Source organism: Phalacrocorax aristotelis, chromosome 3 (assembly GCF_949628215.1).
Source record: "Phalacrocorax aristotelis chromosome 3, bGulAri2.1, whole genome shotgun sequence".
NCBI classification, from domain to species: Eukaryota; Metazoa; Chordata; class Aves; order Suliformes; family Phalacrocoracidae; genus Phalacrocorax; species Phalacrocorax aristotelis.
The window spans coordinates 55,104,341-55,599,452 of NC_134278.1; the positions used below are offsets into that span (position 1 = coordinate 55,104,341).

The 495,112-nt window shown below is 41.7% G+C and overlaps 5 protein-coding genes across 5 annotated transcripts; 4 read left to right on the plus strand and 1 right to left on the minus strand.

Moving 5' to 3' along the window:
• Positions 1–3,480: 3,480 nt before the first annotated feature.
• Positions 3,481–51,898, plus strand: DCBLD1 (discoidin, CUB and LCCL domain containing 1). The gene is made up of 15 exons (XM_075087510.1): positions 3,481–3,818; positions 19,638–19,850; positions 29,730–29,867; positions 30,430–30,481; positions 31,223–31,295; positions 32,994–33,127; positions 37,861–37,901; positions 39,185–39,400; positions 40,145–40,275; positions 42,245–42,392; positions 42,487–42,603; positions 44,115–44,205; positions 45,228–45,277; positions 46,839–46,958; positions 49,466–51,898. Exons 1-15 carry the CDS (start codon positions 3,578–3,580, stop codon positions 49,981–49,983), a joined length of 2,283 nt encoding a protein of 760 aa, XP_074943611.1. The 5' UTR covers positions 3,481–3,577; the 3' UTR covers positions 49,984–51,898.
• A 9,859-nt stretch (positions 51,899–61,757) lies between these two features.
• GOPC (golgi associated PDZ and coiled-coil motif containing) lies at positions 61,758–89,039 on the minus strand. The gene is made up of 8 exons (XM_075087511.1): positions 88,485–89,039; positions 75,685–75,849; positions 69,348–69,523; positions 68,896–69,061; positions 67,520–67,615; positions 66,568–66,732; positions 65,715–65,895; positions 61,758–65,161 (listed from the first exon to the last, which is right to left on the minus strand). Exons 1-8 carry the CDS (start codon positions 88,782–88,784, stop codon positions 65,043–65,045), a joined length of 1,368 nt encoding a protein of 455 aa, XP_074943612.1. The 5' UTR covers positions 88,785–89,039; the 3' UTR covers positions 61,758–65,042.
• Positions 89,040–98,642: 9,603 nt separating this feature from the next.
• On the plus strand, positions 98,643–107,209 carry LOC142055758 (nephrocan-like). The gene is made up of 3 exons (XM_075089858.1): positions 98,643–98,831; positions 103,787–104,688; positions 106,655–107,209. The coding sequence occupies exons 1-3, from the start codon at positions 98,643–98,645 to the stop codon at positions 107,100–107,102; spliced, it is 1,539 nt and encodes a 512-aa protein (XP_074945959.1). The 3' UTR covers positions 107,103–107,209.
• A 2,271-nt stretch (positions 107,210–109,480) lies between these two features.
• Positions 109,481–126,798, plus strand: NUS1 (NUS1 dehydrodolichyl diphosphate synthase subunit). Its single transcript, XM_075087512.1, has 5 exons — positions 109,481–110,027; positions 118,763–118,885; positions 121,313–121,465; positions 125,712–125,811; positions 126,566–126,798. Exons 1-5 carry the CDS (start codon positions 109,616–109,618, stop codon positions 126,654–126,656), a joined length of 879 nt encoding a protein of 292 aa, XP_074943613.1. The 5' UTR covers positions 109,481–109,615; the 3' UTR covers positions 126,657–126,798.
• Positions 126,799–187,550: 60,752 nt separating this feature from the next.
• SLC35F1 (solute carrier family 35 member F1) lies at positions 187,551–436,218 on the plus strand. The gene is made up of 8 exons (XM_075087513.1): positions 187,551–187,838; positions 330,129–330,304; positions 385,587–385,714; positions 397,866–398,025; positions 403,391–403,547; positions 408,697–408,749; positions 414,061–414,215; positions 433,724–436,218. Exons 1-8 carry the CDS (start codon positions 187,636–187,638, stop codon positions 433,946–433,948), a joined length of 1,257 nt encoding a protein of 418 aa, XP_074943614.1. The 5' UTR covers positions 187,551–187,635; the 3' UTR covers positions 433,949–436,218.
• Positions 436,219–495,112: the final 58,894 nt, after the last annotated feature.

The window sequence follows — 495,112 nt, forward strand, 5'->3', positions numbered from 1 at the left end:
GCAAGCCTGCTCCAGTAAAATGAAACTTAAACCTCTTTATATAAATCAGGTTTTTGGTTTCTTCCCCCCCGCACAAACGTACTAAACAAGATGCTTTTGAAAGAATGTATACAGTGTCAAGCTTGCAAGATAAACTTAGGTAAACTCTTCAGTGTGTTATTCATTCTTCCTCTGCCCCTTGTCCCAGACAAACCACCAGCTTAACATCACAAAAGGACTCTTAGGATGCTTTAGATCTGCTTAGAAGAAGCTCTTTCAGTATGTGTTACATACAAGTATATAACGGTATATAACCAGTGGAGGTAAGAGGCAAATCCAGGAAAGTATGGACTGTACAAGTCTATAAATGAAACCTGGGTATGTCCATGCCATACTGACCAACCACCTTCCAAAATGTTTTGAGCTGATTTTGTCCTGAAGTCCTTGTCTTGCTGTTCAACCTGAGGTCAGACATCCGTGGAGTAAAACCATAATTTCTCATTTGCAGGTGGCTGCACAGTAAAGGTATCCATATAATGAACACTAGATGAGATACATTATCTAGTTGTAGGTGAATCAGTTAATACCATTTGCTTTAAACACAAAAAATACTCCTAACTGGTATGCTTTGAAAACTAACTGTAAAGGAAGGGCACATGCTAATGTTAAAAAGTAGGCTGTCTACATTCTTGGGTAAACCCTGTCTCTTCCAAATTAAGGCAGTGTTAGTGACCAAAATCAGTTGCATTAAGCTGTCAGAAGTGGTCTGCCAGGGAGTTTTCTTGTTGTGAAGCTCCCATTGTGTGGCATCTCCACCAGTTATTGGTAAGGCTGGATGTATGCCTTCTTTCTGAATTAATCTTTTGCCTTGACTCAAAGCCCTTGCCTTTAAAACCATATTTATTTAAAAGCTGGTTTTAATTCTCCTCCTTAGAAAGGGAAATTTTGAAAAGTACACATGAACCAATGTAGCATTGTGACAGAGGTTACACAAGTCCTTGAATAACAGCTCTGAGAGCAACAGATTACTTCATTCATCTTAATGATTATTTAATCTTGGAAGATGACAGTAAGTTCCTTGCCTACAGCATATTGAGAACTGACAGAGAGAGGGCATGATAAAGTAATGTGAATTTAATAGCAAAATAAATAATAGAGAAGCTACTGCACTGATTGCGTTATTCATTATCCTACTGCACTCGATAGGAAACTCGTGCTTCCCACATCTTCTGGAAGAAGTGAAGTTTCCACCTGAACATTATAGACATTTGAAAAGGGAAACACGTGGCCTTGGACAAGCAACAAGCTCCTGCTGAGCCCAGGGCAGAGAGGAGACTGAAAAGGCAATCTTCCTGTACAGTAAATTCCTTCACCAATTGCAAAAGGAAAACAAATACCACTCCCAGATATTTTACAGCCCTGGACTCAAGGGCATGGCTTGCCATTTTATTACAAATCATTGGAATAAAAATAACTGTGAAGGGAATTATTCTCTCACTATCTGTCCCAGAGGGCATTGCCAAGCCTCCAACGCCCAGGGGAGGGAGAAAGCTTCCTTTCCCAGTGTCTGCCAACACACCTTCCTCCTCCTTATGAGCCTCCTAAAGGTGTGTGGCAGGCAAAAACTGTTCTGGCCTTCAAAGGCTGGTAACTTGCTTGTACCATCTGCCAACAAACCAAGTTCTGCAGAGAGCTAAGCACTAGCAACATTATCCGCAAGCACCATGGCAGTGGTTTTTGCATATTAAATTGCCCGAGGTCACCAGACAGTTTGTTGCAGCACTGCCTCCATAAAGTTACTTGGGATTGACTTGCAAGACTTTTCTGTCAATATTTATTATGACAAATACAACTAAAGCCTGGCCCTATTATTAAAGAACATATTCAATCTGGAATAGGGAATGTTTTCCCTTTCTTCCTCATGTTTTCATATATGTTGGGTGCCATTTGTAGGTTTTGAACTAGGATTTGGTACTAGAGAAGCTATTTTTTATGACCACAATATTTTTACCAGTTCTGCGTCCTTTTTAAATCCAGTCTTGAGGCTGTTGCAGAGTTTGACTTTCTTGCCCCTTCCCCTCCATAATCACCCTCATTTATAGGGATTTTTTCCTGACAGTCTGTGAGACAAATATGATAACAGGTCACTTTTATTCACATGGACACACGCCTTTTTAAAAGTCTCTCAGCCTTCAGATTATTGAACCAAGTGACCCACCACAACCTCCTTCAGCCAGAAGGATGCTGGCATTTGCTGTTGAGGTCCGGTGAGATTTAGTCTCACTGCTAAACTGCTGCAGTAACAAATGCTCTGCCTTACACCACGTCTAACATTTTAGTCTAGATTTCAAACCCTCCTTTGCAAAGAAGGGGTAAGCCTCACCTGCTACAAACCCGTGTTAAATACATATACCAAGAATGCAATGTACCAGGTATATGGTAAAAATTATTCCTGATCTCATACAGTGTCTGAAGATAAAAACCAGACGTCTAACACTTACAAAATAAAATCTCAGCTAGCATAAAGGTTTACTAAACTCGGCTTTTCCTAAAATATTATAAAATCTAACAATCATCAGTTGTCTCTAGGACATGTGAGTTAATGGCGTACTTCAGTTTCGCATAGCCACGCTGTACTTCTGCCCTGCCAGCAACATGAACCTAGCCACCCCGTAGCAACCCATCCCTGAAAAGGCTGTGCAGAGTCAGACAGGCTACTTTCAATTCTCCAGCATACTTTTAAAAGGCCAACCGCTGGGGCCTGTTTAATGTGCGAATCTCCTGCAGCTGCTGGCACTGCAGCTGTTTCCTTACCATGCACCTGTGGCCCACCCTGTGCCACAGGTCTTCTCCAGAGCCGCCCCACCTGGACAGAAAGCTGCTCTCAGCATCGTTTAAAAAAACCCATAATTAATCAGCATAGAACTTAACACACCAAAGCTTGCACACGTTCAACATGCCTTCTGCATCCCTGCGCAGAGACACCGCCCCCGGAGCAGATTCTGGGGGCGGGAAGCCCCAGCACGACCCCAGCTCTGCTGCAGGGGCCGGACGTTCCCGTTTGCCCCCTGCTGCCGCGCGCCCCTCGGCCCCACTCGTGTCCGGCCCCGCGTGGGCACGCCGCGGCCTCCCCCCGCACCCCTTCCCGCGGGAAAGGGAATTAGCCTGAGGGCGGCAAAATAGTCCTGTTTGCTTAAAAATACCTACGTATGTACACGTGTGTGTGTGTGCACATACAGGGGGCTCGCAGGAGGTGCTCGGGGCTGGGTGGGTTTGGGGTAGCCTCCCGGCCCGCGGCACAGCGCTGACCCCCCAGCCCCGGGGGTCACCCCGGCCCCGGGGCAGCACCCCCAGAGCAGCGGTGGGTGGGGGCGGCAGTGCCCGAGCCGGCCCCTACGTCCCCGGCAAGAGGAGGAGGAGATTCCCGGCGCTGCAGCCCAATGGTAACCGTGGCGCTTCCCTTTCTCCCGTTTCCTTTCCCCACCCCCAGCTGCGGGCCGAGGAGGCGGGAGGCGGCAGCGCTGCAGCTCGGCGGGGCCACAGGCAGCCCCGCACGGCCCCTTCTCCGCCCCCCCGGAGGCACCTGCGGGGGGGAAGGATGCCGGGGAGCGGCCGCCCCCCGCCGCGGGAGCGTGGGCTCGCCTCCGAGCCGCGCCGGCGAGGAGGAGAGGAAGAGAAAGAGAAGGGAGCAGGAGGGAAGCGGGGAAGTTGTGCCCTGCCCGCCCGGCCAAGAACCGGAGCCATGGGCCCCGCCGGGGGGGCGCCGGCCGCCCCTTCGCTGCTGCTCTCGCTGCTGCTCGGAGCCTCGGCCCCGCTCTGGCTGCGGGCGGAGACGCTGGGTGAGTCGGGGAGTCCGGCGGGCAGGGCCCCTCGGGGTCCGCCCGGCGCCGGGGAAGAGCGAGGGGGCTGGGGCTGGGGGTCCCCGCCGTCCTCGCCTCGTTGCGCCGCGGGAGCGCAGCCTGAGCGGCGCTCGGGGCTGCGTAGAGTTGACCTGGTTAATCCTCGCCGGGTTTATCCCCGCGTCTGAGTAGCTGCGAGATTAAAGTGGTAACCGGCCTTACGGTAAATGTATACTACGGCTTTCTTAATCTTTCCTTAATTAGGACTTTTTTTTTTTAACTCAAGTAAGTGGAGAAAAGTCTCTGGCAAGTCGCAGAGGGCGGCTCCGGCGGTCCCCGCTCCCACCTGGGCGCCCGGCTCCGGCCGCGCCTCCCCAGCCCCGGCGGCGGCAGCCCCGGGCGCGGCGGCCGACGGTCGGCCACCGGCAGCACCTCCGATGACCCGCCGGGGCAGGGCCGGGGCCGGCCGCCCCCCGCCCGCGGCTGGATACCGGCGGGGCTGCTCGCCCGCTGCCTCGCTGAGGAAGAGAAATGCCCTTATTCGCGCCGGGACAAAGTGTCGTAGGAAGCCCGAGGGGATCTTGCAAAAGCCCTTTCGTGGTACCGCGGTTTGCTAAAGTGAGGTCCCGGGTACTGCTCTCTTCGCCCGGTGTTTTTACGCGGGTCATCGCTAAGCTTCCTGTGTAAATTACAAGTACATCTGACCTCTTCTACTGGGGAGTCGCAACCTCTTGGCTGTGGCATTGCGTGGCCTGATGCATCCATCTTAGAGTTCGCTGACAGCTACTGGTAAAATAGTTAACGCTGGAAATTAAGCATCGTAATGAGCTTGACAGTGCATTCAGATAAAGTAATAGTCCCCGTATTAATGTTCCAACTTGGCTGCAAATTCTAGAACTCAGCGCTGTGCGTTAGCGGTGCGTCCAGATGGTGGTACAAAGTACTTGGGCTGATTTTATACCTGTTTGTCCCATAACTTCGTATTACCGGAGATTCTTGATATGGATCTCCACAGAAGGGAAAATTTGGTAAGCGTTGTGTTGCTTTTCCATTTCTTGGCTTCATGCAGTAGCCCTTTTCCCTTGAAGCTTTGCTGTCCTGTCCTCAGTATGTTTCCCTGTTTTGAGACTCCAACTTGATATGCTCCAAGAAATGTGTATGCAGGGAAAAAAAAATCCCCCAGTCCCCTGTTTTCATCAGTGTTTTGTTTTTTTTTTGTTTCGTCTTTCACCAACATTTGTCTCTCTCACGGTGACATCAAGGAGAAAGTAATGCGTAGAGTCAGTTAGAAAACGTGAAGTTTTCTGGGATTTCTGGGGGTTTCGGAGCATAAAGTGACACTAAGCAGGAAGTATGAGTCATATACCTTGTCTGTGTTCCCAAATTAATTCGTAAAGGCATTTATGTTGTATTTATGTTCCAAATGTCTCTGCCCTCAAACCAACAGCATGGAAACACAAAGGAATATTTTGCTTGGTTCTCTTTGGACCAAACTCAAGATAGTTTGTCCAGTCTCTAGAAAACAGAAGAGATTTTGACCCCTGCCTTTCCCTCCTCCTCAGAGGGCAGTTATTCTGTTTGTTTGTTTATTGATATTACCCCATAAATTAGGGGCTAAGTGTTCTAAAGTCACACCAGTGCAGAAAGGAGATAAGGATAAGTGGGTACAAACTTCCTGTTACACAAGCTTCTTGACTTGATTTAAAAGTTGTAATGGAGCAGGAGAAGTGCCAGCATGAACCAGGCTCGAGTTTCAGCTAATTCTGTATCTTGTCACCACTGGTGTCTCCCACCAGCTGGTTCAAAGAAAGAAGCGCTGGTTTAAATATATTGAGATTTAAAAATACTCATTTTTAAAAATGAAGTAGTACATTTTTCTGGCTTCTCATGAGCTGGCTGTGCAACCTGCTTCCCCCCCCGCCCCGATCAGCTCACCTTCCTCTTCAGTTTTTTCCTGAGGAATGCTACAGAACAAGGATGAAGCTGCTATTACAGCTTCTGTTCTCTTACTTAAGTTTTAAATTAAGGAAAGGCCCCCTTTTTTTCCCCCCACTGTGGCTCAGTTACTTCATAGCGTGGCTCATATCCAAGCGTGACTGTGCAGAGCCCAGGTGTCAGCTTTTCTTCTGCTCTTGAAAATGTTAAATGTGTGTGTTGTCTGAGGACATCTATGAAACATGGAATTTTGTTGTTCATAGAATGATAATAGGAAAGGCTGGGCCTCTCGGGAACTGATTTTCATTAAAACATATTTATAATCTTAGTAGGTCTCACATGGGGACACATACTACATCTATGACTGTCCATGAGTAATAAATAGCTTTGGGATTTATAATAAAAGGTTCTTTTCCCTTTTTATTCTGCTGTACACCAATCTTAACTTCTCTTGTGGTTTTGGTCGCCACTTCTTTGCTGACAACTACAAAATACACCTTGTTTCCTGCCTGCCAACCTCCCACAGCTGTGCCTGACTTGGTATCTCTTCCCAAAATCTCCTTCCAGCGGTTCAAACCCAAGGCAGTAGGCAGGCAAACCTGAACACATTATCTTTACCTTTCACCGTTCTCTGGTTTTTATTCTGGTCTCACTGAGCAAGACCTTGAACCACGTAATTGTGGGCAGCAGAAGTCAGAGTTGAGTCTGACTCTGTCTTCTCAGAGTTTTGAGTCGCCTTCTATTACATTTCTGGCCAGGAGGACTTAAAACAGTCGTGAGGGTTGGTTGGTTGTAGGAAGGCATACGAGGAATGGGGATTTTAATCTATTAAGAACAAAATTTAAGCCACTGCTCTTGCTGTAACTCGTTCATTTTTACTTAAAATAAAGCGCAGCGGTGAAACTAGTTCGTGTGGGATTTGCAGATCAGCATCCGAACGTGAACTCCGTTTGCAGTATTCCTGGGTCTGTTGACAGTTGTGCCCAATGCTCAGTTGGAAGAATTGATGGGCAGTAGATGTTTAAACATTTTGAGGCAAGGCTGTTATTTAACGTGACAACAGCATATGCAGTAATTATGAGAGATTATGCCTGTTCTCAGGGGCTTGAACAAACCTGTACGGGAGAATATTGGTGTGGTTGTGCTAATCCACTTTGCATGCTCATTTCCAGCAGTTTGAAATGCAGATAGAGATGAATCTTTCTTGTAACCCCCTCCACCCCCCACCCCCACCCCTGCTCCAGTTTCTGAATATAAGTGATTGGTAAATTTTCCGTTTGTTTGCGTTTTGTCCTTATGTCTGCTTCCTCCCTTGGCTCCCTCTATCTTGCCTTGTGAATGCTGACTAGAATCGCTAAAGAGGGAGGCAACAGTTTTCCGGTTGAGGTTCATAAGCAATGCGTGTACCCACCACATGAAAACTGCAGTGTTTTCAGTCGCACAGGCTTTGCTATAAATAGCTCTAAGCCCTTTATATGTACTTCTCTTTAGGTTATCAGGGGACATATTTCAAACAAAATCAGACGGGAGGCCACTGGGAGTCTTGGTGACAAAGGAAGGAGAAAAAAGATGCTTTGGGAAAGTTGCTACCTGCACATGCACGTAACATGCATGGGTGTTGAATCATATTTCATGCAAATTGTTTGTTGACTTGCATATTCAAAAATACACTCATTTATATTTATCAAAACTGTGTCACCCTTAGTCTACTTGAGCTACCTGTGTAGCACAGTAAAAATTAGTTTGAAAAGCACTGATCTTAAGGATGCTTATGCTACTGTATAGAGATGCCTAAGGTACCTTCTCAAAGCCATTTTAGGTACTCGAAGTAGTATAGTTTTAAAAGCCCATCTGAGCTAACACACTGTGCCAAGAAGTGTGGTCCTGCGTGGTGGCAGGCACTGAAGTCCTCGGCACAGACATCGCTGTAAGTGCGGGGCTGGCTGAATCGTATCAGATGCTCTCCTGTGGCATGTACTCAGCAACACATGGGTTTGTACCATCTGCTAAGAATAAAACAAGCCAGACAAAATCAAAATAAAATCCTTCTGACTGGATTTGGTAGAATGGCATTGGATCCCAACTATCTGCAATAAAAAATGTTAATAGAAATGCATAAGAATGAGCACACAACTTCCCCCAAAGGGTTAATTAGCTTTACAATTGGGAGTAGGGAACTTTGAACTGGGACAATCTACTAGTAATGCTTAAATAAAAAAGGAGAGTGGTTTGACTTGTTTTAAGAGTATACCCAATATCTTAATTTTTGCTTTCAGAATTAATTATAAACCACCTAATTAAACTGATTTTTGTCTGTGAAAATTGTGTGAGTGCTAAAGACACATTTTTTGAGGGTGGCTGGATGCTTGCACATAGAGAGGCTGCCAGCAGTTATGGTTAGGATTGTCAATCCTCTATAATTAACTCTGGAAGCTGAGAATATTATAGGGAGGGAACACTTTGGTCTTTCGTTGCCTTTTTCCGTCTCTCTTTTTTGACAGAGCCAGGACCTGCCCCTCAGGAGTTTCCTTCTAGGACGTGAAGGCTTAGTTTGGTGGTGGTGGGACTTTCTTATCCTCCTTGAGCAGGATTTCCAGTCCCAGTGCAACCTTCCTCATTATTTCCGTTTCCCTGATGGGACGGGGTTGCTGTCTGGTGGCAGCAGCTACCTGTGCAGCAGCTCCGTGCTGCTCCTCTGCGTGGGCAGAGGGAAGGACGGGTGCGCCTGGGTTGTGCTGGCTTTGCCCATCTCCAAAGAGCTTCAGTAAAGGTGTTTTCAAGCACCGTGAAGAGGGACAGGAGAATAAATGGAGAAAGCAGAGCATGGCAAGGCTGGAAACCCAGCCCCAAGGCTTCCCACAAGATCAAGATCTTCATTTGGTGTTTAGTATCACGCGTCTAACCTCAAGCTGCTACTGTAATTACAGTAGTGTTCATCAGGCATTTAGTAAGGCTCTGAAAGGCTGTCTTCCCTCAGCTGCTGCAGAAACCTTGTTTCCATCACAGTTTTAATCTGTGATGTTCAAGTTTCTGGCACTTCCACCCCAAATTGTTCAACGATATTGGATTTCAGTCTAGCGCTTTGACATTAAAGTTGAAGTCATGTTGATGTCATCTTCCAGATGTTCATGTCTACTCAATAAAAATTGTGCGTGTTTGTTTAATTTCAAATTACAAAAACACATGGGGGATTCTGGATGCGATCCCTCCTGGTATACAAAGGCCTGTGTGTCCTGTCAGAAATCAAACAAAACTTTTCTTCATGGTGTGGTAGGAGGGACCTCTAAACACTGGAAACATAGGTGGGTTTCTTCACCCATCCAAACAGAACGGCTTTGTTACGTGCCTGAGCCTTGTTGTTGCAGCTGCGGTAATTGTGCAGAAGGGAGATGTGCGGCTTCTGCCCGAAACTACTTACTTGTATTTTGCTCTGGTACCACACCAGTTCTGTGTTGGTGGGTTGCTTTGACTTAATGGTCAGCTGTGCTTTATTTGTAAAATGAGCTTGTAACACAAAAAGTCCACATTGTCCTCCAGTTAGGAAAAAATATATTTTAACCTGTAAAGTAAATTCAAGGCTCCTGCGGGTCCCCCTCCATGGGGAGGCTTTGGCAGCAAGGTGCATGGCTAACGTCGGAGCTGTTGCCCTCCCTGTTGTCTCCGCTTGCTCCCAAGGCTGGGGGTTTGTATCATCCCATGTTTCTTGTGTCAGCACGGTACAGGGGAATTGAAGTAGAAATGTCTGGGAGCCACAGAGCTGAAGGCTTTAAACCAGAATTCCAATAGATAAGCTGTAATATGAAGTATTGTGCTTTTTGCAATGAGTACTTGGGTGGTCGTAAGTGTTAACGTTTTCAAACTCAAGAACAAGTCAGCACTTGCTGATTTATTAGTATTTTGTCAGTGGCAAGAGGCATAGTTAAACTCATGGTCCTTAAAACAGGTATCTGAGAACATACTGATTTTCAACAACTGCTAATGCTTGTGTTTTGAAAATGAATCTATTATTTTTAGATGAAATTCAGTCCCTGTGTTCTCTAGGTGGAAAGCAAAATCATATTGTATCAAAATAAATTGAGGAGTTACCCTGAGGTATTCACTCTTGAGATGAATGATAAACTGTTCAGACCTTCCCGCTGTGTCAAAACTTGAGAACATGATTGTTTGATACTGCTGGTAATCAAAAAATCCAGTCAAACAAAATGAAATTATGGAGTTTCCATATAAGAGGTGTACACAGGGTGGCATAAAACATTCTCTTGTGCGCTATGCAGTCTCATATTAATGTGTCACAGAAGACACAGAAATGACGCTGTGGATCATATACAGCGCCACAACCAACGCTATAGTATTTTAAGTAATGGTGTGGCTGCTTTCCTTTCTATTTTTTTAATTTCAAATATCTTTTGCAGCAACTATATGTAACCACAGTGAACCAGGGAGATCACAAAATTTCCTGGTTTATGGAGCCCTGAATGTACCATTCTGGTTAACACCTTGATGACAAGTATAAGGCAGGCTGGATGTGTGAGAATACTAGAAAAAAAAGCATTTCTTGCTTTCAGCAATCCAGGTCAGAAGCCTGATGTAGCTCTTTGGCTGTATCTTCATCTTAGTTCAGTTAATTTTTATGCTTCCACTTCTACTGGAGTTGTAAGGAACCACTTGTTAGGTTGCAATGACCATGGATGAAATAGCTAGTTTCCTAGACATTAGGTTGACTGAGTCAAAAGTCAAAACAGAAAATTGTGTCTTGCCAATAAATGGCAATTATTGTTTCCATCACAAACTAATTAATTTTCTCTTAAGATTTGTTAATTTATACCTTGGGGATAATGGGGGGTTTGCAGAATTTGCTTTGAGAAAAGTGGTGTGCTTTCTTTTGTCCTTTCTTACTAACAAATCACATATTCCACCTAGGCATACAGGCAAAAATGATGAATGTGTGATTTTTCAAGTAGGCCAGGACAAGTTTGATTTCAGGCAAAAAGACCATCCTTCATCATTGATAACTGTCAATCTTGCTTGACTTGTATCACACTAACAAAGAAATTACATATTAAGAAAGTGGTGGTGGGGGGTGGTGGTTTCATTCTCTCATGTTCAGCCATTTCCTCTTACCCAAATTAAAGCTGTTTTGAAATCTTGCCTTCCCACCTGCTACTGTAACTGGAACAGCTCTGTTTCAGCCTCTCCTTACCCTGGTGTCTCTGAATTTCCTGTCCCTGTGGGTTTCAGTCCTTAGCACTGCTGTGAACATTCTTATTCCTGTGCAACCCAATATTCGAGTCTGGCCCTGAACTTGCAGCATATGTTTCCCACACAGTCCAAATTTGGTGCTATATACTGTAAGTTAATCTCCAGTAAAGCACAGCAAAGAGAAAAACCTGGGAAAAAAACAGATGGAGAAAGTAGAGCAAACAATTTGCATATATATGATATGTCTCTCAGTTAAGATTAGCATTTCCTACTTCGCCTGAAAAAGCCCTTAATAGAAATCCAATGTTTGCCCAAATCAGCAGAATCAGAGGAGATGCCCTAATGGCAAAATGTCCCCCCAACCCAGAGGGACCCCGGCACGGCACGGGGTGGGTCCATCTCCCACCGTGGCCCCATGTCCCTGCCACGTTGCTGAGATGCTGTGTGCAGAAGGACAGGGAAGAAACCCATCGGTGGGATATTTGTTCCCCACAGCCTTTATAGCACTGAAGCTTCACCAGGGTGCTGAGTTACTCTTCATGGGTGGCTGGTGGAGGAGCATGACCACCTTCCCATTTCTTTACAGTCTTTCAAGGTTACTTTTGAGTATCAAGTGCTTGGGCAGTGAACTTCTCAGTGCCTTCTCAGCACCTCTGCACTTGAGGTGTGTAACGTATCTTAAAGTAGGCAGGTATTTGTTAGAAAACAAAAAATCAACTTCCCTTTTGCAAAAAGGGGACCCTATGCTTAAGATTCCTCTGAAATTTCCATAAATGTGTAGCTCCGTTCTCCTTTCTGTTTCCAAAAACACACAAGCTGATAAAATGTTGAGGTGGTCGATCACAGCAATATGCCACATCCATAAAAGAAAGCCATTGACAAATGCTATTCAAGGAATAAACAAATAAATTGAAAATTTCAAATCTCTTTTGTTGCAGCAGTTAAAAAGGCATAGAAGTCTTCTCACACCCACAAGCTTGAGAGTGCTGTATTTAGAGTGCTGAAAAGTAAATTCCAGTGCTGCAACTTGCTTCTCTGGAGGGCTACATTTGGATATACTGCCTAAGTCCTGGAAGGAGTGACTAAAACGTACTCGGTTTTGACGTGTACTCTGGTACTCCTTGTCTTTCACAGTTTGTGATGGTACCAGATAGTGATCCTGAAAAGCAAAGGCAAAGCTGGTGTGCTACTATTTCTGGGTATTTAATAGAAGCAAAGCAAGAAAACTGTGTGCTTCTGTTTGCATTTTTTGTGTAAACCTTGTCCCTTACGTGTTGCAGGATCTTGTTCTTTACAGAATGCAGTAACTTCTTAGTCCTGTGTCCTCATGAATAATTCATAAGAAAGGGGCTACCAGGCTGTAACTGCTGTTCCCTCCTTTGGGCACTGTGATTTCTACGGTAATATGAATCATCTTGTCACGGAGGTCTCATGCGTAAATGTAGCTGGGTAGCATTAGGTTTCGTCCTGACCCAAGTCCCTAAGATGTATGTGTAGATGAGATGGTTGCTCTCCAGAAAGTTATTTGATTAAGCAGCAAAAGTAATCGAGTCTTTATGGATACAGTGAGACTAGAAGCGTTTCAGTGTGTGTGAGTTTCTGGTTTGCATATGTGTTAGCTTAAGTAAGACTTACTCTGCTCCTTGTTAAGGTTGCAAACCTTAATGCTGAGTGTGAAGTTCCCTCTTTAGGGTAACGTGGCTTCCTGCTGATGGAAGAAGTTGCTTATAAGGAGATTTCTGCGCTTTTTTTGACATTTTAGCAGCTAAATAATTAAAATCTCAGGTCTCACTAGGTTTTTGTCTTTGTAAACTTCTGCAAAGATGAGAGGTTTCTGGGGTAGTAAATGCTGCCCAGGCTGTTTGTGGCAATCCAGCAAAGTCATTGCCATGTAGGTCAGCACAGCTGGAAAGATTTCCCCGGCTGCTGGCATATGGCTGTGCCTGCAATTGCTAAAAACTCTCTACCTTTGAAAAATGGCAGAATGGTTGTAAGCTACTTTGCTAGATAAGGCACTTAGAACAGTTGTCAGGGACTTTTTTCTACACTTGATGGTGGCGATCCAACTGGTTACCAATATAACTTCTTATATGTTTGAGGCAGAGCGTCCCCTGAGGCTGGCTGCAGGGAACACCCTGAGGAAAGCCAGCCCGAGCCGCAGCCCAAACGGCTGAAGGGGTGATCGCAGCTGGGCGCGTGGTGGGAATTTGTGATTTATGGAACCACTGCGGAACCAATTGGAGATCATTTGCTGCTTTCTCATTCCTACTTTAAGAGGGACATTACAGTAAATAATGTCTGTGAAAAGGAGGGAAAAACATGCTGTGGTTTGTTTGACCTCCTCCTCCTTTTGCATCCCTTTGAAGTTGGTAAGTAAATAATTTGGGCAATGAAATCAGCACTCCACAATGTGCCTTTGTTTCTTCTGCTGCCCTACCTTCCCTTCCTGCTCTCGGCCCTCCTCCCAGCCACTGCTTGGTTAGCTTGGGCAGCAAAACGGGTGTCCTGAGGCACTGCTGCAGCACAGAGGTTAAAATGTTTCCTGGGAACCGAATGGAGTCAAACAAAATGCAATTCAAAGAAAAAGTTTACACACTCTATTTTTCCTTTTGCAGTAGGGCGTACTGCGAAGTAGGGGACTTCTTCCCTTGAAAAGATTATTTATACTAACATAAAGACCATGGAAGATTGCAGTCACTTATTTTTCATTTATTTTTTTTATAGACTTGCCTTAATTTTCAGTGGTTTCTTTCATTATTTGAAAACAGTTTTTGCTGTATCCACAAAATATTGTGAAGAAAGTAAAGCTGGACTTTTGAAAAAAAAACAACCAACCAAACTAACTGCTGTGGATTTATATACTTGAGATATATAGATGTATATACTTTCAGATGCTGGGCTCAGCCAGCTGCTCAGCTGGTGTAAATGGCACCTGGGCTGAAATCTCCAACTATGTGGTCACACCCCCCCCCACCCCCCCCCCATGATGCCTGTGTCTCTAGGCCCCAGCGCTGCTGGGGAGAAGGACTGGGGGTACTTGTCTGCCCAGCAGTGCCTCAGGCCCACGATGTTGCCCTTCATTTTTGTTCCCTGCTTGAGCCCACTGCCAGGAGAAGCACAGAGGTCTGACATCTTTCATCGCTCTCTGGAGTAGTGATGGTTTTGGGTCCTGGTTGCAAGGTGGTCTCTCTTTTCCATTATAATGGTGCAGTAAAGAGCTGATGCTCTTGACCCAGGTTTGGCAGTGGGGAGGTTAGACATGAAGCATTTAACTCTGGATTTTACTCCATCACCTCAGAAAGCAGTGAAGGCACAAACCTGTTTGTGTTTGCAGCGTGCATGATTCTGTTAGTGGCAGAGGTCAGAGTAGCTGTATGAAAAACTGAAGTGTTGTCAGACCACAACAGTGAATTTGGATGGCATCTGGCAAAAACCCCTGCTTTTTCTCTAGTCTTTGCTCCTATCCCACATGAGTAGGGAGGGCACAGGTTTGACTGGAAAGAGTCGATTTCTTTTTTAGATACTTACCTGTTCTTACGCGTAACTCGGATCTTTCAAACACAGGCACAGAACTCCTCCTTGACTCAGTTATTATTGTATCTTTTAATAAGCTGGAGTTGTTACTTCAGGGAAAGCAACATGGAAGATGAGACAAATCTGATTTCTCCTCATGGGGATTGTCGTCAGAGCTTGCAAAGCCTCAGCTCAGTGGTGTTTCCTTTGCTTTGGCTGTGTCCATTTGCAGCTGTGGCTCTTCAGAAAACACGGATTTTTTGCTGAATCCAAAATTTAGGTATGAAAACTCAATTTCCTGCTCTCTCCTCTCAAGGGAGGGAGGAGTGGGAAGGAAAAAGGACAGGCTGGCAGCCCCCCACCAGCTCTGTGCCCTGTCCTTCAGGTGGGGTAGGGGGACCACACCCTGTCCCAGGCACCACCATGAAGGTGGGCATCCAAAGGGATGTCAAACTGGTAGAGAGGAGGCAGAGAGGGAAATAAGGTTACTTTGGGGGTCTTTGTCCCGGTGGGAAGAGATCAGCAGCCAAGGGGCAGCAGGTAGCAGGAGTCTGTAGCGAGAAGTGTGGAAAGAGAAATGCTGGTGCCTGATGGGGCTCGTGCAGTGGGGTAGAAGAGGGCAGGGGGCTGCTGGCTGTGTGCACGAGGTATAACACTTATTTAGCACTGGAGCGAGTCCAAGTCCGTTATTAATTGGTTAGCGAGGGTGAATCAGGAGGATGAAAAAGGCAGCTGTTTACTGCCAGGATATTGTAGCAATGCTTTTGAAAATGCACTTTGATATCATGCTATGTAACTGTTTTGTAGTTGGCGGTATAAACATGTCTAGTGAAAGGTGCAGAACATGGATACTCTTTATAGCAGCTATTTGAAAAACTGTAGCCACTTCCCTAACTCAGAGGGCGATATGCTGAGTGCTTGGGCGAAGGTGCTGCGCACATCCAGTCGCACGTGCGAGCAGGGGTGGGAAAGCCTGGGGAGCGCAGGAGTAAGAGGCTGGGGCTCAGCTTGTGCACTGGGCTTGGAAAGAGAGGGGAGGAGAGAGTCAGCCCAACCAGGTGGATTTGGGTGGCAGGAGGGTGCCTCAACCAACCAGCATAATTTTCAGAGATCTCTTAACTCTGCTTCTCCTGGGACCACCACTGTTTTGCTAAAGCTGTAGTATCTGTGGGGGGCTGTGTCCAGGGCTCATGGTGTGGGGCTGGAGCTTGTTCATGGGCATCGATTTCATCACCTACATCCTTCCTGAGCAGGTTAGATGCTGGAGGGGGTCCACGCACCCATGAGCCAGCAGCTGGGGTTGGACCCAGCCCAGACACAGCTGTTTGGAGGTGCTTCTTCACCTTGTCCTGTGCACACCCATCATGCATATGTCTGAGGATGGGAAATGGTGCTACCCACCAGCCACCTGGTACCTCCTCTCGCCCTCTCCACAGGGACATGCACTGGTGTCCTCTGGAGGGGTCCCAGGTTTGGTTTCACATGCACGCGCCGCTCTTGGAGAGCACCTTGTAAGAGAGGGCAAGGTGCAAGTGGTGTGCCTGATGCTGCGGCAGAAGGTGCCAGGCATGGTTCTCACTTCTTGGGGAGTTATTTCCACCGTCTGCCACAGGAGACTATTTTTATCTGTGGTAAACAGCCTTAATTGCAGTGCTGTGTGATCTTCAATACAACCTGAGTATAGGCCAGTGGGGGGGCGCCTGTGATCCAGAGACCACGATCTTGATCTTGATTCAAATGCCCATGGGAACTTGGTTTACAAAGCATGTTTGATGTGCTTTTAGTAACTCCTGGTGCTGAGGAGCAATTTTATTGAATCTAAGCATGTTTAGACTTTCTGGCTGCTGAATACCTTGTGCTCAAATATTTTGCTTTGCTCCTGTCCAGGGAGAAGTGATGAAACCTGGATGTCTGAGCCAAGGCTGCCAGCTTCTTGCCAAATGGGGTGATAGAAAGCAGTTCTCAGAAGTAATGCTAAGTGAAAATTCAGTGTTAGCAAGAAATCTTGCATTGAACTGACCAGTTGAGTGCACATATTTCCAGCCAGAAGAGCTGTGTGCCTATAGAAAGGATTGCAACATAAGGTATTTAAACCATAGTTTTCATCAGGATAAGCAGTTGTGTTTGAAGCACAATATACTTGAGGTTTGGCCAACACATTTCTACTGAAAATTGAAATTTCTTGTGGAAAGTAATGATAAGAACAAAACTAATGGTAGTGATGTTCACATTTTTAATTTGAAAACATGAACAAGGATATGTTTTGAATTCCTTACTTGTCTCTGTTTCTGAGCCCTTGGTATATAGTGGGGTTATATGTATACGTTTTTTTACTATATTTAGTCATTAAATCTCTCTCTGAATTACTAGATCCTGACTTTTATTCTACCTTCCCTCTATACCTTCAGTCTCCTTCTCTAGGGTGCATTCCCAGCAAATTTTGGTGTAAGATTTTACTTTGCTCCAGTAATCTTGCCGGAGCGAAAATTAGAGCTGCAGTCAGGCTTCTCTGTAAAAAGCAGTAGTTCCTAGGAGTTGGTCTGACTTTCCGGACATTGCTTCGGTTCTTGTGGTGAACAAGCTTTTGTCATTACCTTTTCCTCTGAGGCAGGCAGGCAGAACAGAGGCAGCAGGGGATGTTGCAGGTGCAGGATGATGCTGTGCTCACCTCTCATCAGTTGGAGTGTTTGACCATGCTTTACCAGTGAAGAGTCAGAAAATAGCATTTATGCTTCCTTAGCTCAAAAGATGTTCTGGTGCTAATATGTTGCAACGCTGACTCAAAGGCAGATTTTTAAAAAAGGAGTTTCCCTGAGAACAAGACCTCGTATAACTTTGACAGGGAAGGATGGCAGGCTGAAGGCTCTGGTGCAGTTTTTCTGTACACTTTCTGTAGAAATATAATGCTCTGTCACCTGGACAGTTATCAGAGTCTCACCATGATAGTGATGCCTTTTCAGATCTTTGAGGAGAGTTTCGTACCACAAAGGATCCCTGGGATTGTACCAAGGTGACACAGGCCAGAATGTAGCCCAGCGAGAGGAAGACTATGCGAATACTAGACTTTTCATTTTAAGGAGTTCAACCCCATGACGTTTTGTTGTGGTTTTTTAATGTTTCCCTTTGTTTTCCCTTTTGTTTCCCAATAAGGATAAGTTGAAAGCCAAGCTCCAGATTGTAGTTACTTTATTTTCACCAGCCCAGCTAAAGTTAATGCTTATGGTTAGAAACATGCAGTTTAAATCAAAGGCCACGGGCAGTTCTTTCTTCCTACACAGCTGTAGGCTACACAGGCAGTAAGGTTGTCCTTTGTCCTGCTGGAAGTGATCTGGTTTTACGCTGGCTGGACCTCTGTGGGTCCCTCTCTGGGTTCAGAAAGTTGATAGCTCATGTACTGTATTGCTCCTTGTATTTTTATTCCTGCTGCAGAAAGTTTCCACTAAAAAGATGGTTTGCTCAAGAGGCCAGTTTGCCTTTCATCTTGAGTATATTCCTATGCATTCTGAAATAAACAGAGCTCGGATAACAATCTTGAACAACAAATGTTTTTTAAGGCGTGTGGACAAGCAAATTAATATGTTTTATGGTGATATGATTTTGGATCTATGTCTCCTATTCACCTTTGTTCCAAGAGTGAACCTGTGACAAAACTAAATAGCAGGCAATGAAGCCAGTAATAATGATAGAGCTTCAAAATAAATGCTGTTGCTTGTGAAAAAGTGGTTGAGTGAGTTGGATGAAATGGCAGTGTAATTATATAGTAGCGAGTCAAAGTTTGATAGCTTGGAGCTTATCTTTGCACAGCGTGCCACTTTAGCACCAACCCCCAGTATGGCATGTTTCTTTATCAACACTTCATTTCTAGTTGTTCACCTTTAAATAATCTTACCAAATCTTAAGTGTTTTCCTCCTAGTGATTGTGGAAGGAAATTCAGAAAGTTATTAAAATGAACAGACCAAAACAATTTAACCAACATATCCCCAGAAGTAAAATTTTGCATAGTTAAAGTGAACATTGTGAATTCCCGGCTCTGCAGGTTTCTTTATTTTATGAACACTTCTAGGACTAACTTCAATTTTGCAGTGATAAAGGGTAACAGTATACGAGACTCCTATGTAAAGAGTGTCTATGCCCTAACTGACCTAAAACTGACGACTGTAAGTTCATTTGCAATAGTGGAACTAGTGCCATTAGTTTCCATTATTTGGAAGATACAGCAGAATTAAATGGCTTAAGCTTTAATATATAAATTTTAATTTACCAGTACCCTTTTAAATAGTTCACTAAAAATTGCTTCCTTTAGTAGTCAAGGTCTCTTATCTGGTACCTGCTTCCTTCCCCTCCATGGATGCTTCCTGTTTTCCATGTCGATCCCCAACCCCCCCATGTATTTCCATGTGCCTTTTCCTGTTGTCATTCATTCTGCTGCAGCTGCTCCTTGGATGCTTCTCCACCAAGGAAAGGCTCCAAAGCTGAGCTGGCTCCTACACAGCACCACAAACAACCACTTTGTGGGTGCCTACCCTCACCTCTTGAGCAAGGTGGCAGCAGCGCTTATATCTCTGGGCATGCTACCGTGAAGGAGCCTGCATATCATTAATGATGCATGCCCCACTTTTGAAGCCCATCTTGTGTCTTTGCCTTGTCCCCTGTGCTTTTTGTATTGCGCAAGGGGTGCAAGAAAACCAACAGGGAAGTAAGATGAGTCAGGCCCGTGATAGTATGTGGTTAAATCATGTCTGTGGTTTCACGAATGATTCAGTTGCCCCCTCCCTCGTGCCTCTTTCTATGGAAATAAAATGTGGAACGATAATTTGGAGAAAACTATTTCAGGAAGGAGCCTACCTGTTGCATTTGGAATTGCATCTTCAGGGTTTCAGCAGGGTTTGGCTGTAAAACAGAAAGCCGGAGAGACTCTGTTTGTACAGGACTGTCAAATACATATTAGTTCAGGGGCGTTTCCAACTCTCCTTTCTACTGGTTTACAAGAGAAATATGACTATTTATTTTACCTATGTTCCAACAACAGCATAACTGAGGTGGAGCATTACAAAATACTTTTTTAAAAGCTGGAAGTGCATGTGGCACATAATTACGTGGCCAGTATTTCTTAAACATTTTTTATTGAGAAATAAGTTATGTTTCTTTCCTTGTTTCTTCTGCTACTGCAGGGGATGGATGTGGGCACACAGTGATGTATCAAGACAGCGGGACTCTGGCATCCAAGAACTATCCTGGGACATACCCTAATTACACTCTTTGTGAAAAGAAAATCCAAGTGCCTCTGGGAAAACGCCTGATCTTAAAAATTGGAGACCTGGATATTGAATCACAGAAATGTGAATCCAGCCACCTTACCATCCGGAGCTCTTCAACATGGCATGGTATGTAAAAGATAAGGCAATGGCTAATGTGTGAGCTGGTAAAAGCGTGAGTAAAAGCTAGCTCAGCAAAATGCAAGAAATGTTAGCCTATGTCCTTTCCTCCTCCTTGTCATATTCTAGCGTGCCCTTGTCAGCATGGGGATGCCATTGCCCCTCACACCGTGTGTTGTCCTGCCAAGGCTGGGGTATTGTCATGCTGCTTCTGCGGAGGGGCCACTGGGGCCATGGGGGCTTGTGCCCAGCTCTGGCACATCCACCTCGAGGGTTCTGCCCTCAGCCCTGCAGAGATGTACAATAACAGCTTTACTACAGCAAGTACATGGATCTATATCAGCCCTGTACCTTTCTTGTGTAGGAGAAGAGCTGGCTCGCTAACTAGGCAGAAATGAGATGAGAAATTGGAATTAACAATCCTGCATGTCTCTGTTTCCTAGGGAGTGCAGGCCTGGGAGAGGAGATAACCTTTATTATTGCTGGCTATTAGTCACTGATAACCTTTGCTAATGTACAGGGTTTAATACTTGCAGATATTAAATGCGTGTAGTCTGCACTCTTGCAAGAGATATGCACAAGAGGACAAGAAAGTAAATATGCTATAGCTGTGCATATAAAACAGTCATAAAGACAACAGGATCCTCCCCAGGGAGAACCTGAGGCCTTCCTCAAATCAGTTTTCCCAACCTGTTGTTGCTGCAACTTCGATCTCCTCTTTCTAGACGAGTCAACATGATTTTCAAGCCAGTGCGCCCTTTTTCAGAAATCAGATTTAAATCCAGGCAGAGACATGGGCCTGCAGGGACTTCCACAATGCAAAAATAAACATGTGAATCACCAGTTCATAAAATTTTGTTTCCTGGGAGTGGGCTGTAGCCCTTCAGTCAGCTGAGGCTGAATGTGCTGTACTGGGCCTTACAAGCAGAATGGATTCAATGGGAAAAGACGATGAGGAGATGAGCCTCTGCAGGTTTTCCAGGTCAGCCAGCTCATTGCTTGGTTCGGTGAAGTGTGTGGTTCTCCTAAGCTTGGGACTCATAAGATATCTTAGTAGTAAGGAGGGATGGTTGCCTTTCATTCATGAACATGATAGGCCTATTACTCATCTGGTAAGATAAAGTGAGGTAGTAAAAGCTTGCTCTCAAACAAAGGTAAAGGTAATTTTTGTTCTCACAAGGGAGGTATTACCTTTTGAAACAGCCTTCACCAAGAGTGGGCAGTGACATGGTGATATCTAGGCCTTGCATACAGCTTGATCTAAGGCATAAGGAGCATTTCTGTTCATGTGTGCTGGGATTTTTTATGTTGTTTACCTCATTTCAGAACTGTACACAGTTGTGTTCACAGTTGTATTCAGCAGTCTGGCTGTACTTGGCAGTAAGAGATAGGTGGTTAGTATTACCATATCTTTGAATGATTTTTATTGATGCTATCTTGACATTTCTGATCAAAAGCTTTTCTGCGAAACAAGGATAAATCAATATATTGTTTTCTAAAGTAAAAGATTAAGCTTGGATTTTGATTGAAATTCTGGCTCCTTACACATCAGCTTGAAGACATCTTCACATAGTTCAGTCCTGCAATTATTCAACCTGTAAACACAGAATACCTGTGTGTTATGCAATCAAATCCATATAATGAATTGCTTTAAAGTATTCCCACACCCATTTTCAGACCTGATTGGTAATGTCTGATGCATGTGGACTATAATTTGCATTCTCAGTAACGAACTGCACAATTAGCAGATTTTGCTCATATCTGATTAAACAGGTTTTATAGCTTAGGCATACATACCATCTGTAATGGCTTTGTGGCCTGCAGCTCACTGCAGGCTTTCCCACTAGCATACCTACAGAGTCTGTGCTCTACATTCAGGTAAGTTCATGCAGAACAGCAGCGTGGAAATCTTGCTATATGCATAAATTCATTATATCGCTTGTGTTTTAAAAGACACAGGGATTCATAGATGAGATTAGAGCTCCTCTAAGTCAGTTGTTTCAGTGGTTTTGCAATAGCTCTGGGTTTTAATATGCATTTGTGTAAGCAAAAGAAGCTCTGTGAGTAAGCACTGCGAAGTTGTTCAGTCTGTTAAGTGTCCTTTAGGTAGCTGTTTCTGAGCCCAGATCTCGTCTTCGCAACCCTCTCCTCTTCATGAACATCTACAGGAAGGTCAACATCTTCCCTTTGGCTGAGAAGATACTGACCTTTGCCATCGAAATTCTTTCACAGGATGGTGGAGAGTTGAAAAGATTTTGCAAACGTTGAAAACATTTGAGCAATTAAAAACTAATTTTCACTTGTTTTCTTTATTTGACCTGGGCTTAAAAAGGAAAATGTAAAAAGCTAAGTATGAAAGCTGGCAGTGTGAATATTACTCCTGTTTGAAATTAGCTGAGCACCCTTTGCTCTTTAAGACATTTGCAATTATAAGACAATAAGGTCCAAAGAGAAATATGTTTTAAATACCATGTTGATCTCTTCAACTCTATAGAAAACAAGAGAGTGAATGTCAGTTGAGGCGTATATCTGAAGCTTAGAAAGTTGGTCAGAGGCAAAACCTAGATAATGCACGTAAATATAAAATTAGTGTAAGCAAGTCTTCAGATGACAAAGTTATTGTTTTCCTTTCAGATTTCTCCCACATGTTGTCTTTACATATAACTGTGATTCATTCATCGTTATAACCTTGTGCTGGGATTCATGCAATACAGCAAGGATTAACTCTATTAATGTTTGGGTATTTATGTTCCATGTAGTAAAGGGAAGCTGTTATACACAAATGAATGGATTAATTTGATTTATGTTAGCCATAACATTGATTTCTTCACATTGGTAACTCAGTGACTATGGATTAGACCACCTGAATGCAAGTTTTATTTAAGTTTAGGGCATCCTCAAATTTTGTGGACTGACACAAGAGTACTATGAATTCCTTTCTAGAAAAGCAGTAGTGTTGTTGCATATGCCGATCTACTGAAGCCTCCCTGCTCGACTGGGACATGAACATGACACTACAGTTCTTCTCACCTTTGGTACTTCTCAGCTTTGGTGGGCCTTTGAAGGCAGCCATTGCATTTAGATTTCTCCAGCATTGCCACTGAAAGATGATCATTAAATAATCTTAATGAAGCTCTAAAATTGGAGACCTAAAGTGGCTGAACGCTGTGTCTCTGGCTTATTACTCTGCACACTATTTTCTTCAGTGTTCACCAGAGGGAAGATGCTGTAGCAAGTCTTTTCTTTAAAACTGTTAGCTTTGTATCCAGACATAGATGTGAAAATATTAATCATCAGTCAGCAAATGTAGTCTAACACCGGTTTTGGTGAAACTGAATCAGCTTTGTCTGACAAACATTTAAATATTAACACAGCTTTGCATGTGTTGTCTCTAGGAGAAATAAATAGATGATAATGTTCCCTTTCAAAGGAATAGCTTTGCACTGGATGAAAATATGGGGGTTTTGTTCCATAAAAGGAATCTAGAATAAAAATTATTATGAAGCATGATCTCACAGTGTAGACAAGGTGCAACCTTACTGAAATGCTTTCCTTCTTGAGTTAATTGCATTATCTGAATAAGAGCTTCTGATTTTTTTAATTAAAGAGATATGTGAAAACAAGATTAACCATGTGGTCCCTCTACTTCTCCAGAACACAGCTTGCATTGCTTGTGAAGGTATAAGATACATTTTTTAAAAGTTCAACAGACACTGCTCTTTTCATGTCTTTATCAGATTTCTGTACCTCTTTTGACCCTCTTTTCGTGCTTTTTTCCCTCTCTTTCCCCAATTAATGCCTTAGTACTTTTTCCCCTTAATTTTGTGAGATGATCATCAGTCTTGACTGGAGAGAGAGATTAAAGAAGAGATAAGTGCCACCTTCTCCATTCACCTGCAGTCAGTAGGAGGTTGATGTGTTCCTCTGGGGTGGATGTCAGATCTGCTGAGTGACTAGTAATAATTTGGAGAGTTAGTGCATTTAACTTATTCTTGCATAATTTACAGCTGGTAACTAGTTTGTAATAGATAGAGAAATTACTGAAAACGCTTTCTCCTCTCTGCACAGTCACTCAGGGTTGTTAGACAAATTGAGCATTTAGTGATGTCTGATGGCTGCTGAGATTGAGTGTGTGTGTGTGCGCGCGTGTGGGGGGGTGTGTGTGTGTGCAGGAGAACCGAGTGCCTTTGGATGCCTCCTACCTGTCCTTATGGGGTGCATCAAACCAGTCTTTCCTTATTTTGTATTGTAACAAATATCTCACTTGAATAAAGGGTGTGTCCAGGTTTCTTTTTTGCCCCTCAAAGGAAACTTGTTATTACAGTATTGTTTCTGGTATTTCAGGAAATCCAGTGAAATGCCCAGACAAGTTCTTGCTGAAGATCAAGTCAAGCAGTTTCTTAACAGTCAGAACTCTTCTAACAGTTTGGTTTCGCCTGAGTGGTTGCAGTATCCTGAGGTTTCAGCTTTGGAAAGATTTATGCAACACAGAATGTCTGCTTTTCTCTTGTCAAATGAACTCTTTTTTCCTCTTAGCTGCATTAAGTGCATTGTGTATTTTTCTGTGGTTTTTGTTAAACAGCTACAGTTCTTTACTAACAATTCCTACCTGTAGCTATGCTTCTGTCTTTGGGTTTGGCTAAAACCACAGGCATGTTAGAAGTGGGGGATCTCACCTGAGGTCAACCAGGCAGACCTACAGCTGGTCAGGTGGCCCAGACCCTCCCTTTTTAAATTGTAATTACTTCTCCAGCCTGACTCTACTTGGATGCCTTTTCCTTTCCTTTATTTCAATTTTTGGCAGCCCTTTGGAAACACTAACTGAAAGTTATATTTGTTTTTCCTAAAATGAGAAATGCTTAGTACTCAGTCTGAGGTCAGACTGTGTTGCCCAGAGTTAGGTGTTGAATAACTGGGCTGTCTCATCCTCACTAACAAATGTGATGACTCTGTCAAATCATATCTACTGAATATTAAACACCACCTTCCCCACGTCCTGCAAAGAAGCGCACAGAGCAACGCTTTTTGTCTCCTGGCGCATCCTTGCAGGGTGACACTGGTTATCCCTGAGTGTGGTGGCAGGGTTCAAGCGAAAAAGAGGACTTTCCTCTCCTCCTTGATAGGGGGAGAGGAAGAGTTACTGCTTATGGAAGTGAAGCATTTGTGTGAATATGGGATGGAGATGAATTTCAAGAACACAGACGTTTTCATACAACATATCCTTGCTGGTTTTGTGAGCTGTTTGTGAAAGACTTGCCCTCTGGTTGAGGTTTTAGGTCTGAATGAAGCAAGCATAATCCATGTTCATCACATCCCCCATCTTTCCCCAGCTACTGAGGTACTTCCAAATTGCTTTATTTGAGAAAAGGCAACTGAATAAAAGGTTCACAATTCAAAACATTGTTTTCCCCAAACAAAATCCTTAGGAGACGATAATCCTGGAGGGGCAGATCCATGGGATCGTTGCTACACATAGCTTGCCAGCCGTGTCTTACTCTGCAAGACAAATGCTAAAGAAAAGGGAGAAGATTCCCTGTTGAAGAGGGGATGTTATGAGTTGACATCTAAACTGAGTTTCTTAAAGACCTCTGTAGGTGTCAAATTCCAGATTTCAAACAACATTGAGGAATTTGAAAACAGCATGAGCAGAATGAACCGGACATGCAATAGCTAAAGAGGGTCAGAACTGCTTTTAAAAGGAAGCAAAAGTCTTACAGAAGAAGCAGAAAGCATTAAGAACTACAGAAACAAATGGCATGTAGGCATTGCCAGCTGGTGTGAGAGAAGAGTCCTCTAGGCACAGGACTTTTTAAGCGAAGTAGAAAAAATAAAGGAACATAATTCAACAAAGCAATTTCAGGAAATATGCCAGAGCCTGGTTGACAGTAAAAGTAAACTAGACTTCATAAAACCAGACAATGCTGTAAAGATCATCAGATTTGCAAAGCAACACTATTATGAAAAAGAAAAGGAGCAGACTAACATTTAAAAAATAAACAACACGTAAAATAATCTCTTCAGTCTCCAGGCGAGCCAGCCAAAGGATATCCATGAGACAATTTACCGTGTGTCTTGCAGGATGTTAATACTGCTTGGAGACAGTGATTCCAAAATAAATGTATTTCATTTAAGCCACTTAAACCATACCAACATATCAGGAATTCTGGATGAAAACATTAAATGTTAGTTTAATTATAGAGAATATTATATTAGGTACATTCAAAATCCCTATACTCATAATAGCTCTCCTGCACAATTCTAAATATATATATATTTATATATATTAAGGAATCTGGAGTGAACAGGCAGAACCACTGTTGGGTCAACTCGTTAATGAGACATGGAAAAAAGAAAAGGCCCTGGCATCTAGATGTAGTAATACTGAAATATGGAGAACACCTACTCAGTTTCATTACACGTAACACATCTGTTTATTAAATCAAACTCTTTTCTTTGTTCTTAGTAAACAAACCAAATAATCCTGCCTACTTACCCTAGCAGAGCTCCAGCCGAGTCACTTTAACAGGAAACAGGGAGAGACATCAGCATTCGTGACTAGTTTTTCAAGCCAAATATGCAGAACAACCCACCTCACAACTAACATTAGAAGATGAAAAACTGATAACGTGATCTGGCAGTTCTCAAAAGGGATCTTAAAAATCTTTTGGCTTAGTCCCAGGTTTAGGAATTAAATATTTACCCAGAGTCAAGTCCAAATGCTGCAGTAAAAGTTAACAGGGCCCTATAAACAAGTTTCTCCCTTTCATACCAGACACAAACCAAGGCTTTCTCCATCATCTCTACTCTCCAGTGTGGTTGTACAGTATTTGTATAGACAGCCTGGGGAAATCAATAAATCCTGGGTGGAATGGACAGCGGAGACAGGGAGCACATATGAGTTTTAAAAGTAGATGATAAAGTAGTATTTTTGTCACCTCAATTGCAAGTGGAAAATACTGACTAGTAAATACAGTTTTCAGATGAAGTCTAATGTCTATGGATGCTGATTGGTTTTAATCTTCTAATGTCTATAAAATCTCACAAGATATGTATTCAAGGTGATAGGTGAGTCAATGGAGAGCAAATCTGCTGGGTGATGCTATGTATATAAACAGTGTGTCTAATTCAGGCATAACTACCACAAGCTGAAATTCAGGGACCCTGGGAGACTATCTTTTCGCTTCTAGCTTTACAACATTGATGTAAATGGAGGACTGCTGTATGGAAAGGTATAGGAAAGAGTACCTGTTGTAAAAAACAAAAACATTGTTTTTCTAAAGAAAATTTAGGAAACAGATGAAAGCGTGAAATTCTCTCATCAGTCAAAACTGAACCCAAAGAATTGTCTTGGCCCTGAATCAGTTTTATTTTCTAAGCGTTACCTGTTGTCCCCCTGGGGAATTTCTTGGAAGACTATCAATGTAAAATAAATTGATTAGGGAGAAAATAAGAAGCCGAGGTTAAAAAGACCACTCTGCAAAAACCTGGCAAAATGGAGAGAGATTGTGCTAAACCTAAAACAACATTATTGGGTAAATCAAATTAGAAAAGTTCTTACACTGGTAATTTTAAACATAATAAGTACTGAAAACTGCTAAACTTTTTGAAAATATTCCTTCCTTTACTGGAGATTGCTTCTTGCTTCTGTATGCTTTAAGGAATTAGCCCTAGACCCCTTAGTTTTGAGCTACCTATGGGACACCAGAACTCCTCTTGGCAGAAGAATAGCCATAGCCTGGTAACCCTTCCTGGATTTATATCTTAACAGTAGAAACTTGTCCTTAGGCGCTGCATGCTGATTTCTTAAGTTGATTGTTTCTGAATTTTTGGCTTTCATTTGGACAACTCCATGTGTCTTATTTTATTTTGTTTTATTGTTTTTGCTTCTGACATGTGTGATTTGTTTGTATAATTACCTGGAACGTAGGTAGACTTGCTACTGGAGGAGACACGTAGCCGTGATCCAGCCAGTGTGTGGTTGAGTGAATCAGCCATCTAAATTATGCCTACAGAGTAGATAGGTCACTGCCAATCGCTGTGAGGGAGAAAGCCAAAGAGCACTTGTGAGAAAATATGTAGAGACAGTCCTCGAGAGTAGAAAAGGACTGAAGCTTTCACAGGTGATTTATTTTGAAGAAATGCAATGCCCCCCGTCTTCTTCCCCTTTCTCCTTCCCTGGAAAAAAAATTAAAATCTAAGTTAGCACTTTACTTCTCCCACTGCAATCTGACACAAAAGACCTTCTCAAATAAATCACTCGTGCAGTTGTCTGGTATGACACAGTGTCAGAAGCTGTCTTTTTGATAAGTTCATTTTCTAAGCAATTTGTTTAACCCTTTTTATAGACATTGTTTTCTCTGACTAAGTCGTGAGTCATTTTCAACACATGAGTACTCCAGGGAAATGTCACACTCGTCGCTTTTTTCTCTGCCTGCCTTGCTTCTCTGTATGACTTTTATAAGTCAAAAGACGAGGTTCCCCCTTTGGTTTGTCCCATTCTGCTGAGAGCTGGCTGTCCTTGGCTCCAGCTGGGCTACTCTGTAGGCTGATATTATAGTTGTTACAAGGCTGGTGAAGTATTTGGGAAAGACCGCCCTAGGAGTATCAAGCAAAATGAGGAGGCTTTTAAGATCCTGTTAGGAAGGCTACCACTCATCAAATTTGTGAGGTGGTTGTAATTTCTTGTATCTCGGAAGTCAGTTCCAAGTTGCCCTAACGTAGCCACCACCAATAAAATGAGGTGGTCTAAGAAAAAATCAAAGGGATCCTTTTTCTTCCCAAGGACTTGCTTTAGGATCCAAAAGCCGTCATTCACCAGAACAGATGGGCTGAAGGTTTGTAAAGGATCTTGTTTGTTTTTTCTCTTGGGGGAAAAAAACCCATTTGCCATTTTACAAAAATCTCTTCTTAACAGTTTATATTGTAAGCATCCTTATAAATTCAAAAAAGTGTACCCAAACTGCTTTGGATTTTCTGTGTCATCTGTGCATGAGGGCAACCAGGGACAAGTGTTTGCACCCAGGTGTGGTGACAGAAGGCAAGAGCAAAGACTGTGGCAATCTCAAAAGAAAGCTTCCCTCAGGAACTGATTTCTGAAGAAGCAAATGTAATTGTTAAGAATCCTGGGCATGCCTGCTGTCGCAAGAAAGGAGTGTCCCAAAGACTGTTCCAAGATACTGCAGCTGGTAGCTATAAAACCCTTATCTAATTCAATGTAAGCACAAGGCTTTTGTCTCCCTGTCCCATTGGCTTCATCGTCCCCCTTCTCTCCCTCTCTTTCTTTTTTAAAACTCTAGAGACTTGAACTGTATGCTTCAATGGTCTGATGATGTTTTTAAAATTAAAATAGATTAAGAAATTTTCTGAGTAAAGTGGTACTGCCTTCTAGTACAATTTGGCTTGTGGCACACAGGTCCTTGAAAACCAGGTACACTGTTTGTGATCTTAATCTTTCCTGAATGGCTGCTGTGCTACAGCAGCATGAGCCGTACGTGTCTGGAGAGTTTATCTAGGGGACCCTGTGTAGATCCCTTGGACTGCCTTTGAATGTTCTGTTCTTTTCTCTGATGAGCTACTGCTGGTTGTAAGCATGCTGTACTTCAAAGGCCAAAGGGCATTAATCATTCTCTGAAGGCTAATGTGATCTAATGTGATGAGAGATGTGGATGCTGGAATTGCTACCATGGAGAGACAATTGGATCTTGGCCACTCCTTGTCAGGGTGACTTTGGAGCTCATACCCATAAAGACTGAAGCCAAAACCCTTTTGTCAACATTTGGATTGGTACTGAAAGAGAATGAGTGTGTTATGAAACTTCGCTAATCATGGGAATATTCTAGTCTAATTATGTTATCTGAACTTTTGAAATCTTCTTCGTTCTGCCTGTAGGGCCATACTGTGGTAATGTGATGCCCGCCCCCAAAGAAATCATTCTGGATAGTAATGAAGCGACTATTCACTTTGAGAGCGGATCCCACGTGTCAGGACGAGGCTTTCTGTTGTCCTATGCCAGCAGTGATCATCCAGGTAAAGTGAAATCCAAAAGCACTATTTCTAAAGGATTAGTGACATAGCCCCCTCTATTTATCATCTTTACACACAGACTTTAGCCCAAATGTTAGTCCTAAATATTTCTGGATTAGCAGGAACCGTGATATTTTTAATAGCATGTGTCCAAGAAGCAGCTGTAATATTAAACAGATAAAATAGCTGCTGAAATCCTACCTAGGCAACTTGCAATACAGGCCCAGTGAAAGAAAAAATTAGTACCTTCTCCTTGAAGCTCCACTCTGGTGGAGCTGGGCTCCAACATCCATCACACAGTGGCAGGATGAAGGAATAGGAGAGATTCAGATTTGATTCCTACATTTAATATTTCGGGCGTCTGTACAACTTTGTTGAAGGTGTAAAACATAAGAAGAGTAAAATGAAAAGAATGAGGAAAAACCATAGCTGTTGCTTTCTGTCTAATCAAATTGCTTAAGTGTTATACAGAGAGATCTTTAAATGTAATTTCATGTGTAGCCAAATATTTGTCTGTGTCTCTACATCCTGCAATGGGGATTGACATTTGTAAACTTTTTCACAGACCTAATAACATGTTTGGAACGAGCGAACCACTACACGAAGGCTGAATACAGGTAAAGAGGGTTTGCAACTCTCTGTGCTGTGGCTTGCTTTGCTGTAGCTGTCATTTGGTCCAGTTGTTAGAAAATGTCATATAAGGCAGGTACAGTCTTGGTTTTCTGGAGAAGTGAATCTTTCTGAGCTCCAATGATGTTGTAGTCAAAGGCCCAGTTGTGAGAAGCCATAGTGCAGAATGGAAGTTTGCAGCACAGGATGACGAGGGAACAGTTGCAGAGCAACTCTCATTTGGGCATACATATACATGGTATATGTAAAAACAGTTTCCACTTTGAAATTCAAAGTAGCCTCAAATTCCAGTGCTTCTCCTGAGACCAGATCACACCCTAGCTGATATAAGATTATCTGAGGACAAGCTATAATTTCTTTGTTCCTTGAACCTTGTGATAGGATTTGAAATGGTAATAAATTGTTCTCTTCTGGCTGCTGTCTGGGTGTGCATGTAGGCTTCTTATCTGGGCTGTGCTGAAAACTCGTGTGGTAGCATTTCTAGAAGAGAATTAAACAGGAATGCCCTTGCAAAACTGCTTTTCTGGTTCTTTGTGTGCTGCAGTGTACAGTCCACTCATGAACTCAAGGGCCTGTTTATTTGTCTCCTAGACTCACTAACAGACCATCAGCCAGAATTTACTGCTAGAATATTTACTGGCTTGAGAGCATTTCTTTTGTTCGAGTTTGTTTCTAAGTATTGTTGCTACAGCTCATATTTTAAACAAGCCTCTCTTCTCTCACTACAGCAAGTATTGTCCTGCTGGCTGCAGAGACATAGCAGGTGACATTTCTGGGAATATCGGAGAAGGATACAGAGATGTAAGTACACAGGATAATGAGGGGAAATTTGTAAAGGCAGAAGAGAGAAGCATAGCTCAACTTGGTGTCAACTTTTGCTGCTTGACTTTTGTCAGTAATTCTAGTTGGGTTAGATATACCTTTTATTATCAGTATATGAGTACGTTATCACTATATAAGCACACTTTTCAAACAGACCAATGGATTGTGTGAGAACAAAGTCTACTGACTTGTGGTGACTGGCTTTCTGGAATAACCCTGCATAGGGTTTGTCCCTCTTGAGGCAGTCCTCACCTATGTACTGAATATTCCTACGACTTCAGCTTTTACTTGTTTGCAGGCCATGTGTGTTTCTTTTCTGAAGTTATGTCTCATAGGAAGAAAAATACATTTCAGTAACATGTGGGTTTTAAGATCATGCTTGCAGTATCCCAGCAATCTGCTCTGAGATGAAATAAATATTATACGCTGCCTAATCACAACCCACTGATAACTACCAACCTCTTGGGTTGTTTTAACTGCTCCTTCTTTAAAGCGAAGACATTGCCCGAGTGGTTGCATTTACCTACAGTTCATATCACACAGTGCTCTGCCTTTTCTGCGCCCCTCACCCTGGACTGTCCTCCTGTCATGCCTGTGAAATCTTTACGTCTCTCACGGTGAAGTAAGTTTAATCATACCACTGAAGGAAAATCCCACCCTATCACAAATGTAGCAGTTGCTGAGTTTCCAAAAAGTCAGTGTTCACGTTTAACCTGTTCATCCAGTTATTTGATCACACTGCTCCAGCCTGGAAAGTGGCAGAGCTGAAGAAACAAAGAAATGCCACCTTACATTCTCATTAGCTGGAATTATTCCTGCCCTTCATTTGGGTGATTAGGAAAGAAAAACAGCACATGGCATGACCTCATGCAGATCTTATCTATGCTGAGGAATTTTTGAAAGACATTTTCCCTCCACAGTTAAGGGGGATTCAGCTTTTCTGATGGGAAGGACCTGCAGGGCCGTTGCGTCCCAACCCCTCCCAGCCTTCCCTGGAGGGGACAGCCCAGCAGCCCAGCTTGTCGAGTAGTGTAGCCCAAGCTGGGCCCGTGTGAACAAGACCAATATCTGCCAGCAGCTGCTGGGATTATCTCCTTTGCATCTTTCCACTGGCTCTTCTCTGCTCTGTCTTGCCCAGTGGTTGCCACGTAGTTGTCACACAAGTTGTCCTGCCCGTATTTTTTCAGCATTATCCCACCTGGGATACTGGCAAAGGGGCTATGCTTAAAGCCCAGCAGCGGCTAGTCAAGACATAGCCAAATCCTCTAATGTATGCCATGACTCAAATCCTAAGGCGCAGTAATAGATAGGTCTGCCTTCAGGCAAGTCCATCAAGTAATTATTGTTTTCTCTGTGCAAAGAAGAGTTGCCTTGCCTTTGACTTTGTTTTCCCCGGGGAGTGACACAATACTTGTTAGGTTAAAACCTTACAGCACCTTCTCAGAAGCAGATTATTTGCTTTTTCATCTGAAATAAAAAGGTGACTCTTGGAAACAGATTATTTTTTTCAAGATTACTGTTCTTTCTTCCCCTCTCTGCTCCCCCTTATTCCTCTTGAGCCTTTACCGGATTTTATGAGCTGTAACACCTGTATAATAATGTCTTGGAAGTAAAAGCTTTAGCAGTTTGTCAGACTGATCCTCTGAGCTTTGGCTTCTGACGGCTTCTGCCTTTCAGACCTCGCTGCTGTGCAAGTCGGCGATACATGCAGGCGTTATCGCGGATGAGCTGGGCGGTCAGATCAGCATCACCCAGCAGAAGGGCATCAGCCGCTACGAAGGCGTCGTTGCCAATGGTATCCCTTCGCATGAGTGAGTACCACTGGCAGGGCTGGCTCTGGGAGCAACTCCCGGGGCCCAGTGCACTGCCCAGATCAGCCGAAGCAGGTGGCGACACTCTTTTGGGGAGGAAAGGATGTTAGTTGTGGGTCTAGGGGTTTTCGGGCTTTGTTTCTGTGGCTTTATTAAAATGGCATTGGCATCGGATATAGGAAAATGTTCCAAGTTTTTAGTGGCTCTACACCAAGTAGGGCAGTATTTTCATCTTTTTTTATTTCTTTTCCTTCCAAAACATATTTGCAAATTACTTTGTTAGCAGATACATGAAAGTACTATCATCTGCAACAAACACCTTTAATCAATGGGCTAATAAATCATGATAAATTCATGTTAAGGTTTAAAAAAAGCTAGGAAGAATGAATAAATAAAAAGTACTGTTGAGCCATAGGGGATTTAATGAACAACTACTTAAATATTGCGCTTTTGAAATGTTCAGATTTTTCTCTTTTAGAATATTTATAGCAAGCGTGTTATATTAACCACTTATCTTCTCACTTTTAATTGTACTGTTGTTGAAGTAGAAGTAAATCCTCTAATCTCTATCCAGCACAGTAAGCCCTTCCAGCAACTGCTTCTGTCATTCCTGTTGGTTTATATTTTTTAGTTTTCAAACGTTATCTGCATTTTACATGAGGTGCTTTTTTTTTTGTAGGAAGAGAAATTTCCTCAGTCCTATAATCTATGAGAGCTAAGGGAATGTGTCTTTTCTATACTTTTTTCCTGTTTTCCCTCCGATTTCTCTACCTCATCCTGACAATTTTGCAGTCATTATTTCATTCATATTAAAAAAAAAAAAAAGGCGTGTCCCCCCCCAACCCACCAACATTCTGTTGCTGTGCTTAAATTTCAGCACAGATTGAAATGCTTTAAGTATAATGGGACTGGAGTATACAAGCTGGGTAGCATGTAGGCCTCTAGTGGAAGGCCTGTAAAGCCTAAATATTTTCTATTTTTCTTACACATGTTGCTTGAAAGTTAATTGTCTAAGAAAATAAATATAAATTTGTCTCAAGCAAAGTGGGACTGAGAACTCAGCTCAGGCACCAAGCACTTCCATAAAACAAATAATAAAATTCTTCCCACCACACATGCCAGCTTAGTGAAGCCCTAAATTAAATATTTTGTGCCTTAACTAAAGATGTTACAGAACTGTTTACATTCGTTCGTATGTTTGTGATCCTTGAGCATCCCAGAAGGATAACTCAGACAGTAGTGCATAAAATGTTATAATGAAAGGCAGCTGGGACTGCTGTTTGCTTTTTTTTTTTCACAGTACAAGAGCTAGTGGGCAACGAATGAAGCGTAGAAGACAGCAAATGTACATGTGCTGGGGGAAAACACTGCATAATGAACTCATCACCTTAACTGCCAAGCATCCTTTTAATGTTGCTACTCACAATATACATTTCACATGCATAATAGAAGTACTCACAGAGATGCAAACTTGTCCCTATTACATCAAGTGGGCAAACTCCCATTTACTTGAAGGAGAGCTGAAAAGCGGGCTTCCAGGCTGAAGCCAGCCTCCAGGGCTTGGATTTAGCCCATTTAATGAGAGTCCCCTGAAAGAGCACCCTAAGGACGAGTGCCCCTTAGCTCTCCTGCCTACCAGGGCAGACAGACACACTCCTCCAGCATGATGCACATCTTGAAGGGCCTGAATTGCCCCGAGGAGACAACAGTCTCTTTCTGCAGATTATACAGGGAGCCATAGGTAAACAGGCTCGTTCTGTGGCAGATGCCTGCAAACTAGATGGCACAGATTTTGCAAAAAAATGGGAGCGTGAGCACAATATTTCCCGGGATGCTTCTGCTGCTCCTGGCAGCTGGGAAAATCCCAGGAGCAGATGAACTGCTGGTGTGAACCCGTTATCCCAGGAGAGGGAAACTGGAGGATGCAGGGAAATAATTTTGTTTCAAAACATTAAAAAGTAATCCTAGAAGCAGTGGGCCTATTTACTAAAAAAATGAACCAATGCATTCCATGCTTTAAAAAGGCTTTTGTAAGTGGTATTTCCAAAGCTGCATGACGTTCCTATCCTCGGGATACCTGCATGCTGCAAGAAATTCCTGCAGAGCAGCCAGTGCTGGGAAGAAAAAGACCAGTGCTTAGACAGCACTGCTTTAAGAGCTTTTTAGACTCCTTTAAATAAAAGCTTACTCAAGTTTTTAAAATCTCATTTATAGTGGATTTCAGTATTAAAGATTTAATTTAGTGACTTGAGCCGAAATTGACCTCATCAAAAGCTGCTGCTGGAGTGCATCGAGCTGTTAAATATCTGCGTTGTAATGTGATGGAGGAGTTACGGCTCGCTCGCTCACCGGCTCTCAAGGGCTGACCTTGGCCTCCCTGACTCAATTTTTCAGTGTGCTTGTTAGACTCTAGCATCTGCGAAGTTTTATGTTCTCATGATCCATGCATGGACCTGCACCCACAAATGCTGTAATTAAGATCAAGCGGCGGGATTTATTGGGCAGTCCTGATACCCCAGTACAAGTATATGGGGGTTTAACTTCGTAATGTGACCTGGCCTGTGACTGTATGTCTGCACGTGTGAAATCATTTGTCTTTGAAAATGGAAGAGACCACATGGTCGTGAATTGTGAAGGATGAGATTTGGGATTAACCTGCACTGCTTATAAAAAGCTTGCTTGAGACTGACTCTGAAAAAAGAAAAGATTTTGTGCTAACGGACCTTTACTATGGGAAGCAGCATCCTTTTTTTTTGTAGAGCTACCAGCACAGGTCTCCCGTGCAGTCCTGCCACCTGTACTGTTGGCTAGGCAGGATCCTCAAAGTTGTCAGGAAAAACATGGAGTATGGGGTGGCACCAACCCTTAAAGGACAAAGTGAAATTTGTGTGACAAATGCCACCTGTCACATTAGGAAATTGATAAATTACCACTTACTGAATTAGTTTGTCCTCTTCAGTGACTTGCAGAATTATAGCAGAAATATTTCAGCTTGATTTCTTAGCTTTATAGACCTTAGAAATGCTAACCTCCTCCCTTTCTTTGCTAAAATTGCAGACCTCTGTTTGAAAGGGATCTCAGTGGCTTTTTTATTACAAAGCATTATCTCATAAATAAGTATTCGAGGAGTGCTGTGATTTCTGCTTTGGGTAGGTTTTACTGATCACCGTGGTTTTTTATTTTCTTCTTTCCTCTTGAAATGGATTGCTTTGTACTCACTAAGAAAGCAAAAATTGTTTTGGCTGTAATGTCGAACTGGTTTGCAGTGAGCAGAGCACATCTGATCACCCCTGAGGATTGCCTGGGGGGAAGACGTGGGAGGCAGAGCTTGGCTTTTTCCTTCTAGCTACTATACCGCCTACATGCCCAAATAAATCAGCTCCCTCCCAGTGCTCTCCATCATCTCTGAAGGGCTTCGTTTGCCTGTAGTCATTAGTTTTCCCTCAGTGACAAAAAGAAGCAGTGTTTTTATCGACCTTGACATGGGACCACTTTCCTGTTCTCCATTTGCACGCTCTCCAAACATACAGCCATGTGCACCGCTGTTAGCCCACAGACGTACCTCAGGGGAAGATTTCCTGGCCAACAACAAAGGGCAGCCTGAAAGGGAGCTGTCTTGATGCTTAAGAGCAGAAGTTGTTTTACTGCTCAGTCATGCTGTCCAAGGCATTTCAAAAGGGGCAAGTGATGCATGCAGCTAATCAAAGCGACGTTGAAGTGGTCAGATTTTCAAGAAATCCAAACCAATTTAACGTTAAAACCCAGGCTTTTGTTTTTATTAGGCAGCCAGTGAGAGTCATCGTTTCTGGAATGACACCTCAGGGGCATCTCCTTGGGAATCGGAAAGTGGCTCCACGGGAGGCCAAGGAAAACTCAGCTTTCCCATACCGTGATTTTATCTTGTCCTGCTTTGTGCAGGGTTGTATGGAGTTGCCCAAGAAATGTCTTTTCTCCTGAAGCAAAGCAGTCAGAAGGAGGAAGAAAAGGGGAGGCATAGATGTGGTCCTGTTCATGGAGCAAAAAGAACCATTCCTGATGGGAGCTGTTGGTCGTGGTTATAACAGAACCGGTTCCCACTCAGATTAAAAAAAGGAGTAGTTTTCATTCAGTCTGGCTGTGATACACTTGTAGCCAAAGTAGGATTGGTCAGAGCTGGCGTGGTTTAGTCACCATCAAGTGGAACTGTTTCACAGTGCTTAAGGCTGGATTTTTTTCAAACTAGATGTGGACCTAGGCTAAGAGAAAGTCATTTATTTCAGTGAAGTTGCTCTGCTTTAAGCTACTGTAGGTGAGACCTGGGCCCAGTGCTGGAGCAGTGCACTGCCGGTAGCTCCAGGCCCTGTTACCTTTCCCGTTCCTGGCTCCTTTGGTTGCTCTTGCATTGATGGTCTGAGGAGCAGAAGGGGCAAGCTTTCCCACAGCAGTACCCGGCCTCTGCAGAGGAGAAAAGCAGAAGCATGCAGCAAGAGTAACAGGCTGATGGGATGGGGAGTCACTTTAAAGCATAACAAATGCTCAAAACCATTAAAAAACTGATTTGAATTCAGTCACGGTGGCTGAACAAGACAAGAGTGCGCAAGAGTGCTCTTACTGGGGTTGGTAACCAGCCAGCAAAGTAAGCGGCTATCTGGCCAGAGATATTTTGCTAGATAAACAGTGATTCTGAAACTGTACCTCAGGTGTTCCCTTGACCGCCTCCTAAAAGGCTGAATTACCGTTTTCTTTTCTTACAGTGGTTCCCTGTCGGATAAGCGGTTTATATTTACCTCGAATGGTAAGAATAATGGCTTTATTTTTAGCTATTCAAATTTTACCTTTTTATTTAAGTATTTTCTGTAAAAGTTTTGAAAAGTAATCAGGAGAATGTCAGGCTGTGCCTAGGAAGGATATTTTAGGACAGCAATTTTTTTCAAATTGGCAAGTGAATAAAAAAGTTGAAGGGATGTGAAGTGAGCTAGAAAAAAAACACAGAATAGGAATAGGTCATACGCACATAGATGAGAAACAGAAATAGTATTCTGCTGTTACATTTCTGGTGCCAACATATGAAAAACAGCAATCAGATAGTCCCATTTTTATGTGCTTTAGGCGGCAGAAAATGAAAGCAGTTTTTCTTCAGACATTTATAAATTCCTTCTTCGTTATATGAGAATGAGAGCATAGAGAGGAATGAAAATATATTTACATTGCGCTGATACAGAACGAGTTTTTGTTTATGAGTTTCCAAGATGCAAAAGCGTCTTTAATCTGTCAAGCTGTTCATTTGCATAAAACATAGCAAAGAGGGGGGAAAAGTTCGCCCTTGTTCATTTGAATTATGTTTCAGTCATCTGAGATAAAATCATTTACTATTCCACTGAAAACTGTAGAGCATGTATAGACCTTTGAAACTGCCAGGGTATTATTTTTAACTTCATTGAAACCTTTTTTCTACTGGCCCGTTTTCTCTGAAGAACCTTGATGTGCAGAAATTTTGCGGGTTCTTTGGTGGAGTTTGTAAGACTTACCTGCAGCTATTACCTTCATGATATCACCTCTTGGCAGCAGTATCAAGGAGCTCCTCTAATGAGTAACTTTCCTAGCCCTAATTGCAGGTGAGAATCGTGAAATATTTACAGTAAAGTACTCCTTTCAGTACAGTGCCTTCATCTGAGAAATATTTTGTATAGCTAAATTAGTTAATGCCAATCTCGAAACATAAACATTATGTTTCAGAAGGAAAATTTAAAAATATATTAAGTCTTATATGAATGAAACTAAACTGCGGAGATTAAAAAACAAAATGGAAAGGAAAAAATAGCAGATGTAGTCAGCAGGTGTCATGTATGTAGGAGCTAAATTGGTAAAGGAGAGGGACTGCAGCACTCTGGTACTGGATCATGCACTAAAAACTGACTGGCAAACACCACAGCTAATGGATAGCATCAGCTAGCACTAGATTAAGCAACAACTGACTTTGCTTTTGTGGGTGGTCTTCATATGTTGCTAGCCTAATATAAAAATATGCTGTGAAAACGCAAAATAACTCCTTCTCTCTGTCTGTGTGGGGACTCCTAGGCTGCAATAAATCCCTCAGTCTGGAAGAGGGATTCCTCTCCAAGAGCCAGGTTACTGCATCTTCCTACTGGGAGGAGACCAATGAATTTGGGCAGCTATTCCAGTGGTCTCCCGACAAGGCTTGGCTTCAAGTCCCAGGATTGGCATGGGCCTCTAACCACAGCAGCAATCGTGAATGGTTGGAGATCGACTTGGGAGAGAAGAGGAGAATAACAGGTATGTCACTGTCTGGTTATTAGAAGCTGGGGTTTCAGCTCGAAAAGAAACTAAGCACAGTTGAAAAGCTAATAATGCACTAATGCAGTGTTTCTTTCATTAAATGTAATGAAGTGTTCTGCACTGAGGAATATTATTTTCATATTGAAGAAATCATGGCTATTTATAAGACTGATCTTACTATAGGGACATAGGATTGGACTCAACTCTCATGCATGCCTGGTCTCTAAACAAGCTGTAGGCTCAGAACAAGATACTTACAGAGGGACCTGTAGAGTCTGGATGGATGATGAGTGATTGCTTAGGACCTATTAATGATGCAGATCTGGAATCAATAAGAAACATTAAAATCATAGTCTTTGAAAGAATGGCTCAGGTGAAAGAGATTCCTGTTTCCAACTCCTGGTTTAATTGTAGAAATGTAAATTGCGGTTGCTGCTACAGATGTAAAGACTGCTAATATGGACCATATTATCAACAAGCAATTACTATTTTCGGAATCATTAATCTGAGCTCTGCAAAAAATTCCATTGCTCTAAATTCGCAATTTAAAACTGATTTCTGTTCTTCACCCAACTTTTAAACTCAGTAACCACCCTTGAATTCCAACATGCTTTGAAAAATGAATTCAGACTTTGAAGGCAAAGTTCTCCAAATTTTTTTGGCATCTGTGTTTGCATTTGAAAATGTTCCTTTAAAAAAGACACCTAACAAATGAAAATGTATTTTGCATTTTGTTAAAAGGGATTAAGACCACTGGTTCTGGATCCAGTCTGCTGAATTTTAACTTTTACGTAAAGACATTTACAATGAACTACAAAAACAACAACTCAAAATGGAGAACTTACAAAGGGATTCTGAGCAATGAAGAAAAGGTAAGGGGAAGAGGGAGGGGTAGGAAAACACAGAGCAATAATGCATATGCTACCTTGACATTGAAGGGCAGGCTTTCACTGTCAAGGAAGATTAGGAGTTTCAGACTTGTCTAGACTTGGGTTGTCTTCACCAGTGTAATTTACAGCCATGGAGTAGATAGCAAGCTTGTTGAAACAAGGAAGTTATCCAGGGCTTGCTGAAGTTGTGAGATGCACACAGGGAGGCTTGTGTATGTCTGTATCCTTGTTTTAAAAAAACAGTGTAATTAAAGGTGTACAACGGGCTGTTTGGGCAAGTCTTTAGCTTAGCTCAGTGCTTGCCCGTGCTAGGAATGCTCTGCCAGTGCAGAAGCATCAGTCGGTATGGCTCCAGCAAAGGCGATGTTCATCTTCAGCTCATAGAATCATAGAACGATTTAGATTGAAAAAGACCTTTAAGATCATCAAGTCCGACAGCCAACCTAGCACTATCAAGTCCACCGCTAAACCATGCCCCTAAGTGCCACATCTACGGTCTTTTAAATACCAGGATGGTCAGCCCACCTCCCCAACAAGTGAAACAACCAACTCGGGCAAAGGCACAGGGCTGCTGGTGAAGCTGCACCTGCGGACCAAGCTTCTGCTTGGGCTGCGTTAGAGTCACCAGGGTCTTCTCCGCTCCCTGACCCTCGCTGGCGGGACTCTTCTGACACAAGGCTGTGGGCACAGCCTAGTCTGTTAGGAATGAATGTAACTGAACTTAAAATAAATGGTCTTACACCAAAACAGGTGTCCACACAACAGCTTTTCACAGACTCTGAGTGACTTTAACAATGAACAGATAAAAGCAGCGCAAGTAGTTCCTGCAGACAAAGGATGTGCTGCACAGGTTTGTCTGATAACATTTTCCCTTTAAAACCTCACATTCCCTTTCAAACAAGAAAAACCCACCCAAAGCCCTCCCTGCCCCCACAGCGTTAAAAGTCAGACCTTCACTCACCGTTCCTGAGGGAGCTCAGCTTGCCTCAAGATAAGGCTCTATCTGGTCCTCAGTCCTGATGGCAGTTTTTAAAAACTTGGTAGAGCTGTAGAGAGATTTCCTACTAGCTTTGATTTTCTTAGCTTATATGGAAATGAATTTTACTGGGAAACATTAACTGGTTTAAGGTTTTTTAAACCTGAAACTTAGGAGATGTTGGCCCAAAAAGTGAAAAAACAGCCTAGTAGCAGCTGAACTGTGAAGTCTGGCTATTTAAAATCTGCTGGTTTGCAGTTTTCCACCATGACTTGTTATTTACAAATAATCTTATGAAGCTATTACATATGATCTTAATTTCAGCTAAGGTGCATGATAAAACCTGTCCCATCAGAACCCCATGTGGCCTGGCATTTTATCTAAGATATGCTGAGCTCACTTCCCTATCTCATCAGGCTTTTAAGTTCTCCTACATCATGCCGAAGCATCTCCAAGAACTAATTTTGCAAGGGCTACTGTTCTGCACTTGGGCTGAAGTGATCCTGGGAAATACTGTATAAATGCAGGGAAACAGCGACACAACAACATAGTTAACAGTCACTCTTCAAGCCTGATACATAAAACTGACTGTTTTACTAAAATGTCTAGAAATATTTAATTTCAATTTTTTCTTTTTACATTTTTATCCCCCGTTGCCCAAGTAAGGGTGCTGCAGTGCTATTAAATAAAAAATGATAGCATTATACCAGCATATATTAACTAGAAATTACACAGAATTGAAGGAGTGTGATAATCTTCTTCTCTGAGCTCACAGCAAAATGTGATAATCTGTGAGAACTAAAAAGATTATTTCTTTCTAGAGGCCTCAATTCCAAAAATCTTGTGGCTGCATCCCAGACTATCAATATATTTTAGTTTTGATGTAATGAAAATGTTTCAGGTTGGATGTCAGGAGCGCTTTAAAGAAAGAGACTTTTAAAACGGAGCAAACAACGTGCTTACGTTTCATTGCAGGTATTCCAAGGCAACTCCAACTCTGGTGACACAGTACGCAATAACTTCATCCCTCCGATAGTGGCCCGTTATGTGCGAATTATCCCTCAAACTTGGAACCAAAGAATAGCATTGAAGCTCGAGCTGATGGGTTGTCGAATAATGCAAGGTATGGGGTAAGCAGCACTCCCCAGGCGCGGTGCCTCCAATGCCCCCTGTGCTACCTCAGTGCCACTGATGCCCCCCGCCCTTCTCTTTTGCAGCTAATAGTTCATTTACGCATTCAATGTGGCAGAAACCAAGTCAGAGCACAGAAACCTCCCTTGGAAAAGAAGACAGGACTGTTACGGAGCCCATCCCATCAGAAGAAACTAACTTGGGTAACATTACCTAGAGCTGCATTTTCTCTAGGATGCATCATGTCTTCAGCCCAGCCTGAGTGAACTTCAAACTTTTTCACAAATCAAAACTTCTATTTTCCCTTCAGGCTTTATTAAAGGTTAACAACAGAGAGAAAAGGGAGCAGCATAGGTTCCTTCTGTGTCTTAAGGCACAGAAAGAGATTGAAAGCCTTAATTTTCCTTGATGTGTGAAACATCAGGCTTTGGTTTCCCTGTAATATTGGTTTACTTGCCATGCTTGGTAGGTGGCTTAAGAGACTATACTGAATGCTCATCAGCATTTTTTTTGGAGGAGCTCTTCCTCACCCTCGTCCTCTATTTTATAATTTTTATAATACACGAGGCAGTGGTCTCACAAAAATGTTACCTTCTCTGTACGCGACCATGACTCCTCCCAGAGCAGAACTCCAGCTCTAAGAAGCATATGGTAATGCAGGGTTGTGTAATTAAACACTTTTCCATAAAGGCTGTGTTCATGGTGGGATCGGAAAACTTGAATTTGCATACTTCTCCCTGCATTTGCAGTCTTCATTCTTTAATTTGTGGAGCTAACTTCTTAGATCTTTAAAAGCAAACAAACACAATTTGTTGCTTATACGGACTGTTTGGTGGACCCATAGCCAGGCGGGAATTGCCAGACCCACTACACCAAACACTGCTACCTGTTAGGTAGCTGATAGTTGTAGGAACGTCTCTGTAAAACAACGGGTTGTAAGAAAAAAAAGCTCTTCTGAAACTGCAGTGCTCCCGCCAAGAACAAGCTCAGTTCCTCTCTGCAGCAGTATGGGTAAATTGTGTCCATGATCACTGAAAATGAAATCTACTGAGATTTCATCTGCTAAATGGTAAATTCCCTGTGGACACATGTGCTACCTTATTCTCACAGCCTGCTAGATGTCTGTAGCAATAGCAAATGGGGCACTCCTGGCACAAGGGCCGCTCCACTGTTAATTTTCAAATCCCTGCTCTAAACCATGTTGTGTTAGAGTTTAATGGGGGCTAAACAGGTTTTTCACAACCTTCACTCCTGGAAATCTTTGAACTATTTTGACTGAAATGTTTCAACCAGTTCTGCATGAGCCAGAAACTCGGCATGTAAAATTGCAGCCTCATTTGGCAGTTTTATCAGCAACTGAAAACAGAGCGTGCATAAGTGGCTTTTTAAAAGTGCGTAGTAAGAAAGAACTGCGCTTTGTAAGGATGCATGTAGATGTCAGGATGTGTAGAGATGTTAAGTCAAGTGTCAGCCTTGAGAAAGTATATTTAACTCTTTCATTTCTACACTGTCCCACATAGGTAAATGGCAACCGTGTATGGCTGAGGAGGTGTCTTGCAGTTTTATAGTTTTACATTTTCATGCTCTGTTGCAAGGAGCATTCCTGCAAGATTATCTGCCTTTTGCTGTATTCTCTGTAGTAAAATTTACCAGCTTCAGAGTAATTTGCCTTTTAAACATTTATCCTTTTCTTTTTTTTCCTTCTCTCATGCAGGCTTAAAGCTTACAGCTATAATTGTCCCTGTCCTCATCGTGCTGTGTCTGTTCCTGTTCTCTGGAATTTGTATCTGTGCAGCCCTGCGCAAGTAAGATACTGGCTTTTGTCATAGGAGGCATTTGTGACTACATAGCTAGCACGTCCGACTACACGCCTCTTTACCAGGGAGCTGGAAATTGATCCTGTTCAGCAGTCTTCCTTTCAAGTAGAACTCATGTCATGTCTCTGTAAATTGTATTTCTTATTGTACGTCTCCCCTAGTCAGACAAAAATGAAGGTAAAGCAGGTCAGAACAGTACACCCCAATTTAAAGTTCAGTGTAACTGGCTGTCCTTCAACCTATGTAAACCCACAAATGCTAAGGTGTAAAGCAAAGATGGAATAGTTTTCACATCAAAGCCAAGTAAAAATTCAGTGAAGGGAGAACTTGAGCTATCTATCTGGATCATTTGCTTTTATTTCCTTCCTGGAGTACTTCTGCTTCCCAGTCCCTTAAGTCATAGCTTTTAACCTAATGGGCTGAAAGCAGAGCCCAGCTGTAAGGAGTTGCACACATACACTGGTAAGCAGCTAAAACTAAGCCACTTCATTTCACAAGTCAAAGGACTGGAAGAAGCACTGCTAACTGTGGCGCCTGTTAGTTGTCCACTCATATGAACCTGGACTTGCATGTAAAGCCAGGAAGTGCTCCTGTCAGCAGATGGGGGTTTGGAAGTATAAGCAATGCTCTGGTGATGTTGCTTCATCACTAGGGGTACCCAGCTCTGCCCTGGATTCCCAGTAAATCTGTAAGCTAGCCAAAGAATTCAGGAGAGCAGACACAAAACATAACCTGGAGTGACACATATAGACATGGACACAGCAAATCCATGGATGCCAGACACAAGAAATTTGAACACCTGCACTCAGAACTTGCATATAGATGGGGAAAAACAAAATGTCAAAATGCTGGTTTGCATGCCTTACGTTCTAGTAGACACCAGCTTCCAGGAACTCAAAGTGAAGCATTGTCCTCAGCTGCTAAACACAAAGGCTCTCTCTGCTGGAGCTAAGGCGTGAAGCTGAAATGCTGTGAGGCAGCTGCTTATAAATGCTTTCCTCTCCTCGCAGGCGAGAAGCCAAAGGACTTTCTTATGGATTATCCAGTGCTCAGAAATCAGGTTAGTGGAGAATCATGCACTTTGTCCTGTCCTGTCCATTGGGCCAGCGGGAAGGGGTTTATGCAACTAAGTGTGAAATGCTTATGAAATAGCATCCATGTTTCCTCATTCAAATTCTCCTCTTCATACAAGGGAGATGGCAAACGATAGTCCCACTTGTGTCATCCTAGCACAGTGCCCTGAGAAACAATATAATTTGGTTTCTATGACAGAAAGGCAATTAGCAAAAGATCTATTACACAGAGTGCATAAATTAGCATGTAAGAGTGCTCCCAGGTGCCCTCCCTTTCCTTCCCTCCTCCAAAATACCTATTTTGCAGAAAATTGTGGCTTTCCTTTTCCCCACAGCCAAGGGGATTGCCTTTCTCCAAGAGAGCAAGGGTTAATAATTTTTTTGTGGCTTTAATATTTTAATCTCACTTCCCTCCCTGGTTGGGACTGTATTTATAAAGCCTAACAATACTGAATTGTACTGCATGTGTAAAATCTGAATAGGGGATTGGCTTGAGGACTCTGCTTTAGGAGATGCCTGCAAAACCCCAGTGATGCATATTCTTTGTCTTGCTCAATAACACTTTCTAGAGTGGGGACTCCTGTTAGCTTGAAAGTTGGTGTGTAGCTTCTTTTTCCTGGCCAGCCAGCTCTATAGAGGAATATCCTTCTGGATCTGAGCTTTCCATAAAAAAAGAAACCACTAAGCAATTCACATGTCTATTCACAAGTGCCTTGCAATAGCTCAGCTCCGAAATTTCATCCCTCAGCAGGTGCTGATGTCAGTGAAAGGAACGCTGTTACCCACTGCAGCTTGCCCTCATTAGAAAATTAATTTGTACTTAACATCATATTTGCTAATATGATTTTTCAAGGTCACATCATAATCCTATCTCACTTGCTAATGAGGACAAATCCCAAGAAATCAGAGGTAGCCTGTTACCCAGTCAGTTGATTTGTTGCATGTGTGTTTCATAAATCAAGCTCCTAAGCCCTTGTGAACAAGGCTTGGGACTTAGGAAGCTGGGAGCCGAACCCAGCTCTCCGCAGACCTCCTGTCGCAGGCTCCAGGCAAGTGCCTGACACTGTGGATTTTTTCTTTTCTCTCTCACAAGACTGTTTTGAGAACAAGTTAATTGATGAGTGCAGGTGCTTAGATATCAAGGAAATGGAAGCCATACCAGTCTACTGAAAAACCGAAATTTTAAGCATTATTTTTGCCATATAAGCAATGACAAAACATGTAACTGATTTAAAGCTGGTATTTTACTGATATACTCTGTTACAGCATCAGTGCAGGCACCTACCAGATTTGAGCCCCACTTGCCAAGAAAAACCTTCATAAAGTTTTGTTTTCACTTGGAAATCCCAGTTGATGATTCACTTTTTCCCTTTCACCCTCCATATTTAGGGGGCTATTTTTACGAAGAGCCTGTTTCAGTCTTGTTTTTTAACTGCTTTAATACACTGACAGCAACGAGTATACCAAAAATTAAACTTTCTGATAAGTCTTCTGATTGCAAGCATTTAACTTGCCGATAAGCCTTCTATTTTTATTTCTTCGTCATAGGTTGTTGGAAACAAATCAAGCAGCCCTTCACCAGACATCAGTCAACTGAATTTACCATCAGCTATAACAATGAGAAGGAGACACCACAAAAACTAGATCTGGTCACCAGTGACATGGCAGGTAACAATTGCTCCCACTGCGATGCCTTCCTTTTACTCTGCGTGCAGAGCAGGTAGGTAGATGGATGGGCCAGCAAAGTTACAAGCTCCAACCCTCATGCAAGCTGAGGCCCAGGAACAGATTTATCTGTGTTCATCTCAGTGAAGCAGCTAAATGTGTCAGTAGCAAAATACCCACAATTTTGGAAACTTTTTCTTGGAGTTGTCAGGAAAGATTTCCTGACTCTGAAATAGTTACAGCTGAAGGTAACCACGGAAGGCAGTCAGGCATGGATGTAGTCCAAGAATGTGCCTCAGATAGGATAGTTTGGCTTTGCTGACTAATTTTTTTGTGTTTCTATTTAAACACAAATGTCTCTGGAAATGGAAGAAAATATAATGCCCCTTCCTGCTGAGCAAATAGGAAAATTACTTAGTTGGTTTGTGGTGGGATTTCATCCCCAGCTGGAAGTCATGCTAAGATCCCCTTGCAGCTTTTCTGGTGCCTGAACTATTTTGGAGATGAGGCCCCCTGAAGCGGAAACAGGTATATGAGAGAGAAGGGAAAAAAAACGCACAGTGCTTCTCTCCTCTGCTACCTTGGCTCCGGGTCACTGTTTGGATAGAGCAAATCCCCACACCAGTACTATTTGCATCCCAAAGAGATGGTTTTTTAATTCATCCTCTTAGCACATCTTATCCCTGCCTAGTTTAGTCTGCCTGAAAAGGCTAGTGAGACCAGCCATTTCATGGCATCAGTGATCAGCAATCTTCCAGAATGATTAATTTGCTGTTTCCAGCCGCCAGACCTTAGAAATTCCTTAGAATTTCTCCAATGCATTTGACAGAGAAATACATTTAAAAAATAAATGGATGGTTACTGTAATTCCGTATGGTGCTAGCCTGGATATCTTGCAAAGATGGTTTCAATCCTTTTAAGAAACTTTCAATATAAACATGCAGAGACCAATAAAGCAGTTTTATTTCATGAAGGAAAGGGAGTGAATAAAGTTTGCTCATAAATCATGGTTATCTGGCTCCCCTGGCCGTGTCTGGGGAGCTTCTGTTCTCTCCATCCTTCCCTCCTACCGTGTGAGGAAAGTCTTAACTCTCAGCCTTGCCAGGTAGATCCCCAGCCCTAGCATTTCACCTACAGTCTTATCAAAAATAAGAAACATGAAATAAAAATGTGACTGCAGCCCAGAAATGCACCATTTAATAATTTAATTGCAGAGGGTGTGCAACTTGCATACAGGTTAACACGCTACATGAAACTCCCCCCCCTTTGAATCCCCGGCTGCCAGTTCTCAAAGGCAGCTGGGAGTGAGTTGAGACGCTTCATCCCGAGCAAGGGAGATTGCCGAGGATGGTGGCAGCAATGCCAGGGAGAGCTGCACCACTTACTTAGTGAAGTATCGCAACACCTTCACCCTACATGCTGAAGTTTGGGAAGCAGCCAGGAACTGCCAAAAAGATTCACAGGACATATGGGATCGAACTCGACGCTCATGTCAGATGAACCATGATGCCAGAACAGAAACTGAGCTAAGTTCTTCGCGTCTGTGTCAAAACATGATAGTTTAGCAGTGTCATTTACTAGAGCTGTTCAGGCCACCGTATGTATCCATAAGAGATTGTCACTAGCAGCAAAGCGAGAAAGAATGCTGAATTTTCTCATAATAGTTTTACTGGATTTTTTTAAAAACCTTTTTAGTTCAGATCTCCTTCTTCAACAGCAACCTGGCATCCACCTCGACCAGAGGTGCAAACATATACTTCTTGAGGCCACTTTTCCTCTGTCTTGCTCCCTGCTCCTGCTTGGGCCATTTGCCCATCCCCAGCTCTGTCCCAGCTGTCCCCCTTGACCAGGGTGACCACCCCGTTCCTCTGGCAGCACCGGTCCCGCACCTCCTCCCATGGCTCATCCCCCCTTGCGTGCCCGCAGCAATGCTGAGCTGGCGTAGCACATTTCACACTTCCCTTGACTCTCTTGGCTGACGTTCCATCTAACTTCATCCTTCTTGTCAGCCAGCTACTGCGAGATGCCTTTTAAATAAAGCCAGCACTTGGTCGGGCTCGTTAAGAATCCTCCGGGCATTTTAATTATTCCAAAAGCAGAACATGTGTTTTGGAGAACTTCTGGTTTGTGGACCTTCATGCGATGTCCTTTGTCCAGTTCATTGCTAATATTTTGTTGACTTCTCTATTTTTTTAGAGCTTTTGAGTATACTCCAGAAATGATGTTCACTTTATTTGTGTGGGTAGGAGGGGGAAGGAATGGAGGGAGTAGGAAGCGAGGTGGCAGATTGGAGCTCCTCTGTGGAAGGGCTTCTGCCATGTTCTGCAACACTTGCTGAAGGAGGTTGCAGAACCAGCACTGGGGCAAGGTTTCCTCACATCCCCGATAACCGCGCATTTGATACAGTAACCGAGTCATTTTGCAACATAAAATACTTACCAATGCATAAGTATTGAATAAAAAAAAAAAATCCATCTGTGCCTTATTGAGTAGTCCGTGCTTCCTTTTAGATTATCAGCAGCCTCTCATGATTGGGACTGGGACGGTAACACGGAAAGGATCTACTTTCCGACCCATGGACACCAAAGACAAGGGAAGAAGGGGGAGTTCAGAGTTCGAAAATCACTACCATTGTCCGCACAGAGCTAACCGCCATGAATACGCTCTGCCCCTGACCAGCCAAGAGCCCGAATATGCCACCCCCATCATCGAGCGGCACGTAGCAACAGAAAATAATTTTCCCTCTGAAAATGGCTACAACGTACCTGTCGTCTCATCCCAGAAACAATCGCTCTCTGCTGGCAGCTTCCCTAGTTTGTGTAAGACCGATACCAGGAACGGAGACTATCAGACACCCCAGAGTGTCATAAAATATGACAAACCCAAAGTTAACAGTGTTCTGACCTCCGTGAGCTACGGCACAGATTACCAGAAACCTCAGCCCAATGCCCTCGGGAGCGAGGGTTACTCAACACCCAGAGACTGCCTAAAACCAATAAGCCAGACAGCAATGACAGCCCTCTTGTGATCTGCCAAGCAGGAGAGATGCGGTGCGCAGGAACGTCGCTGCACAGCTTTCTGAAGCAAAAACAGAGTTTGGAGGGACTCTGCTGCAGGAGGCAGAAGGCAAACAAGCCCTGTGTACATAATATTGCAGTCTTGCTGGGTTCTGACATCTGAAGCAGGCATATGCTGTTTATCACTGTTTATAGCAAGAGAGATGTTATCAGTGAAGACTGTACATCTTATTTTCTGTAACTGATCTCAGTGCTCCATTTGCAATGTGTGCAATTTGTACATAGCTTTTATTTAAGGAGAATTTCTTAGGTTTCCTTTTCACCTGGGGGATTTAAAGGACTGCAGAAATGCCTGTTTAAGAAAAACAGGTTTCCTTCTCTGTCTTTATTTTACCTGCTGTTGTATTGGCATCTGTAAATGGTGCATCTTACGGTTGTGGTGATTCATCTCCTTTCCTATGATAACTGAAGATAGGGCATCACTGTAGTTCTTACTGGGAGGGTAAAAAAAGTAAAACTACTTGAAGTATAACGTGCACAAGAGAAGGCAGCTGAGCATTTAAACACTGTGCTCAAACCCACCTTCCTGGCTGCTTTTTAGCAGCAATTTTTACATGCTTGAATTTGATCTAGTGTATGAGCTGAGCCTGCCTAACTTGCTATTTATGTTACAAACGGGTAGAAAGGCTGAAACCAGTTTGGGGTTCAAGCCATGGTGATCACTCAGCAATAGGAAAAAAAAATAACCAAGCAAAACACAAGCCACAAACCCAGCACCTGGTAATCTGGTTGGTAGGGTTTGGTTTTTTTTCTGTTGGGTGTTTTTTTTTTTTTTTCTTTTTTTCTTCAGGAAGTGTGTGCAGAACCCAAATGTGAATTTACAGCTGAGAATCAAATCCTGTTCATACCTTAGCTGCTGCTTTTGCTGCTAAACTATAAGGAAATTTGTTCCTTGGCGCAAAGCAGCAAACTTCCTGAACTCTTCATTGCTCCACTAGGTATTTTCTGTCTTACAAATTTAGTGTGACATTTCTATTTGAAATAGAGTAACTAAGTAAAACACAGTGTGTGTATGGCTTACTGTTGCAGTTAAATTTGCAGGACAGCGGATCAGCACAGTTGTTTTCAAATAGTTTTCCTTTTGCAGCTAATGTTACCCTTAATTCTGTTTTTGGACAAACTTGAAAAAGCGTGGGGATGGGTGCAATGTATCACACAGTAGCTGGCTCCTGTTCAGGCAGAGGCGTCGTTGAAGCAAAACAGCTTCTGGTAGCGACTGGGACCATCCACTGCCCTTCTGCCTGCAGTGCTTGGAGCATCACTTTGAATTCAGAAGCTTGTCCTAAAATGTCAAGAAGTGATACGCTTCTGGGAAGGAAGAATGGTGCTATATTTAAAGCACGAGGTTGGGAAACGAGACCAGTAAAACTTGAGCTCTGGGAAAGTCACTGTCTGAAGGCCTTCCGTTTCCTTGCGTGTAAACTGGGGATAATTTGCAAAGGATGCAACAAAGATTTGTGGTCTGTTCGCAAAGCGCTTTCAGATCTTTGGGTGGAAAGTGCTGTCAGAGTACAGACTAGTTGCAGTGATACTACTCACAAATATTGCTAACTCCAGCCATATCCAACATTAAAGCAAGCTCTTAATGGGTTCTTTCTGTACGCTTGTGTGGCCTCAGCTGGTGCCATTCCCTCACGCTGCCACACCATGCATGTGATTCCCATGCAAAGAAGAAAGAGTCAAGGTAACCTCGTAGCCTTCCTGCGTTTGCTGTCAATACAGTTTCTGTGAAATGTCTAAAACACCTCAGGTCCTGAAGTGAAACAGCAGCAGCCTGTTTGTTAGACCGAGCTGGGTGGTGTTGTTTACCTTCTGTTGTTTACATGTCTGTGTAAATAAAAACCACTGGTATTTGTAAATCAGTCACACAGGCCTGCTACTTAACTTGACTTGATCATCGCTGCACGCCCACTCTCGTCACATATCCTGCAGGGTGAGAAAGAAGCGTTCCTTACACCCTGCAAAAGTGCCAGTTGCGCTGCTGCAATTCGCAGTCACAGTGTGACAGGCTAAAAAAAGATTCTCTCAGTGCCCCATTTAGCCCAGCTTTTCTGTCCATAAGCTCTAGAGAAGAAGCTCCCACGAACAAATGTCTGCACCCAACCCCGCTGCTGGATGCATATAATTGAGGCAAGGATGAGGATGCCCTCCTGATGAGCCTGAAACCAATACTCCACCCACACAGCGAATTAGCCTGACTTGTCGCTTTACAAACAAGCAGTGTTCAGTAATCAGGGCTACTCCCCACCTAACCTAGATAATGCAGCACTGCAAGGGGACCAGGCAGCAGATGACACTGCTTGTATTATCATAAACTTTTTGCATGCCTCTGCCACGTGCTTTGCGCATCTGCAGCATGCTACAAGTGTCAAAGAGTCCTTGGTAGCATGTGCCCATTTCTGCTGCCATTCAAACCCATCTTAACACAGCTGTTTTAGCCTAATGAAAAGTTGGGTCTCAATTTGCACCTTGCCTTCATCCCCATCCCCCTCAAAAAAACCCTGGAAAACTGCGAAAAGATGGCTTAAAATAAATCCCCAAACATCTCCATCCTCCCTGAGTCACAGCGGCTTGGTGCTGACAGGAACGGAGGCGGCACAGCAGCTCTGTGGTCACTCACAACCCCCGGTCACTGCGTGATGCTTCAGGGTTCATGCCTGAGTGACTGCTGAAGGTGGTTAACAAAAAGTCCTGGGCTTCTCCACCTCAGCCAGGGAAAAAGGAAGTTTTTAGTGACCCTAGCAGCAGACACACAAGCGGACTTCCTACCTGTGTAGTCTCTCTACCCCGATGGTGGTGGAGATACTAAATCCTGGTGTAGGAAGGAAAGGGGACTGTGATTCTTCCCAGTGGTAGTGGCTCATCATGCTCCTCCTCTGAATGGCTTCTCATGCACTCGTACATCAAACTCCAGCTTGTCTACATCAGCCTGTTCTCACCATCTAAACCAGTCGCAGGTATAAGACACAGTATAAGGCAGCCTTATCAAACATCACTAATTTAAGAATCTTAGTTCCACAGTGAAAGTTAAAGTATGCACCATTTTGAGACATTTACACACTTGGAAGGGCTGCATTAGCTCTGGGTCTCTCCAACGTCTCTAGAGATTGTGTGAGAGCAGAGCCTGACCCTCTGGTCGATGGAGACTTTCAATAGCGTTTCCGTACCAAACTTCTTTCCCAGGCAGACACTCCCAGTAGGCTGGAACGGTAAAACCAAGCCAGAGTTCACAAGAACGTTATATATTAACTGATCATAGCACTGCCTGTCCCAGCTGCAGCTGACAGCAAGCCTCTGACTTTGCCAGGAACAGGGTCACGCACTGTAACTGTGTGCCTCTGACCGAGGGAATTGAAGAAGGGTCTTGAGGTAAAGCATAAAAGCTGATGTATGCTACCTACAACTGAAAACCAAAAATGACAGCTTAGCATGTGTTCCCAGCTGCTGCTTATATTTAAAAACCAAACTAAGACAAAAAAACAAAACAAAACACAAAAAACAACTACAACAAAGGTTCCTGAAACACCACTGCAAAAATACAAATGTTCTTTGCTCTGACCTCCTTAGACTGGGAAATAAATTGTTATTTCTTCTGTCAAGTAACTTTCCAACACACAATACAAAACCTTTTTTTTCCTATCAAGTGTCGTTCTAAGTAGTATTTCCCTATTTCTTTCAGTTTCTTAGCATCAGATATTAAATCTTACCTTAGTACCTACCAGAATCTTTACATCTAACAGGCACTAGATTAAAATTAGTCCATGACTTGCAGACTGGAACTAGGATTCCCCAGCTCAGCGGATGTCCTACTCACTTGCAGCATCACCTGGTCTCTTTTATTGTCTTTCTCTGGATCAAGCACTTGGCCTTACCTCCGTTTCCAAACACCATCCACAGGATGGATTCAACGAGCTCCGTAGCCCGCTGGCTACAGCGGTCTCTGCGTAGGTTAGGGAAGGCAGGAGAAGCACCAAGGCCAACCTGGCATCCCCTGCATCTGATGAGTACTGTAACCACCAAGATAATATGGCACCAGTCACAGCAGTGCCACTAGCACCTGTGAGGTTTAAAATGAAGGATCCCTGCTTTGTTCTTTAAAAAAAACCCCATGGGGTTGGATTCCAGCTATCAGAAGCAGGTTATGAATCCCATGGCTTGTCTGCATTACTGGCATGGCTAAAGCCTGGGCACACTGAGTTTTTAATGCAGACTTTCTTCAGATTTTTCCTGCCAAACTGCCATTTGGCCTTTTTCCACTCCATGGGCAGATTTTAGTGGAGCCGTGGCTGAGGCATGAAATACTCCCTACACAAGATGGGAATATCAGGCTGTAGGTCCTGTTACAAGAGCAGACACCTAACCATGCTTAACTGTTTGTTGGCTCGCTATCAAAAAAACATATGATTTGTTTCCCCAAACTAATAGATGTTTGGAGACTCCTACCCCATGCAGACATGTGGCAAGGATTGCTGCACCCTCCCCAGCACCACTCCATTACTGCCAGGCTCTCTGGACACACTACCAGAAGCTGAGCTACTCTAGGACTCATCTCCATTGCACTGGAGGAAAACCGTCTTGCAGCCATGAAGAAAATTGCAGAAGACACCAGAGGCCTTTCAGGGCTCAGGTGATCTAACCTGCATCTGCAACACAGAGCAAACCAGGTGACCAGTATCAGTAACTGGTAGAGCCCATGCCTCTGACCTACACCCACTGCTGAATGGGAGAAGTGTTAAGGGAAACCCCCACGTCAGTGCTGTTGTGACATCCCCAGTAAGTCCCAATTTTATATCCGTATAATACAGGTGGCAATCATCTGACATGAGGACTTACTCACTTGCTATTTCTGAAGGATCTAAAAACCACAGCAAGGAAGAGCTATTGCTATAACAAATCATAGAAATTACACTGTTCACACAGTTACACTAACATCCTTTGACCTTAAACCAGCAGCGTTGCATTTCAGCAACACCTTCAAAAATGTGCATATAAATTCACCACTGAGGTAGTTAATAAAAACCTAAACGAAGTGCAATTATTTGTCTGTGTCCTGGCTTTTGGCAAAGGGAAGGCAAGCCAGTGATTTTTCTCCAGGGAGTTCTAATTCCATTCAGGAGGGCAAGTGACAAAAAGCAAGAAAATGAGTGGTTTTGTGACCTCTATGAAAGAAGTCAGTGGTCTCACAGAAGTCCTGTGGAGTCAGGTACCCACTGAAAAGTAACCTCGTAGAAATCCATCAGTATTATTTTGTTCAACCGCTCTCTAAAACCAGATTAGGTTTGCTCAGTGAGTGCGTGCCTTAAGGGCTCCCCTAGCCTGTAATCATCTGGACCCTAGGAATGACAAGGTTGTGTGTTGCATTCCTTTTTTGCTTATTATCTTCCATAACAAAAATTCTCTACTGCCCTTTTCTTTCCAATGTTAGCTGTGATGTAAGCTTGCGCTGATCTCGGACCTCCTCTGCAGTAGTACAGCATGGAGTAAATTAAAGCAGAACTTCTCAATTCATTTGAAACTAATCAGTGTTGTTGATACCTATACTGAAAATTACCCTGCCATAGCTGTGTGGGCTTAACAAGACTAACAATGTTATGAAGAAGCGGCCTATGAATTATTGAAGACTGAGTAAATTTCCAGGAACATGCTTATTTAAAGGGAAGGTGCCATTTCTGCACAATCACTTTCAAACTTAAAATAGAAACCTCTCCTGAGGGTTTTTTTTTGAAGCCCCACCCCACCCCCGTACAGTCCTACCATGCTTAAAGGCTATGCAAGAGAGGGTCAGATAAAGTATTTCTAAACTAGATAAAGACAAGAGGGAAGGCATCCTTAGTTGGGGAAAACTCATGTTATCCATGATAAGGAGGACGCCTAGCGTCTGACTTTTGGCACTATCTCATTGTATAGTCTGGACATGAGAATCTGGACACTTTTTCATTCAAACATCACTGTATTTGTTTAGGCTTGGCCTCACATTATGCATCTGCAAGTCCTGAAAAACATTTGCCTTCTACAGTATGCCAAGGTTATTCAGTAACTTCTTGTCCTGGGCCGAGTTAATTCATTATTTATCCAGCCACTTGCAACACAGCTACTGAGCTGCTATGCGACTTCCAAGAGATAATCATCCTGTTTATTTTTATACAGTCCCAGGTATCAAAAAGAGAAATCCACGAAGGAGACAACTTGATTAAGTTAAAGCACAACTGTATTTTTCAGCACAGCAAAAAATATAAGCCAACATATATGACATAGTACTGTTACTAAGGTTTTGTGTCCTGATTAACCATCCTGAACTGACCTCAGGAATCCATAATTTTGATTAGACACAAAATTTTTAACAGACCTTCCTGGACGAGTTCCCTTAATGATCTGCATTAGCTGCTTACCCTGAATATCCAGCATTTCCTCCTATAAATCTGACCTAGTAAGAAGAGTGGAAAAACTTACAAGATAACAAGTTATTCAAAACCTGACATTCTCTTAGCCAGATCAGATGACAACAGACAATAACAGACTTTAAAAACACATGTATGCTGCCTACTGGAAGATGGCCAAAAAAGTAATGCCAAAATTCTAGGCTTAGAAGACACACTAGGGACAATTTAGTGCAAACAATACAGAAACGTATGGCAATGGCTGACGCCTGACCCGCAACAGCGAGCTTCTCCTCCTCCATGAGAAGTAGCAGATAGCAGAGAAGATGGTGATGCTTGCCATGAAAGAAGGGGAGAAATGGCCATAGAAAGACAGTAAGTTACATTAGCCAGTACCCAGCCTTGAGCATGTACTAGAAACTTCAGCCTTTACAAACATATTTTACACATCTTAATTTCTGTGGCCCAGGCAACCATTTCACAGATGGGCAAACTGAGCCAGACAGATATGCTGCCACTGGTCCAGAGCTGTAGCAACAAATCAAGTGCATCCAAAAATGTAAAGGCCTTTGAAAACACCAATCACAAACCTGTGAAAAGTCCTCTGTCACACAGGGAGAGAAGACAGAGGTGATGAAGACTACGATGCTAGCAGCAGACTTCACTTGAAGAGGCAGCTTTTCTTCACATCTATGGCTAAGCTTTTTATCCTTAAGTGACACCATCTGTTCGGACAGACAGTTTTATAATATTTGAATAAGGTGACCTGGATAAAGCATGCCTGTTACATGGAAATGCCAGAGCTGTACGTAGATGTGGAAAGGCTGTGGACAGCTCACGCAACTTCTTTTCCACAGATATTCAAGCACTTTCAGCATCTTGCAGTAAAAGACAGCACAAGTCTTTTTTGACACCCCACAACACAAAGCGAGCCACAATTTTGGCAGCAACGCCACAATTACTTTTCTACTATCTTACAAATTCCTGGCAGATGGCATTCCTAAAAGTACACCTTTAGGGTATGTATTTCATTCGTATAGGTAAATTTTTGACAGATGAAGTCACACCCTGTCCTCACCTTGTTTATAGCACAGTCACTTCACTGTGTAAGAACCAGCATCAAGGACATAAATATTTTATGCCACAGAACATTTGGCTGGCAAGTTCACTGATTGCCTGGTTAATGACAGCAAACAAGGTTTGGAGACTGCGCTACCATTTGGTGGTCACTGGAAACCAATAGCAGCAGAGAAAACATGATGGTGACTCAATGTGAACTAGCCTTCTGACCAAGAAGCTTTTGCCTGAAACTGGACTGGAGCAAAATGTAAGCATCATCTCTCTTTTTTCACTTCTCCCCACCACAGTCTGACGTGACCATGGGCAGCCTCTGTTCCAGCAAAGATCCCAGGAATGTGATGAGGCTGGCTGCATATGATGATTGAAGGGCACTGGCAAAGTGCAGGCAGGAGAGTTTACAAACCTACCCAATATCTCATTTCACATTTTATCAGTGCATTTGGTCCCTTCTTTTGGAAAGACTTAATCTACCTGCAAACAGATTAAAAATTCACTGCTTGGGTGTGAGCTTGTAAAAGAGCAGAGCACTCATTTTTAAAGTAATTAATGAGGATATTTAAGGATTCTTTAACAAGTCATGGATCCATGAAATTATAATTGTCTGTGAATGTGTTCATGTGGGCTTGTAGAGGACAATTTTTACCATAAGATGCATCACCTGCAAAGTACTTGCGACAGGATGTGAACTAGGCTGGATGTTTGTGTCTGTTAAGACTACATGTTATTAGAAATAGTTCTAACAGATAAAGTTTCTTCTATTTTTTGTATTGAAAAAGAACAAAACAAAAAAACTCGCAAAAAAAACCTCGCAAAACAAAAGGTTCTGTTTCTCCCAGTCTGGTTAACGCCGAAGATTTGAAGGAAGCTGCTGCCCCCTTTTGGCACTAAATAAAAATGCAAATACTTAGCACCAAAAACTTCAGGATTCTGATCACAAATTGCAATTACTAAGTAATAGACAAGTTTTCATTTTGAAAATAGCATGAAACAGATATCCCAAAATACACTTGCCTGTTCAATCAGCTCACTCAAGAAAATCACATTAATTTACTATAATACATAACGGTCCTGCTAATGTAGAAGTGCCCGTGTCCTTCATCTTAACATAAAATCAGTTTCAAAGTTAGTAATACATGATGTGGATTTAGAATAACCACTTCAGGAGCACAACAGGTCTGAAGAATTTCTGCTAGCTCCCTGAACTCTCTTATGACACCCCACGTCTGTTGTAAATTAGCAAAACACCGGAACTGTCACTCTGGACAAAAAGGAAGATCAAATAAATAGAGAACTGTGCAGCAACACTCACTTGATAGCTATACAAAAACCGCATTTATCATATATAAAAAGTTCATTCCTCAGTTTCAGGCTCAAAGCTGCCAATGCTCAGCAGCTGAGTTGAGTATCCATTGAAGGGTTTAAGTTTTTAAGGGTTTTAATTTAAGGGTTTAAGCGCCCATTGGGAATCCCTTCTTACAGAACCATTAAAAACCACATAAATTATAAATGAAACCAAGAGGAATTGGTGCTTTTGTGGCTGCCACCCAAAGGCTCTGATCCTATAAGAGGATCAGCATAGGCAACCCACAGCAGCCTTCTTCACCCACCCCAGCTGAGGAAGCATCAACAGCGGCAAACGCACCTCAGGCTGTTCCAACAGGGAGTGAACTGGGACACCCCATTCCTTGTCAGAAGGAAAACGTTCAGGGCAAGGGCGTTTCCAGCAGTGTAAGCACAGTGGACTGGATACGTAGCGACTCTGGTTCAGCAGCGTGATTATTAATGCTTTAATTCCCCTAAACAATCTGAGAATAACCATAAACACTTGGACAGCAGCAAATAAAATATCATTAGATAAAAATACTTTCATGCCTTTCTTTTTTATTCCATTTTACAGAAGTAATAGCTGTGCAAAGATTTAGACAGTTAGTAGGAAAATTAAGATTTAATCAACAGGACTTCATGAGGTTTACAGATACATTAACAATTTGAAGACTGAATTCAATAGAAAAGTTACCAGATGTCTCCCAGACACCCCTGACTTCCAGCACTATGGGCAATCAAAACATGCATATGAATGCCTGTACTTTCATTTTCCTTGTTTTTACATATTCCTAACCTCCTGTTGGAGACCCAGCCATTGAAAACCAGGCAGCACCAAGCTGACAGCCCCACGACTGATGGAGGAGATGGTGGGGATCTGGCTCAGGCTGTCGTTCAGAGGAGCGGTGCTTTTGCATTTCAAAAAGGAAATTTGAAGAAATACAGAGTGCCAAAAACTTAATGAGGGAAACGTGATCATTACCTCCAGCAGAAAGTTACAAAGGAAAAAATAGCACAATTTTAACTGGTTTTCCTGGATTTTTTTTTGTAGGGATCAATGAACTTCTAGCGTACCTCTCATGGGGGGCTGGAAGAGCATCCTCCTCCAGAGCCTTCAAAACACTGGCAGCTCCGATGCTTCCCCTTGATACAGCTGGGAGAAATAAGTCTTGGCACACTCAGCAGAAGGCTGACAAAGAGACACCAAATAATTTTGACAGCTGATTGAATTAAACACCTGTAAAGTGTGTGGGAATTTTACCCAAGGGACTTCAATTTTTTCTTAAAAAGGAAAAACCCTTGAAAAAGACTTGGCCTTATTCGGCCATTTGGCCCTTAACCCCGTGTGTGTCCCACGCAGCACAGGTGTGGGCATCAGGAGCAGATACCAAAGTACCTCTGTGGCAGGCGTACACCAGGCAAACACCGATGAGGTGAGGTTACTCTGAAGCATAAGAAACAACAACTGCCTTGCTGAGAAAAGAAAAACCAAAGAGGCTGAGTATTTTTTCTTTCAAAGCCAGCACGTTTGCCATGTTATAACTCCTGGGTTCCCCTCCAGCTGTGAAACGACAGTTCCTGAAGATTCGCAAATCACACCATATCGGAAAAGACACACTCTGGACAAAAGGCAAGCTTGAGATATTTTAGGTAATTTTCTATTCGAGTCGTTGCACTCAGGTTTTAACCAGCGAAAATGGACTCCTTGCACACATCCTGAGTCAGGAGGTGTTTCTCCTGTCACCTGTGTGGGTATTTTGGAAAAAAACGCAGAGGGCTATTCAGTGACCGTGGTCACTGGGAGCAGCCTTTGAGGTCCTGTAGTTGGGCACTGGGACACACAGGAAGTTTGAATGATCTTCCTTGACCCCAGCTGACAAAGAAATTATGTTCTTTCTCCTCTTTCCATCCGTTTCCATCTTCATTCACAGCTGCCTCTAATCCTCCGCTTGTTTTATGACAGCTCAGCCAAGTGTGAGTTTTCTCTCCTTTCCCTCATCCTCCATCTGTTGAAGGCACCCAAATCTAAACCCTTCTAAAAATTTTACAGACCTAAAAAATAAATACTTGCAGTTCTAGCCCTCACCAACTGAGCATTATATAGCTTTTCATCCAAGGCGACTCAGCCTTGTCTACTGAGACAGTTCTTATCCTCACAGTCTTCTGCTCTCTACTTACACATTCTCAATAAATCCTTAAGTACTACCACAATTACGCTACTACCAGTTACCACACCATCACCTTCCATTTGAGCTCTCCATTCATCCGGATGAACCTGATGCTTTAGGGCAAGACGACCACTCACGTATAGGTGGTTGCATCTCTCACATACAGGTGAGAGATGATTTTTAAAAAAATATAATTTAAAACACAAAACACACTTAATCTGAACAAAAAGACTTTAATAACAGGCCTAAGAATTATATCCTGGAAAGAAGTGTTTTGTAACTTCAGTGGAAAAAAATCAGAACATACCTATTATTCCTAATGCATGGAAAAACAAACAAACAAACAAAAAAGACAGAAAAAAGAAAAACTGCAGTTTCCACAATTTTACCCAAATGACTTAATCCTTTGACAGGTTTGCGCCTTTATAGCTCTTCCTGGCCAAAGGCTTCAGCATATTTATGGCATCATTATACAGCCAGGCACTGCAAATATTTCCTTTTTCTCTTTTATTGAAAAACATCAGGCAGAAACTGCATCTCAAATAATGAAATTTGAGACGTCCTATAACTCTACCTTTTTAAAAACATCCTTGGCTATTCACCATTGATAGCCAAGACTGGATTAGTGTCAAGCTTCATGCTACGAAGTTTTGGGTTTCCTCATACGAGCTTTTTTGCCGGGTGTGGACCACATGCTTATAAGAAAAAGATAACACAGAGGGTTATGTGTCTGTATTTTACATATAAAACCAGAAGTAAATTGAGTACCAGTCTGAATTAGGTGAAGTAACTGCAATGCAGAAGAGTATATTTATTTACAGGCTAATAAAAATATATTATATTCATCTTAACTAGATGCATACATTTGTTGCAAAGTGTTCTATCTGCTACAGAAACGAGATTAAACCACGATGTAATGATGTTTGGACAGATTCAATAAACACCTGAATTTTGTTTGATACAACTGTGGATTGACATATATTGAGACAGATACAAACCCTCTTCGCCGCCAAGAATACACTTCTACAAAGGAAATACTACATACAGCCTTTGATCAGAGTTAAATTTATTGCCATAAAGCAGTTTCCTTAACTTACATGCTCTTAATTAACATTGGTCCCAGATGCCCACAAACACTGTCCACCTTCAGCTTAAAATACAGTTGTCTCACTGCAGATTTTTTTAATAGGCAAGGAATTATCTACTAAAAAAAATTTGCAAAATTCTTTTAGAATATTATTTTAAGTAAAAATATATATACACACACAAGTAAACCGTTTTACACTTTAGAAAATAAAAAGGAAGCCTGAATACTGAGTTTCCTCGGAAATTCTTCCAAGTCTAATTCATTCAATCTCTGGGAATCAGCAGTACTGAGTCTTCCAGTTACTGACAAAGGGCAGAGTACACACTTGTCTACTGAATCTGGAAATCCCAACTTGCAAAACTTTTCTCAGTTTAAATATTAATATCTAAGCATCTCAGTATAACTACAAGGAACCAGTATGCTAAATCAGCTTGAAGGGAAGTATTGAGTACATGGAGACAGACTACAGTGTCTGAGTAAATCCTCCCATTCAGGGCTTTCCAAACAAAGATTATAAAACCTGCAGGGAAGGAAATCTGGTGATAATTTACTGCTAACCTGATTTGCCTACGTCTACTAATTTTCCTCAGCAACTGTGCCTTCTGTTGATACCACGTATAGGTTTAAAATAGACAAAGTAAGAGCACAGAAAGGGTCCAGCAACTTCCAGCAGATGAAGAAAAGAGCACAGCATCATGAAAAACTGGTGGACAAGGAATGTTAGGAAAATAACTCTAAAAACATTCTCCCACTTCAGGCTAAAACTGATCGAAAGCACTAAGTGGAAAATAAGGAGTGCCAAGAAGGAAGGACGAATGAATAAATTAAAAATGTCACCTTCCCCTCAAATAAAGGGAAACTGTACCGGCAAATTTAATGCCTTTTTAAGAAGTTCCTAGACTAGGTGGACGAGCCTCATTTCTTGCAACCGAAGCAAGGCGTCCTACAGCAGTGACCTTCAAAGACAAGATCATCGCTACTTGGCTTTGAACTATCCTCTCTCTGACAGAGAGGCCTTTGAGTGTCCAGGCCACAGACAGTTTCAGAGCACACTCTGCTCGAGTAACTCTGGGGAAAACAAATCTGGATGCAAAATTATGGCAGTGGATTTATCTGCTAACACAAAACCAATGTGTCCTCAAGTTTCTGAAGCTTCAGAAAAAGAAACATGCCTGGGGCCCTGTTTCTTCTTCACACAGCTTTCTTTTTAAATACTAGTTTCTGTTTGATGAAAACTGTACAGCTTTGACTATTTTAAAAACCTTCAACAGTATGCTGTATGACAAGGACTCTTATAAAAAAACGAATCAAATAATGTTATTCCACTGAGTAAATGGAACTCATGCGCGCGCGCGCGCACACACACAAAACGATCATGTAAATAGCAAAGTTAAGGGATTTATAAATAGCAAAATCTTTGAATAAAGTATATACATTTTTAGGCTTTTTCTATAAACATATATATATAGTGCTCCTAGGAGAGACAAGTAACTGTGTTCTACATCACAATTTAGAATGTAAGATTAGCTGATGTTACTCTAAAGGCCTTTGAGGTTTTTTCTTATGTATGTACATCCTACACAGTAACACTTGCAAAGATGTCTTTTCACATTAGTTCCTCTCTCAATGTACAAAACCGTATCTTTTCACATTACAGTACAACAGCCTGCAGAGCAGTGAACAGGAAAGCCGGCATTGCATGCTGAAATAATAAATGTGATTACAATGTAGAGCCTGCATGTGGAGAGTGCTGCACTTCACCAAAAGATCTACAAATGGAGTGTGAGAAACTGGCCAAGAAACTGTCCTCAACATTCCCATTTGCAGCCTGCCATGGGCCTTTAGATGTACACCAATTAAAAGCTATTTTAAGATACGCTGCTCTTACAAAAGGAGTAACATTTTGTTTCAACAGCACGACAATTACAGGTTAACATGACTGCCATAACACAGGTAAGGCCAGACACTGGATGATTCTCAGCACCTCCTGTAAAGTACTGTGCACTCAACTTTCAACTCTTTAAAGATTATTTTTATGTGAAATGAATATGTTCAGTACCCATCAAAAGCACTCACCATTTCATAAGGTCAAGCTAACAATGACCAAAGTCAAACCACTCTGCATTAGCAGTAACCATACCCACTCAAGAATGAACGCCAAATTGATGATGCTCAGAAAAGAAAAAATACCAAAGGGCCCACATAACTGTGAGCATTTTTAAAAATAATTTTGCTTTTAAAATCCCATAATAATCTGTTTAAATACTTTTGGAGCAAGTTTCAAGCAGAACAATTGGCAGTGAATTCATTCAAACAACAATGCCAAAAATCCCACTCGTAAAATGACCATGGGCTAAAGGATCATGATTAGCAAGTACTCCACTGTCCCATTTAGGTTTTGATGGTCTTTGCTCAAATAAAAGCTCTGTTTCCTATTCTGAGGGGGGAAAAAAAAAAAAGCTTTCTTTTAAAAGTTACAGTTCAAAAATCTTAGGTACAAAATTAAAGGATGCAATGATACAATTCCCCCCCTCATCCCACTAGAGTTAAAGCTCCTTTCATGCCAAACTGAACATCAGTTGTCCCTTTAAAACATCAAAGGGTCAAAATGAAGCTGGCCACATCTTATTCTACTTCCCTGGGGACATCAATGAGATTAAAAATTGAATGTATTGAGATTATCCTTTTTAGAAATCCCATGCTTTGGTGCTTATTTTGAAAGAAATTCATTTCACATGCCATGTGTTAGATAACTACTGTGTGTCACGCAAAAGACAGGTTTCCACATTTAGAATTGCTCACAATAAAGCCCTGAGGTAACCGCCTTCTTTCCAGGCAACAGCAATACAGTTCCCTTTGACATTTAATCACCCTTTTACAACCTACACTAGTATATGCAACTTGGAGCAGTCAATATTGATTATCCGTTGTTCCCAAAGATGGGATCTGTCCAGTTGAGGTTTTACTGTTTGTGTTTAGGATAAAGACTCAGCAGAACGGGTTAATTTGTGTGCAGTGTCTTCTAACGGAGCTTCAACTGAATTCCCCAGGTCTCCGTTTTCATGTCCATCAATACCTTGTTTCTTATCAAACACTGCAAGTTAAAAACAAATTTTATTTAGGGAAGAGAAGTAATCTTGGGAAGGACAGATCAGTGAGCCTTATTTCAGGAAGTGTGCAAAATGACTACTGCAATAAGAGCTAATAGGCTTTTAGCAGAACATAATATGAGAAGAAAACCAGAAACTGTTTCTATACCTCTCTAATCTAAAAAAAATGTATTTGAAGAAGGCCACAACATAAAGTTTAAGGGGAATTAACTACTCCTAGACCAGAGTCAGGAAAAGAAAAGATTAAATCTGAATTTCAGCCTTAGGGAAAAGGTGATCATACTGTGTGTGTGTGTGTGTGTCCATCGTGTCCCTGTCCGTCCCCCGTTCCCCTCCCCATTAATTCAGTTAATTCAGTTGTACCTAAGTAAACCAGGCCAATAAGTGAGGGACCAACCAACCGAGCTGACAGCCTACTAGTAGGTTAATTGAATTAACAGCAGATTAATTTTACAACTAAAAAAACCCCAGTGTTTTCCAGAAATTGGTTTGCACGTTGAGAATTAAACTGCATGTAACACATTTAATAAGGTTTACCTTGTGAGGGTTTGACGTCCACATTTGCATCTTTCCTACTAGAACTTGAATTTGCACCTTCTTCCAATTCATCAAGATATAAACGGTAACGGTGTCCACTCTCGTCCTCATATTCTACATTTTCATCATCCGAATCAACTTCTGGAGCAACATACACTACTTCAAATTCAATCTCACCTCTCTAAAATGCAACAAAAATTACAAAATTACTTACTACTGCACAGCTACGTAACAGGATTACTGAGATGAGCTAGGTTAGCAAAACAAATACATTTTACTGTTGTAAACATATTTACAGTTGTGTTGAATATTTTGGATATGTAGCTGTTTACTAACTAAAGTAGTACAGCTCTACAGCTAAGATTTATCAAAGTTACCTGAATTTCTTAGTTACATGCCAATACTCATTAGGAGTCACTGTTCAATGTGTAAGGTTCCTGATAAATTACATGCACCAGTTAACTGTCTGAAAACGGGAAGCAAGGCAGGAGAATTCTAGACCACAAAGCATACGAAAAACATTTTTTGGCTGCAGCTGTCCAGTCATAAAAGAATAAAATGTATGTCACTAACTAATTATTTCTGTGGGGCAATGTAACAAGCTAATTTCCATCTGCCTTACTGAAGAATCATTAGTCAACACATGGGTTTAACTGAAGCAGTACTGACCCAGCATTTTTCTCCTTAAATTGCAAGACTTAAGAGGTTTAAGTGTAAGGTGATACAGCTTCAGGAATCACTGTAGCTTAGCATAACGCTGTGCTTAACAGAAAACATTGAAGTTCAAGGTAATTCAATAGGCAGAACACAGGAAGCACCTAAATGTGTCTATGCATAACAGGTTCCAACTGACCTGTTGGGAAAGAATAGTTACAGCTTCTTTATGTTTTGCGTCTCTCAGATTAACTCCATTTACTGCCAGAATAGCATCACCAACATGCAGTCCTCCACATCGATCAGCAGGTTGTCCAGGATGGATTTCAGAGATCAGTATTGGAACACCATGCTCCTTCCCACCCTATAAAAAAAAAAAAAAAAAAAAACGGAAAAGTAGACTGAGATGGCCGTTAGCATAAAATCAACATTCTGGTTATTTGCTCTTAAAGTGCTTATTTCAACTTTTACTACAGAGAATTAGAAAGCATGCTTCAGACAAAAAGAATGCTTGAGAAGAATGCCTGAGATGACTCCCTTAATTATCCTCCCCACAAAAGAATGGACAAATTTCAAATTTATACTCACAAAGAGTCAGAGGAGACAATTCCAAATAGTAACAATAGTATAAAATCATATACAAGCTCGTGAGACAACATCAAAACCTAACTAAAAAAGCATATCGGGCACCATATTGACCCGCAAGAAACAATATTCATATTTAAAGCATAATAGTCAGAATTTTCAAAATCTGTTTTAAAAAAGTTAATACAGCTTATTTTAGGTGTGAGATGCCAATACTGATACTTTAAAACAAAAGTTACAATCAAAACAGCTAAGCTTTGTAAGTTAGTTCTCAGGATTGTTTCTGCTCTTCTATGGGCTTACCACACCTGAAATTCACCACTGGCTAATCTGCTGAAGTGTCTATACCCTAAACATAAGTTGAAATGTTAAGTTTTACATAAAGTAGCAGTTACCTATTTCCAAATCTATCAAAATGAGCCTTCAAGTGCTATGACCACAGCAATGGATTTGCTTTTTTTCGTAAGTTCTAACAATACATTCACTGATCCATCTATTTTACAGAAGCAAAAATACAAATTTAAATTGCTTCTTCTGCGTCATGGAAAATAAATGCAAGTATTTACTGTGATTGAAATTCCTAGTCCTTCATGGTCTTCTTTAACTAGCAAAACTTTTCTGATTGGACCAACACCTTGACTCTTCTTTAAGGCATCAGGATCCTAGTTTGATAAAAAAAAAAAGACAGACCATAAATATAGATGTGTGAACCAAGAAGTGAGGCATTTCTGCATTTCAGGGTGGTGTTTGTTTTTTGTTTTTTTGTTTTTTTTCCCCCCAATGATATACAGGCAGTATACCAGTAACAGAGCCTTAGACTAGCTCCAGGCAGGACAAACTTGCAGAGCCCCTTTACAGACAGGGTACGAAATCAGAAAAGATTCCTCACTATGCATTCTCCTGATGAGAATAATTATTTCTATTATTTAAGTGCTGAGTGATGCACAAGACAAAACTTAACCTCAAAGGAAGGAAATCAGCCACATACTAAAATATCCGGGACTACAGCAGTGATCAGCATTCCTTTGTGTAAAGTTGTATGATGTAAACTGCAATTTAAAACTAACCAAATGATAGAAGATGTAGTATAGTCACAAGGAAGAGGTTGCTTGCTCGTTTATTTTTATTATAACAGAAACAAACCATACCAAAAGCCATTCAACTCAAAACTAAGAGAGAGACTAAATAAATCAAGGAATTTGGCTTTTTTTTTTTTGCTGCTGTTGCCATTATACATACCCTTAAAATCACACATACACATTTGTCCACGAATATTTCCTATGCAGTCAGCATCATAAGCAGTAAGATCCATCTGACCAGCTAAGGTATTTAGAACAGACCAAAGTAAAGCACTTTCCTGAAAATGTTTGGTTTTATGCACTGAACATTGGAGTGTTTAACAGGTCATGTGCCAGGTTGGGTGAGATCTACCAAGGTTACCTACAGTGAAATGCCTTTTAAAGGTTTTATTTTAAAAAGTAACTTTTAGAGGAAAAAAATCCAACTCAATTATTTTACAGAGTGTCAATTCATCTGGCCTTTAAAAAAATTTTTAAAAATGAATTTCAGTTCAATCTAATCCTAAAAATGTTGTTACTGTTTTTTGTAAATAAGCAGGATCCACATTTTGAAACCTAGGTAACAAAATTATACTGTTAAATTCATATTTATACACACACATAGCAGAGGCTCAGTTTTCAGAAGGACTGAGTGTTCCTAGGTAAGTCGAAGGAACTGTATCATGTTTCATGGTCATTTATGGGGACGTGCTAATCAGCGTGGAACTGTCCCTTCTGCACACCAAAGAATTATATATTTAGAGGTGACGTTTGAAAGAACACAATACTGAAGTGAAAACAGTCACAAAAACAAAGGAATAACTCTTATCTGTTTTCCACAAATGCTAGAAATTATGGAGGAATGGCTCATCTTGTCAACTCACATGTCCCGGTGGTGCTTGCATTGGTCGTTTTAGGTCATTCCGACCTCGACATGCTCTAATAACGGTTTTGTGACGGTGGAGGTGTATTTCTGCCTCAAGCTGATTCCAAAGCTTGTCATGAGCAGGTCCCTTCATATCTCGGCCCAGTAACTGAATCTGCTGGACCCTACATAATGGCAAAGAGAGTAAAACAACATGCTATATTACAATTGAAAAATCAATGCATTGCACAACTCATACGCTTCCTCTGGCTACACGACACAGTCACGCAGCAACTAGTGCAAGTGTAATAACTGCTGGGATTTTTTTGTTTCTTCCTTTTGTTAAATTAACCGCAAATGTGAGACTTTTCCTACTTAGTCTTAACTTTAGACCTGCCTCTGGGGATGCAGAGGAAGAAAACAACACCAAAAAACATCTCATGCTAAGGGGCATGGAATGACTTTACGTACCTTCCAGCTAGTTCCTTATCTAAATACTTGGCTGCCAGTCTTGCTCCATAAACCTCAGCCTGAAGCACAGCTATGTGTCGACGAAGAGCTTCATTTTCTTTCCTCAGCAACTTCACCTCAGCTTCCAGCTGAGCTTCTTTCACTTTTTCTTTCTTGTTAGCCTCAAGTTCTCTCTCCTTAAAAAAAAAAAGAAGTTGAAAGCTTTTATCAAAGTTAATAATGAGAGCGCATTTACTGTTTCTGCACACACAATGTGAAGTAATTCTCCTGTGTACCAGACATGCATGCAGGAAAAAAATGAAAGCAGGGACTCTGGCACTGCAGCTAGTGGTTTGCATACTCCCCTCTGGGGAGACGAGGCCTTGCATCCAACTTTGTGCTCCTGACACGATTTTTATCCAACACACAACTCCTTAGAACAAAATGCATATACTGGTTCAAAGCCCAGGGACTGAAACTAAGCAACAGTGCTTCTCCCTGTCACACATAGGTGGCAAAATTTAAGCAGCCTGGACATCGTCCTTACTCTTTCCAGCATTCAAATGAAAGATTCTTACAATGAGAGAGGGAATTATTTTAAAAGTGAAAAGCACTAAATATTTCAATTTTATAATATTCTGTACAAGTTTTAATAGAATTTTTAATATAACCAGATGTCAATGAAATGTTCTTTAAGTCTATACATCCTTAAAATGACAATTACTTTCATGCAAACAACTAAGAAATGTCCGACCAAGGAAGGGCATTTCCAAATCAGACTCTGAAGACCACAAAAATAAAGCCAGAGATTCTATGCGTGAAGATGCCTACCCTGATGAAATTTAAAAGGGAAGTTAGTGCAAAATAGCTTTGTTAAAAAAAAAAAAGCCCCAAAACAACTAAACAAAAAACCCCACACAAAAACCAGTCTAAGGAACATACTTCCCCCCCAACAAAAAAAGAGTTATGGAAACACGAATTATTTCCCACAGTGGTCCATCTCAAATGTACAGAAAATGCATAGTCATTATCTTCTAATACCCCGAGTACTGGAGTCAGAGGAATTCATATGCGCAACTCAGACTGCGATTCTACAACATCTACTTTAAGAGCATATCTGATTACTTGTGTATTTTCTATCTTTTTTTATATCCGTTTCACAAAGTGGGGGGGGGGGGGGAGGGAAACCCACTGCAAACTAGGAAAGGAGTAGACACACAGGATCTATTACTGTTCCCTTTTAAAAATGTCTGTCAACTGAAATAGCAATAAAAACTAAATTCACCATAACACCGTCCTGAAGACATTTTGAATACTTTAGAAGTGTTTTTTGTACTTGTACCAATTACATTATTAAACAAATAAAACCAGGAGGTGCTACTAAAGAAGCGATAGGACAGAACTGGCAAGACAAATCCGTTATCAAATTGAATATGCTTATTCACAGTTCTAAGCCTGGATATAAAACCATGAATCTGGCTGATATTACGACATTTGAGATATTAAGCAAGGTTGGTCCTTCCAAAGAGAGGTATTTTCACAATAGTTATACGTAGGCATTCACAGCTATTTGCCAGAAACTCTGAATTTGATGGACTCTACCATGTCCCTCATCTGTTAAGTATCTGTGTCAGGTTAAAAGAATGGAGTACGTTACATGTAGGTACATATTGGCCATAAACTGCCTAGCATACTGCTCACAAGGAGTGGCACAAAGATTGCTTGAAATCGCTGGCATTTCACTTCCTGTAATTCCCATATTGACCCGGTTTCAGATCAGGTTTGACTGCGCATGCATGTTAGAAAGCCTGTCACACAAAGACTTCTGGTCTTTGAGTTGAGGGCTGTCTTGTGATACGACTCTTCAACAAATCTCTTTCTGCACTGCAGGATCACGCCTATACCATGAATTTTGACTAATCTACATTTGAAGAATAGGAGTTATTAAAATTTTACCAATTTTCTCTGTTACTATGATTGTCTTCGGCTATTTTAATTCACATCTACTGCCAGTAGCCAAAGGGCAATTACAAGAATTCAAGAGTGCCAACACGCTGTGTTGCCTCTGCCACACACTTTAGCTGTAAGAAGGGTCACAGTTCAGACATAACGCTTGTTTTACAAGTAGCTGGAGAGTCGCTATACAGGTACAGTGTTGCTGTAACACTTATGTTAGCCATGTACGTATTGCCAATATTGCTCTAAACAGTATAGGCCTCCGTTTGTGTACGTACCCACTTTTAGAACATCTTTTAGTTGACAAATATAAAAAGACAAAGACTAGAATTTGACAGACATATGAAAGTACCTTATTCACACCCAAACCTCCATTTTCTTCCTCACTGGATATTTTTATGATTTATTTATTGAATAAAATTAATAAACTAAAAATTCGTAAGATCTTTGCCAATACTGTGTTACAATGTACCTGCCCTATTTCCTATTCAGAAAAAACCTTAGAGATGTACAAGTTGTGTGCTATATCTAAGATATACCCTGGGAGAAGAATTCCAACCTCCCCAGAAAATTGAATTGCTGAAGTGATTCAAGATATTTGCTTATCCTAGCAAATTCCATGTAGCACACTTTAATGTATTTATACAAAGTAGCCAGCTTAAAAACTCTCAGGAATAAAAATTTCCATTTATTTTCTCTGAATTTGATTCATCACTTAAACAGAAAGTCAAATGTTATATTTCTAAGTGCAAAAACTCTTAGTCATGCATTTTAAATGTTATACGTAAAACACAAGGAACGATGTAATCCCACAGAATTGGGTGTTTTCCTATTTTCTCCATTATCATGACTATTACTCTGTGGCTGAGGTGGAAAATTACACCCAGAAGACATTCTTAACGCTACTCTGCACTGTCTCCAATTGATCACCACCAAGAAAAATCAAAGGTTTGCAATACAGAGTATCTCAAGATATACTGAAAGAACATGTCTTTTTTTGACTGACTGTCATGAGATGTGACCAGTCTCCAAAAATCTTTAAAAAAATTGAGGAAGTTACAGAACCGTTTCATGCTTTCTAGTGTTCATAGTATTGCACAGGTTCTGCAAAACAGGAAAACCTGTATTTTCTGTTGGTAATATTAAAAAATGACCAAACCAAAAATGCAGCTGCAGTGTTGAAGGTCAAAGCTTCCAGCTGTCAGCCATCCAGTGGCTTTTCAGAGAGCAACTGCTGAGCAATGATAATGAAGTATATAACGTAATAAAAGTGGAAAAGCTGTTTTAAAACCCTTCAAGTCTACCACTGTGAAAGACCGAAACATAAAAGTTAACTTTGCATCACTTTTTCTTCATATCTATGTATCATTGGGTTTATATGTTTTGGGCTGTTACACAAGCCAATGAATCATATTAAATCATGCCCATAAAAAGAACAAGAAAAGAAAAAAACAAGAAAAAGTGGACAGGATTTTTTTTTAAATACAATATATGAATACTTCGTATAACACTGATAGATGTGTACAGTGTTTATGCTTTAGAAATTTTATAATACCTTAAAAATTTTTGAGGTACTGCCATAATAAACTTTCAGAATGTCAAGTAGACAGATATCACCCCAAATTAGATATAATAAATAAAACACACACAGATTTAGGAAAGAGGGTACCAAAACCAGAAAAGTAAAATGCAAAAGAAATTCTTTACACAGCATATTGCCAACAGACAGGAAGAAGGAAAAAGCCAGATCTGTTTTGCCAGTTTCTGAGGCCAACATATAGTTGTTCCACAAAACAAAAGCACTGCTTAAACATAAAAAAAAGGCAATCAGCATACTTACCATTTCATCCACAGAAAGGACAGACTTAAGACAGAAGAAAAGAGTTCCATAATTAGAGAAACAGGCAACAGGAACTTCAAGAAAATGCAACAACATAAATTACTTATTCCAAAAGAAATTTACCAGCAGATTGTGTACTTCATTAGAAGGCATAAACAAGCACACCGCTATAATTGTACTTAGCAGCAATTTTGGTATTTTGCAGTGAAAGTTATTAAAATCTTACTTAAAATTTTAACCTTATTGTAGTATTGAAAAGAATACTTTCTCCTAAAATAACAAGAATCTCTATAAAGAATAGCAAGATAATGTGAAATGCATGAAAGCAATTCTGAAAGTATCATAGAAAATATATTTTGTAATACAACAACTGTTCCTTTCAGAAAGAATAACAAAATATGTATTACAAGAGGGACATAAAGGACAGGGAGAAGTAGCAAAAAAGAAATGTCAGCTGCAAAACTCAAGAAAAAAATTCCAATAGGCAACTTCATACTATTACAAAAAAGAAAAGTTATGTGTGGACTAAGCAGATAGACCACTCATAAAAAGGGCCGAAACTACCTGATGTTATCAATTGCTTAGCAATCTGAAACATTTAAAGGTATCTTAGTTCACCACTATGTACAACTTTACAGTTTGCAGAGTATACATTTAAGCTGAGTCTACACTCGTACTTTAGATACAAAAGAGTGGTTGTCATTAACAAAAAAGCAGGAAGTTAACTAGTACAGAACTTTACTTCCCCATCGCATATTATGTTGACACAGTCCGTCTTTGCCCTCAGAGCCTTTCTGACTGCCCGAATGTCAGCACCACGGTTTTTATTTACCTAAAACTCAAACTTCCCTTTTTATTGCCATTCAAGCATCTTCAGTTTTGCTTGTTCAAACTGCCCAGACCTTTATACCTTTCTGTATCTAGAACAGTTTAAAAGTGAGTTTCTCTCCATTAGAGCTATGAAATCCCTAAAGGTAAAGTAAAGCAAACTCAAAAGATTAGCCCCAATGTTTATAAAACAGGAGGAACTAACTGGAATTAAGGAGACAGTATCAGTCTAGGCTGTTAATAATTCCAGTTTCAACACAGGTAAAATCTGAAACAATGTAAGTGAAAAGTATTTATTGTCACCTGTGGGAAAAAGACTGCTGTCAACAGCACGAAGATTTAATATATCTTTAGAAAATGTTTATAACAAGATAAGGAGAAAAAAAAAAGGTTAGAAGTATTACTCTCTGTGTCAATGAAGTTAAGCCTCACTAATAAAATTCAGGGACTATAATCACTCACAGTGATGTGTTGGCTTAAAAAATATGCTACATGTAAACCTGCAACCTCACATTTACAAAATGCTGGTGATATTTAACTAATGCTTGTTTATAGGGCCATAAAAATTACTAACAGCTCTGAAAAAACTTCATCGTGTTTAAACTGTAATTCAATACAGAATAAATTATGTGCAGACAATCCAGAAAATGCTACTATTATATTGAATATGCCAGTACGTTGACCTAGAAGCATAGCTCTTATTCAGTTACAGCTTTGGGATCTGAAGTGGGAAGAATTTGGGTTATTCCTGTTATTCAGTGATTAGCCTACATAGCCTTTAAGCCTTATAGCCTATTACTATGTTTTATTATACATTAACTAACAGGACAAAATAGCAGAGGAGACTAAAGTTCCCTATATGCTGGGACTAGGTATTTGCAACCAACCTGTGAAGCAATTTTAAAAACAGCCAGGGAGCTAGACTTCGATTTATGCCAACAGTTAGAAATCACAATCAATACAACAATACTTTACTTTTCTAATTTACAAAGACTCAGTATTAGAGCCTGAATCTGCACTGTAGCTAGTAACAAGGCAGACTACACTCTGGGTATCAGTCAATGCCAAATAATTACACAGATTAATTATTGTTAACTTTTGGTGGGCTTTGTAAAGGTCTAAGTTTCTAAAAAACATATTGTACAAAATTATCAGTGGCTTATCGAGTCCTTTTATGAGAGTCTGCTGCATGCAGCAATGTATTGCACCATAGGTGTGCCTGCAGCATTCTTAAAGAGAAAGAATGACAACAGAGAGTGGACTGTGATGCCATCTACCCTCTCTCTGCATAGTAAAACTACCCTGTTCTTACCCTTATCAGAGTATAACTATGATAAAAACAATAGACTTACCTCGCTTTAGGCTTTTTTAAGATACGTGAAGATTTGGTTGTATATGTATGTTGGAACCTATTATCTTTTGCAACTTCTGTCTCCAGAAAAGCTATATAAACCCCCAAAATATTTCCTTATTCTACTTTAAGAAACCACTAACAAACCATTTATGTAAAAACAACTGCTTAAATTCTTATTCATTATTCTGATGTAATATATGTTATTTTTAGTGGTTGCTAACAACCAACTGTAAAAGTTATTTAAAAAAGAAAACGTTAACTCTCTCTAACATTTTTAAAGTGAAAATTTGTAACCAGCTTGTTCACACCTTCCAAGAAAGAACTTCAGCCAGGAGAGGGAAAAGTGTAATATATATCTCCATTCAAGCCACCATACTCACCAGTTTTGCCTTAATAGCTCCAGAATCAACACTCTGTCCAGTTTTGGCATGTAACTGAAGTTGAACTGCGTGGAGTTGCAAAAGCTGATCATGCACTTCCTTTTCCAGTACTGCCTTCTCTGCCTGTGTTTCTGTCAGTTCAGACTTCAGATCAACTAACTGTGCCTGTGAGGATATAATCCATCATAGTAATTAGAGCAATGACTAAATGGGATCACCAGAACTGTGATACATAGATACATCATTTGCTGGTACATATACAGCATACGTGGTGCAATACAGGTAAGAGTGCATGCTGTCACAAGTTCCTCTGTAGCCCAACTTAAGCACTGGATCATTTGCAGGCTTTTCTGCTCCCCAGCTGCCACCAAATCCATTCATCCACAGATCCAGCGCCAAACCACCATGCTGCTGAAAGTAACAGTAGCTGTGTTTTCCCTTGCACACAATGCTTATGTCCACTCCAAAACAGGGCAGTGGCATTAAACCTACGTAGGGTGTGTAACCATAACAATGTAAACACAATTTAAAACTTGTAAATTATTAAATCTTATTTAAAAAACATTGATCGAAGTAAAATGACAAATGCTGAAATCAAATAACCCAATTTACAATTGGTCTGTTATCAACAGCTTAACTGAAACAGTAAATGAGGTGGACAAACCAGAAGACATGAATTAACATGCCCCTAAAATGCATTTATAGAAAAACAGGAGTAGTTATTAACTCTTTAAAAAGTGGGTTTGAAACATTTTAAATATAGTTTACACGTAGTATGTGTATCTAGAATAAAAGAACAAGTTCTAACATGTTTACCATGTTACTTGTTATCCTTAAGTCCAAACAGCATTTTATAAGAGAGATATGTATAGATATAGATACAAAAAACATTTATATAAGCTTTAAAGCTACTATTTGCCAAAAAAAAAAAAAAAACCCACAGAAAATGATCTCAGGGGAGGGGAGTTTGTCATGCTTAATATTTTTAGGTACATTCCCAGATTATATTTTTGCTTCCAAAAAGTTGGAACTAAAAAGCAAAACAGAAAAGCCACTGATTCTTCAGAAAAACCCCTCCCATTAGTGTATTTTAGATAATTTAATAACATTATACTAATGTTCAAATTTGCACTGAATATCAAATTGCAAGCCAACAATCACCCCATTCAACTACATAAATCATTGCTTTAAGAGGTCTGTATCAGTAAAAACGAAAAAAAAAAAAGAAAAAGCAGGAAGGAGTTGACTATCAGTGGGGAGTACTTACTGGGTCTAACTTTAGGTACATAATTTAGATGGACAGCCTCCTTAAGCTTCCAGCATAACTATTGGACATAAGCAGGCTCTTCCAGAGGTGATTCAGAGCACCTAAATTAGAGTGCAAGTTGATGAGATGGGTCAAGCCAATCTCCAGCTCGCTGCTGCCAAGAAGAATGATCTCCCTTCCTGCCCCTGCTCCCTCACCCCACATCTATGGGACCTGAGGGTGGGAGACACCCTGCCCTTGAGCTCTGCTGATTTCAGAACAGACTCCCAGAACAGAGCAGAATCACCTCTCTCTGTCCGCTTAGATGGAGCCTCAACAGACCAGGTTAGCGTTTACTTTTTGTCAAAGAATGGGGCTGCATGCATTTCTACCTTCCAGCCACTAGAATGACAAAAAACTTGAATAACGTGTAAACCCCTGCAGAACTCTAAAGCAGAAATTGCCTTCTACAGTAAGATGATATTTAAAATACCATAAAGCCACAGAACTTTAGAGCAATGGGTTATTTACAAAACTGCATTGTTCTCCTCAATGACCAGCCACTGCTAAATTATCTCTGCTATGGATTATCTACCCTCAAACGACAGCAGACACACACCTGAACTAAAGTAGTGGAAAAAAAAAAACCAAACCCAATATCACCAGCATAAGGTGATGATCTAGTGCAGAGCAGGTAACTAAGACCTTAATAATGAAGGCACAGTTTGACCCAGTCAGTTTCACATAATGTACGACAATATCACTTCTAGTTTATTATTATTATTTGGTGGTGGTGGTGGTGGTGGTATTATTATTATTGTATAATGTATAACAGTAGTACTCCTAAAAAGACCACTAATGTCTTCCTCCTTTCAAACAGCTACCAATAGCTAACATACTAACTTTTATTATTTTTTTTTTTATACACTTAGGCTCACAAACACTCATCCATTCTAGTTTGAAATGCCTGGAAAGGCAAAAAGTGGCAGAACAGATAAATTACACCAATTTAATATTGTCCAGCCTCACCTAGTGGAGAATGGCATACAAGGAACAGAATAGAATTCTGGCTTTAAAAAAAAAGTTATTTCCCTGTGCAAATTACAAAGCAGAAGAACGACAGCTATCAGTTTTGCGACATGCACAATGCTCCAAAGGGATCAAAGAGACCATTCAAACTCATAGTTTAAAAAAAAAAAAAAGGCTGACGAATATTTACAGTATTTCACAGAAATCCTGCCCCTCTCAGCTTGGCCAGCTCACTTAATTCTCCTCTATATTACTCTTACTAGCACTGTCTTCTATCTACATTCCCTCACTTTGTTACAAAGGAATCATATGGAAAGACCACTGGAAAATCAACAGCTCTACAATCAGTTTTGGAAGCTACTCAGTAAAAACCATGCCTTCCAACACGCCTACTTTCCAACAAGACTATCGAATGAGAGGTGCCATGTATTTTGACGGTCACCTGCAACAACTCTAGCATTTGTGGAGAAGCCAGCTGGGGCAGAAGTAATGAACAGCCACCCACAGGAGACCATTGAGCTTCATAGTTAGGAGAGATTATGAAGAGCCACCAAACAACAAATAGAGAACAAAAACTTTAACTGTAACTTGCTGATTCAGCCAAAAGAGGAACTCGTCTGTATTTAGGCTAGCATACAATTGTGCAGATTAGCCATTATCCCACATTAGCAAGTACTGCACTGCAAGGTAACACGTTAGTTTCTCTCTGCTAACTCGTTTGTGAGTCTATGCCCCAGGCAACACACAGTTAGTAGCAGGACTGGACTGTGACTCATGGAAGTATGATTTATTCAGGAAAACCTATATCCAGTCCTATGGCACAGATGGAGAGAGAACTGGAGAATCAAGCAGGCAGGATGCAAGAGACAGAATTTGCACAGCTCTTTTTTTCTTCATATTCTTTGCCCCTTGAGATGCGCTTATTTGCCATTGCCTCACTGAAGCCTTGGACACTTTTCTCAGACCAAGATCCATAACTGGAATTTGGTGCCAATGGCAATGGGAAGTGCCCAGTCTGGGCCTTAAAACAGAAGCCAAAGCTTACTGAAATCAACAAGAAAATAACCAAGTTTCTTCTTTACTAAAGGAAGTCAGACCATTTGTCTATAAATAGGCTACCTCTAAATAAAGGTCTACAATTCAAATTAATTAAATATCTTGGTCAAATTGATCAAATAATAAAACACAATATTTTCCTTCCAAACAATCTAGCACACAGACCATACTAGAAGAAAAGTTTTAAAAGGCTAAATAAATATTTACTCTATTTTTGGGCATATTTTGCCCAAATACTAGGTATTTTGTATTCACAGAGATCTTTACACCTATGAAAACTAAAACAAAATTTCAATTTAAATTACTAAAGAAATCATAAATTAATCTTTTTTTCCATAAGATGCAAGAGAAAATAAATCACAGCATTAAGCAACAAATACTTATTCCACAGAGCAGTCAAGAATATTACTGCAAAAGTTAAAAAAAAGCTTTAGACAAAACCGTCCAGGCATAACGTCCTTCTATTTTTAATCGCAGTTCTTATTTCCTGTTCAAGCAGTTATGAGTTATGCAAAAGTTGCATTTGATATAAATGATCTTACGTGAAATCGTATTTTAAGCTGTCAATATAATCAATTTCAGCTTAAATGCTGGGATTGATTGCACTGACAGTCATGGAGTTCTTGAAGTCTTAACCAGTGTTCTTCATTAGGAGAGAGGGGGCTTTGAGCCTTAAAAACAAACATCACTGAGGTTTCTTCAAATTATTTTGCATCATATCTTATTTTTTTTCATATGCTGGTCTGAACTCTCATAAAAGAACTAACTATTCATCCACCTGTACATTTTTCATAGAACAGTGATAGAATAACTAGACAAAATAATTTATTTTTGTAAGATCTCAGAGCCATACTCAAAGATCCTATGGCCAATTTGTACATAATGAAGAATAAAAATGCGGACCTTGCCCTGAACAACTTACAGTGTAAATACATGAAGGAAATTATGAATAAGTGTAACATGAAGTACAAATACAGAGGTGTTTGTGTACAGAACTGCACAACAGGAAGTAGACAGCTGGCATGCTAAAACCACAAGTTACCATTTCTCATAACCATCACTGCTTGAATGAGGCATCAGAAGATGACAAGATCGCGACCTCCGAGATCTAAAGCATCGGAGGGAGCACACACAGACTGAGAAAACTTCAGGAAGTGGGATAATGGTGACTAAGATACCATGTTCACAGGAAACAATCCACCTCTCACTACTGAAAGGGAAACCATTTGCAGGGGGGTGGGGGGCAAACAGAGAGATGGCATCGTCAGATAAACTAATGAAAGTGTTAGCTTTGGGAAAAGCTTTTTCATTTTCTGAGCTGAGCTGTCATTGAAGTTATTTCTGCAGTACAGACAAGAGCTGCATTATTTGAGCTAATAGAGATGAGAAAATATCTAAGACTTATCCATTGCTCAGACATAAGGACTCAAAACAGAGCCAAGCTGAACTGGTCATAGGCCTGAATAATCCTAGGACAAGGCAGCGGCATTATTCATCATGCGGAATAAGAATGAGAAGACGACCTGAATTCCCTCAACATGTAACGAATACTTTTTGAGGCTTGTAATGATGCACTTTTTGGTGTATCAGTATCTAGCTCAGAAAGACTAAGCATAATGGATATATTAGAAAACAGTTTTTTCAGCATAGGAAAACTAGATTCGTACAAAGATATCCACCATACCTCCAGACTCCAGTGACTAAAATTCATAAGCCAAGCACTCAAATGCCTTTAAAGCAGCAAATATTCTTTAAGGATTTTTTTTCATTTTCCTTTCATTTCAGGCCTTTAGGATACACCTAATTCATTCTCATACCAAGCCTTCTAAACTCATAAAAGTCTGAAAACTGTCTTTTTAAAATGAAAGATTATTTTTTTTCCACCATATCATCTCTAGATGCCAGCAGCTAGGACTTCAAGAAACACCCACAACAAGCAGACTAGCAATAAAAAAAAATAAAAATAAAAACAACAAACAACAAAAACTAGTAACATTTCATCATTTCTTAGTTTCCTAAACAAGGCAGCCTAGTGCCATCATTTTATCTGTATGTGTACATTTCTCCCTATTTCACCCTCCCTCCCTGCTGATTTGAATTGAATCAATTTTTGATATTCAAACAAATCCATTAGAGGGGTAAAGATGTGCATGATTAAAGATCCTACAACAAACAAGTTTTGTGCAAAACAGCTGCTTGGTAGGAAAGAGTGATGGATTACTGCCCTTACGGAGGGAAAAGCAGGAAGAGACAGACCTTAAGCTACTTTGTTTAACCCACGCAGAGACAAGAGCAAACAGCGCAGTGGCCAGGCACCACACGCAGTTTTGAGCTAGCGGCTGTGCTGCTGCCTCTTGTCCAGCCAACTGACCCAATCCATAGGTAGATGGAGAGGCAAGGATGCTGTGGTGCGGAAACTCACAGATATGGGAGAGAACTGAGAGTGTCTGAATTGGTGACTCAAGAAAGTGCTCAGCATTTGCATTAGGACAAATCATTCCCCACAAACCAGTAGGATGCAAGATTTCACAAGCTCCATTGATTCTGTTACCAATAAAACACCTCTGGTATATGCATTCTTAATAGCTAGTTGTACTAGGGAGGTCCCTATAAATCTTGCCATGGGATCAAACCAAAATGCATAGACAAATAAAGTATATGATGTGTTTTTACTTCTTCAGCAGCATCTCCCCATGTAATCTGTCCTAGACTCCAGAGAGTTTACCGACATATGTGTTTATAAGTACATAAACATTCATTCCTGATCAGGACTATTAACCTTCTGATTTAAAGGCCGAAGGATCTAGGATCATGAAACACAACAGAGCACACTGCGATGCTGCAACTATTCTGTGGCTTCTGGCCAAGTACATGCACAAAAAAGCAATACAAATATCAAGATATGACACTAGCATATTTGCTTAACATTACATTTGGGGGGCATTTTTTCAAAGACACACGTCACTTAAAGGCAAAAGTAGGTATAAAAAAACCCAACCCTAATTATGCTTTACAAACAACGAAATCATTATTCCCAAGTGTTCCCATAACATTACACAACTGCAGGACAGAAAACAATTTTTCAGAACATGACTGCTGTAGCTCCTAGAGCCTGGGGCCTAAACATACTCAGAGACACCAGATACGCAAGCAGTGTTGGTTCAACGACGACAGAGCCTGTTGCACACAGTTAGGAACCACGCAGCCCACATATGAATAAGTTTTCACGGGAACCCCTTACTTTGGCATCAGCCCCTAGATGCGAAGCATCCGAAACTCTAAGTATTATGTTTCTCTAATTACTGGAAGAAAGGATTGTCTCCATTATCTCACCAGTGTCACTTCAGCACTTTGACTGCAGCTCTCAAAAAGACAAGAACGCCCTACCCTTCCTCAGCCTTGACTATTTGATTCTTCCTGCCTATTAAGCAGCATTTGCTGCAATTTCTCACACAAGCCTATTAAGTTTAATGGACTGGTTTGAATGAGAAACCATGAAACAGATCAGAGCCCTATTAATCTCACTGTGCTCCTCACAAACCTAAACGATGTGACAGCACTGTACAAAATGTGAGCTTCTGAATAAATGATACACTTGGGACCATGACTTTTGTTGATTAAAAAAACCCCACCTTCAACACAGCTGAAAAGTGCTTACCACTTGTCAGTAAGGAAAATTACTATTTCAAAAAACAGTCTGCCTGTTTCAAAAAATTATTTTAAAAGACTGTACTTAAAAATCTTTAAGTGAAATTAAAAGCCTTTATTTCATTATCATTATGACCTCAGAAAGGAAATGTGTGACAGGTTTTTAGTTAAAGCTTTAAATTTAGCAAACTGATCTTTATCATGTGGCTAATAAGAACCTGAATGACAAAATTTATGACTACTAACTCCCTAAATGAACACTACAGTAGTGGAGCTATGTAGGCAGTCTTGGTAAAAATGCAGCATAGGAAACTCAACACACAAATTAATCATTAATTAATTTAGTCCACCTTTAATATGTCCCATACAGACAAAAAGTACATGAGACATCTACGAATGAATTGCTCCATTTCTCAGATTCCATTCCATGCCTGACAAAACATTCAGAAGGCTGCTCTGTACATTAGAAGGATGCAAAACAACATTCATACTTTATCTCCACTGCTGAAGACCATTCTGAATATGTAATTATTTGCACACTTGTCCTCCCAACAATTAAAACATAAGGTAACAAGAGGTCATGCAGAGCATCTTCAAAATTTGCTTGCCATTTACATAAATGTATACACCAACCATTTATATGCCAGTCACTGATCTTTTTCATCTCCATCATTAAAATACCTGTTTCTGCAGCAACCTGTTATTGTTTTCACCTTGCTTTAGGTACTGTTTCTTGCCACTGTTTTACTTTGTATTCGACTGTATCGTTCTGTTTGCACCTACTCACAGAAGCACAAATTCTATATATTTCTTTTAAATCACTGCTTGTACACTTTGCTGCCACTGACAAATCTCTGTCTGCCTCACAAAGACTTTTTTTTCAGACTGCCTATGCTTCTATTTGTTTATTAAGAAGAAACAATCCATTTTTAGAAGTCTTATTGGTAGTTTTATTATTGCCATTATTTTGAAAGTCATACTAGCTATGCAACAGAATTTGGCAAATAAAATTAAGAAATACAGACTAAAGTACTGGTTCCCTATCACTTACTCTTTGGCAACTCCCACCAAATGAGACAGAAGAAAAGAAAACACTTTACTACCTGCTGACTAAAACTAAAGTAAGCTAAACTTGTACAGAATTCCAAAGCTTCTGATATAGGAAAATATGAATTAAGTATATGTGACCCCTTCAAAAAGGGTGCAATTATTGTGAGAGAAATTACATGTATCAAACTAACAACAATTTAGTATATAAGCCAACTAGAAAATTTATGTAAACCTGTACTTCCACTTCCCAAATATCTGAAAACTTCTCACATTTTGGGATATGAAATTAGCTGGATCAAATCTCATTCAACTGATTTTCCAAAAGACCACATTCTATCTAGTACCACAAGACTTCTATTCCAAAAGAGAAAAAGTGTTCAGAGTTAAAAGTGTAATTAATAAAATAACATCTTGGTAAATACTGGAAATTTTTGTGGTACTTGAAAAAATTCAACAATGTACTTTTCTTATGAAGTAATTGTAACTATGCTCCCAGTTTTATAGACACATCTGTCACAGGGCAAAGAAATATCTTGGTCTTCAACGGGTGCATTTCTCGCTACAAGGCAAAGGAGAGAGAGGGAAAAAATCCAAATAGACCCTCATAAGAAGGTCCTATCTTGGTTTAAAAAGTACCGCTAAACAAAGCAGGACTACAATTCTGCAGTGCGCTCCATAAGATGGACTTGCACACTATATGAAAAGTCACCGAGCACATAAAACCACATACGTTTAGGTTTTTGGGGTTTCGGTTTGCAGCTGTTTTGTTTTGGTTTTGTTTGTTTGTTTTTTATAGGGATATTCACACTACCTGCATAACACTGCATATGCTTTAGCTAATACAGTAACAAGTTTCTCACAGAAGAATTCAGCTTATAGAAACATGTTCCTCTAAATCTGCCAACTGATTCCAAGTTCACCAAGGACATAAAACTACACAGGCGATTAACAACTTAGACACACACTTAAATGTTTTCCTTAACTTTAGCATGTATGTTGGCTTTACACAACTGCCAAGACACAGGGTGTGCTCTACCAGACATTCCTTTCTAGCTTGTTCATTTAAAATTACAGAATCAGATTGACAGTCAAAGTGCCAGAGCTGAAGTCAAGCTCAGTTTTTACTGGCACATTGACCTACTTTTACTTCTATGAAATTGTACTATACAGAACTTCTATTTTTTGAAATGGACATTTAGATAATGTCACACTCAGCATCATTTAATTTTTTCACCTCAATAGTCAAACAGTAAAAACAAATCCTATGAACTTCCTCTCAATCAAAAATCTACTGAAATCTCAGGGACTGACTGCCAGCCTGCATCTGCCGATTTATAATGCTTTCTGAGAGACAGAGCATCACAAAAATTCTCCCTTAAAATGGCTGTCATCCCCTTTTGTTCTAACAGCCTGACACCCTTACTGTCCTCCATCAAGATACACTTCATTTGTTCACACTGAAGTGAAGCTGATCTCAGAGAAGACGGTGGCTTCTGTCACCTAACACTTTTTTTCCTCTTTGATAAGCTACTTAATTCAACTCTGTCCTACTGTGACCAGAAGGAAAAATACAAAAACAAATCCTTCTCCCCTACTGTTTAATTAAGGACTGCAAATGTGATTAGCACAGTAGTATGTTTATAACCTTTCACTACCCTAAAGCACAAGTAAATGTATCCACATATATCCACTGTGCATCTGCATTCCTTCAGGTTCCTTCTAAAAATAACTTACCCCTGAACAGGCGATATACTACTCCCTCTTTGGAAACTACCATCTTCCTGGAATACTTCTTTCACTATTCAGAAACATCCCTCATGCAATATTTTACCTAGACTCATCTCTCTAGCAGTAGGTATACATCAATGATGCCAAAACATTTTTTGCACCAAAGCCCCACAGCAGGAACCTCCATCCACCAAACCAACTAAGGTGTGCCTCTTAAAAGCAAATGCATCAATCAAAGAATGCATATTAAGCTGATAAAGTCGATAAATCAAAGTCTGAACAGCATTTCTTTACTTTTGTTGGTAATATTATAACACCCAACAATTCTGGTCAAGGAAATGGAACCCACAAACAACAGAATAATATTCAAAATTTTATTATTAATTTGATTTTCCTTTAGGAAATTCTGTCACTCATTCAGTAAGACAACAGCAGACACACAACTTCAGGAGCAAACTGTTAGCTTTTAACAGCCACTGACACATTCAAAGTATTATTTTAATCCAAACAGAGGCATATTTCTGAAGATGGATTTAACTTATTGGCTTGAATAAGTGTTCATACCCAAGTAAACTATGACTAATGACACTTTCATGAATGTGATGACAGCTTTGTATTAAAATGTACAAGCACTCTAAAGTTACAATTGTCAGCTATTAAGAAATCACTGCAATGTCAAAAGTTATATGAAATACAGTAACTTGCATTACAAAAAAAAAGTAAACCCACCGATCACATCCTAAACTCCAGGATTTGGATATTAGTTTAACATAATAATGTTAACTTCATTATTTTAATATAATATTAACATCAGTGACTTCTTTCAAAAGATATAACTTTATCCTTCATTTCAGACACCGAGGCTTTTGACTAGACATCTGTGCACGTAAGAAGATGAGACAGTCATTCTCAACAGACCAGCTCCATCTTTTTGAGATATTAAATGGCAGTTTTCATTTCAAGTTTATGACTGTAATAATCATGAGGTCCTAAAATTAACAATCTTCCAGACAATACTATAACCTTCTAAAGGTCTATTTGAAAGATGAAAACTCCTTTACAGGTATGGGGCCTAATACTAGTACCAGTAATAAAAATATTTCACAAAACAAAAGACTTTTTATTCGCTTCTAAAGCACCCACTCTGGACTCCCAGGATGGTTTTTATCGAACAATTACTTCATGTAATTGCATAATTAGTGTTTATGTCTAAGTACAACTACTAACTCCTCTTTTGCTCTTCAACTCATTCGAGATTGAGGCACAGATCTTTAGTTATTTAGGTGTCCCTGATGATTTTAATTAGATATCAAAATACCTTTCAGAACCCAAGTTTTATCATTTCCTTTCAAAATATTTAAGCTTGAAACAACTTTTCAAAGAAATATTTACCAAGCATCTACTCACTCTCTTAAAATAACCTGAAAACTCATCTGTTTTACAAGTCTCTACACAACACCCACCACCCAGTGTAACATGCAATAAATACTGATTGTCTACTATAAACTCATAAATCTTATTTTACTACGCCTACAAAATTAAGCCTACTGTATAGGTTGATAGTATATCTACATACCCAATACTAAAATGTGTACAACAGCATAGCAATATAAACACAAAGAATACCATAAACGTCGCTAAAGCAAGCATTCCGGTGAAATAAAGACTGCAAGGAAAATAAGTGCCTACTTTAATAGGTCTTTGTTCTGCTCTGAAATAGCCTGTTCCTCTGTTAAACTCTATGGATTGTTTTGCATAACAATGTCTTTATACCAGGAAGAAACCTGATTAAAACCAAAGCCAATTTACTTACTTCACTTCCTGCTGGAGGGCAGACCTTCAGAAGAGCAGGTTACTCTTTGAAGATTCTTAAGATCCTTTATTATAATAAGTATAGCACAAAGGACAGAAAGAACTTTGTCCAGAATTCTGTGGTTTACTTGTCCATTGAAGCTCTTACAAAGCACCTATCTTCGTGGTTTTGAAGAACATTTTCCCCTTACTCCCATATATTTAAAAGTGAGTGGAACAAGCAATTCAACACTAGAAAGCATGGTCTACAAGAGATACTAAAGAAGTCTGAAGGTTTTAGCCCAGGGAAAAGCTAACTGTGGGAAGACAGATTAACAGCCTTCTAATATGTAATGGACAGACAAAAGGACAGTTAACATCCACACCTATCAAGGGCAAGACAAATGACATCACCTACTAAACCCAAGATGACTCAGGTTGGACAGTTATAAAATGACCAGAATCTCCTCCCTGAACGCTCCAGTTCTTGCACAAGCGACAGGACCTGCAGCCCTGCCTCTTGAGCAGCATCAGCACCAGCCAGCTTGGCTCCAGCTGATGCTTCTTTCTTCCCACCATGACTGAAATTGTGGATTAGGCATGAAGAAAACTTTCCAACAGTATGGACACTTATTCTCACAGAACATGCAACCTCACCTATTAATTTTCTTACCCTAAGTTTGGCAGAGAGCTATCTGATCTCCCTCGGAGTATGGAGGGATGAGAGGACCTGTCAAAGTTCCTTCTGTCCCTTTGTACTCCAGTGATGGGACATCCCCAAGCCGTTTTTCTGTTTCATCTACTTTCAAGCAGAAATAACATCCTCATTTTGACTGACTAGAAGATTTATGCATCTCAACCGCATCTCTTTGTCCCGTTTCTAAAAGGCTTTCCAAATTCACCGGAGACTTAGAGCGCACAGAAGAGCCGTCAGCGGCATCTGTTGCTCAAGACTGCCGCTTTCAACATCAAAGGGAACTTTTTTGGCACGCAGGGCCTCATGCCCACACTACCGACATCAAGACCGGCAGACGGGCAGGGCCGGGCCCCAGTCCCGCGGGACCGGCCAGCCGCAGCTCCCCGAAACGTGGGGCCGAGCTGACCCCCCTCCCCGGTCGCTGGGGGCACGGGAGGGGCTCCCGCCGCCGCCGGGGGCAGGGCCCGGCCCCAGGCCCCGACAGCCGCTCCGGGACCGCCACCACCCCCGTCCCGTCCCAGCGGAGTCTCGGGGCCTCCCCCGCCCCCCCCTCACCTCCAGCTTGTGGTTGATCTGGGACACGGTCTGCGCCTTGTGGCAGAGCTGGGCGAAGCAGGAGCTGAGGCTGGTCATCTTCTGCCGCCCCTCGTAGGTGATGTCGGCCTGGTCGGGGTCGATCTCCCCCAACAGCAGGTCCACGTCCACGAAGGCCTTGTCGAACTCCTTCTCCAGCACCTCCAGCCAGCGGAACATGGACACCCCGCCGCCCGCCACCGACCCCGAGCCCGACCCGCCCGCGCCCCCACCGCAGCCCGCGGCGCCCGGTCCGCAGGAGCCGCCGCCCGCCGCCGACATGATGCCGATGCCGCCGCCGCCGCTGCCTTCCCCGGCGCCCCCCGGGCGGGGTACGGCAGGGCCGAGCAGGGCCCGCGACCCCCGCCTCAGTACCCGCCCCGCCTCAGCCGCCCCCGCTGCCCGCTCCCCGCCTGCGCCCCCTCCCGTCCCGCGGGACAAGGCGGCGGTGGCAGTGGCGGTACCGGTACCGGCGGCGGCAGCGGCCCGGGCCCGGCTGCAGCGGGGCAGCCACGCAGGGAAGCGAGAGGAATGCGCCCGGCGCGCATGCGCGGCGGTGCTGACAGGAGGCTCGGGAGGCGGGGCGCCGGGGACCGGCAGCGCGCAGCTCGTGCTGCCTGCCACAACTCCAAGCGGCGGCAGGCAGCAACGGCCGAGCGCCGAACCCCCGAGCGCGGCCGCCGCGCGAACCGGCCCGCGCCGCCAGGGGGCGCTGCGGGCGGGGCGGGGGGACACTTCCCCACAGCGCCCCCCACCGGAGCCCCTTGTATCCTTCACAGAAGTCCCACCTTCGGGAGGCGTTCAAAGAGACTGGAGTGCCAATAGCGGGAATACCAACAAAATTAACTAAAATGGGCACCCTTCCCTCCTCCTCTGGGGAAGGGGAGTAGTGACTTGTGAGTCACTACTGTGCTCACAAGCACAATGAGCAAGTGCAAGCCATGCAGCTGGTTTTGCAGTTAAATATTCATCGCTGGTGCTCAGCAAAGATGCAAATTTGCAAGTATTGTATAAAAAGGACTGCCCCAGGCACCTTCGCCTCTCTAGAATCATGGAATCATTAAGGTTGGAAAAGATCTCTAAGAACATCAAGTCCAACTGTCAACCCAACACCCCCAGGCCTACAAAACCATGCCCCAAAGTGCCACGTCTACATGTTTTTTGAACACCTCCAGGGATGGTGACTCTACCACCTCTCTGGGCAGCCTGTTCCAGTGCCTGACCACTCTTTCAGTAAATATCATAATAGAATCATAGAATCATAGAATACTTTGGGTTGGAAGGGACCTTTAGAGGTCATCTAGTCCAACCCCTGCAGTGAGCAGGGACATTTTCAACTAGATCAGGTTGCTCAGAGCCCGGTCCAACCTGACCTTGAATGTTTCCGGGGATGAAGCCTCCACTACCTCTCTGGGCAACCTGTTCCAGCACTTCACCACCCTCATTGTAAAAAATGTTTTTCTTATATCCAGTCTAAATCTACCCTCCTTTAGTTTAAAACCATTGCCCCTTGTCCTGTCACGGAGGCCTTGCTAAAAAGATTATCCCCATCTTTCCTATAGTCCCCCTTTAAGTACTGAAAAGCTGTAATAAGGTCTCCCTGGAGCCTTCTCTTCTCCAGGCTGAACAACCCCACCTCTCTCAGCCTGTTTTCATAGGAGAGGGGCTCCAGCCCTTGGATCATTTTTGTGGCCCTCCTCTGGACCTGCTCCAACAGGTTCATGTCCTTCCTGTGCCGAGGGCTCCAGAGCTGGACGCAGCACTCCAGGTGGGGTCTCACCAGAGTGGAGCAGAGGGGCAGAATCACCTCCCTCAACCTGCTGGTCACTCTTCTGATGCAGCCCAGGATACAGTTGGCCTTCTGGGCTGCAAGCACACATTGCCAGCTCACGTCCAGCTTTTCATTCACCAGTACCCCCAGGTCCTTCTCCACAGGGCTGCTCTCAGCCTCTTCATCCCCCAGCCTGTATTGATACTGGGGGTTGCCCTGACCCAGGCACAGGACCTTGCACTTGGCCTTGTTGAACCTCATGAGGTTCTCACAGGCCACCTTTCCAGCTTGTCCGGGTCTCTCTGGATGACATCCCGTCCTTCTGGTGTGTCAACTGCTCCGCTCCGTTTGGCGTCATCTGCAAACTTGTTGAAGGTGGACAAGATCCGTCTAAGTCATTGATGAAAATGTTAAACAGCACTGGTCCCAGTACAAACCACTGAGGGACACCAGTTGTCACCAGTCTCCAACTGGACATCAAGCCATTGTCCACTACCCTCTGGATGCGACCATCCAACCAATCCCTTATCCACCAAACAGAAGCATTGATGAATGCAGTTATATTTGCATATTTTTTTATCTCATTCTGGTTCTGAAAATGAAATAAATTTCAGGGAATAAGCTATATCTACATGTGTGCTTTCTCCAAGGCACTCACCTTGGTTACAGCTCATCTCCTTTGAAATATTGTGATTGATTCTGTGTTGATTTCAGTGGAAGCTTTATTAGCAGGTCTTGTAGAGATCTCATGCAGCTTGTCTTTAATGCATCAAAGTAGCCATTCCACCTCAAAAGAGAAAAAGGATCATTTTAATCCAGATCAGGAGCCTAATCCTGCCCACCACACAGCCCCACAAACTACTCTGCCAGCACAACAGCGGGGGAGCACAGGGGGCCGCCAGCCAGCCGAGGAGTGGATACCAAGAGAATGGAGCCTGCATGCCCTGCCCCTGGGCTGTAGAGCATCCTGGGCTGAGTTGCTTTTCTTGCTCCACTTTGCATAAATAATTGATTGGGACACAGAGAGACAGAAAGATACAACCTTACAGCTCAGTAGTTAAACCACTTGCCTGGAACGTGAAGGGATACGTTGAAGAACAAAAAAACTGTATTTCCATCAATCTGTGCTTTCAGAAGAGCTGAATGAAAGCAAACTTCAGCACTAACAGTAGATATCACATTTCCTCTGGGATCCAGCCCCAAGAAGCTTACAGATTGTTATTACAAACCTGCTCATTTGCCCTTTACTGCTCAAATGGTCTGCAGTGTAATGGAAGGTAGGTAGTAACAAACTGGGCATCTAACGGGGCTGCTCATCCATGGTGGAAACAAAAGCTACAAACACCTTTATATATGGCCTCAGAAAAAAGCCTGGCTCAGTAAATTGGTGTATTCAGAATAGTAGCTGAGCAAAGAATTTGAGCATCTAAAGTCACCCAAGTGCTTCTGAGTGAGCCCAGCTTAACAGAGCATTTGCTTGACCTTTGTTCTAATGTTCTTTCTCCACAGCTGTATCAACTGTCTTTTATATACAACAGCGTCTGACGGGGAATCAAAGTATTTGCTGTATCAAAAGCTAAACTATTATTGTTGTTTAAATTAGTTCAGCCATATAATAAAGTTAATTGGTTCAAGATTTTCGGGTTTTACGTTAGTTTTGGCTTTGAATCGGGTAGATATCACACTGTACCTATAGAATTACTTTACATTCTGCCTTTTTTTTAATGGAACAGTACTATTATTTAGCCAAATATTAGAATTTCTGCTAGTATATTTCAATCATGCATTTGAACAGTATCTGCTTATCTTGAGAAGGAAGTTTCCCATAGTCACTACATAACATATCTCTAGCAAACACTGCCTTTAAAAAGTTACACTTAATGTAATTTATATATGACAGCCTTTTTTTAAAAAATCACAGGTTCTCAGTTTTTTAGTGTCCTTTACCTTTAGCTTAGGGGTTGGTCCAGCTCTGTCTTAAACTGTCCTTATCTACAGTGGTATCAGAGTTTTGTGGTCATTAATTTTAATTCTTTCATCACTTATCAGTGCTACCTTTGTTTTGCATGTCCTTATATTTCACCAGTCAAACAAGGTTTTGTCTCTGCTTATTCCACTCAAAGATTAGCTTCTCAAATACAGTTCTTTCAGAAGCCTACCTGCAGTGTAGCCTACCTACCTGCCTAACGCTTGCTGGGCTATGGATAAATGAGAAGGAATGCTATATATTATTAAGACAATTTGAGGCTGTGACACAAACTCTTAGGAAATGTAGTTATCATTAGGTACTATTCATATTCCTCACCAGGTTTAAAAAAGTGGTTGAAATTAAAAGCAGATAGTACTGACATAAGGGTAAAAGCTTGAATAATTTAATTATCTCAAAACTATACTTCTAGGTCCCCTAGAAAATTCTGATCAATTCCAGTTACCCTTGAAATTCCTGCCAAAAGCCCCCAGACAGCTTGAACTCTGTTCTGTAAGCAAGCTGTGCCGTAATTATGGAACTGAGCCTAAGAGAAGTTAGTAGTTTTGGCCTTTAATTAGATCAAATTGATTTAAAGTAAACTGTATATACTCTACCCTGGTATCTTCAACAAAATAACTGAAGAATATTTAAAGAACAGTGGTAGTTTGAGTCAACTGGTCTAGCAGTAAGAACCCTTTCTACACCCAAGATACATTTCTAACAATCAAAGGGTTGCAGCAAGTTATATGTCAAGAAGAATTTAAATTTGTTGAATACTTCTAATGTCAAAAGGACTTCACTGACAGTTTCCTGATCTGCTCATTTGACCTTATCTATCATGTGGCAGAGCTGGTGAAGCTAATCACTAGGTAATTTCTTCACGTATAATTTATGCACATAAATTTAATTATTCTAGACAAGACAGGGTGTAGAGAATGTGAGGAGCCTGTGTTACTCTGCTTTAAGTACATTTGAGTACAAACAGTACTTGATAAATTTAAACCTACATACTTTAACTGATTTCTGGAGTACCTGATAAATTACCTGAAAACTTACTTCGTGCTTAAAGAGTAAATGACCTTATGCGTGAGGAGGACATATTTTAATACAAAACAAAACAAAGTAATAACCAAATCAAAAGGAAAAAACACACGAAAACTTTGATCAACATCACTGCTGCTGCATGTTTGCTATCTAATGTCCGTGCCAAGACTGGGAAAGTGTTGTGTGAGATATTCTACGAGCCTTTGGTTAGACCTAGCCTCTGCACAAAGAATTTACAATATAAACACATGTGTTTGCACATGAGGGTCAGTTCACCTAGAAACTTCTTTAATTGCAGCTGCCCAGCTGTGCGTGCCAGGCTGCAGCCTGTGCACATCAAGGTCGTCTTCTGTGTGGTTAGCGCTGAAGCATCTTGAGTGGTTTGCTCGCGTGGGTGGTTGTACGGTCACAAGCAGGGACACCAAAGGGACAATGGGGAGACGGCAAAGAATATCTTGGAATATCAAAGTATGGGAGAAAATTGAGATGAGAAAGCAAGATTTTCATGTTCTAAAAAAGGAGTTAGGCTAGATGATTAGAACGTGCCTTTCTAAAGCATGTTAGAGAGGAGATTATCCATCCATGCTGATACTGAAAGGGACATACAGTTTTAGTTGTCATTACAGAAAATTTTCTGCTAACAGAGCCCAGACCTGTTAGTTTTTTACATTTTAGGTGATTCCTGCCTTGCAGACCTAGAGAGTTGATAGTTGGCTGCCTTTTATGGTCCATGCAGTGAGTCCACGGGTGCAACAATTCACTCACTACTATTTTGAGGGAACATTCACTCCTTATTGGTTTCTTTTAACAGAAGACAACTTCCACATGTCACGTCTTTGGACCAGCTTTTCTTTTTTACGGTGCTTATTGTGGTCTAATTCCAATGCTTATTTTAATGTATACATTTATGCTTAACTCTTCTCATTTGGAATTTTTGTTTTATGTTTTAAAATGAATAAAACACACGCCAAAAATATTTAGCTTTTATAGTGTGGAAGAATGAAACCCTCTTTCTGTGCACACAGTGGGTATAATTGCAAAACCTGCTATTTCAGCATCCTCATCTTGTTGAAACTGTGCCTCAGAGTTTGAATGGTAGACAATTTTTACAGTTTAAGCTCCATTCTGGTTCCGTCAGTTGTGCAGTCACTAGCAGGCTGCTCTTAAAGGCTAAAGACACCCACAGGAAGTGGAAGGGCCAGGACTAGCTCGCGTCATACAGGACTCTGACAAGCCCTTACAGGTCACAGTTATTAACTACTGACCTAAACCACTTTTGTGTGTGAGAAACACTAGGAACAGAATTGTAATGGTTCCAGTATCAATTGGATGATCCACCCCTGCCACTTTACTTTTAGGTGGTACTGCAAGAGTCGCGGTCTCACATAGGTTACAGATCTTACCTAAATGTTCATATACAGAAGACCCGTGTGTTCAAATTCCAGGTTGAGAATGGATTCAGCCATCATATCTGCCTTCTTTATTTCCCCTTCTTCATTCCTTTTGGGACTAACTCAGAACATCATTGCTAGAAAACTGTCATCATACCATACCATAATCTGTGGTTTCATGGGCACTGCTCTTGGTGGTCCAGTTATTAATGAATAACAGTTCTCCATCAAGCGGAGACCATTAGCAACAATACTTTCAAGGCCAATTACAGCAGCATTAGTAGCATATGTGTATGAAATTATTTAAACTGACCTCCTCCGTGTGGGTGCTGCGTATTTGATGTTTGTGGGGTGCCTGCTCCAGATGCATCTCATCTTGGCTGGCATCCCTCAGCACTATCATAAAACTGGCAATGACTAGAATTCCTCAATATGTGAATTCTTATTTTAAAAAGTTTCATTCCTTTTCAGCAGGTTTCACTGTGCTAGTTCCTCTGGAATGCAAAAGTGCCACAGACAGGCGAGATGTGAGAAATTCCTGAGGGGTTATCACTTTCATCTCTTCTATGTAGCCAGGGTGGAGGAAGAAAAGGAAACCTAGCTTACTAATTGTGCAGAGGAAAAATCTGCTTTAAATCATACAGCAACTGTTTCCAGTGTATGAAGATGACCTTTCCACATACTATAAAAGTGGATAAAAAATATTTCAAAAAAATTCTTGGCTTATAGAGAAGATTGAGACATCATTTTCAGACAGGCCTCTGTTTTTGTGAAACTCTACTTGCAATTTTATTTTGTAGGAATAAAACACAAAATCACTTTTGATATATTTATAATCCTTATATTAATTAGATATCATTCATTGGCCTAGAATACATCTAGGTTGATATTCTTGATTCAGTGTAACCCTCTGAGGCTCTTTATTTAAGAAACATTTCTGTAAAGCAGTTCAGATTATTCAATAGATTAATAAGGGAGGCACATTGTTTTTAAGAACAATGTTATGATTGTTTCCCTTAGCAGCCCGATCCACTCTGGAAAGAAGTGCTTGATCAGAGGTAACCTTTGCAGCAGACAAATGCCATTTGTTGTCCCTGAGAAAAACTGGTCCAAATCCCAGTTAAAAACCGTCAGCAAAAAATAATTATGAATTCACACATACTGAGTGGCAGGCACTTGATAGCATATGGCAGCTAAATATGCCAAGGATTCTTTAGAGCATACACCATCACTTCGCGGCTCCTAGTTGCCAAACTAGGATGCTTGTGACATCCCTCAGGGACCAAGCTCCTACCCATGCCCTCTGCAAGCCCTAAGTTGGTCTTTTCCTGCAGTTTGTCCTTTCCATAGACAAGGGACAACCTGGAAGTAAAAGCTCAGCCTCTCCATATTTTTTGTGATAAGACTGCACCTTCCCTTGCATGGTCTGTGCCATCATGTACATCACAAGGGATCCACCTTCAGTTCTATGGGCTGTCTTAACTCAGATGTTTCTAAATGCTCCATAACTAGAGTTTTGCAGATCCATTCTTCTAATTTTAATTTCATCTTACTTTTTGTGATTTTCTAAATGTAATCCTACATTAAAAAATTATGTCTTGACACACATTATGTGTGCTTTTGTCAAACCTCTGACTTTTCTGAAGAAAGACCCAAACACCAGTACTGTAGGTGCTGAAATCTTGCATGAGACAAAGCTTGTACAAAAACATATTACTTTTATTAGACTAACTGATATATTTATTGTATATATTTGTCATATATCTGTTGCCATCAGGTCTCCTAGAATCAATTAAAAACCTACAGGTCACAGTTTTGTGCAAAAGCAAAGGTATCAGCTCTGGTGGATTTGTGTCAGAATTTGTACAGAACAGATTCTATAGGATCATCTTTCACAGTTATCACTTTAAAATATCTAGCTGCTGAATGCAGGCATATATCATAAATTAATGGATACATAATATAATTCTTGAATAAATCATTGTTGTTAATATCACATAAATGAACTAATAAAGCCATAAGGTCTCTCATTAGTTTGAAAAGACCAAGGATATAGATATTACTCAAAATTGCGAAGAGCCAAGAATATTGCACCTTAATGTGGTGTTACCTTGTAACCACAGCTGTGAATTCTAACATCAGCTGCATGACATATTGTTTACAAAACCAGGAAGGATGCAATATATGGTTCTTATTTAAAGGGTTTCTCGGGCTGACTCTGCAGTACTCTAGAGCTCTAAACTGGAAACCATAGGGTTTGATCTGCATTTCTTTTGACCCTCCTTGATGAAAAAGCATTTGCTTTTTAAAGACATTTTTGAGGAACACAAATCCCTACATAAGATCCTGCATGTTATTGTCTTAGTAACATCAGCATTTAGACTCAAGTCAGTGGAAAAACAGGATCAAAGACTTATTCCAGGGCATGCTAAAACATAGCACAAGTAGCTGTCAGTATGCAGGAAAGTTTTACACTTCTGTCTGGGTACTTTGTCTCTATTAGGAAAAATAAAAGCAAAAGCACAAACCAGGTACCAAACCTCAGGTCAAGATATGTTAAAGTATTTTTTTAAAGCACCATTGCTAATCCTGCTCACCCACTCATTTTTGCTCAGTTGATCACTATGGTATAAGCCAGGCAGGATTTTTCTGCAGAGCTTGTTCAACATGCCAATTTGACAGGTTGTTTTGGGAAAAGGTTTCTTCTCTTGCTGCTTAGTTTAGCAGGTGCTGGGTTGCAGTTCTGTACTTATAGTGTAGGGGATTAAGGAGACAGAAGGGTCTCCGGGAGGGAATATGGCAGCTGTCCAGTGTAAGCCCACCTGCACCCAATAGGCATTCCCATCGAGGATAGTCCCCAGTTCAGTTATCCATTTGTCAGATCAACTTGACATCATCTTCTGCTTGGGAAAATAACTGGCCTAGTTCTGCATTCAAGGAATAAGATTAGCTATTACTGAAGATATGACAGAGAGGATGGAAGGAAGCAGGTAACAGTGCAAAGGAGATCAGTGTGATAAGATGCAAAGGTTTCCTAAGTGCGCTGCTTTGTACCTTGTAAATTGCTGAGTACAAATGAAAAAAACCAATGCATTAAAAGTTTGTAAAATAATCACATGCTGTAAGCCTTTCAAAATTTTACATCTCTAGCTGGCACATCTAGTAGGTACGTGAGAGAAACACTAATAAGTAGAGTCAAAACTGTGAAGGGAACCTTTCTGTTCCCCAGCTGTCATGGGGTAAATAGGTCTTATTGATCATCTACCACTTGATTTATACTAAATGCTCTCAGGCATTTCACGTTTGTAATTTTCAAATGCAACAATAATTAAACTTTGATTTAGAGGTATTACACAAACACAGGTAACTTAGATTTTTGTCCAGTCTTTAAAAAAATGTGTCCCAACCAACAGCACTCAGCTGAACTACAGGTTTTCAGAAAGTGAATAGAATGTTTTAGCTTTAAAACTACAGCTGCCTGAGTTTTAGGGGTTTTTGGGGGTCTGAATAATGCAGAAGGAAGAGTGAAAAAGCTTCGGTATTGGCTGGAGTTGTGTTTTTACTGTTTCTAATACTGGGTCACAGAAGATACAAAGGTTTTACAGCCCTACTATAAAACAGCTCTTTATCTTTTCTCCACTAATTCTGTGGTGTCACATTTAACAAAACTAGGAAACTGGAGATAATATGGATGTTTGCAGATTAGATGTCAGGTAATAAATAACACTAATTTCGCATACCTACAAATGCAAAGGCACCTTATCACTGTTTAAGTTTCTCACTCTTTGTAATGCCTGCCAACATTTTAACCCAGGCAAATTACGGTATTGTTTTTGCTGTTTTTTCAGTGGGATAAAATACACAGTCATAATATCCTTTTATCAGATTTCATGGTATAAAAGGACTTTAGTGCTTAATTCAAGCTGTATGTTGCCGAGACAATTTCAGAGCTCCTGTTTTGGAAGATGTATTTATCTTACCTTTTCGTTGTCTCCTTTTCTTTTCACAGTGGTCTAAGTACCACTTGCCCAAGAAGATGCAGCTGTGACCCTGCCCAGTCAGTGCAATGCTACAGAGCTATGGAGATCCCCAGAGAGATTCCTTTTACCACCAGGAGACTCTACATCAGTCACAGCAAAATTAAACAACTCCAGGTAGGAAAAAATCCAGTAAAAATACTTTCTGTAGTGCACTGTAACCAAAAGCTGTGCTTCCCAGATGGTGGTGGCTTGCAAGTGATGGAGGAATCTTATTCCATGTTCTAAAAACTGATGAAATGCTGTCAGATCTGGTTTTATTTTTACTTTACTTCTTAAGTATATGTAAATATATTCTTATAGTGTTTTCGTTATCCCGCAGTCTCTGAGCACCAGTTCATGCTGCCACAATGATATTTTGTATGCAAGTCAAAAACCAGTAATTTACAACGAGGAGCCAAATGTCCACTTGTTTTTTATACGGTCAAATAACCATTGACTTCCAGAGTAAATTTTTAACTTCTTAAAAGCTTTTGCTACTTTTGATAAAATATAATACTTTTTCACAGTAAATGGAAAGGTTTTATGTAGTTAGGATCATTCCCTTAATGAAAGAAACTGAAGTCCTTCTCCCCCTCTTGAGTTGCAAGCGTCAGGTACAACTGCTATTAGAAAGGGCTGAGGGAGTAAGTTAGAGTCTAAGGCAGAATGTGAGATGTTTCTAAAAGCAATGCTAGGCCTATCTATTAACCCATATAAACAATAGCAACTTCTAACTGAAGCTGCCAGCTCTTTGTGGTATTAAAAAAGTTTATTCTGGGTTTCTTGAGGCATCAGTGGATCACATTATTTAAGGCATGATCAGTTTATGCCCATTTTTCAGTGCACTCTCGAACAGTGCTTCTCTATTTCCAACCCTGAAGTATACTTATTTAATAAATTCAATTTCTATAGTCACAAGGGAAATACAACCCCCTGTATTACACATGCTTGCTGTTCATCAATTTACTACAAATAATAAGAAATATTTGATTCAGAAGAGACACATTTTCTCTTAAGTATCCTTGTCCTCTTACAAATAATATAACTTTAACATTTTTGATTTTTCTCTCAGGATTGAATGAAATAGACTAGAAGGCAGCTTGGAGCAGCATCTGAGATACCTGTTGCCCACTGAGAAATAGTAATTTTACAATTTAACTATGAGAAAGAGATAACTTCTTTTTTAGCCACTACTAATATCTCTGGTTTTCTTGTTTTCACTCCCATACCTCCAGGAGTTGAAGTTCATTGGTGTGATTTAGCAATAGTGATGCGCTTTAGTTAAATGAAAGATCTGTCAAATGAGTCCTTTATTAAGAAATACATTTCCTGTGAAAAAAAGCCCCAATTATTGTCTTGCCAAGATAAGGAAGATGAGCCATTTTTCCTTTCTTAGGCTTGTTGCCCATACCTGTCAGCTACTTCTCAGATACTAGTGAAGTGGCCTTAGGTTCTGACTAGAGCAAAAGACGAGTGTTAGAAAGGATTTAAATGTTGGATATAAGTCAACAGAGTAGTAGAATAGATGTTTTATGACTGTTCAGAACAAATGGTGCATGAAACCATCCAAAGAGAGAGTTTTTTGCTTTATGTATTAATGCAGCTGAGCAACCAGTATGCCTTACTTCTGCTATTGACTTTGCACTGAAAGGAAGTCAGTCCTTTCATGCTATTGGCCTGTGGTTATGTAGATCCTTTCCTTAAGATTAGGCTGGGTCTGTGAATATATTTTTCACTTTCCTTTCTATGCAACAAATTATGCTTCTGAGGTCTTGATATCATAAATACATATGCTTAATTTTACACAGCTGAGCAATTCTACTGGCACATATCATAGTGCTTATAGAAACAGGTTTTGATTTCTGCTCATAAAGTACATGTCTGGAAGCGCTATGAGAACTCTATAGGGTTTTTTGGGGTTTATTTTTTAAATTCCTTCCTTTACCCAATCTTAGAGAAAATAATGTATTTTCAAAAAGAATTTGAATGGAAGCCTAGACTTTCCACAGCTGACCTCCAAGACACTTTTATATGTAAGCATTCACATATACTATGTTTTGGCAATTAGCTGCCTCAGAAGAATGAACAAATACTGTTTCAAAATGAGCACCAATTTCTTTTGAACATTTCTTTGCACAGCTTATTATTAAAATTGTAAAGAAATTAAAAAGAAGATATGTTTGTCTGCTAAATACACAAACAAAAAATGTTTTGAAGAAAACCGAGAAAAAACATAGATCTTTTTTACCCAGATCAGCTTTGTAGTTGTTCTGACAGGGTTGATCATCATTGAAAACACTGGCTGGGATTTTTGCTTTTGGTATTTTTACAAACTGGGGTTTGTTATAAACAGACTTCAGAATAACAAAACTAGATTATTTTTAGCATCTTTTTTGTCAATAATTTCTGCCTCCTCCTTGCTTTGGAGACCAACTATAACCTGTTTACTCTCACTTTAAGATTTGGTTGATTTCTAACTATATTAATATGTGGGGTTTTATGTGCTAAAAGAAAATGGTTTATCTGGCCCCCACAATAGGGGACTGGTTTAAGAAACTACTTATAAAAAACCCTAGTTCACAAAAATTCTACAAGAAAAAACCAGTCATTATAAAATGACAAAATGGTTAAAATGTTTCTATTAAAACCACCATATATTAGATCCATTTTCAGGAGATCTACTTTTTAAAATGTAAAACTATATTGGTATCACTTTACAGACAGTCCAGTTAGAGAATAAAACATCACTTCATAGCAAAAAGAGAGCTGATAGGCTTTCAAATATGTCTTGATTCATATTAGAAGGACTAGGTGGTTTGTAACAGCATGGATAAGTCTCAAAACAGCATAGTCGCAAAGCCCAGCAAAACATACCAAGTAGGTGGAAAACAGAATTTATAATGATCCACATTAAGAAGCCTAGCATCATTGCAGAATGATGTCTGTACCTTGACCTTCACGTAGTTCTCTGTCACTTAAGATGAAAATTAAGCCTCTTAGAGACATGCAGCGATCAACTGAGGAAAAGAAGGAAATATTGCTTTTGAACTTATAGGAGAAAATGTATTGAACTTATGAAGGTTCTCATGTGTTTTAATTTCCTTAAGACTGTTTTATCACTTACATATGACTATGCTTTTCTGCTCTTGAGCAATGCAGTGCATTCCTATGGGACTTCTCATGACAAAGCTTTGCAAGATTAGCCTCCTAATCAAAATCCCTAATCTCCTAATCAAAAGCGGACATGAAATTCTGTAATTGCTATATAGCAATATATGTATTTATATATTAAAAAACTGCATTTCTAGAAAAAATAGAAAATGGACAACTTCGATATTTGCTGTTGAGAATATAAGGTTGGATTATTTTTTTTTTAACGGAAGTACATTCCCCCATTGAACTTAAATGTAATTGATGGAGAAACCTGTATCAATAGAGGTTCCATATCTCTACTTTCTCACTAACTGCATCAAGTCTTGAAATGCTTGGAAAGAACTTTACAAGACAGAATAAATGTAATCAGAAGGTAGTGACAACCAAGGAGACCAAAGCAAAATGAAATCTGACTCCTCTTTCACAGCTCTGTGGGCTCTAATTTCACCAGAAGTTAAAATGCAGAGTTTGTAGCTATGGTAGAGAGATACAACCCCAAAACATGCAAGAGTTGGATAAATGAAGCTGGAAGGAATCATTTAACAGTCACCTTTATAAGCTGATTTCACATACACAAGTATGATAGCCAAATGTGTTCAATCAGGATCATGGGACAGAATTACTACCCAGTACCTGTGCTGCAAAAGGACAGGCGCTGCCTTCCGTGTAGGTTCCTGACTGGGATGAGGGGTTATGCTGTAGAACATGCTTTATAGCTTCTCTCAATGAAAGTAAAACGTGCTGGTAGCTACTAAGCCCTGGGGGAAACAGCACAAAGGCTATAGAGTTAATTTAACATCTCTTACTGATGCGGTACTCCTGAGACCTCTAGTGAGATGTTTGTTGGACATGGGAAGGGAAAATAGATTAGGACACTCCTTTCCACCTCTCCCATGCAGAACACTTTGCTCATCTTGCTCTGAATTTTCTGTGATTCCCATATAAACGAATTTTTAAAAATCAAGCACCTAGGTCAGTGGGCAGCATCTCTGACAATTTCAGAAAACTACTGTGTGCTCAGAGACTCCCAGGTTCACCCTCATCACATGCTTCCTGATATCTCACCTTGGAGGAAACTGCCAGATTCACTTAAGTTTGCTTCTTAACTTGAGACACAAGATGGCAAGCTTTGTAAACAAGCAGGTTCCAATAGAGCAGAAAAATAATGGAACAATTAGTATGCCTCTGTATATTATAGTCACAGTCAACAGCTAAATTCCATTTGCCACTGCAAAGCATCTGTTTATTACCAACTAACAAAAACTAAGCTCCTGCAAAAGCAATCTGTTCCACAGAGGTGATTTTCAGACCAAGCTGATCTGATGCTTTTGGTTTGGTCATCTTAATATGTGAGGTTTTTACTTTAAAAAAAAGGAGAGATAGTGGGCGGAGAGAAGAAATGCAAGCGTCAGATTTCAGTTTCCTGCCAAAACTTTAGAGTAGGGAAAGATGATGATATCCATGTGTACTTCCTCTGGGGAATACATGCTGCAGTGACAATACTGCTGATACGCGGGAACGGCTGTGTGATGAACTCAAAACCGCCCCAGCAAGCTCAGCTGAGCGCAGTGAACATTAACAGCCACCTACTCTCTGCAGAGAGTTCTACCACTGGTGATATTAGCTCTCCACTTTACATAGGCTATCCACCCGGCAGAAATAAAAGAAATATTCCGTATTCAAACATGTGTGTTTGCTCAAAAACAGACACAGTATGGCCTTAAACAATAAAATTATAGAAATGTAAGTAAATACCAGCAAATGGCAGGTACCTATAGTAACACCTTTATTGCTGCCATTTCTCTTAGCTTCTCATTCTAAATGTATAAATTTTTAATATATACTAGCAATTGTCCAAGCATCCAGAAGAAGTAACTAGTGAGGAGATCCATAAAAAGATGGTGTACTATCACATGAATTATTTTTTTCTCTTTAAGATTACTGACTTCAGGAGGATGTCAGCCCTCGAAGAGCTGGTCCTGTCATGCAGTGGCACAGAATCAGTAGAAAACAACACTTTCAAAGCTCTGAGCACCTTGAAGTCCCTGGAACTCTATAAAAATCAGCTAACGCAGATACCCACCTTCCTCCCATCTGGCCTTGAAATTTTAAAACTTGCTGATAACTCCATCAACGCTCTGCATGCGTCTGATTTTGAAGGCTTGATGAAACTAAGGGTGCTTGATATTCGGAACAACCTGATCGCAACTCTGCCTCCGAGTGCATTTTCTTCCCTTTGCAATTTACAAAGTCTGATTCTGGATGGCAACAACATGGAATCTGTGTCTGCACCACTGAAGCTTCCTAGGCTGAAGTATCTGAGCATGGCTGATAATAAACTGAACTCGTTGCCAACCAACTTCTTTGCATCTTTCCACAACCTACAGTTTCTCAGTTTAAGTGGCAACTTTCTGACAAAAGTGCCTCTTGACCTACCTAAATCCCTGCTGTCACTAAAATTAGAGAAAAACCAACTCAAAACAATAAGACCTCGAGACATGAAACACCTAGAAAACCTGTCTGAGTTCTTCTTGTCAGAAAATCAGCTAACATCAATAGACGGTGCCCAGCTTCTTCCTAACTTAACAACACTGGAGCTCTCTAAGAACCAGCTCCATGCTATGCCACTCAGGCTGCCCAGCAGGTTGCAGAAGCTCGACTGTAGCAATAACCTGATTCAAAGGGTGACAGCGCAGGACTTCCAAGGACTACAAGACCTCAAGCACCTGTTTCTTGACAACAACGCCGTTAGCATGTTTGAGGCAGGAGCTCTTCAGCAGTGTGCTCAGCTGTCGAATCTGGCACTGGAACAGAATCTCCTCATTTCTATTCCGCTGAGGCAAGTGAATCTGAGGACAGCTGGTTCCCAGGTGTCATGTCTCCTCCCTTACGTTATGAGAATGAGGAACAAACTGGAAAAAAAATTGCATTCAGACCCAGTCATGGCAGAAGTCTATCCATACCATAAACACACTGCCATAACTGGCACTAATTTCCACTCTTGTAAGCAGTCTCATCATAGAAGTAGAGCTGTTTTCATTAGATCTGCGGCCCCCAGTGAATCTACTCACTTCACATCTCTCCCTGCCAGGGAGGCTACTTTGTTTAATTAGCACACGAATAAGAGGAACCTGCTAGCAGAATGTAACAGAATGATTACAAAGAAGTTATACTGCTGCTTAGCTTTAACTTCTCCCATAACACAAAATTAATAGAGCATTCAATAAAAAGGAAAGACAGCAATTTTAAAGCTGATGTTTCTACCAACCCACACTGAGTTTATTATTGTTAAAATATCAAGATTTCAGGAGCTGAGTCTGGTCAAAAAGAATGTGCTTTTTTCAGTGGATATTAGCATTCCCAACTTCATTAAATTCACACATTACAAAGTGTTTGGAATGCATATAAGCTCTCCGGCTTCAGGCTATAAGCAAAATTCCAGTCAAAGGAGCACAGATGAAACATCCCTTGGGCTCTGTGCTCATTAATGCCCTGCTTACAGGTTCTCTCGCATTCATCTGAGTGTTGGACCTGGCCATTATCAGAGACAGCGTATTAAGCCAAATGGAGGCAGGTCTGATATAAAGTGGCAATTTTATTATTTCAGAAAGCTGTGCAATAAGATGACATAAAAATAGCAAAGTAATTCCATTAACATCAACTTCTTTAACACAACTGCACTATTAAATTTTGGTTTTATGGCTTGTGGGCAGGTTTAACTAGCCCAAATAAATAATGCAGTAAAATTTCCATTCGTTTAGCATCAGGTCCTTTAGCATTTGAATCTATTTGGCAGCAGCTTTATAATCAGAAAGTGATTCAGTGATGTATAAATATTTGATTTCAGTCTAGCTTGACAGGAATGTTTAATGCTTTCTAGTTAGTTTAGTATTGTCTAATCCATCTTATTTTACAACCTTTGTAGAATTAATAAGAGAATTAACAGGAGGGAGTTCTCTATTAGCCTTTAAACAGTACAGCTTTTAAGGGATATTGGGGACTTTCATTTTCAACTCAGCAATGAATATAGATTTCAAGCGGAAGCTGTAAACAGAAGAGGGGAAAAAATGACAAGATGTAACATTTATGTTCTTAAGTTAATTGCTGATCAGCAGGTACACATGGGTATACAGAAACAAAAGTATTATTTCTGACAGTTATCTGAGAACTCAGTCACCAATGTCAAAGGCTAAAAAATACAATTAATATGCCACAGTTAATGGATCTCAGCAATTATTTGGCAGGAACGAGGAGAAAGGAAGATTCTTTTGGGGTTTTTTTCCTGAGAAGAAAATAATCCACTTGACTTGAGTGGTAAAACGCTGGAACAAGTTGCCCAGAGAGGTGATAGGAGTTCAAGAAGTACTTGAAGGAACGGTATTGCCATGCTTCCCTAAACTTTTGGTCTTTAATGCTGCTGTAATTTGGTCATTGGCATACTTACAGCATTAAAGAGCACAAAATGCATTTTTAAGCTGGACATTCAGTTGAACATACAACTTTCTTCTTAGTACAGTAGGACTAAAATTGTTGTTTAGTTCAGTTGCAGAAACACAGTCAGTGCAGGTCAGAACTGCAATAATTCAGGAAAACAGTTCAAGTGTGCATAGACAGTATTCCTGTAACTTAAAAAAAAATTACATTAAAATTTCAGGATCACATCTTTTTCGCACAAAATTGCATTTTGTTAGTGATAGTTTTATTTAATATGTCAGATGTGCCTGGGCAAATACATGCCACCGAATACCACTTACAGAATCAATGTGATGAAGATAACACATTTATGTTGTTTTATTTTTATTCAGACTTCCAGACACTCTTGCTAGATTGGATCTAAAGGGAAATGACATAGAGGACGTTGGAGAACAAGAGCTGAAGGACTTGAAACAGCTTCAGGTTCTAAATTTACGGAACAACAAGATATCTGCCTTGGATCGCAAAATCTTAGAGTATTTACCTCGTCTCCGTCACCTGTATTTAGATGGAAACCCTTGGAACTGCACCTGTGACCTTCTCCGAACCAGAAGAGCGCTGGTGGCCAAAGGGACGGATGTCAGGGGAGGACAGTGCGCGGCGCCGGCAGAAAGCCGAGGAGAAAGTTGGATGTCTTCCAAAAAGATTCTGCAGCAGTGTGAAGATAATCTGTCTTCCATGGAAAGGGGCAAAGAGGACAGAAAGAAAATGAAACCCAATGAGGCCTCTAGTGTTGGAGTAAACACAGATGATGATTACTATGATTATGAATTAGATTAGCCCCACAGTTAATCTACGGTGAACCTTAAAGTTGTCCAGAGCTGCCCTCTACTACCAGCATCCCTACTGACAACCAGCCTGCTGGTCTGCCATTAGCTTTTCCTCTTTAATTTGTACTATAAGACTTAATATCTGGTGACAGAAGGCCTGTAGAAAGGATGCCATTGTAAAGTGAAAACTGTAAAAATAGTTTTTCTATGCCATTAGTACTATGTAGTTTGAGGGAAGTAAGAATACAATTATGATCTCCTAGAAAAGCAGCCTGTCACTCTGTATGGACCTTTTTATAGTAGACCGTTCTTTATAGTTGCATAAAAAAAACCATGAATAAAATCCTGCAACGCCACAAGATATTATTACTATGAGTCTGGCATTCAACACATTTAAACTCACAGGTCTGCAGTTCGAGGTGGAGAATTACACTGATGCAGGCAATTTCTCAGGATTGTTCAGAGATTCTTGCTTTTGAGAAATGAATTTCAGTTTTCCTGAAATGTTTGCCCCCCCCCTCCTTTTTTTTTTGTATTTTAGACTATTTTAAATTACATTAGACTAAATTAGCTGAGCTCCAGGCAAAACACAGAAGGCTCATCTTCATCGCTGCAAATGCAACAAACAGAAGAATCATGAGATTCATGGTTAATGATTTTTTATACTAGTTCCAAAGTTAATTAATAGTGAGGAATAAAAAAACTGAGGTAAATTTGTCCCAATTCTATTGTTGTAAACAGAAGGAGGGAGATTCTCAGGAAATAGATCTCTACCTCTGGCAAACACTAGGGCAAGACCAAGTGAGACAAAGTTTTTGGAAGCATTTGTTTTGGTAGCTGAATAGCTCATTGACCACTATATAGCTCAAGATGCTGTGTGTCTGCTTTTGGGTCAGGTGTACTTCACGTGGGAGCACATGACACAAGCATCCCCCTTCACCAGCAGGAACCTTCCAGACTTTTGCATGCAAAGAAGGGACTTAATGGTGTATGCATCAACTCTGATGCGCATACAGATTTTATCAAGCAGTTCCCAAAGTGCTTGAAAACTAAACAAAATTGGATTACTGAGACCACTAAACCCAGGGACTTACTAAGTGTAATCTAAGGGGTTTCCTGGCAGTTCATAAATCTCAGCTGATAACTGAGGAGGAATAACACCAGCAAATTACTTTTCAAAGCAAACAGTTATATTATTCTTTATCTTCTGCTGGCATTCAATAACGGAGCAATCACTCACACGCACAGAGGCTGTTTTGTCAGGTGTCAGAGTGCAGCTATTTGGGTTTGTCGCCTATGCAAATGCAATTGACGCTTGGGTTTCTTGGGCACCCAGCACATTAAGCTCCACAACTGGAGCAGAAAGATGCAAGTTCATTTCTCTTTAAACTTTTTAACACATCATCAGTCACTCGAATTTTTGGTAGCTAAAGGTTTAGGTATTTATGGAGCAGCTGAAGCCTTCCTTGCAGTTTGAGTGTGTTCCTTTTGTTGGCTGATGTTGGTCTCTGTTAGAAGCCTGGGAAGTGGTTATTTTCTGAGCAAGAAAAATATTTTCATGCTACAGTATTTTTCATTCAGTTTTATATTGGCCGATTCTTTTAACGGAGCACTTTTAAGCGCTTCCCCGTGCCGTTTCGGCCCGCCCACGCCCGACGGCGCAGGGCTGCCTTGTCAGCTCCGGCTCTGCCTTTTGCCCGCCGTGGGACTTGCACCGCAGGTTTGTGGGAGCCCCGGGCGCAGGGCGGGCGCCCCCGTCCCGGCCCCGGCCCCGTGCGGTGTTGGCAGCGCGCCGTGAGGGGGGGACCCGCCCGCTACCACAGGCACCGGCGGCGACCGGGGTGTGTCCCCCACCCCTGCTCCAAACGCCGGGGCGGGACTGGGGGCGCCAGGGGGCGACAGGCGGCGCGAGGCGGGGGGGCGGGAGCCCCGGGATAGCTGGGGGGCAACGCAGCCTCGCGAACCGGCCCGGGGTGAGGGGCTGGGGGGGCTCTAGGCCAAGCACGGACTGGCGGAGCGGGGGCAGGCGCTAACCCCGCCTCCCGGCCCGAAGCGACGGCGCCGCCCGAACTGGCCGCCAGGGAGCGCGGCCCCGGCCCAGGCCCCGCCCGCGGCCAGCCTCCCCTCCCTTCCTGGCCCCGCCCCGCAGGCCCCGCGCCCAGCCTCCCCACCCCTCCGGTCCCGTCCCCTCCTCGCCCCGCCCTACCCCTTCCCTCACAGCCACGTCATTCGCTCTCCGCGGACGGAAGTGACGGCATCCCGCTTGGCGGCCAACGGGCGCCTGGCATGTGGCGGGGTGAGAGGTGAAAGATCAGGCGGGGCGGCAGGAAGATGGCCGCGCTGGCGGTAGTTGCCGGGCGGGGGACGCGGACTCAGTGAGGGGATGGCGGCGGCGGGGAGGCACGCGGCGCGCTGCGGCTGAGGCACCCACCGACTCCCCCCTCTTCCCCCGCGGGCCCCGCGCCGCTGCCCCGCGCGCTCCTGTCGGTTGGCGGCGGCGCCGCCCCGCGCCGCGCGCCCCCCATGAGCGGGGCGGGCGGGCTGGCGTGGCGCGCGCTGCACGCCCTGCTGCGCGCCCTGCTCTGCGTGCAGCGCGCGCTGCTGGCCTGCCTGCGCGGCGGGGCCGGGGCCGGGCCCCGCGCATGGCTCCGCCGCCGCGCCGCCTCCGCCGCCGCCTCCTCCTGCGCCCTCCTGGCGCCCGCCGCCGGAGCCTTCGCCTTCCGCAGGGCGGGCGCGGGGCGGCGGCGGCCCCGGCCCGCGGGCGCGGCACAGGGCCGGCAGCGGTGGCGCTCGGACGGGCGGGCCCTGCAGAAGCTGCCGGTGCACATGGGGCTGGTGGTGACCGAGGAGGAGCCGAGCTACGCTGACATGGCCAGCCTGGTGGTGTGGTGCATGGCGGTGGGCATCTCCTACGTCAGCGTCTACGACCACAACGGTGAGTGGGGGCGGTACCGGTACCGCGGGGGGGGCCCCGAGTGCCGGCCCGGACGGCCCCGCGCCCTCCGCCCCCTCCCACCCCCCGGGAGCCGTGGGGCCTTCCCCTGCCGCTTGGGGTCTTTCCGCGCTGCGGGCAGCACCGGAGCCGCTCGGCCTCTGCAGCCCCCCGGGCGCCGGTGGGGCCGGCGGTGCTCCGGGCGCCCCGCCTGCCCCGGCTGTGTGCCGGCGTGAGCCGGTCCCGCCCGCTCACGGCTGGGGAGGGTGGTGGGGCCTTTCTAGGCAGAGCCTCGCCCCCGAGCTGGCAGGGGTCGCTGGCACCTGAGAGCCGTGGCTGTGTAGGGGACCGGCTGTCGGCAGAGGAGGGCTTTAAGCTGCCAGCACTTCCGAGCTCTGTTTATGGCTGAACTCCCAGAAGGAGATGAATGAGAGTAGCCATCTATTTCCTGTGAAGAGACAGGGTGGAAAGGTGGTTAAACGTAAGCATGTGTGTCCGGTGTGCTGCCTGTATTGTGAAACTTAATTATGTGTGTGGTCTGCATTTGGTATAAGAACTGGCGCTACTTGATGTTTGAGTTAACTGTGAACCAGTGCTTGTGAAAACTTTGGTGTCTTCATATCTGCTGTGTGATTATATTAATTATTGGGTCTCAGGTATAAGACTGTTGAACTCTTGCTCTTACAGATAAGTGATTTCACGTCACTGAGTATCTTAAAGATAAGCTCAGAGTTTGGATTTAATGTTCTGTGGAACAATCATGGAACAAACCTGTCTTCCTCATACCTATCCTTTTCCTACTGAGGAGATGAAACCAGCCATATTCAAGATATTAAGTGAAGCTTTCAACCCAGCTGTTGAGAGATGATCTCTAACTGAGACTAGTCAAGCTGTCAACTCAGAAAGGCCAACGATACATGAGGTGGACTGTGTCCTGTTTCTGTCCTCTGTGGAGGAGAAAGCTTCATGCTGAAGATCCTGATGCTCTTGCTGTCAGTGGTGAGACTGGAGGAGAGCAGTGTTTAACTCTTGTTTTGAGCCACTTCTGATGGCTGTCTAGAGATGTCATGCAAGTTAGGTTAATTCTGTAGATTTATGCCAGGTTAGAGGAACAGTCTGCAATAGTAGCCTTCTAGTGCTCTTTCAGGAAAAACTCAGCAGTGAGTCCCACCTAAGTAGGTGCAGTCTGTCATCAAGTGTGTGAAAGCATCTGAGGTATGTAGGCCTTTCCCTGAGCATAGGCATTTGTTGGTTTTGATTTTTTTTTTTTAAAAAAGCCACTGCCATTAATAGTTCTGTTTCATGTCTGGTCCTTTGTATGTGGTATAAAACTCAAATGGCTTGACTTTTGCTAAATTCTCTAAGATTTTTTTTTTAAGAAACTAGGCTTAATACCAGTCACTTAGCAGTTTAAACTGGCCATCTGTGCAGGGCTGTTGTGGAACTTGGTTATCTTGTGTTTCAGTGGAAGACTACTTCCTCATTCGGAAGTCAAGGAATGGAATAAAATATTTGCATAACATGTCAAGGACACAGAAAGCAGTCAGCACCTCCTGAAAAGCTGTTTATATGTTGGTAATTTTTGCTCTCAATTTGGAAAGTGTTCAGCCAGGTGAAATGCTGCAGAGCAAATGGTAGTACCAAACATGAGTGAGAGTTTCCCTTATAGCCTGAAAAGAGATGTTTTATTTTATGGGATCTCTAATTTCTGCCAAACCTCAAATAAGCTGTTGCACTGTTGCCCAATATGTTATGTGTGTGTGCGTAGTTCCTTTTTAGATCCCTGCATTGTGCCACACAAATTATATATGAGAACTGATTTGAGGAACAGATCTAGCTGAGAGTTTCTTGGTTTTCAGATTGCTCGCCATGCAACCGCTCAGCTCTGAGGTAGGAGAAGGCACCAGCCAATGTGTAGGTAGCCACTGCTGCTGAGGTCCTGCCTGACAGGGAGGAGCCAGTGCTGTTATAGTGTCTGATGCCTTGATTGTGGAGAAGCTACTTCTGCTTTTCCAGCATGTGTGTTGAGATCCGGTCAGACCGAAGACTATTACAGGACTGGAAATATGATGACCAGAAATGACAAGGTTATGTCCTCCGAAGAGCAGTATAGCTGAAATAACCTTGCAGAACAATTGTCTTTTTGTTAGCAGTTCAGAAAAAATATATCTTGGAGGTTATTTGCTGCTAGTTCCATGTATTATGTTCATGCTAAAGTTACATGTTAAGAGGTTTTGTTAATACCTTTGAAATCTGAAAATATGGCTATGATCCTAGTATAAAGATGTAACGCTTTTCAGTAGTTCATTCTTCTTTTAGTTATTTGATACCAGAATATGGTGGTTTAATTGCCAGCTAGAATTCCAGTTTGTTTGGAACATAACTGAAGAAGCAGGACTTCATGCAGAGTAACTAAAATGTTTTAAATCAGTGGCTTTTGCCAAACTTTCAGATTTGATGAGAGTAGCCTGCCATTGCATGGGCATGTTCTTCATGGGTGTTCAATGGGTTTTCTGGGATAGCAGCCACAACTGCTTTTTGCACGGCATCTTGTCAGCTGAGCGTTTTAGACTGGTTTCAGAGAGTGAGCAAGTGGTCATTCATACAGCTTGAGTACACGCTTACTTCTGGTAATAGAAGATATGTTGACTTTCTTTTGGTGCTAAGCTCCTTATGGTGTCTGGATTGAGAGTACAGCCTTTCCAGATAGACTTGTCGTTAAGCAGGATGTTGTAGTTGTTGCTAAATCTGGTTCTGAATATAGTCATGTCTGGAACCCTCAGCAGTAACACTAGTGTAGTGAAGGGGAATGAAGTCAGGTACAGCTTGTTCTTATCAGTAGCAGAGGGTGAACCTTAATTACACCGTGCGCTTGTTTTTGTCTTCTCAGGTGGTGAGACTTAATTTCAGTCTGCTGAGCTTCTTCAGCAAGGTTCTGCATTCATACAATTGTGCCAACTATTGACTTAGCAAAGATATGTTGTCCCCACTGATGCTGGCTGTGGTGTCAAAGGAAACACAGTGACCAGTGATGTGAATCTGTGTTAGACGTAGTGGTGTGTACTTTAGTTTGTTTCCTTTTCCTTCATTGTGTGTTTTGTAATACTGAGGTTCTTCTCAGTGCAACAGGAAACTTTGATTACAAGAGTGGTCTTCTATGGTTCCGTTTTCTGGAAGAAATACTATGTCAGTTTCCTGTAGAAGACCCAAATTAAAAATGTGTCCTTAATTGCCCCCTCTATAGGAAGAGAGAGAAGCATGATGTTCTTTAAAGAAGTGCCAGATAAGCTGTATTTGTTTATAGCAATGAATTTCTATATTTGTAACAAAATTACTAAATAGAAGGTTGTTTCTGTATTCTTTTGTGTCAAAATAAGTAGCTGCATCCCAGCTGACACTAATGTGTTGCACTAGTAACTCTTAAGGGCAGCTTGGCTGGAGTTGTGCTGATTCTCATGGGCAATTACAGAAACCAATATGTTACAAAGGTATTGGGTAAGAGTTGAGGAATGTGATCAGGTACTTGGCTGTCTCTTCTCTGAATTCATGAAAATCACTATGCCAGAAGATGGGTAAAAAGGTCTTTGCAGAGTGCAAGAGGACCATAATATAAGTACCAGTCTTATACTCTAAATATATGGTGCTATGAGTAGCAGTGCTCAAAACTGAGATTTCCACCCACCCCAGCAGGCTTGGAGGCCTAAGGTGGTATGCTTTTACTGCCTCTGATGTTTAGGGGCCCTTTTCATTGCCCCAGTTTTCATTGATATGCAGCAGAACTGAGCCGTTTTAAACCTAGTGCTACTATGTGCACCTTGGTTTTTAAATCCAGACTGACTGAAACTTTAGTTTTCTGATCAAGACTCTACTTCTGTGGACTTCTGTATTGCCAATCCTATTACTTGATCGAAATCCAGCTGTGTTGGTCAAGACCTTATGTCTGAGAAATAAGGCAGCTTTTGCGCAGTCAGAAGGCAGTGATTATGCAATTATGTAATAGCAGTTAGATATCTTCTGGGGCACCCCAGCCTTTGACCAGTGTTACACACTTTAACTTTCTTCGGTTAAAGTTGCTTTGCCACTCAAAAGAGCTTGCTTGAGTGTTACAAGTCTAGAGTACTTTTTGGGAGCTTGCTGATTCCTGCCATTTGAGTACTTTGGGCTCCTGAATGGATGCTTCAGGTTGAAGGCTCTTTAAAGCTCATAGTATGACTGTATTGAGAACTTGGGTTTCTTCATCCTGGGTTTAGCTTTCCAGTGAACTGCTTTACTTTGACCAGTTTTCTCTTAAATTCTTTGAAAGGCTTGAGTACTGCAGTATGCAAAAGAAATTATTTCACTAGCTCCAAACACAGGATTTTACTCTCTTCCAAATGACTTGGTAGTTCAGCACATCTGATCAATCCAAAAAACTTTCTGGGTGTTCCCTTCACTTCACTCGGGGAGATAAATATGTTCTGGTTTTGTGTCACTGCAATGCTTTTTGTGAGATTCCAGTACCACATGGCAACTGCTGTGGGTTTTCACCCATGTGAAACTCCAAATTCAACAATTGTGTTTTGGTGTTGAGCTGGCAGGGGTCCTCAGATCACACTTACTAAAAGGGCTATCGCTAACCTAGAGAAGATAATCTCCATATAGGTATGGGTAATATGAAAGCAGTATCTCTTCTCTTGATTGCTGTTGAGCTCTCTTTCTCCTGGTACAGAATGTCCCTCTAAAAAGAAATGTGGAGGAATAGTCACCTACAAGGTCATAAGTTCTAACTTGAATTCGGCGTGTTTGGTTATTGCTTGCTAGCTTAAGTGGCTGTAATGTGGATGAAACTTAACTGACCTCAGCCACTTTCAAACTTGAGTTATACTTTTTCTAGACTTCTGGAATAGACAAGCCTAACACATTTTTCTAGCTCTCTGTCCTGTGAAGTCTAGTGTAATGATGCAAACCTTGCTTCCCTGCATTAAACTGCAGCCAGCATGATCCAACATGAGGATGTAGGCAGAAGTTGTTCAGGTGTTAAAACAGTTTCTTGCATGTACATTATTTGAAGTGGGTTATGATTTGACGTTTCTCAAACTGTTAATAGTTTGATGCTTAAAACAGACTTGTTACCTTCCAACTTTTCCCTTGTTGGTACGGGAAGGGAGTTGAGAGGAAAAAGCAAATAACTAAAATGCCGTGGAAATGCATTCTTTCCTAGGCTTAACTTTGGTTAAGGTGTTCCCTTGTAAGGAAGAGCTGACTCTTCTGTGTTTTACCAGGTTCTGCTGCTTTAAGAAGCAGGGCAAGTGAGAATGTTGAACTTTGAGATGCTACCAAGGCGTTAACAGGTGGTGGCTGTGGTAGCCTAGCTAGACAAACAAATGGTTGATACCACCTGGTGTTTCTCTGTGCTAGTTGTTCCCTTCCAGTTCACAGTTCCTGTCAGTTTTGAGCCTTGCTTCTGCTGAACTCACAATCTCTCAATTGCAAAATACATTTGTTGGTCTCTAACCCTAAAATGCTGCAACACCACAGGTGATTGCAAAGGGACATGGCTTGTAGCTATTGTAAAACTGAGCAAAAGGCATGTGCCCTGGAAAAGACGTGTGTAATGGAGGACTAGTGCAGGAAGCTAAAACACTTCTGGTTTGCCTCCAGTCTAATGGGGAGTAATGATCAACAGCAGGTTTGCAGCTTGTGCTGTAAAAACAAGAATTAACCCTGGAAACAGCTCACACAGTCGCAGTAGTTATAAAACTTCAGGTTTGGTTTTTTTACTCTTGCTTTGGGAATTGTAGTGCTTAAATGTGCATAATTCTTAAAACACTTCATTTGCTGGAATATACACATTTGCACCAGCTTACAAAGACCCCAGAGTTCTGACTGAACAAAACAGTTTCTGCTTTTCAAAAACAACAGGTTTTTGTATCTAATGAGAAATAGTGACAATTTCATGTTTGTGTTCCATATTAGAAACAGTAGTGGGGCTGAAACTTTTCCCACTTAACAGCAAACAGCTGTAATAACAGTTAAAATTTTAGACCTCTTGTCAAACATTAGCTTTCTATAATGTTGAAGTCATTATGGACTTGCTTTCAGCTTCTGTGGAAGACTGAACAAAATTGGAGGGTAGTGTTAAATTAGGGCTTAAGTCTTGCTGCCTAGGAACACTTGAACTCTGTTAGTGAGTTGGTCTACTCAGGAACTCTTGTTTACTATATTTATCATGTATAAATTATCAACAGCATCTTCCAGAACTTTGAAAATATATCCAAGGTAGCTTTTAAAAAAAAATACCGTGTAGACAAATGGGTTTTTGAGATACTGTAAGGGAAGGGAGTGTATGTCTGAGCCACTACCATGTAAAATAATTTTTAAAATCAAATGTAAATTTTGGCTATGTACGTTGCCTCTGGCAGGACTGTATTTGCCATCATGTGCATTCATAAGAAAATCTGTGGTGCACTGAGTGAGAGACAAAACACTGAAGGAGTAAAATTGCCAAATGCTATTGTTTTAAATGAAGATTTCAGGTAGCTTGTATGGTTATTAGGTTCTGATGTGCTTCAGGATCCTCTCTGGAGGAAAACTGCAAGTGTGTCAAGGTTAGTGGATCAGTTGTAACTTAGGTGTGGAGGTCTTTCCAAAAAAGACATACTACAACTGTCAAGTACAACTATGGTATGTTCCAGTTTATGTTAAATAGCTAATCCAAGAGCAGCACAGGACCCAGGTTTGAACAGCTAGAGATAAATGAGGAGAGTAGAAGGGAAATGCTGGTGATCTTCAGAAGAATCACAAGAACACATCCAGCATGTCTTCAGTATCAACTGTATGTATTAAGGACCTTCAACTTCAGAGCTGGACCAAGTCCTTTATCTGACGTCCTTTTTTTACTGAGCAGTAAGCACCTTAGTCTACTTTCCTACCTGCTATCCCCAAAACCTTCATTTACTTTAGAGCTGGAGTGCAGATTCTTAAATTCATTCTTCTGGTCTTTGACAGGAATAGGCAACCACTTTTCAGGAGAAACGAATTTGTCTTTAGTGTCGGGTAGGGAAAGGAAAGAAGAGAGCAGCTGTCCATTTCCCAGATTGGGAGCCTTTCCTCATTATGCCAACTCTTCTTCTCAATATTGACCATAGGGGGTTTTCTTCCTCATCTTGAAAAGTGGATGGAAATGAAGTGACACTTAGAGGTGAGGCAAATGTAACCTTGTACCGATCTTACTTGAAGATGGTGTGGGATTAGCAATTGCAGTAGCTGCGCTGCTGCTGACCTTCAGTGTAAGGAAGACAATCAGTGCAAACTCCAGCACAAAACAGACTTATCCAAGAAGAGTTGTATCGAACAGCATATTCAAAGCAGCACTCTCAACTTCTAATATGTACGAGTGTGCTCCTGCTTACTAATGTATGAAGTTTTACAATTTAACTTTAGACTTACAGTATTCTAACACTTTTTTTTGATCGAGGTTGCTGCTTTACTGAGAATTGCATGTGTGTCAACATGTGAATTGGTTATGAACATCCCTTATGCTTGTAGAATGAAATTAATTATTTTTTTGCAGGAAGTATCCAGGATGGGAGGAAAACCAGATGCTTTACCATTCTTCAAAACCTCTAATGAAACCTGTATAAAAATACTGATTCACTAGGGCTAAAAGGCTAGCGTATTAAATAAATGCATTGTACCACTTCATGATGCAAATTCACTCCTAATGTATTATGGTCTTAACCCAATGGTTGTACACTGTTTGACCACTACTGCTGTAGAAACCGCTGTTTGTAGCAGTTTCTAATCCCAGAATCAGGTTGAGGTGATGAATCACCAGTCTGATCATAAAATTGTATACAAATTCAGTGTCTCTTGAAAGATTATTGTGTGGACATCTTTAGACTGGTCAGTGGAAGTACTTGATATAGGATTTCTGAATGAAACGTAGGCTCTTAGTAACAACCCCTGAATAGAGTGTGATAAAAGCATTATCAGTTCCTAGGTAAATATGCCTAGCCACACTTCTGCGTTGCAAATATTTAAGCTGTAACACTTAATTTTTACTGTGGCTTTTAATTAGAAATAGTTGTGTTGTGTGTCTCGAGCTAGAACTTCTTTTAGAACAGGAACCCAAGTATGTTTAGTTAAGCAAGCTTTTGTAATCTCCTGCACTTAAAATGTCTGCCATAAACATGTAAGTATTTACTCCTTGGAATATACAGCTTGTGAAATCATCTTATTAGGAAATCTGTGGCACAAAAGTGGACAGTTACTGTGGCCTTACAGGCAGATTTAGTCTTCTGGCTCCTGCTTTGTGGTGACTTGGTTTGTTAGCCTGCAGCCTTAATGGTGTGTCACTAAGTGGTAGCAGACTTTAGCTGCAAATTTCCAGCACCATGGGCATTAAAGAAACTTGGTGTTAATTTGACTTGGTGGTCCTGTGCTCGTGGGGCACTGCTATCTCAAACTATTGCGGGCATGCTAAGAGCAATGAAGTAAGTCTTAAACTATCCCTTATACAGTTGTACCTTGCTACTTAAACCAAGCTGAGTGAAAGAAGAATGAAAGCACGAGTTGTCTTTCCAAGGTCACTGAAATCAGTCATGTGCAATAGTGTTTGCTTTGGATTCTTGCCGTACTTGTGAACTCCAGTTTGAAACCAGTACTGACTACCTGATTCTTTTCTTCCTGTTTAGTGTCAGATTTGTTTTGTAGCACTCTTCATAGGAGTTGGCTGACAATGCAACCTTTTTTTAAAGGTATTTTCAAGAGGAATAATGCAAGATTGATGGATGAAATCTTGAAACAGCAGCAAGAACTCTTTGGACTAGATTGCTCCAAGTACACCGTGGAATTTGCAAATCAAGACAAAGCTGATCAAGGTAAGATGAATTGCGAGGTGGGATTGGTACAACTAAATAGCTGTATATAAATCAAATTCTGCTTTTACTTAAACACATTCCTCTGTACAGTGACCTTTTCCTTCATTAAGCACTGATAATCAGAACACACACAACCTTCCCTGGGCTAGTAGTAAACTTTCATTGTGCTGCTTTGTTCTTAACTAATAGTGAAGTGTTGCCCTCTCCTTCCCATAGACTGGGTAGTCTGATCGTCAGCCTGACTGTTGTGCCATGACCCCTTTAATGCATTGGTGTAGCTCAACTCCCCACTGTTTCAGTGAGACGAATTCGTTTGCTGAGAGAGTTGAAAAAGCACTGGAGTTTCTGTAAGGGGACTGATGTCAAGTTAACAATGCATGCACTTCCATCTTTCCAAACTTACACCTCAAAGTTTGGAGGAAAAAGGGAATGAGCAAAACTGCTGGTTGTCATGGCAATGTATAATGGTGCCAGCAACGTAAAGTTTAAAAAAAACCCAAAATAATAAAAAACCCTTGTGACAGCAGCCTTTGCATGTAGTAGAAGTAGAAAACAGTAACATGTTTTAAAGTTAATGTTCCTTATTCAACACTATCTCCTGTAAGTACTCATTTAGATATGCTGACTAACACAAACACTTGAAGTCTATTCAAAATCTAGTAAATCAGAAGCATGTGCTTACTAAAGCAAGCCTTTGCCTTGGAGGGATAGGCTGATACTTAGTGTTCTTAAAACTCATATTTAAATAGGTCTCATAGTAGAAAACCCATTATGTTTTAAGAGAATCATATTACATAGTTCAAAGACTTAAGAGAAAAAAACTACACAAGGTCTAATACATTTAGCTGCGTTTAAGATACTGTTGGCTGAGTTTTGCTTCCCTTACAAGAGTTAATAGGATAGTAAGATCCTTTGTGCCAGTTTTCTAGTATGAAATCCAATGTCGTAGAATAAATTTGCCTTGTAACCAACTTAGCCTAAGGTGCTTGTATTTACATGGAAATATCTGAGTTTCATGTTATTTCTCTCTATCCCTGTGAAGGTTGAAATAACCAGCAGAAAACAGGGTAGACAGGCTGTTACTGTCTTAAACTCTAGCATACCTAGCTTCATCTACCTCAATCAGGATATTCATGTCCAGACCAAATGAACTACTGGAAGAGACTGCTCAGGCTTGCTAACTGCAAGGGTACGTTTAAGTCTCACGAACCTTTTGTACTGGAAACTGAAAAGCAGAAGTTTTTTCTGTTCTCTTTAGAATTTTTCATACGAAGAGGGCTCCACAGTCAGACCAGGTGCTTCATACTTGGAACTGAACAAGCTGACACCTGTCCAGTTTATAATATAAACTGCAATTTTTTCACTTTTGAGAAGCCAAAAGACATGTCTTACATTTGAGAATACTGTTAGAGAAATATTCTTTAACATAGGACAAATGAAACAATATCAAGGAACAATTATTTTTACTGTGGTGACTTTGGATAGGCTAACTGAGGTTTTTTGGTGTTCTTATGAGTCTCCTGACTGTATTCTGTGGTCCTTTGCAGTCAGGTTCTGCAGTTTTAAGAAGTGCTGTTTTTAAGTATCTAGTTATAGCTGTCGTAAGTTCTGTATCAGTCTAATGTGTCCACACGCTAGTATTAAAACCAGTTACTTCAAGCTGGGTTTAGTATACTATCTGTAGCCTTCAGCTTCCTTGGTAAGTTTACCTCTTAAGTACATTATCAGAATTGACAATGATGCAAGTCATGCAGTGTGAGAAGGCTTTTACCTCACAGTAGTGTAGACAATAAGATCATTGTGAAATGTCCTGTTAAGTCACAGACATAGTTACAGGTTAATGGGTGAATTCTGGTACTATTATCTGGTTCCTAGCTTCTCTGTAGCAATCTTAGATCAATATTGTAACTCTTGCATCAATTTCGAAGTGCTGCTGAAAGATCCTGTGATAGTCTTCAGGGACGGCCCCAGCTTAATCATTGTGTCACATGAATGTCCACAGTAGCTGTTAAAAAACCTTCCTCTTTTAGGGTAGAGATTAGATAATTTTTTTCCTTTCCCTGAACTGCAAGTCTTTCTGCATTGCTTACCACCCTCCAGGTTACTGTCTAGGCTCCTTCCTCTCACTGATTTGTCTGACAGCATGAGAACCATTGCAGATTCCCTGGAAGACTCTGTTTCAAGACTGACATTAAAACACTTCTCACAAGGCTCCTCAAAATAGTTGCCTTAAACTTGCTTTTTAGTAATACAGCAAATCCAGAAGATTCTTACAAATTCTGTAAGAGATGGATGAGGTATATCTGACTAGCTGTATAACGTATGAAGTAATCTACAAGTGACTTTTAATCATATCCTGTGAATAGCTAAAGCATATTCAAACCAACTATATTTCTGTTGCTTTTAAACTGTGTTTTGTACTTTCAGTTTTAAATTGCCAATCTACATTGAAGGTGCTGTCCCCAGAAGATGGAAAAGCAGACATAGTAAAAGCTGCTCAGAACTTTTGTCAGTTGGTAGCACAGCAGCAAAGAACATACACAGACCTGGATGTGAATGTGTTAGACAACTTATTAAGTAGTAAGTATGATATGGTCTATGGGGAGGAGGGGAAAGAATACTTGATTCATAAAAGATTTGGGTTTTGGTATATTTATTGCTTAGAGTGTATGCATCTTGTTGCTTAGTCTATCAGGGTAAGTTACGATTATTACTTTCAGGCTTGTGCTAAAAATGTCTTACTGCTTTATTCCCTTTTGAGTTTTTTCTTTAAGCAGAAAAAAAACCTTAAGCCAGATTGGAGAGTGTCAGCTTCTCAGAGTTTACAGCCTCTGTGGTATGTTCTGCAATGAGCTTTCTGAAAAAAAGTACCACTGAAACTAGACTATTATAACTTAGGTTAACTTCTTGCTAAGTTAGTATAGGGCAAACCAGGATATGGGCAGAGATCTAGTTACAGCAATTAAAGCTGTTACTGCTGCCTAATTACCACCCTGAGTGCAAATGATAGAGCACTTGCTGATTTATTGTTGCTGTATAACCCACACTAGTTTAGTTACCTTTGTTACTAATTCATGCAGGTTACTGACTCTGCACTGAGGTTCATGGGTATGTGCAATAGCTGTGAAAAGGGTGGGGCTGCCCTAATCCCACACCTGAGAGAATTAGTTTAGAACAAGCCTCCACTTCCCAAAGGTGCTATGGAGCTGTAGTACTTGCTCAGCTTTCCTAGATGATCCATGCATGTTAATTGCAGCTGTAATTAACTTGGCAGGGTTCAGGTTTCAGATTGCACACTTGAACTTGGATGTCTGCAGGCACATTATTGTAGTGTGGCTCCCATTAATTGGACTTCAGAGAGGGAATCTTTTTGCCGAATGGGTGATCAGCTGAATTGCTCTGCAGACTGACTACGCTGGCAGTTTAATCTTAATTTCAGACTGAATTTTCCCCGGTTGACAGCATGCTGCATGATAGCTTCTCACTGTAATGGAATTATTAAATGTGTTTAATAAGGCACCTAAAGAAGTAACCTAGACATCTATCCTGTTATACCCTAAAGGCAATCTAAGGAAATCAATAATTGCTTGTCTGAAACAGTAACTCACTTTGCAAAGAACTGGTGACAGTTGATACCTGTGTATGTATTTTGGCTAGTGATGTTTAACTGGAGCTTCTCAAACACTTGTTCAAGACCATCCATTCATTTCAGTGCCTGGATATGCTAAAAGTGTAGGGTCCAGTCTGCCTAGCCTTAAAAACTGGACAGACTTATGGTTCCAGTGATGCATGTTTGAGCACAGAAGAAGAAATATCCTAGACTTTTAATCAGTCAAAACTATAAACTTTGAAAACAGGCTGCTTAATCTATGTAGTTAATAACTAAGGTTAGTATCTATAACTAGTCCTGCTTATTAATTTTCCCGGTTTTAATGTTTAGGTCAGTTGGAGGTGAAGAACTACTCTTTCATGACTTATTTAGTAGTGACTTAAGAAACTTTATTTTAATTGTAGGCAAGTTTAGTTTCTGTGTACCCTCAGTGGCAAGGTGTTGAAAGTAAACATCTGTGAGTTACTGATCTAAATTGAGAGTGAGTTCTGAAAAGCAGTACTTGAGTAGCTATGGTTTTAGGGTTTGTGTTCATGGTGACTTCTCTAAGTTTCTGGGTTTCACATTATGACTTAAATACCTGTAAATGTAGATTTTAACTTTTCTGTTCATATTTAGGATGCAGTTATTGAAGTCTAGTCCTAAAATGGTATGGTTCTAGTTTGTCAAGTGGCTTAATGCAGTCACGCTATAATTCTTACAGCTTGTTTTCTTCAGTTTGAGTACTTTCTTCTGAGCAATGGCTCAGCTAACCAGCTTGTTTTCAGAGAAGTAGGTATCAGCTGCATTAATACTATCTCTACTTGCTGTTTGCTGCCTTAGTAAAGAACATGACTATCAGTTAGGGCTGTTCAAGTTGCCTTAAAATCTATGCGGAGAAGAGAAGGGTAGTGCTGTCAGCTCTACGCATTCCTTCATGTTTCCCTCACAGAACTCATGACCTAGAAGGGATGTTGCCAGATTCCTGTCCCTTGAGTGCCCAAGTCTTCTGGCTTTTTTTTTTGAGTCTACTCCCAAATCCTTCTGTGTTGCTATACTTGAAGAATGCTGTAACTCTAGTAGGTCTTAGGGGGCTTCCACATGTGAAGTAGCTGTGCTGCTAATACGTTCAGGTAGAGAAATGGATGCAGAGTGGAAGGCACAGTGCTGTGTTGTGAATAGGCTGTTCTGACTGTAATTCTACAGTGTACATTTTCATTTTCCTTCAGATAGGAACCAGAAGGAAATACTAGCATTAATTGGGCTCTCTGAAGGTCTTTTCCTGTTTGAAAAACCATTGCAGTGTTGAAGATCCTGCCGCTGAACTGGCCAGCTGAGGAGTACTCAGCTACTGAATCAGCTGATGAGTAAAGCTGTCCACTTCCTCCAGAGTCCCCACCTCTAAGTATTCACTGCTTCCCTGCAAAGCTCTTTCATACTAACATGCTAGCTTCTGAACACATAAGCAGCTTTTGCTTTATATTTTTTCTTACCTTTGAGATAAGATTTGGACTGTGGCACATGGCACACATCTAGATACTTCATCCTTCCTTAGAAATGCACATGCTTGGGAAAACAGCTTCTTTACATCTGGTAGAAGGATTATTATTGTGATGATTCAGTGGGGAGTAGGTGAACTTTTTGAAATCTCCAGCTTTGGTTTCAAAATCTGGGTGGAGCAAAATCTGATAGGACCTTAGTTTCCTGTTCTATTATTTGGAAATATAGTGGAAAGTTAAGTTCCACTACAACTAAACTTAAACTTAAAAAAGGCTCTTGACTAGTTTGGTTTTTTTAAACAAGTGAGAAAAGCACTGAGAAATAACACCTGAAGTTCACAGAAAATAAGCAGTATTAAACTTTTCTATCTGAAGGTAGATAAAATGTAATCACTCTTGCAGTTAACACGTAGCATTAGTTAAACAACAAATAGCATGCAATAATAATGGCTAATTGCAGCATTATAACAAAGTAGGGTCATGACTGCTGGAATGCTTTTCAGATGAGCGAGGTAGGTGCATGAACAACAGCTTACCTTCTTGGGTCCTGTTGGGGTACTGTACTGGATTCCACATGTTGCCCTAATCAACTTGGTAGAATTAGCGGGGAAAGCTGGACTAAGACTGTTCATTCTAAGCTTACTGCCTGTCTGTCAGTTTTAGCCTGGAGCATCTCAGGCATGGCAGGAGTGTGTATGGAAGGGAGACAGTGTCCTTTGACCACTGATTGTCTTCAACCTCAGGCGGTCAGTAGGATGCTCTCACTGATGAGCAAGACAGCAAGCTACTAAAGATTTAATTAGCTTCTGTTTTATTGGGGAGACTTCCTTGTGTGTCAAACTGTAGTATTTGGTCTCAGCTTTTCAGGGAATGAAGTTTATTAGCTTTTTTCAAACAGCTGTTTATGTCCTATTCCAGAGACAATGAGGTCATCTGAGTTGGGATTAGACTAGTGGAATGACAGTGACTGGGGCTTTAAGGTATTGGCAGTAAGAGTGTGAGCACTTAGTGAGGTCGTTTGGTGTTATTTAGCTCTGCCCTGGGATGGGTCATGCTATCCACTTAGTAACCTCAAAAAAAAAAAATTGCCCTGTTCTTCCTCACTCATTAACCAGAAAGATGTCACCTGCAACAGTTTGAAGTTTCATAGTGAAAGTTGTTCTTAAAATTGTCGGTTTAGCCAGACAGAGAAAGAGACAGTTCATCTGACAGTATTTTTTTTACAATTTTTCTTGATGGTTTGATATCAATTTGTTCTTCAGTGGAACTTCTTAAGGTGTTTTTGTGTGTTAGTAGTCCTTTTACTTTACTTGACTGCAACTCCATGTAGCTGAGTTAGGACTGTAGTAGATGTGAGTCAGGGTACAGCATGTTCGATGGTACTAAAATCAGGTTTGCCTAGACAAAACTAGAACAAGTCAGTTTAAACAGCAGTGTTAAGGTTTGCTGTTTAATTCAAAATAATGTAACTGTTCTTATCACTTCCTCACCAAGCCTTTGAAAACTACCTGATGTAAAAATAACAGTCCAGCTGGGCCCACAGTGGCTGTCTAAGCTTTTGCTCTGTTGGTCCTGTTCAGGTGGTGCAAGAGCAGGGCTTTTAATTGTTAACTTGTCCTCAGGAGCTTCACTTCGTTTAAAAAAAAAAAAAATTCAATGAAAAAGCAGATGCCTTAGGGATTAGAATTAAAACGAATCTTCGAGTGAATTTGACAAAACCTAATTTAACTTGTTACAGGTACAAATGGATTTCCTGATCCTGATCTAGTCTTGAAGTTTGGTCCTGTGGACAGCACATTAGGATTCCTTCCGTGGCACATCAGACTGACAGAGATCATGTGAGTTGCCTATACATACTGTAAAACAAGTTGGAGTAATGTCTGACTAAAGTCTTTATGTGACTTAATTTATGGGAATAGCCATAATAGGACTTCTGTCTAAACGAAAGTGTCTGGAGATGGATTTGAGGGTATTTAAAAGATTGTTAAAAGAAACCTGTCAAACGTTCACTGTTGGTCCTTCAGCCACAGCTAGGCAACAGCAAGCTTTACTCTTCAGGTTTAAGGAACAACTTTTGTCATCATCTAGTCTCAGTGGTCCAGTCCCAGTTCTGTCAATGTTCCTTATGTGGATTTTGGGTGGCTTACAGGTTTCTATCAGGGAAACTGAAGATATGAGGGAAATAAAATAATGTATGATGATCTGGATAACTTTCCAGTTTTGGCAACAACTGACTATAGCTGGTGTGAGCTGACTATAGCTGATCTGAGTGTTTATAGGGCTTAACACTCAACTTATACACTTAACACTTACGTGTTTATAGGGCACTTAAATGCCTGGGCAGACCTGTACTTCTCCAGCTTTCTCACTAATTTGAAGTGCCCTGTGTACTGTAATGGGTAGGCTTTGATTTAGAGGGTGACAAGATATTAACAGCTAGCTTAGTTACTAGAGTTGAGTGACAATAGGAGTGTTGAGAACAACTTCATGAGCTTGCTTTACTTGCTTTAAGTAGTGATATTCCTGGCTGGCCATATGAATCGTGTGGTGTTTGTGAAAGCTTATTTTAATTTCTCTAACTTGCTTTCTCAGTTCTTTGCCTTCCCACCTGAACATCAGCTATGAAGACTTTTTCTCTGCCCTCCATCACTATGCAGCCTGTGAGCAACGCTGGGGAAAGTGACTTCTGGCTGAGCATGTGGAGTCAGGCTTTCTGTGGGAAGGAGTTGATGTCTGTTTACAAGCACCTGTGACCCATAAGTCTGGTTCATAGTCCTTTCTTAATTTATCAACAAATTCAATAAAGTGTCTTACCTTTCTAGAGAGTCTGTGTGAATGCGTGAGAATCTATGGGCTGGGGGAAATTCACAGATATCCTGTATGAAAAAGACAGTTATTGCAAGCAAAGCTATTCAAAGCTGAATCACCCTCACTTTCATGTCCAAGAGACCAAAAGAACTTGCAAGAATTAAGTCTTGTGAAATCTACAGGACAACATAAATAGGAGTTCCATGCCCTGAAGGTCCTTAAATCCAAGGAATAACTCTTATGCCAGTTTGTTTCTTTTTAATTCTTCGTGGTCAGTCATTTCAGAGCTAATCACCTGATTTATCTTCAGATATACTTACTATATAATATGTGGATTTCATAGGGGTCAATATTGGTTCTGTTAACTAGGAGAATAGAGACCGCTACTTGCCTGTGTGACTAAGCCAGCAGTAGGTATCGAGTTCTAGAAATATTGAGAAGATTCCATAAAAAGGAATGGAAGCTTCTGTGGTAAGTAGATTAGGCAGTCTGGGCAGCACTATCAATCCTCTTTTTTTTTTTTTTTTGAGGTAAAATCAGAATAGTCATACAGCCCTGAGTGAAACTTCTTAGCATCGGGTCAGGTTTCCATAAGGGAATATGCATAAGCAGTACTATGTATTGTTTGTATACCTATTTTCCCCATAAAATTCTCACCTAAGGTGACTAAGGCTCTGGTATCACTTGCTGAAAAATCTGAAAATGGACTGGATCCACTTCCATGGCTTATGTGACTTGCTTGTTGTGCTCATGTACCCAGCAGGGGAGTCTGCTTAAGCCTCCTGTTAGGTTTGTCCTGAACTACGTGTTAGAAGTTGGAATGGGAGTCTGCAGCAAAGAAGATGAACTGAAGCTGCACTACAATATCTCAAAACTGAGATAACCAAATAGAAACATTAACTGAATGGTCTTCATTGTGGAATGTCCTGTTTGAGTTACATCCCTATTGTTGGAAGTAATTTGAAATTGGAAGTGTTTGTAGCGGCATTTGGGCAAAGCAATATCTTTAGAGCTGTATTACTGGAGACGAACACCAATACTGCAGCCTTCTGCCCTGCAGGCTGCAGAACTGTTGGACACTTCATTCTGGAAGTGTTTCCTACCCACCTGCCCCATCTTCAAAATGAGTCTGGCTTTATCTCCTTCAGGATAGGCATGTCACTAGCAGGGAAAACTTCTGCTTTTAAAAGGGAATTGCCAGATTGTAAATGAATGTCTGCTTCTTCGTGAAACAGTGCATTTTAACTGTTGTAGCTTGATGTAATGTTATAAAGCAGATTGCATAAACTCTTAGCTGCAGTTTTTTGTCATATGATGCTTGGATTGCAGTTACATGAGAGCGCTGTGGTCTACTTTATCTCATAAAAGAGGAAGGGATGATTAATCAATTAACTAATGGTTTTGACATCAAATAATATTACATATGGGCTGGAATGCTCAGAGTACTGTTGGCTTCCTTTTGGTCTCTGATGTTCGCCAGGTGCTCTGTTGCAGAGATGATGAACAGTCGTGCAATGTTTCCTGGGTTCTGTTGTTGCCATAGGAAAGTGTTCTCGTTGAATGTTAAGTTTAACTTTCTTGTGGGGAGCAGCTAGCCTGCTGGAGAGTGTCCTGAGTATTGAAGTTCATCTGTAATATGCATTTTGTTTCCATTAAAATGTAAGGTTGTGTTTAAGTTACCTTATGTAAGCGTTACTGTGTCACAGAAGCAATTCTCGTGCTGGCAGTAAAGACATAAAATGGGAAAAGCTTAGTTTAGTCCTCAAAAGTAATCTATTTTTTATATTTGTATCAAACTGCCAAAGAATACTTCCAATACCTGAGCTCCCCTCAGTCCTCAAACTTCTGCGTATCTCAACTAAAAAAACTTGTTTTATATTGGAGACAGACCTCAAGATCTAGGATTTGTCTATAGTGGGATGCTTGATGAAACTAAAATGATTAGTTCAGCTGCATTTGATTCAACTTAATCAAATCTCTTTTGCTGGCTAGTTTAATTGTGAATTAAGTGCTCCTCCCGGAATTAATGTAGTTGAACTAATCCACGTTATCACTTAGTTGGGATTATTTTACTGTCCCTGTGTGGGCAATCTTCAGTGAGCCGTGCCAAACGCACTGTGCATATCCACAACTTGATCTCTGAATGTATGTCATTGCAGTTAGCGCCTCTCCTCGACTTGTCCTGTGTGAAGGTCTGTGGTATAGCTGTGACATGCTGTATGGCTGTAGTCTCTGGGTACCTGTACATAATGTGTAAAACAAGTTTTTATGACTAGGGAATCAATTTATTGAACTTTATTATTGAAAGTTGAATCTGAATCTGTAAAACAAGAAATCAATAAAAGACTATAATCTTTCTACAGGCTATGGTGATACATGAATACTTCTGCAGCTTTGACTGGGGAGCTGCAGCCTTCTTCACACTGCTGCATTGCTCTGGGAAAGTGGAGAACTTCATGTCACGTGCTCTTCTGTGCTCCCCTTAGGTCCCTTCCTCTATTGTAAGAACAGGACAAATTTTTGTATCCAGCACTTCTGACTTCTTAGAAGCTCTTATGAAAGTTTTTATAGGAAAGCATTTACTGTAAAAATACCTCGTTGATAGTCCTGGGAAGTTGCTAAACTTGTTCCTGGCTACTGAAAAGCTTGCTTCCTATCCCTGCCGCTGAGTCAGTCCTGAGCCATGAGCTGGGCCGGGCCTCCTGCCAGCTCTGGTTTGGAGCAGGGTGAAGTGAGGGTGTGGTGTGGAAGAAGCCTCCACAGTCCAAGTGATGCTGGGGGCAGGCTGAGCGTGACCCCTTTTGAAAGGGAAGCCAGCCTTCAGGCAAGTTTTGAAAAAGCCCTGGGGGTCGTGGTGGGTAACGGGCTGACCGTGAGCCAGCCTACAACGAAGGCCAGCAGCCTCCTGGGCGGTGTCAGGGAGAGTGTTGCTAGCAGGTTGAGGGAGGTGATCTTTTCTACTCTGATCTGGAGGGCTGGGTCCAGTTCTGGGCTTCTCTGGTACAAGAGAGACACAGTCTTACTGGAACTAGTCCAGCAAAAGGCCATGATGATTATGGAGTGGAGCATCTCTTGTATGAGGAGAGGCTGAGAGCACTTGGACAGCTCTGCCTGGAGAAGAGAAGGCTCAGGAGGGATCTTGCTGATGTGTATAAACATGTGATGGAGGGGGAGTAAAAACAGACTGACTCTCGCCAGTGGTGCTTAGTGGCAGGCTGAGAGGCAGTGGCCACAAACTGAAATACAGGAGAATCCATTTAAACATCAGAAAAACCTTTTCTGGTGAGGGTGGGGTCAAATAGCGGAGCAAGTTGCCCAGAAAGGTTGTGGAGTCTCCTTCAAAACCGGACTGAACATATAGGGGTGGGGTGGGTGTTGGACTAGATCATCTCTGGAGGTGACTTCCAACCTCAGCTGTGCTGTGAAATCGAAAACTCAGGAGTCAGACAAGTTATTTTACAGAGAAGGGTATTTATGGCAAAGTGTCTCCTGTGGCCAGAGTTCAGCGTATGGCACTTCCATGCTCACTTTGACTGCGTACACTAGAGGAAAGCAATAGGTGGTAGAGCACTATTATCATAGAATCATGGAATCATTAAGGTTGGAAAGACCTCTAGGATCATCAAGTCCAGCCGTCAACCCAACACCACCATGTCTCCTAAACCATGCCCTGAAGTGCCACATCTACACGTTTTTTGAACATCTATTGCGGCTGGTTGGCTTGTTTTGCTCACAAGAGTGAAAGAGCATGTCGGGCACAGACAGTGGCACGTTTTCAGTAAGCTTGCAAATTAATACTTGGGTCTCAAAATCCCAGCTGTTGATGGAAAAGCGCTATTCTTTGCTCAGTTACTTTGTGATAGCGATTTTTCTGTGTTGTCTGTTTATCACATCCTTCTGGTTTTTCTTCCTTCCTTACCCAGTGCTGCTGGCACTCTGTTTCCTTAGATACGCAAGTTCCTGGTAAGAAAACTGTCCTGTATTGAAAGTAACTCTTTGGTATATCCTACTTGATACCCAAAACTTGTTACCATGCAATTTGGTGGACAGCGAATGCAGAGGATGTTGCCTGGATTTTCACTAAATAGGCTTATACCTAGCTTCACGCTTGCCAGCATTAAGCTGGCTGTTGCAAAGGTGTTTGGGTGTCTCGGGTGCGTTTTGAGTTATTACTTACTTGCACAGATACAACCTGCCTGTAAAATTTAATAGTTTCCACACTGGAACTAGCTCTAGAGCAGTGTTAGCGCGGTGCTGCTGGGCTCTCCTACCTCAGCCGGTTTTTAATAAGAGCCAGCGACGGTGGCTTGCTGTGGTTAATTTATAATTTCAATACCAAAGAATATTAGAGCTGCCTGTATGGTGGAAAATTCATCTTCACTTGCCCCCATGTAAGTGAGAGCCCCCACTCATGGTAACTACTATGTAGGGGAATAGACAGGGATCGGCGACCGGAAGATCACGGGCTGTGACGGAAGGATAGACTCCTCCCCATAGGAGTGGCAGGAAGAGGAAGCGCAAGAGCTATATAAGCGTGTGACGCAGCTAAATAAATGGACATTTTGTATCCATCATATTGATGTCTGTGCATCACTGTCCCCAGGGTGGGTAGAGCCCTGTGTCCCGGAGATATGCGGCCCAAGATAAGTTCTCCCATAGAAGCGTACAGCAACACTACTACTCTTTTAACAAATGGTTCTACATCTTTTTTTTTTTTCCCCTTTCCAGTGGTGCATGGTAGTTGATGTCTAGTAAAGGAACTAGATGGGATTCTGAAATAGTTTCTCTGCAGTGGGGTGTTTGGGGACACAGTGAATAATAGAGCTGTTACAGGAAAGAGGCCTACAAAGCAGTTCTTGAGATTATAGTGATTTTTAGGACTTCTTATGAACATGCGCTGAGCAACTGGATGGCATAGCATGCTGCATTGAGTGAAGACTGGTAAGCAAGTAGGATGTAAAGTAAAGGTCATTCTTTTTAGAGGAAAGTATATTCTTACACACATCTGTAAGTGCTTTCTAAAGTACTTCACAAAAATTGCAAGAAAAAATAACCCACTGGTTGGACTTCTTGTATGTTTTGTGAATTCATCTTGTGTGTGAAATCATAACTGCCCCAAACAGCCCCAAGTGTTGTACAAAATAAGGATGTTTTAAGCATAGATTAAGCATTTCTTGTCTTTATAGTTGAATTAATGTTGCACTATTAACCATGTTTATTCATTGGCACCGAAAGGTAGGTATACCTATAAAAACCAAAGGGTACATGCAGATAGTTTTAGCCCGTCTGTTGATCCCATGCACCAGCTGCCTTGCAGGTAGGCTTTGCCCCGCGTTGCCAGCCGGGACTGTGACGCTCAGCCAGCGCCTTTGGCAGGAGGAGTGCCGGGGACACAGGGACAGGCGCTCTGCTTTGGCGTGCTGGCTTCCACGCTGCCATCCTCTCCAGGGTCGCAGCCCCCCCAGTGCTCTGCTCGCTGCGCGCTGTCTTGGAAAGAGGTTCTTGGTGCTGCTCCCAAGCACTTAATGCAACAGCAGCAGCTTTGGCTCAGGAGCAAGGAAGTAACTGGAGAATAAGGCTGAACTGTAGCCCATCCTAAGCAAAACTTTCCAACTAGTCTTGCTGTGAAGGATGCCATTTGACCAATTTTCACCACACCATGAATGACCGTAAACAACTTCTAGCTGTCTTCTAGGAGCTAAGCTGCTTTGATAAGCTTGAAATGCTAAAGCAAATGAATCAAAGGCCATGCTTTAAACCCCCACACAACTTTTTTTCCTCAGATCTCCCAAATTAAAAGGGAGAGAGACTTGCAAGCCCTTCTTCTGCTGTATGTTTGTCTGTGTTAAATGATGCAAGACCTCCCTGAATTCTGTTGCATCACTGCTGAGAGCTGTAGGATTATTCCTTAATTGCATCCAAAACAACTTTTTTAGATGATGAATAATATTATGTATTATAGAGAAGCATGCCTCAACGTTAACTTTGAAGCACTTCACAAATTAATGTTTAATGAAACCGTTCGCCTTGAGGTTTTTGCTGTACTAACTGGCTGAATACGAACACAAGCCAGGGCTCTTTCATCTCCCTGACAAGCCTTTGCTGCTTTAATACAGCATATGTTCTCTGAGCGTGTGCAGCCAGTCTTCAGTACTGTTGTTTTCTACACATAACTCCCTGGCCTGCAAAAATACTGCCTTTCCCCTCCAAGAAAAAAAACCCACAGCGGAGGACCCTAATGGATTGATTATATAGAAAGCATATTCTTAAGGGAATGTTTGATTGAACTAAACGTGACTTGTACAACAATTTTGGAATATAATTCACATTGTAAACATTAGAAGCCGATAAAATGAAACAAAACATTTGTCATGCTCCTTGGCTGCGGTGATGTAATTTTAATGGAAAATTTCTCTTCGAGTCAGCTATCAAAGTTAAAACCTTCCCATTAGACTTTGTATTCTGTAATTCTGCGAAAGTTGTGACTTTTTTAGCGGGGTGTCTAATATTTTTTTGTGAGCACAAAGGTGTCTGAAAATGTCATTTCAAAGGGACCTTCTCTCTAAAACTGGCAGTGCAAGGACATTTTTGTTAAGCTGATGTCATGAGTCATTCTGCAATTTACAATATTTAAAGTTGAAATCCTAATAAGATCTCTTTCCTCTGCACGATGGAGCAGTCACACCGTTGGAATCAGGATCCTAGGAGGACATATTGGCATTATGGCAATAACAATATCAGAATTAAATACTGTGCTGACCCTAATTCTTGCTAGTATGGTGGTGTTGAAAGCAAGCAGAGTTAATACAGTGATGAGAATTACAGAATTGCAGGAAAAATGTTGCTCAAGAGGAGGAGGATGGCTGGAGATCACCTAGTCCGACCTGGGGTTCAGGTTTTCTCAGTCCTTTTCCAGTGCTCTGTCCTGCAAAATCTCACTTGCAGGGCTGCTGTAATCCAGCGCCCTGAACCAGCAGCTTTTAGGTGCGAAAGAGAACTCAGGAAGGTTTCAGAGACGAGGCCGAGTGTTTTGCCGTGGACACTGTCAGATCACAACTGTCACATGCTTCTGCAGCTGGAGAGGAACCCTTGAGCTCTGGGGAGCTGCCCTGGAGCTGGCCCTGGCAGAAACCCCTCTCGTTTGGACAGAAGCTTGGATTTTCACAGACTCAACTTGCAAATTTTATTAGTAGCTTATATGTTTTAAAGTAGTTTTAACTGATCAAAACACCTGTAACTTCCCTCACATATCAACTGACAACCCGTGCAGCCTGTCTCAGGCGTGCTGCACGTCAGCTGCGGGGGGGGCAATGGCCCAGCCCATTGCTGCGGCACCAGGGACGGAGGCACAGGACTGGCAGGACTATCCCCCATGCTGTCTAGCAATGCCAAGGCCCTTTACTACCCCTTGGCTTCATCACTGAAGCCCTCCCTGTTCAGTCTGCATGAGCCTCTCTGTATATTCTGGAGACCTAAAACAGTGTGTCTGGTGACGGTCGCCGCCTCACAATTCTCTCTATGTAGCTGCTTCTGTCTACATTTATTTAGCTGGCTGGCTATGGCAATCTCTGCCCTGAAAGCCTGCAGCCTCCTCCAGGTCAAAGCAATTTCAGACACTCCTCTGAAGGTTGTGTTGACTTAGTACTCTGACTGCTTGTGCCCAGGAAGGAGCTGGGCATAGCCTGGCTGGTCCAGCTCAGGGGGAAGGCTGAGGTGAGTGTGGTGCCTGCCAGCGCAGCATCAAGGAGCCCTTCATCGCTATGCCATGTGTCCCAGCCACAACTCCCCTCCCCACAACTGCCTGTCACCTCATCCTCACCTCTGCAAAACCCCACTTCTGTGTGGGCAGGAAGCCTTCAGCTGGCCCTGCACTCTCTCCTGCTCCCACATGACTCAAACCCACTTGACAAGAGAACGTGCTCAGGACCAGCTTCTTTCCTTGGAGGCCTCTTGTCCTGAGGGTCCTTCTGTGCAGGCAGAGGCACGGAGGGATGCTTCTCTCCACATGGCAGGCTCCCAGCAGCAGCTTGTGGTACCACAGTTGCAGCCCTCTCTAGTAAGGCTTTGAAGTTCTCCATCTCCAAATCAAGAAGTCTATCCTCATTAAGAAGCGTTATTATTTTTTTTTCCAATGTAAATTAAAAGTTGGCTTGCTTTGAAAGAGAGAGTAGTTTTATTCATTGTGAATCTTTAAAATATGTGAAATGTGTGGGAGGTGACAGCAATGCTGGAAGATGAGGTTTTGGGGAGGTGTTTCTTTTCAATGGAAAGAGGAAAGAAAATTAAATTTCTATTTATGCATCATCTCCTATATGAGTTTAAAAAGCACATAGGGATGGGAGTAAAAAGATAAAACTTATACTGATACCAGCTCAGCTGCATTGCACACGTTGTATATATGCAAAATGATCTGATTAATACCACAATGCTTGTGCCGTATAATCAGTTTAGTTCTGCTGAGGTTTATTGCTTCCTGCTCTCCCTCATTTTACTGGTGGTGGCATTTAAATCCTAATACATTGAGATTGTGTTTACTGACTTTATCCTACATTTTTATTGTGACCAGGTCAAATCAATCCATCTTTCTTACAGCAAAACAAGACCTGTAATTGCTACTGCAGGTGAGACTGTTTGCAGGGTCTTTTGCCTTCACAAGGCACGTACAGAGATGGGAACAACCGTTGCAAATGTTGTTTGCATTGTGTACAAGCTTGTGCAGCTTGTGGAGAAGGTTGTGGAGACCTGCAGATTCAAAAGACAGCAGCTTTCTGCATGAGTTTGGCATATACGTTCAGAGACCCTGGCCAAATTTCTGCGGGCATTGTGCTAGCGACCACAAACCTGAAATAAACTTGCTCTTAATTCCTGCTCTTTTTAGTGTCTCTGAAAGTGCTGGTTTTCTAGGGGACTAGGGAGGTGTAAGTCATTTTGCACATGAAGCTCCTCACAGTTTTTAGGTTGTCCTATGTATAGACTTAGAAGTAAAATAATTGTCCAGATAATTAGTGAAACAGCTGCTAGTGTCTTGCTAAAAGTAATTGTAAATATCTGAGGCAGTGGACAGAAACACTGCAATCCCAGTGGTATTCCAAAAGTACTGCTTTCAGCTCTTAAGGTGCTCTACCCAACCTCCCAGCACTTGCTATTTGTCCTACTGTGCTGTAAACCGAGAGGGCAGGGTAACCTACGAGGGCAGTTATATGTGAGGATATCCTCACAAGAAAGGACCTATCAGCTCTGAAAAATAAGTGCAAGCTTTTAGGAAGCTCCTTGTATGTGATATTTGCAGCCCTTGGCAAGCCATGAATGCATTACAGTACCAGCTGTGTTAAACTACTGAAAGATAACAATCTGGAAAAAGAGAGCGTCCAGGTCTGAGGATCACTTACTTTTACATTTTATTCATGAAGTTAACTCCTTCTCATAATGTATTAAGGAGGAAAAAGAGAAATGGGGAGCCATGGGAGATCTGCCCTGGCTTCAGGATAGATTTGTACATTGTGTCTCAGATGCTGGCATGCAGAGGTGATGCTAAGCACAGCATGGATGGACACAACTTCATAGCTGAGGGCAGAGCAGGGCTGCTCAGCCCCACTGTGCTCATCACCCCGCTGCCTGCCTCGGCCGCCCTTGCAACCCAGACCTGGCAGGAGCAATGGGAGTGCCCAGCCCTGCACTGTGACCCCTACTCGCTAGCTCCTCACTACGGCTCATCCACAACATCCCCAGAGCACATCTGTGGAGCTGTGTTCTCTGGCTGCCCTTTGGCAACGGGTGGCAGGTCGGGCTTTGGCCCCCCAGCTGAAAATGGCAAGCCTCTGCCAACTGAGGGCATGAAACAGGCTGAGCACAGATCCCCCACAACGGTGCTTTCAGTAAACTTGTGAGGCAAATAGCCAGTTCTGACGATGTGCTGTGCTCCAAAACATGCGGAGCATCCAGAAACCAGAAAGGCTGTTTTTCTGTATTGGTTTATCACAGAACCTTTCTTTGCATGATATCAAGAGTTGATTTTATTATAGCATCTTAAAAAGCCCTGGAAATGTAGTACAACTCCATGTTTTGGCTATGCTCGGAGAACATTTTCCCTGCACTATGCAGCTAAATCAGTTCTTAGGAAGGGATAAATGCTATTTAGGCAAAGCTCACCCACTTCAAGCACTGTGCCAAAATCTGTCTGAACCGTCACAACCCCGACTGCTCATTGTGTTGCTGTTCGTGGTGTGAGGGCCGTGTTTACCCATCTTTTCCATTCTTTAGGATCTTGCCAATGTAGCTGTGCCCATTCTAATCACAATTTCAGATCACCTTGGTGTTGGTTCCTATTGCGTTCAACAACAGCCTCCTGCATCTTTCGGCATCTAAAGATGTTGCACATCTGATCCCAAACCTTGGTACAATGAATAGAAATGGGTCTGCTTATAACAAATCTTCTCATCTTAGTTGTTTGCATTTTTTGCTGTCTTCAGAACAGAACCTCCTTCTGTATCAATACCTGTAAGTGTATCAAATATATTTTGTAGGAGAAATATAAAAGAGTTGTCATGCTTTTGCAGCTGGAGTCTCATTCCCTCACATTGCATCCACAGTACTAACGAGGCAGCATTAACTGCTTGGTGGCCTCAGGCTGCCACCTTCCTCCCTGGCACCTCTCAAAGCCTGACATGTGCCTGGGGGAGCAACCAGCCCGTTGTTCCCAGGACGTACCAGATCTCGTCCCTGTGCATTGTGGGCATGGGTTCTGCATGGACCAGAAGTGCAACCCTGGATGCAAGCCCAAGGCGTAACACACCCTGCAGACACAGTAAATCTTTGTGATGTTTCATGGAAGCATCACACCCATTTCTATCAGCTAGGTACAACGCCGGTTTGAATTACTGTGCGGTAGGCTCTGGGGAGGAGGAGGTCACTGGTCCAGAAAAAATAGGCAGATGGTGGAGGTGCCCAAATTCTGCTTGGAGAAAGTATTCAGAATTAAAAAAAAAAACCACGCATATCTGGGAAACCTGCATGGGTAGCCCCAGAGTTACCATGTCCCAAAAGATCAGCTTTTGCTTTGACCTGAGGAAAACGTCTCCTCTTCAAGTCCTTAGCATTTTGCTGATCAATGTGGACGAATAAATTCCACTTTTGATTACTGTTTTGCAAACAAATAACGACCAGAAAATATAGGTCACCAGCTCTTTTACAGTAACACATCCACCACCAGATAGCATCAGTTTTGACATTAAGCCAGTGAACGGGAGACATCACCTCCTCTTACTCATTTTTATTACAGTAGTAATAAAGATGGCTTGGGTAACTCAAATCTCATGGCCAGAACATATCATCTGACAACAGGCCCACAGGTGACCTATCATAACATTATTCTGACCTTAAATCACTCACAATCTTATTTTTCAGGGCATCATGTCAGCTTATCTTGATAATTACACCTCTTGAATTGGGAACCTATTAAATGTTGTCTGAGCTCTCTAATCTGTAGTACGCAGTTTATTTTTATGCAGGAAATGAAAACTGCAGCATGATTTTATCATCCTGCACCTTCAGTTTCCGCTGTATACAAATACTGAATAAATACTGCTGCTTTGACATGTTTAAAAGAATACTTTCCAAAAATGAAAGTTTATTTTCTGTGGTCTAGCCTAGTTCTCCAGGTGAAAAAAGGATCCAGTTTTATTGATGAAGAATCGCAATATTCCTAGAGTGATAACATGCTCTTCTTTAATAAGTGAGATTATCAATCTAAGAAGATTATGTCTGAAGAGTCAAAGACTAAATAGTTGTATAAGGGGTTTTGTTTGGGTTTTTTTGTAGAAAACAGCTTTTAATATTTGTTCTGATATGTTAAAGTACATTGTATGTTAGGCAAAACCCCAGCTTTCTAAGAAAGTGCATTTGTGAAGAAAGAAGTGCTAAAGTTGAAGGAGTTAATATGAACATATGGGGCACCAGCACCCCTCTAAAAAGTGGGCATTCTAGGAAAGCTGTTGAAAACAAATTGAGCTGTAGCAAGCTGAGAAAAAAGGAGCATTCAAAATGAAAATCTCCAGTATAAACCTGTACCATTTTTTTATTGCACAAGATTCTGCAGATTCCTTGTTCAGACAGATGAAACATAAACCAGAAGATACAAATGTTTAGATGTGAGACTTCTGTTATCTGACCTTTGGGAAGAAGCAAATGGCTGCAAAGCATCCACTGCTGCTCCGGAGGGAGCAGGATCTCTGCAGAGGTGACTCCGAAGGTTACAGTATTGTCAGGCTGAAAGCAGCAAAGTGGAAAGCAAGAAAAGGAAAGAATAATATCATATTGATTCCAGATCATGTTTGGGGCTTTTTCTTCTATATCTTTTTAGCAACACACCAGTGCTGAAAGTCCAGCTGGGGGCTGTCTTGTGGGAACAAGACTTTACATGTGTGAGCTTAATTCAATCATCTCTAGGCTTTTGCAGTCAAACTCCCCTGTTCCAGGGGATAGTGTCCAGTCCCCAGACTATTAAAAAATGAATCTGGCTTCCTCTGCCTTTTATCTTTAAAGCCCCTTTTGTTGTTTGCAGGCTGATAGAAGAAAGTCTCTTGCAAAGGGGTGGAGCAGGTTTTTTAACATCAGAAACAAGGACAACAGGAGGACATCCTGTGCTGCAGAATCTGCAAGGATGCAAAAAATGAAAGTTAGTGTTATTAAAAAGAAGAAAAGAAGGAGAGGGTTCAAAGCATATTGATCAGTAACATATTTTCTTAACAACAAACAATTGTGAGTGGGGATGGGTATACTAAGGTGTCAAGTTTGAAGAAAAGTCAGAAATTTAAATAACAAGAGAATGAAAATTTTCTGGCCACACAGAAGCTGCAGGTCTAGTACAACACAAACACACACACAGAAATAAATGAAGTGGAAAAAAACCCTAAAAGGCAAGTTTTTTCCATGTCAAGTGCATAATATCATTTGTTATATTCTGCACAATGCTGTGCTGGCATCCAAAAAACCTTCACTTGCAAAAATGAACTGTCAAGACCTACTCACGCTCTCAGGGACCCAGCTTGAAATAAATAAGTTTTTTTAAAAAAGTGCTAAGCATCTTCTTCCAGACACTCAGGCCTTTTGGGACAGTCAACATTACTGACTGCTTTTCAAGACCTTGTGTAGAGCCTTGGCTGTCCTTAGCACAGTACCTTTACACTGCCCAGACCGACAGCAAACCTGAAACCACGAGCATCAGGGTACTTTGGGCACCTTTCCTTCTCCAAGGAGCTGCCAGCTTTGCATACTGCTGCTACAGCTCCTACAGTTTAGTACTTGGCTAAGCACAACTGAGCAGGGAACATGCAGATTCCCTGTTTTGATCAACAAAGGGTTGCAATAGTAAAATACAGGGAAAAATAAAAGATTCCATAAATATAACAGATTTCAAAGCTATGGAAAATATGCTGGGTCTACAAGGAAGCTTAGGAAATATCTGATATTCCTGGGTTTTACACTACAGTTTCTAACATTATAAACCGACACTATGATAAAATCAAAGAGCTGCTGTGGGTATAAAGAGGGACGGAGACTGTTGTTTTGGTGTATCCCTGTTGTAAATACAGAGTCAGAAATTGTCCATGGACTACTCTTCCCACAAAGAAAGCAAGATGCTGAAACTGGCCACGTGCTCCTGTTCCATACTGGAAAAACTCCTCCTAGCCCAAACTGGCTTCCAGCTTTCAAAAGGATGTTTTAGGAAAAAAAAACCTATTGGCACTCAGATAATTCCCTTTGCTTTTACAGCCATGTCCCCTAGCTAAGCACGTACACTGTGGTTAGAGTACAACAGTTTCATAGTCCAGTTTTGCCTCCAGGTCATACAGGCAGAGGTAATTCCGTTGACCTTGCTGTGACTCAGCTTGGCCATTCATGTACTTGGTCTTCCTTACCTGGCCTAATGTCACTGTGAAATTTAAAACATGCCTTCTGTTTCTGACAAAAATACAAGTTATTATTATTTTCTAGTGCATTTGCACCTAATTGATGGTGAATTTGCTACACCAATCTGCCTTTCTGATGCTCAGAAACATCCAGCAAGTGACTGTTCAGAAGCCGTTCCCACAGGAGCAGGCTGTTTACACAGAATCACAGAATGGTTAGAAGGGACCTCTGGAAATCACCTCGTCCAACCCCCCTGCTTGAGCAGGGACACCCAGAGCAGGGGGCACAGGAATGCATCCAGGCAGGTTTTGAATGTCTCCAGGGAAGGAAACTCCACAGCCTCCCTGGGCAGCCTGTGCCACTGCTCTGGCACCCTCACAGGGAAGAAGTTTCTCCTCATATTCGGGTGGAACTTCCTGTGATCTAACTTGTGCCCATTGCCCCTTGTCCTGTCATTGGGCACCACTGAAAAGTGTCTGGCCCCATCCTCTTGACACCTACCCTTTAGATATTTAGAAGCATCGATAAGATTTCTGCCCCCCATCCCCCCCCCCCCGCCAGCCCCAGTCTTCTCCAGGCTGAATAAACCAGGTTCTCTCAGCCTTTCCTCAAAGGAGAGATGCTCCAGTCCCCTGACCATCTTTGTAGCTCTCCGCTGGACTCTCTCCAGTAGTTCCCTGTCCTTCTTGAACGGGGGAGCCCAGAACTGGACACAGTACTGCAGATGTGGCCTCACTAGGGTGGAGTAGAGGGGGAGGATAACCTCTTTCGACCTGCTGGCCACACTCCTTTTAATGCAGCCCATGAGACCATTGGCCTTCTTGGCCAAAGGGCACAGTGCTGGCTCAGGGTCAGCTTGCTGTCCCCCAGCACTCCCAGGTTCTTCTCAGTGGAGCCGCTTTCCAGCAGGTCAACCCCCAGCCTGTACTGGTGCATGGGGCTGTTCCCCCCCAGGTGCAGGACCTTGCACTTGCTCTTATTGAATTTCATGATGTTCCCCTCAGCCCAGCTCTCCAGCCTGTCCAGGTCTCGCTGGATGGCAGCACAGCCTTCTGGTGTATCAGCCACTCCTCCCAGTTTTGTATCATCAGCAAACTTGCTGCGGGTACACTCTGTCACTTCGTCCAGGTCATTGATGAATATGTTGAACATGACTGGACCCAGCACAGATACCTGGGGAGCACCACTAGTTACGGGCCTCCATCCAGACTCTGTCCTGGTGATCATGACTCTCTGAGCTCTGCCATTCAGCCAGTTCTCAATCCACCTCACTGTCCACTCATCTAACCCACACTTCCTAAGCTTACCTATGAGGATGTCATGGGAGACGGTGTCAAAAGCCTTGCTGAAGTCAAGGTAGACAATATCCGCGGCTTTCCCTTCATCTACCCAGCCAGTCATGCCATCATTTTGTCTCTGTACCCTCTAAGAAATACCCATACCTGCCCAGGCAGCACAGGCTGTGCGTTACAAACCTGTCACTAGAGCAGGTATGGCAGAGAGAGAACTGATAATGCCAAATGTCTATAGGATTTCAAAGAAGGAAAATCACAGAAAACTCCATTGAGATCTGTTAAATGCAAAAAAACCACCTCTAACTCAGTGACTGAGCTCAGAGGCTGGGAGAATACCATATACTGTCACTCAGGTCTTACACTCTTCCCTAGTCACCTGCTGCAGGCCACTGATAGTGGCAACATACTGGACTATCTTGTGTCTGACCCAGTAAGGCTATTCTCAGGTTATTATTATAGCAAACGTAGAAATCTCCTTAAGGCTATTAAACATTTGTCTCGAAATACCTAGCATATGGTGCCAACACACTCTGCCCCTCAACAGCCGTAAGAGCATCTCAAGCTGCAGCTTGCAGAATCAGCAACATCCTGAAGGCTTTTTGAGTATTTTATTCAGTTAGGACAATCCTATCCTCAGTGACTAAACATTTGGTTAATGCCTTCTTTTCAATGACGTTTGTTGAGAGCACATTACATTTCCAATGTGGAATGAAAGCTCATTTGCCACTTGTTATTTTGGCCATAGGGACCGAAGTTAAAGTTTGCGCAGGAGGCAGATGTCGGCTGGATAACAGCTGGATCGTTTGGGATGGAGCAGATACAGACCAGCTCCATCAACAACTGCTTCCCAGGCGCAAACGCGCCTTCTCGAGTTTTGAAAAGATGTGGAATTTTTTGTATTAAAAGTAATATTGGGTTTGGCTGTTATCTGAGCTCCACTGGAAAAAAAAATCTCTTTTAACTCTATTTGAAATTATGTCAAGAAATTTATCAGCGTCCCTTTCCACTTGAACCTTTTGAAGTGAGGCAAGAGAGGAAGTAACCTTTAAAAAAACAGGAAGCCTTGAGCATTATTTAGGAAAGAGCAGTAGGCAAAATAAGTATCTGTGTACCTGAGACACTTGATTAGATTGTATTCCTTATGCTCTATAATTTTTCTTCTAATCTCCCTTCCTCACCTTTCCTTCCACATGCATTAAGTAAAAATTTAGTATAAATGTTTCTAAGAAGTAGAGCTCTGACAGATGTTCAAGTGATAAATATTTGCAGTCAGGGTAATTTCCAAACCAGTGTCATTTTGTTGATATAGGGTCTTTCTGTATTTTGTATTTTTGTGCAAACACATAACTCTGGGAAATAAATTTGTCTTAATCAAAGCAAAATATAATTAAAAGGATTGTAGCCAAAACTGCTGGTGTTGCTTCTGAATGTCACAGAAATGGGATTTCAAGCAAGGCATGCTGCTTTTCAAATGTACTTACAATATAAAAAATAGATTGAAAATTTCTATGTTTGAAATGATATATATAATGGCAAGCATGCATGCTACTTTAATTTACTGCAAAAACTAGCAAAGCAGAAAGGAGAAGAATTATATAGCTAAAGTAGACAAAGACAAACATTGAATGATATGAGAAGGTAGAAGACTGCTTTTTAGTACCAGTGCTTTAAAGCCAGGAAGACTTAACAACTTGCACATGGAGGAATTGCTGAAACACACCCACGTATTAGGGGATGGGATCACTGCTGTGGTGCACTTCCCAGGGCACTTCCAGGCCAGCCAAGCTACAAATAATGCAAAAAGGACGGTGCCTTTACATTGTCATTCTTTCACCTTTTTTCTTAAATTTATTCTTGAAAGAAACGGGGTGGGAAAGAGAGCAACATATGTTTGTGGTCTTCCTTATAAGAAATAATTCACCCCTGCCTAGAGGGCTTTTTTTTCATTGATTTTAACCCTCCAGACTTCTGGTTCTAGGTTAAGCAGGAGTGATTTACACCAGCTAAGACCTGGGCGGAGAAATTTTACCTAAGCCGCTGGCTGAAACCTCCTGTGGACCTTGTTCATCACTGCACTGGAACTGAAACGGTAAGGAGCCTTCCTTTCCAACTTTTTAAGTTTTAAAAATCTCTCTTCCTTTGGGTCTCTTTACTTCTGAAAAAGCAACCACTGGCGGATTCAGGCTGTGGGGAAAAGAAAATGTGTTCCTCACCTTTTCTTTGCCAAAGTGCTTGCATTTAAAAGTGTGTGAGGTCGCACAGGCAGAAAACCTCTATGTCTACAAGGGAAGCAATCCTGCCTCTGCTGAGGGGAGGCCTCCCAGGTAATGGAAATGAATTTAAATCATCTCAGAAGTCTAGAAAAGTCTGCATTACTGGCAGCAAACAGCATATTTACTGCCTGACACATCTGAAATGCTACATGAAGTGTGGTGAGGAGAGAAGCATTGGATGACGGTGCCTGGACCCTCAGCAGGCACCATGTTACCAAAAGCAGGAGAGAGGAAACTGTTGTGGAAAGGATGATGCCAGCAGCACTCCCATCTATGACTTTCCTCTTGGCGTCCGCGCAGGGAGGGCGGGCAGGGCCCAAATTACTTTGCAGACTTTGGATGGCAGGGGAAAAACAACAGGAGTGGTGAGTTCTCCAGTTTTCATTACAGGGCCCCATGTTACTGTAAGAGAAAGGCAACTCCTCAGAGGAGCTATGGGCAGGCTCCCTCCAGCCCTCCCTCCGCCTGAGGCCAGAGACAGAGCAAGGGGAGCTGTGGCTCCCTCAAGGCAGGCAGCGGGAGACAATCCCCCTCCTCCCAGGTTTGCCAGTCCCCGGCCCCATTGTTTTTCCTGGGCCATGGTTGCTTCTGGGGCTGTCCTGCCTCACCCCGGGGCCACAGTGCTTTTCTTCCTCTCCCTGTCACCCTCCATCTGCCGCCCTCCTCAGTGTCACTCCCAGTCACCTCTAATCCATTGGCATTCCCCAATCTCTTGAGCAACAGTATAACCTCTGAGAAAGAAAAAGAAAATGACTGTTTTATTTGGGAACCTGCTATTATTTTAATGAAGGAGTCTATCTTGCTGTGCAGTCGCATGTAGGGCCAAGGACTGCACCCTCTGGTGGGTATCTTACCGAAAGGGGAAGAGTATTCACATTCCTTCAAGCAATGTTTTTTCCAGGCCTTCACCTATCCCGTAGTCCTGAGGGTGCTGGGAAATTAAGAATATTTTATTAATAATATCTACAGCACAGCTGTGCTTATAGGTCATATCCTATGCTGGGGCTACACACACATACTTAGCCAACACTTAGAGTCCAAAAGACAAAACAGAGCAAAACAGGACACGAGACCCACTGTTCTAGCAGGTCTAGAAAGGACGCACCGCTACTTCTCCAGTGCCGAGCTGTGCTCCCCTGCCTGGGCATGCCATGCTCGCCGCTTTTCCTGTGGGAAGGGGAGCATTAGAGGAATGCCTTGGGGGGGCCAAGATAAGCGTTTGTAAATCCTGATCAGCTTAGCTGTTCCTAGTTTGGGGTGAAGTTGTCAAAAATTGGGAGGAAGGAAAATCTACTCCTTGTATCTTGTTAATCGAAAAGAGAGAATGTGTTTTGTGACTCAGTTCTCAGATTAATTTGATTTTTTCTGTCTTGTGAGGACCTAGAGCTTTCAGTAGCCTCCTGGAAATAACCTCTAAGTATGATGGTATTTGTAAAGACCACTTCCCTTATTTTCTTTTCTTTCCCTTCTTTGAGAGGAAAATCTTGTGGTGTTTGTTTGCAATGCAGAGATTATTTGTCCACACAAGTTAAATCTTGGAATGTACCCAGCACTTGTTCAGTACAGGATTTTTGCACACATGCAATCGATGAAGTATTTTCAAAATAGCCTCCCTTTATTTTAGGCTCCTTGATCACATTAAAGTAGAATAACATCATGATGTAAGTACAGGGCACCAATTCTAAATTAAACACATTCTACCCAGGTGTTCCCATTTGCACCTTTATTTGTCCTGCAAGTCAGCCTGCTAAAAATTGGAAGTGTTCAAGTCACAGCAATGCCAGAGGATTTTCTAGCCCCAGATCAAGAGCCAACACTGTTTCGGTAGAGATTTAGTGTCCCGTCCCCCCCACGTTAGTGAGTGGAAGTGGAGATATTTCCAGAATAATATTGTAATGGTGTCATTAAGAGTGAAAGCACTGAATTAATCTGAGGATGATGGTAAACCTAAATTTTGTTCTTGTTGACATTCAGGCAGTGAAAGCACTGCTTTGTTTTTTTTTTTTCTTTTTTTTTCAGAATTAGACAAAGAAAACAAAACATTTCAAGTTGACAGTGCAATTGTTATCCTAGCTACTACCACACCTCCACTCCTTTCCTCTGAATGAAGAGTGGTTTCTGAAATTAAGTAACAAACTAATAGTGGGCTATGGGGGAGACAGACCTCTCGGAGATGTACGGTGACAGGTACAGAGGTAACAGCCACAAGCTACAGCAGGGGAATTTATACCCACACATGGAAAAAACAGGGAAACAGATGTCTCAGTGAGAGGCCACGTGCTAGAACCAGGGACCAGGCAGGATGTGGCTTCTCCAACCCTAAAGATTTGCAACACTTCACTGGACAGGGTCCCAGGCACCCTCGGGACCTCGAAGTACCTTTGAAGTTGGCTCTGGTTTGAACAGGAGGTTGGATTACATGACCTCTGGAGTAATCTAAATTTTTCTAGGATTCAGTGGAAATTTGGATCCCCATTTCTTTTAATGGCATTAAATTCCCATCCTGCTCCCAACCAGCCCCCATGAAAGCCAAATATTTAAAATAAATATTTGCTTTTTCTTAAATGGCCTCAAACAACCCTGCTTAGCCTAGTAAGGACGTAGCACCTCTCCACTTATGGATGCCCATATTATATCTAGCTTTTATCTTTTACTAAGATGTTCAGCTTTTCTGTGCAGTACTAATTTCCTTTTGTTGTGCCTGTTTTAGGTTTTGGTGCTTCTGGGCACTACTATAGTAATGAAAATGTATTTCTGCAAGCATGGCCCAAGGGGAGGACTGAGTGTATGGCTATCTCTACCACAAGATGTTTCCTACAAATCTGCTGGTTCTTATCAGTGCTGCGGTATTTCAGCTGTAGCCCCATGGAGTGCATACGGGGCAAGAGACCCCTAAATATACAGTGCCATGGAGCAAAAATGCTCAAATGCCTGAGAATCCCTGGGGGCTGACTCTATACCTCATCGTGTGCTGCCCCTTGCGTACGTGAGGAGGACAGTCCTGCTTCTGGGATGCAATCAGCAAAACCAGCTGGCACCAAAGCACCTTCAGGATTCCCTGGAGATCATCTTTCTTCTCCTTCCCTCTGGCTTAGCGTTCCTGGTGCTGTGATCCCTGAGGATGCAGGCTGTGGCAACCAGGGCTTGTCGTGGTGGAGCCTGGCAATGCCAGTGCCAGTGTTTCAGCCTGCATTGCTCAGCCAGGTGGTTTTGCAGGGCAGGGGTGGAGCGAGGCTGCATTCACTCTGGCCTGGAAGAATCGGTCCAGAAGAAACAAAATAAGGTGCTTACAATTGATGGTGTGGTTTTGAAATCAGCACAAAAAGTTGCATTGCTGAGTAAGGGAGATCAAGGTAAGCGTATAATCTGAAGTGCTGTTTCAGCCTCTCCTGTAACAAAGAGAAACAGCCTGCCAGTGCTGGCCAGGCATACTTAAATCAGCTACACCTCAATGAAGCCAAAGCACAGAAAACAGGCTGAAAAATGTGATTAAAGATATTTATGTGTACTTGAATTTGGCTTGGGGAAACTTGCTCGGGCTGATGTTCAGACTCACAGCAATGGGCCTGCAAGGCCATTTCCACCCACCCATGATGCCACTGTCAGTATCAAAAAAATCACAAGGGCTCTGTGCCCCACTGATCTGTTGGGTGGTACCAGCCTTGGAGCCGTACCTGTATTTTCCAAATGCCTTGCAGGAGCTTTGGTTCTCCTTCAAGAACGTGGGAAAAGGGGATGCAAGGTGGGGGGAGGGGCGGGGGGAATTGCCTTGAGTTGCAGCCCGGGCACATCTGTCCTGTGGTGCTCTGCCAGGTTGCACTGGCCGCTGCCCCAAACCCGCCCAGCTTTCCTGGGAACCAGCTCGGAAAAGCAAGTTTGTACCAGATTTTCCAGAAGATGGAGCTCAAGGGTCTCCCATGTGAAATAGTAAAAGGGTTGTCTGTGCCTGGGGAATACAGGAGGATAGAAGTTGCTCCAGGGGAGCTACCTGAATCATAATTTTGTAGCAAAAGGCTTAAAATATCTTGTAGGAAGAAAAGGAAGCACTGTCCCCAAAAAAGGTGTCTAGGAATGATGCAGAAACAGTGAATTTTATTCTTAAGCAATATGGAGTGATGACTCAAATATAAATGAAAGAAAGTAGAGTTTGAGAGAGGCAGAAAAAGGTGCAAAACAAGAAGATGCCAACTGCTGAAGTAGGAACTAGAACATTAAATGACATTTTATGAAGTATCTTTGTGCCCTATGCACCCCCCTCTTATGTTTCTCACTGGCCAGAAAACTGCCTTCCCTGGGAAAAACACAGGGAAACAAGGAGAAGATTCTTATTTTCTTGGGACTGAGTCCACCACCAAAAGTCTATTTCTATAATGGCTTAAAACATCTTCCAATTGCTGCAAGAGGAATGATAGAGGAGGTAGACTGAGTCAACTCTTAAGGAGAGAAATGTGCACGTATGAATGGTCAGTGGGAATTTGCAGAGATTAACAGCTAAAGCCATCTGCACTCTGAAAAAAAATCAAACCCATACCATATATTGTGTGGGAAATCCAAGCAGTAACACAAAAATCCCTGGGGCTCCTATTAGTCAAACCACTAGATAACCATGAGAAAACAGATGAAATTATAATTACTAGCAGCTTGCTCTCTTTAGAGATCATGTTCAGGTCCATCATCAAGTCTTCTAGAATAGTTTTTGAAAGAAAAATATGAGGTAATTCTCTGTTAAGCTCTTTTGGCCTTGATAACAGCTTCCTCTGAACCCAGTCAGATTTTTATCTCACGTCTCAGCTGCCCAGTTCCATACTTAAACATACACATGCCAACCTGAGACGTTGTTGATGTAAAGCAGTAAATATTTATTTTTAAGATACTGTTATGGCATCCATATATTACATAAATTGATAAAGAGAAATTTATTTTACCTTAATTTTAACTAGATCAGACTAAATCTGAGCTAATGAAAGTTGGAGTGTATTCTGCTGCTAGAGAATATCTGAAGGCCAGATACTAAGAAATTTGAAATCTCCCAGCATTCGTTTTGCAGCTGTGAAAAATTATAGATAGATAGATAGATAGATAGATAGATAGATAGATAGATAGATAGATAGATAGATAGATAGATATAAAACCGTAATACCAAATTGGCTGCTATTACTGCCTGGGGTTAGGAAATTCCCAGGCTTACTTCAATCCTGTTTCCTTCCCACTGCTAGACTGGGAGAACACAGAAGTCTCTGATGAGTCTTCCCTCAAGGATTTCTATCCTCCAACTCCTTCCTCTTTTGGGTTTTCCCATCATAAAAGACCAGTGCACCTGCCTGGAGCCTTTTCACACAATAATTTGGGGTGCATAAGGAGATAGGCTGATGGGAAGGACATCTGAAGGGTCTACCACTGAACTACCATGTGAACTGGCATGCTGAGGAGGGTCTGCTGACCAGTCCTGCTGGAAAACCTTTGGATGGTGCTCTGGGTTAACAAGAATTTAGGGCTTCTTTCTCACTTTCACTAGGACTTTTCAAAGGTAGATGCCTAGAATTAAAGTCCAAGGTGAGCCAAGCTATATATATATTTAAGGAATTAGATGAAGAAGGGGCCACTTTAATGAATCGAGCAAGAGCCGATGATTCTGATAATTTAGTATTTGTATAGAAAACACTCAAAATTGCACTTTATTCTGGAGACCTTGTTTTCCCCTTCTTCCCTCTCTCACTTTAGGCATGTGAATAACTCTGTGTTATATGCTTTTGAATATATAAAAGACCTAAACGTACATGTATATATGCCCATACTTTGAGGACTCACCAGCCCCATCAGAAGCTGAATGAAATGAAAACAGGCCCTTGTAATAATTCTGACAATTGAAACCTGAAGCTCTGCTCTCTGAAGGCCTTTTTTTTGCAAAGAAGTGTTGCATGCATTACACTAAGTCAAGTCCAAATCTTGGGAAAAACCCCAATATGCACAAAACCCTGGGCATGCTTTGTTTGCTTGGAACCTGCCACCTCAAGATACCTTAGTCAGATTTAATTTAGGTTCTTAATCCAACCACTGTCAAAGAAAAAATTGAACAGAAAAAATCCAGGAATTAAGTTTTCTGTATCAAACCAAGCGACTGTACAAGTATGAAGGGGTAACCAAGACCATGCTTCAGGCATGCCACAATCCCACTGTGTGACGGGCCTCTCTTTTCAGCAATATTACCTGTATAATATTTTTTACTGGAAATTCCTGCCAGGTCAGCTTTGCAAGAATACCTTCTGGCTCTTAATATATATCTTTATACAGAAGTAGCTAATGGGGTGAATGAAACAGACGTCAGTTATTGCATTGCAAAGGGGAGCGCAGCCACTGCTGCTACGTAACAAAAAATATCTGAGATTAGGATAGTGAATAGCCCTCTGGAAGCACTCTTTGCTCAAGGCTGCATGCAAAGAAAGGCCAAAGTATTGACTGAGAAAACCTACCATTAGACATCCACTGCTGATGAGCAGAGGCTCTCCTTTCCTGGTCAGAAATGTTATTTTCCATATTTTTAGAACTATTTTTATGATGCACATTTATTATTGGACCTTTTATAAGCATCTGTTTGATGCAAGGTCAAATAAAGACAAATCAGTTTACTTACTTTGTAACAAATGGGTCTTATTTGACTTTGCCCTTAACCTTTTTATTCCAAAATTAGTGTTCAGATGCAAGACTTTCACCAAACTTGTTAAATTGGCTGTTGGAGGTCAATTACTGTCTGTTTATGCAGAGTTCAGTCTGCAGAAGCAGACTATTCCTGAGACACTGAACAAGCAGTGCACTTTCAGGAGCACTGGGTAAAGATAAACAAAGCTGAGAGCAAGAAAAAGTGTGAGCAGGCTTTTCCCTGCTGAAAAGCAGCTGCTAAAGTGTGGGTGGAAAGGAAAAAAAGGTAGAACAAAAGCATAATAAAATGGGATTTGGTGAATTCCTCTTATGCAACTTAATGATAAAGTGGATAAGACATATAAATGTATTACCACAGAAAAATTAAAACATCAGACTAAAATGAATTGACATTGGTAATTTAGAAAACCATTTAAATGAAGGAACCGTTGCCTTGTCTGGCTGGAAAAGGATTTGTGTCAAATATTTACACAGGGTCAGCATCCTGCCCCGGATGCGTGGAACTGAGCCTCCCCTCACACCTTACACCTGCAGAGAGAAATATATCACTGAGGAACCTTGTAGACAAAGGTAAAACCAAATTCTGCCACAGACTTGACCATCTTCACCTAGTGCTAGTGGAGAGGTATGGGTTGCATATACTTTTCCCTGAAATCCACAGGTTTTGGTTGTAGTCCAGCCGCCAAAGTGTTAATTATTTACATAAAAAAACTGGCTAATTAGAACTATTGGGGCAACTGTGTTTAAAACGGGTAAAGATAAAACATGATTCATTGCTCTGTGGGAACTTGTACCTGTAGGAGCTTACAGTTAAGCCTGATAGTAATTTCTGTTCTTTAAACACCTTTCTTTCATTTTTTTTTTCCTTCCTTTTTTTTTCAGTAAAACTTGTGTGGTTTGGTTAATGGCATCCAGATCAATGTTCTGTGCTACAGACAGACAGACAGACAGACAGACAGACAGATAGATAGATAGAAAGACTCCTAACACAAAAAATGACATGCCTTGGAATGGACATATGTAGCAACCCTCCCTGCACGGTGGACACGACAAGCTCTTCTTTCACGTGTTGTGCTCACGAACATGTGGGTCAGAAGAACAATATCTTGGACTAACTGCCTCTAAAACTACTTCAGATTTCCTGTTAGTGTGTTCAACATGATAGATAGCTTCTTCCCTTTGCAAAATGATGACCTATTTTTCTACTGTCACTGCAGAATACATTATCATAAACCATAGTTTTCACATTTATTGCTCTGGACTGTAGAATCATTATTTATAAGAAATTAAAGGTTGTCTACATGTTTTATTTTCAGCATTAAACATGACTGAAGTTTAGAATGAGCCATTTTCCATTATTAGCTTATTTTGTAGGCCAGAAGAGCTGTGTGTGGGTGTCAAAGTACAAGAGGTTTCACAGTATTCAAAATGATAGCATTTTCCAAACTATATCCAACATTATGCTTTGAAATAAGGGGAAATACCACTTCACAAGTATTTACTTTTTTCCTAAAAAATATAAAATTAAAATAACATCTGCTTTCAGGACAAAATAACTCCAGGCTAGGTCTTTAAGTTGGAAAAGACCTGAGTACTACAGCAAGATAATAATTCTGTGCTTTACAGAAAGCATTTTGAAAACACTCTCTGAAAGACGCATGGCATTTAAACTATGCATCTTCATATTCTTGAAGTATCCAAACAACCTTACCTCTGCCTCTTTTGCAAGGCCAAGCTCTTTTTCTCTCCTTCAGATATGTTTGCCTGTCATTTGGATTCATGTCCTTCCCTTGCAGGGGAAAGAGCTCTCCCACTGAATGACCTCTAGACTAGAGAGAACTTGGCTTGGAATTTGTCTTTATTTGCTGACAACTAATAGTAAAAGAAAGCCTGAAGAGTGAGTCTTGTTCTTTTCTTGTGAGGAAGCTGGGAAGGAAATATCTAACTCTTCCTGGGTAGAACTGCAAAAATACAGGCTGTACAAGTAGAGATCTTAACACTGCTAAAGGAATAAGATCTGTCCACCAGGGGTGCAAAAGGGGACTTGTGGCCTAGGTAGGGTCAGTATCCTTGTCTTTTGCTAAGCTTACCTGACATGTCTAATTAAGTAAAGGCAAGACTCTGAAGTCAAACTTTTCACAGCTAATCCCTAACTGCTAAGCTTGACACCCTGATGCCTGACTGGAGAAGTGCTGAGAAATTGTGGCTGCCAACAGAATGGAGGTGAGCCGTGCTCTGAGACAGGAGGTGGTGCATGTTGCTGAGAGCTCTGAGAAGTCACCTTTTAGACTTCTCAGTCTGAGCACCCCAGTTAATGTCTCTGTGCATCAGACTCCCAACAAGAAAGCCTGACTATCCAGCCCTTTTTCCTTGCACCTCAAAAGTGCTCTGGAAAGATAACTTGCAAAATCATTGAGATTTTGAACAAACTTATGTTGAAACTAGTAATTCAGGCCTCATATGAATAAAGATTAATGTTTCCTAAATGAAGCTGAGTTTCAACTGTTGTTCTTGTGAATACTGCCCATCCTGTGTCCTGGGCCCTGCAAAAAGCAAGGGGATCTACGAAGGTGCCGTGAAAATTCACCTCAGAGGATGCTGTGGTGGGCTGGGTGAGGTTCATGGGTTCTGTGTGCTTCCCCTCACAGTCTTAATGCTCTTCTAAGGTCATTCCTGTGCATCCCCCTCTCAGAGCCGTCACTGCTGTGCTTGGCTTTGCTTGTCCCCAGTGGTGCTCTTAGAAAAAAAATTCACCTCCTCTAGTTCAGCGAGTGCATTTTGAAGCAATGAGTCAAAGCTCGCCAGGAGGCTTCCTCTGCAGCCAAAGAGGAGGTTTTGCACAGGTGTGACATGGCATCTTTTGGAAATGCATGAACGTTCATACACATTCTACTACATTACATTACACATGCTGGCTAGAGAAGGTGCCTAACTAGCTACAAGTAGGTAGGTAAGACAATAACTCTTCTCTGTCTTCAAGGTAAGTGAGGCTTGCCTGTAGAGAGAACGCGAATAAGTGGGTTTTTTTCCCATAAATGCTATTCCTGTGAATGAATGAGTGAAGGAAACATTTCAAGATCAATCCTCTGGAGACAAAACAAGGACAAGTTAAAACCAGCCACTTCAAGGTCTCTGACAGGTACTTTTGTTCTTGGTAGCTGATGAGCTCAATATCATGAGCAGGTGAGAAAGGCAACGTGTCACCAACAGGCTTGGGCTCTCATTCACTTTTCCACTGAGCATTCCTATGGCTCTGTTTTCTGTACATTTCACCAGAAATCCAGGGCTACAGAGCAGTCCCAGACTTACTTTGGTTTTGTGAACCATGCCACTCTTGACTGTCAACATTTTTACACAGAGGCTACGAAGGTTTTTCATATGACATTTAACAAATCTCTCCTCCGGGTATTTGTAAAGTTTAAAAAGTGTTCCCAAATGTGGTTGAATAAACCCAGTAATCCTTCAAATGGATCCTGTGCATTGCAGCATGATAATTGTATCTTTGTTGTTCAGAAACTGCTGTTCATAGTCGTGTCCTGCTGTGGAAAATACCAATTCTAATTGTTCTTCTGTGTGCCATTCTTTGACAGCATGTTTTTTCTGATAGCAGACTTCTTTAGCTAAAGTTAACAGTCACAAAGTAGTAAAATATGTGGAGCTCACAGACATGCTGTATTTATGAAATTTTGGAAATATTTCAGATTTGTCTCCATTGTACAAATGCTTGAATAAATGCAATATATCTATGCTCAGAAGAGTTCATATACTCCAAAACACAATCTGACATTTACTCTCATTTATTTTGAAATGCAAATGCATCTAGTTTATTCAGGATTCTTTTGCAGCTTACTGTCTTATTAGTGATCATGCTGATAACTTGAATTTCTGAAATGTTGTTGCTAAGCAATGCAACATCAGGCATGTAATGAGGCTTTCCAGTGGCTACTTGAAGATGAAGAAAATTATCTCAGCTTCACAGGTTGTTTGATCATCAACCACATTATAATGGTTGGGTGATAAATAAGTTTTCAACTTGCCCTCATTCTCACGCAGATAATTTATTTTTGTATGGTAACTGAAGATCATACATTATCAGGAAGAAAGTTTTATATTTTGGGATGCACAGGTAGAATCAAAGAAATCGTGTAGCTCCTTTGTGTAACTTTCTATAAAAAGAAGATTCAGTCTTACAGCTCATTACTTCAGGAAAGGGTACAGGAAAGTCAGGACCCAAGGATGTCCCAGCAGGATCCCCTCCCACACAAGGCGACACTGCCCCTTCACCCCTTGCAGTGCAGATCTCATGTTGGTGGGACCTGATGGAGAAGACCCTCCAGTCGTGACAGGAGCAGGCAGCTGTCCTGGGCTGCATGATGGGGCAAATCGTCCCACATAGGCTTTGTTCTTGGGAAGCAAAACCTATGCACTGCATTGGGACAGGTTAAATTCTTCTGAGGTGCCCCAGCCTGGCACTCCCCAGCGCATAACAGCAGCTGATGCCTGGCAGAGCTTTTGTTACAGGCTGTCCATAGTGCAGCAGTACCAGCTGGAGTCTGGCTACTTCTGAATCATCTTTTGATTATTTTTCATCACTGCAAAGTCCAGTCACTTAAGCCTACTCTCACGAATCTGAGCTTCCCCTTTTTCTATGGGACCAGCCTGGAGCTCCTTTTTTTTTTTTTTCCCACCCCACCCTGCCGTAGATATGGTAACACCTGCAGCTGAAGTAGCTGGGAGCAACGTCCTGAAGAGCTAGCCTACTCATGAGTGTGCTGCTCAAGGAAAAGTAGGTCCAGCTGCCTCAGCCAGGCACACACTACCCTGATCTTGCTCTCTCAATGCCTCAATCCTCCACCCACCAAAGGAGGCAGTATCTACAAGGCAGTGAAAATAAACCAGTGTCTGAAGCAGTCAGAAGTAATAATGATGATGGCTATAGAAAAGGCCAGGGGAAAACAGACACATCTTTATTCAGAACTGGTTTGAAAAGTCCTCAGTAGACAAGGCCTGGGGCTACAAAGTGGAGAAAAAAAGAAATAAAATAAAATATCGACCATCTGCTCAACGACTGCCTTACCTTCTCACCTGCACTTCACAGTGCAGGGGACCAAGGGAGGAAGGTTGTGTAAGACTGTGCCATAACACAGTCATGCAAGTGGACTGAATTAAAGTTGTCCAAACAACTGTCACATTACATCTTCTTTTTAGTGCCTGTTTTCTTCCAGCAGCCTAGTAGTTCTGAAGTAGGTGGGGGGTTTGCCTATGTCCACGGTATTGGTATACGGGGCCTTTCTTGAGGATCAGGACTTTTTATGCCCCTCAGCCTGCTAAAATAAAGATGGCTCCTACTACTGAGAGCTGCTGTTGCGAAATTACAGACCAAAGTGTTGCACTGAAAAATGAGAATGTGATGTAAGATGATGCAGTTCTTGCCCTGAAGGACTTATTTTTACATACTTTTTCTCCCGAGCAGGTCAATGTCCACCGTGAGGGAGCAGTTTCAGAGGAGTCACCTTCCCAGCCAAGATACGTTTTTCTGTGGATGAAGGAGGGATATTTTTCTGTCCTCATTGAGGCAAAGTTTTGCCTGTTTAACAATTAACAACTTAAGGATTTAGTCCTGGAAAAGAAAGAACATTTTAAAGCTTGTGGTTTTGAGCATCTTTGATTTAATTTCTGGCCAAAAAGCCACTAAATCCATACTTACAGTGTGTAGACACGAACCTAATCTAAACATCAGATTAATTTCCTTATCCATGGGCAAGCAAGCCTTAAAACACATGCAGCCAAACGTTTATGTAATATCCAGTGCACTGTACTCCTAACTGCTAAATGTTTGTGCTCCAGGAGAGATTCCTGTCCATTTTGCTTGTGCATGTTCTCCGGACTCCCGTCAGTCAGTAGGTACATCGTTTGCTGCATCTTGTTATAGTTGCAGCAAGCCTTGTGTTGAACGATACAAGGAAGCAGAAAGCATGTGGGGAAAGGTGGAGTGGTGGGGTGTTTTTTTACTTTTAAGGAAGGAGGAGAAATTGGAAATTTTTTTAAAAAATTCTTAATCAGAGCTGTTGCAAATTTGATACATTTGTCCCCATAGTATGTGTCCGGCTGGGGCTCTGAAGCTCAAAGTCCACACCATGTCGATCCCAGCAGCAGCCTCTGAGAATCCAAACCAGAGTTTTAAATTCTGGTGCCAGAGATGAAAACCAGCACCTGTTTTCTTGCTGCAGCAGCACGGGGTATTCTCACTCACATAAAACTGACATGAAAGCACTTATCCCTGATCTCCTGTGCTGAGAAAGCCAGCTGAGGGCACAGACTCTGAACATCTCCGGATGAAGTCACCTCCGGGTAGGCAATGCACCTCATATTTCAACCCCACAGCATCAGCTCTGGCCAAGGAGCTCAGTAACTTTGATCCTTATAATGATTTTTTTGTCTTATCGCTGCCATTTGCCGGTGCAGGAGCAATCAGTTGTTATTGGTCTGTGCAGTTGCCTTCCTCAGTGGCACACATGGTTTGTGCCTCTCTGGAAATGGGATTTATTTTCTGTATCTGTGATAAAATGGTTTCAGTTAAGTCATTAAACTTTTAGCCTGACATTTAACCCTATACTGACCCACGATTTCAGCAGCTGGAATCCGCTGCATGAAAAGGCTGGCTACTTAAAATCCTCCATTTCCAGTCAATGAGGATAAATTTCTTTTCTAACACAGAAACAGCACTGTAAAAAAAAAAAATACAACAGCTAACATTCAATGAGAATATACTGATAATGTAATCAAAGATTCTCTCTAGCGTGGCAGTTAAAATTAAACACTGTGAACAGTGCATAATGTTTCCATCTCTTAACAAGTTCATAAATACCCTTAACCCTTAGCAGCCTGGCTAATTCCAGGATGTTAACCATGTTTGACATGGTCTAGTCATACACACACACACACACACACGAACAATATATTTTTTAAATAAAACTTTTCCTTATACACTGTTTAACATTTTTTATTTGATTTTTACTCCCACCTTACCTCTGTGTGTTGCTCTCCTTAGGCAGCCTGGGTGTGGGTAGCTTTGGCAGGCGGCAATAAAGGAGTTGGGGCAGGGAATGTGATGGGTGGTAGGATGTTCTTGATCCCTGGGCTGGAGGCTACTCTGGGGATGACTACAGGGATAATAGGGACTGGAATGTGCAGGGAAATGTAGGAGAGGACACTGAGGAAAGAAAAGGATCCATAGTCGCCCAAGCACTAAGCTTAGCAATCTGTGTTCTGGTATTCCTGGGCCACACAAATGCTTCCTCTGCACCATACGGGAGGGAGCGACTTAAGTGGTTCAGGCAGGTCCTCATTCATGAGGAAGCTGATCAAAGGAGTCAGGCAAACAGCTTCTAAACTTGGGGTGAACAAGAGGATTTGTATCGCCTGTGCCACCTTCAAGGTCACCGATTTCATTACAAGGTCAAGCTTATGACAATGATCAGTCCTCACTGTGTGGATGACAAAGGCTGGCTGGAAGAAAGTTTAGCTTCTGGTCCCCCTGTGAATGGGCAGAAATGCTTTTTAGCCGTTGTAGTTCAAGAATCCACAGTCAAGAAGGAGACAGTGCCTCTAGAAATAAGATTAACAGCTAGTGTGCTTCACAAGAGGGCTTGAGGATTGATTAATACACTGCGACTGTTTGATAGAAGTGCTACGTATCGAGTTACCCAGGGAACTGCCAATGTTGCATGAGATTAGAGCATGAGTCCATGAACCTCAGATATGCAATCTTGCTTGAAGCGTTACATGCTAGACCTTGTAACAGAGTGAATGCAGACAAAGATGTATGTAGAGCCAGTGATCCTGGTGAGGAGGGTATAGCTCCCAATATTTAAGCACAGTAAACCTTCAGCTAAGGAATAGTAATGTGTGCATATGTGTGTATTTCCTTTTGCATAAGTAATTGATAGCTCATTATCAGCCCATTAGAGTGAAAGCTCCTGGGATGAAGAGCATGCTCTCTGTTTTTGTTTGAAACCCTAAAACAAATAGAAGAAAAAAAAAACCCAGTATTAGAGTCTGCCATAGCTGACTGCTCTGTAGCGGGGTCTTTTTCTGGCTTTCAACTACTATGATCTGCTGACTTTAGGAAGACAGAGGAGTTTCCATCCTGGCCATAGAGGCTCCAGCTCTACTTGGCCATAACTTTTTTACAGTAGTCTTTTTTACTGTTTTGCAGTATACTGTCCTTCTTGCACCCCCATGGTCCAAGGATCTGCTCTTCACAATGGCATAAAATGGTCAAATTGTTTTCTTCCGGCTGAAAAACCCAAGAGCTGGTAGAAGGCAAATTCTTTATTCTCAGCCAGTGAAATTCAGTGTTTTCAAGTACAGACATGAAATGGAACCATCAGCCCTGTGGTCCCAGTTGTGCAGGGTTTGGAGAGGGTTAGGGACTAAGGAAAGAGCAGCCTGAGCAAGGAGCACCTACAGATAATACTGTCTGCAGAAGGGTGCTCCAGGCTGACAGAGAGAAAATGCTGACCACACGGCTGTATCCAAAATCCTGCATCTCTCTGGCAGGTGCCTCTATTCACAGGTCAGCGCTGTGCACTGTATGGATGCTTTACTGACATTTATCCAAAGGGCTGAGTGATGCCCTGTCTTTCAATAGCATGGCTACTCCCCTCTTGCCAAGGATTTGGCATAGTCACCAAGTAAATGGAAGATTTAGGTTCAAGTTACTCCGTGCCTTTACATGCATTAACTGTCTTATCCGGCACCTACAAGATAAGCTCTGAAACAACGCAGGGTGAAGGAACCAAACTCAGCTTCCCCCTCTCCACCTTGCCAGTGTCCCCCTGATGAGCTGTCATATCCTCGCTCTTCTCCTCTCGCCCCAGCTCCAGGTGTCTTGTCCATGAGTGCAGAAAATGTGAGTGCCTTCACAAATACAGGTCTCAAAAGATATTGGGATAAATAGGATACATTTTCCAAAAAGGCTTAATTTTATTCAGTTATACATCTGACCAGACAATGTATCTCATTTTGAAAACATTTGATAAATAAACTAGAAAATAATGCTGATTGCAGGTCAAAACCACTTACTTTGCTCCTATGTTTATTTTGCAGCAGATCAGGGAATTAGGGGAAGAGTGATGGAAGAAGAAACAAAAATGTGTACTTTGAAATATGTCAGACAGAAGCTTTGTTTTTAATGTGTCTTGCAAAAAAAGGATCACCATGTCTTCCACTTTTCTAGCATGTAAATCTTTTTCAAGACTTAGCATAAATAAACTTTGCATAAACAGATTTTTTTATTTGGCACTGAATATGTAAGACAAACAAGACTTTTAACAATTGTGGTAAAATTATTCATTTCCTCTGACAATTTCCAAAATCAAAGGCATGTGTTTTGGAACAATACGTACTAACTAGGAAAGAAAGTAATTTAAAAAGCCTTTCACAAATGTTACCAAATTAAATATAACCTTCAATGCAGTTTCTGAAATTTATATTTTCTTATCAGAGGCTCCCTGTGTTCAGTTTATTCTGCTGTGTTCCCTGTACATCACAGCAATGAAAAAGAGATACTCAACGATTGCAAGAGACACATTTTGCAGGAGAAGTATGTGCACCCACACTTTCTTCGAAGTGTTTAAATGCTTGTTATCATCATATTTAGCAGACAAAAGCAACTTCTCATTCATAACCCAGGAAACTTAACAAAAGGCAAGCAGATATCATTGCTACTTGATCCTGTAAAATATTCAAATGGAAACAGTGAGTTACAAGCAAAGTTAAGAAAAAACCCTTCATCTTACAAAGAGAGAGAATGTTACTTTTGACAACTGGGCCAAAAGCAGTAAAACATGTGTTTTGTAAGGCAATGTGACGGGACAGAATGGAAAAGGTCGATGCAGGCCACAGATTGCCTGGGATCATTAAATCAGTAGCATTGTCTGGGGAAGCCTTAGTTGAGTCATGCACTACAGGTATAGCAGAGCCTGAGGCAAGGCCATAGAGACAAGCCAACAGTGGGCAGACCCCAGCTTTTGAGCCTGGCCAAGGCTACACATGCATGAGGAGCTCAGGTTGCGCCATCCTGCAGGTGCGTTACAGGACTGAGAGCAAGAAGTGCTCTTCCTCTCCCCAGACAGTTATTTCTTTTGAAACTGTGAAAGACAAATACAAAATTGTTAATGATAAAGCCTTCAGACTGCAGGAAAGTGTGAGGGCATCTACCCTGGAAGCCTAAATAGGCCTGGAGACTTCTAGTGAAACAGATGTGGTTGCTTTGCAGCTCTGTACTAGTACCCAAAGGACAAGCAACACAGATTTTGCATCTCACCCGCTTCCAGCCTAACAGCTTTTTTTCTGATGCTCTCCTGTTATACTAAGCACTCCTCTCCGTTATAAGCTTCAGTACAGATCTCATATTAAACCTCATCTAAGACGATCACCAGCAAAAGCATATGTTAAGTGCCCAGAACTAGGAAGAAATTCCCTTTCATTGTAAGTGATTCCACATCCATCCATTATTCAACCATCTCAGATCAGTTTTGACCCCAAAGAGAAACCAAACCAGACAGATCACCACTCCGATCAAGCACGGCAATTTTGATGGTCTTGCTAGCAATGTTAATACTCTACAAATCACATAGACTTGTTTTTTAAAGGTGTGTAAGCACCTAACTTGCACTGCAATAAATCTGAAGGTGTCTGAATAAATTCTTATGCAAAAGACTCATATTAGGGAAAGAATGCTTGTCTTTCTCACTTAAAATGAAATAAAAGATCTAACGTCTGCTAATGAGCAGTGATATCCTTGAGTGCCAATTTAGATGGAAAAAATTGCTTTCATTATGCAGATTTTGATGCTGGCCGTGTCGTGACACTGCTTCCTCCAGAGGATTAATTTAAGTCCAGTAAAGCAGAAAAAAATCCCCTTAAAAGTGATGAGGTGAACAAGAAGTGAAATTGATTTATGCAAAGCAAGAAAGCCCTGAAAGTGTTGTAGATTATGCAAATGATTACAAAAAAACCCGGGACCAAAGTAATTTGAAATTTTGAGGGAAAAAATCAAATTACATTACACAAGAAATAGTTACTCTTAAATTAAAAGGCTTATTATTTGATTTTGTAATTGGAATAAGTTAATAATAACCTTAAAAGAAATGAAGAATGCAATGCATATTAAAATGGGCCCCAGCCTTGCCTGGGACTAAACCTTTACCAGCTCCTGTGACAGAAATATTGAACACCCATGTGCCGTTATTTTTAAATAGCGTCGCTGCCAGCTGGCAGACCGAATTGCACTGCTTTAGAGAGTACAGAAAGAGGAATCTGATTAGTATCTAGTACAAGGTGCAGGTTCAGGCTCATTAGCCAGTGGTGATGAAAGCATTAACGCCCTTCAAGGAGTGCATTTACTCTAAACACATTTGCTCATTAGGAGGATGAAGGTCTCTTTGCTCACAGTGCATCTGAGCTGTGGAAGAGTCTAAGGAAACTTTTCACTTTATCAGGAGCTTCATCTCCTCATGCTGAGAACTGAAGGGAGGTCCCAGAGCACTGTCACGGGGGATGGGACCGACTTCTCTCATCAGTATTTCCCACAGGGCAGCTTCCCCTACCCAAGGTGCCAGCTAGGTTTCCACCGTGGTACATAGAAAGAAACCGGCACTTCCAAGGTGAGAGTTATTTGAGATTAACTCAGTAGAAATGCCCATTTTAGAAAGAGAAGACTTATTGCCATGGGCCAAAGAGAGGTTTAGATGACCTGTTCGCAGACAATTCTCCACAGGATATTTGGGCAGATGCGGCACAGCCCTTTGCCTAGCACAGAGCCATTGCTGCTTTGGTATGGCCATTGGTGCAGCAGGAATTATTTTGCCGTGGATCATGTTGACATTTAAATCCAATATGAATGGCTTAATGGCAGTCTCCTATTCCATCCAGGCACGGGGGAAGAAGGAATGATATAAGTAATCTGAAAGTGGAGTCATCCAACACTATTAGAGGCAGTCATGAGTCTCTTGAAAAAAATGGCTTGATCTGTTGCAACAGAAATGCTACTGGTGATTGTATGCATTTGAAAGAACCTTTTGCCCAGGGATGCTTGCCACCTTTGCAGTAGGGTCAAGCTGGACAGCAAAACAGGCAATGAAATGCCCATGGGACATGCTCTTGTCCTTATCCTCTCCCTCCTTCCAATATGGGAATCTGCTTCTAGCTTTGGCTGACTACTCTTTTCCTCCGCATCTTCCATAAAAGAATTCAAAAGTTATCAGCAGAAGTGTGGCTATAGAAAAGGCTCTTTCTTACATCTCAGTCTCACCAAATTTAGCCAGGACTATTGTGTTTGCTTTCTGTCACATCGTGGAGTACTTATACACATGGAAGAGATATAAAACAAGGGAATTGTTCCATGTTCTTTCAAAGCTACTTAAAAGCTCTTCCTCCTCTACAGCCCATCATTTTTCAGGGAAATGTAACATACCAACAACCCTAGAGAGCAGCATGAATACTTGTTTATGGCTTTGTGTCATGGTTTAACCCCAGCTGGCAACCAAGCACCACACAGCCACTTGCTCACTCCTCCCCGGTGAGATGAGGGAGAGAATTGGAAAAGTGAGAAAACTCATGAGTTAAGATAAAGACAGTTGAAAGCAAAAGCCGCACACACAAGCAAAGCAAAACAAGAAATTCATTCCCTACTTCCCATGGGCAGGCAGGTGTTCAGCCATCTCCAGGAAAGCTGGGTTCAGTCACGCATAACAGTTACTTGGAAAGGCAAATGCCATAACTTCAAACATCCCCTACCTTTCTTCTTCTTCTTCCCCCAGATCTATATGCCGAGCATGACGTCACATGGTGTGGGATACCCCTTTGGTCAGTTGGGGTCAGCTGCTCCAGCCATGCCCCCTCCCAGCTCCTTGCGCACCCCCAGCCCGCTCACTGGTGGGGTGGGGTGAGGGGCAGAAAAGGCCTTGGCTCTGTGTAAGCGCTGCTCAGCAGTAACTGAAACATCCCTGTGTTATCAACACTGTTTCCAGCATGAATCCCAAACATAGCCTCATACTAGCTACCCTGAAGAAAATTAACTCCATCCTAGCCAAAACCAGCACACTTTGTTAGCCTGCATACAAGCATTTCTACAAAAACTGTAACTCATGAAGAGGGTCAAGATATAGATACGTTTGCTCAGTAAAAGTTTAGAGAAAAACAGAGAAGACTGCAGACCATGCTCCAAGAAGAAACTGCTCTTTTTTTCTTAACCGACTCTTTCACAGCTTTTCAGTGTCTTTGATCATAAAATCTTCTCTTCAGACATGGTGAACCACCAGGCATTGTGTTAATGTTGGGAAGGACTCTGTGTTCATTGGGTATGTCAGTGTTTCTCATTGTGAGTTCCATTATATGTGGCGGAAAAATACATGGTGCAGAGAAAGATGCATATATATATATATGTAACAGAAAATCCTTCTAATGTACCACACAAAAAAAAGGGGAATTCTGATAACCAAGAAAACAATCCTATTTCCACTTGTACCTTTCATCCTTCTGATTTTCTATTAACTATGCATGGAATATATTAAGGCATTTTATTATTTTGGGGAATATTAGTTTAATATAAAGTTACATATTACTTCATCATCGCCATCTGTATATCTACACAGCTGGTCACTTCATGGGAACTGTCACAAGCGGTTACTCCAATAAGAGATTTCTAATGGGAATTATACTGATTGTTAATGAGTTCCAAATGAATTCTAGTCCCATGGTAATGATAAGCTTAAAATAACACACAGGCCAAAAATGCTAGCTATGGAAAATGGCTGATCTGATCAGAGTTGTATTGAAATATGACTTCAAAAAAGTAATCAGCCAGAATTGAGCCAATTCGATTTGATAAAGTAATTGTTTTGCTTATACCTCGTTCACCTCTCAAAACTGTTCAAAAAAGGACCTCATGCATCACAAATCCATCGATTTTTCTTCCTTCGTAAGAGGCAAATGCAAAAAAAAAAATGCAAGAAAAAAGAGGCTTGCACATTCTGAAGTGAAGAAAAAAGAGCAAAAGAGGAGTAACAGACACCCCAGGGACATTGATCATTCCAAAACCACATTAAAAGAAAAGAAAGAAACCACAGTACAGAGGAGGCTGGACATCCCCCTAAGCACTTCAGTGAAGCCTGAAGATAAATGCAATGTATTGTCAGTGCAATGCCTTGTTATAAGGAAACTGGTGCCTTTGTTTACCATCCTGTGTCATGAACACTCAGAGAAGGCAAAGGCAATGGAAACAAAACTATTAAAAGAGGTCACATAGTGTTCTGAACAGAAGAAATGCTAGTTTTCTTTCCTGGGAGGCAACTTCTGACACTGGAAGATTTGCACCGCCGGCAGCCCCAGGCACTACTATTACAGTAAATCCTGTGGTATGGAAGTGAGTCGACAAAACTACAGAAACAATTCTGGCCAAAGTAAAGCTGAAGTTCCTGGGACCTCGAATTTCTTCCATGTAAAACAAATTTCTGCTGCCTCTGTTTCTGTGCTGTGATGTGAAAGGCGTGCTGCCTTCGCAGCCGAGCCCTCCCCTTCACAGGATGCACTGTCACACTTCACGTGCCAGGAGCCCTCCGTCTCCCCGCAAACAGCTGCCAAATGAGCTTTAATGACTTGCAAGGGAAGTTAGATAGAAGGAAGGAAAAGGAAGTTTGCTGGAGTGTATACAAGACAAAAGCAGCCTCCGTAACATCTTTTCACCTGTGGCCGTGCTCCATTAGGCCTCGCTGAGGTGGGCGAGGAGCGAGATGCATCCTTGCCCATGGGTCTTGTCCCCCACAGACACCTGCTTCTATGTGCATACTCCTTGCAGTGGCAGTGCTGCTTAAAGCAGCTCATGCCTCTCTCCAGGACTCCTCTCTGTCCCTTGCCCTGCCCAAGTTCAGCTCTTGCAGGTGGGCCAGCAGTGGGGTGCGGGCTAGAGCTGCTTCCTGACTGAGATTTATTGCTTTTAATGTGGATTAAAAAGGGGATCTCAGTATAGGGACAAACAAAGCCTCTGGATTTTTGTACTTCTTATTCCTTTGTGTGGTACTTGCAGAAGGGGTGGGTCATGTTGCTTTTCTCATTGGGGATGCTCTAGCCCCCTCTAATAGAAACAGAAGCCTGAAGAAAACAACAGCCTAAACCAAAGGTGGTAAACTTGGTAGTGGAAGAGTCTGCCTTAATTAGGCTCCATATACCACCTGGACTTCAACTAAGTAAAGCATGCTGAGGACAGCACAGAGTACTGCGGCAATAAACATCATGGATAAATTAGTTCTTGAACAGAACCCTTGAAAATTCACTTTCTCCTCTCTTTCTTTCCACTGCTGAGTTACTCGTCCAGCAGGCAGCCCCATGAGGCAAGCACACCTTTGAACACACAGCCGCTACGTGGATTATAGCAAAAACTGGTGTCCAGCAAGTTAGCTTGTTAAAGATGGCATTAATCTCTGTCAGTGACATAGGTATTCTTGGGTAAGAGCGTTATGTCCATAAATTTAATCTGTAATTAACAGACTGCACATCCTTTGCTTCTGATGGCATTCACAATTTGGATTCTAATTGTTTATGAAATATAGGTATGTCTCTTCCTTTTGTAGGAAAGGATATTTTCAGTTTGCCATTTCTACTAAGTCTCTTTGAAGTTGTGGGATTTCAAAGTCAAGCAGATAAGCGTCCTGTAAGAAAGCTCCATCTTCCCTCGGTTTCTTAATACGTGCTAATGTTTTCTTTCATTTAATTGTCATAGCTCATCCCCTCAGAATTCCATGAAATGCCAAGGAGGAATACTTGTGACTGCTGAATAGCACTGCAAATCCAGCTGTCCCATGGGGGATCAGGTGGTTTTAACTGTTTGGACTGCAGGAAATGTCAAGAATGGGAGCTTTCTGAAGCACATACAATATATGCCAGGACATGTAGCTAACCAATAATGATGGGTGAATACAATAAACCCTCTAGAGAGTACTGTTGCACTAAACCACATTTTCATTTGCAACCAGCAGCAGCATCTTTTCTCACCCCCTAGCAGATAAACAAGACATCGGGGTTGCATTTTCTTGTCGTGTTGATGTGTTTCTCTGGGATTTTGTGTCGTGCTTAACAGGCTGGCGTGGCTCATGCTACCACAGGAACAGTGTAACCTTCCTTTTCTTCAGAGGGTCACTGAGCTGAGGCTGGGACCTGCTCTTCACTGTGTGCAAATGTGTAATGTGCTGGCTCTCTGGGACTGCCTTTCGCTATGCTTATCTACTCCGTAATGCGTCCGCCTCCTTTTGCACTTCATGGCGCTATTGAAGTAATTTGCTTATATGGCAAGTAAGGTGAGAGACACAAGCCTGCAAGCTTCTTGGTCTTTACCAGTCCTCTTACATGGGGAGTTTTGCGTGGCTGCCACTGACATTTTTGCAATATCAAAACTAGGGGAGCTACTCAGGTGCCTGAGCAGAGGTAACCCATGATGTTTCAGGTACACAAGACATCTGCACAAGGCTGAAAGTTGTGGCATAAAACTTGCCAAACATACACCTTGGGGCAGCAGCTGAAGACTGGTGCAACACTCTACAGCATCCCAGACAGCCCTACGTGGCTATGGTTAAGGTAGTGGAATTGCACCCTTGGAGTAAAACTTGGAAAAGACAAGATTTTGTAAACATAAAGCCAAAGTTCTAGTATTTTACTCATAATTTCTCCGTCTCTGTTTTTCCACATTTCACCTCGCAGTTTGAATGTGTTCCTCTGGGTATTTCATGACTTAATACCATAGGGGAAAACTGTGGGTAATCAAAGACAGATTGAATATCTGCTTGTGCTCGATAAATTCTTTTTGAAGAAAAAAATTAACTCACGTAAGGAGAATGCAGAACTAGACTGAGAATCTGATACTCCAGATGTCTGTTTCCCGGTTATCATTAGAGTTAGTAGATATTTTGCAGTTACCTGTTCTTATATATATACACACATGTGTTTACATAAAAATTTTTTAAGAAGTTTTTTTGAAACCATACTTCTAACTTCTAAAAAGATAACTTCTTTGTGCCCCTTGCCAATCTTTCATTGCTGAATATTAAATACTAGTAGTGGTATTCTTAGAAGTGATTTATTTTCCAATGTCAGCATTTTATTTTTTCTTTGGGGAAAAAAGCTTTTTCATAGCTATTTCAGGAGCTTAAATTAACCAGAAGATGGACCAGTGATTTGGAGAAATATAAAAAACAGTCAGAAGGAAATAAAGATGATGAAAGGAACAGAGTAAGTAAGAAATAGGAGAATGTAGGAAAGGAGAGAATGTTAGGGGTGCAGTTTAAGCAATATTTATAAAAATCTGTGTTCTGTCACAGTCTTGCTTCTACCAAATGTTATTTTGACAAATAATAAAATGGAAGAAGGTATGGAGGTTTGGCTTCAGCTGTCCTGTTCAGAAAGTATGCAACTATTTTTTAAAGAAAAGATAGAAATGCCAGCATTTCTATACTTGGTCAAAGATGAGAATTAACAAGGTGGCTTGTCACACAATCAGTCATCATTATGACTATCTTGTTTGTATTCTGCAAACTGTTTCTGAGTTTTGGGTCCATTTTATGCTCAGCTCACACAGAGATACAAACAATTTACTTCATGTGCAGATATCTCCAACCTTCACAGGCTTGTTCCTGTCCCCCCAGCATCCATGAAGTGCTATCTTCTGCAGAAGCTACATTATGTCTCGTGACATACCTGCTCCACAGGTGGGCATTGCTGTTATTTTTAAGTATCCTCAGGAACAATGGGATCAACTGGAGAGAGCTCAGAGGAGAGGGGCTGAATGGGCAGAGAAAACATGAACATCTCAGTAAGCCTGGCTGACCTGGGCTTGTTTGGCAGCTGGGCTGTGTTAGCCAGAGGGCGACCACAGGCTAAGGGGAGCAGTTTCTCTGCATGGCTGGGCACTTGCAAGCTCACGGCTGGAGCACTAGCTTTGTCCCCCAGTATGAGAAAGAGACTGAAAAACTGGAGAGGACCCTGTGATTGAGTCAGGGGGATGGAGCATGTGTCAAATGAGGAAAGGCTTGAGAGGACTGTATTTGCTAGCCTTTTATTTGCTGTAAGAACCAAGCATTATCACAAAACAGATAATTATCAAGCTATATAACTAAAATTACAGATAGCTAAAAGGGTGTTTTAAAGACTTTTAGATGGCTCTGTAACCTCAGAGTGTGTTTTCCATCCCTTCCCTCTTGCTCTTGTGCAAAGCCACCACAACACACATGACCCAGGCTGCAGGAAATGTTTTCTGACCACTTAGCACAGAGTCAGTAACGGTGCTCACTGCTGGCACACATAAATACTACAAGATGAAAGTGTTCATTACCATAATTTTTCCACATTTGTATTGTCAGGGCTGGTTTGTCCTGCTTCTTGATGGTGGACAGCTGTTCCCAAAGGGAGATGAGCTGCGACCCAGGGGTGAGCCCAGTGCAGGCCATGCCCTCACCAGTGGGTACTGTCCCACAGGGTCTGACCACAGTGGGCTCAGCCAGGGGCTGTAAGGGGTCCATCAGCAGCCTGAGCTGAAACGCAATGAACCAGGGCCAGGGACCATTGAGGGGTTCCCACCAGGAGCTAAAGAAGAGGGGGCTGGAAACAGGACCAGAGACAAGGCTGCGACATATGACCAAGGGGTCCCAGTGTACAACAAGCACTGCTGTGGCATCACTGGGGCAGGGACTGATAGCCCCAGGCTGGGAGACAATGGGGCTCCTGGGCCAAGGTGGCCCCATCAGAGGCTGGGCAGGAGCAGTAAGGCCTGTGGCTGCCCTCAGGGCCATGACATCTATGTAGCTGAATCGTTGTGAAGCAGGAGAAAGTTTGAAAGCTGCTCAGTAGTTGCTCAGAGTGCTGCATGGCTTCAGGCACAACTGGCGGAAAAAAAGAAAAGTAGGTCTTTTCTCTCTCTCAAAGTTTTCTAGTGGATGAAATATGCAGGAACCTATTTTGGGAGGCGATCAGATAATGACAGTGGGGAACTCACGTACTCCATTGAGCTCACTGCATGGGAAACAGGAAGAGTAAAAAACACTCTTATCTTACCAGCCAGCTAACCAAAAGCATCCATACATGCTCACCATTTTGTTGATGTTTCTTCTTAAAAAACTGGAATATCAAATGTGTTTTCTGGACACATTCTTAATGGCTAGGATCTGTTTTTGTGAAATTAAGAAAAAATTCATCATGTTTCCAAAAATGTAATGCCTGTATGTTCTGCTTCACTACATGTGGCTGAGGTGCTGGGCAGGTTCAGAGCTGTCTGCCACGGGCCAGAGGAAAGTAAATCATACACTTTCTAATTGCACCCTACTACAAAAGTCCCCTGCAGCTGTTCAGCAGCAAGAGGGCCCCACCACAGCCTGTGCACCCTCACAGCTAGCAGCTGGCATCAAACCCAGTGAGTGAGGCCACAGCCTGGCCTCAGATACAGAAGTTGTGGCTCATGGGGAGACACTGTGAAGCCCTTTGCAGGGCAAGGCATGGCTCCTCTTCATGGTGCAGTTCATGCTCCCACCAAACCTGGGTCACAGCCCCCTGTTACTCAGGCATGGAAAGGCAGCAGTCTTACCTGAGCTGGGGTCTACGAGACAGTCTTTTCCTGGCAGTCTGCCTGTTTCCAGTGGTTCAGTAAAGTTACTCCAAACCAGGGTTTCTTTTAACCTGAAGCACACCTGTACCCAGAAAAGGAAGGGGAGAAGGCACTGAAAAGGGATAGCTGGGTCTCCCTGAACCTCATCTTTCCCCTTCAGATTTTAGGTAGGCTGCACTCAACTCCATCTTTGTGCCGGTGGATGCGCAGAAGCAGTGGATACTCTTGGTGGCTGCCTAAACCTCACCTCAAGCAGCTGCTGCCCTTTCCTCCCTCCCTCCTACCTCCCTCGGCCCCTTCCAGCAGCTCAGTGTGTGTCTGGATCTGAGATCTGCCACTAGAAAAATAAACCTTGTGTCTTGGCTGGTGCGTAGGTAGGTACTTCCCAATTAATTATGAATCCCCAGCCCTTCCCTGGGACAGGGGCCATGTCCCAGCTGTGTGCACTGCCCTGGGCACGGTTTGGGGGCTGTCAGGGGCCACCTGGCAATGGGTCTCAGCCCAGCCTAGCCAAAGCGGCAGGAAGGAGGTGGCACGGCCAAGCCTGGTCTCTCTTGCCTTTCCGCTCCGCTGCATGCCAGAAAGGAATTAGCTCTTTGTTAATTAAAATAAACAGAAACCCAGCAGTGACAGGTTGTTTGTTATAGGCTGTAGGCGAGAATCCTCATTTTCATGATCGTGTGGAAGCCTATGGTAACAAAGTGGGGCAAACTGGGAAAATGCTTGCATGACCCTTTGATTAATGCTATATAGCTCCTCCTGCCCCCTGCCCACATTTCCTGTTGCTGCTCGCCTGAATTCGTAGAGTTAATTGAAAGCAAGCACTAAAGGGCTTGGTACAGATCTGAGCAAGGAAAAGTAAAATAATGACCTGGTTAAGCCAGGCTCAGGTACGCAGCTTCAAAGGAGTGAGGATAACAATGTCTGGCTCTACCCAGCCAGGCTGGGAGTCTCCTCCAGTAGCTGAGCCTGCTTTCAAAGGAGCCCCTAACACCTCTGAGATTCCAGGAAAGGGCAGGGGATTATGTGAGCTGTGAAAAGCTGACAGGCTAAAGATATGTTAAAAAAATATAAATTAATCAGGGGAACTAGGCTGCAAGCATGATGGACAGCTTCCCGTTCTCCATACTGGGGAAAAATACCAGGTCTGCCTAAGCTCCAGCGAGGAAAGTTACGTATGAGTGCAAAAATAATGTATAAGGCACCTCTCTTAAATCCATTCTACTAAGAGCAGTGCAGCTTTTTGGCAAAATAAATAATATTTTCATTTCAGTTAAGCTGCTGTTGTAGGCTTCCAGAAGGAAACCTTTATGTGTTCCAGCACTGGCAGCCCCTCAACCCAAATTCTGGGGTAAGAATTGCAGGATTTCATCCCAGAGGTGTCTCCTAGCATCCTGGGGACAGAGGAAGGGAAAGGGGCTGCTTAGAGAGGCCCAGAACAGGTACAGTAGCACAGCTAACCCAAAAGCACTGTTGCAAAAGATTTAAGGCGTCCTGGAGTGACACTGTACATATTCTGTCTAGGTCTTTCCTGGACAGTGCAAGAACTGTCCTTATAATCCTACACTGTTGACCAAGTGATAATTTTTTCCTTATAAACCAGCCTGTAATTCCTCATAAATCCATCTTGCTGTCTCACAGAGATTGCATTGACTTTTCATTCTTCACTCCCTGTGGCAGCCTATGGTTAGAGAAAACACTGTGGTAAGCTGGTCGTGCTTCAATAGCTCTCTCACAAATGGGCTCATCAATAATTAAATTAATATATTTTCAGACAATGAAGAAAATATTTGCAGCAGAGCTGTGATCTAGCAGTACCCTTCTTTCAGCATATTTTGAGACCACAAAGGCCCCTGCAGGTTCTGAACCTAGCGCAGAAAAAAAAGAAACAAAAGCAACTGAATTTCCACAGTCTTCATTAATTTAATTTAGCCTGAATAATTCATGTAGTGCCTCTCTGTAGTATATTTTATCTGGAGATGCAAAGGCTCTTTAGAAAGTTTGGCAGCGTAATTATCTTTTTACAGGTGAGGAAGCAGAGATAATCTCTATGCTTGAACATCAGGCAGAAGGCAGGGTTTTCCCAAAGCAGACACAAAGCCCCTTTCTGCTGGGTGTAGTTCTGCAAGAAGATGAATCTGGCCCCATGCATTACAAAACTAACTCCAGAAATTTGACTTACCCTGAATGTGACACTAGTAGGAGCTACACTGCAAATAAGGTGACTTAATTGACTTTAAGAGTCAAGTATTTAATTTAGTGCTGCTCTGTGTTGACCAAATGAGTCAAAATCTGAAAACCACAAGTGATAGGGGATCACAGTGGGTTCTCCCTGCGCTTTTGGAGCCTGACGGCACCCTACCCAGCCCTTTGGCAGTCCTTTCCTCAGACGTGGTTTTGTGACGCGAAGTCTCCAAGCCGCTGCTTGCTCAGCTCCCCTTCCACCCCAGGCCTTCATGCAAACCCAGAACGGAACTGGCCCGGCTTAAAAACGACTTATTAAAAACACCCTTAGAGAAGCTGTGTTGACTCTTTCATCTCGTTCACAGTGCTGTAGAAACAACTGTGCCCGCGCACCTCGGGCAGCGAGGTGTTTGAACAGAGCAGTAGCAAGAGACAGGGCGATGGGGAAGAGGAGGAGAAGCTGTCAATGCCTCAGGCTGGTACTGCCACCAAAGACCTTTTCTCATAAAGACCCAAAACCAGGGTGCAACTTTCAACAGCCCCTCCCTCCTTTGAACACAAAACTTTAAATGAAATTAAACTTACCAGTGCAGATTACTCAGGTAGATCTGGGGTTGGATTTACCAGTCCAAACTTTTGGAGCCCAGCTGGACTGAACCGTGCTCCAGTTGTATTTTCTTTGTTATTACCAGGAGCCCTAATATTTGTGCCCGTGCCGTAGCTACCAAGACTGGTGCAAGAGATGGCGCACCCTAATTTCAAACTCATTCTTTCTTATGCACAGCTAGGTGTGAAGGAGTGGATTCAACTCCTTGCTCTAAAAGGCTAATACCCACCCATGTAGTTTGCTGTTAGTCTTCTGTCAGCTCTAAACCCCTAACTTTTTAATGGACTACTACAGCTGGGCAGCAAATTACTGTAAGAGAGCTCCAGATATGTTTGAAGACATTTTTTCTTGGTAATGGAAGAAACTCAGTGGGAACTTCTTTATTACCAATCAGGTCAAAAGCTTGCTAAAAGTTTAAATGCATATCACACAAAACTCAAGCCGGCAGCAGTTATGTGTGACTTTCCTATGATAGAGAAAACCATTTTATCCTAAACTGCACATTGCCAAGAAGGATAACAACAAAATGGTTGCTAGAAGAGGATGGAGAAAAGTATCACACTACTATTGCAGTAGCAGTGGCCACTGATTCAGGAGTCTCCATGCGCCAACAAAATATACTTAGTTGTGGGGTACAAGATAGCGAGCAATCTTGAGGAAGTGTTGTGACATTCAGTTCTGTGATTAGGAGAAAGAATTATTAAACATGGTAGGAGTGATGCAATACAGGTAGAACACTGATGATTTCCTAGACCTGTCTTTTTCCTTTTATGCCTGTTTTACCAAACATTTTGCACTATTGTTGCTCAAACTCCCATTTTGGTTTTTTTTTGCTCTTGCTCATAGTGTCGGTGTAGCAATTAGCTAGACAAGACAGCAGCTATTTGCCATGATTTGCTCCTTAGACAACAGGCAGACTCTGGAGGAAAAAGCAGAGTCAGAAACCAGACAGGAATAAGTGGACCACATAAAATCAGCCCCTCCTGAGTTTCAGAGATCAGAAGAACAAAAGTAGTTGTTAAGAACATTTGTGCACTGAAGTGAAATCTCCCATGACCTCAGACAGAAAAATGTGAATTTTAATTTTTTTTTAGGGCTTGTTATTATTGAGTTTGAAATCGTTTGTTTTTCTGGGAAATCAGAGCCTGGTGAAAGTTAATTAAGTCTCACCCAGAATGAGAAGCTGCAGGTATACAATCTTCAATAGTTTGTTTTAAAAGAAACATCAGCCGTCAAGGCACCTAAAATCCCTGCATAGTTTTGGAGCAGGGAAGGAAGGGAAGAAACAGCCACAGAAAGCCACATCTGTGTAGCATATGCCATCCTGGTCATACAAATGATATGTGCTCTGAAAGTGGACGGTGTATAAGAGAGAAATAAGACATTCTTTTGGGAGTTGGGGAGTAATAGACCAAATACATTTGCATCGTTATATGGTCTGTGCATAAAATCTCTGACCTTTCTACAGGGGAAAATTCTATGTTAATAACACCACATCAACGTCTGCTGTGAGCCGCAGAGTGGTCACACAGAGAGGCATATGGACTGCCTGCAATAATGGCATGTCAACAAGTCATCTTCACTGTAATGGAGGGGCTTGAAAATGATATTTCCTTGGAGGTCATCTCTGGAATGGAAAGAAAGGATGTTGAAGAGTTCTCACATAAAGTCACTCTTCAACTTATTATAACTGGTGATCTCTGCAAAACTGGGTTTGATAAAAATTACATTGGTCCCAGTCATAAGCAAAATGTTCTCCTTGGGAAGAGCAGGGCTTCATAGCCTACCATTTTCTTCTATGGGCATTTCAGCCAGAGATCTCTGGTGAACATTTTGGTGTGTCCCAAACTATCCCATGGAACAGATATTTGTAAATGACAGTCTGCTTGGAAGTATTGCAGGTAGGCAGCAAAGTCTAGGCTGGCCTAGAGAGTTTAGAAGATTCTAACTACAACTTAGGAAATTCCCACTGATCACCTGAGCTGAGCTAACTGTCCAGGTGCCCAAATTGACATAACTTTTTAAGTAAAACTCATACTCTGTATTGTTCCACCTTTCCCACGGGCAAGACTTAGCCTAAAAACTTGCGGTTTAAGGGGAAAGTGATTTAAACCAATAGGCTTTACTTTGTAAAAGTGGCCAGCTAAGAATATGCAATGATCAGTTATGCTGTCTCTGATGACAGGCTTTTTTTGCTTTCCTCAGAGGTGACTGTCCATCAGAGGCAAGGGTTACAGAGGTATTGATAATGCACAAGGTTAACAATTCAGAGTAATCCTGCTTATTCTACACCACTGCACTGTAAGGGAGATTTCTTCATTCTAATTCATTTTCTTCCTTTAAGAGCACATCCAGCTATCTTCTTCATATGGCTCCTTCTCCATGACGCTATCAGTCACTCATCATCTTGATCATCACCAGCCACCGATTTTTTATTATTTTAATCCAGTCAATGGATTAAATTTGGCACACTCTAAAGCCTTGTCTCTACCAGAAAAGTGAGTCAGTTTAATTAAATTGATTTAAACTTATGTAAATTACTATGATAGATGTACTGAAGCTGGTTTAACCTATGTTCATATTGATTTATCTTGCATCAGTGCTGCTACTGCCATGAATGTCAATCATGATTATTTTTTAACCAGTGCACTCATCTAATACCAGCAAAGTCACAAGGCAAGGGAAGAAAGTCAAAACCTGTGTTTTCTTCTGTTGCTGGAGCAAAATGGAGCTTGTTGATACCATGTGCTACAAAAAGCACATGAAATGGTGGAACAAGGGAAAGAAGGTGGCAGGGAGGTAGCAGAAACAGGCAAGTTGCGCACAGTGGACAGGGTTTGGAGAGTAGGAAAATTTGAGAACAGCAATGATAGTTGTAATCCTGTATTCTCCATCTCATAAGCACTGCCCATATAGCTGTCATCTCTCATCATTAATTTTTACTGTACACAGACAATTCCCTTTGCTGGAGAAACCTTTTCATCTGCTGTGGAAGCATCTAAATTACCACAAGAGACTCCTGAAAAGCTCCTTGTGTCAGAAAAGTCAGTGGCGATGACCTTCAGGCACATGGTAGGGCTTGTAAAAAAACAATATGGTTGGGTTTCCAGGGTATGCTCAGGGGGTCTCCGCATTTCATGCTGAAAGCCTATGAAACTGTCACACTGACATTTTCTGGGTATGTTTTTTTGCTGTAATGTCATTCTTAAACCCTCTAGACTTTTCAGAAAGCTGTAGCAGCTGCTTACACTGAAGTGTGACATAACCTTATAGCTGGTAAGGGGCCTGCCAAGATTCCTACCTTGTTCTGTGCACAGATTACTGCTGCATTACCATTGAACACAGATCCAGAGCTTATGTCCAGCTACTCTGTGTAAACGCTTCCTCTGAGTACTGCAGCCTTGAAGAAGTCTACAAAGCAAGAAGACAGTGTCTCGCTCTGTCTGAAATCCAGGCTCTTGGAGTGGCACATAGCTTTTATTTTACTTGCACAGTATTTTCAATTTAAGTAAAATGACTGGAGTATATAATCTCTTGTTCTCATCCCCTCATATGGGGTTTAATGTCACCCACAGGGACTCCTAGTCCAGCAGCTAGTCCAGCAGGTGGAAATGCCATAATCAATTGTGATAGTATACCATGAATTGCTTTCAGTACAGCTTTTGTACACTGTAATGAACTCAGCATGAATGCACAAGTTGCTGTCTTTTTGAGAGGCATGGCTTGGATTTTCAGCTTTTTGAGACCCAGAAAATCCTCATATGGAGCAAATAAGTATCCCATGCACAGCTATTGCATTGACCATTTACGGTATTTTGGAGAACAGAAGAATTAGCACTCTGTTTTCCTGCAAAGCACTAAGCAGCTGACACTCTCTGAATGGCAGATGCCATACTGCTGAGGAATCGTGATATGTTTGCTCCTAGACCACAGTACTGAGGATGCTTCTTGCAATGACCCCTCTGTTCTTCCTGGTAATTTCAAAAACTCCCAAAAAATTTCAGGGAGCCTGAAGCACAGGGTGGGCCCTGTTTTTGTATCACATATCTCCACTCTTTACTTAAAGTCTTTGAGGTAAAATTTGAAATATCTTTGTGCATTCCATAGACTTTGAAAGGACACTTGCCCTGCAGTAACATTAGGTTGGCTGCCCATTTTTCTTTCTGATAAATTATTTGGATGGGTCGAGGTGGAGAAAGTTGAATCTGAATCTGCAAATGCAGCCTGTGCTTACCCAAGAAAACGGAGGACTCAGCAAGCAGAAGGACCCGCAGTATCTGGCAGTCTTTTCATACGACAGTAGGCAGTAGTTTACAGGATTAGCTGTCAGGCAATACATCATAATGGGTACGAGTCAGCCTTCAAGTCCAGCTGTGAAATATTTTGCATGTCTAGCACCCTTCTGGTACTTTGTCTCCAGTACTCCTGTGCTGGGTTACTGAGTCAGACAAAGCTGAAAAGCAGTCCCAGTCATCTGGATCAACTGGATTTAAACTCTGTTACCCAGGCCCTGCTTCCTTGAGGATTTCACAGTATGTGCAGGAGCACATTATGGTGGGATTTACTTGCTTTTACTTCAACACAGGTGTTATATCTCTCTGATAAGTAGTCCTTATCATTGAGGATAGCTCTTGCTTCAGTTGGCATGGCAGTTAAATACTCTCCAGAATATGATAGGCATGTTCATTAATCCCAGTGTAGTAAGGAGTAAATCGCAGTTGCATGTATATCAGGACAAGCACATTCTTCATCCTATTCCTCTGCTCTTCATCCTAAGTGCAGAGCAGGGCAGGGCTCCAGCTCTGCAGTTAGGTACAAATGTCCATAGAAATAAAAAGAAAACATGTTTGCCAGAGCAGTTTATGCACCTGCAAGCAAGAGTCATCTGGCTGGAACCAGGTAAAATTTCTGCCTAAGTGTCCTGCATCTGTTGTTTAACCTGGGAGCTAATTGAACTTGTGCTGAGAACAATTTAAAGGGAAAAAGTCAAAAGGAGGTAGCATCCCAGTCAGCAAAAAAAGAGCTGAATTTGGTCCAGTGCTTTTGCCCACAGACCCTAGTTTCCATATCTCTTTTTGAAATTCAGTGTTCATTCGGAGAATCCTTTGTTAACCATTAGCATATACTTAGACTGTAAAATTTACTGTAGAGGGTACTGTGGGACATGACTTGACTGATCGCCTGATCAGTCTCTGGAATCAAACAGGATTAAGCCCTGAAATAATTCCACTTTCTGTGTATCCATCTTTACCTTGAACAACACTAATGATGGTGACATAATGACCTCATTAGCTGATACATTCCTGAGCATAAGTCATCACGTTAAGCATGTCTACTGCTGCTATTTCAGTAAGTCAGAACAAAAACAATAACTAACAATTGAATAAAGCCTTGAACCTGATGATAACTTCCATTAATCACACAAAAAGTTGACTTATTTGTAAAGTGTGACTAGCTGGTATGATTTTCTTGTCCCCCAAAACAATATATTTTGTCTTTATTTTTAATTCCTTCAGAACATCAGCCTTTGGACTTGGCTCAAGAACAATCCCTTCTCTCACCCACTTGCAGAATTACAGTTGTGACTTGCCAAAGAGGCTTGCAAAACAGAGTGACACATGAAAAAAGATAACATGGAAAGGCACTTTACACTGACAAGGAGAATGTGTTAGTATCTGGATATCAGTCTTTATTTTTAAAAGATAAGACATTTCATAAAAACTTAACAGACATAAAGAATCACAAGCAAACAATAATAAATATCCCCAAACAGTGTTGATCCTGAAGGAAGTATTCTGATTTTTCTCTGGTTTTATTAGCTGTTACCTCTATTGGTGGATATCCTAAATGCCCAGTCAGTCACATACATTTTGAATCTTGATTGAGGCAATAATCCCAAGATGTCCTCATCTCTCCAGTCCAGTCTCTATTATTTCTATCAATAAACCAATGTAATTAAGAATTTGTGTTGGTCAAGCACTTTGTTGTTTTATTTATGTTCATTTATTTTCACTATTGTATAATTCCATGTGGGAATAAGTCACTTTATAGATCCTCATTCTTTTGTGTCTTTCTGTAACTTTGTCCTAACAAAGTGAAAAGTAGTGACAAGGTTACTCTTCCCAGCTCTTTCCCCTTCTGGAGTTTTCTGACCCCACAGTTACACATGCACATACTGTTGAAGCGTAACTCAGCACAAGTGAAGTCATAGTTCATGACCGTAGGAAGGGACCGTAGGAAGTCTTTGGTCCAACCTCCTATTCATGGCAGGCTGAGCCATGACGTGAGACCAGGTCCCTCACGGCTTTTTCCAGTTGGGTCTTGAAAACCTCCAAGCATCTGCCTTGGGCAGTCTGTGCCACTGTTTGATGGAACTAATAAAGCACCTGGCAGTTCTTGTTGTAGCCTGTACCCTGAAGATGCTGTGATTTGGCATCTTTAGAGCACTGTCATGCTAGAAAAAGCATGTGTTTGTTCCTGTATATCCCAGACTATAAGGCAGCCTCAAAGTCTGACCAAGATCCTGACAGTCCCAGACGGCCTCAGGAAGTTAAAAATGATAGAAAGCCATTTTTGCTTCCAACACCTTACTCTGCCTTCAGTGTAGCCAAATATGTACCAAAAAAAGCAGAAGGAAAGGCAGTGCAAAAGTCAGGCCTTGTCCTCCCCTTATAGAATTAATTAAAACACTGCTGTGCTGTCATAGATGTATGGATCCACTTCTAGAAGGCGTCTCTGTGCAGCAGGAGCCAAGGCTGGTGGGAACAGATGTACACAAGGCCAGAGAGTAGAGACCTGAGAAGTTTGAATTGAGCACAAAGAGCAGGCAGTGCTAGTGAAGACGCAGATGCGGTCACAGCAGTTCCATTTCAAATGGCCTTATCATGCAGATAAAACAGAGCAAAGCTAAACCTGCCGGCACCATCATGACTACTGCTTGAAAGTGTGACCTTTCTGCTCCTGCCTTCTGCAGCCTGTCCACGGCTGGATGCCTCTCCCCGTGCCCCTGGGGGAGGAGGGAGGACCACACTGCTCTCGCCCTCGGTCAAGGCTGGGCTGGCACTCCCTGGGGTCTCACTCACATCTCCAGCGGGTTTGATTTAGGTTTCAGCCCTGCCATTCTGTTTCCTCTGGGAGCTATGACAGCAGTAATTAGAAACCAAGAGGCCTCTGAAAGTGAAGCGCTATGAACTAGGACAAAAGTCTGTCAATGAAATGTATTATAGTAACACTAAGGCATAGAATACGTATGGTTGATTTCCTCTAGGGGTTAGCACATTTTCTGTTTGGGAAACCCCTTTAATTCCTCCACAGTCCATCTAATGGCTTTTCTCACTGACAAAATGCACTCTTGTTCTTCTCCTGAGGTGAATTTCTTTAGATGTCAAAATACTTTTTCCAAATTTAATTTTTATCCAGTAAAACTGCTGCGTTACTTTGCCCTGGAGTATGTCAGTATGTCTCTGTCCTCTTACCTTGAGTGTTTGCATGGACGCAGAGACTGCATGGCCAGGAGGACCTCAAGATCACCTTATACGACCTTTTACATGTCACAGGCCTCTACGTTTCACTGTGTTACCTCTGTATGAAAAGTGTACAATGAAACTGGAGCAGTGAAAAGGCTCTTAGTCCAAGGGCAACTTCACTCCTGTAAACCCAGTCCTCTCCTTGTCAGATTGTTGATTATCCGGCTTGCAGATGGACTAGTAAACCACCTCTGTCATGAAGTGGGTATCCCTTCCCATTTTAGGGAGTCAGTCTCTAGTTATCCTTGGGCTAGCACTCCTAATTCACAATAAGGGGCCTAGACATGTGGATACCTCTGCATGCAGGAAGGACATGGGCAAAGTTCATTCCTAAGACAGGGAAACAGGGAGCTGTTCCTAGACAAAATAGAATGGCTCCATCTATTGTGTCTTTCCCAAAAATGTTTCTCAAGTCACGGGTCAAAGCGTTCCTCCAACCTGCTCCCTGAGTCTGCCCTTGCCCAGGCAGAGAAGAGACCTCCTGTACAGCCTGGACTTCCCAAGGCACCATCCAGAGGAGGAGTGCTCCCTTCACATGGCAGGAAACAGGTTTCACAAGTGTGGGCATGAGAGCTAAGGATAATGCATGAGGGAACAAAGTCTGCAAGACTGAGTTTTTTTGTAAAAAGTACAGATAAGTAAAGAAATAAAGCAATATTAGCTAGTCATATTCCTCCGGAAAAGGAATTCTCAAGACTGGTTTCTTCAGCCTCAAAAGGAATTGGTTTGATTTTTCACGTCTGTGTATCACATTTTCTGATTGCTGAACAGTAACAGGTTGAAAAGGGTTTTTGTTGTTTCATAGAAAACCAGGATTATTTTAAAAACTTGTTATTTCTGGACAAGTAGAGACACTTATCAGGGCATACTGTAGAGTAACATTCAATTATGTAATGAGGAAGGAGAGGGAAGCATGCAATAAAACAAATAAAAGTAATAGTCATGTGGTGTATTGAAAAGAACAAGTAGGTTGAATTGCTATTGGGCTGTGCAAAAATAGCATGACACGACTATTATAAGTTCATTTCTCTTCTGCCAGCAGATTAGGGACTTCTTCCCACTTGCTTTTTCAGTACTGAATATCAACGAGGGAAATAACAGCCTGCCTCCCTGCAGCTTTCTGAGATGATGAGCTGTTGTTAGTTTCTTTTGAGATTCAGCTTTCTTTCCAATTTGAGTTTTTGAGTCTTTGAGTGACCTATGCTACAAGCAAAGCAGGAAAGTTAATGCACCTCTTAATTAAGCTCTGCAGGATTCATCTATTTTTATGCAAATAAGGGAAGGGACAAGTAGGTAAATATCTGCAACTGTCTAAAAGCTACCTGTGACTGCATGCCTACTACAAACTCCGCTGAAATGATAGCTGCAGTGAAGCAAGTGAAATCTTGAAGAAGAGGCAATCATATGTGAGACAGGAACACTCTCCATCCTCCTCCAGAGAAACTGAGCTATCTCACATGTTCCATTTCTGAACTGCTTGTGAACCTTTTACTGTTGTAAGCCAAGGCATTCGCAGATTATTTATTGTACTTTTTATTGTGCCTTTGTTGCTCACCCAAGGTGATGGAAGCAAATAAATTCTATTTAATTTTACCTTTTCCATATTGTAGAATGCATCTTTCTTAATATGGACTCAGGCTTCAATGGTATAGCAATGTAATTCTCCCTGTCTCTGTGTGTCTGTGTGTAAATATTTCCCTACAAGAGTGAAAATTGTTAGTCAGTTGGTATATTCCCTCCTGCAACTAATGAGAAACATAAAATATTGTTACAGTGGATATGAAAAATAGGCATTGTTACCTGCAACCTTCCTCACCCCTTGTGTGATGCTGGTGGGTTGTCTTGCCTTGCTTGTGCTGCAAATGAGTGAGGAGCCAGCGGGAGGAGCAGCTCTGTGTGCCTCTGTGCTCTCTTCTTGTTTTGTTAGATGCAGAGATGCTGTCTGGGAACTGTACGTGGGCTGTGTGCTGAGATTCCCCACAGCCATGTTGCCTTTCCACAGCTGTTCATCCACTGGTGTGTATGAATAAACATGCTACGCTCAGATTCAGAACTGCTGACTTCTCATCTCCTAAGAAGTTGACTTGTGAGGCCCTGATTATCTGTAACAACCTGGCAGATGGCAACAATGGTGCCAAAATGGGACACTGGCGCATGGCGGCTGAGGGTTAACATGAAGGTTGTGCTGCTGTGCGCTGTTCCTGCTTCTTTTCCTCATAGTCAGCCTTACACGTTGGAACCGTATCACTTCTCTGAGACTTTCTCAGGTGTCGGGAGGTGGCTGGAGTAGCTGGGCTCTTCTAATAAAAGCTTGCCTGAGAAGAGGCTCGGCAGGATTTTGAGTAAAAGACTTCTGTGCAAACCAACATCTTGCCTCTGTGGCTGTTGCCTGTCCCCCAAAAACACCATAACAAAGGCTGTCACCACTGCCCTATGCAGCATTGCATGTAAAGATACCTGGGCTACTTTTAAATAAGCTAGGCAGAACCACTAGGGCCCCAGGACGGTGCTCAGCTCAAACTCACCAGATATATTAAGACCTCCTCTCTGGAATGCCATGCAGAAACAAGTGGGATGAATCTCAGCTCTGAGCTAACATTGACCCACGCAGTGTTGCAGTAGAGTGTGCTAACAAAAGGTCTTCTCATTCCCTCCAGACGCAACTATTTCATTCCAGGTATAAAATCAAAACCAAATGTAATATTTGGTTTATTACTAATAATCAAGCAATGTTTCTATCAAATAAAAATGTTTAGTATCAATAAAGTGTTATCTCAAATACTAAAATAGAAATATTAATAAATCAAAGTATAAGTTTGATATAAATCAATCAGCAAGTATAGAACAGTCATTCTGACTGTTGAAAAAGAGATCATGACTCATCCTCCTGGTAGCCCTGGTGCTTGCTTGAGAAGTGACAGACCATGCCCAGTCCTGGCCAGAGCTGCTTCAGTACCTCATTTTTCCCACTCCTGAGAAAATATGATGCAGTGGGCTGGTTGCCTGACTGAATCCCCATGACAAGCCAACCAGCCTTGGGGAATACAACACTCACAGCTGTTCCACATCTTAGGCGAGAGCTGCAACCACTGGAGTTCGGGTTTCTCGGAGCTGCTCATCAGCTGGGGACCAAGGCATGCCGACAGTACTGCAGAACAGCAATTTCAGCGATTCCTGGAGACTCAGCTGGAAAAGGAAAGATTGAGTTTTAACTCTAAAATTTGGCTAAGTTCAGGTAAGACCCCAAGTCCCTACATCCAGCATTCAACCTACTGGGAGATGGAGGTGCACTTCTTTATAAAAATTTCTCATTTGTTGACACTATTCCCCTGCTTATAAATTTTACCGGTGCCGTGTCACCCCCCCTAGTTACTGGTTGGCCTCTAGTCCTGCTACAAGTCTTGCCAGGTCTTGAGTAGGGTCAGAGCACAGCTACAAGTCAGATCCCCAGGAGAGGAGTTCCCCACTTAGTGTAAGGGTTGGCCTTCAGGCGCTGGGATTTAGGCTTGAGCCAGGCCCCCAGGCAGTGGGTTTGCAAGCGGGTGAGGCTGCCGTTACAACAGCTTTGTGCATGTTTATTGACAGAAACTGAGAAGTAAAAACAACTCCATCCCCTGTGAACTTAGGTGACCATGGAGAGGTGTTTTCATTTTATTTATGGGGGATGTTGGTGACCACAAAGGCTGACTCAGCTCAGCGCCTTTGAGAATCTGGCTTTAAACTCATGCGACAATTTTGGAAAACCCAGACTTAAAAATGGACTTCACCCTAGAAAGCAAAGCAACTTCTTCAACGTAAACCACAAAGAGGAGTCATTGGACTAACCTCTAGCATGTTCACCTATTAATCAGTGGGTTGAAATGTTTAACAAAAAATACATTTTCACAGTTATATAAATTCTAACCTTATCTTTTGGTAGAATTAATCCAGTCAGGTTTTACATTAATGATGATGCCAGACATGCCATAGTTGACTGTCAGCACACTGAGAAGCAGCTAGAAGGGAGACGAACATGCTTAGCACTGTGTTTGAAATCGGGCCAAGAGTGCTCAGACTGCGAGGGATATTGAGCCACATGAACAGCATCCTGAGTAATTATGAAAATGTTAAAAAATGCTGTTCTCAATCAGTCACTACTGATTGTATGATGCAGTCAATCTGCTGATATTATTAAACAGAATACATCCAGTATAATTGTTCCTCACAGTAATTTTGTCTAATCATGCAAATAACCTAGCATGGCTAAGCTGCAACATCAAACACATAAAGCCATGCGATGGGGTAATGCTACATGTGCAGCGTGACAGTGAGATGAACTGAAAAGTAATTGGAAACAATTTTATTTGGCACAGCAGAAGTTTGGCATCATACTTATGACAGACCTGCGCATGCAAGAAATCCATTCGTGGTGATGCAGCAGGGCTGTTTGCACAGACCTACAGTTTCTCTGCATCGGTAAAAAGGAGGCTGCCAAAAAAGGAGGCTGTCCTGAGCCTCCCCTGTTTATCAGCAGCTCCCAAACTGAACTTAAGGTATGCATTCATTTGGTTTAATCAGTAGGAATAAAGTTACACAAACACTGTTGATCTGATCCTCTCAGCTGCTGGATTAGTCTGAAATGGCCACTGAGCACCCAGAAGCAAACACATCTCTTATCTAACCCCTCTCAATCCGGCGCAGAGAGTATTTCCAGAATATTTGCAGTTGCCATCCAGCCCACAGTTTGGAGAAGCAGCGCGTTTAACGAAGGGCATGGAACCGTTACCAGATAGGTGCTAGGGGTCCACAGGATGGAGACGAGCGTGTGAGTTGGGGGTGCTAATGCTGGACCCACACGGTGACGGCACACAGCGGTGATGGCTGCACCGGGCGGCCCGCCCAGCAGCTAGCATTGCGCTGCCCTGGCTGCAGACACTGAGGCTTTGGAGGCTCTGTTCCTTCCACTTCCAAGAGCTGTCAGGGAGAATGAACCTCATCTTCTCTCCACTTATGGAAACATGTGGTTGCCATGGGGGGAATAGGAGAGAGAAGAATCTCTTAGTAGCATAATCCGATTCCAGTGAGGTTCGGCTCGTGCTGAAAACAGCTGGCTTTCTGCCCAGAACGGAGAATGAACTTTAGAGGATTTTGAGTGAGTGAGCCCCATCTTCAAAAGCATTCCTCTGGTAGAGCAACATGCTCCACTGGATCTCGTCTGAAGACCTGTTAGACTGAGGTTGCTGAGGTGCTCAGAGTAAACCGATACATTAAAAATTAATATTGGCAAAAGGAATAGTTCCTATAAACAGACATTACCAACCTGAAGTCTAGTCATTAAAAAAAAACAAAGGTAAAAGCAATTTTGAGTATTACATCTACCTGATTTCCCCTGGGGACACTCCACGGCTTTATAATCACATTTTCCTGATTTTTGTGAATATTCTTCTCACCTTCATGCCTTTGTGTAAGGTTCACACAAACAGGGATACAGGGAAAAAATCTGTGACAGAAATAAGTAGGGGGTACAACTGAATGGAAAAGGTGAAATTTCAAGTTTATTTAACTTACAGGACTTTACGAAATTATCAGGTAATACATTTCAGAGGCACGATTGATTTAAAAGGTATGTATATGTTTTACCTCCTCTGAGCCTAATTCAATTTTTAAAATGAAAGATCCTCCTCTTTACAATAAGAAATATTAAAACCACGTCCATTCCATTTCCTTTCAGAGAGACTCCCCGTATGTGAAAGAGACAAACACGATACTCTCTAATAAGCCTCGCCCAGGCATGAACTTGTGGTGCACCATCCCCATGAAAAATGCATGGAGCTCTGAACTTTGTGGCGACCGCCGTCCTCCCGCAGCCCCTCACGGTTGTTCAGAATTCATTTTTTATTTACACTTTTTCCAATTCACCGAAGAGGATGCCACGGTTCGGAGGATGAACGTACGGCAGTTCCTAGGCGCTAACACCGGTGGAGGAGATGCCGTGCTGCCTAGCTGTAGGCGGGTCGGGCGACTAGCAAAAACAACACCCCAAAAAGGCAACTAAACACCCCAAAAGAAAATGGGTATTTCACGGGGTGAGGTCTGGGGGCGAGCTCCCCTTGGCCCGGCTGCCCCCTCGCTCAGTCGGCGCGGATGCTCGGGCGGGGGCGGGACGGTGGCACCGACCTGCGGGAGGGACCCGCGGGAGGGGTGGGGGGAACGGGACACCCCCGGAGGGGGGGACACCCCCGAGGGGACACCCCCGGACCCCCGCCCGCCTCCCGGCGCCGCCGCGGGGTCGCAGCCGCCGCTCACGGCGCCCCCTGGCGGCCGCCGCCGGCGCCTCCGCCGCGCTGGCCCGGCGGCCTGGCGGCGCGCAGGGGTGGTCGCAGCCGCTCACGGCTCCGCGGGGGGCTCCGCCGCCGCCGTGACGGGCCGGGCCGGCAGCCGTGCGCTGGGGTTGCGCGGGGAACAAAGGGGATCGAGGCGGCTCCGCGGCTCCGCCGGGGGGAGGCACCGGCTGGGCGCGGGGGGTGTGGGGAGGGGGAGGGGGAGGAGGAGGAGGAGGAGGAGGAGGGTCGCCAAACTGCTGCCACTTCGTCGACCGTGAGCGGCACTCGCTGGCGGCGGCAGCCCGCCCCCCGCCGCATGGCAGCCCAGTGAGGGAGGAGCGGGCGAGGGTCTGGCGCTGCCCGGAAGCCGAGGGAGCCAGCGCCGGCGGCAGCAGCGCCCGCCGCCCGCCGGGATGCGCCCCGCTCTCCGCTGAGGCGCAGCCCCGCCGCGATGCTCTCCCCCGAGCGCCACCGCCACCACCGCCACCCCCCGCCGCCGCAGCCGCCGCCGCCGCCGCACCACCCGCCGCAGCCCAGCCATGTCGTGGCCACCATCGAGAACCTGCCGGCGGAGGGCGGCAGCGGCGGCGGCAGGAGCGGCATCTCCGCGCCCTCCTCCAGCGTGCGCCAGAGGATCAGGAAAGTGCTGAACAGGTGAGGCCGGGGGATGGACCGGGGCTCCGGCGGCACGGAGCGGCGCGGCACGGAGCGGAGCGGCTCCCTGCCCCGCCGCCGCTCGCCCCGGGGCGCGCAGGTCCCGGGGGCGGCCGTCGGGGGAGCCCCGGCCCGGCCTCCTCGGCGGGGTGCACCGGGGGCCGCGAGGGCTCCGCCTGGGCTGGGCTCGGCTAGGCTGGGCTCGGCTGGCAGCGTCTTTCCCCGCGGAAGCCGCGGGCAGGGGGCGGCGACGCCGAGCCCCCCCCCGGCCCATTGTTGCCTCCGAGGCGGCGACGTGAGGCGCGGCCCCGGCCCGCTCACTCCCTCCCTGCTGGGACCGGCACCGGGACCGGTCGCACCTGCCTTTCCCGCAGGCACACCCACCCCGACAGCGTGTCCCTCGCGCCTCCCGCCTGCTTCGGCTCTCCTGGCCCGCCGCGGACACGCGTGGGGCGGCGGGGAGGAGGGAGCACACCGACATACCCGCTGCCGCAGCCCGGCCGGCGGCGAAGGCGCTGCCGGGGCGCCCGGAGCGCGGGCGGGAGGCGGGCGGGAAGCGTCACCCCCCCCACCCCCCCAGCCCGGCGGGGTCCGCCGGCGGCAGCGGCCGGGCGGGGCCCGAGGGTCCGGGGTGGCGGGTGGCCCCGCGTGGGATTTTTGCCCGGTTTCCCACCATCCGGCGTGGCGGGGGGGAGCACGCTCTGGCTTCGGGAGCGGGGTGCTGCCGAGGCGCTCGCTGCTCCGCTCGCCTGTGCGTGCGGCTCGGAATTGGCGCTGCAAAGATAGGAGAGCTGCAGGGTGTTCGGGTCAAATTATTTTACCGAGCGCACAAGAAGACGCTGGAACCATCTTACTTAAATCCTTCTCTTCGCCAGTTGTTTCTTCTGCACTGCATTTCGTTAGGGCTGAGGTTTTTACAACGAAACGGCGTCTCTCCAAAGCCCGACTGGTTGCGCTTCTCCAGAAGGAGCATCAGAGCTCCTGTCTGACCAGCCAGCCCAAGCCATCGCTTTTGCCTAATGACTTTTACTTGTTAAATAGAGCAGGTGCAGCGATGGGACAGTTGTACCAGTGTCGGTATCATTGTCCCCACTTCAGTTTCGGGTACTTGTAGTTTGGATGAGCTGCGAAGAAAAACATCAGCTTTTCTATCTGGATATACTAGTTTTGAAGATGATGCTTGTTGACTCTTTCAAGCTTTTAAACGTTAGGAAATTATCATTGTTACTGTCTTTGTTACAAGTACCTGAAGGTATTTGATTGCTCATAGATCATTGCTATTATATGCAGTTAATTAACTGTTACCGTTCTAGGAGGATCCTCAAAAGCATCAGTAAGGGAGGAAATATTTATCCTTTGTTATTTGAGCATGAGAAGGATTGAAAAGAAGTTGAAACAAGTAAAAGCTTCTTCAGCTCAAACTCGGTTACACATTTTCTTGTACACGCACATTTGTGACTCTCTGTATAGTAAAATTCACTCAGTTCCTCAGCCCAACGGTCTGTGTCATCTTCAGTGCCCTGTGCTTGCAAAATCCTGCTCTCCTTCTGCTTGGTCATCCTGAGGTGTGTGCCAGTCCTGAAATAAGACACTAGAGAAGTTTTCTCAGGGGCAGCAAGAGATGTATGAAGATGTGGTGAGGGGATCAGATACAGAAGCAATAGGTACTTCTGTTCAAGAGTGGTAATAGTGACCTCTGGGCAGCCATCAGATTGACCGCAGGCTTTATGGCTAGGAGGTGTTGGCTTAATTCATATAGTTCAAGCAGTTACCGTACCTCAGCCTTGGCTAAAGAGTCAAATCAATATTTTGTCTTATATATGTATGATTGAAATGAGAATAACTAGATTTTTTTTTGAAGGGGAAAAGGACAGAAATTGGCTATGGTGACCAAAGTTCAAATCTCTGTTCTGATTCACAAACTAATGAACAGCAGCCCAGTCACTCTTTCGCAAACATATTCTTTTCCCCTCCCCAAACATGAAACAAGAGCCAAATTTTTCCAAATTTATGTGATTTATGGAGAGGGAGAAGACTTGTTACTGTGGTGTTTTAAGGCAGCCTTTTCTTTGTGTGAGAGACTCCTTAGCCCATCCCAAAGTCTGTATAAAGGGAAATTTTGCCCGAGTTAGGTTTCGTTTGACTTTACATGGGAACTAGGGACTCAGCCTGTCTAACATCATGGCTTCCATGCAGTATTTCTGTTGATACAGTGAAATGCATCCTTAAACAGCAAAATGAATCCTGACACCATGTTTGTGTATTCATCTAATATGGAAACAACAGCATGCAAATGTGTAAGGGAAAGGAAGAAATATGTACGCCATATCCCAAAAGAAGTAGGAGCCCAGAACAAACCAAGCATTGGCATCTTCAGTTAACGTTTTTCTACTGGAAAAGGGTAGCACTCTTTCCGTTCTGTCTACGCTTTTTTTTGCGCCATTCTCTTGAGACCTGTTTGAAAGGTTCCTGATTGACTCATTGAGTTGAGCTCATGTGCTTCTGTTTTTTGCTAGACAAAGTGGGGGCTCCTCAGGCAGATGAACAAAATAAAAAGGTTGACAACAGCTGGGGTTGCCAGGAACCTTGTAGCTGGTAGAATCACAGAATAGTTTGGGTTGGAAGGGACCTTTAGAGGTCATCTAGTCCAACGCCCTGCAGTGAGCAGGGACATCTTCAACTAGATCAGGTTGCTCAGAGCCCCGTCCAACCTCACCTTGAATGAGGGATGGGGCATCCACTACCTCTCTGAGCAACCTGTTCCACCAGTGTTTCACCACCATCATGTAAAAAATGTCTTCTTTATATCTAGTCTGAATCTACCCTCTTTTAGTTTAAAACCACTACCTGTTTCCTATTGCAACAGCCCATGCTAAAACGTCTGTCCCAAGGGAGGGGACAGGCTCTGGTGTGGTTGTGGAGTTAACAAGGCAGCAGGAGAATGGGGATAGACACTGGCAGAAACTGAGCATCATTTCTCTCTCACTTTATATGTAGTTTGGTCACCCAGGCACTTGGTGATTCCTGAATTGCCTTTGAAGGCTATGGAAACTTATTTTAATTTCACCTTCCAACCTTGCCTCCCTGTTCACTCAATAGATCCCGAGGTAATAGAGAAACACTGGAACAACCCCCCCAGGGTGTTTGAGAGAGAACATACTGAAAGCAGAGCTGGTTGACTGTAAAATTCTATTTCATTGATCACAGCAAACACTGCACTCTGTGAAAAAGCTGGCCATAACAGAAAACCAAAGTAAAATACAAAACTAAAGGGTGAGAACCATGGAGGACCGGAGATGCTCAATTAAATTGTGGGATTTACTGGAATAGTTTTGATATTAATTCTGAGCTGCCAGTGACGGTGAACAGGACCTGCTGCAACAGGAACAAGGTTCCTGTTATCCTTGAAGTCTGTAGAGGATGACTTTTAATTGCCGTTGCATTAAGGGAAAATGTCGTGGTGATTACACACTGCAAATGTGTTCCTGGACCTGTGATTCACACCCGTGGTCCATGAATCCCAGCTGCAGGGCCCTGCCTGGTACCTTCCTTGTGACATTTGCTCAGCGGCTGTCCCTGGCTGACCCTGCCCTGCTATATTGCAGGGCAGAGAAAGAATAATGTTGGCTGCTTGATTGCTTGCTTGCTTGCTTCCCCACAGCCTCGGTGAAGCCAAAATTGGACTCCACCACCTCTGTCTGCTTGTAGAGGACCACTTAATGAGCAGTGACTCACCTGCTCCCTATTGCCTCCCACCTATAGTGGGAAGCAAGAAAAAAAGGAGAAAACCTTGCAGTTTGGAACTCTGATGTTCTCCATGCTTCCACCCTGGCACCTCTGTATTTCAGAGATGCCTGATGGAGGGTCTGAACCCGCTCTGTCTGGCTCTGTCCCAGCACAGAGTGGTGGCTTCTCTCCCTTCCTTGCACTCCCTGGGTGACCTGAAGGGTCAAGAGCAGAGAATCACCTGCAAAACGTTGCCTGTAGCCTCTGAAGCCTTTTGAACTAATTTACAGGTTGATCTCATGTTGGGAAGGCTGGTTATCACCTCCTTAGAGGAACTGGGCAGAGAATAAACATTGCTGAAACACAGTGGGAGCAGGCTGCCAAATGATCTCTTTGGGGGATTCTTGGAAATTTTTTATCTAAATGAGAGCCAGCAAATGAGGTACCTGGACATAATCTCCGTAGTCCTAGGCACCAGGACAAGGAGGGAAAATGAAGTTTCTGCAGGGAGAATCAGTTAAGATCTTTAGATACTATGACAAAGTTATTTTACCTAAGTAAATGAGATTATTCAGGGACACAAAAAATACCATAGCAGTGTCAATGAACTCAGGTCTCCAAAGTAACATCTAAGGCCCTGCTGCTGTATTGCTTTCCGTGATGAGGACTTTTTTAGAAAGCTGGATGGCACATAACATTTTTTCTGGGTTTACCCACTTCTATCTTTTAGTGCTTTCTTAAGGAATACTTGCTATAAAACCTAGCCATGCCTTATCTTGCTGTTTCAAGGATGTCTTCATGTGCTTTTTCTTGCTCTCTGTTGTTAAATGGCACTTTGTATTTTTCAGAAGTTTCCTAAAAATCATATCAGAACATCAGAGACATATTCAACTTGATATCAGAAAATGGAGTAAGAGTAATTTCGGGCACTCAGTCCCATGCCATCTTTTAAATAGCTTTGTACTTAAGTTCTCTGCACTAGTGAATTGTGAAAGCCTTCTCTGGAGCAGTGTGTCTCTCTCTACTTTGCTCACTTATTCACTTGATCAGATAATTTTTAGCCTTGTGCATAAAGCCAGTGTATGGTCTAATTACCACTACCTTTCTTAGGAGAAGGAAGAAAAAATAATATTGCTAATAAGTATAATTTATTAGGTTAGGCAGTGATTTATTTAACAAAATTACATGAAGAAAAGCAACTGGGATTCTTCTTGTCAGACAGCCCGCCTGTTTGGGTACAGTCTGAGTAAAACTTTTGCCTTTTTAGTTTGCTGCAGGCCCAATTCATCCCAGATAATGAGCTGAGGAAGAATTTGGCCCACTAGCTGATTAACTTTGAACTTGAACCATGTGTAAAGGCTACTAACTCTTCAGAGATGAGAGCTGTTTAAATGACATATCAAAAGCTATAACCCAATGATTTTTTTTCTAATAATATGTATCCACATAGTAAATCAGATGGAGTTTATGTGCCAAAAAGAACCTGAAACTGAATAATAATGAAATTGAGGCAATGTATGCCATTGCCCCAAAGCAATAGTGTCATTCAGTTGACTGATCAGAGAGGCAAACAAACGAAATAATTTATGGCATTTTTCCTTAATGAAAAGCAAGGCAAGGATCAAACGTATAATTTTTGGAATCCTTAAAAAAAAAAAAAGGACTCGGTATTCATAACCTTCAGTTGTTTCGCTTTCTTCTTCAAAACAAAAGGATTGGCTTCCTTTGGGATTTTTACTCTTAAAAAGTACAAATAGCTTCTCAAAGTCCTCCCAGAATAACAGTGACTGTAGAAGAATGAATCTGAGCCCAATTCAGATAGCTGTAGCTCTCCTTTTAGGTAAAAATATTTATACCATTCTGAAGTAAGTCAAAGAAAATTAGTTCAGAGCATAGATAAAGCAACTAGGTTTACTTTCTTGTACCTGTTAGTATTATTATTTTTAGCTGGGGAAGTGGGAAGGTCATATCTGCCCATAAGAAAGCATCCTGGCAGAGGACATAGAAATCAACTGATGAAAAATTGTCCACTGTTTCACTTTTTCATTAGTTTACTTGTAATCGCCATTTTGAAAGCAAGTGACCACTGTGAATTAGCTACGTTCTCAATGATTTGGGTGCGTGAGGGAAACACCTGTAAAACAGGATAAAAAGATGCTTTTCCTCTTCCCCTCCAAACAGATTATTTCAGTGAATGCACACTTATTATCATGCCATGGCACACTTAATGCTTTGACTGAGGTGAGAAGATGATCTAAAGGACATAAAGCTTCCATTTTGCTGCTGTAGTAGGTACTGAAAATCCGTCCAAGTATGGTTTCAAAGCATCTGAGCATGGTTTCCTAACAGGCTTCGGAGTCAGTGTTGGAAAGCTTTGCCCCCCTTGCCTCGCTTTTGCTCCTGAGAATTTGCACCTTAGGAGGTACAAGCCTTGTCAGTCCTATTCTGAAACAGGAGTTGTTTGGAGTGATTTGGTATGGTAAGTGCACTGTAATCTAAATGCAACAGCCCGCATAGTAATTGGGAAGAGACTTTCCCTTAGGAGGGGCAATTTGGCAAGGCAAAATATGTGGGTGTCATCTGTCTACCTATGACATTCCGGAGGCCGGTACTTATTGGGTGCCTGTCTGTCAGTAGGAATTTTTGACCCTGGCTGTGCTGTGGGCTTTGGGAAGGGGTTACTGCCTCTTGAACCAGGGGGGTTTCAAAGGAGCAGCACTGTAAATGGCTCCATAGAGAAAGCTAGGGGAATGGACAGAGTGGCTCTTATAGGATGGACAGAGCAGCTTTAATGTGCTAATGAGGAGAAGGCCAGATGCCAGCAGCGATCAGAAGGGCTCTTTGTGGCTCTGTCTCTGGAGATGGCTGGAGTCTCTGTCCTTATCGGGGTTGAAACACTGGGACTATTAGTGAGGTGTTCCCTTCCTTTAAGTCAGCAGATAGCCTTACAGATCAGCACTTGAATACTGATTAGGGCTAATTACCAGAAAAGCTTAGGGAAAAGAACTTGCTGAAGAAGCTAGACTTTAAAAAAACCTAAAACTCATGCTCAAAGGCTGTGAGCTGAGCTCAAACTTAGCTGAAATCACCTGTTGCAAGAACCTGTATGGGAACTCATAAATTGCTGTGATAGTAAAGTGTGTAAGTATTGGTGGCTGTGAAATTCATGTTGTGAACCACCTCATCTACCTGTCTCAGTTTGTTTATCCATTATCTGTCTTTCTTGGATTTTTACTGAAAACATGCCACTTTTGAAGCTTTTCTTCAGCTTTCTCTGACTTGTTTTGTCTTGTGATTTAAGAAAGCATTTCTTCAATACATACCCTCTGTCATTTTTCTCAGAGGCACCAATCGATTGAGGTAGCGGGTTTGGCTCCCATGCATCACATTCTCCTTGGTACAGCGGGAACTGAGGAGAAATAAAAAGAGGAGAGATCGTTCCCACAGCCCAGCTGTGCTCAGTGAGGGTACCTGTGCAGCAATACCGTGCTGTACTTCTGCAGGGAGCGCACCTGCTTTTTGGAATGTCCCACAGTACACGGCACTAGCCAAATAATTTCCTAGATGGGGTGGATGACCCTTGATCTAACACAAAAGGTCTATCCACAAATGATGCCATGTAGGTGCCACTGTAAAAAATTGTGACATGTATTAAGCCAGCCTTCTGTTTGTAGCCAGTAGAGTCATTTGGGCCCTTAATTTCAGTTTCCCCTTGGTGTGGTGGTCAGTTGCTTCCTTACAGTGCCTTTTCCCATAGTGATGTGGGAGGCCACGCTCCTCCTTCAGATAGGTCTGACCTGTGGTGGCACATAGGAACTTAGGAGTCAGATAGTGAATGTTCTGTTTTGCTATGACTTTTTTTCCTGTCAGAAAATGTAGATGAGTCAAAATGTTGGCAAGAAGGATTGGATTTTCTTAACACTGCATGTTCAGCAAGATTTCTTATGTCTTAGATTTTTTTTTGATGGAAAGCAAGTAAGGCTTCATGGTAATCTGGCGATGGGAGTATTTGTGTAGGAGACCAAGTTTATCTCTGCTTTTCTGCATCCCTGAGGGCTACTGTGAGTTTCTTTTGGGATGAAGAACCTGTAAAGGTCATGGTTTTGTCCTAATACAAAATGGAGGAAGTTTTAAAAATTAAAAGTTTGGAACTAGAAGATGCTTTTTTTTCCCAGCTCATCTCCCAAGGCATTTCAGGCTTCATGGTGTGTTCATTTACAAAAGCACACTATGCTTGAAACAGATTGCTGCATCTCTAATACAGATAAATGAGGTAATTTATGTCCAGTATCAAGACCATAATTATTACCTCCTAAGCCCTAGTGCTAATTGCAACCTGTAAACCAGTATTAGATGATGATGGAATGAAAACAAAATTTGAAACAGTTATGGTAATGGCCATTAGTTTACCTAGCCCTCTCTGGTGTTCATTTGTCAAAGAAACTATCGTGCGTGTGTCCAGAAGCCTCTTCACTGTATTTTATTGGGCTGCATTGATTTTAAAATGGTGCTGCCTTCTGTACCACATTGGTTCTCATTACTTTTCTCATCTGGCAAGTGTTTTGGTGTGATCTGACTTTTTCTGGTTTCCATTTGGTGGAAATGGAAAATGAGTTAAGAGGGGACTAGATGTTTCCCCCCGTTTGGTGAAAGGGAGAGGAAGCCACCAGCAGTGTGGGAGAGCTGAGTCTGCTCCAGCTTTGATACCTCTTCATCAACATCACTGAAGAGGAAGATTGCTCCACAGCTCCACTCTGGGATCTCTCCAGCTTAATAACTAAAATCCTGGTCCGTAATGTAGCCTTGGGGCTGCTAGCTCAGACCCTTTCAGTGGAAGGGGGAGTTTGAGGGGGATGGACTGAATTAGAGTGGTGTCTACAAGGTAGAAGAGGGGTGGGGGACTTCTGTCTGCCTTTTTTTGAAGAGAGGAGGTAGATGTCTAACTCTTCAAGACTGTCAGTTGCAGACAGGGGAGGCCTGAAATGAGTCAGGTAGGGGCCTAATGCTCCAAGGGAGTAAGGCATAAGCGGTACCCTATCCTATACTTTCTGGTTTTAACCCAAGATTTGGATCATTATCTACCCAGGTGCCTCTGTGGTCATCCCAGGGTGCAATGTTCTGCGTGGATCTTTGCTTCCCACCCCCCACCATGATGATGAGGCAAGTGCTGGAAAATACGTAATAAAATTAAATTAATTACCTTGTCTTTATTCTAAGCCCAGATATTTTATAGTGTTTAAATAGCTTTGTGTTTTCAGTGGCTTCTGCAGCCTGATTTGGGCCATTTACCTTCTGAAATCTCTTCTCACTAGAAGCTGAGTGCCGTAATGAAACTGAGCTGTTTCCTGTTGCTCCTTTCCTTTTCTTTCTCTGCTGCTGGTACAGACATGAAATGCTTTTGATTATGGTTTTTTAACTCCCTGCTGCCAGTATATTGAGGTCCGTAGGGACCGTCCTGGGTGGATTGAAATGAGGACGGACAGCAAATATCAAGTAGGTTGGGTAGAGTTGAGCAGGGAGGTGAAAAATATTTTAATGGGTATGGGATTTGATATTTGAAGGAAATAAAGCTTTAATACTGTAGATATAATTTTCATCAGGCTAGGTATGAGGATTAAGTACTGTCAGGCAGAAAGAGTTGCTAAACTTTATCTAACATGGTGGGAAAAAGCCAGCACCCAAAACAATGCAATGGCCAGACTGAGGTGCCTCCTTTTCCTGTGCGACCTACGTGATATGCGCAGGTAACTTCCAGTCAGAGTTTGGGCATCTGACCCCCACTGTTGGTTGCCTGGTGTGCTGAGGGGGATGCTTTGTAGAAAAACAACTGTTTTTCTGGAGTTTAGAGATCGCCATTTGCCGAAGTGTGGTCCAGTTCCTCCCAGAGTGGTCAACACCTGTGCGTAACCCTGGAGACCCTGGAGACCCTGGAGACCCTGCCTCCTCTTCATGTTCTGCCAAATCTGCTTTGCTCACTCACCAGCATTTTATTGACAGTATACTTCAAGATTTTTTCAGGGCCGGTGTGCAGTACAGAGAATCATGCCACTGAAGAGATTCAGGAGAGTCTAAGACACTTGGAGGACTTAATCTAGAAGCACAGGGACAAAGTGGTATGATGGCTGTAGCATATGTATGAAGGCACCGCTTACCGGCAGTAATTTTCCTTGAAAAGGAAAATTGCAGGTTTTCTCTCACTTAACTGAGAAGGTGATGTCTTACCAGAACAACCATTCAGTAGCAGAATGCTCTCAAGGGGTGAGGCAGAGTGGTCAGGGTGAGAAGCAGTGCCATGCGGTGGTTGGAGGGTTGCCCCAAGTGGAAGAGTTACGTTGCATCTGTATTAATCAAGCAAAATCTCTGGGATTCAGATTTCTCCTGCTCTAAAGAGGTTACCTGAGTTTAAGACATTAAATAATTCCCAAATAATTCACCTGAAAAAAGGACTGTGTGTCTGTGTAAGCACGCAAGGTCTTTTAAGATGAACTACAAAAGTTACCTGAGTTTAACATCATCTTATAAATAAATAAATTCTAGCACATTCTCACTCGCAGAAGAATTTCTGTTAAATTTGTTGTCTGAAATTGTTCATTCATATTGATTTGGTAGGTGTTAATGTGTTAATGGAACTTATTATTAGTCAGCTAGATTAATTTATTAGATTTATTCCTACACTTTTACAACCTGTAGATGTATTGAGACGTGAGCCTGCAGAATCAATACCAGTTTCTTTTCTCATTTATGAATGGTCTTACTAACATCCAGAATACTGTTACACTTGAGAATATTTAGCTGCAATTTATTTTGAAGCATACACTGACAATTTTAAATTGGTCTTTCTTCTTTGTCCTTTAATGATTATTTTTTTTCCATGTACGTGGGCTGTGTTTTAGCAAAATACCATGCATCAAGCATCAAACGAGTCATGCCCATACTCTAGTCATTGAGATTAGTTGGCAATTTAGGTGTTTGCAAGATTAGAGCCCTGAGACCAGACCTAATCTTTGAGATGCGATTTCGCTGCAGTTCTGCATGGCAGGCCCAAAGTGGGAGAGAGGACAAAGGTGCAAATGTAACTTACAACTAAGTTGCCTGCCGAATGTAGTATATTTGCAGTATATTTGTAATATATTTTTTTCAAGCAGTGGCCATGTGTGCATTTATCTTTCAGAAGCAGCGGTGTTTATCTGAGGATCAGTAGCAAACACCGGCCAAAATGGGTGACTGTTGTGGGGCTTGTTCGCTTGCTTCCAGACCACGAGCATCAGATGGGACCTGCTGAAGGCTTGTGGTGGGAAGTGAGGAAGGTGGAGGCCAGAGCAAGTATGGGGGAGGAAATCTATTTGGTCACCTCACCTCTGCCCGTGCTGCCAGTTTGAGACTGGTAGACAGCACTGACGGTAGGGAGAGATCAGTCTTCAGGCAGTCCCAACATAGGCCTTTCTGTTCCCATTGTGGTACTTGGAGATACCATCCTTTCTTTGGGTGGACCAGAAATATTCTGTAACTCTTGGGAGGAGAATTACACAGTCTGACTGACCTCAGCCCATCCTTTAAATCCAATCCACAGCAGCTCACAAACATTTCTGTGGGGAAATCCCCAGTAGCTGCAAGCACACAGAGATAATATTTCATCCAGTGGTCTGTAAGGTGAAGCTCCTTAGAACTGACTCTTCTCCAGCCAGCCTTTGTTTGTTGTTTTTTGGAAAAAGTTGCTGTATCCACTCAGTATACTGCTCATCTCACCACTTTTTGGTCTGGATTTACTGTTGCTACTGTACCTGCCACTTGTGCACCACTGCAGTTGCTGGGTATTAAAAGCTCAAGCCTGATAAACAAGTAACAGCGTGCACAAAAAGACCAGTCAGCTGATAAAAGGAAACTGAGTGGGGGGAAAAAAGCCCCACCCTTCAAAACATCATATATAAGTATGGTGCAGAAGTAGGCATCAGAATTAGAAAGATGGGGAGATGCCCTGTGAATACTGCTTGCCTGATTCAGTTGCAGGGTTTGGGACCAAAGCCAGAGCATGATGCTTTGGGTCATCTTGACTGTGCCTGACTTAAGTTACAGGAGAGCTGGTAGACCAAAAGCAGCTCAACCAACCCGATGCAATGAACGGCAGGGAGGGGTGGGCTTTTGCCTGTTTTGTTTTCAGAAGAAGTTTGTATTGAAGCAGCAGATGAAGGGAACTAATCTGTTGCTGCAATGGGAGGCTCAGGAAGAAGTTACATACAGTAGCACCTGATTTACAGTCAGGATTGGACACCAATTGTTTTTTTGGCCTTGGGCAAATCTCTCAACCTCCCTGGGTCTGGTTCAGCACCTGTAAAATGGGGATAATTAAACTTAACTACCTGCAAGAGTTGTTGATTAGTTAATGCTCGTAAAATGCTATACAGTGCTATAAAACACAGTGTAGTACTCAGAAGCATCTGGTCTGCAGTTACTGTAGTGCTTCTCTGAAACTTTACAGGCAAACGTTTGCCAAGAAACAAAATGACTGATGTGGGCTTAGGGAGACGAGGGGGTGGCATCTTTTCAAAGGCTCTAACTTTCCTGAGGTACCCAATGTCAGAATACAAGGGGAGGTTTCCCAAGAGCACCTGCAGTGGTCTGGCACTGAAACTGAGGTTGGATGAGGCTGGGACTGCAGAGGGGGGCTCTGGCAGGTGACCGAAGAGTGCCTTGCTCCACTCCCAGCTGCTCATTCTTACTCTTGTCTCGATTCCCAGCCTCTTCCCCCTTTGCTGTGCTGCTGGAGCAGTTTGCGCAGCAGCATGGAGAGCCGGGTTGGTGGCTTGATCCAGATGGGTTAAAAATGGGAAAAAAGTTTCTGTTGTTGTTGGTTTGTTTTTCTGGGTGGATCCCCTGTCCAGTGTAGTTTATAACGTGGCTACAAACCCATGGACTAACGCAGTGAAGAGGCTGATACAGAGGAGAGAACATGTGTCTGGAGAGAAGGCAGGGCTGGGGTTGCTGAAGCTCTTCTGACACTGAAGACGTTGCCATCACAGGGGTTTGAAGGTGTGACAGGGCTTAGTGTGCTAATGTAATTTCCTGCCTCCTAAGGCATGTTACACTGATTTCATTGGCAGCATGGGTAGCATACATACTTGCATGAGAGATCAGTTGGTGAAGAGCTGATCCTAGCTGAAGCTCACCATGCTATGTGTGAAACTCTGCTAACAAGGAGGAAGGAGCTAAAGATGTGTTAGAGATGAGCCTGCGATAATTTCTGAGATTTGCATCTTGACACTATTATTTGAGATAATTACGATGTGACTATATGGCACTATGTAAACAATGCACATGCACACATATGTATTGATTTGGTTTAGTAGGAGACTGTGAAAAAGTCTGTACAAGGCTGTAAAAAAGAAAAAAAGGTAGTGGTGGTGGGAGGAAACCATTTCCTGATCAGCCACTCCTGAACTAATACCTAGAGGTTGTTAGGAGAGGGTGATGGGTTTCCATGTGTGAAGATTCACCCTCTCAGTCATTTCACAGAACTAGGTAAAATAAATATGAGCTAAGGCTGAGGAATGAGTTTGTTCTTAAGTCACGGTTTCACAAACTGCCAGAAGGAGGATTCACTTCTGTCTCTTCCCTGCTCCTGGCCAAATTGCTCCTTCTGTTTTTGCTAAGCCAGATCTGGTTCCTGTCACATCTCACAGTCAACTCAGTAAAATAGCAGAGAATTAACCTGGCTGAAAAAGGTGTTGTTGGTGCTGGGTCTTTAGCTAACTTCTGGCCAGACTAGTGCCTGGACTGGTGGAAGGAGGGAGCCTGTGAGCAGGAGAACAGGGCGGAGGAGAGGCAGAGGACACGGGAACGATAGGGATTGGAGGTAAAAGAAACTGGAATGAAGGAAAGGGAAGTATCTCTTTCTATGGTACAAGCTTTTTATTTGGGTCATCTGTATCACAATACCATGCTTGAGGTAACTGCTTGTTGCCAGGATCCATAGCTTCCTGCTGCCTATGCTGTCCTGCCCTCTCCCTTGTTATAAACCGTAGTGCTGATGTTCCTGAGAAGAGTGGTGATGACCCCAGGTGAGACCTGGTGGGTATCAACAGTTGGTAAGCAGTCAGCCATAGTCAATTCCTCACTCAAGTAGTGGGGAAGTGATGTGATTGTACCCAAAGAGGAAAAAGAAGGCTGCTTGACATCTGGTAGCACAAGTCTGGGTGGAGCTGGAGGAAAAATATGTTCTGTTAGGCCTGTAAGTACTTGCTGTATGATATGCAGTTGGAGGTGATCGTGGAAGTGTGATGCAGCCCTAAATGGGCACCAGTCCTCCTTGTTATACCTTTTATTTATTTATTTTTAGGCAGGGCTGAGTTTGGTGAGGATGGGCATTTGTGCAAAACCTTAATGTAAGCATACATGTTTCCCTGTTGCTAGAAGAGCCTTATCCCTGGTACCTTTTTCCCCACAGTAACTGAAATAGAGGTGCATGTTCGGTAGATCTAAAATCATTGCATCTAGTGTGTGGCAATGCCACTGCAGGCTTTATGACTTGCTTCTGCCTCTCTGGCAAGGTGTGTGGTAACTTCTGTGCTGCTGAGGATTAGAAAAATAGCAGTTGATCAGTGGCTGCTGAACTGGTTTGTCCCACCTTCTGTGATGGCATGTGCTGTATTACCGCCTTCCCATATATGGTCCCCTGTGAATAGCTGGTTTTATTTGGCTGATGTGACATTGGAGGCCTATTGCCACTCCCTGGCCTCTCTTTTTCTCTTCTATTTCTCCCTAGAGCCAGCAGCCATGAGCTTTCTTTCCCAAAAGCCATGCATTTGAGGGAGTGCTCTGATGAGCAATCCCATGGCTTCAGTTAAGGAAAGAATTTCTTAAAAGCAAGGCATCCGCCAATTTAATCACCTTGGGAGTAGTCCCATCAGAACTCCTTCTGGGTAGGCAGATTGCACTCACATTGAAAAACACTTCTGTGTTTCTTCGTTAGTCCTGCTTCCTGAACCAATCCTGTATCCTCCTAGTGTGCCCTTGTACAGCCACTTGCCAGTACTGTTGTGGAAAGGTGCTGCACAGTCTATCTATATTGCTTCACAACACATTCTCCTTTCCTGCAGCTGGTAAAGCTGTTGGACTTGGAGCACCAAAAGCATAGACAGACAAAGGTAAGGAGGAAAACAGGTGTTGTAGAAGACAATAAGCATAAAACAGTTTAGTTGTATACTGTTCCTGAAGACAAATAAGGGATTAACAAATCCGGAGAGAGGACGTCTCCCATTGTTCAGTTCTTCATTGTGATCCTACTGAAAAGAAGAGAGAAGTGATAATAGAAATTCCAGGTCAGGTTCTAAAGTCTCTTCGGGTTGTGATTTTTCTCTTAAAAAAAAAAAATTGGGAGATTGTGGTTTATCCAGCTTTTAGCAAATACGAGGTTGTGCTCGAGCTTCTCGGCTAGTTATTTTTCTGAGCAGTGGTGGATGACCACCTTCTGATCCCTGAAGCGGAATTTTGGTAGGTTTCACTTCTGTGGTTCAGGTCAGAGATCTGTGTTTCTGTCCGTACAAAGAACTGGATGTGTAATTACAGGCCTGGGTGTTAATATCAGTATTTTTTTGGTGACAGCGTTGACAGCAAGTTTGACCATGGGACAGCTGTGGGGTTTTCCTTTCTTTTTGGTTTATGCCCTAATGCAGAAATCTCTCTGGTTCTTGGTTCCCCTCTACCCTCCAGATTACCATCTAACACAAACCTGGATTGTTTGCTGGGGCTTGCCTTGTCTGGGGAAGCCGAAACCAGTAGTATTGCTGCTCTTAGTTAAAGCTTCAGCATCTTGTAAATAAATACAATCCAGGTTGGTATCTGATTGATAGGGGAAAAAAACCCCAAACCCCTAAACAATAATCCCACGTCCCATGGCCAAGTTGAGTGATCGCGTTCATACTGTCTCTATTAGTAGGAGTATGGGCCCTGTTAATTTTTAATTAAAAAACAAACCCCCAAAAAACCCAGCAGTGCTATGGGGCAATATATAGCAGTTCATGGTTTGATACCAAAACGAGTGAGCAGGAAGCCAGGGAAGAAGCTTCCAGGTAAATTCTGCCAGTGTCTGAATCCAGTAGTTGGGAATGTAGAGACACAACACAGCAAAAATCTCCATCTCATTTTGTCTTTCTGTGCCTAAATACGTTTCTGTGGCATAGAAATAAATTGCCAGGGAGGGGGGAAGGACCTGTTTCTTTGCCTTTTGGGTGTTCCTAATGATCATAGCTCTGTTCTGATTTCGGGTAGGCAGATATTGCCATGTGGCTTGCAATGAAGCAGCTTGTGCATGTGGATGTAGCATAAACACATTGGCTGGTCTTATAAACACAGTGATGGAGATGTGTTGAAAGAGGGAGGGACATCTGATTCTTTTTTCATGAAAGACCCATGAAATGAGTGAAGAAAATACAATGACAGCAAAGGAAAAAGTGGTACATCAGTTCTTAAGATGCATTACTACCTGGATCCCAAAATACATGGTACCCCCAGTTTTGTTCTCCCTGCATGTCCAACATTTCCCCTTTCCTCCTTCTCCCATTACCTGCAGGCGCCCTCCAAAGCCACAGCAGCACTATAGTTGCAAGATTAACTGTAAAGAGGAGTATGGGCAGAGTCCCCCAACCCCAGTGACAAGGGTCTATTATAAAGGATTAATTGCGCCCAAACAATGGGGCCCCTCGAGGAGCCCGTTACCCTTTTACGATGCGTGTGTGGGTAAGAGGGTGCACTGCAGTCCCTGTATCCCAGCCCAGGTGCGTGTGGTGTGATGCCCTGGTTGCCATAGCAATTAATCGCCGCTTTTAAGGGCTGATGTAGACTACAAATCCCTGTAAATTGGCCAGAACACTAGTTAAAGCTGCTCCTTAGGCACCTTTCTGTTTGATTTTACCCCCAAAGATGGGATGGAGGGGTTTATTTTTCTTCCTACTAGTGAAAAAAAGCCAGAATAACTTGGTGTATGCTGTTGGACTGGCTTTCATCCTCCTGGGCTTACTGAGACACAGGGAACTTCTGTGAAGAAAAACTGCAAAATAGACGGGGATGTGGTGGCTTCCAGCTCTGCGCATGTAATCTTCATGCGACCAGCAGATTGTGCATGCCTGGGAAACGTAACAAGCATAGTCTTTGAGAGGTGCACATGGATTTTTTTATTATCAGGAGGTTTATGCCAGGCAATTAATGTGTACATGTTTGGCTTTTTTCTTTGTGCTGTGAAAAGAACAACTGGGAATTACTGCGCTGTTTGTATCAATTTATGTAACCATGATGGAAATGAAAACCAGCTACAGCAAGACTGCGCTCTGTATTTGTTTGCATAAGTAATGGGAGAGAAATAGGAGGTGTTTACTATGTCATTATTCCAGAAATCTGAACAGTGTTGAACACAAATTCGACTTAGAAATCTTCCTGTAGGTTAAAGCCCTGTTCATTAAAAAGGCAGTCTTAATTTCCTCGGCACATTATTAGAATGATTGGAAAATCTGTCCAGCAGTTTGAGAAGGACAAAATAATGCCTTTAATGCCTTCTTTTTCCTTGGAGGCATTAAAGCCTCCGTTACCTTTAATATTGCTTCTCAGAAAAAAAAACCCACGAAAAACAAACCCCATGAAGGGTAGCAAGTTTAAAGAGAGAAGTTATCAAGTGCACAATATTCTCTTTTAGCTTTAAACAAAGCGATAGGTATGATTCAGCATAGTCTCTTATTTTTTTAATGAATGCTACTTTGATACATACACATTTGTATACACAACATATGTGCGTGGAAACTTGCAATTACTTTTACTGGTGATAGCAGGTAAGATGTTGGCACTCTTTACTATGCCAGATCAAAGACTGTGATAAAACAGATGAGGTAACTTTTATTATCGGTAATGTTAATAGCTGTGTACAATTGGGGTGTGCTATATGTCCTGGGTTTGAGTGATTAGTTTAGTTCTGCTATGCACAGACACAGGAATATACAATTTACAGGACTATAGGAACATGATATTGGCTTGCTCTGTTTTTGATATTTCAATACTTGAGCATCAGGTGCTACATACTGCTGATAATTAAAATGTGGCTGAAGAAATAGTCCTTTTTCATCTTATGTATGGCAAATCAGTATGTTCTTTCAGGACTGGTCAAACTAGAGCAGTTGGAGGAAAAGTAATCAAAACGGACCCAACCCACAATGTATGTCTTTGCAGCCATTACCTCGCCCCCTTACCAAAGACTTTTAAACTGGAAGTGTGCAAGGTTGCTGTTCAAGGATTGCAGGCTAAGGTCTTATTTATTCAGTTTGTATCCCCCAGGGTCAGTTTTCCTGTGTGGAAGAATGAGAACCAGTTAAAAGAGCATCCTTCTCTCTTCCTTCCTTCCTTTTCACAGAGCCTGTGGAAATCCCTTTCCCAGGTCTGCATTGTTCCTGGTCAGCAGAGGCTTGTGAAAGGCCCCCCCCCCCAGTGCAATATAATAATATGATGGTATTTTTGCTTCACTGAAAATATTGCAGGCAGCCCTGCGTACATGAGCAGTGCTTGTCTTTAATATGTCAGTGTGATTATACAAGCTCTGGTGTTGTGGAGTGCATCATATTCAGCAGTCATCCTTTATTCTTGCAGAAGTCCTGAAAACTTCCTTTCATCCTTCTGCATCTGTTGCATTGCCAGGACTCCCCTCTGTGGAAATGGTGGCCCAGGTTCTCAGGGCTTTTCTTAGGTGAAAATCCCAAGGTCCCAGTGGAGCTGCCTACGGAGAGGCTGGTGGAGGCCAGGAGGAGATATCCTAATGCAATAGCAGAAAGTTCAGATGTCTCTCTTCATTTACAATATCTTGAAGCACAGCAGAATGACATATAACAGCTTCTTGTACTGCTAGCAGAGGCAAAGAAGAAACTGGGTCTTGTTTGAGAGCAGCGGATGCCGTCCTGTCCTCTCCAGCCTGGTAGCGCCCAGCAGCTTTTGTGGCATCACAGCCAGCAGGACCGTCAATGTAAGCTTGCCCTGGTGGAAAGCAGCCCAGGCACGGAGGGTGGACTCTGAAGGCGGGAAGCTGTGAAGGCCAAGCGATGTGCCCTGGCACGTCCTGGTGGCCTTGGGGCCTGGTGTTGGTGCGTGGGCTCCTTCAAACCTGTGTGTCTGGAGGGGGAAGACCTTGCTTGCATCTCTTACACAAGGAAGCTCCTTTGTGAGGGGCTTGCTTGTTGAACGTGGTGGAGCTGATAGATCCCTGTCCTATTTTTAGAAAGATGTAAAGGGGGTGGGGAGAGAAAGAGGGAAAAATCAACCGGTACTGTAAGATAAAGCAATATTCCGGTGTGGTGTCAGTGAGCTGGCAGCTGCTTGCTCCCACGGTCTCCCACCTGCTGAAGCTGAGCAGTGCCAGGGATGGGGGTGAACAGCAGGGCTGGTGAGGTGGGAAGAGGGATCTGTCTCACAAGAAAGTGGTCCATCCCTGAATTTTTCCTGCTAAAAGGTCCAGGTCCCTGCCAGCTGCGGGCCACCAGACAGTTGACAGGAGCCATCACAGTGCACTGCAGGAGCTGCTGCTAGCCGTGACCCCGTACCACTCACATGGGATAGATTTTGCACCGAGCCCTGCAGCGTTGTGCCTGCTCCACCTGCCCTGGGGCCAGCACTGAGAAACTATTTTATTTTACTTTTTGTCTTTTTAGTGTGGTTTTTGTGAAGCACTAGTTGGTTGTCCCTTTTCCTCTGTTCCCCATGTGGCTGCTGTTCCCTTCACCCCATCACTTGCACTTTGCCCTTCTTTCTTCTCCCCAGCTTGGCTGCCTCTTCTTCTTGCCCTTCCCAGAGGGAAGATATTCTTAGGCAAGGGTCAAATGCTCGTGGCTCTTGAGGAAAGTAGTTCAGGGTTTTGAGACTGAAATAGCACAGCTGCTTTTTGGTGCTTGCTGGGAGGAATTACTAGTCTGTATCATCTCCACCAACTTCTCCAGGCTCTAATGGAGGTATTTGGCTCTGCTTAAACGTGTACACTTGAAGGGGGTTTGAGGAGCACAAGTAAGCTGGGTCTGCTTTCCTATGGCTTTAACCTAACTGTTTGGCATGTCTCACAAAAGCAATGTGATTAAAAACAAATACAAACTTACATTTGAATTCTGTGGCTGAGATTGTTCAGTGTGACAATAACCATTGGATTGGAAATGATGTCTTTGTGGCAGCAGCTTCTCTGTTGCCACGTGCAGGGCTTTGAGTTGCTGTTCTGGTGTCTTGCTCTCGGGTCTATGGATCTTCCAGATGCACAGAAAATCACATGAGGCACAGCATCCCCTCTAGTGGAAGAGCGGTTTTAACTGACTTCACATATATCCTTGTTATGTTATTTTTAGCTGCCAAGATTAACGCTGTAGTGGTATGAACATAGAACAGAGCCTCTTTAGTTTTAACCTACATTCTGATGTCTAGTCCCTGCCTCTCGAGCAAGGCGTTTCCCTGGTTTGCTCCTGGTTTTCCCCCTTGGATGCAACCACCAGCCCTACATCAGGAGACTTGGACTGTCTAATGAAAAAACAGGAAAGATATTTATAAATAATGCTTCTAATTTTTATTGTAAACACAGGCTGGCAAGGGAGAGGAGCAGCCATGGTGAAGGAGAATAAGAGGCTATAAAGGCCATGGCACAGATATGGAAGAGTCTCGCTGCAGCTCAAGAAAACATAAAAGGGCGATGTAATTGGGATGCTGTTGAATTATGTATAACGTTGGCACCAAGTTTCATTTTGGTAATGCTTTCTTTCTTGCCAACAGAATAGTCTCTGTAAATAAGCTGCCTCCTCATTTACTTGCACGGCCCGATTATATACAATTATCGCTTGACGGTTATGACTTTTTAAATTAATATTGAGCTCAGACGGGTAGATAGTCTAGGATTGCATCTGAAATACTTTAACTGACCACATAAATGCACATGCTTCAACCCCAAAAAACAGGAAAAGCCATTCTGCTGACAGCTTCATTGCCTTTCCTCAGTTTTCTTAGAATTGCTTGTCACAATAAGAATGGCCTCCGACATAGTTTTAAATAGACTGTACCTTTTTAATAGACGTAAAATTGAGAGTTAGTAAAGTGTATTATGAACAGAGTACTTCTAGAGCTTTTACATCTTAAAATTGACCTGGAGACAATAATATGAACCTGGGCAGAAGGTTTTTGTCCAGCTTCAGATGCAAACGTGTCTGCAAGTACATTTCTCTGCCTACTTTGCAGCTTGTATCCTTTGCCGTGTGCCTGCACCCTCCTTAACTTGAGGGTACTTCTGTTCCATATATCAGCTTTGTGTCTCTGAGGCACTGGTATCTTTACTGCTTAAGCAACAGAACACCAATTTCTGTCCTGACAGAGGCAGAATAGCCCTCTGCAAATTCAGTGGTCTGGCTGTGATATGGTAGCCTAATACAGGCGTTCGTAAGTCCAGACAAGCAAAAAAGATTGAGATTCAGATTTCAGGGTACAGAAATCTACAGCAAACAGTGTTACTTGGACAAAGAGACAACTGTTGTAAAGCTGATGTTAGCCGCACTTAATGAACCTGAAATTTCAGTCTTAAATATTTGAAAAAGATTGTCTTCAGCATATGGAAAATAAAGATCAGTGTGGAGTGTGCATTAGGAAAAATAGGTGTTTTCTTGCAAAGCTTGTTGAGTTTGAAAATTGACAATCGAATCTTGTGTGATGCCTGAAGGAAGTAAAGAAATCAGAAAAAAATATAATTCTCAAGTGTTTTGATATCTGTGTAGTGCAGCGTGGCATACTCCTGGAAACCTACCAACCTCAACACAAAACCTGCCTGTTCTATATCCTGGACTATAGCAATAAGCTTAACACAAAATTTATTACCTTCCTGAATGAGTTGAATTTTGCTAGCTGATTTAGGATAAAAATGAGCCCCAAAACACACTGAAGGAGACATGCACCCTCCAGTACGTCAAAGATTGATTTGATCCCCAAAAGCTCCCTAGTTTTTCATCAAATTTCCTCCTTGCTGTCTTTGCTAGAAGTTTTTGTCATATTGTCTTTTTCTGGTAAGTTCTAGCTCTATGTTGTCTTGCTACGTGCTCTTAGAAAAGAAGTTATATTCATTTAGGGGTAGGAAGGCTGAAGGATGTGAAAGAACAGGTACTAGTTAACCTGTATGTGCTACTCATTTTTATTTTTAAGGGACAAAATCTGAAAGTCTTGTTTATTTTCTGTGCTGTTCCAGAAGGCATTTGGGACATCTCAAAAAAAGACATAATTAGGACTAACGGGGTAGATGCAGAAGCTGGGTTATAGGAAACAGGACTCAATGGAGATATCTATTTGAATGTGGACTAATCCTCTGTGGAAAAAGAGATATCATCCAAACTAAACCACAGAAAGCCCTTCCAAGCCCACATGGAGGAAATAATTCTCTGCTGATGGGAGGAAGAGGGAGGCACAGATGATCTAAAACATCCTTTATATCTCCTATTTCCATGATTTTTTGTTTTGAGCTCTTTATCAAAGATGCAATTTCAGAGTTATTAAAGAAAGGGATAAATGATTTACATTCAGATCTGAGACTTATTATATCACCAAGGTGTGCTGCTTCCTAATTGTTTCCCTTGGTGCAGGGGTACAAACTGTCACAGGCATCCTCCCAGTGCATGGGCAGGCACAAGGTCCTGTGTGGTGGGCTCTGGTTTTCCCCCCCGCAGAGCCCCCATGCCCTTCCCCTCAGAGCAGTGACGGGGATGAGAGCAGCATCCCAGACCGCAGCTGGTCTCCCCCTGCCGGGGTTTCCCATGATGGGGAGTGGAGCAGCACTGTCCTTCTTGGCGGCCGCCACAGGGTGGGAGAACGTACATGAGACTGGGCACAGCTATAGCTCCCACTTCTTTGATGTGCTGCTGGGCTGCTTTGTGCGGTGCAGTCTTCTGGTCCCCTCCTTTGTGGCACCTAAACTGTGATTAAAGCCTCAATGAGTGTCCCTCCGCTAGGCAACGGGGAAACAGTGCCTGGAATCCGCTCAGTTCATTGATAAAACCCAAGCCTGAAAGAATTATGATGCCTTTGTGAGAGTGCATCCAGGCCTCCGCAACAGGCTGGCGGTCACCAAATTCTGCCGCCCAAGCCCTCTGTTGCTTAATCTGAGCCACTGGGAAGTTGCATCTTGGGACCTGCTCTGAGGTTTTAAATCTCTTGTGTTATAATAACATATCACCACAGAATGTTGCATAAACTCAGGAGTCGAGATGACCTTTCCATAGGACTGTGAGCTTTTGGAAGCAGAAACGTAGCTGAGACCTGCTGCATGAGGAGGTGAAACAGCACGTTGTAGGTTGCTTTGAAGGATAAAAAACCACCCAACAAACCGAAGCAGTGAAGTAGTGGTTGGTTCTTGTTCCCCTCCCCCGCCCCAACGTGAATGTGAAACAATGGCTATCTCCTGGAGGCCAAACAATAAATAAACTGAGTGTGAGGTACATATTTCTCTGCCTGCTGGCCTGACAGCAAATATCACATCTCAAATAAATGGGTGAAATTCCATTAAGTTAGCAGTGTAGCACCAGCTTGAGGTAGCGCTCTCCCTGCTCTAATTATTACTTCCTATGGAAGCCCCAGTCACGCTCTGAGGCTGTGAATGAGTGGAATTTTACTTCTAAAGCAGATAATCCAACTGCTTGGCTATGAATGGAGAATGGCATGTCTTTCAAATTACCACAGAAACTCTGAGCACATAATGATTTTCTGAGATTTACAAGTGGCAGTGTTAAAGTAGTTTGAGATTTAAAATGAATTTTAAATTTTGCACCTTTGAGAATTCTCTGGCTGCTTCTTTTTCATGGGCTAAGCAGAAAAATAATGCAGAGCTTGCACCTTCTTTTTTTTTTTCTTCCCCTTTTTTTTTTCCTCTCTGCTGTAGTGCCTGAAAACATGATGCTTTGTTTGACCTTCAGCCTCCTATGCTGGTGGATAAAGGCTTGAGAAGTTTTCCTTGTAGCCATTTTTTTGTTTTTGTAGATAGAGCTGCTGCTTAGAGTAGACATCTTCATGCTGGAAGAGAGGAGGAAAACTTCGTTCCCCAAAGGTTAGCCAAACTAAAAAAGGGTGGAGAAGGAAAAAGAGGAGGGGAAACTTATGCTCACTTTTTGGCTATCTCAAGATGCTAACCATGACGCAGCCATCAGCTGGCCATCCTTGGTGCGAAGGTTGTGTTTTTCACCTAAGCAGGCTCTGCTACCTGAAGCAGGCTTGTCACAACTAGGAGCCTGAGTTATTTCTGCAAGCTAGAAAGTGCTAAAAAGTGAATAATTTTCAATGATAAAATGCCAGTGTGATTTTCTTAAAATGTATTTATTCTTTTAAGCTCTGAGCTTGGGTACGTTTAGTAGCTATATGTACATTTCTAAAATTTAAGAAACTAAATCGGGCCTGTGGGGAAGTCACAGATCCCACTCTTGAATCCTTGTGTATTCTCAGTATGAGAGATTAAGCAGTACTATGCCTTTTGCAAAATGGGGTTTAGACTCCTAAATGATTTAGGCTACTTCTGCAATTTTTGCTCCTACACTTCAGTGGTCGTCAAGTGTTGCCAGGTTTCATGGACATAGGTTTAAATGTGATAAGAGCACCCCCATATAAAGAATGGTTTATTAATTGTAATGTAGATTGTGTGTTGTTTTTTTTTCTTTGCCTGAGGTTGGCTGTCTCTAGACTGGGCCTTTGGTAATACACGTTCCCTCTGTGCTCAGTGGAGGAAGATGAGCCCTCCCAGAGTACATCTTGTTCTGTCTTAAAATGGATCCTTGTTCTCTGAATGTGCCTTTTCTCCTTCTTCATGGAAGAGTGAGAAGTGACTGGACAGGCTTAAGTTAGGTGGGATGGATTCCACTCCTAAATTAATATTACTAGGTTGCTCTCTTTGTCTTTTCGAGGGTATCAAAAATCCTTGATAAACACTACCTGATCAAGACTCAGTCTACCTCCTCCCCAACATGTACCCAAGGTAAACCTAGGTTATGCAAGAGAGTGCTAAATTTAAATGAAAGTATATATACGTATCCAGGAACATTTGAGTGGTGCTTAGAACAAGGTTTCCAATGTCATGTTGTAATGCCTAGAATATGGTCTCTTCTGTGCTATTTCAACTGGGAAAAAACACCTTGTTAGCTGTAGTAGGCATATGAAAGGGTGGAATGATGCTGGCAAGAGCATAGGAAACAAGAGAGAAGATGGGTGTCTTTAGAAAACCTTTTAATTGATTTTAATGTGTTGCTTTTAATGGCAGCATTTAAAAGCCTTTTAGTAAATAATCCCCTCAGTACAGACATTTATTTGGAAAAGAGACATCTCCTTGAGAGGTTTTTAAATGACAGTGCTTCATGCTATAGGTAAATCAACTAAATGGTGTTTTAAATACCCATTGATTTCCTTCTCCCAGCCCCTGTACTTTGCTATATTTCATGCTGCTGTGCTGTGTGATAATACTGGGCTGTTGTACAGCTAATACAATCTTGCACTCTGAACAATTGCAAAAATAATCCCACGTTTTCCTGTACTTGGAGACAGCATTGCAAAGATCCTCATCTGGATAATACCAGGGCAGTTCTGCAGCACTCACACCGATGAGTGAATAGGTGTGTAAAGCTGTCAAACCTAATCCTTGTTGCTGATATGTAATGTGTTCCTTCAGCTTTAATTTTTATCAATTTGGGGTAATTTTAGGTGAATGTCTGTGTTTTGGAGAAGCAGCAGTGAGTACTAGACCTATGTAATTTAATAATTCTTGTAATTTTAATGATGGCTTCATATCAGCAGAGCCCTTTAAAGCTTTCAGTGTGAGACCTTAACACTGAGTAGGTGTGGAGGATGAGGGACACAATCTACTTGCGTTATGAAAACTTGCTCTAATTTACTGTTACACTTCTAAAAAAAACCACAAATCACATGCAGATGTCCTATAATACAGCTTGTGTTTGGCAACATGCCAGACTTCAAGTGTTCCTTTAATAAGACACAGGTATATCTCCTACTTTAATAATGTAACCCTGCCATGGAGTCACCCAGCAGAGCACAAGGAAAGTGTCGTCTTACTTCTGCTTTTGCTTTCCACTGTTGAAATAATTGTTGACATCAGGAAGAGGTAGTACTGAGCATGGGTAGCCCATCATAACCCATAGATACCATGTTTCAAATTGTCTTCATTGTCAGTATGATACTAACATATCATCACCATTTGATACCATCTTGTTGATATCAATATGTTGTTTGATAGATGCCTGTCATCTAACCACTGAGGTGCTGTCTTCTTCCTAGGAAATGTTTCACAGCCTCAAATCCCCAGAGCATGGGTCACTTTTAAGAATCAAGCCTTTAAAATAATGTGTCTTGTGAGTGTCATCTGGAACCCCCAGAAACGTGTCTCCTCCCAAGAGTTTCAGAGCTCTGTAAAGATGCTCCTTTTTCAGGAACAAGACTTGAGTTTGGGAAATCTAACTTGGAATAGTTAGATTGTCAGCTTCAGAGTCAGATTTCCCATGGACAAGTAAAAGGTGGATTTTTTTAACAATGAAGAAGATGATAAAATTTTCCATAGTGAGACGGTACCATCATCTGGCCTGCTAATGTAAAGTCTAGTATCTTGCAAATAAGCAGCAAAGTTGTATAAAGATGGTTGCTGTACAAAATGGCTAGATAAAATTAATTCAGCTTCTAGAAAAATAAAGGCACATATCTTTACCTCAGTGACTTTGCAGTAATTACCCTCAGCTACTGCCTGCTAAATCTTGGTTAAATCTTAATTGACATACTCAATTATAAAACTATAAATTTGGGAAAGGAAGGACCTGCCTTTTCTTTAGGTGCAATAACATAGCTAATTCTAATAAGGGTTTGTTATCTCACCAAATACATTTAGCAAAAGGTTTTCTAATAGTTTGATGTCCCTACAAGAAAAAAAGAATATGCACAATCTCTGAAGAATATAAAACATGCAAGCGATAAGTCAAGTTGATCAAATTAATTCTGTCAGTAGGGGGGAGGTGGGGTTTCCTGCTCCCTCACAATGTAGTGGCTGCAAATGGGGGTAGCTAAACAACAGTCATTGAGACTGTCGTGCAAAACCTGAGATACGTTTTTGGGGTTGGGAATAATTCTCTTTTTAGGTCTAGAGAAATCTTGAGTTCTGTGGACTCTCTTTATGTCCCAATACAAGTTTTCAAGTCCTACAAATGGGATTTTTTTTAAAATCTTTGACGTAGAGGCAAAAATCCCCCACAAACCAACAACTGCTAAAAACCCCAAACATTAAATTTAGTGAAAAAGTTTAAAGCATCATTTAAAATTTTGCATGGTGGTCCTGTAAAATATAGTTGTTATCATACCCACCAGAATATTTAAAGCAGCAGCTTCTGTCTTTAGCCTCCAGAGAGGCTTGCTGATACGAACAGCCTTGGAACATTCCCTTGGTTTGGCTGCTGTGGGGTCCTTGTCGTGTGTTTTGAGGAAAGAGGCATAACAGATCAGACCATTTCTACGTTGTTTAAGTATCCTAAGTAGAAAGCTGTGATTTTCAAGAGGGAGGACTGTAACTCGGCCCATTTGTTGGCTCTTGTCCACGGAATACAGATCATATGATGTAAAGTTTACTGAAAAGAAAGTTGTCGTATATTAAAAATACTTTTCTCTGAAGGGAATAACTAGTGAACTATAGACGCCTGCATGCACTCAGTAAATGACTAAACATATCTCTGTGTGCCTGCATACAAGTTTTGGATACTGTAGGGATCACAAAGCAAGCCTAGATAATCCAGTCTATCATTTTGGGGATCAGCATTCCCCCAAGGAGGTTTTACAAGATGAAACTGGATGCTGCTTTTATCTGCACTCCACGTGCACATGTTCTGAAGTGCCTTCTTCAGGCTTGTCTGTCCACGTGGCAACCAGGTGTGGCTTTGAACTTCCCCCCCTGCTTTTCATGTCTTGGCACTTGTGAATCAACAGGTGGGTTACAGAATCACAGAATGGGAGGTGTTGGAAGGGGCCTCTGGAGATCATCTCATCCAACCCCTCTGCTTGAGCACCTAGACACCCAGATCAGGGGGCACAGGAACGCATCCAGGCGGGTTTTGAATGTCTCCAGGGAAGGAAACTCCACAGCCTCCCTGGGCAGCCTGTGCCACTGCTCTGGCACCCTCACAGGAAAGAGGTTTTTCCTCATATTCAGATGGAACTTCCTGTGTTCCAGATTGTGCCCATTGCCCCTTGTGCTGTCGTTGGGCACCACTGAAAAGAGTCTGGCCCCATCCTCTTGACCCCCACCCTTCAGATATTTATAAGCATTGATGAGATCCCCCCTCAGTCTTCTCTTCTCCAGGCTGAATAAACCCAAGTCTCTCAGTCTTTCCTCATAAGGGAGATGCTCCAGTCCCCTGATCATTTTCGTAGCTCTCTGCTGGACTTGCTTGAGCAGCTCCGCATCCTTCTTAATGTGGGAGGCCCAAAACTGGACACAGTACTCCAGATGTGGCCTCACTAGGGCAGAGTAGAGGGGACCTGCTGGCCACACTCCTTTTTCTACAGCCCAGGGTACCGTTGGCCTTCTTGGCCACAAGGGCACAGTGCTGGCTCGGGGTCAGCTTGCTGCCCACCAGCACTCCCAGGTCCTTCTCAGTGGAGCTGCTTTCCAGCAGGTCAGCCCCCAGCCTGTACTGGTGCATGGGGTTGTTCCTCCCCAGGTGCAGGACCTTGCACTTGCTTTTGTTGAATTTTGTGAGGTTCCCCTTGGTCCAGCCCCAGCCTGTCCCGGTCTCATTGGATGGCAGCACAGCCTTCTGGTGTATCAGCCACTCCTCTCAGTTTAGCATCATCAGCAAAGTTAGGGAGTCACATGCTGCCAGGCTTCAGTGCTGGTGTATAAGGTCTAACACCTGCAAACAAAGTATCTCTAGTGCTATTCAGGAGAGCCCAGTACCTATACTGGGAGCTGGGGTTTGATGCTGTGATGTGTGCAGGTGTGCACTAGTACAGATAGAACAAACGAGTGGGTAAGCACCTGTGAAGTGGTTGTGGCAGCATCCCTAGAGAAAAGCAGTAAAATAACTGTGTGGCCAGAGCCCCTGATGTTAGACACAGATGAGCTATGGGTTATATTTGATTCTGAATCAGATTTGTAGTTGCAATTTAAAATTACTTTGCTACAGCTGCTTTTTTCTTCCTTTTTTTTTTTTTTTTAAAAAAATCTTCAAGGGCTACGTAGGAGAACAGAGAATCTTTATACTGAAGTTGGCATCACCCTTTTTTTTTTTACTGCTTTCTACGTGATTTTCTACAACAACCATAGTGGTAGTTTCCAGCTGACTTTCACGTGCCCTGGACAGAAGCAGGAAGAAATTCTGTCTCTGGCATTTATAGCTGATTTCTTGGCATGGGAAAATGAGAAAGCGTGCAGACCACGAACACAGGCAGTATTTCTTGAGATGAGTTTGAACAGCAGCAGCATCTGATGAAGTGGAAAAATGAGCTTTCCTGTTCCAAAGGTTTCATATTTTCTAGGGCAAGGCAGGAAGTGTTCTCTTCCAGAGCGAAAGGAAATTGGAAGGAGGCTGATGAAGTGATATGCATGCTGACAGAGGAATAAAAGGCAAATAATACTTCTAAGAAATATTATACACCCAAAAGTATACCTGTGTGGAATTTTTAGTGGTAGAAGTGATTTGCTGTGTTTTTGATGCTATTAAAATGCAATAGATAACTCCATCAAAACCAGTTGTACTCTGAAAGGACAATTGTGTCTTCCCCTTGTTGTTTCTTCCTGTGTTTAATTTTGTGGTTTGTACCAGAGAATAGAGACTTTGAGCTTTTTAAGCGAGGACCATGTGTATGGGAAGCGTTTGCCTTACTGCAGTAGCTATCAGTAATAAATACAGTACTGCTAGAAACCTTTATGAACTGTATTTTTCTTTGCCTATCCAGCATCCTGCCACTACTCCTTTGTCCTCTGAGTTCTCCAAAGCCATGCTTCACTGTGGCCAAAAAAATGCTGAATGCTGTTACTTAGCATTAAAGTTACTGGGCGCTGAGGTTGCTTGGTGCGTAGCTAATGCAGGTCTTCAAGCTGCTACAAATCCTGAGACATCAGGATAATCAGTCTGCACAAATGTGGAATGGTGATTTATTCTAGTTGATACCTTTTTCGAATAGTTGGCCTTTTCATAAAAAAATCTGTTTGCCTACATATACAGCAGTGTTGGCTCCCTGGGTTAGTAGCTGATTATAAAATGTCCTGCAGTTTTTTTTCAAAGCAAGATGGATTTAAAAGGACTTTTATATGTCTTATTTTTTTGTGCAAGGTAAGAGTTTAAAGTACTCTCAGCCTCAGGAGCACCTGAAGAGACTCACAGAGGCAGCCAGTGCTGTGGGGCAGGCAGCTGGGAAGGGGTGCAGGTCCTATGACCTGGATAGGAGCCTGGGGCAGGCTCTGAGTCAGCATCTTGTTTTTCTGGTGTTTTTCAGATTTTGTTCCTTGTGATCATAATGCCACAAGGATCAACAGCGGTCTTTTCCTTAGCTTCAGCGGGGTTTGGATGAGGTGCAGTGTGATTTGCTCTTCCAGCGGTAACTGCAGCATAGGAAGAAGTGATTCTGCACCCAAGATCTAACCAGGACAAGTTGCAAGTGCTGGATGTCCCTTTTTCAGGGTGCTAATAAATAAGACTGGATCAGTCACTTAGGCTCCTAATTTATCAGAGAGAAACCCATCTGCTGAGAGAGAAGCTTGTCCAGTGGTTGGTGAGAACCTTCTCTGGGAGTCCTCCCTGCTCAGTGGTAGGGTGGAGGCAATGTGAGGCATCATGTTCAGTCTCTGATTTTCTTTCAGATGTTGTACCTTTTGGCTGTCTTCACTGGGAGTCTTGTGAACTCCCAGTCTTGATCTGCTTTCTGCTAGCTCTTTTCCGACCTTTGTGCCTGGCTTTCTACCTCTCCCTAGGTTTTCTGGTCCTTTCTAGCTTGCTTCTTGACCGCCTCATATCTTCATGTTTGCTTTCACACTTCTCTCCTTTCAATTAATGAATTTCTCATAATCTTGTTGCTTCATACTCCTACACATCTCTTTCTGTTTTACCAAAATCAAGCTGTTTTAAGAATAATAATTTCTAAACAATGAACAATGTCTTTGTTTTTCATTTGCCATGATGCAGATTTCCCATAACTGCGGTGCATTTAAAGTACACGCAGAGGTATTCTAAACTACACATTCTGCCTTTGAAGCATGTAGCTTGTATCATTGCAGGCGAGAAAAATGATTTTTTTCATTTATCTGAATGATAAATATAACCTCGTCCATCTAGGAGCGTTCACAGGCCACCAGCAGCAGCTACAGCTGTCTCCCAGCCTGTGTTCCTCTGTTGTATTAAGGAAGACTGATTATTCTTTTAATCATTGGTATGAAGTGGGATTACTCAAGATTTTGTCATTTGTAATTTATGGACTTGATGGAAAGGTTTCTGGAGGAGGGTCTTTCAATATACATGTAGAACTTCACTGAAGTTCTCTCTTAAGAGTGCTCACACACACAAAATTTACACCATTTTCTCTGTAACCATAGGGAGGAAAATGAGACTAAGTTATTATTGCTGAATGCAGCTTAAGGGCAACGGGATGCATCTCAGAGTAATTACTGAAGCTGGATTTTGGCCAGGACTCCAAGCCAATAGATTACTGAAGCCCAAAATTATATGGTTTCTTTTACCATCATAAGTAACTGGGAGATTTCATATTTGTAGTTTATCTTAGAGTTGAGTGTTAGAAATAGGTATAGCCAGCTGTCACACAATCCACCTTGGAAGAATGCTTGCATTCCGAGCCAGCAAGGCATCCATGCAGCTGGAGGTTTTTCCTATACATTAAAAAAAACAAAACAAAACCTGTCAATAGCTTATGAAAAGACTTCAGTCCTTTAATCTCAGAACTCTCTTAAAATGTGCTTTATGGAATATCTGGTAAAAATAACTGGTTTTTTTTTCCCCCTAAATACACGCTAAAGAGTTGCACAAACCACAGTGCAAAGCTGATTTACATTGATACAAGTTGCTTGTGAACCTCTTATGTTATTTCAACCCAGAGGTGAAAATGGTATATTAAGTATGTGTTCCCGTAGTGTTTCCTTTGGTTTGACCTTTTCTTTTACTGCCAAAATGTTTTATCGATGCATATTTCAAATAGGTGTCAACTTTCTGTCAAAGGCTATGGTGAGAAGGAGAGGCAATAGATTTTGCAGGAGTACATATTTATACATCTCATATCTTGCAGTTATGGGAATTCATTGTATGTCTATGTTTTACTTTTTCTTCTTGTATTTTATAGTCTTATTTGGATGAAAAAAAGCTGGAGAAATGCAGTGTGTATATATATATGGAGAGAGAGAGAGACATAAAAGTCAGGATTCAATGGAGATCCAATTTTAGCTCCTTTTCTCTGCTGTGGAGTCATCTTTTTACAGACCAAGCTTTGCATTGCCTTGGCTTTAAAAAAAGTAAGAACAGTTCCACATTAGATCCAGCCTCAGATGTTCAAATAAACTTTTTCAAGTCATCAATATCTTTCTGTGTTTTTTTTTCTGTATGTAGCAGAGGTACAGTTTATTCTTCAGAAAGCAGCTAGTTCTCAGAAGAGTCTGAAGACTTGTCTTTGCTTTGCTTTCATAACATCTTCCTGACTTGCAGTCTCAGAGTGCTGATGTAATTATTTGTAATTCTATTTTCATCTGCAAGGTAAAATTCTTCTATAACACAACGTGTTACTGCAAATTAACTTTGCTGTGACAGGAATTTGCATTATGATGCGATTATCTTTTTGCAAATTTTAGGCCTGGCTATGACTAAACTAAGTTGATACAGCAAAAGCCTTGATTTGGTGGGGAATGGGATATTTCCCAGCTTCTTTATGTAACCTGAGAAATGGCATTATTAACTACCTCAAGAATAAGTACTACAACAGCATATAAGTGTTTTGGTTTTGTCTATATGTCATTTTATTGCTTGTTTTTAATATGCCTTAGTACCTATGGCTAATTCTGTACCTACTAAAAACAAAACAGAGGGTTGAATTTGCTATTCTGTAGCAAAGCAAAATCTTACACATCTGGGTCCGAGGAGTACATAGCAACCCCGTCATAATAAGGGACTAGCCATTTACTTCTAGAAATGCAGGGAAGTCTTTCATGTTGCCACCATATTTGCATAAGAATCCCAGACCTTAAAGCTGTCCTTCAGCTCCCCACCATGCTCTTCCAGTGAATGCCTGGACTGTTTGCACTCGGCTCCGCTCCTTCATCTTGAGCTGTGTTTGCTGTAAGTAGTGCAGAGTATGACAAGGGAAAAATGAGAAGATAAAGGTTATTTTTAGCAGGCAGAGCTTCCACCAAGCTGGGGCTGTGGGATGGAGACAGGCTGCAGGTATGCTGGAGTGGCTCTGGAGGTGTGGTGTTGGTGGGGGCTGACACCTCTGCCCATGATTGGGACCTGGCACTGTCCCCCTTTGATGTGCTGTCTTCTGATGCTCTGCCCTGGGATGAGCCTCCCCTCCCCTGGGTGATGTATTGGGTAGGGTGCAGAGCAGATATTTCTGGTTGATTTTATTTTCTAAGCTTAAGCCAAAATTTCTGATTTCTGTAAATAAGACCAAAGAAAGGGGATGTTGTTTGCCTTAAATTCCAGTGATTATTTTTTTTGGCCTCCTTTTTTTGTTTTTGTTTAAAATCCGTGTTATCTCTGGAGTTTGAATATAAACCCTGAACTCCAAGGGAAGGGGTGCAGTGTGTGCCGTCTGTCAATCTCTCACGCTTAGGAATTTTGTGTAATTACGTGGCATTGAGAAATTGCAGTTAACATATTCTCCGCAGAGTCTTTTTGGGTTATGTTTATACTGGATGTGCTCCAGGGGTGGGCTGACCTGGAGTCTCCCAGTGGTTACAGCTCTGGCTTATGTAGGCTGTCTTCGGCTAGATTTATGCATCTGAATGGAGGACAGAGGACCTGTCTGTCTTGGCAACCTCCGTTAGGACTCACTGTGGACTTAGGCTGTGTAGAGGGAGAGGTTTCCCAGTGTACATGCAGAGAGGACATGATCTAGAAGACCAGAAAAAACTGTTTTTTGTGGGGATGAGGGCAAGACTGAAACGGACAATAGTGTTCAAGGTAATTGTTGGGAAGACTGTTTGAAAATGAGAAATCAGAGATATGGGGGGGAGTGCGAAAGGACAGAGATCCAACAGCATGTAGGAGGAGATGGACTAGACACAGGCCAAAGGTAAGAGTGTGGAAGGAGTTACGCTTGCCAGGTGTGGACAGGAGGATTCATTGCCATGGCAGTAGCCATCCAGGTCTGGAAAAAGACATGCTTTTCCTGGGTCTCACAGCTGCTGAGCTTCCAAGTAACCTGAAATCTCATGGCAGAGAGGGCCTTCTCTTACCAGTGGAGGTCCACCACAAGAATGGCAACCTATGACTAATTTCAATTACTTTGTTAGCCTGAATGGCAGATCAGTAAGTTCCCACTGTGCCAGTGACCCCTAGCAGCATAGCAGGCTCCCCAGTGAGGACACTTCTGGGTTTGCAGTTTGTTACTGGAAATCTAAATGATTAAATGCAAACACTCACAGGGGGAGGGTACCGTTAGGGCTGCATGCGAAGCATATCTCAGTTGCCAGAATGAGTGACCCGTAAACATAGAGTTTGCTTCCCCTTTCTACTACAGTAGCACTTCTGATCATAAAATCACGTGTTGCAGATTCCCTGCCCTGCCAGTAAGCAGAAGGACTTGCTCAGGACTGCATTGGGGTACTGTACTACAGCTTTCTGCTGGCTCTCTGACCCGGACCCGGTATCAGAAGCTGGAAAACGTGGCAAACAAGGGAACTGCAGGATGGCAGGGGAGTGTTTCAGCAGTTTGGGGTGTCAGAGGCTGCTTTGAAGGACAAGTCGAACAGGATTCAAAGTGAAAAGCATTCGAGTGCTTATGGATGTAGCATTTTAGCTAGTAAAGCTAAATACAGAGATGGGGTGGACATCTGCTAGGCTATTAAAACTTGCTGCTCACAGGCTAAGCTGCTTCTTAAGAATCTGACCAGAGTGATCATTAAAAAAAAATAATTCCTTCAAGCCATGGAAAGTTAGCTTAGACAGTGAGTAATGAAGCATCTTTGAAGTTTCTAAAACTATGCAGGTTAATTTCCTAATGGAAGGGAATTTCTGTGCCATTGACATTATCTGGTATTGAAAGTTAATGAGAAAACTTTTTATTCTTTGATCAAATTTTAATAATGCAGCGAGAAGGCACATAAGACTCTTATACTGTCAGGTCTTCAAAACTTGTCTGGGCAACCTATTGCAGTGTTTGACCACTCTTGCTGTCAAAATGTTGTCTTGTCTTCAGTTGTTTCGTGTGTATCAGTAGGTGCCCTCTGCCTCCTGTCCTGCCAGCAGGCACCAGCAAGAAGCGTTGGTACCACCAGCTGGGCTGTAGCTGCTTGCTGGTGGGGTTGTGCTACACACGCTGCAGGTTCCGGCACACTGAATTAAATAGATGTTGTTTTCCCTTTTAGCGGTGATCAAAATTCAGGCTTGCCACTTTTAACCATCCTCCATCTTGTGCACTGCCGGGACATGCTTACACCATTTTGGAAGATTTCCGTATTGTCAAATAGGTTGCAAGATTTCAAGGGCAGGTACAGAATTTTTGGACTCTATGCAGAAGCACCTGTCTGATACTAATTTTACCTTTTTTACTTAAAAGTTGCTTAATTCCTTTGGAAAAAAGTATAGTAATGCTAACTTTCAGAATGATTAGTTGAAGCGAGTCCAGTCTCTCACAGTGTTGGGGTTTTTTCTGTTGAAATGGTGGATTTTTGAGGTGTTTTTTAACTCGAAGTTGAAGATTGATGGTAGATGACGGTAAAACACTTCTGTACTGACACTGAGTAACACACGCTGTATAAGCAGTCCCTTGTTTTTGGGGGGGATGTCACTAGTTTAAGCCAACTTACCACCCCATTTATTAAAAAGAAATTATTTGCAAGCAAAATGATGTATCGTGCAGCCCTTCACAAACATGACATGGAGGCTGGTAGGCTCTGGCTTGTGAAGTGCTGGCACCTTGGTCTCCCTTCAGCACAGCAGTTGATTTTGTGCCCGGCTGCCTGTGCTTAGTGAGTAGTACATGCTGCCATGCTTTGCTAGAGAGGGGCCAGCATGCTCAGCACCCTGCTGTATAAAGCCCAAAGAAAGTGTTGCATATTAGAGGGGGAAAAAACCCCACATTGTACTCGAAAACACTACCTCTTTGCAGGTCATGCTTTCTCTTTCTATTCCCTTTCAGGTCACTCTAGTACCTGACATTATTCAGTACTGGTAGACAGAGAGGTTTGCTGGGCAAGTGCAGTGCTTTTATAGAAAGGGGCATTCTGCTATTTCAGATTGCTCAAAGCTTTTCCTCCTTGCCGCACTTATTTGTGGGGGGAGGGAGTCTAGATGTACGAGGGCAGAAATAATTTCCCTTTTCTTTAACAATTGCACCCATGATGTCAGCTGCCGCCAGTAATGTGGAGTGATAAATTGACATTGAACTTGAACAGAATTCATGGCGTGCTGGAGACAATAAGAACCTCTGAGGAAATAATTATTTTGCTGCCAGGAGCTCATGCATCTCAAATTGGTTGGTGTGGGGACTTTAGAGTAGCCTGCCTGCCTATTGACTGGAGTTGAGAGCTGGCGCTGCTGGCCCTGCATTAGTGCAAGAACTTAGGCATTGTGGTTTGCTCATAGCATGTCAGAAAAAAGAAAAGAGAGTGACAAAGGTCTGATGCTGACCACTTTTGCTTGCTTGCTTGCAGGGAGAGACAGTGAGTATTGAAAACCAAGTTCAGTAATACGCTTTTTCCTGTGAATATAGGGCTTTGGTACTCTTTCAGTGGCACTTAATGGAGACACTCGGGTGTAGCGTGGTTTCTAGCGAGTGGGAGGTTGCTCACACATTGCAGCAGCTAGAATTTAATTTACTGTTCTTGTGCTCGATCGGTTTGGGGAGGGCAGAGTTCCTCTGATCAGGTGACTGTTGTTACTGACTGGGGTCACAATAATTAATTTTCCCATGAAAGTAGTTAGTTTGCATTGTACACAACACTTCTGCTATGTATTTTTTTGTTTTGAGGATGGCAGCCTTAAAAGCGTGATCCGGCTGTTCTCCTCCCACCCTCATTGAAGTCAGTTTGAAGGTTGAGGGTGTTCCATGACGACCTATAATTAAGCTCTTGCTTTTCATTAGGGTAAAACATAAATGACAGTCTGGCGCTCAGTTCCTGTTTACTTTCACTGAGAGTCAAGCACCTTGATGCCTTTTCTGCCTTTGGAAATTTCACTCTATATTCAAAGGTCATGTTTTTGCAGAGAAACAATCTTTCAGCATGTATTTATCTTTTCCTAAAAATATTAATACTTGCAAGGGAAAAGAACAAAAGATAACGTCCCAAAGTTTGTAGCTTTTGTAGATTTCTCAGCTGAGTTTTGACATCTTAAGTCAGGATATGTTAATTGGTGTGGGTCATAAAGTTTTGGAAGGTTGTAGATTATTTAATCCCTACCTAAATAACAAAACCTACCATGTATGAGTTTTCATTTTCATAGAATCATAGAATGGTTTGTGTTGGAAGGGACCTTTAAAGGTTACCTAATCCAACCCCCCTGCAATGAGCAGGGACATCTTCAACCAGATCCCTTTGTTCTGGAGCTGCTCTTGTGTTTGTCGTCACAGAGCATGGATCCTTGGATTCATCTTTCTTTCTCTCTCTAGCTGTGCCTCTTAGCCCCTGATTTGGGCTTAGCTACGTCTAACAAACATCCAAAATGTGGGACATGCAAAATAAAATTTTCATACATGAAAATCAACATATTGTGGCGTCATGCTATCAGTAATAATAAATTTTAATAACAGTAGTTTTACAGTTTTGTATTTTCCATGTGCAAAAATCATGTGCTTTTCATCTGCTTTCTAGCACTTCTGTGGCTAGAAAGTTTCAGTACCCTGTTTGTCCTATCTATTCTTTCAGTTGAAGCTACAGTTCACTTAAAAATATTAATTGCTGAAAAACTAAATGTTGAGTGCAAAAAACCAATCTTTCATGGGGAGCTCCAGTCATTGGTGTAGTGAAGGGGTTTGTCTTCAGTCAGAAATTTACTGAAATAGTTATTCCAGAGTAAATATTCTGATATAATTATTCCAGAAAAAAACCCCTTTGTAAGAGTCTTTCTGTACTGTGTAACGAAAGCACAGTTAGAGTTTTGGATATTAATTAATAACAGGGGGACTGATTTCGGGAAAATGACAGTATTCTAAAGTAATTATTGCAGTTCAGACGTTCAATTAAATTGCCAAGCTAATTGCCAAATACTAAAGCTTTCTACCGCTGTTACAAATAAACCGATCTCTTAGTATTGCTTGAAAGTCTGTGCAATATGTAGTGGCTTGATTTTTCTATATATAGCTCCATGCAAACACCCTGGTGTGAATTCAGAATAGGAGAGTTTTAGTCACAACAGGATAATAAGCAGAGAGAAAATAAGGGCTTGAGTATTATGTAGGTAACTTGGGTTGTTTAAGTAAGCAGTAGTTATAACCACTTCTCTTTTCCTTTAGCAGTATCCCATGTAATGCTAAAGCCATAAAATGGGCCATAAAATGGAAAGGTGAAAGGGCTCCTTGTCCTAGATAATTACTAGACCTTAGCTCCTGTTCACTTACTCCCATTGTAGGAACGCTTCGTCTCTGGTTCCCTGCACGTGTTCTTTAATGAATCACTGGCATTTATACTGAAAACAGAAATGGAGAACACTACCCTTGAAATATTTTCTTCTATTTTCATTTAACTAGTGCTATTTACAGAAGTAAAAAAAAAAAAAAAAATCAAAATCTGTTAGTTCTTCCTTTTTTTGCCTGTAATAAATGTCTGGGATGCAAACAACTAACTGCATTGATGCTGATAGGAAATTGTTAGTTGACTGTCTCTCGTCCTCTGTTTTTTAGGCTGCCTGAGATTAAATTTCTCTGGAGTCTCAGTGGTGACAGCAGTATAAAGAGTTTTTGCACACTCCATTGTACTGATCTGTAATTGCGTGCCGTGGCTGCTCGGTGTCTGAGAGAACAGGAGGGGGCTGGCAGTGCCAAGCGCAGGATTTTGTGCTCATTTTTGTAGGGGAGAGGGAGAGAATGTGCTAATATTCAGTTCCATTTTCTGTATCAATAAACAGCTATCAGTGACACAGATAATCAAATAAATAAATGAAAATGTGTCCACAGCTAGTCCACGAGATACGGATATGAGATGGGAACCCTGACTGGTTTTGCATTGTGATTGAATTCCAGGTGGTCAGAAATAGTTTTCTGCAACAAGAATCCAAATACTGTGATCATTATGCAGGTCACCCCAGCTCTCTGAGAGTCATCTTTTGACTTCTCCAGATCTCCTTAAGCAGCCCCTCCTTACCTTGCTTTGTTTCTTTTGCAAAGATTTGTTCCTTTATGATGCAGAAAAGCCATCTCCACCATAATGTCATTTGAGTGTTTTTTCATAGAGGAATGCAGATAAAATTTTAACACTAAGGTGGTTTCCACTTAGCTAGAGTTTTTGAAGCTCCCTTCATTCTTCTCATCTCTTCTGGACAGAAGCTTCGGTTAGAGTTACCAGTATAGATTGCTACGCATCTGGGAAAGAGAAAGACAGCCAGAGACAAACCAAGTGCTAGGGAGCTGAAGGTTTGATGTCAACCCTTGATGTCACAGCCTTCAGTGTTAGGACCTTCATAAAATCCAGGAATAACAGCAACAGAAGGTAAGAGTAACAAAAAAGAAGGTGGCCAATAAACTAACATGCATGGGAAAGGGCAGGATTAGTTCTAGGCTGGAACTAGTTCAGGATGTTGAATGATGAAGACTTAATCATTATAACAAAAACAAAAGTCAGTGTGTTGTTTTGATCTTAGAAGATAAATCACCTAGCCAGCTGTGCATCACAAACAGATAACATGGGTCATTTTTACTCCTGGAGCTGTGAGCCTCCAATTTATGTTATGATTGACAAGCATTAATCATTATCATTTTTTTTGCACAGGCTTTGTTATCCCTGAACTGATTCCTGCTGATAAAATTTTTCCCCAATTACCAGTTTAAGGAATGAGAGTGCTACATGTAGGTTTCATTAGGGGGAGGGTGTTACAAAAGCTGAAGTTTTCTGTGGTTTTGGACAAGATGGAGTGATCTGAAGGCTTCTTGGGTAGTTGACTGTGATTTAAAACATGGAAAAAGCAGGTGGCTTGTGCTGCCAGTTGAGAAGGTGTTGCAAGTGGGTTTTGGTAGCAGGAGCCTGATAGCATGTTTTCATGTAATTTATGTGGGTAACAATAGTATAAACTTATTATTAGCTTTTGTATATAGTGGGATAGGGGCTTTTTATTCTGATCTTCCCTTTAGTATTATGCACCTCAAATCTAAAGCTATGTTAAGCGATTGGACAGCATAGATTAATATAATCTCTGGGTCACTGTTCAGGAGGTAATGGCAATTTTACTTATATTTAAGATACAGCAGATCAGCAGGTGGTATATCCATATCCACTGCTTCATTGCCATGTCAGTGGTTAACAGCTGCTCTCAGTGGCACAGACGGTGTATCATCTGTAGAATATTAAGTGTTGTAGTTAATGCTGACAATCAGGGCTACAGTAGAGAGATGTCTCTGTTATGAAGTTGTCCACTAATTAAAACTGCTTGTATCAATATACATTTATGTAAGGGAGTAGGGTACATAATTCCTATTGAGATGTCTGTAAACGATCGTCTGAATCCTTACGCTGTTTTGAATGTCATGTGATGTGCATTTTGGCTGATGTGCAAGGAATGCATTTTGAGGTTTTGTAATGAATGTGCGTGTAGGCTGCGTGCCATGTGCAGGCAATCTATGTCTCCAACTTCACTACAACCAGTATTTCCTCCTGGGCCAGTATGTATCTTGAGCACAGCATAGTTTTCTACATCTGTGTCATCATTTCGTTAAGCCAAGTTTGTCTCTAGTGATATCAGTAACAATATTTATTAGTGAGTTTTTTCCTGGTCTGAGGACGTATTTACTTGGAGTTAAAATAATTTTCTGTATTTTCATTCCGTTTCCACAGCTTCAGCCTCTTCACTGCCTCTTCAGTCAAGCCTGAGATTGTTTTTATTAACTGAGCTTTCTCTTGTCGTATAGACATATTTTTAGTAGAGGCCTGTTAATTGAACTTGGGTATCCCACTAGCACATGCACACATATATGCTTATGCACAGAATTTCTGTTAACATATGTTCCTGTAGACAGTGATGTTTATTTAATTAGTCATCATAGCCTGCAAAAATCTGGTTAGATTATGAATTTTCTATACTATAGATATAGAAAGATCTATATAATTCTATCTAAAATGTATATAATTATATATAGTATATAAATATATAAACTATATTATATCTTATATATAATATTTATAAATATGTAAATATATCAAATATAATATAGACTATAATATAGATTTTATAGATTTTAATTATTAACATATGATTTAATAATATAATTATTATTAAAATGCTACATGCCATTTAAAAACAAGTGTATTCACAATTTTCTGTCTTTTGGGTTATTTTAGTCTAGTTAAAAATTTGTAAAATATCAATTTTAAAGAAACAGCATGATTGCATATGCTGTGATTCACGTCTATTTAGCTATTCAGAGGTTTAAAAAAATTTCATGATATTTATGAATGTATTATCTGCATTCCCTTATTAATATAAAGCATTACTAGACTTAAATGCTTCAAGTATATACCTAAGTCTCAAGTTGCTAAGAGGAGCATATTAGCTGCTTGCTAACTGTCTGTCTTTTCCTTTCAGTGGAATGGCAATATTGAAGGCAAAAGCTTCATCCTACTGATTAGTCTTCATTTTTTCTTCCTTTTATGTGGGGTGGACTTGCAGGTCTTTAAATACCTCAATACTGTTAAACTTAAAGTGTCTGGGCTGGCAAGAACCTCAGCTGAGGCACGAGCGTACTGGAACATAAAAATCTCAAAAAGGCATTGACTGCATGTAAAGAGCTAAGTCCTGAGGTCTGGCTCCTCCTCATTTTTCTTTTACCCCACCCTTGCATAGGAAATGTCTCCATTGATGCAGTGTTGGATTGTTTTTTAAATAAGAGCATGGGCTGATTAAAACTCAGCAACGCCTGTGGGATTTGAGAAATCTTGACCCTGAAGTTTTTTCTTTCTCCTACCCTGCTTCGTGGAGCCTATAAAGGCAAACTGTGCTAGGTTTTTTTTGGTTGTTGTTGAAATTATCACTTTGAGTTTAAAAGGTATTTTTAGCAATGCAGAATGTTGTAGACTGACACTTGTCAGGGCAGACCCGAAATGAGAGACAAAATCCTAGGATCTGAGGGCTGTAGCAGGCAGCTTGAACAGGCTGAGCTCTGCCTGCTGGCCAGTTTTATTAGCTCTCTTGATAACCTAAGGGCAGCTGAAGTCATAACATTTATGGAGCATCACCTCTGTTGAATGGATACCTCTGTAAGCACCAAAGCACTAACTTAAAAGTTCACTAACTTGTTGAGGAGAGATGGACGAAGGTTGGAAATGTGTCGTAATTGAACAAGCACTTTTAACTGCCAAACTAGTTAAATTACAGAAATTTGCTCTAATTAATGCAGCTATAATTAATACAGCTGCACTAGTGCTGTAATTAGTATCTTTTTCAGCTATGACTTGTGCTATGGAAACAAAGTACTGCGTAGTAGATTTTTGTTTACATTGGACGCTTTGATTTAGCAGTTGTTTGAGGGTTTTTTTAGATGATGATAGGATGCTCTAATAGGAAGGAATCCAAAAGCCCTTTAAGCATCATCTTAATTTTGACCAATATTACTGTACTACTGTATTATTACTGTATATATTCAGTAGAACCAGGGGCTTGTTGCTTTCCTAGGTTGAGCATAGGTTAGCTAGGCAGCGTACCTGTTGCGTGCAGTGGGGGAGGTAATCACTAGAGTGAATATCTACTGCAAATCTACAATGCCAGGGTAGCCAGAAAGTAGGTGGGGCTAACTCGCCATGTGCAATGTACATAGAATTGGAGTAAATTTGCTGGTTCTTTGCCCTATGCTACAGCTGAAAGATGTCCACTTAACACCTGTCCTTACCCTGTTCTGCAGTATCACCACGCCTGCTTTTTGGTACTCTGTAGAGCCCTACAGTGAATCACATGCCAAAATAAACAAACAAATGGAAGAACCGCAAACCAAAAGGCCCTGCTGCAAATCTACAGCGTTTCAGGTTTGAACGTCTGTAATGGCGTATTTTTCTATTCGTGTTCTTTGTCTTTTGCTGAGGCACCTGAGCATCGGATGAAGGATGCGCACAACATGTTAACTCTGTACCGGTTGTGATAACATGGCATTATACCTTTACCTTACCCTTAAAAAAATAATTTTTATTTTGTGTATGCTGTTGACAGGATTTTTCAGTTTTGCTAGGTTCAGTCTGATTTTTAGCAGAAAAAACATTTTGTACTTACTCTCATTTAGAAATTGTGTATTTCAACAGGATTAGTGTCATAGACTAATCAATGAAAGTTCAAAGTAGTAGCCCTGCCCTGGAGGGTCTCCCAGTTTTCCTGCCCCAGGGGAGCCCCCAGTCCCTGCTGTGCCCTGACAGCAGGGAGAAAGTGCTGCTGCTTCCCCTGATGTATGTCCTTCCTAACAAAAAACTTAGTGACTAACCAGCCTTTTAGGCTGTAAAGCATTTTCTTCATCAGCTACCTTACCCTAGCACCACTTTTGCAGTCTCAGGTATTTTTGGCCCCAAATAATGTTATTCTATTTAGATCATGTCTGTTGTTGAAGAAATTAGAAAACTTACAATTGTGGTGGTTGTCTTGATTCCTTGCTAGTACATGGGAATGCTTCTGAGTTACTGTTTTGTCTAACTTATACAGATGTTAGTAGTATTTGAAAGAGGATTTTTGTACTCTGTTGCCATAAGGTTTGAAAATAAGGAACTCTTTGTCATATAACTCAACAAAAGTATTGAGACACAATTTATAATTAGCTTTTTTTTCCCTGTAGTTGCCAGCGTAAGTACTTACATGAGTCACTTTTTTTAATCCAAGGCGTAAATAGAATTAGAAAATTGCAATGGATGCTCAGTTTTCTTGCTGGCTATAATGAAATAGTTTGTGCTTATTTTTTTTCTTCATCTTGGAGAGGATCTATCGGAGTACAGTTTAAAGTGATTTTCTGGATGTTGTAGTAAAATTCCCAAAGCAGATTAAGGGATATTATAGAGACAGCAGTGTAATGAAAAATTCAGTTTCTTATTTTCTGATGAATTGTTATTCATCACAGGAGCCATCTAGCATCTCCAGGTATATTCTTGCTCATTTTGCATGTATCTTTTAGATTCACCTAACGTTCTAACTCAAAACCACAGGTTTTGTTTGGTTTTCTTTTTTTTTTTTTGGTTTGGTTGGTTTGTTTGTTTTGCTCCCCCCGCCCCCCTGATGGCATTAGTCCATGCTTCATTTCTGGTCAGATAAAACCATAATGATGTGATTTGTTCTTCCATAAAAACTTGCAGAAGTGCACCGAACATCTGCACATAATGAATCCATTCATGCAAAAAAAGCTAAGTGACGACTTTATCACACTAGATTTGGAAGAATTTCTCCTTTTCTCAGGAAGCTTCGTAAGTCTGCTGCCACTGAGGGCAAAACCCCATGTCCTGTTCTTCTAATGATCAAGGTAACAGGATAGATACTTAGAAAATGTCCATCCTGATTTTTAGATAAACGGGTAAATGTTTGCGTAGTGAAATGCAAGAAAGGCAAATGTTCTTTGCTGTTATTACTTGCTGAATTCCTGTGATGGCCACAAAGCACTAAGCACTGTCAGTGAATCCTGGAGGACACAGCAGATATGACTCAGGTTGAGGTGAAGATGCCTACATTGAGTGTTTTGGGTGTTACAGTGTGTGCTGGGTCCCTAAACTTCCAGTCAGTATGGTTGGTAAAGCCTAGAGAGCAGTGGTTCAGCGCTTTACCAGTATGGGCTCAATTCAGTTGCCTAAACATAGATATATAAGGGTATTTGAGACGTGCTAGAGAATCTGGGACATCTTAATGGGTGGGTAGGTGCCATACAGGCTTGCAGGAGGCTTGTTCCATGTCCTTTTGGACAGGCATCTGGGAGCTGGGATGCGTATTCTAGTGAATATGACATGAGATAGCTATGCCTAGTGGCTTGTCTATGTCCTATGCTTACGACAATTGGATTGTACCCTAGATGTTGGCTTAAACATGAGTTGAATCACGCTCTAGGCTCCAACGATTGTATTGACTAGATCTGCATTGATTATAATGGGCATGTAGACAACTGGTACCTCTGTGGGCACCTGTGCACAGACACCTAAACAGAAGCATCTTACTCCCTGTACAACTTCTGTTCTACAGAGCAACGTACAGAGTGGGCAGGGTTGAGATGGATACCTTGACATTGCCACGTGTGTAATATTTTGTAGAAGAGGGTCTTAGTAATGGATTTGAAATTGAGAAGAGAGAGTAGTGATCACTGAAATTAGCTGAGGGGGGACTTGATGGGTAGAAATTAACCTTCCAGAGAGAAAGGGCAATGTTTGAATACAGCCTCAACGTGGTGGACCCGAGAGAGTGAGAACATGGAGGAGGCTTCCTGCATACTGACTGAGGGATGTTAAAAGTGACCAGGGTCCAGTTAACTCTAACACAGTGACTTCTGAATTGGAACAGATTAAAATGGGAGAATAAGTAAAGAAATCCTGCTCACTAGGTCCTTGCAGGGTCAATCTTTCATTTTGGTGACTTCCTGGTTTGAATAGCTTCCACAGAGTTCCCTGCTGCTCTGAGGGAAAACCTCTGTCTTGCCATGACCTCTGATGCTCAGCTGTCTTCCTCCTTTCTTCCTGTGTGTCTCTTACTTTTGCCTGTCCTGTGGTCTGGAAGGTTTCCCCAGGTTAGCACGGCCCATTGCACTGGGGGATGGGACAGCATCCCGCTCTCACCAGTGACTTCGAGCCCCTGCGGCATGCTGCAGCTGGGAGCAGACCAAGAGGCCCTCCCTGTCTGCAACCCAGTCATACAGAATTTAACAGCCTTATAATGTACTCCCATGGGCCAGATACCATTCATCCCGGGCTTAACAGGGGTAAAGAAGGAAATGGAGGAAGCAACAGAGAAGTCATAGTGCTTTATGGAGAAGTGTAGCAAGAATCATTAGATAAGACCCTGGCACTGAAGTAGAAGGAAAGAGCAGGAGGGGAGTAGATGGTGTGAATCAGGGTGTTGTGTTGAATGCGAACTGTTGAAAGTCATAAACATGCCAAGGGGGATGGGGCCTAAGTCGAAGCCTTGAATTTGAAGGAATTGCTGGAGGCCTTGGTGAGAGCAAAACCAGTAAAAGGGACAGTTGTAAAAGTGCTGGGAACAGCAGATGAAATGGGAGGAGTGAAATGTAAGCTTTCACTGTTAAATTTACCTTACAAATGAAGGGAAGAAGGAATATGAGAAGCAGCTAAGAAGGCAGATCAGGATCAAAGGTGGGATTTTGGAGAAGACAGGAGATCCCAGCAGACTGGCACTTTAAATGCAGCTCCTCTGGATATATTGAATCAGTGTGCTAATTCCTTCACGTAGTTGGCAGCAAAGTTACTAGATTTAGGATTGTATTTCTCCATCACTTATTAACAAAAGCCCATTCCAGCCAAGTACCAATAGCTGTTATTGAAGTGAGTGTCTCAGGGGACTAGGCCCAGAAAGTGGGGAGGGAAAGGCGTCTTTCTGCTCTGACAGAGCTGCCCTCAAGGTAGGAATGAATACTACAACCCTCAGTGCCGTAATAAGAGCTAAAGAAAGGTGGAAATTATTTTCTTCTTGCTACATTGTTTGTTTTATCCTTAGTTGCACAAGGCTGTTAAATCTGGTATGGAAGGGGAGAATTTCTCTCTCCTAAAGAGTTTTGTAATCGTAGGATATTGAACGCATAGGTAACTTGTTTAATTTATGTTTGTGTGCTGCACTGAAAGTGGTTGTGACCTTTTTCAAACTCCATGGGTAGATTTTGAACAAATCAACAATGAGTTGCAATGAGAGCAAGGTTTTGGTCAAAGGAAGCAGAGTCACTTTTTGGCTATAGTGGTCCAGTTAGCTGCACTGCACTGGTGTAGTACAGCACACAAATGTAAAACGGAATGTGATGAGACAGGAATGACATCAAGATAATTTTCAGTATGGCATGCTGAGGAACATTTAGCATGCAAATGTGCCAAGAGCTGAAGCTGGCCATGGCCTAGGATTTCAGAAAGGAGCAGTGATTTTGGATGCATCAGTTTTTACCATTCATTAAAGTCCATCCCCGTTCCCGTATCTTAAGAGGGACACCCAGAGCCAGCAGTCATGTGGGAACATTTAGGCATCAGTCCTTGATTCTGAGTCCAGGGTCACAAAGGTTGTCAGCTGCCTGGTAATTCTTAACAGAAATAAATCTGGGTCAGAAAAATGCTTATGGGATTACCATTTTCATGAGATTGAGGCGCTGGTTTTGTCAAATGATTTACGGTTTGAAGCTCTTCTTTGTTTTCCTTGTCTGTGACAGATGATTTCTAGAAAGAATAATCAATTGCAAGTTCACACAGCATGGGAATAAGTATCAATAACTGTGGAAAATATACTCTTTTAAGCCAGGGTAATGTGAAATCAGCCAAAACTTCTCTGTGTTTCAAGTACCCTTGGAAGGTTTTATTTCATCACCTTTCTTAGCTGAGAAACACTTCTTATATTAGAAAAGTCTGATGGAGGGGTAACGCACAACTTACGACTGGCAGAAGTGTGAGGGAGTTATCAGCATGGAGGTAGACAACTATGTCTGAGCTCATGTCTGGGCACTTTCATACAGTCACTGCAGAGAAGACACCTGTGAGATTGTTGCATTTCATGCAAAATGGGGAAGAAAAAACAAAAAGGACTTAATGAATTGATCTTTAGAAGTACCTCTTTATCGCCACTGAATTTAAAAGGTGTCTTAAAATAGCTCATGTGTAGTTTTATCTCCCTTTTCTGACATTTAGCAATAAAACATTCCAAAATCTGGGAGCCAAAAAGAACAGTCAAGAACAATATCTGCTGCTGATTTTTGGATACATAAAAAAAAAAAGAGAGGGAAGGTTGAACGGCTCACCTCCTTTGTCTTATTCTGTTTTAGAAAGCATATGCATATGTATGCTCTGTACCTTGATTGCAGGAAAGGAAGATAAAAATGTGGGATCATACACAAATCTTAATAGATTTATTACAAATCAGAAATCTTGAATCTTTCCAGAGTGCCATAAACTGTCAGCTTCAGTGTGAGCAGCATGGAACATCTGCAATATCATTTAACTTTTGTTACAATATCACCTAGAGGGTCCAGAAAAATCTGGGCTTCATAGCACAAACACAGACAAAACAGACCTGTCTCAAAGAATTTACAGTATACCTACTTTTCTCAGAAAGAATAACAGAAACTTCAGATAACAGCATGCCACAGAAAACTGCAGGAGAAATTAGGGATATTACCAGTTAACTAGCACACTGCAGTAAAAAGTAATTTGATGAAAAAGTCTGATTTTTAGGAATGGATAACTCCTTTTACTATAAAGACAGACAAAACGAAAACAAAATAAAAGGTCCTGCTCAGCCTAGCCTGGAGGATGCTTCATGGAACCAAGTTTGAGTGGGCATAGATAAGATATAATGCTAGCAAATGGAGAGATACTCAGTATCTTTAAAAACACTAGTGTAACTTATCTAATACATCACTGATGAGCCATGACTCATATTTATAAGCCCTGGTTTTGGATCTAGCTTAAGACAACAGCTTTTATTTGTTGTGTTTCAAGTATTTAACAAAATATACTTTGAGAACAACACAAGAGTAATCATCCTTAGCTGAATTCTTGTAATTACTCATGTATAATGGATTTAAGGGCACTTAGAATATTTGTGCAATTTCTGTGTTATTTAGGGGTCAAAGGTAGGGAAAAGTATGTCAGAAGTCACATTGTAACTTGGGAATTATTTTCAGGAGACTAGGCAGTATATAATGATGACACTGTTGAACGTCCCTATACTTGGTATAATTGCTCAAGGCAGTTATCAGTAAATCCACACATATGAAGTCTCTTTTGTGACATGCCATGGTTAAACCCCAGCGGGCAACTGTCCCACATAGCTGCTTGCTCTCTTCTCCCCCGGTGGGATGAGGGAGAGAATCAGAAGAGTAAAAGTAAGAAAACTTGTGGGTTGAGATAAAGACAGTTTAACAGCGAAAGCCGTGCACACAAGCAAAGCAAAACAAGGAATTAATTCCCTGCTTCCCATGGGCAGGCAGGTGTTCAGCCATCTCCAGGAAAGCTGGGCTCCATCATCACATGTAACAGTTACTTGGGAAGACAAGCGCCATCACTCCGAAGGTACCCCCCTTCCTTCTTCTTCCCCTAGATTTATATGCCGAGCATGACATCACATGGTGTGGGATATCGCTTGGGTCCGTTGGGGTCAGCTGCCCCAGCTGTGCCCCCTCCCAGCTCCTTGCGCACCCCCAGCCTGCTCGCTGGTGGGGTGGGGTGAGGGGCAGAAAAGGCCTTGGCTCTGTGTAAGCGCTGCTCGGCAGTAACTGAAACATCCCTGTGTTATCAACACTGTTTTCAGCACAAATCCAAAACACAGCCTCATACTGTAGCTTCTGTGAAGAAAATTAACTGTATGCCAGCCAAAACCAGTACAAGTATTATGTGTAATTCAATATCAACACAGATGTGTATTTATTTATGTTAGCTTGCTATCCTGGAGTTAAATATACTATACTCTTCACAAACTATAAAGCTCAAAGAAAGAAATTCTGTTGCTTATTTATGAAGTTCTGTTGACTGAAAATTTAATGCTGCTGATTTTCATATATTATAAGGCCTTTCTTATACCCCACCCTTAGAGCAATGAAGGAAGATCTTAAATGTAAATGGAGGTGAAGGCAAATGAATAAGTCCTTGGTTAATGGTTTTAACATTGGTTGCTTCACCCACCAGTGACAAACTCGAATTGGAGAATGTTTACCAAAAGATACAATATTTTTTTTTTGGAAGGCCTTATAGGATCACAGAAATATTATATTGAAAGGGACCTCTGGCAGTCTCTAGCCCAGTTTCCTGCTCAAAGTCAGACTAACTTCAAAGCTGTAGCAGGTTGCTCATGGCCTTGTGCAGTTCAGATCAAAAATCTGCAAGACTGGAGTATCCACAGCCTCTTTGGACAACCTGTTCCAGGTCTTACCATCTACAGATCTCTGCTGATTAACACAGAAGTTGTATATTCTTCATTTTTCTTTTAAACTAATCCATTACCATCAAGAGAGAAAGTTGCTAAGGGCTTGCTTCCAAACCTTCTTTCTTCTTAGCCAATAAATGACCCAAGGAGCATTTAGGACCGCAGTGCAGAATAACCTATTGTAAGTGTTTTAATCCACAGGCTATGAATTATTGCAGGCTGTTTTGCAAGGAGGTGGCTGCTTTTTGAGCAAGACTTCTTTGGGGTGCAGGAAATGTCCACAATGGATGCAGGCTGGTGGTTGGAATGTGCAACTGAAGAGAATAGTCTCCGAACTGTTAATACCCATTTAAAATTGTTTTACTTCACAAAGCTGTTTGTAGAGGTTTGTTGATTTAGTTCCTTGGCAAGAAAAGCCTAAGTTAGAACTCATTTATGTTTTCACAAACTGCTTTTTCTTGGGAAAGTACTGATTCAACAGAACCATAGCCTGTTGGACAATACACTAGTTTTAGCACCACTTTCCCCAGGAAGGACTTGTGAACTGCCATGTAAGATTAGCTGGTCAAAACAGAGGAGATCAGTGAGGAACCGGGATGTTTCTCAGCAGTGGTGGATACAGCTGTGCAAGACAGATGAATAACCCTCCGGAGGTGTCTGTTGTATCCATGAACTAGAGCAAGCCCAGATGCGGATCTTAGATGAGATACTTAACTTTTGCAGGGCTGAAGTCAGAGGTGAAATTCTGCTCTTTGTCATATTTTAAAACAGTTAGTTTAATTTTTTGTGGATGTAAATTGCTTTGGAAATCTATATACCAGTTATATGGGAAAGGAAAGAAACTGATGTAAGGAGCTTGTTAAAAATCAGGCATTGTGTAGAGTTGCCCTCCCTAGGGAGGGCATGGCTGGACTTGGTTGCACTTTTGTGCCATTCACCTGGAAAATGATCATTAAGGAGCTTTATGAGCATTTCCGGTCTCTGTTATGTTCCGAGGTAGAACCACTTCTGTTGTTTTGAGCAAATCTTCCATGCTGCAGAGAGTTCTGCCTGTTGTTGTGCTTCTGTGTTAAGTTTAGCCCAGTCAGTTAGTAGTTAGAAGCACAGAGCCCTCTTTTCCCTCCAATTAAACTTGCAAACTTTCTAGTAATCTCTGAGTTTTTACATATGTATGTTCTCAAAAGAGGCAGTGGCCTTTCACATAGATGACTAAGCTGGATTCCCACCCGGTACTGTGTAAATGCAATCCATGGCAATGGGAGGTTGCATATGATTTCTTAAGGATGAAGAATTGTATCACATAACTGTGCTCTCATGAATAAAGCAACTTGGATGATTGTTTCCTGTAAAACAAAGGTCTTGGAGCCTGAATGAGCTCAAGTGCTATTTTAGATTCATTCATGGGCTCCTGTGATCATGCTGACCTTTCAGTCCTGCCACCCCGATGCAAAATAGGGTGAAAAACAGATTCTCAATGAAAATGAGATTTTTGTCTATGATTTGAGTGTTCTGTAGTGAAACAGCCCTAAAGACACACACTGTCTTATGAAAAGGAAATATTTTGTATTAGTATGGGCTTCTTTCATCACTCTCTACAGCCATGGTAGAGCTGGGGATGTGGACGATACACATTTTGAGATCTTCACCCTTCCATCTTTTCCAGACCTAAGATGCTATGAGAATAGATTCAAATTCAAGGGGATTCAGAGCTAAAAGACAGAATCAATATGAAAGTATTTGTTTGTGGATGTGTACACAAACATTTATTTTGTATGGAATTAGACCAAGTAATTCTGGAGTTACATCTTTTATCTAACCCAGCCTGTTCTCTTGGGAGCATCCGTCTTTCTCCAAACTTTTGTGGTGCGGTTATGCCCTTTTAGAAACCATTTGTTCATTAGTGCAGCAATAATCATGGAAATAGGTCACAGGCTCTTTGGAGTTAAGCTGTTACATCCCCACAGAGAACAGCACTTAAATATCAATAGCGTAACCGGGAAAACGCGGCAGTTATTTCCCTGTTTTCTGCAATTCAATGAGGAGTTGTTCGATGCAGACCCTGTTGCACTCCAGATGAATGGCGGTGATTGTGAGAAAATGATCTCCTATTAATGCAAGATGTCACACTGAGAACAAAGACTAGTTCTTACCCTGATGGGATGAGCTCACTCTAATCCCCAATTTGGGAGACTTTGATGCTTGTCCAGGTGCCAACTTTTCCATATATGCCATAGCAGAGAAAACTTAAAAAAACGTTGAACAGGGCAGTGTTAAACTGGTTCATGGCTTCTGAATCTCAAGGTCATATTGGGTGAGATGTCATGTAATTACCCTTTTGAATGCTATTTTCCAGGGAACCACCTCCCCTATGAACAATTTGATCTTTTATATTAAATTTACCATCATATGTAAAGAAGTGCAGACCTGTTCCTGAAACCCCCAAACTGTTTCACTTTATGCTTGCATAAATGTCTAAAATATGTCAGTTTAATTCAAACTAGCATTGCCTCCAGGTTTTCTGCACAGCAGAACTTTACATCCCCATCCTGGGATTTTGGTGTGTGGGCAGTGAAAATCTGGGAGGACTCACTGTGCCGTCCATTCTGGGAGGACTCATTGTGCCATCATTCTTCTATTTTCAGAGCCCACTCATCTACCAGAGCAGAAAGGACTAAAACATAATGACTGCTCTGTTTGATGAGCTATTATAAAGGCTGTGATAACTAGAGATTTTGTATCATTGATTTGGTTAATTTACAGTATAATTTATTTTTTAAAAAATGAAAAGAAGACAAAAAGACTCTCTCATTGTAGCTTGGAGATTTAGAAATAAGAGCTATCCGATAGAATTTCAAACCCTGATAATCCAGTAAGCATGCACTTTCCGTGTTTGGTTCAGTAGTATTTCATGTTGCCTTCTGTATTCCACTAAGATGCCCATTCTCTTGGTATATTGGTCTTTTGTCCAAGGTCCTTAAGAAGGCATTTGGAAAGTCAGGTGGCAAGGTCTAACAGGAAAAGACACGTACTGCTCATTGCTCTAACAACCTGTTACCTCAAACCTTTTCCCTCATGACGTGATGTAGACGGCAAACAGAGGAAGGTCTGGTGGGTGCTGCCCCTGGTGTCCTGCACAAGATTGTCCCCCACTTTGTACTGTGCAGAATCCTTTCTGTGGGGATAGTGGGGGGAGTGTAGAAATGTTTCGTGTGCTCTACGCCCCACCAGAATAAAATGTGAACATTGCATGAACAATAGGAGCAAAGGTTGTTAAAATCCTAAAAAAAATAGCATAAAATTAGAAGATTATTGGGAAGACTTTTTTTGGGGGGTGTATACAAAGTCGCAAGAGAATAGAACATTAACTCCTTGAAGAACAAAGAAATAAAATATTCAAAATAGACTCACATTCTTCAGGGAACAGAAGTTTTTATTCTGCATGCTGCTTTGTAAGGGCTAACCCCCCCCCCAGATTTCTGATTTCTGTTATGAGTTTATTTTAGTATCTGTATGCTGTGATGTAAATTAGAAGCAGATCAATTAGTAAAGTAAGAGAACTAGGCTGACATGCCAGATGAATGTAACTATTAAGGTAAAAAACCAAGTAGCATTCTTTATACCAAGTGGAGGTCTGTAAAATTCCAGTCTAGATCGGAAAAAAAATCAAAGGCAGAGACACTGGAAGTTCAGTAACACTGTACTGGAAAGATGGAGCACATTTTGCACATGACAACACAGATTCAGAAGCAGAGAGATCACAGCAAAGACATAAAAGAAATCTGGTATTTTCCTTGGCTTTAAAGGCGACTTTGAGTTATGATTTGCATTTACATTAGCAAAGGTGTATGGTTAATAAAATGCTATAATGAGTCTGGCTACATCACTGATTTCTGGAATAAGCTTTTGCTTACCCTGGAGACTATTCTTTATTTCTCCTACCTTTTAACAGAATCTTTGTGGGTTATTGTCACGCTTTATCCCAGGAACTTTTCTGAAGATTTTATAATTATCACCTTTAATTAGTACTGTTGGAAAGAGTGTCAACATCTGTGGCTATCACCACGATAACCAGGGAACCATGAAATTGTGCAGTATTGCTGTTCTTTGTATCTCTCCCAGAGACGTATGTCTGTTCTTCTTAGGTGACACGGAAGGGATTTGACACTTGCCATGGGACCAGCCCATACCTGTGATGGCTGGCAATGTAGCAATACCTCTTCAATAGCCTTGTAAAATACGAGCAAAAACTGCAGCACTTTTTTAGAGCACTCCCCCCCGCTCCCTTTCCAGCGTGATACAAAGCTTCAGGTCATAAACATAGCTTGCTGGCTGCCAGATCTCTTAGCAGCAGTAGGTCCTGGTGTGTTATCAACTAATGAAATCTCTCTGATTTCATACGAAGCTTGTGAGCTCTTCTGGGGCGCTCCTTCTTCAGTTACTACCGATTCTCAAATTCAGAGCATGTCAAAAGCCTAACTGCAAGTATAGAGGGCTCTTCTAAATAATAGCGACTTAAGCAATGCTGTGAACTTGTACTAATTACGTTTCTATCATTCATCAACAGTAGGCTTTTGTGTTAGCCCTAATGTGAAAGTGGTGTTATTTTAGCCCGGCGGTGTTATTTTAGTGCTCTTCTGCAGAAGGTGCTCATTGACTGAAGTACTTGAAATCAACCCTTCTTATGTGGCTTTACTGAAGCTGTTGTAGTCTAAGAAGAAACGAGGGACATGCGAGCCACAGCAAGGAACAAGTGGCTACTTGCACTATGAAATTGAAGGCCAAGCACAATTTAAATGCAGAAGTAGGTAAGTTACTGTGCTGGACTCAGGGTTGATGGATGAAGTGGCATAAGTTACATGTAACTAAGTGGAGGTAAGTGGATCTGACTGAGTCTGAAGGAGCAGAAATGATATCCTGAAAAAGAGGTCCTAATTACCTTAGGTACCTAATTACCTGACTACTTAGTAGTGCAAGTGATACTAGGACAGTCTTAAGCACCAGTCATGGAGAAGATTAGCTTAGAAAACAGTATGTAGAAGTTATGTAGAGTTGCTGGGAGAGAGCTACTTAATGGACATATTTATTTTAGATGCTTTTATTGCTGAAACTCACCTTCCTGGTTTTCTTTGGGGTGATGCATTCTTGGTCTGATGCTGCATATGTGGTGTATAGAAGATGCCAAGTTCAGTGCATTCTCTGTGCCTCATCAGCCTTGTCTGATGGGTAACTTTCCTCTCTACGCATGCAGGACACGTGCTTAATGAACAGGGAGGGCTGCCGCCCTGCTTTCAGGCGTTCCTCAGGCAGCAAAGAGCACAATGTGTCACTTCTTTTGTGTGTTTTCCTTTGATGAAAGCAACAGAGTTGGGCACGGTAGAGCAGAGCAGCAAAAATGCTGCGTTAGGTATTAATAAGTTGATTACGCATACCATGTATTTTATAGCGAGAGATTATTCCAAGAGTATTGTTTCTGGGCACTTTTGTAAAATGCCAATTTCCAGGAGGTTCCACCGATGTGAAATGGGAGTTGTATGAGATACCTCAGTTGCTAATATCTTATTAGATGTCAACTTGACCTACTGAGCCTTTCAATTTCTGTGTTATGCACTAATGTTGGAGAACATCTCAGTACATTCTGTAATTTATGGTAAAAACCAAGGCCATGTATAATGTAGTAGATAGTTACTAGGATTTTTTTAAATACAGGAAAGTATCTGTACACACACAAAAGTACTTAAGTACTTAAGCACTTAAGTACTAAAGAGCCAGTGATGGAGAAGTTAACTGAGACTGTTGTATCGCTCAGTGATAGCCCAAAGAGCATAAAACCGCCAAGACTGTGCTGTCAATACTTTTCTATTGATTGGGTGACCTTAATAGAAGTTTTCAAGGCTTTGTACGCAAAAAGGCCCTCTGAGGCTCTGGTTTTCTACCTCATGCTTTTCTCTACTTTTGTAATGCGATAACAGCGTATGAGGATCAGTAAAGTAGTTCTCTTTTTTGTTTAAATATGCCACGTCAGACATCAACATTATTCTTTCTGCCCCAGTGCCCTTTCAGTTCTAGTTTGTGCAGGCCTACTTGAAACTCATGGGTACATTAGTTGTTAATACAACTAATTTTCTCCACTTCATTGCTTGACTAAGTTGTGCCGCCTCATGACACCAGCACTTGATTAAAATTAGATGTGTTCATGCTGGGGCAAGGAAACACCGAAGAGGTGATTCTGTCCCAGAGGAACATGTGCTTATCCATGGATCACTGATGCATTTCAGTCCTTTGGCAAGATTTGTTTTGGGTAGGTTTGGGGGATGGAGAGTGTGCTTCAACTGCTCTTTAGTTCTGACAGCAAAGACACAAATAACCTTGGCAACTAAGGATGCTGAAGTGCCACTTAATCCATACTCATAAGTCAATAGGGTTTTGCCTAAGTAATGAATTATCAAACCTCTCAACGTTCAGCATGTGAGTGAAGAAACTATGAAACAAATAGGGTGTTGCAGTTCAGGTAAAGTATTCATGCAGCAAGTAACTGTGTGGCTTCACAGTTAACTGACTGACAATTGGCTTGGAATTTTCCAGCAAGAGTTTCTTTCATCAGAAAATGCTGATTCACAAAAACCAAAATTGTTGGAGCAGATTTTGCATCTTCCATTTCAAAACAAAACAAGTAGTTGTCCAATTATCTTTCTTCAACATTTTCTTAACAAAAATGTTAAATGCTGAACAGAAAAATCTTTTATTAAGTTAAAATCAATGTTATCAATTGGGTTGTTACGGGGTAGTTTGGAGCAAGTAACTGCCTGAAGGAAAACATGTACGTACTTTCTTGGTGCATAGTGTTCAGCCAGATGAGCTGGTGGGTCTGGGTTGTTTCGTGGCTGCGTGACTGCCAGGTCCAGGGATGGGAGGGAGGAGGATGAGAGGAAGGAGTGGAGTCGCCCCTTTCGGCTGCAGCCTCTGCTTGGGCTGGACGGAGTAGAAGGTGAAATCACACCTTGAGTTAAGGTTTTGCTCTGTATCACCTCTGGAAGACCTCCTCCCTCTCCATATATTAAAGGGAACCTTGGAAAAGTAGGTTTAGGAGACTGAAGTCAGTATTTCTGAATATCCTCCCATGTTTATTCCGAAGATTGTGGTCACTGTGAATCCATTAGTGTGAATGAATGGTCTGAGGGTTTTCAGCCAGTTGTAGTAAACCAAGCCCTGTTTGTTTGGCTTGATGTATATCTATATGTGGCTGATGCAGACAGCTAGCTTTTGATACAAAATATGTAATTTTGAAGTAAATACAAATATGTTAAAAGGCTGGAGAAAAGACATGTTTTTTAAGCCTGAGGGAATGAGGGACTTTGTCTTCTACTTCGTTTTATCTTCCTTCTTTTCCCATATTGCTGCCACATTTAGTTATTCCTTAGTTCCCCATTTTTTGTTTTGTTTTTAGACTGCTTTCCTGCACAGCATTTGGAAATGTTTTCAGGTCATTTAAAGAGCTCCATTCCTTTGGCATTTCCTATATTATTATAATACATGTGTTATTATATATATATAAAGTGACCGTTACAGTTCCTGTCATCTCATCTTGAAAGGTATTTTGAATGCATCAGGAGAGGCTAGAGAACAAGACGTTTTATCTTTGTGACTGTTGTACACCAGTTGTGCCTTGTGAAGCCAATCCATCTGCTGATTCCTGTTGGCGTGTTGGTATACATTCTCATTTTTTTCTACTTAGTTTTTTCTCTTTTTAGTATCTGTCTAATAGGAATGAAGCTCAGCCAAGCAGAGCATATTTAACCGTGCAATGCTTTGCTGTATTACTTTGGCAAGCTCAGTGGGGATGTAAGCAGTCCAATATTCATATGAAAGATTTGCCTCCTGCAGGAAAATCCATAAAAACTTAGCCAAATGTTCTCAGAAGCCAGGGAAATAAAGCTGGGATCTTAGAGTGGCTAATTGGATCTTGTGCTATCCCTGTGGTTTTCCAACAACTGAAAAAAAAAAAAACGTCAGAAGCATTTTTGTATGTTTTGTGTTTCCCTGTTGTTCCCCCTCAGACCACTTTCTTGGCCTGAGTTTTTCTTAAGAAACAGGATCCAGATGCTTTAGGAAAGAGTAATAGCTACTACCTAAGTCTGACTGTCTTTTCCATTTATTGCACGTTGAAGGCCTGTCAGGAAAGGATTTATCGCTTTAAAAGGTTATGCAAATAAAGATGAAGGAATCATTTCACTTTTGTAGATAATAAGTGTTAAAAATAATTTGTGGAGATCATAAAGCAAAAGATTCTCAAGAATGATTTAGTATTGTCATGACAGATTTAAAAAAAAAAAAAAAAGGAAAAAAGAAGGCTGGAGATATTCACTGAAATGCAAATCTTCAAAACCTGTTAGGTGAACCTTTCCAGTTGTGCTATCTATGACCTGTGGGCTCTTCGCTCTCACTTCTAAGATGAGTTAGTGGTGGATGTGAGGACTGGAAATGGTCTCTCACACTCTGCCCTCTGTCCAGGCAGGGGCTCCTCACTCTTGGGCTCGTTTGGCTGGTGCCCACTCTGCTGTCTGCACACTGCTGGATGCCTGGAGGCTGCTGCTTATGTTTTTAGGAGAGCCAGCCAAGGTAGCAGTAGTGCTCCCCCACTCCCTTGAGGTTTGGCGGTCAGGAAAGTTTAGTTTACTTTGCTGGCCCAACCCCAGAGTGGTACGCTTGCTCTGCGTGCAGTTACTTTGGCCTCATACTAGCGTAACTGTCAGGTTTGCAGCTGTGCGAGTCCTGCTCTTGCCATCCAGAGGGGTCTTTTCCTCCTGCCCAGTGTGTCCTCAGTGCCTGTGTTACACTTGTGTTTGCATGGAAATCTCAAAAACTGTGGCATTTTAGATCCCCAAATTCTGTTCTGTTTAACCCTTACATGAGTTGTAATGTTACTGTTTAACTTTGTGCAATCAGGACTTAGTTCAAACAAGTCTCTGAATCTTTAGGGCTGTCTACAGCAGTACCTCAAGCAAGATGCTGTAACAAATGGCACCTAGGACTCTGTAGCATCCCTCATCCAATGTGCCATTATATTGGATATATTTGCACTTGCATCAGGAACTGCACCTTGAAAAGAGAAGTTTAGGGAAGGGCAAGTAATAAGAAGGCACAGGCGGAAAAGGCACTGTTCTGGGGATGCCTGATTTAATGAAGGCAGTTTTGTACTTGCCCTATGTCTAAGGCTGCCCTTAAGGTTGAATGAGATTTGGTAGGCTTTCACATAAGCAACAACGCTGATCTGGAGTGTGGTGGTTCGTGGTTGCAGTTCTTTGAATGTCCAAGCAGCACTGGTTGTCAATTCCACTTTTCCAACAGGGTTGGATAGTGGAAAGGGATGCTGCATAATATGCTGAAGCATCCCTGATAAATACCCCAGGGGAAAGATGAAGCCCACTAGGTGCTGTTTAAACATGGGCCTTTGGCATTCAGCTGTGTACGCTTAAATAGCAGCACTTGTCCTTTGCCTGAAGTGATACATCAGTTCGGTGCGCGTGATTGCTGTGGCAGCTGGGTTCATTGCAGTTTTTTAATCTTATGGTGCAGATCTACAACATTTTTCTCAAATTTTGCTTTTCTCATATGGAGTTTGCTTTTTTGGTTCTCTTTTTGTTTGTAAGTTTTCTGCCATTAAAATAACCTCATTTTCTTGCAGTATGCTAACCTACATGATTTGGAATTTTGTCATTTTTAACAAAGATTTATTTTGTTTTATTCCATTTCCTGCAGAAAGGTCCCTGTTTTGTCGCTAAATCAAGGGCTGAAATTAAAATGAAAGCTGGTGACTCCCACAACGCATAAATCAAAATTAGAGTTTCCATCATGATTGCTTGGACTTCCAATTAATAGAACATTTAAAATGAGCATTGATGCCCATGAATAATAGAGTAAAACATGCTAGAATTAGACAAAAGGAGCACTTGTAGAATTTTAGTGAGTTTTGAAGCAGCTTGTCAGTGTATGAAATTTCTAATCGCTTTCTTTAAATGAAAAACGATGGGTAGGTACTGTGTCACACAGCAATGTTGCTCTGCTCCTAGCTGTCCTTCAGTAGGCAGCAATCCTACATTAGGCAAAACCAGCCATTCAGGATACAGCCTTATATCCCTGCAGCTATTAGAAGGGCTGTTGGCTTTCCTCTTCCAAGTAGGATGTGATGTGGAACAGCGACTGCAACAACTCAGAGTCGACTACCATGGATTCAGGCATTAAGGTAATAAGATGATGATCCAGAAAGCTCAGATGGGAGAGGCTTCTGGGTGGTTTTCAGCCTGAGGGAACCTAGATCTATTTTACTGAACTGTAGCCTGACCACTGATGGTCCCTTACAAGAGCTGGGCCAGCCAGCAGCCCGCAGGAGAGGATGCTTCTGTAACTTAATGGTTCAGGATGTTTGTTGCGATGGAGGAGCCAAGAACCAGATTATGTCATTTAGAAGATGTCTATGGCTTTATCTTACACCTATTATGTGATCATGCTATGCGTGCTGATTCTGAAACATTTTTCTAAAGCGTAGCACTTTATAAACTAAAAGTTAAAGTTGATTCTCTAAATAGCGGTGTTTACTAGGATGCAATGAAAATGAGCTATTTTTATTAGGATCTTCCTGTTTCACCTAAGGCTGAAGTGTCCTCTTTATTTATGATGAAATTGAAGAAAAGAGGAGCTACTGAAACTGAGACTATCTTTTCTGCCTTCTAAGTATAACTTTAAAATTTTGAGGCAATTCAGGAACCTGGATGTAACTAAACATCAGTGAAATTCAGAAGGTGACTTCATAGCTGAACTAAAAAACTTTGTGGAGATCCTTGTGTCTTTTTGCTTTCAAACAAAATAAAGACATAGTGGCAAATCAGTCTTTTAAGACATCCTCTTTCTATTTCATTTTCATTGTTTAGTTCTGGAAATCACTGAATCTGAGGTAAGAAAATTACTTTTTTTTTTTCTCCCTTCCATCAGTTTTTTTTTGCCACACGTGAGCTTTGCAATTCACACAGCCAGGTTTCTCCTGCATACCATGTAGTGTGCAAGGGTTGGAAGGTGACCTCGTACCTTGGAAGAAGTCGCTATATTGTCCCTGGGTAGGCTCAACTGTGCTCCCTAAATCCAGTGCCACCTAGCTCAGCCCTCCTTTCTTTCCAGTTGAATCCCCAAGTTCCAAAGTCATCACTTGGTTTCTCCCTTGGGCTGATGAAGTTTGGTAAACACACCTACTCAGGGTTTTTCTTCTGACTGATTTTTGGTATGCATTTGTAAATGTTGCTTGTGAAGTGGTAAAAATGAGAAATCTGGAAAGTGAGAGCCAGCATATGGAGCCAGCAAATGAGAACGGGAATGATAAGCTAAATGTTGCTTTGGGGAGGTATGATGTTAAGGATTTGGCTTTTCAGTTTTACAGCCTAGACTGTTTAAAGCTAATTTATACTCTTTGACCCAGTGATATCTGTCTTCTATCCATTTATGGGAAAGATTACCAGATTTACGTAGATGTTTTCATACGGTTACTGTGTTGGCAAAAAGAAGAAAGCCTCTCTCTCCCCCCAAAATCCCTTGGCTCACAGTCACCATCCACGTTTTTCTAAGGTACATGAAATGATTTCTCTGTTTTCTCTATATTAGAGTATCTCACTTATGTGCAAAATTCCTGGAATCCATCACAAAACCCTTAATAATCTTAATGATATAGGTACTGTAAAGTGATGGGCAAAGGAAAAAGAAAATAACTTTTTCTTTGTTTTATTCTAATGTTCAGTCCTCCTTTATACATTTTCCTGTACCATTCCTCAAGTTTTCTCAATCTAAGTATCAGTTGTGTTTATGCTGTTCTCTATTAGTTTTTATGGAAGGTTGGTTGATTTCTCCTACTTTTACTGAAGGAACACATAGTCTCCCTTTTTAATAAAGATGTGCTGCCTCCAACTATTCCCAGCACAGAAAGCTGACAACATACTTTAATAGGCAAAATCAGAAAGCATAAGCAATTATCTTTTGGGGGAAAAAAAACAAAGCGAAAGAATTAAAGCAGCAATTGATCAGACTTGTGTTTTTGTCAGAAAGAAATGAAAAAAGGAGGACAGGTCTAAACAAAAAAAAATATTCCACTTTGCTTTCAAGCATTTTACTGTGCTACTGGTAAAATTATTCAAATTAATGCCACTGAGATGTATGTTACAATACCATTTCTGAGTAGTCTTTCAAAGTTGCTAGGAGCTTACTGTGTCAAATACTTTTCAAATACTGAAAAGATTACACAAGATTATGCAGATTTTGAAAATAATATAAATTTTGTTTCCAGTAATGGAATTTAAAGCAACACACTGGTTTCCAGAAGCTTTATTACCAAATACTTTTATCAGCACAATGAAGAAGAATGCATAGATGAAGGGTAGGTTTACGAGCAGTTACGTGCCCTTATGCGTAGAGGTAATTGGGTCTCGCACAATGCTTGGACCTGTTACTGTGTGCCTCTTTGAGTTTCATTAACTTTGATAATATCTTAGCAAGCTTTCAATAAGTCACAACATATGGATCTGCAAATTGTAATTTAGAAGCAGATACCAGTTTAAATCACAGGAGTTTGATTTCAGCCACCACCCCTGCTGATAGCACTGAACGCCCGTGAAGGCAGCACTTTGCGGGGCTGGCTGCTCATTAGGAGGTGGTGTGATGTGGCTGGCTGCAAGCCTGTCAATCCGAAACACTTCATGTGAAATGAAAGAAAAGTCCTGTTTTAAACACCATGACTTGAGTCTATCCTCTCTTCATGGGGGTGGGTTATCTGCTTGAGGCCACGTTAAATGATTCAGTCACAGGTGAAAGTGGTTGCACCTTTATAGCTATCCACAAGTTGTATTGAAGTTTAGAGTTGGTTTTCATTAACCTCCACTCAATTCTGGATGGTTTCTAGCAAGTGAAAATATTAAATATAGTCCCAGAAAAATCTAATTTTCTCTAGTAAATTACCTGGAGCTGCTGCGGGCAAAGTTGAACGGCTTGACACAAACTCCTCTAAGCAGGTTTGCCCGTGGGTATTGTGGCCAAGACTGATTTCCCCTGATTTTTCTTACAAAAAATAAACAATTCAAATCTACCGGAAAAGAGCCCAGGTTGTATATTCTTAGGTTCAAAATGATGGTCTTTCATAAAAAACTGAAGAAACTCTAACTGCATATTCAACTAAGATTCACAACACAAGTGAGCAAATGCAAGTCTATATGTTTTGTTGCAAACCCTCAAGGAATGGTAAGAGGGATTTTGGTTTTGTTCTTCACCTAGCAGCAATGGCTTTCCTAGGAGTCTGACTCCTTCATACAGGGCTTTTTCCGCGAAGTGTTTGCTGCCCTTGTGACAGTGGTGAGGCTCCTTCTTCCTGCCAACAGCCCGTGTCAAATACTGAGCAATTTTCATGAACTTTTATGCCTTTTTGGTCTTACTATCACTCTCCTTATGTCATTCTCAGAATATGGGCTGCTCTTCTAGGATCTAATTATTGGGCAGGATCTCTATGGACAGGATCTAATAGATATCTGAGGAAAACTTGCTCTTTTTACACTCTCTAATGGGCAGCCATTGCCAATTGTAAGGTTTTCTGCAAAGTCTCCAACTTCTATGATGTTTCTCTTGTTCTTTGCATTTTGGTGGCTCTTCCTTCTTCTCCCCCCTCCAAAACAGAAGCCGTGTCACTTCCAAAATTGCTTCTGGGTATCAGGAAACAAATATCTCATAAAGCTTACAACCGTATGCCTGGGTGTATAACTAACTGTACCAGAGAGAATGCCAAGCCATGCTATGTAACAAAACTTTCCTATCTTTACTTTTCGTATGGTGTTTCAGGGATCTTGAATCAAAAGCTGGAAAGGCTCCCATCATCTGCAGTCAACTTCGAACCAAGCCCAGTATAGGACAGTTACTGCTGTTAGCGGATCATTTTTTTGCAAAAAGTAATAACAGTGGCATCCGTAGAAGTTGTGAAACTGAGTGGAGCTGCCCATAGGCCGGCGCAGCCTACCAGCCATAGAAGTAACAAGCTGGGAATGTTTTGGGCCTGTTCCGTCTGCTTCTTCAATAGCTCAGGCTTTGAAATAAAATGCCACATCTTTAGTAGGCTGGGCACCAGATGACAATAAAATTCAATCCACTATCTGAAATAAGCTTGCTTTTGTTTTTTCAATAGCTGCTTATATGCAGTAAATAGAATTGCTTTCTTTTTTTCTTGTGAAATACCTGAAAAATAGTTTATATACTATATTTCAGTATAAATAATTTACATTTCATGCTGTCCTAACACTACTATATTCTCCTATACTTTATCCTTAATCTTCTTTTAAAATTGGTGTGTCTGCTTCATATAGCCCTCATTTAATGCCTGACATACTCCTTGATTGCAAACTTGGTGTGGCATGTTTGCAAAGGATTAGTTTTTAACTGGATTCTTAAATGAGTTTCATACGTGTATTGAAAATAAAAGCAAATCCTAGATCATAGATGAATTGGTTCCCATGTGACTCTGTTAAGGATTTTGATGAAAACGTTGCTTATTTTGTCATTCACTGGAAAAAATCTTAACAAAAATAATTAATGCCGGTATCAGCTCTTGATTTTCCTCAAAACTGAGGTTATTTTTCCTTGGTCTTGATCTCCTATATGCTTACCTATATGAGAATAGCGCCAGTGCAAGAAGACATACAGTTAAATTTAGATGCATAAATCTTCACATGATCCAGGATGAAGCCCTATTCTGCTGGTTGGTGGCGGAGCATTCACTGTGAGGGCTCAGGAATGCCCAGCACTGGTCAATGGTCAGAAATCGGGCTGCTTCTACAAGAAATGGCCGGAGCTGGACCTGCTCAGCCTCAAAGCGGTAGTGATATTGAACTGTTAATGTAACGCTGAGGTGAAAAGGCAGATCACCAAACATCAGAAAGTAAAAGTTGAAGCAAAAATATTAATGTTGACTCACTGTACGTATGGCATATTTTACGTACTGCATATTTTGCAGTATTTGTTAAATGGTGTAAAATATAGTGCAATATTAAGCTGTATAATTAATGAGAAAAGCAAGATGAAAAATATTAAATGTACATAAGACTGAATTTATAGTGCTAGTAGAAGAGTTATTTAAAAGTTTACTGACACTTCTGACTTTCAATGAGATTATATTAATACTTCCTTTTCTGTTTAACTCCTTAATCAGTAAAAAAAACCCTAGGTGTTGTCAATACTGTATTTGATGAGTAGAATTTTGGAAAAAGAAATCACACACAACCTCACTCCTTTTTAATTAACTTACATGTTTATCCCTGATAAAAGTTCTCAAACTACAATATAATGATCCAAGCATTTGAAGGACGTGAAACACTTACTGTGACTTAGCTCTTTACATCATCGTGAATAGTTAGTGCAGTAATCAGAGCATTTCAAATGGCTTGACTGAACTACCATGTGGAGTTGCTGGTCTTTGATGCAGTCATTTCTCTTTTTCCACGGTGGGTCCAGAGGATGGATCCATGACCGTGTGTTGCAGAGTGGTGCTGGCAGAGGTGTGGAGAGTCCATGAAAGACTTGGGGTGTGGTGACAGGGGAACATCTGGACACTTCCTAGTTCTCATTCAGTCACACAAGCCTGTAGCAAGATTAACAGGTTTGGCTTTGAGGAGGAAGCCTCAGCATACCCAGCTTCAGAAGTCAGAAGATTTACAGTTTGAAAATGTGGTTATAGTTTGTTTGGCAAGTATTAAAAGCTTGGAAAACAACCACCTCTTAAATGTACAGTTTCTCTCTCCAAATTTTCAGGCAAAGGATACAACTCTAAGCAGAAACCAACCACGGAAATTTTAAATTTGAAACAGATTTCTTTTTGAAATTACCAGTACATGAGTAGGAGCACCTAATGGAAATGGCTTTGTAAATGTCATGCCTACTGAAAGTAATAGTGAAAGTCCAGCTTGCATTTTATTCCAATCGTTCTGATGAAATTGAAAGAGACAGAGATTAGCAATAAACCTTCTGGACATAAAAATTCCATTCTCACAGTAAACAGAAGAAATAATTTTGAATTCACACTTTCATCTGCATGGACAGAGATGGTTGCACTGTTACCTGTTAAGTTATAGGATGCATGCAATCTCAAAATTTAAATTGATAAACATTCAGAAATCACTTTGCATAAAAATGTGTATAAATGCAGTCTCTGTCACATGCCTGACAAAATCAGGCAAGCTGCTGGAATGTGCAGAAAAGCCATGACAGAGATTATCTGCTAAAACTGATGGATCGTGATGGAGAAACTCCAATCACAACTTAGAAGTGTGCTCTTGACTATTTGCATATAAATCATTTTTTTTGTCTATGAAGTAGGGAAAGTAGTGTAGTGATTAAAAAAAATAGAAATCAAGGTTCTGATCCTGCTAAGACTTTCTCAAACACTTATTTTTATAGACTGTCTATATTTTTGTTACTATCTTAAAAGAATAAAAAAAAATCCAATTAAAATCTTTTCTATATCAAGAAAATGTCAGGCTTCCATGCTGAAGCACTTATGATCAGTCAACATCCGCTGTTAAGGCTGAGTAGGGTTGGTATCCAACTCCTAGTGTTGCTCCTTCCTAAGTTTTGAATTTTTTCTTTTTTAAATTTGTCGTCTTCCTAACAGTGTTTCCTGTAGATTGAGCTAGAAATAGAGGAGCATGTAAAAGACTTGAATAATGTCTTTGCAACCTGTTCTTTCTATTAGTGAACCTGATGCAGAATTATTTTTCAGGTTAAGAACAGTACAGAGCTAAAGCAAATGATGCTGCTCATCCTTGTCTTGAAATTTGTCATTCTCTAAGCCGCAGAGCAGTTCCAGATTTGGCCTCTTCCAGGCAACAAATTTATCCCTTGGCCTTCTCATTCTCAGGGCCTGTATGTTACCAAGTAATTCTTTCATATATTGCATTCTAAGGCAGTACTATTTTTTCTTTGTGTAAAAGCATATACTCTGCTGGTGGCGGATACTGCACGGCCTTATTAACTCCTGACTCCCACTAGCTAGGCACGTAAAATAACTTTTTTGAGAAGCTACATCTTGAAGGCCGCAAGTACAATGTAGCCGATTTTTCTTTTTGTCCTGATTACTGTATTGAGACTCCTTACCTATTTATCACATTTTTTGACTGATTGCTTTCAGAGAAGCATCCATAAAATGCCAAGTGTGATGGAAGTTAGAAAAGACGACTGGCGCTGTGTCGGAGCCCGTGCTGAGCTGTTCAGCGTGAGGTGTCACAGGACTGGATTAATGTAGCTCGTTTTTTAGGGGGGTTCGGCCTAACAGGTGTGTGATAGATTGATGGCTTCTCAGGAATCAAATTACTGATATATACAGAGCCTTGCTACTGTTCTCCCCACCTATGTTGTCAACTGGAGGAAAAAATATTTCAGTGTAGTGCTTTGATGGAAAACTTACACAGGGCTCGCTGTTCAGTTTGCTATCCAGGAAGGCAGCTGAAAGTCAGGACAAATCTTCATGAAAGTAATACATGGGCATTGAAGCAAGAATTTTCATGTGATGTGAGGATACTTGAAGACATGTTCTCTGTAAGTTTTAAAATATTCATTTATTTGTTTGCCTGCCTTCCTTCTTGGGTCACCTTCTTCCCTCTCCCACATCCCAGTCTTCTTTGAATTTAAAATTGGTGAAGCTGTGATTTATGTTTCCATGAAAATCATGGATGATATATTCATGTTTCCACTGGAGTCTGCCAGCAGACTCTTCAGCTGTCTGCGGACTGCAGAACATCATTAGATCCCAGGACCTCAGTATATCTGGCTCCTGTGACTAAATGAGAATTCAGGCGCTTTTAAAATGAAATTTCAGAGACGGTAAGCAAAGTCTATTAGTGAACTCATTTTCTCAGGACTGGGAGAAATACTGACTGTCTGCACAGCTCTTGTACCACAGCTGGTTGTCCACATCTTGGAAGACTCAAACCAATAACACCTTACTGACCCAAGAGTTAAAACTTGTTTGGGGGTGATAGGAAAGAAGGTAGAAAATGGCATTAGTGAGCCTCGTGCCTGGGGGTACCTGCCCTGGGCATAGGATGATGGGTTTTAATTATAGTCTGTTAAAAAGACACACAAAAGAGTCAATAGATGCTGGTTAGTTTGCTGATAAACTAGATCTTTTGCCTCCCAAATCTTCACTGCTGGTATGTGTTTCCCATTTTTATGTCCCATAAATTTATGTCTGCTGGGCAAGACAATGCCTTCTGATGCTTTATGATGCTTTAGACTAGTTTTTCCTGAGCTCCTGCAGCTCTCATGTTAAAATCTCAAGGTGACCCATTAGCAGGTGACAAGGTAGCCCAACTGAAAGCCTGACAATTGACTCTGATGTTTTTGATGGTATGAATGAAAAGCTTTCAAATCCTTCTAAAATTTCTAAATTCCGAAGCATGGTGTTTTGTATCTGAGTTGGTGTCCTATCTGACATTAACAAACTCACCACAGCATCTCCCTGTTGACCCAGACTTTGCATGCCTTTATTGAGCTACAGAAGTGGCTCATGCTCCTGTATAGGTCAAAAGCAAAAGCAAATTTCTGGGTCTGTCTTGTGAAGAGCAGCGATACTGGATAAGTTGAGTGCTTTCGCTTCGTTATGTCCTTGAAAGCTCCTGTATTCAGTGGCACAAAAATATTGAAATTGCAGTTTCACTGAGATATTTATTCTACACTTAGTTTCTCTAGGCTGCAGTAGACTAATTCTGTCTATCTTGTATTTAGAGGGTGGGGCTGTAAAAGATTGATCTAAGTTCTTGAATGATGTATTTTGCTTCTTTCCTTTTTATTTTCTATATTCAGTTCTTTCATTTTAGAGTCTCTGGAGGCCGTTGCTCTCTGTCTTAGCTCTGTGAAGCTCAGTTCTGCAGCCAGCCTTGTACACTGTGGAAATGTGGGAGAAGCTGTGTGGTGGAGCTCTGGAAGCAGAGCCAGAAGCTGCCTCATGCACCGCATCTACAGAAGGGCCAGGCTCTGCATTTGTGTGTTGTTTTCTGCCTTCTCTTTCCCTTTTCTCTTTCTGCTAGAAGGTGCTGTTAAGCACCTTTAGCTTTGCTGAAGATTTGAATTACTTGCACTTAACTAGGTGTGATAAGATTTGTTGATCTGTAGCAAGAAACTGTTTTCCTTATAGCTTCTCTGATGTAGGTGATTACTTTCAAACGGGTATTCTGTAATAAATTTACCCTTTACTATTTGCACTGCTGCATGTGCAGGACAGGGTCTGCGCTGCTTGTTCCTGATGGGGATGCAGTAATTACAGACAGCAGAGGATGAAAAGGGCTCTTTGTCGGCTAACCTGGCTGCTCTAAAAACTCTGCACCAGCAGCATTTTATTGGCGGGATTAAGTGTCAGGTACCTGGCTTTAAAGCTGACTCTTGCTGTGTTTCGATGAATACTTGTACTTTCCTAGCATACAATAAAAGAGTGCCTGGAGTACACCAGTGCTTTAAAAGCTAATACTTTAAAGAGTCCGCGGCATCATGAGACTTTTGTCATCTTTCCCATATAGCCCGCCTCACCTGAAACCACTCCTGCCTTAGAGCAGATTCTTAACTTATGTAAGAAATCAGCTTTAGCTCTACAAAAATGAGCTGTGTTCTCTGCACAGAACATTTGCAGCAAGAACAAGTTACGAGAATAAATAGCTTCCCCTGTCTCTTGAACACAGTGATTTTGTAGTCATTTTCATACAAGCAGTGGCAAAGAAAGTTTTCAAAGTGCAGTGTTCTGAGATGTGAGCGTAAGCTGTAGAGGACAGATCCAACGTGTAGGACTGAGATTTTGAATCTTTTTTTTTTTTTCTCTTTTTCTTTTCTTTTTAATGTTCCAGGTATTACTACTCAAATAAAGTGGATCCATCAGGAAATGTTTCTCCCCTTCCAGTAGGAGAAGGACTCTGATGGTTGGTGTGCACTCCCACCGCAAAGATCCCTTGATTTCTCCCCTCCTGCCCTCAGCCATGTATTTCTCCAATGCAGAGAAATAACGATGTGCTTGCATAATTTCTGCTACTCAGATGAGAACATAAATCACAAGGTTCACTTTTATTCCACGCTTGATGTTGTAAACTTTTATCAGTTTGCAGTGCAGATACTGTAATTGCAAAGACATAAAATTACATCAGTTTTTCAATCGCCTTCTTGGAAAGAATGTGCATCCTGAACTTGTTGGTACTGTATTTTCATTAGATTGATTAGAAGAGCCATAGGGAGAGAGTATAATGCCCCGGTGCCCTTTTCACTCTTCTCACTAGTGCCTCTTTTGGAGAATTAATATCAGTGACTGATCTTGCTCTGCTCTGTGCCTTGCTTTGGTGTGGATGTGTGGTGAGGTTTTAAGACTCTTACAGCCAGACTCTAGAGGAAGGAGGGTTTTCCAAGGCAGACAGGCGGACACACAAAGATTCAGGTTTGGGTTTTAAAGGAGTTTGAGTGCATTCATTTAAAATGCTATGAAGCAGCTAATTATTTTACAGACTATTAGCTAATGAATTAGTATGCCTTTTTTTTCTTGTGATTGTATCCTAAATAACTGCATACTGTTAGCAAATTATGGAGTCCAGTTAACAAATGCATTTATGTATTAGACACCTGACCATGTAAATTTGCATTTGTTTACCATTTGATTTTACTGAGCTGTTGCGTATCTAGATCTACACATCACATTGCTAAAATCAGTCAGGCATTACATGCATTTAATTAAGAAGCGTGTTAACATCTCTGCTATGACACATCTCTCAGAAGGTCAGCATTATCCTCTGGAATCTTACAAAAGAACAAGTGAAGGAAGAATAAATTTGACCATCTTTAAAAGATATGCATATAGAACAAATGAGAAGTTAACGGTATTAATTCATTCATTCTTCTTTGCGTAGCCTGTATAGCTTCCATCTGTGAATGTGTCTTGAAAGAATAATGTTTGTCTGTTGGTTTAGATTCTTTGGGATTTTTGAAATAAAAGAAGCATTAACTTCATAACTTTAAGAAGAGCTGCTCAATATATGCTGTTATCACTTTTGCCATGACCTTCCAATAATCATTGGATGATTGTCTAGCATGCCAGTCTCTAATGGGTGCAGAAATACTCTGTGACAGGTTTTCAGGTGATAGATACCTCACAGTTGCTCTATGCGTTGGGGTAGATTGCAGGCTCTTGTAATTCAATACCACGCCACTGAAACCATTGCTGTCATATGACCTTTTGGGGTTTTTCTACATAGCACAGTTCATGACAATTCTAACTGATATTACCTAATGGTTTCAGTTTTAAGATATTATTTGAAGTTGGTTTTAACTACTAGGCTGTAGCTTTTGACCTGGTGGGCTGAAGTGTTCCCACCTGACCGCCTCTGTCTGTGGGACCTAATTCTGAGGGTGAGAGGGAGTTCTTGGGAGAGGAATACTTGCTTGCTTTACATCTACAAAAGCCATTCAGCTATGTCTTAGAATAGATTTGGAAAAAATATTACTTTACAGTTATTAAAAATTCTTGTAATTCTGGAGTCTGGAGTAGAGAATTGAAACTTAGCAAGGGTATCACACAAACAACCCCACCCCACCCCCCACCCCCTTTTTTAAAGTAACAGTCTATGAATAATCTCCTTTTTTTTGTGAGTTAGCTTACCCAACTGGAAAAAAAAAGTATTTCAGGTCAGCTACAGAATAATATTTTATTTCCTCACCAAACTGGAAAAGAAAATGTCTTTGGATAAATGTTTAGTTTAATGTGCCATGATTTACCTGTCTTTTTCTAACGTTGAAAAGAACAGGAATATTTTTGTTTTTACAGAAGCCTTTAGCTTTCTTGACAAGCCCTTACAAACTTAGCAAGCATTTGTTGCTCAGACACGTTCACCACGTTCAACACGTTCACGTTGCAGGTAGTGCTGAGCAGACGCCATGCGGTGGTGTCTGGCGGGCTCACTTGCGAGCAACAGGCAGGCTTCTCTTTCTGTAGATCTCCAACTCCGCAACACACAGGGCTTATTTTTAGAAGCTTCTAAAAATGACAAGTAGTATAGGACTTTTCTTTCTACGTTTATATAAGATGTTAATGGCAGCACCATTGTCCGCAGACTCCGGCATTGTTATGTGTGGCTTATACTCCTGGCTCACTTTTAAAGGAAGGTGCACTGTGAAACAATAGCAACAACTTCTTTAACTCTCTGGACCATGCAGAGCAACATCACAGAGTGGTACCCCGCTAACACCCGCAGGCTTGCGTACGGCACAGTGCAGGCGGCTGCCCGCAGGTGCCGGGCAGTGCAGGGCATCAACAGTGCCGCCCACCCAAGGCAGAGTCGTGCTTCGCTGCCAGGGCTCCAGCCTCTGTTTTGGGTCCTCTGTCAGGTCCAGCCTCAGGTGCTTTATGCTGTATTTCTGCACTGAAGCGATAGCTGTTGATATATCATTTGCTGTATGCACATGGAGCAGCAGCAGCCTCGCCTCTGCACCATGTCTGGCAATATATGCCTTGGGAGTATTCGTGTTGTTTAGTAAAATTGTGTCATTTCTGATTTAAACAACTTGTACTGGAGCACTGGTAAAGAGCACACTGGTGTTTGTATCCTTTATAGGCACTGAAGGTGATCTGGGGTTTTACAAACCAGGATGCCCTATCTCAGTACCCGGCAAACTGATTGAACTGAAAAAGAAAAAAAAATACTGCTATCAAGCAGCTGGAAAATCATGATAAGATGAGGTCAAAATAGGATGACTTCTGCAAAGGCAGCCTGTGCTTCACTAGTTAATCTTCTTGAATTGTTTTAATGTAGCAATAGAGGACCAAATAAAGGGAAATGGTTGGTACAGTTTATGAAAATGAGGGAAGGTCAATGAAGCATAAGGCTATTGTAGTAGAGAGCAGAACAAAAAGGAGTGAAGGCAATTATACCAGCAGTGATAAGACTGTAATATCTTTGATGCACAACAGCAACTCTGTTGACCGAGATCTGGTTAAGACTTTCAGGTTCTTCCTTATCCATTATTAATAGTGGTCATAGTATTAAAAAAACCCCTGAAAACCATAAAAGGAAGCCTATTTAAAGAAAAATCCTGAACAATTTTGAATAAAAGTATGCAGGTGTTCAGAGTGAAATTTGCTTTAGTATTTTTAAAAAGTTGCATGGAAATGTTTTCCGTACTATGACTAGCTTTGATAATATATACTCATGAAAGAATAAAAAGATACAAAACACGTGAAGGATGCCTTTATTTGAGATAAATTTTGAATCTGCGAATTTGCCCAAGAGTGGGATTTAGATTCTCTTGGTCTGGTTGTTGTAAGGAATTTGTGTCATTAACTGTTGTCTTTTCTATATTGATCTATAAAACGGTGTAGCAAAGACTTACCATAGCCACTGAAAAGTGATGTTTTCCCTTGAAAAGCCTTCGAAAAGTTGCAAGTCTGCTGTTGGGTTTTTCTTCACCTCATTAATTCATTTGACTGGGTCTCAGAGACATTCAAACCCTGCCTGGACGCGTTCCTGTGCCCCCTGCTCTGGGTGTCCCTGCTCAAGCAGGGGGTTGGACGAGATGATCTCCAGAGGTCCCTTCCAACCCCTACCATTCTGTGATTCTGTGATGGGAAATGTGAGGCCAGAGGAGGCCGCTCTGCTGCCACTGTCGATGCTGGTGGTATCTGGGGAGGCAGCCCCATGGTGTCTGCTTCTCAGATGAAGAGATGCTCAGCCAGGAAGAGCTATAAGATGTAAACTCATGCAATGACAAACTATTACACTTTGCCAGGTTTTCTCTTTGTAATAGCCCGGATTTGATTTTGAGTCAGGTGTACATTCCAGAAGGATGCCCAGCTTTGGCTTGAAGACTGCACAGATGCAAAATTTCTCAGCTCTTTGCCCCAGCAGCTAGGTTTTGTACCTTCTTTCCAGTATCTAGCTTTTCTCCACACTTTCTCCACTTAATTAAAGAATATTTTTTGCCAGGCAATATCTCTTTTTATAAAGGTATTTATAGAATATTTTTTTTTTAACTGAACTGATTGCACTTTCACAATGAGGTGTTTTCCAAGATCTGTAGCCTTTTTACTTGCTTTTTTTGGATAGCCTTTCCCATGTTTTCTGTGTCTTTGGAGATGGTAAGTAGCAGAAGGATGCATAGCATTCCAGCACTGGTCACAGCAGTGCCTCTCACAGAAACAAAATCACTTTTTCCCTCCCGTGCTCAGCCCTGGTTCTGGTTTCTCTCTTCTTATCTCCTGTTTGTTTTTTTTATTTAGCACTTGAGTAACTTCGGTACCTACTATTTCTGCATTTATACCTGCCAACTATTTTTTTTTCCATCCCAGAGGATCCATTAATTAAAAGATTACAATTACATGGTTGTAATTCTGGATTAGATTTGGAAAGGAAAGGATTATTACTCTACATAAGTATATGTGTGCAACAGCACTGGATTACAAAATATCTTGTTAAATAAAATATACCTTTGCAAAGGTTACTCATTTAGCATTTTATATGCTGAATGTTATTTTAACATAGCAAAAATTCTTAGGCTGAAAAGGCTTTGCCACAGCTCTAAAGCTGCCATCTAAGCACTGTAAGATTTATATATGCCATAAGGTCTTATGGAGGTCCTCAGCATAAAGGGAGTTAAGGTTTGATGGCGATATCATATTCTTTCTATAGCTCGGCTAAATTAGTAATTACAAAGCTAAACTGAAATCCAAAGTCGTATTTCAGTTTGTAAAATGAGAGGGAAGATTGTACAATGCAACTTTGCCTCTATGCGGTGTGTATCAAGTGACCTATTATCCACCTAAAGGAAGATACTTTGATCACGCCGTTACTCTTGGAAATTTAGAGTTTTTGTACACCCACAGAAAAAGAACTTCAAATCCTCTGGGGTTCTTCTTCCCTTCATCCTTGCTGCGAACTTTGTTTATTGTCAGTTGTTTTGCATTTGGTACATCTTACAACTTACTGGTTTGAATTACACCCTAGTACTGAGCCCATTTTTCTCCCTGGTAACTTCAGCTGCAGCACCATGATGCAAATAATGTCACAGCGTTGCTGCTGTGCAAAGGCAGCCTGTTGTCCTGTTTGATCCCTTCAGGATGAAACAGATACCCCCCGGCTCCCTGGGACTGATGGGTGGAGCTGATTCACTTTCATCTGCAGCCAGGACTCTTTTCCCTCTTTCTCGCTTGCTAGAGCTGGCAGCTGTTGAAATGAAGTTTTGGCTTTTACTCAGAAATGGTGTGGTAGAAAGGTGAGATACAGGTGTGTTATGCTCTGTTTTCCCTTCTGGATTGCCTGGCTGCCACCACTTCAGAATTTGCGTGCACTCATTAGGGGCATAATGTGATGATGGAGGGGTAATCCCTGGTGAACAAAGTCCCTCCTGGTAAGATTTCACTCTAAAGAAGATCTTAAAATGTGACAAATTCACTTTGACGTCTCCTCATCTGCAATTGTTGCTCCTTCAGAAGCATGATCTTGCTGTACAAATATAGACATCTTTCTATTGCTGCTACAGTCAAGTGTTACAATTTTAATTTTACAAATTTGGAAATGAACTTACTCAAATGCTCTCAGTTAAAAACACTATTTCTGATATAAAACCACTGTGTTCTGGCTGAGGACTGTATCTGATCACAATAACATTTGGTTCATTATTTTCTAATCTGCAGCTTGTAAACTGGTTGTCTTCCTGTGACAGTCCGTGGCGTGTAACTGAAGTTAACATTTATATTGAGCTTAGTGATTTAAGTACAGTTAATCTCTTTACTAATGCTTATTAGTAGCCCACATGATCATGTTTTCATTTCTAGTTGACAGAGAAAGAACATTTGGTTAATTACGCAGTGAAAGCAATAACGCGTCTTTTTACCCTAATTACAACTATTTGCAGCAATGACTATTGGTTTTCATAATTCATAACAACAAGAAATGATGGGGGAAAAAAGCTATATAAAGGGTTTTAAACAATTAGCATATGTCTCAATATTACCTTAATGCATAGAACTCTCTTCTGCAACTTCATGGGGTAATATCACTGAAAAACAAGGCAAGTCGCCTTACTCTGCCCTGGACAATATCCCTGTACGCAAATGAAATACCACCAGATCTTCAAGTCTTTACTCAGTCCTCAAACGATTGTGAAGACCTTGGGATTTTTCCTTGGCCTTTTCAGTGCAAACTGTAAGTTCAAAGTCTGCCTGGCATGGCTGTTTCTGCTTGAAACAGGTTCCCCCCTTCAGTGTTAAGAAGTGGTGTGGAGTGTTTTGGCAAAGCTGCTGACTCAATTAAGAAATGCTGTCAGTCTTGCCTTTCTTTTTGAAGAGACAAATTGGTACTTATAAAACTGGGAGCAAAACCAATATAACATGTTACTGAACGTTAAATTTTCCATCTGAAGATTTATTAAGTGTTCAGGAGCGTTTTTCTTTGGTTCTGAATATTAAAGGGATAATTGTGTTTCTGGAGTTGTCTGCATTTGAACTACAAATCACCAAGTGTTTTAATTCAGGCCAGGTAACTGTGTCATTTTGATTGATTGCATATTTAAGGCAAAAGAGCAGTTTTTAATCCAGGCTGAGTGTTTTAGTCAGTTTGCTCTTGATTAAAAGTGCCTTGTGGTGACATATTGTCAGAAAGAGGTTTTTTTTCCCACAATCTTCTTGGCGGGTAAGATATCACAAAGTAATAACACTCCAGTGTTTTGCCTGCTTTTCTCTGCGGGAAATGTTTCATGAAAATTGCATGCCCTCCTAAAATGGCGCAGAGGGAAAGCTAGAGATGTGTATATATATATGTATGGGTTCCTTTTAGGAGGAGTATGATTGCATATACTTTGAATAGAAACATCCCTGCCACTCCATCAGTTGCAGGCTATGGCATAGCTCTGCTGCCATGCAGTGACTGGTGAGAGTCCCGGGCTCTGCCAAGGGAGGGTGTTGCTACTGCTGAATTCACCGAGTCTTGCTTTCGGCACAAATTTTCTCCCTGAAGCAATTAATACTCCTTTTGTCTCCTATGTTAATCTGGATGCATGCACTCTCCTTGCTGGCTGACGTGTAATGTATGATTGTAATTAGACACTGTCTTTGGCTGGGAAAGTTGGGTCATGAGGAGAAAGGAGTGGGATGTTTCTAACTTGCTTTCTTAAACTGATGGAGCCAGAGCATCACAAATCCTGCTGTTAGCACGGGAAGGCCTGACTACTAATCTTGCTGTTTGCAGAGCTCGAGGCCTCGGCATTTCGCATCAGAGGCAGTTAGTTGTTTAATGGATGCAAGGCTGTAGTGGGTATATGAGATTATAGTGAAAGTGAGAGTTATTGCCACAGGTACAGGACAGACCAAATGAAGGAGTAACTGCAAGCCCTACTGGAGTCAGGCTCAGAGGTGGGTAGGAGAAGCTGAGAGGGAAAATGAACGAACAACCCCTACGTGAAAAATGCCCCAATTAGGAAAAGGGAGCAGTGTGAACAAATGCTGATGGTAAAAATAGATGGTTAGAGCAGGTACTGTTAGGGAGGCGGCGATGACCCCAGCAAAGATGGAGGGACTGAACCTCCCCCATGTGAATAATACATCGTGCTGTTGTAACTGGTGTAGCCAATGTGCCAGGCTGCAATGGGAAGAAGTTTTCTTCAGCAGGCTGTTGCCAGGGATGGAAATTGAGTGAAAAATTTCAGTGGCCAATCACCTAGTGTTTTCAAATTACACTTTTTGACCAATGATCTATGCAGGACTCCTGTTCCTTACTTCAATATAAATACAGAGTGGTGGTGGTGCTTCAACTACAGTGTTGTAGTTCAAATGACTGGGCTGCTAGCATAGAAGAGATGAAAGCAACTGACGGGTGCAGCTGGCCAAGTGATACAGAGGTTAGTCTTCAGGCTGTGAACATGGTGTTGATCAGTAGAAAGATAGAAGTGTTATCTGGGAGAAAGGTGCAAGAATAAGCCCCAAGATCTCATGAGTTACAGTCTAGAGTCTGATACCTTTTCGATCAATAGCTAGGGAGAAATGATGTTACATCTCTTCCTTAGCTTCTCCAGATGTAGATTGGAGATGTGAAAAATATTTTGTATGATGAGGCAGAGCGTGCGAAGCCTTGCTGCAGAGAGGGGTTCTGTGCCGGCATTTGTTCTTGGCATGGACCTCTGGAAGTTTTTAGGCAATGATATCAAATGTTCAGCTGGATACTTCTCTGGGATGTGGAGATAAGTGATAGAGTTTTAATAAATATATTAAATATTAGTTTGGTCATAACACACTGCTCTTGTGCTGTGAGTCTTACCTACTAACCGGGAGTTGAGTGTTCAGAAGGGATTAAATAGCAGTCCTTGTCATAATTCAAGAAGTTGGATATTTCATGTCTTCCTGTTGCTGGAGTTAATTTTATTTCATACATATGGATTTAGCAATAATGTGGTAATTGTATTTTCTGGTGATTAACATTGCCCCAGTGTAAAATATAAGAGCCACAGCCTCCAAGAGCACTGTCTTCCAAAGTCATCCTATCACATGGCCCATTGGCAGAGGCAAATGAAGTTAAGTAATTTAATTAGCTATGATTAGCATTTAAAGCTGTCTACCCAGAAAGCAATAAAGAAGTTCACAATTCATCCTGTATTATTTAACATAAGGCTTTAACAATATTAGGTAAAGTCAGTCTAGTTCAGGGAGGTAGTAATTCAATCTGTCCTTCTCCTCTGAATTCCTGGTTTAAAGCAGTAATGAGCAAAGATGGTTGTTATTAGGCAGCTGTTAAATGTCTGCTGGCGAGTGAGTAAGTGACAGCAGCCCAGTTGCTCCAGGACAGCTGTATAAATGACAAAAAGCATCGTCAGGGCTGGCGTTGAGCTGCCACCTGGGTTGGCAGGATCAGCGTTTGTCCTGGCCAGCACAGTGCCTCCGGCTGGCGTCGAACAGTGCCAGGAGAAGGTGTGGGAAAGGCTGCTTTCCTCCCACTTCCCTTGTTTGGGCTGCAGTTAAACACCAGTCTTGTTCTCAGAATTGCAAATTTGGCTTCTTCAGAACCGCTTAATTCACTCAGGAAAGCAAACACCCCCCATCCAACCCCCTGTCGCAACTTTAAAGGATGTCCCAGTTGGGCACAAAGCAAAAGCCATTTGCTGTTGGATTAAAGCAGGACCTGGGGTGGCGGTGCCAGGCCCAGCTCCTTTTGAAACCCCGGGAAAGGCTGCCGCAGCGTGGGTGCCTGTCTGTACCCTTTTGTGCATTAACATACGTGCCAACTGGGTGAGTGCAGGCAAAGGCAGAGTCTGGCTTAATGGCACACAAAGCAAATGTCAGCTAAATAGGTTTTCTTTATCTTAATAAATGATGCAATGTTGGCTACGGTACAACTGTGCTGGATTGTGGTGCAGCGGTTTCCAGCTCTCCTCTCTGCCATCCATCCCCGCTGGGTGCTGAGGCATCCCTGCCTGCCTGGGCGTCCCACTCTCCCCAGGGGCAGATTGGTGGTGCCACCTGCACACCCTGTCAGAAGCAGTTGGCTCACTCAGCAAAATTGCCTCCTGAAAGCCTATTTTCATTATTTTCAACTAGGCCTATTACCTGACCTAAACGGCACCTTGATTTTCAGATTTAAGTGCACCAGCAACCCAAAAAACCCAAGGTCAAACCATACTTTTATGCTGTTGGGATTTGTCACTCAAAGAAAATCCCATGAGCAGAGCTGTCATTCAAGGTGTTAATGAACTTTCTTAAAGCATTAGTGGAAAATCCTGTATTCTTTTTAATACCATTTTTAACTCTTGCAGCCTTCAAAAAGCAGGGAAATAAAGCAATCTGCTTCTGCTTCTTAACTTTTTTCCCTGAAGGAGAGAGGTTTCCAGCCCTCTGGACCAGCTCTGGCTTTTGTTCACCTCCTGCCCAGCACAGGGGGACTGGGGACAGTGCGTGTGTAGCACAGAGACTCAGCGTATGGGTCATGCCAGCGAGAATTAAGAGAGGGGGAGTGAAGCATGAAGATATGTTGCCCCTGACACCTTGGTGAGAGCTGCCATTTGGGGTTGTTCCTCTCTCTGCCCTGATGGATTGGCAGCAGTGCATGGTACAAAGCCTTCCTCTAATTTCCCTTGCCTAGAGGAGAAGGGGTTTCCTCCTTTAACAGCCTTTTTGTAATCCCTCACACCTGCCTGAAAACACCTTTTCGGTAGCTCGGTGTATTATTTTTATAAAGTCTGTAAGTGTCTTTAACAGCCAACATGCAAAATGTGCCATTTATCTTCGTAATGATGCTTTCCTTCTTAATCATGTTCCTTCTTTGCCATTTTTCTGCCAGCCCTTGGCAATGTTTCATTTTAGCTCAAAGTGAAAGAACAGTCTCTTAAAATAGTCTGTGATCCTCAGCTATCATTTGATCAGTTTTAATTTAATTTTACTGCAATGAAAATATAATGGGAGGCTGAACTCCAGAACGTGCAATTCAAGGAAAGTCATCATCAAATTTACCAAATCTGCAACAAACCTTTTGAAACAGCAATGGGGGTCTAAGCCCAGCAGCACTTTTAGTGTGATCTGCAGCTCTACAATTACTTGCTCAATTGCAAGGCAGTTTTCAAAATTTTTCAAAAGTAATCTCTAAATTTTGAGTAGATACTTTTTGGGATGCTTATATGGAATGCCTTGGGTCTGCCTCTCTGATGGGCCGACTGCCTTTCATTTTCATTTAACAGCAGCACTCTTCGTCCTCGAGCCTGTTTATCAGCAGGCTTTGAGGACTTTATTGAAAAGTTAGCACTTGTCTGGTGTGCTAACCAGAGCTCTCTGATTATCAAAACCCCGTTGTTTTTTCTTTTCTTTTTTAGCTCTGTGTGGGAGAGAAAAAAAATGCCTCGTTTTCCCCCAGGCTGCAGATATTCTACCTTGCCTAGGTCCTCCGATTTTCAACAGCTTAGTATTGTCGTGACTGCTCTGTCTCTGATCTACTTGTCTCCATCCAGCTTCAGCCTATCTGTTACTCTGTCGGGATTCAGACACAATTTCTCACTCCTCATAGGAATTATTTTTGGAACTTTTAAAATACTCCATCCGTAATGTGGTGTTCCTGTGCAGCTGCAGCGAGCTGCCTGCACTGGGAGGATGACTTGGAGGAGGAAAGGGAGGCTACAACCTCCCCAACAAAGCTGATACAATGCTGTCTTTGTATCTGGCCCTATTCATGCATGACTGTGGCATAAGAAAATCACAGAATCACAGAATCCCAGGTTGGAAGGGACCTCAGGGATCATCTAGTCCAACCTTTCTACGAAGAGCGCAGCTGAGACAAGATGGCCCAGCGCCCTGTCCAGATGACTCTTGAAAGTGTCCAATGTGGCCGAGTCAACCACTTCCCCAGGTTCAAGGACTGCTTGTGCTGTTTCCTTGCTTCTTAGTATACTGAGTTTCTGTGCTAAGCAGCCAGTTGCCTTGATTCCACAAATAGAAATTAATCAGCTCTCTGTGCAAAAGGCAGATACAAGAATAGCATTGATCCATCTGAGTGGTATCTTTTGGTTCTCATATGATTTTCTTTTGGCTGTGTGTGTGTGTGTGTGTATACACACACATGTATGCAGGTCTTGCAGGAAACGGTGCTTCTGAGCAATACCATTGTTTCTGTGATGTAACTTAAGAGGCTGGGGTGAAAGAGAATGGAAATCAGCTTTCTAAAACAGAGGCCAGGAGTGATATGTGCTCTTGGTGAGATAGCAGTGATCAAAAACTAGTGTGAAAAAGCGCAGATTGCAGGAAAATGTTTGCAGACGTTCATGATCCCCTGGAAGGAGCGCTGGTACTGCACAAGCTGTTGCAGTGTGTGGATCCAGGCGACATTTCTTTCAGGAGTGGGGCACCTGCAGGTCTTTTGACAGCAGAAGTTCCTAGTTCAGATGGGCAGATAGATGGGTCTTAGAGTCCTGTCTGTAAAACTGCAGTAAGCCTGGGGGTACAAGCTGAAGTGGGGTATGCGGGCAACCAACCTGCAGTAACGCTTTAATTTTCATTAATTTGTAGAAGGATCTGGTATTAAAATTTACTGTGGGATGAGATTACTTTCATGACTTATGCTTGACTCTAGCCAAAGACCACTCATGACAAGAAGATGCTTAGCAGCCTGTAAGAAGTATCGTAACACTGGAGGAATATAGGATCATACAGTTAAAGACTACGGCCCCAACTGCACTCCCTTGTCTAGGAAGGCTGCATAAGTATTCACTTAACTTTAAGCTTGCACTTACATTCTTTTCATTTCAGAGGGATTTAAGCACATGCCGGAATAATTTCCTGAAGTAATACTCTCCAGATGCACAAAGGAGCAGAATCAAAATTTTGAAACAAGCAGTTCTTCACTGCATGCTCACTAGTGCCAGTTGATTCTTGACAAATACTTTTAACATTAGATCATTAATACTATTTCAGAGGTTAATTTATTGTCTGTACAGGCAGTGTGCATAGTCTATAAACCTGCCCCATACTTGCAAAATCAGAAACAAGTGCTCTCTCATCTACTTACCCGATCAATTTGTGAACTGTCAACCAGCAGCTATTAAAATATCTCCAGTTGCTCCATTGGCCAAATATCGCTGAAGGATGTTTGCCTTTTAAAATTCAAAGAACACACAGAATTTGTATTTATTTGCCACTAGTATGGAGTTGGCCTGGCTTTTATGGGGGAAGGCTGATGTTATCAGCAATCATTTTTTTCCATTTCAAAGGGGAGTGTAAGTAGGTGCCTGGAATCCACCTGTGCTCCATACTGAAGTCTCCATCATCTAAGCATCAATTGGACTGTCTATGCATCATCCACACCAGCTCTCATGCATCCCATTCCTGACAAAGCTGTTGTGCATCTGCTGGCTCCTCCATGCCTTCCTGGCTGCGTGGCTCATCCATCCTTCCCACTTTCCATTTGTCCTCTGCTTGAGTGACTTATTCTGGGTGGATGTCACTTCCTTGCTTGTGTGCTGGCTACTGGGGTGACACCCACCACCAAGAGTCAGCAGGAGATGCCATCCTGAGATCACCTATGGGCTGGGGGTTGCTGCTGGGGGGTATGGGCTCGTTGTGGGGGAAGAGCTCTTGGGGGTTGCACAAAACTTACTGTGGGATGTTTTGGGACAGTACTGGGGTGGGGAAAGGGAGGGGCCGGGGATGGAACAAGCATGGAAAACTAGAGGAAAAGGATATAAAAGGGGCTGGTCACAGGTAGAAAAGTGGCTGGTTAGTGCTTGTGTCTGACCAGGCTGTAAACACCATTTGTCTTCGCGTCAGTACCATATTCCCAATCTGAGTTGATGTGTTTGACTGCACATGTATATGTCTGTATAACGTATGAATATGTGTACCTGTGCCCTATTGGGAATACACGCTCAGACTGGCTTCTGCCTGGGCATGGGGACATGGATCTTCAGGAGCCTCCCCTGTATCGGGCACTGGATTTGGCAAGCCTTAACACCACTGGGACCCTCGCTGCTGCCTTTCTGGTAGGGTTATGGGAGCGGTGTTGGCTGTCTAGTTACATCGAGATCAGATAGGACCTACCCAGGATTTGTGAATTTCTGCCTCGCAGAGGTTCCCTGTGCTTCAGGGAGAACCTCAGGCTTTACTTGTACAGAAATCAGAGGCAATTAATGTTTTTCAGGTATCAGAAACAAATTAGTACTTCTGTATTTTTTCTTCAACCTCATTCCTGTCATTGCTTAACTTGGCCTGGTAAATGAAAGTAATCTGGAAAGGAATTGCTTAAATGTGCCTTTTATCTCGTATTCAGGGAGGCATTTAAGAAGCCTTTCCCCATCCTATTGTTCATTGCATTTGGATGCTCCATTCTTATGGGCTGTGCAAATTGCTCACATCAGCTGTAAGCTGTGCCTCTCAACCTTGTGCTTCATCACCAGGAAAAAGATAATTATACTGGACATTTCCAGATGTTCTCACTTAAGAAAAATGACACATCTATATTTTCTTTACAAGTTGTGACTGAGACTGCTGTGGCCTTTCCAGATACTGGAGTAGCTTGAAGCAAGCTCCTCTGTCGTATGTTCTGCTGACTTTGCTTTCTGCAGAGTCAAAAAGCTTCATTAGCATTAACAGTGTAAGCAGTAGTCACAGGACCCCCATGCGTGCTTTCAGGCTCCACAGCTCCTATGGTAGGTGTGTCTGCATGTTGGTAGAAGGTCCTGCCACTGCTGTCATTATCATCTGTGGTGCCAGCAGGGAAAATCTTGATTATGAATTCCTGGATCTTGTCAACCTGTCAAAGAATGTATGGGTGTTATCCCGAAAACACCAGACTATCACAGCCTAGTCTTCATCAAAGCCACAGCCCCAAACTGCATAGTCTAAATCTTCCAGTATGTATTGTAGGATTAAAAAAAAACAAACCAACTGTGCAGCAGCTGTTAAACACCTTAGTCTGCCTGTTTCTTCCTACCATTCATCTCTGAGGTTCTTTCCATGGGTCTCATAAAGGTCATAGGCAATACAGCAAGCAGTTATTTTGTCATAAGAGGTGGATATTTATCATCAGCCTTGGCATCCCATTTCTTCATCTATCTTTCAGTGTGTTAAAAGCACATTCCGCCAGCGTTCTTCAGGTGCTGGGGCTGTAACTCACCATCTTCTTGTCTAAGATATAAGAAGAAAGCAGAGGCAAGAAAACACGACCGTCAATAATACCATGGAAATTTTCTATGGAAGAAAATAGTCCAGACATCATAAAAAGCTTGGCTTTATGGTTGTTTTCAGACTATCCCATACTAATACTAGTGAACCTTTCACATTGATCACGACAGCCTTGCAGTTTGTCAGAATAACGCTTTCTGTGCTGAACTTCAGAATAAATGTGCGTGTGGATGAGGAGTGAAGAGCAGGTATGTGGGTCTACCTGTGTGACCCCATTAATAACTCTATGTCCCCCGCTTTCTGATCTACAAGGACAGCCGCTATGGGACAGTGATGCACATATCTGTGCACCAAAACCCCTACAGCGCGGCAGCTTAATACTGCGCCAGAGGATGTCTGACCAGATCCTCAGTGTTTATTTCCAAAGGTTGCAATGCTGTGGGGTTGGGTAGGTGGAAGGCAGGAGGATCAGTACCACAAAACTGATGATGGTCCAGCGCATTGGTCATACAGATTTTGCTGTAAACCACTTAATGTGGAGCAGATATGCTACATGTTTCAGCTGTAGATGTTTCCTTGTATCTGTTCAGTGGCTCAGTAAATAAAGTCAAGAATTAATTTTTAGCTACTGATTTCATTCCTGATCATAACAAAAATTATATCAATAATCCAAAACATCTGCAAACGGATCTTTTTTAGAAAAGCAAATAGACCATAGGATTCTCCTCCTTCTTTGAGTTCCTATATTACCTTTTCAAAAAATATTTATTTGGGAAATTTAAAATATTCACATGGCAGCTGCTTGTAATTATTAGAAGCAAAACTAACCATTACAAGTGGAAGCTTAGCTTTGTTTGTTGTATTAATGGACAGTTTTTGTCTGAGTTCCTAAAATTAGCAGAATAGCCTGTTACAGTCATGCTTTTTCTTTACCTATACATCAGTTCATTCAGAGATTCTGTTAAATTCAATGTAATAGTATGTATTTATCAATGCAGATATGTCTGTCAGAGAGAGAGACATTTACTATGTTTTCCTGGTCATGATGATGACCTGTATTTCAGATACCCCACCAGAAGTTATTTAAACATATCTGAATGCAGGCAATTTACAAATACTAACAAAATATTTAGGATAAATTATGGAAGGCAAATTCTTTGAAGCTATGCTAAATGTAAACAGTGATAAAACTCCAGGATCAGAAAATTTTTCATCTGAATTTTACCACGTGTTTAAGGAGGTGTTAGTAGGTTCCTTGGAAGGGTTCTTAATGTTGTTTAGTTACAGCAGGAACTTCCGTGGGCTGTAGCAGAAGCTACTAGAAATGTTTTCTCTGCAGTTGGAAACAGCTTTACCTTTGCAGTTCTTATGGACCCATATTATAGCAGAATTGTGATACAAAGGTTTTTATAAGCAATTAGTGAGACGATTGCGGACTCTGCTCTCACTTTATATGTTGAGATACACCTAGTTCACTTACAGGGCTTTGCTACTGTCTGGAGCAAAGAAAGCTTTAGAGACAAAAGGGATGTATGCAGGAATACACGAGAAAACAATTTCATGTGTCTGCTCTGGTTTTTTTTATGGAACTCCAAGGCTTTGCTAACATTTGTATCTAAAGAAAGCCTGGATTGTCAGAAAGTGAGATGTTTGAGTATGTTATGTCAACTGGATGGGCTAGCAAGAAAATATTCCAAACTCTGAAAAGTCATTTCTCTAAGACATCGTTGACTAAAATGGGCAACACATTTATAAGCTACATACGAATGTGAATCTTAAACAGCCCTGAAGAGCTGCATGATTTGATTGTTAGCTGACTAGAGTAAATGAAATATGGGGGGAAATGTACAATTGCTTGTTGGGAAGAGTAATTTGGCTTGAAATGGATGTTTTACCAACAGTTTGTATGTTTCAAACATACCCTCTATTATTCAAGATAAAAGCATAGCGTATCAGTAACAACATACGGGTAGAATTAATAGGAAATGAAAAAAAAAATCTGGGAACGTAGATAATACCCATTAAGCAGGTTCATCTAATCATTCCAAATACTATGTTTTTCTATCACTTTACCAGCTCAAAGCAACAGTAGGTCAGCCCAAACACTGAATTAAATATAGCTGCGTTTTGGTGGGCTTTAGTGTAAAGCTAGAGATTTATTTCTACTTTGCCAGTCATTGCAAGTAATCCTCATTTAATCAAAGCGCGCATCAGAATCTTGAGATTCAGGGAAACCATTATATGCAAAGCTGAGTAAATACCTGTCCTCTGAAAATCCTGTTCTTCTTGGTTTGTGGTACATCTCATCAACTACTTTCTATGGGTAGGGATATACATGTTTCTGTATATAGAGAAAGCACTTAAAACAGCAATCATAAACTAGCTACTGAAGTTTTAAATTACTACGTTTAGATAATATACGGATAAAATATCCCACACATTTAAAGAAATCAGAGTAAACGTTAACTGGCCATTCTCCTGTCCTGTTACTGTGTTCAGCAAGACTGTTATGCTTCTCAACTTGAAAAAGCTACTTTATCCATTAGCTGTAGTTGAAGAGGTAGACTTTTGATTGATTAAAAAAGAAAACAAAAATCAGTGTGAACCCTTTTAGATTATGTTCTTGACAAAATGGTGTCTGTTCATGTCAGGACAGAGAAAGAGTGTCTTGCAATTCGAGTCTGTAACATGAGTAAATGGCTGTAATATACATGATGCCTCTCTCCAATTAAGCAAATAAACATATGTGTAGACTAAATAAGTATAAATGCTAATGAAACTCTAGTGAAAGAGGAGAATGCATATATTCCTGCTTTGACATTATTAAATTGTAGAGACTGTTGGGATGGGGTTCATAATCAATTACTACAAGTTGCATATAATCAGTTACTACAAGTTGCATATAATCAAATAATACAAACTACAAAATACTTCTGTGGTTGTTTTTATACATGATATGTTCCGTTTTATTGGTACTCCTAAAAATACTCCCTCTATCTTGTACTATTTGGGTGCCCAATATTATTTTTTATCGTTGTATCTCAGAACCTCAAAATTATCTTTAATTGAAGAAGTTATTTAGAGGAAGTTTTGTGGGCATAGGCCCAAGAGCCAGGACTTTGGAAGTTGTTTGTTTGTTTTTTTTTAACAAAAAAAATCAGTGTAAAAAGCCAAAGATCAACCTAACTCAATGCTGAGCTTCCACAGAAAGTGAAAACCCCTCTGTCAACCACGAATTTGTGCAATCTTAAAATATATACTACAGACATTTCTAGTTTACTTTAGGGATCAGATTAAGCCAGACTACAAATATTTGTAGCACACTACAAATGTTTGGGGAGAGTTCTGACTTGCTTTTTCAAAGATGCTAAATAGCTTCAGTTAATTGGCAGTCAATTAACTTAAGATTTAAAAAAAATCCCCAAAGAGTGAACAGGAATATCTTTACAGCAAAAGACTTCAGTATGAGTACATGCACAAATAAAATCCCCAAGAGATATGATTTGCAAAAAAGGAAAATTTCAAAGAACTTCCCTAGGATCATAGGTCATGTTTGGTACCAAGTAAGTGCTTTAGCACTGCATCAGAATTTGCTTTGGTTTTATGACAAGACATAAGATGGGACCCTTAGGGAGAAACAGGAGGAAAACTGTCTTGGAATATTTCTCTTTTTAGTGTTTTGGGAGAAGCATTTAAACTTGTGCCTCTCCCATAACCCTGTCTGTGCATGGGGGAAGGGAGGGTTTTGCTCAGTCCCTGTATGGCCCCCCAGTCTCAGATCCATGTTTGTGTTACATTTTGAATTTCTGCAATGCTAGGGGCAAAACGCAAACAGTACAGTCACTAAGAAGTGTGTATGTGTATAAGATGTGTGTAAGTGTTCCTAAGGCATGTGTTTTGTAAGGTACAGTGAGAGGATTAACTGTAACCCTCTTGTGCAAGAATGGCTTTGAATGGAGCTGGTTACAGCTTCCAGATGAGCCTCAAGTGACGTATTTACATTGCATGGGAAAGACAGATGTTGGGTGACACCAAGGCTCATAGGCAGGAAAGCAAGTTGAAAAGGATTCATTTGCATCCAAAAGAGTTTCCAAGTGGTTTTGTTTTGGTCAAGTCAGACAATGTTTCCCTGGCATTTTGTCTGACAGGGGATGACAGTATATGTTCATACTGATGAGTTGAATAGGAGCAAGAGAAAAGTCAGAGATCCAAATACATTTGGAAGGTTCCCGAGACTGAGCACTCAAAAAAAGTAGGATGTAACTGATAAACGGAGGCCACAGGAAGGAGTTGGATCGCCGAGTTTACATTTGGAAAGACAAAAGTATGTGCTGAGATAAGTTCCCTAGAAAGACAAGCCCTGAGATGGGAATCTGCACAGCCGCTGCCTCACATCTGTGTTTCAGGTTGATCTCCATTAGGACCTTCGCTGGTTTTCCTTTTTTGTAGCTGTTCTCCATTTTGTGGTCAAATACCTAAGCTATTACTTCGCTGTATTTGAGCTGCTCTGTCTCAAACGTCATCTCATGATAACTCCTCTCTAGGCAGGAGGCACTCAGGTAGCAGTGAACCTATTTACAGAGGTACGCCAGGTACTCTTAAAGCACCTCGCCCTGAGTGTGATAGGAGTTTAAAAGTTTTCCTCTTGCTTGAATATACGGTCAAGCTTTTTATGTGCTTTACAAATGTAAGGTCAAAGCCTGTGTTCCCACTGCAAAGCCATAGCTGTGCAGCCAGCGTGGACCTGCCTGTGTTGCTGCAGAGGCGAAGTGGTGGGAGCAGTGATGGCCTGTGCCAGCCCCGTGGCGGGGGGGAATGTGGGTGCAAAGGAGGAGGTGGACATTCCTGGGGGAGTGAGCCAGATGGCCTTGAGTGGAAATATGTCAGAGCTCGGCAGACTTTACCCCAGAGACGAGATTTGGCTTTTTTTGGCCCTCAGAAACAGGAAGGCGAAGGATTAATTTTCCTCCAGGTTGCTTTTCTGCAGCCATTTTTCCTTGGCACTGAGGTGTAGGAGATTAGCCACATCAAGAAACAGTGTAAGCCCAGCTCCTCCCTTTCTAATAACGTGGGGAGAGAAGTTACCATAGAAGATAATTTTGTTTGGAAGTATTTTTTTCAAGCTAATAACCCAGTAATAGCAGTAATATAGTTAATTGCTTTGAGAGGTTTTGTCTAACCATGTAAGTGGTTCTGGTTTAAAAACAAGGTTGTAATTTATTCCTTTGTATGGTGATTACAAAATTAAGTTCATGACAATAATATATAGTATGGATATGATTAAATTGGTTTTCACTGCCTTATGTGAATTCAGCTACACCACTACAAAAGCATTTTAGACATGAAAGGATTCAGAAAAGGGAATAACCTGTATTGGTGTAACTGCATCCACAGAAGAGAAATTTTACAAATTGAACCCAGCACGAAGAATATATATAGACCACATTTTACTTGACCCTGAAATTTTAAGACATGTTCTCATGCTATAAGAAATTAAGCTAGAGAAAAAGGTCTAAATGTCAGCAGGCAAAAGGACTTTAACAAATGAAACCACACATAAAATTTGTTGCTGTGTTATTTCATGGTTGGGACATTGCTCTTTTTTCCTGCCTTGCTGTCAGTTGGCCTGGAGTACTTTTGTTCTGATTAATAGTGGTACCCTTTCTGATCAGACAGTTGTTGCTGGTGGAGACGTGCTAGGATGTGAGGCAAAGAAAATTTGCAGTTGCTGGCTGAACTTTTAGGAGCAGAGACTGTGTGGTGGAAGATGGAGAAAACGTCACCTCATGAGGGCTGCTGATTTGGCAGAAAGTATTTTTCAGCCTGTCAGGTGATGTGGCTGTGCTGGCTTCTTATTGCACCGCTCTGAGGACTTGATGAGAAGTGTCTACGAGGAGTGACTGAAAATGTAGGAAATACTTTGATTTGTCTCCAAGACCCCAAGCATATGTGGAACTCTTGACTGAAGGTTGGGTTTTGGGGGGATTTTTTTTTTTAAATTCAGAGCTGCTCCAGTCTGTGTTTCATACTGTCAGTAGACTCCCTTGAGGATCTCCTGGTTACTTCCCACTGAAGACAGAGTCTTGCCATGAGTAGAGTGACATGACTGGGGGCTTGTTCTGCCTCAGCAGGGTAGAAGAGCTCTTGTCTCTGTTTTCTGTTAATTTTTGCCTTTGTCTGTTTACTCAATTCAAGGTCCATAGCTAAGCTGTTTCCAGCATCTATGGACACAAATCTTTGAGAAGTCCAGTGAGCTTGACTATTTTATTCCACTTTACCTGAACACCCTCAGCACCTAGGTAGCATGGTAAGGAGTGTGATAGCATTGGTCAGTGTAGGGCTTGTTCTTTCTCTCATCCTCTCTCTCAGAGGGAGAACTGTGTTGTGGTTCTAAACCATTCCCAAAAGCCTGACCCTTAGAACAGAGCTCAGACCAGGCTAGTGTTGAGTATGCCTGCTTTCTGGAGGAAATTCGCATTCCTTATAGGTACTGTAACTATCATTTTAGAGCTGCTGTTTGTCCCATGGACAAGTTTGCAGGCAGTCTCGCATGGCTTGTCAGCTTCCAAGTGCCCTGGCGGACTTTGATTTTATTGTAGGAATACATGCTTATGGTGAGCGGTAGAGGGGCGTCTGGGGAGTGGGTTGTAACTCGACATCTAAACCGGTAACTAAGCTGCCAGATAATTATCACTTATATTCTGCAATGATTTGTACTTCCCATGGCTCTGTCATGGAGCAAGGGCTGACTTATGGTTTAGCCAAGAAGAATTAAAGGGGATCTGGGCTGCGTGCTGCACACTGTGAAGCAAAACCCGACACAAAGCAAATGATCCATTAGACAAAGAAATAGCTCAGGGAACCCTTTGCTTTACAGTCTGGCTGAAGAATCCTGAATTGGCCACAAAGATCTTTTTATTTTCTTTTTATGACTTAATAAAAAATGAACAATGGTTAATTTCTCCAATGCCTCAGGGATTCTCTTAAATTCTGACATTAAAAATGTTAATTTTTAAAAGTGAAAAATATGAAGCAAGACTATGACCCATCTGTTGAACAGGGCTGTACTGTTGGTACAATGCCACTGTCTGTTTCCCTCCTCAGGTTTCTGACTGTACCTTTCAGGCATGATAGACACCTTCTTTCTTTGTTGTTCTTCAATCTCTGGGGAGATTCAGGCCCTCCTCTAATGCTCAGTGCAGTCAAGTCAGCGGAAAGAGTCCAATTTAAATTAGAAGGAAAAGATTTTTTTGCTTCTTAAGCCACCTTTCCCAGAACATGGTGATGGTGTGTGTCTTTTGTGCCAATTTAACGATGTTAACCCTGGCACTTTGATAAAAAATCAGCACATTTTATTCAATAAAAACTTTCTATCTTATTATTACAAATGCAAATATATAAACCCCTCTATGATGGGTAACAGAGCTCTGCCATTTGAAAAAGAATGAGCAATATAGGTAAAGGCTGGACCCCAGATAATGTTAGGTTGGGCCAAACCATTGAAATAAATTATTGTGATTAAGTCAATGATGGGAAATTTGTAAATATTTATGTGGGGAAATGGGATGCATTAAACTAAGTCATAAAAAGCAAATATTTAACAAAAAGGGTGGGAGGTGTCACTCTGTTCAAAAGCATCTTTAAGTCATCATAAACAGAATGCAGATTTGGAGGAAATATTTGTCATGTTGTCATGAGCAACATTTGGACTGTTTACAAATATAAGTGGGGAAACACAGGCTTTTTATGTGATAAACGAGGTGGTAAACCTTTGCAAATTCACGAGTAGGAATAGCTTTTTCCTGCATTTTTTCCTTCTGCTAGGCCTCTGTAAATGTGTGCGCAAGCCAAGAAACCATTTCCCGTAGTCTCTCTGTCCAGTTTTTTGCCTGTATGTCATGGCTGATGGATTGTCATCCATTTACTCCCCTGAGCCAATGTTTTAGCTTATCAGAAGCAGGTTAAGTATTGCTTTTCCACATTGCTCTATGTTTAATTTGTGAATATTTATATTTTAACAAGTATAAATTTAGGTTTAAATGGTATTAACTAAAATATTGTCAGTGAAGAAGTGGCATCCCAGCTTAGGTTTGTGCTGTGCCATGGTCGTGGCCTGCTGTGCTGAATTGCTGTATCCAATTTAGAAGAGGAAGGGGTCATTCTCAAATCAAAATGAGTTCAGCTTCATATTTTTGGTGAGCTTTGGCAGCTATAGTTATTTGAAACCAGCTGGTTTCACTAGGTCTGCTTCACAGTGCTGGTCTTGTGGGCAAACAGCAGTATTTTACAGTATCAGCAATTACATGGAAAACTGAGCTTGTGACTTAGGCGGCAGTTCCCTGTTCTGATTTTTCTGGGGATGCAGCCAGTTTGAGAAACTCCTCTTGCCTGGCTGCCCCTTTTCCCTGAGGAGGAGCACCTGCTGCTCCGCAGCCCTGGCTGCAGGTGTCTGCCCCTTAGCTATGATGATGGCATCATCTCTTACCCGTTTCCTCAACCCGAACACTTAAAGAAACCCAAATCCTGTTTAATGTGCACCGTGGCTGAACCAAAGCAGGTACCATGGAGGCAAGGTGGTAGAGGAGGAGGTATGGATTGTGAAGTGTTTGTGCCAGACTATTATCCCAGTTAATGAAAGGAAACTTTTTCCTTCTGAAGGGTGTGTGTGCAAGTGAGAAGCTAGAGCAGGATGATTGATCTGCCGGTTGTCTAGGCTTTGCAGTCATTAGGGGAGATGGAGGTTGGGCAATTCTGGGAGAAAACAGATAGTGGCTTAAAGCAACCTGTGCAGGACCGGAGAGACCAACTGCAGTGGGGAAAATGTGCAGAACAAAGGCATAAGACAGCATCGCTCTCTGGCTGCCAGGGAGAAAAAAAAACACCTTGTTGGAAAAAAGAGTTCAGAAGATATCTTAAAATACTCTCCCTAAAATAATAAATGTAAGGAGTATGAGTGGTGAAGAAAGAGGAGGTAATGTGAGCAAAGCAAAAGGCAAGTAAGATGTCTGCAGAGAAAATCTATTTTTATGAATAACGTAAGCAAGGTGTGGGAATTAGAAAGGCCATAAGGTCACAGAAATCGCATTTGGAAAGAGAAAGGGCTAAATGCGAGCAGAGGCTATATGAACAGTGGGGAGGTGAAAGGGTAGATTTTAGTCATACAGGAATGAGGAATAAAAATGAGGCACAGCTAGGGATGCATGGAGTAACTGGAACCGAAGTAGCTAAGGAGATTGGAACCTGCTTTCGTGGTAAAGGATGTGGAGGTAAAAAGGGTATCTGCATCCCTCCAGAGCAGAAGCACCCTGGTGTGACTGTGTGGGGAAGCTTGTGCACAAGCTTTCCAAGCTGTGCCTCCTCTTGGGAGGTGCAAGGCTTGTTTCCTCAGGCTGTCAGGCCAGCTCTTCTTACACTGTATGGAAGGGAATGGAAGGGAGGAGAAAGAAAAGAACAATGTACTCCATTTATGTAACATGCTTGCTGTTGGATTATAGAACATAGGCAACGTGGATATCTAAAATGCCTTCAAATTCATCAGATGAAACACAGAAGAAATGTAAAACATTTGCAATGTCTATTTCAGAAGAATTGAAAAAACTGTTTTTCATGCTCAGATCCTTCTGGCTTTTGCATACTGTGCAGAGAACAGATTGCTTTGCCCTTTAGTAGGAAGGGTACCGCAGCGAAGCCAGCCACAGTTCACCACAGCACACTGCGCTTGACTGCTTGTGCAGTTGCACCAGGGTAAGCGTGCTGCGTTTTTGACACCAGGTATGTAGACGTTGAAGCCCGACACCAGTTAGAAAGCTTCCACTTTGTAATTAGTTGAAATTACAGAGCCTGAAAATGTTTGCTTTGTCACAGAAAAGTAAGTGAAGTCTTATTTAATCCTTTACTTTCAAACACCACCAGAAGAGATTTTGCTGCAGCTGAAATACGTTCAGTCAGATTAGAACTGGCACAGCATTCAGAAGATATTTACTCTCTAAGGATATTTATCATTAGCGCCGATAGTAATTTGGATTCTCCGTCCGATCGTACAACGGGCTACTGAACATTAGTTTCAGCAATATAGTAATAATAGAGAAATAACTGTTTAAACCCCCATTAAGTGGAAATGTAATGCTCCCTCCATGAAAAATTTAGTCATTAATTTTATGTTGGTATCTTTTTAACATTATTAAACTGTACACTAGAGACAGTGGTCCCATAAACCACGTTTTTCCTCTAGGAGCTGTATGACTTAGATGACTGCAGCCCAGTATGCATTAGAAATAGTAATGAAAATGTTAAGATGACTAATGCCATAATTAGGTGTGCAAATAGCACCAACAGGAAAACAAGGACTAATAGAGTATGTATGTTTATGTGTATGTATGTATGTACCTTTATAATATGTATTAATTTGTATATTTCGTTGGTTGAATGAAGCTTCTAAAGTCTAATTAGCAGATTTTCTAATGTAATAATATAATCTAGGTATGTACTTGAATATCGTGGTGAACTGGGGCCTATATACAGGCATGCATTTCTTCATTACACAACAGCTTGCTTAGAAGAAAAGAAAATGGTTGCATTGCATATCACAGAGCAGAAGTGAAGATAACTTTGTTCTACAATATATATTATTTTTGAAGGACTTAATTTTTTTTGTCTGACTGAATGCACTTCTATATACGTCTTGGTAGATCATTTAAAAAGGTGGCTTCTAGTTCAGACGTGACCCATTCAAATAAAACAGGCAGCGATACATGTCTGTGTTGACCTGAGTTCAGAAGAGCACTGACAGATGACATCTGGGGGTTTTAAAGTACTCAACTGGATTTCACTGACGCCATCAGGTATCAGGTTTTTTTTATGTGGTAGGGTTGTTTTTTAGGTTTTTAGTCTTTCTCCTTCTGTTCTTTTAAATTAATTGGTTATGCAAAAACCCTCTTCAGGGTCAGCAGCATAGAAGGCTCGTTCTTCAAGTATGTTCACTTAAATAGTGACAAAAAAAAAAGCGAGAGACAGCTATGAGGATATTAAAAAAGAGAAGACCATAGTACAACCAGTCCTTAGAGAATTAGGTCTAGACTGTAAATGGATCAATCAGTGAATAAAATTACAGTGAGCGCTAGAATTGACAAAGTTGTTGTTGCAGTAGTTTGAAAGTCTTGAAGAAACTGTGGGCACTGCAGGTTGTACCTTGGAAAATTGTTCTGCTTCTCAAAAATGTTTCTGCAAGGAAGAAACACATTGCCCTGTGATGTGGCCACCACAGACATCTCACCTGAGAAGACCATGCTTCTCTACTGAGTCTCCCTCACGCTGGGGCTGATATTTACATTGCAGAATCTAAATGCAAATATTAGAATGTGATTCCAAACCTGCATTTCCCCCATGCATTGTGCAAGGTTTCCTTTGGCCACAACCTCTGTGCCCTTGGTGAATGTATGGATTACCAAATGCGAGGAAGCCAGAGTTACAATAAACCAGATACCTGCTGGAGGGAGCTATCAAAGTCCATGCTGGTATTTCTTGTGATTGATTGGTAACGGCTTTTCTGGACCTAACTGAGCTGTTAGAAGCAGAGCCAGGTTTGAAATACCATGGAATTCCTTTCAGCATATGCTGGTGCTTGCTCTGTGATTGAAATGGTGATTGAGAAGAAGGTGGGAAGCTGTTCAGTTTTGCTTGGGCTCCTAATCATTTCCATGCTTAAAATGCATTACAGCCTGTAACTGAAGGTTCATACAAAGTCCACCACTCAGTTGTTGCAGCATTTTTTTTAACATGGGGCTGATATGCTGTTGCCAGAACTTGCGGATAGGATACGTTGACTAAAAGCATTGCCGTGCAGTAGAACAGAGAGTAAAACTCTAAGAGCTGGTTGCATTACAGAAGGCACTCTGAATCACATCTCGGATATTCAGAGCAACACGGATGTACTGCCACTGGAAATTTTGTATTAAATAATTTTTGAGCTCTGGGAGTTTTGTGCTCTGTTTCCAAGCAGGCTGTTACAGATTTTTTTAAAACCTTTGCTCATGTGCATTTGTCTGGGGGCACGGTATTACAGTCAGGGAAACTTCAGGTTTGCATATGCTGGCATTGTGCTTCTCCTGGGCTGTGCCAGCCAGCCTGGTGCGATCTGCAGCTGCCGGCAAACCGGCAGCTCACAGAAGGGTTTACCAACAGAAAACCCCTATTGCAGCTTGCTGAAATGTTTTGTAGAAATACATGAATGGTATTTAGATTTGTAGAAATAAATTACGCAAATGATTCCCTGAGATTAGTCAGCACATGTAATCTGTAATGTTATGATAAATTATATTACAATATTTTATTATCATGTAAATATTGAAACACTTCCATATGAAACATTTCTGTAGGTTCAGAACTGAATATTTTGCAATTACTTGTTGTGTGAAAATTCTGAGGTTTCAACATTTCTTCCAAAATTTCTAAATTTTGCCATTTTGGGGGGAATAAATATGCTTCCTTTTAACTTCCTGCAGCTTCTCAGAGTTTTTGCCTTATCCCAAAAGTCTTGCGTTAGTTGAGTGTTTAAATAGGAGGGGCAGTAGAGAAGCTGGACTGCATGATCATAAGGAGCATCCCATCTCCAGTATCTTAATCTTCAGTATTTTTTTCTATAATTTTTCTATAATTTATACATACTTTAATGATTTAACAGCTATATTGGGTGTGCAGGGACTACCCTTTTAAAGTGTGCTGAGCATTAACACACTTGTTATAGATGGGTGTAAACTATTACACTGATCTCTGCTACATCTGTAAGTTGTTCAGCTGATCAGCAACAGTTCTATAACTTAGCAACAGCTTTTGTGTTAATGGGTTATTCTGAAGGATCCTGATTTGCTAGCTCTTTCCTTCTCAGCAGAACACTTAAACATGGGCTTAACTTTAGTCATTCACTTGAATTTAATAGTAAGAATTACTGCCTGATATGGAAGGTTAGCTTCCTGAGGTTCTGTGGTTACACCATAGACCCAGGATGTTTTGGTGACTTGATGCGCAACAGGTCTTGTTCTGTGATTAACCAAAGAATGTTTTTGTATTCTTTATGGTTTGTACTAACATCGTCCCAGTTATTTAAAAAAAATAGTAATTGTGCCCACGCATGATATGGAACATTTGGTGTAGAACTTTGGGTTAGTGTAGATTTTGTAAAGAAAACTTCTTTGAAAAAAAGAGGATAGAGACAGAGAAAAATAAGCAGCATCTATTAGCCGGACTTCTGCCAGTGACAGAAAGTACCAAGTCTCTTAAATTTCTTTCCAACCTCTACCAGGACTTGTCTCAGTTATTGGCAGGTGTTGGTTGCGTATTTTTGGAGTACCCTAAATCAAATGAGTTAGGATGCTGCTGCTTGCCTCATCTCTTGAGTCAATGTAATAAAATTACTTATTTTAGAGACTTGCTCTAACAGATAGCTTTTCCATTTGTCCAATGGCACGAAAATAAACAGTTTAATACTAGACAGGAAAGCAGGCACTCAATACTTGTACAAGTAAGTAGAACGTGTTTTGCAGTTTACAACTTCCCATATTTTGATAGAGGCATTTATGGTAGTCTTGCTATAGGGAGGTGAGTTACATTCCCTACATATTTATTACTTTCATTTTGACCCTGGTGTAGTCAGCCATTTCTTCCCTCCATTTGTGTAGCTTTTTTTCACAAGGGTGAAGAAATTGTACGCCCTCCAGAATAAACAGAGGACGAAAAGACCAATGTAGTGTCTGAAATCAAGTTTCACTCATCCTTTGTAATTGAGTCAGTCTCTCATTGATCATGCCCTTTATTTGGCATGTCAAGGAAGCAAAGGTAATTGCTGAGCTCTCACAGAGTATTGTCAAACTGATGCCTTTTTTGCAAACTACTTTTTTTAGTAAGCACCCTAAGACTATCTTATGGAAGCAAATCCTCCTAGATGGGAATCCTTAAGATTTTGGTTCCTCTTTTTTGGAGGTTAGTTTGTAAACATAACTTGGACGGGCTTAGCTGACATTCTGTTGAGAACCAGCGATGTTGCATATTGCGCTCCGGAGCTGGCAGGTAAATTTGCTCCCTGTCTGCAGCTCCCAGAAGCTTATCCAGATGAGCACCATCAGGATTACATTTGTCTTTGCCCTCCACCCTCCTTTTTTCTTTTCAAGCAACTGCCTCGCAAATGGCGCTGAAAGTAATTTAAGCTTTGGTTACTGTGAAGAACCTGAGGCCTGATGACGATGAACAGTCAACCCTGCTGGAAAATAGAAAAAGGGAAAAGGCTTGTGGTCCATGGTCTGTTAATGCTTGACATTTTACTTATAGGTTTGTTAATGTTTATTGGGTAGGTTGTTGGGTTTGGTTGTTGTTGGTTGTTTGTGTGGTGGTTTGTTTTTTTTTTTTTTAAAGCCATAGTTCCTGGAATACTAGGATTCAATTCAAAGGAGGTCTTTGCTTTCATTTTTAAAAATGAAAATGTTTACATCCATATTTTCAAGAAAACTTGGAAAACTTACTATGAACCTGACAGATTTTTATTTTCATTTTTTAAAAACACAAATATAATATTTTGAGGTCTGGACTCATCCTTTTTTGTGTGTTTGGAATTAAATATTTTACAAGAGGGCTCAAAGCTATGACCCACTAAACTCGTCACCCTGGTTTTGGGTAGTATAATTCATAGTTTGGGTGGTCGGTGTTAGAAATACTGTAGAATAAGAAAAGCCATATTGTTCTGGAAGCTACTGTGTCTCTCTCACTCTGTTTTATTTAAGAATATTTGCCTACAGGTATTCCCAGTTTCCTTCACCTTCTTTCTTCTATAATTTAAAAAATACTGCACGCATTCTCACAGGCTGCTTTGTATTTTTCCACAATGTCCTGTTAAGCAGCAAGGGCTGTTTATGGCCTGAATGTCAGATGGGTGTGCACACAGTTTACTTACCAAGCAAGAGATAGCTTTCATGGAGTAACACTTTTGTGTGTAGATTTACTTACATGGGAGAGTGTATTCAAATCTCATTTACAGAATTATTCAGCTGGCAGCAAGCAATAGCTGATAAACCTGCAACAAAAGTACTTGACACAAGCAACGCAAAATATGCTAATCCATAAAATAAACAAATAAGACTCTGGTAAAAGCTTTAATAATCATCAGGAAAAAAAAAAAAGCAATTACACAGTAATTATTCCAGAGTGCAAATGTAAAACCTGTTGTGGCAACATGGAGGCTTTGGATATATACTGCTACTGGATTTTTAGGGAGGTGGGGAAGTTGTTGCTTGGCCTCAGGCTCGTGTGGGAAGTGATGATTGAGTGCTGCCTCCAGCTATGCCTGCTCTGGTGCTCCTCGCTGCTGGGCTGGCCGAGCGTGTGCCCTGACACCGCCAGCTTCTTGGCTCCGGCAGACCACTGCTGGCTCCAGCGCTATGGGTGACTTGAGGAGGGTCCACCCTACCAGGTCCGATTAGCAGCAAGGCTTGTTTTCCCCCCTGCAGCACAGCCCCGTGTTGCGCAGCTGCCCAGGCGCAGGCTAATATGGATGGCTGTGTGATGCTTTGCCCTCAGCCTTGGCAACCTCTGGGAACGTCCTTTCCACTATGGAGGGCTACCCTAAAATTCAGAGGATTTTCAACTGTCAAGCAGAAATCAAAAAATTAGAACTGAAAATTACCATGGCCACAAAAGCACCTTTTGAAAACTCACTATTTGGGAAAGAAAGGGCTGACACAAGTATTTATTGTGGCTGAATCTTTTGTAACATAGCTTTAACTCTGACAGACCTTGTAGTTAATTGATTCAGACCTCAAGGAAGACCTCCATTTAGACTCGGTCATTGTTTCCTATTTCATACAGCTTAGCGTAGGGATGAAACCTGCTTCTGTCAGAGAGTCCTTAATTTTATTTACTTGGCTCCTGAAAGCCAGTAAAATCTGGTGCAGATACAGAATTTGTGAATGAGCACTTGGCAGAGTGAACACAAAAACCTCACGCAGGTGTGCAAATGATCATGGGTGATACTGGGATGGTGTTGTAATTCTTGGCACCAAGTTAATGCACAGACATGTTTTCTGGCCTGTCCCCAAACTAAGAGCTTAGATTGTGCTGGGAGGTGGGAAGTAGAAGGTAGGGCTTAGTGTTTTCAAAGCTGCCCTCTTCAGCCAGGGCTCACGCACCAGCCCTCGAAGTACCAGTGGCACCCTGTCACTCACAGCTGTAAACAGCTGTTTCCACTGAACTGTACTACAGATTATAAATCAGATGTTTCATAACCTTCAGCTAGTGACCACTGACTGTGTGAAGCAGGTGACAAGGAGGTGCACAAGGCTTAGCACATCTTCCTGGAGTTGGTTCATGCAAAAGAGTCCAGCGGGGCACACCAGAGGGAAGGGTGTTCTGGGAGGCATCTGGGATTGCTGAATGAAATCTGTGAGATGCTGCTGTGTCTAGGTCAGACAGAGTGTCCTGTCAGGAAATCTGCAATGAGGAAGAGGAACTTACATTCCTCCACAGTCTGTATATCTGTTCCCAGAATCAACGGAAAGTAAGGCTGGAAGAGATCGTGTACTACAGAGGTTCCCAATGTCTCATCTGCCTTGAGGAGCCACTAGCAGCAGTAGTAACTCCTCCTTATCCCAGACCGTACAGCTGCTTTGAAATGGGGGGTGTTACAATCTAAGGACACCTTCTGCTGCTGCCTTAAAAACTTTGCGTGATGAAGATTCTCCAGCCTTCCTAGGAAATCTGTCCTAATGCCTCTCCTTCCTTATCACCAGAAAGTTTTGCTGTTGAAGGAATGTGGAAATATGCCCAGAGGGAAGAGGGTGCCTGGCGGTGAGACCTGTGGAAGTGGTTCTTGAGGAGATGCCTGGGAGCTTGAGCAGGCAATAGGAGGTTGAGAAACTGAGGTTGGCCTGGGAGCCTCTGCGCAGTGTTGAACTTATTTGCCATTAGCTGGTCACATTGCTGCTGTTGCCACTACTGTGACTATTGTTCCCTGTCCTGTCCACGTTGCCTCTAGGTTGATCTGCTCTCTGTGTCTGGCTTCAGCAGTGGTAGAGGAAGAAAGCCAGCAAGCCTGCTCGATGGGACTTTAGTCTGGTGGTGAATGCAGGTGACTGCTGCTGAAGTCCATGCTCTGTCAGCCTTGCCATACCTAACCCATGGCAAAATCATGCTGTAGTCTCTCTACCCCAGTTTCCTATCCATAAAACAACAATAGTCCTGTCCTAACTGATGAGAGTTTTGCTAGGCTAAGTGTGTTGAACGTCCAAGCCAGTGGTAATGAGGGACCTCTAATAGGTAGAGCGTGGCTGCCTGAGAAAAGGCAGTGGCTGTTTGGCTGCTAAAATCAGTCTGTGCAGTGGCATCTAGTGCACAGCGGGAAGAATTACACATGTCCAGTGACCCTCCAGCTGAGCTGTGTGCCTCCAAGGGAGGACCGCAATCCGCCTTTCGGGGAAGCACCACAAGCTGCTCTGAGCGCTTTTGCCCATGAGCACTCAGTCATCCAAATGCAGGGTTCTGGCATGGGGAAAAAAAAAAAAAGGATACTCAAGTTCAGGTATTTGTAGAAGAGAGTGGTATCATCCGTGTTCCTGGTGTCAGGAGCTGCTGACAGGCTGGAGGAGTCAGTAGGTGTTTTGACTGACAGGGGCTAAGTGTCTGGGCACCCAGAATCTCAGTCACAGCATCAGCACATGCTTACCTCTGTCCTTCCTTGAGCTGAAACACATTGTGTGCTAGACAGGCACGTTGTGGGGTCTGGCCTGAGTCTGGACTCAAAATCCAGTGCAATGCCACCGTCTACTCTCTTTCTCACATAAAAGGAACAAAATCAGCATGTAAAATGACGAAGGAGAGGACCTGAGCAATCCTGGGTCAGCACTCTCCACCTAGGGAAGACCAAAAAGGATGGTGATACAAATAAGAAATTTCAGGAGTCATTATTAGGTGCAAATGAAAGTCTGTTTCCATTTGAGGGTTTAGTTCTTGCATGATGAAGGGATCCTTATGGGCATCACAGTGTGCTTATTTGTGTAGGGACCTTGTATGCTCATTTTCAGCAGCAAAAATGTGTGAAATATACATGCATACATGTGCACACACTTGTATATACACACATGTGTGTATGCTAGGTTGCGGTATTTTCACAGCAAACCGAGTACATGTCACATCTTATTAATACCAAGAACTTAAGGGTTGTTGTTTTTTTTTTTTGTTGGAAGGTTTTTCATATACAAAAATATTTATCTGCATGTTGTAGATAAGCATAGACATTTCAAAGGAGAAAGTTAACCATAGAATAAATATATTTATATCAAGAGAGACTTAATTCTACTCTTACTGAAGTCAGTGATAATCCTTCCATTGTAGTGGTCTGAGCAGGATTGACCCTAGAAGGCCTCAGTTTCCAAATTATCTCTCATTAATGACAATGGGTGAAGCAAATCCTCTTATGAAAATACTGGGAACACTTGGATTTTGCCCTAAAGAAGTGGGAGTCAAAGTTCTCTCCTAGCAGCATGGATAATCAACCACATCCTTACTCCTTGTCCTTTCCTGTGTATTAGCACACATGCACAGCTTGTAGGTGTTGGATGAAGCCTTCAAATCCCATTGATTCTGGCTCTGGAGACCCAGGGTCTGTAAGCATGCAAATCAGAGCTGCCTTGCACTGAAGAGGAAGGGAGTAATAAGTTTGTCAAAAGTTCAGTTTCAGTTGTCACAAAACGGTTCATTAATTCTGTTGGAAAAATCCACTAGATAGTTTTATCTTAGAAATTAAATGCATTGAAGTTTAGGTTGAGTAAACTGCCAGAGATGGTATCTCCCTTCTGTCCCTTTTTGGTGGGCAGGAAGTAGCTGGTGAAGTATTCAGACTCCATTCTTTACTCTCCATGATGAGACTTGACCAAATATGTCTTAGCTTTCAAAATACTGCTTTATCTACCAAGCTACTAAACTCCTCTGGCCCTTTCACACTGTTCCTACAAACCCATTTTTCGACCACTGATGTACATGGCCTTCCTTCCTTTCTGACAGGAATAAAAGAATGGAGTATAAACTGAATATTGTTTTAAAACTGTAATTTCCTTGGGCTGCACTATCTAGTTAAGAATCTATTGTCTCAAGACAGGGAATGCTCTAAGGAAGATTACCCACATCTGTTTCTCTTGTCGGTACACATCTCATTCATCTGATCTGGATGATCCATGGGACAATTTCTTCTAGACGAAAGGGGGACGTGGTGGTCTCTTCATCCAGGCTGGGTAAGATGTACTTGAAGGCATGCTTTGCTTCTGGAAGCAGAGGAGATCAGACCCAGTTTATTCAGTTTCTTTGTCTTTGTATTAAATGGTTATTAAGAAAAAAGAATTTTATGGTAAAAGATGGATTTCTGTTGAGGTCTTTACAATCCCTTTGGCTATCATCAGATTGGGTTTTGCAATAGCAATGCTGTAAGTATTTATTGAAAGATATTTGGTGATCCTAGCTGCACAGCTGAAATGAGTATCTGGTAGAAACAAATTTTAAGACACTATGGTTGTGAATTGAAGCTTGTTTTTTTAAAGCTCTGTTTGAGATCACAGGTAAAATCCTTTAATTTCTCAGGCAGAAAAATAGCCACAGCTCTGCAAGAAGAACGCACGGTTATCAATAGCTCTTGGCCAAATTGTTTTCAGAGCCTGCACAACTCCACTTGTAGTTACCACTACTATTTGAAGCCTGCACTTGGAGCATCTGCAGCTGCCTGTACATTGCATTTGACTGCAGTTAGCTAGGATGAGAAAATCAAGTGGTGCTGGATGCTAAATTCATTAGTGCAAGACTTTTCCTGCTGCCTCTGGGTGTAAGCACCAATTACTTCACACATTCTGCACCTCCTTTCCAGTTCTTTTGTCTACCACAGGCGTGTTCTCTATTACAAAGTAAGATTAATTAAGCTTTTGCCATTAAAAAAATAACGCACTGTTCTTAATTAAATAATAACCCATTCATCATTTCAGGAAGGAAGCGGTCCAATTGCGGTTAGTTTTTATTCCATTCATCTCAGCCATTAGTGAATGTGAGAAGGGCAGATGTGAGATAGGGCTACAGTGTACCCTGCCCCAGCGGGCTAAAGCCCAGCCAGAGCAGCAGTGGAAGGTGCTCACTGAGCTGTGGAAACAGTCCCTAACAGGAGAGGCCACATGGCAGGGCAGTCTGAGAGGGGTGGGAAAAGACCCCCTCTTGTGTAGTAAAAATGCCAATATCTTACATTGTCTTCCCAAATGTGCGTTGCCTAATGACTGCTAGGTTCACTCTATAGTGCCTTCTTACTTAGCTATTTTAATCTTTTTTCCTAGTCCTCCTCTTCCTTTTGTAAAGGCATTGTGGGTATTGGCGTAGATGAAATGGCTGTTTGAATAGCCCCTGCAAAAAGAAAATATGTGTGACATAAGTGCTCAGAAAGAACATTTCTCTGACTCCGGTAAAGTTAATCTTCTGTTCTGGAAAATTAGGATTTGAACTGTAAGGAGATTGCAGATTATAGTGCTGTCCATTTATACAATGCTACGAGAGTCCAAATCAAAGCCTATGAAAATCTAGACAGATGCTTGATTACAGTTATGAGATAACTTCATTTGGAGAACCAAATTATCTTTTAGCATAATCTGATGCTTCTCCACTGTCGTTGGATGAGTAATGCCATTTATGCTCTGCATAATTTGGTCCGTAATTGATATGATTGTCCTGTGACTTTTGTTTATGAAAATTTGAAGAAAGTCTTTCAGCATCAACAAAGTTACAGCCACGCGAAAACAATATAAAGGGGTGGAGAGCCAGTGGTTTTGAACAGACTGTGTTGACGCTGATGGGGGCGGAGGCAGAGGTCAAGAGCCAGCAGAGTAGCACTGGGCAGAGCTTGTCTGTTCCTTAGGAGTGCTCCAGCTGAGGTGTGCAGCTGAGGTGGTTCCTGGTTGCCGTCAGAGCAACATAAAGGCATCAGGAAGGAAGGAAAAAGTAGAGTTGCAAATTTGCTGCAGGTGTCATATGGATTGGATTGAATTAAGAACAAGAGGCGGAACCAGCATGAATTTAGCTGACCTGTGAAACGTTGCTGTGAGAGCAAACAGCACAGCAGCTTGACTTCTTGTTGTTTGGGTAGGACGGTAAGACAGGGTAGGACCACAGTTCATGCAGTTCTCCTGATCATTATTCCAGCAATGTGTATTGTTTACCATACAGTCTCGAAAACAAGGTTCAGCTGGTGTATCACAGTAGAGGAAAGCACAGAGTCCTAACATGCAGCGGCATAAGAGGAGTTCTCTTAGGGATGTGCCAGTGCCCGTCATAACCACCCGATAGCCGTGCTGTTGCCTGTGGTTTCTTTGTCTCTGTTGTTGTTTATTTGACTGACAGCACCTGCCAAGGGCAATATCCTGGCTTTTAGTGTGTCTGTTGACAGTCTGCTGTGATTCTCAGGACCAATGTGTCCAGTCAGTTAGGACTAATACTCTTTCAGAAGCCCAGGGTGTTACCTTTGTACTTCATCTTTACTTCTTTGGCCTCTTGTTAGACATTGTATCCCTGCTGTATTCAGTCAGTCAGTGACTACTGTATTTTCTACACTGAACATGATATCCTCTCTCCTGTTGGGTACTGGTGTAGTGCAATCAATTTACTTAGGGTCCATAGTTTGGTGGCTTATAGGTAGGGCTGTTGTCCATCAGTGGGGCTGTGCTACTGCCACAAGCAGAACTGTTTGCATCCTTGCTAAAATAGTAGGAGGGCACCACAACACTTTTGTAAGGCTTTTTTCTATTCTTTCCCCCCAGTTTTCCCTTTCTTTTTCTCTCCTGTTAACCCTGTTGAGGATGTTGGATGATTGGAAACAGTCAGGGCTGTCTTTCTTCTTTCTTCCTTCTTCTTTTTTTTCCCTTACTAGCTCTTCTTTATGTGTTGGGAGAAACCCAAATTACCAAATGAAAAAATATAATGCAATGCATGTTTTTTGGCATGTATATAATGTCCATTTATACGTAATATGGAAGGATGGGAAGTGGTTTTTCAGGATTCAGGTGAAACAAGCCTTAGTTTGCCTACAGCTGCTCAGGGTTTCCTTCAGTCTTGATTAGACCATTTTTAGTCCGCATGCTGCAAATGACCAGTTTGGTGGTCCACATTCAAGTATATTTGGCCATCTGCTATTGTGTTTAAAAAATTAGTTTTGCTTTCTAAATTCTAATTAACATATAATGTTTTTCCCATGCAATGAAAATTATGCTTCTCATAATGTTAAGTGGCATTTGTTGTTTATTTACAGCATTTCATTAGAAGTCAGGGTCCTCCCCCATGCCTGCCTCCATGCCAACTCACCAAAGCAGGTATTTCTGCAGTGTTGACTGCTGTAGCTTGCTTTGGCTGTGAGATCCTGAAAAGGAATGTCTCTTGGGTGGGTGTTTTTTTTTTTTTTCCTTTTCTTTTCTTCTGGCTAGTCTGAATGCCTGAGTACAATCTGTCACATCATCAGGCTATTTTATCTTGGTGTTGACAAGTGCCATCTTCTGTGCTATTGCAAGATTTTTCTTTGGAGGATGCAGTGAGAAAAACTGACTGTCTTGGTGAGTAGATGAGGCTGTCAAGTTGCAAATGCCAGAGCTGCTGTGGATGCAGTAGGAGACCTCCAGGTAGAAGAAGAAAGTGGGTCCCCTTTGATTGCATGCCTGTAACACAACCATGGAAATAAATACAGCAGGCTTTTTTTTCTAAAGCTCTTTCTGAATGGTGGCAAAATGTACTGGCCACGAATCTCAGGACCTTGGAGAGTTTGGGCTTTAGAAATTTTTAACAATAGGTGAGTTTAAAAGGCAATAAAATCCAATGTAATGCTAAACTGGAAGTAGGGAGGAATTTGTGAAAAACAGCTGCTTTCAGGAGAAACTGAAGCAGCAAAGAGGAGCCAAGGTTTTGTACGGGAACAAATGTGATAAAATTTTTGTCTGAGAAGACTTAGTGACTGTGCTTTCCTGTTGTTGCTGTTTTTTCACTTAGTCAGAAAATAAATGGCCAGTGACAAGTGCCTGCTCTCCATGGTTACTTGTGCTATGGTGTGTTTTAGGGTTGCTCAAGGATTGCGCCCTGAAAATGAGAGCAGCTTATGGACTGACACCTATATCTGCGCCCCCACAAATAACAGAGGTCAGGACATGCACCCCAGGCCCCTCCTGCTTGCCCACCTCTTCCCTTTCTTAAGCAAAACCACTCTGCGCTCACTGTCACAGAATCACAGAATCACACAGAATCACAGGTTGGAAGGGACCTCAGGGATCATCTAGTCCAACCTTTCTGGGAAGAGCAGAGTCTAAACAAGATGACCCAGCACCATGTCCAGCCGACTCTTGAAAGTGTCCAATGTGGCCGAGTCAACCACTTCCCTGGGGAGATTATTCCAATGGGTGACTGTCCTCACTGTGACAAATTTCCCTCTCACGTCCAGTCAGAATTTCCCCAGGAGCAATTTCTGTCCATTCCCCCTTGTCCTCTCCACGTGACTCCTAGTAAAAAGGGAGTCTCCATCTTCTTTGCAGCTACCTCTTAAGTACTGGTACACAGTGATGAGGATCCTTCTAAGCCTCCTTTTCTCAAGGCTGAACAAACCTATTTCTCCCAGCCTATCCTCGTATGGCAGCTTCCCAGTCCTTTGATCATCTTGGTGGCCCTTCTCTGGACCCTTCCAGCCTGTCCACATCCTTTTTGTATAGCGGGGACCAGAACTGTACACAGTACTCCAGGTGTGGCCTGACAAGTGCTGAGTAGAGTAGGATAATGATTTCTTTATCTCTGCTGGTGATGCCCTTTTTGATGCAACCCAGCATCCTATTGGCCTTTTTGGCTGCAGCAGCACACTGCTCGTTCATGTTGAGCTTCCTGTCCACCAGGACCCCTAGGTCCCTTTCCACTGAGCTGCTCTCCAGCCAGGTGGATCCCAGTCTGTGCTGCACTCCTGGATTATGTTTTCCCAGGTGCATGACCTTAACTTGTCCTTGGTGAACTTCATAAGGTTCTTGTTGGCCCACTCTTCCAGCCTATCCAGATGTCCCTGCAGAGCAGCTCTCCCTTCTGGAGTGTCTGCTTCCCCGCTCAACTTGGTGTCATCTTCAAACTTCATCAGACTACACTTGATCTGGTTATCCAGATCACTGATGAAGATGTTGAATAACATTGGGCCCAATATCGATCCCTGGGGGACTCCACTTGTGACAGGTTGCCACTTTGAGAAAGAGCTATTTACCACCACCCTTTGGGTGTGGGCTGTCAGCCAGTTCCCCACCCACTGCACAGACCACTTGTCTAGGCCATAACGCATTATTTTCTTCAGGAGGACCCCATGGGAAACCATATCAAAAGCCTTGGAGAAGTCCAGGTAGACGATGTCCACCGCCCGCCCCATGTCAACCAAGCAAGTCCCTTTGTCATAGAAGGCCACCAGGTTTGTCAAGCACGATCTGCCCTTAGTGAAGCCATGTTGGCTTTTCCCAATCATGTGCTTCAGTTGACTTGTGATGGCCCTGAGGAGGACTTGTTCCGTAACTTTCTTAGGGATTGAAGTAAGGCTGATGGACCTGTAATTATCCAGATCCTCCCTCAAGCCTGTCTTGTAGATAGGGGTTACATTTGCCTTCCTCTAGACCTCTGGGACAACCCCTGTTCTCCATTACTTCTCGAAGATTATGGAGAGTGGCCTTGAAATGATGTCAGCCAGCTCTCTCAACACTCTTGGGTAGATGGCATCAGGGCCCATTGATTTGTAGGGGTCAAGCTCCTGTAATAATTCACATACTAACTCTTCCTTCATTAATGGTGGGTCGGTGTTTGGATCAACCAGGAATTTTTTTCCCAAAGCCTGGGGCCCAACAGTGCTGGTAAAGACAGAGGTGAAGGAAGTGTTGAGGACCTCTGCCTTTTCGCATCATTGGTGACTGACTCTCTTATTCGGTTTAACAGTGGGCCTGTGTTTTCCTTCTGTTTCTTCTTGTGGTTTACATACCTGAAGAAACCTTTCTTGTTATTTTTGACATTTACAGCCAGTTTCAATTCGAGCTGGGTTTTTGCTTTTCTAACTGCATCTCTGCACACTCTGGCAGTGCCCTTGTAGCTCTGGATAGATAATCCTCCACTTCTCCATCTCTGGTATGGTTCCCTTTTGCACTTGAGTAGACCCAGGAGTTCATGGTTGAGCCAAGGGAGCCTCTTGCTCTGCTTACTTTGTTTCCTTTATAGGGGATAAACTGGTTTTGTGCTTCCAAGAGAGAGTTCTTGAAGAACTCCCAGTGCTCACTAGCTCCTTTATCTTCCATGGAAGCATTCCATGGAATCCCTCCCAGCTGAGCCCTGAGTGAACTGAAGTTGGCTCTTCTGAAGTCCAGAACCCTTCTCTTAGAGCTGACCTTCAGCACACTCAGCAGGATCCCAAACTCCACAATATTATGATCTCTGCAGCCGAGGCTATCGTTAACCAAGATATTACTATTACAAAGCAGGTTTTCTTGGTTTGTGAATAGCAAGTCCAGCAGTGCCTCATTCCTGGTTGGCACATCTAACATTTGTATCAGGAAACAGTCCTCTATACATTCCAGGAACTTGGTGAATGACATTCAAGCTGCCATATTGTTCTTCCAGCACATGTCTGGGTAGTTGAAGTCACCCATAAGAACCAGATTTTGTTGGCCAGAAGCTTGCTTTAGTGCCCCAAGTATTGCTTCATTGGCATTGTCATCATGGTTAGGAGATCAGTAGCAGATGCCCACTGTGAGGTCCTGTTTGGAGGCCACCCCTCTCACTTTAACCCAGAGGCATTCGATAGAGCAGTCACAATCACCATAGTTGACTTCAATACATTCGAGGTTTTCCTTAATGTAGAGTGCAACTCCTCCACCTCTTCTACCCTGCCTGTCTTTATGAAAGAGCCAAAAACCATCCATTGCGATCCCCCATTCATGTGAATTGTCCCACCATGTTTCAGTTACTCCTATGATGTCATACCCTTCTGAGTGGGCACGGAGCTCCAGTTCCTCCTGGTTTTTACCTAGACTGCGTGTGTTTGCATACATACACTTGAGGTGATTACTCTTCTGTTTCACATATTGGGAGAGAAATAAGGAACATTTGTCACTGCACTGGTTGGCCTGACTTACTCCCCTGTTGGATGTGCTGGTATGAGCATTTCTGTAATGGATCCCACCCCCCCAGTCCTTCAGTTTAAAGCCCACCTCACCAAGTTAGCCAGCCTACTGCTGAAGATTCCCTTACCCCTTCTAGACAGGTGGATTCCATCCCTCTCTAACATGTTGTAGTCATTAAAGAACACCTCATTGTTGTGAACACCAAACCCCTCACGGCAGCACCAGCCATGTAGCCCAGAGTTGATATACATTATTTGCCTATTTCTTGCTGCCCACTTCCCTTGAACTGGCAAAATGGAGGAGAGGATAAATTGGGTGCCAATATTTTTCACTTGCTCCCCCAGGTCTTGAAAGTCTTCCTTCATTTTGCCCAGGTTACAGCTCTCAGTGTCATTCACGCCTACATGAAATAGTAGTAGTGGAGAATAGTCCATTCTCTTGACGAGTTGTGACACCCTCTCGGCCACATCTTGAACCTTAGCTTCTGGAAGGCAGCATATCTCTCATGACTCCCTGTCGGTTCAGCAGACGAGTGCCTCAGTACCCTTCAACAGAGAGTCACCGTGAGTTGGCCAAAATGAAGTTTTCTCACCTGATTCCCTTTTCCTAAAGTTGTATTATTGCCCATAGACACAGCACAGACAGGAATGTTCCTCTTCCTCCACACACAAGCCTGCCCGCCCTCTGCCTTCCTACCTGCGGGGACCCTCAGTGCCCCAGGACTGCAGCCAGACCCCCTACCTCCCAGGGCAGCACTGCCCTGTAGCAATAGCCCAGAGAAATACAGGCCTGGCAGTACACCGGTGCGTGTGGAGCTCCTGTTCGGCACCAACACACCTCCCACCATCTTTAGTTTGCCTTTGGCTAAAGTGGATCCAAGACCAGTTACACTTCTTCAAACAGTTGAAAACAATTCAGGCATGAATAAACTGATCTGTTGGCTGTGAGCTGGGATGCTGTGGCCATAGCATCGTTGCATTGTCTAGTGCTGAAACTGCCACACCACTGTTACAGGCAACGTGGATAGACTGGGGTGAAACTTTAAGGAAAGATTAACTGAAGCACTGTGTCCTGTGAATTGATTATTTGCCATTATTAATATTTTAGCTGTAATATTTGGTCAGAGTTTAAAACTTGATTATTGACAGTTGTTGTTGCCTTCAGTCTCATCTGGCCAATTTGAGACTTTCTAGTGGGCTTCTCAGAGGAGGTGCAAGCAGAGGATTTCTGCAGCAATTTCTGAAAGGCTAAGCTGGGCACAACTGAAAATTAGGCTACCCATTGCCTCTTCCGAAAGTGTTGACCCAGTCATCCCTACGCTTTGTGAAGGTATATGACACAAGCCTTCCAATCTTCCTAGTTTTTTCGATGTCTGGTAGATTCCTCTTAATAATAGCACAGGAAATTCAAACAATATCTCTGGACAATTGCAGCACTTCTTGGATGGTTAAAATTTAATATCTTATCCTGCCATATGTGATATGATACTAATACCCACAAGTATACTTCTGCTATGTCTTACTGCTTAGTGATATCAGATATGAATCAGCCAAAAGAAGCAGCAAAATGGATGTAGAATTAGTTCTTGATTCAGGTAGACAAAGGGCTAGAGAAAATAAGGTTGGTGCTCAGCTTCTTCTAAAGCAAGTGGGCCACTCACAGACAAAATAAAGGACAGAGACTTCAAAATGACAATATAAAAGTGAGTTAAATGAGGCACAGCTGTCAGAATACTTGATTTCTAAAGTTAAATCTTCTTGCCTGTGAAGTGTATTTCAAACTGCAGATTTTTTTGCATAGCTAAATATAGCGGTCTGGATCTACAAATAGGATTTATTGTGTAATATACTAACTATACAAGACAAAATTTAAGTTCTCTTGCTACTCAGTTCTTCTGGTATGTTATTCTTCCATATCATTGCTTAAGTCTTCATTTCCAAGTTTGACTAACACGAGAAAAGAGAAAACATATTGTTTTGGAGGTTGGATAATAAAAAGGCAGTTTCATTTCCTGGATTATGTGTCAAGTTGAGATATGTATTTAGAAAGAAGGAGAAAAAAAGGTTTATTTTTGCTAAGAACAGTGCAGTATATGCAATGCCACCTGCGGAGAGGAAGGGTTATAATGATCACATTAAAAGGAATCTCAAATATGGCTTAGAAATCTCACAACCCCACATATGACTGAAATATTAATGTACCCAAAGGGATACCGTAACCTCCTATCACTCTGTAAGCTCTCTTTCTTGTAGTTTTCCCTACGTGTGGCTTTAATTGCTGCATCATGCCACAGTCTTAACATGGCATAGTAGAAACCCATGTTCAGGAAAGAAGGTGCAGCAAAGCTGATGAGGGATCTTACTCCAGTCTGTCACATCACAGATGCATGCCCTAACTTTTAACTTTTCAAATTGCAAGTGGGCAACTAGTAAATTAGGGATTACCTAAATGCAGAACTCAGATTGAGTAGAGTTTTGAAGACAGAACAAGGAGGTGGGTGGCCAACATGAGCTGAGTGGGAAGTGGACTTGAGTATTTGAATAAGAGCATTCAGTTTTGACTTATCCTGCTTGTTAGACATCTATATATCATTCCTTAGACCTGATCCAGAGGCCCTACAGCATCCTTACTGCATACACTATCACCTTAAACTTTTTGACCCAAAGGATTTCTCCCAAGACCCTCAGCTGCCCTGACTGCCCTGCTGAGGGAATTATTCATTCTTTGTTAGTGCCTAGGGCAGAGCTAATGAGCAGCATCTGCCCCACTGTGACAGCAGAGCCTCTGTGGCTTAATGCAGAGTTTCAACACTTGCTAATAGGACAGGTTACCAGGGAAGCTGTGCTCCCTTTTTACAGAAGAAAAAAAGTCTCTGATTTTGTTCAAGCCTTTCCATTTTAAATAGGAATGGATGACACCAGAGACCCAAAGATTGTCCTTCCTAACAAACAGGGAATTTGACACGGACTTTATTTCTTTCAAATAAAATGGTGACTGCAGGAAATGAACACTTGCTGAGGTTCACAGCCACCTGCAAGTCCTTCAGAGCGCACACACATTTGCAGTGTATGAAAGAAGTATCATTACGTTCATTGTTTCTGTGCTCAGGGTATAAATGATGCCTCTCAAGGCCAGTTACTGTGTCAACAAAAGTAAGAAAGTATAATTTTCAAGTTGATTGAAGTTGAGATGACGTACCTAATGGGAGTGGATCACTTACCCATCACAGAATCCCAGGTTGGAAGGGACCTCAGGGATCATCTAGTCCAACCTTTCTGGGAAGAGCACAGTCTAGACAAGATGGCCCAGCACCCTGTCCAGATGACTCTTGAAGGTGTCCAACGTGGCCTAACAACCTGGCCTACAGTGTTACGGCTTATAAACTGTGAAAAAAAAAAGCCAGCTCTTTAGGAGCTGTGCTAGCTGCCAACACAAGTGCACCCTTGCTGTCCACTGAAATCCATGCCTGAACTGCGCTGAGGATACCCTAGAGAAGAGCAACGTATTTCAATATGTGAACTACACATAACGTATATCACAATCGTTTTCTCCAGAGTATGAAATTAATAGCTTATTTTTTCTACAAATAGTTCTGATTTTCAAAGTGAAATTTTCAAGCCATAGTTTGGTCTATCGGCATATTTCAGCTGAGTTATTTTTTTCTTCTATATTTAGCTGATTGTTTTTTTTTCTTTTCTGCTTCCAGTGTGAATAGAATTCACGTTGGTCTTTTTAATAATGAGATTTGGACTGCAAAACATGGGAAAAGAAATTAGATTTATATATAGTGTACAATTATACTTACATAAATACAAATGCATATATATTATATTTGATACCAAGCAGAGAGACATGACCAAACAAATCCAGAGATTGTAAAAGATTGGGAAAGCCCCCTACAACAACATCAGCAAAGAGATCACATTAACGTAAGGAAGAGAACTTGATAAATAATGGTCAAAAAAGCAGAACTGAATTTTTTTCATAGCCCATACAAATATTTGTTCTTGTCTCCAGGGCTTTGAGTACAGAACTTCAAAGCAGCCAAGCTGACAGTAACTGATAGTGGGGAAGGCATGTAAGCTGAGGGGTAAAAAGGTGGGAACAAGTAGGGAACTAGTGGTGTTTCAGCTGACGAAAGCCCAGGGATGTTTATGTGATCTGCTCAAAACAGTGTCCCTGTGCAATGTGTAGGGGATGGTTGTAGGCAGATGAGAGCATTGACAGCCAAGTTTATTAATAAACTGTTTTGTGATCACTCATTAAGTACATGTGGTTTTTGGAAACTGTTTCAAAGCATGCAGCCTGATACTGGTAACTTGTCAAAGGAGAGTCACTGTATGCAGTAAGACTCAAAAACAAATCTTCATCCTACAGACTTCATTCCTCCTCCGGGGCAGAGCATATGACAGGAGAAGACTTTCAGGGACTGTGTGCATCTTTCTCTAGGGATAGTTTAACATGTTTCTTTCATCCTAAACTGCCGAACAAATAAAACTACATGTAAGAAAACCAACCTCCCAGATAAAGGCAATGAACCATGAAGAGAAACCCTATTCCTTCAAATTTATTGAGGATCAAATGTAGATATCTTTATGTCAGATAATGCCTTTCCATTCTCGCTGAGCAGTCATGATAGAATAAATGTTTTCAAATGGAAGTCACAGTGCCAAGCACGGCAACGTTGCCAGTAACCTGATTGAATCTGGCTCTTAAGCATTTAAATGTGATATGGTTTGGAAGCTCATACTTGATTTAAAATACAAAACATTTTTGTTGAGATATATGGTGAGGTTAAACTAACCATCAGCAATAGAAAAGATTCCACAGCTTTTTGCATTTCCCTCATTTTTTCATTTCATGTTATTCACTGTTTTCCACATTTCTTTTCCATTTTTAAATGTATGCATACAAATGTACAATGAATTGCTGTGTAGTGTTTTGCTATGTGTGTATTTTAAGAACTTAAAAAATAGATATGCTACTGTACGCTGCTGCATTTTCTGAGCTGTCTCTAACACTTCTGGGAATTCATCTTGCACTTCTGTAGAAGAGATTTACTGTTCCCACCAGGACCTCTGAGGAAAAGAGCGATCCCATTTTAAAGCAGGTTCTTCACACAGTGAATAAAGCCCTGAGGAATTGCAGAGCCAATAAAAGGATCTCCTACTTCCTCTTTGCAATGCCAGGCAGTGATATTTTATTTGGTGTCACATCCAAGGCAAAATTATGCTGCAACAGTGTATTATAATAAAATAATTAAGTTCGTCAAATTTGTTTTGCAAGTGCAATTTTCCCCCAGTCTCCTCGTTTGTTTTCTCTCCTGTACATAGCAATTCAAGTACAACAATATTAGAACATAAACTGTTATTGTTTGGTTAGTATCAAGAAAACTCACATGCAGCAAAGATTAAAGTAGCCTGGCAGCTTTGTTCCTGCTCTCTGGTTATGCTGTGCACACTGGCATTAAAGATTCAATAAAGGGAGAACAGCCATTAAAGATTCATCAGTACACATAAGTAGGGGTGCCTTGGTGCCACCTTTTGGGGAGTTACACCAACTTCTCTGTCACTGAAGAAGACACAGGGGCTGAGGCTGGCAGGAGCATCCCATCCTGCATTGTAGCTTCGCTAGCTGAATTCCCCTACAGTTCCCGTTATGCATAGCTGGATGATTTTTCTCCTATCCGGTTTTGTAGTGCCCCACAGTGCTGTCCAATAGCTGCAAGGTTTCACATTAGAGATGGTTAATGTGAATAGATTTTAATAAGGTGAAGTGATTAATACCTACATATGTTTCCATGTGCTGTTGCTGAAAGTATTTTGTGTTCCAGTGGATTAAAAAATGTTATACTTGCAAACTGGGAAGTTATGTGGGCCTTAGTAATAGTGTGATCTGATGGTAAAAAAAGGAGAAGAGGTGTGCATGCTGGTTGAATGCAGTAGGCGGGTGGGGAGACCTGGAGCTTCCTGGGACATGCGGGATGTTGCGGAAACAGGGATTTCGGGATAGCCAGGACAGCAGGCCAGGCTGTGAGTCCCAGAGCCACAACCACCTACTGGTAGCTGGGCCGCAGCTCAGCTAGACTTTTGATATAGTGAAGGTGATTCAGAAAAGACTCAGAAGAAAGACTGGAAAATATTGAAGGGAGAGATTTGATTAATTTGACCTGTTCAGTTTAGTTTTTACCAAGACTGAACAACTGTGGAAATTCATAGTCTAGATGTAGGAGATGTTACTAAAATTCTGTGGCAGCTTGCAATAGCATTCAAAGGGAAAAAAAGGAAGAAGATTTTTTCTTAATTCAGTGTTGTACCTGATGTTTGCTGGAAGGGAGAAGTCATAGACAGAAAAGATGATAACCTACCTAGGGGCTATCTGAAAGTAGAGACCTAGAAAGCAGGAAATAAATGGCGGGGAAATCTTTGGTCTAGCAAAGCTGGACAAGGTCCAAGAGCATGTGAACCAAGGTAATACAAACTAGATATTGGACACATCTTTTGAACAGTGAAAACAATCAGATACTGATACAGTTTATGGTGGCTATAGATTGCTATCACTGGAAACTTAAAAGTCAAGGAGATTTTTTTTTTCCTTCAAAACATATGTAATATTGTATTTCTACACAGTATTATCTGCTTGGTACAGATACATCTGTTCAGCTCTTGCTGAAACCTTTGTATTTCTTTTTAGGAATCTTGTATACTTTAAAATGAGTCACTTTTCTTAATTACTTGTAATTAATACTTCTGGTAAATGAATGGCATGTCTGATTATTTTTTGTTTCTTTGCTTGCTTCTTTTTCCAGAAATGTTTAGGAGAGAAGTAATGCATTCATTAGCAAGAAGTTAACATTCATTTAGCGTAATTACCATCCTTTTTCCTAAGTGGAAAGATTCCCTTTTCAGACCAGAAAGCTTTGCTTTGATGAGCAGATCACAACATAGGAAAACTGACTTTGGTGAGGCAAGAGAAGAGTGCTGAGAATTGCCTGAGAAAGGGGGATGCCAGAGCTTAGCATCAACCCGGGAGAAAAGGGTGGGGAACAGGACGGAGGACGGGACACTATATGCAAATACCTCCTTCTCTTAGACATTAGAATGTCAAAGGCATATTCATCCAGTAAAATCATTACCTTTCACCAAGAGCAAAAGGAAAATTCATAGTTTTGCTCACTGAAATGTTGCTGTGTTCCACGCAAAGAGCTATTGTTGCTTCCCGAAAGGAGAGGGCTTTATGGCTGCGTAGGATTCACATTGTGCAGGGAGCATTTCCGTTTCATTTGCTAATTCTCACAAGTTGCCAACTGGTAATTTCCTCAAAAGTCTGTTCACTTTTTCTAAGGTGGACTAGAACATCCCTCTGAAAAACTAAACAGAATCAGAAAGCCTAGGCACCATTCAAATCCCACTTAAAAAGTCCAACTGGGTTATAAACTTTGTACGTGCAGGTGGGTGTCGCTCAGTGCTGCTGGAAATTCATCCAGGACATGGTTAATCAATTGTCTTTTCCACTGTGTCTGGTAAGTCACTTCATGTTCACTTTTAGAGATAGACCCAATGTCAAGAGGTTAAAGAAAGGCAGGAACGTGTTGCTTGTCTTTAGAAAATGTGGGTCATGGCCCTTTTCACAATGATGCTGATGAAGTGGAGGATAGAGTTCCTGAACTGAAAAAGGGGTTGGAGCAGATAAACTGACAGGACAGGGGTATGCCCGTTCCAGCTTCGTCCTCCCCTAGTGCTGGAGATTTTTACTGAAATTGATGAGGCACAGATGACTGAGTTGTATCCCTATTTCATCACACCCAGTTTAATTCCCTTTCCTAATGTTTGTTGCCTTAATTTTCAACACCCTTTCCTAGGATAAATAAAGATTTAATGTTTGTTAAAGTTGCCCTGCAAGCGTATCTCTTTTCATTGTCTTTGTTCAGCTTGGGGCTGACTGAAGAGGCATGTTTATTACAAACGGAGGGCAAAATATAGCAGGAAGTAATGGCCGAGGAAAGCCTATCAACCCAGGCTACAGTGGCAAATTCTTTGTATGTATATAGATGTAGCCTTTCAAAAAGCTGAGGGTGTTAAGAGGCAAAATTTGCTTCCTGGGACTGCTGAAATCAGGAATAGAAATAATTCTAATTACGTTCTAAATGATAGCATTATAAGACTTGCATGGGTGCCCTTTGGTTCATTTCCTTGCTATTTTTTTCACCATTTACTGCTAGCCTTGTAGCAGGCACAGTTCTTAAAAAAAAAAAAGTGGGAATAAAGGAGCTTTTTTCTTTTCTCTTTCCATCAGCTAAACTTCCCATACAAGCTGAACAACATCCTCTTTGTCAAGATTATGGGTTTCCACATCTTGGCATACTATTTCTTTCCTTTAGTGCATGCCAGCAAGCTGAACTAAGAGCAATGAAAGTAGAAAATAAGGCATGTATAGGGCCATACTTATTCACTTACATCAAAAGCATTTATTTGCATGAGTAAGGCAAGTAGGATATAGGTTGCGTATTGAATTATGAACAATGCATACCTGTGTTTCAAAAGATGACACATCTGTAACATTCTGTCTTGCACTTGAAGGAATTGATATTATTTGTAGAAATCTGAATGAAAGAAAACAGCTGTCAGTCTTTCGAGCCATTTTAGAACAAACATGGAGCCTAGCCCTGTACCTTACCCATAGTGAAGCCTTGACTTGTGTTGACTGGGGAATGTAGTGCTTAGACCTAGCTGTTGCAGAGATATGGACTGATAGGCCTTTGTGTTATTACTGCTAAATACGTACTGCTGAATCATGAGAAGGCTTTTACGGAAAAAGCCACTGAGAAGCCAAGCACTTTTCTGCCAACAGCCTGAGCGGGCTTTAATTCCCATTGACTTATATAGGAGGGTATGGCAAGCAGCATCCCGTGACATGAGGCACTATATTTGGTTCTTGTACATTGAATCACTCAAGCTTCAACATGAAAGGCAGCAGTAGGACAAGTTGTGGCTTGGCAAGTTTGGACTGGACATTAGAGAACGCTTCTTTTCCAGGAAGGTGTTACAGGAACATGTAATCCAGAGAGGTTATGGATTGTCCATCCATGGAGGTTTTTACATCTAGGATAACCAAAGACAAAGCTGATCTGATCTGCTCGTAGTGATAGTCCCTGTTGTGAGCAGAAGGTTGGACTAGATGATCACCAGAGATCCCTTTGAATCAACATTTCTATGATTCTGTGCTTTTCTCAGTAAAATTATATGAACTATGCTCTCATTTTCACTACACACTCTTTCTGAAAGATCAAAGTATAAGCCATTATTTTTACAGGAAAGGTAAACCAGAATCAACACACATTTTTGTTTGATAAAGTGCCAGCCTTTTTAATAGTGAAGATAAGGTTTATTCCCTTGGATCACTGAAGAACAATACAACTGTTATTTCAGAGAAGCAGTGGGGAGAATGATTTTAATTTGAATCCGGCTGTTGTTACAATGAAATTCAAAAGGCAGCGTGGGCCATAATAAGGAGCTAAAAACCTGTGGTTCAATAGTCAGTATTGATTTCTCTGTTATTGATTTCAGGGAAGCCAAGATTTCTTTCTATGTCATGAAGAGCCTCACAAGGACTTTCCAGCAATTAATTTCGTTTTAAGTCCTTCTCTGATGGCTCAAACAGTATTTTTAAATTGATTACACTAGTTCTTTGTGCAAAGATGATTTTTTTCATTTGTAATAGATTTAAAGAAGTATAGACTTCTTGCATGTTCAGGTGCAAAACCTCTGGTTTGCCAAAAGAAAATGAGTCTTTTATTACCAGGACAGATCAATTAGACCCATGTAACTCTAATAAGCTTTCTCACAGTTATAACATTCTTTACCTGCTGTGAGAAATTATTAAAAAACTGTTATTCTTCCCTATCTTGAAAAACTTCAAAGTCTAAGCTATAGAAGCACAACCCCCACTGATCAGCATAGCAAAGTATTCATCCCCATGCAAATTACATTTTGGAAAACATTATTCAGTCCATACAGTGAAAGATCCACATGGATGGATAACAGCGAAACTAAATTTGATTTGAACTGCAGTGACATTTTCTAGGGGTTGAACATTTCCTGATATTTAAGGGAGCTGAGAAATGCCACCGGTCTTGGCATTACTTGTATTTGAATGGATTTCTCTGATTGAGTGCAAACATTCTTTAGGTATTTCTCTGGTCTTCTTTGGGTACCTTTTTTTAGTTTGTCTGAAAAGTGTTTCGTAGCATTTCTTAGAAGAGCATCCAAAATATTCTACCTTCCAGTCAGTTGTGCTTTCATGACTACGTTTTAAAAATCAACAGAAAGACTTAAAATTTATAACCGATGAAAGAAAATGAAAGCAGATGGGAATTTCTGTGCAGAAAACGCTGAGGACTTTAGAAAGCATGTGAGGGGAGGAGAGGCAGAAAGCAGGAGAAGAACTGATTTTGCTTTGCTTGGGGCTTGTTGTTGGTGGTGTACTGCAGGGAAACGAGGAGTTGTTTGCTCATTTTGTTTCAAGAGAGAAAACAGAAAAGGAGAAGGGTTCTGAGAAAAATCCAGGCAGTGTATTGTATAGCAATGACAAAATACTTTCTGTTCCAGCAGTAATTGAGGAAGATATAAGACTGAAGCTGGATGCTTGTAAATGAGCGATGAAATGTGCATCCAGAGGAGCACTCTGTGCTGCTAATGCTGGTTTGCAGTGAAGAGGTTCCAGAGAAGAGGAAGTAAGCTAGTGTTGTACTGGTTTATTAAAGGCCAAACAGGTGATCCGAATATTCCTTGTCCTGTCACCTTGCCATTGATCTGAAATGGCAGCAGATCTGGGATCTGATTAATCAGATGTTAAGGAAAGGCTAAAATAATTAGTTCTAATCAATGTGGGTTTATGGTTAATACCTTTTTTCAAAATAGCTTTGTGCCTTTTTTGAGGTAGTTTCTAGTTTAGGGACAGTTTTGAAATTGTGTATTTCGACTCTTCTCAGTCTTTTCAACTTGGTATTACACAACTTTTTGATTAAGAAAGTAGAATGATCCAAAATCAACATCATACATGCATTGAATGGTTTTAAAACTGGCTTAGTGGCAGTTTCTAAACCTAATTGTGTTTTTTGAACAAACAGGATGATGAATTGCATGCTATTTTACCTTATTATCAGTGGATGTGGAAGAAATGGGAAAATCATTCCACATGAAATTTGCAGATGACGCAAAGTTAAAGGCGATGATAATAGTTAACAGAACAAATTTCTGTACAGAGTGGTCTGCCCTGATTGCTGTGGACAAAATGCAAGAAAGCAGTAGGAGTTTGTATGAGGCCAAGTAAAAGGACTATATATAGGAGTAAATAGTGGCCACGCTGATAGGATTGTTGGCTTTATCCCAGGAAGCAGTAACAGAAAGAGTTGAGACGTTTTGTGTGTAATTAGCAGGGTATGACCTCCTACTGTGAGTGTGTGGTGCAAAAGGGATAATGAGATTTTTTGATATGTGAACAAGGGAATGCTGAGGAGGAAGACTACATTAGCACACTTCTTGGTTATGGTGTGACTGGTTTTGGGACACTGTGTCTCATTCTATTGTTCAAGACTGAAGAATAGTGATAAACTAGAAAAGATTAAGGGAAGAGCCACAAGAGTGCTAAAAGGAAGAATACTTTAGAGTGAAAGGCTGAAGAAATTTGGCCTGTTTAATTAAAAATAAGACTAGAGGGTGACTTGATAGAGTTTTGTATGTGTTAAGCAAAAATTGGTAATAGAGCATCAGGAAGCAGTGGTAGAGTAAAAGCTGATGCTAGAAAAATTCCTCCTAGAAATAGTAGACAGATTTTTAATAGTTAGATTATTAATCTCTGGAGCAACTTGTCAAGTCTCTCCAATGATGGACATTTTTAGGACAATATTGGATGCCTTTATAAAATATGTACTCTGATTCAAACAGGAATTAATTTTGAGAGGTCTCATGGCCTGTGTTATGCTGGAGGTTAAACTAAAGAGTTGTGTGGATCCCCACTGACATTTTAGCTTTTTATAGCTATAGTCTTTTGCTGGAACTTACACACGGCTCAAAACACTAAGATGAAAAGAGAGAAGTTATAAGTACCTGCAGTAATTGTATTCATTTTAGTTTTCTTTAAATACATGTTAGCTGTAACTGTAACAGACAGCTTCACAGGAAAAAGCTTTGTTTGCAAAAAAGCATTTCACAGTAGCTTCCTGACCAGAGGCAGGTTAGCCAGGATGCCAGGTCACTCCAAGCATGGTAGGTTACACAGTCAGCCAGCTGCTGGTCCCTCATAAAGCTCTTCTGAGAAACTGATTTTCCTTCAATGTATTCTAAGCTATATTTACATTTTTCCAGCTAAACTAGAAGTTTATAGATAGATTTGTTTCCTTTTTCTGTTTCAGCTTCTTTTCGTATAATAGATAGTTGACAAAAACATAATATGACTTGGTGGTAGAAGGTTGAAATTACAAAAATTCATGCAAGAAATAAGGTTCAAGTAAGCATTTCTTCAAACAGCTTAATTAGGAATTTGATGGGTTCCCATACCCTGAAGTAAAAAAAAACTGGATGTCTTTCTGAAAGAGGCTTTTGTGCAAGAAGTGTTGATTTTGATCCTGGAGCTGCTCTGTAGAGTGTTTCGGTGTGTATTATACCCAGGGTTGGATTGCATGAATGGATTGTTTCAGTTTTAGTTTTAATATAATGGCATGAAAAGTATCAAGCTGTGTATTTTTCTAAATATCCTCTACTGCTTGGGTTAGCTGTTTGATGTGAAGCTGCCTGAATGCTAGAATTAGGATAAAAAGAATTTTGTTGGAAAAATGAAGGAGTTCAAACAGGCAAATACTAGACTTCTTAAGGAAGCAATGGATAGGAGTTATGAAAAAGTAATTTAAGAATAATTTGGAAATTGCATTCTGCTCATCTATGTCTATGCTGCGATGGTTTACTCTTCTCAAAGTGATTTTAGGATTAGATGTTACCTTGAACATTGAAAGGTCTGAGATAGTGCGTGCAGGAGGAGAGTTTGAGACTATTCACTAGCAGGTAGACAGTAAAAACCTACTGAGATATGAAAATATGGAAATGTTATTTCTTGGTACTAGATGTGGAGTTAGCTGGTGTAAGGAGTTGTTTCTTCTCTGGGATTTTCTTGTAAAATTGTGGACCTTACATACTTTGGGTATGAGATTACGCTTGATGTTTGTTTGCTTGATAATGAAACAAAAAAGCACTTACCGTGGCAATCTGAGTTGCTGTTTTCTCCAGGGAATTCTCAGTGACAAGAAAAACGTTTGGCAGCTGAGGCTTTCAAGCCTGACTCAGATTTCACTTTCAAGGATCTGTTTTTCTGTGTGCTTTTTCAATTGATTGAAATAAGAAATAGGGGCATAGAACCAGGTTCACCTGTAGTGAGACTGAACATGCCATCATTGAATTTTGTCAGTGTAAATTTCTCCTGCAAGTTACGTTCTGACCTCAGTACGTGTATATTTGTAAGAAAAAAATATTACCTATAAAACCCCATGTGTATAGATCACAATTGTAACTGTTGTAATTGTATCATAGAATAGAATCACAGAATGGTTTGGGTTGGAAGGGACCTTTAAAGGTCACCTAGTCCAACCCCCCTGCAGTGAGTAGGGACATCCTCAGCTAGATCAGGTTGCTCAGAGCCCCGTCCAACGCGACCTTGAATGTTTCCAGGGATGGGGCATCTACTGCCTCTCTGGGCAATCTGTTCCACCAGTGTTTCACCACCCTCACTGTGAAAAATTGCTTCCTCATACCTAGTCTGATTCTACCCTCTTTTAGTTTAAAACCATTATCCCTTGTCCTCTTGCAACACGCCAACTGTCTGCAGAACAAGTTCACCAAGGTAGAGGTTTGCTTTTAAAACACACATTCTGAATTGCATTCAGTTCCTCTCCTGAAATGCCAGGAGGAAGATGGAAGAGATGAAAAGAATGGATAAAATAGAATGCTTGAGCTGAATGGGCATAATATTTAAATGCCTAATAAATTTCATCCAGTTTCTTCAGAACTGTTTCTTCAGTCAGGAGCAGGGGGGAATGGGACTGTGAGACTCAGCCTAAGCTGTGTCAGTGAAACCTTAGAAGAAGGAAAGCACAAAGCTTCAGGAAACTGAAAGTCGATATAACCGGGCAGTGAAAGCATTTTTATTACAAAGAACCAAAAGCCATCACACCACAAAAAGTTCACTGAAAATGGAAACAAGGAAGCTTTAGCTTTTCCAAGAAAATTGTGAAAAATAAACCATAGTTACAAAGAGACAATATAATACTCTTTTCTTTGAGGGATGAGAAGGTCTTGGCCACAAGGAGTTAGGAGGGGTGGAACCACCAACACTGGTGGGCACCTTCCACTGAGTTTTCTTGTGGAAACTCTATTTTTGTGTTGCCTCTCAGTTCCCCTTCTGCTTCCTACATAAAGGAAGGCTTTCTGGTAGGTGCTCAGAGAGTCCTTTCTCTGAGATTTTATGACCTGAACAAACACAACAGTCATTACTGGAGACTAAAATGAGGCAGGGAGAGTTGAAGATATCCATGGTAGGTCTGTGGTAGAACTGGGAATAGATGTTGGTAAAAAAATCCCACAGTTAAAGAGCTCTTCCTGCTTTTCCTTATCCCCACTGTAAGGGTAAGACCTTTGGACCAAGGACTGTAATTTCCATCCCACAAGCCAGGCTGGACCAGTGGAATGCTTCTTCTGTCTGGCCTTGCAAAAATAGTCAGACACAATAGAAAGCCTAACAGATGCTTAGCAGAGGGTCAGAAGATGTAGGGTTGATTTTTTTTTTAACTCCTTAACACTGCTGTGACACAAGCTCAGCAGGCAACGTGGCCTCAGCATCATTGCTGCTACACCTTCCAAGTTCCCAGTGTCAAGCACAGGCAGAGGGAGGGCAGAAGGGTCTCAAGGTGAGACATACTTGTTCCTGTGGTTGTGTGAGGCTTGCTAATGTTCCCCCACATCCATCCGCAACAAGATCTCCTCCACTCCGTTCAGGGGTTGACCTTGGCTGGCCGGTAGGTGCCCACCAAGCTGCTCTCTCACTCCACTGATTCAGCAGGACAGGGGGAGAAAGTAAGATGAAGAATTCATGGGTCAAGATAAAGGTAGTTTATCCCAGCCAGACCCAATATGACCCCCAAGGACCTTGTAGACAGGTTGTTCTAATCTTAGCGATTTCTTCCCCTTCTCACAACAGAGCCAATTTCCAGCCGTTCTCATTTCCAGACACTCCTTCTGAAATACAGCAGTGCACCCTCCCAACTGAGTAGTCTGGGAGTGCCCTAAACATTCATTAGACTAACCCAAAGATTAGGCAAGCAATTTAGCAAAGATTAAACAAGCGATTACTTTGATGGTCTTCATTGATTTGGTCGTTCCCTGTGCTCAGTCAGCAGCTTTCAGCACCCCAAGCAGTCCCATCTCCATGCTTGGACATGAATTGTTTTGAGCAGGTCGTGCAGACAAATTTGTAGTTTTATTATTGTGTAAATGTGATCTTCATTTGCTCAGAGTGTCATATGTACAGAGCTGTAAAAACATTGACCTTTGTGCAAGGTTTTTGTTGAAATTAATATTGCTGTTATTATTTCTTCCTTCTCAAAATCTTGTTTGAGGAAAAAAATGAAGTTTAGACTCCCAAAATAGTTTGTTCCACAGTGTGAATCGGATTTTTCATTCTGATCTCTGACAATGAAAAAACATTGTCCATTCTGCCACAAGTGCTCTTTCTTGAACTGAAATATTCTTCTGGAAGGAGTGGTTGCTGAAGCCACAGCTGTTGAACTGTTTTAAACTAGCAGAGGATAAATTGATGATATAATGAGTCTTCCTAATCTCTAATTTCCATAGTTTGATGAATTTCAGTATAGCATGTTTCATTAATATTATATAAGAAAATGATTTGCAGACAAATTAAGTGGTTGACACAGGTACTAAATAACAAAAGCATATAAATTAAATTCAAGCACACAATTAATTACAAGATTAATCTCTCTCATCTGGTCCCATGATATGTCTCAAGTATGCCTGCATATACATAATCTTATTAGTTGAGCATGAAATTATTTATATGTACACCTTAATATGATGGTGATGATATTCTGCACCTCACATAGTTGAACAGTACACACAGGTGAAGTGTGATACTTCCCAATAGGGTAAACTGAAAACTAGCAAAAAATAGTATCTGGTTCTCAGATTGCTCTCATGTTTGAAGGGTCGTATACTACCTACCTTTGCATGGTAAGATGCATGCAGTAAGGAAGGTATAACAGCAATGTGACATGGTTTGATGGCCACTGATACCAAAACTTTCCCATTGACTGCCACTGTTTTGTTAAGATAATTTCCTCTGTGAAGGCCTCTGATGTCTGTCCCGACACTTGGCCTAGTCGTCAGACTTAGGGAGCAATGGGAAAATAGCCATAATGACAAAAAACCTCCTCGTTGATTTCATGTAAAGCTGAATGTTTGAAGGGCCATTGTCATGCCAAATTTAGTTTTTGTGGGTAAAGATGTTTTTGCAGCTGCAGTCTTCTATGATGTCCTTTCCATCTGTCTTCCCAAGAAAATAAATCTTTATATACAACAGAATCTGGAAGAGCAAAATGACATCCCATTGGGTAAATCATATTCATTGTATTTCACAAGTCTCAACAACTTTTCAGTCTTGTTCTGGATTTCCATGCTGCTGCCTGGGCAGGCCACCAGGATGTTTTGACCTGCAGCCAAATTTCCATGTGGGGAAGTGAGGGGTGAGTGCAGTGGCCTTTAGGAAAGCACACTCCTAAGTCACGGTGAGCCCTGACTCAGCCTCAGGTCACTGGTGGTGGGAGCTCCCAAAGGAGTTGCTTCTGCTTAACTCAGATATAGACATGGGTCTGTGTGTTCCAACTGGGCTTTATGAGAAAAAGCATTTGACTTATACAGAGTAATTGAATTACAATTGAGTTAAATTTTAGTTTAATCCATAAGTAAACTAAGGAAGGGAATGAAAAGGTAATTATTTTTTTTTTTACATCTATGAAGTATTTAGGTGCTTTACAGCCCCATGTGGCCCTTGTCAGATAATCCCTTCCACACATAAATTATCCAGTGCATGTTGTTCAGAAGCAACATGTAGGGTACCTAAAACCATGTTGTGGTATGGCCTGCATGAAAATAACCCCTTAACCCAGCGCATATACTGCATATGATGGGTATGTCATTTGATTCACTCATGCAGCTTACGAGAGAATTTCTGCCTTTTCTTCATTTTTCTTTTATTTCTTACTAGGAAAAAAAAAAAATGGAAAATTAAATACATATTGTTACAGTGAAATCCTATTTAATGGCTAACTTTGAATCCAAAAGGCAAGGAAACAGAGAGCTAGGGCTGGGGTTTCGTCCTTCAGTTAAAACTGCAGCCTTAGACACCTTTTGGAGGGGTGATTTCTGGAGAGCAAATGCTATTGAGTAACACAGAAATTATTCCTCTTCTGTTTAATGCTAATGGTGGGTTTATGCAGTATTTTTGTAACAGTAGCTGTGTAAAACTTAAGAACAGAATGTCTCAAATGTCATGTGTGCACAGAAAATGATTTAATCCCTGATTTTTCCTCACACTTTTCAACTGTCAGACTGACCCGCTGCTCTCTTTGCTCCAAGCACAGATCTAAAACATGCTGGGAGGGGAAATAAAATAAACTTGCCAGCTGAAGGTTGTGACCACGTTTGTATATGGCTTGGAGGCAAAAGATCCTCTGCTGAAGGAAAGCAGTTGGTCTGTGAGGAAGCCTGCCTGCACCCCAGTGGACTTTTATTCTGTTTTTGAGAAGCCATCATTTTGGAGAGATGCCTGAGCTGGAATGACATCCTCCATGGCTGTCTTCATAGGAGACAAGCTTCTTCAATGGGCAGTTTCAGCTTGTCCAGGCTGCTTCCTGATCCATGTGCATGAGGGTGAACCAATACAAGTGTCACTGGTGAAGCACTACATGGAGAGCAACCCAGGGGATAATACAGGAGTGCCATTTTCCAGTGCCGGGAATGGGGAAGTTGGCACACCTGAAGGATTAGGGGAAGAATGGAGCTATGCCTCCTCTGGACCCACCACTGTCAGGAGAGTAGTGGCCTTCTGATTAGCTTCCCAGCATAAAATGGGAAAGCCTCATGAGGCTGATCTCATTTACTGCAGCTGGATGTTGATGCTGATCCATGTTCTCCTGGTTCAGGAGTGCATTTTGGCCTGCTATCGCCCTGTGTATGGGAAGGAGATGGTGTATTGGCCAGGCACACTGAGGAGACCCTCAGTGGCCTGATTACAGCCCGTTCATCACCTTTGTGTGACTCCACAGCTCAGTGCCGTATTATACCCAAATCCCACTAAGATAATCTAATGTACATGATTGAGTTTTCTTTTATTTTATTGCATATCTGAAATGTAGATGCTAATATTGTGAAGAAATTGCAATAAAGCAACCTGGGAGGCAAGAAGCAGAGGCAGATCAATGCTCTGTCAAAATGTCAGGCTCGATTTAACTCCTGCAAGAGGACCTTATAGCTCCCCTTTCTTCACAGGTTTCATTTTACTTTAAGTGAGTCATCATTCTTATCCTTTAGATCATTGGTGGCTGCGGTCATACATTTGGCACTACAGCAGGATCCTGTAGGCCAGAAATTTCTCTATCCTGACCCTGTAAAAATCTGCAGCTGACACCTTCCCAGATCACTTCCTTTTTTTTTTTTTTAATTTCAAACACCTTGCAAGTTTAAACCTTGTTAAAAAAAGCAGAAATTAGATCAGTGCCCTTATGTTTTTTCAGCTGAGCCCATTCCATCATTGTGTGTCAGGTCTGTAGTAAATTTACAGTGTTGACAGAGGCAGTCATGCTGTTTCACCGAACTGAAAGGAAGAGAGGAAGGGAGAGATTTATCTTGGAGCCTGAGGGTAGAGCAGTAAGCCAGAACCATTGCACTCATACCTAAAAATGAAGAACTTTGTGTTGCAGATAGATGGACTTTCCATTTAGCAGGAGGTGAATTATCTCTAGTTGTAACTTCCACTCAAAATATCTTTTTTCTTTTTGAATTGTATGAAACAGAAGTTTAAATACAGATGCAGAAGTTTGGGCCTCCCATGTACTCCCATGTTGGGTAATGGCCATCACTGCTGTGTAGTGAGCAAACAGCAAAAGCAAGGAGAGGGAGAAGTACCTGCACTCCACATCCCTTTGAGGAGGCTGGTGTTGCAGTGGCCCCTTTCACCAATTGCTTCCTTTTCTGCAGACCTGTAGGATCACTGAAGTAGAAAAGGAGAAAGGACCTGTGAAAGCAGCTATGGGTTATCACTGGGTCAGTTCTGGTCACCCAAGTTGAAATGCCTTAGAAGGACCTTGTTTTCAGAAAGGACCGGTAGCAGACATAGAAGAAAACTTGGCACCTTTCAAGTCCTGTAAGCAGGGCACTCAAAATTGGTTCCATCCCTGAAGTATTGACTTTGCCCAGATCTGCAGAGGGATGTTGAGATGGTGATGTTGAGCTTTGTTACCATAGTTTTTACATGATAGCTCTTGCAACAGAATTTGTAAGCCTGAGTTAAGCACTGTAATTCCCTATTAAGGGAAACCAGCTGGGCCAGGAAGTGTGTAGCCTACTGAAATCCCTCATTGCTTCAACCCTGGGGTAGTTACCTACCTAAACCAAGAATTCACTTTCCAGGTGTGCCTCAGTACTTCCTCTGGATCTGGAGCACAGATTCTCTTCCAGAAGGTGGTACCCCGCTCTGTGAAACAGCCGAACCCTTAAATATTTTGCCTATGTGGCTTCAGTGGTCTCATTCTGAGGACTCATATATTCTACATCCTGTGGTGTATTAACCACCAGATTAGAGGTAGATCTGATGGGGGTGTTCTCTGTTCCTCCTTAATGAAGTTATGCCACCATGAAACTAAGTATGCAGGCTTCACAGGGAAGAAGAGGGTAGAGAAAGACACTCAGCCAAAAGGGAAAAATCCTGCCTCTGTGAATTAAAGAACTGCTGAGAAAAAAAAATTGTAAAATTTTAATGTCCTTGTGTTTGTCATAATATCCATGAGCAAGCAACTTTGAGCATTACTCCTGCTTGAGGGGCTGCAGAACGAGGCAGCAGCAATACTGACACACACATGGGAAACAGTGAAAGAAGGTCAGGGCCTTGAATAGTTGAAGTCAGAATAAGCCACAGGCACATGAGCATCTCTGCTTTGAAGTAGCTGGAGATGTGGGATAGTTGCAGCAACTTAGTGCCATCCTTGATGAAATGCTGATGTGAGTATCCTTTGTCTTTCTGTACCAGGGGTGCAATTAAGGGCCCAACATGCAGGGGTCAATTTCAGGACATTTTTATTAAGGTTTCATTTAGGGGTTTTAAGCATGTAGACAATAGTTGGAACTTACTGTAAAGAGGATTCAAATTTATGGGATTTGCACATGCATACTTGGGGAGAAAACATGACCACTGAAGCAGGGATTTTTCAGTTTTTCTGTGTTTCAATGTTATTGAAAACATCATTGATAAGTTCCAGAAAAATTGCAAAAAAAAAAAAAAGTGATAGCTGTGTTCTGAAGTGTTACATATAGTTAGTTTCAGCCAAGCAAAAGATTTTACAAAAGCCAGGCAAATCAATTTGATTTTTAAACAAAAATTTTACATTAGATATTAAATGCTCGCTATAATGAACATTGAATAATTAATGTTATTTAATATCTGCATTTTGCAGATGTGCTGATATTAAAAAGAAAAAATGCTACATCTTGTAATAATTGAACTAGTAGTTTTAGTTATCCCAAAGCCAGCCACAATCTTTACAGACACACTTCGCACTTTCAATATTCATACCTGTCAGTTTTTTAACCTGTAATTTTATTGGAGAAACAAACTATAATTGCTTTAGGTGCCTAATTTTGGGTGTACAGCCAGTACTCGGAACTGCATACAGGTAGAGTTATACATTTTACAGGGACAGTAATTCAGGAACGACTTTTGCAATTTTCAGGAACATCAGGAAAAATCTGAAATCATCCATCATACCATCATACATACCATTTTCTAGCAACTCTATACCTAATTTTCCAAGCACATACTTCTTGTTTCTGACAACACTGAATTAAGTTGCAGTAGCGTCTATCACTTGAGGAATCTTGAGTCATTTAAACTTGTTTTCCATCAGATCGTTCAATCAAGATTGGCTTATCAGTGACAGGGATATAGTAGGAGCTGTAATGCTTTTCACCTTCTTTATCAACTGTCTCTCAATAGCTGTAAGACTTAGTCCATAAACCCCCGTCAGTTTAAACTGTATTAGCACTCTACAGTAATAGCAGGAGAGCAATAACAAGTGATGTTGTACTTAGGGCACTAGTGAGCTATTTTTCTTGATGCTGGGAATCATCCAGGTCTATTACAGTAGGCTCTCAGCTCCTCTGAGAAAACTGGGAGCTAATGATGATCTTAACTGAACTGAAACTTTTAAAACTTTCTCAGTTATCTAAAGATGTTCATCACTGTATTTATAATGTCTTGAGCCTCAGGCATAAAAATGACTGCAAGTGAGATGAACTAATGAAATTTGGCAGAGAACTTCGTTTTCTCCAAGAAAGTTGTCAGTCCTTCAATGTCCCAGTTTCTTCCAACAGCTGAAAGCTCAAACTGGTGCAACAGAGTAAGAACAAATGTCTATCTCATAAAAAGACATCTATTTGTGTGCTTTGTTTTTGAATTATAAAAATAATGATCAGCATCCTAATGACTGTGTAGGTTTCATAGACTAAAATGTAATATTTTCAGTAGCTGTCATATTTCATATGAAGTTCTAGCCTGAGGAATTACAGCGCACTCTTTATCTATACCTGAGTCACTTATTCTAAGACTGTAATCTCACTTTTTAATTTAATTTCTGGCAAATTAGGGAAGAAGAGTTACTTGTTTAAAAGTACTATATTCCTCAATAAGTGTTTATAACTAGTTTTGTAAGCTTTTGTGTGGCAAGTTAATTCTGTCATTTATTATTCCAATCTAGATCAAATCTTTAGATTTAGGAGTCTTAATTTTTCTAGTCATACTTGGGTGGACAGTGACAATTTATAGAAGTTTATGGGCTGCAGCTAGCTTCAGTAATTTTATTTGGCCAAAATAACCTGAAATAAAATTATTTTATTGCATTGTCATCTGTAATTATATTTTTTATTCCATCAGAAAGATTGGAATATTTTCAGTCTAGCCAGTACTCCTTAGACTGGGAAATTGCCAAGAACTGTGCAGGGAGAGACCTTCATTCTTAAAGACAAAAAGTCTGTGGTGCTCCAAGTCCTGTGATTCATAGCTGAAAAAGCACTAGGAGATTGCTGATTGGAAGGCCCCTGGCTGTTTCAAAACTTAGGTATGTTTTTAGGATAAACTTGGTTTCTGTTCTTTGTTGGCTCACTGGTGGGATGAAGCTATTAACAAGTTGCACCAACACATCCCCCCATCTCCAATTTGCCTGTAATGATTTACCACTAGACTGTATCAAGATAATAGCATGGAAATTTTGTCACCACCTATCCTTTGCTATTTTAAATGTATTTCTTATTTAAAAATAAAAATCAAAATCCTACTGCCTTCTTTGCACTTAGAATCAGTGCAGCAGCCTGTCTCAGCAGTGTATTGCTAAATATTAAGTGCAGGGGTAAGTTTTATATCTGTAAGAATAGTCTTTAAAAAATTCCAGTTCCTTTGTTACTAAAGAATTGTAAACCACACATATTTATGAGCATTTGTGTGTGTGTGTGAACTTGGGGTAAAAGCTTATAATAATGAAACCTATTTTGAAGAACTGCTGTAATTGGCAATATACAGGAGTTGGGAAATTTATTAGGTAAATCTCATCTTAAGAAACTGCTCCAGAGACTCCCAAGACTTGCTGAACATGATACTGCTTTGGTTTTATCCGAAGCCAGCAATCTGTGCTGGTTCCTCAAGCTGTTACTTGAAAGCAGCAGAGCCTGAGTCAGCCACAGCTTTGAGGCAGATGTACCTAGACCTTGAATTTTAGTGAGCTCCCCCAAACAACTCTTAAATTCAAGCCCAGTTGTATTCGAATGAAAATTAGAACCTTAATGCTTTAAATAGAAAAACCTCAAAGCAACTAGGAAAGCCAAAAGAAGAATAAGAAAAGCACGCAGCTCCTTCCTTGCCCAGTGTGTCCTTCCAGTCAATGCAGCAACTGCCAGGGCTCCTCCAGCTCGTGCGAAGCACCAGCCACGTGGCCAGGTCTGGTTGTCCCTTTCCTGCTCCTCAGGGCCATCCCTGGGACGCTGCCTGAGCTGCAGCCCTCGGCTTCACACGGTGACTCTCCCCTGCCTGCACAGCCTTCTCCCTGGAGCCACCGAAGGTCAAAACAACCCCACTTCCCTCCTTTGGGGCCTACCCAAGTCAGTGACTTGTTACAGACACGTCATGGGTAACTGGGAACACGCAGATACAGCCGATACCATGCTGTATGGAGCACGGTAATAGGGAGCTTTGCTCCACTGAGGAAATATCTGTAAGGTTTGGTCTGGACTGGAGCTCAAATAAGGAGGCGGTGGTGAGCTGGGGAAGTAGAGAGAGACCAAGAAGGCACAGAGTTCCCCTCCCCAGCTTAAGGCGTAAAGACTTTTAACTGCAGTGAGAAGGACTTGATTTTGTACTTCTGGCCCACCTGGAAAGGATCAAAGCCTTGGTTTAAAAAAAAAAAAAAAAAAAAAAAGTTTTTTAGCTTATTTGGGATACAGAGCAGAAAACAGGTTAGGAACTCATGGGCAGTGTTTTACCCCTCTGCTGGCCTGGGCGTCGCGGCCTGGAGCTCTTCAGACAGCCTGCATGTTTGAGAGTTTGAGGTGTGTGGAGTCCACAGTGTTGTCCTCTCATAAAGAGACTAAAGCGTGCACATTTGGAAAATAAAAAGCTAATCCTTTCAAGATACTGCAGAGAATCTTAATTTCTTTTGAGCATCAGCGGGAGCTTGAGGTACTCAGCAACTCACCGTGTAGAAAATTCATCCTTTCTGCTGAGATCCAGTAAAAAGCCTATACATCGTTTAAACGCATCAGAAGATTTCAAAATAACGACTCAGTAGGAATTAAGTGATGGATAGGCTTGGTGTTGCGTGGGTTTCACTTTCTGATTTGTAAGTTAATATTAGAGTTACTCATATTCTAATGCAGTATATAAGTTTAGCTGGGATTCGGGCTTTGGTATTTCACTGTTCAACAATGGCTTGATGCTTATATTCTGAAAATATTTTAGGTTGGTTTGTTCTTCCTTGCCAGAAATATTAAAAAAATCTTTTGTTCAGACCTTCAAGACCATTATATTTTCTTGAGACATCATCTAGTATGATTGTGGAGGACGTACACTGTGGGAGTAGTTGACTAATAGAATAAATGTGGTACATGTACCAATGGTGTTATTATTACTATATATGTGGGGGAACTTTGTTGCTCTTTAGTGCTATGAACATTTTATTATAGAATATTGTGACTACTTCTGTAAATTGCTCTAAAGTGGCGTGCAGCAGCTTTGATGCATTAATTGAAGATACTTGCTGCAATGCTTACCTTATTGAGAGAGGTGGAGAGGAGGGACGGGTTGCATGTACCAACTTGTAGAATTTCTCCCCTGTGTAACACTCATGTCAGAATAACAGGTAAATAAGAAAAGATGAGTTTCTGTGCAAAATTAATGTAGAATCATGTTCTCTAGATGCAATTGATTTCAGAGCGATGCAGGACTAATAGGAGGCTTCATATACTTAGACCTATTAGAAATATCTGCAGCTTTAGCTTTCAATGAGAGGTCAGCTCATTGTCCTGAAAAAATATTTTACCAAATCTTGTTAATTTATTCTTTCACAAGCAGCCTATTAAGCGTGAACAGCAAAATATGCAAGTAATGTGCCTGGCCTCATTAAGCAGCCATTCAAATGCGGGGTGGTGTGGGAACTGAGGCACACAGCCACAGTGGAAGCAGCTACATCCCAGGGGTGTTTGGTATTTGACATTTTGACATGTGTGCCTTTCCTCTGGTAATGTGTGTCAGCATTTCTGTAGGTGTGATAGCTGTTTACAGTAACATGCCACATCTACCTTTAAGCATGTAAATAAATTTGAATGGATTCTTATAGGGGCATAACTTCAGCTCACTTTGAATCAAAGTAAAGTTTTTAAGACCTCGTTTTATTTTTCCTTGCGCTTTTATAGAAACACAATAAAATGCACTCAAGTGAAGAAGCTTGGCAAAATCACAGTGCGGCGACAGACATCAACTTTGCTATAGCATAGCAGTAATCAGTCTCTAAATGAAGCGTATCTGTTTTTTCTTTTTTTTAAGTACACACTTGGAACATTTGGTGCAATAACACTATATAACAGTCATAACCATCATGAAGAAAGCATGGTCCTGCCTGCAGGCCTGCTCTAACGGTGCTATGGAGCAGCCTTTACAGATGTGTTCCTCTAGTGAAATCTCAGCTCAGGAAACAGACTGCGAATCTCTCGTCTGCTGGAGCCTGTGGCATGCTGAAGGGTTAACACACCTCATGCTAGAGATTAAAAGTAGCAGTAGCATCTGTTCTTTACCCTCTGAGGTACTCTTTAGCTGATGCAGTGGGGACCTATCAGCGGAAAGAGACCAAATAAAGTACAAAATAGAGGAGGTAAAGCAATTAAGTTAAAAGAAAACTGACATGAAGAGTGCTTTAAAACAGGATTTAGTGTCAGAATAAAACAGGCACGAATGTTTAAATTACTTGGCCACCCTTTGCATGTCACTGATTCTCCAGCATATGGCAGCTGTGACATTGTGTGGCCTCTTCTGAATGTTGGACTGCATCGATTTTGTGTTGTGAATGGTGTTTTAATGTTCTGGGGAGGACATGGAAATGCAGTAATAGTCAAAGCTAAATGTTTTATCTTATGAAAAATAATTACAGGAGAACCTGAGGATAGCTGTTGAGTACTTGATGTCATGCCAGTGGGTATGTGCTAGGAACCAAGCACTAGCTTTGGAGTTCTTTGATATGAGAATGTCTGCCTTCAGAAGTTTATGGTGTTATCATGGCTGATAAACAAGGAGAAACTCAAGTGACAGAAATTTCTGTATGCCTGGAGGAGCAAGTAAAAATGATGCACAGCAGCTACCAGCCCAGCCATTTAAACAGAATTAAATGTCTCTCAATGCAAAGATGAGGCTTTGTCTTCTAGCTCCACTTCTGAAGAGGTGATAAAGAAATGTTGTTTAATTTCTGTTAGGATATAATGAAAAACCCGTGATAGATGCCTGGCAGTGTGACACCTGGAGGTTTAGGGGTAATTCTGACCTACTTCTTACTTCAAAATACCCATCTGACTCAATAGGAAGTGTTAGACAGATTAACTAGCAGTCATGGCTATAGTGAAATGAACTTGATTGGTTCCAATGCAGGATTTTAATTCAAGCAAAAAGTATTCAATTGGTGGTTTACAGGAGAAGAATGCCTTCTATTTGCTCTGTATTAGTGGATGACTATCAATAGGATGAGAGGAAATGGCCTGAAGTTGTACCAGGAAAGGTTTAGATGGGATATTAGGAAAAAATTCTTCTCCAAAAGGGTTATAAAGCACTGGAACAGGCTGCCCAGGGAAGTGGTGGAGTCATCATCCCTGGGGGTATTTAAAAGATGTGTAGATGTGGCACTTGGGAACATTGTTTAGTGGTGGAGTTGGCAGTGTTAGCGGTTAGACTTGATGATCTTAAAGGTCTTTTCCAAACGAAATGATTTGACCATTCTGTGATTCTGTGCATTCATGGCATCAAAGTTCAGAGACAAGCTGAAGATCTTTCCCTGTTTTAACTTGGCTTGAGAAGATGCTGCTGGTCTTAGTGAGGGAAAATGGGATTTTTGAAGAATTGCTTTATTTTGGTTTAAAAAGAATACAAGTAGAGAAATAGAATAGCACTCAACTAAAGAGAATTTGGACCCTGAAAGGCCGAAAACCTTACTTTTATAAAGCTTTCTGCAGTGAGACTTTTTTTGGTGTTCTGTTTGAAGGCCCTCAAACCATACAACTTTTCTTCGAGATATGAATGAATGTTGCTTCCTCAGTGAATGAATGTACTACTGCAGCCAGCATGATAGACCAAAGGCTTAGGGAAGAAGTCATCCTTTGTTCCAGTCCTTTGTGCCAGGTGGCGGGGCTATGAAAACCAACAGGGAAAGTGTTGCAGATAGGAGCCATGTGTTGCATATTTCAATGGTATTGTGATATTTAGGAGATACTGAGTGCCAAAGATGACAGCAGTGAGTTAGTTGCTTTTTTCCTCTGTCTAAAGGAAATAGTAGGTTTTCCACAGCCATTGAAAGCTTCTTTTCAATGTTTGCTTGCTGCTTCTTCTTAAAAAAGAGCGTGTATGTTATTATTCTTATCTAGGTATTAAAGGCTCAGGAGCTAAGACTCTTGTATTATTAGATCATTGTCAGCAGGAAAAATTACATATAGATAATGCTGTCAGGCATTTTCTGTACAATTCAGGCATTTTACATTGGTTATTAGGGTTTTCCAAACGTTGTATTATTTTGATGCTGCTGACATTGTCACTAATTAAAACAAATAATTTAAGATTTGCTTCTACTTTTCTATTTGGAGAGAGATTCTGCATGGATTCACCCAAGGCAAAATGCAGCATTTTATTGATCTTGTGCTTTGGTTTGTCTTACTTATTCATTTCACTTGTTTTCCATGCTAGTGATTAGTGTCAGTTGCAGCCTACACTGATGAGGGGAGCATACTAAATCTCCTGTGCTGCTGCTACATGTCATTCCTGTCTATAGTGGACATATCTTTAGGTATGGCAGGAGAGTTAATGTGGGCATGAACAGTCTTAGGAATAACTATACTGTATAAAATGGATCATCTTCGCTTGAAGTCTGAACGCTTCATGGACTTTTGAATTAGTTCTGCTTAAACATCTAACTTACGCTACTCTTTGCACTGACGAGAGAAGAGGAGATTTATCTTTCTATGTCATATATCATCAGTGAAATTTTTAAATTCAGACTGGAGGAGGAACACAACAGCTTGATTTCAGAATGAATTTTCTTACATAATTAAAAATACCAAATGTGTGCAAAAATCAGAGACAAGCACTACATGTTCAATATCATTTATGCAGTCAGCGTTTTGAAAGCCGGTGGCGTTGACAGTGCTACTTGCACTGGTCTTCCAAAAAGTAGTTTTCTGCATTTTTTATGTTCTGTTATTATCCAAAAGACAATTTTTACTTAAATGCTATTTCAAGCTACAGGGATTATACTCTGATCCACATCCAACCTTTATCTACAGACTTGGAGGTGTCCAAGTTCATAGTCTTCATTCTTGTCTGTGTCTGTTTTTACTAAACTCCTAATTACCCTTTGTCTTCATCAGTGACTTAAGTAATACAACAGTGAATGGAATTTTTGACATATTTTGTAATTGACAAAAGATATTGAAAGGTGTTCTAAATGACTTCTTAGGAAGAAGACCATAAAATTTGAATTACCTTGAATTACCTTCTTGTTTGTCTCTCTATGAAATGTAAAACATAGAAACTGAGGACAGGAGAGATATATATATATATATCTAAAAACAAAGCTGTAGACAGCTGCTTGAATTCTTTAGGAAAACTGCCACTTGTAGGTGTAGTTGAATGACTTGCCAAAGAATCAACTAAAAAATACGTCTGTTTTATAAATTGTAAAATGGCAATGACAGAATCAAAATGTACTCCAGAGAGGGCTATAGTTAGCATATACAGCCTTGAAAAATGACCTGGTGTTTTTCATTTTTTGTTCGTTGGATTTTTAATACAGAGGTCAGTACTGCCTGGTTAAGCCAGTGGTGTCCAAGAGCTAACTGCCATATAGAGCAAGGAATATATGATGGGAAAATCCTTTTAGGAGTGAGGATATATTTAGCTTTCTGTAAATCTAAGTAGGATTCAAGATGCTTTTTTCCAGAATAGATGCCATCCCACAATGGATGTAATACAACATTCACTCATGGGCTTAGCTGAGATACAGAGAACAGCTAATAACCACCTGCATCCCATGTAAAGCAGGTAACACATTTAGAGATACAGATTTGCAAACATTTAATTTACTAATGAAATAAACTACAAAAACCGCAGTAGGCAAGAGGACAGCCCTGTGTGAAACTTCATTGCAGGAGAAGGACATAAGAACCACTATCCAACTCAATGAAGAAATGTAAACAAGTTTACAAGATTAATATGTGGATTTAAATTGCAGTCACTATTCAAATTAGCTACTCCACATCAACAGTATAGCAGGTAACGGCAGGAAGTTAGAATCCATAGTTTTGACAGCATTTGCATCGTAGTCTCAGATGTCATCTCTGTGGAGTACGTTTGTTTCCCATGGTTATGTTTCACAATAGAGTGAGTAAGTTGAAAGTGGAGGCAGCAGTTGTGGAATCTTACTTGCTACTTGTCCAGCAGTCTCCCGTCAAAACAAGGGGTTTAGCACAATAAAGTTTGTTCTCTTACCATGTGTGTCAGGGTGTTTGTCAGCGAGGTATGTTAGCTGAATATAACTACCCAGCCTCCTGTGCTTTCCAGTGTCTGTTTGGTTGAATCATGCCATGGCTGACACTGAGACACATTAGTGGGAAGATTGTTTATGAGAAAAAGGGAAACAAATTTGACACTTGAGTTTACCAGGAAAGTTGTTGCAGGAGCACAGATGCTCATCGCAGCTGAATATGCACAGCCAAGGTCAGGGAAATCTGTCAGGGAATGCAAAGCAGCCTTGAAGCAATTTTTTTTTAACTGTCTGGCAGAGGAGAACACACGTGAAATACTGTTACAGCTGAGCAGAGAGCTGCCCTGCTTCCTTTACTCCCTTAGGATTGCCTAAGCCCCTTTCCTTGTACCAGGCTCTAATGAGACATTGCTTCTCTCCCATCTTCCCCAATCTTTTGTGGGTTCTCCCAGGGACCCTACAGCTCCTCTTTTGTGGGGGCTGGTGACAGTGACAGCAGCAGCCGGCCAGGCTTGGACTAAACATCCCCTTCCAATGTCCTTTTGCTCTCCCTTGCAGTCGTCGTGCTTGCTCCTCTTCCAGTGTGTTAACTGTGGAGCAGGCTTGGTTAGCACGAAAGTACTGACACATGGGAAACCTGGGAAGCCTCTTAAGGGTAATTTAAAAATATACCTATTCCTGTGCTGTGGGTATAGGGGATCATGTGACAAAAATTGCAAAAGGAGGATTGTTTGGGCTGAGTTGGGCTGTGTGGTTAGATAATAAAGTTCTGAGAGAAGAGTAAAAGAGACAAAGGTAGTTGGAAGAGAAAAGGATATCACTGAGAAGACTGAAGAAGGGATGTAAAAACAATATACACTGTAAAAGGATGGGCTTTCAGATATAGCGATTTCTTGAGTAAAGAGGAGAAAACTATAGGAAGACAGAGAACACGCACAAAAGGAACAACTATCAGAGACCTGCGGCAAGAAAGAATGGGGAACATTGTAATAGCGGGATGCAAAGGAGACTGGAAAAACAGATTAAAGCAAGAAGCCAAACCAGAAATTTTTAAGAACGGGAAGGAGACAGAAAGGGAAGAAAGTGAAGCCTCCTGCTCCCACGAAACAGAAGGGGAAGTATGCAGTGACAAAGGTGAAGGAAAAGATACATATATTCGTATTGTAGATGGAAAGAATAGTTTATATGGTGAAATAGAGATGAGGGGAGGGAAGTTATACGTTAAATTTATGTTGATGGTGAAACACAATAAAATCCTTTCTCTTATTTTTCTCTACTTTGGCTACTAAGTCCTGGAAGAGCTGTGATTCCCACTCTGTCTGAATGATACTCCTGGGTCTTTCAGTTAGGGAAGATGCTTGAAGGAAGCAGTGCTGTATTTTGGTTGTTAAACTACCATTTATCCTTTGTGAAATGTGAAATGCGAAATTAAATGGTAGAGATGTACCATCTGCTATTGTTTAATATGTGAATAAAAGCTAGTATGTTTGGGCAATGTTTAAGCCCGCGATAAGAGCAGAAATAATGGAAATGTTATGTTGGCTGCACCCAGCAGATCCCTTATTGACTGAAGCACTGTGATTCTTCTCATGTCTTAGCATTGTCGAACGTGAATCCTGGAGGAGGATGAGCATTTCCTCCTTGGCAAGGGGCCCGAGTGTTTTATGTCTGTGTTTTTCTCATTCCTTTTAGGGATCTCTTGCTGTCCGTGGCACTTGGCCAGGTACTCTCCCTCCTTATCTGTGGCATTGGTCTCACGAGCAAGTATTTGTCAGAAGATTTCCATGCCAACACACCTGTTTTTCAGAGCTTCCTCAATTATATCCTTCTATTCTTGGTCTACACAACAACGCTGGCTGTCAGACAAGGTAAGTGCCTCTCTGAAACTGTTTTGTAGACAACAGCGAGGGTAAAGGCTTTTGCAGAACAACAACAAGCAATGTAATTTAGACACATAACCCATTAACATTTGTTACATATTTACATTACCTAGTAATAAGTATGGGACTGAAAAAATCCAACAAATCTTCATTAGCAAGGAATGAATCAGTAGATATCAAGGACAGTGGTACAAAAAACAAAGCAAAAAGAAACATCGGTACTTTTCACTTCCTAACTGTTCTCATGGGAATGCTCCTCTTATACCTGCCTCGCAGGTGCCACATCCACACGCTCAGTGTTTGCTTTCGATTTGACTGCATATCTTTCTTGGAAATATTAGTATGCTTTACGTCTTACATAGGCTAAGGAAAGCTTAGATTTAAGCAAAGAAGAACTTGCTTGTTCTAGTTGCTAATCAAGGCAATTCAATAGTTTATTGTTAGGAAAAAAATAACAGCCAATTTTTAACCATTGCAGAGTAGGACATAAAGGGGGGGAATTCAAGGTGCTGTCTCTCTGGCGTGCTGGGTGGGAAGAGCAGCACTACGGTCCTGCCACTGCTTTGCGACAGGGCCTGTGTAACCAATCTGACCTCCAAAGTGAGAAATCCATTATAGTATGTGTTGTGGTTTAACCCAGCAGGCAGCTAAGCACCAGGCAGCCGCTCACTCACTTCCCCCCCTCCCCACAGCGGGATGGGGGAGAGAATTGGAGGGGCAAAAGTAAGAAAACTCGTGGGTTGAGGTCAGAACAGTTTAATAATTAAAAAAAAAATTGTGATGAAAAGAAAAACAATGACAGAGAGAGAGAAAAACAAAACCCAGGATAAAAAAGAAGTGATGCAACCACTCACCAGCCGCTGACGGATGCCCAGCCAGTCCCCAAGCCATGATCACTGCCCCCTGGCCAGCACCCCTCAGTTTATATACTAAGCATGACGTCTTATGGTGTGGGATATCCATTTGGCCAGTTTGGGTCAGCTGTCCCGGCTGTGCCCCCTTCCCAGCTTCTTGTGCACCTGGCAGAGCATGGGAAGCCAAAAAGTCCTTGACTAGTGTAAGCACTACTTAGCAACAACTGAAACATCAGTGTGTTATCAACTTTATTCTCATACTAAATCCAAAACACAGCACTGTGCCAGCTACTAGGAAGAAAATTAACTCTAACCCTGCTGAAACGAGGACAGTGTGCTTTGGTACTGTTCATCAAATGATCCTCTGTTTGACAGTCTATGTATAATAGAGGGGGTTTTGTACCTTTCTTGCCCATCCCTCCCTTTGAGATTTCATGTCTGGATGAGGTCTGGGAGGTGAATGCTTTTAAGCACATTTCTCACCCACTCTATTTTTGTAATAATTTTATTTATTCAAGTTCACAGAACACATGGATTACAAGCAAACTAAAAGAGAAAAAATATCATCTGCTTTCCTGACTTGGCTCTCCTGACATAAGGAGGAAAAGAACTACAAAATGTATTAGGCCATGGTACCTTTATCAGCATACTGAGAGGTTCGTGTTTTCTTACAGGAACAAATATTTTTGGATTGTTCTTTGATGTCACATTTTTAGTGATGTGGGAACAAGCCTGACCCTTAAGTTCTTCACTCATAGTACAGTTTTGTGAAACAATACTATAAAGCGTTCCAAAACAGAAAGGACTTCATTTCCATGCAAAATAAGGAACAGTCAAAATATACCACAGTGCTCCAGCACAAAGTACTTAAATGTATTACAACTTAAGTTTTGTAAACCTTGGTCTCCATTGACATTTTTCAGAAGCGATGAAGGCCAATCTGGTGAGGAAGTGTCAGCTCTTATATAAGGAGAGATTGCTCATGCAGTGTTACTGTCTTGGTTTTTCAGTTTGTGTAGGGGGAAACATCACCACATGCTTTACTCTGCAAAAGGTTTAAAACGTATATGAGTAGCATCTTCCTGGAGAACCATGTTTAAAAATAATTCTTCTGAGTATAGGATTGCCTAGATGTTCACAAGTTCTGTCCCAGAAATGTCCTTCTCAGGACTGATTTAGATACTGTGGAAGCCAAGTCCCTGTGACTTTTAAGTAGGTTTTACTTTTTTGAAAATGCTAGCTTGTGAGTGGATATATGGGCCAGCATACGGCTGTGCATTACAGGGGTTTATTTAGAATAACATTTGACACCTGGTATATATGGACATTTCAAAAATGCTATCGAGCACTCTGTTTTACACATATAAAAATATGTATTAAAACTGTACTTTATAAATAATATTCTGACTGTTTAAAGACGTAGTGGTGGACTAACAAGAGTTTGTCAGAGCTCTCTGTTGTGCCAGTAAGATAGGTTTGGGAAGCGAATAGGGAAAGTGTTACGGATGTGTGAAAAATATTTTCTGGACATGTGAGGAGGGTTGGGGAAGGTGTTTGAACAGGCCTGTGGTTGAATATAAACCATACAAACAACCAGAGTACAACGTAAAGTGTACCAGTGGAATAGTCTGGAAAAGGAGCTGTCAAAAAAAGAAAGATGGTTGGGTCCAAAAAAATCCAGAACAAAATTGGCTACAGAAGCAGTGAAAGCGGTGATCCAGGCACTCAGCATAACAGTCCTGCTGGATGGTATAGCACTATGCACCCAGCTCATTTACTCGGCATTTAATATTGCCAAGTGATTGAGCCTGACATTGTCTTTTTGCTTGTGTATTTATTCAAGTTCATTATCTGTGTTTGTTCCACTAAGGCAGTTTTTCTAGCAGCTCTAATCATTTGGCTTCGTTAACAGATGGAAATCACATAATAATGATATTAATTTTATATGGGATTATTCTGTTCTGAGTGCTGAGAACATCAGACGGCTGTTTTTTTCAAGTGCGGTTCTCCTACTCTGTATGCAAGATTTAAGATTCTTTAAATTATCCCCTTTCTCCTTCAAAAATCAAGCTATCATAAGTTGGCTGGTAGACAAAAATAACTGCATCTCTCTGTTTTTTTCTTTGCTTGCTTTTGTAATCACTTGGGTTTTTGCAGAAACATACTGGCTAAGGAGGTGTCACCTGAGGTGGCCAAAAAAACCCTTAGTTCATTGTAGGACTGAAAACTGTAATTTCCTGAGGCGTAAGGAACTCCTGTTTCTTTGGAAGCTTCTTCCAAATTTTGATTTACTGTGTATCCCCTTTGACTTAACCTTCCCTCGCTGTTCATCTTCTTGCCCCATATAAACTCCCTTGGTGATAATGAAAGGGTAGAATTTGCACTGGTTTCTGAAAATCATCATTAGCAGATAAGTAAAGCTTCTGATTCCTCAGCTCTTCTGACTAAAACCTTCTGCAGCAAATGCCCAGCTTCTAGTAGCTAAAGGCAGTCCACGGGCACCAGCAGCTTCCACTACATTTTAAAATTGTGGATCAAAATGTTTTTTTTCCAAAATAATTTTATCACCACACTTTAGTGAGTGCAAAGATTAGGACTACCACCTTGCAATGAATCCACATGTCATCAGACAGTGTAGGAGATGCACAAGTCATGCAGGTGCCAGAACCTCTGAGTACTTTTAATCTTCATTCCCATGGGGGTGGGGGGAACCAAACAACCAACCAAGGAAAAGCTTGTCCTGTAGCTCTAGATCGTGGACCAGTCTGAAGGCAGTAAAAACGGGCTCAACAGTTTTAAGCAGCGAAGTCCATATGAATAAGGCTTTTCATCATTGTTGCAATTTTGTTCTCATGACCAGAAATAAAAAGTGATAGAAGTGTTAAAGGAGATCTGTTCTTGTGAGACTTTATATGAGCTTTAAAACATGGATACTACTCGGGTAGTCGTCATGAAAAGGGAAAGTCTTTGGCCAAACCAGAATCTTTCTGATACAAAATCCAACCACCTTTTCTATCAGTTGAACTCTGAAGTTAAATCGTGAATCTGGTATCTAGAAAATTCTCTTTTTCATTCTGGATATTTTAATTATAATTTTAAATTTTTTTTGTTATACGTACATTCAAGTTGAACTTCTTATTTCCCCAAAGAGGTGAGTGCAGTTGTTCTTCACAGTTAGGAATGCACATGCTCAGGCATGCACAGATGCCAGTAACCACTTACCCACAAATACATATCCACTAGAGCTTCCTGTCCAATGCTCATTAATGCACCAGTGCTGAGGTCTGAATGTTATTTCTTTAGGAGTCGTCTTTGAGAATAATGCTATAACATTAATGTCGCTAATGCAGCATTGTAAGGCAATAAATGTCATTATGTTTTATCTGGCTGATATGCCAAAAATTAAATAGGTAATGAAGTTACCTCTTTCTCTTGAGTTCTTTCTCTTGAGGTAACTTCCTGTCGTGCCTGTTGTTTTCACAGCCAAAACCTGTATTTGTCCATGATAACACCTCTGAGTTGAAAAGAAGGTTTTAACACACATTGTCTCAGCTCGGTCCCCTAGTCAAGACAGAATTCTGCTTAACAAAATCTTGTCAGGACACTTCCAGATACTCCTTTGGGTTGTGTGTTATTATTAATTGAGGAAAACAAAAGCTTGGCTATCAGGAAGAAAAGCCTTCTATCAGTGAAATGGAGCTATGGGATGTAGAGCTGGTGGAGATTAGTTTTAACACCTTAAAAAGCTGTAAGTGGGAAATTGTCCATCGTGGACCAGCAGGTGTTAATTACTAACAGTCAACATGGGTGCAAGCATCAGCAGCTTGCCACCAAAAATAAATTACTTCTAAAAGCCACCTCACATATGCTACAAATGAAAACAACACATCTACTAGACATCATTAAAAAAAGAAAAAATATGAAACTGCTATTTTTTTCTTATTCTGGAAAGCAAGAAATGAGGGAGCAGTAGAGATGTCTTTTGAACAGAAGGGAACCATAAAGCCTTAAGGGCCAGATTCTGTGCAAGTAGTGCTCCACATTGCAAGCTGTTCCTTTAATTTTAGTGCAACAAGTTCTTTTCAGCCCACCATTGCTGAGGACTGGCAATAATTTACTAGTTCAGAAAGGGTTTTGTGAATCTATGTATGTCTGGTTGAATTCTGCTTCTAGGCTAAGTGATGAGGTTATAGCATATGTCAATGGAAATATGGTTTTCCCTAGATAACTGTAATGTCTTAGATTTGACGTATAATCAGATGTGATCTCCGCCCCTGAGTCAGCTAGAGGGTCCTGTGAGACTATTAAGGATTGCCGTCCTGTTACTGGAATATAATTTTTTATTAATTTCTATCTAGGATTGGTTTATGACATTATTATCTCAATCATATGTAAATTCCTGATTTATCTGTTATTCACATACATAACTCCATTTAGATACGTGAAGAATCCCGTACCCTAACATCCTTCCTACTTCCCCAAAATTGACCAAAACAAGCTTGAAGGAAAACAGAGAACTTTGTATGAGTTGGTCTGGTTTACTGTGGTGCTTGCCAGCTGTGTGTTGAACGACAGAAAGTGTAAATGTCTCTTTTTTTTACTGAATTTCATTCCACTAGTAATGTTATATTAACACAAAGCTAGTATTATGCACTTACCTTAGGTAGACATATCAGAATTTCTTTGATATTAACACCTTGTTTTGTTGACTGCCCATAAGAACATACCTGGGAAACAAAGAAAGTACATGATTTAAGCTGGTTGAACTATATTAGATATAATGTACTTTGGGCAATATGTGTTGTACCATTGAGATGAAATGTCTTCTGGAAAGGCATCGATCCCGTCAGCATTTTCAACTAGAAGCCTTCAGAAATATGGGACTTTCTCTTCACCGAGGATGACAGGGAGTGATTTTGATTAGAAAAGATGCATTTCATGATTGTTCAGTTTCCTAAGTATGCTCGTGCCTCTGCTGTCAAACGAAGAGCTTGGTTATCCCTCCAGTGTGCAACAGAACCTGCACAAGCTGCAGCCAAGCAGCCTTATGGTGCTCCCTGCCTGCAACAGAAGTGGTCCTTGGTCCCTAAAGGTGACGACCCAGCCCACATGCTGTCCTGCAAACGCATGGCAAACATTGCGAAGCATGGCGGCAATTCCCCTCGAAGCGCAGGCGAAGGCACGTCAAGGTGTCCCAGCTTCTCCTGGCTCTCCTGCTGCAAGGGACCAGGCTAACCCTGGGTTGTACAAACGAAACATGGCAGCGATCATAGCTTGGGACCAGTGAAAAATAATGACCTTCGGGTCTTTGGTATTCTCATTGCAGCACTGCAGAGGCTCCCTGCTGTGTTGCGCTTTGCAGTCTGCAGTGCACTTTCTCCTAATTACTTCGGGCTTCTAATTAGGGATGCCAAACTGTGTGGGATATGTTTATTATGAAAATGGTCGGCCAAACAGTCCTTTTGTCTGGGCATTGAAGAGCTCTTTTCATATTCAGAGGGAATTCTGTGCTTCAGGAGAAATGAAACTAGAATGCTGGCTGTTTACAGGCACTTCAAATTGCAGGGATCTTTTTTGTAACATGCAATTTTCTGTGTTGGATAGCATGCTCACAGGAGCCAGAATTATGATGTATTACGTGTTTGGCATTTGCTTATCACATCATGGACACCACAGCAAGCTAGCTAGAAAAAACCAGTATGACTAGAGCCAGATTCCCATTCAGTCCCATTTATATAATCATTGTGTTTGTGTTTGCATTTTCCCCCTATTTTCAAATGAGTTTTAAAACTTTCCTGCTGTAAAATTCTGAATGCTGCTGCTCTCTCTACTGCATGAACCTTTATTATTTTACTGCATAGGTGGTAACAATTCAGTGAGGTGTTAAACTTTTCCTGTATGTACACTTTTCAGAGGGCCTTCAGAGGATCCTGTATGGACCTTGGTATCCTATTATTTATGATAGTTTCCCAAAACCATAGAATTTCCCTTCCCATTCCAATGAAGTCTTCTTACATTCTCAGACATAATACAGAAACAGATGCAATTTCAACAGAGTATGATTTATTCCACATAGCTGGTAGGAAGACAGGGTGAAAAACAATAGACTATGCTGCTGATATAAGGCAGGGTTAGAACCAATAGACTTGACCTTTCTGTCTTTTGCTTTGTTTTGTTTTGCTGTTTCTAGTGGAGAGGTTGGGTGGTTTTTCTTAGTCCTCAGGGTCTTTCGTTGTCTGTTGTCCTTGTTACACCACCCAGCAGACAGATGCCTTCTGCATTGGCCCTGCTGCTCCTTTCTACTTACACAAGGGACCAGGCATCTCAGGGCATCTCAAGGCTTAGTCAGTTTTCATTTTCATCAGGTGTGTTTTGCTTTGCCAGCTGTGTAGCAAGGTACAAATAAACACTTACAGAGAGGAATCCTGGCCCCAAACTTATTGAAAATGTGTTGGCAGGTAAAGGCACAAAAGAAACCTCAGCCTTTTCTTTCAAGTGTTTTTATTTCTCAGTTCTGTGCTCCTGATTGTTAGGTTAGGCACCGACTGTCCAAACCCACAGCACGCGTCCTGTGTTACAAAATACGTGTCCTTCTGCTAATGCTGGCCAAAGCAGCACACACAGTCTTTCTTCTTGCCTCGTATCATTGGAATTAATCATGTATATCCCACAGCACATACAAATTTAAAATTGTTCCTTTTGGGTGCAGGTGGCAGCAGTTAAGCATGAACACTCTGTGTCATGGTTTAATGATGCAAACACTAATACACTCCTGATGGCCTCAAAGCAATAAAGGCCAGGCCTAATCAAGCATCCATGCTGTAGCATTCTCTGGAGTAGTATCTCATGATCCTTGATGCAGCTCGCTCCAACCAGAGATGCCTCTTGTTTTACTAGGTTGCTTTCAAAATAGCTTTGCTGCTCAAAGAAGTATCCTTTGTGCCATCAGAGGCAAAATAAGCTGCAAGAGGGCATCAAGTAAAAGGACAGGGCACCTCATTTTTCCTATGCCTGCTGATGCTGCCAAGCAGATTAAAAAAAAAAAGGGGGGGACATCTTTTACCATCCTCTTGACCTAAATGAGGAAACGGGAGGTCTTTTCCACACAGAGAAGTTAAGGTTGCATGTGAACTAAGGATACCTCTCCTTGTAACAAAGTTCCTGGAGGGTTCAAATCAGGCAGTTCACTGCACAGATGCTCAGGTCACTCTCACTTCAGGAAGTTCAGACCTGGTCATGTTTCTAGCTGCCAGGTTTATGCCCTCAACCAGTTTCTTCTAGAAACAGCATTCAGATTTGCACTATGGTTCAAAGACTGGTGCATATTTTATGGGAGCAAACCTTAGAGGCACAAGTGCAGTGACCATAAAAGGGATACCAAGCTTTAGGCTGGCTGAAGTCCTGGGTGATGGACCATGTGTGCATCAAGGCACTACATCATTGCTGTGAAGCAATGTCTGTACTGAATATGCTACTTGCAAATAAGGCAGTTTTACCCTGGAGGTAAATGTACGTACAGTTTAGAAACATTTAGCCAGATGTGGCCATTCAATGTCAGTAAGTCCATAAATAGAAACCACAGATGCAATAAAATGGGAGGTGATGCAGTTGTTCAGCTCACAGCTGCAACATCACAGGTAGCTAGTGGAATTTAGCAGAATCGAAAAATGATCACAGTGTGGCATTTTGTACTGTGATGCTTTTCTTGGTGATTCCAGCACCTAAATATGAGACTTAGGGCAAATCTGCAACATACTTGCAAGCATTTATGTTTGAATCAGGACTTATATTTTGTTGCTGAGCCTGGGAAGCTCCCTCTTTGCACGCTTTTCCAGGAGCCATGCCGGCCTTTCAGACATGGTGCTAATCTGAACAGAAGTCTGTGAGTACCTCTTTGAGAAGACAAACCTTGTCACTAGAGGTGTGAGTGGGCAGGCTCAAGGAAGCTCTGAGAAAGTGCAGTTTGAACCCTCGTGCATCTTGCTGCTTGATTTGCATCTCCATCTCAGCAGCTACAGTTACATGTATTTGATTTTGTACCACAGATTCAGCTAGGGGCACAGATGTTATGGGTAAAAGAATCAACGCTTTTGAGCATGTGGAAAGCCAGGCGTTGCATGGTACAATCCTGGAAGTGCTGGGATACCGTGGCAGTGAGCACATACTGAGCTTTGAACTTTGGCCCACAGTATCAGAGCATTGCACAGGGGTGAATGTGGTTCTCGGTAATTTTATTTGAGGGTAAAGCAGCTCCCTATCTAGCCAAGATTGCCTTACAGTATGTCAAATAATAAATTGTCTCTTAAGGATGTGAGCTGAATCATAAACACAGCATAATAAAACAGTTGATTTTCTGTAGAATTAAGGGATAACTGTCCTTTGTAGTGTTAGTATATGGGTCTGTCTCTTCTTCTTAAGACATAAACATCTCAAGTGCTGTTTACAAAACCAACCAGCCCTTCCTACCACAATGAGGAAAGTTAATGGTTCTGATAAAACAGTGTACCCTTGATCTTACAGCTGTAAGCAGAATGCGAGGGTTGTCTCTGCCACTTCATGCAGTATCAGTATTTGCCTGTGATTTATTGAATATTTAAACATTCATCAATTCAAGCAGCTAGGCAGGGTAGCAGGATCCACATTCAGCACACGTAGCTCCAGCGTTCATACGGGAGATTTGAAGTGTGGTTACAAGATGATAACTGTATTGCCTGAAGGAGATAAGTCCCGCTCTGCCAGAATGGTGCTTTGTATGTAATTAGTGTAAAAATTCAGAGGAATAGAGTTTATCCTTGCGATCGTCTTTCTCATTAAAGAAGAATCATAATGAAAGAACAAAGCGGTCCCTGCAGTGAATTGGATTGCCTTCCTAAGTTTTCATTAAATCAAAGACTTAGCAGCATCCCATTTTGCAGAACCCAGTTGTAAACTGTACACAAGAGTTGCAGAAAAGTGCCTATGAAGATCACATCCTTTCTGAAGGTTTGGAAGTGCAGTATATTTCTCTTACGTGGGAAATAGCCCGTGTCTCCATTTTCTTTTTCTCATTTCATTAGCTTCTGTTAATTAGATGGTACTGGGACAAAGGGAAGAGCAAAGAGTGTATGTGAGGTGTCAGGTAACTCAGAGCAACAACTGTAAAACTTAGTCTAAGTAAACTGCCTTTTCTAAAATAAGGACTACGAGACAATGTGAATCAAGGGAATAAAAAGCTAGGCTACTGGAAAAAAAAGATCTATTTTCAATTTATTCTTCTGGCTTACACTTAATACCAAGCCATAACACAAGCAGTAATTTTCTCTTCCTTCTTCTCCATTATTATCAGTGTAATCCATATAATTATTGTTACAACTAAATACATCTTTCAGGCAAAAATATACAAATATCCTTTAAGTTTTTCCACCATTTTGTAAGCATGTTTTTTCCTTTATATTTGGCTGAGCTGTTAGCCACTGGCATATGGTTACTTCAAAATCCTGTTGCATTTCTGGATGATAGTGCTATAATAATAATTGCAGCTTCATCTGAAAAAATGTTTACAAATTTAGCACTCAGCATGCGGGCTGCAGTTGTGCTCTATGCTCTCCCTTCTGCTCATAAGCTGCCGAGCACAGGCGGGAGCACCGAGTCACTTCTGGAAGGTGCTCAGAATTCAGGGACCTGGGGACTCACCTCGTGGCTTAGGTCTCCCATTGGCTTCACAAACCCTGAGGATGCTTTAGACCCAGGTTGCTACTGAATAGGGAAGCTCAGGGCCATTAGCAGCCAGCTCTGTCAGAACCATTCCCTATGTTAACTTTCCTGACTTAGCACTAAAAAGAAAAGCAGAAGGATAACGTGTGCTGTCTAGCATCCTCCTCCATTTCGTGTACACATTCCTCTGATGGGAGGAGGAATCTTTGAGCGAAGGTGGGAGCTCTGCTGACAGTAGTAGTGAGCACTCTGAATATACAGGGGAGGGAGAGGCCATGTGCATGTCTCAGAGGAGTACCTATCCTTTAGTTTTCAGTAATATGACAGTGACAGTCAATTCACAGGGATATTTTTGTAACTGTTACAGAAACACAGCAACTGAGGTTTCAAAGGAAAATTATGCATTTGTACCTTTTTTGAGGTAATTATTCATTAACTTGCTTCTGTGCAGCTACTAGAATATTTACGCAGTATCATTTGTCCATGCTTCTTTGATTATCTGTCTGCAGTCTGATACCTGGTTTGGTTTTCATTCTAAAGGAGGTTTTGATACCCCAGGGTAGAGGTGAACTGTCACTGCTTTAATTAAATGGATCTGTGCTGATTTGCACTATTGATGATATAAGTGAAGGAGTTGCATGTTCTTGACCATGAATTATGATGATATACGCTGTTTATTTTCATTGCTATTTGAAATCTTTTGTTTGAACATGTTCTTGAGTGTCCTATTAAGATTCCAGCTGCTTGGTGTCCAAGAGGAACAACTAGTTAGTGAGTTAGTGCCCTTATTTCCTATGTTTGGCATATAAGAGGTTTGGCTCCATTTTAAAGGACCTGTAGTGGTTTGCCTTTATGGAGTGATCCTAAGAGTTTTTCCATGCACACACATATAACTATATACGTGCACATGTATATATACACATATACAAGAAACCCTATGTATTATCAGTAGAATTTAATTTTAGTATTATTTTATATTGCTTATCATCTCAAGGTCCCAGTGGACTTCAGGTGTTCCTGAGCTAGGCTTCATGCTTATTCGGGCAGGTATATGATAAGAAACAGGCCATGGTGTAACCAGGAATATCTCATGTCCACTCACAGCTTTTATACCAGTTCAAAGAGGTGAAGTCCCCTAAAGGCGACAGAAGCTTGCCAATAACCATGCTTTCCATGTGAATCAAGTTGCCAGTGTGCTCTTCCCAGGCATTCCTGAATGCATGGATGCTGATGAAGGATCCTATGCAGTCTTTTGCCACAGTGTGCTGAAACTGTGGGTTAAATTTTGTGTTAAGACAAAAGATGTCTTGCATAAAGACTTTTGTGTTAAGGCTGTATTCCAAAGCTGAAGAGAGCAGCAAAACAAACAAACAAAAAAACCAACCCCAGAAAGTGCCCTATAGAGGATGTATAGGGGAAGTAATAATCACTGGAAGTTAATGAGCAGAATCAAGACTCTCAAACTTTTCTCAACTTTTCTCCCCACACTGTAGCTGTTACACTGAAACTGCATGGATAGTAATATTTGGGAATGCTTGTGGCTCTGCAGTGTGTGATGCTGTGAGATCTGCACGCTCAAAATCACCTGCCTTTTCTTTGGTGAATGGGGTATTAGAAATGTGGGAATCCGGTCACTTTTAATTTAGTGAGGATTTTGAATATGTTTGTTTCTTCTATTGTTATTTGCTTAGAAAATATAAAATAGTCTGTCTTTATCAGAAGGTTTCTCTGAAGTATAGAGTGAAATAAAACTGATAAAAAAGTGGGGTTCTTTTTTCTTTGAAGGATATGGCACACTGCAGAAAAAGAATGCGTTGTTGTTTCAAGGTGAGAGAATTCAAGTCAGATCTCAGAACAACCTGCCTTTAAGAAGACAAATGACTGTGTTATTTGCAGTAGTATTTTTTTCCAACAATATAATGACTGTTGAATAGGATCTTTTTTCAAAACAGAGATCGCGCTCACCAGGAGCTTTTCATAATGCAGCCTATTGAGATGAACATAAGATACAAGGCAACACAGAAGCTGGGACATGTATGCTCAACTACTTCTTTCTCTATATGTTTGCGTTTCCATTAACAGAAATGCATGATTGCAAGGAAGAGCTCCCAGAGTGTCTGTGAAAGAATTGCACCATTACTATGCCTTGATGATAGAAACATTTCTAGCAGGGCTGACTCATTTCACACACAGGTTGTATTTCAATGTCTCAGTTTATAAGGATTGTATCCATGCCTAAAGCTGCGTAAAGACATGTCATCTTTCCAGGTGATTGATTTTTCTTTAAAATCATCTAGATGTAAAAACAATCTTGATTTAAAAGCAAGGTGCTTGTTACTTTTGTCAAGCAGTAAAGGCAGTGATAGCCCTCTCCATGGAAAAATGAGGGAGGTCTAAAATGTAGAGATACTGTGTCAATGAACTTGTACAGAAAGGTTTTCTAAGCAAATGTACACAACAAACATTTAAATAGATCTTTATAAGTATGTGCACCTGAAATTCCAAGTTAAACAGTCTAATAAACACAAGCCAACTGACAAAAGAAAGAATGTCACATCTTTCAAATTTAAATAGGACGCATCTTCCTAAAAGTTTCACAATTGCCTTCAATTTCTGTTATATACCACCAGCAGCAACTCATTCCTAATTGGAAGCTGCTTAGGCAAATCATCAGATTCTATCAACTTTCCTTCTCAATTTTCACAAAAGTCTCGGGTTTTTTAGTCCCCGTTAATATAGTTCATATTTTGTCAGCAATGTGACAAAATGTCACCTCCTTATTTCTTAATATTTTGAACAGTTGAATAAAAATGGAAATTAATTGTCAGCTGTCTCCGTCATATTCATTGCAGGGGCATTTCTTCTCATGTGTTTGATGAAGCTTGTGTTTATTTCCATAATTTCATAGAATCATAGAGTCATTAGGGTTGGAAAAGACAGCTAGGATCATCAAGTCCAACCGTAGTGGATTTCCACTAATCCTGCATTGGTGAGGGAACACTGTGTCTTCTGCTAATGACAATATTGAGAGATAATCTGCCTGAGTATATTCTTCCAAAAAATTATGTATTGTAGTATTAATATCTCCCACTGTTGCCTTTATTTTGTACTTCCTTGAACTCCATTTAATGTTTTGTTGAATTGAATCTGTTGTGTACTGGATAGTATTTAATGGACTTGACAGATTATTTATTATAGAAGTAAGCAACACACAAAACCCCCAGTTTTTTCATGAAAACCTGGGTTTTTATTGGCAAGTCTAAAAAGCTGTAGAATTAAGAAGTAGCAGGTAACAGGATCAATAGCACTGATGTTTGTCATTACCTTTTGCAATCATACAGACAAAGCTTCATATTTGTTGGGTTGAAACTAATTAGTTGTAGAAGCCAAAATTTAAATCTTTAGTGAAGAGTTTTGGGCAAATTATTGGTAGTGATTTTCAACTGAAAACCGTATCCCATACCAACAGTTTAGCTGCAAAGTGACATTCAGGAATAAAGCACTCCATTTCAAGGAATTCAGTAAACTATTCATTACAAATTATTTTTATTACCTATTTTACTAACTTCAAAGCAAGGACAATAAGTGTTTTAATAGATGAAATGATAATAAGTATATCAGAGCTTTAAATGATTGAAAGAAAGGTTTTTTCCACTTTCTTCCAAACTTATATTGTCTGGTAATAATCATATGATCATAAAAAGTAAAAAGATTGCCTAAGTTAAACTTGCAGAAAACATTGTGCCACCCAGGTAAACCATTGTGTCAGCCACCACCAATGGAGGTTTTAACACCTCCTTCAGTTTTCTGGTATTAGAAAAATGTCTTCTGGAGATAATAGTCTTGCAAGGGGTTGGGTTAGGTGATTTATATTTCTGTACTACTTTGGCCAAGCACAAATGGTGTTCACGGCCCCATCAGATCCTCTCAGGGGAAGGTACCATCTAGTACGTAAGGAAAATGTGAACATGGGAAACTGAGTTTGGTGAGGCTTCAGGGGGATATGGTCAGAGAAGAAGTTCTTAGGAAAGTGGTCAGACAACATCAACAAGGTGGGAAAGCTCAGGAGGTGCAAATATTTGCACTGGGAACTGCCCTTACACCACAGGAGCATCCTGAACAAGAGGATTATTTTTATTGTATTGGGCCATTTGCTATGCCCTAAGCACCAGGCTAATAGGTGTGTGACAGGCATCTGTGGCTGAGTTGTACAGTCACAAAACAGGTGTCCCACAGATTGTGGTCAGCATTTTCTTCTGAGTAAAGAAAACATAGGAGTGTTTCCACCAGTACTGTCCGAGTCCCTTCCCGAGACCTGCCGAGGTCATTCTTCCCCTCTAGTGGTCAAGTGTCCTCAGCATGGGAAAGTGATACTCAGTTAGCTGTATGTCACTGCAAAGAGGATTTGAAATATCACTGCTGGAACTCTGTTTTTGCTGATTTGGATGACAAAAGGACTCTGTGAGGGAACTGCTGTGAAAGGGGACTGCAGACAGGAACACTGAAGTGGAATAGTTCCTCAAGGACATTCAGTAGTGCCAGAGTCACAAAGTGACATTGCCTGGTGATTCTCTCTTGTAAATGCTGTGAACTTCACCACTGGGAAGAGTAGTTCCAGCACGTGGAAGTAGAAATCTGATTCCATGATGTGTCTGTGATTTACTCTGTCAGACCCAACAACCCAGCACAGGCTGTGATACTTTATGCTCTGGATGTCTGATTTGCTGACGGCACAGTCTCCGGATGGTTACATGGTGGTTGGCTGTTTGTACAGTCAGGTTTGATCTTTATATAATTACAAAGCAGACCATCCCTATGCAAAGTGCAGATTTGTGGGGAGTTTTTAGCAATAGCTCAGTTTAAGGTCAAGACTTGATGATACCCCTTTCTAATTCTTTGACACCCTCAGAGAGCAATTGTACAGAGAAAAATTGTCTTTTGACCTTGTCCAGTCCCATTTGAAAAGACAAAATGAAACTTAGGCTGAAACAGAAGCGGCCATGAGCATGAACACAGAATTTAGGGTTATGATTTGGATGGACCAGGTAAAAAGCCAAGTGCAGCAGAAAGTGATCTTTTATTTTAAGTTCAGAACATAAATACAACATGATCTTCACATAGCTTTCTGGGAAATTCTGGAGATTGTATACAAAGAAATTGGTTAAGGGTTTGCCTGAACAGACAGACAGACATGTAAATCAAGAAAACAAAGCTGTAATAAGCAGTGGGAGCTGAGACCAAAATGCTGATGTAGGCTTGCAGAAAGCTGAGTGAGTCAGCATGCCTGGAGAACAGCAGTTCTCATCCTCTGCTTAATTTGAGCACCTTGTGTTGCATCTGTGATCAGAGGAATTCCCTGCTGATTCCATTTTCCCCGTCATACCAAAATTATTTTTATGCTGCTTGTCCCTACTATCAGTGTCATCCAAAGCTTTGTTTCTTTCTGATATTCTGACTTCCTTTTTTGCTGAGCCCTTTCAGTAGTGCTAGGCACCACTCCCTGCTTCCCTGCCTTAACCTGTAAGCATTTTTGTGATTTATTGCAAATATTTTCTATAGATGGAAAATGCTTCCCAACTGATCACATCTTTGAAACTGTCTTCAAATGATGCCTTTGATTCTGAGCCAGGCGTTAGCTTCTTTTCCATCTACTCCATGTTAACATGTCAGGATCAGTTTTTATTCTAATACAGTTTCATATGGATGCAACTTGTTTACTGTTTTTAGGAAGAGAAATGAAATTAACATCAGAGCAGAAATAGCAGGTTGTACAAAGCACGCTTATCAAAAGAAATGGCACAATAAGACCAGATTCCGGGTCATTTCTCAGGGCCTTTGTCTGAAAGAAGCATAGTATAGAGAAGAATTATGAAATATAGAGCAAGACAAAAAGGAAGAGAACCTGCATTTTAGAACAAGATGTTTTCACTGTTACAGAGCTGCATTTTCACTATATCAGTAGTGGATTACATCTATATCTGAGATACAAACAGATGCTGAATGAAATTTCACAAGGGTTTGGTTTATGTTTAAGCTGTAATGAGAATTTTTCATATAGATGAATTCTGAGAAACAATAGATCTCATGGTTTAACCCCAGCCAGCAACTAAGCACCACATAGCCACTTGCTCACTCCCTCCTGGTGGGATGGGGGAAAGAATCAGAAGAGTAAAAGTGAGAAAACTCATGGGTTGAGATAAAGGCAGTTTAACAGGTAAAGCAAAAACGCCATCACTCTGAACATCCCCCCCTTCCTTCTTCTTCCCCCAGCTGTATATGCTGAGCATGACGTCACATGGTGTGGGATACCCCTTTGATCAGTTGGGGTCAGCTGCTCCAGCCATGCCCCCTCCCAGCTCCTTGCGCACCCCCAGCCCGCTCACTGGTGGGGTGGGGTGAGGGGCAGAAAAGGCCTTGGCTCTGTGTAAGCGCTGCTCGGCAGTAACGAAAACATCCCTGTATTATCAACACTGTTTTCAGTACAAATCCAAAACATAGTCCCATACTAGATACTGTGAAGAAAATTAACTCTATCCCGGCCAAAACTGGCCCAATAGACTATTTTGAAGTCAGGCATTTTATTAATGCAGAAGATTCTTATCAGCTTTTGAGCTATGTGCTCTAATAACACAGATATGTATATATTTTTGAATTATAGTAGATATAAATAGTAGCTTATAGAGATTTGATGATTAAACATTCCATCACAAATATTAGTGGAGTTAGTCTAAGCCGTATAACCTTTTCATAGCTGCTGCCATGGAAATAAAACCAATGAAGTTATGTTTGAAAGGTATTCCCCATGTGATTAGAGTTCAGTCTAACACAGAGGCTTAGGGAATTTGTAGTTTCAATGCTGCAGAGCACAGGTTCCTGGAAGGCAGTAAATCACATCAAAAGCACACAGATTATCTATCTGTCCATATGTCCATTACTGTGGTAGCTGAGTGCCTTTAAAAGCTATTTTATTTTAGACCCCATATGTTCAGATGTATTACACAAGATATTTAAAGTGTCAAAATTCTCTTTATAGCTTTGATTCAGTGTATAAAACTGAACAAGTTGTTTAAAGTATAATCTTATTCTTGTTTCTCTCCTGTGGATAGGAAAAATCAGCAGCGACAGTGAAGCGAACTGCCAAAGATCGTGCTTTGTACAGAATCGTGCTGCTTTTATAGAACTTTTATAGAAGACTTTTGTAATTTAAGGAGATTCATGTTAATATGTGTCTGTTTTTTCTTTAAAACTCTCATTAGTTTTGTCAGCTGGGAATATCTTTAAGTATGTTTCTTACATGGTTGCAAAGACAAGTGTTCAAACATGGAATCTCAAATTCTTTTTATTTTTAATCTCAAGTTTAGTATGTTCGGCATAATGTGATTCTCAAAGCTGTCTCTCAATTTCTGAATGAGATAGAAATTCATTCAAAGAAATTTTTCAGTGTCTGTGGTTGGCTGTACTGAGGACAGTACATGCCTGATGGATAGGTTCAGAAGTTTGCTGCTCTTAAGAGACTACCTTTGTCTGTGCTTTTCCTGGCCAGAGCAAGAGAAAGTAGTGACAAACAAAAGCAAAAATTATAATGCACAGTGCTGCTAGTATTATGCCCAGTGCCTAGCAGTTTGCCCACCAATCCCAGCTTTTAGAAGTATAACAGACTGTACAGCCTTCACAGAGTGCAGAGGAGTCCCATGCCACCAAAAGCACACAGCTTCCTTATATACTGTTATAGTGGCTATCCATTCCCTCTGCTTGTTAAAGGAAGGAAGCATCCTGGCAGCAAGTACAGAATATGAAGGAGGACAAGATGCTACTTGCCACTTTAGATTGTTATCTTGTAGAACAAACTCTTAGGATCACACTCTAGTTGTGTTTTCCTGCATGACTACTATGGGTAGCCTGGCACTCCAGCTGAAATCTGGTATCAGAAGCCCCTTGCAGCCTTAGACTTGCAAAGGGTAATGCAGATGCAGCTATACACTGGATGACATGCACTTCCAATCCTATTTAAAAGATCCCTTTCAGTCTTCGGTGTCCCAATGCCCCAGCAATGGCCCCAGTTGTTCATTTCTAAAACCAGCTGTAATGACTTTACCATCTCACCCTCCCACTCAGCAACATTGCATGGCAATGTGTTCCTTCCAGTAACAGATGAATCCTCATTTCCTGATTCTGGATGATCACCATCAATATTTTTCTGTCTGATCTTGGCAGACTGCCTTTCATCTTCTGGCTCCAGTAAGTGAGCAGCCCCTCCTTCCCTGCTGTTCCCAGTTGCCTTGTTAAATCCATCACATTAGAAAGCTCAATTGTCACGGTAATATGGAAGAAAAGCCACCTGATTGGGAGGCTCTCCTGTGTGTCCATTTTACACTTTCCGCTTGGTTCAAAAGCCCCGCTGGCAACTATAGCAAGGTTGTTGAAAGATCGCTTCCCCTACTGAATGAAACAGCAACTATCCACTTTCTACAGCTCTTGTTTTGATATGTAAAGTGGTAGAACAATTTTGAACAAACTCAGATCTTTCTTTCTTACACCATACATAAACTTTGAAGTTCATTTCCATAATATTTTGCCTTCTCCTGCCTTCTTTTGCTCAAAGAATTAAAAGAATCTTGATTTGCTACAAGCAAATAGCATCATTCTGAGGTTTTGGAATTCATCTATAATATAACCTAGAACCTGTGAAGCGTTCCACAAAGCAGTATCATTAAGCTGGTCTGTATCCTGCCTAAGTGGATCTTCTGCTCTTTCCAAGTCTAGCTCATAGTAGAGTCATGTCATTAATAAGGACAAATTCACAAAGTGGAAGATTAGAGTTTTTAATTTTCCAGTTGAATATCTCAGATTGCTCTTGATGTCTGACAAGGTTCAGCACAGCTGAAGAAACGCTGCTGGAATTTTAAATGACCATAGAAATGGGAAAAAAAGACAACCCTTTTGCTCTTTTCCATCTTTAAATAGGAATCCAGAGCAATAATGGTTTTCTGCTGTAGCTGCAGGATTGGACATGACTTAAGTTGGCCCTACAGCCAGGTGGGAATGTTCCTATACCCTGTTGTCTTCACTAATTGTTTATGAATTAGAGTGAAAATAGAGCACATGGAGATTGGCTTTGTAATGCCTTCCTTTAGACAAAGCCAGTGTCATGGCATGGTAGTAATAACATCGAAATTTATACCACCCATAAACCTTTTATAGCACTGTAATTAGTTGGGCTATTAATACTACCCAAGCTTAGCCTTATTTTATTGCTGTGAACACAGCTTGTAATCACATAAATGATAATAAGCAATAATGCTTAAGGGCACTGTATAAACCCAGGCATTTTAGTCTCTTTAGTGAGTGCTCTTTGTGAACAAAAGTAGGGGATCCTACAGCCTTTCCTCTCCTGTGGGTACTTATTTCCATGCTCTCTGTAGAGGAATGGAAATGGAAAACAAGGTCATAAAACTCCTGTTCTTCTCTCACTTTCTCTAATCTGACTTCTATGCTAATACAGGTGTAAATTAGTCAATAAATAGAAAGAAATAACTGGATTCAAAGAGTTTGGGGACCATTTCTGCAAATCAAAGGTGTGCTGCTTCTTACAGTGTTATGGTGTTCTCAGTAGGAGATTATTCAAATCAGCTCCTTATTGCCTTGTGTTTCTTGCTGGTTTATAGAATTACTGTTAGTTTATAAACAGGACGATATTTTGGAGAAGAGAAGATGCAACTTGTTTGTCATTTACAGTACCTTGGTGAGTAGAAAGGAGAAATGTCCCACAGTTAAGGAAAGCATAGTCCACTTTGCAGTGTGTTTCTAGGTTGCTTCTGTGCCCTGTGGAGAGGAGTCTGGATATCTGCTCCTGTTGTGCTTTACTCTGTGTCTCCAGCATCTTGTCCGGTTGGACTACACCACCATCTAATGTCTCCTCCTGTTTCTGGACCTCTGGTGCAAGTCAGCTGGTCCAAAAGCAATTCTGTTGCTTAACTCTTGTGAGAACAGGGTCTTCACAAAACCAAAATGGGATATTTCCTTGTGGTGTTAATAGCCAAAGGAAGATTCACTGTGCTAGTAAGCAGATACTTGAAAGGAGTGAAATAGGCCAGGAGCTAACTGCAAGCAAATTGGTCAATACTCACTATCCAACCAGAATAAAATTAAACTTAATTAAGTGTCCTGGAATGACTGCGTATCGGCCTTGGGGATTCTTCCCACATTAGTAAGCTAAATACTTTAGGGAGGAAAAAGGAGTCACTACTGATGACTCAATTTGAAAAGAAATTAAAGACATTTTTTAAACAACGTGGAAGGTCAGAGGCAGAAAATGACCCAATCTGTTACACCAACCCTCATAGCACTCAGCGTGCAGTTCAGGTGATAGTGGCCCCCCTTTTGCACAAGCCCTGTAAGGGCAGGGTTGAGCCACAGTTTCAGAGGTTGCTCTCTGCATCCCTATCCCAGGGGACGAGCTGTCTCACCCCAGAAGGGACCAGGGGAAGGAGGCTCCCCTGCTCCTAGGAAGCTGGCTGGCTGCTGCCTATATCTACAGGCTGGTCCAGCCTGAGGTGACTTTTAGTTGAGGGGTGGAAATAAAATGGCCAAAGTAAAGTAAGCTCCTGTGGAGTTTCCCAAAGCATCCAGGGTCTTTTGTGCTCTTCCCCACAGCTCAGGGTGAGATGGCATTAAGCAAAATCCTCCTGTTTAGGTAGTAAATTTAATTTACCCACATTGATGACACTGTCTTAAAATCTGAGCCATTTCTAATATTTTTCTTTGTTTAATCCTTTTAACCTAAAGCCATATTTCATAGACTCATAGAATTATAGAATCATTTAGATTGGAAAAGACCTTTGAGATCATCAAGTCCAACCATAAACCTAACACTGCCAAGTCCACCACTAAACCATGTCCCTAAGCACCACATCTACTTGTCTTTTAAATACTTCCGGGGTGGTTACTCAACCACTTCCCTGGACAGCCTATTCCAATGCCTGACCACTCTTTCAGTAAAGAAATATTTCCTAATATCCAGTATAATCCTCCCCTGGTACAACCTGAGGTTATTTTCTCTCGTCTTATCACTTGTTACTTGGGAGAAGAGACTGACCCCCGCCTTACTACAACCTCCTTTCAGGTAGTTGTAGAGAGCAATAAGGTCTCCCCTCAGCCTCCTCTTCTCCAGGCTAAACAACCCCAGCTCCCTCAGCTGCTCCTCATAGGACCTGTTCTCCAGGCCCTTCACCAGCTTCATTAACCTTCTCTGGACACAATGTCCTTCTTATACTGAGGGGCCCAAAACTGAAGACAATATTCGATGTGCGGCCTCACCAGTGCCAAGTACAGGGACACAATCGTTTCGCTACTCCTGCTGGCCACACTATTCCTGATACAAGCCAGGATGCTGTTGGCCTTCTTGGCCACCTGGGCACACTGCTGGCTCATGTTCAGCTGGCTGTTGCTGAATGCCCCCAGGTCCTTTTACCCCAGGCAGCTTTCCAGCCATTCTTCCCCAAGCCTGTAGCATTGCATGGGGTTGTTGTGACCAAAGTGTAGGACCCGGCATTCAGCCTTGTTGAACCTCACACAACTGGCCTTGGCCCATTGATCCAGCCTGTCCAGATCCCTCTGCAGAGCCTTCCTACCCTCAAGCAGATCAACACTCCTGCCCAACTTGGTGTTCTCTGCAAACTTGCTAAGGGTGCACTCGATCCCCTCATCCGATCATTGATAAAGATATTAAACAGAACTGGCCCCAATTCTGAGCCCTGGGGAACACCACTTGTGACTAGCTGCTGGCAACTGGATTTACCTCCATTCACTACAACTCTCTGGGCTTGGCTATCCAGACAGATTTTACCCAGTGAAGAGTCAACTGTCTAAGCCATGAGCGGCCAGTTTCTTCAAGAGAATGCTGTGGGAAACAGTGTCAAAGGCTTTACTGAAGTCTAGATAGACAACATGCACAGCCTTTCCCTCATCCCCTCATCCACTTGTTATAGAAGGAGATCAGGTTAGTCAAGCAGTACCTGCCTTTCATAAACCAGTGCTGACTGGGCCTGATCAGCTTACAGCCATCAGTTGTACAGCCAGCTGTGCGAATCATCCCACTGTATTTCTATGATTTGACACTAACGGCCCAGTTCTTCTTACTAGCTCACTGGAAATTTCAACAGTGAGAACTTTCTTAAAACTTTTATCCAAGAAAAGTTAGGAAACAGGGACTGTCTGAAGAAAAAAAAGTTGTCTTTCATCTTCAGCTATTTATTTAACAGTTTCCAGCATAGTCCTCTCAGAAATACTTCTAAATCTCCCAGAAAAAAAACTCCAATCTGTGTGAGAATTCAATTTGTGTTATATTTAAGAACACTACCTTTACAGTATTTTGCACAAGGTTGTGATAAATATTAATATCAAAGAACATAGTCACTATCTTTTAGGTTTCTAACTTTCGAGGTTATTGCATAGCTGCATAAAATGCTTTTATAACACTCCTTGCGCCTGATATCTTCTATTCTTGAGGGCCTTTTAGAACCCCCCAATCTGTTGTTTAATGTTGTTTGGGTATTTGAAACTGCTGGTACGTGTTTCTTAAGAGCATCATCTCTTCAGTCATGATTTGCTACTTGCATCAAAAAAAATCAGAAGACCAAATTCAAAACATAAATATATTTGTCCATGATGCTGCTAGTCTTCCAAACACATCAGGATCAGTATTATCACAGCAGAATTTGTAAGGGAAAGTTGAACTTTTGACTTCAGCGCATTTGCTAGATGCCTGCAGTTAGTGCCATTTCTTCCTCTGCCGTGGTGTCTGCTGCTCATGCTCTTTCAGTGCTTGCAGTGCTTGTGGATTTAATGAGATTTTGTTTGACAGCTTGTCTAAAGATCAAACTTTAGCCTTCATCTCTGTTACCTAGAGTTTCCTAGCTCTTATGGAGTATTCGTTCTGTGCTGAATGGAGGGTTAAGTCCCCTGTTGTTTCCAAGCTTCATATAGTCCTGCTTTTTGGCTTTTACATGGGACTGTTTATTTTAAAGCAATTTTTAGCATTTCTTGAGAAGCAAGCCTATTCTTAAATCATAGAGTACTCTGCTGCTTGGAAAATATGATGGAAATTTTCTCGTTTCGAAGCATGATCCAAAAGCTTAAATATTTTTAAATTGTTTGTTTTTCTCTACAATTTCTGGTTCATTACAACTTAAGCATCCATAAATTGGTCTCATGCTAAGATATCTTGTAACTCCTCAGGGCCTCCCAATATAGCTAATACCCTAATTGGTTTTAGGCATTTCTGGTGGAGTTTCCTCGTGTGCTCCAATACAAAAGTCAACAAATTGTGGTGGAGAGAGAGCAAGCCAGTTCTGTCCGTGAGCTTGTTATGTGGTGCAGTTACTCTAAGCTGAGAGATAAAAAGTAGCGGAGGAGAGGAGATTAAATGTAGAGCAAAATAGAGCAGCCCATTTAAGTTTTCCAAGGCAAAATGCTTATTAAAACCAGCTATGTTTCTCAGACATGTATTTTATGAAAGCAATTGCTGGAATTGAACCAGATGCGATATAGTTACAAACAGGAAGGGACAGACTCCAAAAGGCAGTTACTATTGACTTATAGTTCATCCATTTTTGCATTGAAAAGAATATTCTGAAACTTTCCTTTAGGATTATTAGTGATTTGCAATATCGCAGCTTCTTTTTGGAGTTTGGTTGCAGAATAGCTGCTTAATATACTATGAAGTTTTATGAGCACAGAGGAAAAAGCATTTTCTGTTTGTCTGTGTAGTGGATCATTGGACATACTTAGCTCAACTAGGCATAAGGTTCTGTGTATAGGTTTCCACTCAGAGCTGTTACATCAGCTAAGGCTTTCTGAGACAAAAATAAAAATTGCTGTCCCCATTTAAAACTTAGATCATAGGTATCTAAGAAATGTTGCCCATCAACAGATAAATACTGAATTTAAAAAAAAAGTAAGTGCATTTGTTTCTGTAACAGATGCCAAAAGTGCTTTTTTGACCAAGAAACTGGAACTACCCTATCCAAAAATTGATTATATTGTAATCTAACAGACAGGGAATGCAAGTATGTCTGAAATAGAAAGAAGCCTATACAAGAAATGCTGTGAAACACTTTGACTTCTGCTTTAGTGCAGTGCAATTTTACATCATGTAGTTATATAAGAAGATCAGGCACAATATAGTTCTTCACATCCTAAGTTATAAAGCATGTAACACCACACAGGCAAAATAGTGTTCAATAAGGGGGCTTTAAGGCAGTACAGGTTTGAATCCAGAAGCTTTCACATTTGAGTTTCCCAGGACTTTGTAGCCACACCATCATCATCTACCTCCCAGCATAGGTGGACAGGAAGAAGATGCCCTCCTTGCAGGAAGAGCTGTCCCACGTCAAATTCAGTATTGCTATATCTCTCCTGTTGCTTGCACTTTTCTTCCTTCATGAAGTCTGAGGCCAGCTAAGGTTATTCTTATCAGAAAGAAGCTTCATCTTCTATTTGATATATGTGTGAGTGGGATCCTGCAGTGTAGAAGCAGGAAAGACAGTCCCAAGGCTGTGACCAGGACTGGTTTCGCATATCCTTTACGAAAATGCAGCCTTCACCTTCTAGTGGCAGGTCCATTAATCTTACCTGTTCAGCAGAGAAAAATGCCCTTTTTAGGTAAGGAAAAAAAAAGGCTTAAATCTTTAACATTCTCATTAAAAGCTATGTTGATCGTTTATTGATACAAGTTTTCTGTAGCTGCTCTGTACACAAGATTACTCAGAGTTTCAGTTTAGTCACATTCATCGTATAAGTAATCACAGTTATCCTATAAGGATTGTTTTTTCATTGGGCACAAATAGTCTCGACCCTTGATTTAAAAACCACCTTCAGCCTTTCAGCCTACCTTTTTTTTTTCAAGTTAACACTAATTACAAGAACAATTTGCACATACTGATTTTTGGAGGCTGAGTTACTTCTCTTCACCTGTTTAATTTACTTCTGTTTGCTTGAATACAATCAGCTGTGACTAGAAACAATCCAAATGAAAAATTGCACTTGAAGATATAAGCAGGTGTTGCCTTAAATAGCAGCGTCTTCATCTCTTTCTGGTGAAAACCAAAATTGCTTTTGCAGCTGTAGAGGAGAAGAAGTATTTTATAGATCTGGTTGATTTGTATTGTTTGTTAGATTACATTTCAAACTTTATTTTTATACATACCACTTCTCTGTATGTCATTGAGTTCTTTAATTAAAATGTGAATTGAAGAACAAACTCTGGACTTAGGCTTTGTCTCAGTTCAAAGGCATCTGGGTTTGAATAGAGTTTATTTCACCTGAATAAATTCTTACTATACTGAAAGTTTATTGATATGGTGTTGATCATTCCCAATGCTCCCAAAGGTAATGATATCTAGGAAGGCAATGCTTATTTCTGTTTCTCTTACAAACTTTGGGTTATAATTCATTTAGGCAGTAACTCTTATTTCTGGCATGGGGAAACAGGATTTGTATTTCTGGTTGTGTTTATGGTGCCAGATTTGTCAGCTTTAGCTTCTCAAATACTGTTTAACTGACCGTAAAGAAAAAAAGTCAAATGAAAAAATCCTGAATCTTAGAATAATACATTTTGGGTGCCTTTTGGCTGATGGCAGATTTTAACTTTTAGAATACATCAGCCATATTTTCAAGTTTTGCTGTATGAAGTGAGTGCTTGGGTTCAGGTTTTAACGGAGGTTCCAACAGAAGCAAAATGAAATTATGCCAGAAGCTGTATGTTGAGGGAAATATCAAATACTGTAAGTAGAACTAAGGGATAGTTTTGTGCATGCAGTGTTTTACTAAGAAAATATTGGTTGGCGGCAGCGAAATGTTTTAGGAATTTGTCATTTTTCCTCAAATGTTTCACACTGTAATTCTTTAAAAGTCCAAGAATACCCTTTCAAACATTTTTCAAAATGAAACTCTTGTTTCATAAATGTGAAAGGCTTTAATTTTTAAAAATAGTTTAATTGTATTTTAAAATGCTTGATCAAATTAAAAATCAAAACACTTTAAATCATGTTTTCTTCAATCCCACATACTCTTAAAATATTTCTTGAAATATGAAATTTTTTGTCTTCAACACAAAATCTTTTTTTGCTCTTGTACAAGGTTGCTTGCACATTTAAAAGAAAAATCTTTTCATTAGCATCTTTAAATCAGAGCAGTGAAGATTAGACACACTTCAGTGTGCAGTGTCAAAGCAAAATAATTGTTTTCTAATTTTTTTGCACTGTAATATATCATTTTTACATAAATATAAATTGCAAGCAGGTTCTTTCAAGTCACGTGCTATGCAGCCATGCATATGACATTGCATGCCCTTGGGTTACATACTTAACAATGGACTAAAGCATGAATTATTCAATTTCTTATCACTTCTCAAGGATTATTTACAGAACTCAGCAGTAACACACTTATTTTCTTTGTTTGCCACAAAGCAGAGGAAATGCTGCATGACCGCTGTGCCACACAGATTTCTAAGGCGGTATAGCAGTTACAGCAGAATACGTACTGAATTCTCTATGAAAGTTTTAAAGTACCTTTAGCATTGGTAATGAACACTCCTATTTGTGAAGATTTTGTCTGTTACTTTTAATTTATTTTTATTATGGGTTTGGTTTTTTGTTTTTCTAAGCTCCCAAGTCTTTCAGAAGTGATGGCTAAAACTTCAGGCATCTAATCTGGACCTTGCAATGCTGACTCTGAGAGGACGAGTCCCTCTTGGGGTCACAGTTGCAGAAACAGATCCTCACTTCTTTCTGGAGAACAAACCTGTGCCAGCAACTCCTCTTTCACTGAACTGTTAGTAGAACAAGCAAAGTTTGGGATTTTGTTTGGCTGGGTTTTTTCCCTTAACTAACTGTGGGATAGTAGCAGGTTTGCTAAAAGCTCACTAAAAATCTCAATGCTGATCAATTCTTTACCTCCATTTCCTGACACAAGCCCTTAAAAATACCTCTTTTTTTTTTTCCTTTGTCTTTCCCTCCCTTTATCTGCCTGCTTCATTCGCTTTCTCTTACTGGGCAGCCAACTATTTTCATTTCTTTAGGACGTGGGTGCTTCATTAGCAGTAATACTGACCAGAGATGATTTCTGATCCTTCATCCCATCCCTGCTGTGGGCTGTGACATTCTTGTGTTTGATTCTGTTAAACTACCTTCTCATTACAAAAGCTCCAAGGTTTTGATTCAACACTAATGACAAACAAGCTATAACGGAAACCTAGATTTATTTTTTTTAAGCTTCTGCAGAGGAAAATGTCGTTACTCTGGCTGCTTACCAGACAATTTGTTTAGGACTTCAGGATAGGTATGAATTAACTAGTATAAATTAACACCCTAATTCCACTATGATGGTTTGTATTGGCTGAGAGTTGGGTGTTTGGTGGTGTTTACAGGAGACCTGTTCCAAGCAATCAGCATCACAGGCCCAAGAAGAGTGAAGTTGTTGCGGCTGTGTTTGTCAGCGGCCCTGGTGATTACAGTCCTCTGGAAGCATTATTCCAGCTAGAACAGCCAAGGAGTTGTGGCCAATGGACAGTGTGAGCTTACTAGTAGCAATACAAGGATAAATGAAATTAATATAAGAAGAGCAGGAATTTCTCTGATACAACAGGGCGGAGGGCAATATAAAGATGAATTAAGAGTGATTTTAACTCCTCAAGGAAGGTAGAGCATGAATCATGAATGTACACTGATGTTCCCAAATACTTCACTGACTTACTGATTTCTTAAAGTTTTGTCTGTGATTAACTGAAATCTTATTTCTGTGTTACAAGGTCCTTGAAGCAAATCCTTTATAAATGCACTCATCACACAATAGCACTGTCTATTTTCTTTGTCTTCCTCCCAGCGATCACTAGCAGAAGAGCAAATAAGCCTCAGCAGACCTATCTCCATATTCTGCAGTACTGTTTCTTCTGGTATTTTAATCACTTTCATGTTTATTTTGAAAATTTTGGTCTTAAAGTCTAAATAATATGCCAATCAATTTGTGTTAATCTAAACAGTGAGTCTTTAACTTTTCATGGATAATGAAAATGTTTTAAAATTAGATCATAAGTGCTAAAAAGCAGAAAGCAATTACAGAGCATTGTGCTCAAGAATTATGAGCAAAAGTTAATTATGTTTATTCTTACTATTGCAAGGAGCCCCCAGTGTGATTTTAAAGGAATGGAGATGGTGAATCCCCCTTTTTGTGTGTATAACCTGAAGAAGTTCAGCAGTGTTGAATCTACACAGCTCCAGTGAACTTCACACAGCTCTAGTGTACTTGTCATGCAAACTTTGACTACCAAGCACTAGAGAGCTAAATTCTAAAAAATCATTTAGTAACATTAATCTTCTCTTCCCTTAAATCTCCTTTATTCCATGCTCAGTGCATTGACGTATCTCCCAACTGTTGTAAGAAAATAAAAGCAGGTGCACATTATTTGAACATCAATGTCTCATCAGTTTTAACTACATGCTTTCTAAATTACTTGTGAGACTAAATACAAGGTCTGGATGCTAGACTCAGAAGTTGACCATCTGTGGGCTAACAGTTGCAAACTAGTGCATTCTTTCAAAAGCAAAATGCTGGCCAAGCTATTGCTTCAGTCAGCCATAGCAGCAGAGCAAAAAAAAAGACAATCCTTAGCATTTATGCATATTCAGAGGAGGTCACCGTGTTCACTCTGTGTCAGCTGCACATGTGCTCTGTATGAGGCACAGAGAGGGGGAACAGCAAGTGGGGGAAGTGAGTGATATTACTGAGAGGGATACTTTTATTCTCTGCCAGAGCCAGTCGAAAGTGCTGTCAATAACAAGCACCATAGGAGAGTAATGACTGCAGAAGACCTCTCTCCCACAGTGAGATGCTGCAAAGTCTGAATGCCAATCAGACCCCTCCTCTTCTGGCTGTGCATCAAAAAAATTCCCTTTGTTTCATGCGTGTGTGGCTGATTGAAGCTATTGTTGTTTAGCCTGGCTTCCTTCTCTTTGTGGCTCACTTGGAGAAAAGCAAGAGTTGAATTGGGGCTTTCTCTGCTCCAAGAACAGCTATGGATGAAAACGGTCCCATTCCCAATTAAAGACTGCAGTCCCAAGGAGACCGACTTGGCTATTGCTTTTCATAGCATTCCAGGTTGGGAATAACAAGGAGATGGTGGAGGGAAGAACTGCACAATAGTTTCTGGATCCCACTACATAATGTTTAATGCAGGATATTTATAATTTTTCTCTAATTTCAGAAACTTATCAGATTTTGGGTACCAGAATTGATGATATGGTGTGATTGTGGGCCAAGGAACTGATTAAATTCTCACAGAGTATAAGGTAGAGATGCTCTGCTAGGGGAAGTTTGGTCTGTATAGCAGTTAGCTGGCAGACACCATTAAAAGGAGCCAGTCTGTTGAGCAGTTTAATACAGGTTAAGGAAACATAGCACTGTACAGAACAAAAGAACCTGTGGAGAAATTACATTAGTCCTTAGCTGCAAAACCAGTCTCTGGTTCTCTTGTTTGTCTTGATAGAGAGCAGCAAAAAAGCCGATCTCTGTGTCAGGTTTGCTCCTAGACTTCAATTATAGTGGCTTATGGCATTACTATTGTCAGGTGAACAGATAGAAGGTTGTTATTTTCTACAGAGAAAGGAGGATTTTACTAGGTTGGAATAACCCTTTAGGTCTTAAAGGGCTGGCTGAAAGTCTGGACCAGAATCTGTAAATATATCTAGTTACAGCTATGGGTAGGACCAAGACAAACAGAAAAAAATAAATACAGTAAAGCTAGAAATAAGACTGGTGCTGAGTTCCTCTTCACTGGTACCTCTGTTGTAATCCCGCTGAATTAAACAAAATCCCTTTAGGATGATGTTTTCCTAATACAATGCTCTGGGGTCTCACCAACAGGCAGCAAGTCCAGCTGCGGTTAGCCAAATGGGCAGTCAAACAAGTATGGATGCAGTAACTGCGGGGAGGTCCACTCACAAAACCAGAGCTGAATCAGGCTGGCTGCTAGCTGATATCCTGACATGAAGGTGTTTCAGCTGGTGCTTGCTGCTCTCTTCCTCTCTAGCTCTCTAGCCAATACCTCGCAAAAGAAAACAGATGTCCTGTCCTTTGCTTTGCTTCTCTTGCATCACAGGTGTGGTGAGAGTCTTGCATCGGCCCCTGAGTGACAGCAGGGGTGGAGAGCAATGCAAGTGGCCCTGTTTGACAGCTGAGGTGTGCCCAGGGCAGCAGCAGGTTAAGGTGCCATTTGCTGAAAGGTGACGTATCCTTACAGCACAGCCTTCGCACTGAGAGTCACCCTCCTATGAAGACAGTGTTACAAGCGTTTTCCCAGTTATTGGTCCCCATCATGTGTTTGGAAGACCAGACCCATAGCTTCATATCAATATAGGCACACCACAGCCCTTCTCATTCCTGCTGTCTTTCCCCAAGGTGACAGAAAGATCAGTCCTGCATCTGCCACATGTCCTTTATAGAGGCCTCCCAAAGACAGGAGGCTCATTCTGCCTCAGAGAGGGACTAGGAACGGTCTGACCCTGTCTGCTGTGGATTCATTTAATCACTGAGACTTTCCAGTTAAAGCTCAAGTTCAGATCCTGCACTCAGGCTTTTTTTTCAAGTACTTGTATTGGTGGGCAAAATATTCTTTCATTGACTTGCAAGCATTCATGCTCTTATTTTTGAGTGCTTTAACACCCCACATCAATAGCTATTTCTGAAAGCTTTGTTCTTACCCATCCTGGCCTGCAAATAAAATGTAATAACATGTGCAAAGCTTACCATATGCATTTGTGAGAGTCTTGGCTGAAAGAAGTAACATAAATTCTGTGTGATGCCTATGGCAAACATGTTAGAAAATATCCATTGAAATTGTGTTAGGAGAGACAAAGTGAAGGCTAATCTTTCTTTTATTATTTCTTACATAGAGATTTACGAAGTCCCAGTGGATGTCAAGCTGGCAATTATTATATGACAGACATGAGCTTGCTTGGTTCTGTTCAGCATCAAATCTTTTACATCCATATAATCAAAATGGAGCCACTGTTTCATTTGCTGCCAATATAAAATAAGCTATTTGCCTATATTTACTGCCTAGTTGACTGATGTCTACACAGCAAAAGCAACAATCTCACTGGCTTGTGTCCTTAACTCTCTGAGTGAGGCCAAATCAAAAGACAAATTTAAATCCCTTTACTGCTATATCACCTTCTCGTTATTATGTACATCAGTGCCAAAAGCAGGTGCTGGAAGAAGCCAGAGGTGGCAGAGTAACATTGCCAGTAGCCTCGCTGAGATCCATAAATGTGAAACCTAGTGCCTCTTCCTTGCCCGTAACACTTCTTTCCCTGTGATAGAAATAAGCTTGGTCCTACACAGTTTGTTTTTGACAAATCTGTGTCACTATTCCCCATCTTTGTGTTGCATTCCCTCACGCTCTATGAATCCTCAAAGAGAACGGATGACAATTCAGTGGCTGTCTCAACAGCGCTTGTCAGCAGCTGAGGACAGGGCTCTTCTGAGTCAGCTGGTTTTAAGACAAAATTTATCTAAAGCACTCCAGTCTATCCTTTCACTCTTCTAGCCCAAGCTGTTACCCCTTTGCAACTAGCAAGAGCTGGTGAGACTCTAGAGCTTCAGTGCAAGCTGTGTGACCTTTCCATGCCATGTCTCTTCATCTGTAACATTACAGTGGCCTCTAGAGGTGCCAGCCTCCGGCAGGCTATACACATGTAACATGAGAGGCCGCCAGGGAGCCTGCCTAGAGAGACAAGCTTGCAAAAGGTGGACGTTTGGAAATAGTATTATCTCAGTTTTGCCGATGGGAATTTGAGAGGAACTGAAATGGAGTGATTTGCGTAAGATTACACCGTCTGTCTCTGGCAAAGCCAGAAGATCCCTCCGGTTATTATATCTTAGGTTAATATTTAATAACGTAACTAATAATATTGATTTAATATAACCAACATCCCTGGCTACTGTTTACAGTGCTGGTGATTTTCCAGGATAAGCATTACTTCTACAGACTGACACTCCCTTCAGCTAGCCATTCTGCCTAGGCTGCTGAAAATCTGGTAGCTTTGAGCTGTTCTTATCTTTACTCACCTAGGCTGTCGGTGGACTTCTGGCACTTATGAAGGTATGGTATTTCATTACGAATGTGCTGGGCACTCTAGCTCCTTCAGCCTTTCAGCTTTGATTAACTGGAGTAATTAATTGTATACTGCTGAAGCTTGCGGTGACTAAGCCTTCTGCAGTTAGGGGAGCAGCATGTAGATGCTGGGGAGTCAACTGTAAAGAAAGAAAGAACTGGAGAAAGAAGCCATGTGGACTTTCGTTCCTTTGAAGTGACCTTTCAGTGCAGGTTCTTTACTTTCTCATTTCCTTTATTTTGTTCTTTTCCTTATTTGTTCTGAAAAGAGTCAGGCATTCCTTGCAAAGCAATTCATATGTAAAAAGTTTTCACATTGAGATTCATCTGATAAGGTCTGCAGAGGGGACTTATTTGCACTGACAGGTTGGCAGCCAGACAACCTCTCCATTTTCTAAATGAAAGGAGAGTAGCAGCAGGACATCTCCTACCCTCTGCCTTTTGGTGCTGGAAGAGAACCAAAATCTGGCAAACAGCAGTTTCGGGGGAGCCAGCTATTTAGGAACTGCAGAAATGCATGGACACTGGGAATGCAACATACGGTTTGCCTTCTGTGAGAACCAACACAAACAAGTGACATTTGGGTTGGTGATTTTCTGAGTTGGGAGATGGGAAGCTTGACCTAGCAGATGCAATTTGCTTGCCTTTTTTTTTAGCATGACAGCTCCAAATGTGAAGTAATCTAAATGTATTTTTAATTCTTGGTTGTAAAAGAAAAGGCAAGCATAAAGACTAGATCATTTTCTCCCCCATTCAGTTTTATATTCTAGCATGTAACCAGTGTAGGATCACTTTTCTGTTTCCTTCAAACATACCTTACCTGTGGGGAAAGAGGATGAAGGTGCCTCAAAAGCCTACTTACCCCTCATATCCCTGTGGTGCAAGTGTCAGATTAAGAACACTAAGGTGAGGGACCCTTCGTCCTACAGTAGGAGTACGATCACTCCCTCCCTATTTATCCATGTACAACAACATATGCCTGCTATCCAGCCTTATCAGGGCAACAGAAAAAGGTAATTTCTTGATTTCTGCCTTTGCCCTGAGCTAGTCTGCCAGGCACCACTATAATTACTTTGTAAGCTACTAGCCAGGTGCAGCACAGCATACATCAGAGAATCTCAGGGAAATAGGAGCAAGATTTTTTGTGAATGCAGCAACAAATAAATGGTAAATTATCACAACTTGCTGTTAATTCATATTCGCACAGTCCTACGCCTAGCTTACTGAAAAAGAGCATGCACCTTTACTATCATGGGCAACATCCCCTGTGTTGAATGCTTCAGCGTATGGATGCCTCTGAAGAAAGGCCCACTTCTGCCCTGGATGAGTTTTAAGTGTGTTTTTTAGCTGCCATTAATCTTTGTATTCTTCTTAATGATGTTAAGGGCACTGGGAAGTTACTCGGTTAAGGAATCCTTAGCTGCATCGCAAAATGTCCTTGAAGTGGTAAAAGTTGTAGTATAGACATGATAACTGTCATGGTTGCTTGTATATGCACCTAATTAAACTTTATCTTCTAGCTATTCATGGGTAAAATAGTGCTGATACTTGAAAATATGTGGTTTCTTGTTAACCACATACTTGACTGATCATACGCTTGTCTTCATGGCCAAGCACTCTGTTAAATTCCAGTCTCGCACGACTGCCTGCTTTCCTGCCCAACACACAGGCCTGGCAACTCTGCTCCACTCCTTCCCAGTGCAGCTGTTTGTGAGGGCTTACGTTCCTGGAAGATGGGGAGCAGACACTAGTGACATTGCCGTGGTCTTAAAAATCAGATACATTAGTACAGTGCCCTGCAGAAGTCCAGAAGTCACTTCTTGGTCACAGAAATGGCACTGCAGACTAATAGCAGTAAAAATAATTAATACCCCTCCCCAGGCCCAGTGTTTCTGTATATATTTATTCAGTATGAACTAGCACTTTAATTTTTTAGATCTAGCTAGATAAATGGCCTGTTGCCTTTCACTCAATCTTTATTGAATATACTGGTGTGCATTTTAGAGAAAGGTTTTATAATAATCACAGTAATGTTAAAATAAGTTTGTTTTCCATAAAACACAAAGGGAAGCTGTGAACTGTCTTCTGCATAGTTACTAGGATATTTATCTTCAGGGGAGAGGTCAATGTCAGCCATATGCCTAAAACAATGTTGTTCTTGTCTACCAAATTAATTTACAGAGCCTAAAACTTCCTTTAGTACCCACAAACACTGGTGATGCCCACAGCGTGAGCCTACCTGCCTAATGCAGGCAGCTGGCAAACAACAAGCAGATCATAAACATTTCTAAGGGTTCAGATGAACATTTTTCAGAGGGGACCCATGTGTCACAGCAAGTTCATGCTGATAAATTGGACCATAAATGGGTGTGAATCCCTGTGGGAAAACACGACCCGGGATCTTTTCCGGTCCAACTGCCAGTTGTCTGACTTTGTTAGGTGATAATAGACTGAACGCTAGAAATATGGTTGATACCTGTGATCTAGTAAATGGTGCCTATGTACAGCAGCTTTCACACCACCTCTGAAGAAAACAGAAGGTCCTTTCATTATTGGAGGGGGAGTTTCTGGTCAAGGCAACTGGAGCAGGAAGTCTAATAACATAAAGATCAATGTTTCCATAACTATTTTACATTCAAAAATCAGTGCTGCTGTGAGCTACAAGAAAAAAGGCAGTTGGTGGGAAAATAAAGACTCTATCTATAAAGAGTAAGGCCTATAGTATATTTCAGATCAAAAAGTGAAATATTACTGGATAAGCCCTTATTATCCAGTGTCAAGCCCAATAGCATGTAAATGAATGTAACAGAGATGATGAACAGCTCAAACTTTGGCTGATGCTCTTAGAAGTGATAGAGTTTATGCGAATTTGAAGTATAAAAGGTCTTTTAGAGCAATATCACTACCATTTTTGAAATATATTATTAAGGGAAGCTAACACACTCATCACAATCTTTTCCTTCCTTAAATATGACTCTTGTGTTTGGAGATGACTGTGTCCCTCTAAGGGGCAGCTAAGCTATAGTGGCAGCTTGTATCTTGTATATAAATGACAACTGTTCATTCAGATTGCACCTTGATGCTCAGGACCATGGTCAAGGAGGTACATTAAAGGTAAAACTATAAAGCAGGCATAGCAATATTGGGGAAGGCACTTGTTCCCTTTTTCAATCTTGGCCTTATATTGGAGTGCTAGACGCGGAGGTGGACAAGAAACGAGAGCTCAGGGGATGCCAGTGTGAGCGTTCGTGAGCTGCCTCCCTTGACTAAGGAGGAGGAATTAAACATGCATTTGAGGGAAGGGCGTTTTTTGAGGTTTCATTAATAAGATCAGGGAAGGGATGGTTGGGGGAGTCGACAGGAGAGGTGCCTTGTGGGGCATGGAGCCAGGCAGCTCCAGCAGATGGGCAGCTGTGGGACCTGCAGGAGGGGAAGGCAGGAGACTTGCAGAGCAAACCCGTGTCAGAGTACAGACTAGGCTGACAACCTGGTATTGGAAGCTCCACCTATTGCAGGAAAATAGCAGAAAAGGTCTTTAAACCATGGGTGAGTGAAAGGCTTCGGGTTGATGGCCTTTTCAGGCAGCCACTGCTGGAAAGCCAGGACGGACAGATTTCCACAGGGACAGCTATTGCACGAGGAGATGCCAAACCATGGCAAAAGGAAAACTGGAATATGTTTTTTCAAATATTTATAAGACGGATGACCTGGCAGACATATATGACAGATTAACCTGGCAGGAGGTTTCATTACATGCATTTTCCCAATCAGGGTTTCTCAGACCCATATAACAAGCAATTTTTACTTCTTAGACCATAAGCCTGGGAACTGGGGCTCCCCCTTGCTTGCTTTCTTCATGTCCAGATAGGCCACAAGGAACGCACGAATGCAAAACAGGAATAGTTGGGTAAGAAAGCTTGTATTCACCTAAAGTGGTGAAATGATAGTATGGTTCTACTGAAGCTATCAAAATGTAGTGGTATTAATATGCTGTGGCATTTAAAATGCAGTTCTTCGCGTCTCTGTATAGTTAACGCTCCAGTCACCTTTCAGATCACAGGCGCTATCCTTCATTTCCTTTCACTCTCATTTAAATAAAGTTTGTGTGTGAAACCCCATGTTTCCAGGTTTTCATGCTACAGCTTGAAACAGCAATTCCGGGAAAAGGAAAACCCTCTATCTTTCACTGAAGTAGAAATGAAAAGAATAAAAATACTGAATACTTAATGCTGTGTTAGTGTTTGGGTACTCCAGTGGTTATGCAGGAGCTTTCTCCCCCCTTGATGCTCCAGCTCCAAGGCCAGCTGCAACTCTTAAAGGGAGAGGCAGGCTTGCAGTGAAAGGGACAGTATTGTCCAGCCCTATATCTTGCTCTTTAAGCATGTGCCAGTATTTTTCAGTGGGGTGAGTGTAAACACATGTATCTGTAAAGTAGCTCTGAAAATGACATATCAAAATCCTAACATTTATGTCAAGTTTATTGCTTGGGCTGAGAGTATCTTTCTCTGGCTTTCAAGAGCAGCAGAATTGGTGAGGCAGATAGGGGTGACAGAGTTAGCCAGAGCCTTTGTGGTGCTGTGGGTGCTGAGGACATTGTGAGCAGCTGAGTCATTTGAGTCCTGCTGGCTGGAAAACTATATATTTTAAAGTGATTTTTGGAAAGGGCCCTGCGTTGTTGTCAAGTGTCAGAGGAGAGAGGATCAGCTGCAGGGCAATGCGGGAGGAAAGAGGGATACAGGAGGGAGCAGCAGCTGGAAGTCCCAGAGGAGTGATAGCTACGGAGTATGGTCTGTCGCTGCCCTCCTCTGCTTCTTCTGGCCTGCACCAACATGTGTTACAGGAATAAGTGTTGTTGCAAGAGGACAGAAATGGACCAAATATGAAGACACCCTCAGCATTATGTGTGTGAAGAGCTCTTTCACCAGAAGTATGCTTGTGTTAACCCATATGTGTGTGCACGTGTGCGCGCGCACACACGCTCGCTCCTCCCTGTCTCCCAACTGCAGCTACTCATACAAGCACCGGCCAAGAGAAAAGACAGCTCAGTTATAGCTAGTCTTGAGAGCAGGAGCCAAAAGCATAAACTAAACTATTCAAATCCAGTAGCCGAGAGTTAGAATTACAGAACTACTGCAACTGGAGCATGTTGTGCATGTTTTCTTCGGGTGAAATACTGTGCCCATACTGCTCTGTTTGTGTGTGTACACGTGTAGCGTGCAGAGGATCAAACAAGTAATCGCATCATGTGGGGTGTAATCCATAGTTACTATTAATACTGACTAGTGCTCATCATAATTCCTGTTATCTTCTGTTGGAGGACAATGCAATCCAATCTGAAATTATTTTAGAGGGGACTAGGGGGAAAATAAATATTTGCATAAAACCATGTGCATACATGGTGTGCACCAGGCCAGGAGGTTTTCATTATGTTTAGTCTCTTTTAAGAAGAAGCTCAGTGGTTGCTTTCCCCTGTCAGCAGTGAGGGGAGATTCCACTTTTCTTGCAGAAGCTGGACCTGCTCTTTTCTGTTGGGGGGAGGTAAATCTGCTGGGTTTGTGAGTGTGACCATGCAGCCATGTGCCAGCTCCTGACACAGAAGGTAAAATATCTGGCTCAAGGCTGGAGCCGCCTGCTGAACAGAGTCAAATGGCAGCATGGTGGATGGTGCCAGCCTGAATTGCTTCAGGCAGGCATGTGAATATAGGATACATTCGTATTTGTATCTAGCAAAATAGGTCGGAAAAGGAAAGGTAAAGCTGCAGTGGGCGTGCAGGGAAAAAAGTACAGACGGGGAGAGTAGCATACGAGGTGAACAGGGAAAAAAGAGAGAGAGCGCATAATTATTTTGGGGGATATTTTGCATTTGAATGCTGGAATTTTCCAGAATGCAAATCAAACCAACACTTGAAAACATCTGCATATGTGTTTCCAGCTCACAAAATACTCTGATTGCAAGAGCTGTTAAAGACCTGTGGTATCAACCCCTCTTTCAAAGGAAAGTCTTTTCCAACATTAAGTCTTGATTCTTTACCTAACAGTATACTTGCAATAGTTAAAGATATCTATGACATCACAGAGTAAGATTATAAAAAATAATGTTGTGAATGATATTCTTCCTGCCTGAGTGATGCCATCCACCTTAGCCCTTCCCTCTGACAGAGTACTGCATGCTGTAAGGCAGAAGGTTTGGAGCAAGAGCTGAGAATGTAAAGCCACATCTCAGAATATACATTGTGACTAATGACGAGTTGAAATATTAATTTTAGTTTAGTTTATTTTGATACCTCTTAAGGGAAGCTTGTCTTCTTTTCAATGTCAAAGTGTCTCTATTAATGATATTTTAAAAGTGATCATGCATTAAAAGTAAGTACTTCAACTATTATATTGATAGGTTATATATCACTAGTATAAGACCATGAGTCCATCAGTCCGCATTGCTGATCCTGACCTGCTATGAAATGATTAAAAAAGTATATTAAAAATAAAACCATGAAAAATTCATTAACTAAAAATCAAAAGGACTTCTCAAACCTGTAAAACAAATATATGAGAGTTCTAATGCAAACATTTTTACGTTTTCTCCTCACTGGAGATACTATTCAATTTTCATAAAAAATGTTTTTCTAAGGAAATTTTATTGCTTTTTGACTGGTGAAATGGATGCAGAAGTCTGAATCCCAGGAAGAATTTTTCAGCCTTCCCTATTTGCAAATTATGTAAACTGGCAAGCAATTATAAATGCAATCATTTGTTTTGAAGCAGGAGTTTTTTCAGAGACATGTAAGACAGATCACAGCAGTCCTGAATAGTTATTATGGATCTTACACATTCAAGAAACACAGAATTTGGCAGCAGATGAGCCTATGTAGGTCAATATCTTGACTAAACTAGTGTACAAGAGACTATCTGCATGTGGTGGTGTTTGTGTGGCCTCTAAGTTCTGGTGCATAAATTCAAGCAGGTATGGTTGTGATATACATGTTTATGTACAGCTGGCTCACCTGTTAGGGTGTGCTTTCCTAGACCAACATACTGGAGGATTTTGTTTGTTTGTGTAAAGCTATTTTTCCAGGACGATATCTGTAATGGGTGTGTTGGATAGAAATGCAAAGGTGAGATATGTAATTATATTATACCATGGCTCTAATGTAGGTCAACTATACTGACCCATTCTGTCCAAAGTAACATCATCTCCTAAAGGAGGATTTGTGTATTTTTATGCCCAAATGTTAGAGAATCCTCTGCAGCAAAATTAAATAGAGCCAGGCATAAAGAGAGACCGAAAAATAGGAGAGGCTGTCAGGAGAGCTCTGTAGTCTTTTGCAGCCACAACACAAGACAGCACTGGTGGTTTCCATTTTTTCAGATCAAAATGGCTTGTTACTTATTCCTATCTAGAAAACAAAGCTAAATCTATACGCCTAAAACCAAAACAAATTGTTATTAACCCCATAAACAGGCCTAAATCATCCCATTGGAGTTGTCTTCTAGCTTGCTTAGAATTAGCAAAGATCGTTTATGCAAATGCTGAATATTGCCAGGCTGAAATTATTGAAGATATGTGCAAGTTATTGCATACTCATGGAAGATGGTAGAGAGCATAATGGTAAATGGATTCATTCCATAGGACCACGTAAAGCTGTCTGTGATTTTCCATGAAAACCTTGAGAGCAACACAGAGAAATGGAGAGCAGGAAAACAAAACAAAAAGAAGGGCTTTTTGAACTCCTGCTAGTGCACTTGTGGCTATAGTCAGCTACCATACTTGCTTGGGGATTGATAGAGATCTCATGATCAGCTTATAAATCACAGTGGCTCACAGATCTCTATAGGGTATTTCTGCTTCTTGCACAAGCCTAAGGTCACCGCTAGCAAAGTAGATACGGACCCCTTCCTATTCAGGTACTGCATGTATAGTTTTAACAGGAGAATGCACATGTCCAAGCAGCATAGTTTTGTCCAAGTGCTACCTTCATTCTCCTCCTCTTCCTTTGCTATCTGTCTGGCATGCTGAATTTTATACCATCAAATATTAATTGCCTCTTGGGGGTTTCTCACTAGAAGAGCTCAGCCTGGTGCTTACAACTAGAAACCCACAACTGTGTGAGCATCCCAAAGGATATAATTCACGTGGACTGCCCTGCATAAATTTCACCTGAAACCTGTGCTTACTTTACATAGTTTGTCTTACTGTCAGTGATAAAGTTGGCTGAAAGGGCTGGGCCTCCACAGCAGGAATACATTTCACAGTTTATAGACCTGCTGTAGAGGATGTGAGCTGAAACACCCAGTGCGGCTCCCACATCATGGAGAGCCCTGATTCTCTGCTGTTGTGCACTTCATGGAGCCATTACCACACTGGAGAAAGCAGGTGTAACTTGTCCTCACCCAGGTTGCATTCACTGGGCATGAGGCTGCACAAAATCAAGGTCATAATTGTAAATAATTATGAATGTGTATTTAAGTATCAAAGAATGCGAACAGATATGGGATGTTCAGTGGTGCCTTCATTCTTGTTTGATAGGCTTACAGAACCCTCGGCTTTCCTTTCTATAGTTCAGGGACCAGCAGCAGCTACTGCTTCCTTTTCCTATCAAGTTATGTGCAGGTTCATCACCTGTGAATTGTCTTCCATAAAAAAAGTTCATCCAGTTTTTCTGTACAACAAGAAGGTTTTCTTGATGCTAGGTGCCACCCAGTGTTTTACGGGAATTATTATATTAACTGCATTTCCTGAAAGCTCATTATGCTACTCCTCTCACAGTCTGGGACTGTTTTACTGTTGCTGGCAAGCAAGATTTCATAGCTATCCATCATAGCCTTTATGATGAAGTTTGAGTCTTGAACACTGAAACTGAGGTAACATCTCTTCTCTGAGAAGGTCAGACAGCCTGCTCAGGCTTTCTGACTGCCTGATCTTGTGTGATATACCTTCCTTCTGCCTGTGATGATGAGTTTTCTGAGAGAATTCGTAAGGTCTCCCCTGCTTTTGGGATGGTTTCCTCTTCCTGAAGCATTGTGCTGATGCCTTGCTCAGCACTGGATGTATCAGTATGACACTCATATATGAAATACCAAAAATGTGCTCTCTGTGCTTTGCAGCCCTCAGTGCTCTGTCGCTTGTATCAGCAGCTTGTGCTAGGAAGGTGCACTGACTCCCTTCTTTCATGCGCTGAAGAGTTGTTGCATGACTGAACTGTCCCTGGACTTCAGCTGTGGAACGGGGGGAAGGGAGAAAAAAGGTATTTAGGGTTTTGTTGGTGTAACTTAGCAGCTGAGTGTGTAAGGGGACATCCTGTTGTTGTGATACATGGTTGTAATTCACGCACTAATGGTTGGATACCTCATCAGTTGATGGAATTTCTGCTTGGATGTTAATTGGACATGCTGCAAGTTCCACTCACTCTAACCCTGCGGTATCACGTTATAGAACTTCATGTTGCAGTTATCAGCTAGAATATCTTTCTAACACATTAGTATTTCCTCTCCTAAAAAAGGACTTGGGCATATTTCTAATTAAGTGTTATTTCTCACTGTTACGGAAAGCCTACTGTGTCAATTACTGTTAAAGCACAGGCAACATGGTAAGATAAATGCAATCGAGGTATTCAGCAATTTGGTCATAGATCAGGATTCATGTAAGGGAGACACTTTTCTATAATAAGGTTGCTTGTTGCGAGTATCACTGCTTTTTTATTGCTGGAGGTTTTTTGAGTTTTGTGGCAATCAGCTGGGATCAAGAGAGGAACAGTCACTTCTCACAGCTGCTGTGACAAGTTTGTGCACCTCTCAGCGGTGTTTTCAGCTATAAGTTTTAATGAATTCTTGGTGGGGATGAGCGGAAGGCGTTTAACTTTTAGTGCACCTTGCTGAACATAATATGATGCAGTACCACACGTTACAGGAGAGTTTACATTAAGCGACTGAGAGTTTTAGAGGACAAGCACCAATTGCTGATTATTTCAGGAGAGATCTTAATACACCCTTGTGATCTACTTGCATTTACCCTGAAGCCAAAACATGGGTATTGGCTGCCTCCCCCACTGATCTCTTCTTCCCTTCCCAGGACTCACAGCTCTCCTGGGGCTGGACCCCAATGGGCCCAAAACCACCATTCTGGGAAGCATCTGCTTATGTGCTGGCCCCAGATCTTGCCCCCAGCACCAGCTCTTCCTAAATCTACACTTGGTTTTTCCAAGATGCACAGTTCAGTTTCATACTGGATGAATTACTGGGGTTTCTCTGTTATGGTAGTACAGCAAGTACCAAGTAGTCTTGGTACTTGTTACTAGTCTTTCATTGATTAAGGAACAGCACAGTGGCATTAGCTCTCCTGACGATCTAAATTACAATGCTTTTTTCTAAATATTTAATGAGATCCTGGATTTCTATCATGCTTTTTGTTGGCTGTCACCTTCTACCATGGAAAGATAATACATGTTATGTTCAGTTAATTACTTTTTAGGTAACTTTAGCATGTGCACTATCTCCAGCCATCGGCAGCACTAGATGCTTAATTCAGATTATAATAATGCTGACTGAATATCTCTCAGCTTGTACTTACCACTGCAGGTAATTTTTGCTAGACTTTTGGTGGAATGCAGATCTCCAGCTTGCTAGCATAGTATCTAACTGCTTATCGGTCTCGCTCTCAATCTCCTCGTTATTTCAGTTGCACAGCTACAATAATTAGATTCTGTATTTTTCAGTCTTCATAGGCTAGCTTGAGACTACATTAGGCAGGGACACAAAATTTCCATTGTCTGTGGATCTTGGTTTCACTTTGTATGTCACTCATTATTTTGCTCAAAAACAAGACCAGGTGAGCTTCAGTCCCTGCTACAAAGCTGCTTTGACCAATTTACTGAAGCTAAGCTGCTACACACTGAGCATTTCATTACTGTGTAATGTTCTATCTAGAGCAAAACAATATCTGAACTGTATTGCATCAGCTTACACAGCTCTCCACCTTCCTGGGTATGAGTGCACTTAGGTGCTAGTTCTGACAAACGTGCATGTGAAAGCTGGCAAAAAATACATTAAAATGTACTATTCTGACTATACATGTGCTAAAGGTGCTTCATAAACCTATAAGTTGTCCTGTTACAGAGTTTGAATCATGGAAAATTTATATTTTTCTTGTCAGAAATGCTGAAGACTTGACTCTATTGCCAACTCAGGAAGAAAGAAGTGTATACATGGTGGTTACCCAGAATGGAGGGCTGCTCTCCATCATTCCTCTTGAATCCCAGATTTCTTGCTACTTTATGTAGATATATGGATCTATAATGCTGATTTGTTTATCTTTGTTATTCGATACTAATGTTGCTAAATTTCCAAAGGTCCCATCAAGATGCCATGGTTTTAGGTACACGACACATACAACAAAGTATCACCTGCTCAAAACAACCTGTCATAAAAAAAAAAAAATATGGCCTGATTTCTAATCTTAATGGTCATTAACTTATTCAGGATTATGTGATAACAAATAGCCAGTTTCTTCAGCAGAATTGCCTATAAATGTCTAGTTGACATGGTAGCTATGTGATGCCTTATGCCAATTAAATAGCATGGTTCAGTGATGTTTCATGCTTTTAGTAACATACATCAGTAGTTAAGCTGCAAAGGATATAAACCGGGTATTTTTTAAGTACTTTTCATCATTATAGACACAACATTGAGATTTCTGGTGTGTATGACTCATGAAAGTAGAACAGAATAGAATAGAATAGAATAGAATAGAATAGAATAGAATAGAATAGAATAGAATAGAATAGAATAAAATAGAATAGAATAGAATATTTCAGTTGGAAGGGACCTGCAACAATCATCTGGTCCAACTGCCTGACCACTTTGGGGCTGACCAAAAGTTAAAGCATGTTGTTAAGGGCATTGGCCAAATGCTTCTTGAACAGTGACAGGTCTGGGGCATCAGCCACATCTCTGGAAGGCTTGTTCCAGTGTTTGACCACCCGCTCGGTAAAGAAATACCTCCTAATATCCAGCCTGAACCTCCCTTGGTGCAGCTTTGAACCATTCCCATGTGTCATATCACTGGATACCAGGGAGAAGAGCTCAGCCCCTCCCTCTCCACTTCCACTCCTCAGGAAGCTGTAGAGAGCAATGAGGTCATCCCTCGGCCTCCTTTTCTCCAAACTAGACGAACTTGGAGTCCTTAGGTGCTCCCCATAGGACACGCCTTCCAGCCCTGTCACCAGCTTTGTTCTCGTCCTCTGGATGCATTCAAGGACTTCCACATCCTTCTTAAATTGTGGGGTCCAGAACTGCACACAGTACTCAAGGTGAGGCCACATGAATGCTGAATACATAGCAGGTTAATCACCTCTCGACCAGCTGGTTATACTGTGTTTGATGCGCCCCAGGATGTGGCTTGCCCTCTTGGCTGCCAAGTCACACTGCTGACTCATATTGAGCCTGCTGTCAACCAGCACCCCCAGATCCCTTTCTGCAGAGCTGCTCTCCAGCCACTCCTCTCCCTATCATGATATAGGCAAATTATTGAATGCAACAGCTGTGGGTACTGTTTGAAGCCATTGTTTTTTCACATATTTCTATGTGCTCATGCCTGCATTTTCTCTATTCTTAATGGGGTTTACTCATGCCTTTTGGAATTCCTGCCAGGCATAAAACAAGGTGCTCATGCTGTGGCCAACAATGAAGGAGCCACAATGAGTTGGTGTGTTTTGCATCCTTCTGTTGAGCCTCTGCTGCTGGTCACCGTGGAGACAAGAAGTGTCCTGGACCGGCCCCATAATTACTTTAACTCAGTGCCAGCTCCTACATTTTCTGCTTCATGTGTAATTAGTGGCGTTTCCTGAATAATCTGTGGTTCTGATGTGAGGCTTTAACTATAACCTGTGATGGCAACACACTCCCAAAGCTTCTATATTCCTCCAGGGATAATATTTAATATTTAATTTGGAAGTTCAGCAAACCTTACTCCAGTTTGCCAACAGTGGTGTGAGGAAAGTCCCAGAAGGGGAAAAACTCTGCTAGCTTTTCCCACAGCTGCTGCCACAAATAGATGCTCCAAGAGGACTAAGTGTGTGTTTGCGGCATTTTATCACAGAAGAATACTGAAATACCTCTAGAGATCATTGAGCATCTATAAAGCCATATTTGTCTTGAGCCATCCAGCCCTAATGTATTCTGAACTCTTCGGCTGCCCCCTTGGCCCAGTGCAATGACATGAAATAGTGCTGGGTATTAGGACTTTATATATTTTCGATTAACACTACTCTGGATGAAGTTTTAATTCTGCCTGCAGTGCTTCTTTAACATCGGCTTCCCATTTACTCTGCTTTAAAATGCCCCAATGCTATTGCTAACCTAAGAAGAATTGTCATAGAATTGGAGTGTGTATGTTTCCATAGTGCTCATACCACAAAAGACAATGCTCCCATTTTCAGTTATTCACCAATAGCTTTTTTCCTTTTAATAGTACTGGCCTCTTAGTAGTCATCAGCAGATGGATTTCCTTCTTTATGGATATCTTTAGGCTTCATGTAAAAAGCAGGTTCTCTTTCATGCTTAACACATATTGTATGCAGTCCTTGCTCTGGGTAGTAGTTTGGTGAGTCCCAGAACCAGGATCACCTAATCTCTTGAGGGGTTTATGTCTGAGGGGTTGAATGAGCTGGTACGTAAGAAGATGCAGAGTCCAGACTCTGGTGTCTAGTAATTAGTGAGTTTACCCTGATCCTATACCCAGTGGTGGTGACATTAGGTTTTCTCTCTTCTGCTCAGTTACCTATTCGAGCTAAACCTGTAGGAACTAGTATCTTTGCACTCTGTTGTGCCAGATTAGATTCAAATTGGATCTGTGTGTTCAGACATTATTGATGGGGTCAGAGAAAGATATGCGCTCCTTGACTTCCTTATTCTCTTCTTACTGTCTTCTAAAGACAAGGCTAGAAATTCAACTTCAGTTGAATCTGCTTGATCTCTGGGTGGTTAATAATAATGACAATTTGCATTGTGTCTTTTTTTTTTTTACTATCTCAGGCAAATCTCATGCTTTGGGGAATAAATTTGATAGGAATCACAAATAAGAAGTAGATAATTCATTATTCATATCTGTCTGCTGGGAGAAGATTGTCACGAAGTGGGTAGGTGGCTGGGACCAACTTTTTGTAATGAGTTGATGAAAGGGAGGAAAAAGAAGAAAGCTCATGTACCCTAAATGATTCCTGTGCCTTAAACAATGAACATTATTTCTTTTAAAATTATTTGACTTTAAATAAGTCTTCTGAATATTATTAACATGCCTAAGATTATCCAGGAGGGTAAATTATTCATGCAAATTACACATTTATAAATGATATACAGAGATATATACTGATTAATTTCACTAACAATCTGGCAAATTTGAAAATTAGGTTTTTTTCTTCTGGAAACCTTTCTTTGCAGTGCTGTAAGTAGCTTCACACTGGATGAAATAGGATAAACAGTGGGAAAAAGGGCCTGACTGCAGAGTTTACAGTAAAGTAATGGGATTGCTAGCCGGTCGAGGGAGGGGATTGTCCCGCTCTGCTCTGCGCTGGTGCGGCCTCAGCTCGAGTGCTGTGTGCAGATTTGGGCGCCACAGTACATTAAGGATATAAAGCTACTAGAGAGTGTCCAGAGAAGGGCCATGAAATTTGTGAAGGGTTTAGAGGTGAAATCGTACTAGGAGAGTCTAGAGTCACTTGGTTTGTTCAGCCTGGAGAAGAGGAGACTGAGAGCAGACCTCATCGCAGTCTGCAGCTGCCTCACAAGGGGAAGAGGAGGGGCAGGCGCTGATCTCTTCTCTCTGGTGACCAATGACAGGACCCGAGGGAATGGCAGGAAGATGTGCCAGGGGAGGGTTAAGTTGGGTATTGGGAAAAGGTTCTTCCCGCAGAGGGAGGTGGAGCCGTGGAACAGGCTCCCCAGGGAGGCAGTCACGGCACTGAGCCTGACAATATTCAGGAAGCACTTGGACAACCCCTCAGAGACATGGGGTGAATTTGGGGCTGTCCTGTGCAGGGACAGGAGTTGGACTTGGTGATCCTTGTGGGTCCCTTCCAACTCAGGGCATTCTATGACTCTATGATTGTTTTGAAGTAGTTCTGTGTAAGAGTGAGCCAGATTTAACCCTGAAAACTGGCAGACTACAGTGTTAGCTCAGAGGTAACTTAAATCTGAGAGTACTGTAGATCAAAAATCAATTTTGGAAATTTCATGCATGAAGACATAAGGACATAATCAAATCTCAGGTTTGAGGGAAGGCTCCGGCTTCTCAGTGTGCTCATGTCCCTCTGCATTACAGAGGTGCAAATGCTTCTCCCGGGATGCAGTCTGCCACTTCAGGGAAGGTGCTTACCTAAGTTTAGGCTGGGAGATAAAACAACTTAAATGAAAAATCTGTGTGCTAGAAACATCACAGTGTTTTTTATCTTGACATTTTAAAGGGCTGGGAGTGTAGAGGTCTGCTTTTTGAAACAGTGCACCATTTGGAGCTTTCTTCAGGTTTTACACGATTCTTGACACGGGCTGTTTCTTGCAATACCATATGGCAGTAACTTACAGCATTGTCTGCCACCAAAGGAAAAACTATATGTAATATAGCAGGCAGGCAGGTAGAGAGAAACTGAGGCATCTGTAAAATGGCAAACAACTACTTTATTGTTGCAGTTTTAGTTGTAATTTACTCTTAAAAGTGAATTGTATGACCAGTGATTTCACTTAGTAAGAAGGCATCTAAAGATGATCCGATCAAACCACAAAACTTAGGCTGGATCAAAATCAATGCACCAGAAATGAATCCTTTCATGTTTTATGAAAACGCATGTTCAAATTCCTAGATCTGACTTCAGCTATTATGATTTACATCCAGGGCTGAACCAGACTGATTTGCAAAATCTCTAAAAGAAAATAGCATGTCTAAATACTTCGGATGAAGTTGTAATTTACTAACTGGAAAGCTACGTTACATCATGTTAATAGGCTAAGCATATTACAGAAACCTTACCTTCAGTTTGTGTTACTGCTAGAATAATCTGGAGATCAAAGGTTATATAAAGTACCTTTTTGTAAAGTGCTGGCCAAATAAATGTTAGTATGATAGGTAGCCGCACAAACATTACAGAGTTGAAACAGACAACAAAAATAAATGGAACCCCTTCAGAACTGAAAAATCCTGTTGACTGTTACTGGTAAATAAGATTTCCTTCCCAAGAAGGTGAAAACCAATGGCCATGTCATAGCTCACCCCTGGTGAGGCATGTACACAAACTCGTGTCCTGTGACTGCGTTCTACCTCAGCAGCACCACCCATTGCAGGTTTTCTTCAACACACACAGCAGGAAGACCTGCAGCCTCACTGTACACTGCATATTCACAGCAAGGGAGTGGTGACGGCTGCTGGGTTTGTTCAGTGACTGCTGTCGCCTTGTGACGAATAGGACACATGCACGATTCAGCCTGTGTCAGAGAAAGGGGTAGTTGTCCCCTGCCTGGGTCCCCTATTACTTGCTGCTCACCTCCCACAGGACTAACATTAATTTGGTCACAGGCTGCTCCAGACACAGTCTAAAAATTGATCTGAAAACCCAAAATCTTTGTTTCCAGGCAGTTCTTTGCCCTGCCGCACTGTGCGGCCTCGCAAGCACCAGTGCCGGCACAAGGCAAGCGGCAAGAACGTGTGGCCAGGAGCTGGAGGGCACGGGAGCTGCTTGCAGCAGCAAATCAAGGCTGTTATACCAGCAGCACGTCCATGGGTTCTGCAGGTTTCCCACTGCAGGGGAGGAAGCAGAAGTAGGCTCTGGGTAAGATCAGGTTGGATAAGATCAGATGTTCCGAGGAGGCAAAAGGAGCTGAGGTTATCTAGCCTCCCAAAAGGCTTACTGAAAACACAGTACAGGGCAAAAGCAGTGCAGCCTGTAAGAGGTCATCCGTAAGGTGAACACAGTATATTCAGGTATTTTGTGAAGCCAGACTGGGGGAGTATTCCTGTAAGAGAGCATTTTCTCTATTGCATAAATAATTAAGCAGTGATGGTGTTTTGCCTTTAGGCAACAGTCTTGCCATAAAGTAGTCGTCAGTAATACAAATAGATATGAGGAAATATGAAACCATTCTGGGTCAAGGATTTAAAGTCACACAGAAGAGGGACAGTTCTGAGCTTTGTGAAGAGCTGAGAGCCTTCTAAAACAGGCTTTAAGTCCCCTGAATCATCAACTTGGCCAAGCAGGATACAAGCAAGGTTTTATTGTTCAGGCATGGGAGCCTCTTGGCATAGTAATACAGAGATCTGTGTTATCCCTCACAGTATTACCCCATGTGACTGCCTCCTTCTCCTGATCCTGCAGCAGGCTGGATGACTACATTCTGTAGAGGAGGAACGTTGTTACTGGTAGTGTTCTGTATCCGTTAGACTCGCTATAATGGGTGAAAATAGAAAACAAACAAGGATCCCATAATTGTGCTTTGTAACTGAGATTCTTTTTCAAAGAAAGTGGTAATAAGTAAATTGTGCTCTAACCTTCATCCTCTGTGAGACTTCTGCCTCCTGACCATGTAGCACTTGACTCTGACGCTCCTGCTAGAGGCAGGGGAGGACCAGCATGTCCAGCAGCCCTCCCTCTTCATGCTGCCTTCCCCCTTGGAAGTCTCCTGCACACATTTAGATCTCTTCTGCTGAGCTCTGTAAAGCAGAAGTACAGCAAGCTCCTTTGATGATCTTGATCTAAGCAAGTTGTCATCTGAATTCAAAGGGAGAGACTGCAGTGGATAAAAGAGAAGCAATATGCTTATTTTCTGGTCTAGCAGTGCGGTTATTCTACCTGTGTCCCAAGCCCATACACAAATAATTGGGAATTTGCTGTCTTAATGGCTGTTGTTTTTTTTTTTTATTGTGCCTCTGCGGCTGTGTGGGTGAATGTGAAAAGATTTTTGCACATGTATATATGTATTTTTGGTAGACACTGCACAGCTAAAGCCTCTTGCAATTTTCTCTCTAATTTATTTTTAATTTTGTAACCCCTCAGGGGTAAATCCTTATTATATGATGTAAAATCATCTCTTCTACAAAGCAGCTTATTTGTTGATTTTTAATTTGAGCCATTAGAGGCAAAGCTGTAGCTTTTTTCTAAACACTGAGAGCTCCCCTGTATATATAACTGTCGAGTGTGTGTCTCACTGCAAAATTACTACAAAATATAAAACCTAAACCTATACTTCTAGAAAGGGCAAAGAGGAGGTTTGTATTTCTCTGTGTTAACAGTATGTGAGATTTCTGAATCTAAAAACATTCTTAATATGCAATGCTTTTAAATCTACATTACATTTGGATTAGGCTGAATATGAGGGCTTACATTTTCAAAAGCTTAAGTGCTGACAGAAGGTAGGGGTTTGTTTTTTGAAAGGGGATCTCCATCAAAAGATGGCACTGTCTGAAGATGGCATTACTCTGTCCACTCACGTACATGCATGTTCACTAACATCAATATGTGCTTGTTGGGTCACTGGAAATGTTGCCTTTAAGCTAACCTGCACAGTTTATGGTTTAGTATTTGTTTATGTGACTGGATGAAAGATGGTCACAGTCCTATTGAGATAATAACAACAGCACATGATCTGACATAATCTCTCTTCCCTTTACATTCAGTGGGAGAGATGTTTATTTTCAAAACACTGGTTATCTCATCCTAAACAATTCATCTGGAATATGTTAGGTGAAAAATGCTTAAAAAATTGCTTACCAGTTAGTTCAGGTGTAAGCATTTACAGTCGGTCCTTTTGGCCTACAATGCTTACAACTCAAAAGACCTGAATAATTAGTTTGCTTTGAGTTGTCATCAAGGGAAATAAGAAAACTCAGATTACTTCTTTTTGTTTTGTCTTTAATTGTGATATTTTTCCCTGACTTTGTTTTTATACAAGGATGATGTTTATTACTATTCAGGAGGTAGACTTTGGAATTAAGCTCTTTATTCCCTCTGCTTCTCATTTTAATCTTCCCAAGTTAAGTCAATCTCCGTAATTCCCATTTCACTTCTCCTTGTTGCCTCTGAATTCCCTGAGGATGCCATCTGTGATTGCTGTCCAGAGGTCCTGTCCTGCTGGCAGCCCACACCTTCTCCAGGCTGTTTCCCACTGTTACGTTCTATTGGGTCACTCTTGCAAAAGCATGACATTTAAACATGGTGGCATTATTTCATCCCCATCTCAAACCCAGGACTGCACCTGCCTCTTCCTTGATTTGTCCATAGCATTGGACTGACATTCACTGCAGCTCTTCTTTTGCCCTTCTCCAAAGAAAATCTCTCGCTTCAGGAGCAATTCATTCCCTTCTATGAATTGTGATGACAATGCAAAAAAATAGAGAGCAATTAACAATGTTAAGCATACATTGCTTTTTGCTCAGATATACCCTCAAATGGGGTCCGTCAATTTCGCTAATGCTTGTAGATCTGCACAACAGATATGTCAATGATAAATGGTAATAATAATGTGGGCAGAGGGATGCAGGTCAGAAGCCAGACCTTCCTCACACACTAAGTAACAGGAGATGCAGCAAGTGAGTGGAAGTGAAGACTAGGCCTGTTGCACAGAGAAAGGTGCGTCTCCTGCACAAGATTTTTTTCCAAGAACAAATTCTCTATTTTATTTTTTGTCATGCTGAATGCCTGTATATCTCTCTGCTTTCCACGGGGCAAGGCAAAGACACTTGCTGAGAAGCTAAACCAATGTTCAGCAGAGCTGCACAATGCTTGCATAAATTAATTTCGGCATTGCTTTTTGTTCTGCAGAGCCTTCTCAGCCGAACCTGATCCTTTGCAGTTTGGAATATCTCAGACCTATATATCAAAGATAAAATACCAACTTGCCAAACATTTTTCTTATTTCTGCCATTAGCCCAGAAAGGATTGAGAGAGCAAAAGAGAGAACTGTGTGTGTCAGTTAAAATCACAGATTTAATTTCAGTCTCTGGAAACTCTGATTTTACCTGTTAGCCAGAAGTCATGAGCATACATTCCTTTTTAAAGCTAACTTATTTGGCCACACCTGAACAGTACAGTGATCTGTGGTTGGAAACTGAGGCTGGAGAAAGCAAGCACTGGCAAACCAAAGGTACCAAAAGATTCCTTGAGGTTTCTCTATAGTCCTTGCTCAGGCAGCCTAATGCCAGTGCCAGTTCTTGAACCTGCTTCTTCTTTCTGCTTTATAGGTATCACCGAGGTTTTACTGTCAAAAAAACAGATTTAAATGGGTGTTGGAATAGAGACTGCAGTGACTCTGAGAGGTTTATACTGTCTAATAGTGTGATGCCTTTGATTTTTAAACTTTCTCTTACAATTAACAGGAAAAACTGCTCTGAAGTGTTAACTATGCCTTTCCATTGCATTGGTGGTTTTCAGCTGGTGTTTTAAAGATATTATCTGGGCAGCACAACAATTAGAGATATTGTTTCAGTACCTGGAAAGAATCTATCTGCATGTTTTACACTGGTTTTAGTAGGAATCTCAAATCTTTTTTGAAAATACCTCCCTAAATGTATTAAAAAATAAAATCTACAATATTCCTCTTTCTTCATGCTCAAATCACAGAACAAATACATAAATGTGGTCATAATTCATGTCTACAGTGCATTGTCCCTGTAATCCAGTACAAAGGGTGGTAATTTCTTTTTAGAGCATTCTCCTGTCAGTCGGTGGTAACAGGAAAGTGTGGTACAGTTGAATGTACTGACTCATTCTTATTTAGGGTCTTAAATAATTAGCCTGCTCACCACCTTGTTTCTGCTATTTCTCTGCTGCTTAGTGAGAGAAAGAAAGAGAAAGAGAAAGAGAAAGAGAAAGAGAAAGAGAAGGAAGGAAGGAAGGAAGGAAGGAAGGAAGGAAGGAAGGAAGGAAGGAAGGAAGGAAGGAAGGAAGGAAGGAAGGAAGGAAGGAAGGAAGGAAGGAAGGAAGGAAGGAAGGAAGGAAGGAAGGAAGGAAGGAAGGAAGGAAGGAAGGAAGGAAGGAAGGAGGCTTCTTAGCATTTACAGTTTTGCACTGTGTCATTATCACTGTAACAAATAATTAGGTTGTTGCCCAATAATAGCCCACTCACAGTGCGTGTGTGTGAGCATCTGTTAATGAACAAACAACAAATTCAGATGCTTGGTTCAGCTAAATACCCATTGAGGTCACTCAGTGGATGAAGATTTAATGTCCAAGATCTTGAATCAACTTCTGAAGTAATTATCTGTTTTCCTGTGATTGCATCATATAAGAGCTGAGGTAGTCCTGTGCTATAGAAAGCCTGACATTTCTGATGGTATTGCAGCGCATATATCACTGGGTCTGTTTGAACCAGAGAGCGAACACACTTGTGATGATGGAAAATGATGAGGGACAATTGAGAAGCCTGAGCAAGTTTTGGTGGCAATTGACAATAATGTTCTTTTTCTTCTGTATTTTCCACCACTCATTTTGATGATTGCAGGCGCTTAGAAAGGCTGCAGCAGCACAAACAAATCTCAGAATAGTAGTGTTTTTTTAAAAAAACTTTCAAGACAGTTCCAATTCCATTTATGGTACTTTGGCAGTACAGGTCAACCCTACTTAGATCCCCGTTTAGGCTACAGACTCTTAAAGACCTCCAGTTGTACTGTGTTCAGTCACGGTCAGCATGTCTGGCCCCTTTCACAGTGGGGTCCCATCATGTCTGGAGCTTACTGTAATGCAAATAAGTAACAGGTTTGCCCACCCTCACTAATGAGCTAGTTTCTTTTGAATGGAGAACAATAATAATCCCTAGCCTAGCATGAGGAATGCTTTGACCTTTTGAAAGTTGTGGGTTTGATCTGCTGACCATATTGTACTGTCAGTCTTTACGTGGTGGAAATTAAGTACTGGGTGATTGGCAGGGCTCCGGTAGAAGGCAGCAAACCTGTCTACTTCAGAAATCGATCCTGGGAGCAGAGCAACCTGTCACACAATATCTGTTTGTCTCAGTGCAGCCTTTCTCTAAACAAGTCTGATATTTTGAAGCTCTGGGGTCATAATAACCATCCTTGGAGAGGATCTGTAATCTGCCCAAAGGTGATGCTGTTACTCTCCTGCCCTAATACTCCGTCATATTTGCAAATACTGGTAATCTCCCACATCTGACAAAAATCTCTTGCATCATGTGTGATACAACATTTATCAGTATGTATGGAAGTATAAATGTATGTAATAAACTGCTCTATTCTTTAACATTTTATGTGTGTATATATAAAAGTAAAACTAAGAACACATTTATAGTCTGCCCAAGCTGCACTTGTTTTTCCTGGCGTTCTTTACATCTTAAGTGAGGTGACAATCTGACCCTCACATATTACTTCACCAAGCTGGCTGGTTTAACATCAATGAGACAAATAGGGTGTGTTAGTTTTCACCTCCTTGCAGTACCTTTTTATATATGGTGCTCTTTGACTACATATTGTAAATGAGAGAGATCTTCTAAATAATTTCTTTTGACAGGCAGGTATTTTGTGCATGTAAACCTAACTCTTTTACATAATTCTTCTTGTTTCTTACCACAGGAGAAGAAAACTTGCTGGCAATTTTGAAAAGGAGATGGTGGAAATACATGATCCTGGGGATAATAGATATAGAAGCCAATTACCTGGTAGTCAAAGCTTATCAATACACCACTCTCACTAGTGTACAGGTAAGGACTCAAAGGATTTTCCCTTTTGAGGTAAGATAGTAACCCCAGTGGGGTCAATGGCGCAGTGTCCATTGGCTTCAGTGCGCTAATAGCTAGTTACTGCCAGTGTCTTCTGTGTACTTCTTAACGCTGCCTCATAAGACGCAGTTTTTCATATTGCACTCTTTTTATTACTCAGTATTTTCCAAACTGTACAAAAACATACTGGCTTTCATTTTATTTTCCTGTGCTAAACCATTCATAATCACGTTTTTGGCATTATCTACTTAATTTGGTCCTTTAAGGAAATATTCTCAGATGGGCTGAAATGTTTATCTCACTTTATATTGTACTTGGGAAAAATACAAGCACTTCTTTTAGGATTCCATAATTAGATCTGAGTGCAAAAGTTGTCATTAAGTAAAATGAGTGTAGTTGTGATGAAGAAGTCTTACTTTAATTCAAGCAGTTAGATGTGTTATGTTATATAACAGCTTAACTGCAGCTATCAAGAAGTGTACTCCCTTGAAAAATTGTATGTGCAGTGAATGAAAGCTACAGTAGCGATTTCTCCAAAGATCTAACCTGTATATTTTAAATGCAAACACAAAAGAATCAGGCTTCGTCCCATTTAAGTGGAAGATTGAATAACAGAAATATTTTTAAAAGACTAGAAATTGTCTCTCTTGGAAAATCATTGCATACTTCATTGCTTCTTGTCCTAAAACAAACCTACTCCCTTTTTACATTCTCTCTAAATAACTGGGCAGCACTAGGTACTGTTCAGCGTATTTTACACCTTATTTGCCTGAAGTTTGTATTAGAGCCAGTAAAATAGAGGAGCACCGGTTAACGTTCTGCATAATCAAAGCTAATTAGGAATATCTCTCTTCCATAGTTGAAAAGTGATATTGTAAAATACTGACCTTGTTTAGCTAAATAAGAAGCAAAAATAGAAGAAAACGATGAATTCAAGGAATCTGAATGTGAGGTTTATACTAAATGTTCACAAATGCCTCTGCCATCACAATCATGGTTTGAGAATTCTTTGAAATATTCCCAGGCAATGTGATATTGCTTTTAACACTTTTCCAAATCAGATTACTCAGTATAGAGTAAAGCATAAATCCACATAAACCTGGTACTGTTTGACTTTATAGCTACTAAAAGCCTCAAAGAGAAATGCAAAAGCTGAATTGCTGCTTTTGCGTGTTCGCTCATATCCAGTAGGAATAGGAGACTGAGCAAGACGATCCAGGTCATTAAATCCCATCTCCACAGCCACCAACAAGCACGTATCAGAGGCTCGTCTGGCCAGACCCATGAAACACCTATTCCAGAAGGTGCAAACCCTCTGGCGCTTTTGCAATGAGCATGGCCTTTAGTGCAAAAGATCCAAAACTGCAGTGCAAGGAGGAAGCAGGCAGAAGAGTTCAAGGGCATTGCCTGTGTCACAGCAGGGAATTTGTTAGCTGAAAGGATCCACAGTCTCCTTTTAGAGAGAGTCTCTCTCTCCCTGAAAGAAAGAGGAAGGGTGGAACAGGAGAACTGCCATAGGACCCAGACTGTGTTGTGTCCTTTTTAGACCTCCTCCACATAAAGATGACAACAGAGTTCAGGTCTCTTTCCCATGTAGCTTGAAAGAGGGAAGAGGTAGAAGCTCAAATGCTGTCAAGCTTTTTTCCAGTAGAATGAATGCAATGTCTCCTTTTCCCATAGTTGTCCTGGACTGCTCAGATACACATGACTGGGAATACCTGTTGCATTTTAAATTCACTTCCTGCCTTAATTTGAGTAAGCTTCTAAGTATAGACAAGCCCAAAGATATGGTGAGAGTGGGATGAGTATGAGGTAATGCATTAAGGTGTTGAATCGAATGACACATTTTATGAAATGTAGCCAAACACCACCATATTTTGTTTAAAGATGAAACAGAAGAAGCTCAGGGGATTATTCAGCTTGAAACAGCATTGGTCAAAGTGCATAATGGTATGAATGAAGACTGAAGAAAGGGAAAGAAAAAGATGAAAAAGGAAGCTTTTCCTTAAATCTGATTTCTGAAGAAGCAAACAGGACTACTCTCTCAAGAGCATCTTCCAAAAGGTCTGATCTTCACTACCTGTGAGTAGTGAATAAATGTTCAGTGAGTAAATGTTCACTGACATGTACCAAAGTGTTCAGATCCTTTCAGCACTGAGACCTGAGAAATAATTACTACCTACTACAAATCAGCACGGCTTCGCCTGAAAGCTGTGGGAGCTATGCCAATGTACATGTTGACTGAGACTTGAGCCCCTCCAGTCAATTCTGGGGGATTTTATTCTCAATAGGCTTTACACCAAGGCTTTTATGATGGGCAGAATATAAGAGTTTTTAAAATTGTCACTTCAGTAAATGAGAAATCTTTCAATATTTTTGTAGTGCTGGTACATGGACCATTTCAGTAGGCAATCAGTTTTACAGCATATACTTTTTTCCCACATGGTATCTCTGCTCTGCCATGCAAAACTAACATGCGAGTGTACTGGGCTTGTGGTGCTTTTAGGCAAAAAGCATTAAGCTGCTCCCAGCAAAAAGCCAAAGTTTAACTGTAAAAATATATCTTTATTGCAATTGATTTGCAGTTCTGCTTTCACCAAACAACTCCCAAGTACTCAACACTTTTGTTTGCCAAGTAGCTTTAAACTCTTAGGACTGTCTAAGATTCTAGTTTTAAATTCCATGTTTTTTTGTAATTGACATTATCTCATTGTGGTTTCAGAAAAAGACTAAAATGGTACCCTACTTTTACCTACTGTTTCACACCCAAGTCTTTCCTATACTTTCCTTTAAAATTCCCTTTTAATTTTGGTTTGAGAAAACAAAATTTTCTAATAAACCTTTCTATATGTCTTTCACCGTACACCTTCAGAACCACAGCGAATGAGGACACGCAGGCATAAATCTGAGATGTATACAGTACCAAACCTTTACTTTTGGATGTGCTTCTGATTATTTCAAATCCTCATGTACTCTATAATTACTGTCTAAGCATGTGGCACTCAGCCCCATCATAAGACGAAAAGAAAGTACTGTGAATCCTAGAAACACATAATTTTTCCTCTTAAAAAAAAAAAACCAAAAAAACCCACAAACCTCCTTTATAAACTAAGCGACATAAAAAAATTAGATTGAAAACCAATGGACTGTTCATGTTTCAGACATCAAGGTGTAGGTCAATTGCTAAGGATTAAACCCAAGGTACCCTTTAGGTACCTGCAGTGCAATCTAGGGCCAACTAGATTTAAAAGAACAATCCAAGAAAACCACAGCTAATTGTCTACATATCTAAAATGTCATCGACATCTAACATACCCTGCTGCTCAGAGCACAATCTTGGGACATGAAAACGTTTATTTGAACAGCTCAGGTTTCTTCTTCTTCGGTAGCTTTAAGTTCTGGTTCTTTGCATGCCTGGAGTGCTCCTGTATTGATGGAGCCAGATGCCTAAATACCTGCCACCATTTTAAAATTCAAAAGCTAAGTACTCCTACGTCAAAGTACCCCTGAGGAACTCAGTCTGTTAGATATGATCTTAGCATGCCTCAAGTACGTAGAGAAAGCCTGGAGTGCTTTCCAAATTGCAAGGGTAGACCCGCCTTTTATATAAAGCCATAGCTGTTAAAACAGCAGCCCACACAAAGGGCTTGAGTTAACTCTGTCTTAGCTGGAGGGATTGAAAGTCAAGCTTCCCACAGCAATGAAAATGCTCAGGCTAGTAAGTGAAGACTAGAGGGTACATTTAAAAATTGAGTGTATACCACGTAAGAGGCACAGTAGTTTGTTGACGGATGAATTTGATATCCAAAACCACATATTTTAAGAAGTGCCAGAAATGCCAGAGGTCAGACACACTTAATGCTCTCAGACACATGTGTCCTGATTCCCAGATGGCCGCAAACTTGCAAAAAGGTCTTTAGTTTCTCTCTGATGCATTAAACTAACTTGCAGTAGGTTTTGCAGCCGCCTTGCATGTCAGCTGTAGCAGGTGCAGAAAGTGCATTAAACACTCCCCTGTACACTAGCACCTGATCCCATGGACTTTTTTAAAAAACTATTTTAATTTTCAGGACTGCTTGTGGTAATGCTTTCCATATTTATCTTAGTGGTTTTTAAAACAACCCTGGTGTAGGCCAGTGGAAGGTTTAATAACTATTCAAGAAGGGTATTTTAACTACTATTAGAGACACCTTTTACACAGCAGATAAAATTAGTTCCCCCAGAGGGAATTAACAGATTCTGAAGTTCTTGCAGTTATTTAGATCTAGATATTTAATTGTTTGAAACTACATTTTTACTTCAACTTCCCTGTACTGCATTTACAGTGTACTGCACATCCTACCCAGTCCATAATGTCTTCCACTAAGCCTGTTATGATACTAACATTTGTAACCTTTGCTGCCACGTAAGTGCTTTCTCATCATGCCAAGCTTCATTATGAGGCAGATGCCCTCTCCCTTTTCCCCCGTTGCCCCCACATTAATTTGCTTTCCTTTCTGCGAATACACTGTTCCATCCGTCTACATATTACACTGTTGTGTTGTATTCTCTAGAGGTAATGTTATTCTTTTTCTGTGTTATGACATCACATAGAAATCTGGACTATTTCTGCAATGCCTTGCCTAGTGGTACTGTAGAATATGCATACAATGTCATAAGAAATAAGGTTCTGTCAAAGAGAGCATTGTGTTTCCAAATAGTGATTTATCTGGTAATTTATTCCTTGGGCAATCAAGCCTTTGATTGGCATGATGAAAACAAAGGTAGTAAAGGCTGGGATTTATAGACACCAGGAGACAGACAATAAAACTACGATGCTGACGTTCTCAGCTACTCTTAGATCACCGTGAGGCTCAGCAGTACATCATACTTCCAATTACCTCTGGCAGTTTTCATACCTCAACAACTGCCACCAGAAAAGGAAAGGAGTCAGCAGTAAGTGCTTATTGTAGCAGTGCTGGATGGGAATAGACTTTGCTTTGTTCTTAGTCCCTGTGGACTCAATGTGTGTTGAGGCAGAAGGTTTGACACAATTTTGAAGCAAATCTGGGAGGTGAGGAGCAGGGGATTTACAATATTGAAGTTGTTGATCGACCTTGTCCAGTGCCTGCTAACATGAAATAGCTCAAAAGCAGAGATAAATTCCGCTCCTTCCCTTCCTCCCCCCATCCTATGCATTGATGATTGATCATACTTTCCTGTTTTGCTTCAGGGCAGTGAGGGAATACTGCAATGTTAATAAGGTTTGCAGAGCAGCATGTTCAGAAGTGTTGCATACTATACATTTATACTGTGAGAATCTGTGAGGTGTATCTTGCATCTGATTTATTATCACACGCCAAGTTGCTGTTCTGTCTTTTAACTGATATATACATATGGTTTGCAAACCAGCCCCTACAGTATCTTCAGTCTCTGTACATGGTTTTGGGGTCAACTGAGCTCTCAGTATCCAGAACTCCTGCCTCTAATGGCAAAATTCACCCTAAGCCAAACTTGTTGCTAACATAAATATGCAAATTCTCATTAAAGTCAATGGAGCTGTGCCCGTTACAACAGCAGAGATTTTGGCATTATGTGCCCATTTTGCATATTCTTGCAGGTGAAATGCAAAAGCAGAGGTTTTTCTGCAGGAGACATCCATAATTTTTGCTAGGCCAGGATCTAATCCCCTGCATAGTTTACAGCAACTGGTGACATAGAGAAGTTTTTAATAAGTAACCTTGAGAGGTCTTCAAAGCCCATGTCCTGTCATCTTACTTAGAGAGAAGCAAAACAGAAAATATTTTTTTTCTGCAAAAACACGTGACTGCTGTCAGAGCCGTCTGCTGTCTTAGAATGATCTTTTTCTGACAATGGTGTATAAAGTGGGAGGAGGAAGGCAATTAAAAGAAAGGCCATTTCAGTGGTCAGTTTGTTGGTAACTCTTCTTGGCATTTGAGCAGATCTTGCATAAGCACAGGGAGTTGAGAGCAGAGGAGCTCTGGGTTGGATGTGACCACCGCCTTTCATTTAACATGACTGCAGGAACTCGCTGAATTCCTTTTATGTACGTGGAAAGCTGGAGCTGTAATAATGCTTGTCTTGGGTGTTGGTGCGTGCAAGTCAGGTGTAGGTGAAGGTCTTCTAGTGAAAGTTTTGAGGGAGTTTCTGTGTCTGCAAGGAAAAAAATCCTGAGAACAGATTAAAGGAACTGGTGGGAACAGTTATAGAAACATCGGTCATGTGACCCCAAGAAAAAATTAGAGAGCTTGTAGGAAAAATACTGATTTAAAGAGGCTTCAGTCTGGGAGCAGTCTTCTGGCTTTTGTTTCTTCCATGTCATAGAAATGAAACATTTTTCCTTTTTTTTTTTTAACAAATTGATTCTTTCACCAGCCTCCCTACCTGGAGTACTCTACATTTTGGCTGGATGGAAAAACTAATAGTTTTTAAATTAGTTCTGTGATTATATAAAAACCATGCAAGAAAGTGATTAAGTTGTGATGAGATACCAAATAGAAACATGAAAGGTAAAAGCAACGCTCCTTTTTTATTTAAATTGCTGGAAATAACGCTGTCAGAAATGCTGCCAGCATCCATACCTTCCCTGCAGAAGGTTTCAGTCGCAGGGTAGCATAATTGCCATACAGTTCCCCTGGCAGCCGGCAGCCACATCTGTGAGGTTTCACATCTTGGCTGCTTTTGTGCATGTGTAACATATAGTTAAATCAAGTGTGTGTGGTATTGTGAAAGTAGTGTGAAAACTGGAATGGAAAGAGCCCTCAAATGGGCAGCAAACCCTTTCTTCCTTTGAAAAATACAAAGCAAATGTTAGAAGGTGTGCCTCTTACTGGATACAGCACTTGCTGCTGTATTAAACTTACCAGCTTGCATGCTGAAATTCAGTTAACATCACATGTACTTGACTATATAACGTTGGACAGATACAACACTGATTTTACTGATCTGGAGAGTAGGCTGAGTAGAGGGTGCAGCTGATTCTCTGCGTGATTTGCTGGAGGGCAGCGCTAATGAGAAACCCCTAATGTGAAAAAAAAAAAAGGGGGCTTATAACTGGGGGGAAAAAAATCCAATGAATGTTTAAAAAGGAAGATTCAGCTCAGCTGTTTCCACAGGGAGTTTGCTGACCAGCTTTTTCATTTTTGATACCACTGCAGATCAGCAGTTCACCCTCTGTATTACAGGCCTTTCCTGTAAAGCTTGCCAGCTCTCCTTTCCAATGACTAACAGGACATTCTTGCTATATATGTGCAAACACATGCTGAATTTGTGAGATCAGAGACTGGATATTTGCTGTTAGCAAGAGAGTATTTGTCTATGATTCACAAGGTTAATAAAGTCAACATAATTTAACAAACAAACAATCGGAGAAAATATGTTTCAACATTGTGTATCATCAACAGACTTAGATGCAGTGTAATATCATTTAGAATCAAATAATAATCTTCAATCTCTACAGCAACACAACATTTTTATAATAGAAAGGAGTTGCTGTAGGATGGTATATCAACAGATTATATATTTTTGTATCCTGCCTTCTAAAGCAGCTCAATTCAGAGGTGTGACTGAAGAGAACCACTGACAAACACAGCAGCATCAAAGAACATGGTCTGCACCACACACTCATAGTGGTTACATTAACTTCTCATGCAAAATAGGAAATATGTTTTCTTTCAGTTTGGCAAGATCTGATAACTCTGTGATTAAAACAGGAATGTTTATTAAAATCAGGTCGCTCATTAATTTAACAATGACAGGGTATAGGCAGTACCTTTTGAAAATATTGAAGATGACTCTTAGGGAAATACTGGTAAACAACTGACCTTTATGTACTATAAATGAAATTTAAGCAAAGCATAATTTATCTTTGTTATTGTAACAGCTCTATAGTCAGAAACATGACAATTAGGTATAATGGTTTTTTTCTTAATAGCTGAAATAACTGAAAACAAACAAAAGAAAGGGAAAAAATGGAAAAAATAAACAAGAAAGCCCTGTTGCAGATCAGGTAATCCACAATCTCACATCTTTTGTCTGTAGAATATATGTGTATTTTTTTCTCTGCTAGACAGGTTTATCCAAGGAAAAAAGAAAGGCAGAGTAAATTTAGTCATGGAGAAATGAAACATAAAGCAATACCTGAAAAATAGTTAAGAAATATACACTAGGTTATCTTATTGCTTATATTGTAGCAACCTAATTTATTACTGTCTACCCCATTGTTTAATTACAAGTATAAACTAAGCACAATTCAAGAGCTATTTAATGTCAATGAACATTGCCTACATTTCATGTTTATATCTATCGATCCTGCAGTATTCTGAATAGCAGTTTGTGAATTAGACCTTGGACTACCAGACCTAAAGGGGCGTTTTCCAGCTGCTCTCAGCATTGTTTGTGACAGGTTCTGTTCATGCATGCCCTCATGTTTATGCTTAAAAGACATGTCTTCACATACTTGAAAGCATAGTTATGTTTAAATATTTATGGAATGAGAGGAATTCCTTAAATCTTCCTCTAAAAGACTGTTAGTGGGAATTTGCCTGTTGAACTACACATGCTGCAGGTACAATTTTTAAAACTGGCTATTGGAAACACACTAGCACCCTAATATGTATCACATTCACAAGAAAATGTTCTTTTTGTGTTTAGCTTAGCCCAGACTAAGTAGAGCAGCCCTCATCAGAGCTGCTGTCCCATAATGCTCCCACAATGAACATGCAGCATCATGTCCTGTGTGTAAAGGTGGGCAAGGGCTGTGTTACAGATGCTGGGGGTTAAAAATATCCACTGAGTCACTTTGTGTCTCTTGAGAGACAGTAGTTAGTGGCTGAAAGGTGACATCTTCATATTCTTAAATCTATTCTTAGACATTGTTTGCATAAGTGACCGGAGCTCCTGATTTTGCAAAATCAAATAGTTGGTTCGGTGATGGTTGAGGTTCGCTTATTCACCTTTGCACAGAGAAGAACTGGAAAGATGCTTGCAGACACTTACTGTCGTACTTAATAAGTGGTCTCTTAAAACACCTCTGTGCTTAATTGTTGCATAAGGCTTTCTGCTCTGTCTTGGGCACAGTCACCTCTGTGTATGTATGGGGAAGAGGGTGCTCAAATCTTAGGTGCTCTCGTGAGAAAGACAATGGCAGACTGTGCTATTTTACTCACATCCAGCTCTGAGTTAGGTGTAAGGCTGCCTCTTCTCCAGTGCAAAGCTCATCAAGTTGGTATAACCTATTGGTGACTCCCATAGCACAGTGTGGAAGGGAAGCCAAGCACACTGAGCCAGGTAAAGGTAGCTCTTACTGGTGATGGGTTTCAGTTGCTTTCTCCAAGGTAAAACTGGTGCCTACCCACATGAGCTTCTCCTCCACCTTGTTTTGATGCAAACTATCAGTAAGTTAGAATCACAGAATGGTGGAAGAACCCAGCTTGGGAGTGACCTCAAAAGATCATCTGGTCCAACCTTTCATGGGAAAGTAAGCCTAGATGAGATTGTCTAGCACCCTGTCCACCTTGAAAACCTCTGATGATGGGCACTCCGCCACATCCCTGGGACGGTTATTCCAGTGAACAATTGTTCTGACTGTAAAAAATCCCATTCTTATATAAAGATTAAAACTCTCCCAGTGCAACTTGTACCCATTGCCCCTTGTCTTCTCCATGTGGCTGCTTGTGAAGAGAGAGCCTCTGTCTTCTTTGTAGCCCCACTGTGAGTACTGGAAAACTGTGATGAGGTCAGAAAACTGTGAGTTAGGGTTACCTGTTCAATGCTGTACTAGGAGGGAATGGGATAGATGCATTCACACCTTCAGGGATATCTATGAGCAATGTAAGTAGTAACTGCCTCCCTACTGCTTGGTACCACCTTCCCTCCGTCTTCAGCAGAGCTGATGGATGCACTGTATGCTAGCGCAGCTAATGAAGAACACACATCCAGCATGTACAGGCGTGACGACATGAGCTGTGGATTGAGAGGGGAGGTGTTGAGCTGTGTTCACATCCCGTGGGTTACACTAAAGAGTGAGCTTCCCCTAGGTGTGCCACCTGTTACTGGTACTTGCTAGGGCTGCATTGACAGAGTGCAGAAATCCACAGCACATGTAAAATGTGCAGTGGATGTTACCTATGCAGCAGTGACCATCTGTGCCGGCTGGGTGGGCCTCATCCCTCCTCCCAGTGACAGGAGAAAGCCATGTGCCACCTTGCCCATACCACGTGCCAGGATTTAATGCGTATGCCTGCTAGTCCTGCCACCACCTCTCCCTGCCCCAGGAGCTGGCTGCTCCCAGCAGCATGACTTCTGAAGGTTTTCTTGTGTACGTGGTGTCTGTATATGCTTGTTTTTACAAAGAGTGGTTACTGAGTGCTAGCTCCATTATACACTGTACATGTTACAGGCTCTTCAGAGCAATGCCTTATGCAAACGAAGGAGCTTGTTACAGTTTGTTCAGCTGTTGTCCCTTTTCGTGTTCAGTCTGTGAAGGACAACGTTTTGAGGACTGCCGGAGGAAGTTTTCACTGTAAAGAGGCCTGCCATGCCTTTTAGATGATTAGCTCTCATTTTAAATGCAGAACTTGCTTTAGCACAGTCTTTTCCCGTTTGTAATTTCCTTTGTTCTACAGTTCTTTGGGACTGCTTGAGCCTCCCGAGAGCAGTGTGGTCCCCCTGCTGAAACATTTCTCTTCTGAAGGCTTTTGCCACTCACTGGCTGGGGAATCTTTGGAATGGATGGTTTTCCACTGCATACTCTTGTTTTTCAGTCAAAGTTTAAGGGACATTATCTTTAGTCCAAAAATCAACTTTTATATTTTTGCTGATTCCTCAAATTTAATATTTATTATGTAGGGGTCTCACATATAAAGAGTAGTTTTCTAAGCACTGAAATTCTTCAAATCAGCCAAAAATCTTTTTCTCTTCAGATAACATGACAGACAAAAAAGTTAAAAGGGATGTGATCATTATTTGAAAATACTTAGTGTGCTTAGTGGTAAATCACACTGAGAGAGCAAGTAACAGGTAATAGGCCCAAAGGGAAGAAAACCCAAATTGTATCATCTGAAATCAAGGTAAGAACATCCAGAGTAGTTTTCCAGAACTACAGACACAGTCTCCTCCTTTTGTTGTTCCAGATATTTTCATTAGAAAGAAGATGCAACCATATAGCTCTAGTTCCTGCTGTATCAAATGGCATCGACCAGCATGTACCCTGCACAATTTGTTAAATCCCAATTTTAGTCCACAGAATCGCAACTGTCAATTATCTGTATCCTTTTAGGAAGTGGGGTTAAAGTCAAGTTTCTTTGGGTGTTTCTTACCCAGGATTTTTGTTTCCTGGTGACACACTGGTAGTTTCTAAAATATATTTTAATTTGAAAATCTGAAGGTCCTCTCACAAACATTTGGTGCATGTCTTTTTTTTATCATGGGTTCCCTGGGTTTATTGCTGGGTGTCTCTGAAAAAAATAAGTGAAGATTGTGTTTCATAACAGTTCTTTGAGAAAGCTCTTACCCAGGGTCCATTGGCAAGAAGATTGAGTTTCTTGCACTGCAGGCAATGTTTTTTTTTTCTTTCAGAGACATATGGGGCACATTTTCAAGGAGATGACAGCCCCACGGGGGGCAGATTTTTCATAAGCATTCTGCATGCAGAAACCCCTTGATTTATATGGCCAGATTTAATAAATCTGTCAGTGCGTGCATTATGAACATTCCTGCTAATTGGACCTGAAATAACTGAATTAAAGCATATGTCTAGACTGTAGGAAGAGTGTCCTCAGTTTTTGTCCGTTAGTCAGCAGAGGTGAGGAGCAGATGGAGTGGTGTGGCTCCCTTTTGGCCCAGGTTTCCTTCCCATGGATTTGAAATATGCATCCAAATCCAAGAGCAAGGCAGTGCTCTTGGGTGTTACTCTAGAGCAACAGCTCTTCCTCAGTTCAAGGAATAGTCATGAACAGAATGAAGCCTTATCCTCTGTCTGATGGATGACAGCCACTTGAATACACTTTCTGTCTGGTAGGAAGTGCTATTGCTAACTAAATAACCCTGCTCCCCTCTGCTGAAATCTATCCTAGTATTTTATGGCAAAGTGTTAGCAGGTTGATTTGTTGATTTTTCCTCTCTTTCTTGACAGCTCCTAGACTGTTTTGTCATCCCAGTGGTGATTCTGCTCTCCTGGTTCTTCTTACTGGTACGATACAAGGCAGTACATTTCATTGGGATTGTGGTCTGCATTCTGGGCATGGGATGCATGGCAGGAGCAGATGTCCTCGTTGGGAGACAGCAAGGAGCAGGTGAGTAAGGATGGATGTGTTGTATGACCGATTTCCGGTCAGAGAAGCCATTGACCAGAACATGTCAGGTTGGGGGGAAAAAAAAAGGAAAATCGGCAAGAAACCCTGTGCCTTGATGGATCCAAAGCACTGCACCATTCAAAGTTGCTTCTTTGTCAGAAGGGACAGAGGACAAAAACGGGTGAACACTTGAAGTTAGCACTGCTGCAAACAGACTTGGTGGGCCCTGTGTCTGCAGCCCAGATCACCCTCTGTGCAGGCAAGGGGGACAAGCTAAATACTTGTAGTTTCCTTCTGTTTTGGCTTAGTTGTTTGACTACAAGCTTCAGTTGCTTCATTTCCAAATAGGTTACATCTTTGAATCATAAGCACCTCTCACATCCACTATGTACTCTTCTGAGCTTTCCTCCTTTTTTGTATGGAGGTGGGGTTGCTGGGTAGGTGCTAAAAGACACCAAACCTACATACTAACTGTACCAATTATGTTATGCACACAGTCTGAGAGTAGAGGTTTGGGGTTTGCTTGCGTCACTGTTGAAAAGAACCTTCTTGTGTGTAAGATGTTATTTTTTATGGGTGGCATCATATGAATAATGTGTGTGTAGCTATTAATGCAGACTAGACAGAGTTAGATTTCATCGATCAACTTCCTCTGTCACATTGATTTCTCTAGTGCCAACCCGAATGATGTGGGAAGGCTGGAAATCCTTTTCAAAGATTGTCAATTAGGCACAGTTTTCATTCTTAATTAAAAGCACTGAATTGTGAGCTGAGCATAATACACTGGGATTTAAAATTCTTGACTCAGCTTTCTGAATACAAATGCAAGTGCTGTAAGAACTGCTTTTGCCAGTGTGCTGCTAAAGAAAGCAAGGGAGCTTGTGACAGTAGTCACCGTATCTCCCTGCCCCCATTTACCCCTGTGCTTTATCCAAAAAGGAGACTTTTAGTTCATTGGTATCCTCCAGAAATAACCCTGCCCCAGCTAAAAAGGAAATAATATACACCCTGTACTATGAAATTAGCCAGCCAAAGCTGCATGAGGAATGACTGATTTCAGAGGGAGTGGGATTTCAACCCTGGGTTCCAGAGGAAACTTCCTGTGTCCCAGTAATCTAGAGAGTAACATGCTAGGGCGAGTGAGTTGTGGATCAGCAGGAGTGTGGGGGGCAATGGACCTCAGTGGACAAGGAACAGATTGAAGAACACTGACACTTTGCCATCCAACTGCAATAATTAGATATTATTTGCCATATTCATTACTAAAGTATGGGTATAGCTGTTAGGCAAATTTGTCCAGAAAAATCTGTTAACATGCATTATTGCTTTTTAATTTGGACCTACACATGAAGAACTGTGTCCATGCTTATTGCTATGCAGCAAGACTGCAGCTTTCTTTTTAAGTGGCAAACTGATGTTATTAATAATGTTGTCTTTAACAGAATAAAACAGATCAGCTGGTTATTTATCTGAAGGGGTAAAACTGTACGTTAAAAATCTACAAATAAAAACAAGTATTGGCAGCAAAGAAAAAAATTCTTTAAACACTTAATTAAGGGGTTCCACACCATTTAAAGGATATTTCCTAGGACTGGGCAAACAAAAGAAAGGAATACACCAAAAGCAATGATGCTGTATTAGCCCTCAGTAAAATCCTCTGTTTATCCTGTATTTTAGGGGACAAGATCTGTTGACACCTGTGGATCCCTGTTGATCATATTATTTACTGTATTAGAAGTTCCATAAAGCTCTGGTAGGCACATACTGCATACAGACATCTAGCCTGCTAACTCTTACAGTAAGGAAAAATCAATTTAAAATGCATCACTGAGAGATTAACAGGTATTTTCCAAACTATCCGCAGGAAGTAGGTACAATGTGCAGGCATGCTCTCAACTTCTAATAAATATACGGTAGTTTACTTAGTTTTATTATAACCTGACTGATGTTTCGCACATTTCTCAATAGGAAAAGCAATTACTGCCAAGTACTTTGTGCTCTATCACCTTACATACCAAGTGTACCTTAAAAAAACCATTTTTCTAAACTAATACTCCTGAGGTACCTTGGTACTTGTGCTCCTTTAATACACAGGGGTCTAAGACACAGAGGTCTAAGTGTTTCATCCAGATTTTTCAAAGCACTTCACAGCTTTAGCTTACCACAGTCTCCAAAAACCAGTAACTTCAGTCCTCTTAGTAAGTATATGAGAGTATGTTTAGTCTAAGATGGGACACATTGAGACTGATTTTTAGATATTATTATCATCAGTAATTACAACCAAAAGCAAAAAACCCACTGCTTAATGCTGGAGGTTGAGGTACAAATGAGGCAAAGTGGCCTAGTGAGAGTGTGAAAAGAAATCATGTCAGAACATAATTAATATTTAAATTATTTATGTTACACTATAGTCCTATAACTAGTCCCCAGAGCATTAACTCCTCTCTGGACTGTATGACTTCTGCTTCCAGATAACATTACATGTGCTAACAATGATTAATGCAAAGCATGTTTTGCCTTGTGTTTCTTCAGAAGAATGACCCACGCCATTAAACTGGTCAAGTACAACTCTATTAACCTAAAAGTCTCTAGAATGCCTTACTCAGCTGATACATATTTCCTTAGCAATAAACCATTGGCTGCATGTAGATTTTACATCCATGAAAATATGTCTGTTAGATAGGTCAGTCTTGGGGGAAAGTTCCAAAGTCAGCCTCTTCAGGAAGCAAAGAAAAGGCATTTAACAGCCAGAATGATAGAAATTATTAGGAAAGAAACAAAAAACATAGCATAAAACATTTTTATGCCAATATATAAAGTTTCGTATACTAGCCTCTTGAGTACTGTGTGTTACTCTGGTCACTGCATCTCAAAAAGAAATGGCCAGAAAATAAGCTTATAGAAGCAATGGAGAAAGGTGAGAAAGCTGTTGAAGGGCATAAAATGGCTTCAGGTTGAAGAGATTATAGGCAGACTGGGACTTTTCATCTCCCAGAAAAGGCAAGAAAGAGGCAGAATATGGTAAAAGTACGCGAAGTCTTCAGTGGTATGGACAGGTTCAATACAGAGTGATCCTTAAATATTTCTGACAATCAGAAAATTATGGAATGCCAAATATAATTTTCAGGCATTGGCCTTAAAAGCTAAAAATGCAAAGTACTTTTTAGTAGTGCATGCTTAAACCAGGTGAGTTACTGCCACAGGGTGTTGTAGAGGCCAAAACTGTGCAGACTATGGCCTTCACACAAATTAATGAGGAATCCCTCAGGATCTATTAAGTTTGATGGTCTAATGCAACTTCCATCTCAGAAAATCCCTAATCTGTTGAGAACTGGCTTATAAAAATCCCTCTGTGCTTCCCTATTTCTTCATGCTTTCCTGAGCCACCCTGTGCTGCCCAGTGCCAGAGGAAAGTACTGGGCTAGGCAGACCTGTGCTTTGACAAAATCTTGGCTTCCTCATCCTGGAAAACCGGGAAGGTTGAGGCTCACGCTCCCCGAGCATGAGTGCACTTGGGGGACGGTCATCACAGGGTGGTGCTTGGGGCCGTCCCATCTCCATGAAAACGCTTGGCCTCTGAGGTGTCTTTGTTTTGCAGACGCAAAAAGATGATATTTTTGTCTCAGCAGTTCAACACAGCCAAACTCTAAGGTCAAAAGCTTTTTTTCAACAGTACTTCCCCAAAGTGTCAGTGAGTAGCTGTAATAAATACCAAATGAGTGAGCTCAGTGAGGGGTGATTGGAGCCACTGTGGAACATCGAATGCATCAGGGGTATGAAGAGGTTTTGTAAAGTGCTGATTCTTATTTTAAATTAAGGGCATCTTCTGTGGCTGATTGCCAAAGAAGGCTAAAAGGAAAATAAGCACCAAATCTTAAAAAGATAAATGGTCAAATATAAACATGCTGTCAGTCAAGTTAGATGCAAAACATACATTCAGTGAGAGACTGGATGAGTACATGAAAGAGAAATCTAGTAATGTTTGCTAAACACACAGAAGCGACATCTCTGAGCTAAAAATTGTTGGAGACTAAGAGAGTAATACTGGGAGTATTTTAAAGATTTGCCCTGTTCCTATTCACCCCTACACAAATATACTTTTCTGGTTCTTATAGCCAGCATTGGAGACAGGATACCGGATAAATGAACCCTTGGTCTGCCCTCTTATGACTGTTCTTATTTTTGTAAACAACTTCTCACTGGAAATTTCAGAATTGTAGTTTAGAATGAAAACTAAAGGCTTAAAAGAACTCCATAACAAAAAATATTGAAAAGATAATTTTGAACCAATCAGAATGTTTGGCTTCCATTTTTATTTACTGCAGTGTGTATTTTACAAATCAATAATAAAAAACCATAAAAAGGCAGGAACTCAAAAAACAAATCAGGAGGTATTTTAGAAGAAAACAAGGTTTCTTTCAAAAAGAAAATTACAGTACGGTACTTCAGCATTTCTACTGAACCTTTTCGAAGGAAATTCCATTATATCCAGCCATTCAGAATATGGTTCTGCAGCAATGTCTGACAGGTCTGTGAAGCTGTGCTCTTAGAGAAAACAAGCCGTATGCATGGAGGGAATCATGTGCATCAGTTTGCAAAGCCAGGGCCTCAGTTTTCAAGCTGGAATTTGATCTTAAGCAAATCTCCCTGCAGCCCTCCCTGCCCCCCAATAATAAAAGCCTCCAAGACTTAAAAAGATTTCAGTCTTTGATAATACAATGTTTTAGTAATTATTTATACCTGGAGGTACTGAAAATACATCTTGGTGTTTGTTGCACGCATTACGTGCTGTTATGTTAATTGAACCTCTTTTAAAAATCTGTCATTATCATCACCCTGTATACACGCCATCCTTCCTCCTCTCTTTCTAACAAACAGCTTCATGTGAGAATGAGGTCGATATTGGGGTTGTAATGATTTCTTCACTCATTTCACAGGTACGCAGAATTTTTCAGTTGGTTTCACATCTAAACACTGGACATGTTTTAGACTGCTTAGATTTCAAGATGAGATTTCAAACTGCTCTATATAGCTGAGTCACATTCTATCTGCAAAAAAAGTAATAAAAATAAAAAGGAGTAGTCACTGAAGAGTACCACTTGGTTTCTATATTTTTTTACAAATTTTTCAGATTGTTTCAGATTCTCTTATCCACAGCAAGGATAATGCTCTCCCTTCACCTCTGCTATATTTTGCTGGGGTATTGAATGAAAACTGGTGAAGTGACATTTGCGTTCAGCTTATTAACCCAGACATGGGTTACTTAGTGACTGAGGTTTGAAATCTATAGGGAAGAACTTGCAATAGTTCTAGACAAGAGATGCTTATTCTGACCCATTCTGATTTTTCCTCTGTTTATTCCTAGGTGAAAATAAACTGATAGGGGATCTCTTAGTACTGGGTGGAGCAACTCTATATGGCATCTCGAACGTTTGTGAGGAGTATATCGTCCGAAATCTGAGTCGAGTGGAATTCCTGGGCATGATTGGACTCTTTGGCTCCTTCTTCAGTGGAATTCAGCTGTAAGTGAGCAAGTTTGAGCCCCAAGGTCATTCAAATAAGTGCAGCTGTGGCCTCCATTGAGATAGCCCCTCCTGAGAGGTAGCCATTTCCTGTGGAGAGTAGGTATCCTCTAATTCTGGAATTTGCATTGGTTTTCATATTTCAGATCAGTGGATTTGAATAATAACACAGATTTGTACATAAGTACTCTAATTCAGGCGGCCTACAGGAAAGTTGAGGACGGACTCTATCAGGGATCGTAGTGATAGGATGAGGGGTAGTGGTTTTAAACTGAAAGAGGATAGATTTAGATTAGATATTGGGAAGAAATTCTTTACCTCAAGGGTGGTGAGACACTGGAATGGGTTGCCCAGAGAAGCTGTAGATGCCCCATCCCTGGAAGTGTTCAAGGCCGGGCTGGATGGGGCTTTGAGCAACCTGATGTAGTGGAATGTATCCTACCCCCGGCAGCAGAGTGGAACTAGGTGATTTTTAAGGTCCCTTCCAGTGCAAACAGCTCTATGTATCTATGATTTTATGATTCTCTGTCTGGTGTCCTTGAATAATCATGTGAGGAGGGAGGAGTAGAAGACACATCTTACCACATAGTTGCTTGAAGACAAGTGGATACTTCATGTGTTGAGCTGATCTGTGAATAACAAAATCTACAACTCTCTCGTTCTGTTTCATACCTTTAAAAAGTCACTTAGATTTCTAAACCAGTAGGAAACACATCCAGTCAGAAGGTATTTTACTGATTGGTTCATTCTGTGTAGCTACCTTATGATGTGGCAAAAATAATGAAAAAGCCTGTAAGAAACTGGCATTTTCACTTCAAAATATTTAGTACTCAGGAGACTGTCACATGGATTTCAGGAACTACTGATTCCTGTCTATATCCAAATGTACCTAATGAGGACCTTACCTGGAAGCCTAAGAGTTGGAAGGTAGCTTCCAGTGTCATAATACTGTGACTGATGAAAGCATAGTAAAAGTGACCATGCAAGATTGCCACATTTTATGGATATCCGTCACTGGTGCTTGTCACACAGAATAACTTTTGATTATTAGTCAAAACCATGTTGCTTCCCTGCACATCTGAGCTACTCAGCTTCTAAGAACAGAGACTGATCAAAAAATGACCAATCAATTCCCACTTAATTAGTTCTATTTCTTTAGCCAAAAAGGTTATTATATTTATGTGGGATCTGAACATGTGACTTAAAATGATTTATATTAACTGGCTGCCACACAGGCAGTTCCTTTTTTAAAAATATAGAATTCAAGAGCATGTAAATGTGCCTAGCATCTTCGGCTAAAGCATTTTTATTACCTACATTGTTCATGGTAGGTAGGTGTTAACTGATTCTGAGGGCATCAAAGCAGTGCCCTTGTCTTGCTCTGTGTGTGTAAACTGTCATGTACATCTCATATTCCTGAATTTAATTATAATGCCAATACCCACTCTTGACCCAAGCAGTTAGTCACAATTCAGGGTCTGTGAGTTGTTTTGCTGGGGAGAAGAAGCTGGTGCTGGAACAAGGCATCTTTGCGTACAGAGAACAGAACTGGAAGGAAGGAATAAGAAACCATTTATTTGTGGAAAATCCTAAGGTTTTTCTAGTCAACCTTTGCCCCAGAAGTTCTCACCAGCAGGTTTTTCTCCATCGGCCTCCACAGCTTTTTGCTGCTAGTGCTTTTGTGGCACTTTGTGGAACCCAAAGCACACTTAGCCCATATATGTACTTTTTTAACAAGGTGGCAAAAGCTTGCATATCGGGAGAGGCCAATAATATTCCTGCTACTTGGTTCTACGAAGCAATTCAGCATTTTTCTAACCCTTACTTGTAATGAAGAGCAGACATCACATAGTTGTGAGTTCACAGAGGTTTAATCTAGCTAAATATACAAATGGTTTGAAAGAGAAGCCAGCTCCCCATGTTAAAATTGCAGACTCTCTCTTTGAAACACTACTGGCCACTTTGGTACAATATAGGACCTTTAGGTCCTATAAACTGAAGTAATCTGGGGAAGGAATGTCTCAAAATAGGACCATTTCCCAGCATGCTAGACCAGGTAGTTGAATTTTGGTTGGCATCCACAAATTGATTGAGGATGGGGAACATGTGTGCTAATACCACTGAAGATGTAAATCTGATGTTCATAGGGTGTCCAGGAAGCAGAAAAATTTTGAGGAAGTGAAAATATTGAAAAGTGTGTAGGACTATGCTGAATGTAGGAAAGGCAAAACAGTACCCACAAGTGAATGTCGCCTTTATTAACATGCACTGACATCAAAATAATATAGTAGCAAAAAGCTGTGGTATTTGCCTTTTATTCCATATGTAAGAACAAGTATCTACATAAGTACAGGTGACTCACGACTGTTCAAGCTCTAGTATAGGTCTGTGTCTTCAAGAGGACTTTCAAGAATTAGGTTGTTGTTTTCTAGAACAGTTTAGCAAAAGTGCTTAATATTAGACTGTAACATAAAATAAACCAGGATAATGCCTGTTGGACAGCAAATGAAGGGCTAAGGTGTCAGGGAAAACAGTGAAGTAAAGGAAGGAATTGGCTGTCTACCCAGGCATGGTGAAAAGTTTAGTGGGTTGAATGTGATTAAAGCAGGGAGGAATTGTATGTCAAAACAAGACAAGACATCAGTTGACCAGAGTTGCAGATATAGCAACTACCCAGCAAATGGAGATAATGCTGCCTGATGGAATCACATAATCATAGAATAACTGACACTGTAATGGACTCCTGAAGGTCCATTCCGTTCAAGCCCCTCCTCAAAGCTAACTTCGAAGTTATGTCAGGTTGCTCAGGAACTTTTACCGTTAACTTCTTAATACCTCCACGAATTGAAATGCCAGTCTTGCTGGGCAACCTATTCCAGTGTTTGACTAATAGTTTTTTTCCTTGTATCTAATCAGTTTCCCACATTGCAACTTGTGTCCATTGTCATTCATCCTTCTGTTGTGCACCTCCAAGAAAAGTCTGACTCTATCTTTTCTGTAACTTACCCATTAGGTAGTTAAGAGAGCAAATTTATTGTCCCATCTTCCTTCACCCCGGGTTAGCCTTCTCTTCTTCTCACTGAACAAACCTTGCTGTTTCAGCATCTCCTCTTACATCATGTGCTCCAGCTGCCTGACCATTGTGATGGAGCTCCACTGTACTCCCTCCAATTTGTCAATATCTGTCTTATTCTGGGCAGCCCAAAATTGGATACAGTACTCCAGCTGCTGTCTCACAAATCACGTCCTTCAGCTCACTGGCCAGACTCTTACTAACACAGCCCAGGATACTGTTGACCTTCTCTACTCCAAGGACACATTGGTGACTCATATTCAGGCTGATGTCCACTAGGAGTCCAAGGTTTATTTCTAAAAGTCAGCTTTCTATCCAGTCAGTTCCCAGGCTGTACTATTGCATAGGGTTATTCCACCCCAGGTGCACGCATTCGTATTTGTTTTTCTTGAACTTCACAAGGTTTCTCGTGGCCCTTTTCTTCATACTACATTGTGGGTAGTCCACCCATCCAGTCCATACCTCTTCAGTCTCTAAGGACCTTTCAAGGAATCATGTTGGAAACTTTGCTGAAGTCAAGATAGGTTACACTTCATCCTCTCATCCATTCCCTCTCCTTTATTTACCGAGCCAGTCATCTCACCATGGCAGGCAGTCAGTTTGGTCAATATGGTTTGCTCTTGAGAAGTCTGTGCTGGCTGCTTCCAGTTATCTCTTCTTCATTTCCTGCAAATGGCTTCTGGGAAGATTTGCTCCATAATCTTCCTGAAGGTTACCATAAGGCTGGCCAGGCTGTAGGTTTTTTTCTCTTTTTGAAACCAGATGTTGCATTTGTCTCTTTTCAGTCACCAGGGACCTCCTCCAATCACTACAACCTTTAGAGATCATTGTGGTTCCAATTCTTCAGTGAATCTGGCATCACTAAATGACAATTTCTGGCAAAGTTGCTCTCACCCCTCTTTGTTTCACAGATCATAATGCATCGCAGACCATAGCATATTGTTTTAAACTCCTTTTGTATTGGATAGTCATAGTATGAAAGCAATGTTCTTACATTTAAGTTGTATCAAAATTTGTTTGCCAGAACAAGAGATGTTGAAGTTTTATATTCTTCAGGACTTGCTGATAAAAGAAGCATATGCCTATGCATGCAAAGACACTTATAATTTAGTTATTTTGCAGACAAAGTTATCTTATTATTCTATACACAGTATTAGATTTGCCACACATCAGCAGCAAGCAAATTAGAATTTCCAGGATGCAAGTCTCTAGACCAGATTAATCTTGAAGGCACTGAGTGCCTGCAGTTTTACTATTAGACTTGGTCTTCCATATACCACTTTTTGTACTAGGTACTTTGTTTTTCAATCTATGTAATTCTGTGTTTTATACCTGTTTAAAATAGTGTCCAGACAGCATGCAGAGTTCTGCACAGCAGGAATTAGCTGCAAATCACAGATCAGAGAAAGCAGTTAGCTGAGTGAAGACCTAGCTTGTGAGATACCTAATCTCCAAGGGTCTATGTGCCTGGATTTGGAAGAGCTGCCTTCTTAGAATTTTCTGGATCTGGGATTTTGATATTAATGTACAATCCAAGACTTAGAAGATGTTGAAAGTGGACTTTCGCAGCTTGGGCCATCCTTTGCTTCGTTTCCTGACTTTCATAGCTGTGACTATTTGATCTTTCTCAGTGTGTAACAAATGACAGTATTCTCTGCAAAGCCAGCCTGTGATATCTATTTGACACTGCAGGGCCACTCTGAAGGGTGAATAACTCATACAGATAAATTATTAATCATTAAAGTTCAAAAGCTTTCAGAATATTAAGTCAGAATAATACAAGAGGATTGAACATATAGGGGGATGGGCACTTTGGGCAGGTATATAGAGGGCTGGAAATAAACCAGTACAAATTGTATGCTATCACGTCTGATTACTGCCCTGAAGATCTTTCAGATACATGGGCACAGGGATAATGCCAGAGTGGATTAGCAAAGTCTGATTGCATTTGGTTCCTACAGAGATTTTTTGTTATAAGGTTATTTATGTTGTTTTGTCCAGCATTTGAATTGAATGAGTAAAAGTAATTTAACTTCTGTTCTCTTCCATCAAATTTTGCCTTCTCTTCTCTTATAGTGCAATCATGGAACACAAAGAGCTGTTGAAAGTTCCCTGGGATTGGCAAATAGGTAAGAAAACTCTTCACCTCATTGAAGATAGTTGCTGAAGGAGGCGTGGAGACAAGCAATGTTTGGGGAGGGAGGCACAAAGTTTCACATGAGCCAATGTTTGTGACTTTTCTGCCAGTTACTGCCAAAGGTTGAACCACATGCCTCATAACCTTTCTTAAATGATCTGTTCTTCCATTGCCATATTATGTCTTCCTTGCACCATTAGGTTAAGCATATGAATGCCATAAGATAATTATTCAGACAGCCATGAAGTGAAACAATAATGGGGTTCCAGTTCTGAGATTCAATGCAACACTGGGACAAATAAATGAGGTGGTCATTAAGAGCCGAACCTTTTCAATGAATGACAAAGAAAGAAAATGGAATCTAACAAAAAAAATAGAAGAATACTTGCAGCGCATATTATAGACCCATAAACTCATTTCCAAGGGGAGCATTTCTGTATGCAAATGGTTTATTGCTTTCCAAGTAGTCTTGGTGGAATATAGCAGATGCTTCTTTTAGACAAGTTTAGGTAACATTGTGCACAATGAAGCTCTTATGGTGTTTTGCTACACAGTGGATTGCATGTTCCCATTTCAGTTTAGAAGCTGAGTTTATGATCTAAGACTCCCTTCTAATTAGCCCAACAAATTATTTGCTTTAAAGGCAAATCAACATTTAGGAGAGTCCCTATAATCACTCTTTTACTATTTATGACAATAGAAGAAATAAAAGAATACTAATAGTATAGAGCTGATATACCTAGCAGGGGATTCAAGCTTTGGCAATCCCCTGACAATAGCTTGTTACCTAGTTCCAGGATGAACATCAAAATGACAGCTCAGAAGTGTGCAAAGGCAACTGATTGTGTGGAGAGTCCCTGAGGACAGGGGATACAAGTTATGGAATACACTGTTTTTTTCTTTTAGACTGAGTTCACAGTATCCTCTCATCATTATAAACCTTAATAAAAACTCTATCTTTGGCAAAACACGGCACCTAGAAGTCTTGGAGAGTTGGTGGTTGAACTGTAAAACTAAATGACAAATCAGTTTAAAGTATCCATGGAGAAACACTCTCAACTGCGTACTATAAGTGTATTGGCCTTCTTTAATGTGAGATAATTAGCATAATTGCATCAGTGTTTGTTTATACTTCATGATAAGGAGCTCAGAGACATAATTAATCTGGTACTGATGGAACTGGCAATGGTCATTGACTTAATCTACCACTCATGTAAATGTCATATATACTTCTATGGGAGTTCTGTTGTAACTCAATATCAGTGAAATGTGCTATTAAAATAAAGTCTTACTTGGTCTGTGATGCCATTAAAACGTCATTGAAAGTTAGTCACTAATTCTGAAGAGTCCCCACGCTTCATAAGGAGGAGATCATCTTAGTAAGAGCATTATAGATACATACTTGTTTTGTTAGAGCAATAATTGGAAATGCGGTGCAGTTGAACATGGATTAAAAGGTGACGGTTATGTGCAGTTTTGTGTTCTGCCCTGGCTTCCGCTACACTCAGTGTGCTTTCCATTGGATTGGCAGTGATACAAGGTTGTCAAGTAGTGATTGACAAATCTATGTCAGGGTGTTCACAGCCTTGTCCTGAATAGTTATCCACTGCGACAGACTCAAACTTGCAGTCCAGCAGAGTTAAATCATCAGCCTTCTGAATGATAGTGATAAAGTCACAGCAGGCAACCTAATGAATAACTCAAGGTGGCCTATTGCCATCTGCCATAATTGTGCTATTAAGAATGGATGAACTACCTTTCAACTGATGTAAAATACAAATTATTTTGGAATATAAAGATCTAAAGCCAATCTGTTATGTCTATCATGTTTAAAACAGGCTGTGGTCCTCCCGGTTTTAATTTTGCAAATTCCCCTGATACATAGCATCATCTTCACACTTAGTATAAATCAGTGCAGCTCTGTTTGAATCCTTGAAGGTTTAAGTATTAATACTTGTTGACAACCTGACTGAAAGGAGAATGATTATACTGTTCTGACTGAGTGGTTTCATATGAGACCATGACATGTTTTGTAGAGTGATATATGAGATAATAACAAATAAATTAACATCAGTTTTATTTAAGAGAAAAGCCAGTTTGGATCTCCAGGGAAGTGTTCAGTGTTACAGGGGGTTTGAATATTTCTGAATGGTCTTTATTCCAAGAAAACAGCATGAAAAATCATAAGTGATTCCATTTCATCCCAATGAAACAATAGGTTTTGGAGTAAAAACGTGAAGGATAAAACACACAACATTCAACCAGCATGCTCAGGATCTAAAACAGAAGTTCCCAACGCTTATTAGTCTTGCTGGTACTTGGGCTACTTTAGAGCAGTCCCTGTGGCCAGATCCTGGCCATCTGTGTGAAGATACCCAGTCTTAAAACAAGTGAGGAGATACTGAGGGATTAGGGCTTGTTCAGCCTGCAGAAGGGAAGGCTTCAGGGAGTTAGCTACAAGGAGGTTATCAAAAGGACAGAGCCAAGGTTTTCACGGTGGTGCATGGCAGGAGGATGATGGACAACAGGCAGAAGTGGAAATGAGAGATTCAGACTGGATAAAAAGAAAATCTTCTTCACCAGGCAGGCAGTGGAGCAGGTTGCCTAGAGAGGTTGTCTCCATCCTCAGAGGTTTCAAGACCAGGCTGGACAAAGTCCTGAGCAACCTAGTCTGATCTCATGGCTGAGCCTGGTTGGAGCAGGGTTGGAACTAGGGACTTCTGAGCTCCTTTCCAACCTGAATCATCCCACGATCCTATGATCCTAGGTGCCCAGTTCAGACACTTACGAAGCATTCGCACCCGAACAGGCAAAACACCTGAACAGGCGAAACTGGTGACCTTAACCATCAGGGTGAGCACTGAAAGACAAGACAGGATTCCTTCCACCAACTTTAGATATCCGGGACATCGACATCTCATTTACTTAGATAGACTCCCTTTATCAGCAGCAAGAATAAACAGGCATGACAGAAATCATACTAGCTGGTGTCTGAAAGATGTTGGACAATCTGCACCCTACAATTTCCCAATCTCTTCATTGACCACCAACCCTCAGTATGTGTCCAGAGTTGGGTGTAAAGAATCCCACCCACAGCTGCCTTCCTGCAGATTAAGCCTTCAGTTCAGGACAATGCCAGCATATCAGAAAATAGACAGTTATGAATTATGAGCTTTTCAGGGTTTAACACAGACCAGCTGGTCAGCAGATCATTACAAAAGCACCTCCTAACCTACCAGGTTGCTTCCCTCTAGTGCCTGCTACTGGCAGTTTGTGCTGGTGACTCTGTGCCTGGCTAATCCCAGCACCTGGGACTGCAGCACTAGTGGTGATTCCCAAGGCTGCTGTTAGCACTGCAGGGATACCCAAGCTGCTGAGGCTCCAAACCTTTTACTTAAAATGTATTTTTGGTCTGAAAATTGGCCCTCCAAGAAGCAATGTCTGAAAACCATATGATGTTATTTCCAGTTTGCTTATTGTCACCGCTAAATGCCATTCAGCTGGTGGGTATTACATGTATTTTTAAGATGTAAATGCAACGCTGCTTTACATTCACCCCTGATAGGACAGTTACAGTTTAAGCAATTTTTCATTGGAACTGAAATGCCCTTTGGAAAAGCAGCCTGTGAAGTGCATGTGGTTGGCTGCCAAAGAATATGAACACCAAGGCAGAGCCATAAAATTATACTGTTAGTTGAGAGCATAACCCAGCAAGCACCTGAATATGTGTGTTAAATCCAGACTGACTAGCAGGGGCTCGGTGGACCAGCTGGTAGTTTGCAGGCTGTACTTTAAGAATGCTGACTTTGTGTCCAGAATGGCTTTTGCACCTGACATGCTCTTGATTAAGCCTGGAAGAAAAGCTGACTTAATGCTCATGTATGCAAACAATTTCTCATTGATCAAAACTATGCTCCATTTGATGCAGTCGTTTGCCTACTACTGAGGAGTTGCAGAGTTTGCATAAAGCAACTCTTTCAAGCACTGCCAAAGACTGATTCCATTGTTACCCATATACAATGCAATGTTAAAAGTTTGCTACCTGTTATTAAAAGCAATTCTTACCACGATTATCCATATTCTGAATATAAATTCAAATTTATTATGCCATAACAATTAATATACAGACACTGACATTTTTTGACTGCTATATTTGTTTCAGATGAAGGTACACTTCAGTTCAGATGCTTCTAAGGGACTCAAACTATCACAGCTGATTTTGTCCTTTAGCTAGCTTTCCTAAAGAGTTTTTAACTAAGTGGATCCACAAGCAGATACAAATCATATGGGCTTCCCCACCCCACCCCACCCCTTCTGTTTCCTTTCAGGACTTTGGCAATCAGATTTTCTGCAACTTTTAGTCAATAACAACATGCTCTGAAGAGCTGGCGTTAGTCTAAATTTAGGCTCGTGCAAATATCAGCTGGGAATTCTGCAGCATACGGTGGCCTAAGAAATATCATTTGCATGAGAGCAGATGAGTGTAGTGTTTGCTGTTTTATCTTCATATTGATTAATGTGCCTTGGGATTTATCAAGTAATAACTGAAGTAATGAATTCTTTCCCAGTAAGTTATTTAGGTTTTTTAATTAAGTTAGGTTTTTACTTTACTGTATTTTTATTATATTAGTGTCTAACAATCTAATTTGTGTGAGGCACTCTGTAAACATGTATCAAGAAATAGTCCTAGCTCTGGAAAGTTTTAGTAAGGAATGCAAACAAAAAGTGGTAGAGGAACGGAAGCACAAAACTGTGAAGTTATTTATCAGGTTTGGTGGCAAAATAGGACTACGACCTCTGTCACTTGAGTGCTGTCCTTATGCATTCATCCATTGGCTTATTAACTCCTCTGCAAATACTTTTGCATTCATTTTTTGGGTCCGTTCCCAGAAAATATTGTCTGCTCCACCCAACTCAGGTGAACTCAGTTGGTGTTGGTGACATTCAGCTCCTTAAGAGACTAGATTTGATGTGTCCAAATGCATCGTTTCATCCTAATTTATGGACATGAGGTATTCACTAGTAATATAAGACACCAATTTAAAACAGCACTGCTATTATGGGGACCACAAAGAGCAGACCTTGTGTCCACTGCTGGGTAGGTATGGTTTTTACTGATTTTCATATGTATTTAGAATGATGCTCTTAATCTGTATATATATGTGCATCTTAATAATTTGAACCCATGGTTTTTTTGAAAATCGTTCTTCACCCTTCTCTAAAAACACAGCCTTCTTCCTCCCAACACAAGTGGTTTCTGCAGGCTATGGAAGGTCACTTTGCGTCTTGTTTCTCTTCTGCAGGTTTGCTGTATGTTGGCTTTAGTGCCTGTATGTTTGGCCTCTACAGCTTTATGCCAGTGGTCATAAAGAAAACCAGTGCTACTGCCGTCAACCTCTCCCTGCTCACAGCTGACCTATACAGTCTCTTCTGTGGATTATTCCTCTTCCACTACAAGGTATGTAGAAATGAGATATATATTTGGGTAATAGCTGTAAGTCTGAAGAAATACCAATGCAGAACAAAGTAACAAAAGAAGTCTCCAAGCTTTGCTAGATGTACACAGCAAAAGGGGTTTTGTAATATGTACTTCAGGCTTCCCACACCAAAACCAGTTTTATTTTATGATTTCCAGTTCTTAAAGAGAGCTCATTTGGTCTGGTTATTACAAGTTTTAATATTTGAGTACCTGTTCACCAGCAACTGTATTACTTATTTCATTTTACTTATTTCATTTTACTTATCAGAGTTCACTTTTAACTGCTGTGACCAGACCCAGGGTGGCAGCATGAAGGGAAGGACTCTTCCAAAAATCCCATAGAAATTTTTTGCCTGGTAACAAGGTTGTTTCATTCATGCTGATTCTGAATTTATTACTCGTAATTGTCCATGAATTATACCTTTCTTGTCAGCCAAACCAATGGCTTGCCTGTTAGTATAAATGCCAAAATGTGCAGCAGATCTGTGTTGAAATTAAACTTTTGTCTCTCAGGTCCTCTAATATTTGCAAGACTGTATTGCAGAGGCACACATTTGGTCTCCAGTTGCAGGGAATGGCACTTCATTATTCACAAGTATCCTTCACAGTGTCTGTCATATGAAAGTGGCATCAGGGTGCCATAGGCTTTGTAGCATCATTTATGCATAAGAGGGAGGTTACTTGGTAACCAAAATGGTGGACCAGAGAAGTGTTAGGCAAATGAAAGCCTTAAAATACTGAGTAGCTAACCAATGCAAACCAGATTTTGTGATGCTAAGGGTACCTAAATGAATCTGAACGAGACAGTGAAAGTTCAAAGGTTCAGCTCCCTTTAAGACCCATAATGAAAAAAGTGCTCAGGAGGAGAAGGCTCAGAACTGAAAAGTTTCCTGGTTGAAAGCCAGGTCTCATCGTCTGTCCTGACAAGAGAGTTGAGTTCCACCTCTGAAGTAGCTGGTGGTCCCCTCTGCGCCTTACTCGTCTGATTAGAAAACTGAAAATCTCATTCTCCTATGGTTAACCGTATCACGCAATCTTCTTCAGAAACTCTTATCAAACTCTTACTTCAGCCTCTTTAGGTCTTTCACCTCCTCTGCTCTCTTTGGGATACTGCTTCAGAACATCACTGCTCCAAAAGTTAGAAACCGTATTTCCAGAATAAATTTACTTGTGGCCGGTTTTGATCCACTTGTTCTGCCAAGAGTATCCCTTAGCATGAAGAGTGCCCCCGTCTCCTTGGCATTCTGCTCCATTGGTGTATCAACAGAGCAACCATATCCTCTCTCAGGCCCTAGTTCACTAGTCAGAGCAAGCCACACTCTCACCTGTTTGCCTGAGCACCTCTCTGTCCTTCCCTGCACCTTATCTAGTTGTATTTCATCCTTCCTGAGATAGTCCCTTCAACTTGAGAAGCAGGAAGGATCCCTCTAGCATATGGTACAATGCTCTTTTCTCTCGGTTTCTTCAGGAAACATGTTACCCCCTAAATAGTAAGATTGTATTTACTTTTTTCATCACTGCTTTTCCTCTGTGGTTTGCACTCATCCTGCAATCCATGTAACTCATGTGTGTCTCTTCTTTGTTCTTCCCAGCTGAAGTGCTGACAGGGAGAGGACCTTTGTCAGGACTTTGTGGAACGGCCTTTACCTGAAATGTAGCGTTAACTTCCTGAGCTGTCAGTGTCTCCTTTCGTGCCCTTCAAACTTACGTTGCAGAGGAAATTTGAAAAGAGAGGCTATATTCACAGAACAACTAGATTTAAAAGCCCACTTAATTATCTGGTTACTTCTTTAGTTACCATGTTTTTATCCTTGGTCAGACCACCTCCTCCTTTTCTTTCTGGTTTACTATCAGGTGTTGTTTTATATGAGGAATTAGAACTGTGAAATGTGCAACTTGCACTCAACAATGAAGTCTAATATGTTAACATTAAATGATCTAAATTAATTCCCCTCCTAAGACTGTGTACTCTTGTTTGTTTTCTAGCTTCTAAAATGCCATTTCTTTCCCAGCCCAGCTGTACGTCTCCTTCAGATACACATCTCATTCCACGTATTGCTCCACTGGCCAATGGGCGAAGCCCCACTTCACTGGGAAGCAAATGGTTTTATGCTGAATTAGGAGCAACTGAGCAATTTAGTGCCCCTTGCAGAATATAATTTCATGAGGCTTTCAAGAAACAGTTATGATTTTTTCCCTGTGCTGCTACTTTTATCACCAGACAGGTTTATTGCACCTAGAGCAGTAAATTTATGAAAATCCATGGAAAATGCAGGAAAATAGTGTAACTGGGCTTTAGAGCCTCTGAAACAAAACTGAGGGGAAGGTCGTGCTTGAAGTGTTTTGAGTTGTTAGCATTTCATTTTTTTTATAATACAGACTTGCAACATCATGACACGCGGGACAGTTTATAAACAGCTGCATTTATATTCTTACCCCATATGCACATATCGTTGTAGTGTGTTGAACAGTTCCCAGGCCTGTAGAAGCTAGAAATAAAGCAGGTCAACTTGACCCAACTCTGGTGACATAGTTGTAATTCAAGATGGTAATTGTTCAAGGTGTTATTGCATTAAAATATAATGATTTATGACTTTCAATTTGAGATTACTAGATTGTAGTGCATCATTCTTAAAATTATCTGCATCCCCAAAATAAAAGCTCTCTTTTTAGTTCTTCTGTAATCAATAATTGATTCCAAATATTGCAGCGGATGGGAAAAGGTTTCTGGCCTCTTTGGTAGCTGAATATTGGCCACTGCCAATATTCCTGCTTTGAAAAACAAAGGCCATCAGAGTCCTAAAACCTAACAGGTTGCTAACAGGTTTACACGACGGTAAACAGCTTGGGAGCCAAACAAGATGTGATACAAATGTGAGATATGCTGTGCAGAGGGATGTCTAGGCATAGTATGGAGGAAATGCAATGTTCTGAGTAACAGGACTGTCCTTGCCCTGTCAGAGACTGCAATAGCCATTCTTTGTCATGGATACGCTGAAACCAGTGGCGCTGGGGGATTCAGGGCCAGCTCTCCAGGTGTACAGGTTTGGAACTTATGTATAGCTTCAGTTATTTTTTAGGTTAGGAGGTGTTCTTTTTTACATTGAGTCTCAGCCTTAGCTTTATTTTTATGTGAATTTTTAAAGTTCATACCTTTCATTTGCAAGCCGTATGTTGTTCTTTAGTCATTCTAAGCAAATTGGGTTCTCACTAAATAATCTAAGCAGTTTATTTTATGTTTTCCACCAGCTAGAGCATGCATACTGATTGTGTTCTGCACCAGCAGGTCGAGTCATACTATATTATACCATTACTTAGCAAGCCAAGCACAATCAATTATATTCTCCTTGGCAAATTCATTCATTATTTTATCCAAGATGCAACTATAAAAATTCAGAATTTCTGGATATAGTAGCAATTTCAAAATGAAGAAAATGCATATATTTAATAATAAATCAAGGAACTTGTATATCTTGATTTAGAATCATGGCGAGTATCTGTGACAAAGGACTTGGCTACACAGAAGAACATGATACTCAAAGCACTAGACATCTGAAATTATGCTAGCTGAAACCTTGCTTGCTGATGCTTCTGAAAATGACTTTTCAATGCTAATTCCCTCCAACGGAAGGGAGCAGATGACAGCCTTCCCACTACCTCAAGACACAAACCATAAGAGAGTGGTTTTAACCTAATGGAGAAGAGAGGTTACAAGTTGGGGGCAATAGGTTCCAGTTTCATTTTTGCCAGCACAGATCCTAAGCAATGCCCATGAATTTGGGATTTACATAGACTGCACTTAGATGAAAATTTGGCCCTTACGGGGAATGGCTCTTTCTTCTTCTGGAAGCAAAGGAGAAGAATTAAGAGCCTCCATTAAAAGCATGTACTTTACCGCCCTGATCCAAATTGCTGAAGCCAGTATGAGCTTTTCTGCTGGCTTCAGTGGGCTTCAGTTCATTTACCTTAATTAGGAAAGTCTGCCACTCAGGGAATAATATTTTTTAAAAATTCACAGTTTCATGGCTGTGGAGATAAAGACCATGCCTTATTGTGACTCCATATGCTTCACACAGTCCTTTTCATTGTTAGCGAAGGATGGGTATGATGTCTGTGGTTTGGGAGCAGGAGGTAGAACTGGTTTGGTTTGGGGGAGGATTGTTTGTTTATTAGTTAGATTTTTACTTGGCAACCATCCATAAACACCTGAGAGACTTTTCCCAATCATCTGACCAAGCTGAGAAAATACTTCCAATGATGTTCTCACTTTTTTTTTTTAACTTACCTGCAAATATAAGCTGAAGTCAGTAAGATCCTTTTCTTTGCTTGCACCTGTTAGGAGACTGACACGTATTTTAAACTTTGACAGTGGTGATGTCAGTGGTGCATCATTATTTCTAGTAGAGCAGGCAGTGCAGGCTAAACAACTATTTTTTACATTATTACTTCCTCAGTTGTATACTTTAGGATATTTTCCTGATTAAATTGGATATGCAAGCTGCTTGACTCATAGACTCTGTTTGAATAGAATTTAATCTCACAGGGCCTTTATTCCGGTGAAGGCTTCTAAGCCTTTGATAAAGGATGAGGATAAATCAAATTACTAGTTAATTCTTTGTGCCATTGGTAATGTGTAGAAACCTATGCGTATGTTCCCCTTTCTTTTCCAGAGTACTATATTTCTTACAGTGGGACTCGCTTTCAACAATTCTGTTCCCATGAAGCTGTACTGTCTGCGTGCCTTTCATCTGAGTGGCATTTTAAAAGATTATTTTTCACATTTCTTTAAATTTAGTTAGTTGAATTTCCTCCTCCAAATAATAATCAATTAGAAAATAGTTAGGTGTCTATATTTGAAGAGCTACCTTCAGGTGGAAAGGCGCTAGGTGCATCTTTGGTCACACTGGAATGTATATTCCTGTGACAGAAGGGACCACAGCTGCTCACCCTTCGAGGCTGCAAGATACTGTACAATAAAAAAAGCTATGAAGTAAAATGACAAAAAAGAGTAGAAGCTGGAAAATGAAATTACTCCTACGAAAATATTGCGTAGTCTGACAGTAGATCTTTAACAACACAGCACAGATATGGCAGGTTTCTGAAAGTACTGCATTGTTAAAAGGATATATCTTGCTTTCGCAGTGTTATCTTGCAATAGATTCATTAGTTGCAAAGCATGAATAGTGAAACATGAATACTCACTGTTTTGGAGACATCAAAAAAGAGTGTAAAAGGGGTGGCATTCATTTGGAAGAAGTTGCAATGAAAGCCTCAATATCAATAATTTTATTTCAGACACTAGCTCATCACAAATGTCAAGTTTTGTAGGTTGTTTTCAGGGCTTGTAGCTTGGGATTTTATTTTTTTTTTTCTCATTAAAAAGCTGCTCACAATAGAAGTGGTTAGGAGTTTTCTTGCAAAATACTTTCTTTTTTTTTTTTGAAAATGACCAATTATCGAAACAGAAATGCTAAGTGAAAACATCCTGGTTTTGGTACGCTCCCAAGGAAACACAGGCTGGCATTTCTCAGGCCCTGACTGTGGTTTTGCCTGTTCATAAGAGGTTGCAGCGGTGCGGTATTATGGGAGTGGAAGATCTCAGGCACCAGAAAACACAAGTTATGCAGCTCGTAGATTCTGGAAACCAGAGAACAAATCTCGGTTCTGCATTAGGCAGGCCAGAACCCCAAGAAGGAGCTTTTAAGGCTTCCAGGCATCTGCCATGGAGATAAACTGGCAGCTGCAGTCAGCGGTTGCCAGAGTTTCCAGCAAGCATACTTTGTTTTAGAAACTACAGCTTTAGGTGTTTCATAAAAGAAGCAAACGCAGGATTTCTGTTCTTGAAATAGCTTCAGTTTCTACTTCACATCTCAGTTCAGGAATTTTCTTCTTTTCTTTAATTACAGAGCAACGTTTTGGTTTCCTAGCCGGGAACTAGTTCATAATTACAGCAAGGGAACAGCCAGGAGTTGATCTACCTACCTATGCGTGGGTTTATATTCTCTTAACTATGTAGGTTAGATTTCTTAATATTCTTAGTGAATGCCAGGTTAACAAGGTTTACTGCCAACAGCACTGTTCTGTGCCTTCCTACTCCACACCTGGTTGTCAACTCTTTTTTGGGGTTTTGTATCAACGATTAGATGGTCATAATATTTATTTTCTTTCTCCATTTCTCTCCCCTTTTTATTGTGTGTAAGTTTTGAATCAAAACTTTTTATGTCTCAGTATCACATCTTCCTGCATAGCTTAAGTGCTAAAATGGTAAAAGATTTGTTTGCAATTTCAAAAGCGCTTTTCAATTTGACACATTTATACTCCTTTTAAATACCTGCAAAGCATAGGTATGGAAGTAAATTTTCATTTGTATAAAAGGTGTTTGAGGCCAGTTGAAACTCGTGTAATCACTAAATAGAACCAATTTCAGACTGAAGTAGGAAGTAGTTTATACTGGCAATCCAACCAGTCCGGGGAAAAAAAGCACCACTATGTGACTGAGTTCTGCCTTTGGTCGTAGTGGATAGCAAATTGCCTAGTGGATATTGACTATTCAAAAGAATACATGAAATGAAAAAAGAACATAAATGTTAACTGTAGTAAACAAATGTGTAAAATCAGCCTGTTCACAGATGGTCCCCAGAGAAAGAAGAGAGACAGTGTGTCTGCCTGTGCAGTCTACTTAAATTGATGGTCAGAGTGGCTTGCAACGAACCACTTAAGTGCTCTGACCTACAAGGCACTGGGAAGTGGTCTACTTACCTAATAGTGAGAACTTGTTATTTTTCAAACAAAATAAAGAACAAAGGTTTTACATCTTCGCATAGAACCTATTAGTTTCCTCTAAGTTTTTTTTATACAAAATGAAGATTGTAAGTTTCCAATATTGACATTTCCCTATATGGACAGTGTTACGCTGAGGGTTGATATTGCATTCAGTTGTTATAAAATACTCTTTCTTAAGTCCTGAACAAAGAGTTGTCTTTGGAGAATGAGTTGAACATGGATAATAAAGAAGAATACGTTTTGACTGCTTGAAGAAGGTAATTCACATCACTGTCATGGGACCTGAGTTTTCAACACCTTGCAGAACACTGAGTCCATCATCCCCAAGTCTTCATTGCTTTCTTGGCAGGGGTAGGTGAGGGAGAGCACTGTTCAGGGAACTAGTGAGAAATCATTAGGAAATTGGGGGTGCTTGTGTGTAACTCAGGATGCTGTTTCATTTTGTATCTAGTTTGAAGTCAATGCTGTTTGCAGTCAGAAGAGGTGATCCCACTAGTCTCTTCTGTCCCCATCTCTGCCCCCAGGCTCAACAGCTCTCCAGACACATGAGCACTGTGACAGCCAAAGGGAAGCAACAGCAATACCTAGTGGACCATGTAGTGGTATCCTTACATTTAGCATAGGCCTCCATCCATCAATCATTTTCATTTGGAGTTAGTAGTTGGATATTATTAACTTAAAGAAATGCAAAAAAACAAGTATCATAATAATGGGCTTTGAACACTTGGAGTCAAATAACAGTTATCTCAAATTACCTTGTTTGAATTATTTTTGTGTTTCGATATAAGAGAAAAGTTGTTCAGAGATCTCTTAAATATACCACAGAGTATATTATGAAGTTTAATTCTTGCACTCTGAAGGAAATAAAGTGTTTTGGAAAAAGTAGTGAAGAGCCTTGTGGAAGGTAAAGGTGAAGTGCTTATAATTCCTACCCAATATCAAAGCACAGACATACTAGCAGAAATCTTCCTTTTATTGGAAATAATTAACTCTCGAATGATAAACCTTCAACAAAACCGTATGAGTTTTAAAGGTGCTGGTGAGCATGAGCTAAAAAATGAAATTTGGGGGAGTGGAGCAATACAAATGCATAACAACAGAGAACAAGACAATGGTTTGAATGAACTGCAGAAAGCAAATAATAGTGTAACGAAAACTGTATTTTATTACAAGAAAAAGCACAGACAGAAAAACATAACAAAGACATCCTATTAAAAGCTGGATCTTACTGAAAACATACCTTTTCCAAATGAATATGAAAACAAAGACCAAGAGGCTGACTTTGATAATTATTTGTGTGGGGGGAAAAATTAAATGAGAACCTCATCATTTCTCAAGTCACACATACTTTTGAAGACAAGGGATTGCAATGAATGTGTCAAGTTACATTCCTCAGCAATAATTTGCAACCCAGAGGAGACAGCCAAGAACAAAAATAATGAATTATGATTCTTCAAATTCAGTGCTATTTCCACGTTAGCATATGGAAACAAAGGCTAGAAGCTCCCCAGAGATGTAGACAGAATTATCTTGGAAACAAATGCTAAGGGTTAAGTCCAATAGCTCAGTTTCTTACAGAATTAAGTCCTTGTTTCCAGAATTGACTAGAAAAGAAGGTAGAATATTTAGGAAGTGTGTTAAGAATTATGCCTGGCCATCCACATGGCCCATGAGCTGCTGGGGAGAAACATATGTAAAATTGGAAATGAATTCATTTATCTGTTTTGATTAACTAACTGGCTTGAAGTGCTTTCTCCAGTTGTGCCTCTTACCAGCCAAATCAATAAATGCTACAGATATACAGGGTTAAAGCATCCAAATTACGTTCTATTTCCTACTAAAATGAAGGAATGAGTCAACAGGCAGACATCAGTCAGAAGGCATCACTTCTACATGCTTTCAATCTAAGCAGTAAGGTGTTTTATTAACTGCAAGAAAGTCTTCAAAAAGCATCTTCTTTTTGTCTAAACTCCTTCTTCCCACTGAACTGGAAGCTTTCAAGCCCATGATATGGGATAGATACTTGTCATCAGCACTGCTGCTAAGCAACTTGGTTAACTGGAGTAAACTTCTGGAGTTATTCCCACCACCTGCATGTGTTAAGTTTAGCAAGCAAGAGTATCTACTCTTTAAGGTCTTTAAAAGGCTTAAATTGGCCTGAAGGAGATCTGAAATTACTTTGACTTAAAGTAATCTGGATTTTTTATCTTAAGTACAAGAGGAGAACTTGTAGGGGAGAGCTCCAGATCCAACTGGACAAACCATCCCTTTAAAAAAAATTGTTAGAAACAAACAGAAAACAAGGAATAGAGAATAATCACAAAAGAAAATTGATACTGTACAGGTGAAAAAGAAAAGGACTAAAGTCTAATTGCTATAAAAGATAAACCAAGCCTGGCAATGAAGAAGAAAGTGAAACAAACAGCAAAAAGTTCTTGTATATGAAGAGAAGAAATAGTTTCACTATGAAAAGACAGCAGAGGCCAAAATTAAACAACCTTTAGTTTGGCACCCAAACAAAATTGGGACCTTCTGTCACATTCAGTAAGGATGAGAGTTAAATATTAAGACAATGCACAATAATTAATAGAAATGGAAGTTACTACATCAGAAGTAGAAACAGAACACAATATTCTGAATACTTTCAAGCTTTGGAATATAGACAGTTGGCAGAATTGCGTATGGAGTGGGCAATAAACTAAAATCAGAAGTACACAACAGGAAGGAATAATTAGGGACATGGAAAATAGGATAAAATGCAACCCGGTTCACAAAGAGTAAATCATGCCAATTTAAATCTGATGTCTGTCTGATAATTTAACAGATTTTTGTAGACAGAAGACAAATGGTAGATCTAATCTGTAAGACTTTTGTACTGTGCAGTGTAGAAATTATCGATTAAGCTAAGAAACAGGATTAACACCGAAAAGATCGAAAGCTAGGTAAGAAACCGGCTAATGAGGACAAAGGACAAGGCAATGTGCTGAGAGAGAAACAGGTTGCTAGAAGGAGCTTGCTGATGGAGGTCTCAAAGAGTTGGTCTGAAGACGAGTCTTGTGTAGTAACTGTATAGTAATAGCTTTGGCACCATCAGTAGGAAAAAGGATTAAAATATCAGGCAGTGAGAACTGAATGACATTGAGAAATGCTATGAAGCACAAACTGTGAGGTAATGTCTGTGGCAACAGATGGGAGGAATTTGAGCACAGTTGTGACAAAGCTATTTCCAAATGGGTCAGTCTAGTTATTTCTACTATTGGTGGTATTTTTGGTTGGCCCAAGAGGGACACCAGAGCTTTTTCTTTCATCTGCTCCAAAGCCTTGACAGAGTAAGCGTGTGTCTGCTAACAATGTACTGAATGTGCAAATCCTAAAAAATGTTTGCTGTGTGTAGCATAGCTTTGATTTCTGATGGACTGGGATGGACTATGATACCTCAACATATATAAATTAAGCTATAAATCCACAGGGAGGAAAGAAGAATTATTTGAACTAAAGACCAATGCCAGCATAAGAACATACAGGTGGAAACTGAGAAAGCATAAATTTGGAATAGAAACTGGGGGGATTTTTTTGGCGATTGTAGCAGGGAGGTTCCAGAACAGACATCAAATGGATTAGGGGGAGTGGACAAAATACCTTATACTAATTGCAGGAGGACAGGGCATATTTGCCGGATGGAATATGTGATCTGGCTCTACACAGTAATGGGGGATAGAATTTGATGGCTTAGCACACGCTCTCCATTCTGTTTCCCTTGTGCGCCTGTCTTGTGAATTGACTCAGTTGAGAGCTCTTGGAGCTCTGAAGTTTGGCCTCGTGTTGCCTGCAGAAAATGCACCAGTCCATGGAGAACCCTAGTGCAAACCAGCCATATCACACTCCCTCCAGACATCTTACATAGTCCCTCATGGCAGGGGTAACTGCAGCTGCATATGCCTTGTTTCTCAGTGGAGGAGTGCTCCCTGTTTGTATGGCTGAGGGAAAAGAACGCCATTCAGGGAACGCGTTACTGCAGGAATATATTGTTAGATTCATCAGAAAAATATAAAAAAAGGATCCAAGATGAATGAATTATTGTAACCTTGGTTTTAAACACATTGAACACAGTTAGCCTCATACACAGTAATACAGAATCAAGCACTGCAGACAGCTGCTATTGTATTATATACTTACACACAAAACCAGAAAGGCACATGGCAACTTTCAGCTGATAGAGCAAACCAGCAAAGAATATTGAAAGGTAAAAGTGAGAAGGGTGTTTATTTTTATAAGCATTTCTGTTGTGCTCCTCCTTTTAGTATTAAGAACATTTAAAAGGATAACTGTTTTACCACTCTCTTGCCAAGTAATTGATATATAAAATAAGCAAAAACAAAGCCCCCTTATCCCCCGGTAAGGATGCTCACAGGAAATTAGAGGAGGGTAATACAAGGGTTTTAACTTCACATAAAAATCTCTTTCCTATAGGAAAGATAAGATAATCTTATTTTATAAGAAGGATAAGATTGAAACAGATTGCAGGACTCATTCTACCTTGCACTTTTTAATTAGACAGACTGCTGGTACCGCAGGGGTACAGGCTCATTTTTTCTCCACATCTGATGGGGGAGGCAACAAAGAGAAACAGAAGAGAAAGCAGCAATCCCATCTCTCCCAGCACCCAGGGAAGGAAGATATAAGCCATTTCACATAAACATTTTGCCCTAATAGGCACATATCTAGAAAGGACAGCCTATTATGAAATTTTTCTGATGATACCATCTGAACGGCACAAAATAATGCAGATTTGTGCAAAACCAGTATTTGCCTTACAGCTGCCGACATCAGCCTCGGAGATCTTTCTCTAAATGCTAACAGTTTTATTCATACGTTTGTTTTATTACACCAGTGAATTCCAGGAAAACTATGAGGTTTCACAAATTTTGACAGAATTTGTGGTGACAGTTTTCTGTTAACCCCCTCCTCATGTTTTCTCCCATATAGATAACTTCATCATCTAAGAGCTTAGGGCTTTCCCACTCACCACAGTCTTACCAGTTAAACTGTGCCCACCTGCAAATACCATGCAAGGGCTGAATAAGAGGGTGCTGCTTTATGACAGAAGCCATGGACAACTATGTTTTACGTACAGTAAAACGTGCAAGCACTAGAACAGGATCTTTGAGAATCAACTGGAAAATACAGAAAATGTGTCATATGATTACTTCACATCACAATTTCTGTGCAACATTTGTGATTCAGTATAGGCAGGAGTTGATAAGCCATAGTAACAGGCAGCATTTCATCCGAGTTAGAGCACACTGAGGATGCAAGCAGGCAGCAGGAATTGAGGATTATGGCCTTTCTGTCATGCATGAACTGTCGAACGCAAACCTTCCTTTGGCTTCTTTGTTTTGACCAAATGACAATGAGGCTGATGTCAGGTTTTCACTGTTGTTGAAGCAGGCCAGATGCTTCTTGCTTTGGGTGCTGACTAGCATGAGTAACAATGGTGTGTTGAGACATGCCCTGCAGCTCAAGTCTCTTTCATCCAGTGAAAAACTTCTTATGTTACTGCCAATGGATAGAAAAGAAAAAAAAAAAGATGTGGAAGAATTAGCTACAAATTTCTCTTTGCATCCCACCTGAGTTCAGAGGGAACTGAGACCTTAAGTCATCACTTAAGACTGTATCCTCACATTTTGCCTTGGAAATAGCTGGAGGTCATTAAAGTGTGAAGATAATGCAATCCTGCTGCTACTGGATGGACTCCCTGCCCAGAAGTTATCATTGTTACTGAAGTTGTCCAGCACTCTTTGGTACCCTTCTCAGCAAAAGAACCAACACCACTTCTTAGGCACTCAAGCTTCTGCAGTTGGAGAGCTGAGAGGACATGCTAAACCATATCTCAATGGTTTGGGTCCCTTTAGGGATCTCTAGATTAAAGACCTGAGAGATCTGGCAGGACGTATAAAGATTCAAGTGGGTGAGTTTTATCTGTTTGAACGCAGTCCGGAAAACTCAAAACAGCCCTCCTGGTATTTGGTGCATTTGGGTTTTACAAAGTACTGCATTTCACTGTGGTGGCAGCCCCAATTTCTGTTGATGGCAGAGATGTATCATCACCTGCCTAGAGCTTTGGAAGAATGTCTGTGTATCCCTGGGAAATATTCTGCCCATAGCTCTCAACTGGGATCAGTGATCAGCCAAAGGTCAGGTCTTTATCGCTCATCCCGGAAGGCAGACAGCAATAATTGAGGTTGAAACAGCAAATTATTCTCCCAATAAAGAGCATTGTAGACCCTGAATCCCAAAGGGATCATTCCTTCCTCCCCTGTAGGGGGAAACAGAGACATTTCTCTCACAGGCTGGGACAAAAATAGTTAGCAATAGTTTGAGTGAGTCACAGTCCTGACCTAAGACAAATTCGGCCAGATCCTCTTTGGTCTGAGCTGAGGGAGTCGCCAGAGAGCATGATAAGCTATGACTAGGAAGCTGGCTTCCATTCCTTTTAATAAAGTAATATGTCTGTAATATCCAGCTATGCAAGTGAAAGCACTGTGCAAATTCATAGCTCTCAGAGCCCCCACCCTTTCTGGTACTTCTGCTGGCTGAAGAGTGTGTGCATCCCACAGCGCAACTTCTGCACTTGGTCACGGTGAACTTCATTTGCTATATTGGAGGCAAAAATAGAAAACAGCGTGAAAAGAAGCTCAGTCTCTCGATCAATTCATCAAACTGAGTGGAAATGTCTGTTTGCTATATAAAAGATAATGAGAGAAATTTGGTTTTAACTCCCTTAGCTCAGCCTGCTCAGGTAGTCATGTGTGAAATTACCCTGGGGGAAAAGACATAAGTTGGTGCAGGAGCCCTTCTTGGCCTTAGCTTTGTTTGGCTGTGCAGCATATGCGACAAGCTGAATTAATTCAGAAAACATAGAGGTTCATTAGACTGCACAGACCCACTGATTGGAATAAGGCATTGGTGGGAACTGCCTGTCTGGAGAGCATGGAAGGTGTCAACAGAAATACGGGACTAAATGAATTCCACCTGATACGTACATTTTTGTCCCTCTTCATCAGTGTGATTCTGAGGAGATGGCTTCTCTCTAAGATTTAAAATTTGAATTAATAGACCTGATTTCTTTATTCATTTTTGTCAAATTGTGGAAAATTTCTAGATGAGGTAGGGGAAAAGGTAGTTACTCCATTTCATACTTCATCACTGAATATATGAGACATGACAATTCTAAATTTTCAGTTAGTCATATAACAAAAAAATTCCTTTTAAAGACACTAAAAAAAACCACAGTTAGGTTGCCATAGGGTAGGAGCTGGGCTTAATATTACCTACCAAGAGATTCAATCTACAGCTGCTGTTGTGAAATACAAATGGCGTTGGAGCATCGCAACTCCACTAGTCTGCTCCTGCAGACTATTTCCAGTTCAGTGGACCGAGTAAAAGAGAATTTGCATTTTCATAACCATTGTAATAATGGGCATGATCATTATCATAATAGCTGAGTGAAAAACCAAAATTAGCAAATCCCTGAGATTCTTTGTCTGTGTAGGCTTTTCTGCAGACTCACATCTGTCTGGTTTTGTCACTTTGAATATTGTTTTGCCCTAGTGTCAGTGGTAACATGGATGTGGGCCTCTGTGACAGTCAGAACTACTTGTCTGCAAATTCCCTGTGCAGCAGTCAGTCAGTCAGTGCAGTGTTTCCTAGCACTGATACAGAGATTATTCCATGCCCTTTCTTCCTGCTTTCCCTTCTAAATTCATGATCTGTGTACTGAAGAACAACTCTTTCCAGACCCAGGCATGAATATACTGCCTTCTGTACAGTTTTTCTTTCCTTTTTTCTTCAACTCTCATTGTGTTATCACTATTCAAGACCATGAAATCAGATGCGCTGTTCCCTCCCCACCAAGAAGTTTGTTTTGTACCTGTCTTTTCAGCTGGATCACTTCAACGCACAAGCATCTCAAGTGGAAATAGTGGCAGTGTTTTAGCCATAATGGTTTAAGGATATATGAAAGAGAAGTTTTGTATGGAGAAATAATAAGAAGTAGGGGATATGAAATAGTGGGAGTAAATTTTGAAAGGCTTAATTGTTCATTCTAGTTTTTTAAAATTTTTAAGTCATCAGATGCCTTTATGTTGCTTTTTATTTTAGAAAGCTTGTGATGCTTGACTTACTCCCAAAATGCCTGATTTTGATTCACTTGGAACAAAAATACTGTATATGAACTAAAATTCAAATTGGTTTTGTAAGCTTCATCCACAATTGTATGTAGACTGCTGTAAGGTATTTTATTTAAAAAAAAAAAAAAAAAAAAGAAAGAAAACACTGCAGATATGTTTGGGTTATGTTCTTTTTTAATGTAAAAGAATTTGTGTGTGGATAACAGAAAGTCAGTCTGATTTCAACGTATATTTTCTGCGGTCAGCTAGACGTTACTGCTGCAGTGGTTTTCTGGCGGGGTTCTGCAGTAGCATATATCGGAGCAAGGAACAAGACCCCTGCTCCTGCAGCTAGGCTGTGTCCCCGAGGACCATCTCTTAGATAAATACCAGAAACTCACCCAGAATCACTGCAGGTTTTGATAGACTGAGCAAATCTTGTTATCCATGTTATCTCGTTACATTTGGCTAGGTTTTGCTTTGTATGTTTATCTTCAAATTGACAGGCATCTAAAATGCGCTTTTTATATGCTGAAAATCAATGGTAGTTTAGTGCAAGCTATTTTCAACACAGGTACCACATAATGTCTAGAGAAGACGTTTTTTACGTTTTCCTAATATTTTAATGTTTGTAAATATCATCGTGTGTTCTATGTTGAATACTTTCTGTTTGGAAAGCATTTCTGGACATCCAGATCCCAGAGCAAAGCAGCCATGGTGAGGCCTGTGGGGCTCTTAATTATTATTACTTAGTAATAATTAGTATTATTAATAGTATAAATTAACAATTTGATTTGACTACTGAGTATGTTTTGGCAGGTGCTTTTCATGTCAGTATGGAATCTGAAATGTTATTGTAACTAAGACATTTCATTTTTCTCTACGAATGAGGTCTCTGCCTATTCCACAGAAGCTGATATCCCTATTCCCCATTTTTATTCTGTAAATCCATCTTTATTCAGTAACCAAGTGTTACTGTCTCTTTTAAATGGGTAAGAAATGAAGGGTCATCTAAAGTAATCTTGATTCGCAAAAGAAATTCATAGGCCAAAAATCAATCCCAGGAGTCAAGTGTTAGATCATTGATTTAACCACAGTTATCTTGTCTATCAATAACTACATGTTAAGCAAGCTTATATACATATGTACTTGTATGTGTATATACAAAACCTATAGTAAAATTATTTTATGATATAGGGGTTTTTTTGGTTGCTTACTCTAGGGTGTGTGACACCCATTCGCTAATCTGAGTTAAACAATTTCTGACTGTGTTACTCTGAACAGCTTACAGTTATCCTGTTTAGTATGGAGGGAAGTGGGATTTGGAGAGATGTACAAAGCTGAACAGTTTTTAAATATTTTTTCTTAGAGGAAATATGTGTCTGGAGAAAGTGAGAGATAAGTCAGAAAAATGAAGCACAATATCATTCTCAAGTAGCTTTTTAGCCAAAGAGAGGAATTACACACTTTCTGAGAGCCTGCAGTTTGGTACTGCAGTTGCATAGAGAGTAGCAATGAAAAATGATCTTCTCTCACTTCATTTCTTAGGAATAGCTCTTTCTGCCAGTTTTGAACGTGTCTCTTTTGCTGTCTATTATCAGTGAATCTCAGCAGATGAGGTTTGCAGGTCAAGATAAAAAAAAAAACATCCAACACCTACATGTAGATACAGCAGTAGAGTGTGCCTGGAAATCCTATCTTCAATAAAATACAAAGATTTCAGCTAGACTCTGAGGAACACAGCACAGTGAACAACAAATTTTGTATCTGATGAACTAAGTCTGCATCCTCCCATCACACTGCTGGATTCACTGCCATTTTAAGAGGAGGAAGATACCCATTGATTTCAAGGAAGTTTGGGTCAAACTGACAGAGTATTGACAAAAACTAGAGATTTCTCGTATACGTACAATGTATATTCCTGTGTTAACCTTACTAACAACCCTTCTACTTCAGTGCTGCAGAGACCTGCTATAGAAAACAATTCAGCCCGAACCTTAACTTATTCCTAAGGAAGGTAAAGATGGAATTGCTATAGGGCTGTCAGGATCCAGGGTCTCTGCACTAGCTGTGCATAGATACCAAAGACAAACTATTCACAGGCCTTTGTTTGGATTTCCCCCAGCTTTGTCCAAACCCTTTCTCCCAGGCTGGAGAGCTGCCACTGGACGGGACACTGCCATGGCACTGCCAGGCAAAAGGAAGCTGCTGAGAGGGAATGACAGGCATGGCCAGGAGCAGGGGGATATGGTAGAGCTGGAGCCACGAACTAAAACGAAAGAGAATTGGGTTTGGCTGGGCAGCTCCTAGAGCAAGAAAAAGGGCACATTTCGCTGCTGGAAGCCCCACAGATTCTTCCTTCACAGCAGGACACAAGGCAATCACAAATCTGGCTGGCACTCTGGTTATACAGTGGAGCAAGCCAGCTGGCTGTCTGGGGTGAGAAATTCAGGCATAAGGTGGGAAGGAGGGACAGTGGGAAACTAGGGAGCTAGTTCCCAGTTCGGGAAACTAGATGCATTTGGCTCCTGAGTTTTGCTTCAGCTTAGTCAAGTCCGCTGCTGCCAAGCATTACCCAAGTTCACATGCAAAGAGAAAAGGGGGGGGGCGGGGGGGGGGTGTGGAAAGTGCTGAGAGCAAAATTGAACTGAAAATAGGGGAAAAAAATAAATTGGAAAATGCTTTGAAATTGTTGACTTGGGATTGATTGCCACATGGGGGAGATCTAAGCCTAAACAGTCCTTTCAGAGTTGTGTCACATGGGGAAATCCTTCAGCAGATGTAGGGTGAGGCTCGGCACTCTTTGTGGCTGGTGGGACAGCTGGATGATTACATCAAATCATACTGCCAGATGACACATGAAGACCTGGTGACATTCCTGGAAAAAAGTAATTAACAGCTGATGCAAAGCACAACTCTTCCTACCCTGTAAGCCTTCTGACACATCTTAAGCTTTCCCCATTACAGTGCTTTCCCTCTAAAATGTGCACGCTAGCTGTGGGAAACAAAACCATACAGCCCCATGGTTATATGCCCAAAGCGTTCAAAGATACTGTGGATTCTTTAAAAAAGCCAAGTGCTTCCTCAGGCGGGAAGTTGGACACAGGTTCTGTAGGTCTTTTAAATGACAACAGATTAACATTGCCTCAAAGTTAAAGTAAAATTTGCTTTCACTGTAATGATTTTTTATTTAAATATAAAAAGCAGAATTGCTAAAAAGCTTCTTCTTAGATAATATAGTCTGGTCTGTCCACTTTGTGCTGTGCTAAAATGGTGCAAAGGAAACAAGGCATCCATCAGAGCACTGTAGTCAGTTAGGATTAAAAAACAGATTTTCAGACACCTTTCTGTAAAATAGTGAAGTACCTCATGAAGCAGCTAATAAGAGGTTGCAGCTAGCTGTTGGTGCCTAAGTAGGGATCCCTGACAGTTGCAGAATACAGGCGCTTTTTAAAGTCACGCTGAATACTGGTGTGTTTATCCCCAGTTCTACATCCCCACCAACAAGCTGGCTATACAATTTGCCCTTTGTGGCTTTGCACACACAGCATGCAAGAAGAAATAACTTGAAGTCTAGGATCAGGAGACAAGTCATATGGGCTTAAAGCCATTTTTGTATCCCTCATAGTAGAAACCCAGTATCTGAAGCTAATATCCAGTGGTCTGTACTTTTAAATCCCTGCCTCTATCTTTATCTGCAAGGACTAACATATTGCCAAAAACATTATTTGGGTTGTATTTTTAGTCCAGGCACACTGAGTCTGGATATGTCAGAAAATTCACGCTGAACTCTGATCTAGTGGAGTTGTGTGCCAAGGTATGTGTACTTGAGCTTTTGGTTAACTGCCCTCCATAAGTACTTTCAAACCTCTTGAGGTCAACCCAGAGCATGTTTCACAGCTGAAGTTCATCCTCTCTGTAATCACATTAATCTTCTAGCATCTGCTTTCTGTTTACAAGCAACAGAAGCTGCAGGTGGGCTTTTTAAGTATCTTTATTAAAATACTTTTGTAAGTATATATGTTTTAAATATTTAGTTAAATTATTTAAATGCGTATTTAATTATCTTTTTTATATTACCAATGGCATGTTATACTTCGCGGACGTGTAGTGTAGCTGTAATTGACTTCAGATTTGTCCACTACTTGTCAGACAACTGTAGATCATGCCACGCCACGCTGGAGCCACAGAAACTTGCACTCAGAGAAGCAGTTGGCTTGCCTAAAAGCACAACAAAATCAGCTTTGGATCTGTGACCAGAACCCAGCTTTCCCAAGTCCCACTGACCAATTCTTAAGATGTCTGGGTCATGGGAAGGCACTGGTTAGCTGTTGGTTTTGGAAGACAAGGAAGTTAATGGGAGCAAACCAACTTTCAAAGAGACTTTCCCATAAAAAATTAACATTCCAGGGATAAGGGGTTTGTTCAGTGCCTTTCATGCCAAAACAAGGATCTGTGCCTACCCCATTTGTGGGTCTTCGTGATCTCAGAATAACCAGTGCTGTGTCTAATGACTTTACTTTTATTTCTGCTTAGTTTTCAGGACTTTACTTGTTGTCATTCTTCACTATCCTTGTTGGGCTGGTGCTCTACTCTTCCACATCCACCTACGTAGCCCAGGATCCTCGAGTGTACAAGCAGTTTCGAAACCCTTCAGGACCTGTTGTAGACCTGCCAGCCACTGGCCAGCTGGAGCCTTCGGTAACATACACCAGCCTGGGGCAGGAGACAGAAGAGGAGCCTCATGTTAGAGTTGCCTAAACCCAGGGCTGTTGATCACCTACTGATGATTCAGTGGAGCTCGTATATCCATTATCTCTGTATTGTACATAGAGAAAGGTATTTACCAGGTGCAGTTACACCAGTGAGCTGCAAGGTAGCAAATAAGGAAAGCTCATAAATATACAAATTAATCGTTCCAGGGTGTTCATTGCAAGGAGATTCCAGTCCCTCGTTTACGATACGAGCAGCACGTTTGCAATACAAACTGCTGTATGTGAATCGGTTAATGTCAAACTACCTGTGAAAGATATTCAATATGTAAGCTGAAATTAAAAAAAAAAATTCACAGAAGGGTGTTTTTGCACCTATTGAGTGATATTATGCCTAAGCCACACCAGTTGTGGAAAAGCCACCTTTTTACAGAAAATACACTTGTGCAGTCACTGTTAATTTCTCTGTAAGATTTGTTTGTTTGCACAAATTAGATGGGTTACCTGTGGTAGCAATACCCTGACACATTTTTGCTAGCACCTTGGATTTGGTGAGGGAAAGACAACGAATTCATCTGTGCTATCTGTCTAGTTGCCCTTTCTGGGTAATCTGTTCCATGAATCCAGAGGAGGGACAACTTACAATATCCGTCTCTATTCTAGGAATAGGTATAAGGCAGCATTTTAGCCTTTCTATATTTGCAGAAGTGAAGTACTCAAGCATTGACCTCTCTATGATCCATGGCAGATTTCCTAGTGGCTGAGGTTCTGCATCAGGTGACAGGGAGTTAGTTTCTCTGTAGTCGTGACTTAAAACAGACTTCTTACTTTTTAAATTTTAATCTGTAAAAAGAAAAACGCATTTTCTAGTTTCCTATGTATTGTACTTCTCCATGGAAAGATGACATATCATGTGGATCAGAGCACTTATTTTAGATACTCAGTGCATCGAGGGCGCCTTCTGCTGTCCCGGTTTGCTTAGTCTCCTGTGGTTCATTATTCTAACAACAGCTATTTAGAAATGTGTCCGTTTTTCACCAAAACCCACAAATTGTAATAATCAGGAAGATTAAGCAAGGAATTTGTGAGCAGAAAGACTGGACCATCTGCTGGTGTTGCTGCAGTAGCGCAAAGGCATTCATACTGGCAGGGTGCAACCAATTATTTTTCAATAACGACAAAGCTAGCAGAATAATTCATTCAGCAGTTTTCTTACATTCCTGGGGGCATGTGAAAAGAGTAACGGTATGCTCCACAACTGTACTTCTGCTCCAGGAGCGTTATCAGAATGGGAGAAATCTTAGTCACCACCATGAAAAATCCATCTCTGCCTTTATGTTTGCTCTTCTTAGAGCCCAGTAAAAGGAAATTGTTGTTTTAACATCCATCCTCTATTTTTAAAGTAAAATTAAGGAAGGGAAGATGGTCTTATGTCTAACAGATAGGAGAGGGATCCAGGAGAGCTTGGTTTTATTCACATATCTGCCATATCTCTGCGTGATCTTGGGCATGACTTACCTTCTGTGTGGCTGAGTTTCCCAATCTGTATGTATGGGAATAATATTTTACCTACCTCACAGGGGTGCTATGGGACCAAGTTATTTTAAAATGCTTCAGGGTCTTCAGAAGGAAGGAGATGAAGTAGTACGCAATAGTGCTGTAAAAGTGTGTATACGTTCATTGTATTTGAAAATGGAGTTTACGGCAGGGTTGATGAATATTTTGCTTGTGGGCAGAGAAGGTGAATTTGCTTTGAATGTTATTCTGCTGAAGAAGTCTGTCTCAAGCAAAAAGGTAGGGTATCATGTTTGAATAATACAACTTACCTATTTCTATTTTAAAAAGGAAAAAAAAAACATCTGTACTCTGGAGATTAGAAAGGCCACACAGTTCAACCAAGCAGGATGAATTTCTGCTGAGGTAACATTCATCTTTTATAGTCCTGTTCTGCTTTAATGTAGAAGGGACTACTTCCCTGAAGCAGACTGGGAGAAGTATGTATGCATAATATACATGAAGTGGTAAATGCCAAAATGCTACTGAACAGCAGAAGCATGTTGTATCTTATTCTCGCTGTGGAGGAAGAGGAGAGGCAGTTCCTGTCCCACCGTGTTCAGGCTGTCTGCCATGATCCTACTGCAGCTGCGGGAAGGGTCCACAGTGTTGCCAAATCATGGCCAAAACTGGCCCAAAAGCTTTGGTTATGATGGCTTGGTTTTAAAATTATAACAAATGTATGATTTTTTTCCCTGCCTTCTGTTTATTTAATCCTTTTAGCACTCATGTTTCCAAGCTTCTTCTCTTAAACCATTGAGGATTAAAAAAAAAAAAAAAAAAAGATTCCCACAGAGAAACAGAGGCAGTATTCTGGGGATATTAAGGGAAGTCTAAATACTATGGGATTCAAAGAAAAAAAAATTGAAAACCACACAAGAAAGATTACCTAATACTTTGTGGTAAGGCCTGTAGGTAGAAGTCCAGGTGGGAAGCACATGGTCAGGTGAAGCCCTCATGCACAGGGGCCAGCAAGCATCCTTGGGTCAAGCCCTAGGAGGGCTTTGACTTGAGGTGGGTCTCATACCTTGCCCAGGAGCAGGGGCTCTGGTTACAACCACCACGGCTCCCTCAGGTACCCAGAGGCACACTGGTGGGCACCTGTCATCTCAGTCTTTTTTGCTACCTTTTATACCAATTAAATACCTTTCTCAGAACATTAGTCCCCATGTTGGTCTTGAGACCTTTGAGGATTGCGTGGGTGTGTGTTTGTTTCATGTTTACAACTCCTTCCTTTTGCATAATCGTTTTGGTTAATTTCATTATTAGTATTTATTTTTAAGCCAAATGTTTGTAGTCCTTCCACCTTCCCCTCTTCAGTTTTCTGACACTAACTTGTAGATGTTTGTTAGAGTCTTCTCAGAAACAGCTGGGCAGGAGGCATCTCCCAGCCAGGTCACTGGGCTGGGAGTTTTTACATACAAGGGTTTGCGATCCATGGGTGGCTGAGAGGTGCCATCTGAAGTGATTTTTATAGACTATTTTAAATGCCTCTGTTGTACGGAAATAGGTTATGAATGTTTTGGTGTGCCCTCTGCGCCCAGCCACCATCCCCTGTGTTATACACACAGGAAGAGTTTAATGTGCAAAGTGGAGTTGCTTCACTGTCTGTGTCTCCCGTTAAACAAGGTGGATACTTGGATGAGCACCAGCGCAGTAGCGCTGGATGGACCTCAAAGGAAAACAGTAGTATAGCTTTACAAGTAACCGTGTTGACTGAAGAACTGAGGTCCAGTACAGGAAAACGTTACTCCTACCTGCTTGTTTTCTGCAGTTCGAGGCCTCAGTGCGCACCAGCAAAGGTTCAGCTATCTAACCGGCAGCTACTCTCCGTGTTGCGTAGGATGTCTCTAGCTCTGTATAGCTCCTTGCCTGAACAAACTGAAACTCTGTTATACTGCTGGCCCTGTGCAGCCCTTAGCAAGACTGATGTAATTTTCTGCTACTGGATGAAAACCGTCACTGGGAGACAGACCTTGTCTTTGTTCCAGCTATAAACTTTGAAACCAGGCAACGATAGACCAAGCAATTGAAAATTTTGCACCACTGTGTCATAAGAAGTTTCAATGTATAGTGTAGAGATTGCTAACTTGTGCTATTAACATTTTGACAAGCGTGTAGTATCATTTTCTTTCCTGTTTTTTTTTTTTAAACCATTTAGTATTCCTGCGCTAGCTACAAATATAAATTTTACCCCATGGGTAGGATTTTATTGTTAAATGCCATGATAAAGCACACTAATCTTGACACCGCAGATGGAAATACGAACCAAAACCAAAACCAAGCAAACAAAATCCCAACCCCGAATCCTGCATCGAAAAGCTGAACAAACTGTTCTCCATTTTGATATTTGCATGCTCCTATATGGACTGGCTGTGGCAATGTAATGCCTGTATAATGTTTTCAAATAAAAATAAATGCTTTATGAAAGCGGGGTTATTAGTTTCTTTGCCTGTTTCCTTTCTGCTTTCTTAGCCTAAAATGATTTTTCTGAAGTGCAGATCTTGACTGCAGAGCACAATTTTTCACGGTGCTGAGGACTTCTTTCCCTTGTGAGGTAGTTAACCTACAAGTCCTTCCAAGGTGTCTAAGCACAGTTGCCATTAGGCACCCTCCGGTATCTTGCCTGGCCTCCAGGTGCTGCTCCAGAAGAATAACGGGTCTCCTGTGCACCCTGTCTTAACCTGCCATTCCCCTGTGGCTGGCTCAGGTATCCTGATATTCGTTGCCCTCATTTGGACGCAAAAGCACTCCCCCGCTGCCTTCCTGAACTGGTTAACCGCTCTAGAATTAATCTGGAGCAACGCACATGTGTGATGCTGAAGGGCTTATCTGGCAGCGGTTCCTGAGTATCTGCAGCTGCCTTGGCCAGCCCTCCCTCCCGGCTGTTCCGCCCTGCAGGGGCACCTGCGGTGGCCCCGCTGCAGCACTCTTCCCTGGAGTCCTGAAACAGGGAAAGAAAGGATGGAGGCAAAAAATTAGACATCAGGGGGTAAAGGAGTGTCAGGAGGAGCAGAACTGGGGAGAAAAGAAAATGAAGCTTTGGCTCGTTTGGGGTCCACATGGGAAGGAAGGAAAGGAAGATCCTCAATGTGTGAGAGCAAGGGATTTTGTGAACATGTATTCACCTCTAAGAGTGTCTGCCAGCATATGCGTCTGTCCATCTCTCTTTGCCTGATGCCTCCGCAGGAAACTTCGCATCAGTATTTCTCACATTCTTCACTGCTGAGAGCAAAGATGGGAATGGAGACTGGTGAGCTCATTTCCAGCCCCTCCCTGCACTGTAACTGCATGGAACCACAGACGTTACAAAGCCAAAAGTGCTGCACCAATGTGCTGGTTTGTGTCTGATTTTCGAGTGTGAATGTTTCCTGAGTTATCAAGAGCTCCAGAAACTGAGTTAGTGTGTGCATGGCTTTATCATGCTAACAGTTGATTTGTATTTTCCTCCAAATCTGCTCAACAGTCTCTCTGGCATTACAAAAATATCCTTTTATTGCCTGGCTAGAATTCAGCCTAGGTGCTTGAGTCATATGAATAGTAATTGCTTGGAATGACTCTAAAAATAGATCATAAATAGGCATTAATGGATCTTTCTGTGCTTAAATCAAACATGTTTCAACACTGGAGGACACTCAAACAGCTTAAACTTACCAGTCTCCCTTTGGTTTTGTTTATTAAGAGCTAGTTCTCCAAAATATTACAGATCCAAAACTGAATGCTTAACAGCAATATGCTATGGCATACAAACAAGGAAGCAATTTTTTTTACAGTTCTAAAAGTTGTTTTGTTAAGTCTGCTCCACAATTTAAGACAAAAAAATATGCCAAACCTTTGCGAAAAGGAACACCTCTGCTGCGCAGCCTGTTCTCACAGCACTTCGAAAGTGGGTAGCAAACGCCAACAACACAGCAGTGATGACGTCATTGGAGCAAGAGCATTGGCCATGTCATCCTCCCCCTCCAAACTGAAGTGTAGGGTCATGCACTGCGGTACTTGTTAATAAAAATTCCTGCTGTATGGAGGATGCTCATTCCACAGGGCTGGGATCACTGATCGCATTAGTCATAGACTGGCTGTGAGCCACCAACATGAGACAAAACCCCACAAAATGACCAGAAAAGCCAGTTGTAACCCTCAGACATCATAACTTGCATCACAGTTGGTTTTTCAGTCTCACAGCCCACATGTTTCTTCAGGCCCCGTCTGGCTGGGTGGCACAAAGCAGCCTCTGCAGCCTCGGAAAACACCATGGATGGCCTGTGGTCCCATGCAGCAACTCTGCAGGGTGCAGGGAGGAACTGCTGCGCTGCCTCTCACTGGCATCTCCCTAGGCAAGGAGGCGCCCCTGCTACCACTAAAGCAAGCAGGCGGTGGAAAAAAACTTGGCTGAAAGTAAATTGTGAGGCTCGATATGAAAAGTCAGCCCTCTCTGCAGTCCTTTCTGTTGTAAAAGCATGCGTTTGCTATTATTTGGGGTATTTTTTTCTTATTCTAGACGATAAGGAAAATTTCATTATTAAAATTTAATTTTTAATTGAAAAACGATGCACTGAGTTCCTCTGATATTCATGAGGTCAGAATTTGCCCTTTATGGGTAGTCTAATGTTGCAGAATCTCTTTAAGAATACAGATATTGTCAGTCCTATATACGATACATAGATTTGTAAATTGAGACTAATTTTGGAGGCTGATTTTATTGGATTTATAAATTTTATTACACTTAGATTCTGATTTACAACCTTGAGCTATAGTTGACTTTTTTGTGACTCCTTATTATGTACAACACCCTCAGGCAATTGCCTAGTGCTACCCTGATCTTAATAATGCATTATGAATTCCTTACCGCCAAATACATTATTTATACTAACTACTGCATTTTATCCCCGATGTCTTGATAGCAGTGGACTCATCCAATTTTAACATAATTGGGAAGTTGTCAGTATGAAATCTTCCCCTCCTTCCCATGTGAAATATGTACATGCTTGTCAAGAGCAAAGCGTTGGATTTGCCATGGATAAATAAAGGACTTTTTTAACTCAAGTCCTTACCAAAGCAGAGATAGGTAGTGAACATGTGCTGAGTTTGCATGATTGCTGAGGACTGAACCGCTAAGCAATTCAACTACAACACTAGAGGAAATATGCCTATGCAATAGTGACTCTGATAGTTGGTAGGCTTGGATTTTTCACAGGTGCAGAATGCCTGCAAGCCCGTGGATCAAACGTTATGTGAGGTCGTGCACATTTAATTTCACACTGCCTATAGTAGCCAGCGCCACAGAAGCCTGGCTTTTTGCCAGATCCATAGCAAACTAGCAATCAGCGTTCACATATTCTTAAAATCACTACTTGCCTAAATGAATTTCCCAAGTAAGAAAAGGGAAGGGAATGGACTAATCATGACAATAATCTGAATAGTCTCATTACATGACTCCCTGTGAGCTTTGGCTTGAATTCTCTAATGTAGTTCTTCACATTAAACAGATCTGCAAATGCTAAATAGGCCACACATGGATGCAACCACTGGAGTGGGTTTTGTAAGTCTTTATGTCCCCATAGTTCCTCTGTGAGCCTACGCTTTAATTAAAAAGAAAAGAGGGTACCCACAAAACAGGAATGCAACTTTATTCATTTAAAACTGTTGCAGTTTAGATCTTCCACACTTCCCCCTCCGTTCAGCAGGATTCATTTAATAACCAAGTTGATGAGGAACATTAAGCACTGCAAGACCTGCTTTGGCATCGCATCCTCGGAGCACACCACCTCCTGTGGCAGGGCATACTGCTGCAGTGCAAGCGGGCCACGCCGGCCAGCAAAGCGTTTGAAAACCCCCAAATTTTAGTCTTTATTTTAGTCTTGAGCTTTAATACAACACGCAACAAAATGAAATGGGGTTTTAAAGTGAATCAAGTATGTATTGAAAGAAGAGGACAGTGCCTGGCTCCCCAGTACCTGTGCTCTGTTACTCAGTGGGTCTGACAGTCTTTTTTCCCAAGTTACCATCTACCAATCTCCACATGGCCAAGACAACTGCTAAGCTCATCTTCTTTGCCCTTTTGCTCTGTGTTAGTCACAATACCTTCTGAATCCCTGACCTAAATGAGTTCATTCACACCTTCAAGACCCTTAGCTGTCCTGCCTCTCCCTCCCACTCTGCCCCCGCAGTGCAGGTCCTCTGCCTGCTCGCGGACCTCTCAGACAAACGTCTTGCTGCTTTGCCACTTGTGTAGTCCAGCCAAATGGGCTTCTGGCCTTGACATTGGGGACAGCTGGCTGCAGACTATTTGAATAGCAGCTTCTTTTAGTATCTGTATGGATGTCAGATTCCAGCCCTTCTCCATTGCAACTGGAGATATTAAAAAATAAAAAATAAAATTAAAATGTACCTTCCCCCCCAGGTCTACTCTGTGATATTCAGCCAATGATATGCCAATATGGTGTGCAACCAGTCATAAGAGGTTCAAAAAAACCAATGTGCTTTTGCCTGCCATTTGACTTACAGTGAAGGTGAAAACTTGCTTGCTAAAGCTGTCTCTGACTTTGAAATTAAGAGGGGTGGCTGGTGGAGGATGAGCTACAGGTATCCTTGAAGTCATTGGCTCTAACAAGTCAGTAACAAAAGAAGTCATATTATTTCAGGCGGTGAAGTGACTTTTGGACTGAGCGAGTGATAGTAACACACATCATCCCTTCCTGATGAAAAAGACAAGCATAAAAAGCAAAATGCCTCTCCAGCTTGTAATTGCTTAAATTATTTACAGAGATGGCATTGACAATCCATTCACATACATAGAGACTGGCTTCCTTTTCCCAAGTCTTCTCTCCTGCAGCTCGCGTTTTCCTCTCCAGCCTCCCTGCAGCTGGTCTCACCAAGATAAGGCTTAATTCCAATTAAAAAAAAAAAATATATTAAAAAAAGGTAGAGTTTATCCAAGGTATAACTGTGATAGCTCACAGCTTCACCTTCTCCTACAAATGGTTCCTTTGATCTGCGTTTGGTGCAAACATGAACTGTGGCTGAGCTGGCATTTGTCATCACAGGCTGAGAGCAGGACTGTGAATACTCAGCCCCCAAACCTAAACCTTCACTTCTACCACAGACCTCAGTTCATGAGAGAGGGTGGAGACACAGACCCAGCTGAGCGCTATTTATTTCCTCCGGGTGTGGAAGGGAAGGATATATGCTCAAGACAGCATGAGAAAGCTTGGCTGCTACAGCTACTCAAGTTCAAATTTTATGGCTGGGTATAGGGCCTTGCTCAGCAGAGCCAGCAGTCCGGCACCTTCCACAGGATTACTTTAATTAGAATTATTATTGTCAGCTGCTGAGCTAAAGAAAGTAATTGCAGCAGCTGCACTAGTAATCCTTGTCTCCACCACCGTGGAAGGGGAAACATCACTGCCAGCTACAGCACAGGTATTTTATTATGACAAGGGAATACCGATGGACACGGCTCTGCGTGTGCATCATGAAGTATCAGGGAGAGGCTATATGTTCATTAAAAAAGTACTATAGCACTCCAATTTTAACTTGTGCATTTTGCTTGTGAGTTGTGATGCTTTTTGTCCCGGTGAGACACCTTCTCCACATCAGCATTTGAGACTTAGAGCAAAATCCAGATACAAAAAGGCCAAAAAAAAGGCTTTAGCAGCACAAGAGACTTTCAGTCACATGAAATTTGGTCCTGTACCTCACTCACATAGTAAGTGTTCCAGGGAAGAAGGTGTCTGCAAGGCCAGGTCCAGACTCCTGCAGCCCACTGCGGTGGTGAGGGAGAAGGTCCACAGTCATGAAAGGTAAAGACATGGCAGTGGGGAAGAGAGGAAAGGGATTATGGGCAGACAGAGAGAGTCTCTTGGGATGGAAAAGGGTTGGAGAAGGAACACAAAGGAAAGAAAGGCTGTGGCAGAGGAGCTGTGGCCTGAGGGGATATTTAGGAGGCTGAAAAGGGGTGGGAGAGGGGGTTCATCACTCTACCTGCTACCCAAATGCTGCAAAATCTGAGGCTCTCCCCTCGATCAGCAGTGGGTGTGGAGGAAACGTGCTCTGCCCTCACCCCCGCTAGAGGAGCATCTGCCTTTTGCTGCAGGCAGCCATCTGTGACCTCTTGATTTTATAAAGCGACAGATCTCCTCCACATTGCAATGTCATTTCTCTTGACTTCTACTGACACTAGAAAGTAGGGACATCTACTCTTAGCTGTTCCCACTGACTTTTAATGGTGCTCTGGGGTTGCCTGCCTTCCCACGTGGCAGCTGTTTGCCTGAGGGCTCCCATTTCCCTACCTCCCTCTGAAATCACAGTGGAAACAGAAAAGAGCTGTGTTTGCAGGTGGCTCCTCCTTAGAAACTGTATCTTACTGTGCTTGTGTTGGCTCTGTGCGTACCTAAAACAAAACACTGCCAAAGCCAATGGACAACCCTTCCCAGCTATTAAAGATAAAAGAAAAATTTCTCAAAAAAGAAAGCCTGGAAAGGAACTTTATTCTTGTTGTCAGACAACGTATACTTGTTGCCTTGCTTTGGGTTTTTTTTTTCCTACCAATCCTCCCCCCCCAACTGACTTTCAAAAAATTTATATCAATGTACAAGGGTCGTTGTTGCTGTGGTGGATGTTTGCGTTCTAGGGAGATGTCATCTCTGTCAATGTGAGAGATGGTCAGTATGTCTGAGCAGAGGGAAAATAACACACCCTAGTTTGGTTTTCTGTATTTCACAGTGTTGATACTGGCTGTCTTCTGACTGTTCTTTGCGCCAGCTGAATGGCACTTGGGCAGTGTATTGGAGGCGCTGTGAGAGGAGTGCCTGGAGTTTGCCACTGACACTTTCATCTGATGAGAAGTACCAGGCACTTTCTGTTGGTTGTTTCAAAATATTTTGTTTGGAAGACTTTTAAGACTTATAAAATAACTCAACCTTGTTATATCAACATTTCTAGACAAAAGCAACTCCCAGCTCTTACGTTCAACATTTCCTCTCCTGCTTGCCTCATACTTGGCTTGCAACAGGGCTAGGAAATAAAGGTGTCACTTCTTTCACTGCTCGTTCTGCAGGCAGAAGAAAAGGTGAAGGGAGAGAAATAAAGGGAGAAAAACTGTTGGGGCTCTGTAGGCCTCTTGTGTGACAGTTTCACCCCTGTAACTGCGGGTTCATAAAACAGTAAAGCCACAATTGCTCTGGATTCTTCCAGCCTCATGATGTGCCGGAGTCTTTAACAGCAGAGGCTAAGGGGTCCTTTTTGGTACACAGATTTGATAAAAAGAATAAAGAAAAAAGAGTAAAGCAGCACGTATGACAGTACACTGAACAGAACCTTGTAACCACTAACCAAGAACTGTTTCAATCTGTAAATGTCCCTACTGCATTTTAAAAAAATATCACAGGTGAAATGCTTGCGCACTCTAATTTCCATTAAATGAAAGGTATGGTGCACAGAAAATGAACGAGGTGGTCACGCTATCCATTGAAGAGTGCAGAAGGAGTAATCCCCAAATGGAAGATGTCTACGCAGAACTGTCCCCAGATTGCAATAGGACCCCCAGGGATGAAAATACATCTTCCATGGGAGCTGCTATATTTGTGAGGCAACAGTATTTATCCACAGCCCCACAGAACAAATCTTTCTGTAGGGGACTTTTACTTACAGTTGGTGACCTGAATGCAATCAGTTACCTGGCCTTTGCACACACAAAGGTGATTTTCACTTTAGTAATTTAACATAAAATTATTTGTATTTATATTACCTAGATACAAGCAAAAATATTCTTCAACCTATTGAGAATGTAGCAAGTGATGCTCATTTGTGTACTGTCGATACTTGAGCTATCCAGTAGCACTTCAGAAGAAAGAATATTTTCTTGTTTTTTATAAAGTCTAAGACGTTGACTTGTCACATGGAGAAATGTGGTACTTATAACTTCAGCTGAATGCTTCTATTATGACTGCAGAGCTATATATAAAAGCTTGTTTACAGCAGAGCTGTATATACAGTGTTGCTCCATGTATCTTGTGGGTGACACTTGTACCATGCCCATTTGGCCTTCATACTTTCTTCTCAGTGAGACACATGATCAGTGCTAATTCTGAATGACGGCAGAGCCAAGTCTAATTTCTGAGTCTTGCCACTGTGATGATTTAATAATTTAACCTGCCATGATTTGATATCCAATTTTTTCTGTATATTTACATCTCTGCTTGGAATATACTTGGGATATAAAAGTCCTACACTTTTAAAAACCCTTAAAGGACATATAACTGAAAATGGTAAAGGGAGTAAGAATTTGAAATGCATTTGGCCTTTTCCCAATTTTATATGACATAGCTCTGAAAATTTAAACATGCTGTTGTATTTAACACTAATGCCATAAGTGCTGAATTTCTCTTACTGAGGTTTCCACATATATACCTGTTCAGTGGATAAGGAACTGGCTCGATGGTTGCATCCAGAGGGTAGTGGTCAATGGCTCGATGTCCAGATGGAGCTCAGTGATGAGTGGTGTCCCTCAAGGGACCTTACTGGGACCTTCATCAACGACAAAGACAGTGGGATGAGGTGCACCCTCAGCAAGTTTGCAGCTGACACCAAGCTGAGTGGAGCAGTTGACACACCAGAAGGACAGATGTCATCCAGAGAGACCTGGACAAGCTGGAGAGGTGGGCCTGTGAGAACCTCATGAGGTTCAACAAGGCCAAGTGCAAGGTCCTGCACCTGGGTCAGGGCAACCCCCAGTATTAATACAGGCTGGGGGATGAAGAGGTTGAGAGCAGCCCTGTGGAGAAGGACTTGGGGGTACTGGTGAATGAAAAGCTGGACATGAGCTGGCAATGTGTGCTTGCAGCCCAGAAGGTCAACCGTATCCTGGGCTGCATCAAAAGAAGCATGGCCAGCAGGTCAAGGGAGGTGATTCTGCCCCTCTGCTCCACTCTGGTGAGACCCCACCTGGAGTGCTGCATCCAGCTCTGGAGCCCTCGGCACAGGAAGGACATGGACCTGTTGGAGCTGGTCCAGATGATGGTCACAGAAATGATCAGGGGGCTGGAGCCCCTCTCCTGTGAAAACAGGCTGAGAGAGTTGGGGTTGTTCAGCCCGGAGAAGACTGAGGGGAGACCTTATTGTGGCCTTCCAGTACCTGAAGGGGACTATAGGAAAGATGGGGGCAATCTCTTTAGCAAGGCCTATTGTAACAGGACAAGGGGCAATGGTTTTAAACTAAAGGAGAATGGATTTAGACTGGATATAAGGAAAAAAATTTTTACAATGAGGGTGGTAAAACACTGGTGGAACAGGTTGCCCAGAGAGGTGGTAGATGCCCCATCCCTGGAAACATTCAAGATGAGGTTGGACGGGGCTCTGAGCAACCTGATCTAGCTGAAGATGTCCCTGCTCACTGCAGGGGGGCTGGACTAGATGACCTCTAGAGGTCCCTTCCAACCTAAACCATTCTATGATTCTATGATTCTCCAATGAATGTGTGATGTTCTATGTATTGTATTTAAAAATAGGAGCAACCTAATCGATTTTGCATTTAAGCAGAAAAGAGAACTGCTGCAAATATGCAGCAGTTGAAATGTATTGTTGAAATGTATTCCTCTCTTGAGCTGTCAACTGATGTTTCTCTTTAAATGGGCTTTGTTGTTTTGGATGCCACCCTCCCATCTCCATCCCCTGACGATGCCTTCAGGCATTCGTACACATGGAACGACTTCTATAGAAAGCTGTTTGATAACAGACAGCTGCAAATTTTGACCTTTTCTGGAGGTGCGTTGTGCAAAAACTGGCTGGGGAGTAGCTAATCCCTTTGCCTTTTGCCCATCTGCCAGATGTTGCTGAAGCTTCAGGATGGCTCCTGCCCAGTCCTTGGGAAGTTCTTTGTGAACACATCACTGATCCTCCACTTTCTCTCCCCATTTAACTGGCAAGCACCTTGACATCATCCAGCGAGTCTCTTTAGCAACTGCATACTCCTCTGAGATCTAGAAATTTGTCATTCTTCTGGTTTGTCTCTTCTCACCTTTACAGCTTATCCTGTGAATGCCCTTAACTGTGCCCCCTCCAGCTCCCCTCTAAGTCTTGCAGAATTTAATTCCTTGGTTGCATTCTCTCCTCCTTTTTCATCTTATCCATGGGTAAACTTGTTCATATACCATCTGCCAAGGTGAATGCTTATGACTCCCAAATCTTTCTCTCAAGTTCAGTTCAACCTTCTCCGTCCAGACTAAACTGCTGGTCTCTCTGACATAATTTTGTGGGTGGCAGCGTGGCTTAAGCCTTGCTCAGACTCTTCCCACAGGAGCTGCTCATCTCTGTTCGTAATTACTATGAACTCTGCAGTCCTGAAGCTGCTGCTCCTTTTCATGGGTGTTCAGTTTTGTCCTGAAGAAATGCTGCTGCTCATCTTGGTTTAATTAAAGTAGTTTCTCCTTAAAGGTTGTTCTTTGGGCACTGCACTTAAGAGATCAATTCCACTTCTTTTTTGCTTCTGCTGCAGATAAGGAGGGGGAAAAGTAATTAGCACAAGTGTCTCCAGCAGCAGAGGCTACTCACTGTTTATCACCGAAGTGTTGTGTATTCAGCTGGCATGAGGCAAGTGGATGTTGTTATGGGATTCTTTTTAAAGGTTTCCTGACTCTAAGGAAGCTAGTCACGTCTTTCATTTCAAACAGAACAACCCTCTTGCATCTGAAATCTTGTAGTAAATTAGTGTAAGAGAAGTCTGTGTAAGACCTTATGGAGAGGGAAGGAGATACCTTAAATAACTGCCACCCGGCATGCTCATTGTCTCATGGATTGCATTCATTCACACCCAGGTAGTCACAAGCCATCCAAGATCACTAGTGAACAACACCAAGAACTGAGATTTCACCTTCCAAGTCCTCAATACATGTCTCAGGAGGGAAAACTCATTTATGGACAGACCTGATGTGCCTCTGAGGACTCAGCAGTTACCATGGGATGAGCTTTCCCCTCTGAACCTTGCTTATCTTGTCTTCTGTTAATCTTAGGCACAGTTGCTGCCTGTTGCCTTTATTTCATTGGTTTGTTTATCTTTCTAGCTGTAACTTGAATTCTGGTTTGGTGTCAGGGGTGGGAATTGCACATGCGATGTAGCCTTGTTGCCATCACCTTGTTTACATCTAGATGAGAAGACCTGCATCCTGTGCTTACGAGTCTGGTTGCTGTCCTCCCATGTACTCAGTTATCTAGTGCTATATGCTATTATTTTAACCCTTCATTTTCTTCTGGTGCCCTCACACACAGGCAGACACATTCAGAGAAATCTTGGTATTTCTGCTACCAACATTTCTGCACCTACAATCTGAACTGCAAAGTAGAGCTAAATTTTGCCATTATGATGGTTTATTTTGGTCATTTGGCCTTTTGCTGTTATATGAATTTTTAATACCACAGAACATAAACCAGTTGTACAGGCTTTCATAGAATCATAGAATCATTAAGGTTGGAAAAGACCTCTAGGATCATCAAGTCCATCAACCCAACACTACCACATCTCCTAAACCATGCCCTGAAGTGCCACATCTACACGTCTTTTAAATACCTCCAGGGTTGGCAACTCTACCACCTCTATGGGCAGCCTGTTCCATTGCCTGACCACTCTCTCAGTAAAGAAATTTTTCCTAATTTCCAATCTAAACCTCCCCTAATGCAGTGTGAAGCCATTTCCTTTTGTTCTATTGCTAGTGACCTGGGAGAAGAGACCAACACCCACCTCACTACAACCCCCTTTCAGGTAGTTGTAGAGAGCGATAAGGTTTCCCCTCAGCCTCCTCTTCTCCAGACTAAACAACACCAGTTCCCTCAACCTTTCCTCAGAAGACTTGCTCTCCAGACCCTTCACCAGCTTTGTTGCTGTTCTCTGAACACACTCCAGCAACTTGATGGCCTTCTTGTACTGATGGGCCCCAAACTGAACACAATATTCAAGGTGTGGCCTCACCAGTGCCAAGTACAGGGGCACGATCGCTTCCCTGCTCCTGCTGGCCACACTATTCCTGACACAAACCAGGATGCTGTTGGCCTTCTTAGCCAGCCAGGCACGCTGCTGGGTCATGTTCAGCCGGCTGTCGACCAGCACCCCCAGGTCCTTCACCGCCCGGCAGCTCTCCAGCCACTCTTCCCCAAGCCTGTAGCGTTGCATGGAGGTTTTGTGACTAAAGTGCAGGACCCAGCACTTGGCCTTGTTAAACCTCATACAATTGGCCTCGGCCCATTGATCCAGCTTGTCCAGATCCATCTGCAGAGCCTTCCTACCCTTGAGCAGATCAACACTCCCGCCCAACTTGGTATCGTCTGCAAACTTGCTAAGGGTGCATTTGATCCCCTCATCTACATCATTGATAAGGATATTAAACAAGACTGGCCCCAACACTGAGCCCTGGGGAACCCGGCTTGTGACCGGCTGCCAGCTGGATTTAGCTCTGTTCACCACACCTCTCTGGGCTCGGCCACCCAGCCAGTTTTTTACCCATCGAAGAGTACACCTGTCCAAGCCATGAGCCGCCAGCTTCTCTAGGAGGATGCTGTGGGAGACAGTATCAAAGGCTTTACTAAAGGTCAGGTAGACAACATCCACAGCCTTTCCCTCATCCACTAGGCGGGTCACCTGGTCATAGAAGGAGATCAGGTTGGTCAGGCAGGACCTGCCTTCCATGAAGCCATGCTGGCTGGGCCTGATCCCCCAGTTGTCCTGCACTTGCCTGGTGAGTTCATTCAAGATGAAACGCTCCATAATCTTCCCCAGTACTGAGGTCAGGCTGACAGTTCTCTGGATCTTCCTTCCCCCTCTTCTTGTAGATGGTCGTCACATCGACAAGCCTCCAGGCATCTGGGACCTCCCCTGTTAACCAGGACTGCTGGTAAATGATGGAGATTGGCTTGGCAATCTCCTCCACTAGCTCCCTCAGTAGTCTGGGGTGGATTCCATCCGGCCCCATAGACTTGTGAGTGTCCAGGTGGAGCAGCAGTTCGTAAACTGCTTATGGGAGGTTTATTCTGCAACCTGTCCCTGCCTTCCAGCTCAGGGGGCTGAATACCCTGGGGATAACTGGTCTGACTGTTAAAGACTGAGGCAAAGAAGGCATTTCGTACCTCAGCTTTTCCTCATCCTCAGCTGCAATATTCCCCCTATGTGTCCAATAGAGGATGGAGATTCTCTTTGATTCTCTTTTTGTTGTTAATATATTTGTAAAAAAATTTTTTGTTTTCCCTTACAGCAGTGACCAGGCTGAGTTCTAGCTGGGCTTTTGCTTGCCTAATTTTCTCCCTGCAAGACCTAACGAGGTCTCTGTACTCTTCTTGTGTTACCTGCCCCTTCTTCCAAAATCAGTAGACTCTCCTTTTTTTTGTATCAGCAGAAGCTCCCTGTTCAGCCAGGCCAATCATCTTTCCTGATGGTTCATCTTGCGGCACATGGAGACAGCCTGCTTCTGTGCTTTCAAGACTTCCTTCTTGAAGAATGCCCAGCCTTCCTGGACTCCTTTGCCTTTCAGGACTTCCTCCCAAGGGACTCTCCCAACCAGTGCCCTGAACAGGCCAAAGTCCACCCTCCAGAACTCCATGGTAGTGGTTCTGCTGACCCCTCTCCTTACTTCCCTGAGAACTGAGAACTCAATCATATCATGGTCACTAAGCCCAAAACAGCCTCCAACCACCACATCTCCCACCAGACCTTCTCTGTTTGTGAACAGGAGGTCAAGCAAGGCACCTCTCCTGGAAGGTTCACTTACCAGCTGTGTGAGGAAGTTATCTTCCACACACTCCAGGAACCTCCTAGACTGTTTATTCTCTGCTGTGTTGTATTTCTGTCGTGGTTTAGCCGGCAGCTCAGCCCCACACAGTCGCTCGCTCACTCCCCCACCGGTAGATGGGGGAGAGAATCAGAAGGGTAACGCTCGTGGGTTGGGATAAGAACCGTTTAATAATTAAAATTAAAAGAAACAACAACAACAGAAATGCAATGTAAAGAAGAACAACAAGAGGTGCAAAACCCCGGGGGAGGGGGGAAGGGAGGGGGGAGGGAAATGAACCGCCGAAACAAACCACACGCGATGCAGCCTCTCACCGCCCGCCGACCCAACACCACACCGCTCCCGAGCCGCAACTGCCCCCCCTTGATATACTGGTCATGGTGTCACATGGTATGGAACGAACGTGCCATTGGCCAGTCGGGGTCAGCCGCCCCCACCATGGCCCTGCCCTTCCCAGCCCCCCCCCCCCGCCACGCGGCAGAGCGCAGGAAGCTGGAAAGGTAGCCGACCCCCACAGTGAGGAGAATTAACCCCTTCTCAGCCAAAATCAGCACAATTTCCAACAGACATCTCGTAAATTGAAGTCCCCCACTAGAACAAGGGCAACCAATTGTGATACTTCCTCCAGCTGCTTGTAGAACACTCCATCTACCTCATCATCCTGGCTGGGTGGTCTCTAACAGACTCCTAGCAGGATATCTGCCTTGTTGGCCTTCCCCCGCCTCCTTACCCATAAACACTTGACCTTATCATCAAAGCCACTAAGCTCTATGCAATCAAAACACTCCCTAACATACAGAGCCACCCCACCACCTTTCCCTCCTTGCCTATCCCTTCTGAAGAACTTATAGCCATCCATTGCAGCTCTCCAGTCTTAAAAGTCATCCCACCATGTCTCTGTGACAGTAACTAAGTCATAGCTATCCTGCTGCACAATGGCTTCCAGCTCCTGTTTGTTGACCATGCTGCATGCATTGGCATAGATGCACTTGAGCTGGGCTATCGGTTTCACCCCCAACCATGGCATGCCATCCCTAGGCTCCTCTCTGGTGGGCCTGGTTACACCCCCACCCCCCCTTCAAACCTAGTTTAAAGCCCTCTCAATGAGCCCCACACACACATTTGACTGGCTTATCCTTCCCTGTTGCGAGGGCCTATAAAAAAATTTAAAGATGGCAACATGAATATGAAACAAGTCACCATGGCCAAGAAACTCAAAATGCTGGGAGTTTTTTCTTGAGCATAAATAATTCTAGCATCTGTTCTATAATTTTCCAATGCAAGTACCTTTTTTTCCTGAAGCATAAAAGCAGAGAGACACTTGTGGTTTTATGTAGATAGCTATTTGGAAAATGAAGTGCTTAGTATCCCTTGGCCACGGGTCAGCTGCAATTGTATGTATGAAGCAGTTGCTCAACACCGAGTCCCCAGGAGTTTGCCTGGGGAAGAGAACCCTAGTCTTAGTGCTGAGCTGGGAGCAGCCTTTTTGGCTCTTTCAAAGCTGATAGTGTTTCAAATAGGTGAAGCAATTGCCATCAAAGGAGATATGTACACCATAGGCATTTATGTGTGGAGGAAGAGGGAGATGCTCATTATCCAGTGTCCTGTCCTGTGTAGCATTACTTCCCCATTCCCTCCAATGAAATAGGCCTGGTTCTGACCTTATTTTCCACAATAATCAAATAATTTGAACACTGCTTTTAGTAGAAAAGATGTATACTGGGTGTCTCCTGAACCCAGCTTTCTTAAGGTGTCCTTTTGCAAGTTGACAATAGTCTTTCCCTCAATCCCAATACTTTTATTATTGCCTTGCAAATATGAAGAGCAGTGATGAAAAGACCATTTAAAGCCCTCATTCCAGTGTGTCTTAGTTCTAAACCTTCCAAAATCTATAGGAATATTGTTTATATGAGTTTTAAGGCCTGATTTTTTTCTCCTTGCACTAAAATGCAATCCTGAAGTTCCAGCTACTAACACAAGCCCAAAAATTCTGTGAAACTTTAAAAGCATAAGCAGTTAAGGTCTCTTTTATCGCGAGTCCTTTCCACCATAGCTTCACCCCATCAAATTAAAGCATTCTCTGATCCTATCTACTACACTGGTTTTTGGTTTACAAATGACAAAACATCTTACAATTATCTTCACTGTTTTTGGAGTTCTTGTACGTAAGAATTGGACTCTAATCCCAACAGTAATAAAACACCTTTATTTTAGACAAAAGTCATTAACCCAGGTAATCTTTCCATGTTTACCTCTCTCCCTGGAACTCACTATTTCTGCTTGGTCTATCTGCTTGGGGGGATAAAAAAGCGAGTAATCGCCATGATGTGTTCTGCTGCTATAGTTCAATTGTTGTTTTTCTATTTTCTGCAACAGCATTTGAAATTATAAATTTCTTGCGGTCACTCCATCCAAAACTCTTTTCCTGCTCATGCTACCAGAAGGAATTGACAGTAGCTTTCTGTTCCCTTACATTTAATATCTATTCATCTTCTTACCTCACATTGGGAAAACATGTAGTTTTAAGACACTGTTGTGGGATAACGAAAGCATTCTGTAAACTTCTGTATATCAGCTGTTGAGCCTGAAACATTTTCACATTACCTGTAGATGAAAGGCAGGCAAGTGAGGGTTAAATCTGAGTTTGTCTGTGTTTACTTCTATTGCTTAGCATGCAGCTGCTGTGATGGGACCATTCGTCACTATGCGATCAAATGGTGGCTTTTAATCTGTTTTCTTTTTGCTGTTGTTGGATATTTTTGTTTTTATGTCAAAATTATATGTCTTGAAAACACTATTCATTCTGTCAAAATAGTTAACATAGGGTTACAATGGGGGATTACAAATTCCAACAGGATGTGCTTAATTGTAAGAGAGAAACACTGGTGTTGAATATGAAGTTTCCTTTCTCCATGGAGATTACATTGCTATGTAGATTTTTGGGGTTTTTTTCCTAATGTTTAGATTATTAGAACATTGTGGCTTACAGTGAAAACTCAGACTGCAATTGAATTTCAGCATTTATCTTTTAATTTGTAATTATTCAAACATAGGATTTATTCCTTAAACAGTTCGTGAATGAGTGCCTTAGTGCCCTGTAGATGTGACTGGTCTTAATAGAAATGCAATAGAAAACGGAAATACTTAGGTGCAGAGTATTTTCTTAGTGAAATAAGTAGTTAGACCCTTTCTAACAACTGACTATTAGATATGTGAATCAACAAAAATGCTTTTTCTAACTGATTTGAAATGTTGAATATGTAAGAAAACCTGACATGCACAGCAGGTCTTGAAAATACGGCCTTTTGCATGTATTATATGCGAAGCAACGTCTAGCATCTGACTTTTATCTTTGTTCTCACGGGATAAGGCAAGAAGTATATTCTTTTACAAGAGGGTGTGTGTATATGTATCTCCCCTCTTTCTCTTCAGTCATGCAAAGATGTGCAGTAGCCCACCAAAAGGATGCATGCTCAACATGTACGCTTTAAACACCACATAACTTTATGAAGGGGCAAAGATTAAAACAGGAGGAGAGAGTTCAGAATAAAAATGCTGCTATGAAAAAAGAGACAGAAGGGAAGAAGTGGAGGAAGCTGGAAGGAGGCTACATCTGACCTGGGAGTCAGAAGCGCTTGCGTTGCAGGTACGCCCTACCCACACATCAGCTCCACATTGATGTAAGGTCTGGGATGCCCCCGTTTTCTCTGGCTGTGGTTTCCACACACTGTACTCCAACAGGTCCCCAGTCATGAGGAATGGGGTCCCCAAAGCACAGCACAATGAGCCTTGAAAGAAGGAAAGAGGTGAACATAACGTACAAGGCAGAAGTTGTAGTTACATGCATACTGCTGTTAGCCAGAGGGCTCTGATGTGTGCTCTGGGAAGAGTGGCAGTAGCTAGGACATCACATCCATTACCTGAACTGTTCAAAGTAATTCTTGCTAAATGCTTGTGCACTTTTTCTTTTAATTAACGATGCTTGTGGCTTGCTGAAAAGCTCAATGACTGATGCATAGGAATGAGGTGTTACTGGAGCTGTCTGCTTGACTTTATTAAATAAAGATTAATTTATCCTGCTTTTGACAGTCTCCTCAGATAACCATTTGTCATAGCCATTAGCGTCACTTTTCTACAGTGCATGTTCAGGACAATTGATAACTGTCTTGCTGATGCTGCCACAGGACCTCTTAAGTTAAGGGTTGAAATGCTACCTGCAATCTTATATTACATGCATAACGAAGCATATAAGGCCACTAGAACCCTTTTGAACATTCTTCATATTTGTCTTTTATCTTCTTTTCCAGTAGACACCCTTCAGTTTTGAGATGTATTTAGCTTTGGTCCACAATAACAGCTAGATCTTTCAGAGTAAAAATTTGCTGTTCAGTTTCAGATTGTGAGGAAAACTGCAGAGGGGGCAAAAAAAAGTTCTCCTTTGTGAGAAGAATTCACCTTGATAAAAAAAATAAATAATAAAATGTCTGAAATAATTTTAGCTTCCTCAGATGTGTGGTGCATTGTGTGATTAAGGAGAGCTCAGCCAGGGCTGCTTTATGTACCTGCACCAAGACTAGGCTCTGACCTCTGACTTCCAGAGAATTGGATCTGGCAAATTTGAGTAATTGCAGGAAGGGTAAGAAGTTTTGAGGGACTGTCAGGAATGACTGAAATGTGAAAAGATTGGGTTTGGGAAAAAAAAAATAAAAAGGCTTTATACAAGTAGGTAAAATAATACTATCTGTCCATAGCTGTAAGCTTTCCTGAGTATCTGAAAGGCTTTACTCTCAAAGGGAGACAGATATTGTGAAATCAATGACATTAAACAAATTAACCAAAAATTTAGCCTGCAGGTAAATTTGTAATTGTTACCTACCAAATTAGAATGGTTTCCTAAAACATTATGAAGAAGCAATATTACTTAGGGAGTTTAAAGCAACATAAGAAAAACCATGAAGAATAAAAATTGAAAGAAAAGAAGGGATAAGAAAATCTCTTTCATTAAGACCATACTATCATTAAGCTACCAGGTGCTTGTTGTTGCTGATTTCCAAGAGTGATGTTGGGCAGTAATATATTTTTTAGTCGGGAATCAGTCCTTCCTCTACTAACTAATGCAATATAAAATACTCAGAGGCTTTGGAAGACCTCCTTTTTCTGCTGATAAAAGCACCCTTTATAATCTACATTTAAATTGTTATGAGGTGTTTAGATTGGCTTTATCGGAAGTGGTGTTTCTTGGGGCCCAAATGAACCAGTGTCAAGAGCCTCAGGTGGTTTCCACAATGGAGATGGGTGCTCTCTGTTCAACTACATCTCCAGGGCTGACTGGCTAAAAATTTCATAGTTACTGATTTTCTGGTTTAGATTTAAGATTATTACATTCACGTCAAATGGAAATTATAGCTGCTAATCACATTATGTTCAGTGTTGTTTATCCCAAGATTACAGCTGTCAAAATACATATTACAATATTAGATTTTGAAGAAGCTGTCTCTAACAGTTGTCGTATATATTAGTTAATGATAAACAGCTCAGATTTTTGCTCCCTTGTTGGGGAAACCTCTTCTGGCACCATTGCAAAACCTCATTAGAAGTCAGCAATGAGCTGTGATTTTCAGATTATGTGCATGATGTTCACCATATTTAATATCCTAATACAATATTTGCCTTCCTGTGTTAGTAATGCCACATCACTCTTGTCTGAGTTTTATCAAGTTGGAAAATTCTTGCATTTTATTGGAGTTAATTATTGCCAAAAAGAAAAAAGTAATACCACTTAGACCCTAGGGAGCATCTTTTCAACATGTAGAGCTGCTACTAGAGCTATGCACCTGAGTTTTTTCATTCTGGACTCTTTGGACCATGTCTCTTTAGAAATAAGCCAGCCTCTGATCCAATGGGACTGAAAACCTAAGTATCCTCCTCATAGTGGCAGAACATCTTTTGGCATAAAGTATTTTTCAGTGCGAGTAAACAAAATTGATTTTTAGTACATAAAGTACTTCCTTTGCCTTCTCAAGCCAGTGTTCAAATGAGAGTGTGCAATTTATGATCTTAATATGTACCTTAGTTTCTTGGAAACAGCTTTGAGATGAAAGAGCTCACTGCATCTGTTTACACTCTGTAATTGTGACCAATATGGTACCATTTTATCATAGGCTTTTCAAAGGCTGCATAAGGAAGATTTCGGAGGGGGAAGGCCAAAAAAAAAAAAGGCAAAACAAACAAAAAGCTGTAGATGACCCCATTTGAGTCAGCATAGCTTATCTTCCTATGAGCTCTGTCACTGTCAGAAAAGTGCAACTTCTTTACATCCCTTTCAACAGTTATAGACTCAGTCTTTCACCCAATATGTATTATTTTGGAGGACTTCCATAAAACCCACCTCATCAAAATGTCAAAGGAACCAATGAAAGGTGAGCAGTGAGTCACTCACATGAGTGAACATGTTCCAAAGCGACTCACCTGCTGCATAAATCAGCAAAAAGCAGCATTGATTGCGCTCAGCTTCCCATATTGTATGGATGTCAGAAAAGATAATGAGCAATCCAGATAGGGGAAATTACTGTTGCTCATCCTAGAGATGGGAGAGTTGCTTGAGTTTGCTTGTTTGCTTTTTAATCTATGAATGGATAGGGGCTTTTTGTGACAGCACTATTCCCCTTTAGAGGAACTGGCTTGGATGTTGAAAAAGGTGTTGGCTTTATTTAAGATTACTGGGAATTTAGAAATCAAAGCAGCCCTTTAAATTTAGGGAATGGGATCATCAAGCAACCTTTTAGTGGGGTGTTGCTATTTCCAAAAACTTCAAATATATTCCCAGTCTTCAGTAATTACTAGATAATTTTTAAGTAAGTAAGATAAATAGTATCAACTACATTATTTTTTGCAAATACTGTTGGGGAGAAAAGTATCCCCCTTTTTTCCTGAACCACTGTGAGGCACCAGCAGACAGCTACTGTAACATGTAAAATCTGTTGAGGCTGTGAAGCACTCAAAATTCAAACTGATGTTGTGCTTTATTCAATAACATATCCGTGATTGTATGCATCGTCAGCACTGGCATTTGGGGTTCCGGAAGCTGTTCTCATACTGTTTGTTCAGTCTTTCATAATCATATACTGGGCATCTGAAGACAATTTACCCTTGGTATATAATGGTCAGGAAGAGTTGCATAAAGTCTCCGCTGTGAGCAGGGACAGTAGATGGTTTCAGGTTCAGACAGGGTAGAACATGAAAAGCTGTAAGCAGTGCTGTGAGGAAAGCAGAGGTTTCAACACTGAGCAATGTTCATCCCTGTCCTGGGGAGCTGGTGCCAAGTGTTTTCTGTCTCAATTTAAAAATGTAGCTTCAAAAGGCTGACAAACACGTACTGAGGTCCCTTCCTCGAGGAGATAATCGTCCCTCTAGATGTTGTGATCTCTCGCCAGCACTCACCCTGCCTTGTAGCTGGACCTGAAGAGAAAAGCGCTACTTAAAACCAGAAACTTCTGAAAATCCAGCGGTAACCATAGTGTTGTCATATAGTATTGGCCTGAAGGACTTCCCCTTGTAGGACACAAGTAGAAGTGCCACAGACAAAACTCAGAGACTTGTCTTTATGGCACACTTCCTCTTCCAGCCAAGACAAACATTGATTTAGTGCTTTTAGCCTCTAACCTGCCTTCTCAGACACATGTTATTGTGTCCTTCTCTCAGTGATTTGTTTGCAAACATAACAAGCCTTTGTACTGGTCAGGTCTTAGGGTACAGGACTTTCCTAGCGGAGGAGCTATTCTGCACGTACTATAGTCCCTATCACGGGTTTTTGATGGGACGGTTTACCATAGGGAACTTTGTAATTATCAGCTGCATGAGCATATATAAACTGTTCTGTTGCACCGGTTGGACTAAATACAAAGTCAAACCACCTGCTGTTCTGCAGCCTGAAGTGTGACGATTGCTCTGGCTTTTGTCGTCCGGTGTTCAAAGCGAGAGAAGGTGTCACTGTGACTTCTAAAGGACTTGCAGACAGACGTGGTGACAGTGGCACCCTCTGAGTCATTCCGCTATTTGAAAGAAGCTGTGTGGTGGCTTATTTTGGAAAGACATGGAGTTGTTTGTCCTCAGAGAGCGTGATTCAGGCTTGTCAGATAGAAAAGTTCTTCTCCACATGTAAACTTATCTAATATTGAGTGTCCTCTGCTTATCATGTCTATTTTCTTATAGCATAATTTTTAGAGGCTGTAGCCTATCAGCTGAATATCTGCTAACAAGCAATGTGGGTCAGATCTTTTTTTTGCCTGGAGTTGGATAATTTGAGTAAGGGATCTTTAATTACTATCTACTGATTGGAATACAAGCTCTCACTATTGCTTGCTGATAAAAACCAGGTGCAGTTTCATCTGGAGTTGTTCAGTATTACCAGTTCTCACACAAGGGAATCTGAAGAGTTCTAAAGACCTTCCTTTTCCGCATGGTCACAGGTGGGCTGATGCCTGTATTTTAGGGTTGGATACCCAGTGGGCAACAGAGCTATAGTATAAAGATCACAGGTCTGTAGATGATGACATGCACAGGCAGTTTATCTCTCAAACTGCATGTCAAAGCAGTTGTTATTTGGTGAGAAAAGTCATGTTTTGCTTTCATCTATTAGTCTCCCAAGAAAGCTATCTGATAACAGAGCTAAATTCAGAAGAGTCCATGGCTGTGCTGTTCTTAACATTCCCTTTCTACAGATCACCATTAGAAAATAAGGAAGAAAGGAAGGGAAAAAAGCACAAGAGATTTCACAAGCAAACACTCTTCCCAGAGCCTGTGAATTAATCAGTGAAAGGATGATTTTGTTCCAAGCATTGATAAGTTGTCATTATAATTCCAAGAGCATTTCAACAGCCTTTCACCAGTTATATCTCTAAGAGTCTTGTGACTTTTTCATTGGAAAAACTGTACCACGTGTGCAGCTGTTCTGCTTTTAGAAGATAACGAGGCATCAAAAGATGCCAGGCATCGTGCCAGATAACAAAGCTATTAGAGCAAGGCAACCACAGCACTTCTGCCTAAACGTCTCTGCTTGTTCCAAAATCATCAAATGGCCACAGCGGTGAGCAGATCTGCCTCCTGCGAGGGATGCCTCTGCCGAAAGCGTGATCGTGAACTGTGCTAAGATGTGTGACCCTGGAGTTAGAGGGAGCTGTTAACTAACTCTTGTGGTGGAAAAAAGACATTAAAGAATTTCAGGTCAGGCTCAAGTGGTCTAATATGAGAAAATAAATGGGTATTCATTTATTAATGGTACAACTACAAACAGAAGGTTGTAAGAGGGTATTTTCGACTACTTCACTGGTATGTTACAACTTGCTTATTCACATTTTTGCTAGTTTTTAGAATAAATGCAGATACCTCAGCCTGCTGCCAGCAGAGCCTTAACTGCTGCCTTCTGTAGTGAGCTCTCTTTATTCTGAAAATGTTTTTTCTTCCTTATTCTCCTCCCCTCCAATTTCAAGTAAATATTTGGTGAGGGAACTTATATGCCATAATTCAGTATGGGTAATATTTAATCGCATCCATTAACTCAGAGGATAATGTACTTCATCTGTATTTTTTCCCTTTTGGGGAGTCTGCAAAGGGTATTCCAAGTCCAGCTTATTCTGAGACACTTTAAAGACCAGGTAAACCTAAATCTTTGTGACATGGGAGAAGGCGAACTGGGGAGGCAAATAGCAGTTTGCTTGCATGGATGACAGGAGAATCAGAAATAAAGCCTGCAGTCAACCCCCTATGGACAACAATGGTGAAAACCCTCAAAGCAATCCTTCACTAAGACAATAAAGCTCACAGGGAAGAAATGGGACTCCCTTTCCGGAGCAAGAAACTGTAACAGATGTTTACTTGCCTTTACTTTCTTCCTGGTTTGCATTACTTTGCTTCAGTCCTGCTCTGTTACACAGCTGCACAAAAGTACTGTACATCTATAAAAAATTAATTTATTAAGTCAGTGGTTTCATCTTACTTATCTCTGTAAAACATGTGTACAGCTGTCCCTGTACACAGTGATATAGTCACAGAGTACAAGAATAAAGTTACACTTGAGAGAAAAAATTGATTTCAAGTTCAGTAGCTGGTGCTAACTCCTGGCCTCCTGCCTGAGAGGGCTTGTTGCTGTGCTTGCAGGGCCTTAGTGTAGGTGATAAGAGTTGGGCTACTCTGATTGTCTCAGTGTGAAAATTTTAAACTGGTGTAACTGAGAAACATAATGCAGTAGATTATGGCTTTTACATTTATTTTAAAGCTTTAATTTTAGGTTTATGAGCTCTTCACAGAGTCGAGTGGGGTTTTTTTTAAGACCAATTTTCTAGGTCCGCAGTTTTAAACTCCACTTTAAATTCCTCTTCTGTGTGACATCAATTGCATGGTCCCTGCTTAGCCCAAGCAGACCAAACCTGTTGAACCACTTAATGAGTAGGCAGATGTTGCCTTGAGGGCAGATGACAGGATCCAGCATCCCGCTGCAGGCATCATCGCTTCTATTTAGAGAGAACACACCACAGCCACAGCTGTTTCTTAACTTTCACAAGACATGGTTTATAAGACATGTGCACCTTTTCGGGTGGCAGGGAGGAAGAACGGCCTTGCGCAGAGCTGCTGGCTGCCCTTGGGGAGTGTGGAGCAAGGGGCCCTTTCTGTGCCCTGGGGAAGCCTCTCTGTCCCAGGTACTCTCTTCCAAGCCTTGGCGCTGGGCAGGTTCATTCTCTTCCTGCCTCAGCCAGCCAAGTGTGTGCTATCCCCCCCATCCTGGTGGCATGAGCAGCTACAAAGACCTTGCCTTGTGCTGGTCCCTTTGCCTCAGCAATCCCTGAAAGAATAAAAAAAAAACCACGTTGAGTGCCACAGTTCCTAATTTGCAGAGCATGTGTTTGCCTGTCTTTCTAGCCCATAAAGATTAAGCAGACAGATGATACAGATCAAAGAAAAAATAATTACGACTTGTGATGATTGCTTACCAACAACTCTGACACTAATGGCAGCAGTATGCAAGCTAAAAGAGAATACTATGAAGCTTTTCAGGTCTGCCTGCCGAGAAAGTAACATTCACCACACAAAAAACTTGCTGGTTGCCCTCTTATAGAAGCCAATGTGCTCCAGAGGGGACTGCAAAGACATCGGTGGTAAGCCAGCAACCCAAACGATTGCAGTAGGGCCGTTGTTTTAACATGTGTGTCCCGGCTTTGAAATGTTAGGTAGCTGAAGACTCAAGCTGACATATTTCTTCCATATGCTAATGCTGGTTTATGTGTTAGGATTTCCATTTGCAAAATGCTCAGCTTTGGGGCCAGCCATTGACTGGCTGCCCGGGACAACCGTGTTCTCCCTGCAGTGCTTCAGAAGCAGGTAGCCAGATCGTGCTCCTGGGCACTGCATCTCGAGAGGCTCGACCACGCTGGTTCAGAAGGGTTGAGCTGGAATAGTAGCAAGATCACAATAACTGGCTAACTTTCAACTGTATTGAATACTCAAGGCAAAGATACTCCCCAAATGTCCCAACAAATGGAGATCAGCCTGATTCTAAGGAGGAACTGGCAATAAAGTGGGTAAACATTGAAGACTTGGTGTTTTTTACAAGGGTAATAATGCATTCGATCAGCATCTTTATAAATAAAAAGATCATCCTAAAATTTGGGTTTGTACGTGTGTATGTGTTTCAAAATACAGCTACGTTAAAAATAAGTGTAGAAGAATGTAAACATTTCACAAACCTTAAATAATAGCCAGAGCCAGAGCAGCAGAATGAGACTACCACTGTCTGTTCACAGTGATCTTCCCCTGAAATATCAAGGAAAAAAATCCAACCCAAGCTTGTTTTCATGCAAGTCTGTTGTATATGAAAAAGGATGAAATGGCAACTGTGTGTTTGGAGTTGAGCAGATCTTAAAACAGTTTTATTTAATTTGTCTTTCCTTGGAAGCAGAGGATACACACTGCTGATAAAGCAATGAACTTTGGATGAGATGGGGATATGGCACAGCAATAGCTGTAGCTGTTCCCCGGGCATGTAAGGATCCAATTCAGTTTAAATGGAGACATGGGAGGACCAAAAAGTCGACGACGCAGAGGAGCTTGTGGCTAACCTCTTGCACTGGGAGATGCAGATGCTGGGCTCACAGGATAATTACATGATCAGAGGCAGGATGAGGGAGCAGCTCTGCGAGTCGCTGGTGCTGGGGAGAGGGGGGGGCTTAACTTCATTGCTCATGTATGTAAAGGAAGAGGTGATTTCTAATTGTGAAATTCCCATGAAATTCATGTTCTTGTATTGCTGAGCATCATCTCATAACATCATGTGTGCCTAGGGAAGCTAACGTACAAAGGAAGGATACATATTCGCTATCACAGCTTGAGTGTTTTTATAATATTACCTAAATGCCAGTACTTGCTGTGCTTTCTAAATGTTGATCCAATTTATGAGAGCTTTAAAGAAAGTGTGTGGGTGGCTGATCAGCATGATTTTTTTAATATGAAATGATGCTGTCATTTACAAAATAAAAAGGAATGATCCTGCAGATTTCTACTTTGTTGTGTTCTTTTTTTTTTTTTAAAAAAGGCAGACGTGTAAGTTGAGATGGCTAAGCACAGTCTGTCTAGTACATTCCTACTTACTGTGATTTATTTAAAACCATCCTACATTCATGCTAATTATTAAAATCTAAGTTTCTTCATTGACTTGCTTGTAAAATAAACTAAGGTTTCGGACTAGTTTTGAGTAGACAGGATTCCATACCACAAAACGTTATAGATGCCAGGATGCTCCAGCTGCCCCAGAGTGGCTGAAGATACAGGTTTGCATGCAGTCATGGGCTTAACTATATACTTCAGGCTAAGGCTATGAGATATCGAGCCCGTTAATTAGCAAGTCCTTAAGTGTCTGAATGGTCACAGAAACTCGATTAACCTTCTCTTCTATTTTCCCTAACAGTAGACTCTAATTAGTAATGGTGATGTTCAGAATTCTTTTTCCTCTCTGAACTTCAAGAAAAGATACCTACCTGCCCTGAGGAACTCCTGATTTAAGGACAAAAGGTTGGAGTTGGAAGTACTGTTGCTGGGCTGGCAATTGTCAGAGCCACATCTCATCACAGATGTGGCCAATGTTCTTCATCAGAGAAATACAGATTCTTCTCCCATTACCCTCAAGTCTGCTATTTCTAATCACTAATACAGTGCCTCAGCTAAGGAAGCAAATTACACGGCCAGGGGTAGGAGGAAGCTCACTTAGCCTTGTACCCCCTGTATTTTGGGTAGGAACTGTCTCTGCATCCTCCAAGAGCTCCAGCTGAGCAACTTAGATAAATGAGGTACGTTTCAAAAATGAACATTGACAAACCAGCCTGACAGAGAAAAATACCACAGCCTTTAGTGTGTCTTCCAGGCTGTTTTACTTGATAGCACATTAATTTAAAAGATCTAGTGAATTAGTGTCAGCTCAAATCTCTGTCCCTAGCATCAGTGCCAAATCTGGCAGTGGATCACCATCACTGTGATAGTGTAGCTTCTGAACTAACACTTCTGTTTCATTGCCTGCAGTGAAACATTCAGAGGAGAGACTGAGAGGTCAGCCTTAATGCAACCCCAGTCCTTCTCTGAATGCAATTGAAGGCACACTTGTATAATTACATTTTCCATCCTGTTTTTAAGTAATCAGGACTGTGGGTACACCAGCTACAGAAACTCCATGACTGTAGCGCCTTAGAATATAACAAATCTGTATCAGCAAGTACTACATGATGGAATTTGATAAAAGAACAATATGTAATGTCATATTCTCTACCAATATAGACAACAGCACAGAATAGAAGATAACAGTAGATGTAAAGAACTAGTAATTCTCTCATAACTATGGCTTCTTTTTAATTGCAATGTATAAGACAACCTGTGAATACTGCTAACCACTGGTTGAAAATACAGAAGACTAAATGATGAGCATGTGAAATAAAATGTAATTTTTCAATTGCATGTAGTTGACAGTAGCTCAAGTTACTCACTGTTGCATTTGGAAGTATTTTTTCCCCCAAAAAATGTGTGTTAGGATTGTAAATGCTCTTCTTGGGATCTACCAGCAAACACAACCATGATGTCTACACAGAATAGGCTCTGGATCTACTTGCATAATAATAAAAGAGAAAAAAGTGGATTTCAGCATCTCCTGACTTGTTTTCATTTCTCTGTGGGTATTTTTGCTCATCGAAGTATGAACTGAAAGCTTATTGACTTTGAAAATTACAAAGATCTCATTGGTTTCCCAGTTCATAACCATGCTGGTTCTGGCTGGTCCCAACATCTTACTTCCTAATGGTACTGGTTGTCCAGATCTGTGTGAAACTAGGAAAGGTTTGCACAAAGAATAGCAAATTAATGAGAAATCTGAGTGTTTATTATCAAGCATCCTCTTTTAGGCTATGACAAAGAGAGCAAATAATGGTTCTGTCAAATGGAGGAGAATTTCTGCCATTCTGTCTAAAACCCTGTGCATTTCCAGTGTTTTATTGCCTGGTAGATCTGCAAACAGAGCTTCCCAGAGCCTGAAATTCTGATTTTGTTCTACCCATTAAGGCTGGAAGCCTGTGTACATTGCCTGATCTCTCAAATTATGTCTAATCAGGCATTAGATTTTGATGTAAAGTCTACCCTTATATAAAGCTAAATGGTCATCTTAATGTGTGACAAAGAGAAGACTCTTTGTCAGTAACTTGACCTGATCTCCAGTCCTAGCTTACACTGAAACAATAACCTGCCCCGCACCCTCCCCCTCTGTTTATTCTCACTCAGTAAAATAGAAAGCAAATGCCTGTTATGGGTAGAGGCAAATCAGAAGAGTTCTCTGAAGAGGACTCTCTGAACCAGGCAAGTCCTCACCATAAGCACTGGAAAATTACATTTATAACACAGTTGACTTCTGCAGAGATTGCTTTTAACTTCCTGACCCTCTCTCCTTGTTGAGTTTCTTCCCTGTGGGGGAGCTCAGGACTATGTGGTGTCTAAGATGCTGATTTCATCTGTTAGTCATGACTTGGAATCCAACATGCTAGTAAAGCAGAATAACATTTTTATTAGTACTTTAAGCATGTGTGTGTGGCTAAACCCTTTTTTAATGTTGCTGTGTTTTTTAACAGAGATTGCTAAGAAAACTGCTTCTTTTTATCTGATTCTTCAGACACAAGCAAGAAGGCTAGGTTCTATGCATTCATTTTTTTAAGGACTCTATCTGCAATTTGAATTTCTGCAGCCAAGAAGCATGCTATTCATTTTTTTTTTGAAACCCAAATAAATTTCACTTTTAAAGGAGTTCTCATTTCACCTCATTATTGGCTAAATTGTTTTTTATTAACTTTTAGAAATTTAAAAAGAAAAGCTTTTTTGTTTAGTAGGAGCTAGATGTCCAGACTTTAAGGTAATATTAATTTTTAAAGAAGACTTGCTTATTGCATTGGGTAGGTTGAAAATCTAATTATGGAAAAGGATTCTTCCTAATAGTATGTGTGCATATATATTTATAATGTAGAAGCATATAACATTTTTCACTTCATGCTCAAAATGGCGTAAATCATTTGGGCAGTCATGTGTACAAACGAGATCTGAATAAAGGGCTATTGAGTTTAAAAGCTCTGTGAGTCATACTGTTATTGCTCGCAGAACACCTTCATCAGGGACACCTGTGAAAAGCCATACTCAGATGGTGATACACCCTAACAAGTTGTCAGTCCCAAAGCATCTGCATATTTTACCTCTGCCAGGTAGATTTGTTTTCATTTCTTCTTAGAGAAGGATAAATGTGGTGGGATGGGGCTTATCTCCTAGTGCTAGAGAGGGTCAAGAGAACACTTAAACCCAAAGCTCAGGACAATTCCTGCTGGCCGGTGTCCTGGTCTGGGTGCTTTATGTTGAGCTTGTTCCTGCAATAGCATCTCTTCCGAGCCACAGTGTGAACACGAGCCATGCTGGCTCACGCCTGCGTTCAGCTGCCACAAAGAAGTGAAATGATATTTACCTGTCAGATATATCAGCTGCCGATTGCTGATCTGCTTGAGGTTGCAGCAGCGGCAATGTTTCTGCCATGCTAGACCAAACTCTCAGAAGCACTAAAAGACTTTGTCCCAGACGCTGATTTGACCTTAACTAACCACCTAGTTTCTATTGTGGCTTGGGTTCAGCTACCAGACAACAGGTACCACTAGAGTAGATCTGAATTTGTGTGCGCTAATGTTTTTAGTTGCTGCGCTCGACGCATTTTGCTTTCCTTTGGGTTATGAATCCTTTTGTTCTTTCTTGGCTCAGTTTTTGTTTGCAGTCAAACAAAGATGATCTTCAATTGTTTCAAATTCACAGTGCAAGTACAAGAGGAAAAGACTTGGTGAACATGATCTTCTGAAGCATGAAGCTGATCTCTATAATGCAGCAATTAGATATTGAATCAGAATGTGTGTGCATATACTCCCTGACAGTACATAGACACAAGCTGAGACAGAAGCAGATTATTAATGTGCAAGTCCCAGACGGAAGTAAGGTATCGATAAGGAGGAAGCAGAGAAGACAAATAGCAAAGGTCTCAGTGAGGATGGAAAAATAGAGCAATCAGGTTACTGGTTCCTATGCCTGTGCTTCGTTAATTTAAGGGGAGAATTTTTACAGGAATGCAGTCTCCACTCAAAACAACTTTGTGATATTTTTGTCTGCATGACTCGCTGTTTATGCATCATTTCGTCTATATACAGACCTTCTTGCTGTGATATGAGGGTTTAATCTTCTTCCTGAAAAAGAGCAATTTTTATCCTTCTTGATTTTTCTGTGGTTCTTATACAAGTCTGAAGTCCTTCCGTTTATGTTTCTTGTTCTAGGAACTCTGAGCACTACTTGTGTTTTGGTGACATCTTCTGGATAAGGTTGCCACTGGAAGGAATAATTAATACACCTCATCTTCTAGCCTTATTTGTGCTTGCTTCTGATCCATTTTGGAAAAAGTGCACATGTACCTGGTTCCAGTGATTAGCATCCTACCTGAAATTTAGTAATGGGTTTAAGACTCTGAAGTGAGAGATGAAAATGGAACTGATGAAAAATGCAAACAGAAACTGTTTACATGGTGCTTCAGACATAGATGCAATGAGATCTTTTGTCTTGCAGTTGGATAAAGGTTTCTTTAATTGCATTTACACTTTTCTCTATTTTTCCTCTTAGGACAGGTCTGTTCTCTGTATTCTGTTTGCTAGGGTAATCAGAGAAAAAGAAAGGCCAGAGCAAAGACACCCATAGACAAGTTTCCTGCCTTCAGCAGCAGATGCCTAGAGGAGACGATAAGGTCAAGTTAAGCCAGGAGCAAAAACTCCCAGAACACATTTTTAGCCACAGGCAGAAATGCCATGGGGGAACTTTGAGCCACTTGTATGTAATAGGTTGTGATGGATTTTTCTTCGAACATATTTTCTAGGTGCTCTTTTGAGCCCAAAGAAGCTTTTTAGCATCCATAATGTCATTCAACAAGGACTTGATCATCTTCTTGCCATGCTATATGGGCATCAACCTCTTCACTTTGTTTGTTTTTGAGCTTTACACTCACAAGTGTCACTTGATGCCCCATTTACTGGTATTGGAAAGGATGGGAAATATCCTTACTTGTTTCTTCTACAACACTTGCAATTTCATAAACAATGTGGTTTTGTGGGGTTTTGGGATATTTTTTTGTTAGACTGAAGAGTCTTAGTGCCTTTATTTATTCCTCACCTGAAAGCTGCTCCATACATCCAACCATCCTTCTAATAAACATCTATTTTTCCTCTACGATCTTTGAGACAAATGAACTTCCTAAAGCACTCAGGATGCAGAAGTACCCAGGATCCCAGCTGTATGTTTGGGTGTGTAACTTGTTCCAAAATTACTCCTTCTACTCCTTCTCCTCCTTCTCCTTTTTTTTTTTTTCTTTTTTTGTCACTACTACTGAGCTGACACCCTAGTGGGAAGTTGTACTTCATCTTGTTTCATAATTCAATTGTTCAGTGTCACAAAGTCCTCTATAGCTCTATAGTTCTTCTCTTGTTGTGTGCCTTCCCCCTTCCTCCCTTTAATATCTTGATTACAGTAGTACTGGAAGAAAATCTTTTTAACTTTTTTTCCCCCAGATCGTGTGTGGATGTGTTGCATAGCATCAGCTTTAGCAGAGATTCCTGTGAGTTCTCACTCTACTCTGTAAATGATCTGTTCAGTTCTGCCCTCTGTTTCTGATCCTTTGACAAGATGTCGATCTCTGTGAGGCCTTTTCCATTCACCTGGGGCACCAGAGTCTGTTAAGTAGCTCTGGAGACTTTGAGAAGGCCTCTTTGAAAACCAGGGAGGTGGCACAAGAATGTGGACAAGGAGGTCTGGCCTGTCTTGAAAGAGTGACAATAGATGAGCATAGCTTCCCTTTACAAAATCCAGGCTGAGCCTTCTCCAGAATCATGTAGTGACCCATGTGCTCAGTGGTGGTCTTTAAAGCACTGAACGTTTTTCCTGTCAGTTGGGAATCCCTGGTTTACAGTGGCCTGACCAACCTGGCACCTTTTAGGAATATTGTCATCACATTTCCACCTTCCCCTTCCCTGTGATGCCAGGTGAAAGGGTGCACACCACTGGCAGCAGTTCGGCTATTTTATCTCAGAGTTTTCTGAGAACTCCAGAGCAAAGGCAATTAGGTCCTGGACAATCGCTACCGCTTGTTCTGTCCATTTACTGCTTGCTAACCTCCCCTTCACTTTGTTCATTATTCCATAGCCCTTCTGTCAAAGTTTGCATCTAGAAAGAGGCCCTCTGTGTATTCTACTTTAAAAAAAGGGGATGGACAAGAGGGAGCACATCTAGCACTGGAACTTCAAGCTACTTATTGGTAGTTGCACACATGAAGAGATTCACTTGGGTGTTTGACCATGGTTTATTTTCTCTAGGAAGTTCTATCATACCTGGATCACCTGTATGTCCTTTAGATGCTAATCTTAATGAGTTCAAAAAAGTTTGGGATTTTTTTGTTGTTGGTGGTTTGGGGGGGGTGGAGTTTAACACACTTTACAAGTTGTTCCTTGCACATTTTTGGCCTGTGTACTGCCAGAGTTTGCAGATGTGCCAACCAGAAATGAGGCACTGCTGGACTTGCTATTCACAAACCAAGAAAACCTGCTTTGTAATATCTCGGTTAATGATAGCCTCGGCTGCAGTGATCATAATATTGTGGAGTTTGGGATCCTGCTGAGTGTGCTGAAGGTCAGCTCTAAGAGAAGGGTTCTGGACTTCAGAAGAGCCAACTTCAGTTCACTCAGGGCTCAGTTGGGAGGGATTCCATGGAATGCTTCCATGGAAGATAAAGGAGCTAGTGAGCACTGGGAGTTCTTCAAGAACTCTCTCTTGGAAGCACAAAACCAGTTTATCCCCTATAAAGGAAAGGGAAGTAAGCAGAGCAAGAGGCTCCCTTGGCTCAACCATGAACTCCTGGGTCTACTCAAGTGCAAAAGGGAACCATACCAGCGATGGAGCAGTGGAGGATTATCTATCCAGAGCTACAAGGGCACTGCCAGAGTGTGCAGAGATGCAGTTAGAAAAGCAAAAACCCAGCTCAAATTGAAACTGGCTGTAAATGTCAAAAATAACAGGAAAGGTTTCTTCAGGTACGTCAACCACAAGCACAAACAGAAGGAAAACACAGGCCCACTGTTAAACAGAATAAGAGAGTCAGTCACCAACGATGTGAAAAGGCAGAGGTCCTCAACACTTCCTTCACCTCTGTCTTTACCAGCACTGTTGGGCCCCAGGCTTTGGGAACAAAATTCCTGGTTGATCCAAACATAGACAGCAGTGAAGGAAGAGTTAGTATGTGAAATATTACAGGAGCTTGACCCCTACAAATCAATGGGCCCTGATGCCATCTACCCAAGAGTGTTGAGAGAGCTGGCTGACATCATTGCAAGTCCACGCTTCATAATCTTTGAGAAGTCATAGAGAACAGGGGTTGTCCCAGAGGGCTGGAGGAAGGCAAATGTAACCCCTATCTACAAGAAGGGCTCGAGGGAGGATCCGGGTAACTATAGGCCCATCAGCCTTACTTCAATCCCTGGGAAAGTTATGGAACGAATCCTCCTCAGGGCCATCACAAGTCAGTTGAAGCACGTGATTGGGAAAAGCCAACATGGCTTCACTAAGGGCAGATCGTGCTTGACAAACCTGGTGGCCTTCTACGACAAAGGGACTTGCTTGGTTGACGTGGGGCGGGTGGTGGACATTGTCTACCTGGACTTCTCCAAGGCTTTTGATATGGTTTCCCATGGCTTCCTCCTGGAGAAATTGATGTGTTATGGCCTAGACAAGTGGTCTGTGCAGTGGGTGGGGAACTGGCTGGCAGGCCATACCCAAAGGGTGGTGGTAAATAGCTCTTTCTCAAACTGGCAACCTGTCACAAGTGGAGCCCCCCAGGGATCGATATTGGGCCCAATGTTATTCAACATCTTCATAAATGATCTGGATAATGGCATCAAGTGTAGCCTGATGAAGTCTGAAGACGACACCAAGTTGAGTGGGGAAGCAGACACTCCAGAAGGGAGAGCTGCTCTGCAGGGAGATCTGGATAGACTGGAAGAGTGGACCAGCAAGAACCTTACGAAGTTCACCAAGGACAAGTTAAGGTCATGCACCTGGGAAAACATAATCCAGGAGTGCAGCACAGACTGGGATCCACCTAGCTGGAGAGCAGCTCTGTGGAAAGGGGCTTGGGGGTCCTGGTGGACAGGAAGCTCAACATGAGCAAACAGTGTGCTGCTGCGGCCAAGGCGGCCAACAGGATGCTGGGTTGCATCAAAAAGGACATCGCCAGCAGAGATAAAGAGGTCATTATCCCGCTCTAGTCAGTGCTTGTCAGGCCACACCTGGAGTACTGTGCACAGTTCTGGTCCCTGCTATACAAAAAGGATGTGGACAGGCTGGAAGGGGTCCAGAGAAGGGCCACCAAGATGCTCAGAGGACTGGGAAGCTGCCATACGAGGATAGGCTGGGAGAACTGGGTTTGTTCAGCCTTGAGAAAAGGAGGCTCAGAGGGGATCTAATCCCCATGTACCAGTACTTAAGGGGTAGCTACAAAGAGGATGGCGGTTCCCTTTCTACAAGGAGTCCCATGGAGAGGACAAGAGGGAATGGACACAAGTTGCTCTCGGGGAGATTCCAACTGGACATGAGAGGAAAATTTGTCACAGTGAGGACAGTCAACTGTTGGAATAATCTCCCCAGGGAAGTGGTTGACTCGGCCACACTGGACACCTTCAAGAGTCATCTGGACAGGGTGCTGGGCCATCTTGTCTAGACTCTGCTCTTCCCAGAAAGGTTGGACTAGATGATCCCTGAGGCCCCTTCCAAACTGTGATTCTGTGACTTTGTAATCCTCATTAGAAGGACACCATGCTTTTTTTGCTTATTTTTAAGGATATCTTCTTGCTTTTAGTAATACCTTTTACCTTGGCACACAGCCATCTTGATTTTCTTTCGATGTTCCTGATTTTCCTCTCTTATTTTGTGATTTTTTTATTTGCTCTGTGCTCCCATACAGGGAGATCTAAATTGTGTCAATGCCCCTCTAAAGATTTACCTCTTGCATTTACCCCTTCTACCTTATTTTCTTAACAAGATTTCCTCTTTGGGTGAGTGTCTGTATTCTAATCCTTTAAATTAAACAAAATAAGATAGAATTCTATTGCTTTTTGTCTGTGGTTTTGATTTTAACTCTTCCACTTATCTCTTTGACACCTTGGAAAGTTGCATATATCTCCAGATATAAATTTGTCCCTGCTTTTATGCACTTTTGTAAGTCTTTATGAAAGCGTGCAGTAATACCACTTCACTGTTTCTAGACATGGCTGCTGGACTGTTTCAAGAACTAAGCACTGACCTCAGACTTCCCTCCTATCAAGGTTCATGGGAAAGCTCTCATTTTCATGGGGGGCACACTAGAACAACTTTAAAGCACTTTTTGAAAAACCTTAGACCAAATATTGATCCTATCATTTGTCGGTGGCTAAATATGTTTTGAAAACTTATTCGCCCAAGTACTGTTGGAGCAGTGCTTCCCCTTCTACCACCATCCCTCTATCGTTCCCACCTGCCCCTTGTGTGCATTGTTTGCAGTGGGGGGCCTTCTGGGGCAGTTGTGCCACCAAAACATTTCATTACCTGCATCCCAGCACTTGGAGAGGAAACATCCAAGCTGCTGTTGATCAGCATTCAGCAAGGTTAAAATAGCATTCAGGAAAGTAAAACAGCTCTGTTGCTGCTCACAAGCAAGTTGTGAGTAAGCTTAGATCTGAATCCACAGTATATTAAGCTGCTCTGCAACACATGCTTCAGCTTCATGGGCAAGGCAAGGTGGGGTCACCGTTAAGCACATGCCTATTTTGCACTGCAGGTGAGACTGGATGCTTGTAATGAAATATGGAGCCTACTGCAAATCCACGGTGCCATCACCTGGGATAAATGTGTTCACACAGAAGTGCCTCTAATCTTCAGTGGGAGGGAAACATAACCATCTGCTGACACAAGAAAGGCAACAAATTTTGATTTTTGGAAAAGGAGTTGCTGAAGCCAAGATTACAATACTGCCTGCCAGAAAAGGTTAGGGTGGGCAGTGGTTTAACAGGGCTGTAAAGGTAGGAGTTTTATACATTTTTTAAAGTTTTATCATTGTTTCCATTTTCTATTAAAGTAGAACATGTTTGCAGGCAAGGTTGGGGGTACAGGGTGACAGCCATTAGGCCTTAGTATTCTTCTCATACAGCTAATGACTCATTTACCATGCAAAGAAGGTTTTTCTAGTCCAGACCATGTTGAACAACTGTTTAAATAAAGTCAACACTGTATTTCCTTTCCACCTGTGCCACTGATGAACACCACTGAGGTGGTGAGAGCCATGTGGCTGAGTCCCGACAAAGGTTAACATGAGGACAGAAGACATTCAAGCTACAAGAACCTCTGCACACTTTATACCACCTGGAGCACTGCTGAACAGCTGTCTGCCAACATCTGGAGCCATGTCATGAATCTGTCAGCCAGCACAACACTGAAGAGAGAGGTTACTGCATTCCTTTGAGCAGCTGTTGTAACAGGCATCACACAGCTGCTACAGCTCAGTGGACACAAGGTCCAACCATCTTATCCCTGCTGTAATGAAATCTGGCAACTTCTGCCACTCTCAGGGAGATAAAGTATGATACCTAGAAGGTTGCTCTGTTAAAAGTCCTGCAACTTGGTAAGCTTCTGGTTGAATAATTTAATGATCTTCTTTCAGGAAGATGGATGGCTGTTCTCCAGGTGGCTCAGAACCACTTCCTTCCATGGGCCGTATGTGCCTGCCAGAGCTCTCACTTTTTCTGAAGCCTGATAGTGACATTTCAAATTCAATCATCATTTAAAATCCCAGTAGGAACCAATTTCAAATCTAATCTAAATCGAGTGAAAGAAATAGGCTTACACTATAGGTGAATTTGCCCTGATCTATTTCCTGCCTTTCAGACGTCAACGAAGTCCCAGAAGTTTTGAAGTGGAACTGAAAGAATGCCCCATAGTTCTGCTGTGAGATGCTGGCATCTCACTAGTCAGAGACAGACAGCTGTCCTTTTCTCCTCAAACGTAGGTGGTGTCAGCTGGGAAGTCTATGGCAACATTTCCTTGTTCATTTCTTCGTCTTTTTCAGTATTTCTTTGGCACTGTAACAGTTCCACCCACATGCTCTCTGTGGCCATGGCAGGTGGATCCTGTAGGCTGGGATTGCTGTTGCTGTTTGTTCCTTCTCTGTCTTCACAAAATATGACTGTGGAGCATTAGGTCAGATAGACAACCCCCTTGTAGGACACAAATTTGTAGTGCTTCCTAGCGCTTTAATGTCTTACTGAAAATCGATAGCCTGTTACTGAACAACGGAGTTCCTAGTATTTTTCAGCTGAGGATTTCTGCATAACTTAACAGTTGTCTTCTTTCTTCTTCTTCTTCTTCTTCTTCTTTCTTCTTTATTCTTTATTCTTCCAGCCTCAGTTTCAAAGTAATTTTCATGGGCACCAGGCAATGTTCTAAATCTCAGCATGGGTTGTGCCTCTTCACCTACGTCTCTAATGTGGTGTGACAGCAAATTATTTCCCAAGAGCATTTTAGGTGCTGACCTTAAAACAAGAAAAAGGCCACTAAATATAGCCATATAGATAATACGGAATGATCCAACATCTGAATGGGCTATGGCTTTTGTACAGCCACTCAAGCATCTTTATATCTTTTGTCACAAGTTGGTGTATGCATAATTACAGCTATATGAGTGTACATATACATGTATTTACATAACATATTTCTACATAATATATTACTTTTGTAAATGTATCACATATACACCAGACTTTATTCTTGTTTGCAGTGAACTCTTTCAAATGCTTATATTTAGTAATACAGCCACTTCAATTTTTTAGTGGTACAAGTTAAAAAACAAAATAATTTGCTGTTTCTGGTTCTGTTTAGAGTGGAAAGTTCATTTAAAATTGCTCCATCTCACCAAGTCTCTTGTGTCCCAAACATTGTCTCAGTGCTGGTGTGTTTTTATTGAGGCTCTTGCAAACATTTGAGGTCTTGAAGGTGTAGCTGCTATTGTGCTCCATATAAAAGTCCATTAAATGAGGAATTTGTGTTATTCTGAAAGACGCACAGTTTAAATTGAGTACATCAGAGAAGTCCTGCTGTTAGTAGAAATTAATTTCGCATGTTTTGATGTGGCAATTTTATCATTCATAAGCTTAAGTGCTGATAGATTTTGAGGTCTCCAGAGCCCGTGTACTTTGTGTCAAACAAATAGTTCTGTAAGAAGGTCATCGTTGCATGACTGAAAGAGAAGCTTATTAGTTTAGCCAAGATGTTTTGCTGAGATTTGCATTTCAATTACACTGAGGCAAGTAGATTTTAAATTAATGGAGTTTAGATGGCTTTTTTGGCCATGGGTGTGGGGCCCAGGGCTTGGCTTTATGCATTTTGCTCTGTTTCCTCCTCCCTTGTAGCAACCTACTAACACATGCCAGGACACTTGACGGGGTCTTGGAAAACTTGGGTTCTGGTTTCTTTGGAGTCAAAGTGGGTTTGACTCCAGCATTATTCTTGTTCCCCAGGTGAGTTTGCGAACCAGTGATCAGATGAGTTTGGGGGGGCTGTGACTGTGGTCCAGGGGATGAAGTCTGCCAGGTCTGTAAGGGGAGCTGGCATCAGGACAGCTGCCTCTCTGCACTCAGCTGCTGGAGGTGAGCAGCCACAAACCCCTCTCCTGCCTCCAGGACTATTCAAGCAGTGGCTGAAAACAGAAATGTCATTCATGGATATGAAGAACAAATAGACTACAGTTTGTCAGTAACTTACAGGATGAAGGCTTAGGTGCTTAGTGTGAAGTTGTTTGTACTCCTGTTTGATATTAATTTTTTTTTCTTTTAGTATCTTCTGGTCTGGAAAGAGAAAAATTATTGTCAAATAATTTATACATTTCAATGCTACCATAATAACTTCTACTGTTATGTAGGAATTGCTCTTTGTAGTGACAGCCATCCTTAGTGTGTGAAATATTTTATGAATACCTTGAATGAAATGGGCTGAGTGTCTGTCAAGATATAGGCACCTCCATTGCTCTGAATTTAAATGAGATGTCAGGGGAAAGAAACAGACTACAGCTTCATGTGTATTTATAAAAAGAAATCTGGGTCATCCTGCACAAATGTTGAATTTCTTTTTTTTTTTTCTGAGGGAGCAGAGCACTGTGCTCACCCCTGTGGGAGGAACACTTTTCTGCCCTTCACCATTCTTCTTTATCCTGAGCCTCATTGGGGGTCAAAAATTGAGCGAGGGAGAAGAGGTGTCTGCTACGCAAATGTGTATGTGCTATGCATACTCCTGACAAGCTGCTTTTACCTTCTCCCCACTCCCTCCTGAAAAGAAATAAAAGGTAGTGTGCTCCCAGAGAAGGGTATGGTGCTTCCTGGGGAGCAGCTGTGGTGTGGTCAGGAGAGACAGGGATATGGGCCCTGCTCTTCAGCCCAGGTATGGGCAGGACAGCCAGGGCACAGCAGCAAGAGACTGGGGCGGCATGAGGACGAGCTGCGCAAGCCTTGGGCGGGATGCCCACCTCCCATCCTCCCAGGCACAAGCAGTGACCCCTTTCATTAGCTTCCCTGCCCATTCTGCTTTGGAAGAGTGGGATTATAAATAGCCAGCTGCAGTTTAATGTTGAGTTTTTCAGTACAGCTAAATAATAGGGGTCCCTGAACACCCCTGCAAAAAGGGTTGTGGGCTAGGAGGTGGTGCCAAACATCCCTGGAAGCTACTGCACTTCCTCATGGAGAACTGAGATGTGATCATTCCCCACCGTATGATAACCTAAGGTTTGGCAAAATGTGTAAACTTATGTCTCCCGCCTCCAGCGAACAGAAATTCCCAGCAGAAACAGGGCAGTTTTCCTTCAGTGCCAATGTGGTGTCACTGTGAAGAAGCTTTATTTGTGTATGTCCCCCCTCCACCGGCCAGTGCCAGACACAAGCAGGAGCCTGGGAGCGGCACAGGGCAGATCAGCCTGGCCAGCTGCACCCATGTTTGCTGTCAGGATAAACAAGTTTGCGGCTCTTGTTGTGGATATAAATTAGGACCAATGGCTCGTTTTAAATGCTTTTTTCTTGTCTTTGCAAGACAAACAGAACAGCTAACGGAGGAAGTGAATTCCTTACTGCATTAGTAACGTAGCCAATGTGCCCATTACTAGGGTAAATGTTGCTGGTGATTAAAATAGTGACTGGTGATAAATCACTAATAAAGATAAATGTTCATCCAATACAAATGGGGATCCAAGTCCTCTTTTTCTTCCTGTAGAGTCTAGGCTTCTGAATAGTTTTGCTGCATACTCAGGGAAAATTGCAGAGCAGAAATGAAACTTGAAGGCTGCAGAGAGAATCTCTTTTATTGCTGTTATTATTCCCAAAGATGCTTCTACAGCCACGTCTGCACTGCTGACTGAAAGGAGACCAGAAGTCCACCTCTGTGCCTGAGGGCCGAGCTGCAAGTGCACCCGCACTGCTCAGGGCCCGCCCCTGCTAATGGTATGAAGTAGAGCTTGGGAATAAAGCCGGCAGCGGAGCTGAAAGGCTGAGCCTTGTCCCTCTTTTACATAGCAGTCACTTACTTACTGCTACCAGCCATTACAATAATTGCTGGGAGCCACGGCAGGTAATTGGAGAGAAGGAGCATAGTGCATGAATAGTGAATTTTCTTCAAGGAAAGCGAGGGCAACTGAAGAGCCTCTCATGCGTTAAGGCGAGCAGCCCTGGGCTGCAAAAGGCTTGGAGCTGGTGGGGAGGGCCTGTAGGTTCCTCATAGCCCGCCAGGCCTCCCAAACAGCTTTCCATCACAGGAAGGAGCACGCTGGGAAATACACAGGTCCGAGTTTATCACGCCGTATCCCAGCTAGTTTGGCAACCATCCTGGGCGTTTCCACTTTCCTGTTTGGGGCCTTGCTCAGATGAGGATGGGAAACACAGTGAGAGGGCGAGAACTTGGACAGACAGGACAGATCTGCAACGAGAGAAAGACAGTGATGGAAACCTGCAGGCAAAGGTAGATATTTGTTGCATCACTGCTGTTTTCAAACATACCCTTTGTGTCTTGGTGCTCTTTATAGCTGTCTTTTACAGGAAGTACCTCAAGGAGTAGAGAAAGGTCATCTTAGAAAGGGACTTTCATGTTGGGGCAAGTTTAAAAGATGATGATGGCTGATGGTCGCAGTGCGAGTTACTGTGTCCCAGCTGCAAGAGCTGTGGTCTCTCCTTTTGGTGATGGTGCCCCAAGTTCACTGTGCTCCTGCTCTAAAGTTCATCCTTCATTACACTTACTGAGCATTGGAATAGGGTCCTACTCCAAAGGCTCACGGCTGCCTCCAGCCAGCCCAATGTTCAAAGCTTTTTTTTGTGTCGTCAGAGGAGAGTTGGATGTTCACAAAGACAGACACTGCTTGTGGGAATCCCCACATTCACACATCCAGCCTTAGTCTACAGTTTTCAAAACACCAGACTCAAAACATCCATGGTTTATACTTCTAAATTTCAAGGCTTTTCTTAGAGTTGTTGGTGGTATTTTTTCCCTTTGCTCTATCTCCCTTCCTCTCCCACAATGTGCTCTTTTACAGGTGATGACTCCCTGAATGACAGGGGGCAGCTCAGGAAGATCCCTCATGCCTTGAAGCTCTCCCTGAGCTGTAGTGAGGCACGCAAGCATGAGCAATCCTGGCATGTACTGAATGGGTTATCTCTGTATTAGTGATGCTTTTGATGAAACCTCTCTAGCCTATTCCTCTTCTCCCTTTGGGGAAAGAATAGGATCTGCTTGCTAGAAGGACTTTGATGGCAGGATTTTCTTGGCATGAGTGGATAGTCTTTATTCTCAGGTGAATTCACTTTATTGCCTCTTGAATTCAATATGGTATTTCATTAGCTGTGCTGTTGGATGGTTTTCTTCAATCTAATTTTTGCTTCTTTCACTTTAAAGAAACTGTTTGCAATACTGATCCAAAGGGTCGTACCAACAGTTCCTCTTTTCATTCTCCTTGTCATAATTTATATCTTGGTAGCTACAGATGCTTACATACTAACAAATTAACATGACTTCATAGTCATTTATCTGTTTTTTCTTTTGCAATACCTTGCTATTTCACTCACAAAGTTTTCTTCTTCCTGGTCAGTATTCACATTCCCTTACCATTTTAACAAGCAAAGGTACAAGTCCATGGTGGGGATGGACTCCTCACTGGGCAGCCCAGCGATGAGTGCCATTGCTGAATATTGAATTAAAGGTGTTCAAAAATAAAAGTCTCCATTCTGATGATGCAGGCCATCACTAGATTAGCCAATAAGCATTTCTATAGTTGTGCTCCTCAAAGCTGTTCCTCTGTGAAGGAGAACCCAATACTTGAATGGAGCCTATGCTCCTTTCAGCCAGAGGCACTGGGATGTTTCTAAAAATGGACTGTGACACTGTCACCTTTTGCCTCTGCATACTAAGGTTGGAAAGGGTTGTGCTGTTGAATCTTCCTTAGGGGAAGGCCCGACATATTATTCATTAGCTAGCAAAAAGCTTAGTGAGTGACTGTTGCGGTTCAGCCCCAGTCGGCAACTAAACACCACGCAGCCGCTCGCTCTCTCCCCCCACCCCTGTGGGATGGGGGCGACAATCAGAAGAGCAAAAGCAAAAAAAACCCCAAACTTGTGGCTTGATATAAGAACAGTTTAATAATTAAAATAAATCAATAATGATAATATTTGTTATGACAATAATAACAATCATGATAATACAATAAAAAGGAAAAGGGAAAAAGTTTAATAAACCAAAATCATAAACAATACAACCGCTCACCACCCGCTGACTGACACTGCCCATCCCTGAGCCGCGATTGCTGCCTCCCACCCCCGGCGAGCCCCTCCCAGGTAACATACTGGGCATGACGTTACATGATATGGGATATCCCTTTGGCCAGTTTGAATCCACTCTCTTAGCTGTGCCCCCTCCCCTCCCGGCTCCTTGTGCACCCGGCAGAGCACGGGAAGCTGGAAAAGTCCTTGACTAGTACAAGCGCTACCCAGCAACAACTAAAACATCGGTGTGTTATCAACGTTGTTTTCGTACTAAGTCCAAAGCACAGCACTGTGCCAGCTGCAGTGAAAAAAATTAACTCTATCCCAGCTAAAACCATGACAGTGGAAAAGCAATTGATGGGACAAGAAGAAGGTGAATGAGTGTAGGATGCACAGGGATTTAAGTCAGGGTTGGCTTCAGCCCTTGCTTTCACTTTGCCTGTGCCAGGTATGGGCAACAAGAGCACGCCCAGCTCCCTTCCGCTCTTTGGCTCAGGCCAAACTGAGTCAAGTATCCCTTCACCTCTCCCCTTAGCTCCCGCAGTGCAGCAGAGGCAATACGGTGAATATGCCGCTGTGCACAGTGAGTGCCTGGTGTGCAGGCACTATGTATAACCTAGAGGATCTGCAGGAGGTGAGACACTGGCGTGCACTCAGGCTTTGCTGTGCTCCCTTCTGTTGCAAGGGTGTTGAGTAGGAGGAGGGTCGTCAATACTTGGGAAAAGCATTACTAACTGGTAACAAAAATCTTTGAGTCTTTTTTTTTTACTGCAATTGTTGGACTAAGATGAATGGTGCCACCTGCCCATACCTGGGGACAAACCCCTGCTGAGCGTGCTGCTTCTGCACAGCGAGGGCTCGCCAGCCCAAGGGAGCATTTCCTGCTTCAGGCGCATCAGCAGCTATTTGCATGGGGAGTGTAGGAAATACAGTTTATAACAGGGAGTGAATTCTTCATCTGCCACAGTGGAAGACTGGCCTCTAAAATGGATTAATATTCGCAGGTAGAAGGACCTCATCATGGGATTTCTGCTCCCAAGGGAGTGGGGCTAAGATCCCGTGGAGTGGGGTTAAGATCCCATGCTGCTGACACTCAGGTGTGAAACAAGAGGACAAAGTCAACTCCTTTTTTCTTTTTAATCTGAAGGAAGTTAAAAGCACTGTAAACACACCACTTGTGACTGTCATGGTCCCAAGATCTATCCACTTAAACTAATCCTGTACATTTTGTCCTTCATGTTTTGTCCCCATTAGCGCTGCAAATCTGTTTGCTTGGCCAGGATTCTTCCTTGTGAAACTACTTTATTTCTGTAATCCTGATGTTCCTTCTCCTTGTTGGAAATGGGAGAGTGTAATCTGTCCACTGTTTGTCAAAGGATCAAACAGCTGTGCCTGAGCTTTTGAAGTTTTTTATGATATTTTCTAGCTCATTTTCCATTTAGTATTGCACATACACAGCCTAAAGCACCGACAGACCGCTGAACATATGAGCAGGGGCCTTTCAATTAGGAGTATTAAATCACGGAGTAACGCCAGCGTGCAACAGCATCCACTGCTGGTGCTCACTGCCTGTGTCTGTGCCTTAGAGGTGAGCCTACTGTGCTGCAGAACAGGGAGGAAAAGCACTGGGGTCCAGCTTGGAAGGCGTGCTGGGAGCTGCTGCTCTGTAAATTCAGAGGCAGATGGACTCAAAGGGAGAACAGCAAAGGTGGCATCAGCTGCCTGTGGCAGGTGGGAGGCAAACCTCAGCTCCATGCAGCCCCGCGATGTTGAATGATGTTCTCACGTGGTGCTCGCTTCCCAAGGGACTGCTTCCCGAAAAAGCCAGATGCCTGAGCAATGCGCTAGCTTTTTCCACTCTCTTGGTCGTTCCTCTGCAAGCACGTGAGGCAGCAATGCTCTGCCGCAATGCACAAGCACAGGGTGACAATCTCCCGACCATGGCTGAGTGGATCCTAACGTGGGGAATCCAGCCAACCAAGGGAATTCAACGTTTAACAAGTTGATCTGGTACTTGATGAAAGAAAACTTACATTCTGTGCTAGATATACAGAAGAAGGAGAGAAGAATAGTTCAAGTTTTCCTGTAGTAGCAGCGTGAATCCAGGGAAATCATGCTGTATGCAAAAGAAATTATAACTTTTTGGCTGAATTTGACCCTTTGGGTACTAGTTAGGAAACTTTTTAAGGGTTCCCCCCACCCCTTCACTGTATGATGGATGGATTTAGCTTTGTACAGTTCAACTAACCTCAGTTCTGTGAGTAGGACAGTTTTCCTGTGTTACTGATGGTGATGGGGTGATATAGGATTCAGGACAGGAGACACAGCATTCCAGTTTTGCAGGTTGTTTGAAAAACCTCTAATTTATTTTAGCATCTAATTTGACATACACAGTCTTAGGTGCAAATGTTGATTAGCAGAGATGCTGTTTAGGTCTCATGGAAATTTTCAACCAGATGCTTCCAAGATGCTTTCCAAAGGAGCCTGTCTAATCTCCACCTGACATACACATACACCGAGGCACTGAGATGGAGCCACTTGCCCAGAGCTGTCCAGCACACCCCAAACAGAACAGACAGCACCGCATTTGGGCATTTTGTGCCTATTTTCAGGACGTGGTGCCTCTGGAATACATTTCAGGCATGCCACAGATGCAAGGCTGACCTCTTCTTGGCTTGTTTGTGTCAAGAAGAAACAAATTCTTCACTCTGTACATTGAAACAATTCAAAACATTCAAAGTCAGATTTAGAATGTGTAAGTGCAGGGCTAATTAATTTATTGTTATCAGAAGGTCAGTTCACATAAATCTTCTTGTTTTAATTAAAAAGAAACCATGTTGTGTCTTTGCATTAATGTGCATATAATTAATAGTACTATGGGGCTGTGATATCTTCAGTGATTCTTTCTGGACCTGTGTGTGAAGCCCTAAACCTAAGATACAGAAAATGTCACTACTGCTGCTTCAGACTACCTCCCCATGAAACCTCCTTTTATCCCCGTTTCAATCAGTTGGGACTGAATTGCCGCACACACAAACAGTTTACCTCCAGCTGTCCGAGGCAGAGCTAAGCTTTGACTGCTTGCCACGCTCGCTGGTGCAACCCACCTGTCACTGGGTGAAGGCCTCTCCCCTTCCCTTTTCTCCTGCCGTGGAGACCGTATGGAGCTCGCCAGCTCCGCTGTGCTCCCCTGGCTCTGTGTTTCGGCGTCCATCCAGACCTCCCGCTCCTTGTCACACAGTGTGAGGGACTTCTCTCAGGCTACCGGAGATGACCACGGAAAAAAGGTCAGGCTAAGCACTATCAAAATGCAAATAACACAGGCCCTGTAAGGGACCGAGCTGCAAAGCAGGCTCTGTGTGCCTGCGTGTGCATGTGTGTGTGATTTCTAACCATCACGTGATGTTTCAAAAGGACCTATGCAACAAGATCATGACAAGCAGTCAACGTTGCTGTCCTGCCTGAAATCTGGGAGGACAAATTTCAGGAAAACCCAGGCTTTTTCTGATCCACTGTGAATTTGGCCTCCTCGCTTACATGTTAATAAACTGCAATTGAGTTGTAATGGTGAGAATTACAGATGTAAAGACCTCTTCCTCTCTGAGCGGCAGAAAGCCCTAATGATGAGCTCTATAATGCAGCTCTTTAACAACAGCCCACAAGCGCTCAGTGGTGAGATGACACGGCAGCAAACGCTTTACTGCTTCCTTAATCACTCTGCCACAGGCTGGGGAAGAGAAGTGACAATTTCCCTTATTCCTGTATATTCAGCCTGCAATTTCCCTTATTCCTGTATATTCAGCCTAGCAGGCTGGGCTGCGTGCTGTGAGCACCCCGCAGTGCCAACTCTCAGTGTGAGGAGGGTTCAATCAGTGCTTAGCAATGGGAGACGAGGTTGGGGTTTGGTTTTCTTATTAAGTTGCCTCGTATACGCTAAGTGCAACTACTACCTCTTAAAATAAGGAAAAAAGTTCCTTGGAGAAATGTAGTTGCTGTGAAACATTTCAAGAGGGCCCCACAACACGGTACAAAGCTACAGAAAGGCTTTCCTCTGGCTTTGAGCAGTTCGCTTTTTGGCACAGAAGAGCTAACACAAGCTGGCAAAATGGGGAGGGAAAGGTATATGTTGTAAGTACAGAGATCACACATTCAGCCTCCACAGCTCTTGGAATTCAGTGGAGTTTTTTTACTTGACACATGCTTAAGTTCTGAATAACTGTGACCTTTCAGAGTGCTTTACTTCAATTTTGGGGGTCAAGTTGTTTGACAGATGGAAAAAATTGTTAGCATTATCACCTGCAAAATGCACTGAAGTTTTAACTTATTTAAATGAGTGAGCTAAATTATTGGAGCAATGTCTGCCACCCCCAGAGTCTGGGGAAAGGCTGTTACTTGTGAGCGAATGGAAGGTGTACACAAACAAGTTAACAGCAGCACAAAATGTACTTGTAGCTGGCAGAGATTAGTTCATCTTCCAGGTTTGGAAGCTGTTCACTGTAATACGGAGCAATGAAGACTTACCTCCATGGAAGAGGCTCAGGTTACGCATTTAAGCAAGCTGGACATACACAAATCCTTGTGCCCTCTGGGATGCACCCACAGGTGCCGAGAGAGGTGCCTCTTGTCATTGCAAGGGCACTCACGATAATCTTTGGACAGTCATGGCAGAGGGTCCTGAATCCTGGAAGAAAGGAAATGTCATTGGCATCTTCAGAAAGGGCAAGAAGGGATGCAGGGAACTACAGGCTGGTCACTCTCACCTTGGTTCCTAGGAAGGTGAAGGAGCAAGTCACGCTGGAAACTGTTTCTGAACATGCTAAAGACAAGAAAATTATTTGGAGCAGTCAGCATGGATTTATGAAGGTGAAATCATGCATGACCAACCTGACAGACCACTAAAACAAAATTATTTGCTCACTGAACAAGGGGAGAGCAATAGGTGACAGCACCTTGACTCAGGAAAGCCTTCAGCACTGTCTCCTGTAACACCCTCATGGACAAACCAATAAATTATGAATCCTATTGCCATTGTCAGTTAATTTGCCTGTAAGCCTGTAACAATGTAGTTCTTTGCTTATTTAGAAAATAGACCTGAATTTCTTTCCTGAACTAGATGTTCTTACTTTACGTGATCAAGGTCTTGGACTTTTTCTTTTGCTTTGTGAAATCACCACTTGCAATACACATTACAAACTGTGAAGTTTGTTTCATCTGTGGAAATAGTAGAGAGTTTTGTTACCAATTCTGAGCTGCACAAACAAATCTACCAAGGATTTAGAAAATTGTACATAAAATTACAACACTCCAACGAGCTGTTAATTCCCAACGCCAGGCGGCTTCGGCTCTTCCATTATCCAGCAAGTGGTCTCAGTCACAAAGGTATGTTCACGCTGACTGTAGCAATGCCTAAATGCCTTGCTTTGGGCACAGGAATTTGCAAACCCAGCTTGGACATGCAACAAAAGGATTTGTGCCTCCCATTACATGGAGCAAAAAGATACCTAAGCAGATCCACAGGAAACACGACGACGGCTGGGTGCCTCCTGCCCCGTGCCGCACCAACCTGCTCCCAGAGAGGCTCCTGGGTAACAGAAGGATTTGCAGCAGAAGTACCGTCCTGCACTCCTACGGTCAAACATCCCTTTATACACAGCCAGCTGGCTCACACCGATTCCTCCAAAACTTCTGAAGGTCATGGGCAGGATGCCCCCTCGGAAATTCACTCTTCTTCAGTAGCTGCGTAGCGGCCTCTGACTTTCAGCAAGATGCTTTGCCCCCATTTTACCATAGCCTATAATCTTGTAATTAAGGTGCCCTCCTGGGAAGTAGCTGTTATGGATTTGCACCCTCTCAGTCTCTGCAGGAACAAACCCAGGTTCCCCCCTGACAAGGGAAGGGCTTATTTCCTGGGCAGGAGGTCAGCACTGCTCCTCTCACTCACCCCAACCAGCACAGCACGGTGACCCCCAGGCAGCGGCGCCAGGAGCAGCCCACTCCTGGGATGAGCAGCAGGGTTAGTGCCTTTCTTCTGCAGCCTGAAAGGTAGAGAGAAACCCCCTTACTATTTAATTTTTACCCCTCAGCTTCAGAGCTGCTTGAGACAAAGTCCTTTCCAGCTTCAAACATCCTGAATCAGAAAATGAAATCTGATGGGGTAGATAACCTTCTCAAATGCATTTGTGCTATAGCCCAGGTGCCAGCCTGCGGGCAGCAAGGGTACAAGGCTGCTTTTGGCAGGACAGTGATTGCTTCCTTCTTTCGAACCGGTACCAGGAGCTGCTTCCTTGCCCTGCTGATGGACACACCAAACAATGTGCACTTTCCAGGGGAAAATAACAGTAGCATCCCTTCTTTCTTTTGACAATTAAGAAAAGCCCTCATTTAAAATTGCTGATTGCTCTTTGGCGGTGAAAGCATTTCTGCTTCGGACTCCAGAGTCGCTGGAAAGAGTTTAATTCCCAAATGAGGTATTTTAAGGCCAAAGTCTCCTTTTGTTTATGCAGGCTGGGATCAACGATGAGCCTTGAGAAGGTCAAGGCAAAGTTTAACCAATGACTTGGGGTTAATTTTTTTAAAAAAAAGGATCAGCTGTCTATTTGTTCTTACATTCTCAGTATGTTTTGGAGTCAGGCTGCACGTACTTAGTTTAAGGCTGCTGGGGATCCCCATGCTGTTAGCTGCTCTCTCAGCCATTTAGGGTAGTTTGTGTGCTGACCTTCATAGCCACTGCAGCAGCACTTTGGGGAAGATTTGGGACTTTCTGAAAATGCCAGCACTTTGAGAAAATTTTCTTCTTAAATTGGAGAAAATCCATGCATTTTCAGCTCCTTTCACCTGCAAGACACAGATGGATGTCTCTGAGATACCAGAGTCTGAGCAGGCCATGGCTTTTGCTTAAATGCCTTGCAACACCCCATGCTGGGCCATACCCAGCACCAGGAAGGCTGTTAACCTGCCCTGCGTGGCTGATGTCACTCACGCACGCAATTTGGGCTGGATCCTTGCACACAGCTGCCTGGGCAGGGGCCAGCCCGGGTTCTGAAGCTGCCTCTGGCCAGGAGCAAGATGCACTCACTCACCGGTTCTTCATGGTGGTAATTAATTTTTACGAATGAGGGTGAGGGAAAGGGTGTTAGAAAGAGATTGATTACAATCTGCTTTTAATTGAAACGTTCAAACCATAATTTAAACTAAAAATATCCTATTACTTATCTGTGCTATTTCATGGGCACTAAGGCAGCAGGCGATAAATGTAACTAATGATCTGATTGTCACCAGCTTGTATAACGAAGCGTGTCTGGGGGCTGATCAGGTTATGCCATCAATCAAACCCCTTTGCAGCGCTCCCTCCTTCAGCAGAGCTCTCTGCAGGGGATGAGCCCGCACCAGCTCCCACTCTGCTGTAACCTTTATTTTCTCCCCCCCAGAGCAATGACCTCCAACAAGGGGGGCAAAAGCTAGGCTGCAAATGGCTAAAGCTGGGTGATCTTCTGGTCATTGTTGCAGTACTTGAGGGGTGATGTTTCTGGCAGGTGGCTGTTTCGTGGCTTTGACCTGCCAGTAAATCATATTTATCATAATGGAGTTATTGACCAAAGAAGGGTCCAGAAATTGCGTCGTAGCACCCCGGCTCTGACATAAAAAGTACAACAAGGAGTTGTCTGGATTAATGGCAGGCTGAGGACCAGCAATGTGCCATGGTGTAGCTGAGCTTGCAGAGAAGGAAGCTCGATTTGAAAATCCTGTGGGAGCTTTCAAGTGCCTGAACCGGATGAAGACTCGGGGGGTTGTGCTCGAGGCGTGACAGCCACCAGGATGCCTGAGTGGGGTTTTCAAGGGCTGGACTGGGGTGTAAGTGTCAGATGCGAAAGCCTGTCTCACAGCTAGGATTTGTTTGCAGTGGGACAGAGGGTTTTCTCCAGCGCATCCTGCCCCGCTGCGTGGCTGCCCCACAGCTCTGGACTTGCCCCAGGCACCAGCATTGCTTCTGGGCCACCTTAAAACACCAGGCTCAAATGCACCAACGCAAGACCAGCTTCTTGAACAGCTCAAGTGTCCGTGTGTTGGGGGAAGACGGATCATCTGAAAAGCTTGTGTCATCACTCTGATCAGAGCTCCCTCCGTCCCTCCCTGCTGCTGGATTCCCCCCCAAGCTAACTGACACTAAATTAGGCATCGTCCGATTTAACCATTATGAGATCAAAAATAGCGGAAGGTTAGAAAATGCATCAGTCCATTGAGTGCTGTCATCCGCGTTGCCTTTAGAAAGGCATGCTCTCTTGCTCCTGCGAACGGCCACGTCTAAGCAGACAGCTAGGTGTTTCTTCCCTGTCCTCCCCCGGCCTCAAGCCCAGATGTAACACACCTGATCCCTATGGTTAGAAATACAAAACCAAACTTTAAAAAAGTCTGCAAGTGATTGCAGAGTCCTGAAAAATAATTTGGTAAATTAATGAAAGTGGATACGATTACGGAGAGCGTAATGAGTCCTTGCTCCAATTACTGCATTAGCGTCAAGATCTGAGCCAAACGGATGCCTGTAATGTGCCTGCTCCACAACACGGGCATTGCAAGTACCAGCCGTGAAAAAAAGAACGGCAATTTATTTGACATCAGAGAATCATAGCAAAAAAACATATTTTACCCCATTCAAATGTAGTGACTAAAGTGGGTTTTTTTTTTCCCTAATAGTAAATCATTGGAATTGGTAAGTCTAAGGGCTTGTTGCCTCATCAGAGAAAGCAGTCGGTCGCAGATGCAGACATTTTGAACTAATTTTCCCTGCTGGCTCAGTACAACAGTCTTGGGAACCAGTAAGAACATAGAATGTCCTGAGTTGGAAGGGACCCACAAGGATCATCAAGTCCAACTCCTGTCCCTGCACAGGACAGCCCCAAATTCACACCATAAGGCTCATTTGGCTTCACACTCTGCCTCTTCCTCCATGTGCTAAAGTAGGAGGGAGAGAGTTTACGCTTCTGCGATTGAGGCAACAGGCTGCGGTGCCTGTGCCACAGCTAGCCAAATCCTTAAGGAGCTGGATCTCACCGGTGCCTGAAAGGGCAAGTCAGCTTCTTGAGAAATCAAGAAAAGCCTGCCTCTGTCTGAGCCCACACTGGAGCACCACCACCAGTTTTGTGGCTGTGAGGCCAGGGGCCGGCTCCTGGCCCCCCGAGGCAGAGCTCAGCCCTGGGAGCTGGGGCAGCGGGGAACTGGCCCTGCGCTGGGCCAGGGTAAGGGTACGGCTGGGCCCTCTCCCCGCCGCAGGCTGACAGCAGCGGGGCTGTGAAATACCCTCCGCTTTGGCACCTGGGGCCACCACAAAGCTCAGTACAACACACTTGGTGTGGGAGGGGTTTTTGGCATCTCCCCGGCCGTCAGGGACTACTCGTGTTCTCAGTTTTTAATGTAGGGGAGACAAGCTTTTCTCGTACTATATTTGGTTCCCTCTTGAGGAGGGGGTTTTCAGTAAGAAAAGTCTCTTAGCACAACCTTTAGCACTAGAAATCACTATCAGCAACAGACACCATTTTTTCTCAACCAGAACTCAACAGTGGTTTCTTTTTCTTTTTACTTCCTCCAGGCAAACGCTTTCACAGGTACACAGACCAGTAAGTCAGTTTTCTGGTCTATTAATACCCACAGGTTGCATTCTTTGGGGGAGCTGCCAAACCGCTCAAGAAAGAGCTCCGAAGCATTAGCTGAACCGATCAGGTTCCCCACACGCTGAGCAGGCTTCAACTCCATGACTTGAAGCATGCCTTCACCTCCATGAAATTCAGACCTGCAACCTCAAGAAAAGGAGAGAAGCAGCCGCCACCCCCGAAGACAAACCCACGCAAAGCAGGAAGAGAAATATGCACGTACCAAAATGCAATTAAGCATCCTCACTCATAGCATACACTTCCCTTCGCCACTTGGAAATTTTCCAAGTACACCGAACCCATTATTTACAAAACAAATGACCCGGTGTCATTAGCACATCCTGCAGAATTGCTTAATTTACATAATGTAGGCGATCCACTGCGGATTTAGCTGTTGCAAGTTGTCCTCATTCAAGATGCTGCGGCATTACGCGCAGCGTTATGGTTTAAGGTTTCATTTTTAGCCACATTTGGAGCTGTATTTTGTTTGTGGCATAAAGGCAGCAGAACTTTTTCTGCCACTACTATTGTTAGCATCATGATACTTTGAAACCTAAACCTGACTTTGAACAGTTCACAAAAGGTCACCCTCAGGAATCCTATGGAAAGTTGGCATCGGTGCAGCCCTTCACATACATTAATACAGGGCACAGAATGTTTTTAATTGAGCGAGAGGTCCATCATTCAATGTTGTCACAAGGCTGGAGAAAAGCAAGCGACCTCTACCATATATAATGCATCAGCTAATTAAAGTGAATTTCCCAGAGTCTTTGAAACGAAGAGGGAGGTAGCATCGACTTTTGTGCTCTGCTCAGCGCAGTACACTGGGGGAAGAGGGGAACACACCACTCTAAACACAAAGCTCATTCAGCACATGATGCTCCTAACAGGCTCCAAGATTTCTCATCGGGAACTGTCAGAAAAGAAACCATTTTTGGCTGACGCCACTTCTCTCGGCACTCGTGACGGCTCCTGTTACACTGACTAAAAATCCTTAACCTTTGACTTTTCCTCACACTGCGCTAACTTGACGTGGAAGGGAAGCCAACGTTGCTGGGTTGTGCTGGACTACGCTGACCTGTGGTATTTCACGCAGCAGGGATTTTTGACTGTCTTAACTTCTGCTCAGTCTCACCAGCCATCCATTTCTGCTTTCTAATCCAGAATAGTAATTAAACCTGAGGCCCTCTTTTTGCCTCACCATCCATTTTCTTTTTTGCCCTGCGTGACTGGCTTTGGGGCAACCACATGTTCCAAAGCTGATGAATCTTTCAGCATCTTCCAAACTAGCTACCCAAACACTTCTGCCTGCTATTTTGTGCCAACTTAGTCTTTTTGAAAGTCCTACCTGTGACATCTCCCATCAGCATCTGAGATGGACAAGAGCAGCACCTGCCTAAAAAAGCAGCATGGATTTTACAAGGAACTCTTCTCTAAAATCCTTTCCTTACCTTGATAGAAGTTTTTTGCTACCAAGGCCTTGCTTTTTTTAAAAAACAAACGAAAAAACAACTTAATGCCAGGAAGAGAGCTCAGTCAGCTGGTATTCAAGTCCAGGTGGGTGTTGGGAAAATCTTTCTCAATTCCTTTCTTGTCTCCTGCCCTCGGTCCAGCTCTGGTCACTGCCATCACATGCCAGGTATTGGACAAACAAGAAGCATGAAGAAATCACTTTTGTAACAAAATTTATTTTTGCTCTGTCGATACAAATCCCAAACATCAACAAACAAATTCCAGTGGAAAAATACCAGTCATTAACAATGAAAACTTTTATTATTTTTTAATAAATAGAACTTTGGCATTCAAAATTCTAGCTGTAAACCCTACTTTAAAAAAAATTACAAAAAGAGGCAAGAACAACAAGCCTAAAGCTGAGCCAGCCAGTGGCTCCTTTACTTTTTACAATGAACACATTGTGATTAAGTCATGACAACTCTATTTACATATGAGGTATTCTGAGCGGTTCAAAAATTGAACCCAATTTACAAAACTACCAGTCTTCAGGGACTGATCCAGTACATATGTCAGCTGTGCTTTTAAAAGATAGCTCCAGACACTCCCCCCACTGAATTAATGATATACTGTAATTAATATACACAAAATAAACACATTATGATTTGAGTTTCCTGCTCACGCTTCATATTCAAAAAAGCTGCATACTACGACCAGCCTAACATTGAAAGTGTACACCTAGTACCTAGTGTAAGTACTTCCGTTTCTAGACATTATGCGAGAGTTCTTTCTACAAAAGCTTATAAACAAAATATCGGCAGGTAAGAGGAAAACAAGGTGCAGTCATCAGCATCCTAACAACTTATCTAAAGTTCTAGGGCAATATACACTTACTTCAGGCAAAAAAGGCACAAAGGTATGCAGCTGTGGAATTAATATTGCTAATGAGCTACCAGCATATATCATCCCTTCAGATAATAACCACAGATTTGTTTGCAGTCTAAGAACACAGGTTCGTTCAGAAGATCTTTTCCCCACTCATGACAGAACCCATCACATCAACGAGAAGAGCCCAATTACACCTCCAACTCCACCTGCGCAACTTCATTGATACAGACAAGGAAAACTGGAGCAAACTACGCCCATGCGGAGGAACTGCAGCATGCCGCCGCTGCCAGCGCTAGGGCAGCGGGTCGTGCAGGAAGGGGTTTCCTTTCTTCCTCTCCTTGTGCTCTTACCCTGTAAGAAAAATGTCCAAAACCACGTTTGAAAGAAAACGCGGGCAGCAAGGGCAAAGGAAGGAAGGAAAGCTTTTGAAGTGGAAAGGACAAAATTTCAGCTCTTGCAAGGACTTCACGGCCACTGGCAGTTCCGAATGCGGGAGCCCGGGTGGGTGGTTACAGCAATCTCCACAATTTCACACAACTATCACACTACAAAGCTGCACAGCGGAGGTTTGCAACCTAAATCACGTTTACACAACTGAGCTGCGTTACTTCTATAGAGTAAATACATAGCATCATATCTATAGCCCATCCGAAGACAGTTACTTTCCAAGTCTTTTTTCAAAATACATTCAGTATTCAGTACTGAATACAGTAGTTACTGTAAATAACTGCTTAAAGGACTGTATCAATTCGATCTGAAACTCTAACAAAAAAATTACCGTACAAATTTGCCGACAGCCAGAACGGTACAGGGTCCATTCATTAGCGGTTGTTTTCCAGCCCTTGAGATTGTCTAATAGCTACAGCAAGAAGTTGTCATGACTAAATCTAAGCAATTCCAATGTTAACATTCATTAATCAAATCTGTATTAAATATGCTGAATGAGACCACACACACTACATTTTAACCAATTGAACAATCATGCATATCTTAGACGAAGCTTATTCCATTTAGAGGCATCTGTAAACTGATGCATATATAGTAACTGCTACTACTACAACAGGCCAAATTTTAAGAAATCAAAGCAAAATACTGTATCACCATAGACAGTCAATTGGTAATCTGTATCTTTGGCTCATACAACCATCATTTACCTCCCTACTTTAATTTGAGTGAGGCAGATAAACTCAGGGTTTTTTTAAAATCAAGTGCTTTAAAGTCAACATAAATATCACAGGCTCTGTAATAAAAATATTGCAATGCAAGATTACAGCACTGCAATCGAAGTATTACAAATCAAATGGGATCTCCTTCCTGAGGGACTTTCAACTAATACTTTAAGAACATAAAAGCTCCTGAAGTGCTTTACAAATACAAATTACTGATCTCAACACTGCAGTACAGTATCACCATTTAACAGGAGGGACAGCAGAGGCACACCAGCCAAGTGACCAGCTTAATATTTCAAAGTGACTCAAAAAAAATCTCCTGCTTCTCTCCAATTGCTCTATTAAAGTCCTGGTTATTTCCACCAAATTTAGAAAAATGTGTTGCTTCGTAGTTTTTTTTTTATAGATACAACATTTCCATCTAAGGAAATAAAATCGTGCAACTTGGGTGCTTCCTCTCTCCCTGATACTTCTGGTTTATTATCTGAAATGCTATAGCTGCATTCTGATATGGGACAGATGCCATAAACTGGAGACTATTACTTCACTGCAGGGCCAAACCCAACGAACTACACCAAAGGAACAAGCTGAGGCCGTAGTCACGAAAGCCAATACTGTTAGAGGCATAGGAAACGGTGCAAGCCCATCTGTGCAAGAACCTTGTTTTCAGTTTCGCACTAGTATAGAAGTACACCTTCGAATCTACGGAAAGAGCATTGAAATGTAAAATAGAACAGCCTCATTCTTTACCTTGAAGTAGAGACACTAGGCAATTTCACTTGAGATTTCATCTAGATGCTGTTTTAGTGAACCAGTCCGATTAATCTATCTGAAAACACCACATAACAATAATATCAATAGCAACATTATTTTTCACAAACTAGTCCATGTGTAGGTTCAAAATAAACTGTCAAATAAATAAGTCCATATAGCTAAAAAAAATAAATCACTAAATTATAAAAACAACATTTAACGGTAACTGTTAAACAATGAATAGAAAGCAAAACTTCACCAAGTTCAAAGTGGTAACCAGCCTACATTGCTAAACCATTTTTTTTTCAGTTAACATAAATATAATCAGAAAACTGAGATACTAACGCTTTTGCCATAAAAACGTTACCCTAGAATTTACTTGGTTCCAACTGCTAAGCTTTCTAAGAGATTTCTGCTGCTATCCACACTGCAGGTCAGTTGACTGACTTGCATCTTAGTCATGTGAAACTTTCTTTTAACACCATATAGGTAACTGATGCTCATATATTTTCTTAACAGTGTGATTTGAGAGTGGTTTTGCTCTT

Excerpts from the sequence above, each read along its gene's own strand:
- LOC142055758 (XM_075089858.1), top strand. The coding sequence starts at position 98,643 with ATGTATTTATCTTACCTTTTCGTTGTCTCCTTTTCTTTTCACAGTGGT. Across the intron at positions 98,832-103,786 it reads GCAAAATTAAACAACTCCAG|ATTACTGACTTCAGGAGGAT; the intron begins GTAGGAAAAAAT and ends TTTCTCTTTAAG. Across the intron at positions 104,689-106,654 it reads CTCATTTCTATTCCGCTGAG|ACTTCCAGACACTCTTGCTA; the intron begins GCAAGTGAATCT and ends ATTTTTATTCAG.
- DCBLD1 (XM_075087510.1), top strand. The coding sequence starts at position 3,578 with ATGCCGGGGAGCGGCCGCCCCCCGCCGCGGGAGCGTGGGCTCGCCTCC. Across the intron at positions 33,128-37,860 it reads AATGGTATCCCTTCGCATGA|TGGTTCCCTGTCGGATAAGC; the intron begins GTGAGTACCACT and ends CTTTTCTTACAG. Across the intron at positions 42,604-44,114 it reads ATCAGAAGAAACTAACTTGG|GCTTAAAGCTTACAGCTATA; the intron begins GTAACATTACCT and ends TCTCTCATGCAG.
- SLC35F1 (XM_075087513.1), top strand. The coding sequence starts at position 187,636 with ATGCTCTCCCCCGAGCGCCACCGCCACCACCGCCACCCCCCGCCGCCG. Across the intron at positions 330,305-385,586 it reads AACGCTGGCTGTCAGACAAG|GAGAAGAAAACTTGCTGGCA; the intron begins GTAAGTGCCTCT and ends TTCTTACCACAG. Across the intron at positions 408,750-414,060 it reads TCCCTGGGATTGGCAAATAG|GTTTGCTGTATGTTGGCTTT; the intron begins GTAAGAAAACTC and ends TCTCTTCTGCAG.
- NUS1 (XM_075087512.1), top strand. The coding sequence starts at position 109,616 with ATGAGCGGGGCGGGCGGGCTGGCGTGGCGCGCGCTGCACGCCCTGCTG. Across the intron at positions 121,466-125,711 it reads GTTAGACAACTTATTAAGTA|GTACAAATGGATTTCCTGAT; the intron begins GTAAGTATGATA and ends AACTTGTTACAG. Across the intron at positions 125,812-126,565 it reads ATCAGACTGACAGAGATCAT|TTCTTTGCCTTCCCACCTGA; the intron begins GTGAGTTGCCTA and ends TTGCTTTCTCAG.
- GOPC (XM_075087511.1), bottom strand. The coding sequence starts at position 88,784 with ATGTCGGCGGCGGGCGGCGGCTCCTGCGGACCGGGCGCCGCGGGCTGC. Across the intron at positions 69,062-69,347 it reads GATAAGGAACTAGCTGGAAG|GGTCCAGCAGATTCAGTTAC; the intron begins GTACGTAAAGTC and ends GCCATTATGTAG. Across the intron at positions 66,733-67,519 it reads GACTAGGAATTTCAATCACA|GGTGGGAAGGAGCATGGTGT; the intron begins GTAAATACTTGC and ends TTTTTTTTATAG.